The sequence below is a fragment of the Lepisosteus platostomus genome, chromosome 2 (assembly GCF_059453375.1).
Source record: "Lepisosteus platostomus isolate fLepPlt1 chromosome 2, fLepPlt1.hap1, whole genome shotgun sequence".
In the NCBI taxonomy this organism is placed as follows: domain Eukaryota; kingdom Metazoa; phylum Chordata; class Actinopteri; order Semionotiformes; family Lepisosteidae; genus Lepisosteus; species Lepisosteus platostomus.
In genome coordinates, this window is record NC_142612.1 from 32,401,320 (window position 1) to 32,879,026 (window position 477,707).

At 43.8% G+C, this 477,707-nt stretch overlaps 19 protein-coding genes and 2 long non-coding RNA genes across 32 annotated transcripts; 9 read left to right on the plus strand and 12 right to left on the minus strand.

Moving 5' to 3' along the window:
* The first annotated feature begins 7,037 nt into the window (after nucleotides 1-7,037).
* Nucleotides 7,038-25,323, plus strand: ccdc80 (coiled-coil domain containing 80). Its single transcript, XM_088605612.1, has 7 exons — nucleotides 7,038-9,925; nucleotides 11,403-11,559; nucleotides 14,812-14,948; nucleotides 17,820-17,971; nucleotides 19,885-19,988; nucleotides 21,438-21,518; nucleotides 24,528-25,323. Exons 1-7 carry the CDS (start codon nucleotides 8,084-8,086, stop codon nucleotides 24,863-24,865), a joined length of 2,811 nt encoding a protein of 936 aa, XP_088461738.1. The 5' UTR covers nucleotides 7,038-8,083; the 3' UTR covers nucleotides 24,866-25,323.
* A 2,625-nt stretch (nucleotides 25,324-27,948) lies between these two features.
* Nucleotides 27,949-36,789, minus strand: slc35a5 (solute carrier family 35 member A5). Of its 2 annotated transcripts, none has more exons than XM_088605632.1 (7): nucleotides 36,699-36,789; nucleotides 34,089-34,243; nucleotides 33,883-33,981; nucleotides 33,096-33,229; nucleotides 32,240-32,307; nucleotides 30,487-31,264; nucleotides 27,949-28,123 (listed from the first exon to the last, which is right to left on the minus strand). In XM_088605632.1, the coding sequence occupies exons 2-7, from the start codon at nucleotides 34,216-34,218 to the stop codon at nucleotides 28,055-28,057; spliced, it is 1,278 nt and encodes a 425-aa protein (XP_088461758.1). In that variant the 5' UTR covers nucleotides 34,219-34,243; nucleotides 36,699-36,789; the 3' UTR covers nucleotides 27,949-28,054. The 2 variants fall into 2 exon arrangements, with proteins under 2 accessions (XP_088461758.1, XP_088461749.1); XM_088605623.1 differs by lacking the exon at nucleotides 36,699-36,789 and adding an exon at nucleotides 35,619-36,684.
* Nucleotides 36,790-37,531: 742 nt separating this feature from the next.
* On the plus strand, nucleotides 37,532-56,117 carry atg3 (autophagy related 3). Its single transcript, XM_088605649.1, has 12 exons — nucleotides 37,532-37,752; nucleotides 40,044-40,085; nucleotides 40,693-40,742; nucleotides 41,353-41,423; nucleotides 42,465-42,572; nucleotides 47,191-47,240; nucleotides 47,456-47,537; nucleotides 48,210-48,244; nucleotides 50,227-50,382; nucleotides 52,280-52,407; nucleotides 52,843-52,911; nucleotides 53,790-56,117. The coding sequence occupies exons 1-12, from the start codon at nucleotides 37,681-37,683 to the stop codon at nucleotides 53,869-53,871; spliced, it is 945 nt and encodes a 314-aa protein (XP_088461775.1). The 5' UTR covers nucleotides 37,532-37,680; the 3' UTR covers nucleotides 53,872-56,117.
* A 4,001-nt stretch (nucleotides 56,118-60,118) lies between these two features.
* Nucleotides 60,119-95,377, plus strand: f5 (coagulation factor V). The gene is made up of 25 exons (XM_088605665.1): nucleotides 60,119-60,357; nucleotides 61,151-61,233; nucleotides 61,819-61,941; nucleotides 65,129-65,341; nucleotides 66,184-66,345; nucleotides 68,830-69,051; nucleotides 69,954-70,119; nucleotides 70,791-70,968; nucleotides 71,274-71,376; nucleotides 72,132-72,337; nucleotides 72,986-73,136; nucleotides 73,922-74,134; nucleotides 75,653-78,596; nucleotides 79,856-80,024; nucleotides 81,324-81,560; nucleotides 83,093-83,309; nucleotides 83,962-84,141; nucleotides 85,114-85,230; nucleotides 86,430-86,501; nucleotides 88,169-88,263; nucleotides 89,316-89,471; nucleotides 90,552-90,696; nucleotides 92,853-93,004; nucleotides 94,125-94,307; nucleotides 94,845-95,377. Exons 1-25 carry the CDS (start codon nucleotides 60,143-60,145, stop codon nucleotides 94,989-94,991), a joined length of 6,849 nt encoding a protein of 2,282 aa, XP_088461791.1. The 5' UTR covers nucleotides 60,119-60,142; the 3' UTR covers nucleotides 94,992-95,377.
* A 1,966-nt stretch (nucleotides 95,378-97,343) lies between these two features.
* On the plus strand, nucleotides 97,344-105,306 carry slc19a2 (solute carrier family 19 member 2). Its single transcript, XM_088605680.1, has 6 exons — nucleotides 97,344-97,550; nucleotides 99,012-99,602; nucleotides 100,914-101,154; nucleotides 101,860-102,052; nucleotides 102,634-102,775; nucleotides 103,473-105,306. Exons 1-6 carry the CDS (start codon nucleotides 97,422-97,424, stop codon nucleotides 103,698-103,700), a joined length of 1,524 nt encoding a protein of 507 aa, XP_088461806.1. The 5' UTR covers nucleotides 97,344-97,421; the 3' UTR covers nucleotides 103,701-105,306.
* A 1,952-nt stretch (nucleotides 105,307-107,258) lies between these two features.
* On the minus strand, nucleotides 107,259-110,941 carry coa5 (cytochrome C oxidase assembly factor 5). The gene is made up of 3 exons (XM_088605692.1): nucleotides 110,709-110,941; nucleotides 108,905-108,988; nucleotides 107,259-107,989 (listed from the first exon to the last, which is right to left on the minus strand). The coding sequence occupies exons 1-3, from the start codon at nucleotides 110,808-110,810 to the stop codon at nucleotides 107,948-107,950; spliced, it is 228 nt and encodes a 75-aa protein (XP_088461818.1). The 5' UTR covers nucleotides 110,811-110,941; the 3' UTR covers nucleotides 107,259-107,947.
* A 101-nt stretch (nucleotides 110,942-111,042) lies between these two features.
* unc50 (unc-50 homolog (C. elegans)) lies at nucleotides 111,043-120,447 on the plus strand. Its single transcript, XM_088605703.1, has 6 exons — nucleotides 111,043-111,169; nucleotides 113,760-114,043; nucleotides 114,541-114,661; nucleotides 115,416-115,555; nucleotides 116,696-116,803; nucleotides 119,989-120,447. The coding sequence occupies exons 2-6, from the start codon at nucleotides 113,764-113,766 to the stop codon at nucleotides 120,123-120,125; spliced, it is 786 nt and encodes a 261-aa protein (XP_088461829.1). The 5' UTR covers nucleotides 111,043-111,169; nucleotides 113,760-113,763; the 3' UTR covers nucleotides 120,126-120,447.
* Nucleotides 120,448-124,486: 4,039 nt separating this feature from the next.
* mgat4a (alpha-1,3-mannosyl-glycoprotein 4-beta-N-acetylglucosaminyltransferase A) lies at nucleotides 124,487-194,167 on the minus strand. The gene is made up of 16 exons (XM_088605717.1): nucleotides 194,006-194,167; nucleotides 193,151-193,463; nucleotides 169,081-169,248; nucleotides 167,862-168,002; nucleotides 162,361-162,494; nucleotides 156,545-156,591; nucleotides 155,309-155,422; nucleotides 153,045-153,120; nucleotides 151,461-151,575; nucleotides 149,306-149,436; nucleotides 140,312-140,419; nucleotides 137,381-137,574; nucleotides 131,075-131,153; nucleotides 129,600-129,660; nucleotides 128,311-128,423; nucleotides 124,487-127,537 (listed from the first exon to the last, which is right to left on the minus strand). Exons 2-16 carry the CDS (start codon nucleotides 193,242-193,244, stop codon nucleotides 127,511-127,513), a joined length of 1,602 nt encoding a protein of 533 aa, XP_088461843.1. The 5' UTR covers nucleotides 193,245-193,463; nucleotides 194,006-194,167; the 3' UTR covers nucleotides 124,487-127,510.
* Nucleotides 194,168-197,599: 3,432 nt separating this feature from the next.
* On the minus strand, nucleotides 197,600-207,526 carry creg2 (cellular repressor of E1A-stimulated genes 2). Its single transcript, XM_088605837.1, has 4 exons — nucleotides 204,989-207,526; nucleotides 204,199-204,368; nucleotides 203,328-203,441; nucleotides 197,600-198,759 (listed from the first exon to the last, which is right to left on the minus strand). Exons 1-4 carry the CDS (start codon nucleotides 205,451-205,453, stop codon nucleotides 198,612-198,614), a joined length of 897 nt encoding a protein of 298 aa, XP_088461963.1. The 5' UTR covers nucleotides 205,454-207,526; the 3' UTR covers nucleotides 197,600-198,611.
* Nucleotides 207,527-207,671: 145 nt separating this feature from the next.
* On the minus strand, nucleotides 207,672-274,887 carry cracdla (cracd like a). Of its 6 annotated transcripts, XM_088605762.1 has the most exons (13): nucleotides 274,756-274,870; nucleotides 260,729-260,808; nucleotides 248,299-248,394; nucleotides 235,133-235,209; nucleotides 232,991-233,150; nucleotides 232,339-232,474; nucleotides 229,469-229,630; nucleotides 228,444-228,512; nucleotides 225,959-226,180; nucleotides 223,692-225,291; nucleotides 215,776-215,954; nucleotides 211,645-211,774; nucleotides 207,672-210,092 (listed from the first exon to the last, which is right to left on the minus strand). In XM_088605762.1, the coding sequence occupies exons 4-13, from the start codon at nucleotides 235,179-235,181 to the stop codon at nucleotides 209,938-209,940; spliced, it is 2,862 nt and encodes a 953-aa protein (XP_088461888.1). In that variant the 5' UTR covers nucleotides 235,182-235,209; nucleotides 248,299-248,394; nucleotides 260,729-260,808; nucleotides 274,756-274,870; the 3' UTR covers nucleotides 207,672-209,937. The 6 variants fall into 6 exon arrangements, with proteins under 6 accessions (XP_088461888.1, XP_088461879.1, XP_088461899.1 ...); XM_088605753.1 differs by lacking the exon at nucleotides 260,729-260,808 and having other exon boundaries at nucleotides 274,756-274,887; XM_088605773.1 differs by lacking the exons at nucleotides 260,729-260,808; nucleotides 274,756-274,870 and adding an exon at nucleotides 254,952-255,348.
* On the plus strand, nucleotides 248,543-276,643 carry LOC148676245 (uncharacterized). Its single transcript, XR_015926335.1, has 2 exons — nucleotides 248,543-248,861; nucleotides 274,849-276,643. It is a non-coding gene; the product is annotated as an uncharacterized LOC148676245 (long non-coding RNA).
* Nucleotides 276,644-281,119: 4,476 nt separating this feature from the next.
* On the minus strand, nucleotides 281,120-303,902 carry tsga10 (testis specific, 10). 4 transcript variants are annotated; one of them, XM_088605795.1, is made up of 19 exons: nucleotides 303,790-303,901; nucleotides 301,495-301,635; nucleotides 299,002-299,067; nucleotides 298,383-298,533; nucleotides 297,173-297,399; nucleotides 296,422-296,577; nucleotides 295,331-295,504; nucleotides 293,857-293,934; nucleotides 292,732-292,883; nucleotides 291,344-291,459; nucleotides 290,113-290,267; nucleotides 289,441-289,496; nucleotides 288,806-288,974; nucleotides 286,703-286,813; nucleotides 286,222-286,407; nucleotides 284,880-285,047; nucleotides 284,145-284,347; nucleotides 281,775-283,193; nucleotides 281,120-281,342 (listed from the first exon to the last, which is right to left on the minus strand). In XM_088605795.1, exons 1-18 carry the CDS (start codon nucleotides 303,898-303,900, stop codon nucleotides 282,881-282,883), a joined length of 2,733 nt encoding a protein of 910 aa, XP_088461921.1. In that variant the 5' UTR covers nucleotide 303,901; the 3' UTR covers nucleotides 281,120-281,342; nucleotides 281,775-282,880. The 4 variants fall into 4 exon arrangements, with proteins under 4 accessions (XP_088461921.1, XP_088461941.1, XP_088461931.1 ...); XM_088605815.1 differs by lacking the exon at nucleotides 303,790-303,901 and adding an exon at nucleotides 302,130-302,148; XM_088605805.1 differs by lacking the exon at nucleotides 284,880-285,047 and having other exon boundaries at nucleotides 303,790-303,902.
* A 4,068-nt stretch (nucleotides 303,903-307,970) lies between these two features.
* lipt1 (lipoyltransferase 1) lies at nucleotides 307,971-309,332 on the plus strand. Its single transcript, XM_088605854.1, has one exon. It carries the CDS (start codon nucleotides 308,096-308,098, stop codon nucleotides 309,245-309,247), a length of 1,152 nt encoding a protein of 383 aa, XP_088461980.1. The 5' UTR covers nucleotides 307,971-308,095; the 3' UTR covers nucleotides 309,248-309,332.
* mitd1 (MIT, microtubule interacting and transport, domain containing 1) lies at nucleotides 309,281-314,633 on the minus strand. Its single transcript, XM_088605866.1, has 7 exons — nucleotides 314,078-314,633; nucleotides 313,420-313,521; nucleotides 313,075-313,211; nucleotides 311,978-312,064; nucleotides 311,141-311,253; nucleotides 310,501-310,561; nucleotides 309,281-309,916 (listed from the first exon to the last, which is right to left on the minus strand). The coding sequence occupies exons 1-7, from the start codon at nucleotides 314,220-314,222 to the stop codon at nucleotides 309,815-309,817; spliced, it is 747 nt and encodes a 248-aa protein (XP_088461992.1). The 5' UTR covers nucleotides 314,223-314,633; the 3' UTR covers nucleotides 309,281-309,814.
* Nucleotides 314,634-314,831: 198 nt separating this feature from the next.
* Nucleotides 314,832-317,196, plus strand: mrpl30 (mitochondrial ribosomal protein L30). Its single transcript, XM_088605877.1, has 5 exons — nucleotides 314,832-315,163; nucleotides 315,552-315,629; nucleotides 315,857-316,003; nucleotides 316,594-316,667; nucleotides 317,016-317,196. Exons 1-5 carry the CDS (start codon nucleotides 315,116-315,118, stop codon nucleotides 317,146-317,148), a joined length of 480 nt encoding a protein of 159 aa, XP_088462003.1. The 5' UTR covers nucleotides 314,832-315,115; the 3' UTR covers nucleotides 317,149-317,196.
* A 1,593-nt stretch (nucleotides 317,197-318,789) lies between these two features.
* On the minus strand, nucleotides 318,790-326,691 carry txndc9 (thioredoxin domain containing 9). Its single transcript, XM_088605947.1, has 5 exons — nucleotides 326,574-326,691; nucleotides 324,226-324,437; nucleotides 323,069-323,187; nucleotides 320,928-321,182; nucleotides 318,790-319,984 (listed from the first exon to the last, which is right to left on the minus strand). Exons 2-5 carry the CDS (start codon nucleotides 324,412-324,414, stop codon nucleotides 319,870-319,872), a joined length of 678 nt encoding a protein of 225 aa, XP_088462073.1. The 5' UTR covers nucleotides 324,415-324,437; nucleotides 326,574-326,691; the 3' UTR covers nucleotides 318,790-319,869.
* Nucleotides 326,692-328,119: 1,428 nt separating this feature from the next.
* eif5b (eukaryotic translation initiation factor 5B) lies at nucleotides 328,120-367,770 on the plus strand. The gene is made up of 24 exons (XM_088605891.1): nucleotides 328,120-328,273; nucleotides 336,374-336,499; nucleotides 336,990-337,056; nucleotides 337,583-338,267; nucleotides 339,600-339,817; nucleotides 346,745-346,895; nucleotides 348,034-348,126; nucleotides 351,548-351,649; nucleotides 352,279-352,347; nucleotides 353,256-353,575; nucleotides 354,064-354,171; nucleotides 354,625-354,735; nucleotides 355,360-355,427; nucleotides 356,323-356,464; nucleotides 358,505-358,636; nucleotides 359,192-359,374; nucleotides 359,482-359,643; nucleotides 360,315-360,446; nucleotides 361,331-361,462; nucleotides 363,234-363,310; nucleotides 363,556-363,720; nucleotides 364,549-364,687; nucleotides 365,289-365,450; nucleotides 367,005-367,770. The coding sequence occupies exons 1-24, from the start codon at nucleotides 328,239-328,241 to the stop codon at nucleotides 367,110-367,112; spliced, it is 3,687 nt and encodes a 1,228-aa protein (XP_088462017.1). The 5' UTR covers nucleotides 328,120-328,238; the 3' UTR covers nucleotides 367,113-367,770.
* On the minus strand, nucleotides 340,222-345,111 carry LOC148676252 (uncharacterized). Its single transcript, XM_088605959.1, has 9 exons — nucleotides 344,924-345,111; nucleotides 344,095-344,133; nucleotides 343,733-343,787; nucleotides 343,403-343,514; nucleotides 342,056-342,106; nucleotides 341,701-341,778; nucleotides 341,334-341,390; nucleotides 340,578-340,637; nucleotides 340,222-340,369 (listed from the first exon to the last, which is right to left on the minus strand). Exons 2-9 carry the CDS (start codon nucleotides 344,123-344,125, stop codon nucleotides 340,271-340,273), a joined length of 543 nt encoding a protein of 180 aa, XP_088462085.1. The 5' UTR covers nucleotides 344,126-344,133; nucleotides 344,924-345,111; the 3' UTR covers nucleotides 340,222-340,270.
* A 1,942-nt stretch (nucleotides 367,771-369,712) lies between the features above and the next one.
* On the minus strand, nucleotides 369,713-422,539 carry rev1 (REV1 DNA directed polymerase). 2 transcript variants are annotated; one of them, XM_088605913.1, is made up of 23 exons: nucleotides 422,373-422,539; nucleotides 401,840-401,906; nucleotides 397,565-397,697; nucleotides 395,335-395,503; nucleotides 393,912-394,052; nucleotides 392,907-393,502; nucleotides 390,722-390,829; nucleotides 389,617-389,733; nucleotides 389,138-389,270; nucleotides 387,631-387,759; nucleotides 386,044-386,198; nucleotides 384,553-384,672; nucleotides 383,537-383,757; nucleotides 382,460-382,632; nucleotides 380,547-380,649; nucleotides 379,621-379,771; nucleotides 378,945-379,141; nucleotides 377,298-377,498; nucleotides 376,043-376,142; nucleotides 374,346-374,545; nucleotides 373,709-373,859; nucleotides 371,742-371,844; nucleotides 369,713-370,148 (listed from the first exon to the last, which is right to left on the minus strand). In XM_088605913.1, exons 2-23 carry the CDS (start codon nucleotides 401,894-401,896, stop codon nucleotides 370,037-370,039), a joined length of 3,570 nt encoding a protein of 1,189 aa, XP_088462039.1. In that variant the 5' UTR covers nucleotides 401,897-401,906; nucleotides 422,373-422,539; the 3' UTR covers nucleotides 369,713-370,036. The 2 variants fall into 2 exon arrangements, with proteins under 2 accessions (XP_088462039.1, XP_088462029.1); XM_088605903.1 differs by lacking the exon at nucleotides 422,373-422,539 and adding an exon at nucleotides 420,782-421,173.
* Nucleotides 422,540-423,554: 1,015 nt separating this feature from the next.
* LOC148676254 (uncharacterized) lies at nucleotides 423,555-424,647 on the minus strand. Its single transcript, XR_015940874.1, has 2 exons — nucleotides 423,857-424,647; nucleotides 423,555-423,764 (listed from the first exon to the last, which is right to left on the minus strand). It is a non-coding gene; the product is annotated as an uncharacterized LOC148676254 (long non-coding RNA).
* Nucleotides 424,648-425,823: 1,176 nt separating this feature from the next.
* On the minus strand, nucleotides 425,824-473,050 carry aff3 (ALF transcription elongation factor 3). Of its 2 annotated transcripts, none has more exons than XM_088605936.1 (19): nucleotides 472,755-473,050; nucleotides 468,751-468,795; nucleotides 457,921-458,007; nucleotides 457,520-457,553; nucleotides 456,889-456,940; nucleotides 453,741-453,792; nucleotides 449,756-449,793; nucleotides 446,710-446,914; nucleotides 442,558-443,484; nucleotides 440,907-441,025; nucleotides 440,226-440,412; nucleotides 438,150-438,274; nucleotides 437,289-437,352; nucleotides 433,153-433,289; nucleotides 432,441-432,512; nucleotides 430,997-431,090; nucleotides 430,564-430,607; nucleotides 428,972-429,177; nucleotides 425,824-427,936 (listed from the first exon to the last, which is right to left on the minus strand). In XM_088605936.1, exons 1-19 carry the CDS (start codon nucleotides 472,821-472,823, stop codon nucleotides 427,815-427,817), a joined length of 2,679 nt encoding a protein of 892 aa, XP_088462062.1. In that variant the 5' UTR covers nucleotides 472,824-473,050; the 3' UTR covers nucleotides 425,824-427,814. The 2 variants fall into 2 exon arrangements, with proteins under 2 accessions (XP_088462062.1, XP_088462053.1); XM_088605927.1 differs by having other exon boundaries at nucleotides 428,972-429,180.
* Nucleotides 473,051-477,707: the final 4,657 nt, after the last annotated feature.

The following is a 477,707-nucleotide window of genomic DNA, read 5'->3' on the forward strand; positions in this document are numbered from 1 at the left end:
AAGGAAAAGCAAGCTGATCCGAGCTACCGCTGCAAGGACTGCGCTAGGGAGTTTGCTGAAAGGGGGTAAATGTGGAGGTGGAGGGGAGGCAATAGCCCAAATTTCAATTAATTAAATCCCTCGGGCAAGCAGGTTAAGCTAAGGTTTTCACTAAATTCAATAAAACATTCTACCATTACACCCACTTTGGCTATTGTCATTCCTCGTGAATAACTTTATTGTAATTCTATTTGTAGCACAAAAGCAGCGTATGTTGCGTTCATGGCTTCTCTGAAAAACCACTCGTGGGATGATGAATGCCACTGGCCGTTGAGTTCGTCTTCTGCTGAAGTAGGATATCGGGGCTTCACAGAACTAAAAAACAGCAGACAAATGTTACAGCTTTACTGCCATCTTCAAGAAGTGTTTCTTTGTTGGTCCTCAGGGGTGCCAAACAAAGGGTATGAAGTCTGTCTCGCTCAAGGTTGTCCAGACTATGAAATTAAAAAAGCAGATGTGAAATCATAGCTAGCGGTTTTCAGGACTTTTTAGCACATTATTTGAAAGCAAATATAGCTGAGAAAATGACTGCGTGCTCACATAATTTGTACCACACTTCGTTCCCGCAATTGAGAAGAAGAATGTAGTGCTTTAATCACAAGGACCTCAAAACAGCTACAGAAAGTTTGCGAGTATAATAAAAATCTGCATCATTTGGAAAAACTCTCCAGTAGAGGACAGTAAGCTTACTGTGGTGGAACCAGCTAATAGAGCATGCCAAATTTTGTTGGGAAGTGACTCTGCGCACCACATTAATGATGCACATTTTTTGTTCAATAATAATGTGGGTGCGAAAAGCCTGTGGAATCTCATCTTGAGAGAGGCCTTGGGGAGCTCACAAGTTGGGTTTTAAAGACTTGACAGATAATTGAGGGTGGGGAGGGGGGAACGTTCACGTGCTCAAAGCCAAAGACAGGACAGACGCATCCCAGATCAAAGGGGCGCAGTCTCCCTGCACTGCAATAACTTTGAACAGATGTGAGAGAGGACAGAAATAACAGTCCGGACATCGCGCAGACCTCCGCCGAGAGACACTGCTGCACTTAAAGGCAGGAACACTCGGGAGCATGGGTAATGATCCAAAGTGGCCTTCTTCCATACCATCTCTTCCCACAGAGCCATTCGGGATTCTGCACTGAACTTTTAAAAAGCCCCTCATACAGGGATCCAAACCATGATTTGGTTCAGGAATGGTCTCAATGGTTCACGACTCTTCCATACTTGTGGCCCAAAATATTCACCTTCTGTATGTCCTCCCTTTGTCAGGTACAAAGCATGTCAAAGGGTCAAACGCCTTTTGTGCTCCTGTTCCATTTTGTGATTGGTACTGCGTCCCATACTGTACATATTTTCCGTTTTGTATCATGGAGTTGCTTGGTTTAAAATGGCAGGGCCCTGTTTACTGCCATGCTGGTGTTTTCTTCCAGAAAGTGAACGCCAGATTTAAATAAAGTTTTATTGTTACAATAAGAATACTAATTAAGCAACTTCTGTTGCCATTGTGCTTGACCCCAGTGGCAGTTCAAGATTTATTGTCCTCTCCTGTCATAAAAGCTTTGCCTCAATTGCAGAGTACAGAGTCTGCTGTGGGTGGATCAGGCTTTCCTAACATCCCACATGCACTTAATTTTCTACATGTACATAATTACATCTCTTTTCTGCGGAATAAGTTGTCTTTTTAATATAGTTTCAGCTGACAAATGTTCAAGAGGTCAGTAAAAATGTAGGGTGGTTTTTGAATCCTGATTTGCGTAACAAAATCACTTGATTTATATGTTGTATTCACCCTATATCATACTCTGTGAGGGTAATTCTTCCTATTAAGGAAGTCTTGATGACATGCTTTACAAGAGGCTTTAAATAAGCCAGCCTGTTAATTTTCTTTCTTCAAAGTGATCTTATATAATCATGATGGTCACACAAACACTCAACTGCCGAAGTCAGTTACACAATCGCTTGGTCAGGTCACACATTTTTTGACAGTTCAACAAGTGGACACACGAATACCCCTTTGAAAGATAGTTGTTTGGTGACCCACACCACATCTTATAGATCTCTTTACAGACAATTTTTGTTTTTGTCCCTCTAGAAAATCATGCATTGTAGTTTCTTCTCATCACCTAAAAATATACTGACTACATCAGTTGGTGTATCTATATTGTTGCTGTGTTTGTCTTGCTTTAGATAGGCATTCTATCCCGGGTGTAGAATGAACTCTGCATTCACAGATCCTCAACAGGAATAAAAATATTCCTGATAATGAATGGTTGGATGAAAATCATGCTGAAAATCAACTGTGTCCAGACATATTAACTGGTTGAAGTTTTATGGCTTCTAAGAAGTTATTTGTTTTGGGGGGTTACATTTTATTTTATTTTATTTATTTTCATGGTTAATTTCCCCTTTCCAAACCAATGTATTGATGGTTTTGCAATGCAGTATGTACAATTCCCATATATTTATCTGGATCAGTAGGTGAGATGTCTTCTGAAAGTGCCCAGGAAGCAAACTGTTTAGCATTTGGGTTGAATTAACAATATGAAACATGCTTAGATGCCTTGAACAGTCATACAGTAGTTAGGTCTAGTAATTAACCTAAAAGTTTCAGTTCACCTGTACTTGTTGTGGTTTAGGCCTCTATTACGTGTAAATAGGATCACACGTGGTGAATTTGTTAATTTATTGAATAATTGGTGAAGAGAGCCACTATCTAGAACTCTTTGGTATATAAAGGGATTCACTAGTACAGTATTCTCTTGTATGTTGCAGACGTTTGCTCAATGCTCATTGCACAGTTCTGTTCTTTCCGTTGGGGTTTGTCCACATGCTCAGAGCTCACGAGCTACCTGCTGAGAGGCAGGCCAGTCACAGCAGGGTTGAACAATCTCATTATACAGTATAAGCCACATTAGCTGTAACATAGCAGGTCTATGTAGCCTTGCATTCTCCTTGCACAGGTGGTCAGCACACCCACACGCCAGGACCCCAGCTTGCTCTCCATGAGACACACAGACAGGAAGAGAAGCTTGGGGTCAGAGCGCAGGGTCATCCATTTCTACGGCACCCCTGGAGCAGTTGGGGTTAAGGGCCTTGCATAGGGGGCCTCAACGGAGTAGGATTCCTCTGCCTGCCGCAGGATACAAACCGGCAACCTTCCAGCCACAGATCCTTAACCACAGAGCCACCGCACCACCCAAAAAAACGTATTATATTCACTAACTGAATAAGAAGACAGAAAAGAAGTCCCACAGAGCACTCCCTGAAGACAGCACAGTCCCCTGGCTCTCTATCACATTCCAATAAAAAAACGTCATCCCCCTGCATCTCTCCTGCTCCTATCTCTCCTTCTTCCTTCGTGCATCTCTTTTTTCTACCAAAGAAAGGCAGAAACCTCTGCTTAGCCCTCTGGCTGTCATGCCAGCTTCTTCCTTTGTCCCGATAATCCTGAGGAACATTGGACCTCCCCTACTCTGGTGCCTGAAACCACCGCAAGGCAGGGGAGGAGAGACAGATCCCCCTCTCCCCCTGGGCTCCACTGCCCGATGCTTATATGTATAATAATAATAATTTCTTACACTTACAGTATATAGCGCTTTTCTGGACACTTCACTCAAAGTGCTTTAAAGGTAATGGGGACTCCCCTCCACCACCACCAGTGTGCAGCACCACCTGAATGATGCGACAGCAGCCATAGTGCACCAGTACACTCACCACACATCAGCTATCAGTGGGGAGGAGAACAAAGTAATGAAGCCAGTTCAGAGATGGGGATTATTAGGAGGCCATGATTGGTAAAGGCCAATGGGAAATTTGGCCAGGATGCCAGGGTAACACCCCTACACTTTTTGTCTTTCTCCAGGGCTCCAGGACGCAAACAAGGGTCTGGGTGGTTGTGGGGAGGCAGACATACTGTAGACAAGTGCAGGCTGCTTGAGGCATCGACTGTATGCAGATGACCAGGTGTCTCAGCACTCTGGCCCTCCCTCCTTTGTCCTTCAGGTCCAGCCTCAGCCTGCTCTTTCCCCCCCACACAGCTAACACGTCGCCTCTGACTGTGAGGTGATCGATGGGTAAACCAGGCAGACAGTGTGACATTCAAGCTGCGGTGGTTGTCGTCTGCTGCAGTGTTTGTGCTAGGACAACGGGAAGATCTGAATAGGAGAAGGAAGCAGACACAAAAGAGAGAAACTCACACCAAACCCTGACAAAAACACAGGGCATAGCCCTCAAGCCACTGTCCTGCTCCCACGCCTGTCACCCTGTGACATACTGTACCTGTACATCTATGTCCAAAAAGGAGCCAGTTGACCTGTAGGTTTCTGGCTTGCTTGACTGTTTGTGTCATCTTTTCACATAATACAGTTAATGTATTAAGATGATGTTTTTATCCAAAATGTACTTTTGTAGATCTTTACACAGTTAGAAGAAGTACCTCACTGAATTCAACAGCAGTCCCACCACCTGGGAATTAAACCAACAACAGCCCAGTGAGGAAGTCAATCTTAACCACTCCTCCCTTCATATAGACTATAGCTGCACCAAATCAATTTGCCTTTTGCTCAGGTGACAGAGGAAATAAAAACATTTAATTTTTTAACCTAAACAAATGCTAGCCAAAGTGGCAGACGGCAAATGGTTTGAAAAGAATGAAGTAAAGGAAAGAGAAATATTGCCTCGGAAAATAAAGGCTATTAAACAACAAGGTATTTTACAGTTCCACACAGGCGCAGCACAGTCTGTGGACCTCGCTGGCCAAATGCATTGGAAACTCCGCTAAGAGAACACTTTAAAAACTCGCTTAAAGTTGATTTTTTTTACCGGTACTTTTATAGTGACAATTTACTATGATTTGTTTTCTATTTTTAATAGTTATTGCAGTTTATATACGCCCTGTCACACCGCGTTGGAAAGTTTTTTGTGTGTGTGTGTGAAAGCAGTAAAATAAAATGCAGTGTTACTATTATTAGAATAAGACAGCTCATCTCACGAAGTTTGTTATGGTCAGGGAGGGGGAGTTGCCTGTACTGCGATCTTGGGTGTTTCAGTCCTGTTGTTGCACTGGTGAGGTGGGAGTGTTGAATGGGAATGGCTGAATAGGTGAAAAAGTTCATTCGAGCGCTTGTTATTTTCTTATAAGCTTAAAGCAGCCTTCATCTGTCGATATCAAGCGCACATTTTCATTTTCAAAACACTGCCCCGGAAAATATTGGCAGAAAAAGCGCACTCCCAACATCCATAATTCGGGAGTACTCAGACATATGATTTGAATTACCTGCTGTGTAACTACAAAACATCCATTGTTTCCGAAAGCAGCTACAAAAACCCAAATGTTCTTTCAACGTCTTACAGCAACTTAAAATGTATTATTAACAGATAATAACAGATCACGTAATTAAACCGCTGTAGATGAACTCTAATCTCGGAAGCTGACACAATTTTAGTCCTGGAAGATTCCAGAACAGTGTAGTAATTAGGTCAGAATCTATGACAAGGGCGTCTCTGGAATGTTCATTATTTCCAGTCGTCCCTCTGGCTGCCGATCTTTACAATCTCCTGCACGGAAATCGTCAGGAATGATCCAGTCCCTGAGACCCACAGCAAGAGTTTAAAAATTGCAATGCGCTTTGCGGTCTCATAGATGGAATTGCGTGTATTCCCAGCTGACTTTCGTCCCTCTGACCAAGGGTTGCTATAGTAAAGCCCATTTTTGCTTGAAAATATAAAACTAGTAACATTAAAGAAAAAAAGAACAGGACAGTGATTTCTAGTACCCCACAAATTATGTAAATTCTGCTACAGTACGAAAATGTAAACGTTTCAAACTGTAACTTTCGAGTGTTTTTACACAAATAAACATACATGCCGTAGTTTCAACGCCAAGTATTTTTAATTTACGGAAAATGTTAACATTATATAAAACAATAAACATTACCCAGACTCATAAAACAGAGTGTGAAAGAGCCCTACGTTTGAGGAGAGAGAAGATAGAACGAGAAAAATTAAACTTCTGTATAATTATCTTAATAATTATACTTTTTAACATAAGTATCTAAATTTCATTAAGACTGCTACTGTACTGCATATACTGATCTGTGTCTTATCTCCCTTCAGTGTTATTTTTAATATTTTCCAGAACAATTAATCTAATTCGTAGAAATCTTCTTCCAACAGTCCCGTGGTGTGTGTGTGTGTTTATACAGCATGCAAGTGCAAATTGTTAAAGAAAATGTCGCGCATTTGTGTGGCGAGCGGGTGTTCAGGGGGCTCAAACAAACCTATCCGTGACATTAAGCGGCCATAGCGTTCACTCAGGTGAACTCATTTGTTTACAGGATGTCATCCTATAGGTTTTTTTACAATTGGATTGATATATGATAATAATGGGCAAAAATTAGAGTGTATTTATGTTCCAAGTCTGGAAAGTCATAATCTGGTCACGTTGCTCAGTAAAGACATATTTAATATCATGACAAAATAGTCACTGAAATCCCTTTTGGCAATACTTTTAAAAAAATTATCTCGTTTGTTTTCGAGGAATGTTGCAATTGAAACTGTCTCATATTATTTCTTATTATGATACAAATGAAGTTTTTAACAACGGAACAATGCGAAACTTGAAACAATACTCCTCTCAGGTCCAAGATTAAAAGAAACTATTTTCTTTCTCTTGGTTTGGTTTTCGGGCAAACCTATATGTAAAAACAACACGTAAAACAAAACAACACAAAACATAAATGAAGTAAGAAAAAAACAGCTTATTCTATGAGACAGCGGTTATAAATAAATGCGAAGCCCTGCACAATAGCTTGCAAATATTGAATATATACGGCTAACCGGTTGCCTTAAAACATACATGAACGGAATTTTCCAGCATTTAAGTAGACGTCGGCAGAGATCTAAGTACCGAGTTTTCGATAAAGGTTTTTTTTTTGGGGGGGGGAGGCGGTGTTTGTTGTTCAAATCCATTTTTCCATCCCGTTTTCCTAGTGAGGGTCTGCTGCTCAGATCGCAGATACAGTAGTTTTTGTCTATCTTTTCTCTCAAGTGGTTTGCTCCTTGTTTCAGCTCGCCGGAGGGCACAGAGGCTGTGGTTTCCCTGACATTTCTGGGACCGAATCCAAAAGAAGGGGAAAAGAAGAGTTTTTTTCCTTTCCCCTCCGTCGTCACTTTTCCTGAGATTTCCTTCGGCTGTGCAGACGGTATAAAATCTTTCTCAGCCGGAAACAGGAAAACTCTATCCGAATGAAAGGGTAGAAACTACACGGTAGCTGAATTCTACCAGTTAGAGGAAGTTTGCAGTCTGGAGTTACTGAAAGGCGATCTACAGTACCAGGGAAAGGAAAGAATTTTATGGGAGCGGATAAATTTATTTTGTTTTGATTATTCAATGCCATTTCAATTTTGCTAATAAAACATCTGCATTCGCTCAAAGAAGACGTTTAACAGCTTTGATCCTTTCTCTGGAATATAATTCTGAACTGGAAAAAAAAACACTTTGGACGAATAGACATCGGACAGAACATAATAATAATGCAGTTTAATTCAAGATTCAAGATCAGGGGGAATCGGGTTTGCCACGATATTGCTTTACTTATAAAAATAACAGCTGTACATTCATTTTAAAAAAAAGCTTGGTTGAAGACATTTTATTTTCCCGACGTTCGCATCTTTTTATGGATTTAATTTCAATTGACAAGAATGTTTCAGATTCATAACTGAGAAGATCAATGACAGCTCCCTTAACAGTGTGCTTTTATGAGTGTCTTGTTTCCATTTTAAAGTAAGCCGTTTCATTTTTATACTTATTTTTCTGCATCTGAATAACACCTTGTCGTTTGCAAAGAAAACGCCACTTCGATATCACTTTCAGCGAGGGACGCTATGATTTCTAGGCAAAACTGTAAACTCAGCTTTTGCCTGCATCATCTGGCTTCTGGACAGTGATCCTAGGGGGACCAGCAGCTTCAAAAGACGATCAACTCCATGTGCTGTAACGGCTGCTATATTCTCTACTAGCAGATCTTGTGTTTGCGAGGACTGTAAAATGATGCGGACATTACTGTGCAGTTTAGCCGTGCTCCTTGCGCTGGGGGCTATATGCGCCTCTGAAATCTCAGCCGTTGACAGATATACCAAACTGAAGCTGCTGCCAATTCATCGAGCAAGGCTTAACAAAACACGTTTGCAAAAAGGTGCTTTCGCTGCGGCCCAGGGACGTTCCGCTAGGGTAGTTGATCCAGCGGTTGCCTCCTCCGTTTCAGCCGGAGAGATGCAAGGAGACCAGAGCGCAGCTCCTTCCAGGAGGGAGCAGCCGAGGAAGGCGCTACCCGCTAGGAGACAGGGGGATTCTGGGAGGCACAGCCCCAGAGGCATGGTGCAGGATGATGGCACTCCCGGGCCCCGCTCCAGACCGGTGCGCGTGTCTTCCGGTGCAGGCTCCCCGAACGTCTTGGCAAGTTTTGCAGGGAAAAATCGCGTGTGGGTCATCTCCGCCCCGCACGCCTCTGAGGGCTACTACCGTCTTATGATGAGCCTGCTCAAGCCGGACGTCTACTGCGAGCTGGCCGACCGGCATGTGCAGCAGATCGTGATGTTCCACGAGGAGGGGGAGATGGGCGGGACAGTGCGCCGCATAACCAGCGAGGGGAAGGTCGTCGAGGAGCCCCTGGACCCGGCGCTCATCCCCAAGATGATGAGCTTCCTGAAGTTGGAAAAGGGCAAGTTCGGGATGGTGCTGCTGCGGAAGACGCTGCAGGTGGAGGAGCGCTACCCCTACCCGGTGCGGCTGGAGGCCCTTTACGAAGTGATCGACCAGACACCGATGCGCAAGATCGAGAAGCTGAGGCAGAAGGGTTTTGTGCAGAAATGCAAGGGGGCTGGCGTGGAGGGCGTGGTGGTGGACGGCGGCGGGGCAGGGGGGGCCAGGCCCACCCAGAGAACTGAGTCGCCGGAGGACAGTAGGCCAGGGAGGAAGGTGGTCCGGCGGCCCACGCAGACCCCAGCGCCCCCGCCACCGACGACCACAAAACCGACAACCACCCCCACCACCACAGCAACCTCCACAACCACAACAACTAGGCCAACCACCACCACGACTACCACGACAACCACCACAGCACCACCCACCACACGCGCCGTCACCACAACCACGGTCCCCCCGACAACTGAGAAACCCCCTAAAGCTCCAGGCACTCCTCACTGGATGCCAGAGGTGCGCCGAAACTCCCACCACGGAGGACGCCGACCCACCACTGCGGAGCCCTACTATTACCCCCCTACGAGATATGACCACCGCAAGGAGAGACAACACCAGGCCTTCACCCCTGCTAGCAAATACCCCAAAACTCCTGCACCCCCAGATCCTACTGCTCCTTCTGAGTACTACACAAAGGCCTACACCACAGGCCGCCAGGGGGACAACCGCACAGACAAGAAGGATTATGGGCGCAAGGAGTCCCACCTTACGCCACCTCAGCACAAGCCCACAGAAGCCCGGCCCCCCAAGAAGAAGGGCGCCACCAAAATCCTGACCAACGAGTACGAGGACAAGTACGACGGGGGGAAGCCCACCCCCGGCGAGGCCGTGGAGGAGGAGACGGCGGCGGAGGCGGGCCCCCAGAAGAAGGGCAAAGGCAAGCCCGGCAAGGCGGAGAAGAAGAAGAAGAAGGGAGACAAGCCGGAGAAAGCAGCCAAGAAGGAGAACGGGGAGAAGAAGGCCAAACCGGGCAAGGACGGCAAGGGCGAGGGCCGGCCCAAGAAGAGCGGCAAGAAAGGAAGCAAGAGTCCGGACAAGGAGGACTACCGGAAACCTGCCAAGCCGCTGCCACCGGCCAAGAGCTCTCTGGCGGCCTTCCTCGATTACTTCGAAAATCGACGACGGCTCCTTGTAAGTGCGGCTTTACTCTGCTCCGTGAATTCCCCCCAGGGTTTCCAAATTAAAGTGGGAGGTCCCCCGGCTGATTTTTGATGGCTATTTGGCTCTTCCTTGCTGCAGCCCTCCTAAAAAGAACAGGAGGTATGAGGAACACCTGTAGCACTACTGCAGGTGCCCCAGCTGTCCTACAAAGCGGCTGCATGAACAGAGTTGCATTCGAAGATTAAAGACTCGTTCTGCCGTGTGAGATTTGTTTTGAAACGAAGAGTTACTTCAGCTCCAGGGCATGCGTCTTTTTATTCTAAAAAGAATTTTTATGACGATAAAAAATTTATTTACGATGGCCCAATTAATTGGGGATATAGTTTCTTCGTTAAAAAAATCATTTTGAAACGTTTTTCTACTGTACCTCTGGAGTAAAGCACTGCATAATATATCCTACACTTCTTTAGCTCGGTTTCAGGGGGGTGTGGACAGACATTTTTAAGGGCTGAGGCACATTATTATTTTTCCAATGAAGCAGTGTGAACAGTGGGGGAGAGGTCACTTTTCCAAAAAAAAAAAAACAGAAAGTCATACCAGTCAGTCAAGAGGAAGGGGTAAATGGCAACACTAACTCACTCATTCACTCACTCACTAAATGCACCCCAAGCTGAAGTACAGTAGCTTCAAATGCTGAAGCATTTGTGTGCTTGCTGATGGCTTGCTTTATGGAGGAGGCCTGGAATGTTGTCTGGAGGACAAAAGCTGTGCAAAGTCACTGTGTGTTGTTTTTTGCCTCTCCATATATAAAAAGACAATTTTTCCTCCTTGATCTGTTATTGTTACAGCAGAGACTTCCCCGCAGGGATTAAACAAAACAAAAAGCAGTAAAGGTTTTTGAATACCCAGTCTGAGCACATTAGGGTTTAGAAGATTATCAGATTGTCCAACTGAGAGAACTCATTCCGCTGCCAGGCTGGGAAGCTGTTTCGTGTCAAGCCGCCTGCCCTGTTTTATCAGATTCAGACTCACGCCAGAATAGCCAAGACAGCAGGGGCATGGCAGGCTTTAACTTCCATTAGGAGAGTCCAGCTGAATCTATGACATATTCATACAGTATATGATCTTTTGCATGAGTAAAAACGTACAGCACAATCTGGTCACCTCCTCAGGCTGGTGAATTTCTTTCATTTCCTGGGTTTGCACCCTGTTATAGTGGTTAGCATGGCTTTCTGACAGCTTCCGGGTCCTGGGTTCGATTCCAGAGTGAGGGGTCTTTTATGATACAGTATGTGGCGTTTACATCTTCACTGAGTTCCCAAAGTCATGCTGACTGCCTAGGATGTAGCCTGACGTCATGCCCTGTCTCCCTGGGAGTGGCTGCAGGTTACTGTGACCCCTGCAGGGAGAGAGTGGCCTCTCTGATCATGGATGGATTTTGTCTGTGTTCATTCCAGTGGATTGTCAGTCTTGTGCACATTCAGCCACCAACTTTTCTCTCCTCCAGGTCATCACCTCGCCTCACGAGGAGCACAACATGTACGTGCAGCAGAGGGATGAGTACCTGGAGCACGTGTGTGAGATGGCAATCAGAAAAGTCTCCATCATCACCATTTTTGGCACTTTGACTAATAACACCATGAAGATCGACCACTATCAGCTGGGTAAGAGCTTTGTTTTTTGGTTTTGCAATTTCTCTGAAACAATTGTCAGCCCGTCTGGAAGACGTCAGAAAGGTTTGTTTTCCTATAATGATATATAAAAATGTAAACTGTAAGTAAGATATAAACCTTGGGATATCATGGAAGAGAAAAGTGATTGCATGCATAAGCATGTATTTTAAAAATCATCACAATTGTATTTATGCACCAATTTCATCGCAAAGAATTCCATCACTTTGCTTATAGGAAGAGATTGACTTCATCCACCACTCAAGTGAAGTGATTCACCCGGATGATGTACAGCAGCCATTCTGTGTAGATGCACAGTGGATCAAGTGGAGAGAAAACTGACTCTCCAGTTGATTTAAGGGAGATTATTAAGGAGACCAGCTACTGTAGAAGGGCAGGAAACCTATGCTCTTACAAGCAGAGCCCTGGAAAATTTAATGATGAAGCATTCATGTTCCCAATTTAATGTGTTGACAGCATGTCCTATAGCACCTCATGTCATCGTAATATCGTAATATTAGATTCTGGTTCAGAAGAAAAGAGTGCCACCTACTGGTCCACCAGTTACAGAACCAGTTTGTTTTATCTTGGAGGTCTCCTATCACAATAATGCTGAGGTACAGCCTTGCTTAGATTTCAAGCTTTGACTAGCTAACACTGACTAACACTGCACTCAAGCTGTAGTAATATATGGCTTTGACCTGAAAATTCATGTACTTTCTCCACTCTCACTTTCTAACATGATCTTAATTTCCAAAAATAAAAATTTATTTGAGCTACTTAACTCTGAAGTAAAATCTAGTCTCTCTGCAAGGCTGGGCTGCTTCAGTAGCACCAGCAGAAGTCTAGGGAGAGAGACCAGTGTCAGATAGCTATGCTTTCCTGCCCAGTGGGACTCTTCAGCCTTATAAAGTGGGAGAAAGCAGCAAGCTTACTTCACACTTATTCTGTGCTGGAGTTTGGTCTTGGGTCACTGGAGACAAAAGTGGACTGTATTTACAAAATACAGTTCCTGTACTTGTCAGGCTACACCAAACCTGTGTCTGAACATCCTGTACAAGTGTGACTTTGCTTACATTTCCTTTTTGTTTAAAAAAAAGACAGATATTAAGGATTAAACAATTTGGCTTCAAACATCATGCTCTTTTCTTGTTTGGCCTGTCCTCCCCATAATAAATGATGGTAAAAATGTGAACCAGACTGGTGTTTTTGCAGCCAATGACCTGACATGACTGCTCAGGCCAGTGGGAAACAGAAGCATGAGAGAAGATGGGCACTGTCAGAATTACAAGGCTCATAAGCCTGACAGAAAAGTAACTTGGCACAGGTGCCTTCCTAGTTTGCCCTTTGCAGGTGCCCGTGAAAAAAATATGTTTCATTCACCACTGACACAGGAACTAGCTTGGGAATGTTTGCTCAGCAAACAGATTTAAGGTCTCGTTTGCCTGGACAGAGACAGAAATGAGAATTTTGCTGCACTGTTGTTTGAGCCACGATTTTTTCACCCTACTGGGTCTTGTAGAAATGCCTTTCTTCTTATAGAAGGGCATTTAAAAGTTAGAACAGGAGGTACTTCTTTGCCCAGAAGGTTGTGGGAATCTGGAACCAGCGACCCAGCCAATACCTTGGCTTCCTTTAAGAAAAAGCTGGATGTGATCGCTGGATCAATTAATGGCAAACTTTCAAACAGGCTAGTTGGGCAGAATGGCCTTCTCTTGTTTGTAACCTGTTGTATGTTCTTAGACATCTCTTTAGCTGGAACATGCTATTGTAACGAATACGCCCCTGTGTATAACAGGGATCTCAGCTGCTCGGGCTGAGGGAGTTCTCCTTTAGCTCAGCCGGCAAGTTCCCTGTTGCGTGATGCTGGAGACCTGGGTTCCCGCCCAGGCAGTGAGGGACAAACTGGCAGGGCAGGAGCGGCAAGGGTGGGAACCTCAAGAACCCTTACGCTGTTCTCCTCTATATTTATATAGAGAGTGAGTGTTAGTGAGATGTTTTCTAACAGGTCTTCATATGCCCTTCTGAGAGGTCTGAAACATTTCTGTTTAGAAAACTCTTAAGCCCTTTCCTTTTTGCGGTCATGGAAAGAGCGCTCTGCTGGATGACCCTGACATCCTCCAGAATCGCCACGCGGTATCGGGAGTCGAGATTGTGGACTCAGTGTCAGAGGAGCCAATGAGCGTATTCCTGGTGCACATGTGGCCCTGACAAAAGCCACATGTGGACTGTCAGGGTGAGCGCTTACAGCTCAGTGCCAGATGCTCAAGTCGAAAGGAGGGGGTGGCAGTTGTTCCCTATTAAGTTCTAACAACAAATTCTGTTGCTTACCTAAGGAGCTGAGCCAAGTGGATTGTCTTAACCTATATTTAACCCAAAGGCAGTGAAAATGAATATTTAAATGGGGATTCTCCAAAATGCTCAAGGGTAAAAAGGCTAAACTTTTTTGAACTCTTGATTTTCCGGTTTTAGAAGATATGCTTTTATCAGGTTTGTCTGGTTAGAAACAGGAATCCCGAGACTTTAAAAGAAAGGAAAATAAATAAGTGTTGGAAGGTTGGTTCCTCTCATCTTGTTTCCAGCACTAAGGGAATGGCCTTTTCCTGAGAGGTAGTAATTGACTTCACTGTCCGTTTCTCTGAAGAAAAGATTTTGCCCAGAACAAATAGAAAGTTAAAGGCACACAGCAGTATGCGTGTTACATCACGTCCCCATCTCTGGAGTTCTGCCATGTTAAATGTAGTTTCTCCAGACTTAGTGGAATTGTGCTCCTTTTCCAAAATGTTTCTATACCTGTGGTGTTGATGAGCCTGTTACGATGATGTAATGTTCTAGCATGCACTAGCACAGAATAGTGTTTGCATTCTCCCACAGTTCTCCTTCAGGCAGAGGAGAATTCCTCACTGTTTGGAGGAGGCACTGTGTACCGGCTCAGGCTCAGGCCTGAGAGGCAGCAATCACACCCTGGATGAGAGTGAGAGAAGCACATGCTGTACATGCCATAAAGTCAGTAGACTTGTGTCTTTTGACAGATTTATTTGAGCTCTTTCTCTTGCCTTGCATTAAAACTGCACATGGTCATCACGCATTTTGAAAATGTTGCAATTTTAGTCTGAATCGCTCAGTTCCACTCCAAGCTTGGTTCCTAAAGGACAAACTCACGTGTTTTTCTGCCGTGATCCTTGCCAGTCCCTGTGAGTAACCCTCTGTGTGATATTGATGCTGCTCTGGTGCTGTCTGTCACAGAGCATGATAAGCCTATGAAAGGCCTGAAGGAAGACGACCTCATGAACCAGGACCTCATCATTGAGCTGAGAAAGGAGTATGGCATGACCTACAATGACTTCTTCATGGTACTCACCGACTTCGACATGAAAGTTAAGGTTAGTGCCCTGGATAAAGGCGTCTCACCCTGGACAAGGGCATCTGCAGAGCAAATAATTGACAATGAAATGAAATAAATAAAGTGAATATACAGTATGTAAGTCCAGAACAAAAATTGACACAAGCATTGTCTGGCAACTCATCCTGAGCATCACTTTGAGTCCTGATGCAGGAACCCCCTACAGAAGATCATAATTTATATAATGTGTGTGGAAGTGGTTTTTAGTCTTCTTTTTAAACTGGACAGTTTAAACATTGTTTTGGACTTGATAGGCCAGGCTCTGCCAACATATTAAACAATTTAGAATCAGAAATGTTACAAGGTTAACAAGTAGCGCCTTCTTTTCTACAGTTTTACAGTTTCCCCCCCATTAGAGAGGCCAGTCTTTGATGTCTTTGGGTCACAAGCACATTGGGATGACTCACCTATAAATGCAGTACTTGCTGACTTGTCATGTTAACTCCCATGTCTTGGATAACCGTATTTTCATTCTGCAGTATTTAATTTTGGAAACTTTGACTTTCTACTCTGTCCAAGTCAAACACTATTGCATATAAGCCGGTGTGTATCGAGGGGGTTTCTGCTGACAGATGTTATATACAAAGACAGGACTGTGTGCTGAGCTTCAGCAGGAGCAGCATAAACTTAATAAGAATCTGCTTTGTGGCTGTCAGTGTTGTAGAGTGATCTAGAAATCTCAAAATATGAATGCGAAAACTGTACTGTAAAGCTCTATGTTACGAAAAGTAGTGAGGACTCTATGCAGAAAACGAGGGCAAACTCCAAAGGTGTAGTCGAAAGAACAATCTGAGGTCTGAAAGCCCAAGATAAACTAGCCGATGCAAAAGTACAAATAACCAGAGGCGGAGTGAAACCGTGAGGAAGCGGAGAGTCAAAACCAGAACGAGAGCAAAAGTACCAAAACCGAAACCAGGAGATGTAGACGGGGAACAAACCTGGGTCAGGAAGCCAAAAACCCAGTAGTAAATAACAATGAGACTGGGAGCAGCTCTAGCCAGGAAAACCCTAATACTGAGCGCAGGGAAGAGTGTGAGGCAGCATTAAATAGGCTGGGGAAAAAGGGCTAATTGGGAACTGTGCTGGAATGCGAGGTGGAATGACGAGTCTTCCGGGGGCCTGGCGTAACACTCTATGTTCAATTCACAGTAATAAAACCCAAAATGACAAAATAAAGCAGAAAATGCTTACATGCTTGAATGCATATTTTTAGGTTGGGAACATAAAAGATGTGTAGCTTTTTGATGACCTGTGGTACTCAAGTAGCCTCTTCTCAATATAGCTGAAACTGGAGAAGTGTACAATGAGAAATTATGGTGTTTGTGTCTGCTCCTTTTTGTGCTTCGTGGTATATTGTACACTATCTCTCTGCTAGGACTGCTACAAGGGTATATTGTAAATTATATAAAATGTACATCATTTTATATAAGTTGCTTTGGTGCTAAAGACTCTTATATCCATTCTTCCAAACAATTATATGAAAAGAACGTTAGAAACAACCTGAGAAAAGATGAACAATGAAAATTAACTGATTAAAATTAATTATCAAAGAAGAATATAATATTAACAGAACTGTGTCCCTCAAGTTAAAGGGAAGCAGGTACTGCAGCAGTTTTCTTGGAGGTTTAATCTTGTTTTATTGGTCGTAGTTATTACAATTATCCATATTCTACTGACATCTACTGGTGAGAAGCACCAAGAAATAACCCACAATTCTTGGCAAGGAATTTTACCAGAAACTACTAATTAATGTTGAACTGTCATAATGGATTCCTCTGCAGACAGAAGTAAGGGTTTGAGCAGGCATTTCCTTTCACCAAACAAAACACACGCTTGAGTCAGAGGTACCCAGTCCAGGTCCATCAGGTCCACAAGCCTGCTGCTTTTCATTTCAGCCCAGCTTCCCAGCCTCGTTAGCGAATCGAAGCTTTAATTGTGCTAACAGGTTTTTTCTAGTTGTTTTCTCGTCAAAAGCCTGGGTTCTTAATTTCCTTATGAAATGCCGTAGTTCAGAGGCTGCTTGTAGTTTAAGAGCTGAAAACAGCCAAAGCCGTTCAAATCAATCCTGTTATTACGTTTGTTATTCAGAATATATGTTGCTTCTTGTGAGCTCATTGGCTGCTTATGTCCTGTTCCAAATACAGCCTCACTAAACTGCTGGAGTAAGGGTTCAGGAGTGTAACTGAGATTTCCACGGGAACAAAAACCAACAGGTGTGTTTGGGCCTGCAGGAGCAGGATTGGGAACTACAGGCTAGGGTAGTACAGAACTGCCATTTTTTGGTGATGTCTTTTGGGTTCTGTATTGATTTTTGAAACCCCTAAGCAAAACAAAAAGAGAAGAGGAAAAGCAGAACTGGGCTGGAGCTCGGCGAGATCATTTCGCTACACCTACGGCAGGGGACCTCAGCCTGGGTTCTGAAGAGCTCCGGTCCAGCCCCGGTCCAGCAGGTTTCATGGGCACTTACTTGTACCAATATCTAAAGGCCGGGATCGATCGATCAATCAATCATTAAATCGATCAATCAATTAATCAATCAATCAGTCAATGAAGGGATTGGTTAGATCTAGGTCTAGTTTTGAGATCATTTGGAACATAAATCATAATACCTTCTGCATTTATAAAGGAACAGAGTTCTCTTAATAGAACAAATAACTTGCTTAATTGAACAATAAGTTGCAAGTGTTTCTCATTTGGGTGATCTGTAAGACTAAGTGGACTGGGTCGGACATACCCTGTACAGTATCTGAGATTTAGCTTTTGTCCCCAGCTGCTCAGAAGAATACCCTCTATATATACAGTATGTTTATCCATATTTTTTACTTCTTGTTCTGCCTTTCCCCCACCCCAGCAATACTACGAGGTGCCCATTGCAATGAAGGCTGTGTTTGACTTCATCGACACCTTTCCCTCGCGCATCAAGGAGATGGAGAAGCAGAAGAAAGAGGGAGTGCTTTGCAAAAAGGAAGACAAGCCAAGATCCCTGGAGAACTTCCTGTCAAGGTAGGAGCAACGCATGACAGTTAATAAGTTTGGGTTCATAATTGTGACATTTCGGCATTTCGGAGTATTGTGGCACTCTTTTGAAAGCTGCATTATAATTGTGCAGGACAGCAATGTTTACTGCTAACAACGGAGGAAAGGCCCAGTGTCATGATTGTCATGATCGTCAGTGTGCTAAAGGGTTGGAGACAGTGGAAGCTCAAAGAGATGAATTAACTCATCAAGGGCTAGGATAGAACAAAAATGACAGGGTTGCGAGTCTCTCCAGGACACCGACCAGGGCTGTCCAGTCCTGGTCCTCCAGGGCCAGTGTGCCTGCTGATTTTCACGGTCTCTTTAAAGCAGAAGCTGCTGAAGAGCTGGGAGAAGCTGATAAATCAGTCCAGTTAAACCAGTAACCAGCTGGTTTCGCTCAGAGCTGAGTTGGAATGAAAACCTGCAGATACACCAGCCCTCCAGAACCAGGATTGGTCAGCCCTGCCATAGAGTTTCAGTAGCACAAGTTCACGTGTCAGTTTAATTCATGTTCATGTGCATGAAACATTTATTGCTATTTTCTAATCAGCTTATTCAAATGTATCGTTAACCTTACCTAATGTTCTAAAATCATTACATTTTCCTAGCACTTGCAAAGGATCTGCCTGTCTCTGTCCCTAGTCACAAAATAAAATTTGTCCTTTAAAAATAGTCCACTACATTGTCTGGTTGGGTTCAGGTTTTCAGTCTTTGTTGAGAGATGCTTTATTTATTTTTTTGTAAATGTGGAATTATTCTTTTTATTCCTTCTCCTTTTTTTGAATTGTCATTTGCTGGCCAGTTGCTCATCATGCTCTGTACTCTGAGCAAACACCTTATCAGGAGGCCCAAAGTCCTGTATTTTTTGTTACAGTGCTGGGCTATGTCCAGATCAGCACTGTTTCATTTTATATAACGCATGACTGAGGAATGAAGTTGCTGGATGACTGAGGTGGAAAGTCTGAATTCATATTAAATCAACAGAGGCTGAATCAGTCTCATACCTGAAAGTCCTGTGAATATATGTTGCTTCTAGTGAGCTCATTGCCTGCTTATGTCCTGTTCCAAATACAGCCTCACAAAACTGCTGGAGTTTGAAAACCCTCCAGACCTTTAGTGTGCATTGTATGAACAGTACAACCTAAGGCTGAGATTTTTGACAAATATCAGGCATTTTCTGTCATTAAATGAAGCTTTTGTGCAGGCATAACACTGCAGGGGGATTTTTTTAAGTGGGCCAACACTACATCATGGTTTTGGACACTGCAGTCGAAAGTATGGTCCTAATGACTCATGTGGAAAAACTGGCTACCTCCTCCAGCAGATTTCATTCAAAAACCAGACTGTTTGTAGAAGCCGCTTTTCTTCTTTCGTAATGTAGCCATACGTTTTTTTAGTATCTTTCTTTCTTTCCGGTTTTATGTTGTGTGTTTTGCTTGGAACAAAACAATATGTCATGACGTTTTCTAAACAATATTGTTCTCTAATCAGCACTAATGTAATTGTATGTAACGTGACAATACACACAATACACCTAGGCTAAGACCAAACCTACCCTAGCTATTCATTAGGCCTAATAATGACTACTCCAGACAGTATTAACTTGCCCAGCTGAAACATAATGAAGGAACTGTTACATTACGTTAGGGAATTCTAGTCCTAACTCCATTCAACCCCTAAACCTCAACCTTAATTCAAACCTTTTCTGGACCATAAACATAACAAGGCTTAGCTGCGCTTGTCAAAACCTTAGCACCCATCTTTAAAAGAAACACAATTAATTTCTGCTTTAGCATACAGTAAAGACGTTTAGGGTATTCAGGGTGTTTGCTCAAGAATGGGTTTGTGGCTCGAGGCTGACGGACTAACGCAGTTTCCCTTGTGTCCGCTGGCGCCAGGTTCCGCTGGAGGCGGAGGCTGTTTGTCATCTCCGCCCCGTCTGACGAGGAATGGGCCTATCAGCAGCAGCTCTACGCTCTGAACAGCCAAGCCTGCAACCTGGGTGAGTTCCGGCAGCTTGTGGCCTCCGTGGGTTCTGATGGCTGAACAACGACCGAGGCTCAGTTTTATTCCCTTCTACACACAACACAGACTGAAGGGAGTCTGCATCTCGACTACCTCAGCTAGACCAAACGACTTCAACATTCATTTTCTGTAAAGTTAGCCTTATTTTAATGCCGTATTGTCATTCAAAGGTTCCTCACAGTGGAAAATGTCTCTCCTTTTTTGTGGACAGCTGCAAATGTCAGTTGAAAGATTTTCCCAGTTTCCCAGACAACCACAAGACTTTGCCAGGATTTTAGCGCCATGACTCAGAAGAGATTTGCAGACAAGATGAGTTTTACTGTGCTCATTGCCCTATTGTGTCATGCACACTCCAGACGTTTCTAAAAGTGGCTTTGAAACGCACACATCATACACAGATTGCTATTGTTCTACTTTTCATGTTCTATTAGTAATTGTGTCATGTCAGGGGTCACAAAATTGACTCAAAATGCTTTGCAAAATAATCTTCTACCAAAACCAATTACGAACAATATTAGTTTTTTATATATGGCATGTTGCTATTTTAATTTTTTCACAGCACTTTTAATCCTTTGTCAATATGTTTTAGTCTATTATGTGCATACTAGAATAAAACTGAATTTTATTTCATCTGTACACCAGCTGACTGCTGCTGGATATAACACCATGAGAAAGGACATAAACAAGATGAGGCCAGTTGGTCCACCTGGCTCATTTGGCTGGTAGTCAGAAATTGGCCTCAGTTCTCATTCGGCCACTTCTTGAAAGAAGTTAGATGTTATCTTCAACAATGTGGCCAAGCAGCTGGCTCTCGAACTGCTGCAACCCTCTGTGAAGAAGTGCCTCCTGCTCTTGGTTTAAAATGCACTTCTTCATAGTCTCTAAACTGCCATATGTTGACAATCTAACATTAAAAAGAATGTTTCCTTTATTTGTAAATATATACATTGGTAAATGTGCACATTTGAAAGTAGAAAATTGTAGCTTCAGTTGTGGAATGTAAATGCTTTTGCACACTATCGCTGAACTTGCAGATCTGACAAATCTGTTTTGTTTGACAAAGACATGTGCGGTTGATGCAGTTAAAGAATGCATTCAAAAAGGATAAGATTGTTTTTGTTTGGTTTGAACTAGACTTCATTTCCAGCTGCACAGCCTCCGGCTTCTTTTCCAGTGATGACAAGCATTGCAATTCCCACTACTGTAAAAAGGGATGTCTGTTATTCAGAGAACAAGACTGTCTGCTGGTTGACTGAAAATAAAAGTGATCCTAACCTTTGGATATTTTGAGGACTTAACAGCAAATGTCGGTACAAATATATTTCCCTAACGAATAACCTTCTGAGGCATTTGACAATCGATTGATTACTCTTCTGTTACTTTTTAGGAAAATGGTCCTACTAACACACCTTTTATTGGCCACCAGGTTTACGTCACGTGGCTGTCCTGAAGCTAGTTGGTGTCGGGCCTGAGGCAGGAGGGGTACTGGAGCTGTTTCCTATCAATGGTAAGGTTACTGCTCTACTTCAGCATCTCTGGTGCGAACCACGGTGCTGCTGCTAGGGTGGAGATGGGGTGCAGGGAGGAGTGTGAGTCAGCGAGAAGTGTGATTTGTACAGTATGTGCAGGGGAAGTGGGCGGATTAGGGTGTGACCTCCTCCCCAGCTTTTGTTTTAAACTGCATTGACAGGAATGTCTCCAAGGAAGGTCAGTCATGTTTCTGTGTCAAACTGGATGAGCAAATACACAGTACTGTACATCAGTTCAACACTTGCCACTTGAGAGAAGAAAATGGTTCCCTTTGAAGTGTTTGCATGAGAACCTCAGAGTTGGCAAGTTGGTATTTTTTCTACCCACTCTACCCATTTCTGTTCTAGCTTAGGAAAAATAAATGCGCAGTAATTGAGCTGGAAATACTGGAATTAGGTTAGAATGAAGCTGTTGATTCCTACCCTAAATTTTGTAAGTTAATATTATTTATACTCAATGTATATATAGAAGAAGACATTTTGGCATAGAAACAAATACTCAGATGTTATGAATGACCTGAAAGGTAGGCCTCCGTTAACAAATGATATTTGGTTCCATCCATAATTGGTGAAGCTAAACTCACTGGGTCTAATGTGACTATGATGTGATTCAACAAAGCACTTTGAACATTCATGTGATAAGGAATGGGGGCAGCCAAACCGCACTGTGCTATCTCCTGTCTTGCACAGTTGTCTTAAGTTCAAGACATTCATTTAAAAATAAGGACAAAAACCTTCTGTATTTCCCTCCTCTTGCAGTAGTTGCCAATAGTTGAATCAGTGGCTCTAAAAGATAACAGAGCTCCAGCATCTTGTATTGACACAGCTGGGCTTTGTGCAGCCTGAAGTACTGCAGGTGACCCGCAGTGTGGCAGGTAGACCTCTGTGGTCGGGCCTGCTGCTGCCATTCCAGGCCCTCTAACGGCAGTCTGGGAAGTCAGGAGGATGTAGGCCAAGAAGAAATATTTTGCAGTAAGGAAGGAGAAACCGGGGATATATGAAGTCGTTGGGAGTGGTAAAACCACAGAAATGTTCAATTCCCTTTTGTGTTTGTCCACCTGTAGGGCGAAGCTGTTTGGAATTCTGCACCCTCTTAAGAGGAGGAAACTGGCTGGTGGTGTGCAGAGTTGTGTTTGCTGGTGTTACACCTTCGTTAAATTTGTAATATTCATAAATCCATAATTTTTAATTTACTCTCCTATTATGTTATCCTAGGGCTTGATATTGAGAAAAAATGGCAGTAAATTAGAAAAGTATATTGACAGTGACGGGAAAAAAATGACCAAATCATCATAACAAAACAGGGTACATTGATTCATTGTCTGTTCTGAAACTGTCAGAAAGCAGTTATAAAACAGACGGAACATTACAGCGAAAGACAGTTTGAAAGTACAGCAAAGCTCTGTCTGCGATTTCAGTCCAGCTCTCACTGCCGAGATCTACTGTATCTTTGGTCTCAGGCCAATACGGTTTCTCAAGACTTTGGCAGGTTTTTAAAAAACAGCTGAGTAAAAAGCAGAGCTGTGCCACTGCCACTGCTTTGCACTCCAGGTAGTTTCCAAGCCCATGATGGCGTTTTTGTGTCAGGCATAAGAACACAAGAAGGGTTACAAACGATGTGATGTACAGTAGCAACCAATACTGTACCCAATATTCTAAATGACAAGAACTTTTACATACCAGAGGAGACCATTCTGACCATGTGTCCCATATGGTAGTTAGAAACAGGAATTTGAAATTAAGAAAATCTGGAGTTGAGCCTAAACCCAAGATATCCGTTGTATCTTCTGGTTCACAAATTTACTGTTTTGTGGAAGTCTTTTGAACTGACTTTATTGATGACATTTTGAAAACTTGTGTGAGGCCCCCTTATAATCTCCTCTGTTCAAAACAAAAAAGGTTAATTTACTTCATCCTGTCAGTGTAGGATATTCCTTTAAGTCCGGGAATGTAGTCTGGTTGCTCTTCTATGAACCGATTCTTTTGTGCACTGTAGCGACCAAAACTTTATACAATATTCTAAAAAGAGGTTTTATTATTGAGTTGTACAATTTTGACATAACATCCATTTTATATTTTAAAATATACATTCCCCTTGTCCTTTTTAATGCTTTTTTTTTGTCCCTTGCAACTCCTGTATTACTATTCCTCCTAATTTGGTCTGCCAACCTGACTACACTGGACCTGTTCAGTATATCCTGTTAAATACACAGACCATATTGTCAATTCATGATATCATCTCAAGTGTGCGATGTGAAAATGAATAAACCTCTTATCAGTGTTTAAATTCTCATTAGTAATATACAGTATATGTCCAGTATATTTCATCTTGAAAAACAGCTTAGTCCAAATGTGGGATACCAACTTTTGAAGATACTGTAAGACAAAAGCCACAGCTCTGTGGAAGAGCTGTATTTCTACATTCATACCTTACAGAATCCTGAATGCCTACAATGAAAAGATTAATACAAAGTCTCTATGTGTACTAGTATAGGGTGTCAAACTTTCTTATTTTAATACAAATTATAAATAATGTGCTATGGAGTCAAAGGGGAATAAGTGAGTGAGTTGTGTAAGATTAGCACTTTATTTTCTCCAGAAAACAAAGACTTTTGGCCACAAAAGACACAGTTTATAATTGAAATATCACTGAGCCAAGGCAGTAGGTGAGTGCCAGGCCTTGGTTTCCACGGTAACGAAATGCTTTTTGAACATTGTGCAAATATATTAACAGCTGCAACAATTTCTGCTGCTGAGATTTTTGCTACAATTTCAGTACAAACAAGAGCTCAAGTGTTAGAAAAATGCATAGATTCACAGCTTCTTACAGTACTCCTTTAAAGATGCTTAAAAGTACCCCTAAGTGCTCTCAATTGGAGAGCTGCTGCGTAAGTCTTGAACTGTGAGGAGTCTGGAAGTGCTCTGGGATCCACCTAATTGTAGTCTGGCGAGGGGGACTATAACATTCTTTCTCTGCCTGTTCGCAGGAAGTGCTACCGTGGACCGCGAAGGCCTCTCCATGTCCTTGGTGAAGGACATTCGGAACTACTTCCAAATCAGTCCGGAGTATTTCTCCATGCTCCTGGTCGGGAAGGACGGCAATGTGAAGTCCTGGTACCCCTCTCCCATGTGGTCTATGGCGATTATCTATGACCTTGTGGACTCCATGCAGCTCCGACGGCAGGAAATGGCCATCCAGCAGTCTTTGGGAATGAGGTGTCCGGAAGATGAATATGGGGGTTATGGATATCACCATCAGGGGTACCATGACGGCTACCAGGATGACTATCAGAGGGGCTCCTATCACCATGGATACCATTATTGAGGGAAGCCGTTTAACCTTTGACCCTAGTGGGTTTTTTTACAAATGTTTTAATAAATGTTCTGCAGGGCTGAATGGTTTTGTTTTCTGAAGCTACATTCCAATAGTACCAGGACACCTCTCCCCTTCCTTTTTTTTCTGATGTTTTGCGACAACAAATAAAAATGGTTACAATTTATTTTTAATGCCAGGACATGAAATGTTGGGAGGATTTTATTCAGAGGTTGACAAAAGAAAATGGGGTTAATTTTCCAGATAAGGACATTGTAGATAATCAAGAAAACTTTGTACTGTATAGACATCTTTTTTAATGTTACATTTGTATTTATTGGATGTTGGCTTCTTTTGTAATGGTATATTATGATTGGATTTTATGAACAGCTGTGTCACTGGACAGGTTTCTGTCACATGTTCTTATTTATATACAGAAAATAAATAAAGCCTTCATGCTGACACAAAAATCAGATATCTCAAATTGCAAATTAAACGCTCGTGAACATTGATGCCTTTTCCTTTTACAATGTAACAATGCTTTCTGAATAACATGTATCCTATCCTTCAAATCACATTACCTCAAAAGTTACATGAACTTTTTTTAACACCAGATATTTGCAGTGCTTAAATTTAAACATGTTATTTTGACACCATTATAGTTATTAGGACAATTCAGCCTACCCAGAATGCCAACAATTAAAGTGTTCTGGACATTACAAGACTGTAGCCCTTCTGGGTTTCTGGTGTGAAGCCCATATCATGAGCATTGTGCCTTTTTGGTTGCTAGCACCAGATATAATGGCATTTGGCCAACAACAGTTCACTACGGAGGTCATAACAAATGAGGACCATTCATTTTTGTGCGCAGCAATCAATTTCAGCAATCATTAAGAACAGGGCTTCATTCTCCAAAGGTCTGCGAGGGGCAGACTGTATACAAAGTCACATGTATCCTAAACTATGGCCCAATGCCAAAACCCCCACCCTAAACTGCCTCTGGTGAGTAGTATTTTCTCCTGGGCCTGGAGGGCCATCGTCCACCTGAAATTCTTTGTAATATAGAATCCTCAAAGAGTAAGGTTAGCAGTTGATTTTTTTCCCAAAACAAATTGTGGTAATATAGAATTGTGGTAATATAGACCGATTAAAAAAAACAGTTGATTCCAATCAAGCCAAAAAGAGTCCAGGCTGTAATGAAAACTAGAAGACAGAGTGGCCAAAACTATCACTATCACTTTTGTTGGCCATTTTCACTCTGCTACAGAAGTAAATTAAGTTGGGTGCGTCTTTGCGATTGAATTTGTAAAAGGAAAACAAGCCACTTGATAAATCAAGAGTCATTAGGGACTTTTTTATTTAATAGTACCACTGTTCTGCATGAATTGCAGAATCACAAGTCACCCCCTCCAAGACTTGGTAGGCATTTTGAAAAGCTTATTTTGATCTGGAAAGAAGATATGATCAACTGTAATGTCATATTCACACTTTTCAGATAACCAAGAGTTAATGCTGTTAATTTTAATGAGCCTGAATTTTCATTGCTTTTCTTTTCACAGTTGCATTCATTCCAAAACTTTGCATATAGCTAGTGACGACACATTTAATAAAAAATGTAAAAACATTTAGCAATTTCACAAATTAGCAATGTTATTTGCTCCAGGAAAATAAACACAAGGGAACTCATTTAACAAATAAAGCTAATTTTGAGGGAAACAGGACATTCTTGTGGCTGTTTAAGTAACAAGCATTGTTTCTCTATATGCCTAATAAAGCACTTATAATTAAATATACTGTAATGTACATATGACATATTCAGCATAAGCAGCACTGAATGAAACTTGAGTTCTTTAATAAAAAACATAACCTAGTTCACACCAACAAAACATTAAAAATTACAATTAGAAATAGCTTTTTCCCTAATAAATATTTCAGATCACCAGGGGATCAGCAGGAAAAATTACTCCAGAGGCTTGGCCCTGAAATTCACAGAAAGACCTCCACAGAAGCACCTCTCCTTTCGTTTCCTCTCCATAAAGGCAGCTCTGTTTGTACACTGTGAAGCGTGGCAACAGCCTCTTCTGGCTTTCTCTCTTATTTCACAACAAATGCAGTTGGTTAAAAAAACATAGAACAGAAAATGGTTACAAACTAGAGGGGGCCATTCGGATCTCATCCAACTGTTCCTTAACAGACGCCAGGTTTATCAACTTTGATAAGACGGCAGTATAGCTTGTTGCATACTCCCACAGCTCCTTGTGTAAAGACGTGCATCCTGTTTGTGGTTTTAAATGCACTTACACATACACCCAGAGTTTGGGAACCAAACCCCGGCTGTACAGTTGAAAGCACCGAATCCTAACCACTGCTCCACCATAACAACTAAGTTCCTCAGTTACATTTCCTTACATGATACTGTACTTTTAGTTACTGTAGCTAGTGTCAGCTCCCTGAATTATTTCCATTCTTTTTCAATGTTACTGTTTGGAGACTTAGTAATCCTCACTCAAGCAACCAAATAAAAAACAAAATAAGCCCACTTTAAGTTTTTTGTGCTTTCAAGCAACCACAGTTCAGATAGCACTTAGTGAAAAACTGGCAAATACAGAATTTTGGGTGCTTTGTGATTTGTAAAGAAAGAGATCGGGAATTTTAGCAAAGAATCCCTGCAATTCTGCATAGATACAAAGTGGATGTCAACGGTCCAGCTGATTCAGACCTTCTATAGGCTCACGTGCACAGCACTTACGGAAAATTTAAATTCCATATTTTCAATATTTCCAGCAGCGTCAAATGCTCTGTCACTTCCAACATAAACAACAGTATTGTAAAACCCTTGCTTTCTTCCTCTAAAAGCATATCCAAAACACTTATGTATGAATACCTTTATATATTTCCAGTACATAAGTAAGTATAGTACATATACAAATATACTATTATACTTTTAGTCCCATTCTAATCCTAATGCTACTGTATGTCATTATTTTATTAATGAGGGATACTTCAGATCAGACGTCCACAATCTATAAAATCCTGAGTTTATTTTTCACATTGGAATTTTTCAATTCTACCACAATACTGGCTTCACAGAGACGTTTCTTTGACAAGCATTTATTATTATGTGTTCTTGTTATGTCCCATGCAACAACAGGACGACAAATGTTTTGCCTGCCAGAAGAGGATGTATTTCTCTTGGGAATCTCAGAAAGACTCTTCTTCGGACTCACTGTCTGTGTTTGGTTTGGTTAACCTCTCCAGTTCTTCACCATCCTAGAAGAAGAAAGAAATAAAAACCTATAAATGGCACAAAATGATTAGCTTTTAGGGCATTCTCTCAAGTCTTCTTTCACAAACTCCAACACGAATGTGTCTTGGATTAAGTTCCAGATCTTTCTTCAAGCTCAGCGATCCACTGAAATATTTTTAAAAGGCTACCTGGTCTGTACTCATCATGGCAAAAGGGGTGTTGTGTAATTTATCAGTGAATGTGTTCAGTCATTAATCCTATTCAGAACAGCTCATTTTTATTATCAAACGCATGCCAGAATGAATTAGAATGTGAGCCGTCACCTACCCCAAATTGTGAGACAGTTTAATTTTCCCCAGAATGTTTCCTTTCAGAAAAAACTGCTTTATTACTCCAAGCAGGGAGTATTTAGATCAGGGTTATCTTCACTCGTTGCAACAGCGATTGCCTACACTGGTACGGTGCTTTTCATCACAGACAGGAGAGGACCCACTTCACCCACCACTGAAGAGCAGCCCCACTGCACAGCTGATCGGGGGAGAGGAGTGAGAGAACCACTTTACTCACTGATTGCATTAAAGGGGAAATTTCGGGAGGCCTGATTGTGCACGTGCAGACTGGGATTTAACAAGGCCAAGACTTGCAAACACCACCTCATGGACAAACTGACTCACATTTTGGACATCCTACCGCGGTTGAAATACAGTGCAGTGGTGCCCCCTGCAGGACAGCACAAGTCAAAACAACTGCAACAAGAGAAGATCTGAAGGGCACCAGCAATCGGGGCTATACCACATAGTGAAATCACAAAGAATAAACATGTGGTACAATCAATTCTGATTTTCTCAATGCCCAAACATACTTTTCCCAGAGTCACCCCTGAGCTACGTGGAGAATCTGACGCACAATCTAGGAGTTACAAAAACAGACCAAGGAGCTGCTTAAATGAGCACAAGACAATTGAAAAGCATGGTGACAGAAGACATTACCCCTCATCACGTAATAACTAAAATCTGGTGTAAATATATATTCAATTAGCAAAGCAAATGAATTTCTTTCAGACAGGTGTGAAACATCAGAAGTTTTATAAATTCATGTTTGTGTTCACGTTTATGAGGCAGAAGCTAGGCGAACAACACATACTCTTGGAACAGTAAAAACATGAACGTACTGTAAGAATCACTGGATTTGTAATTATATTTATCAGGAGGCTTGGCAGCAAAAGGCAACATTTAAAATTAACTTTAAAAACTCACATTAAATAACTTCAATAAAAAATGTTTAGTTTTAAAAAACAAAACTCTGATATCCTGAAGCACCTTTAAAATCAATCATCTTATCATTTATTATTTTTATTTCGCCAGTCCTGTGCTCCTCAAATGTGATTTTTAGTGTTTGCAACTAGGTCAAAACACAGAACTTTGTTCAGAGGCGAGTTAGCCATGATGTGTGAATCTCAGAAGAGAAAAAGCCCAAAAAGTCAATTTCTGCTCAAAACAAATGGAAGACTGCAAAGCAAAAGCCACCAACCAATTTGTTCCTAGTTCTAACTTAATATTTTGCTTAACCTTTCTCTTAGAAAATTTCTGATTTACAAAAGGCTAATGCGTTTCTGATAGAATAAACTTCATGAATTTAAAACAGATTAGAGGTTCAAGTGAAAGAAGATAATACAGTAGAATCACGATTATCCAACCTAAACGGGAAAGATAGTATGTCGGATAATTGAAAATGTCGGATAATACGGAAACTGAAGAGACAAATCATAGATTAATGGAAGCGCAGTCTAAGTATGGAATCTGGTTTATTAATCTACTGCAATACTAAAATAACAGAGTACAGAACTACTGTTAAGTTTTTATTTTTTTAAAAACTGAGTGATTGGAATCTGTTTCCCAGATGTGCTTCTCTTCCTTGCGGCACTGTCTCGCCAGCGTCTTAGTAACATGACATCAGTAGCAGTCGCCTCCTCTTGTTGTTCAACCTTAACTAGTGCCACTTCGAAAGTACAACAGGAAAATAATCATCACGAGCGCGCAATCAGCAGGCGAAGCTACGTCAACGGCAGTACGTGACACACGAGAGACAGAAGAGCATCGGATTGGGCAAAATATTATGCACACGCACGCACAGTGTACGGTATATACTGTACACTATGGTGATTGGCTATGCCGGATAAAATAGAATTTCGGATCAGCAAAGGTCAGATAATCGTGACTACTGTAAACTCAATTCTACATCCAAAGAATGGAGCATGAGAAAGTTGTGCTCGGGGGAACAGACAGGCACTGAACCTTCTAGGAACAATCCCTTTGACCAGTCCACCTCCTTGATTCACAGATCACAGATCCCTGGCTGTCAGCCTGCTGTGGCTCTGTGCCCTTACCCCTCTTGACCTCTCGAAGATCTCCCCATTGACGACCCTGAGCTTCTCCTGCTGCAAGGTGTAGTCGAGGTCGCGGGTCCTGCTGGCATTGTAGATGAAGATGGCCAGCAGCACCACAGGGGCCTGCAGGAAGAAATCTGGAGAAGGCCGGAAGTCCAGCTCGAAGAGCGAGAAGGCGGTGACGAGCACGGTCGTGATCTGGCCCGTGAGCACGTGGAACATGTTGTCCCGGAACTTGAGGATGAAGGCCACCGACAGCCCCAGGGCGGCCGTGACGAAGATGAGGGCCAGGGAGTAGGCGTTGTGGCCATGGAAGAAGCCGCAGTGCAGCGTGCGGGAGCGATATTCCGAATGCAGGACCAACGTCAGGCTGTTGAACACTACCCCAAACACGTACAGCTTGCTGTTCTGCACAAAGATGCTTTCCGTGATCTGGTCCCCTTCCTTCAGGATCTTCTCATTGTAGATGTTGGCCAAGGAGGACACGAAGCACTGCAGGAGGAGCAGGACGTAACCCAGGCCGAAGCTGTTCAGCTTCCTGATCACCTCCCCATCCCAAGGCATGCTGGGAAACACCCCCACCCAGGTGGAGGAGTTCCGGCGCTCCGCCTCCAGCTGCACCAGGTGCGAGCAGCTGTTTGAAGGCGAGGAGAGGTGGCTGGGGTGCAGCCCGTGCACCGCCGCGCCGTGCTGGCTTCCCCCGGTCGCTCTCGTCAGGGCCACGATGGACAGGAAGAGGATGACGAGAGACGCCCACTGCGTCCAGGACGAACGCCTCCTACACAAGAGGACAAGCCAGAGAATCAGAGAAGACCGATCCACTGCACGAACGGGTCAGAACTTCAGCCACACAGATCACAGACGGAACTAAACGCATCCGGATCGTGCTATGATGGAGACACAACACTGTAAAGCCTGCTGTATTTAAATGAGAAACCCTCTCACAAAAGCATGTTATATTTTTCTCACAGCATGTCCACAACCATGGTATAAAAGAGCTGCCTTCTGTACTGCCACCTGCACTGATGCATGAGATCAAGCCAACAGATACAGGGGATTGTGACTGCTCCACTTCCTGCTGGATGTACAGTATAATCTCTGTTTCAAGGACATCAACTTGATTTTGAAGGATCATTTTCTATGGTTGGCATCGTGTCAGACCTTCCCTAAATATTATGGTAGCGGATTTACGGTAGGATACAAAAAAATAACTTCTCGAGCCTTCAGCTTCTGTCATTTTTTCCAAACAGGGCAACCACATCCCGTAATGTCTTTAATCTTCCAAACACTGAAAGCCACTCAGGTGAAAACAGAGGCTTTCATGGACGCTGTCCAAATGGAAACACATTTCACTAACAGGAACAACGATGGTCCTAGGAACATGACTGCTTTAACTGCAGAGGTTTACTGTGTGCGAAATAAAAACATTATTTTGGGTCAGTCGATAAAAGCATTTCATATTATAATTTTCATACAAGTATCACAGGCTGAAGATTTCCAGCCTTCCACACAAACAGCATTCGCTGAAAAAATACTACATCTCTCAGTCCACCGTAGTTCAGTTTCAGATCATATGTGTCTGTTTCCTTTGCTCATCCTGGGAAGATCCTGGGAGGGTGTTACAAAAGAGTCTCCAATCTACATCAACATACCTGCTTCACGGGCTCTTTTTATAATGAAATAAATCTTTGCTTGAAAATGCACGCAGCACTGACTCAGCTACACTAAATGCCCTTAATGCTGTGATACTTACTTAAGTACAAGCCGGAATAGGACAGCTGTAGTTATGATGACGAAGTTGGAAAATAACACTGCCATGGCCTGGAAAAAAACAAGACCATTTTCAGCTACCTCTCTGCATCACATTTTTTTCCATTTCACACATCCAGACATTAAATGACGCTAAAGTAGTATGCTTAAAGTCTAAATACAGTTCCTCCATCATCACAGTACACAAGAATGGTTACATAAGAGGAAGCCTTTCAGCTTCCTCTTCAGCCCAGCTATCCTGTGTATAGTAGTGAATTGATCCCAGGACCAGTTTTTTCCTGAATTAAGTTGAGGTATCAGCTTCAATCACATGGCTGAGACGTTTATTCCATACTCCCACAACCCTTTGTGTAAAGAAGTGTCTCCTGTTCTCAGCTGCCACCTTTGCACTCTTGCCTATAATAAATAATAACTATAAATATTACCCTTGTTCGATAAATTACTTACAGAAAAAACAAGTTATAAATCATATAAAATCGTACAGATATACCACATTTATGTACAATAACTTGTGGAAACACAATTTAGAAAAAAAGAACGGCAGATTCCTTCACTGAACAAAACTTAAAACTTAATAAGAATTTCCCATTTTTCCCATTACAGGATCTTGTTACCGTCTGGAAAACAAGTTTGAGTGCCCTAGTTGAGCTGACAGACATAGGCTTACTGAACCAATCACCAATAGCTGGACAACAAGAATGTCCACATGCATCACCTTAAATTCCATTTCTAGCTGATTTCAGAGTGTTATGGGGCGCAATCACTATTATACCGTTTTCAACATTTTTTTTTGTTTTCTTTGCAATCATTGTATTGTAACAGTGTTTAAAATAACTTACAGGCTGGAGATAGGACAACACATAGAAGATGATGAGGTTGTCAATGAAGTAGAGGAATGCGGGCACTGACCACTTCATGAAATAAAGGAAATCTCCACAGGAGGAGCAGCCCCAGTCTTTGTACGAATTACCCTCTGAAAGCAAGCAAAACGCATTACTAAACCACAACTGTTTTTGTCCAATGGTTAAAATGCATTAAATTTCTTGCACAATCCAAGGTAGTAGCTTAAAACTTCACTAACTAAAATCCAATCCCACATATGGCCATTTGGTTAAGAAGTAGAATTTTACAGGTCAACATTAAACCAAAGGGGTGGTTTAATTTCAATTTATTTTTAGATCAGCTGGTATTTAAGTACTTCAGCACTACATTAAAAATAGGCACATACGTATATAATCACGTAACACGTGAGTTGTGTAATGGATTGCTTTTTAAAATAAAGAAGTTGGGACAAATTGCTTTCAAGCAGTAGTGTAGGACTCAACACAGTAACTACGAACACACTTCATATTATAGTTCTCTCTAACTAATGTGTTTTTACTGATGGTGGGGCATCCCTGTGAAGACATTGCTTTGTACTCTTGAGCAAGGTATTTCACTCAGATGGCTCCAGTAACATTCACATCGGAATAAAAAGTTTAGATAAAAGCTATATATAAAACTAGCTACAACCTAAAGAGTTCTTGCCAATTTTCAAATCAAAATCACGAGCCTGCTTCCAGGGTTGAATCAGGGTCGAGGCCACTGCACTCAATGGGCTGTGTGCCTCCGTCTATGGGAGCTCACCTTGGATCATGACGCGCAGCGCCATCCCCAGGCAGAAGACCAGCTTGACCCCCTCGGCGCACAGATTGACAGACGCAGGGAGGTAGTCGTACTTGTCTTCTGCGGAACAAAGAGAAACTCGTTGGGGCCGCACATTAGGCATGGCGAGAGAGGCAGCGAGACGGCACGCGTGCGGCGTGTGGTGCTGAGGTTCTTGGCGTGCGTACCTGCGTTGGCAGACAATTTCAGCAGGAGGATACGGCTCGTGCCCAGGGTAACAAAACCAGCGCCCAAGACCACGGTGTAGGCACAGGCCCGGGACCACAGCCAGGGGCAGGAGGAGCACTGGGGAGCCATGGCATCTGATTCGGACAGCGGAATGCTGGGACATAACAACACACTCTTAGCAAGAGGAAGGCATGTGGCCATTATACTCATGCAACAGCTACAGTGGCTAATTGATCACCATATCTCTGTTGCTGTGCCAAGAACATAAGAAAGGTAACAAATGAGAGAAAGTCATTCAACCCAACTAGCCTCTGGGGTAATTAGTAGTTAATAGATCCAGGGATCTTATATGGCCATTCCTTGAAGGAGGCCAAGCACTGGCTTCACCAACATGGCTGGGTAGCTTGTTCCAGACTCAAGCAACCCAAAAACATTCACAGGTGGTTTGGGATGTTCACTTCCTGTATTTGGCTGTTGCTTCCATCCAAAGCAACTTACATTTGCAGCCATTTTTATACAGCTGGGTGTTTTAGTGGAGTAATTCAGAGGAAGTACCTTGCTCATGGGATGAACAGCAGTGTTTCACCTGGAATTCGAACCCATAACCTTCCAGTTACAAGTCCAGATTCCCGGCAACTGCTCCACACTGTGATCATTCTTCACATTAACAGGCAGTTTTGCCTCTTCACTTTTTCTCAAGCCTCTGGTGTAAATTAGCTTAACTCGTTAAGCATACATTTGCTAAAAATGTAGAATTAGTATTAGACATACTAAATAGATAGACCTAAATATTTTAAACTATAAACTGCATTTTTTGCATTATAATGAACAGTAAGTCCTCATCTGAAACCATCAAGCAAAAGAAGTATCATAAGCATATAGAACATAGAACAGAACAGTATATAGAACAGCTGTAGTTTTGAATTATGTCAAACTCAATTTGAATTCCATCTTGCCAGACTCCAAATCAACAGGACTGGTTTGAGGACATACGCTCTATAGTATAGCCCTGCATTGAGAGTAAAGCTCTAGATAAGGTGAACAATGAAAAAGGTAAAAAAAAAGTACAAGTGATTTTTTCCACTCCCAGTGAAAGACATTATACACTAAAGTTCTAGTGAACTTACACAGGGGTGCACCATGTGAAATAACAGGTGCATGAACCCAGGAATCACAACAGGTTCCAGTGTTAATATATTCTTAAATAAAGCACCTACTACTCTAAATATGTAGCAATGGAATAAAGTCATGAATTGAAATAACATGGCTGGAATGGACTCCTGCACTCATCAAAAAGAAAGCTCCGCCCATCTCCAACACCTCAAGGTCATCTTGGTTCACTTCCTGCTGGCTAGAGGTGAGGTCACCATGATCTTCTGATGAGCAGAGTCACCAGAAGACAGAAGCAGGCAGGAAACCTGTTCATCTTCACTCTCGCTCTGCCCAGAATACTGTTGCTGAAGCACAGTCATGTTTTTTGGTGGCAATATTTGGCATTTGGCATTCAAGCACAGACTGTGTGAACTTACTGCTTTTCATTCTCTACTGATTCCATGTCTATCCTTCTACATTTTACTTTTCACACTGGAAGCGGTGGCTCTGTGGCTAAGGCTCTGCACCGGTGGCTGGAAGGTTGCTGGTTCATATCCTGCAGCTGGCAGAGGAATCCTACCCTGTTGGGCTCCTGAGCAAGGCCCTTAACCCCAACTGCTCCAGGGGCGCTGTACAATGGCAGACCCTGTGCTCTGACACCAGGCTCTCTCCCTATCTGTATGTCTCATGGAGAGCAAGCTGGGGTATGTGAAAAGATAATTCCTAATGCAAGAAACTCTAAAGGGTTAATAAAGTGATGTTATTATTATTATTATCATTACAGTCTGCTTTCCTGAAATAGAGAATGTTTCATTTTGACTCTACCTGTACAGTTTCAAACTCTTCTGCATGTAGTAGTAAGAATGTAACCCATTCTTTAAAGTATACTGTACGTTTTTGTATAAGTCTTTGGCTACACACTGCATTTGAAAGTTATTATACACGCCCAGCAGTACTAACAAAAATGTAATAGGACTTTAGAACTAAAAACTCTCTGAAGGACTGCAATGAAAAATCTATTTGACACTGCAGAAGAGCTCAGTGAGGTACAACATCTCAAAGTGGAATTGCAGCAGTTATTCGATATAACTGAAACATCTGTCACTGTGTTACCATTGTTTTCGCTCTAGATCGAGGTTGTGTTTAATTCCTGCAGAAGTGACACCGTGGCCATTAACTCTCATAACATTCTGTCTCCCCGAGGCCGTAATGATAAAGTTCAAGCGGCGGGTATCTTTTTCATTAGTAAGCCTTACACATAACGTGTCTGGATACAAAATCATCGCCGTGAGTACATACAGCACAAGTAGGACAACCACTAGCTATCGGCAAAGTGCATTTGGACAGTATATCAATGAAGTAAACTCAACGTGACGTCTTTTTTCTAATCACAATTACGTAAATTCTTTAAACGATCGGCTGGACTGAAAATAAACCAATTTAAATTAAAACCTTCATTGCGGTTAACGTGTCCCACAGACCAACATAATTCAATTTAAATCTGCAGTGCGTTTTACCTGTCCCCCAGCCTAACCCGTATTCATTGTCCCGTCATCACTTCCTATTCCCGAGCTGTACTGTAAACACGCCCGACGCGACGTGAACGTAGAATATGTGGGGTGAGTACGTCATCTCGGAGGGAGCTGTGAATTAGGTAGATAGATGGAAGAATATCGAAAAATACGGATAATTTAAACGTCTGCGAAGCACACGTAGTAGTTGCCTCTTTTAATATAAGAGAGAAATGTTAATAGATATCGAGGACTTTTATCCAGCTACTTAAGGATCCTTCTTGTTCAATTGAGCCTATATACAACTATGTTGTAGCAAAAACGATTATATGAGTTTTTGATTTCTTAATGTATTTTTTTCTCGGAAAAAATCCTATTCATAATACTGTATTGAAGTCTACAAACATCAGTCATTACATTAAGAAATTGTGAAGACGAACATTTCTAAGAGTGCTGTGTATAAAGGCTTATTTAGCTTTTAAACTAGGGGAGCTCTTCTTTTTGCTTTTGTATATAGCCTATTTAATTAGCGCCACAAAGCAATATAAACTAGGAGTATATCAATTTGCTATAAAGGTGATGAAAATATTAAGATGATACACTCATGACTATATATTTCCAATACGAATAGTAAAGTCACCTTTCCCTGTGAGCTACAAAGAATGCAGTTTAATGGCCTCCAAATTCGACACATTGTATCTGAGAATAAAACGGTGAATCCATTACATTTTCTGGGATTTCAAACTTGTGAAACATTACAACAGCAATAGCATGATATAGTTTTCAGCTATGTTAAAGTCACGCGCGACCTTACGAGAAGCGAGACACGGAAGTGGACGGTCACATGACGAGGGAGAACGGTCATGTGATCTGGTGGCAGCTGAAGTAGTAGCGAACGGGTTGAGCTGGGGGCGAAAAGAGAATAATTTCGAAAAACGAGTTTCGTGTGTAGAGTTTAACTGTGTTCGGAGGGGCCTGGATTTGAAACATGCAAAATGTCATAAACTCAGTGAAGGGGACGGCGCTGGGAGTGGCCGAGTTCCTTACCCCGGTGCTCAAGGTAAGACTGGCCGAGGAGGAAAGAGCAAGGGAATGAAGCGTTAACTCCAAAATGCGCTTTCCAAAGAGAATAGTCTTTGTACTGCCCACTAGATAGACGGATTTTGTTTTCACCTTTCTCCTCTTATCCCAAACCTACATCCCTCGTAAAATGTGGCGGATAATATGAAGACAAGACTGGTGACGTTCATCAGTTCTGTAAAGTTGTATGCATTGGTACAACTTGAAGACGTCGAACTGTAAAATCCACTAAGTTTGATGCTAAATATATAACGATGACGAAGATCTTAAATTTAAGTTCTTCGTGGCTGTCTCCCGCCATTACATTCTTGTTGTAGGGGAATGGGAGTAGAAATGTGAAGTATTACACCTTGCAGTTTTTCTTTTTTCTGAACCAAATGTTGCGCAGTTGCTTACCATTGGCAGGGCGGACTCGCGGGAGTAGCGTGGAAGTGAGAGAGAGAGAGAAGTGCAGAAACATTCCTTCTTTTTAACATAACACGCTCGTTTTACATTTCAAGTCTGTCCGTTTGCAGTGGCTGCTCAACCGGGCTGCTATGTGCACAAGGAAATTCTAAAAATATACAAGTGAAAGAATTAGCAACCCAATTGTTACATCTGTCTGTGTAGTTGAAGCTAATACCGTGAAACTTGGTGACTTCTGTCGTAGTTTCAATACAGGTAAAACGAATGTGTTCTTAGTGCTCTTTCAGATTTCCACCATTCACCCCTGTATCACCTTATTCCCAGCTCATAAAAAAATGAGTTTTAGCTAGTGTAGGATTTGTCCCTCTTAGAGGGTGGAGGTCATGGAAGTACACATGAAGGGAGGTGGGACTACACCCTTTAACATAAAAACATGAGACAGATTAAAGACGGGAGGCGACCATTTGCCTCTCTAGCCTCTTTGGTAGTAGTGTATTGATCCCAGGATCACATCTAGCTGTTTCTTGAAAGAGCCCAGGGTACCCTGTTCCACACTCCCACATCTCTTTGGGTAAGACATGCCTCCTGTTGCTGGTTTTAAATGCAGTTTCCACTTGTGCCCTGGACAGGACCCCAGCCTACTGCACAGTTAGGACCTCCAGCAGTAACAGCCTGTGTGTCGCTGGGAGGCGTGAGGAGACCCATATGATCTTGAATGTGGAGAGGGTGCCAGCGCTACACAGGAGGTGTCTCGTGCCAGACTCAAACCTGGCACTGAGAGCTGTGGGACAGCTACGCAAATCGCCAGGCTACTGCTCCACCATAAATATATTGAAGGCTGTGATTGTGAGGCAGAAGCTTTTAATATCATTTTAGAGTCTGTGCCATCAGTTTGCAGGAAGTTCATTTTAAATAGGCATTTTTAGAGCTGTTCTGCTGAGCTGTATCTTATATTCGTTGTCAATGTTGGCTGTATTTTCATACCTACATAATATAGATGGCCATTAACCTGTTCATAGGGCTTGCTGTTAATTGCATAAAGATTCTGGCATACAGTGACTGTCAGGAGAAGTGGTGCTACGGCAGAGTTATTGTATTCAGTGGGACTAAGGATTATTTTAAGCCTGTCATCTTTTTGAAATTCTTCACTGTGGGATTGGCATTAGCTCTCTATTGTTACAAGTCATTATAGTGCTTGGTTTTTATAAGTGTGAAATGTGTCACATCGCCATGTCATTAGGATAGGAATGTGTCATGCTAGCTATAAATGCTTAGTGCCTAACCAACAATCGGACCAAGGGGATCTATTTAGGTCACAGTGTTCGTCCTTATACCCACCCCCTAAATCTTGAGTTTCAGCCAGTGTAGGATTTGTAGTTCCTTCTCGTGTCAGTCTTCTTACTTGCAGTGCCATCTCAACTGAAGCCCCATCTACAGTTCCTGCTATCAAGCAAGCGCTTGCAAGTGCAGAACTGTCACTTCGTATAGGCCAATAACAGGTGTTGGGTGTTTTCTGATGTATTTTGTAATTTGGCTTTGCCAGATGTGGTATATAAATAGTAATATTGTGTGCTTCATCAGTATTTATGAAGGATCCCATTCATTCCAGTGAACAGTTAAGATTTCAAGTGAAATAAATCAGGTACTGTAAGACGCATGGCTTAATAGAGGTATACCTCTGCAGAGCTCTAGTATTAATTTTTGCACTGATGACATTTTAGTACACTTGGCAATGCGACTGAAAAATGCCGGACTAAATACTTCCTTTATACTATTACTGGTAAAACAACATGTCTGTACCAAAATGAGTGTGTTTATTATATCAGCTAGTGTTGCATTGATGAGATTTTATTTTCTTTTCCCAAGGAATCCAAGTTTAAAGAAACGGGAGTCATCACCCCGGAAGAGGTGAGTGAGTCCATGCTGGAATCTCTGACGGGAATCAATATTTTATTGGCTCACAGTTTCAAAGACTAGTTTTCATTTCCAAACATAGGAGGAATCAATGGATAAACCTCATCTGAAGTAGTAAGTGTGAAATATGCATTTTTGTTCTCTATCCCCCTGATTTTGCTTTTTAAATCATTACCAAACACTAAGAACTTCTTAGGCTTCTCCAACCTTATGCAGGGAAAAGACTAACTTTAATCCTTCAAAGACACCAGAGTTGTCTTAACAGAACAGGTTGTTTGCTAGGTTCACCAATCATTTCTTCTTGCGCCCAAACTTGAAAAATAAAAGATGTATAAGATTAACTGGACCTGTCTGGGACCAGTGATTGAGACTCCCAGCAACTCTTCAGGAGATGTCTTATAATCTCTTTACAGAAATAAGTACATTAAAAAAAAGTGAACTTCTCCATTTGGAAAGCTTCAATGACTTCATTTCATTACAGTAACAGAGTCAGAGTAGCATTTGTTAATGTTGAAGTTGTAAGGATTTTCTTTTGCTGAAAGAACAGGTTTAAGTATGACTTTATGACTGTACCTTCCTAATTTCACCCATCCTGTTGCAGTTTGTGGCAGCGGGTGATCATCTAGTCCATCACTGTCCTACATGGAAATGGTGAGTGCAGAGCTGAGAGAGAGTGGGGATCAGTAGGGGGAATAAGGAGGGAGTGTTCAGTTTGGAGAAAGTGTGGTGTGAGCTGTAGAGGGCAGGGGGGAAATTGGGGAAAATCGCAGACTTTTGGGGAAGTTTTTTTAGTTTTAATTGCAAAAATGCAGCGTTTCATCAGACTGGTATTTTTTTAAGGAAGTGTAATTAGGGTATATTTGTAATACAGGAACTTTGTACAGCTCTTAGGGTTTTGGCAATGGAGTTGGCACATTTTATTTTGATCTACATGACTTGGAAAAATTGAATCTTTTACAAACTTTGCATTTCTAAGTTGCCAACTTGCCACAGTGTTTTACGTGAAATAAATGTTTTAATAATGTCAAGAGACGCCGAATGATATAGGATTGAGTCAGGCACAGCTTTCGCTCTAGATTGCATAGTTTAAATATGTATGCAGAAAAGCATAGAGCTGTATGCAATCAGTCTGAGCAGTTGCGGAGGACTGTTGGGATTGCCGAAAGTTAGCCGAAATGTACTACTGTTCCATCTGCACAAGGATGGATCTGACTGCAAGTCAGATTACAGTTTTATTAATTTTGAAACTGTTTTCTATTAGGGCTTCTGGGGAAGAAGCGAAAGTGAAGCCTTATTTGCCAAAAGACAAGCAGTTTCTTCTAACTCGCAATGGTAAGCGATCCATATTGTCTGTTGAACTCGTTTTGCACTCCGAGAATGCCACTCAGATTAGTCTCGTGCATTTTTAGGCAGCTGGCTATAAACAAAAGCAAAATATTAGAGTTGGGAGTATTGAAGGAGGGAGGGTTCCCAGCCCCCTTTTTACTTTATAGACTTTTTAGTCTATAACTCCTCCTTCATAATGGTTTAAAAAAAACAACTACACACAGGAGGAGGCCACTTGGCACATCTCACCCATTTTAAAGTTATTAAATTAATTCTAGGATGTTATTTAGCCCTTTCTTGAAGAAAGCCAGCACATTAGTTCAACATGACTGGGTAACTTGTTCCATACTCCCACAACCTTCCATATAAAGGTCTTCTATAAGTACACTTTCACATAGTTTCCTCATGCTGATAGGCTGATTGTCAGTCACTTTAGCTGGTTTTAAAAATAGTTTATAATTGTGCACAAGCCTTTTGAGAAAATGGAACCATGATACACTTGGAAGAATGTGCTCCTTGCTATTATAGGCACTACCTGGTAAAGATCAGGATCCTACTTTTTATTCTTCCATCATAGTTAAATAATTCAAAATGCTGTTTAAATCAAGACTATTTAGCACACCCAGTTGCTGTGTGTGTCCAGGGTACAGTGCATAAGTAGCACCTTCTACTGTGACACAAATGTCTCCCGTTGTCTAACTGGAGGAAGCCTAACACGTTTCCTCATCTTCATGGGCCTAGCCCTAAGGCTGAACATCAGTGATTGACTTCATCGTGGAAGAATGGTTCCACATCCCTCCTGACCTGAGAATGCAGTGGTGCATATAGGCCGTATTGGCTGCGCGTGGTGGCCCCAAGTCCTATCATTGATCATTGTTTAACTTTGTCCACTACCTGTGTTGTCCAGGCTACATGGGTGTAGTCAAGTTTGTGTTTATCAAACATAAACCCTTTTTTCACATTGCGCTTCACTGCAATTTCTTTCACACGTAACATAAAAAGGATTACATTCCTGAAAGCCCACGGGCCGTCTCTCCTCTCCACTAGTCCCCTGCTACAAGCGATGCAAGCAGATGGAGTATTGCGACGAGCAAGAAGCCATCATTGAGGAGGACGATGGTGACGGGGGGTGGGTGGACACTTTCCACAACGCAGGTGAGAAGTCCAGCCGTGGGTTCTGGCTGTTCACTTGCAGACGGTGACGCCGTCCTTGGAGGTCTAATCACTGACTGCCACCTTGATGGCTGGTGGACCAGGTGGCCAGGCTGAAATGGTCCACTTGGTGTGGTGGTACCTTCATGTAATGAGCTGGAGGGGCTTGTCGGGTTCTGCCTTGCGATATAAAACAGTGCATCTAAATGAGCCCGTTCACGTGTGCAGTGTAGTTTTTCAATTTGGTATCCTGTTATAACCGAGTTTCTAGGGACTTGGTCTGGTTCCTGAATTTGGTTAATCATTCATCTATTGTTTTCCATAAATATTTCGTGTTAACTGTTCATATCCATGAAGGTGGTTAAAATTTTCATTATGCTTTTCTATAGATTCAGCATTTTGCTTTTTTCCCCACTCTTCTCCTATGTATGTGATAGTTGATAGATTAGTTGAAGTTGTTTACTTGCATTGTCCTTTCATTCTTTCATGGTTTCATCCCTATAATTCTTAAAATGAGTTTTTGTCAGACAAAAACACCCATAAATGTCCAAGTTAATTAAAGCAGAGTATTAATTCCACAAATACTACACCTTTACTTTATAATTGAAAGTAACATTCATGTGCTGCATTAAATAAAAGATGCATAACTGCTCTTAAATAATTTGGTCTTAGAGATCCAGCCATTCAAAATGCACAATTAATAATGCCGCATAATGCGGTATACATACTACATTGCAATGCACTTTAAAATATTCTATTGCAGGACTGCACTGCTTTTTAAAACCGCCAGGTGGCACAGTGATAGCTTAATGTGGTGTGGAAGTATTTGGGCTGTCACCTGAAAACGCCTGGTTTCGAATCCCCAGTCACAGCTGTTCGACCCTTTCTCAGTAAAACACACGAATCAAGCTGGGAATCATTTCTTTATTGTTATAAACAAAGGAGGACAGACTTAACAGGTTAACCTCATCTCACATTCACTATTCTAAGGATTGCAACAAGCTTTTATTCTTGAAGATGAGTAAAAGTTCCGTACCAAAACATACATTTATGACTGGTCAGTAGTTTGTTACCATATAGGGTGTAAACAAGGTCAGAAAGTTAGGCAGTTAGGTCAAATAATCAAGGCCCTTATTAGCCAAGACCCTGTTCCCTTTCATGTTTCAGAACCAAGCATAGGATACATGAGCTACACCTCCACTGAAAAGGCCTTAATGAAACGTAGGTCAGCAAGGGATGCATGAAACAGTTCTTGAGGGCTTAAGTGTTGTCTCCTAACAGGCATAGGTTCTTTCAGTCCTCAGCCTTGTAGAGACATGTAGATCTTTTTCCAATTCTAGAATTGTCTACTCTTTTGACTTTTAATTTTATACTGTGTATAACAGTATGTTCAATATTACATTTCTATTAAAAAAGAAAGTAAGGATGTTTTGCAAAACAAAATTAGTAAATAGCAGTAAAGGTTGAAAAGAGAACAAAAAAAGTTTTGGCAAATGTTTCAGCAAGGAATAAACCTTTACTTGTTCCTTTGCAGCCTATGCATGCCGACACAGCTACTTACTTGAACTATATAAAAAAATAGTTTTTCATTGTAGCTTGTTGTGAACACGATGGTCTATTTTCAGGTTTACATCCACATTAAAATCTATTTTGTATTTAGGAAATAATTTTACTTAAAATTTTGATTCACAAAAATATTTCACATAAACTGTAGTGGCTTAAAATGTGTATTATACTGTATTTGGATGCTGCACATTGGTGGTGGTGGAGGGGATCCCCATTACCTGTAAAGCGCTTTGAGTGGAGTGTCCAGAAAAGCGCTATATAAGTGTAAGCAATTATTATTATTATTTACTGTATATAGTGTATTTATACAGTATGCCACTCAAAGCACAGTACATTGTGTGTTATTGTTTTGGTATGTCTGTGGGTATGACTTCAAGTCGAATGTGATTAGAGTCTGTGGCACATTGGGAACTGTTGTCCTTAAGTGTTCGATTCACATGGCCGACATTTTTAAAACTGCACACACTGTGAAACAGACCAAACCATCTCGCAATAAAAATGGAGTTAGACCATTTTTAATCGCAAAAACATCAATGTGCTGTAGGATATAGTGTCTTTGCTACCAGTAAAATGTATGCTGTGGAGAGCACATGAAGCTTTAAAACGAATATGAAAAAACTACAGTTTTTTTTCATTTTTTGAACTGGTACCTGGAGTCAAAAAGGCTAGCTAAGTAGGTGCAAACTAGACTTGTAATCCAAACAATATGGCTGCATCTGTTTGAAAATGAATGTGTTGCCAAAAGCATATACAGTTATCACAACATTTACAGACATTTCCAGTGTATTTCTACAGTGTATACTGTATGTTGTACTGTTTATACTATATACAGGACCTACAGTATCATTGGACATTTACAGATATAAAACTTTCAACATTGAGAGACAGGCACACTGTTCCTCAGGCTGTGACAGGAGATCACACACTGTATTATTATTGTTGTGAGATTATAGTAATTACATTCCTGAATGTTCCCCATTCCCCACAATCTTTGGGGGAACACAAAAAAGTCTGTTAATACAATTATTACAACTTTGTTCAGTCAGCTCCTCCTACCAGAACCTATTAATTGCTATGATGAGTTCTTGCTTTGTGTTCTGTTTTTCTACCTTCAAAATATAGTCTTTGAGGGAGTGCCAAACGAAGTAATGGTGATGATGTAATAAAACAGGCTTATTTATAATAAAACCACTAGCATCAACACAGCACATGCATGTTTTTTTTTTCCCCAGTGTGAAAACGCTAAGACTGAACATGTGAGTAACAGTGTACAACCAATGACTTGCAATGACATGCAATATTAGGTGATAGTGCAATCTTAATTATATTTGCCATTGTATTAACAGTTACAATATATACAAAATTTAAAACAAATCTGATTTTTTTTAATAGAAGTTATTAGCCCTGCTGTATTTTATACCTGCACGTTGTTACGATACAGAAAAAGAAAAAAGTCAGCAATTTTTAAATATTATTAATTTACAATAACAAAACTATAATTATAATTACAATAATTTATCATGAGTAAAGAAAAACACAAAAGTTCACTTATCTACGAGTCCCTTTCTGTCAATGCGCTCAACCAGATAACTTTTGTACGTTTTCCTGCATTTGTGTGAACAATAAACTTTCCCAAAACCACAAGAGTTGGTGTTTCACATTTAAAAATGGGAATATTTGCAATTACATTTATTTAAAACTGGCTTTAACTAGAACCTGTTATAATTCTTTGTAATTGTCAATTTATTTTAAACCAAAGATGTTCTAATCAGTTTCTCATTAAATTATTTTCAAATAACTAGGCAATTCAAAGAACATTTAAAGTTTCAACCCACCTGTTGAGCCACACATTTGAAAAGACACTATCTACTAAGTTTAAAGTGTAAACCAACTTTGGAAATACTACTATGTCACACATACAGACTTCAATAATATTTGTAGGTGTTAATTAAGCTAATTTTGAAGATTATCTTCTGTATTGAATTTAAATTGGTAGGTTTTTACGCTATAAATAACATGTATAGAGGCAGCTGCATTATACTCATAAATCATTTTTCAGACATCCTAAAATTAGTCTGCCTTCTCATTTTTTTTCCACTGGTTTTTCCTAAAAACTTGATTTGTGTTGCAGATGTCTCCTAAAAAATGTAAAAATCTAGCCTGTCAATATGTGCTGTTTAATGATGCATTGGGGAAAGGTGTTTCAATGGCCCTCTAATTTATAACAACATAATACTTGTATAAAAGTAATAATTTAAGCATCAAACCAGCACAAATAAAATTCATAGATTTATTTGTGTAAAAGTTTTTTGGAAACTTGACTGCGGCTAGCAAAACTCCTTCACAGCTTTTCTGATTGAAGCAGCCTGTATGCCTGAGTTCTCCTTATTTCCCTTTCCCCGAACATAAAGGGGATATAGTAACTAAACACCATCAAAGACAGACCAATTAAAATTAGCATTGGGAGTTCCTGTGGAGTAAATAGTCGTCAGGTGATATCTGACTACAGCAATGTTGTTGCCAGACACCGAGAATTTTCACAGATATTGTGAAAATGTTTACCCTTTAATATAAAAAGAAAAAGTGAGTATGGTTGGTGTCCGGTTTAACTTTAATTAAAACTGACCAACCAATTGCATATCTCTAGTGCAGTGCAACCAAATTAATTTTGATTGTGTTTACCTAACACTTTTCATCTCAAAGATTCCACAGTGCTTTGCATGTTGGAGAGGACTTGTCATCCACAGCTGAAGCGCATTCCTCATCTGTGAGGTACTCGGTATCCAGTACGCACCAGGTGTATCGAGGGTTTACTGCTAAGCAGGACAGACATGCACCTGGAATAACTGCAGAGCACGTTGTGCGCAAGTGGTTGTGATCAGGGGAATTTAAATAGCTAAACTTGCATACAACCAAGTGAGTCTGTTTTGCACAATTTTATTTAATCTATAGCAGTTACTGACTAGGTGCTCTTCTTGCAAAGCAGAGGCTTTATCCCAATTGTTCTTGATGTAAATGTGGAATTTCCCTCCGTTTGTCTTCAACCTGTCTTTAGGAGTAACCGGGGTGACTGAGGCGGTTCGGGAAATCACGTTGGACAGTAAGGTATGTTTCCTCTCATGCCTTGTGGTTTCAACTTTGCATTCATACACACAAGCAAATGCACACCAATCATAATTACTTTAATTCCTACCTTTTGTTGTGAAAAAGGCTGCTATGCTTTGTAATCTGGTCTTGTCTAGTTTTCTAAAAGCTTAAAGTGCTTAAAGCTAATTCTGGAATGATAGCCAGTTCCAACTGTTTTCTTTTTGTTTTCTAAGGACAACATGAATCTCAATGTCCGCTCAGGGGTTGGTCCAGATGATGAGGAGGATGACGAGGGCGAGGCAGCTGACATGGAAGGTTTGTGACTGAAATTTTCTAGGGACATGGTCTCGGCTTCCAGGATTGTTCATGTGCAGTGTCTTCTATCGGCTCATACCCAGCCATGTACTATTACATATGAGTGTCCAGCAAACTCTAATGGGATGCCAGATAAGTCTAAATGAGCAAACTAATTAGGAACATAGTGGAGAAAGTCTATATAATACCTCTGTGACAGTGTTACAAACAAAAACATGGTAACATTTTGCCACTGAAACTTTTTGCCCCTGGGTGTTTTTACACTTTTGGTAAGAGGTTAATCTTAAATTCAGTTGTTAATAACTCCCTCCTAAATTATGGGTCAAACCTCTCAAGAATACAATTGAAGCATGTGGTCATCACCTTCATTGCTTACGTTCTGCTTTCTGATTGAAATGAATTTCTACTATTCAAGATGAACCTGTCCATAGGATTGTACAAAATCAGAATATTAAAAGAGCTGAAGAAAGAACTTACTTTGGTTTTGTGGTCTTTTCTGAGTATAATTTAAGTAAGTCTTTGAAATTGTTTGACATTGCATTCCCACACTTAATATGTAGGACAGTTATGTTTAATCATCTGGAGGTATTGACTCATGACTTGGGTGCTTTGTTTTATTCCGTGTTAATATACGGTCAGACTAATCTGACTTTTTTTTCAAACTTTTTTTAGAATATGAAGAAAGTGGGCTTTTGGAAACGGATGAGGTATGAAAATCTATGACCTCTGTTTTGCCAGATTGTTTTTCTCTGTCGTCCTTATCAAGTTGGGAACCTCTAAAGATAAACCAGTTTGCTGCGGTAAGTGGTGTTGGTGGACCGGTAAGTGGTGGTGCTCTTCCTCCTGGGCCACAATTGTCAAACCAGTGTCCCTTTATCTTGACTTGGGACACTGTGCTGTAAGAGGTGCAGTGTTCATGTAGTGGATGAAACTGCGGTCCTGACACCTTGTTGATTAAAGCTTCCATGGTGCTGTTTGAAAGGACAGGACTTTTAACTCCGCGGGCCTCCCTGGAGTAGAAGTTTCTCACTCCTCAACCTGGGCCTCTGGTGCATCAGAGCTGCTGTGTATGTCCAGGGTGGTGGGGGGGGCACTGCTCTTCAGTGGAGGATAAAGTGAGATGTAATGCACTGAATAAGTGTAGTGAAACAGCAGAAGGAAGACATCAGTTGAAGGCGTCTGTTATATAAATGTAAGATATTTACCATGTACATCGATCTTTGTAGCTTTCTTTAAATAATACCCAGTATTATTTGTTAAAAATTAAGGCTGTTTCCAGATTATGTACTGTACTTTATGATATAGTGGAGAGATTCCACTGTATAAAAAGTTAGTATGAACTTCTGTCTTACAAAACAACATTTGTCTGGTCAAAGTCCACTATACTACGGTCATTTTTATGCTTGGCAACCTGCCTCTTGTAGCTTGAGTTACCTTGTACTTTTCCTCCATTAAATTACTGGATAGTCAGTTAGGTATTAAATCCTCAATAAGGAAGCAGTGTCCTGCTGGTTTGTCATCACTCAGGCATCCAACTCCTGGCATCATGCAGCCAACACCTTGTACTCACTAGGCAGATGGCTACCTATGAAAGAACCAGCTAAATTTGATGGGTTATATATAGGAGTCACTCAACTTGAGCTTTTCACAGTGGACAACATGGTGGTGCAGTGGTTACCATTGCTTCCTCACAGTGCTGGACCCTGGGTATAGTTCCTTGCCTGGGGTGCTGTCTGCATGGAGTTCGTATGTTCTCCCTATGTTCATGTGAGTTTTTCCTAGAGTCCAAAGACATAGTTTTGCATGAGTGTATGCATCTGTCTGTCTGCCCTGTGGTGGACCAGTGTGCTGACTAGAGTGTAATCTGCCTTATGCCCATTGCTTACTGGGATAGGCTCCTGCTCGCCTGCACCCCTGAACTGGCTGAACTGGTTAGGAGATGAATGGATCGCAAGTAGCTCCTTATGAAATCATGTTATAAAAAAGCATTGGTTTGACGTGCAAGAGTAAAGCACTTGGTCTTCATAGAAATAAAATTAAAGCTAGCTTGACGGAATCATGTGGACAATATTCGGTTCAGTACTTTTAAACTTTACATTTCAAGAAGCTGTTTTATCTTTGATTTACATTCAGATTCTAATTTAATTGCATTTACTGACTTTCTCATGTAATGTGCTTTACACATAGGTGGGGGACCCCCTTCACCCACCACTGAGGTGCAGCCCTCCAGAGTGACAGAGCAGATAATCTGCACCTGCAGCCCTATTACTCAGCAGATCAGCTCAAGAGGGAGGTCAGCCAGTATACTGAGGATTTTGAAAAGTTCCTTTATATTTTTAATGGCCAGGAAGCCAGGGTTCAGTTTTGTTCAACAGACAGTACCTCCTACAACACAGTCTCCTCTGTCACTGTACTGAGGCACTGGTTTGAATTATCTGGGCTGTGGAGAGTCTGCCATTCTACTGGTCCACCTGCATCACATACTGTTGCAACATGGGTGTTACTAATGGAATAGGAGATTTCTACTGACGGGGTACAGCCCTGCTTTTCCTTCTTGAGCTCTGACACAGGCTAGAAAATGGGCCATGCTCCTGTCATTTAGGGGGAAATGTTAAGTAAAACTACCTTTTTTGACACTGCGATAGAGGCACAGTTATAGTCCTTGAATGTGTGGGATATTCCTTCACAGGCGACTTTGGACACCAGTAAGGTAGCGGAAGCCAATAACCCTAAAGCAGATGCTGGTTCAGAAGATGTCATTCTGCAAACCCGAACCTACGACCTCTACATCACTTACGACAAATACTACCAAACTCCACGGCTCTGGCTGTTCGGATATGATGAGGTATCTGCACGCTTTTTTTAGGGGAGGCATTTGAATCAAGGGGAAAAGGGAGGGCCATTTCATTTACAGGAAATTTACAGAGAACCCACAACTTCCTGCCTACATTTTTTTAGTTTCACAACCTGTTTTACAACAAAAACTGATTCCCCCTCCCCCCAAACATATTTCGAAAGTGATTTTCTGCTTTGACTAAGGTATTATTGAGAAAATGGAGCTCTGAATTTTTATTTTATCCTGCTTTAAAACTTGGTGATACAACAGCATGTTTAAAAGTATGTGAAAGTATACTGTTAGCATTTAAAGAACTCAAATGATTTGCTCAGAAAAGCATATTCATGTGCTCCATGAAAGAATTATCCATAACAAATCAATTAATGCTTTTTATCTGATGGAACCTGATCTCTATCACTTGTGCATTTCTAACACTTTATATATAGTAAATGGTTTGCAGCAATGGATGTGATTGGGGAAATGTTCTTGTTATTGTACATGTGACTGAAACTACAGAAAGCTGAGGAAAACCTGCTCTTGAATGGGAGAACCAAAATGCTATGGTAGATGCCACAAAGTAGAAGGAAACAGGCCACTGAGATGCCAAAAGTGAGAACATTAGGATATTTTCCTTAGTCCAGGATGTCGGCAGTCATTAAACCTCTATTAGTATACATCGTCTGACCGACTATAGCTCAGGTAGCCATGTCTTGCCCTGCAAGATCAGTATTGAATAACTGGTATAGGGCATCAGGTTGTCTTCATACTCTGATGCATTCTGCATTCAACAGAAACTGGCCAAAAACGAGTTGGTGAAACTTGTCATGTTCAAGGACAAATTGCAGTACAGTCTGAGGTGACAGGTACCGTCCATGCTGTCTTGCAGTACGGGATGGGTTCTGAGGTGGAGGTGTGATAGTGTGGGCTGTAGGACTGTATGGATGGTTGTTTTGATAGCTCCATTCGCAACAGGACCACGTTTTTGCCCCGTGCATTGCACCTTACCTTTCCCAAAACTATGCCTCGCCTTAATGCGTGACCGTGCACAGCCATATGTCTCATGGATTTGTCAGACTTTTCCAACATGGCACAAGATGGGTATAGCTCTATCCCAATAGATTTCCACAGGAATTCACTGGTTTGATGTGTGCATGACAATGTTCACTGGCTGAGCTGTATGTAGCTCTTCTCACTTAGTAGACTGATAACCTGGAGAGAAAGAAATGGGTCCAAGCACTGCAAGCAGCAAATGGAGAGGGCGCACGATCTTGAACTCACTTTGGTATCCTTTGGTATCTGACCTTTGATCTGATAATGTATTTGAACATAGTTTATGGCCAAACATACATCTTAGGGGCCTGAGCATTTTTTGCAGTCTTTTTTTTCCCAGGATAAACATTTTGAAGTCTGATAAGCTTGTTTGATGTTTTTAATGCCTCAGTATGTTTCTGTCAGAGTATTTAATATTACACCCCAAGATGGGTTTGCTTAGTTATATAGTTTAGTATAATTCTTACAATAAAATTAGTCTTGCAAATTGCCCATCTTTGGAGTCAGTATTGTTTGTAAAATGAAATACCAGCATCTTTCCAGATGGAGCTACCAGATAAAATACAGAAGTCCTTGACAAAATGACTGGCCTTCCTCTTATTGTGTGGGGGTGATCGACACCAAATGTTTGAAATGATCCCATGTACATGTACCTTTTCTGGCTTTTAAATTTGTGTTGTAGCTATCGTTAAAGTTTTGTTAAAGGGTTTACTATTTTCCAGTTTGATTTTATGTAAATCCATGTGAAGTCATGGTGCTGTATGTGACAGTAAGTGTAAGAATTGCATCACACCTGCACCTTTATATAAAAGCACTTACAGACAGGGTGGTGCCATCTCCTCTCTCACCCGCCCAGAATCGGCAGCCTCTAACAGTGGAGCAGATGTACGAGGACATCAGCCAGGACCATGTGAAGAAGACTGTGACCACGGAATACCACCCTCACCTGCCTCCTCCTGCCATGTGCTCTGTCCACCCCTGCAGGTCAGCCATGCTTTCAGACTGACCAACTCATACAGCTTCAGAAATTACACAAAATGCCAAGGGTGAAACAAAAAATCACGTAGCGGCCCACCCACTGTGCCATCATGCAGACCTGAAGCATCTCCATCATGTTCTTACTTTCAGATTTTCATGTATCTGTTCTATATTATAATAGTACTGAAAACAAATTGCATGACATCTCTGTTGGAACTTTATAGTGATGCTTTAGTTACACTAAGGAAGGATGTGAAACTGCTAATCCTGCTGTTGTCATTGCTTCTTTCTTGTAAGAAATGCTTCATTTTGGATGCCACTCTTTAGTCACATCGGAAATGTGAAGTGTCACCTCTCATTGTACGTGTACAAAAGTGTTTATCTTGTTATTAGTGTTTTTCATAAGAGCCCAGAGTAAATTATATGTATATTATATTACAGACATGCAGAAGTGATGAAGAAAATAATTGAAACTGTTGCGGAAGGAGGCGGAGAACTTGGAGTTCATATGTATCCTTCAGAAAAATGGTTGATGTATTAACATGCTTAACGCAGAGCATGGATGTTGTGTGTTGGGTGGCAAGGTGGCGGTAGCATTCACCCAGTTGTGACCAAACACGATTAGCTAAGAAATGTATTCCCAGACTGGAGCTCGTGATGTGTAATTAGGTTTCGGAAGCAATTTAAGGCTGGGACTGGTCCATGCTTGAATGGAAGGCCTCAAAGCACAGTCATTTTGCAGATGTAAGTAGTGGTGAACCAGTAGGTGACGCTCTTTCCTCTTATGCAGAACGTCTAACGCAATTCCCAATATGTGCTGTAAGAGATGCCTCTCTTCAGATGAGAAAATAAACAAGTCCTGGCTAATTGGTCGTTGAAGGTTACAGAGCACTGTTCGTAAGGGTAGAGATGTCAACCCCCCAGTATCTTTCCTAAAGTACTCTCTGGGATTGTAGAGTCTGATGTCCCAATAGTTCCCTTTTTATTCAGCTGGTGAACCTGTTTCTACCTGCTGGCACATACCTGCCACATTTAACCAGGTGGGCACAGCGCTGAGTATTGGTAGAAGCAGATCTAATCTTCTACCTGAAGCACTCTGACATCTTTTGGGGTTAAAAGTGCTGTGCTAGTAGGGTACGTTCTGCATTCTGAAGGAGTATGCTTATTGGGTGGCACTGCACAAGTCCTCTTAATTCCATTAACTGTGATTGCCCACAGTGATATTCAGTTTACATTGGGTGAACTGTTAATGCAAAAAAGAAAGTTAAAAAGAAAATGTTGTATAAATGCAGTATATTGTATTTGCAAATGGAATGCAGTGTAACTGTTTCTTATGTGGTGTAATAGGTAATTGTAACCCTTTTCTATTCCTTAACTCAAGACCTCAGGTACCTTCTAATTTTCTTGAAATTTGTACAAGCTGTCATTCCTACAATAGAATATGACTACACAAGGCATTTCACAATGTAAAGCTCAGTTAAGATAAAACTTCAAAACATTTGGTTACAGAGCTTGGAGTTTGATGGGAACATTGCTGCCCATGGTATATGAACTTAATCCCTCTCCTCTGCAGTGACATGGGAAATGTCAGTTTTGGGATTTCAAGAAACTTTTTGCATGATGGATGGATAGTTTTCTGATGCCATGCTGTGGTTCATCACATAACCCTGTTATTCTCTCCTTTTCAGTCTGCTTTCAGAAAGAGCATTTCTGGTGATTCTTTTCTTGGTGCTTTAAAGCATAATCTCTTGATAAAAAAATAACATTGCACACATCAAATTTATGAACTGTTCAGAGCCCTTGACATTTCTGGTACAGTATGTAAACAGCTACTACCTACTGTATACTCCCCTTTAAAATTAAACATTTATCATTTGGATTATTTAGCCTTTTGACTATATATTATTCACAAATTTGCAATACAAGAGCTCAAAAAAGTGCAACAGAAAATATCACTCATTACTACCCAGCTAATAATGTACTCTAGGCACCTTGTATGTCTTAAGAACAGTCTTGGCACTGTGCTGTGATCACCTTTTCTAAGGATGACCGACCACTATGACAGAGCTGCACAGTCGTCTGGTTCTATATAGCTGCTGCTAACAGTTTTTCTGCCTGCTGGTCGGCTCCTGCAGCTGAGTGGGCTATAGAAGTATCACTACCACAGTGTGGTGTTTGTGCTCCTCCTGCTGCATGGATTCTTGCCTCAGCCTGAGTGGCTGTGACTGACAGATGAAATAATATCAGAGAGACTGTCACTCAGCACAGCGGTGAGCGTGCAATGTTTCTGATGCTTGTATTATTCCAGGTGTTGGCAGCAAGTCTTAGAATTATCAGTGTCCTCCAGTCTTGGAGATATTCTGATTTCTGTTGCCCTAAATATTTGCATAATATGAGGAAATTGATCCACATTAATTCATTCTGTATGTTTTGGAACTGTTAAGGTCTTAAATATAAAGAATCGCTGGTGTGGATGGTGATTTTAATTCCCATCTACTGTATACATTAATGCTTCTACCTGGCGTCATGAGCTCTAATGGAAAGAGTTTTCTTATCCCTAGTGCTAGCCTGGCATGTATTTTGTGAATATTATTTGTATACTATCATTTAATTCAAGAGGTCTGACTGTTCAGTAAAACAATCAATTTTGGGGATAAAATGAGAAGAAAAATAATTTGGAAGACTAAATAAAGCATTTTCTAACTGTGTCTTGTTATGTTAATGTGATCAAATGTTGCATCCCTGTGTGTACCATTGCCCATGTTTAGACCTAAATTGCTGTAGTATGTAAACTTAAGGCTTTTACCATGGGAGACCTTTCTGTGAAGGAATGCATGTGCCAGTACTTTAGATAATACAGTATATTTACATTTCAAGATGGAGAGGTTTTTGAAGAGAAGCATTTTCATATATCCCAAGCACTCGGAATGTCTAATGACATTCAACAGATTAAAAAAATTACAAAGCAGTATTTTTGTAGCAGTTGTATGGAATTATGGAACAAGTAAAGGTTTATTCCAAGCTGGAAAGAGAAGAAAGGAAATGCAATGTTTTGGCTGTGGAGCCTTCTTCGGGTGCCATTGTGTATACAATTATGCCGATTGTCTGTTCTCGGCAACAGGCACACTGTAGTGCTGTGCTGTCAGGATACCATCAATCACTATCATTGCGAGTTCTCTAGTAACTAGCTTCTCTTGCCCAGACCATCAACCTACCCAGCAACTGGTCTGTCATACATGGCTATTAGCAGGTTAATTGTGTACATCTGCTTCACACTTAATTAATGGGAAAAATAGAATAAGTTCAATATAAGGTGGTCAAAATGCAATGCAAAAAAGGGCAAACTGAAAAGTCACCAGTGAGAATGTTTCACCATTCTTAAACTTTAAAATTTCTTCCAGCATTTTGATCTTCATTTGGAAATAGCAAGGAAATTGGAAGAACACAAAGTTTCCAAATGGGAGGAAACCAATCACCTCATCTAGCTCCATTGGTTGCTGATTGTCCGAAGTCTCTTTCTGGGTATTTCTCCCCTTTTCTGATAAAGTATCGGAGCAGTCTGTGCTGGCTATTGGAATCCACAGTTGCTTCATCGCCTGAACCATCCTGGTGTCATTCATTATCCTGCAGTTTCTTTGTTCTGTTACAGTTACAGCTCTAACACTTCTTTCAGTTTAAATATTGATCAATAAACTGAATTCTGTATCCAAATCAAATGTGCAGTTATTTTATTGAAACCTGCTTGACCAAACTGGTATCCTTTGCAGTATTTTCTTAACGGAGCTTTTAATCACCATGAAATCCAACCAAGATGGTCTTAATGTCGGGGCATAGTTAGAAGCCCAGTAAATAAGAGTGCTGGGAACAAGGGAGTTTTCTTTTTTTCTAATTGTTGGATCTAGCCACTGGCTCTTCTTGAGTTGCGTCTCTGTGGACGTGTATCAGAGTGCTGCTGTTTTTTACCTTAAGATATAATGTATATAATTAATGGAAAAGATTGTTAGTGCTTTTCCAGAAAGTATAATACAGTGGCATTGCAATCAGTACATTTTATTTATAGTGCACTATTCATAGGTCAATTTCAAAATGCAATACAATTGAATATATGCAACCCAACTAATAAACAGGATAAAATCAGGCTACACAATGTACAGAACAATACAAGTACATAAACCCGATGTGAATCAATACAGCAGGATAAAATTGGTTAGCACCACAGACTTTTTTACTCCTGATTTGCCAACAAGCACCACAATAAGAAAAGGGAAAAAACTACGAGGGAAACTAAAATATAGAGATGCTCTGGGTAAATGTGCTACAGGTGTGGAGTCCATAATAGATTTGGGGAGAGAGCCCAACAGATGCAGTCCTTCACGCAGGAGGCTTGAACACCTGCTGTGTGGAGCCTGGTGTTTGACAGCTGGTTTGACAGATACAGGTAGGGCCCAGTAGTACCCGGTGACTGGAGAATTGCTAATGCCCTTCCGTGAGAAAAGGGACATAACAGACCCAAGTAGTCATAGAATAGTAAATAAGTGTTATTTCTATTTCATGTCAGGTTATGGGAGCAGTTACTACAACTGGAGAATCACTGAAATGGAAATTGGATCCCAGGGACTAGTCTATATAGATTTAGAAAAGGTAGATCTTGGTTATCCACCTTGTTGAAGTTCTTTTGAACAAGCAACAACAGTAATGGACAGCGAATACAGTTTTGCATTTCAGAGGGGTTTTATCATAACGTTTCATGTGGAGACTGGGAGTTGGTTAATATGTAAAAAGTAGTATAGACGAAGGGTAGATGCACAATTAGGGGCGGTTAGTGTAGTTGGGATACTGCAGGGAACTGTACCAGGACCACTGCTCCTCCTAATTCATATCCACCATCTAGATATTATTTTCAGTTAACTAATAAACTAGTCGGTTTTGCAGGTATAGACATTTGTATGATTTTCATACACTATTGAAGCTGTAAATTAAAAAAACAGAGCTTTCTTAAGGTTTGAAGAGAGGAAAACCCAGAGAGAGAGGAGGTTTTCCTCTCACCCTCACACCTGAAGAAGGCCCTGCAGCTGAAACAATCTCTTTTCTGGCAAATGCTGAGCTACTTAATGAAAACTTTTTAAGATGATTATGTTGACACGTCGACATCTTACAGACTCTAGGGCAGCAATCAAAACGTTTTAGAATATACACTCGGTGGCCATGTTATTATGTATGCTTGCTCGTCAACACAAATAGCCAAACAGTGAATCATGTGGCTGCAACTCAATTTATAAAGCATGCAGACATGCTCAAGAGGTTTAGTTGTTGTTTGACCAAATATTAGAATGACGGAGATGTGTGACCTAAGCTACTTTGACCATGGTATAATTTTTGGTGCCAGACGTGATGGTTCCAGCATCTCAGAAACAGCTGACCTCCTGGGATTTTCACACACTACAGTCTCTAGAGTTTACAGAGAATGGTGTGATAAAAAACATCCTGTGAGTGGCAGTTCTGTGGGCCAAAACACCTTGTAAATGAGAGAAGTCAGCTGATAGAAAGGCCACAAATACTCAACCACTGCACAGTGGTGTGCAGAAGGGCATCTCTGAGCACACAACGCGTCGAACCTTGAAGCGGATGGGCTACAGCAGCAGAAGGCCACACCAGGTTCCACTCCTGTCTGCTAAGAACAGGAAGATGAGGCTACAGTTGGCACATGATGACCAAAACTGGACGATTGAAGATTAGAAAAACGTCGCCTGGTCTGATGAATCTTGATTTCTGCTGCGACATGCAGATGGTAGGGTCAGAATTTGGTGTAAACAGCATAAATCCATGGATCCATCCAGCCTTGTGTAAATGGTACAGGCTGGTGGTGGTGTAATGGTGTGGGGAATGTTTTCTTGGCACGCATTAGGCCCCTTAATACCAATTGAGCATCATTTGAGTGCCACAGCGTACCTAAGCATTGTTGCTGGCCATGTGTATCCCTTTATGGCCACAGAATACCCATTTTCAAATGGATGCTTCCAGCAGGATAATGCGCCATGTCACAAAGCATCATCTCAAGCTGGTTCCATGAACATGACAGTGACATCAGTTTACTCCAATAGCCTGCACAATCCCCAGATCTCAATCCAACAGAGCACCTTTGGGGTGAGGTGGAACGGGAGGTTCGCAACATGAATGTGGGGCCGTAAAATCTGCAGGAACTGAGTCAGCATGGACCAAAATCCCTAAGGAATGTTTCTAGCACCTTGTTGAATCCATGACACCAAGAATTCAGGCTGTTCTGGAGGTAAAAGGGGGTCCTACCCTGTACTAGATAGGTGCAAAAAAGTGGCCACTGAGTGTATATTTTAAAGCCTTAGAAATTAAATCAAAGGGGGTCATAATGTTAAACTTGTATAATGCACTAATAAGGCCTAATTTAGAATATTGTACATGATTGGGTCGCAACATTATAGAAAATATATTGCTGCTCTGAAATCCATCCAGTGAGGAGCAGCCAGATACTGTACATTCCTGTACTTAAAGGAAAGTCCTACACTGACAGGCTAGAGGAATTAAGCTTCTCTTTCTTGAACAGAGAAGACTACAAGGGGACCTGATACAAGCAGTCAAAATCCCCAAGAACGAGTCAACACAGCAGATTTCTTCAGACCGAGCAGTGAGTCGCAAACCTTTCCCCAAAGGATTGTGGGAATACAAAACAAGCTACCCGGCTTCCTTCCAGAAACAGCTGGATGAGATCCTTGTATCAATTAACTACTGACCACCACACACAGGAGCCAAATGGCTTCCTTCCGTCCATTCATTTTCTAACTGTTTCATCCAATCCAGGGACCTGGGGGGGGGGGGGGGGGGCTGAACCTATCACAGCCTGGCCACGATGTTAGTCCATCTCAGGGAAAACACAGAAACATTCACACACTCACACCAGGGCCAATTTTCCAGAAGCCAATTAACCTACCAGTATGTTCTGTATTGTGAGAGGAAGGCAGAGGACCTGCAGGAGACCCACACGAACATAGGGGGCAGATACAAACTCCACACAGATAATGTCCCACCACAGGTCTGTAATTCAACACAGGGCCCAAAACTGCAAGGTAGCAATGCTAACCACTGCAATGCTGTTTATGTCCTTGGTGATATCCATGAGCTTGTCATTAATCCTTCAGTTATCATAAAGGTCATGCTGTATCTAATAGATTTTGTAGTACTGACTAGTTGTGTGTACAGTAACTACGTTCGTTTAGGAGCTAAGATAAGGACATCATTGAAATCATTTGATATCTGAGATCCACTTGTTTGGAGACTATGATGTTCTAGAACACATAACTCCTGAAAGGAGTTGAAATTGTAACCTTAAAAAAATAAATGCTGAAGAAGATAACTCTTTTTTAAAAACTGTTTGTGGTCTGTCCTCATTAGAAAATCACTGTCCTTTTATTTAAAAAAGTTCGTAGTGTTGTTCCTCAAAAGTTTCGAAAGCTAGACAGGTAAAGGCAGGTAAAGGCAGATAAAGACAGGAAATTGCGAAGACTTGATCACCCTTGCGTTAAATTGAGTCATGTAAATATTAAACCGTTTAATGACTAATTTCCCACAGGTAGTAGGGATACTATTTTATTTTCTTCCTGTTCAGGGGGTTAACAACTGTGTCCTAGTTTCTGGGAACACAGTGCGTGTTTGAACTGTGTGTTTGCGGTATGTTGAATGCTGATACGTAACGGCCCGTAGGTGGGGGTCAATGCAAGCGGGGCAAACTCGCCTCGTTACGCATAGCCGAATCTCCTGGTGTCCCAGGAGGATGTGTCCTGGTGCTTCAGGAATGAGAACAGACAGAAACTGTTTCTGGTCAGGGGCTCTGCTCCTGGTACTCGTGTCCCAGTGCACTCTGGCAGTGGAAAGACGTTATTACATTGCAGCGGTTCTAACGGAATGGGATTACTATGGAGATCAAAGGTAAAGGCAATCCGTTTTCTCTTTCTCTTCCTCCCCTGGTATCTCTCAGACCAGAGAGAGCTGGGAAAGTATCCAGAATACGAAAGAAAACTCCGGTACGAAGCAAAGACTTTATTCTACACAGTACAGAATATGGAAATTGAATGTTTTAACTGTTGGCATGTTTTTATTGTTCTAGTAGTCAGTTGCACTTTCTGATTTTTATTGATCAAAACAGTAAGCACTGCGTCTATCCTCGGTTCACCTGCGCAACAAAACTTGCAACATTTATATTTTGTGGTTATGGATTGGTGTTGTAGAGTAGTTACAGAATTTAACATATGTTGAATGTATTGGCATTTTAAATTTTTCTGATAAATGATGATTGTGATAGAAACAGACTGACATGTTGAAACCAAATATGTTGAAATCCTATTTCATATAATATGCAAGTGTTTTAATTTTTCTAAAAAAACAGCACTTTTTTCCCCATTCAGGAGTATCCATGCTTCATAATATCTCTATGTGGGTCCAAAATGACACATCTGTATTCTACCCTTGACTCCACACCTGGGCTTTACAGTCCTGGTCTTTGAGGGCCAGTGTGTCTCTGGGTTTTTTATTCAAACTCAGCTCTTAAGGAGCTAAATCAGCTGGTTCCTGGGCTGAACTGGACCAGTTCATCAGTTTCTCTCAGCTCTTAAGGTGCTGCTGCTTTAGGCAGATCTTGAAAGCCTGCAGAGACCGGCCGTCCAAGACAAGGACTGGACAGCCCTGCTCTAAACACTACTTTCTTTTCCTTCTGTTCTTTTAGGGGAGGCCAGACTTACAAGAAGGTGGTTTTCAGGGAATATGATGCTGAATTCAAACAAGCCAAGCCCCATCCATCTTGGTCAGGTGAGTGCCAGAGGAGACGAAGCCATGCTGCTAGAAGAAACATCTCACCCTGTCCTGGCTATCCACCAATAAATTAATCGATCCATCAATTGATCCATCAATCAATCAGTAATTTTATTTGCTATCATGCACATTGCAACAGTTTACCACAGAGCACTTTACAGATTTGTACAGTGTATTGCGGTTAACAATACAGTGACAGCTGACCACGTGGGTCAGGGTGCTGACCAGTGAAGTGAAAGTGTTGAAGAATGAATAAATTCAATGACAGCTGTTTATGTCTCTTAGTGATGGGAGCTCCATGAGGAGGTTCTCAAATCTGCTGCCTGCCATTGCCAGAGCAGAGAATGACTGGCCACATATTCAGTGTAATACGGACACAGAGACAAAAACTAAAAGCCATCTCTGTCATACTGTTGATACTGTTGTTATATAGATAAGCAAAGCATCCCAGGTCATGAAAGCTGTCTCGTACTTCCGGAAATAGCGGGATAAGATCCTTGGATCAATAAGTTATTGGGAACCCAGAGGATCAGATGGACAGAAGGGCCTCTTAGCACTAGAATAATCATCCTCATTTTTCAGGGCTGCTGGGTCCCACTCTGCGTGGAGAGGTGGGGGATGTCATTGTGGTCACCTTCAGGAACATGGCTGACCGGACCTACAGCCTCCACCCACATGGCATAGAGTACGGGAAACAGTCCGAGGGTACGTGCCTGTGTCTCAATCTCATTGCAGGTGGGGTGGTGCTGTTGTGATCTTGAAATGCACCGTATCAGCACAAAAGCGAAAAGGGCATTGAATAGCGATTTTGCACTACTTCAATGTTGTGAAGAAAACCAACTGCAAGGCGAGAGATTATTATTACTGTATGTATGTATGCCTTTGTTTCTTTGCAAATCAGAAGCTCTTATCCAAGATGATCTGAAATACATCTGTGAAATAAACTTGGCCTCGTACAGCAAATTAAATTTATAGCAATGATCATGGTCAAACGACAAACTGAAAGTGAAGAATAAAGCCAACACAAGCAGACCAAGCATTGCAAACACTGTGCCAAGCAAAATGAAGCAGAATTAACAACTACAGTCAGCATTGTCCGTTTTTAAAATAAAAAGTTATGATCTTGCAACTGCGTGGTTCAGCTCTGTGGAAGGAAGAGATGTGAGACCCATTCCCTCCACAATTTATATATTGTTTCTCTTGCTTTTGGACATTACTCATTCCAGTAGGTAAACAAATTGAGAAAAAAGCAAACAGTTGTGTTTGTCTTCTGTAGATAATTTTTAACCAAGACAGATAACTAAAGAGTTCCTCATCAAGTGCAGTCTGGGGAACAGATGCACTATCAGTGGTTGCTTTGTAAGTTCATTACCTTTCAAGCTCTGGAATTGTTCATATTTAGAAACCGGTTGGAAATTAAGTAAAATTTCTGCAGGTAAAAGCTTAGAGCAGCTACAGTAAATTACTGTACTAGCTTGTGGACTAACCAGCTATCTTATTATTGTGACTAAACTACTCTTCTGTATCTGTCTATGACCCGATGATTCAGCTGTGAGGAAACCCTGCATGTGTCCTACTTAGGTTACTGACGCAGCTCTCAAGAGTCCTAAACCATAATGCGTGAGATTTTCCATTGAAAAATTGCGATAGCATTCTATTTGAATCGATGGTTACTTTTTTCATGTTTAAAAACACAAGCTAATTAACACTGGAAAATTAACTGAATCATGAGTCTCTAAATAACAATTATAAAATTATACTTTTGTTAACTTAATTTTTTTAGTCAACCTAGACCCAGTGCAAATGCATGAGATTTTCAAGATTTTGGTCTTTATACAGTACATGAGACTTGAGAACTTTGTGATTATGTACCATTTGCTAATAGCTGGCAAATGATCTTGCAGTGTATTACTACAAGATAGTATTTCAATATGGACTCTCGTGTACATTTTGTCAGTCTGCCTGGCCTGTGTACACCTGCAGGAAACCATGTATGCTTGGTAGAGCATGTAATACATCATTATCAGTTTATTGTTGTAAATTTATTTTAATTCTATTGAATTTTAATTGTATGTACAAGGGACTTTGGTACTTTTCTTTATCAGTTGTACATACTGTACACATTTCTCACAGACATATTCAGAGAGCACCTGTACCAGCCTTGACTTACAAATGAAACCCTTTAAAGTTCACACCAGTCACTGATGATCCACATCAAACCTTCTGTCAACTCAAAATGATTTTTTGGCTCCTAAATTTGGAAAGCTGGTTTGGTCTCTCCCCTCAGTATGCTTAAAATCAGTAACATATCATTCAAAGCCATGGTTGGAAGAAAGCTGCTAGCAAAATGTGCTTAGTTTACATTGAATCTGGATCTGAGGTTACTGAAAATCTAATCAGATAAAGGCGTCCAGTTAGAGCATGGACTGGGAACTATAATCAACACTGGTTTTAATGGGATTCCCCAACTGGCACACAGTTGTCCAATTTCTGCTAAATTTGGTTGAGTCTGATGTCAGCTCACGGTGTGCTCAGCTTGCACCTGAGATCATAAAAAAAGAAGAAAGTTTTCAAATAGAAGGGTGTCATGCCGACCATTTAGGCTCATTTAGTGGCTAGAATCTATCTGATCCAAGGATCTCAATCCAGCTTATCATTTTCAGAAACACGGCTGGGTAGGGTTAGGATTAGGGTTGAGGTCAAGGTTTGTTCCACACTCCCACAGCCTTTTGTGTAAAGAAGTGCCTCTTGTCCTTACTGGTGCCCCCTGGTTCACAAAAGAACATCAGAAAGGTTGAAAAAAAGAGGACATATAGACCATCCAGTTCATTTAGTTTTTACTAGCTTTTTGTCAAAGGATCCAGCCGTATGCAAAGTATATTTTTGAATACTTTTTTCAGATTCCCCCACAAACCTCTCTATTCATGACTACAGTATAAAGATTGAATTACATTAACCTGTCAAAGTGGGACTTTACATTAACCTGGGATAAGATCACTTTATTGGCCACATACAATTTCTTGTATTAGGAATTAGTCTTTTCTCATACCCCAACTTGCTCTCCATGAGACAAACAGGCAGGGAGAGAAGTTTGGGGTCAGAGCGCAGGGTCAGCCGTTTATACAGCACCCCTGGAGCAGTTGGGGTTAAGGGCTTTTGCTCAGGGCCCCAATGGAGTAGGATCCCTCTGCCAGCTGCAGGATTTGAACCAGCAACCTTCCAGCCACAGGCGCAGATCCTTAGCCATAGTGCCCGAATGTGTCTGGTTGCTCTTCTCTGGCCTTCCAGATCAGCAGTCATTTTTTTCTTACATACAGTGGTTGTTGACATTATACACAGTATTCTAAATCTGTGAGATCTGTCTGGAGCAAATTAAACATAGCATCCCTTAATTTCAATTCCACACTTGTAACTATGCATCCTTACATTCTGTGCCTGTCTTATTGCATACCCACATTGCACAGAAGATATAAATGTTGTGTCAACATAAGCACCTACTGTACGTTTCTTGCTGTTTTAGAAACTTTTCGGGTTCTCTATTTCCCATCTTATATTTCTAGTTGATATTTCTGCTCCTTGCATGTACCGCTCTGCACTTGTCCACAAGAAAGAGCTACATCTTTGGCCCCTGGTGACTTATCTGTTCTTGTCAGAGAAAGTGAATGTCCACATTGCACCTGTGTGCTGCCTCACGCTCTCCTGTACTTGTCCAAGAGACATGAGGTGCGTTGCTGAAGAGACTGGGGGCGATTGGCAAGGGCTGCTGGCTCAGAAATAAAAAAATAATAATATAGTATCCGGTCTTGACCTTTAATTACGTTTTGGGGGTAGTTCTTACTTAGAGTGGATGTTCCTTGTGGCTTAAACGTGCTGTAAAATTTGAACTCCTTAGGATCTCTCTACTTTGACAACACCTCCCTGTTTGAGAAGAAGGATGACGTAGTGAATCCGGGTGGGGAGCACAAGTACATCTGGGAGGTCACCAAGGAGATCGCGCCCACAAAGGATGACCCGCCGTGTCTCACTTACACCTACTTCTCCCATGTCAACCTGGTCAAGGACTTCAACTCCGGGCTGATTGGGGCCCTGCTCATTTGTAAAGAAGGTAACGTGACAGCTCTGTCTCTGATAGGCAAATCCCGCTGCCTGACCTGCGTTCACATTATTGTGGTGATAATTGAACCTTTGGAGCTCTGTGTCTTGAGTGCCCCAGTGAACCAAGATGTACAGGTTTAGGCTGTCACAACCCCGTATAAATGAGTCATGCACCCAAATTAATAATAAAAGAAATATTTGGGTAGCTGTGTCAGCATGCTTAGTCTGCAAAGGAACAAGTAATAGGTTGCTGAATTCCACACCTGAAGAAGGCTTCACAGCCGGAACTTTGTGTTTTCTCTCTTCTCTTTTCAGCATGGAATAAACCTAATACTTGTTCCTTTGCATGGAAGAAATATGACAGGCTTGTGTATAAGCAAATCTAAAAGAAGAGGGGAGGGAAGTTAGCATTGTGCACAGACTATGAGAATCCTAGTAAAAGGCCGTATGAAGCAAGGAAAACCCAAATGAGCAGGGACCATTCAAGCTTCTAATGTATCTGAAAACATTTCTGCAGCAGGATTCAAAGCTTTTGGAGCTTTGTAAGATACCTCATTTAAATTGCCAGCTTCCCTGCAGAAACAGATGCCACTTTAGGTGTGGTAGCTCTATAGGCTGGCTCATGTTGCTTCTGAGGGAGTTTCAGAAGAAGGAATGTCCCAGTAAGCAATGCTCGTTAATAATAATGATTACTTGGGATTATCAGGAGGCCATGATTGGTAAAGACCAGGGGGAAATTTGACCAGGATGCTGGGGTAACACCCCTTTTAAAGGGACAGAGATCCTGAAGGATGTTTTGAAGACTGATTCCCCATTAAACAGAATCTCCTTCTGTTCTTCACAATACTCCAGGGAGCCTCAGTGACACTGGCAAGCAGATCTCTTTTGACCAGGAACATGTGCTCCTTTTTGGCGTATTTGATGAAAGTAAGAGCTGGTACAGGACAGAGGAGGCAGAGCCTGCTGGTCCGATCAAGTACACCATCAATGGCTACATCAATGGATCAATGCCAGGTAAGGACACCGCCACAAACAGCCCTGATCTCTGATTTCATACGGCAAGCCGTGTCTTAGTAAAGACTTCCTAATGCAAGTAATTTCCAATGACATTTCTCAGATATACAGTAGTATAGCAGTATTCCAGGATTGTTTATTGAGGGTTTTATTGGTTTTAAAAGCTCATGTATTAGCAGATTATCACCAGGAGTCTTGTGGTCCACTCTTGGTCACGTGTTGCCAGGGCTGGGTATTGAGTATACTCACAGCACAGTCCCCTGGTCTTGCCTGGCGTCTGTCAGCTAGCAGTTCAATCAGCCAGACTTGCCTCATTCTTGTAGTTTGTTTTAGGTCTCCTGCACAGCACAAGTATGGAAAAATAGCTTCTGACAGACATTGGACATTAAATTCAAACGGCTTCACTGGTATCACTGGTATCGCTAATCCATTGCACTATTACCAATGCAAGTGAGCAATCCTCGTCTTCCTCCTGCTGGACTCCAGGTGCCCAGCTGGGCTGACTGACAGTTGACACTTCCAAACTGCTGTTTCCCCTGGATGGCTATTAAAAGACAGCAAACAAGAGCAAATTAAAGATATGTGTTCCTGCAGAAATGTGTTTTGTCCCCGGGGCTCTGTGAGATGTGCTGGCAAGTGAAGAGGCAGTAGATGTGATCCATCTTAGATCACTGTGAAAGCAAAGGATAATTAGTAATAATCCTATTAGTACATGCATTTGTCCAGAACAGTGGTTCTCAAACTGTGGTACGCGCACCTGCAGTGGTACGCAGATGCCGCCAGGTGGTACACCACATGACCCTGGAACTGTGTTGTGTGCGCTGAAAAATCAGGATGGGTTTTCATATTTTCTATTTTAAGACGTATCGAATATGCAGCCTACTGTAAGTACTACGATACACCCGCGCTAATACTTGAGTGGACAGAGCTACAATGTAATTCTATACCATTCTATAGGAATGCATGCTATGAACATAAGTGACCAATTGTATTTAAAAAAAACGTATATCCAGCAAATAGGGAGGTAGGAGAATGTGTGTGAGTTTCAAACAATGCCAATGTTGTAAACACAGGAATGCATAGAAATGCGTGCTAGGAGCGCTGGTAATCTTGTGAGCACAGGAAAGCGTGATAGATAACAGAAAAATATTTAAGAACTGTTCTAGGTTAATTTGAGAAAAATACACCGAGCGTCTCTTGTGTTTCGCTCCCATGCGTATGAAATAAAAACTTTTTAACTTCTGAGACAGACTCCTGAAACGGAAACGGGGAAAAATGCAAGCTTGCGGATTGCTAAAGCAGGTAAGCCCCACACTATTTTTGAAGAACCTTATTTACCGTTGGCAAAAGAGCTGACGTATTATGTGTGGAGAAAAAGCTGCTAAACAGCTCGACCTGCTGCCCCCTCTGAAAGACAGAGTAACTCATAGAATTATTGAAATGGCGGATGATATAAAAAGTACGCTAATAGAGCGCGTTAAGATGAGCAGATGTTTTTCACTGCAATTAGATGAGTCTGTAGTCGATTTGGCCAATTTGCTCGATACGTTAGATACGAGTTTGAGAGCATGTCCCATGAGGACTTTCTGTTCTGTAAGCCGCTACCAACAGGAACTACAGGAGAGTAAATATTTCAGCTTCTGAATGAATTTATCGAAGAGAATGGCATCGACTGGATAAAATGCGTTGGAGTTTGTAGAGACGGTGCTAGAGCGATGACAAGCCGAAACAGCGGTGTAGTTGCACGAATTACAGAGGTTGCTCCAGAAATGAATGGGTGCATTGCAACATCCACCGCGAGACCTTTGCCGTCAAGAAAATGCCTGAAGATTTAAAATCTGTTAGACTCTGTTGTGAATTGTATCAAGGCTCAAAAAATGAATTCACATTTGCTTTGCTCGACTAAACAGGCACACCCCTCTCACTGAAATGGTGCTTTTTTATTGTTTATTTTTATTTGTTGTTGTTCCTGCTTTTTTTCTGTAAAGGGCTTTGAGAAGCCACCTTTAAAGGCGCTATATCAAATAAAGTAATAATATGTATTATACTGTATGTGTGTGTGAGTGTGTGCGCACACGCACGCTCATGTTGGTCATACTGACTACATGTTGACTTGTAGGTGGTACTTGGATGCTTTGATTTGATCAGGGGTGGTACTTGGTCCAAAAAGTTTGAGAACCACTGGTCCAGAACAACTTGCAGATACTCAGGGGTGAATGACCCATTAAACAGCTGCTGGTGAGATAACAGCATAGGCCAGGCAAAAGGAGGTTAAGTATGTTGCTTAGGGTAACTTGCAAACGACCAATGCTCATGCTCAATGACCAATCCTCCTGAATGATCCTTTCAACCTGAGCCCCAAGTGATACAGTATGTACTATAACAAACTGTTTCCACCAATGTTGTGATTCCACATTTAATACATTTTCTGTTTTCTCTGACACACTCTCTGACCTACTCTGATTGTTCTCTTGCTTCTCCCAGATTTGAAGATCTGTGCCTACGACCATGTGAGCTGGCACCTGGTGGGGATGAGCTCCGAGCCGGAGCTCTTCTCCATCCATTTCAATGGGCAGGTCCTGCAGCAGAAGGGGCACAAGCTCTCCACCATCAATCTCGTCGCCTCCTCCTGCACCTCAGCCAACATGACCGCCATGCACGTGGGGGTCTGGCTGCTGTCCTCGAAAATCTATAAGCACCTAGAGGGTAAGGCGCTCAGCTGGGCCCTGACACATTTTTTAGATGTTACGGTTCCATATCTTCGCTGCCAGAGGATGCCTCACTCATTGGTTGCTGGCCTACCTGCGCAGCAGAGGCCCAGCCCACGCAGGCAGCTGCATTAAGCATCAGCCAATCACTGACCAGTGTACCAAGGACTCCACGCCTCCCTTCCCTGCCTCTATATTTTCTGTGCCCTCATTCACTGCAGTGCTCAGTCACATTCCTTCTGGTGTGGGTTCTAATCTATACTTAACCTGTTTTTCCTGATTCGTCTACCCTGTTTCTTCCCTTGTTCCTTTCTCTTGTCCTGTTTCTTGTTCTCCTTTCTTGCATTGTTTTCTCCCTTTCTCCTTTCTGTTTCCCTGCTTTTTGTGTTCTTTTCCCTTGGATTGACTTCCTGGATTCTGAATTTGACCTGCTCTTGTACTTTACCTCTGGTCTTCGTCTTCTGGTTACTACTTTTTGCTTCTGGTCTGTTGGTTGCTACACGGTATCCATTTCCTTGGTTGTCTGGCTGTTTAGGCAGCCCTGTACATCATTTAACTGTCAAGACAGACATAAAAGTGGAGAATGGACACCCCCAAAGGACACCTTGATGACCTCTTGAGATCTATTAAGAACAGAATGAACAGGAAACCTCTTGTTTGCCACCTTTGTTAAGAAATAATTGGGACCCAATCTGTATTACATGTACTGTATAACTGTAACTGAAAGTGCATTTAAAACTAAGAACTGAATGCCGTTCTTTACCCAAAGAGTAGAAACCAAAAGTCCCTATATTCTTTTTTGTTGTTGTTTTCTTGTTCCTTGGTAAAGGTTTACTGATATTACAGTTGCAGTAATGTTCGGGGTTCACTTTTGCATTTTTTATTTCTGGTTGCCTGTAGCTGGAATGCATGGATACCTGGAGGTGCAATCCTGTGAGAGCAAGGCTCCTATAACACGAAGACTCACAGTCCAGCAGAAACGCCAGAGTAGTGAATGGGTTTACTACATTGCTGCGGAAGAAATAATCTGGGACTATGCACCAAATTTGCCTGGATATGTTGATAGGTAAGAACCAGTCCACAGTAGCCGAAGACAGTACTGCAGCCCCATGCACACGTCTGCTATGATGTCTACATTGTCAGGCTGCCCACTGTGCTTCTAGAATGCAAACAGAAATGGTGTTCCAACACCATGTCCACTTCAAAATAAGCTTGAGAGGTTAGTGCCTGAGCACATGTATCTCAAATTGATGAAGCAGAGCAGTGGGAAAGTCATGCAGAGAGATCCCTTACCCAATATATACAGTACATACTTAACCAAACATAATCATGCTTTTGGGTTTATACATACTGTATACACTCATTGTTTCACATGTCTGGTAATGTCATTTCCTTTAAAGTTCGTGTGCTTTAAAGTTTGTGCTTTAAAGTTCTGTGTGATGTATAAACTGTACATTTTACAAGGGGCATGTTACATGATGCAGATTATATTGAAATTCTTATATACTAACCACATTGCGCATTGACATTCATCTTACTGCAGCCATCAACAAATTACTTAAAGGGCTTCTACTGGGGAATTTAGTCCAAAAGTTAGATAAATGCAATTTAGCGCAGTAGTAGCAGAGAGAATTAACAAGTCTATGCTCTAACAGAGAAGCACACTGCTTTTCAGGCTTTAAGCAGTGTAAGACTGTCAAAAGCAGATTTTTATTGGTACCTTTCTCAACCGTTCAGGGAGTACAAGTCGAAATATTTGGAACCAAGGCCTGATCGAATTGGCAAGAAGTACAAGAAGGCAGTCTATGTCCAGTATAAGGATGCTAATTTCACGAAAATGGAAGATGGAGCAAGGAAGAATGAAACTGGAATCCTGGGGCCGGCAGTGAGGGCCCAGATCTGGGATGTAATAAAGGTGATGTGGTTTAAGTGTTTTCCCATACTGTATGTCCTGAGCTACACATGATGGTTTCAGAAGACTAAGTCAGTATTTATAATGATAAAGTGCAGCCAAGAAATCAAACAGATGAACATTCACCGACTGTGGAAAAAGCTTCTCAAAAGGTTTGTGATCTTATCTCTTCTAATCCTGTGGTGGAGGCTACCAGGCTACACTGCTTAATATTTAAAACAGCACTGAGTAGAGACTAAAAGATCAAAGGTCAAGGAAGACTGGGAGAAGTGGGAGAAGGTCGAGTGATCCATTGTCTGTGTTGACAGATTGTGTTCAAGAACAATGCAAGCCGACCCTACAGTATTTATCCCCATGGGCTCACCATCAGCAAGTCAGAGGAAGGAGCCAGCTATCCTAAAGACGGCTCAGGTTCGTGCCATTTCATGTTCACCACAAACCTTTGGCTCTGGTTCCAAATCAAGGTGAAACACTCAAACTAAACCTAGGAGGTCCACTTATCTGTCCCTTATTTGGGACAATTGAATTATTTTCCACAAGTCTTAAGTTATTGATGATTCAAAGAATCAACGGAGAATTCCTTATAGCCCTCAGGACTAGGAATAGCAGCACTAAAGACATTTTCACAAAGTTCCCTTTCAGGGATAGGAATAACTCTGTACTGTAGGTGTCTAAAAGCTGGTCCCTGAAAGGTATGAAAAGAAGGGCATTAAGATAAGATCACTTTATTAGCCATATACTGTACAATTTCTTGCATTAGGAATTTGTCTTTTCGCACACCCCAGCTTGCTCTCCATGAGACACACAGACAAGGAGAGAAGTTTGGGGTCAGAGCACAGGGTCAGTCATTTATATGGCACCCCTGGAGCAGCTGAGGTTAAGGGCCTTGCTCAGGGGTCCAACAGAGTAGGATTCCTCTGCTGGCCACAGGATTTGAACCAGCAACCTTCCAGGCAAGCACAGATCCTTAGCCACAGAGCCACCACTCTGCCCCATGAGTATTTCTGTACTGCAGACACAGAGCGGCTGTTGCGCTTAAGTAGCAGATGAAGTGGCCCCTCTCCTACATCTAAAGTGCTTTGAGATCCTTTTTGATGAAATGTGCTACTTACATGCGGGAATGAAGAATTGCTGTCATTGCTAATGGCTTGTTCGGCACTGTGCAGACAATGGCCAGCATGAGGTGAAGCCAGGCGAGACGCACACTTACACATGGAAGGTGACAGAGGAAGATGTGCCGGCACAGAATGACCCACGGTGTCTGACCAGGATGTACCACAGCGCCGTGGATGTGGCCAAAGATATAGCCTCAGGCCTTATCGGGCCACTGCTCATCTGCAAGAGCCAGTCCCTCAACAAAAGAAACATGCAGGTAATCTGAGTCAGTTTACTCCCAGTCTGACCAGCCCTGACACTTCAAACACACTTGCAGCAGTTTTTAGAATCTTTATATATACAGTAGATTTCTGTATCGAAATATTTCTCCTGTTGTATTATGTTTAAACAAGATGATTCTTTTTTTAAATCCACTCGTCCATCTATTTTGTAACCACTTCATATAATATAGGGGTGCGGAGGAACCAGAGCCTATCAAGGCAAGCAGTGGGTTCTTCAAGGCGGGATACACCCAGGATAGGATGCCAGTCCATCTCAGGGTACACACAGCCACAAAAACACACACTCACATGAGGGCCAGTTTTCCCAAAAGCCCATTAACCTCCCAGTATGTCTTTGGACTGTGGGAGGAAGCCAGAGCATCTGGAGGAAACCCACATGAACACAGGGAGAAAACTCCACCCCAGGAACTGAACCCAGGGCCCAGGTGGCTCACCAGTGCACCACCACAGAAGGTGGGAGGAGTAGAAGGTATATAGAGAAATCCCATGTGAACATGGGGAGAGCATGCAAACGCCACACAGAAGGTGCCCCCATTCAGACATTAGCAGCGTCAACCACCACGCCAGTATCATGACATTGGTTCAGCTGAGGTTTTGAGGGAACACTCACCTGTCTTTAACAGCTAAAGGCCGATAAGGAGCAGCATGCAGTTCTGGCAGTTCTTGACGAGAACAAAAGTTGGTACATTGAGGAAAACATTAGAAACTACTGCACAGATCCCTCAAAGGTCAACAAAGAAGACCCCAAATTTTATGAATCCAACATTATGCGTTGTAAGTATTTGGGCTTTTTTTTGTTCTTTTTTGTTCTTTGATGCTTCTTTCCTGAAACATATTTCACAGAAGTGGATGGGGCCTTGAAAAAAGGGAGATGACGTTTTTGTGCCGATAACTGTTTTATAAATATGCGCACAGTTGAGTCCTGTTCTTGTTACTCCACAGTAAGGAGGAGGGTAAATCATGTTGTCATGGAAGAAAATGTATTTTTAGCTTGCTTAGACGGGACAGTTATGTGAAAAAATGCAGTTTTGCTCTTCCAGGAGGCTTTGTGGCCTTATGTATTATAATGCCAATTTAGTCATGACTGATGTTTCACTAGGTTCCTCAGTCTGAATGTAGTGAGAGACTCTGTCCCATTCCTCTCCCAGAGCCTGGACAATCAAGTGCCTGTGCACTGGTGTCTGAGCCCTGGGTGTCACATGTCATTCCCGCTCAGCCCACAGATGTACATAGGGGCTGACATTTGGTGAGTTGGCCGTCCCAGGCACGATAACTCTTACAGTCTCATCTCTCAAGATAGCTGCTGTTACATGAGCAGCATGAGGATGTGTGTTGTCCTGCTGGAATGTTGTCACATCGGGATGGGCCCACAGGAAGGGCAGCAAGTTAGGCCCCAGGTCTTGATGAATGGAGTTTCATTCTATATCTATATTTTTCAGAAAACAGACATAGAATAATATGATTATTTTGATGCTCATTATACTATACATATACCTATCACAGGTTGTCTGTAGTCACATTTTCTTCTAGCTCTTTCATTCATGTTTCAATTTCCACAGCAATAAATGGCTTTGTGTACGACAGTGGACAAGTTCTTGGATATTGCCACGGAGAGATCGTTACTTGGCATGTGTCAAGTGTCGGCGCACAGGACTACATAGAGACTCTTCACTCTTATGGTCACACGTTTGATCTTTATGATAGAAAAGAAGATGTTCTGAGCCTCTTTCCTATGAGTGGAGAGACCATAGCAATGGACATGGATAAAATAGGTGAGCAATTGTGACACAAGCTATCTCTGGGACTATGGTACAGACCTCAGTAACTCTGGTGAGAGATTATGAGACAAGCCTCAGTAATTCTAGTGAGGGATTATGAGGGATTATAATTTTCAGTTTTCTTTGACCTAACTTCTTTCCTCCGGGACCTAACATCCAAGGTGTGGTTCTTTGCTTGCCCTATATATTATTTATTAACAAAGACATTCCAGTGTCTTGTCTGCCAGGGTTCTGGTTGGCCAATTCAAATCTGTGATTTGCACATCTATCCTTCAGGAATTTATATTTCTGCTATCAGGAGAGACATGATAGTAGCAATAAAATGTCCATTATTTGGGAAAACTGATTGTTTTCCCAAACACATATTAATCAAACTGAGTAATACACACAGGTTTGATATTTAGATGTCTGAATTCTTCAAGATTTGCCCATTAATTTGATACCACCTCTTCATGAAGTAATTGTGGTGCCTTAAATTGTATTTTAATTGAATATTTTGAGTTACCGTTTTGTAAGGGAATGAAGTAGATAATGTGGTAACACATCTGGTACTTCATACATTTTTTTATCCATAAAAAATATTGATGCTACTTTATTGTGTCAGAATAGTGATTTGCTATCAGAATGGGAGGGATTTGTACCTCATTTCACCACTAGAGGGGTGACCTGATTTTCCAAAGTAGGACTCTCAATTGATGTGGAATTGACAGAATAATCTGTTTTCTAAATTCTAAATCCTTTCAATTTTTTAATGCTTGTTGCAACTACAGTCCTTACTGTTTCAGCTGTTTTAAGACCAAACAAATGATATCTACAGGCTTTTCTGTTATTATTTCAGACATGCCTTGTCGTGACATTCAATGCAGTTGGTTATGTTTCTTTTGAGTATAACTATGTGATTCCTTCATTTAATATGACAAGAATGGTAAAATATGGTGTTTGTGGTGCATAGAGTATACAGTATATGGATGGTTTTAAGGCATAGTTGCACAGTTTCTTGAAACTAAAGTTTAACAAAAATCCTTTCTTGCATTCCTTGCTAAGTAGTGGCCCCAAATTTACAATCTTGTGTCTGGTGTTGGGGAATTTCTTCTCTTGACTTGAGAATCATCAGGCCTACTTTGTTCATGGCTAAATTGTTTTATGGCTGTGTCTGTGCAACTCTTATCTTGAGAGAGAGGTTCACTGTTCTTCTAGCCTTTGTGGAATCACAAAGAATACAAATGCCCCATTAAGCAGGCATGTTCCAACCTGAGAATGCATGCCGGCTTACTTGTTAGCAAGAAATGAGTACACACCGTAATATCAGATAGTATGACTTAAAAACTGTACTACCTTTAATTTAATAGAATTGCATTGGCGGGTGATTAATGTTCATGTAATGTAATACTAATGGCCTTGCTTGCTGTGCTGCTTCATTCAAGATGCTGAGTAGGCTTCTTGTAAAACCTGAAAAGGATCAAACTGATTTGGATAACCCTGGTCCATAAATGGTGTTTGTTCTTCTTACAGGACACTGGCTTTTTGCATCTTTAAACGCCCATTACAGTAACAAGGGAATGAGGCTAAAGTTCAAAGATCTTGAATGCATTAATGACTCTTCTGATGAGTGGGAAACTGGTAGTGAACCATCAGACATACTTCTGTGGGAACCCGAGGAATGGGTAGTTGACAAAAAAACTGAAATTCTAGAACCAAAGGAATATACAAACACGGATGACCCAGAAACAGATTACTGGATTTCTCAGCTTCAAATTCGGTCACTCAGAAACAAATCTCAGGGACTTGTAGCTGAGGAAGACCTGCTTGATCTGTCTGCGGTGCTTAGAGAGGGTGATGAGACTAACATAACAGAGCATCAAAGAACAGGAGCTGTTCCTGGAGATTTTAAAACCTCTCCAGAGGGAAACACAACAGAAAGTCAAAGGACATCAGATGAAGACTCATTTGATATTTCTTCTGGTCCTGGAGATTATAATCAGACCTTAACAAGAAAAAACATGACAGAGAGTCAAAGAGCCTCAGTTGAAGACTCATTTGATATTTCTTCTGGTCCTGGAGATTATAATCAGACCTCAGCAGGAGGAAACATGACAGAGAGTCAAAGACCATCAGTTGAAGACTCATTTGATATTTCTTCTGGTACTGGAGATTATATTCAGACCTCAACAAGAACAAACATGACAGAGAGTCAAAGAGCCTCAGTTGAAGACTCATTTGATATTTCTTCTGGTCGTGGAGATTATAATCAGACTTTAGCAGAAGGAAACAAGAAAGAGAGTAAAAGAGCATCAACTGAAGAAGACTTGTTTGATAGTTCATCTAGACCTCAAGATTATAATCAAACTTTGTCCGGAGAAAATTTGAACCAAACATCATTGGCTCAGGAAGACATCTTAGAACTCTCTTCTGGACTCAAGGATTATAACCAGACGTTATCAGGAAAAAAACAAACTATTTTAGCTGCAGCTACATTACAGAATAACACTAACCCTGAGCAAGCAGATAATGAGGACCTTGAGTTCACTGAACTGCCACTACTTGAGGGACCCATAGAGGAAAGCAGAAATAGCTCAAAAGAAATCTTGGTGGACACAACAATGACAGAAGAGTTTGATTTAAAAAACAAAGAAGTTGAAATGTCTACTGTAAAACCAGAAACACTGTGGTCAGGTCTTCAAGAAATTCATCTTCATGATCCCATTTCCCTCTCTGAAGAAAATGCAACAGACATCCAGGAAAATGAAACAGGAGTGCTGGTTCCAAAGAGTAACTGGACATTGGAAATGGTAAGTGCTCAGATGGAGGAGATAGGAGAGCTTGTGGAAAGCCAGTTCCAAAATTATTCTGACTCACAGTGGGAGGAGGTACAGAAAGAAAGCGTGCAAAGCTCAAAAATGGACAATGTATCATCTGGGGATTCCGATATTGCAACATCCAATAAAGACATGTTTGTTTATTCTGTCAGTCTGTCAAACAAATGGACTAGTGATAGATCTAGTGAATCAAAGAGCAAAAGTGATGCTGATTTTGTCTTGCTGGATAGTGGCACTGTGGAAATTCTTTTGGATAATACTAAGAATCCTGCAAACATACAGGACACTGACATCCAATACAGCATTCTGTCTCCCAAAGCTGCTGGTAATAGAGAAGATCAGAACAATATCACAGACTTTTCAAGTTCCCCAATAGATCAAAATGGGAAAAATGCAAATATGAGTTTATTCAATGCAAGCCCTTTGAAGGACTTGAATTTTACTGGCTCCACTGAATTTGGGAAGGACACTGTTGCCACTTTACCAAAACAAACATTGGAAACAAACACTCATCCTGAAGAAGGAAACCTCTGGGTCCTTCCACCATCTAGTTTGCCTCAAGACCCCAAAGATGTTTTTAATGGAACTGATGTCCATAGAATGGAGGACCAGTCATCTGATACACAGCCAGCCAGTACAGGCAATCTGACCTCTCCAGAAGTATCTTCACCCGCTTTAGAAACTGGTCCAAACGTAACAACAGTAAACCGTGGGTTTGAACACTGGAATGCACCAGATCCAGTGAGCTCAGAGAGCGAAGAGGACATTCCCTCTGCAGAGTTTGATGAGTACTTGAACACAACCCCATCTCCAGGTACTGTAAATGAGTCCTCTTCAGATACCCACATTCAGTTTTCTTTAATCAGAGAACACACAGAAGACAGCTTGAGCACGTGGACTGCCCCAACAACCCCTAGTAACTCGACAGAAACTCTTAACCCACATGACTTGGACTACGATGGACATTCAGAAGAGGACAAGTCTTCTACCAGGGGAAATGCAGGAAATGTACTGATCTGCCTGAAGAACACGAGTACGCAAGGCATTCTCACTACTTCTCTGGATCCCTCAAAGAGACACTGGGGTTACGAGGGAAAACATCAAAGTGTGCCCGTGAAGGTCCCATCTCACATAACAAAATACATGCACAATGAATCAACAGCTGGACAAGACCACAAAACCAAAATTAAACCTCAGAGCCAGAGACGCAGAAAAAAGGATGGGGTCAAAGTTAAAAGAAGGAGGAAAACAAAGCCTGAATCCAGGAGCAGTGTCCTCTCCCCAAGAGGACACAAGCCCCAGACTGCTGGCCCCAGATCGTTTGGGCCGGTCAAGAGTGAAGACGATTTGAACGAACGAGCCATCGTCATAGGGGTGCCACGGAGAGATTTCGACGACTATGAGCTGTACCTCCCACAGGAAAAAGAATACGATGTCGACCAAATGGATGAGACTGCACAGAATCTTGGGAATGCGTATGAGTATGTGGAATATAAGGACCCTTATGCTTCTGCTGCTGACGTGGAAGACATTGATAAAACTGTTAAGTATTACTTGCAAAACAAAGAAGGCAACGTGAGAATATACTACGTAGCTGCAGAGGAAGTCGAATGGGACTATGCTGGCTACAAAGGGCAAAGGTAAGGCAAGAGCATACGTTGTATAAGGAACCAAATTAACATTTTTCATGGTATCTTTTCACAATCACAGGACTCTTTTACTAATATCAGTGAGATACCATCAATTCACAAAATCTTCTCATCACAGGACATTTTAAATTGACAGCAAGTTCTCTGATCTCTCCGAATAAGCTTTCAATTAGGGTGACTCCTGCACTTCATGTCTATTGTTCTACAAAATGTGAGGAGCAAGTTGTTCTCAGGTGTTTTTATGTAAAAGTACATCTATACAGAATTAGATCTGATTAGATCTGAGGAAACAGATCTACTGTTTATTATTGTCAATTAATTATTTGGCGCTGCAAGTGGTGCAGTTTTGAGTGATTATGCCCCTACAGACTGATAAGTACCACAGGCTTTGCGGAACCTGACAGATGTTCTGCATAGGTCCAATGAAATGGTATTCAATATAGAATTAGATCTTGAAAAGACATTATTATTATTTATATATCACTTTTTATACCCAAGGATCCAATGCACTTTACACTTCATCATCCTACTAGGTGACACACAGCTGCTACTGTACTCAAACCAGATGGAGAGCTGTAATTTGATTCACCAATTGTATTAAGAGGGAACTTTAACAATGAATCGTACAAGGTTAACAAGGAAAGTTGAAAATGAAATTTTGACTGGATACTAGAATAAACTCCCCAACTCTTAAAACCCAGATGTTCCCAACCAGGTAGTCAGGAACTTGGTTTGACATACGGTCTGAAGAATAACACCTCCTATAACACACTGTCCCTAGTCAGTAGACTAGGAAATTGGTTTGGACTGTTAGCTCCAAAGCAAAGCGTGCCCCGTAATGCTCCACCAACACCACTTACAGCAGCAAGCAGGTTTTCGTTAGAGGTCTCCTCTCTCAGAACAAACTAGGCCAAGGCTTGATTAACCGTTGAGATCTGGTGAATCTGCAGGTTAGTAAGTGGTTATGCTGCAGAACAGAACAGAACAGTAACACATTCAATGTTTTAAGCATTATTGCATTGTTATAGTGAGTTACTTGATCAATTTTATATAGTAAATACCAGCATAGTATTTATTATAGTATTTAGCAAAGTATTTACATACTGTAGTGTCACTAGCATAGTAAACGTTTTCCTATCTACTCCGATACTCGGTTTGCAGGAGTACATCACTGATGGCACAGCTCATAGGGCTGTACAGAGAAGTGGACTGTGCACTCTTGAAATGTCATAATGTTGTTTATTTTACAGGAGGGATGAGGAGGTCACCGACAGCAGAAGGAACACGCAGTATAAGAAAGCAATTTTCCGCAGCTACCTGGACAGTACCTTTAGCATTCCAAGCATTCGTGGAGAAGTAGATGAGCACCTGGGGATTCTTGGTCCAATTATAAAAGCGGAGATAGACGAGAGCATCATAGTATGTTACCTAACCCTTTCATGGTGTTACACAGGAACAAACTGCAACAACTAGCAAACACTAGCTCTAGATGGATAAGAAAACAGGGCTTGTACTGTAGTTTTGTTGCCATATGGTCAGGATAGGTAGTCATCCCCTACAGCAAAGACTGAAATTACCTGAATATAAAATAAGTGACATATCTTGGCTTATATAAACCACAATGCCTTGCTGATATAATAAGAATTGGTGACCGCATACTGTTTGTCATAAATTCTCAGAATGAATAAACAATCTGGAAATATCACTAAAAAACAGTAAGCATTTAAATATTGAACAAGCTAGGGGATCCATATACTTGATCCCGTTTAATGTCTTTTTATTAAGTATTCAAGCCTTGAAAAATAATTCAGCCCCGTGCACAATTCCATACAGTATATTGCTGCCACCTGAGCCTGCAATAAGGATTTCAAATAGAATTTTATTTTCAGAATCTTCTCCAAACTGATTGACCTAAAACATACTGATAATATGAAAACAAAACAACATAAAGGTAATTGCATAGGTTAATTGCAAATCAACTGATTTTGCTACGGCAATGGTAATATGCCTAAACCCTTTTAAGGTACGAAGAATAGTTTGAAAGGTTACTAAATTAGTGCAATGGTCTCTATGTGTGTTTAGTTTAAATTGTCTTCAGAGTAAATACATCTGTCTCTCAAAGTTCCCTTAGATTATTAGCATTCAATCTCCTTCATAAACAAGTTTTAAGTTAGATACAGAAACAAAATGTATACATTAAAATTAAAAACAAAATTATACATTACTTGTATTTCACCAAAATGTGAAATTATTGTTAGAGGGTGAATACTTTAGCAAGGCTCTCTGTATTTGTAGCTGATGCAGCTTCATATCACAACAATTAATTGAAATTCTGTCCTGTAACTGGAGGAGTATTGACACTAGACATATGGAAGCAAAAACATACAAGAAAGGTGACAAACAAGAGGCCATTCAGTCCAATTAACCCACTTAGTAGTTAGTAGTTAATTGATCCGAGGATCTCATCCAGAAATGTCTTGAATGAAGACAGGATATCGGCTTCAGTACCAAAGCTGGGCAGCTTGTTCACACTCCCATTAAAATCTGCTTCCAATTCTCTGTTGCTCCTACTTGTGCCGTCTGGCTCATGTTTCACTGCTAGTTGTAATATGTAAATACCTATGTAAATATGTAAATAAAAACGAAACTCTCCTTGGTAAGTATTCTAAAAATGTATTGTTCTCAGCCTTTTGATAACTTTTGTTTTTACATTTTCAGGTTGTTTTCAAAAACTCTGCTTCCCGACCCTATTCCTTACATGCCCACGGGGTTTCCTTTGGGAAACAAATGGAAGGAATGAAGTATGATGACGAATCCCCTCACTGGTATCAGAAGGATGATGCTGTCGCCCCAGGGAGCACTTACACCTACATCTGGCAGGCGACTGACAAAATCGGGCCTAAATCCGCTGATTCAGCCTGCAGGACCTGGGCCTACTATTCCGGAGTGAACCCTGTAAGTACTGATCAAGGTGTCGGCTGTGGAAGAGAAATGAATGAGGTGAAATTAAAATTAATTCTCCAGTATACTTTTCCCCTTTACAAGACAGGAGGTCAATTTCTCTTCTCTAGGTTCAAAAAAGAGGACAGACGTCTGAGCCTGAATGAGTACAATTTTCTTTTAATTACTTACAGACTAATAAAAATTAATACTACACAGAAAATGTTCAAATAATAGTGTTAAGATACACTAACCTTACAAATATAGCAATGTCGCATAAAGTGACTTTGAGACATTAGATGTTGACTACTCAAACAATTTGGAGCACTTGAAAGACAAAATAAATTAGAAATCGACAAAGCCATCTAAAATTCTCAAGAACATTTCTGAATGGATAAAAAACAATCGGTAACTTAATAAAACGGAAAGATCCAAAGTGAATTACAAGTGAACTCAAAAGAATGAAAAAGAATAAAGATAATAAAACAAGAATGGAGTAGAAATATATACATTATAAGAAAAAATTGAAAGATTTACAAATACTGTAAGTGAAAATGAAGAAGTATATTAGTATAATAAAATATTATTATTACTTAATGAAACATGTTAGTAATAAATATAACCAAAAGGTCTTTCAGGTAACTTAATCCTTATGTCACAAAACCTTAAGGCATCGGGAAATGTGATATTCTTTGCAAGACTTTTTGTAGTATTAAATGAATGACTGTATACTAAGGTTTTGTGGTCCAAAAAAGTGTGAAATGTTATCGGTTTTGTCCAAAACTTTGTTTATCCACGCCTACTGAAAATGAAGTATAGTACAAGAAATATATTGTATTTTTCCTATGCAATGTATTGCAGGAACTTAAAAAAGGTTTTATAAGAACTGCTGTAGATACCTAGGTATACTGTTACCTCTATGGTTGTTAGATCTCTCCTTTCCTGTAACGACAGTTTAGGAATTAAATAAAAGATCATCTGCAATCTGAGGTTGTTCTTGCTGTCAAAAGTCACATATTAATGGATGGTTCTGGTCGTGATAATCATTTACAAGAATAACTTTAATTGTGTATAACTAACACCTATGCCACTATTGTGAAAAATGATCATGTCGTATCTGTCAAAGCATGTTGAACTTCAAATATTCTTGTTCTGTAGATGTTGTTTCTTTGCTACTCTTATTTTCAGAGTGGGCAGAAAAAATAGGAGTTTTTTTAATCAAAGATATTGGATGTGTCGTGTAAAGCACTTACAGTATATAGACAGTGGTTTTCAAAGTATGTCACACACTCAACATTAATAACAGCTGTCCTCCACCTTCATCTACGTATTTCAAAGATTAAATCCAATGCCCTCTTGACAGTGATAAACTGGAGAGCATCTATGCTGACTATGGATTTAGAATTGCAAGTACAGTTGACACTGCAATTTACAGTTCTTACAGTCAGATTTTTCTATTACATCTTTTAGTGATAGAAACCTTGTTTGCATCTCACAATGGTGGGCTAATACAGGGACACGGTTTCCCTTTCTGCTTTTATCTGAAGGAGAAAGACATCCACTCAGGCCTGATTGGGCCCCTCTTAATCTGTCAGAAAGGAGTCCTGAGCAACACCACAGCGAACACGAGGGAATTTGTTTTACTGTTCATGACATTTGATGAAAATGAAAGTTGGTATTTCGAAGAAAACATGAGGAAAAGGCAGAGGATGAAAGATGTGGATATAAATGACCCAGAGTTGAAAGAGAAGAACAAATTTCATGGTACTGGATTTTCTTATGTTTAATTTGAAGTGTTGCCTCTTGAAAAAACACATTATGAAAGATAAGGGAACTTGCTTTGGATTCCAAACCATTTAAATTGTGAAGTGTAAAATTAAAAGCAAGGGTAGTTTGGTTAGTGTTACTTTTTTACAGCCCTGGGGCCCTGGGTTCAATTTCTGGGGTGCTATCTGCATGGAGTTTGTATGTTCACCCTGCGTTTGAGTGGGTTTCTTCCAGGTGCTGTAGTTTCCTCCCGCAGTCCAAACACACACTGATCAGTTCTTCTGCGAGAACTGGCCCTGGTGTGTGTGTGTGTGTGTGTCTGTGCGTCCCCTGCGATGGACTGGCGTCCTGTACACTGTGTCCTGCCATGCATTGCATGCTGGGATAGGTTCCAGCTCCCTGTGACCCTGAACTGGAAGAAGCGGATAGAAAATGGATGGATTGATGCCACTAAAAGCTTGCAGTCACTTTTGTAATTTCTGGCTTGAAGACGTTCTTTTCAGTTCATATCGGGAATGGCACTAATGTGTGCTTTTTGCAGTTCAGCTGTTAAATGTGACACGAGTGACCTTATTGTTAAGGTTTCATTTTTAAATAAGTGTTTCTAACACTTCAGTGCATCCACTTCTGCTTATTTCCTCTCTTCTAGCCATCAATGGGATAATTTACAGTCTGAAGGGACTCAGGATGTACACAAATCAGCTCGTAAGGTGGCACTTGATTAACATGGGCTCCCCAAAAGACATCCACGGTGTCCACTTCCACGGACAGACCTTTCTAAACCGACAGAACAGGGACTATCGAATGGGAGTCTACCCTCTGCTTCCTGGTGAGTGACAGACCTTATTTGTGTGCTTACTGCAGTTTTGATATTATATGTGTTTTTTCTGATTTTTGCTTTTTATATTGACCTTATTTTTTGCACTTTTGATCTTATTGTGTTCAAGGACACTGCTTTTTGCCCTTGAACACAATAAGATCAAAAGTGCAAAAAATGAAGGTGCAAGAACAGTGCCTTAGTGTAACCAAAGGTGTTTTTCATGCCATCTTGCCACTGGGCTGAGATTTGTTCGGATTCTGGAGCAGGCAACGCTCTCCTGCATCTACTATAAACTGAATACTGTGTGGGGTCTCTGTGGTTTTTAAATTGCTAGAAATTAGAAAAGATAAGATCACTTTATTGGCCATATACAATTTCTTGCATTAGGAATTTGTCTTTTCACAAACCCCAACTTGCTCTCTATGAGACACACAGGCAGGGTGAGAGAAGCTTGGGGTCAGAGTGCAGGGTCTGTCATTTACAGTATACAGCACCCCTCTGCCAGCCATGGGATTTGAACCAGCAACCTTCCAGCCACAGGTGGAGATCCTTAGCCACAGTGCCACTGCACCACCCAACTTACATGTTCTCCATGCAGAATAAGCTATTGTTCACCCTTGTTCTCAATTGCAAGAGTAAGCGGGGTCAAGTCTGAGGGACGCGATGTGAGTGTGAAATTCCATTTTCAAGAACAGCAGCAGTCTCACCTGGTATTCAAACCCACAACCTTCCAGTTACAAGTCCTAGCCACTGCTCCACACTGCAGTCTTTCTCAGACGCCACTAAGAACATGTATCACCTAAGGGTTGAACTCTCTTCCGAACAGTTACCCTGACAAAGTTGTCATACCTGTGTGCTTTTGCATCAGCTATGATATGACTTCGCTGGGTTCTATCACCTCTTACTCTGCTTTCACTGTGGCATACCAGAGTAATCTTTTCCCATGCTAGCTCTCATTTCAGATGTTTTTTGTTCTCTCAGGTGACTTTGCTACTGTGGAAATGAGACCCTCTAAGCCAGGCCTGTGGCTGCTAGAGTCCGAAGTGGGAGAGTTCCAGCAGAAGGGGATGCAGACTCTATTCCTGCTTTTAGACGAAGGTGTGCATCAGTCAGTATAGCAGGCCCTAGCCTACTCAGTACTGGGATGGGAGACTTCAGAAAATAAAACATGTTGCTGCTCTCAGTGGTTTTGGTAGACCTCTAGGGGGTGCTATTTTCTGTGGATTAGCATTTCCAAACCAAAGAGGACGCTGTACTGTAGTACAGTAGGTGCTCTCCCTTAAATGAAACATTTTTCTGGTCCCAGAGAGCCAGTGTGTCTGCAGGTTGTCATTCCTGCTCAGCTCTGAAAAACATAAATCCACTTTTTGTTACTGGAATGAGATCAATGGAACAATTTATCCCAGCTCATCAAGCTTGTCAAAAGACCTAGACAACTAACACATCAACCCTCTGGGCCATGACCTGCATTAAACTAAAGTCCCCAACCCTGAATTAACCTAAGGTCCAAACTGCTTGGACATTAAAGATCTCTTGGTGCTTTTCACAAGAGTAGAAATATTTACCCCAGTGTCCTTGAAAAATTCAGCTCCATGAAGTACAAACGGCAGAACCAATGAAAACCACCACATTTGTTAGTGCTTAGTCTGTTCTGGTTTGTGCCATTAAAAGTAGAGTTTGTGCTGCTTTCGCTCCAGAGAAATAGTGCTTTCTTTTTTCAGGGGTTTGAAGTCACTCACTCCCTCTACAGCAGTGTAAGAGAACTGAACGTAGACCGTTAATGCTGATCTGCGATGATGAAAAAAGTTTCCAGATGGCTTTCATTCCTGAGATATAGCGTTTTATTTTGCAGATAATCCCGTGACTGTCTACAAAGAATTTTACTGGTAGAATACACTCTGGATAGTCAATGTACTTAATTATTGAACATGAGGATAACACGCCTGCAATTTGCTTTCTCTGCGAGTGTGTTGGGGGGTGGAGGTTGTGTATTTGGATAACAGTATTTTCTGAGCATGTGTATGAATAGTAAAATTAAATCTCCGATATCTTAATGTAACCACAAGAGTTGCCGTTTCATTGTTTCATTGTTTGTAGGAGGACCAGCTTCACTGAGCTCATAAACTCCTCTCTGGACATGCTCAATCTAACCTCCTTAAAAGAACTTTAAGGGATTTAAGAACCCCTTAATTCAGCTGGTGAAACAAATTAGGACAAAAGCGCTATGTCATTATTATCTTGATATTATGATATTATATTATGCACCTTTGAGTGAATGTCATGTCTGTGTCTTGCAGACTGTGGCAATCCCTTGGGTCTGCAGCAACAAAGTGTGAAAGACAACCAGATCACTGCTTCCCAATACAGAGGTAAGTCCATTAGCGCAGGAAAGGCCAGTTCTCTATTAGAAAATGAAATACGTGCAAAAGCTTCTGACTGTTAGGTTTAGAAAATGCAGACATCTGAATTGACACAATGGGGACACCATTGCGTGTTTACGATAATTAGCCTATTTGACATACAGTAGTATAGGAGTCGAAGATGTTATATAAGATTTTTTCTAATATTTCTAACACTCCAAGTCTTTCAGTCAGGTGCTTTTGTTTCTTTATTTTGTTTGATATTTGTAAAACCTGAAGTTCTGACATGACATTTAAAATAGGGAAGATGTTCCATGATAAAAAAAATCCCTAAGTAAAGGAGATCTCATGGGAAGTGCCTTTATAGTATCAAAAATTACTTTGAACAGCGAATAAAGGGTATTGAAATGCATGCTTCAATGTAGAAAAAATCAGAATAAGTCAACAGTTTTTATTGCAAGGGGTGCGTGTACATGTACAGTACAGCAGTTGCTGGTTTATTTTCACCAGTTATTGAAGGAGATAATCTGACCATAGTCTTATCAACAGAACAGACATTTGCATAGAGCACAGTAATCACATTACCCAGATGGTAATGAGTTTTGCTAAATTGGCATTTAGTGAAGACACAACGACTGCTGCCAGTAGCCATATCACCCTGCAGCTCTCAAGTGGCTACCCACTGAAGCTAAGCAGAGTTGAGTTATGGTTGCTGCTGGAAGTAGTGTAAGTGGGACGTGCCCACCCTGTGGTCTGTGTGGGTCCTAATGCCCCAGTATAGTGGCGAGGACACTATACTGTAGTGGGCACCGTCTTTCAGATGAGATAATAAACCGCCGTCCTGACTCTCAGTGGTCATTAAAGATCCCTGGGCATTTCTCAGTAAGAGTAAGGATTATCCCGGTGTCCGGACCAAATTTCTCCCCTCGAGCTCTACCGTGACCTCCAAATTGTCCTCATGTATGATTGGCTTGCACTTGCCCTGCGAAGGACTGGTGCCCCGTCCAGGATGTACCCTGCTTTGCGCTCATTGCTTGCTGGGTAGGCTCCAGTTTCCCGCGACACCGTATGGTATAAAGCGGTTTGGCAAATGACATGACAATGACTGCTAATTGCATTTAAGAGGGTGGTATTTAGTGCAAAACACTACAAATAAATAATATTTTGTGATCTTCAACACCACCACATAAGGGAGCTACATCATTTTGCAGCGTATCAGCAATATGAATAGCAAGAAAAAAAACACTAATTTCTGTACAGCTGCTACAATATTATCACAAAGGTCATGGCTGCATCGATGTCTTGTCAGATGATTTCTGCAGTGCTAATGCCTGAGAGAAACATATGTAGTAAAAACACGATGCACAGAAGTGAATGACAATGCAAAGAAGATTTATAAACTCCTGGTCAATATTTCATCCCCCAATTACTCTTGTACACGGAATCAAGAAAACATTTTTTGCTGGATGGAATCTAAACTTGTTGTCCTCACTGTTCTCAATCTGGTCCACTGTAGGGAGCTGTTAAATGGTTCCACAGTAACTCAGGATATTAACAAACTGTTGTTTAGACTCAGTATTGCGCAATGTGCGTGCTCCAATAATGAAGATTGAGAATGAGTCTCCTGGGCCTTGGCTGTTGAACGCAAACCAACATCTCTCTTGCTGTCTCCAAAGGGGACTGGAAGCCCCATTTAGCAAGACTTCACAACACAGGCAAATACAACGCCTGGAGTGTTGACGAGAACACGGCTAACTCACTCTGGATCCAGGTATGGACAGTCGCTGTGTGGTGAGAGGCAGGCGGGTTAACGAGAAGGCAGTTTTACCCTAGGGTACAGTGTTCACATTCAAACAATCTCCCCGAAACAGGGAGGATTGCTTTGTTTGAGAAAAAATGGAATAAAACACAGATAAACCAGTCAATGATGCAGTAAGTAAAAAATGTAAGAACTTAACAGATTTTTATGATTTGTACACAACAGTGACTGCTACTTTCAATACTACTTTGGACTTTATTGGGAAGTGCTCGTGCTCTTTCGTCCCCCTCTTGGAACAGTTTCATTCTTCCTGGATGCCAAAGTCTTTGGAAGAACATTTTGCAGGAGAGGTGCAAGGTTTGAAAACTGAGCTGGCCTACTGTGTGAAGGCAGTGACAAACATATGAAGTCTATGGCTTTAAAATTGATCTAAAGGAGGTGTTTTCTGGAGGAATGGCATTTCTCTGCAACTTGTCTGCAAATGTATTTTTGCCGTTCGTGTATCAGAATTTATATTTTAAATGCAATCAGGATGCTAATAAAGTTAGTCCAACTAGTCAAAAAACCTTAACGTGAGAACTTTCCATTATGGACTGTGACATCTGATACATGGGACCTTAGAGAGAGCATTCTCATGAATACTGAGAGCAGACACAGGGCGGCTTTGTGTATCGGCGACGTGGAGCCCTGCCCCCTGCTGGAATTGTGTGGAGGCCAGCTCAGAGTATACACACAGTAGTCTCCTACTACAGGAGGATTCCATACACTGTCTTAGTTTCTAGAGGATTACATCACCAAAACAGGCTCATATGAGCTCTGTTTCTCATCTGTGAGCTGTCTGCACCGACACATTACAAGGCCAATATACAGTATAGAGTGGAAGGGCACACAGAGCTGATGTACAGCAGGTACTGCCTTAGGTTTCCATTGGTCCCATGTCTCTCCCTAGAGCATTTCTCAGCTCCATAGTGGACAACTTTCACGTTACTGTTGTGTGAACAGGCCGACTGACTTTACAACCTCCTCCCTCTGTGTGTGATTGGGGTTTTCCTTGTGAACTACAGGTGGATTTTCAGAGGCCAGTGGTGATCAGTAAAATAGCCACACAGGGAGCAAAGCAGCTCTTCAGCTCCTACTATGTGGAGAAGTACTTAATCTCCTACAGCACGGACAAGAGGAAGTGGATCTACTACAAAGGCAGGAGTGACTCCTTTAGAATGGTGCGAACAGCTCCTCAGTGAACTTCATTCAGTGTCTGTTTATGTTCTACCTGTTCAGAGATATTCAATTTGCCGACTTTCAGCTTTTGTTTCCATTTTTAATGCAGTAGTTGCAAGTACTCCGCAGCACTGAAAGAGCACATAATTCAAAGACTAAAAGAAAAAAAAAGCCCCCCAAAATCAAAATCCTCTTCTTTTGGTTTCCTACATATATTTTGCCCAGAGGCTCATCCATTGTCCTCATTTGTATTATGTTAGAAAAAATGTTCAGATTAAGTTGATCAAATCTTAAGGTTTTTAAAACCTTCATCTTCTTCTACCACAAGAAAAGCACCCTTCCCCAAGAAGAGAGTCAGATGGCAAAATCAGCATTCTGCACAGTCTCAAACAATAGACTGCGAACTTATATACACTGAAAACAAACTTTAACTGAAAACACAGAGTTTATTCCATCCAAGGAAGTATCATCCCATGATCACCTGGGAAATGTAGTTCATATAAACCCTGATGGACTTAATGAACTACAGTCTTAGTGACAAGGCAGCAGAGAATTAGCCACAGCCTTGCTCCATAATAATAAAACTATGCCCTATACTTTAACAGCACTTTATTAACCCTTACAATTTCTTGCATTAGGAATTATCTTTTCGCATATAATAGTACTTATAATAGTACGTATAGTACGTATAATAGTACACAGTACTTTGCCACACTGTGAAGATTTACACCCTAATAATAATACCCTTGTCCCAAGTGTCATTTTATTATTTATTAGAATAGTAAAATGCTATGATTCAAGTCCTCTCCTCTTTTTTTCTGTCATCTATTCCAAATTCTATGTGCGCTACAAGACTCAGCACAATGTAAATCTACAAAGCAGAATTTCTTGTGTGTGATTCATAGCTTACCTCGGGCTCAGGAGCAAAATGAACACCAAGTCAAAATAATACAGACTGCCATTTGTGTCACCCAATGGGAGCACAAAACTGTGGCTGAAAGCACATTTTCTACACCATCTTACAGATGTAAAAGAGAGCATGGGCCACCATAATGAAATCTTCTCCCTCTCTGTCACTCAAGACCTTTGAAGGAAACCAAAATTCCTACAATGTGAAGGAAAACGTGTTTTACCCTCCCATTATCGCGCGGCTGGTCCGGCTGCACCCGGTGGAGTCTTACGGCATGCCCACTGTGCGGATGGAGTTCTACGGCTGTGAGCTGGACGGTGAGTGACCTGATGATGTGAACTGCTTGGCCTTTAGTCCACAGACGTGTTGCTCCTTGTATTTACAAAAAATAATAATCACCTAGGAAACAAAGGAGAGGTTGTTCACAGCATGAGACCAATCATGTACATGTTAGTAGCTAATAACATGTTTTATTCCTGTTACAGTGTCTGAAGACACTTGGCATCTCTGATGGCTCATGGACATGAGCTGTTGGTCCTGCAGTCTTGATAATGTTTTTCTCAAATTATGATACAAGAATAAGAAATACATAGCTGTTTTGTTTCTAAATTGAGTTTTACAAATGCGTAAAATAAACAACTGTATTCCTGTGAATCTTATAAGACTGTGGATTAAGTTAGGATTATAATGAAGAGAGTTGAAAGGCATATAGAGCAAGACTAGACTCTCCGGTTAGGTCGAGACTTTTTATACATTCAGAATTGCCAGATCTTTTTTGTTTTATTCCCACTCATTTTGGAATAGACAGTTCTGTGTTTCTCACGCATCAGTTCTCAGGTTTGAACCCTGTGACCGCCCACAGGGAACATTGAAAAAGTGTAGGCAGATTCCTCCCACCCACCCACCTTACAGCCAATTGTCTTTTAACACATCACAGGTGCCACCACCTCATACTGGTAAATCAGTGCTGACTGGAGGAGAGGCATGTCCCTCACCTGCAGAACCTCATGCCTGCAAGTGCCTGGAAGGCTTCACGGGTCTCTGTGTTGTTGAGAGCGCTGGCTGACTAACCTCACACTGCTTGGGGAATCCTAGGCAGTCAGCTAGTGACATGATTCAGGCTCAAACCCACTATCGTAGAGCTCAGCCTGTGTTCAAGTGAGCACCTTTATACCAGTTGAGCCATTTGGGATGCTCAGAACAGATTGTCACTCTGTTGCCTAATTTAAACACAAGATTGAGGCTGAGACTGCATTTTAGCACATTAGAGCCATAGTTAAGAGCATGGGCAACTGTAATGAAATGGAGGTATCTTCTCACTCTCTGTCTGTGAATACTCTGTGAGTGAAAAGCTTTGGTTTCCACTGACAGCTGACCTGCATCCTGATAGTTTCTCAAAGCAGGTGAATAGTTTCCACAGAGCTTTGTGAACTGACTGCAGGATTCCCGCACCAGATGGAACACTAGTACTTTATACTCCTCCTGTAACATCTGAAACCCCTTTTTCCACAGCCCAGCTGACCTTGTTCAAGGATGCCACAGTCATCTGTGTTGGAGAATTTAGCACTAACGCTAATGCTGACTCTCTCCTAAAAGACTGTCCTTAACTGCTAGATTACGCTGCACAACAATAAACACTCATTAAAAAGGATGAATAAGAACACAAACATCTAGTATAATAAAGAAGGAATCCACTGTTTAAGTGGCCATAGGGCCTAAAGCATTACTAAATGACTGGATCTATCTAACGGGTTTATCTTAGTGTTAAACTCAAGAATGATTAATATGGGCCAGAGACGACGCTTTGCTCTAGTAATTTGTAGATCAAGGAATGTAATGAAAGCTGCGCTGATTGTCAATGTTGTCACTAGGGACGTGTGAGAATAACTGGTCGGACCCTATGCGGTGCTGAGAGAGTAGTTTGAATGAGTTTGGCGTCCAAATCCCAGGATCGAAAGGCAGAATACGAGGTCGAGGTAGGAAGGCTTGGTCTGGTTTCCGGAGTGTCAGGTCGAGAGTATCCAAATCCAAAAGACGCTAGACTGAGACAGAAGTCAAGGCCAGAGATTGAACAGGGTCAGGTATCCAGAAGTCAGGTCAGAAAGGTATCCAAATCCAAAAGACGCTAGACTGAGACGGAAGTCAAGGCCAGAGATTGAACAGGGTCAGGTATCCAGAAGTCAGGTCAGAAAGGTATCCAAATCCAAAAGACACTAGACTGAGACGGAAGTCAAGGCCAGAGATTGAACAGGGTCGGGTATCCAGAAGTCAGGTCAGAAAGGTACGCGCAAAAGAGAAAGTCAAAAGTTGATGTCAACAGTGACCGGGGACTGAGAGGAGTGGGAGGGTATAAATAGGGAAAGACATGAGAAGTGATAATAGCTTAACTAGTGCGCAGGTGTTGACGGCGAGAGGTGCGCGCGGGAATACGGTTCGTGACACTGATGGCTGAGAGCTGGCTGGTATTTTGCAGGATGTTCCATTCCCTTGGGAATGGAAAGCGGAGACATCCCTAACGACATGATAACAGCCAGCTCTGTCTACTCCAACTGGTTGAAGGGGATGTGGCAGCCCTCGTTCGCTCGGCTGAATAACCAAGGAAACGTCAACGCCTGGAGGGCAAAGGTATTTCTGTCACCCCAAGCTCTGAGTTTCTTCTCTTGAATGACTGCAAATTGTTAAAAACGTCCTGAGAAGACAAGGTGTCTGTCACCGACATGGGTTTTTGTAAGACTTCTGTGCGCGATGTGTTCGGCCCTGACGAGGCTCCAGTGCTCCTGCATCAGCCACCTCAATCACCAGGCCGCATTCCACCCGTGCAAGGAGCTCATCAGGGCCCTCGCTAACGAGATCAGGCCGGGCTTATCAACCTTGTTAAGAACCTCGCATAACTATTTAAACCCTGAGGAACCATTCCTGAAGAGTGTGTGTTTGGCCTTTGTTTCAGGTTTTCCAGGAGTTACTTACAGTTGTTTCTGTTTGCAACACTACCGCTCACTAACTATCTATCATCCCCTCCTGTCTCCAGCCCAGATCCGACTGCTTCCCCTGCGCATCTCAGCTGCCTGCCGTTCTCCTTCTGCTTCCCCTGCGCATCTCCTGCTGTTCTCCTTCTGCTTCCCCTGCGCATCTCAGCTTCCTGCCGTTCTCCTTCTGCTTCCCCTGTGCATCTCAGCCTCCTGTCGTTCTCCTTCTGCTTCCCATTACTGCATTGCTATCACCCAATCACACAATAAACTCTGTAATCTTCACCCCCAATCGGTCTCTGAGGACAATTACTTTGCCATGCCCTTTTTCTTTCCATCTACGGGCCCGGCGTAACACAATGACACCTGGGGTTTGCAGCCTCATTCCAAGAGGACACGTTAGAAAATAAAAAAACAGAAAACCAGGAAGGCCACCGCTGACACTCTCTATAATGAAGCTTTGGGATCACTTACTCTGATCAATGTGCACTGACAGAACTGGACAGTAGATGGCAGTGTTTGGACAGTGTAAACTGCGCCATGGGAAGAAACATGAGTGAAATGAGGTTGATGTCTTGCTCCTGTAAAAAATAACGTGCTTGTAACTTTTGAAATAGTTGTGTTGAATTTGCAGCAGCGCATCTTCTGATTTATGTTTCATATCTGCTCTGTTGCCCCCTGTCCATTCTCGTTTTTCACTCCTTTACAGAATTTCAAGACAGGATGGATCATCAGCCAGTTGTCGTATTTTAATTGTTTTTTATAAATAATTTCCACAGTCAAACAACGTATTCCAGTGGCTCCAGGTGGAACTGAAGGAAATTAAAAAGATTACTGGAATCATCACTCAAGGTGCCAAATCTTTAGGGAAAGAGATGTACGTCCAGACATATTCCCTCCAGTACAGCGATAACGGGAGCTCCTGGAAAACGTACTCGGACGATACCCAGGTGGCAGAAAAGGTACTCTTTCTCAGTGTGCACTTACTGTATGAAGAACAGCCGTTAATTTCGGCCATTTCCTTCAGGGTACTGTGTTCTTGCCTAAGAGATCACACGGTATCTGCAGTGCTTTTCATCAATATTGGACTGTAAGAATGCAATCCCAGTTAATGTATACCAAAGTAGTTAGGAAAATATAGTCCCATATTGATATTTCTAGTAACACAAGACGAGTAGAAATGAAGTCCAGATTAAATTTAGTCATGCTTATAAGCAGGAAGCATAAATGTTTTATAAGTGTTATTGTGTCAAATGTCTGAGGAAGTTCAGTCATTATGTTACCGGTTAACTGGATGTAGAGTAACTAAACAAGTAACATTTTTATTGATGTTTTTTGTTTCAGTAATTTTGCTTTGTGGTTTTTTTTTAGTGAGAAAATAAATGAAAACGTCTTTTCCGAATTAAGTGCAGAAAGGAATATCTCTATTCCACTTTTAAAAGCCAGGCAGTTTGCATGGTTTCGCCTCACAGTTGCATGTTTTCTGTTTTCCTTTGCAGATTTTTATTGGAAACACGGACAACAATGGCCATGTAAAAAACTATATTTATCCTCCAATATTTGCAAGATTCATTCGAATTGTCCCTAAAACATGGAACAACAGTATCACCCTAAGAATGGAGCTGTTAGGATGTGACTTTGAGTGAGAAAACCGAGATGACTGTGCAGGTTATTCGAGATGTTAAATTTTACAGAAACGGAAGCTTCTCTTAATACCAGGAAAAAAATGTTACATTTTAATTTAACTGTTCTAAATGTTTTTGCTCAAGTGTATCACAGGAAATGTGTCCTGTTTTATACTTTATAAAATGAACTTTAAGTAAGATTATGTAAAAAGAGAAATCTGGTGTAAAATATTTTATATAAAATGTTTATCAGTTTAATCATTGGCAGTGTGTGGTCAGCCTATTTGTTTTATTGCTGTCTTGATATACAACATTATTTGATTTTGACTGATTTGTAAATTAAAGTTAAGCATACAGTATGAGCTAAACAAAGGGGGAAATTGATAAAGTTACTATGCAAAAAGGTTTTCCATTGTTTGTCCGGGTGTGTTTAAAATTGCCCAGCTCTTGCATACAGTAAGTGGAGACTGGAGGTGCCTCCTCTGTGTACCTGTCCTGTTCTCTCTTATTTTTCTAAAGTGAGCTATTAATTAGTTTTTTCTACCCTTATTTACAAAAGCGAATCATCTCTTGGTAAAATAATGTGAAACAGACGACAAAGAATTTCTAAGAAATAATTCATTCTTTTTTTCCTTTCACACATTTTGAAACACATTGCCCAACACAGAGTGAATTTCATAATTTTCTGAACAGTTACTTACTGTAGATAAGGCAACTTGTGTGCGCTCTGATCTGAGTAGGAGATACGTTGCCCCATTATCTTCATTTTCTGGCTTTGATTCTACAGATAGTTTTTCCTGTCATGTTAATATCATGATGCTGAGATTGTTGCAAGCAATTATATTGCAGTAACAAACAGCAACAGTCAGCACTTCTAACTTATTTGAAATAATCACCTATAATTATTATTTAATTCTGAAAATACTGTTTCAGGAGACACCGAGCTTACATTTAGAAGGGCATTCTGGGGAAACAATGTCGGAAAGCAACACAAAAAGTATGGTTCTGTAAAAGACATTTCATTGTTCTGCATTCAGCTGGTTGCTCATGATTTATTGCAGATATTCATGTCCACTTTTGGGATTGTGGAGTGGAGTGTGACTAAATTTCACTCTGGTATTAGTGTCCATGTCCCTTGGGTTTGTTAATGACTAAGTAGTGAGGACCTGGGATTAACTTCTCATCCTACAGCCCAGTGCCTTCTTGTCCCCATGGTGAGGTACTAGTTTGGAAATTCTGTTCCAGAGGGAAAGAGCATACTGGTCCACAAACACTACAGTACTTGCAGCCACAACCTGGAATTCCTTGGTGGTCTCCCACCCCAGTACTGACCAGACCCAGCCTTGTTTAGCTCAGAGATCTGACAAACTCCGGACACAAGACAGTAATAATGCTGAGGGTAAAGGAATCAACAATCTAATACATTTTGGCTATGAGGTCACTCCAGTGCTCTGATAAGACCGTGCTACATAGTAGTATCACTGAAAAAAGCAACAGGCTAAATCACCTCATCACCTGTGCCCAAACCACTCTCTCCCTACTGAAATATGATTTAGTGCTTATGTAACAGTCAAAGTAATGTCAGTCAGAAAGAGAAATCAATCAAAACAATGGTAAAAATGTGTAATCAACACCTAAAGTCCATGTACTTCATTTCCCTAAAATATTCATGAATAGATAAGCATGTGTAACTCTATTCATGAGTGTTTTAGGAAATGCTTTGTGATTTTTGTTGTTACGCATACTGTAGTAATAAGTTTATTTCTCATATATTTATATTATACAGTATATTCCCTGTATTATACTAACCTAGAAAGATGTATCATCAGTCTCTTGACAGCTGCATCTTTCACCTGTGTTTATTTATAAAGAATGCAGTAGCAGCAGAGTAAAAGATGGAACCATATCCAGTACAATAGTATTCATCCTATTTGATTCAACTCCATTGACAACTATTAAGACCACAAGAAAGGTTACTTAATCTTTCTTGATTAAGATCTGAGATTAATCTTTCAGCATATCTACAGTAGCTCCCTTTGGAAAGTACAGTAGCTCAGGTGAAAGTTGAGGTGTCCTGTAAAAACTACTTCTTCTTTTATACGTAAAATTTTAATTTCAGTATGTAGAGTATTGAATTATAACATCTTCATTTAGTGGTCTGTAACACACTAACAACACCATATTGTACTGAATTAGAGACGACGACGACACCTGTCTCTCGCAGCTGTAAAACTGCTGCGTGATGTCAGGCAAAGGCGCCCCGAAGAACGTAACGACATGCAGATCTGCGGGTGTGTGCGCAACAAGAAAGTGACCAATGCCGTCATCCAGAAGCGGTTACGATAGCACACACCCCCTGTGTGTGGAGAGCTATTGGTGCTGTCATTTTCCGGCGCCAGGTTAGCTGGATCACACGCGTTGCAGCACAGGAAGGTCATACGGTTTTTGGAAATGTCTGAAACATGGCTTTGCCCCACAATCCTGTTGTGTTTTTACGGATTTTTCTCAAGTCTGAGACCTTCAGAGCCTTTCCTGACAGCATTTCTAATGGGACCTGATAAAAACCTGACTGAGAAAGAGGTAGGTGGTGTTGGAATCTCGGATGAATTATGAATTATTATCGTGTGGAGGTAGTACCTTAAAGACGATGCCAAATTTAGGATTAAGAATACGTCTGCAAAGAAGTTAGCTATTTCAGAAAAAGGTCAGCCTTCACGGAGTATTTTTTTTCATTTGGCAATATAGGAATTCTAATGACATTGGGGTTGAGGACAAGATTTAACAAACTTCTAAACCATTTTACACATCGTGGTTATTCACAGGGGTTGGAAGAAAAGGCTGTAGATCATGAATTGCAGATATACTGTAGGCTTCAGAATTGCAATGCATTACACTCTTCAGATGTCTTGCGGAAATACACTTGAGCATTGCATCATGTTATTGTCTAGTTGTCGGTCGAGTGTTGTATTGAGAGCGAAGAAACTATGACATTTCTTTAAAAGAGAGAGTTACTACCGATATCCAAGAGCAGAATGTGATCTCATGATGTCCTTCATTATCCCGTTTGAGTTAGGGCAGTGATGCCCTGGTGTGTGTCTGCTTTATATTCCGGCTGTGTCTTCAAGCACATGTGCAAATTGGTACCTGTAACTGAGCTGCTTGCTGCTTTAGACTTTCTGCACTTAGTCCCTTGGTTTAAAAAAAAATCTTACTTAGAGTGCATTATTTTCAGCAATTTCACTACACTGAACGTTATGTATATCTCCTCGGTTTGCTCAGTTAGGTGATTAACTGGGGATAAACAGACTATCAGATACTCTCTCAGTGTTTCATTGCTTTTTCTTTTTCTTCAGTCCAGTTGGGTATATTCAACTCGCACACCTGAATGTAGGCAATCCTGAAAATGTACTAAATAGCCAATGTTTTGTACAAATTTCAAATCTTGTGCACTCTATTAATAGCTGAAAGCAGATGTAAAAAAAGGACCCCCAAATGGAAGATTGAAAAGAATTTAGCACTGGGGGGTTAAGGGTCCAGCTGGGATAGAAAACAGCAGACTCCTTCAGGGGTCCTTCAGGAGCAGGACTGAGCGACGAAGGCTCTAAATCATTAATGCCACGTGGAATTTTAATAAGCTCAGTTCCTATACCTTTGGCACCTGTGTGTTAATCCCTTTTGAGATTAAACCAGCCTTAATGACATTTCAGCGGCACTTGGGCAACTTTTGCTTTACTTACAAATCCCTCTTAAACCGAATGAGAAAAATATAAGACAGTCCTGACACAGACTGGAAACAATATAAATATCACCCTCTCTGATGGCTACGCCTGTGTGTCACTGTTTCCACTCCTAGCTTGTGGCTTTCACATTACCTCCCGTCAGTCAGTTTGTTTGCTTGTTGTCGTTTTCCGAGAAACGGCTGTATGAGATCCTGAGATCAATTAACTACGATCTGCCAAACAGGCTGAATGGCCTCTTGTCATTGAGAAGCTCTCTTATGTTTGTCGGCTCGCCCCTTACTGGCTTGTTTTTATTTTGCAGGTAGTCAACAAGATTTACCCAGTATGGACCTACTCCTACCTGGTCCTGCTGTTCCCAGTCTTCCTGGCCACCGACTATCTTCGCTACAAGGCCGTGATCATCCTGCAGGGGGCCAGCTTCGTCGTCACCTACGTGATGCTGGTCCAGGCCCAGGGCGTGCTGTGCATGCAGATCCTGGAGTTCTTCTACGGGCTCGCCACAGCAGCAGAGATCGCCTACTACTCTTACATCTACAGCGTGGTGGAGTCTGCGCGGTACCAGCGGGTGACCGGTTACTGCAGGAGCATCACGCTGGTGGGGTCTGCTGTGGGCTCCCTCACCGGGCAGGTCCTGGTGTCCACGGCGCAGATCCGCTTACTGTATCTGAACATTGTGACTTTGGTGTGCATGATCGTGGCTTTTCTAGCTCCGTGGTTTCTTCCAGTAGCCAGCAGGAGCTTATTTTTCCATCAGCTCCCCGGTCGTCCTGGCAAGGAGGCCAGGGTCGAGCAAGCCCCAGCAGTGCCTCTGGGAGAACTGTACAGAACCGAGCAGGAGGATCCTGAGTCGAAGGAGCCGCTGAATCCTAAGAGCTGTCCTCTGCCGGACGGGGTAAGAGCTGCCTTTCCTGTTAAGTCTTGTTTGGGCCCAGCTAATAAAATCAAAGCTAGTTTGTGGCCGTTCAGATCTGCCAACTCTTTGCCTTTTTGTTTTAAACTAAGATTTTTATTTCTGTAATCGGCAGGTGACCTTGAGCGCTTGAACAGGCCTACAGCATGGGTTCTGATTTTGAACTAGGCTCTATCGAGGTCTCTAAAAACAAATGAGATCTGTTTTTGATTAGCTAACTAAATTAACAGATCAATCTCATAAGTATCCATTACTCAGTGGATCTAGTCCAGCAGTGTGTACAGTAGACTTGCAGTTCTGTTACTGCAGATGCTAAATACTTCAGCCTCTGTTTGTTGAAACCAAAAGGGATTTCTTGAAAGGGGTCTCTCAGTATGTAGCACAGCATGTTTCAGTAAGAGAATTCATCAGTGAGATCCCAAACAAATTAACATAAGGTACCATGTATAATCTGTGTATTGTGAGAAACAGATTGAGGTATTGCGAGTACAGCAATTTTCTTTTCCACGTGAGGAAGGCAACATTTGATGTGATTGAGGACCAATTGTTCCAGGGGGCTGAGTGTCGTTTCTGTAGGTGAGGAAAGCAGAGTTGTTGTTACTTCATTTCTTACATGGGAATATGTTGATAGTAACACATTTCTTCATGGTTTTCCTAAAAAATCGATTTTTTTTGGTTTTTGAATGTTCTCTGTGCCAGTGTGTCTTCCTTTGGTGCCTTGTACAGCAGTGCAATCAGAGGCTCTTTACGTTTGTTTTTGATTGCTTTTGATGTCACCACACAATCGATTGATACTGACTTTTGCTTATCAGCTTATTTATTCCTAGAGATACCATTATCATCATCATCATCCTTGGACGGCTGTGAGTCTTAGTCTGGTTTTAACTTTCTTCTCCTATTTAGAACAAGAATCTTTCTTGTGAGGAAGTGTGGCAGTTCAGCTAGAAATGCTTCTTTCTGTGCATTGACCTGTAGCTTGACCTCCTCTCCAGCAGGTTTAAGATTTAAGATATTCCAGATTACCTTGAATAACACGTTTTTCTGCATTGCAGCACATTTATTGAATTCTGAAGGGTCTGACTCTGTTCTCTCTTTAAGTATTAAACGTGTCAAATTACATACATAATCCTTCCATTGTTAAAAGTGCTGCAGTGTTGCAGCAACATCGATACTGTACTTTCCCGGTAATAACTCATGACTGTTAACTTGCAGCCATCTCTCTGCATCTCAGTCCTTGACTAGTCAGAACCCAGTGCTTTTCAGCAGACTGAGTTTTCTTGTGTTTTAACACAGGAAGGAGAGGCTAGCCGAGCTGGGGGCAAGGGTGTGTCCGAGGTACTGAGGACCGTGTGGCGGGACTTCCTGCAGTGCTATTCCTCGCAAACTCTGCTGTGCTGGTCCGTTTGGTGGGCGCTGTCCACCTGTGGCTACTACCAGGTGATCAACTATGCCCAGGCTCTGTGGGAGAGAGTCCTGCCCTCACAAGACTTTGAGATCTACAATGGCTATGTGGAAACTATATCAACCTTATTAGGTACAGTACAGATTACCAACATCAGAGTGCTAACCATAGAACTTGTACTGGTACCTTTAGGGACAGTACTATGAGTATAGATGGACGATAGGCAGAAAAATTGTACAAACAATAGAACTGGTACTGAGGATTAGCCTCGTTAAGGATACTACAGATGGACAACGAGCGGAATCAGAATATTAACACCAGACCTGGTATTAAGGGCTGACTCTGACTGGGCGGTGCACTCTTGTGAAACAGCTGAATCCTTAACGGGTTGTAAAATGTCCTGCCCCTGCCTGATCCCAGCCACCCTCTTAAGAGCTCAAAGTGCTTCCTGCTGCTCACTACCTGGCTGTTACTGTGGTCAGGCTGGCTTGTGCTGCTCTGTAGGGTAAGACTGGGGCACCTCTTGCAGAAGTAGACACAAGTTGCAACTGCTGTTCACACCTGTTTTTCAATTCTCTTAGTAACGGAAACGTTTATAGAATCCTTAAAAAGGTTGTGGGCAAAGATTGGCTTCTTTAAAGTTTCCCTTACACCTTTCAATCCTGTGTTTTGGATGACTGTGCGGAAGCCGAGTCTCAAGACACCCTTCTTGTGAAAGATGGCCTTTTCGGCGGCATAACCAAGGCAACCTCTCGACTGAAGGCCGGTTCGCTGAAGGTCTCTGTGCTTGGAGCTGCTGGGCGTCGGAGTGCTAATCGGCGGTCTCTTGTCTCCCAGGTGCGGCGGCAGCCTTTGGGGTGGGCTATGTGAAAATCCCCTGGGCAGCGTGGGGAGAGCTGGCCCTCTGCAGCTTCTCGGTGGTCATTGCCGTGGCTGTGTACCTCATGGACACTGTCAGGAATGTGTGGGTGTGCTACTCTTCCTACATTGTCTTCCGGGCTACATATATGCTGCTGATCACTATTGCCACGTGAGTATGTCTGTTGTCCACGCTCCTTTCTGATGTTGTGCACCATGTTACAGATGCGGTCTGGACAAGTGCAGAATTTAAGTCAAGGGTTGTTAAAATGGTGCAGTGCATTATTAAGCCTTCATCAGGAGTATCGCATGCTGTTTCAATTTTAAAATGACATTTCTGCTTCAGAATTCAATGCACTTGTTCAGGATCGCTCTACCACAGCTGTCAATGGAGAAGGCCTGAGAAGAGGGTGGACTTGATTGCACAGGGGTGTGGGGAATTTGGAAAACCTTGCTATGTCCCTGAAAAGGATCCTTACGTTTGCACAACCACAGGGATTTGTGGATTTGCGAACTGCGAGCTCTTGTGTTAATCGAACAAGAGAAGCAAAAACCACTGCTTTTTAATTTGATTTTAGTTCAGGTAACAACTATGAAATGTCCAGTGTTTGTTGTTGGCTTTATACAGTTCATTAAACTCTCTGGGATGGAAACAAAATTGCAGACCCAGACACCCATAAATGTGTTTAATTACTTGACTGCAGTGCAGGAAAAATCCCCCGCTCATGTAAATAGCTCTCTTTTCCCATACAGGTATCAGATTGCAGTAAACCTCAGCATGGAGCGCTATGCCCTGGTGTTTGGGGTGAACACGTTCATTGCCCTTGCGTTGCAGACAGTGCTGACTGTCATCGTTGTGGACTCCAGTGGCCTGGGATTGGACATCTTTGCCCAGGTAACGCAAAAGCAAACCTTCGCTGAGCAAATCTTCCCGTGCAAGTTAAAATGTTTTGCACGAAGAGGAGTCATGACACGTCTTTGCAACTACCGTACTATCGGAGCTTCTTCCTGTTTCTCCTTCTCCGGATCTCTAACACTTATATGATACGATAATACTTTTGATTCTCAGAAATTTGTTTTGCACCTGAAAACACTTATAAAAAGTACAAATAAACATTACACTAAAAATAAATATTACATAAACCACATCTACATTTACTCCCCAACACTGTCCCTGATCACCTAGAATTGCTCATTGCACCTGAATGTTGGTGTATCCTTGCAGCAGACTGTGTTCAGCACAGCAATTAATCACCGTTTTACTTAGAATTAGTGGCGTCAAGGTATTTTAACAAAAAATTATCCAAACCTGCTGAAAATCCTAAAATGTTTTAAAACATGTAGAATTAGAATTCAGACTTAACACAAATAACACACAAAAAAGACTAACACTAACATCTTTTTAACACTAACATATCTGATTTTTTTTGGGTGGTGAGGGGGTCACAGAATTTTCCCAAACATGTAATTGAGTCTTCTTGATGATACGACTTTGAAACTGTAGTTCTCTGTGGTCATAAATGGCTCACATGAATTTGTTGTGTTCTGTTTCGTTTTACATTCTTATCCTTCCTTTGTCCTTTCGTTTCCAGTTCCTGATCTACGCCAGCTACTTTGCAGTGATTGCTGTCATTTTCCTGGTAGCGGGACTTTACCGGAAGCTGGTGCGGTGCCGAAGGCAGCCTCAGTGTCAGGCAGAGAGTGCCGAGACTGAGTCGGACTGTGCCCGAGACACAGAGACTGGAGAAAACGTGATAAAGCATCTTTCTGTTCATGGTGTACAGAGCACAGAAACAGGATATGTCTCCGAGAAACACTAGTACCCTCTTTGTGACTTTGACTGCTAACGCATACAACACATGCAGGAAGAGTTATAGTTTCAAAATTGCCACATGCCTTTTTCACCGCAGGAAAAGACGCCTTTTTCTACATATGTGTAAATTATTTAAAGGTGTTGATTGTGGGATAGTGTGTCTGCAGTTTGCCTCAGGATTTGGACCCTTAAGCCTAGATCAGGGTTTCTCAATCCTAGTCCTGGAGGTCCACATCCAAACTGCTGGTTTGTGTTCCAGCTGAGCTCAGTTACTAATTCAGCCCGATTTAATAGTTGGATTAAATGTAACCGTTTGAGTAGAAAAATGAAAATGTACAAGTGTTCTAATCAAGCTTCTTCCTAGATGAATTAAGGCTTCAGTTAGGTCATACAGGTCAGATGGAATGAAAAGCATGAGTTGTTTGAACCTCCAGGACAAGCATTGGGAACCTCTGGCTTATATAACACCATACAATAATGCACTATATGATATTGAGCCTAAAGACAAACTGGGAAGAATTTGATCTCTAGGACAGTGCCAGTTTCACTCTAAAAAAACTTCGGAACTGTCTGATGAGGGCAGACAATCATAAAGCACTAAGTAAGAGTATTATAACCCTTATGACCTTGTTTGATCATGGAAGAGACTTAATATATGGGAATCCGATAACTTGAAGTGGGTTAAAGCACATTATGCTGTATGACGGGGCTGAAGGACTGTTAAAAGACATGCTACTGTACATAAGGTAAAACATACATAGTTGCATCACAGTTTTACTTGAGCAAAATGTACCAATGATGGGCCTGAGTTACAGTTTGTTTCTGTGCTTCCTGCCAAAGTCTTTATGGTGTTATGAATTTCAATGTGTAATATGGCCCAAAAGGCGAAGCCTGGGCTCTTCAGTGACTTGGAAGTCCCAGTCCTGTGTTATAGTTCAGATGTCACTAGTTCCAGTCTGTCATGTAATTAGCTGACCGAGACCAGGTTTCGCCAGGCAGTAGCTGCAACTTGGCTGTGTAGCAGCAAGGCTGGCTGATCTAATCAGCCAAAGCACCTTCAGTCTGGGGAGCAACACCAAATCCTGGGATAGTCCAAGCAGGCCCTAATCCTCCAGCACTGTCAGCAGGATGCTGCAGGCTGTGGCACCTCTTCCATGGGGCACTGCAGAACTCATAGCCTGTGGTGTCACCTGGGTGTCAGGGGAGCCCAGGCCTCAGTTTTCCCAGTACAGGCAGTACAGGGGTTACAGCAGCAATTCAAGCTGATAAACAATGGGCAGTCTCAAACTAGGAGGTTATAAAAATTGAAAAGTACATGATGGGTCCAGATTTTTAAAAATCTGCATGATAGACTCATGGCAGTTTTTAATTTGGTAAGGGATTATGTTTGTTTTGTTCTGGTGAAATCAGAATACAGTACTTGTATCTCATGCTTATATTGGTGCAAATCCAAACCTGGTGCCTGGTTTTTATGTACAGTACATAAGGCAACTGAATTATTATGTTCAGACACTGAACTGCTGTCTCGTGTGTTATAAAATCATTTCTATTTTTGTAAATTGCATTGAAGTGTGAATAAAATATTTTTTGGGATCTCATAATATTTAAAAATATTTGGAGTTGGTGTTGTAAGTTTATTTCCAGTCATTCCAGTTTTGATACCCTTACAAAAAATGATATTTGAATACGTTGTCACCAAGTGTTCTCATTTCCTATAAATAAGTGAAGAGACTGCTGTTATAATCTGCAGCTGAATCCCGATTTCTATTAAATTAAGAGACACTTGTTGCCCATAATTGAGACAAATAATTTTTCTAGCTTTGCCCTGGGCATCACTGAACTTTTCAGATTATTTTTGGGCTTCCTTCATCTTTATTTCTTGATCCAGGGGTCACCAGTCCAGGAGGTTTTTATGGGTAGCTACATCGGAGATCCTCTGCCTGCACACCCTCTGATCCACTCCATTACACAACGCCAGTACAACCACGTCCTTAATAATTGATGAAACTGGATCACTACAGCAGTTCCATCAAAGCACGGCAATGGTGCGGAGTGGAAGAGCTGGTAGAGGAGCTGCCCTGCTCTAAATCAAAATCTGAATTTCTAAAAAAATCTAGAACAGATGAGCTGTCAATTAAACAAGGGAAAAAGCAGTCCTGCAGCCTTACATTACCAGATTTCCCTTTTCCGAATAACTTCCAAGTGTTTCTGCTGTTTTAAAAGCTGGTAATTTAAAGACTAGCAGGAATGTCTTAAATTTTTACATAAAAAACTCACCTTCCTTGCACAAACAGGCAAAAAAAAAACACAGGCTGTTTGTTTAGCTAATGCATTACTAAATTCCACAACTCGAGTATGTCACAGACAGAATATGCTACACAGGTTTATAGCAGGGAGAAACCAAAATCGTAAAGAGTTTTGATGTAAACTCAAAATTAATCATGCTGTACAAAAAAGCATATTTCAGAATTTTCCAAAAGCAAGGCACGTTGGTCTTGGGGGCCTTTAATGTAAAATGAACTAGCAGATTTGATCAAAAATGTTCTACACAATTTTAAAATCTGTTAATATTAGAAGCTGAGGTAGGTGGCAATGGAGGTGTCCAAGAATCTAGATAATGTGTGTACCATCAGGCACTGTAAACATTTCCAGGTTCAAAGCAGTGGTGATATTTGCAGAAACAGTCTGTAGGGATCCAGAGTCTGTGATCCAGAGTTTACTTTGGTAAATGATTAAATTTACCAATCAATCAAAAGTCCAGAAATACACTAGGATATCATAGGATCAGATCAGAGGAGAGAAAAATTGAAAAAAGGCCAGACCATAAGAAAGAAGAGAGGAGAAGTTGTAACTTGAAAAGAATTCTCTTGCACCAGGAGAGAGCCCCTACTTCATGGTCGTTTGAAAAACAAGATAGTGGTAAGTATTGTGGTAGTCCAAATACTTGAAATGCAGTCTCACTGTTATTGTTAATAAACAGTTGTTTAACCAAGTATGTCTGAATTATTACTCTTTTCACCAAAGCAGTGCCAGAGAAAGAATTATGGTGCCTCTATATTAACAGCTAGGGTATATTCTAGCAGAAATCACAAGTTGTGGGTTATGATTATTTTAATTATTAAAAATAAACCACTCGGTCAATTGATTTTCTTTTCATAACTCCCCGCATTTGTAACAATATTGTACAAACAAATCCCGTCTGGTTATTTGCATTACACTGAGTAAATACGATCTTTTTAAAAAAAGCAGTGACGTAACAAACACTGATTAGTGGACCGATTGATACTATTTCAAAATCAGACTACTCATCTAAATTAATCTGCAAAAAAGTAATGATACCTTTGAATAACATTATACCTTAACCCAGGTCATGAAATAAATTGCAAGGAGCAAAACCCTGTTCTATCTTAATAATGTCTTAACCTGGACCCTGGGCTCAATTCCAGACATACAGTACTGTCTGTGTGGAGTTTGTATGTTCTCCCCATGTTCAAATGGGTTTCTTTCAGGTGCTCTAGTTTCTTCCCACAGTCCACAGACACACATTCACACCAAGACCACTACATTTGTGATGAACAAATTCCACACTTTGTGTCAATTTTATTTGTCAAACTTAAAAAACAATAAAATAATTACATTTACAAGGGAAGCATAGGAAAAATGAAACTGAGTGATTTTTAAATTAAATCCCAAATTTTGGAGTAAGACAACCACATTCCTGGAGAAAAACTAATCAATGTTCAAATACTTCCCTTCTGCTGATAAGGTATGTAGATAATAAACTAGGTTTTAAACCCAGTGTCTCCTAGTTGTAGAAGTGGATGGACTGATTCAGAGATATGAACCATCTTGGAGACACAGTAGGTCCATTTGGAGGTTAGCCGTTAACTGTTGTGAGGATCTCATCCAGCTGTTCCTTGAAAGAAGCCAGGGTATCGGTTTTGACGGCAGGGCTGGATAACTTGTTCCATTCATCAAGAAGTTACCCCCCTGTTCTCAAAGAACAAACTGTAGTCCCGGATCTTTAACGTGCCTATGAAGTTCTCTTCCTTACTAAACCGCAGGGGAGTCGACTACATGAGATGCTCAACACATTTAGTCTTCACCCATAATGCATCTTGATTTTCCTTGGCTTGTCTTCGTTATTATAAAAATGAAGGGATACAGTTGTGCAAACATACTGCTTTATTGATGTATGAAATGAGTCTTGCTGTATCGTCTTTCCCGACAGATCGTGATGGCTGAGCCTCCACTTCAGTATCCCTTCCTGCCCCTGAATCTCGACCGAGCGTCCACCTAGGAAAACCGAAACGGCCATTAACCAATTAACAATTAGCACAATATGTTGCAGGCACACATGGTAAACTGGGGTTTATCTTTTAGGTGTTATATGTATAGTGCCTTGAAAAAGCAGTCACCTAGTTCTAAGGATATCCAAAACTTAACCAACAAGGCGCACACGCTTTTCAAGTGAATATTTCTAAATGGAACCTGAATGCTGTGAACATGGCAGGGGTTGTGGGAGTTTAGAACACCCACCCAGCCATGTTACTGAAGCCAATTAACTGCACTCTTTCACTCATATTCTTAACCAAACCTTAGATGCTCAAACCTAAGCCTTGCATGGGTGAAGGAAGTTACATGTCAGCCAAAACCGCAAAAAAAATTAAATCAAATAGAAATGCAGTCTGGGCGAATGTGCTTTGCTCCCTTCATAATGCATTACAAACAGGAGAGGAACAAGGGCAAGGAAGGGGAAAAACAAAGGGAATTCAGAAGAACTGTATGGATATATAAAAATGAAGACCGAAAGACCTTATTGAGCACGTTAAAAATTTAAAATGTAAATCCTGTACTGTACTCCACATCAACATATTTAATGGTATTTCTCTACTAATAGTTCGTGTCTGTTTTCTGTACAATTTATGAATTGGAATACATTGTACACACTGTACTGAGAATATGCTGTCGCTGACCCCTTTTCAACACAGTTTTTAAAATGTTTTCAAATCAAGATTTGAGAGTGGATTACACAATATTAGACAAAATGCTAATACTATTATGTACTATTACTATTAATATTATGTAATTACATAATACACAGTCTTGTGTAACGTTGATAATGTGAAGCGTTCATTCACGGATACTGAAATTAGGAAGGCTTAAGCGGCCCCTAGTGGTGAACAGCAGCTGTTGCGCTGAGTCACTTACCATGGATCTTTTACATTCGAAGAAGGACACTTGAAGAGCTCTGCAGTGACCTTCCTTCAGACACTGCCTGGCACTCTTTCCGTCCTGCAACAAGGAGACAGGATCTAGATGCTGTCTCTAACTGGCAGATTTTGTAGAATTTATTTTTTATCCTGCTGCTAAAAGCTGAGATTGAAGATCATGTAACAAAGACTGCAGGCAATATTCTAAGAAAAATTTACTCTACAAAATATACAATAAAACCCATCATTAGATCTGTAAAAAGAGAAACAATAACACTTTACATAACTGGAAACTAGATTCAACACCCTAACATATTTGTGTGTTAATACAATGAAAACATTGATTACTTACATGAGATTAAAAACGACAAGCTGTATGCGGTAAAAATATTCAAAACAATTCTATTTAGTTCCTTGTTTCACAGACACTGACAATGCAGGAGTTATTTATCATAGTCAAAACAAATGTTCATTTGTTAACAGTATGAAGTTCTAGAAAATTCTGAGTTGGTAGAATAGAGGGTAAGCAATTCAATTTAATCTGACAGTTTGGGAGGGCGACAGGAGATCACATGGGCAGAGCGGTGGCTCTGTGGCTAAGGATCTGTGCCTGTGACTGGAAGGTTCAAATCCCACAGCCGGCAGAGGAATCCTACTCCATTGGGCCCCTGAGCAAGGCCCTTAACCCCAACTGCTCCAGGGGTGCTGTACAATGGCTGTCCCTGCGCTCTGACCCCAAGCTTCTCTCCCTGTCTGTGTGTCTCATGGAGAGCAAGCTGGGGTATGCAAAAAGACGAATTCCTAATGCAAGAAATTGTAGAGGGCTAATAAAGCAACAATAAACATTAAACATACTGGACTGCAGCTTCATTGAGTTTCCTCTCCCAACAGGATCGAGAGCAGTTCTGATTCTGGCAGGTGGGGGAATTCTGGGATTAGGTTTGTTATTTTAGGGTAGAATGTTTGTCTAATGCCAGAGGTTTTCCCCACAGTGCAGCAAAACCAGCACCTCTGTCTCCATTTCCCCCTGCTGGCAGTGGGATCAAAGCCTCTTCTCCCTGCTCTGTCTGCAGCTACGGCCAGGCTGTTGTGACTGAGCCTGTACATCTTCAGAGTTGTTTCTCTTTGCCGTTTCTGGTCACTGGTCAGTAATCAGCTAGTATCTGTTGTCCGTTTAGGGTCTGGTAGCATTTTGGTTTGTGTTGTGTTTGGTTGTGTGTTGCGGTGGGTCAGGCAGTGGTTTGGTGGTTCATGTGGTTCTAGCAGTGCTGTCCTGAGGTTGGTTTGTGACAGTGAAATTCAGGAGCATCTTGCTGAGGGGACTGTTCACTGGGCTCAGCAGGGCCTTGTGGTAGTAAGATTTCTGGTCACTGCCCCTTCTTTATATTAATTGCTAAAAGGGAACACATTGATTCACCCCTGCACACACTTTTTGGCAAAGAATATTTTAATAAAACCCCGAGCAAGGCTCCTATGGGATGTTTGTCCCATTTTGTGTAATCCCAGTCTGTGACTGAACTACACACTTGACTGCCATAGCGGGCAAAGGGGGCTGATACTGTAAAGGTGAGATAGGAAGCTCTTCATGTTCTCACCGACAGTTCCAAACTCCCTGATCTACAGACCAGGCAGCTCGATTCAGCTGATCAAACCGCGTAGAGCAGGGGTTGAAGAAATGTAAAGACAATTAAGTAGTAGGACCCTAGCCAACGCCGCACTGAAACATATTTTGTTTTTCACGGGCAGTGTTTTTTCCCCAAAGGGCTGTATCACACCAACTGCGTAACACTCGTCCGACCTACCTTGAGGACGCAATCATGTTGAAGGAGGCATGACTTGAAGTCCTCTCTCACACCGGAGCATGCTTTGTTGTCGTCCTCTTTATCCTCGTAATACTTGGGCATTATTTACAACTAGCCTGCAGACTTCTCCAGACAATCAACGATACGCTATATCTTCCCACCAGTTGACTGCTTGCGCACATACAGTTCGTATCGAAAGCAGCACAAACAACGTAACGCAAGGGCGTATGGGATTGAACAACCTGGTCATGACCTTTCTTGCATTGCCGATGGGAGCTGTAGTTTTTTCAAAGGCAGAGTTCATTACATTTTGCCAGTCAGTGGACTTCAAATCCCAGAGTGCATATGACAGTAGGCGTTTTTCTCAGGTGCTAAGCACTGGACTACGTGTGCAGGAACTGGGACTGTGGAGTTCGGGCTGGAGCGTTCTAGGAAGTTCGGGGTTCTAGCTGGTTTTGTAGGTAAGCAGTGATACCGAGTTTCTGTATTTTATTGTTATCGTTTGCATTGTGGTGTGTATTAATTTCTGAGCATCCTTTGTGCCCGTGAATGCTAAGGACGGCCTGTTCCGTTTCGAAAAGAGGTTTGTTTTGAGCTAACTCACATAGTTAAAGCTGCGTTAATTAGCTAACTCTGTAACGTAGTTATTTGTAATAAAGGGGAATAGGCAATGTAGATTGCAGTTCAGCCTCTGGATTTGGACAAGATTATATCTGATTTTGTTTTGCTTAGTTGTTTTTGTAAACATAATGTTTCCGGGCAACAAAGCATTATATGGGCAAATTGACGTAATTGCACATAATAACGTTGTTTTTTTCTAGAAATGCACGAATTCTTTACTTATTTTTTGTGCCTTTTTCTGCTTTGAACGATGGTTGTGTTGTTCCGAAAGGCAACACAACCATCGTCCCCCGAGTGGAACGGGATTGTTCTGTTGAATCGGAAGGTAATGACAGCGGAGACACTTCAGCCTTCTGGCAGCGAGACCACATGACGTTAATAACAACATGTCATCACGGAAGGCACAGTGCCCGGGAACTTAGCCGACACGCCATGGAGTAAGGGATCGGGGCTGACAGGGTTTGATATCTCACCTCTCATTATCTCATTATTATTATTATTATTATTATTATTATTATTATTATTATTACCTCTTAGTTTCAGAAGGGTATGTCCGATGACAAGGGAGCAACCCGTGGCCGATGAAGGGGGAGGTTACCTTCTCCGGCTTGCTGAAAATTAGTTTGATCATTTCTGTTCCAGCACTGTTTAACGAATGCCTTTTTCGGAACTGCAGAACAGTGAGGCTACCATAAAGTAAAGTGTTTGACTTTGCAGTGTAAAGTCACCGAACCTAAATCTGCTACCTATTGAAAACAGGGCCGTACCTTGCCATTCTGTATTATTAAGCATTTGGCTGAGGCTTTTGTCTTAAAGAATCTACATTTGTGCCCCATTTATACTGCAGAAAAATACTGTCCTGGTCCTAGCAGTCCACAGCAGTGAATCATTGTCCGTGTGTCAGAAAACCTAAGGAATCACTGGGGGTGGCGAGACTCAGGTGTCCAGAGGACCAGAGACCAGAGGCATTGCACACTTCGGTCTTGTATCATTTCTGTCTTCAGCAAGTCCCCCAAAACCTCTTCCTTCCTCTGTTGTATTTCTCTCTCAGTGCTGTAGTAGCTTCCCAAAGACATCTCACTGAGTTCTTCAGAATTGTCCAACCTGTTGATGTCATGAAGTTGTGTCCCTTGCTTTGATGATATCAGTCATATCAGGCTTCTGATATTCGAGCCTGATCCAAGGGTAGCCTCTGTTTTCTGTCTTGAAATGGTACAGCGCTCAAGTTTTGGTTCATAGATCAGCATTGCCCAACCTTTCCTTTCATGAGCTCGACACGTCATGGCTCCTCTTGTGTCCTGCTTGCTCTCCGTTCGCTGTGCTGAAGCAGAATATTGTACTGTGTGCAGGTGTGAACATCGGTTTCTTCCCAGAGGGGACACCCCATCATGTGTTATCACCCATTCCCAACTTCCAAATAATAATTTTTTACTTATAAAATGCCTTTCCAAACCCAATGATGCTGTACGTAGTGATAAAAAAAACAAAGTGCAGTAAAAAGTCAAAGAAAAACAAGAGCATACTGTATAGGACAAACCGTCGGGCAGTAAGACATAGGCCTTGGTAAAAAGGTGAATTATAAGTTTAGATTTGAAGAGAGTCAAAGAATTTGTCTCCTGTAGAGTCCGAGGAAGGTCATCCCACAACAAAGGAGCAGCGATAGAAGAAGCACAATCCTTAAGTCCAGAAATCTCAAGATTTAGTCCTGGTATAGTGAGCAAAGGACCAGCCTCAACTGCGCAGAGCCTGCAGGAGAGAGTGTTAACCTGGAGGCGTTCAGAAATATGTGATGGAGACAGGTTATTTAAAGTCTTAAAAGTCGGTAACAAGATCTTATATTGGCTTATATAGAGGTTTGAGTGTAGGAGTGAAACGCAGCTGCAGAGTTTGGGGCACATTGCTAAGGGAAGGAGCCCATGAGCAAAAGAGTTGAGCAGAAATCAAGCCTTGATGTTATGAATAACCCCCCCCCTGAGCTCCGACAGTAGAGGGGGCGGACAGCTGGAGGCATGCCCACTAGCAAAAGGCCTCTCAATTCGTCTGGAGAGCCTTGGTCAGCGGATCATTCCCAGTGGCGCTTCCGAACGCCTGTGCTGTCCGTGATGCGCCAACCAGCTCAACGAGTCCGTGATGTGGAATCTTTGTGCGTGGAGGGGTAAGTATTAGACACGGGTGCATGAGCGCAGTCCTCGAGCGCCAGAACCCGGCCTGTTTTCAAGGTCTCTTTGCATCAATGACAGCTGCAGAGCCCTGACAAGGGTTCAACTGCTCCAGCTGAGCTACCGATCCGCCCGAGGAGCTCGGAAAGAGCCGCGGGGGAGCGAGCGCTCCAGCAGGACCGTCGCAGTGCCCCGTGGGAATGAAGACCCAATCCCCAATTCCCTCCCGTGGAGCCGAAGCGGCTCAAGACCTCTTTCCCCTCTCCCGCAGCGAGATGTTGCCCACCACCGCGTACCCACCCCCGAGCCAGGGCAACGGCAGCCTGAGCCCACGGGATGCCGCGCGGCACACGGCCGGTGCCAAGCGGCACAAGTACCTGCGCCGGCTCCTGCGCTTCCGGCAGATGGACTTCGAATTCGCCACCTGGCAGATGCTCTACCTGTTCACGTCCCCGCAGAAAGTGTACCGCAACTTCCACTACAGGAAGCAGACCAAGGACCAGTGGGCCAGGGATGACCCCGCCTTCCTTGTGATTCTCAGCATCTGGCTGTGCGGTGAGTTGGCCTCGCGGGTGGGTGAACGTCCAACTTCCCGCTCTCACTGGTGCTGGTGGACCAGTAGGAGGTGCTCTTCCTCCTGGATCAGCGTTTCCAAACCAGGGCTGCAGTGTGGTGACTGGGGCCACTGGGCTGTAGGAGGTGCTGTCGTCCAGATGACTGTGATCATTGAAGATCCCAGGACACGTTGGAACGAATAGGAGTGTTACACTGGTATCGGTGGCCTGGCCATATTGTCTGCTGGGTTTGTGCAATCAGGCATCCCTAAAATTTACAGTCAGCTTGATTTCAGGAGTAGAGTTAGCATCATGCCCTATCAAGGTTCAAGGCACCCCTCATCAGGATTTCCGTCACATCTTCTTTAGGTTCAGGGTACCTTGTCAGGATATCTGTCACTCCTTGTGAGAATTTGGGGTATCTCCTGTCAGGATTTCCATCACTCCTTGATTCAGTGCCATGAGGGAAACAACGATGACTTTGTGCTCTGTTCTCAGTCTCAACCATAGGTTTTGCGATCGTGCTGGGGATGGGGTTTGTGGAGATGCTGAAGCTGTTCCTGTGGGTTGTCTTCATTGACTGCATCGGAGTGGGACTGCTGATATCCACGTTAATGTGGTAAGATATCTCGCTACCTACTTTAGCAACCTCCACTGGTACCACCTGTAAAGACTGAAACTCTTTTAAGTATTACCAAATGTTCTGACTGTATATAATAATATATTTTCTGTTATTCTTTTCAATTAGTCCTAAATATTCATTTAAGACACTGTTTATTCATTTGAGATTTGTTAATGAATGCCTTTAATTGATTTTACTCCTTGTTCAGACTTGTATGTTTCCGCTCTCAGACCTCGTAAGCAAAACACCCTTTTTAGTGTGCTGAGCGCCAAACAGTCTTCTTTTACCAAAGACTGTTATTCATCTGTCTCAATACCTGATAATCAACCTTAAAAACCCAGGTGGGAAAGACGGTGCATCCGATATTCCCCCAAAAGGACTTTGAAATGAGGATAGATATAAAACTTAATAAATTGGCACAGGTTTGATACCAATTACCAGACACTTCAGGTAATTACCAGCCCCGTTGAACTTTTTTAAGAACTGAAAGCAAATTTGAAAACCCGCCTGGCATTAAACACTGAAATCAATTGGCCTGCAGCTAAGAACTTGGCTGGAACTAACACCAGGGGGCGCTGGTGTCCTGCAGGGCCAGGGCTGGGAAATGCTGTTCTACTCGGATTCACTGTTCGTTATGTGACACTAGAAATGGTGCTCGACATACAGCAGTGTCAGCTGTGGCCGGCGTGTGCTTAACCCCTGCAGTATGGAGGCTCAGGAGGCCCTTTGCACTGTTGGCTTCGTTTCCCAGGGTCGTCACGAACAAGTACCTCATGAAGCACCCCAGCCGAGAGTACGACGTGGAGTGGGGCTACGCCTTTGACGTCCACCTCAATGCTTTCTACCCCCTGCTGGTCATCCTGCACTTCTTCCAGCTGTTCTTCATCAACCGTAAGTGTGGCGGGCCGGGTGGACATTTCTGCGCAACCTGTTAAAGCACCCCTGGGCACCCCGTTGTAAGTAGTTCTGGACTTAGCAGCATCAGAACCGGAACAGCCGAGTGCAGGGATCCCCGGAGGCCTGGTGTGTCTGCTGGCTTTCCGGGTTCTTCTAAACCACGGTGTCGGTGCAGGTGGGAGAGCTGGTCCAGCCAGTAAAGAGCTGATCCGGGTCATTAAGAGCCCATCTGGACTGAAAACCTGTAGACCCACTGGACCTGCAGGACCAGGACCGGGGATCCCTGCTGTAGCGTGTTGAAAGATGAATAACCCTAAGGGCCGCAGGTCAGAGGAGCCTGTCCGCCCTTTCTTTTGCCAGCTTTATGATCTGTGTGAGACCTAAATACACCATTGTCACCTGCAGACTGGGTGGGTACGTAATAAAAGATAATCACAGTTGGGAATTTGAAACATGAAGGCTTATGTATGGTATAGGTCTATATTATGGCATTCATGTTATGTGATTCCTCTGAATCAGCATCCCTTTATTTTCTTCCTCCTTATAGCATTGATCTTAGATTTTATACTAGTGTTGTCAGCAGTAGTTGACAAAGCATGTCTCCCCATGAAAACACCTTTGGAAGCGCCTTGGAAAGCCTGTGACTTCTGTCCGGCTGTTCAAGAGCTACTCGTACGGTGCAGGCTGCTGGTCTAGAATGAACCCATTAAGAGGGCTGCGAATGAAGCACTGTTAGGAAAAAGAAGCCCCAAAAGGGAAAACTGCCTGACGGCTGGTTTCTTGATTGCTGTAGTGAAAAAAAAGGCTCTTGGCACAAGAAAAGGCTGAGACAGATGTAATAGTAAGTATGTATTGTAAATGTATAGTTAACATAATTGGATGGAAGTTAAATCAATATGGGTGCTTCTTTTTTAGGGGTATATTCAGAAATCACATCATTACCCATGTGCACTTCACTTGGGATGTGATTGATTAGGTCTTGCATGTGTGGGCCCAGACTATTGACTCCTCGCCATGTCAGCTCTCTGACCACAGCAGGCACCCACTGTCAGGTCTTGATAAGCATATTTGTTTTTCTTATAAAAAAAGCTTTATAAAATACATTATTTCCGATTTTTTAAAATTTTCTTGTAGACATTTTCTTCATAAACTCTGAATGGTTCCTGGGGTGTTTTGTCGGTAACACAGTGTGGTTGATCGCCATAGGATACTATATCTACATCACCTTCTTGGGCTACAATGGTAAGTGACCTTGTCTGAGTGCTAATAAAATCAGATCCTGTTATTTACTTGTATGATTATTATAACATAATGGGTTAGGAAATGACTAAGTGTTACCATGTGAAATGTGAGGCTTGTAAGTTCTTTTTATTCTCTGGCGATGGAGTAATAAATCCATACTCCATACTTGACAAGACAAATATTTATTCATTATAAATAATCCCTATTACAAAACTCTCAATAAAATTAGATAATATGGAATTCTGCCCTCGTAATCCAGGTTCACCATGCAACATCTTAAACATGACAAAGAGATAAGCAAATTGTATCCTAATAAAAAGGGCTATTATTCCTGTCCTACAACACGGATGGCCAAAATAGAATAGGAATCAATCTCCCTATTCAACAAACTAGGAGAGAACGTTTTAAGTCTGATGATTTCACGGTGCAAGAAATCAGAATTTGATTTAAAAAAGAGACGACAAATGTTCTGTAGTGTTCAGATTATTTAGTCAGAATCTGGTCTCCGAGACTGATCCAGATCTTCTCACGTGGCACAAGCTCTTTTTTTCCCCTCTTCTCTCCTTTGCCTATTCATGCTGTTCTCCTTCACTATGATTCTTCACTTCTGTGATGGTTTTAAGGATTGACAGTGAAGTTCAAGTTCAAGTTTATTGTCATTATACTCATATACAGGTATATGGTATAACGAAATGCTATTTAGCTAGCTCTCAGACGATAAGTAGTACAAAAAAACAACAATACAATTGTATAATAAAAGAAAGACAGAGACAACAGGCAGTGTGCAAAACAACAACAGGCAATGTGAAAAACAACAAAAGGTAACAATGTGCAAAAACAACATCAGATGTGCAAAAACATGCATCAACAGAATAAAATAAAAGGATAGAAATTATGGGGAGTGAGCTTTTTGACATGTGAGGTAGAGGTAGATTTCAATGTGTGTTTGGGTTTTTGGTAAGAAAGAAGGCACTGTGAGGTTCAGATCATAGGTGAGAGGTGAGGTGAGAGTGAGAGAGGCTGGGAGTTTAATAGTTTGATAGTGCGGGGGTAAAAACTGTCTCTGGGTCTGGTAGTCCGGGCCCGAATGCTCCGGTACCGTTTTCCAGATGGTAGAGGGTCATACAGTCTGTAGCTGGGGTGTGTGGGGTCATGGATGATGCTTAGAGCTTTCCTCAAGCACCGTCTGTCATAAATGTCCTGTATAGATAGGAGGGCAACCACAGTGATGGACTGGGCAGTTTTCACCACCTGCTGTAGAGCTTTGCGGTCAGCAATACTGCAGTTGTCATACCACACTGTGATGCAACCTGTCAGTGTGCTTTCTGTAGTGCATCTGTAAAAGTTAGTGAGGATCTGGGGACATATCTTAGCCTTCTCCAACCGTCTTAGGAAGTACAGGCACTGTTGCATTTTCTTGATCAGACAGGTGGCGTTGAGAGACCCTGTGAGGTCCTCGTTGATATGGACGCCAAGGAATTTAAAGTTACTGACCCTTTCCAATTTCCACTGATGTCCGTTTTGCAGTTTCCTGAAATCAACGATCAGCTCCTTGGTTTTGCTGACGATGAGGGTGAGGTTGTTGTCTTCACACCACGTTGTAAGGAGATTGACCTCCTCCATGTAGGCCCTCTCATCATTGTCTGTGATCAGACCTACAACTGTGGTGTCATCGGCAAACTTGATGATGGGGTTGGTGTTAGGCCTTACAGTCATGGGTGTAGAGGGAGTAGAGTAATGGACTAAGCACACACCCCCAGTGTTCAGAGTTAGTGTGCCGGAGGTGTGGTTTCCAAGCCTGACAGCCTGAGGTCTGCCTGTCAGAAAGTCCCGAATCCAGTTGCAGAGGGTGGTGTTGAGATCCAGTGCACTGAGTTTCTTGACCAGTTTTTCTGGAATGATGGTGTTAAAAGCTGAGCTGAAGTCGATGAATAGTAGTCTTGCGTATGTGTTCTTTTTATCCAGATGGGATAGGGCAGTGTGTATGGCAATGGAGATTGTGTCATCTGTGGATCTGTTGGGCTGGTAGGCAAATTGGTATGGGTCTAGTGTGTTTGGAATGGTGTCCTTAATGTGCTTCATGACCAGCCTCTTGAAGCACTTCATGATGACAGGTGTTAGTGCCACCGGTCGGTAGTCATTAAGACATGTCACTGTGGTTTTCTTCGGTATTGGGATGATGGTGGTTGTCTTGAAGCAGGTGCGGACTACGGCTTGGGCCAGAGACATGTTGAAAATGTCTGTGAATACACGTAAAGTGAAGTTACATAACCTCAGCAAATCATCAGAAACACCCTTTGAACATCTGAGTGTGCTTGCTTCTTAGCCTACATACAACCAGACAGACACCTCAGAACAATACCCTTTGTTCCTCTGAGATGGGAAATGCAAACATATTTAAACTTTGCTGCCCCCCAGGTCATAACCTAGTTGTATCTGCAGATTAAAAGCCCGCTGGTATTCCGCCTTGTACCTTTGCATCAGTGCAGTTTACATCTGCAGTCTCCCGTCATTGTGTTTGTGTTCTTCCTCTCAGCCATGTGAAACAAGTTGTGAAACAATATTGTTTCTTGGAAATGAAAATGCGGTTGTGTGCGGAAGGATATGGAAAGATTATTTTGTTGGGGTTGTCCATCCAAGACAGTTGCTTTGAACACAGCAGCTTTAACATCACTGCCGAATTCTGATGCCAAATCTTTAAATCATCAGCCTGCTGGTCTGGGATTTATCCACTGTACAGTAGATCTCTGGCTTGTTCCTGGGGGGGGTAAAGCAGTTGGCCGTATCAGTTCAGTGTTAAGTGCGACCGTTGGAAAGGCTTTATTAGAAAATAGCACTGTGTGAGAACAGCTGATAAAGACCTGTGGGAATGTCATCACATATTCACCCCAGACTCTACGTGGGTCAACATGAGTGTGAGATCAGATCTAGATCTCGTAGAAACATAAAGACCACACGAGAGGAGGCAGTTTAGCCCACATTGCTTACCGGGTGGTTTACTAGCTGAGTGAAATTTTGTCTCAAAATCTCACTTTTTGTCCTGGCAGTTTCTTGAAAGAGCCTAGACTTTGGTCTTCAAACACCTGGCTGGGAAGCCTGATCCAGACAAACATAAATGAGATTGTGGATATTTCATCATCCAGCTGAAGTATCTGCATTCTTACTTCTGTTTCCTTGCCCCACAGTGTTACCATTCCTGAAGAACACAGTCATCTTGCTGTATCCTTTTGCACCCCTGGTGTTGCTGTACCTGCTGTCTTTGGGCCTGGGCTGGAACTTCACCAAAGGACTCTGCTGGTTCTACAAATTCAGAGTACAGTAGAATGTGGGACCACTTCCCTGAAGGACTATCCACATTCATTGCTGGGGAACCCAGCTGGGATGAAGCCTTTTTTGGAGGTTTTTTTGTAAAGCTTGTAAATAAAAGTTTTCACTGTAGATAAAACGTGGGACTGTTTGTAATAACGTACCTGGAGGTTTTTTTTTATCTTGAGTTTCAAGAATCCCTCCTCTTCCTGGAGGGAAAAAAAAAGATAATTCTGAATTTGCATGCAGTTCAGTCTTGAGGACATCGGCTGTTGGTCCCGAAAATAATGTACATTCCTGTGACAAGGTGTTCTTCAAATAAAGAGGTTTTTACTTTGCGTGCTGTTAACCCTTGTGTGAGTCTGGAATAAGTTCAAGTTGTGTGTTAGGATGTGGAAGACGGATACAGTGCTGGCTAGCATATGTTCTATAATGGAATTATCGGACATACGGGGAGGCTCACGAGTGACTCGACTGGTTAAAAACAGTGAACAGTACAGAAGAGGGCTGTGAGATTCAATGGCGCAAGCTCACACCTGGGTCACTCCACTCTCATCAGGCTCCGTGCAATGAGAAATGAGCCTGTGAAAGGAGACACGCCTGCATGTCTGGTTCTCTCTCTTGGACAGATGTGGAAAGGGCCGCCGGAGAGATGACAATCACAATTCCCATTTTTAAAAGAAAAAAAAACAGTTGCATCAAGATTCTGAGGGAACATCTGAGGTTTTGATTGTGTTTCTGAATTCATGTTGTTTTTCCTTTTGGTAGTCAGTGCCTGAGCTACAGCTAGAAATCAAAATGGGGCCCTGCACCCTGATCTATTAGGGAAGGGTAATAAGTACTAATACACAGGGTTATCACTGTCATTTCTGTAGTGTAGTGGTTATCACGTTCACCTCACAAGCGAAAAAAGTCCCCGGTTCGTAACCAGGCGGGAACAAGCAAGTTGTTTAGGGCAGTGTGGTGGCTCTGTGGCTAAGGATCTGCGCCTGTGGCTGGAAGGTTGCCGGTTCATATCTCGTGGCCGGCAGAGGAATCCTACTCCGCTGGGCTCCTGAGCAAGGCCCTTAACCCCAGCTGCTCCAGGGATACCGTATAAATGGATGACCCTGCACCCTGACCCTCAAGCTTCTCTCCCTGTCTGTGTTTCATGGAGAGCAATTTGGGGTATGTGAAAAGAAATTCCTAATACAGGAAATTGTATACGGACAATAAAGTGATCTTGATCTTACTGTACTTATAAATAAGGAAAAAAAAATTCTACCTGGAACTTTGTAACCTTGACCTGACTGAACGCTTTGTAGTAACAATTATAGAGTAAATTTAGATTTGGTGATACAGTAACACGTGACAAATTTCTGCTCTAAATGCTGGTATAGTTAAAACTAGAAAAATCCACAGATGATTATTAAAAAAAATGTGAAAGAAAAGGCTAAAATTCAGCACTCGGCAATCAAAGGGAAAGGAACACCTAGAGTAGACAACGGTGATGGTTTACATGCAGGTAGCAAAAACAAACCATAAGTTTGGAAATAAGAATTTTAAGGCAGCACCAGCTATTTTTAGGCACCATAGGGATGCACTAAAATGGCAAATTGTAGTTAAAAGAATGTAAATCTTATATTAAAATTGATAAATATACCAGCAAGGCTTTATTTAGAATGTTGTATACATTTTGTTGACCACAACACACACAACAAAAGATATTTCTGTTCTGGAATCAGACCAGAGCAGATACATTATTAGTCTGAAAGGGATGCCGATCGATAAGGGCCCCTGTGGAAACTGCAGTCTGCATTTAAAACCATGAACAGGAGGCACTTTTTTACGCAAAGGGTCATGGGAGTCTTTGATGAAATGGTTGGACGAGACACTTGGATAAAATGTGCTACAGGCAACCATATTTAATGGGCCTAATGGTCCCCTCTTCTTTAAAACACTTCCTATTCAGGTATCCATAACATCACAGCAATTTTAGTGTAATAATTCTGATCAAACACCAGAGGTCAGTAGTGTCATCTGCAGATGTTTAGACTTGAGTACTGCAGAAGGTTTTTCAGCAAGTGTGAAATTTCCCAGGAAAACATAAGTGGATGTCTCTAATAATAATAATTGCTTACACTTATATAGCGCTTTTCTGGACACTACGCTCAAAGCGCTTTACAGGTAATGGGGACACCCCTCCACCACCACCAATGTGTAGCATCCACCTGGATGATGCGACAGCTCACCACACATCAGCTATCAGTGGGGAGGAGAGCAGAGGAATGAAGCCGATTCATAGATGGGGATTATTAGGCAGCCATGATTGGTAAGGGCCACTGGGAAATTTGGCCAGGATGCCAGGGTTACACCCCTACTCTTTTCGAGAAACGCCCTGGGATTTTTAATAGATAATACTTTATTAATCCCGGAGGGAAATTGATGTGTTACAGAAGTCCAGCCCAAGACAAGCAAAAACAGACAACAGAATAGTTATAAAACAAAAGACAACAAAATAAAAATAAATAAATAAAAAATAAATAAATACATAGGTGTGTGCAAAATGTGATGATCAGTAACAGTCCCATGAAGCGGATGAGAGGTGTTGTTCATGATGGCTGTGAGCTTGGTCAGCATTCTCCTCTCAGCCACAACCTCCATGGGGTTAAGGCTCATCCCCAACACAGTGCCTTCTTGATAATTTTTTTGAGCCTATTTGCATCTCTTGTCATGATACTGCTGTCCCAGCACACAACAGTGTAGAAGATGGCCGCCACCATCTGATTCATTAAACTGTGTAGCAGTGTTCCACACACACCAAAGGACCTGAGTCTCCTAAGAAAATAGAGTTGGCTCTGACCTTTCTTGTACAGGGCATCAGTGTTACCAGACCACTCCAGCTTATCATCCAGGTGTACCCCTAAGTACTTGTAGGAATGTACACCCTCTATGTCCTCACCCTGGATGGAAACAGGGTTCAGCGGAGACTTATTCCTTCGAAAGTCGACGATGTTAATATATTCCTCCTCCCTCCCCTCTCTAATACACCCCACAATTGCAGAGTTATCCGAAAACTTCTGCAGATGACATCTCAGAGTTGTACTTGAAGTCAGAGGTGTAAAAGGTGAACAGGAATGGAGCAAGGACAGTCCCCTGTGGAGCCCCAGTACTGCTAACAATCTGTTCGGACACACAGCTCTGTAGCCGTACATACTGTGGCCTGCAGGTCAGATAGTCTATAATCCAGGACAGCAGGGGAGTGTCCACCTGCGCCGCCCTAAGCTTATCTCTCAGTAAAGGTGGATGGATGGTGTTAAAGGCACTGGAGAAGTCAAAGAACAAAACTCTCACAATGCTCCCCGTCTTCTCCAGTTGAGAGTTAGCTCTGTGTAGCAGATAGATGACTGCATCCTCCACTCCCAAGTGTGACCGGTAGGCGGACTGCAGGGGGTCCAGTGGTGTACTCACCAGGGTTCTGAGGTGGTCCAGTACAAGCCTTTCCAGAGTTTTCATTAGGTGTGATGTAAGTGCCAGTGGTCTGTACTGACCAGGTTCACACCTACTGAGCTTCAGTGGGTTGCCAGTTGTGAGTTGCAGAGTGATATGGCTGCTGGCACTCTATTCCCCCTCCTCAGTAAAGACCACACATCTGACTTCTTTTGGTTTACAACCATAAGTGAATGTTTTGTGACAAGTTGATTCAGTGTCTTGAAGAAAAACATAATTGGAGCATAATACAACACCAACTTTGTACATCCCCTGTGTGAAAAGGTGTTCGGTCTTCATTTTCATATAATTTCCTGCCAACCTAAATTTCCAATGTACTCTCCGTGTCTTTCTCTAAGATGGAGCAGTAATGGAGTATTTTTCTTTTAAAAAAAAAAAACATCCATCCATCAGAAAAAAAATCTTCAGCCTAGTTAGTGAAACCCAATCTACAGAAAAACAAGTGGAAACTATGTGACCTTAAATGAGTTGAAGGGTATTGCCATCAATTTCCACATGTGGAAAAGTAAAAGGAAGAAAAAAAACAAGAGGTGCTTCTTTACACAAAGGGTGGTGGGAGTGTGGAACTCCCCAGCCATGTGGTTGAACCTGATACTCTGGTGTCTTTTAAGAAAAAGATGGCTGAAATTCTCAGATGAATTAGCTAATATCAACCAAATAGCTAGACGGACCCAATGATCTTCTCTCGTCTGTAACCCTTCTAATGTTCCCATGAGCCACTGGGCTGCCCTCTGGAAAAATCATTCGAAGGCTAATGAAAGTAAAGAGGAATTATAACCCTCCCTTGTGGAGACTCTGCTTTTCCGTGTTTAACAAGCCAATATGTCTTATCACACAGGATGAAAGTGAAAGTGCTCTTCAAGGGGAAAAAAAAATTAAAGACCAGCATTGTACCAAGGTCAAGTTTTATTTCAATAATAGCCACGTAAATCTGTGATACAAGATGAAACAGATGAAGGCACAAACTGTGGATGTTTATAACAGGCAGACTTCCTTTAAATGCTGAAAATTATTTGCCAACAAACCTATGTAATAAACGCAAACGAACTGTTGTTAATGCATGTGCCTCGATATAAGATTCAATATCTGCCTTGGAGGGGAAATTCTTATTCTGGAATGATAGTCCTTTATTTAGTTCCAAAAAACAAAGAATAAATATCAAAGGCAGCTATCCCAGCGCTTAGTATACACTACCTACTCTTGTTATCATAACCCATTAACTGCCCATTGGATCATATTCGAACTCTTCCCCGTTGTTCCAAAAGCAGGGAAGCCTCACAGGCTAATGCTATAACTTAATCTGGTCAGATAATTAACAGTACAATTCAAAAACAACACCAAGACTACGTTTTACACTCTGCCGAACAGTTTAACAACATTTTAAGGCGTTTATTTTTATTTAATTGCACGTTTTTAAAACAAGGCATGTACCTGGAATGGCATGAACATTTGTCAGCTTTATAAGATGATTGTAGTTGTATGGAACACAAACTAGCCATTTGGTCTAAAAATCACTAATATTTCTATAACTCTGGGCACATACAAATATTTCCTGTATGAAAAATATTAAAGTACTGCACTGTTATAATAGAAATGAAACTGCAAGCCTATGTAAATGTTATTTGGGCCGCATATCAATTTTGATCTAACTGCTGTTTCTCATTTGAGTGAAAACATTCTTTTCAGTTTAAAAAGATAAACTGCATCAGAAATTGGACGATTAAGGCACACACTTTTAAAATATGCCTTCAGCGCTAAAAAGGACGCTTTTATTTGTACAAATTCAAGAAAATTCACCCAAACGGATTCTGAAATGGCAGTACATCCTTTGTTTTAAACAAAAATAAATAAATTTTGACATTTGTAAAAAAGGAAAAGCTCTACCTTTACAAATTTCACACACACAAATGTATGTGTATTGATAATAAATTAACCTTCATCCTTTATAATATATCCCTTCAAATGAATGGAGAAAGAAGCTTTACAGATACTCTACACAGAGGTAAACTGAAGTACATATAGCACTACTATTCAACAAACCTTTTTAATCCAGGTTTATACAACAATTGCTTTTGAAAAGTATGTATGATTTATATTATCTAACACTGCAACATGTCTGAGAAGATGCATTCCTGAATTCAGTGTGCTGACTACCATTCGAAGCTCTTTGTGTCTGGAGCCCAGTACTTGCCTGTCTCTGAACCGCTCACGGAACTGGGTCACAGGAAGCTCCGAGACTGCTCCCAGTGCTTGGAATTCACCAGCGGCAACAAATAACCGAACTGACATCACATAAACGTTTAAATGTTCACACTAGTTTTTGCTTTTCATTCACGGCGATGGCGATCGGTTTAAGATTTCATAGCCTGAAAACAGGCCGGGAAGCCACAAGACTGATATAGCGGGACAGTTCGACTTAGAACTGAACGTGCTCGGGACAGATGCCACTGTTAAAAGTCTCGCCCTCTTTTCAATTTCATTACATCTAAGAAAGGGAGAAGTGAAGTGAAAATGTCTTGTGTTGCACATATTTCAGTCATTTAATCATTTTTTTTCCATGTGATTTTCAGTCAGTTTCTGCTTGAGCTGTTTCACCATCATGACTGACATCATCAACCAAGCTTTTAAAAAGATGTTTTGAGAGCACTTTTGAAGAAACATCCAAAAATGGGAATATATAGTTGTCAGCATATTATTACGGTTCGAAATCTGGTTTCATTTATATGTATATAAAACATTACAACATTTGCAATGCGGATCCAGTTTTCCTTATATAAATACATTAAACAAAGCTGGTGAAAGTGTTTCCATTATTCTAAACCTTTTAGCTGTGTGGGCCCAGTGAACAATACTTCCCAGCCAGGCTCTCAGACGCCCTGGACACATCCAGGTGGCTGGAGAGAAGCCTCTTCTGTGCCTGGGTGACCGACGAGTTCAGTAACCACAAAGTTGATTCGCACAGCAGACGACAATGCGAATACCAACACGTAACACATTTAATTTTCAAACCCGATGCTAGCATTCTAGACTGAGAATGAAGGTATCAGACAATTCTTTATTGTGTAAAAAACAGAAGCAAAACGGGCAGCTAAATTAAATTTACTCCAGCTAAGCGACCTCATGGTCTCGAATGGACTTTTGCATAACAAGAATCAAGCTTCCCCTCTAATAACGAAAAGCAACCATTTGTGAGGGGTTATGAAGTTGAAGGAGCGCTTGGCACAATGTTCTCAGAAAAAGCAACAGAGAAACTCAAACACGCCCACCTGAAGCACACTGCTTGATTCATGGATGACACAGGTCATTAGCCTCACAACACAGAAAACTGCACAGTGTGATTATTTGTTGGTTCCCCTTTGTGGAATGAACTGAACAGCTGCTGGCTTATTGTTTCTTAGCGGTGTTTGGCTCTGGCTCCAGAGGGTTCATCCCAAACAGTTTGTGTTTGGAGACTGGTGTAGAATACAGGCACACCGCCCTGTCCTGAGAGGACAGGAGACCCGGGACAGACTGTCACCTCCGTCACGGAGCTGGCGTACTCTGGTGGAGATTTCTGGACCACCTTGTGGCTCGTTCAACTGCAGCGTGCCCCAGAAAAGCGACACCTACCCTCCCAGCCTGGGCTTCTCAGAACAAGCTGCGCGTCAAGGTGGCTGGAGCACTCTGGGTATTTTCTGCACTTCCTGCTGGCGGTTTAGGTGACCTGGTTTGGTGTGGGAATGTGCGTTAGGTTTCCAGTGGGGGGCTGGGGAACTGCTGTACAGTAGTATTCACAAGAGGTAGACTCAGAGCGTCCTTCGTTCCCAGAGACAGGAAAGTGCCAGATGTCCTTCCACTGGCTCTGCTGCTGCTTGCAGCGAGGCCTCTGTTCACAAAGGGCAGCGCGGAACTGTCTCACACCAGCGAGGGCTGTTAGCCTGACACTCTTTTGATGTGGATCTGACAGGAAACAAGAAAGGAAGCAGGCGTTACACTGTGTGTACGAGCTGTGAAAAACAAATGTCGATCAAGTGCATTTTCACAGATTTGGCCATCTGTTCCCAAAACGGAAGGACAGTTACCAGCTTCCCTATATATCTACATGCAAGAGTCTTCCCCAGAGAACAAAATAAAGGCCGAGGAGTGGAGCAGGACTCCAGCCTCCTCACTGGAGGGTTGTGGGTTCAAATCTCAGGCAGGACGCCACCGTTCTGCCCTTAAGTAAATTACTTCACTCACACTTTTGCAATAAATGCCCAGCAGTATAAATGAACCTCGCAGGCTGTCAATGTAAGAGAGCCTTGGTTCCCAACTGACATACCGACTTAGTGGCACAGGATTATCTCACTTTTCACACAATGGCAACATTCAAATATTGTACTTTTCCCCCATGAGAGGAAACGGTGCATTTCAGTGCCTAGACCGCACAGGGCAGACAGAAATTCATTCACAAATGAGGTTGGTAAACCAACAGCAGCTTAAGAAAAAGTAAGATTGTGGGCTTTCATTACTTTTTCATTAATTGGACCAAATGTATTTTTTTCTAGGCTGTGGAATTGACTGTAGGAATACAGACCTGTTAATATTTATAATAAAGTTCAAAAACATCAGAAGAGGCCATTATCCTTACTGAGTTTATAATTAAAGAGGAAAACGGCACTTTGTTTAGTGCCACTTCCCGGCAGTGCCGTGCAATATTTACTCCTGGCTGCGGCACCACAGCAGGCTCTCACCTCGCTCAGAATGGCCCACACGGCCGAATCCCGGAGCACATTCAAGCGCAGCGCTGCCACGGGGTTAAACCTGGAGTCCACGGTGCCCTCTGCCACCCCGTTCTCAAACTGCCCTGAAGAGAAAGCACACAGAGTCCCCACTCAGCGTCGGCACCGCCCGGGCAGCCCAGCTCTCGCACCATCACAGTCTGCGGTTCAACCTCCTGGCGCCGGCCTCCAGGTAGAGGACAACGACGTCGATTCCAGACCGGTAGCGGGCAGCAATACATGCAGGTGTAGCTATTTCTTTAATCTGGACTGCTCGTAATTATTGGCATTGGCTTTTCCAATCCAGTACCACACAATGGAGAGGAAATCTGAACAGGAGGGCAAAGGTTCGAGGGCGATGCGAGCATGGAATGGGCTACCAAGCATGCTGGTGAAGACGGTTCCCCAGTTTATGTCAAGAAACGGCTGGATGAGATCCTCCAGTCCGGACTGGACACATCTTTACACAAAGAGTGGTTGGAATCTGCAGCAAAGCTCTTTCAAGAAGCGTCTGGATCCTTGGATCCATTAGCTACCAACGACTACATGGGCTAGACCGGCCGAATGGACTCCTCTAGACTGTAAGAGAAGTGTGTGGCTCTTTCATTGACTGGCCCTGGGATAGATGAGATCAACTCCAGTGAAGAGGTAGACTGGGGGCTCCAAGCCCTGGTCCTTGAGGCCGTTTCTCACCTGCTGAATTTTATTCCAGCTGTGCTCTTTATTTCATTGAACTTGCATGTGCTCCATTTTGGCTTGAAATTCTGAAACGTGATAAAAAGGCAACCGCCAACATATTTGGCAACTGAAAACAAAGAATTCAAAGGGATCCTCTAATTAGGGTAATTAAGGGTTCAACTATGCAGGCAAACGTTCGGCTGGAAGATAAAGCCACAGGTGTGGGGGTCCCCAGGACCAGAGGTGGAAACCCCTGAGCCAAACCACAGGTGCATAACCTCCCAGGACCAGAGCCCAGCGGGAGTGTTTACATCCACAGCTGACAAGTGTTAAACCGCTCCTGTTAAGCTAATGATCAGCTCAATTATTGTCATTAAGAGCAGAGAAGGACCAGAGGTCTACAGGCTCTGCAGCCAGGAAGGTGTTGTGTACCTTGGCCAAAAAAGAAAACTCAACGAGAAGACAGAGCTTTACATTTCTAGCAGCGTATCACCATGATTTGTTTTAAGTTACTACTGGAACATTGGCACCTCACAGTCAACATTTAGTTCCACTCACAAACCAAGAAACCCTTTTATGCTTACCGATTCTGTAGAAGCGGTCTTCTGTTCGTTTGGATTTATCTTTGGTCTCCAGTCCAGCTTCCTGAGAAACAGAGACATTCCATTCAAAGGACAGTTCAGAATCAGTAGTCAGTGCCTTATCTATGCCTATTCTACCATGCCTAGCCAAGTGGTTTGACCCAGAAGTAGACCTGTGACCCGGAAGTACAAAATGTAACACTCTCACTTCCTCTTCGCTCACGATTGGCCATGGATTGGCAAAGTGATTGGGAATTTTAAGTACAGGTCAGCAGCACAGAGGCACATACCGGATAATCAAACCGAGCACCTGCCTCAAGGTTGTGTTACACTCTGTTGAGGATCCATGAGTTTTTATTTGTTTTAAAGGAAAAAAACAAAACTCTTTAGTGCCAGTTAGGATAACTCATGGGCAAACTCACTGTCCAGTTAAGTCAGGAATTCTGCATCTGCGCCAGCTGGGGTTACTGCCGTCAAACAAGAACAAAGCGCTCTTGCATTTCAGAGTGAGAGGAAGGGAGAGGCCACCGTTTTGCTCACCAGCCTGTGACTAACTAAACACAAAATTGCGACATCCCCTGCAGCCAAGGAGAGTTTTGGCTGCAAGTTTAAGATGATCAAGACACAGAATGTGTGTGTATTCAGGAAGTTCTCCTATTAAATCAGTTACTCCTAAAACAAACCTAAAAATATTAACCCCAGATGGCTTAAAATCTGCCATCTTCTAATTCATTAATTCAAAGACCTCCAACCCTGGAGATCTGGTCCTGGAGAGCCCAGTCTGGTTATCCAACAGAAAATCTCAGACTAGAAACGTCTCTACTTTACTGATCTGTTAATATAGTATCTTCTTCAGTTACAATAATGCTAGTCCTTAAGAGCCACAATGTTTTCATTTTTTTTCTAAAATAAGACCTAAAATTCCTCATTTTCAAATCAAACATTTAACTGATCACATTTAAATTGATCCATGTTGTTTGAATTTAAGTGATCAATAACTGATGATTAACTGATCAGGATTTTCTGATCTGGTAGCATCCTGAAATAGCTAAAGCTATTTATGGTCATATTAATATTGACCACATCAATATTTACCCTTAAGACAACATTTTTAAAAAAAACTTGGGTTTACTGTATTAAACATGTATAACAATGACGTCAACAGTTAAGAACTAGAAACCACAATTCTGTGGTTTCATTTCATTTCATTGCATTGTACTGCAGTGTGTTCAATAACATTTTTTAAACTGTTATGATTTTCTTCATGCCTGTCTTACAGAGAGCCAGGAACTCTCCATCCTGACATTTCCAGGACATTGAAGAGCCTTTCGCTGTCAGATTTGTTAGTCACTTCTTTTATATTTACACTTCGGATTCAGCTGTAAGTGGTCAGAATGCCTGTGCAGTCCTTCCACTCTCTTCAGACAACGAGGGCTCAGACATCTAAAATAATCCCGAAGCTCGCTGGTGTTTCCTACCGAGACGGGCATGATTTCCACAGTGGTGTTTTGGATCTTGTCTCCAGGATGCTCTGGGTTTCCACTGCGGAACAGGTACCTGTGAAACAAACAGCCAAGGTTCAGGTGTTGTCCCAGGACTATGATACATAGTCCTGACGGGCCACACCTTCAAATACTGTCCAATTAAACATTCGCTATGAGTTTTTCAAAGGCACATACATATATAGGCATACACACAGGTTAAAAGGAGAAAACGCTATTGTCTTGCAAAGCTGAAACAGATTTCAGAGAGCAACCTATCATTCGAAGAATTTAATGAGTTTGAACCTCCCAATCCTTAACCAAAGCTGTATACAAAACTTTGCAACTTTGCATGAAGAAAGAGAAAATCCAGCCAAAAAGCTGACAAAAGACAAAGTGATGTTTGAAACGTTAGAAACATGCAGCTCTGATGTCTGAGAAAAAACAAACATTCTGAATTCTTCAATCCTCGTCAATAGCAGCGTAGCCAAAACATTGAAGGGTTTAGTGTTCAAGCAGAGAGGCAAACTCAAGTTCCATGTATGTATCATTTTTAAAGACTGATTGTTACAGTCTGTCTAGGGCATGCTAATATAATCGCATAATCAAAAATCCCGCAAAACAAACTCCACTACTTCTGTTTTTTCTGATAGCTGTGGGTCAGAATTATCTTCAGGTGTCCCAATAGTAGACGGAGAAAGAGGGAGAAGGAAGGGAACTGTTTATAAGCTCTTCTTAGATTTATACTGTAATTTCAGTTTTAACGGCTCCCGATGTTTTAACACAGAAAAGGCCTTTTGAAAACATAAAATATATTAAAACATGAATTCTAAAGATCATTAGTTTTGCAGGGTGAAAGTTTAATGCTGTACAACGCTCACAATCAGCTGAGCCAAGCTGATGATACTGAACAAACCAGTAAGGAAGGAAGCAAGCCACAGCCAAGTACCCGTGAAAACGATGCAATCAATCCCAGCCATCATCTCCAGCTCCGATACGGGCTGGTTATTAAATGTAAGGGCAGAAATTACTGCAAAAGACAGTGGCACTCAGCCCAAGCTCTGGTGACCACTACAGCATGCTTCAGCACCTGCCCTAGACTAGCCATTACAGTACACTGCCAAAATGATAGGCTCACCTACACGAATGGCACTCACTGTTTATAATGGATCTTTTATAACCAGACCATCAATCCACTAACAGGACCCTGCAGCTTTTTCTATTACACCAGTCGCACTGTAAGCAAGGTCTGGTGTTTGGAAACTAATGATAATTGATTTAAACATCATGGCTCCAGGAGTCTTCCAGCGGGCTGGCAGGAATCCCAGTGCTTTTTAATACCAACTTGCTGTGCAGCACTCGTCGTATCCATAAAACCCATTTTCCCTTTTTTTTTTAAGAGAGGCATTAAAGATTTTCCGGTGTCAAATCAAACGTTTGTTTCCATCTCGGTCGCTCGAGTATTTGAGCCAGTGACGTGCCCACTGCGCTGCAACCTTCTTGCTTTCCACCTTGGCCTGCAGCTCCCCACGCTCTCCTGCCCTTTAAAAGCTGCAAGAGAATCGCGGCTGTGACATTTAAAGCCCTGCACCTGGATTAACGAGTCCCCGAACGGGGGGAAATCAATGACTTTTCAACCCTTTGAAGAACAACATGTATTTTAAGTGCGCCCAATAATAAAATCTAAAATACCACCATCATGGTGCCCTTGATGCATTTTGCTTGACACATGACACTCCTTTCTGGAGTGCGATTTGACGATGTTATTCAGATCACAGCCGTCTCTCATTAAAGGGAAGCATTTGAAGTGGCATCGCTAGGAGGCCAGTCTGGCTCTGGCTGTGACTCCTGCTCCAACTTGTCCTGCCACCAGTGAGTGGCGGAGACGGGGTGTGGGGGCGTTTACACTCCTTAAGGGCCAGTCTGGGGTCCTCGTGCGGTTCTGCCTCGGAGGATGCTTCCGACTGCAGATAAGATTCATTTCAAACGGCGCCGCAGCTTGTCAGCTTCCACCTAGCGAGACGTCGTGTTTCGACCCTGGGTGAGACACTATAGCAAATACTGCAGTTACTGCTTTCCTCACAGCTGGAAATCAAGTTGGAACTGAAGGGGGCAGAACGTTTTCAAAGAAGTAAAATTAACCCAATATATGCTCCCATATAAAAACACCCTACTGTCTAAAGCTTTACATATAGAAGCTTTATCAATGATATATTTATGTGCACTGAAATGCCCCTTTTAAAGGCGCTATATAAATATGAGTTTATTATTATATATTACCACAGAGCGAGATGCTGCACAAGGCTTACAATAATTGCGGTATTTGGTTTGTTCTGTGGCTTCAAACCCTGAAGTGCCCCTTTTAAAATATAACTGGAAGGACCAAAGATCTCAAGGCCACAGCAAGTTGGCCTCCTGTACTCCAATCCCTAAAAAAAACTCTAGAAAAGGTTTTTGTGAAATCATGAAATTCACCATCTTTAATAAAGCAGGTCCAATTTTGTACAGAAAACTACATGTCCCAAGTCACAGTCTAACAGAAGATAAGTTAGAATGACTTGCACATGATTCAGCTGAACATAAACGTTTGAGATCTCTGAAAATCAGTTTTTGGATTCTGAGGTGGGAGTCCAAACGCCACGGAGACAGGAGCCACATGAGTTCTCATTCTTCCTGCAGACTTCACCTTCTAGGACTCAACAGCCCCTTTCAGAAAGTGCTCTCTGCCCTCTTGTGAGGCCCCTCACTCCGCAGGAGCTCCCACACCCGCGGGGCAGCGGCGCATGTTTAAATCAACTCGTTAAAAGGCACCTGGCAACACTTTAATGATGGAGCTAATGATCAATTGATTTGTACTCAGAGCGGGCCTTTACAGTTTCAGCATCCCCGGTGCAGCCTGGAAATCCAAACAGCAATGACTAATGAATAGAAAATATCCATCAGGGGAAGAGTGGGGGTGGGGGGGTGTTTATCGTTGATTGCTGTTTGACAGCAGCAATTGTTTTACTTTATATGTACATCAGAAGAATTTTATCATTCTATGTCTTCAGTAAAATAAAATACACAGCTTTTAGGTACTGAATAAATGTTTTTAATAATTAATATACTGCATTTAATCCTCAAAGACGTATCTAAAGCATTTTGCATATAGGAAGGGACCTAATTGATCCAACTTGATCAGCCCCACCTGGGTGACACACAGAGGGCATTCTGCACCAGTAGCCCCACCTGGGTGACACACAGAGGGCATTCTGCACCACCAGCCCCACTGCACAGCAGATCAGAGGAAGAAGTCAGAAAATTCTTCAGCATTTTAATTAATGGGGAACTAAGGTAAGGTATAGGAAAATTTTACATTTGTATTGACACTCTGTTCTGTTACAGCAGATTTCTGCGCTCTCCTACGTGTTTTGGCTTTGCTTTATCACTCATAGCAAAGGGCGAACGCTCTTCATCACCTGTGATCGGCCTGTTAGTGACCCTCCTGTTCTTGAAATAGGCATTCAGGATCATCTACTGTAGCTCTTTGTTAATTATCCAGTCAAGTTTCTCAACATGAGGCCTGTTCATTCAGATTTTCCATTACCCTCGGCCAATTTAGACCCAAGGACTCCATTATACTTTACAAATCCGCAGTGGGGGACATAATAAATTCCTCAGCTCTGGTAAAAGTCAAGAAGACTCGTGTCTGTACAGTATCACTCTGGTTAGTACAGCAATCAACGCTTCTCTGTTAAACCTCGTGATCAGAGAATGCCTATCTCATTGACATGCATTCAAGCAACACCATCAGTACTACAGTACTGCATTAACCACTAAGTTAGAAGGGAAAAGGTTTTCTTCAATTCATCTCCTGAATCAAGTTAAGAGCAATACTCTTACATACTGTACTGACCAGTGCAATCAATCTTCTGAGCTTTTGTGGTCTAAAAATCATAAAATCAGAGGCCAGCCTGCATCTTATAGCTCCACTTCAGAGCTTAGTTCATACACTTTCAACTTTAGAACATCTCACCTTGCACAGTCTCAGCGGGTACCTGAAATAAATCCCACCACATACTCCTTAGACCCTATTCCCACTCCCCTGTATTGCAATTCTCTGTTCCAAGATCACATACATAAAAAATCCATTAAGATCTGGAACGGCTCCCTTGACTCTTCATATTGAAAGTTTTTATCCCTTGGTTATAATAAGCAAAAAGTTAACTGTAGCCTACTCTGTACTATTCAGTAACATAAAGAGGTGGTTTCCTCTTTAAAAAGATTTTAAAAAGATGAGCTAGCCTTCCCAATACTCCTATCAGCCTCTTTCATCTAGAAAGGAGTTCTTACACCTGAGGAAGGTACAGTACTATAACCTACAGGTCAATAAGGCTACATACATAAGAGCATCAAAATAAGACAGTCATCCGAATTACTGCAATCTTGTAATCAGCAACCCAGGAATCTTGTAATTCCTGCAACTTCAGGAATCATCTCTTTAGCACCACAGTCTTTAAAGTTCATTACATTTATTTTTTTAAAGTACTCTTACAGACAAATGGACCGAACAGTTCACAAACTGGAAACGTCAATCTTTTCAACTTTCAAAAAACACTTAACTCTTTATCCCTTGAGATTTGTAAAAAAAACTTTTTGCTGATGGAATATCTGTCTTCAGAGAGTAACCAGGCCCTGCTCATGTTACAGTAGTCATACTATACACACACACACACACACAAGTAAAAGGTCTCTGCTGCACTGTTGATGCGGAATTCATTCTCACAAGAACATTTTCCACTCCTCCTTTTTCTCACAACATAATCCTCAGGCATCCCAGCCAAAACAGAAGTACAGGAACTTAAAAGCTGGGAGACCTCCAGGGACAGTCTAATTGCAGCGATTTCTTTCCCTTTTCAAACAAGTAATGGTAATTACATAACAGCCCTGAAACAGCTCTGGATGGAAATAAGAAAACAGGACACCACAATGAATTTCTACATTTTCTGCATATTTCCATTCTACAAATGCCAGAATTTAGAATCTTCTTAGAGAAACGTGCAGGCAGCAGAACCAGGCTGACCAAAGGGTTTTAGAAGGTTTTAGTAAAGAAAGAGTGAATGATCATGAGAATATTTAAAAAGAAAAAAACAACAAAGGCTGGGCCCTGGAGGTGCCAAAGCCAACACGTCTCAGTTGGAAGAGCATTTAAAACAGAGAACAGGAGGCACGTCTTTACCCAAAGAGTTGTGGGAGTCAGGAACATGGGTGTATGGAAACTACCAAGCCTTGCTGAAGTCGATACAATAGTTTCTTTCAAGAAAACAGCTGGAAGAGATCAATTAAGCTACAAAGTACCAAACAGGCTAGATGGGCTAAATGGCCTTCTCTTGTCTGCAACCATTCTTAATGAACAACAACATACCTAGGCCTGTGGAGAGCCAGTCTGCTGGGTCATGAGCTGACAGATGATTACTGCCTGCAATTAGTGCCTTTGGTATGAAAGGTAAAGTGCCAAAGGGCTCTCTTCTGTACACTAGTTGAACAGCTTATGTAAGTGATATGCTCTCCTGGTCCTGGAGGGCCACAGAGAACTGAGCATATAGTTAATATGTCCTGTTGCGCACGGATGTACATGTAATCGATGATAAACATTTTTAAATAAACCAAGTTAAAAAAAAGTTGTTAGGACCCAGCTCACAGGTGACTTAAAAATTCTGGATCTACAGTGCTGACCCACCTTTCAGTACTTAGAGAAAAGAGTTGGATGTGTTTCACTCAAAATAACTGGACAATTCTGCTGTACAGTATATATTATAAAAGAGCAGTAAGTAGAAACAAGATGCAGGCTCCACTCAGAACCACATTTCCCAGAAAGCAATGGGAAATGACCTGCCTTCCTCTGTCACCTGACCAATTGGTGAAAGATGATTGGCTGGGTGACTATTAAACCCAGGATGGGTGCAGAGGATGCAGAGGCTTCCAGCTGGCAGAACTTCTGTTATGCACTAGAACAGAGTGAAAAGGGAGTGAGGAAGCAGGTGACTGATAAACGACCAGTGGACACCTTAGAGAAGTGGGAATTTTTGGAAGAGAATTTCATTCTGGAGCCAGTAAGTAAGTAGCCCAGTTGTGTACAGAGAGGTCTGCTTAGCTAGAGCTCTGAGAGATATAGCTATGTTCTGCTCATTGTGAGTGAACACCACTGTTGTTTATCTTAGTGTTATTTAGTTAGTGTGTCCGTTTCCCCTGGTTTCACTTCATTAGAAGATCACTGATACCACACCTCCACAACACACAAGATATACTGTATATTCTAGTCACCTCTCAATATTGACGGGCCTGTCAAATTTAAAGAGAACATAGTCTCCCGCCATTGGGGTGATGGCCCAGAAGAAGTCTTCGCCCATGTAGGTCTTCTCCAGAGTATGGCCCTGGTACACTTTGAGAGACGTGGAGACTTCTGCCGGAGGGTTAACGTGAATTTTGTGAAGTAAAGGCTTCAGGAAGTCCTTGTCCTGAAACAAAGGGAAAGAATTGACTTCAGATGCTGATTCATGCTTATCTTTCAGGAATTCAATCATTTAACCTAAGAGCCCATGTCAATGTCAGCTTGTGAGAGTTCATTGCTGTAAATCATTCTTGCATCATCAGAGGCTACTTATTCCTGGCAAGGCCCTGGCTACACGTTGAAGAGGATGGCAGTCCATCACAGGGTGCAGGCGCACACACACAAGCATAACTTTAGATGAGAGAATTTAGAGGTCGCCAATTGTCCTAGTGAGCAAGCTGGAACGTGAACACAAGGAGACCATGCAAACTCCACACAGAAGGTGAGCCAGGCTGGAAATGAACGCAGGACCCAAGAGCTGTGACATGTCAGTGCCAACCACCACATGTCCACGAGGAAAACACACAAGGCAGTGAGCTAAACCTCCATACAGCTTGAGGAAAACTTCAAAGCAAAAGCATAACCAAAAATTACAATGCAAATTTACTGAGGCTAATACTTATTAGCAAAGGTGACCTGTTGAGAAAATTTCGGCCACAAGCAGGAGGTCATTCGCCATTAAATTAAAACAAATGCCATCCACTTTTCAATTTACAAAAATCTGTCTAGCCACACCAGACTTGCCTCCAGGACCAGCATTTTTTTTTTTAGATCTTATAGATCGTGGTTACTTTCAAAATGCTGTTTGAAATTTGTTGTCAGCTGGCGTTATGTAGTTTAAGGATTAAATTTGAAATGGCCATGTTGTTTTGAAAATCTGGGATAAGGCACATGATCACAGTCCTCAGCGTGGGCTGTCAGGGTGTCCCTGGGTGGCTATGCCATTAGTATGCTGTAAAAAGCTTACACAGCATATTTCATCTGAAATAGAGAAATAATCAAATGACACCACCTGCCAAACCACTCAGCAGATAACAACCTGGACATGACACAAGGGCATTCAGCTCCTACCCTCAGGCTGTCATAACCAGACACCGGGCAGGACAGAGCTCATTGAGGAACCCTGACATCAGCACTATGGTTAAACCCTTACTGAGCCTCTGCTATGTCACTGCCTCAGGAGAGGAGAATACCAGAGCGGACTGCAGTTCAGAAGCCATATTCTCCCTTGTAGCAACCAACACAGGATGGAGCAGACAAGAAGGATGCACCTGATTCCACCTCCTGTGTTGAGAGGGTCTCTGTGAACTTTGTACACACTTTTCTTGCAGAAGCTGCAATATTTTATGAGGTGGACATTCAGAACTAGTTTGAACTGGATTGGAAGAATACTGGACACAAGGGCTACTATGTAATTTTATACCGTTAAACTGTATAGGAATGCGTGCTTTTGTGTTAAAAGCACTTATCTTTAGTAAATAGGGAGGTAGGAAGATGTGTGTGAATTTGGAACACTGCCGATCTTGTAAGCACAGGGAAGCGCGATAGATAACAGAAAAACATTTAAGGACTGTCCTAGTTGAATTACTTTGAGAAAAACACACCGAGCATCTCTGTGTGTTTCGCTCCCATGCGCATGAAATGAAAACTTCTTTTGACTTCTGAGAAGGGACACCTGACTGTCTTTTAAGGGGAAGCGGGGAAAAAAATTCTCCAACATATTTCCCACACAGGTTCTTACACAGACGCACATTCCGAACCTGGAGGCCAGGGCTCAAGCTAGGGATGCAGAAGTTTAGCGGGACAAACCGACAAACCCATTCCGGCAGGAGGAAATTCTCACGATCAGACCTGCAGTATTTTACCCTCCCCCCCCGAGTTGTGTTTTCCAATCAGAAGTTTTGGTTCAAACACCCCCAGGTATTAAACAAGGCTGACCCCAAGAAGAGACCCTGAGGACCGCTACCCCAGCGTGATACTTCAGGGCATGGAGAGGCATCCTCCACCCACCACGGGGCTCCTGCTGAGGAAGAACCGATTCCCGAGCATTTCTGCTACCAACAGCATTAATTAATCCAGCTCTGTGGAGGAGGGCAGCCCGCCCCTGCCTTGACTGCAAGACAGGAGCTTTCATAGATTAAATATTGTCAAGGCACCAGCACTCCTTCTGATTTTATCAAGCGACTGATTTCGCTCTCGACAGGGTTCCTCTGCAGCTCAGAGCTCTTCCTGAACCCCTGACCTGTGCTCAACTCTTGAAGTGCCTCAGTTCTTGCATTCCTTACGTGACTTACCAGCATTGTTCCCGTCCCAAAAATAAACAATATCCTCCCGATTCCACCCCGAAGAGCATTTGATTGCTACGCTGTGTGGGAGGATCCATTCTGTGTTGCAAGGAATGTTTAAAAGTCAAGTCACGGTAACAAGCCGAGTGTCTCAGACATAAAAGACATCTCAATGTACAGACGGATTTCAAGTTTGTATTTGGGAAAGTTGTATTTTTTTTTTTAGTTTAGTAGGGAGATGGGAGAACTTCACATAGTGCTATAGCAAAGCTGGTTTTTGAGTGGCCTATCAGTGTCCACTCTCTGCTGGGAGACAGTAACATCCCTTACAGCAGTAACATAAATGAGAAGCCCCGTATTTGAAAGGCAAAGATGTGCTCGAAGAATCCTCAGGAATACCACATTTCTTAACTTTGATCAGTTGATCAGGGAAGATCATTGCTACACTGATTGCTAAGTTTGCTGCACTGCCCAATTCACAGTAAATGAACTGGTTTGGAAGCCTGCCAGTTACAGAATACAGGGCCCAAGGATCTCCCTGACAGTGCTGTGCTGCTTCATGCCGGAAGGTGACCTCACCGTGAGTTTCTGGATCTTGCCGGCCAGCGACGAGTGCAGCCCCACGTGCTGGAACAGGGAGGGCCGGAACCGCACCCGCAGGCTGGACTTCTGCCTCTCGCAGTGTTTCTGCGGGGAGAGAGGAAAGGACACGCATCAGGGCCTTTTCAACACCCCTGGAGGCAAAGCGCCACTCAGCCTTTCACATCGTTCACACCATTCCCAGCATTCTCTGAGAGCCGTCCCCCGGCCGACACTCACAGCTTCACGCCAGCTCATCGGTGCCCTGCCATGGGTCGGGACAAACTCAAAACTCACACCTTCCCACTCCCCCAGCTCTGCCACAGTGTCACTGTCCACTGAAAGACATCCGCTCTAAAGCGTTAAGAAATTGTGCCAAGATTTTTTTTTTACATTGAAAGCCTGTGCCCTTGTTAGACAGCAGCACTCAGTAAACTGGACATTATTTCCTTACAGCTCCATACACCACAGGGGCTCCATTATCTGGCCATCTGGCACAACAGAGCCAATACTTCACATAGCCAAGTAATAAACGCAAATTAATGAAACCTGCAGGATAATTAATATGTTTGCAACTAAAGCCTCCAGTCAAAACAACTTGACCTAGAAGTCAAGCATGTTTCAAGGATAATTTATTCATTTTAAAAGCTCTTGAGGGCAGACATGAATATTGATCTCCCCTCTGTGATGGACGAGAGTTGGGCCCCTCCAGAGAGACATTTATGTGTTGTTTGTGCATTCTCCAAGTTCTTGTGCTATCCCTGCCCTTCCAAGGTTAAAATGGACAAGACAGACCTATAGATCAAGACTTTGACAAAAGCCAACAGGTACATTCATATGTACCGGATTTGGCACATTTTCAGCCCTTCTCTGAACCTCTGTGAGTTTGCATACTGGAAAATATGTGGAAATTCATTTAAAACTGACAAAAGGAGGTGCTTCATTACACGAAGAGTAGTAGGACAACAAGCTACAGTACACAGCCATGTTGTTGAAGCTGATACTCTTGTTACTTTCAAGTAATGTCTGGATCAATTAACAACTAAAAAACAAGCTACATGGACTAATTGGCCTCCTCTCATTTTGTAATCCTTTTGATAGTTTCTAAGATTTACACCCTCTGCCACCATCAATGACAACCCTTAACTCCTTTTAAGCGAGGAAACCAGCAACATCTTTGCAGCAGATACTGTTATCGGTTATCCAATCTCTTAGGTAAATATCTTTAATCTCCCTCACAAAGCCACCATTAAGCCACCTTGTCTCTCTTCAGTCAGCTCCAGTTTTCTTAATCCATTCATTTTCAGGTCCTTCATATTTCAAAGAAAGAGTGAGTCAGAGCCTAGCCCAAGAGGCACAGGACGCAGGGCCAGACTCCACCCAGGATGGTCCACCCCAGGGTGCATACACATTCACTCACACCCACCACCCACTTCTCTTTCTGCGTCTCCTTTCTCCATTGTCTGTCATCTCAAGTGTACACTTGACACATCAAAAACCACGAATAAGCAAATAAAAATCTTAAAACAAGGTGCAAATTAAAGGAATTTAACATGGTACAAATGCTCTTGATTATCTTCTAAAAAAAATCAACTTTACAAATTAATATTGCATTAGTTGCTGACAACACGAACGAACCTAACTCTAAAAATTAGTGGAGTTTATCTGAATCTAAGAGTAAATTTGATTCCGTTTGCAATCGCTGCCATTGTAAATTACAGAAAGAGAAAGAAACTGAGTTCATAATGAATGACCCTTCACAAACCTTTTCATTTTTTTTTACCATTTCAGTCTTTTTAAAAAGGTAACGTTACTTTACCCTCCCAAGAAACCCTGCTAGACTCCTAGGACACAGTTTCCAAAACAAAAGACCTGAATGAATGATTCAGAGAGATTATACCTTGTCCCAAATCAAATGCTTTTAAGACACTGTAACATGCTGAAGTCCCATTTTTCTGTTCTGAGGAAGTCTCAAACTTGTGACTGTTGTATGGTTTGATGCATCACAGTATAAAAGACACACACACCTTTCACAGCATTGATTCAGTAATTGAAACAAAACTGCAAAGATAAAAAACACTTGGTGGAATCACACAGTGTCTTTGCGAAATAAAAGGTGCAGCTAAAAATTGGACATTGATATTTGTCACGAGCCATTCAAAACGGTGATTCTACTTCCAACACGAACAACAATTAGTGCCTTATTTCGGGAAGAAATGTAGCCAGCTTGAAGTTTTCCTAAAGGTTCATTGCGTTAGTGTACAGAGGAACGGTTTGCAGTTTCGAGACAAGGCATTCTGACTTGTTGCTTCTGGTGAAAGTCAAAGCTCAGGGGGCTCTTGGAAAGTCTGGTGATCTATGGTTTTCTTGAGGCACTTACTCAGAATGCTTGGAAATTCCGTGCCCTAGACTGAAACAATGTCATGAAGCAAAGGCATGGGATTTCTCTCGCAAACATAAATCACGATGGACTCTAATGGAATGAAGGTATCCCACAATAAAATATTCAAAACTCAAATGCTGCTCGAGTAAAAGAAATTGCTTGGCTCACTATTCAATTACCTCAATTAGTGACTCAGCAACTGGCCAAGAATCCCACATGATATATCATGCATACATCTTACTAATGTGACCTATATGAAGGAAAACGCAGGAATTCAGGAACAGTTTGTGTAAGGTCCTCTAGATAGATAGATACTTTATTGATCCCGTGAGGGAAATTGCAGTGCAACAGCAGCTTAACACACACAACACAGCCACAGTGTAACGAATTATATACTAATAGTACAATACATACAATACAATACAAGAGTTACTCACAGTCCGGACACACAAGAGGAAACTAGAACAGAACAGTACACAGAAAATCGTATCACACGTATGAATATAAATATAGATGTAACCATAGATATAAATATAAATATAAATGTATTGCACAGGTCCCTGGCATATATTGCACAAAAGTGGTTGTAAACGGGAAAAAGAAAAAGAAAAAGAAAGAGAACAGATGTAGCAGTATATGTGTATATGCGTTTAGTCCAGAAACAGGTCACTGTCGCTGTTGCCTCTGCCAAGACGCAAGGTGGATGCGTTGTACAGTCTTATGGCAGACGGCAAGAATGACCTCCTGTAGCGCTCCCTGTCGCACCGTGGGTGAATCAGTCTATTGCTGAACGTGCTCTTCATTCCTGCAAGCCTGTCATAGAGGGGATGGGAGAAGTTGTCCATGATGGCCTCCAGTTTGGACATCATTCTCCTCTCAGCCACTACCTCCAAGGGGTCCAGGTCAGACCCAATGACAGAGCTCGCTCTCCTGATGAGCTTGTTCAGCCTTTTGGAATCTACTGCTCTAATCCCAGAGCCCCAGCACACCACTGCGTAGAAAATGGCACTCGCTACCACCGACTGATAAAACATGTGTAGCATCTTACTACACACATTGAAGGACCTGAGCCTCCTCAAGAAGTAAAGTCGGCTCTGTCCGTTCTTATAGATGGCCTCGATGTTCTTAGACCATTCCAGTCTATCGTCGATGTGCACTCCCAGGTACTTGTACGAGTCCACCATCTCCACGCCACTCCCATGGATGTAGACAGGAGTAGGTTTGACCTTTTTCCTCCTGAAATCTACCACCAGTTCCTTTGTCTTTGTAACATTCAGTTCCAAGTGGTTCACCCCACACCACTCCACAAAGCTGCTGACCAGTCCTCTGTACTCCTCCTCCTGCTCAGATTTGGATACACCATGGACTTTTTAAACTCTTTACATCTAATTACACCTTAAAACAGCCTACTGTTTGTCCAATTGTGAACATATTTTAAGAACATGTATTAATACTTTACATGAGGCTATTCATTTTGTTCTTGATGGCACTGTATAAAGTCACCAGATTTGCATTGCTACATGGCTTCTCAACTGCTCATATATATACAGTAAATACTATATATAGACTTGGCTTAAGAAGTTACACTTGAGCTATTTTAGGGACATTTATCACCCAGTAACATGGATTAGTAAGAATATCTGGATCATAGGGTTATATTGTAATGTGTAAAATGCCTGTGTAAAAACACTAAGCCACACTTCCCTTAACATGGACTGTCACAACTGGCCTTTCAAGAGCAATTTTTCAAACGCAGCAGCATTTCCAATGAGGTGCCTATGCTGTACATGTAGAGGACACTGGCTGAAAGTGGTGAGCATGACAAGGCAGTGAAATACAATCTTCAAGACAGTGAGAGATGGGGGCTGACGGGCTAGTGCACAGGGGGAAATCTATCTAAGTGGTTTGAGACACATCATAGCCCAAAGCTTTCTTAATCTGTGGAGAAGATAAGGCAAAGTCACCTATGACTTTCCTCGTAAACATAAGACAATACACTTTACAAATTCCAAGATGTAACTCATTATTGCTAAAGAGTTTGATGGGGGGGGGGGGGAACAGACATTCAGAGTAAAGTTCACATCCGCTTTTTCTTTGTAGCAAGAAAACAAGGTTAGCAAGTGAAGCCGTTAAATGCCACAGAAATCTCTAGGGATGCTAAGTTACGAATTCTCACGGGCAGCCAGAATGTTTGAGTATGATTCTACTTTATTAGGCATTCGTTTTTCCTTTATGTATGAAAGGTTAGTAATATCTGCCAGTGCGTTCTGTAACTCTGACCCAGGGTATCCTCTCACGGGCCTCCCCATCTCCAAAATCCCAACCGAACAGCAACTTTTAAAAAAGCAACCACAAGAAAAACAAGTAAATGTTTTTCCAGTCTTGCTTCTTCACTCACAGTGATAAGGAGGGTTTTAGCCATTTCCTGTAGTTTCATTTTTCACTGGGTGTATTTACTGTTACACGGACTCTGTTGCTGATGGTTAAACAGGTTTACCAGTCATGCCTGGAGGTCAATGGTTCTAATCTGAGCCATGACAATGCCCACAATGGGGAGTCGCTCCTCGAGTTCAAGCATTTCTTCCGGGGGTGGGTGGAATGAAACTGGCTGGGGAGCTTTGGACGTCCTCAAAACCAGCAAGCCGTTCCCAACCAGGCACCAGTCTGTCAACTCCCAAAACCTGGATCATGTCAATTTCACAACCTTTTCACTTTAACCGCCCTAGTATGACCAATTCCATTGCAGCTGGAACATACTTGTGGACTGGCTGAGAGCTGAGTGTCTCAGACTGTCTGGGTTATATTCAACATTTTGGGACGCCTACATCGAATGGGTCTGGGCCCTGAAAGAAAGACATTAGGCCCTGACACTCCATCTCGGGTGTAACCGTGCACAAGAGAGCACTCACAGCTGAGCTCTGGGCTTCATTAATACATGACAGTCCTCCACTGAGCAACGGCTCCACAAAACACACATCAAATATCTGCTGTTCTGCATCTGTCGCAGAAGCCAGACCAGCGGCCCAGACTCCATCACTGACGCTTCGAAACCGATAGGGAGTATAACTGGAGATGTACCCGGCCGTTCTAAGTTCTGTCGTTGTTGTTTTGGAAAGAATGCCGTTTGTCACAGCCCACAGAACGGCAAGGCTGAGCTGCCATCTAAAACAAACAAAATTATTCCGGGAGTTGCTACATTTAAAAAAAAAATAAATGAAGCAGATCAGTGAAGCGAACTGTTTGTTCCCTTAGCGCTGCTCCTGTCTGCATGACTGAGTGTTAAACGTTCTTTGGGGAGAAGAGAGAGACACTGTGAAATAATGACACTTCATTTCCACAGCACACTCTCTCCCTTTAGTTTTCTCTTGTTCCACAAGAAGCGATTATCAGATTGGGAAGAAATGATCTCCTGGCATATGTGGAGTCCGCTTATCCTCATTAAGGGTTTATTTTTTAATCCCCGCGTAGAATTATCCATTTCAGATGATAAATACAACAAGAAGGAAGGAAGCAGTTACAATAACAGTGCCTATAAAATCAATTATGATTTAATGTGTCTTGATTGCGAGCTCTTAGGCCACAAAATGTGTTACTTCGGAAAGGGTGTGCACACTTTCTATAGGCACTGTATTACTCTTGGCAACATATCGCAACCAGGCCCTTCATTAACCCCGGATGGAATTTAACAGAAAATGTGTTTAATTTCACTGCAATATTTCATCTTAATCTCTGCACCAGGTTTGTTTTAAAATTCACACCAGAATTGCAAACGTAGGGATGCCAGACGTCACAGCGCAGCTCGGCTTACTTTCAAAACAGGTTTACTGTGGAGGCCTTCGGGAAGCAAGGCAGAGAGACAGCAGCACACTCACTGTGGAGTGTTAATGTACAGAACAATGCAGTTAATGCATTACCACATGAAGAATAGAATGTAATGAAAAAGGAAAAAGGATTTTGGGAAGGGATATATTTGAACACCAGCATAAAATGGATATATTAAAGTGCTAGAATGTTAACGACCTTACTCAGTTAAATGAATGTCTCAGAGCTACAACGGGCAGATTTTGTCAAACAAAGAAAAAACAAATTAATTCTAACTTCATACCACTGAGCTCTTTCGACCCTATTCCAGTCACTTTCAATGAGATCCTGTGATGACAGCAAACACCCAGACAAAGATGGATGTGATAGCCACGAGCTTGCTTCAAGTTGACGCACTGTTCAAAACTCAATAGGGCATTGAGACTTTGAGGGCTTTCACACACAAATGGCTTGTCCACAGAAAGGAATAAACAACAAATAAGCGCAGGAAATTCCAAAGAAAATGATATTAAAAATACATTGCTGATGTGATGAATGGAAAAGCAGTTCAACCTGGTTATTTTCTTATTTCGTTGCAATATCTGCTTCTGATTTTCCTTTACAAAGGCCGCGCAGGGCATCAATTTGTCTCAGTTCACCGCCATTACAATTACCCGGGCCTACACAGTAACTTGTTTTCATTATAATTACCGACCTGATTGTGCAAGGTGGGTGAGCAGTTTTCCCGCAAAGTCCTAGTCAGTGTGGGTAATTACCTTTGATCGAATGATCAAGGCAAACTACTGCTAATTTGAATTGTGTTTTTCATTTTATTCTCTAAATGAATTCTACCTCCCGACAGGTAAAGGAAACTTGCAGACGAGAGCTGTGGATTACTGTATGCAGGATTTATGCTTAAACAAGAGTCTGCTCTCAAAATGTCATTTAGTACCAATGGTCAGGTCAAAGAAAGTTTATGAACAACCTCGATTCATCTACCTGCATTATTCACTTTCTCACCGTTTGACATGCCTTTGTTACAGAACATTCATCAAAAAGGTCAAGGGTGGACTGATGTTCTCCGTTTTCATTTTTGTCAGAACAAAAGAACTGCTATATTTAAGAGGCTTAAAGAAAAAGGTCTATTATCTATTCAGGCTGTAACAGATGAAATGAAGACAGGACTTCATACAAGTATTTAAAATGTAGCAATCTTCCTCTCATGTACAATCTTGATGTTTTGTGCACAAACGATTTCGTTACCTAAGGGCACCAGAAAGGTTACCAATTACAGGAATCAAAGTGGTCTGCTGTGCTCATTTCTTATGTAGCTCATGAAGTCAGGTCTTGCACAGTGGTTGAGAAACTGCTTCCACAACACTGTCTGACAGCTTGTTACGTGCTCAGCCAATCATGAAGAGCTGCCTCCTGCTCTCAGTCCTGAACATGCTTGTACTTCAATTACCCCTGGCTATGCTGCTGCATGTTGGGTTCCATTAGACCGATACTCCAACCCAGTGGTTTTTAACCTGGTGTGCGCACACACACCCCCCAAGAGTGCGAGAGAGACGGATTGTTTTAAACGGTAAATAACTGAAAATATAAATTAAGCGTAGGCAGTAAAACTACTTTGTTTCATCACACCTTGGTATTTTAAGGTAAAGTTAAAAGTATACATCTTCCATATATACATTTTGAATGTATATAGTTTTGTTTAAAAATTATATAATCGTAAAATACTAAGGAAACAAATAGATAAAGTTTTGATGTACAGTCGAAAGTGTATTGTGAAAGAGAGTAATGGTGATTATATGTAAAATGGTTTTGTTTTGTTCTCTAAAATAAACACAAATGAAGGAATCAAAGTGGTCTGCTGTGCTCATTTCTTATGTAGCTCATGAAGTCAGGTCTTGCACAGTGGTAAAAAAAAGACATTGTAAAACATTGAAGAAGGTCAATCAGTCTGGAGACCAGGGGTTGTAAAATGAGATCGGTGTAGAGGAAAAAAAACTTTGCCCTGCAGTCTCATGTTCTGAATGTTACAGCCTCTGTGCCTGTAGAATCTTTCACTAAAACCCAAAGTGAGCCGCACCTGTTATCAGATTAAGCTACACTGCAAGCAACCCAGACGAAAATAAAAGCAAGAGAAATGGTGGAGCGAAGTGACAAAAGGTGTAGTGTGTGTCGGATACAGATCTCCCAGGGAGCCTTACTCCCTAAGTAAGGGTATACGACACATCATCATTAATAACCTGTACAACGCATCCACCTTGCGTCTGGGCAGAGGCAACATTGACAGTGACCTGTTTCTGGACAGAACAGCAAAATGATACATCTGTTCTTTTTCTTTTCCTGTTTACAACCGTTTCAGTGCAATATATGCCAGGGACCTGTGCAATACATTTATATTTATAGTCACATTGTGCAATACGACTTTTTTGCGTACTGTTCTGGTTTGTTCTTTGTGTGTTCTGGACTGTGAGTAACCGTTCTTAGTGCACTTCTCACTGTACTGATTGTATTGTATGTATTGTATTATTATTATTGTATCATTCGTTACACTGTGGCTGTGTTGTCTGTGTTAAGCTACTGATGCACTGCAATTTCCCTCACGGGATCAATAAAGTATCTATCGATCTAAGATTACTAAGTAATCTTTCTAAAATTACTTAGTCCTTACACAGTAAGATTTTCTCCTTACTATGGAGTTTTTGGTTCCCTTCCTCCATGTTCTTCTGGTCTTTTCTGTTCTGTATTCACAACATACAGAGTCACTTGGGGCAACCTTGTTGTGAATTGAATTGACCTACCGCATCTTTCTCCGGGTTGCAGACCTTCACCCAGAGAATATGGTCCAGGAGCCAGTCGATGGGCTTCTCCTTGTAGAACATGAGGATGAACTCCACAAGGAGGTTCAGGTCAGGAGCCTGGAACATCTTTCCTGCGAGGAGGAGAAAGTTATTTTGCCGACGCATTCATCACAGCAAACTTAGATTTGTACCCACGTACACAGGCAGGAATTTGCACTGAGGCAATCCGAGTGGAAGACCTTCCAGTAACGAGTCCAGTCCAGAGCCCTGACCTCTCCTCCACACAGCTGCAGCTACAGCGGAAACAAGGCCTCCAGACCTCCCATCAGCAGCTCCCTCCAGCTGTACTGCTTGTAGCTTGGGGAGAAATACCTAGGCTGCCTGCAATACCTTCAATTCAATACGGTTGGCCTGAGATTTAGGCATTTACACGGATTTGAATTCTGGCTTTGAAAAGCCGTGCTGTACTTGCCAAGGCAGCTCAAAAGGAAAGAGGATTTTCTTTCCCCCAAGACTTGGCTCCGTGATTTCTGAGTGCCGTCGATCACTTCTGGCTTCCAAATCTGACCCGTAAAGAGGCCTCCGTTGCCCGAGTCACCTGGCCCACTGCTTTCATGCAGGGTACTGCCCCCGAAAGCCGCACGCTTGCTAGAATAACATAGGGAGCACAAAGAGGTGCCAATTCTGCAAACACCTCTGCGCTAGAACCCTCCTGTGGAGTTACCAGCAGGTGCTCAGCATACACAAGATAGCAGCGCTTGATCTGTTTGCAGTCTGAGTGTAAGAAGTCTCTGCTGAATGTCACTCCAGAGTGAGGTTAGGTGGCGGCAACAGCTATACCTGTATATTGAGGCTAGCGGGTCATGTCTGTATCTGAAGTACATGATTGGGGAAAAAAAACTATTACAACCAAGACATTTGTCATCTGGGATTTTAACTGCTTAAGTATGTAGAAATGTTAATTAAATGTTTTGGAGGTAAAGCATTATGAATTACAGCTAGCAGGAGCTGTAAGGAGGAAAAGGACTGGGCAGCCTGTTGGGGTTTATGCACAGCATGGAGAAGAAACAACGCAGAGGAGTCTAAGTTTAAAACCATCACCTGGAGATGTGCAAACCACAAGGTTACTTGCGGTTGGACGTCAACTCAGCCGCCTACTGGTCCATCCTAAACAGCCAGCCGCAACAGGATGCATCATTTTTTAAATCAGGGCTGAAGCTGTGTGTAGGCAGGTATTATTTTTTACATTAAGCACTTTAATTAGTCTGTATACTCCTAAGCGCACAAACAGCATGAATCTGCCAAAACAGCTGCCCAGCAGCCGTAACATGAAGGCCGCCAGGGGCACAGGCAACGCCAGGGGGGTATGGTTGCAGGTGGCAGTGCCTCCCCTCACAGGGTCACTTAGATTAGCCTATGTGCTAATGAATATCTGACAGCTCGCCACACCATGGGGGCGGAGAAGAGCTTGAGAAAAGGCAAGCTCAATGCCACTGTAGAAAAGACTAGACAGTTCATTGTGAGCGCTGAGACTCGATTAAAATGTTGCCCACTCCTTCAGTGACAAGGAAGCTCACTTTTCTCCTCCTGCGATTCACCCCATAAATGGGCTCCCTAAAAGAGGTTAAATTACTGAAAAAGTTTGTGTGCTGTTGATTTATGAAACCATATAAATGCACAGTCCTTGAATATCATCTCAATAATTCGTTTCAGTGCCTTCTTTTCTACTCTTATCTTCGCACATGGTGTTGTTGTTGACTATAGTTTTCAAAACCTACCACATCTGCTCTGTTGGTTTGGGATTCTGAGAATCTGCATAGTTTAAGGACGGTATTTTGTAAAACATTCATTCATCGATTGTGTGTACTTGACTCACTTTCTGCTTATATGTGCTCTGTTCACTCCTGCAAACATTTCTGTAATGAGCTGGTGACAGAGACATGAGAATTTCAATTTCTTCCTCATTGTCTAAAGCTACTATATTGTTTTTTTTCCTTCTTTTCTTCTGCAAGATAAAAGCTTTGATGTCGCTGTGCATGTCCCTGGTGCTCAACAAACCCTGACACCACTCCCCTCAGGCTTCATTTTCAATTATTCAACAGAAAACACAGACTCGTGAAGCGCTGGCTCTGTGCCGCGCTGACAGTTTCCTTACCGATAAAACCCAGCTGGGAAAACTCCAGAATCATCCAGTCTTCTGAAGAAAGTTGGAGTGCAAAGTTTTTCATGGTGGCAAAATAGTTTGGTTTGGCAACAATGTCATCTTCAAGCTGATGAGAGAGTAAAAGAAAATTCAAACGAGGCCGAGTGATTCCAAGTTAAGTTTCGTACACCTTTTACATAGTTTTCCAAGTTTTCCTTTAACAAGGCAGCTCAGTAGTAAGATCACCTATACTTTCTGCAAATCTAAGCAGTGCTTTGACGCAAGGCAAATCCTGTCTTTAGCGAGACGTTTGCCCTTTTGTCAAGTGCTGAAAACAGGACAGGAGACATCGCTCCTACAGTACATCCCTCTGACTGTGCCTGTTATGAGCAGTCAGCTGCACTGTAATCTGCCCATCACTTTTGTTTTTTTTTATTAGGAACTGACAGCTGTGGTGCCGATTTGCAATTTGACATCAAACCGAGTTCAGAATCGTCAGTCATGAAATCGACACACTTTATCGCACAGCCCCCTCAGCGGCACTACAGATACACAACTGAAACCTTAGCCGACTTGATAATAGGATTGATGTGAACATTAAGGAAAGATGATCTTGTTGTGCACTGCAAGTATGTAATTCAACCAGAAATGAAGAAATCAACTGTGATCATAATGATTCACCTTGGTCTACCATCCGCGGTGCCTTTTCCATACAGAAGACCGAATATGGGTGGATCGATCAGCTAAAATCAGTTTAACTTAACTCCCTTCAATTCACTTATTAAAGACAACCAACCTACAGTGCCTGTACTTTCCTATAAGCTGTGTGGAAAGAGGAAGCTCAGACTGCCTAAACCGAGGTATAAGGGGTGAACAATTCAATGACAAACTGCACAGCTGGACAAAAATCTGTTTGAGCGTTCCCATAGCAACTTTATAATTCTATAGTGCCTTCCAGCTGAAATGTTAGGTGATTTTCTAGAGAAACCTATTTTCTTTTATAAAAATATATTTCAGCTCCTAAAAGCCCAGGTTGCTAAGGTAACACACAGGAAGTGGCAAATTCTAACGTGACACCAATAATAAAACTGCTTTCACCACAGGCTGATGCCACATATCTGTAGGTGAAGTCTGTGTCAGGGTACACAGCTGAACACAGCAACCTTCACGTTGTAGAAAGGCAAAATCTGAGCCAAAAGTTTTGCCCCCCAGTAGAGGAAAAGAGGACACAGATTACAAAAATTAAATAAGTAACAGGGGAAGCAGCACGTAGCTTCAGGTGTACACATACTGTACCTGCTGTATATGCACTTGTATGGTCACATAGCTATATGCACACACGCTGCATGTAATAGACATGCATACCTAAATATGTGCACATCAAACAACTGTCCACAATGCAATGGAAGAAGGGAACTTGGCCTTCACATATTTGGGAAATCCTGCAACTCTGATCACCGACAACAGATTATGACAATCACAAGCACAGCAAATCTTGAAATCATTTCAACAAAATCAACTCCTAAGACTTCTTAAGAAAAAATGATTTGAGAAAAAAAATTGTTGTAATACAAAGGAAGCACAATATGCACATACCTGCACATAGTACACCCCTTTATTCAAAGCATACATCATCAGGAAGGAGTAGTCCAAATTCTGTTTTGTTCTCCACCTACAACAGTAATAATTATTCTTAATGTCATGTTGCTCTATCAGACCTCAAGTCTAACCTTCAGTCTCCCTCAAATGAAGGCAGCAGGAATACAAGCATATTTTAACCGAGTTGTCAGAGGAAGGAGTGCCGAGTAATTATACGGTTTGGGTGACCTGCTGCTGAGAAATGTCACCGTAACAGATCTACACTACACTTCCCTCCTAGAGCATTAAGTGACATAAATCAATACTTAATGTGGCCTGCTTATGCAAACTCCCTAGTGACAGATCCAATTAAGAAAGCAATAGAAACACAAATAGATTAGAAAATGAAAAGGAAATGGATGGTGTGACAGAGACGCTGTCACTTTCTGGGATATTTATGTAGCCGTCATTCTGTTAGGCTTTTTTCTCAGCTAATAACAGCTGAGCATGAGGAGTGTGACTGGGACTCCACGGTCTTGTAGGATTGTCCATTATGCTCAGTCTCTACTAATGCCTTATTCTTCCCTCTTTCATCTGGAGACTTTTAAAACAGAAAACCTATTTTCCTAAATGCTCAAGCTCTCCGTCGTGTATCTTGTGCCCTACCCAAAACCTTTCTGTAAAGAACTAGAGAGAGGAAAATATCTGCACTATGTTGGATTTGAGGATAAACATTTCTCCAGATATCACTGTGAACTTTCATTTTCAACTTTGTTGTCCCAGGAGTGACCAGCACTGACTCATCGTGATTCATAAGGAGAGACAGGATTCCTTCTTGTGAACATGAGATGCCTCACTCTCCAGAAAGATCAATACCCTTTTCTGCCCACTCCAATTCTTCTACTTCAGAAACCACACTCTCTATCTCGGATACAAGCCAAATGCTGCTACCAGCATTACAATTGAGCCGTTCTTAAAGCAGGGTCATAAAAAAAAACTCAGTCAAAATAACAGCTAAGCTTTGGGATTTATTCCCTGAATGTAGTTAAGAATACAACCTTTATCTTCACCACTTAGTGGTTCTAAAAAAACAATGGTGTATGTCATAAATAGCATATTAATATTATTTTAGTAAAAGATTAGGGTTAAGATTGCATTCAAACTTACTATTAAACTAAAGAATTCTAGGGCTGTGAGGAGTAGAGGTAACTTCAGGGAAGTAAATGTTTATTGTTTGGTTCACAGTTACTTCAGTTATACACTATGAAGTATAACTTATATAAGTATAAGAAGTCACAATAAAGCAACAGATGTCATGTTAAAACTGTACAATACACTAGTAAAACACTGTTTAGAATATTGCATACAATTTTGGACATTGTGTTATAAAAAAAGATATTGCTGCTCTGGAAACAGCTCAGAGAAGAGTGATGAGATACATAGCCTGGTGGACATTCTTTTTAGTCCTGAACAGAGAAGAAGAAGGGGACCTGATCCAAGTAGTTAAAATGGTCTCCTTTCATTTAATAATTAATAATAACTGGACACTCCACTTTACACGTAATGGGGACTCCCCTCCACTACCACCAATGAGCAGCCCGCACCTGGATGATGCAACGGCAGCCATAGTGCGCCAGAATGCTCACCACACATCAGCTATCAGTGGGGAGGAGAACAGAGTAATGAAGCCAATTCGTACATGGGGATTATTAGGAGGCCATGATTGGTAAGGGCCAATGGGAAAGTAGGCCAGGATGCCGGGGTTACACTCCTACTCTTTTCGAGAAACACCCTGGGATTTTTAATAACCACAGAGAGTCAGGACCTTGGTTTAACGTCTCATTTGAAGGACGGCAACTATATACTAACAAATAATAACTATTCTTACATTCCTGGTTTAAACATTTCCATTTCAGATTTAAAAAACATGATTATTCCTCAGAGCAAATTGTTTTATTAATACATGGATGTTCAACTTGACGATAGCTGGAAAAAAAAGAAAGATTTTCAAATCCCACAATTTGCGATATAGCTACCATACAATACAAATCAACAGACCAAAGCTCAGGAAACATGCTCATGGTTTACAGCTCAGGTGTAATACTAGCTGTGGCGGCCATGTTCACACAGCTGCTTTCACACGATAAAACTGCAAAGCAGTCGCGTTGCCACTGGCGACGACGATGTCCCCGCTGGCAGAGAGCAAAAGTGCCCACCGCAGCTCACAGGAGGCACTGCTCACGGGTTCGCTGGCAGGCCCCGACAGGGGGAGAAGCTCTTACCTCACCCTCTCCTTCGAGTCCCCGAAGGTCTCCTTCAGGCTGGACAGGTCAGGGTAGAAGCTGGCAGGAGGAGAGATGACTTCCAGCAGCCCTGAATTAAACTCTGTGGAGAACCTGTGAGGAAGAAGGCAGGGATGACGTCAGCCATAACACCACACATGCTGCAGAGCTTGCTCAACCACTGCTTCGCTTACTGGCAGTCTTGTGCCATTTTTCCCCACCTCAGTGGGGAGGAGAGCAGAGTGATGAAGCCAGTTCATAGATGGGGATTATTAGGAGAACAGGACACAGAAACAATACTTTTTTTTTTAGGAAAGTATCAAATGTTCAGGAATGAGAATGACCGTGAGCGTGTGGAAGAAGCTACACAGCCACGATGTTGAAGCCGAAGCTCTGGCTTCTTTGAAGAAACAGCTGGATGAGATTCTCTGATCAGAAACAGAGGCGCTTCTTAAAACAAAGGGATGCTATCATCTGGAAGAAGCTACCCAGCCATGTTCTCAAAGACCATAACCTGCCTTCATTTGAGAAACAGGTGGATGAGATCTTTGCTTGTTTGTTATTCGCACCAATCATCAAATAACAAACAAGCTAAATGGGCCAAATGACTGCCTCTTTTGTAACCCCTCTTGTTCTTACGATTTCCCGAAGAACACATTTTACTTGCCAGCTGTTTCTCTTGAGCTTGAACTGCAGACCCAGTGAATTTTTTTTGCACACAAAAAGATATTCCCAACAAATTGCCGAGACGAACACAGAACCTGCGTTATACACTAAAACTCTTTAACATCCAGGCAGGTTTTCCATTTGAATTACCAAAAGATTTGTTTTCTGTAAAACCAGGTCATCTCGGAGAGAAGGTGAAAACATGTTACCTCTCTCTACAATACCATCCATCTATGCCAAGTCTAATACTTCCACCAGGAACGGTGAAAGAGGGAAAACAAAACTCTCTGCCTTTTTATCAGTCAGCAACAACAAATCATAATTGTTGGGTGGTTCTCTAAACAGCCTGCTTGCAGCAGACCCGCTAGCCTTTAAAGTCACAAAAAACTAACGTCTCGCATACCACAGCTTCACACAGTGTGGAAATCTTCATGACTGTAGCCAATCTTCTTCAAAGCAAGCATTTTTCTGGACAATTACAGAATTTAAAATACCGATTGGCATCTTGCCAATCGTCTGGGTAAAATGGAAGGGGATGGGAAGGAAAAAAAGAAATAAAAATCACTCAACTCTTTTTCCAGGCTCTCCACGACACTGTGCACATAATCCAGATCTGTCTGCAGAGACAAAACAAAGACATAGCACCTTGAAAACAGCCTTGCAATATAAACGAGGAAAATTCCAAAAACATTCACGCCCACGTCAAGTCAACTTGAGCAAATTAAAACAAAACAAATGAAAATCAATAGCACTTCACTCAGGCGTGAACTTGATAAATAAAGGTCACATCTCGTTAAAAACACTTTTAATCTTTTTGTATGGGACACAAACCCGGAGCATGGCATGGTGTTAGCTTTCTTCACAAGCACATTGATCTCTTCTTTTGGTGATGCAAAAGACAAATTCTCTTGCGAAGATCAACAACCTCAACTCTCTTGTTGTGTGCACATCACGTTGGCAGCTTTGAGAATTTAGGCTGCTCTGGATTCAGCCCAGAGAAAAGCAGCCAGATAAATCCCAGGGCTCAAGGAACTGCCTTGAACAGTAAAGGCTACAAGAGGACCTGATACAACACAAGAGTTCAAAATTCTCAAAAAGACAGTCAACACAGGAGATTTCTTCGGAACCAGGAGGGAAACATGAACCAGAGAACCAAAGTGAAGGTCTCATGTTTTTATTATACAGTATATTACAGCTGAATGAAAGTTCAATGTTCAACAGCTCAATGTTTGGTTTGGGGCAAGGATCTCCAGAGAAAATCAAAAACAGCTGAAAATAAAGGGAGATATATAGGGAGTAGAAACAAAAACAGAACTCAAAGGAAAAAAAATAAATAAAAACAGTGTTTGCACCTAAATGCCAGGAACCTTAGAAACAATATCCAGGAAATAGTGGCATGTGACAAGGATGTAATTGGAATCACAGAAAAAAAGCAATGATGATACAAAGAATTAGTGGAGATACAGGGAAAAGAGGGGAAAGACGTGGAAGATCAGAAAGAGCATTCAGGCCCAGGACCTCGTATGTTAGATGCTAGTGACGAAAAAGAAAGGAATATTGCAAAGGAGGCCGAAACAAATACACAATCTTTCAGGACCACAAGTGAAAAACAATGAAGTAATGTGTCCCAGAAATAAGGGGTGGTTTGGTGTTTACCAAAAAAACTCCAGGCTGAGGTACAGGTAAGTCCTGTATAATACAGTATGATATAATACCCTGACAGTCAGTAATATATTATATATATTAGTCAAGAACAGGCAGACAGTGGTAGTACTTTACCAATATAAGAAGCACTTAAGACTCTGCTTGCATTAAAAATATCATTTATGTAGCATTAACTGAACTCTTCCAACAGCTGCTCAAGACAGGAACAATAACCACCGCCTGGGAAATTGCTGATGCAGAAATCCACACAGGGGGTGACAACCCTAGACAAAGTAATTACAGATCAATGTGCCTATTAAACCTACATATTAACAAGCTATACAGACAATTCACAGAAACATAGGTGAAGTATTTTTCAAAACACCCAAGGCACTGTCCAATACTACATGTACACAATGCAACAGAAGTAAAATAAAATACAAAAGTCAAGCCAAAATCCACATTAACAGCTACAGCGCTCGATCGGGTTTCAAAGTGAGTTTTGAAAGTGTCAGCAGGTACAGACTCAAATGCAGGAAATCCAACCAGTTTTATGGGTCACCAATAAATAACCAATTTGTAGATATGGAACAACTCCATTGACATCAATTAAACAAGTGATTCGTTCAAATGGGTAACACAACAGATCATTTAGAACTAAAATTTAAGCACTCTTCTGCATTCAGGAACGAGAGTTCTCTTAATGAAACAGATGACAGGTATTGCCAGTCTTTAAAACCAGGTACTAATAAGACTACCTGGACTGGGGCTCCCCAGGACCAGGGAATGGAGACCCCTGCACCAGTGGATAAGGACCGTGGGCTGAGCACATAGCACTGTTGCCCACAGTGTGGTGCCTGGTCTTCCGCAGAGAGGGTTTGAGCCAACTGGTCTCAGATTAAGAGCTGAACCATACTCAAGTCCTCAAGAGAGATCCTCTCAAAATGTACGATTCACCACTAACGTTTAACAACAACTTGAAAGTGGGCAGTCTTTCAAAGCCATGCATTTATTTGGATTGAAAACTGGTTAATGGCTAGAAATTGGAAATCCACATTAGGGGACCCACAATTTAGGTCTTGTAATTAGAGAAAAACCATCTACTGTAGATCATGGGCTGTTAAAGTAGAGATCAGAACTTAGAGTTGGTCCAATCACACCACTGTGGTGGGTCACGGCATGGGGCAGAGACAGACAGGATCTGCGGTTTCTTACTCATCTCATTTCATCCGGCTCTGTGCTCCAGCATCTAGTGTGTGGGATAATTGCAGGAAGAATGGTTCCTGAGAAGACGGTGAGCTATTACAGTATGTCAAGTCCTTCATTATAAAAGCTACTGGTTCACAGATGATACCGAAATTAGAGTGTGAGCAAACACTACAGTAGCTGCAAAGGAAATTAAAAAAAACATGGATACAATTCAAGACTGGGCAGACACCTGGCAGCTGACATTTATTGTAGATAAGTGCAGAGTGTCACATGCAGGCAGCAGAAAGATCAATTATAAACACGAGGCAGGAAACACTGAGCTTGAAAAAGCCTCTTATGACTTAGGTGTTTCGTCTGACAAAATTTCCATCTAGACAACGTGCAGAAGCAATAAAAAAGGCCAACAAAATAATATGATATATTGTCTAAAACAGAAGGCTATGAGGGGATCCCACGCATATGTATATAACATAATCCCTTCTTTATGTACAAATTACATATATTCAAGATATGATCTCAAAGTACTGTAGGTATCTTAGTCTTATAGACAGAATTATACACGTAATATATGGGCATCATGGTGGCACAGTCCTTAGCATTGCTGCCTCACAGCACTGAGGTCCCGGGCTGAACTCCAGACCTAAGGTGCTATCTGTGTGGAGTTTGTATGTTCTCCCCATGTTCACATGGGTTTCTGCAAAATACTCCAGCTTCCTCCCACAGTCCAAACACATACTGGTAGGTTAAGTGACTTCTGGGAAACCAGGCCTTAAGTGTGAGTGTGTACTTGTCGGTGTCTCTGTCCTGTCCAGCTGCTCGCTGGATTAGGCTGTACTGGATGGATGAATATATGACAGAATCCATACAGCAATTGTTCCTTTTTCATTTTTATTAAAAAACAAATGAGATGCAGGAACTCGTGACTTCGACTTATCAGGACAGTAGTGTAACAAGTGCTGTTGACTTTCCACGCATTGAAACAAGCAGCAAAACGGAGATAACACTGTGCAAACTATTACGCCATGAGGAAAATTTGTTAATTTTAGCACGGACAGGTGTTTGGAATATGTTACAATACCATGGCTAATTCTGGCCACATGTCTTGCACAACCTTGCGCACACAATGTTCCAGCTTGACAAAAAAGGGGTTTAAAAGGACTCTCTAAATCCTATAACCTTTCTTTGTTGTTAGCAATGCACACAGTGCTGAAAACGTACAAATGCACAGTAGCCTACTATTCATACCCTCGATGAACAGTAACTGTAAAGTATGTAAAAAGGAAAGATTCAGCAAAACAGAAAGGTGTATAATAATACATTTCTAAATTAACAAAGTTGAGTTTCTTCAAACTGTGTATTTTGAGAAAATAAAAGGAGGCAAAATGAATCCTCTTTTATTTTATATCATTGAGTATTTCTTGAAAGCATCTGAAAATCACTATAATAACCAATACAACACTAAAGCAGGCGGACAGAGAAGAAAAACACTTCACGTCATCATGGGGAAAGACAGCGGTCTGGAGCTTTTGGGGAAATTATTACTGATTTCAATAACTCCAATAACTTGCCAATTTCAACCTTTGAGCTGAAGGATAATGGGATAGTTGTTACACCAGGATCAAGACATAAGCAATTTACCCAAATGCAGGTTCAGAAAAGTAATTGGAAAGATAACTCACACAGGGGTAGCAACTGGAAAACTTTAAATAAACATCATCTGACTACAACATGTCCATCATTCAAGGCTGACCTCATAAGCCTGGCATCTGTGGCAAAGCTCATGTTGCCTCTGAAAAGACAGTATCCAAAAACTGTTTCCAGTTCATGTTTGACAAATTCAAGTACGATTAGCACAGTAGGATGACCCTCCTGTTGACAAATAATCCTCCCTTTTGTGAAAAACAGAAACAGATCTTTTCTAGAGCTGGTCAATCCTCTGATTCTGGCATTCTAGTTCAAACTAGACAGTTACCAAATTTTACCAGGACATTTTAGTGAAAACGATTCGGTCAAGCTCAGGCTTGAATGCACATGGCCTGTGTCCGATTCAGTGACCAAATGGTTAAGTCTGGGATAAATATTCCTGACTGGTCATCGCCATCTCTAGCTGGACGTTCATGGAAACGGAGGAAAGCAGATCAAGCTGGAGAAGCTCCTCATGGGCGAGTGGTCTCGCACAGTCTCGCAGTGAGCTTAACAACCATTTAATGGGCTACAGGGATCACCTCCTCGAGGTGACCAGAGCCAAAAAGAGGTCACTAAACAGCAACTGCCAGGGTATGAACACATCTGAACCTCGTGCATTTAGAAATCCACCCATTTTCTAACTACTTCATTCAATTCAGTGTCACAGGGGAGCTGGAACCTGTTGGCAAGCACATATGCACCTACTGAACAGTACATGTGCATAGAGAAATTCATAAAACGCTCAGTTTTTTTACTTGCATCAGAAAATACTGAATATACACCTAGAATTTTGGGTTAAATGCAAATCTAGTTCCAGATCAAGGATATGAATACGTCTGGAAATCTACAAGCCTTATAAGCCTTCTGGAGCTGTGCACTGCTAGACTTGCAGCACTGGACCCCCAGTGTTTTCACTGAGGCGCAAGCCCTGCATGCCAAGAGCTACAGAAAAGACAAACGCTTGGTCACTGAGAGCCGTCTCCAGGGCTTGTGGCTCAAGGGCTGCTCCCAGCTCTGACAGCAGCAGCAGAAGAAGAAACACTGAATGAGACTCAGCTCGGGGGGGTGGGGTGGGGGGTTGTACCAGCGTTATCTTGAGGTTCTGACATCCTTTCCCAAAGCTCAGGTGTCATTTTCCCTATGGGCTTTCAGTCCTTGACTTCCACCCTCTGAGATGAAGGGTTCTCTTTGCCATATTGTACTGACACAGGATTCCCAGCAGTGTCACTATGACATTCATTTTACCTTCTTGCCAGGAAAGCTTAGATCCCAAGAGTCAAGCCCCTTAAATGGAGCCAGTGAAGACCAAAAGCACCAATCCAGATTTGAAGTTGTAAAACAGCGAAATACATTTTCTTCCTCTGTAACTAATCCCATTCAGGCAAGGATAAAAGAGGGGCAGGTCCCACAAATCACCTGGTTTTCTGCCTGCACACCCACAAACTTTAAATTTTGTGATTTTCACCACCACCCTCCCCCCCCCCCCCCAGGTGAGCTTGCAGAAAAGACATTACATTGCAGCACGCACTGCTGCACACTGTATCGTTGTGCATTTGATAAACTTTGATTGAAATGTGCAACTGGCCCTATTAAGGCTCTGCACCCATGTTATTAAGAAAACAAAATGCATGGAGTGAAAAGACCATGTGTGCCCTATCAGTAAGCGTCTTTGTGGTGCAAAAAGCAAGCAGTCTGTCACTGGGGCTGCCAGGTACCAGCACAGCAGGAGGCCAATGCCTTAGTATTACTCACTTCAGAGGCCGCGGGTTTAGGAAGACAGGGTGAATAATACAGGCCTTGTGCCACACTGCTGGGTGGGAAAGTTTTAAAAAAGAAAGAAAGCATACCTCTCCAACAAAAATGATGATAACACAGTCCAGTTTCTCCTCGTCAGACAGCTTGTCTATCAGGGAGTGCAGTGTCTCTGCCAGGTAGGACTTGACTTTCCTCTTCACCGTCGGGATTCCCATGACGATGGACACTGGGAAGCAATGGAGGCCATGTGAGAACAGGTGCTGCCCACCGCGTGCAGGACACAGGCTGTCCCGGGACACTAGAGTGCAGGGGGAAACAGCACACAACGAGCGCTGCCAGTGTGTCCAGGGTAAATCGCAAAGACTTGGAAACCAAGTAAATTTCTGACATTCACTAGGCAGACCCAGGATGTTTTTCAAGAAGCCTAAACTAAATCATAAAGTATACACTTTAAACTAAAGTATAATCCATATGAAACAGACTATATTTTATGATAAAAATAAAGTAGAGCCGATAACAGAGACCTAACCAGAGACAAATGTGAAGCTTTATTCTGAGCTGGAACTTAACATAAAGCCTGCCCTGCACAGCAGATGAGAACAATCCACCGCCATTTGGCATTTTATCTGTATTACAAAAGAGACTTCAGTACTTATCAATTCTGCCGTGTGATGCCAGACAGCAGGGAACACCATTAATGAGGCAACATTAAGCAGTTTCCATTAAACATCTTTAACCTCTCATTCGGAGCATTTATTAAAGAACTATAAGCTATAACAGCGATTTTTTTGCCATTTCAAAGACCTATAAAAATATAAAATGGTCTCATCACATGTGTAACCTTCCTTGTACAGTGCCCTCCAAGAGCTGGAATAACAAAGTTAAAAATCTATTTTAGCTTTAAAAAAATTACAAAATAGGCTTTATTTTTGGGCAACTGCATGCAAACATTTAATCGTATTAGAACAAAAATACACTTTGTGTTCCACCCAGTCATTTTAATTGACCATAAACATCAGAACACATTAGTTTTAAGCAAATCTTAGATTATAAAGAATATCCCTTTGAAACAATAACTGCATGAAGTCGGAGATATGCTCACCCATTGCATTTGTGTTATTCTTGTGCTATTGTGCTATTCTTCAGGTGTTTCTGACTCCAATTGCAAGAGCTTAAAGCAAAAATAAGTTTTGCAATTGCTGCCTCAAGACTTTTGGAGGACACTGTATAACGAAGCCAAAGGAGTCCTGCATACATGGAAATGAACCTCATTACCTGCCAAGGATTTTCAATGTAACTTACTGTAACTGAAACTGGCATGTTGGCTAGTACCGTCCTGAGAAAGACGTATTTTGGGAGTCTGAAATAAACTATCCAGCTAGCTTATTCAAGCTCACATCCTGCGTGGATGAGATACACAGATCAATGAGCTAAAGCACTAACCACCAACATCCTGCTGACAGGCTAGATGGGCTGCATGGCTTCCTCTTATCTGCAGCTGCACTCATGTTCTTGTATTTTTCACCTCCAGCTATTACAAGTAGAAGACTGAAAAGAAATACACTTCTCCAAAAACGACCATCAGAAAACCACACACCAAGGCAAATGGACTGTTTCAACAGGGAGAATAAGCTGCTGTTCATTTCCTTACAGTGACTCCCCAAATAACACCTCGTTTCCCAAAGGACTGCTGTGACATTAGCTGACCCATTTACAGATAAAAATAAAATAGGTGAGAAAAGAGGTCTAGCTGTGTCGCCATCCCCCATCCAGACTACAAAAATAATGTTTCATAGTCAATCACTTTTATACCAAATGCTTCTGAACCCTAGCACTAAATCAGCAATTTAGGCAAAATTATAAGATTGGTCTTTGTAGTCTTTGACACAATATGAGAAAAACAGAGCTACACTAGAAGGACATTTATAGAACACAGCGATGGCACTATAAGAATGTGGATTAAGAAAAGGTAGTGTCTAACTTGTGTTCTACAATTCTTTGAACTTTTGAAATGAGATCGTACCAGTGAACCAGTTTTGCCAGAGGTGTTTCTTAGGGGTGAATTCTTTCATTATGGAGTAGGAGGTGTGCACATTTGGCAGCAGTCTCTGCAGTTTTACAGTTTAACCTGAGAAGGCAGGCTGGACAGTAGCATATTGTCCGCTCTCTGCTGGAAAGCTCAGGGCAGCCCAGAGGATATTCCGTGGGTGTTGTCCCGTCACCGTATTTTCAGCTGTGGCACAGATCTCAAAATATCTGGATTCCGGCAGAAGTGCAGACTGCAGAAACTGAACATTTTTTGTGTGCTTGTTCTCATGTTTGTTTATGTTCAAATGCCCTCCCCCCATTTCCTTCAACCCTACTGCCTTATTCAAATACCACCTCTAAAGCCAAGGACTAGCCAAAAGCCTCCAATGCTTTCGGGAACATTTCCTCACTTCAGTTAAAACCCAGATCAACAGCGAAAACTCAGACAGTGAAAGGGCTCTACAGGGGACTGCAGGAGAACCCATTCAAGTTCATTTTCCCAATTCATACCTAGTGCAATCTCCCGAAATCCCTCAAAATACAGGGCACTCCAATAGCTTGGAGATGTTCAGAAATATTCCGAGATGTTCCCAAAAGCAGCATGAGCTCTGGGTTTTTAAAGTAATCTGCATCAGGCATGGACTTCCTTGGTAGAGTGTACTGTACCCTGAAACCAAGACCATAACCTTTCTGAGTCACAACCAAGCTCCAGGACTTCCATTAAACTACCGGTCTGGGTCCAGAATTATGATTTCTGGACTCCAATGCTCCAAAGTAATTTCCTACTTGTAAGTCATCTTGAAAGCAGTTATCAACAAACATAATAAACTAATGCATAAATTACTATTACAAAAACGTTTCTGGCTAAAAAGGTCACTGTGATATCAACAAACGCAAGCTCAAGAACTGACAGTGATTTGTATCGCCCAGGGGGAGGTCTATTTTAATTTCTCCTTAAGTGTCCTAAAGCTTCAGCACTCCTTTCAAATTACAACAAAGAAGTTCCCTTTTCGTCAAACACCTGAGAACAACTCAGAGGAAAGTAAACTGACAGAAAAACAAGCAAGGAGACTAAAGAAAATGATACCCATTTCTTTCTCCCCCTGAAATTTATCAGCCCAGAGCACTGTAAAGGCCGTGCTGCATGATAACTGTTAAACAAACTGCCGAAGGTGGCACAGAGCCTTCACTCCTTGCCTAAGGAGTAGAGAAAAGTTCTGCATTGAAATATGACACAGGAAGCCCTGGGGTCTCGATAAGCACTCTTTCTGCTGAGTGAAGATATCAATGCCGGGCATGTGGGAGGGGTGTGTTTACAGTCTAAAGGCCTTTGAAATACACAAGGCTGATGTCATACAGGCACACACTCAAACACTCATTAACTCAGCTAATTGTCATCCTGTACGAATATCTGCCTGAATACAAAAACAAACAAAGGCATAATTATCATGGTCAAACCAACTACCTGACAGGACTCACTATTTCTGGGCCATCTTTGAGCTCCACACAGCTTGGCTTCGTATCTCTGCGCTGTTGATGTTATAGGAGACAGATGTTACAAATGCTTTTTTTTTGGCGCATCTCTATTTTTGTTTCATCACACTGATGCAAAGTTCCTCTCCTTTATGGTTATGCAAACGGCTGCATAGAAGACTTCACCACTGGAGTGCTCTGAGCAAATCTGTTTGGTTCAAGGTTAAAGAGGAACAAGCGACACCCCACCGCCCCCTCCTCCTGGGAGCTGATGTTCAGCTGAAGAGCTCAGTGACAGATCCCGGCTCGGCCTTCACACAATCTCAAGCTCCCTGCCGCCGAAGAAGCACCCGCGGAAAGAGGCGGGCTGGTTTCAGCAGGCAATGTGCTCTGTAGGGACAAGACGTCCCATTTTGGACTTCTAATAATATCCACCTCATATCAGAAGCACACGTTTCATACAAACACAGGGTCTTAGATTAAAAGGGCACAGGAAACGGCTGGCTCTTAGCCCTTGCCCTTCTACAAGCTAAAACACAAAGTTATGCTTACTGAATCCGCCAAGGAAATTAAACTTCCTTATTTTATTTTCCTCACTTGGCTTATGAATGAATCAGCTTGTCTTTGGACCTGGAAAGTGAAAAAAGCAATTTGAAGTTTTTTTTTGTTTTAGATAACACTTCCTCTGGAATGTGAGAGACTTATATCAACACAAGAAGTGACTCACCATATAACATTGTTTGGTTTTTTTTCCACGACTCAGTTTTGGAAATTGCCAAGTTCTTATAGATGAAAAATGGCGGCCGGGGGCTTTATACCCAGAAAAGAGCCCCTTGTCCTGGCAGCTCACGCCTGCAGCAGCAGGAATGAAAGGGCAATGTGTGGCTTACTGTTTCCCTGCCGTCACCTCATGCCCGTTGGCTCCAACCAGGAAAGGCAGTTAAACCCAAGTGACCTCAGTTTGCCAAATCTGGGTCTCGCAGTGAAGTTATATTTTCTCGCCCGCCTTTCAGTCTGATTGAATTTTAGAACACATCTCCAATCCAAAGAAAAGATCAATAGCTGCCCTCCTGGATTCTCCTTTCATCCTCCTGCTAAGCCTGCTGGGAGTAGGGGCGCGCTGTGCTCAGCCTGTCGATAGGCCCCCAGCAATACTCCCACCCTGGGCACTTCCTCACCCCTATAGGTTACCCTTCCTGCCGCTCCTCAGGCACTGTCTGCATCACCGGATGATCCAGCAGCGCGAACCTCCCACGCCTCGAACATAAAAAGCTTTTCCACAGCAAAACAGCGGAAGAAAAGGCCGTTGGGATGGATTTTTCCAGAAAGCGCTGTTACCAAGTCATGGCAAAGTTACACTAACTTTCAATTATCTTTCAGCTCTAACTCACACCTTTCACTACTCAATGAGTTTATTTGAAGACTGCTTCTAAAATGTTTGGGGAATTGGCTGGTTAATGTAGGCGGGCAGTTAAGCAACTGATCAACCCTACCCAAGAGCATGAAGGAGACCTTGTTTTATTAAAACTGTCCGTTTCCACCTTAATGAGTCAATCAACATTTTCAGTGATAAAGAGAACACAAACTAGGAGACCTTGTTTTATTAAAACTGTCCGTTTCCACCTTAATGAGTCAATCAGCATTTTCAGAGATAAAGAGAACACAAAATGGAGTCTAAATTAATAGCTGGGGATGAGGTCAAACCCTAATCTCAGCATTAGAGCCCTTCTTGCTAACTAGCTTGAACATTTTGTTTTTGCACCCCTGCCTCCCCATCTTCACACTCGCAGCAGCGCCCTGGCTCACCCTGGCTTCCTTAAAGAGGAGAGGGTCTGACAGCCCCTCCCTTACAGACTGGTTGTCATTCTTCTCAGCTGGAAGAGTACAGGTGTAAAACACGTGTTAAGTATGCCAAACCTCTTTTCACTATATGGCAGACAGAATCTCCAAGACGTTACATCTCAGACCGGTCTCTAAACGTGGCTCGACGGCTGTCCAGTCTGAGCTGCAATCCCCCATGTCTGTAGCAGGGCGCTGAGAAAGACGGGCTGCGGTCGAGGAGCTCCAGGGCGCTCCCAGCATGGATGCTCACCTCCTGTCCTTCCGAGGCCCACCTGGACCGCCGGGTGAAGACTCTCCTCATTGTTGAGGAGGTGAGGCAGGTGGTAGTAGATATTTGGCACTTGAAGCGGTTTTCTGTGAGCCAGCTCCTTCAGCAGCTTCTGTGTCTCATCTGTTAACAAGAGCACAGCAGAAACTCATGGTACCAATGGATCGAAGTCAACAGAATCATCGAGGGAGAAGCAGGGGAATTTGTGTGGTTAATTCAAAACCCTGTGCTCATACTCTCAGGAACTCATCACACACCCCATCTAAAACCTGGATATTCATTATCAGTGAGTCATTCTTTCTGGTGCCCCTGATGAGGGTCACTCAACTCTATCCTATCCTGGAAGCAAGAGATGGCAGACCATCATAGACAGAGAAATGGGACAATTTAGAAAACATCAATGGATCAAATCCTACGTTTTTAAAACGCATGCATGCCATCTAGAGGGTGCAAAGAGTTTTTCATATTTGTATTAATTCCTCATTGTTACAGCATACATGCATGTCAAAAATGCATGTTAAAAAAAGACTAATCTTTCAGTGGTTTAACTGGTGAGATATGCTCAGCACACACACAATAAGCTAGTGGACGTTGAAATGTTTGCCTGTCCTTGATTAAGTACAGTTCCCAAGGGTAGTAACATCCTTCTTAAAAAACGGTTTGACTCTTCAGTGGCTATAAGATGATTCACGGCTGTTTTGGTTGTTCACATCAACGACCAGTATGTTACTTTTGCATGTTAACATCTTGCGATTGACAATGGACACTATCCAGTTTTTCATGTAGGCAAAAATCACGAGGAACAAAACTCCACACGCTACTGCTCAAAGCATTTGGAAAAAAGTCTAACATCTAGTGTTGGGATCTAGATCAACCTCTTCATTTGTAAAGTAAGTAATGATTAAATTGCCAATTTCAAAAGATATGGATCAATCCTGCAGGTTCTATAGTTCATCTTATTGAGCACATCATTCATTTAATCAGTCAAAAACGCATGAATCAAACAGAAACAGGGTTTAATTCAATCCCAAAAGTTAAAGGAATTGAGATTCACAACAAAGCAGAGGCAGAAATGATTCTTGATGATGTGAGTGCTTGACGCTGCCCCCTATATACTGGCATTACAGCAGACATGAGCACCTCTGTGAATATTCATGCAGAGCTGTTGCCTGCAGGAGACAGTCAGAGAGCCGACCCTTACCTGAGAAGTTGGTGAGTGCATCTTTGCTGCCATTGGTTTCTGCAATGGCCTTCCTGAACTGCTCGAGGATGGCGTTGAGCTCAGAGGAGCGCTGCAGGGTGCGGTGCTCGGCCACTCGGAGGCGCTCTTTTAAGGCGTGGAACTCGCGCTGGTAGGCAACCAGCTTCTCTGCAACACGGAGAGAAGCGCATTTACACCCTGTTCTGACAGAATCATATCAGCAGCTCTAGGAACAGAAACGCAACAAAATGACAGGACATATTCTGCGTCGTCAGTACGACAGATCCACAATGGCGAATTAACACAACAGTGCCCCCAGAGGCTCTTCTGTCATAACGTTTCACATACTGGACAATCCCAGTCTGATCCACTATCCAGGCAGTTGTGCACATTTTACTGTGTGGCATTTTCTGCTTTCTAAAAACCATTGCTCAGAACTGTAGAGTATCTTGCTGTAAGTAAAAAGACCATGGATTAATGATTCTGATGCTGGATTTCAGAGAAGTGTGGTGTTCTCCAACACTCCTCGTGCCTGCAGCTCAGAGCAAAACATCTCTATCGTAATCGTGTGGCATCGATTTTTCCATGTCTAGAGAACAGCTGCTTGAAGACAAAGAATTCTTGCAGCATCTGTAGTTGCAACATGCTACTGTGGGGTTACTATTGTACATAAAGTATCATTCTCTACACCACGAAGCCTGCGGCCATGAGGATTCTGCAAGAGCTCTGCGGAAGACGTCCGATACTATTCAGGACTGTTCATGAGAGACGGTAGAGAACAGTGCGGAAGCCTTCAAAACTACTTGCTGCCTTCACGTCACGATTCTCAAGTTCCCACTTTCCTGAGTGGAGATCCGACAGACGTGGGAAAGCTTTTCATCACGAGATGCCGCAAGGCAGGAGATGAAAGGAAAGAAGCAGCCTGAGAAGGCTTGAGCTTCTTGGTGAGCGCTTGGTAAAGTACAGAGAAGTATAAGGATAAGCTGGAAGCTGAAGGCTTTCGGAAGAGTCTGAAATTGAGCACATTTACTGTGGTGTGAGCACAACACCTGCACAGAAAAACATATCACACAAGTGTGAGAATCTGGCAATCCAAGAACAAAGATAACACAAACACAGGTGTTTGCTAGAACAACGCAGAAGAAATCCACAAAAATGCCATCTAAGTTTAGGTTATGCTCTTTTTCTCTTCATTACTGTAATATAAGAACTGGTAGAATACGGGATTCAGGACTTTGTTCTTGCTGTTGCTGAAACGTTTCCATGAAATTAGATGAAAAGAGATGCAAGATCGTGAATTAACAGCTGTAATATCCGTAAGTAACTGGCCTTTATTTTGGAACCCTAGTCCCCCAGAGCTCCCTCAAGCCTTAATCTGAATGGTTTCTTCCTCTCACAGACCTGCCCCCTTTCCCCCCCACTGTGTCCCTGAACTTGAGTAGATGCTAACAGTTTTAACAAACCTTTCATCCTTCCAGACATCCTCAGCTGGATGTTCCCTACCAGTCCCTATAAAGACTGGTTTATCAATACAGAACCAGAACCACAGTAACTCGATGTATATGTACGTCCAGTGTAGAGCAGTGCTCCTGACTCTCTAGAGCCTAGAATTAGACCAGTCTGATGGGTTTCATGTCACAGAAGACTCCAAGAAGACTTAAGAGACCTCTTGAAGGCCTCTACTGTGAAAACACTGTAATACTGTGTGCACAGTAAGACAATGTAAAACCATGGTTGTACTCAGTTGTTGTGCAATATGAACAAAGTCATTAATAATGGCAGCAAATTAATTTGGCTGATTTTAGATGAAATCATGCTTTACAGGATACAGCAGAGCGAGCTCGCAGGCTGGCCGCGGGGAGCGAAAGAGACGGGCTCTGAAAGAGGGCGGCGGGCACAGTGCCAGCCCTGGCGCCCCACGGACCGCTGCACGGTTTTGACTCATTTACATCGTCAGTTAATTTGCCCAAATACAAAATCAAACCAGCATAGGAAGGACTGAACCTCAGGTAATGAGTATTAATATTTAGCACGTTCAGCATGTGTAAAGCTATCTGTTCCTTCCCTTTTGTCAGACCTCCACACTGAATTCATGGCCTTGATATAAAACAGCACTGGGAGGACAAAGCATGTCGTCTGCCTCTGTACCTGGAATCTGTCTCCAGAGAGACCACCAAGCTCAATTTCGCCCTCCTCGTTTTCCCGCACAGAGAAGAATGGCTTTAGGAACTGAATGTGACAACAGGACAATACCTTTCTTTTTTCTTTAAGACAGATCGATTCTAAGGCAGCCCAAACTGAAAACTATACTCTTCTGTATTATTACTGAACAAGCTGCACGAGCGGAACTGGTAATTGAAGTTGTACATGCCGATACGTTCTGGCAGTTTCACCAGATAGATTTCCAACACGGAAGCGGAGCATTAACCTTTTCTTCCTGGAGCACAGCCGAGCGACCTTTTCTTAAAATCCTTAGACTTAAAGGAATGGGGAGTGTTTCTGGTCCGAGTTCCCTTCCACACCAGCCAGTGAGTCACTGTAAACTCCAGAGGGGTTAAGGGTGTTTCGTTTCACTATTTCCAAAGCAGAACTCACAATTTTCAGGTGGAAAGCAATAAGGCATTTAATGATTCAATTACTTTTTCTAAATTTAGCTTAAGGCACATCTTAGATGAGTGGCTGTTTGTAGTTTAATGGGCGGACATCTTACTAAACTGCATTTGGCTTAAAAAGCATTGAGTGAGAATAGGGGTTGGGGAAGACAGATATTTGTCCTCATCCCCGGGTTCAATAAAACTATAGGAGTGCGATACAAGAGATCCTTTTAGCTTTCATTCACCATCAATTTCATTTCCTCTTCTGCATTCACTTTTGACAGCAGTGTACCCCACACACACCCCATCTGCAAATTCCCACTCACCCAAAACCTCTTCTCCTCTTAGGAGGGATATCTTATCTCCACTAATCTCTAGCCACTAATCCACATAAAGCAGAGAGCACACACACGTACACACATGGATAATAGACGGCTTGGAGACTATGACAGCTAGCTGAATAATAATTAGGGCCTCAGAGACCATAAAGCCAAAGGCAGGCAGATCACAGCCTGCAAGCTAACTAAAGAACCAAATATGTCAGGTTTTCTTTTTTGCTCTTCTGCATCTCCCCATTCTGGAGATTTTTGTGACAGGCTGTCACGTTCCTGAATGCCCGCTTTACTAAACAGTGTAAGGAAGATGAACAGAGCCCGATGCGAGTCACGACAGGCAGATCAAGCCATTCACAACTTTAAGAACAAAGATCACAAAACCAGAGAAGGCCATTCCAGCCCACAAGATAGATAGTAGCCAACTGACTTAAGGATCTTATCCAGTTGTTTCATGGAGGAAGCCGAGGAAATGGGCTCCAACAACATGACTGTCCCATACTCCTACAACCCTTTGTGTAAAGGGAGATTCCCCAGATGGGGGTAGCGTCCTTATCGTAAAGAGCTACCAGGATCGAGTGGATCAAAATCAGACACGAGGATCCTACAATCCCGCTCTTAGTTCGCACATGTTATCAGCAACTACAGTAATCCCGCGTGCAATATGGGAGACCCGCTGTTTGACCCCTGGAGGTATGATTGGATTTGATCACTCCTGCGCAGCTGGCCCGAAGGCTGGGACTCAAGAATGGCATTCAGCAGGAAATGGCTAGAAGGGATGGCGAGCAGGAGGCCAAATGGAGAAAATACTTCTACTTCAGAATAAGAGATGCGTTCCTTCCACTCATTACTCTGCATCCAGGAATCTGAATTAGAGAGGCTGGTTTCAAGTTCGAAGTCCAGAAGATTTCACACTGTTAAGAAAAAGGGAGTCGCGTAATTACAGGATGAGGTTTTCTGTTTTTTCTATGGGTTGGGCAAAAGCATACTCTTTCCATAACAGTACCTTGAATATCCATGTTCAGTAGTGCAAAGCTGTAATTTATATACAGACTGCTGAGTGCGTTTCAGGTCCTTTTAAACACCACCTGCTGGGAGTTAAGAGGATCCTGCTGTTCAGGTATACATGTAAATAAAGAGTAGGAGGGAGTGTAACAGACAGGCTATAGGATTAAAGAAAGAAAAAAAGTCTGCGTTCACACTATTAAGTCAATGAGTGCATTCCTCTCAAGAGAGTATTGCTGTCCAGAACCTGTCATTCATAAGCCGTTTAAGAAACAACAAATGTGGCTTTGCAGCAAAATATTTATAAGTTGGTGTCATAGAATGCTGTTCTTTTTGAGAGGCATACAATGTGTGTAACCTTGTTAAAAAGTTTTCAGTTTGGTCTCTACTGTTCCCAACCAGCAAACAGAACCCATTATCTACAGCCTCAGGACTGCGGAAGTGGGATTATCTCTCGGCTGACATTACGGCACACTTCAAACAAGCTCTGGTCTGTGGATATCCTGACCTAGTCCCCATTTACTGCTGTGCAAGACAGTGTATATTATCCCAAAGATGTTCCGGGAACAGTACAGTCTTCAGACGTATTTAAATCCTTGGACTAAGCAGCACCTCTCTCCTCACATTTTCTGCTCCATAGGTACACTGGTTTTGTGTGTTTCTTTGCCTGCTGGCACCAGAACCCAGCCTTTAATACTCCCTGAACTTCAAGTTCACTACAATACAATAGGCTTACGCCTACAAACCATCCAGGACACTAGCTTTCACATTAGTCAGAACTGCCTCCAACGAACTATGGTGTAAAAAAAAAGCTCTTCTTCTCCTTCGGGTGAAATGTTAATTCTTAAGGCAAGGATATTCTGGAGAAAAAAAGACGTTCAGAAAGTCAAGGACAAAAGCTGACGCATCGCACATCCGACGCCTGAGGGAAATCTTTCTGACATTCCTCGTCATGAGGAAGCACAAATTTACCCTTCACTTGGGAAACAAGGACAGGGACCAGCCCAAGCAATCTCTGCGACTATACTAATAAAGCCATAACACTAAAGATGTCCAACCGATTGTTTTCAATACTACTCTACCCAAAGAGCCTCCTGTTAGCAGGGCTGCAGACCAACCACAGTCTCGAGGGGGAGCTGTAAAGCGGTTTGACACAGTAAATTAGGTTAATATTTTGTCACAGTGGTCAGATTTACAGAGCTGCAGGCCCATCCGTCGGCAGCAGAGCAACAACTGAGGGAACGGCAGTGACACACCACCGGCATATCTTCTCATGCGTCTGTCAGCTGCAATACAGAACAATCAATCACTCTGTCAACCACAATACACTTATGTGCACTGCTCACCTCCTGAGGACGCACCCTTTCATCAAGGATTCGCAATCTGACACTAAAAACTCACTTTTTTAGTGCGGGGGGATACCGACTCCTGGAAAGAAATTAATACACTCAAAAAATAAAAATGTTCATGTTTAATCCTGGTGTCACCGTAAACTAGCCTTTAAAACTATGCGCCTGGAAAAATAATCCAAAATCCACGAGTGAATTAAACTGCACCAATTCCTTGGGTTTCTTGGGATTTCAAAGTGTCATTATTTCCACCTGCAAGAGGGCTGTCAGATTTTATCTGAAGCAGCAGGCTCGCTACCTCTGTGGGGCTTGTGTCAGAGCAAAGAGCTGAGAAGCAGCAATAATTCGACACTAAAGATGGCACTTCAAAACAACGCCTTACCACTGATAATACCAGACTGCCAGATTTAGATCCCCAACACCCATGATCACTTCAGGCTGCCATTTAAAAATCTTGGAATGTAAATGAGCTTAAATGTCCCGTGAACGCACATCAATCCAGTAAAAGCAGAAAGGTAGAATAAAGTCAGCACCAACACCAATGAACCTGCAATCAGAAACACATTTTTGATTCCCTCTGCATCACTGTTGATATCCCTAATGCAATTCTAATGCCCCATTTCTCACCTTTAATTTAATAACTAAAGTCCAAAGTATCAAAAGTTTGCACTACATTTCTAGGTAAAGGTATCTATCACCTTGTAGCTTGATCTCATGAGATCTCAGAAGCAGAGCAAGGCTGGCCTGGGCAGTATTGGGAGAGGATATCTCTAAGGAAACCAGCTTGCTGCTGTAAGTGTATTGTTGGACCAGTAGGTGGTGCTCAGAGTTTCCAGACGAATGCCCCAGTATACTGCCAGTATACTCCAGGACAACTGGTATCACAGTGATGTGATACCAGCACGTGATGCCCTTTCTTACAAGATGGTAAACAGAGGAGTTGAACTTGGTGCTCAAAGATCCCGTGTCACTTTATAAATATGCATATGTAACTCTGTAAGAATATTTACGCATTTACACAAACAGGCCAATCCAGCCTGTTTGTCATTATTTGATTGATCCCAGAATTTCATCCAGCTGTTTCTTGAAAGAATCAAGTAATCAGCTTCAACAACATGGCTGGCTAGCTTGTTCCAGACTCCCACAATCCTTTGTTAAAGAAGTGCATTGTGATCACAGTTTCAAATGCACTTCCACATAGTTTCCACTTGTGCCCTGGTTTGTGTTTCTCTGGTCATTCTGAAAAATCTGCTTTGTTGATTTTGTCAATGTCTTTCGGGACTCTGAAATACTTGGATCAGGTGCCCTTGTAGTCTTCACTGTTCAAGACTAAAAAGATGGAGCTCCTCTAAAAAGAGGTGCCCTTGTAGTCTTCACTGTTCAAGACTAAAAAGATGGAGCTCCTTCAGTCAGTCACTGAAATGGATTAACTCCGATGCCCTAGCTAAATTCATCTTTCTGCTTGCACAATGGCCTCCACTGAAGTGCCCAGAAGTCAATAAGTTCTACTGTGTAGTGGAGCAATTGGCATAGAATGAGAAAAGAAAACTTACAAATGAAACTTCATTCCTCCTTTTTTTTTACGGAAAATGCATTTAATACCAACCACACAAACCATGTGCAACTAAAATGTGCCTTCATATTTAATAAGACGAACTGCAGCAAGCCGTCCCAGATTTTAAATGAGTTAACTCAATAAAAAAGGACAAAGCAATATAATTCCCAAGAACATACAGTACATACAATAAACAAGAGTCATGCATTTTTAATGGAGAACCTTCCTTATTAAATAGACACTGATGTTTCTGTTCAGTAAGTTAATTCAGGAAGCCATGGTGATTTGCTGCATAATGTCTCATTCAAAGCCAGAAACCGCGCCACGGCTGTACTGTGTGGCGGCAGTGTATGGCGCGATGGGCATTACGGGGCTTAACTAGGTTGGCACCGACCTCAGACATTTAATTCCAGGGCCAGGCTCTCTGAAAGTAATGGCCGCCACTCAGTGGGGGGGGCGGCAGCACTTGCTCGCTCACTTCATCACACGGCCCCTTGTTCACGCCGAGCTCTGCGAACGCACGCAGCCCCTTCCTCAAAGGGCCCTTTCAGGGAGGCGCAGACAGCTCTCCGGGCCCTGGCGCACGCTCACAAGGCCCCACGGGCCTGGGACAGACCTGCCCCGGCGGGGGAGCGGCTGGGGTTTGGCACGGCCCGAGCGAAAACGAAACAAGAACAACATTCCGCACAAGGAAGCCCCTTGTGTGCGCGCGGGTGTGATGAATTCCTGTCCTGTAGGAGCCGGGCGTGATGGAGAAGCAGATCTATCTCCAGGCCGCCCTCAAGAGGCAGGTCTTTCTCCTTCGAGTGGGCCTCTCGGTCTGAAGAGGCCTAACCCTTGCTTCAGCTCCCAGAAGGCCGACACTACGGACACGGAGGCACGTTTAATACTTCACACACGCACGAGGGTCTACCAGAACCAGAGCACAAGAGCAACTCCTATATTCACACGCTGACTGGCTTCTATTACAATCTTCACAAGGTTTAGGACCAGGTTCATCCTTGCTGCGCATTAATAACTCCCCCAAACGCCAAGAGTAACCCGTTTCCTTGTAAGAAAGAATTTCAGCACTGACCTACAGTATATAAGATCCTCTTTAAGAGCAGCGATCACAAAGCCTTTCCACACCATCACTGTGTCACACGTGTAAACTAGGCTCAATGCTCAGACACCCAGGAATGCTCTTCACACATCCACCCTTTGGTTTTCAGTGCTGTGGGATTCGTAGATGCCTTCTGCTCTTGGCAGGATCACAGCACCTATTGAGATCAGCATGCATGCGCCATCATTATCTCAGTTCAAGTAGGGAGCTGTGTCAGCATGCATAGGCTGCAAAGGAACAAGTAAAGGTTTATTCCATGCTGAAAAGAGAAGAAAAAAAAAACATTTCAGCTGTGGAGCCTTCTTCAGGTTTGTATGGAATGAACCTTTACCTTATCTCCCTACAATAAGGCTGGCCCCTCCTAAAGGATTGCAGTAAGAAGCAGGAAAGCAACGTCCTCATGGAGGCTCATTTAATGAAGGATGCATTTAAAGTATTTGGGATCTAAATACAATTGCTTGCCTGTGTTTGAAAACAAGGAGGTTTTCCATTTAAACCTGCTGCCTCACAGCTCCCAGGTGGAGATGGGGGTGTCTTCTGTGTGGAATTTGTATGTTTTCTTTAGAACATCAATGTGGCCACAAAGAGGCCCCAGTGTCCTACCAACATTCCAAAGAATCTTTTGGCCCTTCTCTTGTTAAGTGGTGGCAACTCGTGCCCCTGGGGTAACAGCGCATTCAAACTTTGTGTTCCTAGAGCGACGCTTAACCAGAACCACAGTGACAGAGCAGCACTTTCCACTGGGATTTTTCCAGCATAATCCCTGGAAACACAGACGCCAGTGTTTTACGTCAAGTTCCCTAAACCGGACTTCGGAGCATCTGACTGTGGGCATTAAACCACAAAGCGTGTGCCCAGGAAAGCCCAAGAAAAACCCAGTTTCCTCTTCCATGTTCGAAAGAACGTCACTGCAAAGCTCTTCCAGGCTGCACACACAGAGGTCTCCTAGGTTGATAAACCTCCCTATTCCTTCAGTACAACTTTATATTAATCTAATCTAGACAGGCCATACACCGGTTATTGACTGTTGCAGAAGAACTCCTGTGTCAGGACTCAAACCAGGAACTCCCTGCACAAAAGAGCATTACCTTAACAGCTGGAACACCTGTGCTGTGTGAGAAAAACCTGCCTGTAACAAGTGTAATGCCAGCATAAGAACAAACATAAAATGGCACTGAAGTCTTCACGAGTCCACAGAAATGTGGAGAGAAGGCTGTTTAGCTCCACAGCACTGAACAGCCAGGACTGACTCTCCAGAGATCGCACACTAATTGCGTCTCTTGTGATTCACTTGAGGCAAAACTACGATTGCAAATACATAATGTATTACTCTTTTAGTTTTAATGAATTGCTGTTTACACAACGGATGTGGCCATTAGAAATATCGGTTATAAAAAGGAAAGAGAATGTCATAAGGGTTTTTGCTGGAAAGTGTTCCTTTTTATTTAAAAGCCCGCAATCAATCTCTATTGTTTTCATTTTCTTCTGCTGCCATTAAAAAACACCAGCTGTGGCTGTTATCACCGACAAGCATTTTGCTAATTTTCAGAAAATAATTCCAATTTTTAAAAACAGTGGAGGTGGGGGTAATTATTCCCCTCCATCTGCAAATCTCAAGAGACAGGATTAATATCCTTGTGGTTCACTGAACTGCTGATCTGGGGATCCAACCCTAGATTGGAGGCTTATCGGTGGCACTGGCCACCTGTCTGGTTTTGCACACTGACAGAAAAAAAACGCAGATGGACTATGTTTCTGGCTAGAATGAGTGTCGTTATTTCATCATGTGCACAGTCTCTAACAAGCTGCCACTGGAAATTTACTTCTAAAAGCCTTTAAATTGTTTCATGAAGAGGCACTGGCTCATAGTGTGAACCCCTTGTTCCAGATAAGAACTAAAACCAATTTAATGAAGTCGAGTGTAAACCAGCCAAGGCTGGGCCACAGCTCCAGATTACTGTCTTGCTCCTTCCTGTGGGGGACCACGTGCCTCTGGGACTGGATGAGGTCAGCTGGAATTTCATCCGGACTTGAATGCTTTTCTCTGCTGTCAAAAGGCACTACCCAGACAGCGCGCATCTTGGACAAGATTTGTGAATCCCAGGATTAGACTGGGTGCCGCACTCTATGTCAGAGTGTTCTAACATCTGCCACTACAAAATTGATTATAAAAGCAGATAACCCTAAGGGACACGCAAACAAGCAACAAGTCAGTAAACTAGAAACAACAACATATTAACACCTTTCCTTTTATCACCGGAAGAGGCCAGTTTTCTATGTTCTCATGATTTGCTAGGCAGAAGACCTTACCAGAGAGACGTACAATATACAGTGTCTCGCGCAAATATTTACCCTCTTCAACAAAAGGGACCATGATCAGAATTTAAAAATGTTGTATAAATGGGCTCCTTTTGTTTGAAACTATTTTTTATGCAGTGATAAACTTTTGCTTCACACTTGTTCTATTTCTAACCTGGTAAGGCACGTGTGATAGCTAAGCACAAAGGGCAACATCTAAAAATAAAACTTGTAAAAAAACACCAAAAATAAAATAAAGCTCATCAGGAATCTTAAGTGTCCATGAAGCAAATCCAGTACTAAAAAAAGTTTTTTGTATGAAAGGGGTGCTCATAAGGATCAAGGTACAAGACAACATGCAGAGTTGATTTATAAGGAGTTTCCCAACAAATGCCTTGTTATGCTTCTATGATGAACAAGCTCCTAAGAAGAAAAATACACTCTTGTCTGTGAGGATCCCTGATCCCAACCCCCATCTTTCTCAATGTTAAATCTGATGACTTCCAATAAAGAACGGATTTGTTCATTTAAGAAATGGCAGAGAAAATCATGAACCACAGATCACCTATTTTTGAACACATTGAGTCCTTTCGGGACCTCTTTTTACATTCTTCCAAAGCATCCACATGCTATTAATCTACATGTCAGGGAAAGGAAACTCAAAATGGCAACAGATCAAGTTATAGGTCATAACTAGACAACAGAAATACAGTTTATGAAAAACTGGTAAACCAAGTTAACTGAGGCAGTTTTGCCTGGATGTTTATGAAGTCCTGGTGGAATTCTGGATTAAATACTGATTTCCTGCAGAACTAAAAACAGCCTTTCACACACTCACTCAATAAACACAGCAGCTCTTTTCTTCCACATTCAAAAGAGACATGGAAGAAAAATGATGGAGCTTTTAGTTAACTAGAGGTGTGGCATTCCATACACTGGGCATGTCTGTTATCTAGGCCAAGAAAACCGACCACAGTGTGTAGATGAGCTATATAATGACAATCGATAAAACCTCTCAAATGATCTCTCCTAATTACAGGACATGACAAGCACCACCTCCTCCTGAAATGATACATGCCTGAGTTTTCCGGGCAACAGAGCAGACAGGTTATGCGTTTTTTCTTTTAGAAACAATACAACCATCATCTACTAAAAAAGGCTGGAGACCTTTCATGAACTGTTTGCAACAAAGATTTGTTAAACTCCACCTTTGGTAATCAAAACTAATGTGTCCATCCCACATTACACCAAGTGTGAACGTGTTGTTTTTACTTCATTGTGTTTTATAGATTCATGCAGTGAGAAACTTTTTTTGTTCGTTTGGCATGTTATGGTTCTGCTAAACCTTCATATGCACATTTGCTTTTTTTCACATCAAATGAATATAAAATTTGCAGAACAGTAATTCAGGATTCAACAGCAATCAACAACTCTGTAGATCAATATCTTTAACTTCAAACTACTGGACTGTATGTGAACTTGTTTAAACTTAATGAACATTTTTATATCAATGCATAATTAGATTAAAAATGCTTTGTAATCACATACTGAATTTGTTACAATGGGAGGAAATTATGGACATTCTGAAGAGAACAAAAGCTGTTTTTTCCGCTGTTGGCAGGATGGGGGATTGTGTTAACATCGCAGAAAGGACAAGTGAAGAAGTTGTGGAAAACAGGCCAAAGGTCTTGGAGAGAGAGAAAGCGTTTCTAAGCAATACTAAACTTCTAGCTTCCAAATGCTGACCAAACCATTCATTCTACAGAACAGAGATTACATAATCAGCATCCTCCCACAGATGCCCAACAAAACACTTTTCACTGAATTCTTTGTTTGGCTTGTAACATTTAGGAAAATTTTAGTTTATCTGGGCTTTTCCATTAGAATCTACTTCTCAGAAAACGTTATATTACAAATGCTGGGAAACATTTTATTGAAGAGAGCAAGAAATATATCTGAATACAGCACTATTCTTCCCCAGAATTAATTTTTGAAATCACATCATACTCCATCTCCATCATACTCCACCTGTGGACAAAACGACGGTCATTCTTCAAAGTGTGGGAAACAACACACAGAGCGCCAGAAGAAATGAGTGACCCAAGATCCCGAGAAAAAGACATTCAGATTCAGAAGACCAGGTCAAAAGTGATATTTGATATTCTATGGCGTGAAACTGACTACACGGCTTAATATATTCTAGACTAATGACCACGTTTACTAGAAGAACAGGAATTGCTTTACTAGTATATGTTTGAGAGCAAAAACAATTGCTGAAAAAAACAGTATTTTCGAGAATTTGAACCACTTACAAATTCAAAAAACATTTACAAACGCAATGCACTGTCCCCACTGTGCCTCACCGATACAGGGCTGTGCTCCACAAGAGATACAGCATCAAGGCTGTAAAAATCAGACACATAGACAGGGACAGGACCGATCGGCATTCAGAGACAGTAACACCTGTCTGGTGTCAGACACTGGCTGCTGGCAGGCCACCCCTCAAAACAATTATCAGTGTGGATCAAGAATCTCAAAATGAAGGGAATACAGTTGGTAGGTAGAAAGCCGGAAAGACATGGATGTGCTAACAAAAGCACTTGGAAGCCCGAGAGTTTCTAGTTTTTCGTTTTCCCTCTTCTTTATTCTTACAGAATTCCCCAAGCCAAAGCCAGCAGCTTTCAAACTCTCATGAAGTTCCAGCAGAGCGCACGAGGACAAAGATCACTGTTGCGCACGAGGAAAACAGAGAGCCCCCTTCGCCAATCCCAGGAAACCAACAACAAACATCAATTCTTGCAACAGATTGCATCAACATTTCACTGTCTTCAGGTCAAGCGCTTATGATCATTCAAAATTTCTCCTGACTTGTCTCACTGCTGCTGATCACACTGAAACATAGTACAAGATGCCGCTTTAGTCTATTACATACTTTAGAGCTTTACTGCATTTATCTGTGACTGCAAAATTACTTTTGCAATCCCTGTTGTGATGTAACTAGTGGAGCACCCCAGGGATCTATTTTGGGACCGACACTCTTCCAACTTTATTATTTTGATTCTCATATAAATAGTAAAATAGTCATGCTTGCAGATGATGCCAAAACATTCTATATGAAATTCAAAGGGATATAGACAGGATAATCTGGCAGATGGCATTCACAATGTGGACAAGTACAAAGTGTTCCATGCAAATTCTAAATTAAATTATAGGCACAACATGAGAAACTGAGTTCCTAATGAAAAAGACTTCGGCACCTATCATTTTCTCTTCCAGACAATGTGGAGAAGCAATAAAAAAGCAAACATAACACATCAAGTTACAAGTGCAGAATTTAAATAAATGGGTTATAATGGAACAATTCACTTGTATGACTCCACCGAGAATACAGTGTACAGCCAGCGTCACCATATTACCAAATTAGATATATACTATAGAGCCTGGGAATGTCCTATACTATACCATTAAGCTGAATAAAAACTGAATTGTTTTAGTCTAATACACCCTAACATAAGCAGTTGGCCTGATACAAGTGGTAAAAATCCTCAAAGCCACCAACAAACCACAGAATAAGATGAAACTAAGCATAAGCACATTTAAAAATAAAAACAGGAGGAGCTTTTTTTAAAATACATGTTTGTGGGAGTATAGAACAAGCTACTGTTGTTAAAGTAGATTAAAGCAGATGAGTTGAGGGGCCTCCTTGTCTGTGCAACCCTTCTTATCTTCCTGAAAGAGTCACTAACAAACAAAGAAGCCAAATTGTGGTGAAATGTGCATACCACTTACATACCACTGTGCAGTTCTTGAGCATCACAGACATCCTCAAGGGTTACTGAACAATGTGCACATTAACAACGTATTGAAAAGCCTTCGCTGGCGTTTTCTACAATGAAGGGTGTATCCTGCCTCGCACTCATTGCTTGCCAGCTCTGGGATCTTGACTGTTAATGATGCAGCTTGGTTCAGTGAAAGGAAGCTTAAGTTTGTCATTCAGCAGTGGTTTAATACATATTGATCAGATTTTAAATGCTAAAAACTCAAAGCAAACTATACATAAGCAGCCAAAATGAAGGACCGCAGTAACGTATTGTACAGATCAGGGCTGTAAGCTCTTGTAAAAATGCCAAATAAAGAAGGGAAAACACAGAGAGAAAAAAGCACAGTGTCAGCAAAAGGTAGCATTAGAGGAACGCTTGAGGACGCAGAACGGTGCTGGGGGCCTGCAAGCACTCCTTGGTTGATTCTCATTCAGCACACTTCCTCTTTCATGATGTTATCAGTGTTGTGAAGATGTATCTTTCCTTCCCAGACTGCTCTCAGTCACATCACTTTGTAAGACATCTCACGCAGGGGCCTCTGTGAGCTGGCTATGGGTGAATCACTGTGGATGCGATGAGATCTCATGGGATCTGCACGTCTCGGGTTAAACAAGCTAAAGGGAAATTAGATCACAAAGAACCCTTAGACAACTGATGGATTCAAAACTCGGGAAGATTTCAAGCCTGACAGAAAAGAACATAAGCAGTCTTTTGTTTTTCAGCTGTACTGCAGTACTTTTGAGAGTACTGAAGCTTCACGACAAAACTAAATATAGCAGGAAACAAGAGTGAAGACTTTGTTCTGTTGTCCATTTTGCACTACATTTTAGGAAGCGGTCCCAGTCACTTCGTTGTTCACGAGGAAGGGTGATGATAGTCACAGCCCACAGGGTGCTGTACCCCACTCCTCGGACAGAGCGCCCCACAAGGACAGAGACCCACGCCAGCAGGAGCTGACTCCTCTTGACCACCAAGAGATTCCCTGACATCAAAGGGCTTTGGAAAAGTCAACATGTTTGAGAGGGGAAGAACCCAAGGCCATTTCTCTTTCTTTCTGTCCAGCTGGACCAGGCAGAGGTCAGCAAACGAAAAAAATGAAATGTAATTTGAAACGTATCTGTATTCTTTTTTTCCCCCCACAGACGCAGAGGTTAGCAAACGAAAAAATGTCATTTACGTTTCAAATTATTTATTCTTTTTTTTAATTAAAGAATAGTTTAATCACAACGCAACTGGGCTGGCTGGTTCAGGGGGGAAAAAAAAGGCAGACTTTTCACAGTTAACGATCTCCAATCGAACGGAGCCGCAGGCTAACTGCGGTCACAACAGGCTGTAGACTGATCTGGTAAGAGATCTCTGATGAGGGGGTCTGCACACTGCCCTGGGTTGACATGCTGCAGGACCACTGCCGCCTTCTCTCGAGCACAGCCGGACGACTGGGCCTGCACACCGTGCATCTGAAACCATTTTTGCTTAATGCAGAACGCAACTATAAAACACCCTGCTCTGCTCATCTCCCTTTCTGGTGGCAGAAACTATCTTCTTGCATTTGACCTTTCCTTCCTCCTCCAGGGTTCAGCCGCTTGATGGAATGCTCCCGTCTGTAAGGACCCTTGTGCTTCTTAAAAGCGCGAGCGGACCCCAAGGCTGTCACCGCTCTGACTTTTCTCCCCCTGCACGCAAGCACGTGTTTCACCGCAGTCCCACCCCCACTGCTCCAGTCCTGCTCGGAAACACAGCCATAGCCCCGAGGAAGTTCTGCGTTCCCACGGAACCGCGGAGAGCGCTTCCAGAAAAGGCTGCAGGAGGAAAGACGGAGCTGCCAAGAAACAAGGTCCGTAAAAAACCCCACACAGAAAAGCTGAGGCACAAGGAAGACTCTGGAACAATGTGCGTTAGTATGAGCCCACTGAACAAGAGAGCTGCCCGGGGCACATGATCTAATTATATACGGCAGCACTCGGGGCATGAACAGACGTTAACAAGGGCACACACGAGACCCGGCTCACGTACATCTCTCCGAGGGATGGTTACACAAAACGGATTTGCCGGCTGTGAAACTTAAACAGCGACATGTTCAGGGTCAGGTTACCAAAAGAGCAGCACTTGTGAGAAGTTATGCAGATGGCGAGCCCACAGACTCCCTCACTCTGAAGGGCTGCCGCGGACCAGAGCCAGGTGTGAGGACTGTCTGTTCAAAATACGCAGGCGGTGAATCCAGCCCCATCATTCAACGAGAATTAGTATGTACTGTACAGCAACCCCTCCGGCCACCGCTGCACGAGTTTGTGTTTGTACGTGATGGAGTTACTCCTACCTGTTCTTTCATTTTAAAAGCGTTGTCAAGATTCTTATTTACTTTTTCATACAGGAATTTTTATATAGTTCTTAGGTGCTGTTCTATGGCGTATTAACGTAACGTTTGGGTGCAGGAGAGAACAAATCAGAGATGATAACAGGAAGTAATGGGAATTCTACTTCCACTGTATGAGTTTTCACTTTCTGAGCAGGTTTAGGGGGAACAAGGGATTACTGCATATACTGTAGCAATGGGAAACTGGCTGATTGCTATTATACACATTGGGCACAAGCCACATGAAAAGGAATTCTGCACCTTTAAAAGATACTACGTTGATGTGAATAATCATTAGCAGAATAATGGGGTAATTGGTGTGGCGCTGCTGTGGTGTTGCAGCCAGTCCCAGGACTGGTACCCATGCGTCATGAGCTCCTCCGGGGACAAAATCTGTGTGGAGAGCAGTGCGTGGCGCGGATGCCATTGCGATAAGACAAGAGCTCCTCAGAGCTTCAACACGATGAAAAGGGGGCTTCAGCCAACAGAACAGGATGGACCAGAGGGATCCAACACGTCAATGCCAGGGGGTCCCACAGTCAGTGAGACATTGGCCAGGCAGCCACAAGAGGGGGTCCTTGTCCCTCACACGCAGTAACCCTGCACACTCAGCCTGCGAGCAGTAGGAACATCAGCAAGAGCCCAGTCCCACCTGCACGTCGCAGATAGGAGCCCTTTTCTGGGGCAAGAGTCTCTCTGTCCCTGTCGGCACTTCTACAAAGGCAGCGTGGAACAGCAGTAGCTACTGACTAATCACATTTCAAGATCTAAAGCTGAGAACAAGAATATGAAAGTCTACCCGGTCCACTTAAATAAATGGGATCAAACCTAGCATTAAAGTGGAGGAAACTTCTTGTCCTGTTGCAAGCAAAGGATCATGGCTTTTGAACCAATGCTTTGCTTTCTACATAATTCCTTTGTGCTATTCCATAGTGCTATTTGGCAGTATTTCAACTGACTTTTGGACTTCTTATCTTATAGAGTATTTAAGGTTCAGGTAACTTGTTGACTAATCAGCAAAGTGGCGCACAACCGAATGACTTTGACAAGCATGGCCAATGAACTGTTTTATTGCACTTCAACAGATTGTCAAAAAAACATCTGTGCAGCCAAGCTTCACAAACAGAAGGCAAGGTCAAAACCAAAACCAGACAGATGAAACTAAAACTAGACAAGATGACAGAAATACTGTCGAGATTATATAGTTAACTGCAATTTACAGCACATCATTCTGTACTTCAGTGTAGTATGTGAGTTAGTTTCTATTACAGCTCTTGAAAGACCCAAGAGACAGAATAAACCAAAACTGCAACCGAATAGCTGATAGCCGATACAGTGAAGGTATTAATAATGCAAGCTATATTTGTATTTTACATATCAATTTATATTAATGGCGTTTTATTCGACAATAAAATGACAAAGTTCCGTCGATTGAATAAAACCAAGATAAAAAAAGAAAATACACTGAAAAGATTTTTTAAAAGGCTTTAAATGACATTTAAACTCAAATCTAAAGAAGTCATGTTCAACAAGACTTTAAGGCAAGAAATTATTTTTGCATCTCTTTCCTGAACTCTTCCCAGGATAGCAACTGCTGTAATGTACTCAACAAAGGCCAAAGTTTAAGTTCGACACTTTTAGCTACACAACCCACAATTATGTTGAACCTTCTCAGTGCTCTTTAACTCAGTGGAGCCGAGGACAATAAATCAAAGCGAAACTCCTAAAAACTTTACTTGAAGGTTGTCCCATCAAGACCACCATCACACTTTTTATTTGAAACAAACATTTTTGTTGCCTGTATGACATTTGTTAAAAAGGGGGCTATGAGACCTCCAGAGTGGCTCAATTGTTAAAGGTGTTTGCTCAAGTGCAAAATGAGCTCTGTGATCGTGGGTTCAAGCCTAGGTCAGGCCAGGACTCCCCAAGCAGCAGTTCACAACTGGCTGTGCACCACTGTTGGCAGGCTTGGATCAGTCACCAAGGCTCTCAGGAAGCACCTCTCCTCCAATTGGTGCTGAACCTCTGGTTCGGGGCGGGTGCTGCCTGTGACCTATTACAAGATGATTGGCTTGAAGGTGGGCAGGAGGAGGAGTCTGCCTCCACTTCCCCTTTCTCCCCTGTAACTGGTCAAGGAATTCCCAGCTGTGTCCCAGAACATGCAAAGCAAAGAACTGGCTATTCCAGATCAGATGACAAATAATTGGCAGTTCTCAGACCTGTTTTCAGAAAGGGGGTCTGGGAATCCTTTAAACCACCCAAGTGGTCCCTTAGAAAACCTTAAGAAATATTATATATATATAAAATTTTAAATTTTCATTAGATTAGAAATGGAATGAGGTTAAATTTAAATCTATTTCTAGGTCTATTAAGGATTTGATTAGTCAACTAAAGCCAGCATGTGTGTTGGTCACCAGGGCTAGGATTAGGACCCAAGAGGTAGTGCAGCAGCCCACAGTAAACTGAGAAACCTGACCTGGAAACTCATTCATACAGGAGGACATTTACTGGCTCAATCTGATAGGAGGACCTTAAAGGTGCGACAGCAGCACCTCACCTGGCTATTGAACCTAGAAACCCTGTGATCTGCAGCCCTAACCACTACTGCCACACTGCAGTTAGAGAAGCGCAGAGGACCTCTGGCCTAATTCAAATGAGTATTTAAATATCTACGCTATCTGCCCCAGCTGGTTTTCGCACAGACCGCACAACCCACGGTGAGAACTGCTGCAGCCTCTCTGAATACCGAGAGCAGGTACAAGGAGCCAGACAGCCGCTTCTCAGTTCCTCCTGCTCACCTGCAGTCTAACAGGCCATGGATTTCCTCTGTCGGATTCAAACCCCCACGCTCTTCCCGACTTCGGATACGAGGGCTTCGGAATTTGGGATTTGGCTCCGCAGGTTTCCACGTGCTTGTCACAGCGGTCCCTCGTTTTCACGTCACTGAGCAAGCGCTCATGAGACATGTAGGCAATGGGGACCGATGACGAGATCACACCTGAAGTGCATGAAATCTCTGTTTCCACCGTGCGGTCAAGGCTGTTTTTAGACGGACTGCATTTATTTTGTGTTTTTCCTGGTTTCAGCCGCTGGCCACCTGTGAAAACCAAACCAGCACTACATACACCCAGGTAACGCTCATAAACACGCCATATAGCAATGCCTGTGAGGCAGTTTTCTAAAACACTTCGAGATGGACGGGAGTCTTAGGAGCTACTGTTCATGTCACCACTGTTGCAGGGAGGAAACCAAAATTAGCACCGCGTACACCAGGAGGTCCTTAGAAATAAGTCAGGTTTTCTGATCTTCACAAGCTTCAGAATAACAATCTCATATGTAGTGATTTTTATGGACTTCAAACCTAATTTCATACGATGTACAGTACAGCATGTGCTGTGACTGGTGTTTTTCTACCTCGTGTCTCTAAAAGTAATCATCCCAAGCGCATTACAATAAAAGAATCAAAAATCATCACGCGAGTAAGACAGACAACAACCACAAAAAAACGTGACTAAAAAAAGATACTGAAAGTTGCCAAGTGGGCAAAGTAACACAAGGCACCATCACCCACAGAGCAGACGCCTTGACTTTAAATAAACTGGTATGCAGTAGTAAGAGGGCCTTCTCTATAGTTCAGCATACATCCAAGCTCCTTAATCCACATTTCACTTCACAAGAAGACAGGGCTGTGCTATGAACACCACTGCATCATGTGCTCAAAGCAGCATTAATTCTCTGAAGAAAATGTATTCATTCCCACTAGCCACCACTGCTTGCTACGAAGTGTGGAGCCCTATTCAAGTGGCATGTTTAGCTTCAGTGAAGCCAATTTAATCCAGTCTTTTAAAACACACATTTCCCCTTTTTGCCTCCACTTCTCACACCCAGGCCGAGGTTTTTGAACAGTGTCCTTCAATTGTCAGGGCCCGTTTTTTCCACCAGCACACCGAGGCAAAAAAACGCCGACACAAGGCTGCAGTCACCGTTGTTCAGGGAATGAAATAACCTCGGCAGCATACAACCAGCACAACACGAAACCCCACTTCTGTCAATGGCCATAAAAACATGAGGAGTCTACGTTCAGGACACATCATGACGTTCTTATTTAAAAACAGACTTGAGCCGGTTGTAGGAAAATGAGGCGCTCCTCTAAGGGCTGAAGCAATTATTTACACAGGACAATTATTAAATTAAGCCATAAGCATTGTGCAACACTCTACTGAAGTGATGATGTTTTTGTGGTAATTCCCATGGCCCTCTTAAGTTATTATTCTAAGGACTAATGGGCTTTTTAAAAATATAACCTAGGCATTCAAGAAGCAATTGCAGAAACTGACTCTGACCTGTCTTCTATGATTCCAGAACAATTGGTAATGGTCTCTCATCAACACCCATTCATGGTGACAGCATATGGTGACCACGGCTGTATCTGGACTATGAAACTCTAACACTGCTTGAAGGGTGGGGGATACACCTGATGTGTGTCATTTCCAGTCTTCTCTGGAAATGGCCTCGTTCGTCACAAAATTAACCCATCACAAATTAAATCTCAAACATTCACTGAACAGCACTGTGATTTCTCTCACATCTACACAGTGCCTCTTAAACTGATCTTCCAAAGAACAAATGCTAAAGGAGTCATCTCCTCCAGTGTCAAAACAGACTTCGGAGTAGAGTAGAGTAGTTTACTGCCATATGTACATTGGAATTCTTAGTCGTGCTGATCTCTCGGGACATACACAGTACAACAAACACCACAATGCAGACAACAGGAACAATAAATGCACTGTAGAAAAACATATGTAGCAGTGAGACCGAAAAAACTGGTAGACCATGTAAAAAGAGCCGAGTCCAGACGTGTATTGAGGCACTGCAGTTAGCCGTTAAGAATGCACTGCAGTGGGGTAGAAGCGGTTCTCGAGTCTAGTGGTCCTTCTGATGGAAGGATGAATTAAACTCAGGTCACACTCTGTCTTTCTTTCAGTTTGTGTGACTGGAATGCCTGAGGCATAGGCGTCATAAAGGCTGCACCCATCACAGTCAAGGCAGAAGCGTGGGCCAGCTCTCGCCAGAAGCTCCTTCCCTCACCCTGCGTTCACCTGCACAATGCAAGCATGATTGCCCCTTGCCCAGCCACCTGCTTCAGCTTCTATGTCAGGATGCCACGCTCAGTTCCCAGAGGCTTTGCAGTTCTTCGCATAGGTGGTACATTTTTCTGTTCTTCACCCCCAATACAGAATTCCTTACTTCTCAAAAGGTGATCATCTGGGATCTCTTGAGTGGCTCGGCTGATAAAAGCGCATCTTCTACCATCACGGGTCTGAACTAAGGTTATGTCAGTACTCGTCCAGGATTCTCCTAGCAGTGACGCACAATTACCTGAACACTGCCATGGCGATCAGTAACACAGGGACCCCTGCAGCTTCCTACTGCTTGCGTTTATGTAGTACTGTCGACGAGGGACATGCCTCCCCCCAATCAGTGTTGATCCTCCAGTATAGGGTTGGGCAACATGTGACAAATTAAAAGATAATTGGTTGGCTGGAAGGTGGGTGTGGTCAGATCTGTGAGACACTTCCTGTGTGCAGTTGTGCTGTTCATAACTGCTACCCAAAACACACAACTGGCTATTATAACTTTTTAAAGAAACACCAACAGTCATTACTTTCTTTGGCAATAAAAATAAACATTGCAGAGTGGGCATCTATTTTTTTTTAAATATGATGATTTCTATAATTTGCACCTTGTCAAATCAACCTAATCAAATAATCAGATCCATTAGTTATGTAAAGTCAAGTTCAGGTCCTGCCACCCGTGATTCCTAGCCAACACAGTGAGACTGTCCAAGCAGGGAACTCATCACGATCAAGACCACTGGTGTCCTGTAGTACATTTAAGAGGGTATTCACATGAGCCGCTTCAGGCGATCTTGCAAATTAATTAAAAAAGGAGCAGTACAGTGCTTGGTGCTTAACACTGCTGCCTCACAGCTCTTGCGTCCTCAGTTAGATTCTGGGACACCTTCTATATATGGTCTATATGGAGGCTGCAGGTCCTTTAAATGTCCATGTGGGTTTTCTCCTGGGGCTACAGTTCCTTCCGCATCTTCCACAGGCATGCTGCTGTCTGGGTAAGCTGGCATCTCTGACTTGCCTCCCGTATTCAAGTGAAAGCCAATAAGTGTGTGTCTCATCCTGAGTGTAGTCATGGGTCACAGCTTGCGCCTGCCAGGCTGGACTGCAGTTTGTCTCAACCCTCGAAGTATAAAACAGTTACTGTCCTTCCTGCAACTACTTCTTACACAGCAGCTCCAAAAAGCACCTTCCAAAAGGTGATGCCATTTGTAAACAATACTGAAGCTAGACTGTGGCAGTTATACCAGCAAAGGCTTCAAACCTCAATCTACTCAGACAACAGGAAGTTAAGGCTTCATAGCACAAATCATTCCCCATTTTTATTGAAGCCTCTTAATTACTTCTACTTTCAAGACTAAAAGAACGCATCTTAGGAGGTTTAGATCACATACAGCTAAATTATTTCACTGAGCTTAAAAGGCCGTTGAGAGCTTCTAAAAATATAAACAGAAGGGTCACTCATCAAACTTGATCGTTTTATCAAGTAATGAAACTGGCTGCACCACATAGCCGTTTTTCGGTGCGAAAACGGCCGAGACATGTTCAGATGTGGAATTTGATCATTTAGCTATTCGGCTACCCCGCACGGCTCTTGAAGCCTAGCTTTTTATTTTCCTACACCAAGTCTCATGCAACTTTCAACTGTGCCCTGTAACGAAAGTAAGCTTGGCTCAGCCGGCAGGTGTTCTACGACGACCTGTTCCGTTTCTGAGCCCCCAGTGAATAAAACACGTCAGTGCTCCTTCAACGACGAATCAGACCCGCAAAGTCCATTTCCCTAAACCCGACCAGCCCGTATTCACCGCGTCCTCAAACCAGATTCCTCATTCATTTCCCGGCCAGCCGTGACCCCACCAGGAATTACCCATTTTTCCCGATAAAGGAAGGGAATTTGAGAGGGCGAGATCTATCGTTTTACCCAAAAGCACACAGCGACTGAACACAGTCGCCTGCATGAAATCACACACACCCCAAAAATTAAACATTCAAAACGGCAACGGTCCTTATTAATAAGACGAAAACATGCGCAAACACTTGCTAGCCTACCCCCAAAAAAGTTGTGTGCGTTTGTTTTATTATTAATACAGCAGAGACTACGTGTAAACGGCCGGTGGCCCTCCTTGTCCTGCCCCGTGTCCGAACAGGTGTCATTCCCAGACGCCGGGGCCGCAGGTACCAGCAGTGACGAGGGCGCTGGGGTAGGTAGCCGGCGCTGGGCAAACACCAGCCCGCAAGTCACACACGTCGCTCCCGTGACTCCCGGCGCCGTCAAACAGCTGGCGTTTCTAAAACCCCCTAATTGATCAGAGAACCACAGCCTGCGTCTTGTAACCTTTACTACAGCACCTGGGATAGCAGCGGCGCCTGCGAAGACACCCTAGATTAGAAAACGGTGCTGGGCCGCACCTCCTTCTGCCTACCACGCTGAGCCGGTCAGACTGGGGGGTTGTTTCTTGGCGACGCGCAGAGGACCCAGCCAACCTGAAATGCCGAGAGCTCTCCAGCTGACAAAAGCGCCGGCCTTACCTTTCCCATTTTGCCAGGCCGTGTACCAGGACAAGCTGAGGAAAGAGGTGAGGAAGACGATCGCGGTGGCCACAGTCCCATTCCTGAGCCTCATCTCATTTCAGCACGGCGCTGACTCCGTGGCGTCCACCGCTCCCCGCTCTCTCTGTCAGTGCGCACCCCGGCGCCGAGGGACAACCGAGGGAGCCCGCTGCGCGCCGGCCCGGCTCAGAGCATCCCAGCGCTCCCTCCGGGGCACGTCGGACCCTTCGCCCCCCCCCTTGCACGACCCTCCAAACCCGGCCGCAGATCCGCCGGTGCGTCTCTCTCGTCGCTGCAAAAAGGAAACCAGGCAAAAGGAAGGTGGAAAAAATTAAAATCAATATCGCACGCGAGGGACACGCGTGGACACGTCTACACGGTGGTGATGCTATTCATGTTTTCCTTTTCTTGCTCTCCAAGCCGTCAGGTTGGGATAATTAAGCAGTCCACGGTGTCCAACTCCCCCTCGCCCCCGTAAAACAACAAATAAAACTGGCCGCAGGAGAAGCAAGACAGCCCCAAGTTTGGAGACTCTCCTCTCCGGCACGGCTGTCCCTCGCTGCGCAGCCAAACCCGCGGCGAGATTTAACTAACAGGATCCGAAAGATTAACGCCTTATCCCGGGCGGCAGGGTCGCCCATTAAATAGAGAAACGGCAAGTCTGATGAAAAACACAGTCGCCTCCTACACTAAAAAAAATGAAAAGCAAACGAGTGGAGGCATCTGAACTGATCTGAAAGTGCGCTGTCTCTCTCCCTCTCCCAGCTCTCAACCTCCCGCACCGCTACTCGCCACAAACACTGTAGCTGGTCAAGCCTCACAGGCTACACTTACTTGTCAGTGCGGGTCCAGCCTCCGACCGCCACACGCTATGATCCCCACCTCCCTAGTGACCAAGTCACTTCACGACAGAAATTTCGTATTTTCCCCCCCCGACACTTCAAGCTCCCTCACAGTCGCCCACCGCTGCCTCTCTTTCCTCTCTCTCACAAACACGAACTCTCCGCTCTCAACCTACCCTCGCGCGGCGCCCGCCCACCGCGCACTCCCATTGGGCACCACGACACCCGGGTTGCCCCAGTCTTCTCTCTGTTAGGACGTTTCCTCTGTCAATCACCCTGTCTTTCCCGCCCCCTTGTGAGCGGTTTCTAATTAAGAGTGCCCTTGAGCGAGGCTGTGTTGTAAATTGTGTCAAAAGCTTTAGTTTTTTTTTTCCGTTGTGTTGTGGAGGAATCGGGTTCAAGAGCGTCCCTCATATACATATATCAAAGGAAATATTAAACTATATTTAATACGTTAGTTGCGGAATATTAATATCTGTCAAAGCATACACGCTGAGAGCAAATATGTTTTACACATTTACTTCCAGACTTTCAAGCTTTGGTCGTAATGTAAGATAAAATTAAGTGGTGACCACAGATGATTAGGAGTAAAGTTGCATTGGAAGTCCTGCTCGCTTACTCCCCCGTGTGGCTGAACCTGGGACTACAGCTCAGTGTACTTCCACCTTTGGCGTTTCGTGTGCTTCTGGGCAATGTATAGAGAAAATCCATTAACGTGTAAAAACATGTCAGGAAATATATCCAAGACAACATTTAATTCTATAATTATACCTTACATTTTCAAAATTACCATTGAAATCTAGTCCCTTTATTGTTATTGCCATTTATGGTACTATTGGCAGGTTTAATATATTTTAAATAATTTTTGCAAGCGTGGCTTATCAAGTGAGGGACATCGAACAGAACAAATCATCTCCACATCAAAACACGAAAGTAATTGATGTCAAGCGTCGACAGTTCTTACTGGTGGTCGTTGTCAAATGTCTAAACATCTTCTACCATTCCATATTTCTAAAATGGAAAATAACTCCCCAAATTGAAATCAAATGTGGAAAAATTAATCATCTAAAGGTTTGGGTTACGTGACTTCTTAAAACGTCGCTGCGCTGTTTTCAGTGACGGAAGGGGATTAAACTTTGTTTGGTTAGAATTATTTTCTGAATATGGTCTGAAGGTCTTCAGCGGATGATTCGCCTAGTCGCAGTTTTTACGGACAGCAGGCACTTTCCCTGTCTAAACGCGCACAACACAAACGACCTGGATTGGCAAGACTGTAGCGCAGCTCCGAAAACAAAGGGGGCGGAAGTGGGTCATCCGAGAGTGCCCTGCACGCGCTCAGGGGGGTTCGCGAGCTGAGGAAAACACACACCGATCTCGGGCGCACGAGCAGCGGGATGAACTGGCTTTCTGTACGGTATTTGCCTGTCTCTTGCAAACACCATCAAGTCTTGCTGGCGGCAGTGCAGGACATCGCACTCATTTCTTCCATTTGCATTTTGAAACAGCTGTACCTTGCTGGACCACAATCGTCCCACTGTAAGAGCCATCACGCAAAATCCCAGCCTTTAAATGAAGTCCCTTACTGACATACTGAATGAAAATACCAAAGGACATTGATCATTCAAAAATCCCAAGATCTGCTGAGCTGTAATCTGATCCATACACGAATAAAGTACCCGCAAATCTGAGTCACATTCCAGGCCCAAAAACGGAAAATCACAATTTCCACAGAATCATTCTTTGGATCCTAGGTGTTCTGGGCTTCTCCCGAATCAGATGGATGTGATACACAGAGAACAGTTGCAGGACTGCATCACCTCTCATTGGCTTTGTGAATGCTTCCTTCCGAACAGTGAAACCTTTTAGTCACAACTAGGAGAGGTTGTGAATTGGTCTAAGTCAGGACGATTCGAGGAAAATCCATCACTAGAGAGCAAAATGACAAGTTCAGTGAGTTCAAACATATTTCTGTTGATCGTCGTACAGGATAACGCCCAGCATTGATGTTACACAGACAAGTCTCTTACAGCCTCTTATTTGGCTGTTATCGTGAGCCGAGAGAGTCAGCATTACTGTAACTGTTTTAATCTCACTCCCACAAGCTCAGCCTTCAGTGTATCCACTAAATCGGATCAAATTTGTGCAATAAATTCTCGTTAATTTCTAAAAGTGTGTTTCTCATTCATCTTGTTCAGATCCCATGCACAGCAACCTGCCCAAGGAAAGGTTTTCTTAATTATTCAAAGCAAAGCCTTTTTTTAAATGGAGCCTCTAAAAGCCTTTACAGCACACGCAGCCAAAGCTGAGAGTCTGCGCCCAGGCGTTCATTCAGGCCCATGAATGAACGAGGGAGGAAGTGCAAAGCACATTGCGTGAGCAGCTTGACAGTTCAGGCAAAGTATCCTGGAGCAGCGCTTTCCAGGCCTGGTCCTGAACCCACACGCCTGGTGGTTGTCATCACGGCTGATCTATTTAGTTCAACAAAACCTGAATCGAGCCAAGAAGTCACTTGGTTGCAACCTTTACAAGTGAATGGTTTATTCCATGCTGAAAAAGCGAAGAAATGGAACACAACATTTCGGCCGTGGAGCCTTCTGCAGGGGGGGGACCTTTTGCTCACACTCGAAGAAGGCTCCACAGCTGAAATGTTGTGTTTCCTTTCTTCTCTTCTCAGCACGGAAGAAACCTTTACTTCTCCCTTTGCAGCCTACGCATGCTGACACAGCTCCCTACTTGGACTACCTTTACAAGTTTTCTTTTTAGCTTTCCTACTTGTTTAGGGACTGAAAATGGTTAAAGAGTTCAAACCTATTATTATTAGTTCTGATAAGGATTTAATTGATTTGAGCGCCCAGGTGGAACTTAGAACAGCGGATGTGTTTGAACCCACCAGTTGTGAGGTCAGGCTCGTCGGCAGAGGATAATGAAGGCATTAATGAAGGCAGTCCCACCTGCCCGTGTTAAGATTTATGTTCACTACTGAGAGCATTAGGATACTCAGCATGTTGGAGAGATCAAATGGGGAAGGTTGAATGCAATGTGTTTGACTCTAAAACTCACCAAGTTAAAGAACTGGGGAAAAAATACTGTAATTACCTTACACTGTAAGTTACAGGCAGATCAACAGCAAGCCTCACATTGCACGTACAGAAGATAGCCTGATGTAGTGGGCCTGTAGCTGTCCACCTAAAGCAGGCTGTTCTATTGTTTTTCTGTATTATACACACAAGCCCTTTCTCAACTAGGATTCACACCATATCATCAGCTCTCCTAAACAGGAACCTGGTGACTTGGCCAAATTTCACAATAATCCCCATCTATGAATTGGCTTCATCACTCTGCTCTCCTCCCCACTGATAGCTGATGTGTGGTGAGCGTTCTGGCGCACTATGGCTGCCGTTGCATAATCCAGGTGGGGCTGCACATTGGTGGTGGTGGAGTGGAGTCCCCATTACCTGTAAAGCACTTTGAGTGGAGTGTCCAGAAAAGCTCTATATAATTGTAATCAATTATTATTAGCTCATTCAACTACTGGTAGAAAAATTCAAGGAAATATAATGAGAGGCATTAAAAATGCACCATCTGGTATTGATCCCAGTACTTGTTTATTGGGTTGTTCATCCCTATTGGTAGACATACAGATACTGTACAAACGAGTCCTTAAATGAGCACTGTAAGATGATAAGCTCTCTATTAATTCAACTATAATCCCTTGGCATCCTGTGGTGTGTAATTAATTAGCCTTTGGGCATTGTGAGAGCATGGCCCTGTTGGGACCACATTCTCCAGAAACCTCTGGGGGGCCTGCTGCTGCCCTCCTCCTCCTCCCTCCCTTGCCCCCCCAAGTGCACGTTCACCGATAGTGAATATAAGGAATCTTAAGAGTTTTGGGAAGCTACATTGGCGAGTCTGGAAGTTTTGAAGAGGCTCCAGGGATACCGAGTGTTGGAGTTGCTTGTTTTGAAGCAGGTACTGTATGTAGCCTAGTTTCCTAGAGAGCTGTTTGTTAGCTTCAGCTTTTGTTTGGTTGCAAAACTGCTCCAAAAGCCCTCGACTGTCCTGCCATCTTAATGATTATTGATACCTATACCAATACAAAACAAAACATGGATCATTCTTACCTATGACAAACACTAATAATAATAATAATAATAATAATAATAATAATAATAATAATAATAATAATAATAGATTAACAAAAACTTAACACCACCTCAACAGAATAAAGGCTCTTAGTTTATTAAGGGCTTCTGGTGCCAACACAAACCACTCACAAAAATTAATCTCCGTTTCTCTGTCTTTTTAGCGTAAGACCTCAAAATTAACATGTTTTCAAGAAGAAAAAATAAATAGAGAGCTTTATTGTTTCTGCAGGCAGACTTTAAAACAATTGCTGACACCTTAGTACATGCAATTTGCCCCTCCCCCTGCCCTGGTTTACTCTCAGATTGTCAAATTTTGTTAGACTTCTGAACAGGAGCTCAAATGTTCAAATGTCTCCCTATTTATGGGGGACGCCGTTCAGGAGAATGGGTGCCTATGAGCCCATCCTGTATCTCAGTCCACGTTCTGTAAAGCTCTGCGTGAGAGTGAGACTGTCAGGGCTTGTCTGGGCTTGCTTTGAAGTAGTCGTCCAGCGGTATGAAGGAAACCCTTCCAACCAAGTTCTGGAGCCACACCTGCTCGATGTGCATCTTCATGAAGAACCAGTCCTGTCCTCTGGGCCACTTCTTCATCACAGGGTGCCTGCAAGGCAAAGCTGTAATTTAAACACACTCTCAAGCACACAGTTTAAGCAGCATGTAGTGTTAAGCTTTTCCAAAAGCTTTGTTTTTCTTCCAGGTAATTCACAGATTACATCCATTTTGTTTGGAATTGTGCCTATCTTGGCAAGCAAGTGGCACAAGGCAGGATACACCCTGGACAGGACACCAGTCCATCACCGGGCACACACAGACACACACACACTCACACCAAGATTCGTTTCCCCAGAATCCAATTCAACCTGTAAGGGTTGTCTGTAAGGAGGTCTGTAGAAAAATACTTTTGCAAGTTAAATTTTTAGGGAAGGAAAAAATATTAACTATATAAAGTATAATCCATTTAAAGATGTGTTACAAAAGAACAAACACTTTATTTTATAACTCAAACTCCGAACTTGCTTATTCATGCAATCACCACTCTGTCATACAGGGCTTCCCTGATCTTCATTTCTGCATCAACAAATCAACGTACCGTATCATTTGGTTGGGGCACTCAACCAATAACGACTGGCCATATTCACTGGTCAATATTACGCGTGGCAACAAGAAAGACAACAGCTAAGGGGATAATGGATCGCTCCTCAATCAAAAACCCTGCTCAGCCCTCTGGATTGGTTACCAGAGGGATGATTCCCCAAGTGAGCACAAAGGCAATTCAGGGCCTCTTGAAGCAACATATTTGTATGAATGTGGATTTTCTGCCCTGGGTTACTTGAAAAACAAATATAATTCAAGACTGCAGCCAGAGGGTGATTCGAGGCTCTGTTTGTTATCCTCCATCTCCACAAGAATAGAAAAGCTGTGCAACTCACCGGGGCCAGTCCTCTCACTGAGGTACAGTACGTGTGCTAATTACAAGGTGTTTTGTAATCCTTCATGTTTATTATTGTTTTAATCATCTCCCTAAATAGCATAATTATGGGGTGTTTACATCAATAATTATAAAAAATAGTATGCAGTGACATAACAGGTTAAAATCTCATGGAGTCCCCTGTTTGTCCTTCTATCCAGGTAGGGGTCCTTGGACTGGCAAGACCTCTGCAATGAACACACCAGCATGTCTTTGGATTGTGAGGGGAGGACCAGACAAACACAGGGAGAACATACAAACTCCATGCAGACAGCCCTCCGGGAGTAGAATCTAGTGAACCAGAGCTGCAAAGCAGCAATACAGTCCACTACACCACCGTGCCACCCTCAGTGTTTTCTTTTGTCTAAAAGAACTAGACTTACTCATAATCAAAATCCAGGTTTTGAAGAAACAATGTCTGACAGTCTCTAGATGCTAGAGATCTCCGCTTTCTTCTGCAGTCACCTTACCTTTATTTGGTGAACATAATGCTCCTTACTTGAGCCATAGGTTTATTCTCTCAGGTTATTAAAACTGATCCTTGTTAAACGTTCATACAATTCGATTCTTTTAACCTTTTTCAGATTGTAAGTCAACATTTCTTGGTATCTCTAAGTATCAACTAAGGTTGCTGCTGGAAGAGGTGTTAGTGGGGCCAGCAGGGGGCGCTCACCCTGCGGTCCTTGTGGGTCCTAATGCCCCAGTATAGTGACGGGGACACTATACTGTAAACAGGTGCCGTCCTTCGGATGAGACGTAAAACCGAGGTCCTGACTCTCTGTGGTCATTAAAAATCCCAGGGCGTTTCTCGTAAAGAGTAGGGGTGTAACCCCGGCGTCCTGGCCAAATTTCCCATTGGCCTTTACCTATCATGGCCTCCTAATAATCCCCATCTATGAATTGGCTTAATTACTCTGCTCTCCTCCCCACTAATAGCTGATGTGTGGTGAGCGTTCTGGCGCACTATGGCTGCCGTCGCATCATCCAGGTGGATGCTGCACATTGGTGGTGGAGGGGAGTCCCCATTACCTGTAAAGCGCTTTGAGTGGAGTGTCCAGAAAAGCGCTATATAAATGTAAGCAATTATTATTATTATTATTATCTCAATATTGCTTGATATCTCACAAATACGCCTGCCGATTGTTATGATCCTACTGGTCACTGTGCCACAGCACGTATTAAGAAGAAAGGCTCAAAATGAGAGGTCATTCAGTGACTGTTTCATACTCCCACAACCCGTTGGATAAAGAAGCACCTCCCGTTTTTAAATTTCTAATACACTTTCACATAGAAAACACTGACCCCGTGATGTGCTTTGAACACATAACCTTCTGATCTGGAGTTAGACCCACTACTGTTGAAGCACAGCACCTCCAGGAACCATCTTAAAAGTACACCTTTCACCTGTGAATCTCCAGAATATGATTTCAAATAGAAGACATTTTAAGTTTTAAAAAATAAACCGGCTCTTCTACTTGCTCTGGCTTTAATAAAGGGTCAGGAAATCTCTCATCCCAGCAGAGATGCTTGAGTCTTTGGTAAAGCTAGTTTTAGTAATACTGTCAAAAAACATGCACCAAATATGGGGACTGATTCCTTTTCTTTTTATCATTTTAGAAAAGGTTTTCCTTTTCTGTATATCTTCATTGATTTATTAAACATGTTCTAGCATATGCTTATTCTTGGGATGAATCTGTTTTGTGCTTTGAATCTGAAGAACCTGTTTAAACTTTTGCCATCCTCCACTGATTTCACATCCTATTCTACTGCACTCTGTCTCATTCCTTCATCGTCTGCTTTCCTGAATTTGGAAATCTTTTGTTTTAGACTCTGAAACAAAGAGCCTGCCACAGTACAATTTCTGTTTTTGGAACACTGTGCCAATATGTTTTTTGTTCAGAACTCTTGATCTCCGACCATGATGATGATGATGTTTACAAAACGGCATCTACAGCTGGTCTGGGGACACACTGTTCTGCCATTGATTTATCACTTTGATTGATTGGTCCTGTCTGCATACTAGACAAATGCTTCTGAGGTTTCAATTAACTGGTGATGGCCTTCAGTCAGTAAAACAACTTCCCATCCTCGTAATTTATTTCAGCATACCTGTGCCGCCTCACAATTTAAGATGTAGAATTTATCAAATTGAATCTCCCAAGAGTAGGTACCATTTTTAGCAACAACTCACTTCAATTTATTGCCACTAATGACTGAAATAATCTGCCAAACGACCTCCAATTATACATCTTTTTGTCCCAGAGCACTTTCCCTTGAGTGATTAAATCATCCTGCCTCACAATTTCCCTTGTTAATGTTCTTACAAGTCTTCTTGTCTTATGTTGTCATTTAATAATTTTTCATTTCTTTCTTCTCTATTTTTTTTTCTGTGCAACTACACTTCCTCCCATCACTGAAAACGTTCTCACTTGACTCTCTCTCTGTAGTTCCTTGTCACAGCTAAACTTCTGAAGGGCAACTAAAAGTAATGTTAGCACTAACCTATGAACAATTCAGATTCACAGGTTCTGAAGAAACATAGCCTGTCTGCATATATAGTGTAGTAAAACACTGAAGCAGAAGATGAGACATCTGTGCTGCACCAGGAGGAGTTGCTGTGAGGGAGCCTGAAAGAAAACTCGCACTTGGTCTCCTTACACAAACCTTCCAATATGTGCCACCAGAGGACAGTATGCTCTGGGCTAGAATGATCTCACTTCTGTTGAGATCTTTGATGCACACAGACAACACTACACAAGACAGGTCTGCTATTGCACACTTGTCTATCAGAACAGGCAAATTCTTTTTGTAAGGGAGATGCCAGCTGGGCAGCTGGCCCAGTGGTTACTGGGACTATTGCCTATTCATTGCCTTCAGAATATGAGACAGCCTCATGGCCTCACTTCACTGACTCTGTTCTTCGGATACCCAGACACAAGTGGAGACGCTCTGCTAAAAGTTACCTGCACGGTCCGAACAAAAGCCGTCTTTCTTAGCTAGATTTTAATACAGTGCGAGATACGGTGTGATCTTAATAATGTCAGGATAAAGTTTCACTTAAAAAAAGGCACCACTCAAATAGTATGACACCAATTTATACCACGCACATGGGAAAGGCCTATAGCAATACAAAATCCTTCAGACAGCACTGGTGCATTTATACACAACAGTATAAGTACATGTATATGGACAGTATTTTTTAAGGAACAGTCCACAGAAGGTTTCACTGAATTTCTTCACTGAATTGTCTAAAAAACAAACCAACATCTAAGTAAAGACAGGGCATTTTCTTTGATGATCTCTGCGATTTAGGGCCAATGGGTCATAACTCCAAGAAAAACTAGGAGAACCTTTGTCAAAAAGGGGGAAGCACTGTGGTAAGAGCAATATAGAAGACCTCAGCTAGACCGAGAGCCAGTATGCAGGGTACATTTCCTTGCTGACAACACATACTTGTACAGTTTTGCAGTATAGCCTATCACTACTAAGTGTTTGTCTCTCAGATTTAAGAACAATCCTACCTGGAGGAGGATTCCTTCACTGATAAAATACAGCACCTCCAACAATAACACAACTGTACTTACAAGTATTCTGGTGAGGGGGGTTGATACTTTCTGAAGGCAGTGTATCACCATGTACACCACACAGAACCCCAGCCACCTTCTCCACGTGCCTGCGACCGTACTGAAGCCCCCACTCACCTGGAGAACATGGCTTCCCTTGCAAGCTCCCCCTCTGGTTCTTCCACTGCCAGCATCCTGCCAGTCAGCGTTAACTGGGCACACCTGGGCTCCTCCGGGTCCATCAGGTGTTCCCTGGGGGAAAGGAGAAGCCACATCATCAGCACAGGGGCTGAGGGACACTTCTCCACACATGTCCACACAAGGCCTAGCTTGTGTCTGAAATTCCAGAAACAGTTTTTTTTTTTAAACAAGGGTCTGGTGCTTTAACTGACAGCAGACCAAACCACTAAAAAAAGTACTTTGATTTCCAGCACCTCCTACTCAGATGCTAAGGGATCAATACAGTAATTTTGACAACACAGCGCAGCAAGTCAGCCAGCTGCAGCATCCTGGCATTCCCTCACTGTCTGAGCCTGGCCTGGACGGCCATGGACTTGGCTGTAACCAAGTTTTGAGACTAGGAGTCAGGGTTATTTCACATTGTTATTGTCTGCTGTTACAGCCTCACTAGATCTGGCTGCACAGAGCCTGCCGGAGTGCAGCGTGGGCTGAGAAGGGTTGCTGAGCTGGACTATGCAGTGGTTGGCTGGCTGAGTGGATCCAGCTCTTTTACACATCACTGTCCATATTGTGGACATTCACACTGCCCAAGGAGCTGCACCGTTTTTACAAGTTCCCTGTGGGAAGGATGTCACAGAGATATTACAGCACTTCAAGGCAGCTTTTTGATGGGATAGGTAAGGCTCCTAACCCATCAAAATGTGTCTCGAGGTGACTGGCATCAGACAGCTGGCGTGACAACAACGTCAGGGCTGAAGTGCTCTTTCACTGTGGGGAAAAAAATCCCCACGCAGTCCAGCTAAACGGTCCCTCAATCCAACGGCCCTACCTACAGTAGTCTCCTTCTGGCGCAGGAAAAGTCAGAGAGGCCACAGGGTTGACTTTGAGGTCCTCCACGCTGCTGTGCAGGGCAGAGACACAGAAGTAGGGTGTTCCTGTACTGTTGCCCAGGGGCCCGTCGCTCACAGAGAAAACACTCCCAAAAGGCCGACCCTGAATCTGACGAACACAAGAGAAGCCATAACACGACCCAGAAGCACTTAAACCACAGAGATTCATCCAGGAGGCGTGTTCAAGAGCCCCTACTGGTGTGGGAGAGAGGAAATGTTCACCATGATGTGTCTGCGTAAATATTGTGGGTCACCTTGTTAACTTGTACTTTGATGTTATGACTGTGAGGTAATGACACTCTGAAATCAATATGCTTGTGTACATGGAAGTGGCATTTATGCACCGTAAGTAAAATGAGTATGGCTATTGCATTGCCATGAAATGCTACGAGATCATTTATTAAATGTCCCTTACAATTTGGGCGAGGTCCCAAATTTACATCTTCCCTACAAATTCAGACCCTTGGACACAGTGAGCCTTATTTTACCAATTACTTCTGACTTCTTTAATATGACTATTGTTAACCAATAATTTAAACTTAATGTAAAAAAATACTTCTGGTAACAGCTGTAAAGCATTACGTGATGATACAAGAACTGTTATGGGCATCTTGGAATCGTACAATTTAATTCCTGTCCCCCCCCCCCCCCCCCCTTGCCTTCTCTCTAAAGCCTGCATTGCAGGTTGGTATGATTGAATCCCGTAAAATCGTACGACATGTGATTTACCTTCTCCTGTGTGCAAAGTGTCGCCAGGAACCCCCAGTCACTGTAGTGCGCCAGGTACCGGGCTGTCCTGGCCGTCTGCTCGTGCGGGGGAGGCGGCGGAGCGACAGCTGCGTTCAGCCCTTCCCTCCGGTACGAAAACATCCTGGACGGGGATGAAACCTGTTTGGCATCTGCAGTCCTTTGCCCTCTTCGCCTGTCCAAATGATCTTTGTAAATAGAGGCCGGGTAGGACTGCTGCTTCCATATACTGCCAGTATCCTCCAAAAGAGCTGGAGCTGCGTCTTCGCTGGAAGAGATTTCCAATTCCTCGTCCACTTCGCTGGTGATAGCCCAGGAAACTGAATTTAGGATGACATAGGTCTCTCCAAGGCAGAACAAGGCAACCAGGATCACCAAAATCATGTCACGCCGTCCATCGAAAAGACGCCGAGTTTCCGTCATTGTACTCTTATTTTCAAAACCCATAATATTTGCTCACTTGCTGCCCACAACAGCAAAATACGCAGCAGCATGAATTTTCAGAAGATAACCGCCGGCTGCCGGCGTAACAGCTCCACCTTGGGGCGCAATGAAGAGCCACCCGAGTTATTTTTTGGAATTACTGAAGTTAACCGCCGAGACGCGTGTGTAATTGTGCCATATGCATTAAATTACAACATACGAGTAATGTATACTCGTGCAGAATAAAAATGAAGCTTAGTCTAACTCCAAGGTAAATGACTCTGATGTAGTAAATAAAATAAAACTCAAATTCCATTGTTTTTCCTGTCGTCTACTGCAGCTTTTTCTTGAGTTGGCATGCTACATCGGCTTACGGTATTTTAAAATACATCAACAAAAAAGTGAGGTCCACACAAATGAATGAAGTAAATGAAACAGTTAAAAACTATAGAATAAAAGAGAACATTAAGAAAATCAAAAGAAAAGAAAGCCAACATGCCTATTCCAGTGTACTAAGAGACAGAAAAGCACCGTCCAACAGGTAGATTAGGTGTACAGTACAGAGGGCAAGTAGTTGTATAATTAACGGTGAGCAAAAGCATTCTTAATTTTATTCTCAACTCGACAGACTCCCAGTGCAATGATGCTAAAACAAGTAAAACATACTTGTGCGCTTTAATTTTATTTGAGATTCTGCAGCGGATTTCGAAGCGTGTTCGGAACATACAAACTCTTTAAACATCAACAACTCATTTAAGTTGCCCTTTTATTTTTCTCCGAAGTCCTTGCTTTGTAAAGACGCACGTGACAGATGTTTACGTTCATGGGTACGTCTGGTGGAATAATTTTCTGGTGACACGAGAGACCCTCATATAATTGGCACACTAGTCTACCAGTATTTCCAATGACTGTCAATAGGCAGGGTGTATCACTCAGTTCTTCTGTTCCCCTGTTCTCTGAAAACAGAAGATGTGGATGTGTTCTGTTCTCTTGGGATACTAGTTCTATAGTACTGGAGCAGTCTGTTGGCCACAGGAGTGTTAAATGATGCCTGTACTCTCCCTGTGGCGAACAGCTTGTCTGAGCTACAGACAGCATTTTGCACACACTGACTTAACACCAGCTGCCTTGTGATTCTGTCAGGGCTGCGGGGGGGAAAAGAAAAGATGTTATAATGTCTTACAGGCAGTAATTCGTTTGGACAGATGCAATGCATTGAGGTTTTAACCGTTATACTGGTAGTTCTTCAAGCAAAACAAGGCAGCTTCTGCGTACAATACATAACAGCATTTCTTTTTAAAGAATCACTCCTCTTGCATTTGGCTTCCTGTCACAATTAAATTATCTTGTTATCTGAAACCCTGTGTGCATCAGGGCATTATCTTAACCTACAGGGAACCGGTCGACCTACCTGAAGACCTGTGTGAAGGACCCAAGAGGACAGTGTGCACTGTTGAGCTCTTTGCGCTTTGAAGCTCAGGATATTCAGAATCTTCACAAAAGATGAGCATTAGATCACGTCTCTGGCCATCTGCTGTACAAGGAATTCGTACAGGAGGGGGTATGACTACTGTATGGTGTGCCATTCCAGAGGACCCTGCACTTCATCAATCAATCAATCAATCAATCAATCAATCAATCAATCAATCACTCTGTGTCCTGGAGGGTCACCATGTCTTCTGGTTTTCAGTCCAATCTGGACTCTCAATGACTTGAATGGATGCAGTTGGTCACTTGATTGGTCTCTATTACCACCGTGTCTTGGTCTGTGCTCCATCCATCGCTTTTCTAACTACAGTATGTTATCCTATTCAGGGTTGCGAGAGAGCAGGTGCCTGTTCCAGCAAGCAACGGGTGCAAGGCAGGGTACACCCTGGACAGGACACCAGTCCTTCACAGGCTACATACTGTACACAGGTCCAGACGCACACTCACACCAGGGCCTGTTTTCCCAGAAGCCAATTAACCCCCCAGTATGTGTTAGAGGAAACCCACACAAACACAGGGAGAACATGCAAACACCATATAGGGCAGAAATGCTAACCACTAAGCCACCATGCCACCCCTAGTCTGTGCTCATTGATCATTATTAAGTTTCCAACAAAAGCTGGTGGACTTCAGCCCTCTGCAATGTGGAGTGAACAGCACTGCTTCTAAAAATAGACAGATTCTGCTGCAGTTGAACAATCCGATGAGTGCTTTCTAATTCAAACATAATGAAATCACATAGGAAGGATGCAGGTCATTCAGAGATACGTTTACTTCAGTTGTATTTTACATAAGATGTAACTGCATCGCATATGTCTCTGAGAACATATCACCAGTTTCTTTCACAAAGTTTTTACTAATTGTATAGAAGCTTTCTCTGTGCGTTTCATTTGCAGACTAGTTTTTTGACTGTGTCCTGTGAGGTATCTCTCTAGTGCTTGATTGATCCTACTGTACAGTTCAATTTGTACATACAGAAGATTTAGCAGGGATAGTGTTACAGATGCTATGTCAGGGCTATCCTATCCTGGTCCAGGAGTGTGTCTGCAGTGTATCTGCAGTTTTCTACATTTCTTCAAAGCAACAACACCTGAAAAGCAGTTAAAAAAGTTCTTATTCAGCTCTTTATGAACTGAGTTGGAATGAAAACCTGTAGACACACCAACCCACCAGGACCAAGACTGGACAGCCCAGAGCAGAGTGACAAATATACAATCTTGATATAACAAAATAACAAATATTACCCCCGCTTCATATATGAAGTGCAGCTTTTGAATTCCTTTACAATGATAATAACTAATCCTAACTGTAATCTACATAAAACCTCGGAAGATTTTTCGGACCAACATCATTAAATAAACCATTTTAAATGCAAGTTTTCCCATTCTGAAAAATAGTTCTTTCCAAAATTAGCTTAGAATTCATTTTGTACAGGATATAACATGGTTCGTTCTTTGCGCCTGTGTCAAAAAATAATCGAACAGTTGTTCTTCCTTGTCGCAATCCATTAACTGTTGGTAAGCTCTGACATATCTAATTTTTCTAGTGCCCATATGAGATGCAAACCCTCTAGTTCTAAGATATTTATTGAGACTGTATCATATTTTAAGTGCTGAAATATTGCGGCACTGGGTTGTTTTTCAAGGCAATTACTGTAAAAGGACAGATTGACAAACAATGCAGGTGTGTCCGGTGGAAAGTAAACCGTGGCTGAATGTCCTTAGTGCTCTCTCAGTGCTCTCAGACACACAGTCTCTGTTTCAGATGGCTTCCACATTCAGCTACTGTAGCCATCCTAAAGCTAAGTCCTAAGGTAAATAAGAAAGCAAGGTTGTCATGGGCATCATTCTTTATTACATGCTTTTGATACTATTTACCAGCACTATTTTTTTCTATTTTTTCAAATGCCAGCTGTTAATAGTTACCTTTATAAGATAAGATCACTTTATTGGCCATATACAATTTCTTGTATTAGGAATTTGTCTTTTCGCATACCCCAACTTGCTCTCCATGAGACACGCAGACAGGGAGCGAAGCTTGGGGTCAGAGCACAGGTTCAGCCATTTATACAGCACCCCTGGGGCAGTTGGGGTTAAGGGCCTGCCTCAGGGGCCCAACGGAGTAGGGATACAAACCGGCAACCTTCCAGCCAAAGGTGCAGACCCTTAGCCACAGAGCCACTGCCTCATTTATGAGGTACTGGTCATGTTTAATTGATGATGTTTAAGTGATAATGTTAGAGCTTAATTGATGACATCGTAGTATAGTATAGATACTGCATCCATGATTCCGACCACAAAACCATTAGGTACCAGAGCTAATTTTTAACACCTAAAAAAAAAACAGATTACAACCAAGGAACTGATATTTCACCCTTAGCATTTCCCCATCTCTCAAGAAGCACCAGCCAAGACACATCTGCCCAATGATTGGAAATCTTCTCAAGAGGCCACATGCTCTCAAGAAACAAACCCGCTGGAAATGACCTACCCAGACAAGCCTGGGTCAAGCTGAACTGACTAAAAACCGGAATGGCCGTTTCCGGGCCACCCTACACAATTGGGGTCTCACTGATGACCCAATCTGCGAATGCGGAGACGGCAAGGAGCAGACGGCCGACCACATCCTATACTCCTGCCCTCGCTTCAGATGCCCCGGCAACTTTATCGATTTGGATGATGCCAGCCGCAACTGGCTGAGGCACCTGACTGTGACAATATAACTATGTAACTTCTGCATGTTAGGCTCATACGAATATATATATATATGCTCTCAAGCAGAAATCTAGGTGCATTTTGCTCCCAGGTTTTAAAAATTGGCAATATTCCCCCCAACAAACATGTGTCGGACCTGTCCGCAGCTGCGACAAGCCTTCTAGCACTGGGGTGAGAGACACTCCAGAGACGTGCACTTTCCCCAGTCCGACAGGCTGCTCAGGAGATGACAGCGGGCAAACGTGGAGACACTCAGGGACAGGTACAGGCAGGGTCCAGTGCCAAGTAAGCTGGGACGCCAAGCTGTCAGTCCACTGTCTTGTCACTCCATGCTTGGGCTTTCTTCTTCGCTAGTTCCATCCAGGAGGGCTGTCCCCCCCCAGACACAGGCAGCAGGGTGTCTTTGGTTGATGGCAGTTTGACTTCTCTCTCTGCTTGTGGGACAGCACATGGTGCAACTTCTGCATAAAAAATATATCATTAATAGCTTGCAGGCTACCACAACTACCAATTTTTAAAACTTTTGAACTTATTCTGTATCTTGTCTGTAACTACATTTATTATTTTATTTAGCTCTGCTGTATCCCTAACTGTTATATCACTATATTTGCTGTATGCAGTGCCCTCTTGTAACTTAGTTACCTTTGGGGGTAGCAATACAAACAGCAATTATTTTATCTAATAAAGATGTCTGCTAAATATGATGAACCAGTTTCAATTTTTGATTCCTGCTGAATTTCAATGTCAGATGACTTATGAAAAAATTAATTGGATTTTCTTGCATCTCACGTTCCCTGTTTGTCTGCATAACTAGCTCTACTTTTTAAACGATCCCCATCCATGAATTGGCTTAATCATTCTGTTCTCCTCTGCACTAATAGCTGATTTGTGGTGAGCATTCTGGCGCACTATGGCTGCAGACACATCATTCAGGTGGATGCTGCACATTGGTAGTGGTGGAGGGGAGTCCCCATTACCTGTGAAGCACTTTGAGTGGAGTGTCCAGAAAAGTGCTATATAAGTGTAAGCAATTATTAATGTTCTGAACTGTAAATTCACACGATTCATGGCAATGAATGCACATCACATTAGCTTTAGGAACATGCAGTTCAGTCAGGATCAGAAGCCATTTCTGTCTCATAATAATGCAGCACATTTCACTGTAAAGACTAATTTATCCACTGTGTCTCCATAGAAGAACATTAAAAATGGAGATAGATCAGGAGGCACCAAAATGCTGCAGCGGTCGGGTTTTGATTAATATACTCATTCTTCTTTCAGCTAACATCTGGATCCTTGAATCAATCACAGTGTAGCAGACATAGCCCCCATGCTTGTTTGTAAGCTTTCTAATGTATCTTATGTGTCCTCTATTCATTAGGGAAGCTTTATTGTCTGAAAACCGTGTTAGGATACATATTTAACTGTTGTTTAAACTTATGGGAAGACGCTGTGGACTGCCGTCAGACACTGACACTGATGCCTGTAGTACTCTGTATGATAAGGGAGAAAACAGCGCTCTGTGCAGGGATATAAAGATATTAACCACAGCCACAGCAGTTCAGGACTGTCCTCTGGATGGTTTTATTGGTTGAGGAGCCTTACTCCTTTCTAACGTTAAGATATGCGCTACCTGTGCAGAAGCCAAATACTCTGGCAGAGGGAGTGAGCAACATGTCAGTTTCATCCAGCCGAAAGAGCTTGGAGAATTTTATGGCACTATTGTCAGAGCTGTTTCCCCTCTACTGCAGGAGTGTCCAGTCCAGCAGGGTTTATAGATCAGAATATAAATCTATATAAGATATATAAATATAAATCTATATAACCTATTATATATAACTAGATTCTTATTATATACAGATTTAAATAATCGTATAAATTTCCCATTTCTAGAGAACAGAGATCTCCTAACTACTGTACGTACAAGCCTTGCTTAATTCTTTAGTAATTTACCGATATTCCCAATCTTGATAAACAGGTGACCTATAAAACTGCGTCTGTGTGGCTCCTTACCTGAGGGGGCTGTTTTTCCAGGCTGTCTCCTCTCTGCTCTGACGTCAGGCCTGCTGTCTGGCGCGTCTCTCCGCAGAGAAGGAGACTCCGCCGTGACACACACGTCTCTCCGAGCTCTCCCCTCCTCTGGCTGAAAGCACAGGAGACAGGAGACGGGAGACATGAGCAGCACCTCTGCAGTGCTCAGTGTGTCGGAGTCATGGCTGTCTTTCGTGTTGCTGCTCTGGTGAACATTTCAGACAGGCCTTTTTCATTTCTGCTGTTATAGCTCTCACCTTCGAAGCCCTCAGATTCAGAAAGACTCTGTCCTTGCCTGCCTGCTGTTAATGTGTCAATCTTCTGTTAAACTCTTCCACAAAATTTCCCAAACTACTGAAATAATTGAGAACTACAAATGTCTGCCCTGTCAAATTTTAGGAAGAGCCTATCGAACAGTTTATTCTGCAGATAATGAACTGCAGCAGAAAAACTGAACTGGAAAACTAGAAATACACTCCATGTCACACAATGGTTAAATCGTCTTATAGAACATATATCAATGGAGAAAATGAAAGCCTCAATTACAAATCAAACTACACATTTTGAAGAAATTTGGGTCCATTTATTGAAAATCTAAATCCATAGTGCTCACTCGCATATAATGTATACATATGAAAAGACACATACACTTATAATACTGTACATGTATACTTTTGAAGTATGCACCATATATCTCCATCATATGCTGTTATCATACTTATAATCCCATATTGTGATTATCCATTCTTTATATGTAATAAATAACCTTATAGTGTACTAAATGTAACCATAAGGATTCCCCTTTTATACCTCGCATTACATTCTGTCCTGTCTTGTCCTGTCATGTATTATGAATGTGTTTTATCCTATCTGTCTGTCTGTTAAGTTTTTTTTCTCTCCTATTCTTGTTGAATTTGTATAAACAAAATAAGCTGTAATGAGATTTTGTAGCCTCTCCAGCATTGGATCAATGACCGCCCACAGATGGGATAGCAAAGCTATCTTTTTCTGAAACAAAAATATATTTTGCAGAGGGGTTTGAGTCTGACCTGGGTCATTTTCCCCATGGGACCATATGGATGACCAGTACTGTGTCCTGCTTTGTGGCAATTGCCCCTGCAACGCTGTCCCCCAAAAACCCTGACTATCTCCTGTAGTGAGGTGTCCCTTTCTGCTGGCGCCCTGGAGGAGATCGAGGTTCAGAGTGCCTCTGGAAGCTTGGTGTCTGTGCCGGATCCTGTGGGTACTCTGTGATTGAAGGACAGCACCTGAACACACTGTCTATCCTGTACACTGACTGCCATGTCTGGCTTGCGGACTTGCAAGTACAAGGTCAAGGTGGTGCACGTTTCCAGTGACGGTCCAAGAAGGGAGTTGGTGGTGTCCTGTCCCTATCGCCCCCACAGACCAAAGGAGGGCTGCAAACTTCCCAGAAGTTATCGGGTGGCCTGTGGTCCAGAGAGGATCTTTCCAGTCCACTGCCTGGCCAAGGGATGCTGTGTGGACCCAGAAACACCCTCTTGCTACTATCCACTGGAGGAGAGCACTGCTGCCAACAAGCACTTTGTCTTTGCCGTTCATCGTGCCATCTCTGTATGCCCTGTGGATCCTGCCAGCCTGGTGATTGCTGGCAGCACATCCTGCACCCCTGTCATCTGTACCCCAGATCCTGCCATCTTCAAGTTCCCCGTAACTGGATATGCATTTGTGGTGGGAGAGACCCTACCTGGCTGAAGTGAAGTCCCTGGCTAGATGCAACATCCAGAGCTATGGAATCATTGCCAGAGACAGCCCCTCCAGACCACTGGTGGAGTGTCGCTACGCTAAGGGGAACCTGACCAGCACAGGCTACCTGGTGAAGAGCCTGCCCTCTGCTGTGCTGCCACAGTGAGTGTTTGGGGTGCAGCTCCAGATTTTTACGGATGAGAGCTACTCCAGGTTCTACCCTCAGTACCACCGATCTCTCCCAGTCTATCTGGTTGGGGGGAACCCAGTCTACCTGGGGCTGTGACTGTTGAACGCTCCAGACCCCAACCTCGTGCTGCTGGTGCACTACTGCACGGCCTTCCCCAGCTCTGGTCAGGCTGCCTGGGTGCTGCTGTATGATGACTGCTACAGCCACACTTCCACCCTGCACATCCACTCCAGGCTGCCTCTGCTCAAGCACCACCGTAGCTTCCACATCTACACCTTCCAGTTCCTGGACAGCACCTCCTAATCCTACATCTACTTCATGTGCTCCACAGAGCCGTCTGAGCGGTACTGTGTGGAGGGCTGCTGTGATGGTCGGAAAATCCCAGTGCTGGAAAACTCAGATGTTGACAAGTGCTGTGTTGGAACATCCTGTCCTGGAAGAGATGTGGCCCTTAGAGACTGAGGGACAGGTTAATCCTGGACCCAGCATGTGTCTCTTGGGGATGTTCCCATTTGTTAATATTGGAGAAAGTAAATTTTAACAAAGATGGTGCTGAACTGGGAAAAAAAACAGGATTTGAATACTTGGTAGTGGTCTGGGGTTCACTGTTTAGTCAAGATGCATACCTTGTTTGTAAATATTGTAACTCGTGTGCTGTATGTTTATGTTATATGTTGCTTACTGTGCGTATTGCATTATTAATAAATGTTTGTTTAAAAAAAAGACAGACTGAATTTGAAGTGTATCACACAAAAATGAATAGCATGTTCATTTACACTGAAAATAATGAATCAAAGAGCTCATCTTCCAATATCTTCCTCATGAAAAAGTGAAGGCTGTGCCCTGAGACCCTATCGGAGTCATGTCACAAGTCAGTTGTGACTGAGATTCACCAAGAGAAAGCACATGGTTTCTAGTATTGGGTTTAAGATGGCCCAGGTCCTCTTGGTTCAATAACAGTGACAGACAGAACCAGGCAGGCTCTGCTCTAAACTGGCAGAGATGTCAATGATAGATAGATGCACCTCTCCTCTAGATGGCGCTAACTCTCCTGTATGTGTATGGCAGTGTGGAGCCCGTAGTGCATCCCACGATGGTGAGAGGTGGGTGTGTCATGACTGTGTCCCCACAGGACCTCATTCACACCACGTAGGACAGGGCGTATTCAGTAGTAGTCAGACACAATTACTGATTCCAAATAGGTTTGGTATAAAATAAAAATAATGACTGTTATAGTATCACTAGGTACAGGGCAGGACTACACCAGTGTACCTCCAGGCACAGGGTAGGACTATGCCAGTCTTTCCCCAGGCAAACATACACAATTTAGTGACACCAATCAAACAACACTGAAAACTACGGGTGGCAGAACTATTTCTGTTTGTGCCTCTAAATGCAGACCTGTGTCCAGAAAAAAACTAAGTCTTTAAAGGGGAACTGCAGTCCCAATTTCTCAGACCAGTAATATAATTTTGGTCACAAAATCAATCAATTGGCAGTATTGCCAAATTTGACAAATTCTGAATGAAGCACAAAATCGTGATTTTTTTTTACGTATTCTATGGTCGCCATGGGGTTGCGAAAACCTGGTCTCACCACGGGCAAGGGCGAGAGTGAGAGCTCGTGAGAATTATGATGTGAAGCGGCCCTTCCAGCTCACTAATCACTGTAATGACTAATGTAATCCTATATACAAGTGAATACGTATAGGTTGTACAGCAGACATCTCACCACAGAAATATTCCAATGTGATCTGCATGAAGAGTTAACAAGTGAGTTGAATTTGTCAGCAAAACCGCCTTGATGTTGAGAGCAATATGTCTATTGGATTTGAAAGAGATGTATTCACAAGCCTGCTTGTTTCCATTGGTAAAAAGGCTGCATCACGTCACTGTATGTTTTCTTGCCTTGTTCTGAATCACAGAATATGGTGCTGCACATACCTGGAAATTTTGTCCATTTCCTGATGAAAATTTGAGGTTTTACACGTTACTGTGTACATTTGACTTTTATTGTGGCTTGAAATGCACTCATCATTGTTTCTAACCCTGAAGTATAAAAATAGAGTTGCAGTTCCCCTGATTGAAGACTAACTTCAACGCAAAGACGTCTGGCTTTGGATGAGCTATGTACAGCCTGACCTGACAGTACAAACAGCAGTGGCTCTGCTATCTGTGGAACGATGAAGGGTTGGTTACCTTGTGCTCTCCTGGGGTCAGGTTGTCTGTCCGGATCTCTGCCGCGGTGTCTCTGTCCTCTTTGCTGGAGTACTGCAGCTGGACACCTCTCTGTCTCTGTCTGGCCATGGAGATCCACATGGGCCCAGAGACAGCCACAGCCTCCTTCTCAGCCACAGTCTTTAAGGGAGCTGCTTTTTCTGGGGAGACAAGCAAACATCTTACTGCACACGCAAGGGTGAGGCAGAACGTCTGGAGTTCACGGACCTGCATAAATAAAAGAAGACACCCCTGGATGCTGTAAGATATATACATGTGCATGTTGTGACAGACCAGATACTGCAATTTATATACAGTAAAATGCACAGATTGAATTATCCTCATTAGTCTCCTCTAGAACAGGGAGTAAACACTTGAAGTTCTGACTGGGCATGACAAATTAGTATAATATATTTCTGTGTCACTGTATCAATAGGTTTCAGTTGCACAAAAGAGTATATAAGAACCTAAGGTGATGGGATCCCAAATGTATCAGTGACAGCACTGGCTGAGCTATGGGTCATGTCTGGGCTGAATGGCATTGGCTAAATGTCAACTCTGAATTCCTTAATTTCAACATGTTTTAATGTTCTGAAAGGTCTCCAGCTCTGGATAACTGATTCACATATGGAGCGTTTTAGCAATACTGGCCTTTCCCCTACTGCCCCTGTAACTCAGCATGTGAGGAATGGTCTTCACCAAACTTCACCAAACTGCAATGATTAGGGGTTATATAGGGGCAGGTAAATGCAGCCTTTTCTTAATCTGGCTTGTGATAGTGGTCTTTTGATTCCAACACTGGAGTACTGCTGAGCAGTACAGGAAGCAAATCCAGATATCCAGACGCAATTTCCCCAAAGATCTATCTAAACTGCAGCCAGGTTTCACACAGCAGTCAGCCCAGGTATTCATTTTTAGGTATCCTTTGACAATAAAAAAAAAATTAAAAACACACAAACCATGACACTCAAGCAACCTTTTAATCCTCTGAGAAACCTCTTGAGTGAATATATATATATATTTTGTAGTTCAAGGACACATAATTTTTTATTTTAGTTTTGGAAGATGGAAGATGGTGGGTGGCACAGTGACACGGTGGCAGTGGTTGGCATTGCTGCCTCGCAACTCTTGGTTCAGTTCTGGACCAGGGGCGCTGTCTGTGTGGAGTTTGTATGTTCTCCCCGTGTGCACATGGGTTTCCTCCAGGTGCTCTGGTTTCCTCCCAAGAACATACTGGTAGGTTATTGGTTTCTTAGTCCTGGTGCGAGTGTGTGTGTGTCAGTGTTTGTGTCTGTTCTGTGAGAGGCTTCTGTCTTGTCCAGTGATGGACAGGTGTCTTGTACAGCGTGTACAGGCCTTGTGCCCGTCGCTTGATGGAATAGGCTCGAGTTTTCCTGCGACCCAGAATTGGATGAAGCAGTAAGAAAATGGATGGATTCATGTAATATGTAACAACACCTGAACATTAACCCATTTCTAAATCAGCTCCGTTCTGGCACCTAGTCACCACATCCTGTTTTTTGGGGGGGAGAGCTACAAGTTCAAATGAAGACTGGTGTAGTACTGCCCTGTACCCAGTGCTAGACTGGTGCACTCCTCCCCTCTAATTATACTCTAAAACCCAATAACAACAAAATAATTTCTAGTTCTGTTCTCACTTCGTATTTAAAAGGTTGTGGGAGTATGCAAGAGGCACCAAGCCATGTCAAAACCATTACTCTGGTTCCTTAAAGAAACTGTTGAAAGAGATCCTCAGATCAATAATTAGCTACTAACTACCAAGAGCATTGGTGTACTATGCAATTTCCTGCCAGAGATTTTAGCTTGACAAGCAAATGGAGACATCTCCTGTCAAAATAAAGTATCCTTAGTCACAGGCTTTAAATTTCTCACAGAAGTGTGTGTATTTGTTCCTGCTCTTTTAGTTTAGAGCTGAATTTTTCTGAACCTGGTTGTTGGGATCAAGGTTCTTCGCCACTGGTGAAGTGTTCTTGTGAAACACACGATAGGGGAGAAGAAGGGGCAGAAATATTGTCCCTTTAGTACTGTAATCTGAGATCTTCCTTTATCTCGCAGGTTAAATTTTAAAAGCGGCCAGCCCGGCAGAGTTACTGCAAAGTTTTTCTTTTAAGTCTTGTATTAATAAAGTTAACTTCTTTGAAAAAACACGACAATAAAACATTGACCGGAGCACCACCCTCCTGGATCAATAGTCTAACCACACATTGAGAGACACCACAGTAGGGATGTATACGCAGGCATCAGATAGCACCCACTGACAATCACAGCGTGACGCAGAACACCTGCTGGTGTCAACACGCCCTAATCTCGTCTCAGGATCTGGGCCAGGCTCAGGTGTGGTTACTCCTCCGATGGGAGACACCCAAGTTAAACTGCTGCAGGAGGTGGTGTTGGTGGACCTGTAGATAGTGCCCCTTCCCTCTGGACCAGAATTCCCAGAACAAAGCTCCAGTATGGTGTCAGGGGATATTGTCCTGTAGGGGGTGCTATTCCCTGGATAAGACATTAAATTGAGATCCTCATTGCTTAATCATGAAAGATCCTGTGGCGCTCTTCATATGAACAGGGGTGATACCCTGGTATCCTGGCTTGATTCCACTCCAGACTTGCTAGTTTGACCTCCCTAAAGTAGCCCCTTAATTCAACTGATATACTGTAGCTCTCTTTGTAGTAAGGCTGCTGATGGAGAATGGCAGCCACACATCACCTAGGTGGACCTGCACGGATGAAATACTGTAGGTCCCCTCTTTGGGGGAAGTGTTCTGGGATTACCTGTTACAACCGGGCTGGGAGCAGCACTTGTCCCTATGTTGCTCCGGGCAACAAGCACATTCACAAAGCCTGCTCCCAGCAAACACGTTCGGGAAGCATTTCTTTCAATCAGGCGGTACCAACAATCAAACAGGCAGTTATAAGAAGGCTGTTTAAGACTTTTTAAAGCTCCCTTCTCAGTGCTGGCTCCCGTGTCACTTAAATGCTCGTCCTACTACCACCTTTTTTTTCGAAATCTCCAAGGAGTGAATCAGCAGGGACTACTGTCCTTGCTGCGTTTGTCTCCTGGCCCGCACATTTTTCTCTCCCTTTCTTTTCTCCTTTTGACTCGCTGTCATCCACCTCTGCTCCACAGGCTTCTCCACTGCCGCTACTGGACAGTCTTTTTCATGGGGAGCCTCTGCCTTTCTGACAGCTCTTTTTTCCAGCCACCTTCTCCGCTGCGGTGAAGGCAGCCTTTTCGCCGGCTCTTTCACTCATCTCCTTTCAAGCAGCCAGTATCTTTTTCTCATTCATCATTCGTTTGAGCCTCACTCCCACGCTGCCTTTCCGAGGACTCCCAAGGCTTCTCTGAAAAGCTGCCTTTGGAGCTCGACATGTCTTTCGCCACGGTCCTGAAACTTCAGGGACCACAACATAACACCTGTAGCGGCGAGGCTTAATAATAATGCAGAATTAAGTGTTTCTGAGCTTCCCAAATGAGGCCCCATTTCTCTGTTCATCTCTGTGGTGCAGCCACAGAGAAACTATTCATGCAAGATGTTTTCTTTTGATAAGGACAGCTCCCAAAGGGGGATGCACTTAGCTAAGCCTGGCTATCATGATCAATGGTCATCCATTGGCGCCTATCTGTCTAGGGAGTGCCAGTTGGACATCTGGACTGCATTACTAAGTGTCAGGACTAAGTGACTCATATCTCGCCTTGATCAACCAATCAGGGACTGGTAGGGCCGAGTAACCCACGTGGGACTCTGATGCCCATGGAACTTTCAGCCAATCAACGAGCTGAAGTTCCTCCAGGTAAAAACAGGCAACACAGAGAGCCTGAGAGATTCAGATTCAGACAAGATTCAGATTCAGATTCAGATTCAGATTCAGAAAACAAGATTCAGAAGGGATTCTGGAGAGGATTCTGTGGACTGTTCTAAAGGGAATTCAAAGGAGAATTCCAGGGCAGGACGGCCCAGGAGCAGAAGGCTCCCAAGGGCAGGACATCCTCGCAGCGCGCCTCCTGACCATCCTGAGACTCAGCCCGGACAACCACGGAACGGCCAGTGTGTCCGAGTGCCAGAACTTTCCTTTGTTCTAAGAGTCTAGAGTGGAGGTTGCCATAGAGTAACCAGCAGCAGGCCTCGTGAACAGGTCGGAACTGTGGACAGCTGAATCACTATTCAGAACTAGCTCTTCATTAGGAACGAACCGGTCCTCTTCCTGACTTGCTGGGACCCACAGTCATCTTTTCTCCTATGCACAAACTTTGCTAGTTAAAGCCAACACTAACTAGCCGGTCAGTGAGCATCAGCAGCGCACCGTCGCAAGCCGCACAGCACAGCCTGGCACCGAGCCAGAGAGCGCGGATTGGACAGCAACAGCCTGCAACTGTTTCTTTGTGCCCGCAGGAGATCTGAATCCCCAAAGATTGGATGAGTATTCAATTTCAATGCATTACAGCTCAAGAATTCAATTGTTATCCCAACCAGTTGATATCAATTTAATTCCTAAAAGTTATGTACTTGTTTCGAGTATCTAATGTAGAAGTTATAACCAAGTTCATTTATGAAACGGTCTTAATGAATGATATACTGAACGTATGTCCTCTTGATATATGTAACACTTCGTAACTGATTGAATATACAGTGCCTTGCGAAAGTATTCGGCCCCCTTGAACTTTTCAACCTTTTGCCACATTTCAGGCTTCAAACATAAAGATATAAATTTTTTATTTTATGTGAAGAATCACCAACAAGTGGGACACAATTGTGAAGTGGAACGAAATCTATTGGATTTTTGAAACTTTTTTAACTAATAAAAAAATGAAAAGTGGGGCGTGCAAAATTATTCGGCCCCCTTGCGTTAATACTTTGTAGAGCCACCTTTTGCTGCGATTACAGCTGCAAGTCGCTTGGGGTATGTCTCTATCAGTTTTGCACATCGAGAGACTGAAATTCTTGCCCATTCTTCCTTGCAAAACAGCTCGAGCTCAGTGAGGTTGGATGGAGAGCGTTTGTGAACAGCAGTTTTCAGCTCTTTCCACAGATTCTCGATTGGATTCAGGTCTGGACTTTGACTTGGCCATTCAAACACCTGGATACGTTTATTTGTGAACCATTCCTTTGTAGATTTTGCTGTATGTTTGGGACCATTGTCTTGTTGGAAGATAAATCTCCGTCCCAGTTTCAGGTCTTTTGCAGACTCCAACAGGTTTTCATCCAGAATGGTCCTGTATTTGGCTGCATCCATCTTCCCCTCAATTTTAACCATCTTCCCTGTCCCTGCTGAAGAAAAGCAGGCCCAAACCATGATGCTGCCACCACCATGTTTGACAGTGGGGATGGTGTGTTGAGGGTGATGAGCTGTGTTGCTTTTACGCCAAACATATCGTTTTGCATTGTGGCCAAAAAGTTCGATTTTGGTTTCATCTGACCAGAGCACCTTCTTCCACATGTTTGGGGTGTCTCCCAGGTGGCTTGTGGCAAACTTTAGACGAGACTTTTTATGGATATCTTTGAGAAATGGCTTTCTTCTTGCCACTCTTCCATAAAGGCCAGATTTGTGCAGTGTAAGACTGATTGTTGTCCTATGGACAGACTCTCCCACCTCAGCTGTAGTTCTCTGCAGTTCATCCAGAGTGATCATGGGCCTCTTGGCTGCATCTCTGATCAGTCTTCTCCTTGTCTGAGCTGAAAGTTTAGAGGGACGGCCAGGTCTTGGTAGATTTGCAGTGGTCTGATACTCCTTCCATTTCAAGATGATCGCTTGCACAGTGCTCCTTGGGATGTTTGAAGCTTGGGAAATCTTTTTGTATCCAAATCCGGCTTTAAACTTCTCCACAACAGTATTACGGACCTGCCTGGTGTGTTCCTTGGTCTTCATGATGCTCTCTGCGCTTTCAACAGAACCTTGAGACTATCACAGAGCAGGTGCATTTATACAGAGACTTGATTACACACAGGTGGATTCTATTTATCACCATCAGTCATTTAGGACAACATTGGATCATTCAGAGATCCTCGCTGAACTTCTGGAGTGAGTTTGCTGCACTGAAAGTAAAGGGGCCGAATAATTTTGCACGCCCCACTTTTCATTTTTTTATTAGTTAAAAAAGTTTCAAAAATCCAATAGATTTCGTTCCACTTCACAATTGTGTCCCACTTGTTGGTGATTCTTCACATAAAATAAAAAATTTATATCTTTATGTTTGAAGCCTGAAATGTGGCAAAAGGTTGAAAAGTTCAAGGGGGCCGAATACTTTCGCAAGGCACTGTATATCTTTTGTATTCTGATAACCCTCTCGATAAGATCTGTTAGTTTAAGGCATATTCTATGTATTAATAAATGTATCCTCATGTATTAGTACCTGTGTGTGTGCGTTGTTTGAGTTATGTCGCATGGTTGGACTCTAAAGCCATCAAAAGAATCAACTTTGTGATTTACTGCTACAATTAATAATTGTCTCAGTAAATGCCCAAACCCTACAGAACTGGTGCCTTCAGAGAGCCACTAACATTACATATTTGGCGTCCCTGAATGAATATGAATCACTACACACCTCTGGTATGAAAGGCACTAAATAGAAGCAATTCAATCAAGCACTTTGACTTGATCAAAAAGAATCTATAAGTAAAATGGTGTTGTTATGAAAGTTTTTTTTTCCTCATTCATAAAATCTTGTTAAAATTCAGATATGTTTCTAACTACTAGTAACTAGCATTTCAATGCTGTGAAAGGGTAGAGATTGGAAAAAACCAGATAGTTCAATAACAGCATCACTGAATGGAGGAATTTTTTCACGCAGATTTAATTTAAACTAGTAGCAGAGTTTCAGGGTCACAGAACACCAGCAAATAGTCGCTAAAGAGCAATCCTTTTCTTTTTCAGAGACCACAGCAAACAAAGGCTTCCGGGATTTGGAGGCCACATTGCAAAAACCTTTGTCAGACGTGAAGAAATTAGTGTAAAGTAATTAACAAATTGCTCTACAGCTCAGAAGAGTAAAACTGAGCTGTCCAGGCAGGAGGCAGTTGTGCAAATGAAGTCAGCAGAGTTAGCCGAGAGAAGAAAGCCCCGAAGAAATAACATGTCAGCAGGGGGGCGATGTTCTAGTTCAACACTCCTGGTGCAACACTTCTCTCTGCTGAACTGTGTCACTTGGCAGCGTCTCTTTCCAGAAGGTGCCTGGTTCTCCTGTTGGCCAAGTACTGTATCTCACCGCCTCCTTGAAGGAGTGAGACAGATACAAAAAGCCCCAGATGCAGTGGAAAGCAGCAGGAACGAGTTGATGACAAAAATCTTTCTTTGCAGTGACAGAAATATGAATTTCCCTTTATGACATTTGTGTCATCTCTTTTTCAGTGTATGCTTTCAAACGTTTACACTGTACACAATGTACACTTATCATCAGGAAATGGAGTGAAATTGTAGCTTTAATCCTGTGGGGCACAGCGACATTATAGAGGGGTGGAGTGTCTGTAGGCTTTAGTTTAATCTCTGAGTTTAATGATTTAATTGAGCTAATCATAAGCTTAACCGGACCAGTTCAATTCCGATTTTCAGCGGTTGATGATTAGAAGGGATCTGGAGAACTATTTTCTCTAAAGTAGTTGAATTGGGTACCTACTGTATATGCTAGAACAAAAAGCTTTTTATTGATAGCATTGGATTTTGCAATATCTACAGTATCTGCATATCTATCTACCTGCAGATTTTCATCTATTTATGTATTAAATACCAGATGTATTCTTGCATTTCATTTTTGTTACAACCAGCTGTTAGTTACATTGTATAAAAATTAGGAATAAACATGGAGCCAGGCATATTCTTAAAACACCAATGTGTATTACTACCATGTCTGCACAGACCATTACAGAAAAGGTTGAGTATCTTACCGTTGACCTTGCTGTGGCTTGGCCTGTCCAGCTCTTTATTCTCATCCTTCGGCGTGTTTGAGGACACTGGGGCAGCTGTGCTCTGTGCAGGTTTCCTGGGTAAGGGAGGTTTAACGTGGGGCTGCTCTGAGCTGCTCTTGGCCATGGGTTTGCTGCCATCTCTGAGATACGCACAAGCTGATTCCCAGGTTTTTTCGGGATCTGATTTCCCTTCCTTTGACGGCAGGATGAATTCCTGGGTGCTAGGGGAGACAGGGTAGGCCTCAGCACTGCGCCGCTTCATTGCGAGCTCTGACTTGAAGTCTTGGCGGTACTTCAGGGACAAGGAGGTGGCGCGTAGTTTCACCCCAAATGTTGATCTCCCTCCCTGGTCCTCCTCTCTGCCCCCTGCCCCACCAGCAGCCCCGTCCTCGCGCTTTGCGGGTGGCGCCGTCGTGCCAAGCTGCTCCTTCGCTGCCCTCGGAGCTTCCGGCTCCGGCTTTATCCACGTGTTCCTCCTCTCCCGCTGGCTGCCTCCCAGCCGCCCCTGAGGCTCCGACTTGATTTCCTCCACTCTGGAGACGGGGTGGAGCTTGGGGAAAGAGGATGTCTTGGCTAGCGGCACGTCTTCTGTCTTCACCTCTGAGGACTCCACCCCGGTGAAGCTCCCAGCTCTCGGTCTGTCCCAGGCAGACGACACAGAGAACCGGAAAGACCCGGCGCTCGTTTTCTTGAAAGATGGACGGTGTCTTGGATCAGAACAGCCTGCATCAGGTGTCTGTATAATCAAGTGTTCCCCCTTTGCACTAGGGGGCGCTGTTCGTTGTGCTCCAGGCTGTGGCGATAGTTCGCCTTGTGAGACTCCCTCGACAGTTGCTGTGTTTTTTTTCAAAGAGGAGGTTTTCGGTGTCTTTTCCCTGTCAACAGAAACCAAGCTTTTTGTCATCCTAGGTGGAGGAGAAGGAAGTTCTTTGGCATTGTTGTCAACGTGGACTCCTTGGATGACATTTTGTGAGCTCCTGTTTAGACTTCCATTGTTGTTTGTCAGACTAGTTGCTGAAACTAGAGCAGTGGGCGCAGCATGATCTGAGGTATGCAGACCAGGGGACAGTATGGTTCCTTTTGGGCTATAAGGTCCAGAATTCAGAATTTCTTTGACTAAATCTTGACTTTGTGCTTTAGATGTGCTAGGATTCTTTACCTCTGCAGGTCCCTGCTTGCACAGTGTTTCCTCAGCTGCAGAGTCTGTCACAGGGAGAGATTCTTGTGTTGCAGAGTAATCCTGAAAGCCTGGCACTGGCTGACTGGAAAGGGGGTTGGTGAAGTTGTGGTCCACTGGCACACAGAAACCCATGGGGCGGAGTCGTGATTCCCTGGCTTCCTTCCTGGGAGACTCTTTGCTCGGCTGGCCCTCAGGCGTGTCCTGGGCCTGGACCAGAGTGGGCCTCTGGATGAGCTGAGCAGCTGTCCTGCTCTCTGTCCCCGTCACCTGGCTGGAATAGGAGTGGCATCTTACTATCTCCTGGGGGACCCTTGCCGCCTCGTGCTCCTCCTCCTCCTCCTTTTCTAGGAGTGTGGATTCCAAGTCGTTCAAACTTTCAGAACGGGATCTATGTGCCGTCTGAAGAAAGAAAACAGGTGACACAAAGATTGGATGATAATGGACACTTTCTGAGTGGAATAAGTAAAGGTTAATTCCTCGTTGAGAAGTAGAAAGAAGAAATGTGTGTTCAAACACCTAAATTAATGTTTTCAGCGCTGGAATTAATCTTTAACTGCTCCTTTGCAGCCACCACACACTGACGCAGCTCTTCCCTTTAACTCTCTGTGTGTGATCATGAAACACTCTGTGAAGCACTGACACCACTAGTTTGATATATGGAAGGCCCAGTTGTTGAAGTATGTGGTAATGTGCTGTGGTATAGAAACCACCTTCTACTCTTTCTTTAACCAATGAAGTAGGCTCACACCTGCACACACCTGAAGAAGGCTCCCCGGCCAAAACATTGTGTTTTCTTTCATCTCTTTTCAGCATGAAATAAACCTATTGTTCCTTTGCAGCCTACGCATGCTGACGCAGATACCCACCTGAACTTCTTTAACTAATGTCAAGCCTGTCTTAGATTTTAAACTGATGTGCAGAATTGTGGGTGTCACACAGCTGTGACTCAGGCTGCTCAAACGAATGACAGAGGGGTCTAAAGGCTACCACAGCTTCAGGGTCTTTGTACTCTCGGTTTCTGGATGCGTTGAGCTGGTCACCGCTGAGGTAAAGGGTGTGATCATACCGCGGCGGGTCGCCTCCCTCGGGCACTGGCTCTCTGCTTCCTGGGCTTGACAGACAGCCTGTGCCTGGCGGCGGAGCTGTCCAGGCAGGCGGTAGACTGAGGAGGAGAGGCAAAGTCCGCGCTGGGGGAGGAGACGGGCGCGTCAGGAGACTGGGGGCTGGTGGGCCTGGACGAGGGCTTAGACACCGGAGAGAGGGGTCGGGACGGAGGCTGTGAGGAGCTCTGTGGGGGAACAGCACACAGCCAAGGCCACCTGAGAATCAGACCCCACAGCACCCGAACACAGACATCGAAAAGCAACAACATCGGCCACGAGGTACTGGGCCATTTTGATTTTGCTGCAAAAAAAGAATGTTATCAGCTGCGTTATTGCCATTTACTTTCCTTTACAATCTAAATACTATAGATTTATTCAAATCAAATTACTCTTGGCAATTGTTTACTTTCCCTTAAGAGTAGGACTTTTTAACTTGGGGTTAAATATGACAGTGATGCAAAAAATCACCTCGCATATCCTGACACATACAACTGCCGTGCATCACATTGGGATCTTAAGACAGACCTATATAAACACAAGGAATGTTTATGTATAATAAACTCTTAGAAACGTATGCATATCCTGTTTTGAAGTCCTTGAGCTTTGAACAGACAGATACAGGATTCTTCTTGCCAAAGAATGGTAAAACGACTCAAATGAATCCATTGTTTGAGTCATTTTACCATTCTTAATACCTACTTGTGAATACTGATATCTGGGCTCATTGGTGCGGTGCATTAAAATATCACTCAAAGAGATGTTACATGAACAATACAGTATGTCTACGCTAGGTATGTCCCCTGTTTCCAGGTGTATGATATTCCCCTTCATGAGAAAGATGTTCTAAAGGTCATGGTCTGCATAGATAACAAAGTGCATTCCACCCAGGCTGTTCAAGTAACAGGGCCTGGGAGCACAGTGAACACCCTTCAGGGATCACCATGGGCTCAAGACACTTGGATCTTTATCAGGGAAACAGACCTGGCAAAATAAGGATACTTATGGAAACTGAAAGCAAGTGTATTTAATATGGGAGGACTGGAAGATTAGTACGGGAGTCTGGAAGACTGGTGTAGTTTTGGAGGGGAGTAAAATGGAGGTCTAGAAGCTTAAAATGTTAAATAGTCATGCTTAAAAAACATTAACTAGTTTGGTTTTCCACAGGACTAAAGGATCTTCACAGCAGTTTGTTCTATCATGGATTAATCAACCATGCACACTCAGCAGAAGTGAGTTGAGTCTGTCTCCTGCCCGTTACGGTTTTCACCCATTGCTGACAAACACATCAGTCTCAGTGAAGGAGGATGGGATGGAAATTCAATGTCTCTCTTAAACCTGACTTCACCCAGATGTTGTTGAAATAGGACATATTTATACCTTGGGACAGAGATGTTTTTTTCTTCAATTAGCTTTTTGGGGGTAAGAATTCCTAATTGTTGGAAACAATGAATTGCCTGTATTAATTTTTTTATCCCTGGAGTGAAAATATCTTGTTAATGATTTATTTTTGTAAAGGGCTAATGTATTTGCACATCTCATAATTAACACCTAGAGAATGAAATTGGTCTCTACAGACGATGAGGTAATAATTACAGAAGCCACTGTGAAAGTACCAGTAATATGGGACTGCAGACTGTGAAACTCATGAAGATATTAAAAATAAAAAGTGTTTAAGTGCATTAAGTGAAATACAGTGCTGTGAAAAGGCGTGTGAACTGCCAAAATAATTACTCAAAACGATACTCTTGTTCCATAGAAAAAAGTCTTTTCTTAAATAACCAAAAAGGTTAATATTTACCAATTCAATCATTTTTGGATGTATACAGTGATGTATAACTCCAAGTTTAATTAACCTAATTATGGGGGTAACTAGAATCGGGGGGTAAAATAATTGGATAACAAGTAAACAAGGACTAAGTTTGGGCTTCACATATAAATGTGACAGTGAAAACAGCAAAACTATAATATTTCACTAGAACAAGAGGGAATCTCCTTAAATATTTTCAATATCAGTCTTCAGAGCTCCTTCTCCTTCCCCAAGAAAGAGTGCAAAGAGACATGGGAAAGAGCAGGGGATGCTGGGAAAGCCATGTTTTATTTCCCTGTATTAATACCCTAGGCAGCAAATTAAGTACACCAGGCATTACTTTGGCATGCATTTTCATCATCCATTTATTCGGATGCATGAAAAACGTTTCTGCATACATGGACAACACCCACATGTCACAGATGACACTGTTTCTCTCTGGTGATTCTGTTCTAATAGGGGTTGAAGTATTAATTTGCCCCTAAAAGCACAGTTTGAAGCCTCCCAGGAAAAAAAACAACAACAAATGGAAAACCTGTCAAGAAAGCATAAAGGATTGACAGTTTTACATCTAACCACTGTTTGATGCACTTTGTCTTATTTTTTGCAAGTACAGTAGAATTAATGTTGTTGAGAATTACCTGCTCTTCCTCTTCACTGCCTGTTCCCGCTAAACTCAAAGAGCTAAGGTGCCTGTAAGTGTCAGTGAACTGCGGGATGGAATTAGGAAGAGGTTCAGTCACAAATGGCAAATGAAAAGAAAAGGGTTACCAGCATCCGCACACACTCCCACAGACACAGATGCAAACACAGAAAAAGACACACAGAAAATGACACACTCAGACAGAGACACACACCATCTGCTATGGTACACTGAGGACCAGGGAAACAATTCTGGTTTCCATTCTGTACTTTCTATTTTTAATAATGTGATCATCATTTACAAAATATCTAAAGACATGTACCATGTCTTTTCTTTTGCTATGATATATTACACAAACAGTATTACTATAAAGTATCATTTCAAACAATATTCTATGTTGATAATACCATTATTAGAAAACATGGTTAGAATTTGTTTAGAGTCAATTATCGGCAACACAGTCTGGTTTTCAGAATCAGCTGCTTGGTTACTGATGGTCATTGTGAAGTCTTCAAACAGTACTGCCAACACAGAGCTCTGCAGCACTGAACATCCTCAGCAAGCAACGGGAATAAGGAGACACAACATACAAGCTTAAGAGTTGCGCCAAAAGACACATGCATGGTGACCATGAAAGACTGTTTTCACAAGCACCCATTGGTCCAAGTTGTTTATCAGATTTGAATGCTTTTGGATGAAAATACCTGTCCTACATGTTAAAATCGTAACCTAGTGCCACTGGTGACAGCAGGGGATCAGCAGTCAGGCTGCTGGACTGGAACTAGAAGGTTATGGGTTAAAATCCCAAATGAGCAAGGTACTTCACCTGAAAGACTGGAGTGAAATATCCAGCTGCAAGTGGAATGCTCTGGACAGAAGCATCAGTATGGAGTATTGAGTTATCATGATTAAAATCAGTCTCGTCACAAAGTGTGGATTAGTGATGGACAATGTACCCCTGCTCTAAAACGGAGGGTCTAAAGGAGTGGCCACAGAGTGAGGGGTGGGGTTTTGGGTAGTTACCCGGGAGGCCGCCCCTAGGGCCAGGCCTTCGTGCACGGAGGAGATCTCGGGGGGGCTCCGGGGCAACCCGTCGTCCTCAGAGCTGGCGCCCGTGTCTTCGGCCCTCCGGCTGGGGGTCACGAGCGGCGGGGGGCCCAGGCGGATGTTCTGCTGCAATTTGAGCTGCGGTGAAAGAAGAGGCAATTAGGGCAGCGTTTGGTGAAGCAAATTCTGCGTCTCATCAAGGTGTCCTCAGTGAGACATTACTGAGGTCCTACTTACACGCTGTGAGACGAGAAAAGATGACTGCAATAGTAGTTACCCTGTCACCATCACAGAGAGAAATGGATAATAAACACCAAAGTTGCGATTCACAGGATTTCATGGGATGATATTTGGGTTTGGTATGCATTTCTAATTATTCAGTCTTGGCCTTCTGGCTTGTCCACGGAAGCAGAGCAACATCACCGGAACATTTCTGGGGACTCTCTTGGGTTACTCATGCACAAAAGACATCTGCTTTCTCATCCTTCAAGGCATTCTACTCCAAAATATTCCAAAGCATTTCATTGCTTCTTGGCCTTTAAATAGCCAGTAGACTTTAAAACAACAGCCAGAGCCCCGATCAGTTGTGCTCTGGCTCCTTTAAGGTAGGTAGCACAGCTCTAAACTATACAACAATACTAGTTTTTTTTACACATGGATACGGTAGCTATAAACACAAACATATGAAAATAACAATCATAACATGCAGCACAAACTGTATCTGAGTCACTATACAAACAGAGATTCCATAAAGTGATACCAATATATCCGTATTAAGCATGCAAATTCACACACAGATCTGACACAGTTAAAGAGGACTGGATAAGAACTTCTCTGAAATTTGAGAAACTGTTACTGTCTTAATTTTGGATAAATTAAGAGGTCAAAAAAGTATTCCGGATACTGTTACATTTATTCTTCCTATCTACGATGCATTGTGTATCTTTCAACATGTCTGTTCTGCTGTCTATCTATTGCAAAAGCAGCAAGAACAGAGAATATTAAAAGGATGTGTCATCAGATCTCCAATTAAGCACACAGCTGAAGAGGTTGGGATTTCACTGCCTAGAATGACAAATAACATCTTAAACATTTTAGACAAATATAAATGTTTGAAAAAAAATGGATTGTTTGGTGATAAATACCAGAAGGCAAGAACTGACTCACTATGTCATCAACACAGTATTGACATGTAGTCATTTTCTGCATTCAAATGCAACAAAACTGTAATAGCCAGACAGCACTATCTGAATCTTACACCAATGAAAAGTGAATGATAATTACAAATAATTTCCTTTGTTATTGATCAAAAGAAGGAAAAGAGTTATTAGCACAAGTATCCAAAACAGTACAGAAGAATTTCTCAGTCCTGGTCCACTTGTTTTTGTTCCTTTTGGACCCTTAATAATAGGCTGATTTATTTAGGTTTTCTATTGGAGGTCTTCTTTAAATGCTCTCAACTCTTGAAAAAAGAAATGCAAAACACTGAATTGCTGTGAGATCTGTCATTAATGTGTCTCCTATTAAGAGCTATACAGCCAGAAATCGGGTATTTAGTTTAGAAATTAATTATTAAATTGAGTGAGATAAAGTGAATTTAATTGGGGAGTTAAGGAGAGACAACAAAATGTTTAGTGTGCTGATGCTGTTGGAAAAATGCAATTTAACTAATGCATTCTTTTCACCTTTGAGGGAATTCATTTGCAATCACAAAGAGATGTTTTTCACAGCATTGTATAATTCTAATTCTACCCTGGATAAGAAATCTTCTACTTTTTTTTTTTAATCTACATCTTTTTACACCGTCAGAGGCAGAGGCAGCAGTCTTAAGTAAACCCACCTTGATGGGTGAGCTTGATGCAGCACTAGTAGGTGACAGAAAAGTCTGAACTCTGAACTGGATGGCATCACTCCAGAATTATTGTTGGCATTTTGGGACAACTGGGGAAAACACTTGGGTCACTTAATGCAGCAATCCCAAAGGTGCTTTAACCCAGACCTACAGTATACAGAGCCTTAACATTTATAATTTCTAAAAAAGGAAAATGTCCCTCTCAGTGTGCAACTTATTGTCTAATCTCATTCATTAACTCAGATATGAAACTATATTTAATAAATTTTGACTTTTTCTATTGTCCTACAAATAGCATTTGTGTTTGGGGCCATAATGAATAGAACACTTCTTATCTGTGAGAACTGCAAGGTATTTGTCTTATGGGATGTGCTTATTCTTCCTCAATACTATATGAAGGATGTTAGTGTGGCCAGCCTGGGGCGCTCACCCTGCAGTCTGTACAGGTTCTAATGCCCCAGTATAGTGATGGGGACACTGTACTGTAAAAAGGCACCGTCCTTCGGATGAGATGTAAAACCGAGGTCCTGACTCTCATTAAAAATCCTAGAGTGTAGGGGTGTTACCCAGTTGTCCTTGCCAAATTTCCCATTTGGCTCTTACCAATCATGGCCTCCTAATAAACCCCATCTATGGCTTCATCACACTATTCTCCTCCCCACTGATAGCTGGTGTGTGGTGAGTGTAATGGCGCACTATGGCTGCTGTCACATCATCCAGGTGGGGCTACAGATTTGTGGTGGTGGAGGGGAGTCCCCATTACCTGTAAAGCGCTTTGAATGGAGTGTCCAGAAAAGTGCTATATAAGTGTAGGGAATTTATTATTATTATTATTATTATTATTATTATTATTATTATTATTATTATTATTACTGTATCTCTCCCAGATTTAAAAACCTGCATGTCACCATATCTCAGGTGGGTGACATGCACCTTAGCACAACTGTCACCCCTCAGTCTCCCAGCTCTTAGACAGGGACGGATGGGGGCGCACCTGCAATGCCTTGATCCTCCCATGCACATTCTCTTGCGACAAAACCCGGCTGGGGGCTGGCGGGACCTGCGAGGCCTCAGGGATGAAGATGCTGTCATGGGACAAAGCTCGCGACGCTAGAAGACCCAGGGAATACCTGCGAGACATGAAATAGGAGCCATGCCATTTCTGCACCATTTTATTGCAGGAAAGGCCTTCACACCAAATACTGCATGTATTAGAACAGACTTTGTTTCTTCAGTTCTTTAAATATGCAATCAAACCTGAATTGCAGGCAAAAATGTCTGAGCAATGGGTTATAGTAAGATGAAATTCAGGATTAAGGGGAAGTGATGATTACATTCCCTCTGTGCACAACATATATGAAAAGACCCCTGCACAACTCTTAAATGTATTCTATGAGGGACAAAAAGAGAATTTACTCCTTGTCCTACAGTCCTGAATATATCTTTCAGGGTAGTGGACTTGAGAGTTAATCATCTTTAATTTAACCAAACTGCCAAGCAGCACACAATCAAAAACTGTCATCACAGATAATGGCTGGCGCTCAGAGTGTAACACACAGCAGCCTTGTGAAGTGAAAAAGGTGACTTAAAGGAAAGTATTGACCCCGAACACAACCAGAACTCCCTTGAATTGAGAGTAGAGTTACCCAGACTCCTCTTCTGAGTCATAAACGGCTCTCATGGATTCGGGAGCGGTGATGTCACTGCTGGACTGGCTCAGCTTCAGCCCACTCTTCCCATCCTCCTTCCTCTTCCTCTTTCCAAACAACCGCATCTTAAACGTCTTGAACTTCGACTTCTTCTTCCCTGAAAACAAAAACTTCACCATTCCTTCCCGCACTTCATCTCTGATGCAAAGACAGTTTGCTAACATGTACTGTATTTTACCAACATAAGACATTCTAATTACCTTAAAATTATATAAATAATATAAAAACACAGGGTTTTGATTACTTATTTGCATTTTGTGGAGATGAACACTGGCAGTTCTATAATCTATCAAAGCCCACAGTTTTGTCCCTAATCCTTTTAATACTGTATCCCAAATCTCTACATCCAGTACCAGCAGTATAAACCCACCTGTCTGTGTGTTTGTATGTGTGTATAGTATAATCCATGACAGTCCAATGGCCTGGTGTACTTCATATGAACTGCTTAGTTCCTTCTCCTCTGCTTCATGTTTCACTGTTGAGCCTCAAGGAGTCCACTGGGTTGAGCTGTCAATGCCTATGAGGACTCGGAATACTTAAACCAAGCCCCCATATAGTCTTCTGGATTTCAGATTAAAAACATTCTGTTCTTTTGTATTTTTAGTTCTTTTGTGTTGGGTATTCCTTTGAGCCCTGTAATGTTTCTGCTTGCTCTTCTCTGATCTTATTCCAGAGCTGCAATACAGTAGCTGTCCTTTACGTCATGGCCACAACCATACAATATTCTAAATGAGGTCTTGCTCATCTTTTGTATAGCTGTAACATAACATCCCTTCTTTTAACATCTGTTAGTTTAACTATATATTATATCCTAACATTTTGTTTGCCTTTTTATTACTTCCCCAAGTCAATAGAATGCCAATGTCGTGAACATAAGCATCTACATTTTTTGATGATTAGCAATTTGTTTCCTTCTATATACAGTATCTACCAAACTAACGCATTTTGTAGGTTAATAGCTTGAAATCAATGCACATTAAATCCTCATTTATTTTACCTATGTTACACAAACTCCACGTGAAAAACAAATGTTCAAACATTCTGAAATGGAATTTCAAATAGAAACCTAGTAAAATGGGTACTACTGTACATTAGCAACTGTCCAGTCAGTGGGTATCACCCCTGTCTTGAGTAGATTAACATCTCTTGCTTTCTTAAGTACAACTGGTAGAGTATCATCTGGCCCTGGAGATTTGCTCATCTATTATTAATATAATTAAGATTATATATATATTAGATTAGTTCCTAGCATTATTTAATGTGGTATTTTGTCCTTCCATGTCCATAAGCTATGTTGTTTTAAGGTATGTTGCTCCTTTGCACAAGACCCTCTAGGATATAAACTTAAGTGTACAGTTTAGGATCCCTGCTCATACCTATTCAAATTTAAAAGGGTATAACAGGCTGTTTCTATTTCTTTAAATAACACACATTCCCTTTAGATATAGATTACTTCTAATAAGGATATCTCAAATAAAGTTAAAATATAATAAGATAAGATCACTTTATTGGCCATATACAATTTCTTGTCTTAGGAATTTGTCTTTTCGCACACCCCAGCTTGCTCTCCATGAGACACACCGACAGGGAGAGAAGCTTGGGGTCAGAGCGTAGGGTCAGCCACTAATAATCAATAGAATCCTTCCAATTCAGGGTTGCAGGGGAGCCATAGTTCATCCCAGCAAGCAAGGATGGGACGTCAGTCTATCACAGGACACACACAGACACAGATACAGTACACTCATACCGGGGCTTATTTTTCCCAGAAACCAAGTAACCTACCAGGAAGTTTTGGGACTGTGGGAGGAAACCAGAACACCTGAAGAAAACCCCTGAGAACATAGAAAACGCCACACAGGACCTGAACACAGGGCCCCAGCGTTGACAGGCTGCAACACTAACCACTGTGCCACCAAGCTGCCCCATATTTAATATAACCTTTTAGATAAACATTTACTTATTTTTATTAAGATCAGCCTGTAAAACCCTGTTCATGTAGATGCGTATAGTTTATTTGAAATTGATATAAATAAAAAATATACTAAATAAAGTAAATTCTCAAACTGGGGAGGCCCCTACCTGAAACATCTTCGCTGCTTCCTTCAGATTCCCCTGTTTTTGAGTCCATTAGCTTGGCGGCCACAGTGTGATTATGACTGGAACACAGAGTCAGAGAGAAATTGTTTGGCAGAGTTTTCATCTGGATGATGGCACCACAGAATGAAACTGACAGAGAACGACACCTTGATTCGACCTCCACTATTTGACCAACACAGTTTCTTAGAAAGTAAGGGAAACCATGGAGAGGCTGTGAGGGCAACAAAGTTTAGAAGTGTTTTCCAAATAGCATCGGGTTAAAAGCTGCTGATATTTCTTCTTCTCTGCTTCAATTAGTTCAAATAAAGACATTTCTGGTGATGATACTAGAACCAGACACGAATGCCCACCAGGAAAGAATAACAATCATGGTGTTCAGCTTAATTAGTGGTGAAGTGTTCAGCCATGGGGCAGATTTCAGAAGCACGCAGAGAGAAGCCACAGACGCAAGATTAACACTGCTGTCAAAAGAAATATATACACTGCTGGTGCATTGTCTCAATACAGTTTTCTCACCATGGTAGTGATTACGCAGTTGCACTAGGTGTAAACTGTTCCAGACTTTTCTAGCCTTCTGAATTTTAACAGGAGTAGAGCTGTGCAAATGCAGGTGAGGGTCCTTGATGTGAATAATCCTCAGAGCACTGTGTGCGTAGAAATGTGTGTTCATCTCAATACAGCTCAAAGTAAGAGTTGAGCACAATAAATCCGCAGATTATCATTCCTCCAGAGGTGCTTTTGTTTCTGACTTTCATGCTGTCTGAGATCATCATCATTTAATTGAACTAAGCAAGCAGAGGAGAGGCCACTGTGTTTTCTTGTACCTAAATTAGGATTTCTTTAAAGGTATAGGACAGACACTTGTGCGAGCTGAACCTGACTTACTGTTAATGGCACGATAAATTAGTTTGATTCCTTGGCCCTTCCAGAGCCTGTGGCAGTTTGGTTTTTCTGGTAGATTAATTATTATTGTCAGATACATGGTTACGTATCTTAGTTGCGTACTGAACCATATGAAATGTAACTATATCTGCTTAAATTATGTGTAACTCGCTGTATGTGCATTGTATGTACATTAAAGGGCAATTATGCATCTAAAAGCAATGGCCTTATTGGTTTACATAGTGAAATCAGCGAAGAACACAACCACATGCTACATTAAGAAAAGTTTTGTGCGAATGTAACAGGTCTTGTGTATAAAAGGAGAGTGTTAAAGTTGATGTCACTGCCCAGCTGATGATGTCGGACGCTGCCTCAGATGCCAGAGTCCATACGTGTATGAGCGATACATTTCCACTATCAGAAGCCAGGAACACAGCGCCTCGCCTAGCCCTCAATCTTTCACCTTGCTCTTTCACCTTGCTCGGAGACTAACAGTGCCGTTCTTTCAGGCACTTCACCACAGAGACACTCGGCATTGGAGGACACTGCTCCAGAAAGTCTGGTGTCACCTCCGTGTCCCTTGACATTCAGGTGAAAAAACAGCAATAAAGTGTGGCACTTCTCTGCTTTGATGAGCAAATTAGAAAATTGCAGAACACAGAAAGGTGTCATAAAAGTTGCAATTGAATATAAAATAAGTTCCCAAGTTGCTAACTTAGTCAAAAGGAATTAAGCTCTCCAGTATGTTCAGGAAGCCTTTGGTCACTGGTTTAAAATGTACATGTTAAATAGATTTACGTGTACCGAAGCACATTACTTCTTCAAGCCTCCTCAATTTGAAACAAAAAGGTGAGGATCCATTTATGTGTTTGCCAAGGAAGAGCTGTATCATTTTTAAAAAACGAATCCACACAATTTATCAAATAACTGTTACAGCTTTAGGTGACTGGGAAGTATCTCTTAGATTTGAGGTAAAGTTTGTGACACTTGGCAGAGTAAACACTTCTTGCTTCAAAGCAGAGAGTTTGCTGAGATGTAGGGGGTCCCTTGAGCAGAAACAATTGTAAGGTCAACCTTGGTGTACCTAAGTAATTAAGTCATGTATTAATGATTGTCAATGAGCAGTACAGAAACACCAGGCAAGAGCCCCTACTTCATGATCATCCAAACCAAACCTGACTGGAGCTAAGTATCTGAACCTTGCTAGAGGGAGCGTGCTATTCTGTGTTTTTAGGAACTTGGGTTTTCTGGGTAAAAGATACCTTGGTTAAAAACATCTTTCCTGCTTAGGGTGCATTTTAGAATAGGGCTCCCATTTATTTTGTGGCGTCTGGGATGCAGAGAGAGAGAGATTTAACTGCAGGTTGCACTGCATTTATTTAGAAGGCAGCTTATTTCCTATTTGGCCTCTGTAGGCATTAAATTAATGCTTAGTAGCAGTCTGGGGGTTTTCTGGGTGACCAGAATGCAAGGCCTCTGAAACACCTTGTTGGTATATTCTGGGAATATAGTAATTTGTGTGTTGTATGCTTTTGTTGTGTGTAGTGTAGTTTGTGTCTCGTCACTGTAATAAGTATTTGTTTAACTATGAATTGGCTACATTACTCTGCTCTCCTCCCCACTGATAGCTGATGTGTGGTGAGCGTTCTGGCGCACTATGGCTGCCGTCGCATCATCCAGGTGGATGCTGCACATTGGTGGTGGTGGAGGGGAGTCCCCATTACCTGTAAAGCGCTTTGAGTGGAGTGTCCAGAAAAGCGCTATATAAGTGTAAGCAATTATAATTATTATTATTATTAACCAAGTGTGCTTGGATTATAAACTCTTTTCACCAAAGCTGTGCCAGAGAATAAATAATTTACGTGTCTTTAATTATTAGTTATACCAGCTGCTTGGGTATATTATAGAGAAATCACTTACAAGTTGGAGGTTATTACTATTTATTTTACCTATTGACTAAACCACTCGGTCAATTCCTGCTTTTCACCATTTTTGTAACCCCCTATTGGTAACAATACAATCCTTTAATCTGCCTATGGAAAGTGTTCAACAGAGCTGTGTTTGCAAAAACAGCTGACTGATACCTAGCTCTTGTACTAAAGCAGGCAAAACTGTGGCAGTGAAACAGGAACTGCATGATGATGTTCACCCTGTGTGAGATATAGCTGTGAGAAAATGCCGACGATGAATGGCTAACATTTAAAAGTTAGGATACATTTCACTGCTGGACGTGAAACAAAGAAGAGCCCATGACCTGACTGAATTATAATTGACACAAAGAGAACTGGCAGACCTCAAGGGACAGATGAAATTTCTGTAGGGTAAGACGTGCCTATGCTACAACTGTTGGAGAAATTGCCCTCCAAAACAAACCCAAGGTAGTGTAAGAAGGTTGTGGTTGTGACTGGCTGATTGAAAGAAAAATGCAACTGCATTTTTGTCCAGAATAGTTACCCCAGGACTGGGGTAGTCCTGCAGACTTTCAAACAGAATGCAAACAAATTGAAAAAGAATCAAACATTATTATCATTGCACAAAAATGACAAGTCATTTATTCAAAAATGGCACTTCTCACTGGATAAATAATAAAAAACAGCAATTTGGGGTTTGTAAAACTATCTATATAGGTGTATAAAGAGATACCGTACATCAGAGAACACTCCCACTATTTGTCATCTAAGTCAAAAAAAGAAAATTGTGCTGCCAAACCTTCAGCTCTGTCTCCTGTTTCCTGAAAATGATCCATCCCATTGTCACTTGATTGCTTAATTATCTCTGCTGCCCCAGACACAGACAAAAGGCACACAGACATTTCAAAAACATCCTTGTTTTTCAGTTCCTTTAGATAAAAGCACAAAATAATGGCACATTTGGTATAGCATGTCCAAGAGAAGCAAAATCCTTCTAACAGATGAGCAATTTATTTTTTATTCTCAAATAAGCACTGGAGGAAAACTACAAAGTCATACATAATTGTTCTGCCAATGGCTCTAGGGCAGAGAATGAAATTGCCTTAGATTTTCAGAGTGTAACTTACTTCATGGATTCATAAACCATCCCTTACTTCTGAACAAATTTTAAAAAGTTAAGGGGGCAAATGCAAATAAAAAAAGACATAATAAATCATTTTAAAGCTCAGAGAATAAAGACCATTACTGAAACTAATTTAGGTTATCCTTTACAAAGCCCTTAAAGAATAAACTTACCCCCCAGGAAGAGGTGAACCTCTTAAAGAGGAATTCAAGCCACTTCTCAGCTTTTCAGTCCCAGGCTTAGGGGACATTCCATTCTGTTTTACAGCCAGGATTTAACTCAGCACAGCAAAATCCCTTATGCAATCATTGATAACAGTGTTACACACATGGGTCTGAAGTTATGTACAACAATACGACTAGAGGGGTGTTCTACAGAAGCCTATCTCACTCACAGCTCACTGCTCTGTTTTTCTCTTACATGTCACAAAGAATGGTTAACCACTGCTGCATCTAAATGACAAGACCACTTTCCCTCGCAACAGACCAGCAACTTTCTTTCACTCAGAGATTTACTGAAATGACAGCTCAACACTTCATTTCTCACCTCTATCGGGTCTTTGATTTCAATGTTTGGCCTCATCAGGGAAGACTGGGGATCTAAGTGTGCCCTCCAGTCGAATAACAACCCCAAGCCCACCCACCTCAGACCACAATTAATAGATGCAACCAAAATATTTAGGCATGGAGGACACAGCTCAAAACAGGATCTGCCAAGACTCACCAGTCACCTAATATCTAAGCATATCATATATGTGTAAATGAGATTTATATTGCACAGAACAATAATAACATTTGCCTAGAAGTATCTTTAATTTAATAATATTGCCCTATGACTCTCACCGGCAGAGGCTGGGAGCGCCATCCCACAATTCCTGCTGCAGCACTGCTGTCATTCTGTCTGCCCTGTTCTTCTGGACTGCCACGCCAATGACCAGGTGAGCACTGCTCTGTGGCAGCTGGGGCCCGGGCAATGGTTCTGGCACAAGCGCAGGGGAATCACAGAGCAGCCAGGCCTTACCCCTCTCCTTCTCTCCCCCTGAACCTATACGTGCAGCTGGCTTCTTCTGTCAGCGACTGAGCAGTGCCGTTGAACAGTTCACTGAGCAGCGACTGTTTAGTAAGCACAGCGTTCCTGTCCCCTGTGACGATAAGCGCATGCATCACGTGAGCTGAATTGCAAGCTTTCTGCGGTGGTTTCATCGAGTCCACTGTTTGCACAAGAAATTCCTCTTCACAGCCAGTGATTCTTACAATGATGCATCCAGGCAGCGTTGACAAATGTCTAAGGACACCAGTGCCAGTCTGAAAATGGGTCTTCTCATGTTTTCAAAAACGAGAGCTCCTGTAGGAATATCTGTTCTTACAAACAAACTGTACAGTATAGAGCGAGTCAACTCTGTTTAGCAGTTTCTGATACTGACGACTTCAAAATTCCGAAAGGAATAAAATATCTTCCTGAGTTGCAGTATCTGCTGTAACAAAAGTACCAGGGCCTTAAAGGAAATGCAAATGTAAGAATCTCAGATTTAAACATTATTAAAGGTGTGTTGGACAGTTTTGATTAACCAAGAGGGTGTAAACTAACAGTAAGTTCAAATCACTTGAGGCCTAGTTTTTGTGACACAGGGTGGGTAAAAGTTGAAGTACTTTGCCAAGTCCTATTAAAACATCTAATAGAATGAGATCCCTGAATACCCCCTTAATTTTGTAGTTAAATCCACTTGGAAAGCAGAAGGCAAGTCTTAGGCACGTGTCTTTTTCTACAGCAATGTTCATAAGAACATAATACAGGTTACAAACAAGAGGAGACCATGTGGCTTATCTAGCTTGTTTATTAGACGTTAGTTGAAGAATTAGTAATGTCAACCAGCTGTTGCTTAGAAGAAACCCCACGGAAGAACATTTGTCTAAAAGGACCAGAGACGTTTTAAAAAAAGATTTGGCTGAAATGAGGTCCAAAGACTCAGCAATTGCAGAGCAAGGTGGCTTTGTGTACAACAAAGGACTTCAGCAAGTTAAGGACGGGACGCAGGGGTGTACAAAGTTACATGGAAAAACTCCTCAGACTGATCTTTTCCCCACAAGGCTTTTTTAATACATGCACAGGAGTTGTACAAGGCTCCCGGTGTGTGTATTTAAAAAAAAACAACACTTGTGACACACCCACACAGACAAAACGAATCAACGTGACCTTTGCTACAGGTTCTTATAAAGTATGAAAGGCAGGTACTGTAACACGAGTAAATCATTTGTGCACTGCTCAGCTTTTATGCTGGCCAGTGATTGCCATCATTGCCACCTCCAGCTTGAATAAAACTACAAAGCCGTTACATAAAAAAGCATTAGCTGCCTATGTGCCCAATGTTAAACTGTCTGTACTTAGTGAAATAGTAAATACTTACATTAACCCTGTTGTTTCAAACATTTTCCAAAAAAAATGTTTGGCTTGTGAAAACTGACCTTTTCATTTTTATGTTATGCTATATTAACTTTGTTTTTTGTATGAAGAATAAGCATTCCATCTGTTTCATCAAGCCTTGCTCCTTTTGTGTAAGAGCTCTAATTGAACAATCCTCACAATCCACTCAAATCTGCCAAATATGTTACCTTGCCTTAGTACAGGACTCTGCAATGTAATGTGCCTGTCAGCTGTGATGTCCCCTGGCACAGCTGATTGGCTGCTGCTGCTGTCCAGTAAAGTGGATGTGTGCTAACCAACGAGCCACATGGGTAGTAGAATAGCTCACAAATCAGGAAGATGGCAAAACCACACATATAAACCATTTTATTGAGGGATTCTCAACTCAGGATCACAGAACTGTCACAGATCAAGACATGGAACTCTAAATTCCTGTGAAGCATAACAGTTTCCTGGACATCCACCTAAAAAAGAGCACAGTATTGGCCAAAACTGGACAGGTGGCGACTGTATCTATATGCAAATTCTGATTGAATAATTTGACTGAAAGGCCTTAGATGACGCCTTCCTTATAACCACAGTCTGTGGTCGGTGATGTGTTTGTTATTTTAACAATGTATTCATGGGCCATCTTCAGGCCAGAGTGTGCCCTTTCAACTTCAAGCCAAAGAACTATAAACTGAAAATGGTGAAGATACTTGTTGTGAAACAGAGAAAAGTCAGAAAAAACAATCATCATTGGAGTATTAATGGAATTGTCACGTTTGTAGTCCCTCCCCTCAAGGGCGCTCCGGCTCTTTCACTTCGGACTTGATTTTGTGCACCTGCCCCCTGTTCCAGCCACCTTCCAGCCCATCTTAAAAGCCAGACGCCCACTCTGTTCCAGGCTCTGCTCTGGTTTCCGTACCATGTGAGTCCAGGACCTGGAAGCGCCTGTCCCCGTTAAGGTTTTAAGTTCCTGTATTTGTTCCTGTTCCCGTTCCCGTGCTGGTCCCGACCCGGTTCCTTTTTATATCCTGTTTGTCTTGGATGGACGACCCGGCTTTGGACTTTTGCTCCGTCGTGGATTCCCCCTTTTGATTCCTCTCTGGATTGTTCGCCTTGGCCACACCTCCCCCGACCACCAGCACACCATGGACACGCCCCCCTGTTTTCATCCCCGTATCCTGCATGCCTTTTTCCCTCATGTTTTCTCACTCTACCCTGGATCACGTCGTCTGCATAGGGTCCGGAAAGAACTGTTTGTTACAGGAATTAGTCTTTTTAGTGAAATTCATCTAGGCTCCTCTTGGGATGGCCTGTATCTGAGGACCCCAAGAGGCCCAGTTTAGAAGCTATTCTTCTGATGCATCCAGCCTGAGTGAAACTCTGAGAAACGCAATGGTTGGCGATACGGAACAAGGCAATACAAACCACACAATACTGTATGTGTGACATTGCGGAGCAAATGTAGTTGGACTACCCTGCCAAATCAGTCCATGATTACTGCTTCAGTGGAGGGCAGCTTTTCAGAGCTCCCACTGCAGGCGAGGAGAGCCAGATAGGGTGAGAAAAGGGGTTTCAATGGAAGGATTCTAGCACTTGTTATGAAATAAGAGCAAAAGTACATGGAAAAGTAGGTAGAAATGTCATAGCTACACATCTTCCGCAGTGAGAGACAGGTAAAAGGCAGCAGAGAGGAATAGTTTAGTGGAAATCTGGGGACACTTGTGTCGAACCCTTGGAATGGCATGTCATTCAAATTGCTCAAATAAATTTGGCAAGTTGCATTAAATTGGCATAAATGTACATTGCCTTGGCTAAATATCAGTCTAATATATTAAAAAATAGGTGTAGTATGAATCTGAACAATTTTTCAACAAAAGATAAGTTCTCCTCCTGTCTGGTATAGCATACTTTTGAGCGCTTTAAATGTTTTCTCTGCTGTGCGGAATGCCAAAATGAGCAGGATATTTATTTATTTTTTGCTTTTTAAAAAAGGGTCCAGTTCTCAATGAACTTTTGTTTTGTCATAGTTCAAATGTTTTTGTTTGAAAACAGGAGACATTCTCTGTCAGGTTCAGGGGAGACAGCTCAGTTTTCGTCACTGTTCAGACAACAGTATAACAGTAATAGTATAACAAAAAGGCCCCTCAGTGCTTGATGAGCAGCAGCATCCTGCAGGATTGCCAAGATTTAGGAAAACCGGGTAATTAGGAGCTCAGTTTGAATAAGACCAGAACACTCTGTGACCTTCAAGGTCCTAGTGACCCTAGGAGGCCTGACACAGGCTTTTCTTCACATACATGTGAAAATATTGCAATTTCTTTTTCTTTGCTCCTGAAAACCGTGCAAATGTGTCTTTAAAAAAACAAGTTTTGAAAAGATTGGAACATAAGCAAGCCTTTTTTTATTTTAATATTAAGCTTTTTAATGTTTCTCAGGTACCCGTCCAGGAAACTAGGCTTTGTATGTGCTACCATCAGGCTGAGAGGCACAGAGCTTCAATTGGCCTTACCTTACTTTACCTTCCTTACAAAGCACTTTGCTCTGTGATATTGACTTTGGCTATGACATCAAACATGGTTGCTTAGCGAGCCTCAGACACCTAGGGCGCAGTGACAGCTATGGCACTTTATTATCTGGCTTCGTTTATTACTTTGAGCTCTTTCAAGCAGAATGAACATCTGTGCTCATCAGGCTGCTGTAATTACGAGACCTCTCACCTGAGACGATCTGACAGGGATTTGCCTGTAAGTACAGCAAAACAATGAATCATCCAACTCCCATTGCTTACATGGTGCTGCAGTCAAACATGAGCTGTTAATGCTAACGAACTCTGAGAACTTCATCACGTCCCACACAGGTAACTGTACATGGCTACATGCAACTCACAACTGGCAGCCCACTGAAGCTAAGCAGGTGTGAGCCTGGTCAGTACCTGGATGGGAGACCTCCTGGGAAAAAAGGTTGCCGCTGGAAGAGGTATTAGTGGGGCCAGCAGGGGGCGCTCACCCTGCGGTCCATGTGGGTCCTAATGGCCCAGTATAGTGACGGGAACACTATACTGTAAACAGGTGCTGTCCTTCTGATGAGATGTAAAACCAAGGTCCTGACTCTCTGTGGTCATTAAAAATCCCAGGGCGTTTCTCGAAAAGAGTAGGGGTGTAACCCCAGCGTCCTGGCCAAATTTCCCATTGGCCCTTACCAGTGGTGGTCTCCTAATAATCCCCATCTATAAATTGGCTTCATTACTCTGCTCTCCTCCCCACTGATAGCTGATGTGTGGGGAGTGTTCTGGCGCACTATGGCTGCCGTCTCATCATCCAGGTGGGGCTGCACATTGGTGGTGGTGGAGGGGAGTCCCCATTACCTGTAAAGTGCTTTGAGTGGAGTGTCCAGAAAAGCGCTAAGTGTAAGCAATTATTATTATTAATTATAAATCAGCATAGTTTTCACTGCCCTGCTGAAGTAAGCTTGACATCACCTATGCTTTCAATTGAGAACACTGCTGTTCTCAGGGCAATAAGTAAAGAACAGACTATGACATAACTGTCCAACAGAGATCAAACTTTAACGTATTTAATCATTGAGAAAACATGTATTAATTCTGAAACATTTAAATATTGTCCCTGCCTCAGCGCATAGATTGACAATTGAATGATTTTCTCAAGCTGTTGCATGAATCCAATTTCTCCACTAGTTCCCCTCTCACATCTGCTTCTAAACCCTACATCTCTCCTACCGCTGTGTCAGCGCCTCTGCTCCTGCCTCTCCTCGGTCTCCCTACACCCTTGCTCGCCCTCTCCTCCTCCTCTTCAGACACTCTTCTCCTTGGGGGTGGCAGGAGCTACCCCAGAAACCAGAACTGCTCAGTCTCAGACCAAACTTCAGCGGCTGGTCAGCCCCCACCTGTCATCTCTCAGGTCTCAGCCAGCTCCTTCAGTAAATGCACTTCCAGCATCAATGTCCCTGCATTTTTTTACCTTTACTAATGAACTACCCTGCTCCTTCTTCTCTGCAGTCTCTTACCTCACCCTGCACCCCCTCTTCAGCCAGACTGCCTGTACCCCCTCCACCCTCAGGGAAGGAGTGAACTAACCCAGAAATCAGACTTGCCCGGTCCCTGACCCCACTGCGCCTGTGACCTTTCAGCTCTCAACAGCACCCTTTTGCTATTGCCAACTTAAATTGCACACATTCTTTTAAGTTTGAATCTGGTACTGTAATTTGCTAACTACTCACTGTAAATGTGAAACACATGCCAGTACTGTGTCATGACTGCCTGTATCTGCACTGTCCGTACACAACTGACATTGTGTGACTTTTCACTTTCCATTGTTTTGTACAGCACTTGTTACACTTCCAGTTTTAGCGCGTGAGCCTTGCTGTCATTTTATTAATTTAAATGTGTGTTTTTTTTTACTTTGAAAGCAGTTACCACCTTGTAGCCCAATCTTGTCTGATCTCAGAAGCTCGGCAAGGCTGGTCCAGACAATGCTGTGATGGAAGATAGGATTTGAAAAACCAGCTTACTGCTGTAAATTGTGTTGGTTGACCAGTAGGGGATGGTCTTCTATGTAGACTTCAATTTTAATCCAATGCCTCAGTGTGGTGACCAAACACACTACTGTCTTTTGAATGAGGCATGAAAAGCTGAGATCCTGACTACTTGGTTATTAAAGATCACATTTCACTGTCCAAAGGGGTGTTAATCCCGGTGTCACGAAGCGTTTCTTCAAGGTCCCTATGCAGACAGCACAATCTGGAGAGGAGTGAGGAAAACGCGAGGACAAAGGCATGCAAAGGGGCTGGAAGAAAAACAGGGGGCGTGTTCTAGGTGCGCTGGTGTTCGGGAGGGGTGTCCGAGGCAAACAGTCCAAAGGGTGTCCACAGAGAAATCCTTGACGAAGCAAATGTCCAGAGCCGGGTGGTCCATCCAAGACAAAGACGAACAGAGTTAAAAGCAGGAGCGGGATCCGGCGAAGGGTCAGGGGAATAAAAAGGGGGTAACGGGACCAGACGCTCCAGTACCAGACCCAGAAGGTCAGGATGCCGTTGTGAAGCCTATGCCATTGAGTCGCTCCTGGACTCACGGGTAGGCGGGTTTCTGGGCGTCCATCTTCCAAAGCTGAGCCTCAATAGGCAGGAACGTCCGGCTTTTATAGGACAGGGGGCAGGAACCAGAGGCAAGTGCAGGAGATGAGTACAAAACAAGGAAGGGCTGGAGTGTTCTTAACAGGAGGGGTTTACAAGCGTGACACCTAGGAGTAGGGGCATCCTGGCTAAATTGCCCTCTGGGCTTGCACAATCTGCCCCCCCTCTTAAATTCTCCTTTAATTCAATTCTTGAAGTTAATTCTAACTTCTCAACCTGGCTGCTGATACAGAATGACTGCCCAGATGGGTTCTTCACATCAGTTCTGGTTGAAGTAAGCTCCTTTCTATATGTAAAAGTTCTTTGGTATCCTTCAAAGAATAGAGGTGCTATACAAAATCAAGCAATTATTATTATTATCATTTCAGAATTCAAAGTCATCATAAACAAACACTAGGATAACCTCAGTAGTTGATTATACGTCTCCCAGGTGTTACATATCCCTGCTATTGAACCAATGTAACACAAAAGCAGACATGCAATCATTTACTATGCCATGCATGTGAGCTACAATTACACATTTTTACTCTGAAGGTGCATTTTGCTCATTATTTATATTTGATCCTATGTTTACTCAGTGTGTTTCCCAGTGGGAACAAAAGTATTTGATCCACAGCAGCGCGGTTTAAATCTGTGACTGAAACTCGAGAATCGGTTTCAGAGCTCAGGATCACCAAGCCATCAACTCTGCCTGTCTGCCCCCTTCCCATAGGGTAGGTGCTGTCAGAGGGCAAGAGGCATCTCCCGTTTTCTGAGGAACACGTTCTGAGAATCACCGGTGGAAACTTTACCCTGGGCCACTCTTTGAAGCTGCTCAGCTTTATCAAGTCTAACCCACATGGGGTGAGGGACTAGACCCAAAACAATTCAGCAAATGTCCCAGAAAGATGTGTAGTGATGGGGGTAGTGAGTAATGTGTTCCCCTCCAAAAATAAACTGATTCTGTCTTTCCCCAATGACCTGTCTATCCCCATTTAGCTTCAAGATAATAACGCATAATTTACAGTATTTTAAGGTGTAAGAGTGCAGTGGGTTCAGATAAGAATCTCAATTTTGCCTGAACCTACCATCCTGTTACAAAGCATATGTTATAGAACACAACCTTTAATCCATAATGCTTGTGGGTCTAGCTGGTGGTAGAACCACATTTCTTTTCCTTAAACTTGTTTGAAACAGACTCATCTTTGTTTTGAAAACTGCCTTGTAAAAATAAACCACAAAATGGACAAAGAGAGCTTTTCCACCTGGCACCAGAAAGTGGATCCGTAAATGTGCAAATTCCTGTCACTTCCAGTGAGACTTGATTTCAAAAGTGAACTGGAGCACCGAAATTCCTAAACGAAACCAACAGCACAAAAAAAAAGAAAAAATAATCCTCATTCTTAATAATGCTGTAAATGGATCATTTTCCACTGGGCAAATCCTAGAGCAGATTAACCAGAAAGTCCAAAGGTTACCTCTGTCAGCAAAAAATGGGAAAAAAAACTCTCAGCTGCATTTATGCTACAGCAAGCCCAAGGCATTTAATAAGAAAAGAGAGCATTGACAGGATTAAACTCAGCTATCTCAGGCTATAGGTAAGCATTTATCTTGTTCCTTTCTCAGCAAAATAAGTTCCGTTGCAACTCGGACCACTGAGTCCTCAGCGCCTTGGTCCAAGCTGCGAGCTCTCTTACCCGTCTCTAGGCTCCCTGTGGTTAGTTTCCCAGCCCTCTCCCTGTCCACAGAGGGATGCCCTGTCACAGAGCAGGCACTTCAGTCCCTGTCTGCATCTGAAACGTGAGAGAGATCCCGGTCACTCAGTGGGCACAGCGATCTGACCGGCCGTCCACTTGATTCCATCAGATTCGCGGCAGGGCTGTGCTGGGCTGGATAAGCTGCTTATGAATTCTGCACGGATTGGGACACCAGTGCTGGACAACAAGCAGCTCCGCGAGAAAGTGAATGATATTCGCTCTGCCTGGTGCAGCCAACCACATGGGCCAATATTTGCAGCTACATGATTCACCGTGGGGGGGGAACAGGGAGAAACACCACTGCCCCTTTGTTGCTAGGACACCGGGAGTTTCTGACCTGAATTCTCCGCCACGTCTAGTGTTTCCCTAGAAAACCAGTTGTGCCGCCCATTCGGGCTCCTTTTCAACAATGTTTTTAACTGAACCAGGAGAAATGGATATCGTCAAAAGCTGTCACTGTAGTTCTGGTGCAGCAGGATACAGTAGGATTCACTGGATAAAAGGTAAAGTGCTTTTACTTATAAAGTTTCAAACGTCATCACAGCACTTCTTAAATACTTTATTTTATTCCATATCCCTATTTTAACATACATTTTGTTATATCTAGAGAGGTTATAAATGAGACCATTGGACATTAATAATAACTGATAAGTCTTTGCATATTCAGTTTGTGCAACTGAATAATATATCCTTATTCAAATCCAGTGTTAAATTAAATAAAACCTAAAACAATTTAAAATATATCACATACTAAACTGCAAATACTGTTAAATTAAAGACCTACATGCTCTTCATAACCAAAACAAACATTCTATTGAGTCAAATACTATGATTCTAATGCACTACAGCACAAATTTATGAGTGAGGAATACCGGTTGTTTCTCATTAGGCTGCAGTAATATTAAAACAATAATTAAACAAAATCAAATCCATTTTTCTCCAATAAACTTAAACAGCTTTATGTGACTTTTAACCTTATGTGGGAACTCTAATGTGGACATGCAAATCTCTGTTATTGCTGTACACAAATATAAAAGGAAGCATGCAATAATGGTGTACAGAGTGATATGTTTCAAAATACCTCAAGTTCTTACAGTAAAATTGTGTTCACAGTGCTGTCTTGGAGATACTGCTAGAAATCAATGTAGATATTTTGTTCAAATGACTGTTTGTTTCTCAGTTTCTCAGAAAGTTTTGATAGTTCATTAAAACTTCAGGAAAAGGAAATGTATCCATTGTATCCAGCTCTCTGGATATATGAACATACAGCACTGTGGGCTGTCATGAAGCTGACACAAGTAGGAGCAGAATGAGGACAGGACTGTGGATATGTTCAATTAATGTAGCAATACATACACTGGAGTCTTACATGACCATTTAAATAGGAACACAATGCAACAATGGAAACAATTCAACAGAATCTACTCTAAAAAGTTCTACAGAGTGACATCCAATTTACAGTAAATTATACTTCCAGAACCAGGTATGGTAATCAATCCAGCAACAATGCCTTGTAGACTTTGCTGTTTCTGCCTCACAAGTAACAGACAGGGCTTAAAAGACTACCCGCATGATTGCCAGGACCAAAGATTGTATATGGTTTGTATACGGTTTTAAATGAGTTGATCATAGTTTACCAACTACAACAAAATGAACCAGTATACTCACGTGGAAACGACATGAAAGTATAGGTGGAGCGGTGGCACTGTGGCTAAGCATCTGTGCCTGTGGCTGGAAGGTTCAAAGCCAGTTCAAATCCTGTGGCTGGCAGAGGAATCCTACTCTGTTGGGCCCCTGAGCAAGGCCCTTAACCCCAACTGCTCCAGGGGTGCTGTATAAATGGCTGACCCTGTGCTCTGACCCCATGCTTCTCTCCCTGTCTATGTGTCTCACAATTCCGAATGCAAGAAATTGTATATGATCAATAAAGTGATCTTATCTTTAAAAATGAGAACAAGAAGCAGTTCTCTATACAGAGGGTTGTGAGGGTGTGGAACAAGCTACCCAGTCATGTTGTTGAAGCCGGGCTTCTTTCAAGTAATGCTTTGATGAGATCCTCAGATCAATGATAGTCAATGATAGTAACTACTAACTTCCATAAGCAATAGATAGGCCAAATGGCCTCTTGTCATTTATAACTTTTCTTAAGAGCCAGAATGTAATCAGGAGAGTCAACTCAACTCCAGTGTTTAAGCTCCCTTTAGAAAAGAACTCTGAGCCCTATAAAGAGAAAAAAAATCTTTAACTCAGGCTATCCTAGATGGTGTCAGAAACTGAGAAGAAACTATGGTAATGCTCCATGTTAGTTTGGCTTGTCATGTTAGTTGTTTGGTCATGTCTTTCCTTGGTTTGCTTCGCATTTTATTGTGCCCTTGAAGTTAATCATTTCAACCTTTCTCCTTATTGTGGCTTCCCATGGTATAAAGTAGCACCGTTAACGTTTGTAAAGGAAAGACACGTACCTCATGTTACTGATGATATAAGATGACTACTTACAGAATTGGGTAAGAGTATGAAAATAAATAGTCCACCTCTCAAGACATTCGCTGGTTGACAATCTTTTTGTGTCCCTCTCCCTCTGAAGACATTTTTAGTGTGCACTCTAAATGTGCCCTGCTACCCTGGGGGGGTTAAACTGAATGCCAGGTCTGTCGGGCTCGGACTGGGAGTCCCACTGATGAATAGTAACCAGGAGACACGGCTCCTCTCTCCACAGGCCATTGTTGAGCTGGGAATTGGAAAGAAAAGGTTCCCTCTGTGCCTGTGGAACAGGACCCTTAACAGCAGCCAGCAGTACCAAAGACATCCTGAAAGGGCTTTACTGTTCTGCACTCTGATTCAGCCCTGCTGTCACAAAGACTGCCCCTTGCGGTAAAAACCATACAGTTTTATTCTAATGACAAGGGGAAAATATAGCTCGCTTATACATCCATACCCATTTTCAATTAAGTCCTTAGGATCAAAGTGCCCAGAGCTCAGCAGAATTTAACAGCCGCTCCTATAAAGGTTAGTAGTATTTACATTAGATAACAGGACTCTTCTCTTTCAAAGCAGGAAATGAATCAATTCAGCTAGGTTGCCAGCAGGACAACATCATGAACAGGAATAAGGCATCGATCTATTTTCAGGAATACAAATTTGTGGGCTTGCTTGTTTTGCATACTTGCCATTTAAACCAGTAATCCTCCTGGGATAACACCTGAAGTCACTGCTTGAAACACAGCACAGATCTTGTGATCATGGCGTGCTGAGTAGGGACATGTCTGTCTATCACCGAGTATGGGTTACAATTTAGCGCTACAAAATCGGAAGCCGATTGATCTGTCCAGTCATTCTGACTGCACAGCCATGAAGGAAGATGGCTTAACTTCCTGCAGGTCTCTTTCTAAGTCTTGGGATGCCTTTCTGAAACCCAGCAGTTTAAAGAGAGCAAAACCATTCACCTGTTCTAGAATTATTGGTTAAAATAGGGGGAAAATATCAGTGGCTGTTCTTCATTTAAGCAGTTCACTGTTAAATAGGGTTCAACCACAGTGACAGAACCAGACAACCTACAAAGATGTGTGAGAGTCTTTTTTGGCTTTTGGGTGAGAAAGGTGACACATCAATCTGTCCAGAGTTTAGAGAACAGGGTTCTGTTGTCCGAGTTATTGGGTAGATAAAAATACACAGGGGAGGATCCTTAGCTGTTGTCTTTCCATTAATTATTGACCAGGGCTGAGGAAGGTGATATCACATTGGGAAATCCTCTATGTCAAATGATTCTGCTAGTTAGTCCTAGACACCCATCCCTAAACACCACAAGGAAAACACATCAAGACAGCTTGGGCCTCCTGGACCCATTATCAGTGGCTTACAGTGTCATCTTTTGTCTTTACTTGCTGTTGTTGCTCACACAGGACTATTAAAACTGATACTCTCCCTCTGTCATTTTACGTCGCCAAATTATTCCAAATTATTAAGAACAAGTATCACAACACTTCAGCACAGCTTAAAAACAAAGAACCCCCTACTCCTAGAGTCAGGAAACTGAACACAACAGAAATAATTTGTTTTGTGGGAATTCCTGTTACATCCCCTGTACTACCCAGATTGGACTCACAACTAGATTTTCAGAGTCCCCCGTGTCTTTAGGAGGAAATCCTGCTGAATTTTTCCCAGACAAATCGTATTGCTATTCTGCATTATAAGCAAGCAGTAACAGTAATATTTCAAGCAGGGAGGACAGCAAGTGTGATTTTCTCTCTTGGAAGGCACCTGTCTGAATATGCCCAGGAAATACATTACTGTGGTGTTCCTAGAAAAGTACAGCAAAGGTAGCATTTATTGACTGATGCAGAAGTGAAACTGAGCCTCACGGTTCACTAGCATTGCTGCATCCACTAGGTAATCCAGACTTGAATATCAGCGCATCGGCACAAACAGAATAAACAGCATTCTCCATTCACCAGATTTTATATGAATGTGAGTTTGAAATTAAATTAGGCCGGTGGGGCAAGATCCTGTGACTTCTTTGATCAGAGTAATTGTATCTTACAGAAATTCAATGAACCGCAAGAGCTATGAAGTCATTGGAACATCCACAGGAAAGTCAGAGGAGGACTAACGAGGCTCTTGCTTCTCAAAGGCAATCCTACAGTTAAGGCAATGATATGTATTACAACGATTATGTTGTTAAATTTAATTTGTCTCTAGGAGCTGTTAATCCCCTTAATGATTGAATGCTAACATGGTGGTACCTTCGACCCAAGAAGAAAATGTCTATAAACATCAACTGAGGGCAAGAAAAGATACATTATCTTTCTCAAGAAGTCCTTTCAGAACTTAACACAAATGATTTTAAATTTGTAATTTCAGCATTTGAAATAGTCAATTTCATAGACATTGAAAATTGGTTTTATATTGTTTGAAGTACAGAAATGGGTAATTGAAGTGGAATTAACTAGGACAAGCACATAGATGCTGTCCCAACTACAGGATAGACACACAGATGCTGTCCCAGCTACAGGGCAGGCACACAGATATTGTGACATCTAAGGACAGATATTATCCCAGCTATAAGAGAGATGCACAGATTTGGTGCTAACTATAGGACAGACACACGGACATTCTTCCACCTGCAGGATGGGCCCATTGAGCTTGCTGATAATACAGATGCCCTGACAGTGACATGGGACAGGCTGAAAATGACCAGGACTTCTCCAGCCCAGGCTCATAAGGGATCCAATGACATTTAACCAAGTAACTCACTAAAATGGTGCCCTGGTCCCTCTTGTGTGATCCCATGATTAGTTCTCTTTGACACAGCAATGCTCCCTTCCCTCTCACAGCCTCAAGGGTTTTCAAAGAGAGTATGTCTCTCTTCGTACACTACAAGGCTTGCAGCAGGTCAGAAGAAAGACATGAAAATCAGTGATGTATTCCATCTGTGTAATATCATCCTCTTTGGTCAGACAACACAAACCTATCCCTGACTACCATATGCATCACAGTTTTTTGTACTTTGCCTGTCTGGTAAAGTAGTACATTTCTTCAACAGAAACACTGTTTAAATCTATGAAATGGTTAGAGCATACAATGAATATTTTACACTTTCACATGAACCTAAAGAGAAATACACTTCTGGAATCCACAGTTTCTGTAGAGAATTACAGACAGCAGTAAGTATTAAACGTTACTGCTTTTGTGTTTAGAACTGAGAGGTCTGCTTTGGACCCAATGCGTTTCAACAGGTCAGAAATCAGAAAGATTAAGGGCAGTGAGTGATATAAACTCTGGTCTTCTTCTGCTCCTAGAAAGAGTCAGAATCCTGAGAAACTGTTGCTCTGAGACCAAATGACCTCAAAGCATATATTACAAGCTCTTTCAGCTCAGTAAGCACTTTCATATTCTGTCTTAAAACTCAGTTTAATGCTTATCTTTAATTCTGATTAATTTAGTGGACTCATGCATACATACCAGTCCCACTGTTGTACTGTATCCTGATCATGCATCATGAAAGGCACTATACTACATACTGTATGAATATATCTTAATGCCTGAAAACTGACTTTCTAAAACCACACTTTGCAAGTAGATGAGGGCTCTCTAAAACACCACCTATGTTCCCTGGAGAATTTCACAGCACCTGAACCCTGAACATACAGTACAACTAATCTTGCACAGAAGGGAGTTGAACCAAACTTTATTGCAACTCAGAGCTAGGAAACACAATTGCAGGTGGAAGAGTCCAGAACATGGATAGAAAAAAAGAAAATGATGAAAAAGAAAGCTTGTTTTTGTACTTAAGTTGGGTAACTTCACTGTCAAACTAACAATTCTTAATATTCTTTTCCCTGAAAAACCATTAAACAAACTGAACATAATGTTACCATGATCAGTGTTTAGCACACTTGCATCCTTTTAGCAATGGCTAAATATATCTTGTGGCAGACAGCTGGTTAGAGGACATCTCAGGTTACAAGTTGTGTTCTGTTAATCCTAAAGCTACCAGAGACCCCTGAGCTTTCACTAAAGTGCATATTTCTTAGCTACACACCCTTCTAGATGGGTCGAATGCCTCTCATTTGTAACTGTTCTAGTGTTTCTCTTACCTCTAGAAGAATTCTTCACCTCCTATCTGCTTCCTTGCTACTTCCTTGTACGCCTGAGAGTTACAAGCCTAAGCCTGCAGGAGCCCTCCACCTGCTGCCTGTCCTCTGCGGTGTTCGGGCTGCTTCATTTCCACACCACGTCCAGGTTTTCTCAGCTCCTTTGGGCTCTGCCTCGCTGGAGTCTGAAGGCGCAGTATCCCTGACACTGACCTTTGGATGTTCACAATCTTGTCAGGAACAAGAACACACACACCCACCCTCTGCACAGTACACTGCACATCGACAATACCAGCGACTTCTTCCAGACTCCCGGGACTGCAGGAGGAGGGGGATTTTAAGAGAAAGCACAAAGTTCCTCAAGAGCGTCTAACAGAATTCTAGAAGTAAAACATATCCTTCTTCTAAGATCACCACGTTTACTAAAATCAGCTTGCAAGATAAGGAGAGGCAATTAACAACAGCTGAGGCAGTGAGTGGTTTAACCTGAATAAAATGAATACATTTAAATTCATGCATCTCTGTTACTGCAATCCAGTGATAGCATGCTTCTTTGCTTATACACTATAAACAAATACAACGCATACAACTCTATCATATTCTGTCTGTGCCTGGTCCATTTATTTGACATTTGCTAAAAAGCTTCAAAAACCTATTCAAAAACCCACGTGCCCTGACAAGGAACCCATGCTGAGAGTGGCATAATCATATTGAAAGGATCCAGTCTGAAGCAAAAAACTAGAAAATTAAATGTACCAATTTCAAGCACAAACCATATCTTTTTTCAAATGGCACTTGGGCATGGCTTATCTCAGATGCGTCCCCTCGTTGTTTGCAAAGACTTGTTTCATGAGTTTCAGTAGAAATTACAAGGAAAAAAGGCGTCACTTCAGGAAAGAGGGAAAATCTGAATGTTTAACAACACGCCTGTGCACGTGAGAAAATGCTGGTTAGCGGGCGTAGCTCTTTCTTTACAAATGTTTCCTACTGTTAGTTCAAGGACAGTCCTTCTAAGGCTGCATTTTAGAAAAAAAGGCCTTTTCAATGGAGGTTGGTCCTTTCAGTGGGTAGATAAAGGTTTTCATTCAAAGACAGGTAAGACTAAAATCAACAAGGAATAAAGTACATAAAAGCTCCTGATAGCCAGGCAGACTCCAGAATGGCCTGTACTGGGAGGGTGAGGCTTGAGGCGGCCCAGGTGAGGCTGACTCACTGAACTGTACATAAACGCCAGTATAACAGCTTTCCAGATCCAGCTGTATTTCTAGGAGTTCAGTCCTCCTTCACTGTCCTTGGAGGGGTCCCATCCAACCTTAGATCTGCAATGTCTAAGGACCTAGAACAATTTAATAATAATAATAATAATAATAATAATAATAATGAATAATAATTATTGCTATTATTGTTAACAATTTAACACTCAATTAAAGTGGTGGGTTTTTTAAATATTTATAATAATAGACGTTATTTGATATAGCACCTTTAAAAGTAGCATCTCAAAAGTAGCAGGTGTTATTAGACAAGCAAATTGCAGAATAAGCATCTAAGAAAAACAAGCACCAAGAGGTGCAGCAGAAGAAAACAGAGCAGACACAGACACTGATTAAATAATTTAGTGATTATTTAACACAACAAAAGCTGAAGGCCCTCTGGCCATCCAAGACCAAAATTTCCTTAATTGACCAAATTACTTAATTGGTCAATAGTGTTCTTATTCATAAAAAAACAGATGAATTTGGATGACCTATAAGACCAGCTGGAGCTTTCTATTAATAGGCCCATGATGTAGAGACTATAAAAAAATCTTTCCTTTTAAAAGAGACTAGTTTTTGTTGAGTACTTCATTCATGGTTTTTTTTTTACTATGCATAACCAGGGAGTTCTTGTAAGTGAGGAGAGGCCATTCAGAACATGTAGCTTATAAGGTTAGCTAGAAACACTGCCTCTGCAGGATCGATATTGGACAGCCCTGCTCCTGGGTTATATACCCAGACCCCTCACCAGCACTCCATAGCACTGTCCTAATCAGGCACCTTGGGCATTGTTTTCAATAACAAAACTGCAAGGCCAGCAATATATTTTCAGAGTAAACTGCACCAGCAGAGACATGAACAACATACAAGTTCAGAACAGAACCACTACGACTGCTGTGTTGGCCAAGAGACCTGTGCTTGGAACTTCCATTGTGACATTCTGTTAGTCTGCACATGAGCACAACAGGCAAGGGGCTGAGCTTTAATGCAGACTAATAAATATGAATGACTGTATTTCACAAATCATATTGTGGCAAGCATTTTACCAAGCTTCCTGCAGTGGCAAGAAATGATGAATGGTTAGAATTTCATGGCGTACTCACAGCTAACAAGGTGTACAATAATCACATCTAATCAGATCTCATATTGAGGTTTGAGGATCATCTGCAAGGTTTGTGGTTGGCTTACCATTAATGGTAACATTAATGGCGACTGAAGTTTAACATAACGTCAAAGCAGGACACACTCATTCTGAGAAACTCCTACTAACATAAATAAGTGATTAGTGCTACTGGTGTAAAGGCACACAGACCCAGCATGTAACATGTCCCCTCTTGAGCTTTTGAGCGTCAGTCTGCGACCAGTAGCTTGTTTTATAAGCCTTTCATTCATTCTCTTGTGACCCAACATACAACAGTCTATACAGTACATTAGGGATATTTCACTGTCTCTAACTGCAGATTGGCTTTCACAGCCTTGCAGAGCAGCCACCTGGTGCCACACAGGAATTTTTCCTCACAGTTTTAGAGGGATTCTGTAGTCACAGTAAAGATACAGGCCACACCAGAGTTATAGCAAACCTTGTTTCTGAGGTGTTAAGGTGATTAATGAGCAAATGACTCCCTCCTGGACAGGACACCAGTCCATCACAGGGGTGACCCCCCCAGGACTGCTGGTGCTCACTCCCACAGGAAAGGACCTGAGGCTCGAACCCAAAACCTTTCCATTACCAGAGACTTACACACTACTCTACACCTCTCCCGATACAGTCAACATTCATTATTATAAAATCAGACTGAGTCCTTACTGCTCTGCATGGACATTGTACACTGTGTGGTCTTTTCCGCCGACTTTCAGCTCTTTCTCAAGATGCTTCCTGAGGCCCTTACGTTGAAATGTGGCTTTCCCCTGTCGTGTTGGGGAGAGAAAGCACTTGTTTTTCAGTCCACTCTCCGCCTGCTTTGAAAGTCAAACTATTTTTAGACAGATAAGGTGGCCCCATTTCTTTCTCTCGCTGCTTCTCGGCTTTCAGCGCCTTCGACTTTCTTTCTCTTTGCAAACCTCTGTCTTGCCTGCCAGCAGTGGGTCATGGGATCAGAACCTAGCCGGGTCACTCATTTTGCACTATTCAGTGAGGTACATTGCTGATGTAGCCCCAGTAGGCCTCCCAAGTGATACCTTGTGATATCAAAACGTACGTCGTCCAGAACCAGTTTTTATCCCCACGCGGTACGTGTCATGAATAACTAACAGCCCAATGCAAACTAGCCGACAGACTGACTACTATCCATTACCACTAACTGTTGAATGTTGTGTTTCTTATGCACTGCATTCTGCACACTTGTTGTTTAAATTGTATATTGTTTTTTATGCTGTATGTGGTATTGCATTGAGTACTGGATGATACTGTTATTGCTGTCTTCACCTATCTGAACACTAAGAGAACAGGAGTAAATACGAATTTCCATGTACTTGTTACAGATGGCAAATAAACTGATCTTTGAACTTTCTGCTTCTAAAGTCCTGTTGTGCAACTGGATACCTGCCAGGTTTTCGCTGTAATTAAGAATGAGTTTAATCACAACCAGTGGTTCTCAGTCCTGGTCCTGGAGAGTCTGTTTCTGCTTCTCCTTGTTGCAGCTGGGCCTTGTCCCTGGTGCTAGGTGGCGCCTGGAACTGGTCTGCCTGCTGGTATAACATGAATATATATATATAACTTTTTTCTATACTTGGTCCTTGGTTAAAAAAATCCCCTAATTAAACTGCATTATTTACAACAACTTCAGCACACAAAACATTCATCAATTTGATAACTTATTTCTGACTAAACACCTCTAAATAGATGATCAATCGGCAACGAACAGTCAGGTGGGAATTGCACTGTATCCGACAGGTCCTACTGTGAGTCAGTGTTTTTCCTTCTGCTTAAGTCTAGGTGTCCTGAAGCTTATAATTAGCACAGTGTTCAATTCTCATTCAGCGTTTCAAGAGCTGAAAGAATATTTTAAAGGTCTTAAATAGAAAATAAATTAGCCTGTGCTTAAAGGCCCAGATGGAACAGAAGCCAACAGACATTGGCATCGTCCAGGACCAGGACAGAATTAAAAACTCTGTTAGCACCAGGATTATTATTCTTATGCTTTTTAGTTTTTCCTGGTGGTAGGGAACTGTTTAGAAATAGTATAAGGGGTTAAATGATGGACACCAGTCCATCACAGGGGACAAGACAGGACCACACCCTGGTCAGGACACCAGTTCATCACAGGACACAAGACAGGAGCACACCCTGGACAGCACACCAGTCCATCACAGGACACAAGACAGGACCTCACCTTAGACGGGACACCAGTCCATCACAGGACACAAGACTGGAGCGCACCCTGGACAGCACACCAGTCCATCACAGGACACAAGACAGGACCTCACCCTGGACGGGACACCAGTCCATCACAGGACACAAGACAGGACCTCACCCTGGAGGGGACACCAGTCCATCACAGGACCTTACCCTGGACAGGACACCAGCGCACACCCAAGGACAATGTAGAGACAAAAATGAATCTGACAGCATTTGTTTGGGTTGAGGATGAAACTGGAGCGTGTAGAGAAAATCCATGAGGGCACAATGAGAACATACAGACTCCACCCAGACAGGCACTCCAGGCCCAAAGTCAAACCCAGGACTCCAAATCTGTGAGTCTCTACACTGCTGTCCAGCTAAACTTTTTTTTTTTACCAGAACAAACACCCACAGCACCGCAGCTGTATTTTTTTTGTTATTTAAGTTAATTGCAATCATGAAATCCTTTGTATGTTTGTATCAGAGAGGGTTCAAGGAATAGGGATCCCACGGGCTCAATCTGAATCTGAAAGTCTCTGCGCAGAGCTCAGGATGAGTCATATCTTTGAGTCTCACTCTGAAGAGTGTAGTGGTCACTAGGGTACAGCTGGTACAGTATCCCAGGATGCCAGTGTTATCAATAAGCACTTCACCATTACTGTGGCTGCCTTTAGAGCTATTTACAACATAAGATCTGTTACAAACGAGAGGAGGCCATTTGGCCCATCTGCACAGTTCGATAATTAGCAGCTAATTGATCAGAGAATCTCAGCTGTATCTTCAAAGCCCTGACACAAGAAATGGATAAAAACATACAAAATTTAGAAGGAGATAAATACTGTATATATAGATATCTTTGATATTGATGTCCTGTCCAGGGTGTAGTGCAGGCATGTGCCCTGTCAATGCCAAAACTGACACTTTGACAGTTTAAAAAAGGGAAATTAAAACATTTCCTAACTCCGACGGAAATATGAAGTGCTAATTTGAAGTGGTAAATTTCCTCCTGGATTGGGTTGTATTTTATACGAGCTAGTGGCACTTGCATTTCTGCTCGACTGGCTGTTCCCAGAATTACTGTGGGCGTTCATGGAAAGACAAGAATTTCGGTATCCGTAATTCTTTCAGATTTTTCACAGGAGAGATCGATCTTGTCATGTACATGTTTCCTGAGAGCCCGTGTTTACCTCTGCTTCTCCTGCTTGGCGCCTGCCTCTCACTGGGCCGTCTGTTTCCCCTGGGGCAGCATGTCAAGCTGAACAACAGCCTGTTCCAATTAAAAAAGGGGGACAGGTAATCGCTAGTTCCAAAATTAACAAAAACACCTGAGCAGTGAGAGAGAGAGCCCCAGTTCTAATGGAAACTTGGATTGTATGTGGACACAAACAGCATTATATAAAAGCTGATAACGTAACCTACATTAGATTGTTAAAAATGCAGATTCATTAGAAGCCAATGAGACAAATATAAATGCAATGCAGAAGATCATGATTTTCTGTGATCAGTCTAGTTCAGGATCATCCCTGGCCTGCTCTGAGATCTTCCTGTGCTGTTAAGAGGCTCTGCTCATCCCAGAGTGGTATTGAGTTGCACAGACTACATGGCATTTCCCATAATCAGCCTCACTGTAGAGTAGAGGACACAAGACAGTACTTAGAAGTGGAAGGATGCAGGTTTAAATCCTATGTGGGACTCTGTTGCTATACCTCTCAGCACAGATTGTCATTGGGGATTGGAGAAGTCCTCTAATAAAGGATCCACTTGTACAAAAGTGGAAGATTGGCACTGCTGTGAGTGTGTGCGTGTCTGGGTGTGTGCCCTGCAATAGACTTGTGTCCTGCCAAGAGTGTATCCTGCATTGCGCCCGTTGCTTTCTGGGATAGACTCCAATTTGCTCATGACCCTAAAATGGAAGAAGGGGTTAGAAAATGGATGGGTGGATGGTGTCCAATGTAAGAAGTTATTCAGCCTCTCAGGCTCATTTGGCTTCTCCATACTTATGATTGCACTGGTTCAACAGCCTGGCTGGGCAGCTTGTTCCTTACTCCAACAACCCTTTGTGTAAAGAAGTGTCTCCTGCTCCCAGTTTTAAATTCGCTTCCTCTTAATTTCCACTAATGCCCCCGGGGTTTTTATTCTGAAAAAGTCAAGGCCTTTAAGGATTTTGAATTCGTGAGTCAGGTTCCCTTGTCTTCTGCTGAACGATTTGATTCTGAGGTGCTCCCGTTCTTGTATGTTCTGTCTAAGCCCCTGAAGACACAGAGCCTGCATTTTCAGGAAAGCAATCTACTGCTTGTTGGCTGCCACATTCTTAAAGGCCTCTTAAATGTCTGTTTTCATTCTACCTCCCTACACAAGAAAGAATGTTAAGATCATCTTTTAAATGTAACTGTTGTACACTTGAAACGTAGAGTCAACAACCAACCCAACTGCTGCATCACTGCCCTCTGACACATAATACATTCTCATACAGAATACTGTTAAACAAATTACTGCTATCATTAAACAGATCATGTTAGGCTTTTTGGATGTCCCCTTGTTTTGATGATGTTATCAGAGGTCTGTGCTATACGTAAGAGTATCCCTTTGTAGCTGAGACTGCTTTACATATGTATTTTAAGACTGCTTGTACGTATGAATTTTATTCAAATTATTCATTACAAACAGTGATAAGGTTTGAGAGACAAACTTTAACTTTAGAATGTGAACCTTGAGAACTGCTCAATAGATTTACTAAGTAATGGGGTTCACCAGCTAAATAAAGCTATGAATTCCACCTGAAACTAGGTTGGTCTCATACTAAATGAATGTTCCCTTTCTGATTATCTACTTGGCTTTGGGACTTGGACCAGGATTCTTTGAGGCTCCTCTCCTGAAGTTTCTGTTAGAGGTTAGTCTGCTGGTCATGAACTCCAACACCATCCCAAACATATGATGAAGAGCAAAGACCATCACCATACATTAACCTGAAAAAGACCTCCAATGTCCCCAATGTCAGTCTCCAACAGCGCTTAACATCAGTTGTGTCACAGGAGCCATGTCCTGACTCCTGTATAGTGCATATTTTGGACCCTATGCAGACGATATAATCCAGACGTGACTGGAAAAAGACTTCTAGGGAAACACAGCAGGAGCAGGATGGGATGACACACAGGGGGGCGTGATGGCTGTGATCTGGTGCTCAGGGTGCGTGACGCAGGTGAACAAGTCCTAAGGTAGTCCAAAGGGGAAACTGGGACACAGTCCAGGGTCCAGGAGCCGGGAGATCCAATCCAAGACAGACAAGATTAAAACCGGAACGGGATCCGGAACAGGAACCGGGACAGGGAACCAGGAGGCTAAAACCAGTAACGAGGCCAGGAACTCCGAGCCCCGGACTCAGCAGATCAGGACGCCATGATGAAGCCTATGCTGTCGAGTCTCTCCTGGACCTGCTGGTAGGCGATCTTCCGGGCGACTGTCTTCCAATGCAGAGCGGGGTATAGTGGGAGTGCCAGGCTTTAAATAATAACAAGGAAAACAAGGGACAGGTGCACATAATGAACTAAAACAGGAAAGGGTCGGAGCACTCTTAAGAGGAGGGATGACGATTGTGACAAGTTGTTGAAGAAGTCCTCAGTGTGCACCAGGCTGACTTCCACGAGAAATGCAGCACAACAGAACAGGTAGTGGTCCTCACCACTATTGAAAATGGCTTTCAGAAAAATCTGAAGTAAGGTGCTGTGTTCCTCAAGCTCACAGCAGCCTACAACACATTCTGGCACTCTGGTCTTCTTTTAAAGATGTCGCTGGGCCCTGCCCCCTGGTCCACCAAAATAATCCAAACTCAGCTGAGCAACAGATGATTCAGTGTTCACCGCGGTCAGGAAGACAAATGGACTCCCTCGGGGATCAGTGATGGCTCCCACCCTGTTTAATCTGCATATAGCCCCCCACAGTTTGACACCCTGGACCAGGTCCTAAATGAGGACAAATCAAAAACGCAAACAGTACTGCCTCACATATCGACTCAAACCAAGCCCCTCAAAAACAGTATCCAGTCTATTCCACCGCCAGTCTGCAAAAGCTACAAAGAAGCTTAACATTCAGATGAACAACCAGAAATTGCATACACATACTTTGGAGTAAGCCTAGGCTGGACACTGATCATCCAGGAGCACTTAAAGACAACAGCAGCCAGGGGTAATACAAGGAATAATCTGATCTGGTACAACCTAGGATGCTGCCACTACCACCCTCCAAGGGCCTTGCACTGTCTTTCAAGTTCAAGTTCAAGTTTATTGTCATTATACTCATATACAGGTATATGGTATAACGAAATGCTATTTAGCTAGCTCTCAGATGATAAACAGTACCAAAAAACAACAATACAATTGCATAAGAAAAGAAAGACAGAGACAACAGGCAATGTGCAAAACAACAACAGGTAGCAGGTGAAGAAAGATGTGAAGACGGGGGTTTGTATTTAATCTTTTCTGTAGGGGGTTTAGACTTCCAAGTCACAAGCAGGGGTTTATGGCAGGAAAGGGGGTTAACTGATAAGGAGTGCAGATGCCAGCTAGGAACCCCCCTGGGTGTAATGTTAAACTGACCATTTGCCCAGAACATCATAAACTGGCCAAATACCATGAACCCCCCTCTTTACCATCAGACCGAGTGACGTCAGAAACGGAGAAGAAAACTGTATATAACCCAAAAGTTTGTAACAATACGGGGAACAATACTTCGGTTTTGTTGTTTCTTGCGAGAAACAAGACTTCGGCTTTATTGTTCCTTGCATGCAATAAACTCATCTGTTTTACTTCATCTCGGGATCAAGAACCTTGTTTCTTCTGTTACAACAAATTTGGCGTAGTCGGCAGGATGCTCCAGAAGGCGCAGAACTTCCCATCGGCAGGAGAGACGGTCAGCGCGCACATAACTAAGAGGTAAGGACTCCTCTTTTATTTAAAAGTCCCGACTCTCTCTGACCGATTGGGAAATCTCTGCTCCCTGCGAGAATCGCCCGAGATGACGGAGTAAACGTGAGTTTCTGAATTCCTCTGGCCCGGGGAAGGCACCGGTGTATGTAATGGGTTGTTTGCTGTAAGCCCAGAATTTGGTCTGGCAGGGGTTCCGCGGTATTGTGTACAGGCGTTCGAAGCTGGTGTATGCCTTAATTGCGCGTGGAGTTTTGAACGGGTTTTGGACCCTTACCGTGAAGTCAGGACTGGTGTGGGTCTTAATTGCACCCGGAGTTCTGAGGGTCAGAACTGGTTTGGGTCTTAGTTGCACCCGGAGTTCTGATGCTCTGAATCGGTGTGGGCCTTGATTGCGCCCGGGGTTCTAGAGCAAGTGGTGCATTAAATGCACGTAGTTCAGGACTGGTGTGGGTCTTAGTTGCACCCGGAGTTCTGTGGCTCGGGATCGGTGTGGGCCTTAATTGCGCCCGGGGTTCTGGAGCTGAGTGGTGCATTAAATGCACGTATAATCCAGGATTGGTGTGGGCTTTAATTACGCCCGGGGTCCTGAGATTAGCTACGCCTTGATCGTGCACAGATTGGCGTGGCGTGGTTTTTTTTTTGTTTTAAAGGAAACAGGAGTAGAAGAGATATATGTATGTATGTTTTTGGTGTTTTCCTTGTTTGTGAAATACATATACACACGCACTACACTAACATAAACACACCTCATAATAAAAGAGCAAAGCATTAAGTAGCAGGATTTAAAGGACGTTGAGACCCGAGAATCGCCCTGATTGAGCTCAGTGCGTAAGTCCACCCCGGGGCAAAAGCAGCGATGCTGGCGTTCTGGGGATGGTGAATTACTGATCAAGAAAGGGGGTTTTCGAGGTCTCGTTTCTTACCTGTGAACAGTGCGGTGTAAATCCTCTCTAAAGTCTCTGAGAGGTATTTAGATCTGGAGGTAACAGACGCCCTTAGCTGAATGAGTGCAGTAATGCACAGGTTTTTCCAAGTGAAAACATCCCCCTACTGAATGAGCTGTTACCTCACACACGACAAAAGTAAATCTTAAAGAAACCAAACATGTGTGCTAATTGGGTGTTTGAGAAAGTGGTGGAAGTATCTGATTACATATCAGAAAAGTGTAAATTGACTGAAAGGGAAGAGAAATATAGGAAGAAGCTGAGTCTGTCAGAAGGAGTTTGGGGCGAAGATGCCTGTAAAAAAGCGTACGAACATTGGAACAAAAACAAAGATTTAGCTGCAGCCCTGGTGATCGGCCGACACCTGAGGTGGCAGATTAGCATGAAGGAGAAATCAGAATGGGATAGAAAAGAGAAGGAGTTCACAGAAAAAATAAAAGCGTTAAATGAGAGGAAAGATAATTTATTCGCGGCAAAAGAGGTACTAGAAAAAAAACTAAAAGGGGCAGTACAGGAGAATGAGAAATTAAAAAAGGAATTAACTCCTGATCACGCTGCACTGGTTAATGTGTTACAGCCGGCGACTAAGTTATATCCTGCTCTCCCACAGGGGAACAAACAGGCAGGAAACGAAAATAATTGGGATCAATTCCCTCAGTGGCCATATGGAGAAGGGGGGTCTGATTGGGATAACACTTGGTATGAGTGTGATAAAGACGGATCAGGGTCTCCCCTGTTAGAGGGAGGGCGCCCGCAGGTCTGTACTCTCACTCGAAGTGGGAAAGGACTTGATGTAGCAGGGGCTGGTGCCGTTGATGACAGCGCCACTCTAACTCCGTCTCGCACCCCGCCGAGGGGGTCAGTTCTCGCACCTACCTTCCCTGAACCCCCAATACGATCAAATCCAAAACCGGAGGATATTGACCGGTGGGCTAGAGAAGTACCGCACCCAAAATTAGGGATGCAGCGAACCTGGAGTGCGCTTCAGGAATTAAAAGATACTTATGGTATCTCCCCCCTGACTGCCGCTATGATCCTCAGAAGGACAGGGGAAAAGCGTGTCGGAGAACTTAAACAATTGTGTGAGGATAACGGCAGGGGAGGGCGATGGGAATGGGTTTGGCGATGGCTTAAACAAAATTATCCACCAAAGACAGATTGGAAAAAGATATCTGCGTGTCAGCAAAAAGAAAGCGAGGATGTGGCTGACTTCACTGACCGCTTCGTCACACTCTGGCTGGAATGCTCAGGACTGAGTGACGAAGATGATGTGAATAGCGACGCCTCTGCTGTAATTAAACAAATTTATTTGGGCGGTCTTAAGCCTGATATAGCCAAAGCCCTTCAGTTAAAAGAGCCCGAAATAGGGCAGGATACGACTAAACAATTTGAGGAAATAGTTAAAATGGCACGGCAAATCGAGAGAAATATGTATGCTAAGGTGCGGGCAATACAAACAGGGTGGACACCCCCCATACTGAAGGGTGGAGCTGGCCCTGACACCCGACTAAATCCAAAAAGCGAAATTACAACTCGGTGCCATTATTGTAAAAATTTCGGACATTGGCAAAAGAATTGCAAAAAGCGATTAGCCAGTGAGGGCAGGTTTGGAAGATACCGAGATCCCCCTTTCAATCCCTCGAATCGAGAGGGGCAAAAAAACCTGTTGTCACAATTACAGGATCTGAGCGAAGCAGACAAACGCGCTATCAGGGAGCTTTTAAACTAGGACTCCCCCTAGTGGCCTCCCTACGCCTATCTCAGGAACTGAGTGAAAAAGAGCTCAAATTACAATGCACGATTAATGGGATTCAAATGTCACTTTTATGGGACACTGGGGCTCAATTATCGTGTTTATCTGAACAGTCAGCCAAACGGTGTGGTGTCATGTTCACAGGGAAGGAGCTGGAGGCCACTGGTGTAGGGGGTAATAGAATAACACTCAGAGAAACTCAAGAACTCAAGATTAGACTAGGAGATGGGGAGGTAACATTTAATGCTGTCATGTGGGTAGGATCTACCCCAGATCTGTTGGGATGGGATGCTCTGAAATACCTACAAGGGGTTACATTAACCGTACATGAAGAGAGGGTGGAGGTAAACATCTGGTCCCTCCAAAAAGACGAACTAAAAGGGCATCCAATTTGGACTATGGATAAGGACGAATGCGGGCTTCTGGATATGGAACCCGCCACATTTACTGGGAAATCCCCGCCATACACAAAGCCATATAAAATCAACAAAGAGGCGGAGGAAGGGGTTCGACCAGTAATACAAAAACTATTGACTCAAGGCATTGTACGAAAAACACATAGTACAAGCAACAGTCCAATATGGCCCGTAAAGAAAGCCAGCGGAGCATGGCGATTCACAGTTGATTACTCAAAAGCTAATCAACACATCAACCGTCTCACCCCCTTAGTAGCAGACCCCTCTGCTATTTTTCAACTACTGACCCCTGAGCACCAGGTGTTTTCAGTAATTGACATGGCTAATGGGTTCTGGTCTGTTCCTCTACACCCAGAGGTACAAGATTGGTTCGCCTTTGTTGTAGATGGAGAACAATATACTTGGACCAGGTTACCACAGGGGTTTCATAACAGCCCCACCGTGTATCACATGGCACTTCGGAGGCATCTCCGGGAGCTGCCTCAAGTGTCCTCCGTCGTTATCCAATATGTGGATGATATTTTAATCGCGTCTCCTGACGAGGAAACCCACAAGAAGGACCTCCAAATTATTCTCGACCATTTGGTTAAAAAAGGACACAAGGCTAGTTATAGCAAAGCACAGTTATGCCTAGACACCGTAATTTACTTGGGACAAAAGATTAGTCAGGGAAAAAGGGAATTGACAGAAGATCGGGCCCAGGCAATCCGAACACACCCTAGTCCCAATACGGTGAGAGAGCTCCGATCATTTCTGGGTCTGTGCAATTTCAATAGAAATTGGGTTGATGCTTTTTCTGAAAGGGCCAAACCACTTACAGACCTATTAAAGGGGGGAGGGAGGTCCCTTGATCCTATTGCTTGGAGTCCTGAAGCTGAACATGCTTTTAATGATTTAAAACAAGCTCTGTTACAGGCTCCTGCATTGGGGTTTCCTCAGACAGATCAACCATTCTACCTCTACGTAAGTGAAAAGAATGGATTTTGGACAGCTGTACTAACACAGGAACATGGGGGTAGGTACCGCCCGGTAGGGTATTACTCTGGATCCTTGGACGAGGTAGCCAGGGGCTGGGGACCATGTCTACGAGCCGTTCAGGCCGTCTGTCTAGCAGTACAGGCAGTCAATAACATAGTGCTAGATCAACAACTGATTGTTCGATGCCCACATGCGGTACACACCCTCATGTCCCTGAATCGGGTCAGTCAGGTTAATGCGATACGATGGAGCAAGTGGCAGGTCTTGTTAGAGGCTCCAAATATTACCATTGAACGTGAAGGAGCTCTAAATCCAGCCACATTGTTACCTGACCCATCAGAAGCCTACATGTTAGAACACAGCTGTGATGTTTGGGCAATGGGAGAAGATGAGGGCATCAAAATAGCCGAGCAACCACTAAGGAATGAAGACCTCATCCTTTTCACTGATGGAACTTCATTCATAAATTCTAGTGGGGAGAGGAAAGCGGGTTGGGCTGTGACTACAGAACATGATATCCAATGTGGGGGAAGATTTGAGGTACCCACGTCAGCACAGCGAGCTGAACTGAAAGCTTTGGTGGAAGCCTGTAAATTAGCAAAAGGCAAGACCACCACAATATACACAGACTCACGATACGCATTTGGAGTATGCCATGATTTTGGAAGGTTATGGAGTAATAGGGATTTTTTAACCTCTGCTGGCACTCCGGTAAAGAATGCAGATCTGGTGTCTGAGCTGCTTGCGGCTCTCCAACTCCCAAAGCAGGTAGCTGTAGTCAAATGTAAGGGCCACAGCAGAGAGGACACTCCCGAGGCCAGGGGCAATAAGCTAGCAGACTGGACAGCACGTCAAGCTGCCCTGGGGCAATGGGAGGAGTGGGCTATAGAAAAACCTCTTCAGATTATTTCAGTTTGCACAGTGAACATACAGGCACTCCGGACGGAACAGCTCAGCGAGCTCCAGGCCCAGGCTCCAAGGATTGAGAAATGGACCTGGATGGAACGCAATGTGGGGCTGCAGAAGGATGGGACCTGGAGGTGCCAGCGTACGGGCAGACCCGCCTGTCCCAAGCAACTAATGCCCTACCTGGCACAACAAATACACTCCACAGGGCACCCAGGCGTTAGCCAAATGACTCGACGCTTTGCTCAGAGCTGGGTGGGCACAGGCTTCACACCCTTCGCAGCTGATGTGGTACAACGCTGTGGAGAGTGCCAAAAAGCCTCTGGAGCACCGCCGGTTCGGGCTCCTAATCTTCGACGTCCTGCACCCGAGGGGCCCTTTAGACACTGGCAAATAGACTATTGTTCACTGCCACCCTGTAAAGGGAAAACAGGCCTCCTAGTGATGGTGGACCAGTTTTCTAGATGGGTGGAGGCTGTCCCTGTCAAACGAGAGACTGCGCAGACAACTGCCAAATATCTCGTGACAGAAGTAATTCCCCGATGGGGACTCCCGTGTCGCATAGACTCAGACCAGGGCACACATTTTACTGGAAAAGTGTGTCAGGTGGTGGCAGACCTACTAGGGATCAAATGGGACTTGCATTGCCCTCATCACCCGCAGTCCTCCGGCATGGTGGAACGGGTGAACCGGACTTTGAAAGCTAAATTGACAAAGTACCACTTGGGAGGGATCCCCTGGGTGGATGCATTGCCCGCCGTACTGTGCAGCATCCGGGCTGGGACAAATCGAATAGTGGGGCTGAGCCCGTTTGAGGTGATCACGGGGCGTCCCATGAGACTGAGTGACTCTCCAGGACATGACAGAGTAGGCTTGAGTATACTAACTGATTCTCTGTTACAGTATTGCAAGTTGCTGACAGAGGCCACCCAAGGAGCCCGTGAGCAGGTCCTGGAGGCGTGGGGACCACCACCTGAAGGAGGGCACGACCTCATCCCAGGAGAGTGGGTGTGGATCAGGAAATTTCCTTCACAGGTTCTCCAGCCCAGGTGGGACGGACCCTACCAGATCCTGTTGACAACCGAGTCTGCGGTTCGAGTGGAAGGAAAAGATCGCTGGATCCACGCGTCACACTGCCGACGAGCCTCATCCCCGGACCCAGAATGAAAACATTTCTGTCAATAATGATAATTGTTGCTGTAGAACTATGTTCCGCAGGGATTAATGATCATCTCTCCCACAAAGGAGAACATGGAATTAATTCCTTTTTAGGCCTCTCCTATCTGACAGCTAAGAAAACCAACCAAAGTGCCTGCTGGGTGTGTGCCGCATTACCCAAATATGTACAGGGAGGACTTCCTATGGGGGCCATTCCTTGGCGTCTCGAGGAAGTCATAGGCATGATCATTTGGAGGGATAATTTAGGAGATTTTAATATGACAAACTATGGGGGTTGCCATAACACGACTTTAACCTGCACAACATTACAGTATCTACAGGAGCGAGGCTTAGAGCCCACGAGTTTCACAGGCTCTTACGCTCCTAAATATAACAGAAGCCATACACCACCATACCTGACTCTAAATAAGGAACGTGAGGGAAACATATGCTTTCAGCACACTAATGGTCTGCACTTGGTTGGATGGAGTCGTTGCAACCTTACCATCGCTGCAAATATATCCACCTCTACCTTCCAAATTCCAGGATGGGATCGGCACACCCCACAATTCGGTATAAGTTTCTTATTTTCAGAGGCATGGGGAGCGCCAAACGGAACATATTTCATTTGTGGAAAACGAGCCTACCCATGGTTGCCAGCCCAGTGGTCTGGCTCATGTTATTTAGGATATGTGGTTCCTCATATCCGTGTTCAAACCCACACCCCCTTCGGACCTAACCACAGACCACAAAGAAAATTGGCTGATTGGGAATATTATTTAGGTATAATATTTCCACAAGCCGGCATGAACTTTCTGAGTCGAGAGTTAATTCAAATGGCTTCGACTTTAGAAGAATTAGCAAATTCTACCTCATCTAGTCTGAAGGCTGTTAATGATGAGATGGTAGCCCTCAGAACAGTGGCCATGCAGAACCGACTAGCTTTAGATTATGTACTGGCGGCCCAAGGAGGAACTTGTGCAGTAATTGGCACTGAATGCTGCACATATATCCCTGATAATTCTGAGCACATCTCAGATCTGGCCCAACACATTTACAATGAGGGACAGAAATATCAGGACTATTATACTGAAAATTGGGGAATTGGATCTTGGGTAAAGTCTGTGTTTGGGGCCTGGGGCGGAACTTTTTTACAGTGTTTATTTGTAGGAATAGTATTGTTTATATGTGTAATTGTAATCATCACGTGCACAAAAACATGTATCACATCTTGCCATAACCGTGGAACGAACAATGTCATGGCAATACATACCTGTTCGCCAAGAAAGGAAAGATCTGCCCTGACATTGTATGTATAAAAATAGGCTACACTGACGTATGCCATATTTTATAAGGGGGGAATGAAGAAAGATGTGAAGACGGGGGTTTGTATTTAATCTTTTCTGTAGGGGGTTTAGACTTCCAAGTCACAAGCAGGGGTTTATGGCAGGAAAGGGGGTTAACTGATAAGGAGTGCAGATGCCAGCTAGGAACCCCCCTGGGTGTAATGTTAAACTGACCATTTGCCCAGAACATCATAAACTGGCCAAATACCATGAACCCCCCTCTTTACCATCAGACCGAGTGACGTCAGAAACGGAGAAGAAAACTGTATATAACCCAAAAGTTTGTAACAATACGGGGAACAATACTTCGGTTTTGTTGTTTCTTGCGAGAAACAAGACTTCGGCTTTATTGTTCCTTGCATGCAATAAACTCATCTGTTTTACTTCATCTCGGGATCAAGAACCTTGTTTCTTCTGTTACAACACAGGTAATGTGCAAAACAACATCAGATGTGCGAAATCATACATCAACAGAATGAAATAAAGGATAGAAAATGATGGGGAGTGAGCTCCTTGCAGTAGAATACTGGGCCCCTCTCTGGGCAAAATCATACATACTAACAGAGCAGACACCCAGCTGAATGGCACCATCCTCACTGGGACCCAGCACTCCACCCACTCCCCTCCTAGCAAACATCACTCCATACATCTGACGATTCGGAATAACCCGCATGATCCTCAGAAGGACAGTCTGTACCTGCCACTACTCATTGCCACACAGTATTTATTCCAACAAAGACACCTCTGCCAAGAAGACAGCCAGTCTGGAGAAACCCTCCCCAGCAAAACTTTAAAGCCAGCTCCACCTGGGCTCAAGAATGGGAATCACCGGACTTAACAACCAAGCTCCTCATCACATGCCCAACCCAACAAGCTCCCAGCTTTCACCGTCCAAGAAAAGAGCGGCCCACTCTCAACTGCTTTAGGACTCGTCATGGTCCATGTCTTGACAGCCTCTACAGGTGGGGTATTAGTGCAAGTCCACTTTATTCCTGCGGGATGTGTGTAGAGGACAGACCAATCTACAGGTTACACACCCTCCACATCGCCAGAGGACATGCTAGCGCTTGGCTCAGGAACAACATAAATAAAAGTTCCTTGGTACAGCTCTAATGTCCTGGTTTGCAATAAACTTGTGACAGGTTCTAAAATTCCGTTTCACAACTGTGATGAAACCTGTTGATATTTATGCAAGGAAAACAACATATCAAGACTGTTGATTTGTCAATTTCTTGCTCATCAGTATGGTGCTAGCTGTCAAACAGCCACACCGATGACCATGATCATAAGTAGGCTATATTAGATGCTTAAAGACAGAACAGAAATGCTGCTTCATGTCAAATCCTCTGCAGCTTTGTTTAGACCCACACTGTTATAAAATGCTGTGTAATGGAAAGATATAGCAAATTGTCCCTCTACTGTCAGTGATAAGTATAGTCAACAGTGCCAACTGGGACAGACCCAGTTTCAGTGCTGGTGAGACCTGGTACAGGAAAATATAAAGATAACAGACGTGGCATTAAAACTCAACAACACCGTGGTCTTAAAGATTTACCGATCTTACTGTCCAATACTGTCATCTCTGTAAAGTGTGTTATCACACAGATAATAAAATGCCAATAAAATATATTGAAAAATACATAAGACTTATGTGATATAAAATTACTTGAAAATAACTTTCTCTAAAGAACGGGGTTATGGCCAGTGAGTGGTTTATTAAATGACAGGATTTTTGAAGAGACTTAACTTCACTTGTACAAATCCCAAATAAACCCACATATTGAGATTAAGGGTGATTATAAATAGAGTGCAATCCTGTCAAATATTTTTTTAATAATTCCCAAACAATGGAAGCCAGGAGCTGAAAAAGAGCTGAACCTTTTGTTCTCACAATTATGTTTTCCTCTTTTCAAATAAAAGAATCTGAGAAGGCTTGACTGATTATTTTCCCTGGAAGATAGTGCATTTCTGTCCGTATTATGGGACACTGTATTTTTATTTTTCATTTTAGAGTAGGATTATTATCTTGCTCCAGTATTGTGAAATACCATGAATGTGAAATTACCTGCAGTACAGTACGACAATTTAAGGATGTACTGTAGCTGTCCTCTATAAATAATGATTAATAGTCTCCAAATGAGTCTTTTGTACAGAATATTCCTTTGTCTCGGTAACTACTCGCTTTAGAGAGCAGCAAATTCAACATTACGGCGAGAAAAGACGCGAATGCGAGTAAGATGCTTGTTCAAACTCAGAAGAATTAAGTAAAGAGAAACTGGAATCGATGCCCAAAATAATTTTAAAGTGATACAGCAGCCTTTCTAACCTGACCCCCGTTTTCTGCTGGACCTGATCAGTTATTCTGTCAGTTAGCAGGTAGGGGACTGTCACCTAGACGAAAACAGCCTACATACACGCAACTACTGTACATGGCGCAATAGTCTTGTTAATTCTGCGTTGTACTTCTATCCTGAAGTCCGTGTTTGCATGCAGGCGCCGGGCTATTTCAGGCGTAGACTTATTTCGGCGATGATTTAGCAGCATGAGCGACCTCGATAGCATTGGGTTTTCACCGAATAATAAATACTAATAAATGTGCTCCAAGCACAACCGACGGCTCGAACGTGCTGTCATTTTGCGTTGAAATACTGTGGATCCTCTACTCAAGTATGTCATATTTTTATTTTAAAAATAATTGTGGAAAGCATTAACTTTGTAGTTTTTTTTTTGTTTACCGTCCTAACTAGTGCAAGAACCATTTTTCCAAGTAACATAAAAACCCGTGACTTGCCTTTTCGCTCGACGCTCCGGTTAAGAGACCGTCTCAGCTCATTTCTGTTTTCTTTTTTTTTTCCGGGGAACGCGCTTTCTTCTCACCTCAAAGTCCATCTGCTGGTGCAGCTGCCGTGGGCTGTCGTGGGCAGGTCCGAGGTGGCAGAAGGAGCCAATCGAAGACAAGACGTGCGGGTGTCCTCGCCAGGTGCACTCGCAAGCTCACCTAGAGAAGTCCGCTGTAACAACCTTGTTTTCTGAACTGCCTGGCTGCACCGCGACATGAACGGCTTCAGCTGTTTGCTACTTTAAACATAAATGTTTCCTTGATAGGTTAGAGATGGCGAATGATAGTTATGTATATTTTAAGGTTTTGTAGACGGGAGCGCCTTCTGTGTCATATATGTATGTGGCCTTCTGTGCGGTGAACTTTACTCTTGTCCACATTTGCAAGTGACAAAAATTGTGTCTGTTAGCATAGGTATGACCTGGTCATTATATTTCACACCAGTAATTAACAGTTCATTACCATACTTACAATACAACCTTACTGTTGCTCTATGCAAACATTGGCACAGTTTCTTGTAGTGCTGATTAAAATAGTTCATTGTTATTTATTCCAATAGGGCACGAAAAATCATTCAGACTCATAAAATGGAAGAATATGAACCTTGCAGTCTGTGGGTCCGGAAATAATGTTTAGCTCATCCCAGCTGGTGTGCTTATCTTGCTTTAAAACCCTCAGACTTTAACGTGATTCCCTTTAGTTTCCTCCAGCCCTAAGACTTGGAACATGACTCTAGTTACATTAGTTCAGGTGGGTAGTTGTTCTCCTATGTTTTTTCTCCTATGCTACATTACCTTTGCTTACTGCCCTGTCTTTCTCACGCTTGAAGAAGGCTCCACGGCCGAAACGTTGTTTTCTTTCTTCTCTTTTCAGCATGGAATAAACCTATTTCTAGTTACATTATGCTTCCAGTAGCTTTTATGAGATATTCCTCCCTTCAACTCGTTTTCCCACCTCCTACATCAATGCAACCCATGTGCTATATACAGTTTGTAGACAAAGGGACACATTACCTGCTCTGGCTGCTGGCGTCCCTAATAAAACAAGGACTGTGGAAAGTGAGGAACACTGTCATCCAACACAACACAGAGTGAGCAAGAGAGCTGGAGGAGAGGATCCTTGCGAACTTCAGAAGGAGGATGAAGCGTAACGTTGCCAAATGGGGCTTCTTCACGGTGAAAGAGCACTGGAAGGGACCGTGGGCCCTGTACAGGGACTACGGAGGAAAACCCTCTTCCTTTGAGCTCCCGAAGAGGACTGGACGACTGCAGTTTCAGAGCCGGGACAGGGGAAGTGGTAGGGTTTGGAGGGACTCTTTGTCACAGTATCCTGTAATCAGAGACAAGCCTCTACCAGTTCCAGAAGAGGTAGACATCAGATCTGATTATCCAATCAGCCCTTTCGATCACCACCACACCTCCCAGCTTTAGACTACTTTAGAAGTGTTCACAGTTACCTCGGTGCTCAGTATGGGGTTTCGCTGTCGAGCCTCATGTCAACGCCTTCGGAGTAACTCTCTCGAGCCCTCTCCTGTATTTCTGGTTGCCAGGACTTCGCTTCCTCTCGACCACAATTCTGGATATCGCGTTTCGGCTAAGTACACCTGGTTTACTTGACCCTCGTTCCTTGAACTCTGATCAACTACGGCATAGGGTCCTTACCACCATCTGCTCCAGCTCACGTCGCTGTAACACTCTTTCATTGTGGGCATCCAGCCCCAGCAAGCATCCACTTGCACCCATTGATAAAGGACCATCACCTCTTTAAGACCTTTTATAAATTAAAGTTTATTTTGTTATAAAACAATGCAGTGTGTAGATCAGGGTGCAATCTACAGAAACATTATTATAACCGGAAGAGTTTGAGGCCATGAGGCACTTTCCATGCTTTTGTGCCATATTGTTTTTTTCTCATCCCGTTTGTTAGATTCCTCAGGGAAGATGAATGAAATGGTTCTTTTCAGAATGAACAATGATTGAGAATGAATGGTGAACTACAAAGACACGAGCAGAACCTACATGGAAGTGCCTGAGAACAGGAGGCACTTCTTCACACAGGGCTGTGGGAATCTGTAAAGCTGCCCTGCCACATTGCCAAAGCCGATACCTTGGCTTATTTAAAGAAACATGACCCTGTACAGGAGCAAGTGCTCTCGGGAGATCTGATCATTCCCAGGCTGCTGTCCTTTTTATCTTTTAAACGTCAGGTTTCCCATTTGCAAGATTGTCACCTGAAACCTTTGGAAAATTCTCGAAAACCTCATCGAAAAGCAACGACTACTGTAAAAGTACTGTGTACCTGAGCTGGCATGTCCATCATTTTTTTTAAATTTCTCCAAACTTTATTTTGTGTTGATTTTAATTTGATCAGATTTCATCCTGCCCCTTAGAAACACCTGAGGTCTTGACAAACCATAATCTGAATCTATTTCCTAGCCCGGGATGTGACTGGCTGACAGCAGGCTACACAGACATTGCTGCAAAGCGCAGGAAACATGTGCCTTGAAATAAACCAGGCAGGACCACAGAGGAGTGCTGCATGTTGGTGATTGTGCCAGAATCAGAGCTTTGATTCCTTTGTCAAAATCTAAAAATTGCAAAATGGGAGTGACAACAAAGGCTATTGACTCTTTTAATGCATCTTCAATAGTGCTTTAGTACAAAGTGCTCTTTATGTCGGCCACAGTTATACATCTCCTCGCCTCTTCTTCCACGTACTGTCCATAGCTTGACTTTATAGCATGGAAAAAGATCAAAGGGAAATCTCTTACACAGGGATGTCACTGTTTTTTTTCAGTCGCTGATGAGTAAGCAATTTATTCTTCCCCTGTGCTGAGAACATTAGGTTATTATAACCTTGGTTCCTTGCAAAAAAATGCAATTGTTACCTCATGGGAAATGTGCCAAATCCTGAAAAGGAGAGACAGTGCTTGGGGGAGTGTGACCAATCTGTCTTGGCACCGAGATGCAGGCGTTCTTCAATCCTCCCACCAGCTTCCAAGTTAAGTTACTATCCTGGGATGGCTGGGTGTCAGAGGAAGGGTCCTACTAGCCAGAGAAGAACTGCCAGCGTATGAGCCCAGTGACTGCATGTGCGCTGTGCGGTTTGCGGTAGGCCACTGCCGTAAAGATGATGGGTTATCAAAAAATTAGATTTTTCCCCAAGACCCAATGCCTTAGAACATGGCAATCCAGGAACGTGAAAACCTACTTACTGAGTGAGAGGCAGCGGAGACCCAGGGGAACACCGAGGAAGGTGTTGACAGCAAACAGCCAGACAGTGCTGGGCGTCACAGAAACAGGGCTGAGGAGGGTGTGTGCCCAAGAGAGCGTGTTGATGTAGCAGGCTTTGGAAACAGAGCGTGGTGCAGGAAAACCCATTCTGGATTCGTAGTAGTAGTAAGCAGAGGTCGAGCCAGGTGACTCGGAGCAAAAACACAAAATAGGAGATCCACAAGACAGGACTGAGACAATCAGGCAGGGTTTGTAGCACAGGAAAAGGAAAGTGTGGGAGATAAGGTAAAAAAAAACAGGGGAGAGAATCAAGCAAGGCACTACACAGAAAACAAACGCAGACATGATGCGCGAGGGGCTCTTGTCCACACTCAATAACAGAGCCCCGAGCTCTGTCAGGTCCGAGTATTTATTCTGAGGAGCAGCTGCAACAGGTGTGGTTGCAAACTGACTCCAGGTGCTTCAAACGTCCAGGTGATTCATTTTGCAGCAGCAGCTGGCTAAGAGAGGCAGGTGGATGATCACGTCCTTAGCTGCCACAACCTAGCTACAGTAGCTTGTCCCGCAGTCCAGCAGCCAGGGTCAGCATGATACTCAGTTAAAGGGGAACAGCAATCCCAATTATGCAGACCGGTTATTAAATCTTGGTTACAAAAAAAATTCATTGACGTTCTAGAGATATTTTACAAATTTCTAAGTAAGCACAAAATCGTGAGCATTGTCAAAAATACTGTAAGTCATCATGTTGTTGCAAGCCCCTGGTATCGCCACGGGCGAGAGCAAGAGTTGCACGAATTGCGACATGAAGCTGCCCTTCCTGCTCACTAGTCACTGTAATGACTAATGTAACGGGACGTACGAGCGTATAAGTACAGGTTGTACAGCAGACATTTCACCACAGAAATTTTCCAACGTGATCTGCATGTAGAGTTAACAAGTAGTTCCGTTTATCAACTATTGAAATCAATAGCAATTTTTCTATTGGATTAAAGATGTATTCACAAGATTTCTTGTTTACAATGAAAAGGGCTGCTTCACGTCACCGGAAGGTTTGTTGCCTCGTTCTGAATCACAGAACTTGGTGCTGGGCAACACCTGGAAAATTATTTAATCTATTTTGTGATGTAATTTGGAGGTTTTACAAGTTACTGTGTACAGTTTACTTTTATTGTGGTCTGAAATGCACTCATCAATGCGGATTCTTTCTAATCCTGAAATATAAAAATAGGGTTGCAGTTCCCGTTTAATAAAATACAGAACCTGAGCTGGAAACAAACTAACAACCATGTTTCTGTTTAACATGCTTAACTTTAGAGGAATACGCAGACACAAGGTTCTTACATAATAAGAGTATAATAAAATTATTTTTTATTAAATGTTCACATTTGACCTTTTAATCTATAATTATTAATTGTATATAAAAATGTAAAAAAGTTGAAATTCTAATTATTTGTCCAAAAAAGTAACACCTTGGTATTGTAAACTCACAAACACAACACAACCATACATTTGTTAAAGAATATAGAATAACTGGCATGTGTATTAAAACCAGTGAATTCTAACATGAAATGTCCACCAAAGACAGATTGTGATCCTTTGTGGATACCGTTTCATCAAAGTGGTGCATATTTACAAATTTATTTGAAAATTATTTAGCCTCAAACACAACTGCACATTTCATAAAAGTAATTTTTTTAATTTCTAATTAAGCTTGCCAGGATAGGCTCTGCATCCCCCTGAGTTCAATGCAGCAGTTAGAAAATGGATGAATGGATTTCTATTTTATCTGTATACAGCATGTGAATTAACAGCATGTGTACACCTATTTCTATTTCATTTCTATAATAATTATTCAGTTCCTTCCCTTATGTAGATTTCAAAAAGTTGTCAAAATGAAGAATTTACTGAATCAATCTAATACTTTATTACTCATGTCAGTCTCTGTAGTGTAGTTTCCATTGTAGGCAATACGGTAGAATGGCTGCCTATGGATGCATATTTTTCATGCTGCTAAAACAAATTCAAAGGTTTTGAAGGCTCTGCCGATGCCTTTAATATGGAAGATCAGGGCTTTTTTCAGTGGACCAGCTCTGGGCAGAGCTAGGGAAGGAGTAAAGGGTGCCAACAGAGCTAGGAATGCCTTGGGCGAGGCAAGAGCAGGGAATGTCCTGGAACAGCATCAATGAGCAGCTCCAGTGGGTTAGCAGGTGCCTTCAGGCCTTGGCTACATTTGTGAGTAGAGTGATTACAGAACACCTGATGTCCACTGTCTCTTTTCCAGTTAGCATGAACCTCGAAATGACAAGCCTGAGTAGCCAACATTTACTTGTTTTGTTTGCTCTGAGCCCAGAGGTCGAGGGGCAAAATGTGCTGGTCAACAATTTACAGCCCTACTTACATAACTCCTAGTCATCTGTTAAAAATACAACTGCTTGCAATCTGGACCCTAGTTCACATTAATGTGTTGGGCTCCAGACCCAACGAGCTGCCAGTCTAGGGCACAGATTGAGGCCTGCAGAGCAGATGTGGTCAACAGTTGTTTTCTGTAGCTGGGATTCCTCATATTGTGGCAACCACTTGACTGGCAGACACCAGGGTTGGCTGGGGTGTGAGACGGGCAGGAAACTGTGACCCGGGAGACCTGGGTGCTGGGTATGTGTGGTGCTATGGGCAAGGTGCAAGAGAATGCTAGCAGCGCTGTGAAGATCGCAGCATGGCGAATGCTGTATGGGCCTGGCACATGGATGGGAGTGTCAGAGCAGTGCACACACTGGTCCTTATCTTCCCCAGATGGCACAGGGCTTGTCACTGCAAGCTTAGCGATTCCTAATTGGAGTTCTTTACTGGTAAAATACCTGCCACACACATCCCACGTGCCGACAAAGAGGAACTGGTGAGAGGTACAGTATAGAATTCAGAACAACATTCTCACAAAGGAACATGTGGTTGATTCTGCCCCTCTGTTGTGCTAGAAAGGCAGACAGGATGAACATTGGATTACAATGATTACAATCTTATTCAAAGTAAGAATGCTTTTCACTAAAATACCTAGAAGTAAAAGAAAAATGTTCAAAATCTCTAAACAATGTTAAACTAATTTATTTGCAGTGAATGTGCTAATCCTAGGCTTCTGATTCAAGTCAATTTCTGTTTGTAAAGGGCTAGAAAAAGAGATGGTGAACTAAAAGGTTCTTCACAGTAATTCAGTGGTTGCTTCCACTGAGGATGACTAAGGAGTGTTTCCAGCTGTCCGTGGAGGGTGAGGTAGGAGCGGTTTACTCTTAGAAATCCCTGAATGTCACACTCCTAAAGAAAAGACACATACATCTTCAGGTCAGACAAAGCAAAGCCTAATTCTTGCATCTTGACCAAATGAGATTTCAAATATCTGGATAAATACCATTTCTCATTGTGGTTAATGTGTTTTTATGCTGCTCTACAGCCCAGGCTAGACAGTAATGATTTAAATATCTAACTTTAAAAGAGCGATGGAAAAGGCCAATCCAGTGACTTTCAGTAATGAGGAAATCTATCTGGAACAAAGCAGACACTGCTCTGGCACACAGGAACACTGCCGCGTACGAAACTAGTCCAGGGATTTGGCACCACAGCTGGAATAAGTGGACACAGTAAGGGTACAAAAAGATGAAGGCTGTATAAATGGTCTGGTTGAAGCAGGCATGCCACTCCAATGCTGCCGGAAGAGTGGCAGAGACTCTAGGGCCAGTCTGGCCTCACCTGTCCGGCGACCTGTCCAGCGAGGAGCGGTCCAGGGGAGAGAGGTAGGAGCGCTCGGGGGACCAGGAGGCCCGGGGGCTGAGCGAGCGCCGGGTGGGGGAGGAGGAGGACAGGCCCTGGCGACGCAGCTCCTGCACGGCGCACTCCCTGGGGGGGCGACAGGAGGACACACCCACTCAGCTTCGGCTGCGCGGACACAGGTGCACCCCTGGCACCCGGCCACGCCGCCACGCTGACGGCGGTATAGGACAACAAGGTGCTGAGCCAAGCTGAGAGCCAATTAAACCCTCCCACATCTTTTACCTTTGGGTTTATCAAAACACAAGCTGTGCAAAACCTGGATAGGGGCATGTCTTCTCGTGGACTGAATAACAGTCCCAAACAAATTCAAAACACATGGACAGAAACTTCTGGAGATGCCACCCACAGACTAATAAAACAAAGACGACACCCACAGATTAATAAAACAAAATTGTGCTCATTACTTGACCACTTGCCTACAACCCCTGAAGACATAATAGCACATGGTAAGTGTAATTCTTTTTTTTGTTTTGCACATCATCCTAAAACAAGATAAATCCTTAAAACTTGAGGGAAGCTGGAATTCCTACCACTTAAAACGTCTTGAAGCTATAGTAGCATCCATTCCCTGTGTATACCTCTCCCTCCCAGTTAGCTTTTTGATTTGCTTGAAAAACTGATCACATTTGTCCAGGTGTAAAAAGGTTTCTCTACTACTTTGCAATGAATTGTAGAAATGCAGATCTAAACAAATATTAAGCTCTCATAAACAAATATTAAGAGTCATTATCCTTATCCCAATATCTGCCTGTTAAAATTATGCTCTACAGAATAGGTTTGATCACATTATTTTTGCATTTTCTCAGATTTCCCATCTGTCTAGTTGGTTTGGCTGTGTTGGTTATTAATTTTGATCTAACTGATTCAAGGATCTCATACAGCTATTCAGTCCCTTCAGATGGATGTAGCTGTTCGCACTCATGAAAACAAGCCTGAAAATGCTGAAATCTCAACATGCTGTGCAATATCAGGCGACAAGAGACTGAGTAGCTGCTGTGCTTGTGACAGACTGTCACTGTGCCATGTTAGTCAAATTTCTCACACTGCATTTCAAAGACAGCAGGGGAGCTGTAAAACTGCTGGCAGTTAGCTGCTGCACAGTGAGAGCACTGACACAGTGCAAGACACAGTCTGTTGGGGAATGTCACACCCACTAAGGCGGTCCTGAAGAAGGCAGGCACTTGCAAGCAGGGACAGCATGCAGGAAGGCATGAGAACAAGACGCATGCTTGCCTTTCAAAGCGCTCGGTGGAGAGCTGACGTTTCGTCTTTTCCAGTTCGGCCTCCAGCTGTGAGGCTCTGCTCCTGGCCTGTGCGACCTCCCGGCTCTGAGTCACTCTGTTTGCGCAGATGACAACACCCAGCAAAGTGAAGAAAGAGAAAAGAGAGAAGCAGGCTTCAAAAGAGGTTTTGTGGGAGGTTCACTCAGAGAGAAGAAATGAGTGGCACAGAAACGAATAGATGAAAGCTGCACATCTTTAGAAAAAAATCAAAGAAAGATGTTTTAGTTCAATAAAAAAATCTAAAGGAACAGAAAAATCATATTCGGTTCTCTCCCTCTCAAGTGGCTGTCCATGTATTTTCCAAAGGAAACTCTTGTTCCTATAATACAGAGATCAAAACTGACAAACCTCTCTGAGCCATTATTCTTTCAGCAACAGGTACCATAAGTCCATAGGAGAATCCCTTTGATCCCACTGCAGTTTTACTCCCCTGCCTAAAGCATCCCTACTTTAAAATCAATACCTTCAGCCACTGCTCCCTCGCTGCTTCAAACATCTGCCAGACCTCTGGAAAGAAGGCAAGTTTCCCCCACACAGAGTCATGTCCAGAAAAGATTGCCTGCCCTACACCATGTATACTGATGAAATTTTCCTAAACATCTGCCATCACACTAAGCCCACACCTACATTATAAATGCTTGGTCGCTCTATAACCTTGGACTTTCAAAATCCAACTGGTTCCCAATCAAGATAGAGCCTAACAGGAACTTTGTTTTGACATGTAATTTTTACAAATTAAAATTTATAGCATGACTACAGCACACCTCTAAGTCTACAACACTGAAAATGTATGCCCAAAGAATCTCATTTTGTGGTAAAATGAACAATCCATCTTTCATTTCTGATCACTCCCAAACATTTAAAGAGTTTAAGACACAAAGTCGTGTCTGGAAAAGATTGTCTACACTTCATATACATCTGAAATGTTATTACTAAGATCCCGATCCCTTCACTTCTAGCCACATCGATCACAGACGGGCCCGGGGGCCTCGGCCGCGCTGCTTACGCCTTGCTGTCTGCCAGAGAGAGCTTGTCCCTGAGCAGCTGGATCTCCGTCTGCTTCTCCTGCGTGTGCATCTGGCTCTGGAATTCCTTCTCTCGGTTCGCTACCAGCAGCGACTCCAGGTTCTTCATGGACAGCCTCTCGCTGGCCAGCTGCTGCCTGAGGAGCTCGCCGTCCGCGTGGTAGGACTCCAGGTCACGAAGCGCCTGGGCACAGAGGAGGCAGCGGGGCGCCGCGTGGGGGGGGCACAGTGAGGACCGCCCCACGGAGCGCGGTGTCCACGAGGGGAATTCCACCCTGCAGGACAGTTTCACACACCCCAACACCGCACTCGCGCCACTGCGCTACAGACTTTTGTGTTGACATAAATAACATACATAAATAAAGGAAGATTTCCATCGTGTAGAAAATAATGCAGACCATATTACCAGCTGCAAAACAAGAACATTTTAAAGGCCAAGTTTAACGCATTTTGAAAAGGAACCAACATGGCTTGCTGAACACGACTTCTGAGGTGCTTTTAAAAAATTACGGACTGCATAATTCAATTGCTATAATAGACTTAGAACTGCTCACAGCATTTTAGGAAACTCTCATTTGTCTGGTAATTATGCTGGTGCAAGTTCGAGTTAACAATCCATTTTACCTGGGACCACTTATGACATATCTCAGGTATCCTGAAGAGAACTACCAGTAAAATCACATTTACAGCTTCTCACACCAGTTCGGTCAACTCACAGCCTCTTTGCTGGCATCCAGTTTGACGCAGAGGTCCCTGGTGGACTCCAGCTCTGTCTCGGCTGTGGCCCGCTCGGCCTGGGCCTGCCTCAGCTCCTCCTCCAGGCGCTGGAGGCTCCTGTTCAGCTGGGAGAGCTGGCTCCTGCTGGCCCGCTCCGCTGATAGAGCCTGCAGGACCCCCACACACACACACGTTCGGTCACCACCTCACGAGACAGGCTCCTACTTCTTCTGTACGTACAACATGCGCAGAACACAGGTCGCATTCAGGATGAAATGGATTGTTCCCATTACGAGACTAAATGGAGAACCCTCTGAAGGTCGGTCTCCTTAGGAAAATGGAGAAGGCAAAGGATTCCTAGGCGGAGTCGGTATCTAAGGTAGCCACTAAGAGATTTAGCTTCTAGGTGGATTGCTAGTAGCAGTTGAGCTGTACAATACTGAGCACAGAGATGTGGACTGGGATGGGTTTAGGCGTGTAATGTTAATTGTTAATTCACAATGTCCCGGTGTGCCCGTAACAGTTAAACTTCTTATATACAGTAGGTGTTGACAAAGGAGTGATTCTAAAAAGTTCACTGGCCTAATCGTGAATACACTGCAAAGTGGAAGGATACTATTTTTTATCCCAGAGCCGGGATAGACAGGACACTATTGTCCATGGCTTTCACGGACTATTTGGGTCAATATTCCAGAGACCCACATGGATCTGCAGAGGCTGTCATGGAAGACAATCGCCTGAGCTCTACATGGCTATATTAAAAATGCTTTGCCACTTTACTGTATATCCTTTTTGATGTTCAAATTCCAATTGGTTTCTAATCAAGTTAGGGCCTAATAGAAACTTTGTTTTGACCTCTAATTTAAAAAAATAATAAATTTATATCACAGCTACAACACAGGTCTATAAAACACTGAAAATGTATGTCCAAAGAACCTCATTTTGTGCTAAAAAGAAAAATCCACCTTTCATTTCTGATCACTCCCAAACATTTAAAGAGTTCAAAACCTCTGAGAAGAAGGCAGGTTTCCCCACATAGAATCCTGTCCAGAAAAGGTTGCCTACGTATACGTCTTGAATTCTCAGTGCATTACCCTGTAATTTCCTTTCAAATGATTTATTGAAATTGTAATTTTCTTTGATTTGGAAAATGTTATTATCTAGTACTATTATATCCTCACATGCTAAAAATGAGCAAACAAAATGACATGGGGATATCTAAGAACATTTCTGAACATCCTGTGAAGACCCTGAATTCCTCAGGAGAATCGGAGCTGGACAAGTCTTGGCCTTCTGCTGCCTCTCGACCCAGCACAGGCCGGGTGTCCAGAGACCCCTCACCTCCTCCAGGGACCCATCCAGGGCCTCAGCCTTGTCTTTCAGCCGGCGCCTCTCCGAATCCCCGCTCAGCAGCTCCAGGCGGAGGGAGCTGGCCTCGGCCTCTGCTTGCCTGGCCTTGTCCTCCCAGCTCTTGGCCTGAGCCGTCGCGCGGTGGCAGCTCTCCTGCCGCTCGCGGATCTCCTTCTCCTGCCGGTGCACACAGACGCACACAGTCTCACCCTGCTCAGCCCAGGTTTTTCCAGTTTTTTTGCACTGTTTTTTCCTGTTAGTATACTTTCTCTGTTTGCGTATTTGTACATTTTTGACAATTTTGCACTGGCACCATACTGTTGTTTACACTGTTATTGTTATTGCATTTTTGTCTATTGTCTTGTCTGCTGCACCTGTGAGACTAATGAGACACTTTTCGCTATACAATGCACCCATGTAAGTACAATGAGAAATAAAGTTGAATTGAATTGAACCTATCAGCACTGTATACCTGGGACTCCAGCAGGGTCTGTGTTCTTGTAGCATCGGAGCTGTAGTCTTGGATCTTCAACCTGAGGTCTTCCATTTCCTGTCCATAATCATCCAATCTCAGCTGCAGTGCCTGCAAGGAGCAGCAGGAGCTGTGTGAGCTCCTGGCCTGAGACTACAGCGGAGTGTTGACTGCAGAGTTCTTACGGCCCACAAGAACAATGTAATCATGGCATTCCCCTCTGTCACAGCAGAAATCCTGATTGGACTGGACCTTCATTCCGCTGGGGATGTACAACCCAGATTATGTGAAAGAAAACTACTGTAATGATGCACGGCACAATAGCTCAGCAGTGCTGTAATGAGAAGCAGCTTGTTTGTTGTCAGCACCTTGGGTGGTGTGATAGGGCAGGGACTCCAGACAAAATGAAGATTCATGTCTGGGCTATGTTCCCCAGAATGCTTTTGGGAGAATGTCCTGACGACATCAGTCACCTGACTTGTTAGCACTTCCCACTTTTTTCATAGCATTCTGGGAATCGTGGCCCAGACATGAATCTCCATTTTGTCTGGAGTCACTGCCCTCTCACAGCTGGTCTTGAATCCTCTAAGGCAGTGGCTCTCAAACTGTGGTACGCGTACCTGCAGTGGTACGCGGAGTGCCGCCAGGTGGTACGCCAAATGACACTGGAACTGTGTCGTGTGCGCTGAAAAATCGGGACGGGTTTTCATATTTTGTATTTTAATACGTGTCGAATACGCAGCCTACGTACTACAATACAGTGCGCGCTAATACTTCAGTGGACACAAGAGATACTCTGTAATTCTATACCACTCTATAGGAATGCGTGCTACGGATGCAAGTGACTAATTGTATTTAAAAAAAGCTACTGTATCTTCAGCAAATAGGGAGGAAAGAGAATGTGCGTGATTTTGGAAAAAATGCCGACGTTGTAAACACAGGAATGCATAGAAATACGTGCTGCGAACGCTGGTGATCTTGTGAGCACAGGAAAGCATGATAACAGAAAAATATTTAAGAACTGTTCTAAGTTAATTTGAGAAAAATACAACGAGCGTGTTTAATTCCCATGCCCATGAAATTAAAACTTTAAATAAAAACGGAAACGCGGAAAAATGCAAGCTTGCAGATTGCTAAAGCAGGTAAGCCACACTATTTTTAAAGAACCTTACTTACCATTGGCAAAAGAGCTGACACGTATTATGTGTGGAGAAAAAGCTGCTAAACAGCTCGACCTGCTGCCCCCCTCCCCCCGAAAGACACAGTCATTCATAGAATTATTGAAATGAAGGATTATATCAAAAGTACACTGATAGAGCGCATTAAGATGAGCAGATGTTTTTCACTGCAATTAGATGAGTCTGTAGTCAATTTGGCCAATTTGCTCGTTTACGTTAGATACGAGTTTGAGGGTACGTTCTGTGAGGACTTTCTGTTCTGTAAACCGCTACCAACAGGAACTAAAGGAGAGCACATATTTCAGCTTCTGAATGAATTTCTCGAAGACAATGGCATCGACTGGATAAAATGTGTCGGAGTTTGTACAGATGGTGCTAGAGCAATGACAAGTCGACATAACGGTGTAATTGCACGAATTACAGAGGTTGTTCCAGAAATTAATGGACGCATTGCAACATCCACCGCGAGACCTTTGCCGTCAAGAAAATGCCTGACGATTTAAAATCTGTTGGACTCTGTTGTGAATTGTATCAAGGCTCGAAAAATGAATTCACATCTGCTTTGCTTGACTAAACAGGCTCACCCCTCTCACTGAAATGGTGCTTTTTTATTAGTTGTTGTTACTGTTTCTTTTTCTATAAAACACTTTGAGAAGCCACCTTTAAAGGCGCTATATCAAATAAAGTTTATTATTATAATAATATTTATTATATGTATGTGTGAGTGTGTGTGCACGCGCGCTCATGTTGGTCATTGAGAATTTCTGGGGTTCCTATAAGATGATGACTTGTAGGTGGTACTTGGATGCTTTGGTTGGATTAGGGGTGGTACTTGGTCCAAAAAGTTTGAGAACCACTGCTCTAAGGGAGACAATTGCTCTTGCTCTACCTTCCTTGCAGGTTTTTCGCCATCTCTCTGCCTCACCTGGTTTTCCAGCTTGGCCTTGGAAAGGTCCTCTCGGAGCTGGTCACACTCCCTGGCCAAAGTCTCCCGGGCCTTCCCTGCCGCCCCCAGCTCCTCTCTGACGGAGTCCAGCTGTCGGCGCACGCTGCTGACCTCTCGCTCCCGGCTGCTCAGCTCCTCCTTCGTAGAGCTGGGAGCCAACACACCCACATACACAGCCCTGGATCACACACGCCTCCAGCCCCCTGACCCAGCCCAGGGCATCGCCATCCTTAATCCTCTTAACTCCCACTTCATTTTCCCCCCTTTCTCTGTCAACCCTGAAATGGTTGTTTTAGTAGCTTTGATCTGAGGGTTGGCTTTGACAATATGGCTGTGAAGCTTGTTCCACACTCCTGCGGGTTTTAAACAGCCAGAAGTGGACTGCGTCAGGTGAAATCGCCATATAATTAGTTACTGCCAATCAGTCACAACACAAAACTAATTTGGACTTGAAATTCAAATATACATTTGGAAAATCTTTAATGTAAAACTTACTGAAATCTACCCAGTGTAAGTGTAAGCACTTTCATAGGGAGTTTTAAAAATATTTTTCTCAAGGGTGAAAACCATAACCCCTGTGATGGAGGATGTTAGAATAAAAACTGACACCTTACCTTGCAGTGGCTTCTACTTCTTCAATGGTTAGCTTCAAATTCTGGAGGCTTTTATTCTAAAAAATAAAAAATTCAATGTATTTTTACACAAAGCCAGACTATTCTGAGAAGAGGGAATAAGAAAACTATAATAATTTAATCTATATGATACTATAACATTTAACTACAGCTCCTCTTTTCCCTAATCCACTTCCTGCAGCATTTGACTGTCAATTACAAACCTGAACAGAGGCTTCCCTTCTTTTAGAAATACCTTACATCTCTAGTGAATACTTCTCCTTCAGACCTGAGCTGAGTGTGAGCAGTGTGGTCTAGTGAATACTCTCTCCTCCAGTCCTGATCTGAGTGTGAGCAGTGTGGTCTAGTGAATACTCTCTCCTCCAGTCCTGAGCTGAGTGTGAGCAGTGTGGTCTAGTGAATACTCTCTCCTCCAGTCCTGAGCTGAGTGTGAGCAGTGTGGTCTAGTGAATAGTCTCTCCTCCAGTCCTGAGCTGAGTGTGAGCAGTGTGGTCTAGTGAATACTCTCTCCTCCAGTCCTGAGCTGAGTGTGAGCAGTGTGGTCTAGTGAATACTCTCTCCTCCAGTCCTGAGCTGAGTGTGAGCAGTGTGGTCTAGTGAATACTCTCTCCTCCAGTCCTGAGCTGAGTGTGAGCAGTGTAGTCTGGTTAAAACCTTCTCCTCCAGTTGGCCCCTCAGAGAAGAGATGAGTTCGATCTTGTCATCCAGCTCGCTCTCCAGGACATCTTTTTCCTTGTCCAGCTCAGCTGTGGTCACCTGGAGAGTGCTGACCTCTTCCCTCAGAGAGGTGATCTCCCTGAGCAAATTGTCTTTACCCGGCATACAAACACACAAAAACAGCCCTCATCAATACTACTGGACATTATAGCACATCTTTAATCAAGAAAAAGTCCTCACAAGGAAGAGCTGATTCAGTTTATCCATAATTGTGCAAATCACCAGACTCAGAACAAAAAGGTAGGAGAAGATATGAAGAATTTCCAGCTAAATCACTAGACCTAAAGGGAGGCCAGGCTAGCCAGGAGGGATCTGAACCTAACTCTGCAGGCAGTTAGCATAGCTGATGAAAGCAGAGCTGCAGACCAGTTGCACTCATACTTGACTTGACCACATCGTGTTGTTGCTGGGTTTGCCCACCTTAGCAACACAAAACAGGCACCAAAAATGAACTGAGGAACACTTTCATATGTAGAGCATGCACACCCCCATACATCATCATTGTCTAAGTGATTCACACAGAAGTGTGAATTAAGGCTCTTTCCACTGAAAAGACATGAGCAGGTGAACACATTTGTCCATGACTGCAGACTGTGACTTAATTAAACAAATAACTGTATTAAGGTAAGACCACTTTATTGGCCATATACAATTTCTTGTATTAGGAATTTGTCTTTTCGATTATCCAAGCTTGCTCTCCATGAGACACACAGACAGGGAGAGAAGCTTTGGGTCAGAGCGCAGGGTCAGCCATTGTACAGCACCCCTGGAGCTGCAGGGGTTAAGGACCTTGCTCAGGGGCTCATGGAGTAGGATTCCTCTGCTGACCATGGGATACAAACCGGCAACCTTCCAGCCACAGGCGCAGATCCTTAACCAAAGAGCCACCGCACCGCCAGATTTTAGGATTAAGGATTAGGATTTATTACCTTAAACAGTTAGGCTGCCGAGCTTCTAGGCCTAATAAAGTTTTTCCATTGATTCCATTGCAATTTCCTGGGGATACCAAGCTTACATAGGCTTCGTTAAGGTCCTCTACTGAAGGTCTAGTGCTCTTGGAACCATAGGGAGGCCTCTTTAAGGGCACTAATGGAAGGGCGATGGCAGCTTAAACGTGCATGAGGAAGAATGTGCTCAGGAGCCCAGAGAGGGAGAGAAGAGCACTCACCATTCCTCTGGTCCAGCTGCTTGTGCTTGTCCTGGGAGGCCTGCAGCTCGGCGACCTTCGTGCTGAGCTTGCGCTGGCAGTCGCTCAGGGAGCTCTCCGCCTGGCTGCTCGACACCCTGTCAGTCAAACACAGGGCCGCGTCACCTGGGGGACCGTGGGGCTCGGCCTAGGCCTTCGAGCCCCATAGTATCACAACACATAGACCACCAGGTAGCATTGCCAGCAAACTGACCTATTATTATTATTAATAATTACAGTAGTAATAATATTATACTAATATAATATTATATAGCGGAAGAAAGGTTCTTATCCAGGGCAACTGGGATACTCAGCAGTACATCTTTAAGAAGATAAAAAGCTGACTGTGCTATCTCAAGCTGTTTTTCATTACATCCAGAGTCTTAGACTCACTTCCTGGAGTGGTTTTTGTTCTAACCCGTGTAGTCAGCTAAACAACTAAGCAAATTATTTTCCACATCAGACATAATAGGGATTTTCTGAAGGTCTTTTGCAATTCATTGCACTAGACATTCACTTCATTAAAAGGTATGATTAGCTATAAATCCCCCCAGAACCTGGTTAAAAGTATTACAGTTAATTACATAATCAGACCATGTAAGTAAGAATGTGGGTGAGGAAAAATTGGAGACGCTAGGTCTCCATGAATCGAGTTTGACAGGACTAGAGAGTGTGGCGAGGTGTCCCACAAAATAACTGCAATAACCAAGGACTGCCACTAGAGGTCCATACAGCTGGATAGTTATAAAGAAAACTCGACCTGGTGTGTGAAATACACCTGTGCACACTAAATTGTAATTGAAATGCAATGATTCAAGGGTTTTATTTGTATAAAATTGCATGTCAGGAATGGAAAAGAGATTGGGGAATGGTTTATGGTGGTGCTCTGAGATGTTATGGCTAGATTTTGATTTGTGAAGCAAAGAAAGAATAAAAGCTAGGTCCACTTTGGTTTACAACTGTGTTAATAGCACTCGATTTTCCAAAAGCAGCACACTGTCTGGGCTTCATGCACACTAGTACCCGGCAGCAAATTTTATAAGCATCTAGCCAGCCACTGAAGTTATAAAATGTTTTACAGACACTCTGGAATGAAAATGCCTTCTTGTACCACAGCTGGCCACTCCATACATAATGTCCTGACAAAGAGATTTTATATTTGTTAATCTTTAGCATTTTATAGCAATTTTATTATCTTTATAGACTACCAGCTGCCTATAAGGTAACTCATAAGGCACACTCAGAAGGTTGAAAGTGTGTGCGTGTGTGCATGTGTGTGGGTGTGCATGTGCTAATGTACACGTGTGTGCACGTTTATGGGTGTGTGCACGCATGTGCGCATGTGTGTGCACGCGTGTGTACCACCATACCTCAGCATGCTGCACTCTGTCTTGGTCCTGGTCAGCTCCTCCTCTGTGGCATCTAACCTGCGGCTCAGGGCCCTGACCTCCTCTTCCAGAGACAGCATGGTGTCCTTCATCAGGGCCTGCCTCGTCTTCTGCTCCCCGCGCTCCTTCTCCAGCTGCGACAGGGACAGAGGTGGGTAAGCACCAGTTCTTAGCACACACACAACACATACAGGTCTGCTTTGCCAAGTGTTCAGATAATCTCAGGGCTGGAAGGGCTGGGGTCTGGAAAGAGGAAGAGACTGGATATGGAGGAGCTCTGTGGGGGAAGGAACACGAAGAAGATATAATAATAAATAACAGGAGTGTGAAAGTTTTCACTCTAGCTTTTAACGCTTCTGTATTGATGTTTTACTTTTCGGTCTTTATGTCAGCACAGTTGTGCTGATCTTTCTTAGGGAATCTGAAAAATTCTTCAGGGCCAGAAATGAAAATCTGTAATGCTATGAGTAACATCAACCTGAGCACTTTCCTTGCATGTGTAAAATTAACTGTTTCCTCTTCCTCCCTGGAATTTACATACCACTGAAGGGCTTTCACATCTTGTCTGTTTTACAAGATTTGCATGCCAGAACTCAGTTTGACATGATTTACACATATGCACATATTGCCAGGGAGAACTGTGTTTCAAGGGGTTTCATAGCTAAAAGACCCCAGAACTGTCGATTTTGGAGTGACAACTGGAGTGATGCTCAGAGCTACACTAGCGTTTATCAGTGGTGATGCTTTGTGAAAAAGAGTTCTGAAGATATGCAAATGACTATTCAATTATATAAAAGAGTGCTCGATAATGCGACACCATGCACCAAGCAACATTAGGCATGAAATCGCATGAGAAAACCACGAGGCAGGGAATGGAGATTTGCAATGCATGGCTCTTGTGTGCAAGATGCATAAGTGCTTATTTTCATGGCCACTCTAGCCTGACATAACTCTTCCATCAGGATGTTAATTCACACGTAACGTAAAAAATGCTTGCAGCACATCCTCCACTGCTAGTTCCTTGACTTTCGCTGGGCTTGTCAGCCCGCTTTCCAGCGGCCTCTGCACTGTGACGGTTTCAGAGGTGAAGGGTCTGGGCATGCTTACTATGAGGAAGGCTGACTGCAGGTCCTCCACCCTCTGCTCCAGGTGAGCCCTCTCGTTAATGGCTGACTCCTGGGATATCTGCACAAACAGCGGGAAAACTGGGAACATGAGGAGCAAGACTCCCGAACCCCACCATTGTCTGATGTCACCACAACCATCCAGGATTCAAGTTTGTGTTTGTGTGACACTTTCCATCACCCTCATGTCTGTGGTTTACCATGTAAGCTAAACAGAGAACTGCAATTATAATTACTATTTTAGATATACATCTGCGTGTGCCTCTCTTTCACCCTGTATTATTTCATTAATAGGAGCACAGAAGATGTCAATATGTTTTGTTATTCTTCTGTAAAATCTAAGAAAATTATTTTCCCAACACAATCTACAAATTTTAGCACCAGTTCAGTAAGTAGCAACCACATCTATACCTAGGTTCTGGTAATGTTAATTCTGTCTCTGTGTTCCATGAATTGTCCCAGCATGGAATTTAATTTGCTACGATCCTCGTTTTCCACAATGCTGTGACCTGCATTGTTTGTGCTCTTTGCGCGCATCTCTCATCTGAGTTCTCTCTCATGCCGGCGTCACACTACACGACTTTTCCTGGGATTTTCAGTCGAAGCCTTCATTGACAGAATCGTAAGAAAATCACAGTGCGCCCGTTACCATCCGTGTGACACCCCCAGGGACTTGGTCATAGCGCTCTTAACAGCCCCTACGACTCTCTGCAACTCACTTTGATAAAATCGAACTGGTTTGATTTTCTTGTAGCGAGTCGCAAGTCGTAGGGGTGGGCAGTGAGCCAGATGTGTACTTGTGAGATAATATGCCCATTATATTACATGTTATAGCACAATACTAATTTGATTACGACATTTGTTTTAAAGGTGTTTTATATTTGTAACAGTGTTTTATTTTTGTAAATTTGTTCTATATTTATAAAGAACAATTCGATTTTTGAAGATGTTTATTTGTGAAAAGCAATGCCTGCGTTACATTTTTCAAGATGTTTACGTGCTTGTTTTCCATGTCGTTTCTTTACTTTCATGCCGTGCCACCTTAAGTGGCTGCCAAAACGATGCGGGTCTCGCGGTACTTTTGCGGCACAATACAAGATTTGGAACGGAGATGAATTGTTGTGAGGGAATCGTGTAATTTGACACCCTCTAGGACAGAAAAGGCAGCGAGATTCAGCAACTGCAGTTGTTAAATTTGACGTGCTCTCTGACTAGAAGTCGTGTCGAGTCATGTAGTGTGACGCCGGCTTCACTGCAAACCCCACATTGGTGGTCAGGGCTCTGCACTTGTAACTGGAAAGTTGTGGGTTCAAATCACAGCAGAGATGTGTGCACACGTAACTGGCTTTAGCTAAAAGGATCAGCTGAGTAAATATAGAGAATATATATTCTCCAGCACCGTTGCCCCCTTCACTCTTCCTTTGCTTGTGTACTGAGCCAAGGCCCGGAAGTGGTACCTTGAGCCTCTCCCTCAGGCTGTCCCTCTCGTTAGTCATGCGGCGCAGGTCGGCCACGGTCTCGTCTCGCTCGGCCTCAACCCGCCGCAGGATGCTCTGTGCTGTCAGGCTGCTCCTGGGTGCGCGGGGGGACTTGATCACCTCTCTCCGCAGCCGGGCAATTTCCTCCTGAGCCTGATGCACACAGTCAGGGACTGACTGAGAAAAACTCTAGGGAAACTGTTCCGGCTCTAGAACTACCGAAATTTAGAGATGCCAGCTGGCGTCATTTTTTATGCATCTTTGAATGAACCGCTAGTTAGGGTGGGACTTGCAATGGATTACGAGAATGAATATTAAATAGCTATTATATTCATATCAAATAGCCCTCTATACAATTCCAAATCACCCAGGTGGCATCAAGTATCTCCAGCAGCCTTATTTACTGCATCACAATGCCCAGCTTTTTACATTGGTGAGACAGGAAGGAGCCCGTTTTAGGGAACATGTCAGGGCTGTGAGGATCAAAGATCTCTCCAAACCCATGGTTTCCATTTCACCTCTAACAGTCATGATCATACTGATCTCTCCGTCTGCCTCCTCACAGAGGGACTTTGGAACTCCTATTGCCGAAAGACATCTGAAACCAAAATTATCCCGAAACTAGGATCATACCTTCCCCTTTCTCTCAAAGACAGACTCTTTTCCTTCTAATCCTCTCTATTCATTTGCAGGTTTTGACTTCACCCCTCTTGACTTGACACGTGCCCATTCTGCTTTCTCCTGTTGCCTATACGTGGTCATGTAACTCAGCTGCTTAACAGGATGAAACTCACATTCTTAATTGTTCATAACTTTGCTTGCTTATGTATTCATGTGCAATAAGCAGTGAGACTTCGGCTATGTAAACACTATGTGGAAGTTTAGGTTTGTAGATATGATCTATACAGATTTATACAGTAAATTTTTTAAACATGGACAAGTGGAACTGTGAAACTTTTTAAGCCCATCTTCTACCCCAGATATGGTTAGAGAGAGATTGTTTCGCTCCTGATTTTTCAATCAATGCTAGTGGGGTCTAAAGCAAGTGGCAAAGCGGTCCAGCCCCTGACCTGTTGGTACAACATGTTGGTCTTGTCCCTGTCGGCTGTCAGGACCTTGATGTTGGCCTGGATTTCGGACAGGTGGCGCTCATACTTGTCCAGCATGGCCTGCAGTTCGTCTCTCTCCCGCAGGATCCGCATCAGCTCCGAGTCATAGCTGCCGCCCTGTAGGGGGCGGCCACACACAGCACATACTGAAACCGCTCAGTGTAATTTTGTACTGCTAAGCGCTGTTCCCTGGTCTACACACAGTAGAGCTATGACAGCCGTCTCAAACAGCCCCTCCAGGCTGCTCATAAAAAACAAACAAAAGCAAAGCAGTTTATGTCAATCCCAGTCTGGCCAGAGCCCAAGACTGAAGTGGGAAACTATAAGAAAACACAACGTTTCGGCCGTGGAGCTTCTTCAGGTGTGAAGAAGGCTCTGCGGCCGAAACGTTGTGATTTCTTTCTTCTCTTTTCAGCATGGAATAAACCTATTACTTGTTACATTACTGGAAGATGTTAACTAGACAGCTCTGTACTGGTCACCAAACTGCCCGAAAGTCTGTTAAAGTATAAGAAAAACTGACTTTATAAAAACAACAGTAACTGATAAGTTCCTGACAAAGTTATGAAACAAACTGGAAAAAAATCTCCTCGCACTGCTCAAAGAACTCACTTCGTCCAAGAGGTGTTTGGTGACAAGGGCTGCTTTTGCCAAAATCACGACGCCCGAGACGAGAGGAACGTTATGAACAGGCCCTGCTCCGTCCTGTTACCTTTACTGGCGGGAGCCTGGCGGGACTGCGCCCCCGAGAGGTACTCCTCGTCGGGCTCTGGGTCCTGTTCTTCAGCATCCTCTTCCTCCTCCTCACGGCCTCCGCTTCCTGCGTGAAATAGTCGCGGTCCTCTTCCGGACGCTTCACGAAGGAGCCCAGGCGCGAGGGGCTGCCGGTCTTCCTGGGAGGTTTCCTCCCGGATTCTGCGCCCAAAACCCGCTCTTTTTCTGTGGATAAGGAGATAAAAGACTTAGGGATCATATCAAGAAAACTCAAATGGAATGACACTTCAATTCAGACATGCAGTTTGCACAAAGTCCCACTAGGTGGAGGTGTTCGCCTAGGAATTCAATTGCTACTCCAAAACAGCCCCTGTTGCCTCATGTTGCCAGCCTGAAGAGGGCCCAGCACTCATATTATAGAAGGCCTTGTTGTTAAAACTTAATAAACTGTCTGATGTTTATTTGTGTAAGATAGGGAGAGAATTAGAACGTGGAACATTTCTATTTCTGAGCCACCTTGCTTGACACACATATGCAAGCACTGTTTAAAACAGCCTAACAGGTCAGGTTGTTAGGCTTCTTAACACCCTGGTACCTACTTACACCCACTCCAATTCCAGAAACAGGGTTTAAACTCCCCCAGTGTTTAGTATATATTGTGTGATGTATTTTTTGTGCTATTCTGTAACAGTTAAATTGCAACATGCATTTATCCTGTGTACACTGCCTCTGTTCTGGTATACACTGTCTTAGTTTGCATGGTCTTATTTATTAATATTAGTATTATTAGTCCTGTCTACATTGTCTATGCCAGTGTCTTGTCTGTAATTGCACCATGGACCAGGAGGAACGATATTTGATTCCACTGTAAACTTGTATATAACTGCAATGACAAATAAACTTGAACTTGAACTTAAAGCCCATCGCTAGGCTAAGCTCTGCATTTTCTTGGCAGTGAAACTCAGCATGCTGACACAGGGTGAAGTACACCCTCGTCAATGTGCAAGAGCATCACACTGCCTGCCAAGCAGTTCAACTTTTTCCCCCAAGCTCTGCAGGGGACAACGGGTCGAGAATTCAATTAGCAGGATTTCAAAGCAAAGGCACAACTAAAACTGCAGAATGCAAGTCCGGGGTATGTTATGTTAAACCAGCCCCTGTCCGGGTAAAGAGCAGCTCACACCAGGCTCTTTCCCAGCCCCGCTCACCTGAGAGGCAGAGCGTCTCCACCTGCTTGCTCAGCTTGGCCTTTTCTGCTTGCTGCCGATCGAGTAAGCTGTGCAGGAGCCCGTTCTCCTGCTCACTGGCGTTCAAGGAGGCCTGAAGCCGATCGCAGCTGGCCTTCGAAGATTCTGTTTCCTGACAAACAGGAAGCGCAGGTCTGCTACACTAAATGCATTTTCGTTGTGAGAAACACTGAGGTGGGGGAAAAGAATGTCACCAAAGGGTCAGGCGTCCTGATCTTTTAATTTCTGAGACCATTTCATGATCGTTAGGCATTAACTTTGAGTCCAGGCGATGCTATTCAGAGGTACAGAGCATCTACTCATTTAGCTGGCCCTTTGTTGTGACAATGAAGATTTAATACCTGGGGGTTAAAGATCTGTAAATTATCATTTAGAAAATACATGTTGTTTTGTACACCTCAAAGCCCTTAATTATTGTCTTAGTGTGTGTTAGTAGTAGTAAAAGCTGTTTCCCTACAGGAAAATAACTACAGGACATAGGCTCTTTGTTGCTACTACAAGATAACCTTAACAAACTTAACAAAATGCTGGCAAACTCTAAAAGCCATTAAGTACATGCTTTAGGGTTAAATGAACTTACTGCTTTAAGGCTTTTGACAGTTTCTTGCAGCTTGGCGATTTCTCTTTGCTGGGTGTCAACAACACTCTATAATACAAACAATTAAGATCATCCATCACACACTCAGTACCTTCATTAATCTTATATTAATAATAATTATCCCTCACACTTTTATAGCGCTATTCTAGAGACTCCACTTTACAGGTAATGGGGACTCTCTTCCACCACCAATGTGCAGCATCCACCTGGATGATGTGACAGCAGCCATAGTGCGCCAGTACACTCACCATACATCAGCTATCAGTGGGGAGGAGAACAGAGTGATGAAGCCAGTTCAGAGATGGGGATTACTTGGAGGTCATGATTGGTAAAGGTCAGGAGAAAGTTATCTGGACAGTGCAAGACAGTTTCATTATTTTTTTTTTCATTTTTTTTCTTCCGAGTCCACTAAATGCTTTTCTTAAAAAAAACTTAACCATAGACAACAGGCCAGCAAACAATGATTTTCTAAAAGCAAGCATGCTTAACCTCTGTGAAACTGCACAGTGGATCCCTAACTCAATTCCACACCGACTGTCGCTTTATGAAGAATATGGAGAGTCAGGACCATGGCATAACATCTCACCAAAAGAGCAGCACCTTTTTTTTACAGTATAGTGTCCCCATCACTATACTGGGGCATTAGCACCCACACAGTCCACAGGGTGAGCACCCCCTACTGGCCCCCCTAACACCTCTTCAAGCAGCAACCTTTGCTTTCCCAGGAGGTCTCCCATCCAAGTACTAACCAGGCTCACACCTGCTGAGCTTCAGTGGGCTGCCAGTTGCGAGTTGCTGTGTGATATAGCTGAATGTCATTACCATTCAGTTCCAAATGTTCTAATTTTAAGTTTTATCTTCTCCCGATTTAAAAAAACTAAATAAATGCACTTATCCAACCACTGAAGGCTGTTACAATTCACTTAAGTTCCTTCACTTGATTCCAGACCCTGTTCTTCATTAACTTTCTTAGTGTTTTAAACCTCAATCTCTAACAATTTAGAAATCCGTACAGCTCTTCCTCTGTCTATGTCACGCTATCTTGTCATGTTAGCTCATCAAAAGATGTTTGCGCATCACTTCTGCTGCTGCACACACAGCAGGAGAGTCATCATCTCTGATGCCACTATACCACTACACCCCTGCTGATTGTCAGCATGCCTGCCTAGCAGGTCTCACTGCTGTGTGATCGGGCACTCCCCCACCTCCTGTCAGTCACTGGAAGCTACAGTGACACCGTCACCTGGCCCACCCCAAAAGCACAGAGCTCACAGCTCAGACCAGAGACCTCCTGATCATATCACCCTGCTGGCACTGCAGAAGAAAAAACTCCTTAACCATGTACAACGTCAGGTTCCTCTGCCTGCAGATCTCCACGGACCCGGCTTGGACACACAACACTGTAGCAATTCTGAAAAAGGCACAACACTGCTTGCACTTTCTGCGGTGCTTAAAGAAATGTGGTTTGGGGAAGCAGTTCCTCATGATCTTCTACTGCAGCACCACAGAAAGTGTCCTCACTGTGCGGTACAGCAGTACTACCATGCATGACAGAGGTGCACAACAAAGGGTTGTGGCAACTGCACAGCGGATCATAGGATGCGATTTACCATCAATCGGTGAGATCCACACCATCCGCTGTCGCAGTAAATCCCAATCCATCATTAAGTATCTCAACCGTCCCGGACTCTGGCAAGCGGTACTGCACAGTTAAAGCACGGACCTCTAGACTCAAGAACAGCTTCTATCCCACTGCAGTGCACATCCTACACAACATCTAATTGCAGGGCCTCAAACTCCATACACATCTGCACTCTACACTTTTTACATAGTCTACCCTTTTTTTCTCTCAGTCTCACTACTACATATTTATTTCTTTTTCCACAACATATTTATTGTTCCTGTTGTCTTCATTGTGTGCTGTTGCCTGTTGTACTGTGTATGTACCGAGAGGTCAGCGCGATTAAGAATTCCAATGTACGTGTACATACAGTATGGCAATACACTACTCAACTCTCTCTACTCTTCTGCAAGATATGACTTTTACCTTAGCTTAGGGTGTTCAGATTAAAGCCTTCATCTTCTCTGAGCAGGTAACACATGAGGTGAAAAATGAGGGGAAACTTAACTGAAGGTGTTTTTCAGAGGCAGCTGGTCAAAAGAGACATGCTGCTTGACCTGTGTGGGTCTCGAGTATTAACACGACACGGATGCAGGAATCCTTCGCCACCCACAAAGTGCAGGACCGGGCAGATCCAGGATGACTTCCCACAGCAACACCAGTGAAAGGGATGAATGGGAAATTGCATCATTCAATGAAGCTGTTTTATATCAAGTACCATGTTGCAGGTCCAGGACGCGCAATGGCTATGGGCTTTCCACTGGGTCCAACCACCAACACTTCCAGTCACAAACAAGAAGGGCAGCTTGCTTTCAGTGGAAAATACAACAGGGAAGAAGTGCAGTTACGTATACCGTGGTCTCTTTCGTGTGCTGATCAGCAGTGCCCAGTGCAGTCCTGTCGTTCCTCGGGGCCAGAGGGTCCTCCTGGTCACTCACATCCTGCTCCTCTCCCTGCAGGTCCACAGCAGGGACCCTGGCTTTCAGGCCTTCAACCTGTCAGAAAGTACCACAAACACAGGCCATCACCGCCACCGGCTCACACTGAAGGTGACCCAGCGCCTCAAGCAGGGGACAAGCAGGATGTGTCCCCCAAACTGAAAACTAGAGTCGTTGTTCCCGCTGCCCATCTAAACTGGGCTGTGGGAATCCGGAATCTCCGAGCGGGATTCCATCCCATTCTCTGCTGGACCTGGGACCAGACATTCTGGGATCTTTCCTCACACACCTTTGAAAGGCTAAGACACCTAAGTAAAACAAATCTCCAAAATGAGACAGTGAAAACAAAACTGCAAAGATATAATCGGCTAGAAAGTGCTATTGGAAACATTCTTTAAATTCTTTTCCCCCAGTTAGTTAATCTGTTCTTACAGTTATATCTAGTGAACAACAACGTGCTCAGATGACTTATCGGGGATGGTTTACTCCTTCTCTGACTGGAGACCCAGGTCATACAATTTCCCTCGGCTGTGCTGCAAAAAGTAGTAAACCTGCCTGCGAACTTGGTTCGCCGATGAGTCTCTCTTTCCTGCTGTTCGCAGTTTCAAATTCCGGGAGTTTTTCACAGCTGTTGGCCGTCACCGCTGTTCTGGCCTGAGGGTTGCAAAACCACTGCCCAGAGCTCATTTATTTTTCCATTCTTTTATCCTTCTCTCTACCCAATGACTTCTGAAAGAGCACGTATATTACAATGAAAGGGGAATTAAATGAGTCGTGCAACAGACAAGAGGGCTTACAGAGGTTAATTGAGGTGTAGTAAGTAGAAAAGCCAATCAAAGCGTGGTGAAGCACGATGCCTTCTCCCATGTGTCAGCAGCAGTTTGTAACAGCACAAGCACAGGCGATTTTTTTTTGTCCAAAAAGCATAGAGCTCACAGGATCTCCAGGATTTTTCTTCTGCAGTCAATGCTTTTCACATCACGTGAAAACCACAACGTTGGACAGGGTCACAAAATACCACCGCTAACAGCACTGCTGCAGCGAAGGTCCGAGAAACGGAAGCGGACCGGCTCGTGCAAAGTTGCATTACTCGTTGCCGTGACAACTGTATCTTCAGTCACTCCCCTTACTGAGATGTAATTATGTGGACAAACGTTTTACAACGGTCTGGAACCCCAACATATATTTCCGATGTATGTCAATAGGCCTACTAGTGACGTTCACAAAAAACAAGCTTAATAATGCACTTTTTAAAGAAAGTTTTTATGAACTTTTTAAAAACATTGCTATTTTTTTCCACGTGGCCCTAATATTTATACAATTATATACAGGCCATATATGCACATTTTGCAGTAATTAGGCTGTCTGCAGTTTTTACCAAAACTTTAAAAAAGCTTCTCTGGGCTACACGTAATAATCCCCCCCCCCAAAAAAAAACACAAACACATTGCAAAACAATGCACAACAGATGCAGTAATGATATTAATGAGCCTGTTTTTTATAAAAGGGGAATATGTTATGTTGCGATTTTTTTTATATAACATGGTAACTTAAAACTAAAATACTATTCCCTTACAGCCGAAAATTCGCATTAGGTCCAACCAAGAGAGGATAAGTGCTGCGCGACTTACTTTACCGCCGTTTTTAACAGATCTTTCTATTCAAAGGAGATGGTATAGTAGCAGAAAGGATCCTGCAGATCGTGGCTGTGCTGCAGAGTAATTTCCGATCAGTAGTAAAGCGCTTTACTCCAGGGATTGAAGCGCACAGACAAATCACAGCACGGCGTCTGCACGGCTCGTCGCGTCACGGCCTCCTGGGCCTCCTCCCAGCCAATCAGCGGGGACCTTTTCGTTCTGTTTGTGCCAGTTGTCTTGGCAACGTAGCGTACCAGACAACGGGATTTTAACATTGACTGGCAACACGTGGGAACCGTGCTCATTGAAAAATAAAAGCAGTAGAATTTTCTTTTAGTAGTCCCGTTTGACCAAAAATGTTTTGTGAAAAAAGGACAGGCTTCTTCACAACTTCGACCAAGCAAGTTCAACAGCACATTTTGTATTTATCTCTATAAAGGTGGAAATAAAAATAAAAACTCACATTTGTTTCGCTTTTATTGTCCTAAGAGCACACTTGTCGACGTTGGCGTCGTGTAAAAGTTGCTTTAACGAATTCAATAACGATTGAAATGTGCAGGAGAACACAGCCTACCTCTTTCTCTCCGTCTGCTTTATCGCTGGAATTCATTTTCACTTGTAACACGATTTTCCGAATAAAGATACACAGCCTGCACAAAAACTGAATGCAGACTTCCTCATTCATGCCAATATATATTTAGGTCTGCCTTGTTTACAGTGCTCGGCTCTGCAAGTCCCGACATGTCACTTCAGCGTCTTCAACGAGGATTTTGTGAAACAAAACGTTCTTATCAATAAGATGGTGATCAAACTTGAAATTCAATATAGGAATGCCACTGAGGTTTTTCACGCGTTACGGGTGTGTATTCAGCCAACTTTAGAAAACGTGGAAGCCCCTGAAATCGATAGATGCATTTTCTGTTCCTCGGGTTCGTGTAAATCCAAGAAGCTCGATTTCAACAGTCTGTCAAGCACACCCCACTAAGAACTCCGTTACGTGTCAGTTTATTTGGAGACGCTTTTATAAACGAAGTGACTCATATTCGTAACCATTTTTACACAGCTAAACATTTGACCTATTTTTCCCAACGGAATTTCAGCAGCATCTCTCCTGGGATTACGGGCCCACGCTGCAGTCCTTGTGAAAATCCAAGTGACACAATTTTATTTTCAAGCGCCTTTCAGGAGCACGAATCGAGGTGCAACAGCGCACACAGGCAATATAACACAAAAAATGCGCAACAATTTTCCGCGCTGACACCAAGAGTAAAACTAAAATAATAAAAAGTGCAGTGTTCTGTAGCAAACAACGCTTTCGGCTCGCACACGAGTTACAGAATGCTGAACACGTCGAAGTCTGTTTTCCTCAATTTAAACCCTAAACTACCCCCCTACTATCTATACTTTAAGAAATATTACAAAATGTTAAAGGGACATCAATCCAGGCGGAAATTGCCTCTGGAGCAATGTGACAGATGGCCGTTCTGAAAGGTCAGCTAGAGTATCGGCGGATACCCAAGCAAGCAAGGTGTTACACCAGTCCTTTCTTAATTAAATACATGTATGCATTAATAACTGTACCTGCCAGAGTAAGATTCTTAACGCAGCCATGTTACGCGCCTGAAAGAGACTGAGCTTTGTGACATGCACTTCAAACGATGACGAAAATCGAGATTTCTAACTTCCATAAGGGCCTTGCTTTCAGCACTGTCAACAACAGCACTGAACCTACCTAGTGATGCTGGGAGCCTGGGGCCATAAAGTAACTGCGGTCTCCTGACAGTTCAGATAACAACTGTTGTGTTGCGTCAATGTCTTCATTTTAGACAGATACCTGTCAAGTGCAGAAACTGCAGCCATAGTATCTGACTTGGACTGAAACTCAGTCATCAACAGTTCAGCGAAATCCGCAGTGAAACCACATCGATTTAATATAGATAAGATTTCTGAATTGGCAACTTCTTTTCTCTTGGAACAAGTAATAGGTTTATTACATGCTGAAAAGAGAAGAAAAAACACAACGTTTCGGCCGTGGAACCTTCTTCAGGTGTGAGCTAGAAGAAGGCTCCACGGCCGAAACGTTGTGCTTAATTTCTTCTCTTTTCAGCATGGAATAAACCTATTACTTATTCATTTGCAGCCCACGTATGCTGACGCCGCTACCCACCAGAACTACTTATTTTCTTATGGCCAACGTTATAGTTATCGTTCACACTCCTCCAAGTCTAACAGTTGCAAACCGTCGTTTTCTTTTACAAAATCCGTCGTCTCTCTGTCTCTCCCCACTGAGCCGGTTTCCACTCGCGACGGCTCGATGCGCTCCTGGGCACAGTCGCGTGCGACGGCGCGATCTTCTTCCACGGTGAGGTGCTGCTTGGGCGACACGGACGACCAGGCGATCTTGGAGGACTTCTCCAAGCAAAGTCCCATCACCCCGGGTCCCTAGACAAATAAAGTACACGAAGTCGCAGTCCAAAGTCTTAGCACTCTTCGCTTGAACCAACTTTTTAATAATCAGGCATAGCTCAACGCACAAGAATACGAACTAACACTATATTTGTGCATTACATGTACGTTTTAGGCTTGTACGGCATTTCTAGCGGGTAACTACTAGTGCGCTCCAGTCCCAGAGCGACTTACCAAAAGGGTGAGGTCTGAAAAACTGCGGTTCCTAAACAGAATGAGTACAGTCGCTGTCGCTTCGTTCGGCTGAACCTCCAGTTCCACTGTTCAAATGTCAATTTTTGCAATCCGTTTGGAAAATATATTTCCTGACTATATTGCATCCGCGAATGCTCGGTATCTCTGCAGTTCTCCTGAGGTCTCATTAAAACGCAAATGTGCGAAGGGAGGTCGGGTTGTCAAGCAACCGGCAATTTCATCAAGCGGATGACAGAAAAAAATAATTGTGACTTTCTGTTCCAAACCGTGACTCCTGGAGGTTATTTACCGCGTTGTATTTGCCGTACTGACGCGTTCTAAGAAGAAAGCGTCTGCTGCACAGATTGCATTTTATCCTTATCATTTATTTCGAAAATGGCATTACAAAGTCAGGATTTTTCAAAACACATATACCTAAACAAAACTCCTAGAAGTGAGAATTTATTAAAAAGGTTCGATGAAACATGTAACCACTGAGCCAATATATTTTTCATAAAGAAGTCCAAACTAATTAGAGAGTTATTTCAGTGGAATTCTTCAGGATTAACAAAGAAAGTTCAGACACAATCAAAAATTAAGATGAAGTGCTTTTAAAACTGATGCCAGGATGACGTCTTTACACAAAGGGTTGTGGGAGTATGGAACAAGCTCCCAGCTGTGTAGTTTAAGCTGATACTCCAGCTTCTTTTAGGAAACAGCTGGATGAGATCCTTAAATCAGTTTTTATCTACCAAATGGCCTTCTCTCATCTGTAATTATCTATTTAGGTTTTTGGGTTTTGCTTTAAATGTATGGACTAGGTTAAAGAATAACCAATATTAATTGCAATATTGACTGCAGACTTTAAAGCATCAAATTGTAAAGGCCGTGCAAGGATCTAATTACTTTTGCAAGGCACTGTATATCAGTAGCCGATGTATATACTTCTTTCAAACCACAGAAGTGATGAAATATGCATCAACAGTCTAGCAGATTGACCTTTGCACTTTCTATTTGATCATGTGTTCTATAATCCACGCTGGTGGGTGGCAGGGTGGTGCAGTGGTCAGCATTGCTGTCTTGCTGTCCTGGGTTCAATTCTGGACCTGGGGTGCTATTTGCACGGAGTTTGTATGTTCTCGACATATTTGTGTGGGGTCCTCCTACAGTCCGAAGACAGACTGGTAGATATGTTGGCTGGTATGAGTGTGTGTGTGTGTGTGTCTGTGTGTACCCTGTAGGGTGTATTCCGCTTTGCTTGTTAGGATAGGCTCCAGCTCCCCCTGTGATAAAGCAGTTAGAAAAATGGATGGGTGGATGATCTGTGCTGTTTAATAATCATTGCTAATTTGTCCTGTTTATCCAGGGCCTTGCTGTACCAGTCTAGCATGTCTAGCATCAGCTTTTATAATAGGAACTAAATCCCTGCAGTGCAAATCCAGAAACATCCAGAAATCCAGTGTACAAGGGCAAAGCACCCTACAGACAAGAGACTTGGTACATTCCTGGGATCGCAGGAATGCTCTTCAATGACAGGCTGAAGGAAATTAATCGTTTTAGTCCTTGACAAGGAAGTCTCAAATTCACTGCTTAAAATCCCCAAAGGCACTGAGAAAGCTAATCCCATGGATGTCATAATAAACAATGAAATGCAAACCAAATGACACAATGTGTAATTAAGGGGAAGATCACTTAAAACCGAGGACAGGAGATGTCTCTTTACATAGAGGGTTGTGGGAGTAGGGAACAAGCAACACAACCATGTTGTGTAAGACGACATCCCGGCTACTTTAAAAAATGCTTCATTGGGGTTCCTTGGTTCAATTAGCTAACAGCATTCAAATGTGGCAAATGCCCTCCTTTCGTTTGTTCTTAACATAAAATAATACTTAGATTATAAGAAGCTAAAAAAGTAATTCATGTGTATTTTTGTCAATGATGTTTTTCTTAGGTATTTTAGTGTCAATACCGTAACTCTAATAAAAGATGTTGAACACCGAGCCCTATGAATCATAGTTCAAGGAGAGTCCCTAATGTCTGTTCCCATGCACTGCCGGTACGGGGCGCTGTATCCCACAAACAAATATTTCCTTTTGCGGGAATCTCTTCCTGTGTGTTAGCCTGACCTTCACCTGACTCCGGATGCCGAACACACATGTAGCTGCAGGGAGGTTTGTCTCAGTGATTCGCTCGTGTTCAGTCTTCAGCACTGGACCCGGTGGTCCAGTGGTCCGGTCGCCATGATCATGAGGACTGCTTTGAGGGTGCGTGTACTGAAAACACACACGCCTTCACTTTTCTGGCGACCCCACAGCACCTCGACACCTCTCATCGAGGAGGGCTGCAGGGGTCTCGTACTGAAATCGCTGTCTACGGATGTTTATGAGAATCTGGCTGTTGAGGACTGGATCCACGACAACGTAGAGCTGCAGAACAGGAACGTCCTTTTTATTTGGAGAAATTCGCCCGCCGTGGTCATTGGCCGGCACCAGAACCCCTGGCAGGAGTGCAACCTGCGGCTGCTGAGAGAGAAGGGGATAGGGCTGGCCAGGAGGCGCAGCGGCGGCGGGACAGTGTATCACGACCTGGGCAACGTCAACCTGACCTTCTTCACGTCCCGGAAGGGGTACGACAGAGCGAGGAATCTGGGCATCGTGACGAGAGCCCTGAAAGCCCTGCGGCCCGGGCTGGACGTGCACGCCACGGAAAGATTCGACATCCTGCTGAACGGCCGGTTCAAGATCTCGGGCACCGCGGCGAAGCTGGGCAGGGCCTCCGCCTACCACCACTGCACCTTGCTGTGCGGGACGGACACCACCGTGCTGTCGGCTGTGCTGAAGGGCGCATGCCAGGGCATTAAGAGCAACGCGACCCCGAGCGTGCCTTCGCCCGTGCTGAACCTTACGGACATAGACCCGTCCCTAGACTGCAGGGCCGTCACGGAGGTTGTGGCGGCGGAGTACGCTGCGCATCACGGCTTGGAGCCCCGCGTCGCTCCCGTCGACCCCAAGGACGAGTCGTCGCTTCCTGGGATCGGTAGATTGACTCGCGCGCTGCAGACCTGGGAGTGGGTCTACGGAAAGACCCCCCGGTTTAGCGTCGGTACGAGTTTCGAAGTGTGCTACAAAAAGTCCAACGCGGCCGTAACGCTGAACATGGAGGTGAAGGACGGGACCATAGTCTCCTGCGCGATAGGAACACACAGGGACTGGGTGCCGCCGGCAGTGTGCGAACAGCTGGCCACTCAGCTGGTGGGAAGCAGGTTCTGTCCCAGCGAAACCGCGGTGCTGACCGCTGCTCTGCTCAGGACGTGCCCGGGCGACGGCGAGCTTCGGGACAAGTGGGGCGTTTTGTGTGAAAATGTCGCGGCCGTGATGGAAACACATGCATGACGTCAAACGGCGTGTGAAACAGAACACTGACTCTTTGCCTTTGTACAAAAGCTCGTTTAATAATAAAGAGAAGAAATACAGAGAACACACTGAATGCTACCAGTTCATAACGAAAAACAAATCTATTTCAGTATGAAGTGCAGCAAAACACTATTAGTATTAATGTGCATTCACCCTATTTGAGTTTTCATCCACAGAAGGACTATAAAATACATGTTTTTATTTCCTCATATACACATAGTGGGTCAGGGTGTCCTAATGCACTGTCCATAAGCTGGACATAAAAAAGGTTAGTTGCAAAAAAGAAATTGGCAAAATAGCTGAGATGGAATGTGAATGACAAATCTCTTACAGAAATGGTAAGACAATTGTCAGCACAATAGTGTCATTCTACTCAAAGTTGTTTGTCAAATTTAAATAAGCATCCATTTAATTCTTCACTTTAAGACCAACATTTGTTTCTGACAGTTTAGAAATCCACACCACCAATACATTCAAATTTGAACACCTTTTTTTTGCACGGGTTGAATAAAAAAAACATTTAAATGGATAACACATAAAAGTCTTTTAAAGGTCTGTGGTCCTTGTGTGCTTTGTGTGGAAAATGTCCACTGTGGTCTCTTGGCACTGTCTCAGGTCGAAGTCACAGTAGCCGATGGAGAACTTACCCTGCCCACCAGAGACACAGAGTTTCTGTTAGAATTACATCTGCTGCTTATTTTTACATTGAAGTGTAAACATGAAATACACACATGTACAGTACACAGTTTAATGAATATTAAAAGACAATTGTGAGCAATTCCCAGGCTATTTGTAATAAGAATAGCAGTGTTACTACCATCTGATGTCAGGTCTCAGAAGCTCAGCAAGGTTGGGCCTGGTCAGTACTGGGAGGAGACCTTCACAGAAAACCACATCATTGTGTTGGTGGACCAGTAGGTGGCACTCCTCCATTTGGACCAGAATTTATAAACCAATCCAATCTTGGATTAGGCATTAAACTGCTAACACTGTAAATTCTGCTAAATTGTTGTCCTTCCCAAATTCCCTGCTTATTAGTGAAGAAATGTCTCACTCCTCCCTTTGATCTGCTGTCAAGTGGGTCCTTTCCTATGTGTAAAGTGCTTTGGGTCACTTCAAGAGGAAAGGTGCCATACAATAGAAGGAATCATTACAGTAATGAGGAAAACACATTTTCCTCCAGGCAAGTGATTCTCATATAAGAAACCTTGAAATAATAAGTGAGACTGTACCTGTGGCTTCTTAAAGTAGTCCAGCCCTCTTCCAATCTTGATTATCCATCCATTATTGAATCTGTTAAAATTATTCAGAGATATTGTTCCTTGTCCAAAATTTATTTCCCTAAACGTTGCTACCTAGTATTAAGGTAATCATAGCTAACATCAAATGTCTTAATTTTAAGACTCTGCTGCACTATGTAAGAAGTTTGTATTCCCACTGTGACACAGAATTTTGACTTTTTATATTAGAACTGAAAATTTCAATGCTTATAAATGTATTTCAAATTTCTAATTCAGCATCAAGTTTGTATTAATATGTTTATACAGTACATTCACTTTAACATAATTATTGTAAACATCCATATCTTACCCTCCTTCGGAAATAGCAGGTAAATAATTTTTGTTTTTCATTTTTCTATTTTATCCTGATTCTTAATTTAATTTATTATATGTTATTGGAAGCTTTGAAATCAGTGGATTTTACAATAACAGTATTGTTAGCCATCGGAATAACCTACAATACGATCATGTAAGTAGCAAGGAAGATAAAACAGAGGGAGAGGCTAGAGGCAGATGGTATCTTCTCTAATTTTTTGGAGCATCTGACACTATTTTGTATTGCGGCTGCTGATGTGGTTTGCACGTTGCCAACCTGATTTCCCGGTCATGAATAGTGGTTGAGTATTCGATGGTTAGCGTTACCCCATGATTCTGCAGAGACTGCTTTATCTCTGCCAACGCACCAACTTGGGTGGAGCTGTCACCCTAATACAGAGCAAGAAAAACAGTTGAATATGGTGAGAAAGGGGGCATTTCATATAAAAATACTAAGAGAAATGTAGCACCCGTTAATGACCAAAATCATTTAATCTTTCCAAACATCATCAACTTATCACTAAACTGCAATGTTTCAGATTCTCATTTTTTGCATTCATCTTGACAATTGATCTCACTTACAGCACCATATTCTTCTAGTAGTTAGCTTTTAATATATGAACTAGATTTGTTATTGCAGCAGTGTGGTGTCATAAAAATGTATTGAAAGATATATCCACAGTAACACACAGCAGAAATACAAAGAAGGTGACATGCAATTACCACTTATGCATGTGATTTACCACATATTTCTAATGTATTAAACTTGGGGGTTGTCTTTTTGTTAATGCCATATACAATAATTAAAAAAACAACAGTGCAACATCGCTTTTCAGTAATATGAGATGCCAGTCAGATATTAAATGGAGAGGAAAATTGATACCCTGGAATTTTTAAGAACAGTTGTGGGAAACAAAACAAAAATAGCATGCAATTAACTGTCAAGATATTTATTTAAAGTTACAGGTAGGGCCAATTTGTGTCAAAGAAGACAGGTCTGAGTGTGGAGTGACATTATCTTGACCCCTTTACCAGAGCAATACATCAGAGCAGGGCTGCTGCCTTGAAATGTGTGAGAAGACAGCGGCGCATTTCTGTGATTGACAACTCTTACTTCTTCCTGCGAGGTCAGCAGATGAATCCTCTTGACTTTGCAGGGAGCCTTCAACAGCATCTCGCAGAACCGCAGGAAGTTATACAGCTAGAAGAAAGGGGTTAGTGACAATCTGGGATCTGGGGTGACCTACAGCCAGCTTAATGGAAATGTGACATCAAGTAAACTGAACGGCATTTCCAAAGAAGGGTAATAACATAATAGCACCATAGCACCTTTAAAAGTGGCTTCTCATTTGCTTCACAGCACAACAACAAAAAACCCCGAGAGCAGATAGGAGGTGGGGGTGTGGAAAATAGTAGGAAAGCCAAGGGGCACACAGAACCAGTTAAATAAAAACCCTTCTAAACAGAACATTTTCAGTCTAGATTTGAAGAAGCTCAGGGAAGGTGACTCTCTGATATCCTTAGGGATGGAGTTCCAGAGCTTTGGGGCATAACTGGAGAAGGAGTGTCCCCCACCCCTGTCCCCCTGTCTCTCAGACAGACAGGAGACTAGAATTAGAGGAGTGAGGTTGCGAGGAGGGGAGTAGAAAGATAGTAAAATCAAACCTACTGATCCTAATAGTAGGCCTTGTTAATTCTCAGGCTGCACACAATTCACCCAAGAGGCACGGAGTGGGATGTTGCACAAGTATGAAAGTGAAAACTAGTGTGAGTGTGAATCAAAGTGCTTTTCATGACTAACAGTAGTTTAAACTGTAAATGTATTATTCTAGTTATAACAGTGATTGCTGGGGTGAAGCATTTATATAGTTTGCATTAAACGATTATGTCCAATATCAGAAAGCTGCTCAATTCTGGTCAGGTCACAGCAACCTGGACCCTAACCAGGAAGCACATACTGAGAGACTGGTACCACATTCCCCCACACACACATTATAACAAAAGGATAATTTAGAGACTACAATCAACCTAACCAGCACATCTTGGCAAGTGGGAGTAATCTAAATCACTACGTGGACACAGGGGAAACATGCAAACTCCACACAGAAAGCCACCCAGGCCAGAATCGTACTCCCTGGCCCAAGAAAGGTGAGACACCAGGCAGGCCTCCCTGCCACCCTAAATAACACGCGAAGATTAAAGTGTCTGTACCTGATGAAAATATCTGATGTAGGGGTCTTCCACCCAGATTTCAGTCAAGGTCTCATTGATGTAGGGTTTGAAGAGCTTTTCGTAGCTATAACCTGTGGCGTTCTCCATAATTTTTATCTGCTCGTGATATTTACCCTCTGGAAAGAAAAGGAAAAGTGCTTTTTCAGCAGTTGCCTGCAGAAGGAAGAGTAAGAAAAAGATCTGGATATTTTCGGAATTGGTGACTAATAAATTTGATGCACTGCACTGTATCACTTAGACTCTACATAGTTGAAATCGTCCCGCTTTCACAGTGAGTCACTGAGACAACCAATCGGCACAAAAGCACAGGTATAAAGGCAATACCTTCCTTTTCTTGTTTCAGGTGGTTTTTGATCTGCTCTGCCCGTTCCATGTACACCCTTATCTTCTCCCTGTAATGGGTCTTCTTTGACTCATCCTTGATGGCTAGGAAGGGAGACAGCATGGATGGCAATTAGAAATACAGCACCTAGTGCAGTTCCAGAACTCACAGAAGAATACAGGCTTTTTGGACAGTGCCCTTCATGATAAGTTGTCACAGAGTGCCTTCACAGTTAATTACATAGATTCTGCAAACAGTACTATACAGCACAATAAATCAAAAGGAAATGCTGGTGAGTGGGTGTAAAGTAGTTTGGTATAGCCAAAACAGTAACCATCAGGTATGAAGGAGAGAAAACACATACACTCCATACAGAGAAAGACATGTTTGAGTGACAATACATATGTGAACCAGTAAAAATGTTTACCAGAATTACAGATAAACAGCAACAGTACACAACACGATCCAATTATTATCCAGGTTTACTTTCAGAGATGCCACTGTTTAACCATCCACCATCTCTGTAATACCTCACTGGACAGAATTACTCACATTTTATGAATGAGAGCTCACAGCACAATTCAGTCACCACTGTTGGTGAAAGTTATAGGAAATGTATTACAGTTAGAGGTTGTGTCTTTAAGGGGCTTTCCTTTTTACCTTTAAGCACGTCTAGCAGCAGTTGAATGCCTTCTTGATAGCAGACAAGAGACTCCTGAAACCTAGAGCTTTGGTCGAGCTCCACAGCTCTCTTCAACACCGAAACTGCCGACGTCTCAATGCCGGACACGTCGTTCCGTGACATGGTTATTACACCTGCAGGTCTTTAAACCCTGTCTTTGTAAAGTAAACCTGCACAGACAGTGCCAAGAGTGGTCTGACACTGAAACTTACTCGTAAAAACATCTAAAATTAAGTCTGTATTGAATTCGACGGAGTAATATGAAGAACGCATGTAAGTTCAACACTGTAATTGTCTTAGCTGTCTAAATTAAGATGCATGACATTCTTACATATCAGAAAAAAACGCTTTAAAATAAGTTCACATGAGAACCCACTTTCCGCTGTTCACAATAACTGAGCATACTGCTTGTTTTCTTTTGAAAATATCGTAAAAAGAAACTAGGAACGGTCTAATCCGCCGTCCTTTTAACATACAGTAACCAAGCATTTCCTGATACCAGATTCCCCTCTCACAGCGCTGTGCCGCACAAAAACAACCCCACAGAAACAGCTGTTTGACACAAGGATTATTTTCGTAAATCACAAGATTCTAAATAGAAATGTTTTACATATAAATGTTATATAACTATATATGTTTTGATATTATTTTCCTTTTCCTTTTCCATTTGTTTTTGCACTCATAAAGTGTGAGGTAGGAACCTTTTTACCTCGAAAGAGTGGAGTGTGTCGAAGACCGGTGCAAATAGCTTGCGGAACATAGATCTCCTTCCTGCTGTATGCTTGGATACAGTATTGACAGGTCTATATCCATAGCTTTTTTTATTTAACTGGAATAACTTTTTGGAAATGTTTTGCTTTTTGGCGGCGGAGAAAGGTACAATTAACGTGTCTGTTTTTTAATCTCCCTGTTGCTGGTCCGGTTTATGGGATTTCGAGGAGCATTTTTGCTATAACCTTCATAGCCGCACTGAGAGACATTACCTACTGTAAAGGCATTTTGACTACTCGTGCAGGATGGCTGGGCTCTGTAGGGCATTTCAGAAACCTTCAGCTGGGTGGAAGGTAAGAGTAAAATTTACATACTCGAAAGCTCAGAATTAACTGCTACGTTTATCCCTTTTTACATAAAAGTGTACGCTTTAGCGGTCATTAAAACACGTGATAATCTAACATTAAAACATCATAACGTTATTATGGTATGTAAACGTAAATATCAGTCTTGTAGAATTAGAACACTGACAGAAAATGGGATAAAATATCTCTGCAAAGGTATGGTGTGAAACTGGTTCCTCCGCACCACTTGTGAATGATGCATTAGTTCAATGCAGAAGAAATCCTTTCGGTTTAAATGTAGCGCACACACCCAAACGAGATGCGTATTTGCTTTTACATTTTTTTATTAATTTTCAGATTGCCTTGAAAGATGTTTAAATGTACTTTTCCCCCCTAGGATTTAACAAGAGCGTTGCCTTTTCCGTGGAACGCGGTATGTCGCTACAAATTCACCAAATCGCGGATTCCTCCGGAGGTGAGGTCGCAGCCGTATTGCACTGATCCAACTAATGAATGTCGTTATTATAACTGTGTAAGACTGCTTGTTTTGGTAAAACGTATTTACCAAATTCACGTCCAGGTGCGTGGATTAGCGCCTGTAATGGCAGTTCAGGTCTGGGGCCCGACTTTCGTTCCAGCTGGACAGGTGTGAGCGTTGATAGAGGGTGTTGTGACAAAAGGCTGGTCGTCGTGTCTTCGCAGGTGTTTGAAGAACGAGCCAAAGAGCACGAGAAATATGGGGGTGACCCCGCTCAGCCGCACAAGCTGCACCTCGTCACCAGGATTAAAAGCACCATGCGGCGCCCCTACTGGGAGAAGAAGATTGTGCATGATCTGGGGTTAGGAAAGGTATTGCCCTTCAACGATGGCTCATGAGCCAATGCGATTATTCTTCCATGTCTGAAGATCAGACCGATCCCTTTGATCATATTCACACAGACAGGACTTTAATTTGCATTCATATCGTTTTGAAAATGGATGGTGCTGTGCTGAGAAAAGGTTTGTGAATCTTCTGTAGGACCTGTCTGATAATGGACTGGTGGAGCCCCAATCCTGTAGAAATGGTTTTGTAACTTCACAGCAACTCTTCTTGTGAGGTTCTCAGGGATTTCCTTAGATTGTGATATATATCTACAAACCTGTATGGTAAAGACTAAACTCAGTGTTTTTGATCTATAAAGTGGAGCCTTCTAAATTCAGCTTCCAAGATCTACTTATTTAAACACTTATTACTACTTATTTAAATCCTTTAATTGAGCTAATTAAACTGAGTACACCTATTTTTTTACTTTGGGGTTTTCTTCCCAAAAATGAAAATTTGAAGACATGAATGCTTTCAACATGCAGCAAAAGGATTTGAACATGACATCAGTGCAGCAAACCACAGGTGAAAGAGATTATCGTTACCCACTCTGTGTGTCCATGCATTTTATTTCCAGGCTCATCAGCCCCGTGTGCACAAAAACATCCCTTCTGTCAACGCAAAACTGAAAATTGTAAAGCACCTTCTGAGGTTGGTACTGACAATTTGTATAAATGAATGTGCAGAGGAGATTCACAGCCAAGTTTGTTTTCATGAGCATAGACTTGAAACTAACTCTTTAAATACTTCTTACATTAAAAATGTATTTTTATATATTAATATTAACCCCAGAAAGTCTCTGGCTGCTTACCTCTCCTTTTTAGGGGCAATGCATTGCCACAATATGTTGCCTGGCTGTTTTTGTGTTATTCTAAACATATCAACACTCTTTCATTAGAATCCCTTTGATCTCCAGTAAGAAATCATTGTTGTATGAAAGGGGAAGGTAGAGTCAGGACTCTGAAAATGGAGTTTTTAAATTAATTGTTTTTTCAACAGGATCCAGCCCTTGAAGCTTCCACATGGACTCCCAACTGAAGAGGAGCTGGCAGACACGTGTCTTAAGAGCACCGGGGAGCTTGTTGTAAGACGTTGTCTGAAGCCTTTGGAACAAAAAGCCATTGAATCGTAGCTCACTCCAAATTCTTGAATTTTTTGTATAATAAAACATTGAAACCTACTGAGTTGTAAGGAACTGTTTGAACACTTATCCTTTCCGGCATATGCTATTATTGAAAGAAGTGAGCAATTGTTTCAGGTGCTGGGTTTTCATCTTCCCAAGTCCGAATTTAGAATTCTCAATTTGTTTGGCTGGGGGATTAGTTCCTCTCAAATCATCCTTTTCAAGATGCAAAGGGAGCAGAAAATTGGAGTATAAAACAACAACAAAACCACATAAAGCAGTGAGCACAATGTTGATTGTTGGGATTTTGAGTAGTGCTAAAGAGTGTCAGTGCTGTTTATCAGTCAGTAAGTAGTAAGATTAGAATACTGTCAGTAACGTGGCTCTGGGGTCAGATATGTCCTGAAGAGATAGGCTTTTAGTTTCTTCCAGAGGATGGCAAGTGAGTCTGTGGTTCTGACTAGCGGTCAGGTTATTTCACTACTATTTCACTAAGTGGGGCCTGGGACTTGAGGCCCTTCAGTGATGACATTGGCAGCTGGCCTGATGAACCAGATCTATGTGCCCTAAGAGGAACAACGGGCCAGACAGTGGACTGGAGGATGTATTCTGGTGCATTAGCATTAATCCAGTCCAGCTCTTGGCATCAGATGTGAGCATTCAGGCCTTCTTACTCTGCCAAGTACCAGGTACCACACAGTGGGTGACAGCCTCTGTGACTGCTGACGTGTTTCAAAGGCACCTAAAGACTTCTGCGTTAAAGGTAAGTAAGAAACGTGAAGCTTGAAGCAAAATGTACTGAACTGTAAGGTGTTTTCATATGCAGTACAGGTGCTGGGTTTTCATCTTCCCAAGTCTGAATTTAGAATTCTCAATTTGTTTGGCTGGGGGATTAGTTCCTCTCAAATCATCCTTTTCAAATGTAAGATGTCATGTTGAGATTGGTTTAAAAGCAACACTTAAGACCTGTTGTGAAAATTAATTTAATTTTACAATTATTATCCCTAGGGTCCTCCCTCTCCTCTTAGCCCCGTTATCTTGGCTGTAAGAAAAAGCACTGACAACAGTGATAATCAAGCAACAGCTTCTAGTCACAGAAGAAATAAGCGCTTGCTGCCAGAATCTCATTTTTATTAAGTTGGAACACATTTATAGAAAACTCTCAAGTCTGTATCACAGTTCACACTGGCAGAGCAAAACTACATTCCAGTGCTGGTGGCATCCCTGGCACTCACTTGTTTCTAATAAACAGCCCCAGAGTTCATGCTCAGTTCCACATGTTGTTTTGCAGTTTATTCTTATCAAGCATCCTAGTTTGAAGTACAAAAGAATAATCGGATCCAACCATAATTAAGAAGCTAATAACCTTCAAAATAATTTTAAAAAATAAATTAGTGTAACACAAATCAAAAGTTAATTCCTATTTCCTGTATCACAGAAAATAAGGCTCAATGAGAAGCAAAGGCTTTAAATTTGTTTTTGTACAGTTCAATTTACATCTCCCCTTTCTTTAGGTTTAATGGTTTAGTTGTGTAATGAGCAAGTAACTACAAAGAGCAGGAACACCTGAATCTTGTGAGTTAAGTACTTAATCAGTTTAAAAAATGGATTTTGCACAACCACCTGAATGATGAGTCTACAGGCTGTTCATTTTGAGGTCACCATGTGATTGATCCCACCATTCATTTGTTTTATTCACAGATGAAAATAGTTACTGCTGTTCTTGTTTGGTTTTAAATATACGCACAATCAACCTGATTGCAAGACTATACATATTCCATTTTATTCACCCACAATTCCAATAGCCAGGCAGACAGGCTACAAAACATAATTATGTTTATGCCTTCAAGAGATCAATAATTTGCATCTGCCTGGAAGGCAGGGCTGAATTTGTGGACAGATGTGACTGGAGCAGGGTTTTACCACTTGAGCAAAAAGAGAAACTGGATATAATGGCTTTTAAAGATGGATTTTTATCTAACTATAACACCAACTTGTCTCCACATTACTAACATGATTCTATGTGACAGTACCTTACACTTGCAATATGGGGAAAAATAACATTTTTAGGGCTCACTCTAAGCATATGTCATGGCAGATGAGACTAAAAGGAAAAAAGTAAGAGTTCACACAGAAAATCAATCAGTTTCATAAGCTGCCAACACATTACTACCTGGTCATTATTGCCCCAGATATTTCTCAACTAGAAAATATAATGTGAATTGCAGAGCTGGGGAGGTACTTAGTATTTGCAGAACATAAATAAGTGTTACCAGTGCATCTTTATAATAACATGTCTAACAGAGCAACATCAAATCTTAGATGACCCCCCCTCATCCACTCTTTTAGAATAAACTATCCTACCTTCTTCTGGAGGAGGTACCAGATTTCCTGTATAAAACACTAAGAGAGCATCTACATCCTTTATACCTAAAAGCATTCAGTTGTTGACAAATGAAAAAAAGTGTTTGCTGTTAGGGATCTTATTATTGTGTTTAGACCCTTAAGATAATTGTATGTTTTTTTTCTATTGGTCCTGGAAGAGTTCTGATTGAGAGATGTTGCAGAATGTTGTTGTGTATTCTAATACTGTGCTGTTGTTGCATTGTAATCCTGTTGTATATGTTTATAAACTTTGATATATGAGATTAATTACATTAGGGGCAATAAAGCTTAAGTCAGTTAATTCAGAACAAATGAGATTAAATGAGGAGGCGAGAGAGCTGTACTCTAGTCGTCGTCAGAACCCGAGTCGTAGCCTTTCCCCCGGATCGTCTTCTTGTCCAGCTTAGTGACCTTTGACCCAGGCTTCTGTCCCTGCATCAGTGGCTGCACCAAATCCCCACTGAAAGACAAAGCAGATTCCAGTACCATTCTCCTTCAGGAGCACAGCAACCTCCCATAACAGCAAGAAGCGTGAGGACACATTTCAGTTCACTCTGAAATGTCTGTCAGGGAAAGAGAGAGCTAAACATTCCCTACATCTAGACTGACTGTAGAGCTATATTGCACCCAACCCTGCCACCAAATATAAGAGAAAAATCAAGAAATAACTGTCTTGTGATTCACAGCAGATTTATACATTTCTACAGTTATAAAAATATATAAAATAATATTTAAAAAAAGCTGGTGTCTAATTTTGATGATCATCGGCTATTTAAAGTTCAGTCGTCAGGTGGATGTTTGAAACTAGCCTGTTCTGTTCAGGAGTACAATGCCAATAGTGTTTGGGAGACCAGCTGACCATTGGTTTTCAGACAAATTCAACACATTCTTCTAAAGATGTCCCACTCCTGCCCTAGACCGACCCCATCTATACCCTTTAGGACTTCATATACTTGGATCAAATCTTTGCTCTTGAGATTAATTGTTCTGTGACAACATTTTATGAACATATATTAGAAATGTCAAGCTGAGTAAGATGGCAACTGTATTGGTCTACCAAATTAAATATCTATCTTTTTTTAAATTAAAATGTCATTTTGAGTTACCAGTGGGAGATGCTGCTTTTGCCTCTAACCTTTTGTGCACAGATATTGTCTCCTGGTCCTGGTGTCACAAATCTTAATCAGTTTTGACATCAGTTGTTCTCTTAAATGGTCTCTATTACCACTGTTTCCAGGTCTTTACTTCTTGAGAATTACAAGATACCTATAAAACCTGCTGGCCCTCCAGGACCAGGAATGAATATCACTGCCTTTGTGCATATAAATCATGTAAACAGTATGCACTATAGAATATTAATTATGTCAATTATAATGAAGTTGTTCATTAAATAATAATATTACCTGTAGTTAATGACCTCAGAGCACCCCAGGCGCCATTCTAGCGTCTCTGTTGTAAATTCATCTGTGTTGCCTAGATCAGCAAAGCCGACAATGTAATCCTTGGTTTTCCCATCCTTCACGAGTGCCAGTGTTGGAATCACTTTGATGCGCAGTCTTTCAGTGAGGAAAGGGGCCTTCTCCACATTTAACTTAATGAACTTTGTCTCCAAGTGCTTCTTGGCCAGTAAAGACAAGTGCTTGTCCAAAATTTTACATCTGTTACAAAGAAAACATCAATCAAATAAATTGTCTTTCAAATTAATATTTCCACTGTGTGCAAAAGAACAGGTGAAAACTATCAATTTGAATCTAAGATTTGTAAATGGAAATGTGGTCCATTTTGTAGATTTGAAAATACAAGAATGATTGACTTAGCACATGTCCTAACTGAGGGGAGTTTATGTGAGCAAGGCTTACATTAGTATGAGATTAATTTTACAGTGGCTGAGAGATCAAAGGAAAGTTCTGACTAGGCAGGGCTGTAGGCAGTTCTGATTTCTGGGGTAGTTCACTCCACCCTGAGGGGTTGAAGAGGAAGACGAGATGAGAGGGCATCAGTGGGCAGGGGAGATAAGAGACTGTGGAAAGAAGGGAGCTGGGTGGTTGAGACAGTGGTATGTGGGAATAAGTGCGATGAGAAGGATGCGTGACAACAGGAAGGCAGTGGAGGAACTGGAGTAAGGGAGCAGCACGATAAGGTGAAATGCAGAATTCTGGATGAGTTGGAGTGGGCAGGCAGTGGTGGCAGGGGGGATGGGTGAGAGAATGTGACAGTAGCAGTCCAGTAGCAGGGCCTGGACTATAAACTGTGGAAAATAATCTCTAGGGAAGAGGCTCAGCAAGCCAGAGAAGAAATGGGTCGACAACAGAAGAGATGTCAAGAGTGATTCTTGGCAGAAGAGGAGGGGGGCTAGATAATAGAATCAAGAGGAGTCACATTTACAAATTTATAGGCTAGTGTTTAATTAAGATTCCTTCACCAAGGTGAGCCTGGTCAGTATCTGGATGGGAGACCTCCTGGGAAAAACTAGGGTTGCTGCTGGAAGAGGTGTTAGTGGGGCCAGCAGGGGGCGCTCACCCTGCGGTCCATGTGGGTCCTAATGCCCCTAAATAGTGATGGGGAAACTATACTGTAAACATGCGCCATCCTTCGGATGAGACGTAAAACAGAGGTCCTGACTCTCTGTGGTCATTAAAAATCCCAGGGTGTTTCTTGAAAAGAGTAGGGGTGTAACCCCGGCGTCCTGGCCAAAATTCCAATGGCCTCCTAATAATCCCCATCTATGAATTGGCTTCATTACTCTGCTCTCCTCCCCACTGATAGCTGATGTGTGGTGAGTGTTCTGGCACACTATGGCTGCCGTCGCATCATCCAGGTGGGGCTGCATATTGGTGGTGGTGGAGGGGAGTCCCCATTACCTGTAAAGCACTTTGAGTGGAGTGTCCAGAAAAGCGCTATATAAGTGTAAGCAATTATTATTATTAAATGTTCCTTCTTACTGGACCCATGTAGAATTACACATGCATTCTATTTGTGCCTTTTACAAAAAACACTGTGAGTTTGATTTGCTTCTAATACACATACTTGGCAAATATTGAATAATAACTTCAGATTCAGGATGGGTCTACGGTCTATTGGAGGGAACACTCACCTCAACTGCTGTACTGAAGGCCCCATCAGCACATTTGCTGGTGTGTTGTACCTCAGTTTTTTTAATGGTTAAAGGTTTTCTACCAAGTAATAACATCACACATCTCCTGACAAATTCATGCAATTTTATATGCAGGTAACTGGGTGTACAACAACAAGACGGGAGCACTAACATCTACAGGTATATTACAACTGACTATTATCACAACCAAACAGGATAACTGGTTAGTGCTTAGTGTTTCACAGCCAGAGGTCACAATAAGGATTTCACTACAGCTCTAACCTTAAAGTGGTTTTTAATTAAAATCCGCAGTCTTGGGTCAGCCTATATGATTCAAAATTGTTTAAAAGAAAAAAAAGTAACAATGCTCTGTAACAATGGCTGTCTTTACCATCTTTAATAATGGACCCCATTATCACCCATTAAATTCTCCCTTTGCACGTTGCCCACCTGAAGGTAGTATCTTTGTAGAAATGGCAGACCACATGCTTGCTTTCTTTGACTTCTTGGAAAAAATCTCTCTCACTTGGGATTTCTCTGTATTCGCCATGTCCCTTAGAGAGCCACTCCTAAAGGAAAAACGAGACTCCTATCAAGGATCTGCTACTGATAAGGATCATGTGTGATGTATAGTCCGAAAGCAGCACAGGACATTAACCACGGAGGGAGGAAGGCACAGGAGGTGCCAAATCACTTTACATGGGTGGTCACTCCTGTTCAGATCGCAGCTGCAGTTTTTACACACCAGTGCACATCTCGCTCGGCACACAGCACACAGCACCAGGGTTTGTGTCTCCCACATGTGCAGTGGCTGCCGGTAATCTTCCAATTACATTTGAAAAATGGTTGAAAACGTACTTTTATTCTCTCCAAAGCCACTACTTTCACATCTTCAAATTGTTTGTGTTCTTCTAAAAATAACTGAGCTCACGTTTAGCAGCAATTATGTTCTGTCCAGAATTTCTATCCATTTAAAATCAGAAATGATGCTCACTTCAGCTAAACAACCATGATTTGAGTGGCTTTTCCAAAAGACACTAATTTTGATTGGCTTGTAAAACACATTTTGCAGATACTTTACTGTGACTTTTCTGGGTTCAGAAACAGCTAAGCTTAGATGGAAAGCATGAAGGAAGTGATAATACATATCATGTTTAAAAACAATTTATGCAAAATCAAAAGTTCAGGAAAACTCTATGAGTACAAGATGCCAATATTTAACCAATACTTCAATACTTCCGGTCATATGAAAGGCACACTGTAACATTTCTATTTCCCTCAACTGTGTGCCAAACCAATTCCCGCAGAAACTTACTTTGCTTGATCCTTCACAGGACAAAACCACAACAATCCTATGGTAGCACATCAACTGATTTAAGCAGCAATAATAATTCTAAAAGGCTTGCTTGCAACATTTAAAAAGGCAATACGCTAAAACAAAATCTGCTAAGGCTGTATATCAGTGGTGCAAGTTTAGCATGGTTGGGCAGCCTGTGTAAAGGAAAACAGCAGAGAGACTAGAGCCTTTTGCCAGGGTCTAAATTAACTGTTTCTCTTGCTCTTGGTAGTGGACAGAAAGACCCAGTATGGTTTCCCAGGAACAGCACCTGCTTCTGCTTCTGGGCCTTCTTCAGCGCCTCCAGCCTCCTCTCCTTCAGTTTCTCCAGCTCGTCATCATCCATCTTCTCCAGCTTCCCCAGCTCAGCGTCCAGCTGCTCCTCCACAACCTTAGCCGTCTGGATGATCTGGTCCTCCAGAACCTTGGTTATGATGTCCATTGACTGACCGCCCGCCATGACCCCTGCTAGATAGAACAAACCTGGAAAAGGGAACATTGGTCAGATGGCACAGCAGAAGTGTTTCTCCCCCTCCCCATCTTGGGCTTCTCTGTCCAGAACTATGCAAGGTATAATTCCTCAATAACCGGAACCTAGTGGAATTTAACACCAACTTCCACAATTCTTCCAACACATAAAATGATTAAGTACAATGGTTTAAGAGTCCCATTTACTCTAAACCAGTCTGACCAACAAGGAACACCAACCTCTTCCACCAGCTTTAGGAGATCAGGCATTCAGTGTTGGGAGATTTGCCTGTCCCTGCCCTGTATCGGGGCCCTTAGTCTGATGTAAGACTTTCGACTCCTGTGGAATCCCAGGAGTGTTTGCCTTATGGTTTCCAGCAACAGAAATAAAGCAGGAGGGGGGCAGCCTTCCAGCGACCATGGACATGCTGATGTGTCTCACACCCATCGGTGAGGTTTCTGCTCTAGAGACTATGAACGTGATTAATACCAGCAATGCCACCGCAGGATAGGGCTCAAGATCAGCATGTCCTGCTGCAGCCTGCTCTGTGTCACCATTAATTAGGCAGCAGTGTAGAGTAGAGGTGAAGTTTCTGGACCGGAGGGTTACTGTTTCCAATGCTGGAAAGGACACTACTCTTGTACCCTTGACATTGGCCATATAAAACCAGTAATTGCCCTGCTGTATGAATCAATTCAATTCATCCCTTTACAAGTGAATATGTTCCTAACTGGCCTGCCTGGTTAAACAAACAAAATAAAAACAATTGTTCTTTAATAACCCTGTTAAAATATTCAGGACAGCCATGCACTTATACTAACAATAAAAAGAAGCAATCACAGGCCTACAGTTCTTTACTTTTCAACCAATTGAGAAGGAAATGTCAGTTGACTGTGAGGAAGAGAGCATTTTCACACTTCTTCAAGGCACCGAAACAGCAAGGGGATAAAGCCATTTCAGAGCGGACAGACAAACGGTGGCCTGGACGTTCTAGAAGGAGCTCAGAATCACTCATGAGGGAAGCCGGTTTTAAATAAATCAGCAAAATAACAGCAGAATCAAGTGGGTTTTTTTTTGTAGATGAATCAAATTTCATTTAATTAAGTTCCACAAGCAGTGGTTCTTCGGTTGCTCGCTCGTTTAAAGGGCTGAATCACTCTAGCTAGAACTGGTCTTACCAGATATCATACCCCCCACCTCTACCTCTTTTGGCAGAAAGGCCACTTTATTGTTAGATGTTTCATGTATATATTTTAATATTAGTAATTACATATTTTCACAAGACTACGAAGCGTTCCAGCGAGCTTCTCCGGCTCTATCCGCCCTCAAACGTCGTTTAAAAAATCTTTCCTTCGGCTGCCATGTGCTAACGACGTTTCATCTTTCTATGATTTCCCAATGTGTTTTCTACCTACGGACTGTCCATTTGCTATGTCGAGGGGAAAATCCTTTGAGAGATATTGACACGAAAACGGTTAGTGTTTAAGTGCCCACAATTGTGTGGTCCGCTCGTCGTAAAAGAACAATAAATATTATTTTCCTCGCTGGCCCACACCTCAGATCCCTTGATTAACCATACCTCCAGCCAGCAAATACGGAAAGTTTTACAACACCACGAAGATAACGATAAGGTCCCTCGTTTTTAATACTCAGCGCTAAAGATAATACAGAATATAGCAGTAACCACCTTCCAGACCTATTGTGAAATGATGCCCACGATTGTTGGCCTGGAAAGCTATAGTCATGGTAACCAGCGACTGACCACTTGATCCACACCATTACACGTTTCAGGTGACGCACTGCAATTAAACGGGACCCGTCGCACGACAAGGTACGGTCTCTAACGGCGTGGTTCCTTGAGCCCAGCTCTATCTGAAACATTCTGAATGGGCTACAGACTCCATCCATGACCTGGGCTGCAACCGCACCCTTCTCTTCACTGACCGGTCAGAGCACTTCAGGAGCCGTTCAGCCTCCAAACACCGAAAACACCCGTTTTTCGCTGAAATAAGGCCACCCCGCCCCAAAACCTCACACACGGCTCAATCCAAGGTCTCCGCTTACATTTTAGTATTTTTTCAACAAACAATTTCCTTTTTCTGGGAGCTTAAGGGTTGCTCCAACCGTTTTTGTTCCCGTTGTCCACTTACCTCAGCGATTCACAACGACTGTTTGGATCTCCACAGGAGGCCCGGCGCTGACGTCATAACAAATCGCCCGGATTGCTTTGAAGCCCCCAGTACTCGCTGCTGAGCCTGTCAATCAAATACAAATAAATTAAAAAATCAAAGAGCGCGGGTAGAACTATTTATGATATTTTTTATCAATATTTTGCAACTTATTTAATTTAAACGATCGCAAATACTTTATGAACTAATGTTCACAAATATACTCCCTTTTTCTTTTTACTCCCTATTTTTAAAGTGGCTTTTCGCTATGCATTCTGGTACTTGCAGTCTTCCAGCTCTCGAAGGACACGTGAAAGTTTACTAAAAAATAATATAATAAATAATAAAATTATTATTAAAAATAATAAATAAACTACTACTACTGCTGCCTAACTGCCATTAATTAAAGTAAATTTGCAAAACAGGGCATTCATAAGAATTAATTCTTAATTCTGTGAGTAGTGATCCAGAAAACACATCGAACCAACGCGTACAGTATATGCAAAGGAACAAGTAATAGGTTTATTCCATGCTGAAAAAAAGAAGAAAGAAAACACAACGTTTCGGCCGTGGAGCCTTCTTCAGGTGTCAACTGGTGTCAACAGGAGTCTTCTTCAGGTGTGAGGAAGAAGGCTCCACGGCCGAAACGTGTTTTCTTTCTGTTTTTCAGCATGGAATAAACCTATTACTTGTTCCTTTGCAGCCTACGCATGCTGACGCAGCTACCCACCTGAACTCGTACAGTATATGTGTGAACATGATGTCTTATTACACAACCCCAAGCCAACCCATTTTAAACTTTATTGTTTACAAACATTCAGTAGATTGCGTGTGAGAAAAACGGAATTTTGTTATAAGAACAAATCTAAGTGATAAAAAATAGCACAACACCAAGACGAAACGTAACAACAAAAAGAATGGGAGAGGAGTTATGGGTTCGAATCAGTAACATACAAAGTAAGTTTTCAGTTTTTTGTTTTTGAAGACCTTAATTAATATTTCAGTTGCCATTTCGTGAAAAGTAAAGATTTCTTTGAACATTACATTGATGATATTTACAAAATAAAATAATCCGATTTATCTAATAAACTTTATAATTTTAATGGTTGATTAATGTGTGAAACTAATCAGATCATTTTTACAGTGTTAGTTCAAATAACATTAAAAATTTTCTAAAAATAAAAGTAGCTATTTCTTTCCAGTAACAGAATAAATACAACATTATTTAAAACAAAACGATCAGTTAAGATCAATATCATGTTTGAGTTGTGTGTAGCGTTTAATGTGTGAATAAGGTAAAGGGAATCATATAAGAAGAATTTTACATGCTACCCCCTTAACTGAATACCCATACTTAACTGGACACATTAAAGATTTTTTTTTTAGTTTATTCCTTCTCCATAATGCACAATCAATAAAACCAACTCAATAATAAACAATAAAGATAATACACGGAGAAGGAAATATACAGTTGTGAGGATAACATACGGATACGTCAGTGTGAGGTCATCTCTGTGCGAGGCTCACTCTGCGACGTGCGCGCACCGGAGGAGCGCCTGCGCGATTGTTCCTCGCGACCATATGAGCGGCTGAGAGCAGGGCAGCGGTGAGGCGCAGTTTTCACGGAAGATTTACCACGCAGCGACAATGGGCAAGAAACAGAAAAACAAAGGCGAAGACAGGTAAACGACACTGTAGTTCCGAATACCGTGTGGCACGGGTAACGGCGCGGGCAGCTCGGGTCGTTATGGTTCCACGCAGGAACGCGTGTCTGTGGGTCCATTCTCTCTAGGCCCGTGTTCCAGCTACCTCCTGGTGCGTCTGGTGATGTGCACAGCAGCGCTACCTCACGTCATCGCAGGGAATCGCTTAACGAGGCTAACTTTGAGCCCTCATACGTCTTGTCGGATACGCGGGGCTTTAATTAACAGCCCGATGAGAAGGCAGCGACGCGGTTTCGGAGCAGTGCTGTCGGCCACGCATAGCAGATGCTGTTGTCACGGTGGCGCGTCCGTGGGCTCGGTGGCTTGCCCACGTGCGTTGTTGTGCTTTCTTGTGCAAAGCCACCCGGCGTGGCCGCCTGAGCGCGTCCATTGTGTGGCGGCACCGTCCATTGTGCCCGAATAAAGCGCCAGTCGGTGTGGAATTCAGCGAGGGATCCGCTGCACAGTGGCTGAGCATGCATGCCTTCAGAAAGTCATTGTTCCCTGCCTGTTGTCTACCGTTTTTTTTTAGGAAAAGTATTTAGTGGATTGGGGTTAAAGAACAAAATGATACGGTCCAGCACCTTTCAGATTATTTCCCCCTGGGCTTTACCAATCTTGGCCTCCTAATAATCCCCATCTCTGAACTGGCTTCATCACTCTGTTCTCCTCCCCACTGATAGCTGGTGTGTAGTGAGTGTACTGGCGCACTGTGGCTGCTGTCACATCATATAGGTGGATGCTGCACACTGGTGGTGTGGAGGGGAGTCCCCATTACCTGTAAAGCGCTTTGAGCAGAGTGCCAAGAAGAGTGCTATACAAGTGCAAGGAATTATTATTGTAGTTATAATAATTACTGTAATCAATAAGTTACTCATGCTGAGGTGTGTAACGGCACCCAGTTTAGGGGAAACTGCACCAGTTAAGGAAATACTTTCAGAGGGTATAGCTAAGGACTTGATAGGAGCATGTGCATTATGATTGTAAATGGGTACAACACTGTGGGTGTTGGTACATGAAGGATGTGGCAGCCTCAGGGCACGGTCTGTAATAATAATAATAATAATTGCTTACACTTATATAGCGCTTTTCTGGACACTCCACTCAAAGCGCTTTACAGGTAATGGGGACTCCCCTCCACCACCACCAATGTGCAGCATCCACCTGGATGATGCGACGGCAGCCATAGTGCGCCAGAACGCTCGCCACACATCAGCTATCAGTGGGGAGGAGAGCAGAGTAATGTAGCCAATTCATAGAGGGGGATTATTAGGAGGCCATGATTAGTAAGGGCCAATTGGAAATTTGGCCAGGACACCGGGGTTACACCCCTACTCTTTTCGAGAAGCGCCCTGGGATTTTTAATGACCACAGAGAGTCAGGACCTCGGTTTTACGTCTCATCCGAAGGACGGCGCCTGTTTACAGTATAGTGTCCCCGTCACTATACTGGGGCATTAGGACCCACATGGACCGCAGGGTGAGCGCCCCCCGCTGGCCCCACTAACACCTCTTCCAGCAGCAACCTTAGTTTTTCCCAGGAGGTCTCCCATCCAGGTACTAGACTACGCTGGAGAGCTGTCTGGGGACAGATGTCCTCTACTGTGACTACCCTTGCGCATCTTAACCCTCACAGCCGCTGATAAGACTGGCAGCCACACCCGCCCTCTCTGGGAGAATGGATAAAGGCCACGAACTTTCCCACAAACCTTTGCAAACATACAGCAAGTCAGTAGTGATTTTTATCCTATAGAGGAATTGTTTTGGACAGCTACACGGAAAGTGTACGAATGTGTACCATGTCCAGGAGCGATCCTCCTTATGTCTAGAGCCGAGAGCCTTCAAAACTTTCCCAAACCTTTTTAAGTCTGCCCTTAGTTCAGCTCCTGGGCTTTAATGTAGTTGACTTTACTGCATTATTGTGAATGTATGTGCTTGGTTTTATTATGCAGTGCCACAGAGGTGCTACATAAAGGTTGGCATCGTTTCTCTTAGTGAGCACTGTTACAGGTGACGTAAGGCAATTGACTGCCGCAAACAGTGTGGAGATTTGGTTTTTTTCCAGGTCCTCAATTCCAGAGGCGAGAAGTCTAAGTTTAGAATTGTCTGGTTGACGGCTGCAGACACAAGCTGTGTGAACGCGTCACCTGCCCTCGCTGGCGGAGAGGTGCGTCGGCAGCTCTGCTGTTCTGTCTCGGGCTGGAGGGCCAGCGTACCCTGCTTGTGTGTCGTCGCCGGCCTCTCTGACGTGAGGGGCACACATAGCTGTGACATACAAAAGAAGCAGTTTATGAGCTGGTCTTTTTTTATGGCTTTATCCAGCCCAGGGTCACAGGGGAACTTTCTTGCATTCAGTGGGCCAAGGCCGGGTTCAGCCTGGACGGGATGCCAGTCCTTTGCAGGGCAGACGCAGACACAAACAAGCACACACTCACACCAGGGCCAGTTTTCCCAGAAGCCAGTAAACCCACCAGCATGTCTGTGAATTGTGGAAGGAAATCGGAGCACCCAGAGGGAACCCACGTGAACGTGCGGAGAACATTCAGACTCCACACAGACAGCACCCCAGGTTCAGAATTGAACTCAAGGCCTTGGTGCTGCTAGATAGCGATGCCAACCTCTGCGCCACCATACCACTCACTTCTTATTTTTTTGTCTTGTGCAAAAAACACGTAAATTTCAGTGAAATCACTGACCTCAATCACAAGCCCTCGGTCGATGATGGTCTGGAAGCAATCTTGAAAAGCTATTTCTTGTACTTACTGTGCACGAAATGCAACATGCATGCAAACCAGGGAAGTGTGGTGTAATTCTAAAACTTTCATAGATAAATGTAGGGATGTGGAATAGACTGACCTGCTTTTGTAAAGCCTGGCACTCCATGCAAAGTTATGGCGTAACTCAGATTATTGGACTGTATGAAAGTTTTACTTTGTGTGTTTTCTCTGAAGTGTGCTTCATTCTGCTGTGCACATTGGAGAGGGGTGGCATTAGGGCATTTCTCGAACTCTGAGCTTTTGTGTTGGTGAGCAAATCTCCAGATTCTTTAGGCAGGACTAGAGGAAGTTCCCTGGGGTGAAATCCTCATCAGTCCTAAACTGTATAAGAATCATATGTAAGACTGGGGGGGGTTGTCTCTTTAGGGTCTGGAGTGAAGGTTGTTTTGCATTCAAGAAGACATGTAGTGGGGGTATTTTTGGTATTACCTGGTATTAGATGATATAGCAGCCAGCCAGGAGTAGTAGATGCACCTTGGGACACATGAATATGGTATCTGGGATCCATGTCTACAAGGCTAACACTGCAGGTGAGTCCTCGCTGAAGGGGATCTGTCCCTGTTGTTCTGGTCGGCCCAGCTGTGTGAATGGGCTCATTGACAGCTCCCAGCCCAGGCAGATGCCCATGTTGCCTTTATACTGCAGAAAACAGGAGACCCTGCAGGCCCCAGAGGCCTTAGGGTTAAGCTGGAGTTAAACCCTCACCCTTTAACTTCTTTGCTCTGCGAGGGGGAGGAAAAAAAGCTTTGTTTCCTGGAAAGTGGTTTCTAAGATGGACATGACAGGGCTGCATCATAATGATATCAATGTTTAGGAAGTGCCCGTTAATTATTTGCTGGAAAAAAAATGACCCGACTCCGCCCAATCCTGGTTACAGTTCTCAAATTGAGGGAGTTTCCTTTTCAGGTCGGTCGGAGGCATCTGTTATTACAAATCTCACAGATGCAACAGTTGCATTCAAGCTTATTGCCATCCTGAATCGTAGGTATGATAACGTGGACACTGGGTCCGGCGTGCTACCCCAGGTTAGCGCCAGGCCTCACGGAGACTGAGGTGTATGTTGACGGAAGTCTGCGCCTTTGCTGCGGTGCCCAGCCGTTCCTGTGTGACTCCGGCCAGCTGGCCCGTTCCCAGCTGCTGCCCTCGAGCTGCCGGCCAGCATTCCTGTCCTCCTGGGAGGAGCTCTGCTCAGGGCCTGGCTGATGGGGAGTCTTGGCTGCCAGGGCTGGAACTGAATTGGAACAACACACGCTCTTCTCTTTAAAGACCCCAAGCCCATCGTTTCTATGAATGCTTTTGGTTTCTCTCTTGGCTAACAAACTCTACCTTTACCAGCAATAAAACTGATCCCAGTGTTGCTGTTTCGCGTACCTCCTGCTCCTAACCCGAAGTCAGAGATGCTTTTTTTAGCCCAGTCTCATTAGACTGGTCCGAGTTTTTGAAAACCTTATCTTCAGTGAGTACTTTTGACCAGATCACTTCCTCGCAGTTTTCTACTAAATAGGTTCTTTAAGACTGCTTTGGCACAATGTAGCAGGTGTTCACAAGTCAAGCCATTTCATGAGTGCTTTCTCGCTATAGTCATCATCATCTGCGATCATCTTTAAATAGCCAGTACATTACGCCACCTATTGTACATATCAGAGGGAAAATGTTAGTGTATAATACTGGATCTTTAATACACCCCACCTGGCTCACTTGCTTGTTCTACACCTCAGCCACCCTCTCTGAAGAGAAGGTCACTTGTGCCCTATGGTCCGTGTTTCACACCTTGCTGATTCTGAGGACATCCGTTGGCTTGCCTTTGAGGATTTTCAATCCTTTGTTCAGTTACAAAGTTCTGTTGTCTGTTTTTTTTTTCATCATTTTAAAATTCCATGTTTTTTCTTCTGAAGACTGTGTAAATCCACTTTAGTTTTTTTTGGGAGTTCATGCAGATTTTCTTGCCAATAAATTCCCTGCCTGAAACTGTAGCACCAATAAATCCTTTGTGCCACGGAGTGTGCTGTCGTCTTTTGTCCCGCTTTCAAAGGCTTAAATGTAATTGGCGGTCGTTTACAGTCCTGCATACAGTCGTGGTCACCACACTGTGGAAAAGATTTTGTCTCGGTATCATCCTCAAAATGATTGATTCAAATCGACCCGGTAGTTTTTTTTAGAGTGAGCGGTGTTGTGGGAAATCCTTCATCAAAGGAGCAGGACACAGTCTTGCGTGGATTCAGTTGTTTTATTGAGCTCAATATTGACATCGACGCACGTTGGGTCTGCCCCGCAGAACAGACAAAACTGCAAGGGTTTCCCAGCTCTTACATACATATGATCTCAGGAAGAAGTTTTGTTTCACTGCTTCATGAGTATTTGTCTTGCCCTTTTGATATGTAGCAAGAGTTGACCGGTTGGTCCTGTCCTTTGATGTGTAGCTGTCTTTTGATATGTTAAGACAGCCGACACATTACACAATGTGCTTGAATTAATACTGTAGTGTTGAATACAGATCAATTATATATATATTTTCCATCAATTATATATATATAAGTGTTCTATGTTCTACTTCAGCGGTGAAACACGAACCAGAGGGCCCAAGTGAAACCTTTGCAGAAGGCCTTTGAAACCTAAGAACAGGGCACTCCGATACACAAAGAGTTGTGGGAGTTGGAATAAGCTACGCAGCCATGTTGTTAAAGCCAATGACCCGGAATCTTTTAAGAAACGGATGGATGAGATTCTTGGATCAGATGATCACTAACTACCAGATGGACTAGTTGGTCCAAGTGGTCTCCTCTGATTTGTAACCATCTTTACGTTCTGAAGATGTCTGTTTCATCACTCAGGATTTGTGCTTGGTCAGCAGTTTCTTTCCGTGCTGGAATGTGTAGCAGCCCTGCCCCTGAGCTTTCGTTTTTTTTCCACTTCTGATGCAACAGTACGCAATAACACAGTAAGACCCCATTTAAAAAGAGCTTTCCACAATCTGCTTTTCCTGAATGCTTCAGAGCTGAAAATAAGTGGAACATTTTTTTGTCAGCTTCCTCTCTAAACTGCACTTGCATTTTGTTTTTGAGTGAGCCATACCCTAATTCAGGTGTGTCTGCAGATTTGTGTTCAAACTCAGCTCTTAAGGCGCTAAAACGGTTGGTTGCTGATTTACTTGGAATAATTTGACCGCTTCAAACAGTTCTGTGTGAGCTGCTGCATTAAAGAGACCTTTCAAACCTGCAGGCACACTGGCCCTCCAGGACCAGGACTGGACAGCCCTGTTCTAATGTAAGTTAATGGTGGCATTTTGGCAGTGCTTTTATTACTGGGAAAAGTGTAAAGCTGCATTTTACTGCATTCATATTGGGCAGCAGAAAGCTGGACAACAGGCAGGAGTTTAGAGGTTTAATTTATGAGTGCACCATCAGAGTGGTTGGCACCTTTACTGTGCGTTTTCCCATCTGTGGGTTCCATGCATGAATACGTTAAAACTAGCAGAGTTAAAGTTATTTTTATTTTTTTATGGTGAATAGTCTATAAAAACTGCACGATTGAGTTAGCTATCCTATTACATTGTTGAGTTCATGTGTCTAGATTTGGAAGTTACTGCTTCTGAATTTGGTGGTGTGGTGAAGGGTCGTCTTATTGGGTTGTTCTTGGTTTTAATTTCACTTTCCTTTAGTTTATGTTTTGTGAGCCGTAGTTCCATCTCCAAATACCATCAGGATACACTAATTAAGTCTCACACAGTCTCTAATTGCCTGGCATGCTTATCTGATTTTATACTGTTCAACGTATTTTAGTCTTGCCAGTAGTTTAACGACGGAATGTCGACTTGATGTGTTCTTTTATAGAAAGGAAGATGGAATTACATTTCAGAAATAATCTTGCTGTGGGAGAACCTAAAGTGCTTATTGTTAAAAGGTCTTGCTTCTCTCAGATTCATGATGTATACTTGCATGTTTCCTAAAGCTCTGGAATTGCAGAGCTGCTGGCTAAGTCACACTCTGATATTGACTTCCCTGTGCAGCCTCTGAATCTCTTTCACAACCATCAGTGTTTCGGGCTTGTGTCTCGATAATAATTTACACTAAATGGATTCTGAAGCTGTTACTGCTCAATGTTTAGTCTTTGTTCTGAAGTGGGGTGGCAATTGGAAGAAACCGGGGTCCCTGCCAAATGTCCCTTTCAAGAATGCCCCATCATTTGCCCTGAGGCCTACTGTGCCTTAACTAATGTGTTACTTGAGTAAAGATCTGGCTGCCTGTTTATAGAGATCTAACTCTTTTTCCTCAGTGTTTTTTTTGGTGAGATTTCAAGGGAGGCGTGCATAATGATCAGAGATGAAGGAGGAGCAAATCTAAGCACTTTGTAAGAGGCGACTGAAGGAGTGAGGTCTGCTGAGAGGGTGTAGTACAGCAGTGGGCTCGTCCCCTGGGTGTCATTCTTAGTAGAAGCAGGAACTGGAAAAATCTCTTTCACTAATGAACAATTGTTCAAGGTGAGCATCTGTTATGTAACTGAGTGTTAGCCGCTACAGTATTGGGTAACTTCCAATAAGTTTTAAGTCTGTACGTGTGGCATCTGAAAGATATTGGCAGTACATCTGAAAGCACTTAAGTGTGCTAAATTTATTTTTATATGATTACTGGCTTTTGAGTTTCACAGGGCTAAGTAACAGAGGTCAATTTCCAGTTGAGAAAATATTTGAAGCCTGTTTTTTTTTCAAATGCTTGACGCTTACAGGTATCTTCTCTGTAGGGCTGGGAGATATGGCCAAAAACATTATCACGATAAAAAATTTCATATCAGTCGATATCGATAATTATCATGATAAATGTCAAATCATTATTTCTTTCAAGTTTAAAGGCAGATTTTTTTGGTTGGCAGATTTTGAAAGTTGAAGAAACCAGACAGTTAATTGGTAAATTAAACAACTTTTTATGTTAAGAACACAACAATCACTTGCCAAACAGCAGAAACATTAAACAAATCTGTTAGCTGCCCGGTCTGCAACACGCACGCGCACTCGCGCAAAGCATAAACATATATATCGAACATTTATCAAACTTTTGTTTAAATTATATCGAGGAAAATTATATCGCGATAATTATCGTTATCGAATTATCGCCCAGCTCTACTTCTGTGCACCCCTTGATGCACCTCGCATGACTGCTAGTAAGTGGTGCCACAACCATTCTGGATTGTGGGCGTAAGGACCCCCCCCCCCGGTGTGTTTTGGTTTCCCAGCTCCAGCAGCACTCTGACCTCTGCAGAGTGCGGCCGGAATCTGTGTTGAATTCCCCCACTCTGCTCTTCCGTCCTAGCGCCAAAGACGACGTCGACATCGATGCCCTGGCTGCTGAGATAGAGGGAGCGGGAGCCGCCAAGGAGCAGGACGCCGCCAAGGGCAAGGGCAAAAAGAAGAAGAACAAGAAGACTCAGGATTTCGAGTAGGTCTCCCTGAGGGGACCCCCACTCCCCACATTGAGGGCAGGGGCTTTGAATATTAGCCTTAGCCAGAAAGATCAGGCTAAATCAGGGATCAGTTCTGGGACACTGGCATTGTATCTGTATAGAATGGCTCAATTTGAAAAGAGGAAGTGGTTCCTAATGTTGTGAAGAACAAGAGAGAACATAAAGAGGTTTTAGAAAATAAGCACAGTTCCAGTTACACAATATCCAGGCTCACCGGCAGCATTGTATTACAAACAACCTGCCCTTCTTACCTGTAGCTCATCCTGTTGTGAAACATTTATTTGCTACCATCTGAGGGATTATTGTTATTGCAATCTAGACTGTGGCACATTCGCATTTAGCATCTGATTAAGAAAATGCAGACAAGGATGGTCTCTGCTTCGTTATTTTGGAAACTCATGACCTACTAATTTTTTTGTAATATGTCTGCTTGCTGATATTTTTTCTTCTTTGCTTGCCTTTCAGTGAGGATGATATCCTTAAGGAACTAGAGGAGCTCAGCATAGAAAACCAAGGAGCAAAATCTAACAAGGTACTCTCTTTAGTATTTTGTGTGGTGTGGACAAATTGAAAAGAACCACATTTGTCCTGCAAATTTCTCCATTGGTCCTGGTGACAATGATGTTAACAGATTTGATTGCACGTGCACGTAAAGCAACAGATTTCCAATAGTTAGAATAGAACAGCATTCAAATTATTTAAAGAGATCAGTAAATTGCTGTTATATTGGTTAAACCACTGAAAATAAACATAGCCCAAATATTCTAGTCTTTTATGGCGTAGTTTATGTGGCTTCTGGAAGCATGTTTACGTAAACATGCCCATAAAGGGCATCTGCCATCATGGATGAACTGTAGGGCAGCCTTCCAAGGCATGATTCTGACTAGAGCTATCTGTGGTTAGCTTATTCTGGGGTTTCTAGTGATTGTAAAGGACTGTTGCCTTTTGAGCTACTGTACCATATTCTTTGGCATCTGGCGGCGTTTCCTCTGCACGTAGAAATGCACGAGTCGGTAACCCTTGCCTTCTCTCGCCTCTCTGCCCCGATGTTGATTCAGAAAGCCGAAGGCGCTGAGGAGGCAGCCGAGCCCGGCCCCACCAAGGCCGAAAAGAAGAAAACCCGCAAGGGCAACAAGAAGGCCAGCTTGGATGAGGATGAGGACGAGGGGCAGGGTCAAGATGACGTGGAGAACGGCGTCCAGAAACCCCAGAAGACGTCGGAGCCGGCTGCTCCGCCTGCTGCTTCTGACTCTGAAGGTGATGACCTCAGGCCAGGCAAGAAAGGCCAAGGGGCAAAAAAGGGGGCCAGGAAGGCTCCCCCCTCGGAGTCGGACGATGAGGATGGAGGTGCGAAGAGCCGGGCAGCAGATCCTGTGGGCGACAGCGACGAAGATTCGGAAGAGCGCCCCCGGGGCAGCAGGAAGGCCCAGCAGAAAAGCCAGAGGGCTAAAGCGGGCAGGGCCGACAGCGGCGGGGAGGAGGAGGACGAGGAAGAGGAGGACGGCTCCTTCAAGCTGAAGACGGCGGCGCAGAAGAAGGCGGAGAAGAAGGAGCGAGAGCGTAAGAAGAAGGAGGAGGAGAAGGCCCGGCTGAGGAAGCTGAAGGAGAAGGATGAGGACAAGGAGAAGAGCACAGAGGGGGTCAAGAAGGCTCCCGTCCCGGCGGCGCAGGCTCCCAGCTCAGAGCCCAAAAAGCTGGAGAGCGCCGTGTCTGAGGAGAAGGAGGGCGGCGATGCTAAAGAGGGTGAGTCTCCCTTCGTCTCTATTCTTGTCCTCTCGGACAGTAGTGTGCTTCTTCCCTTCTGAAGGGGCTGTAGTCTCCCGGTTTCAGGTTTTCATTCCGCCTCTGCTCTACATGGCCCAGTTGATCGGATTGTTCGCTTAACTGGACCAGTTTGACACTTGTCAGAGACTCTGTAAGCCTTCTGCATTCAGGCCCTGGAGGTCCGGAGTTGCGCAGCAGTGCGGGAGAGGGAGTTTGTGATGTGTTTCCGTCAGGGAGAGGCGTGACACATCGATCGCTTCACCAGGAATAGTCACCAGTTATAGTCATAACTCGGCTCTTTCGCACAGGAAGAAAGGCAAAATTATCCATTTAATCACGGATTAAGCCATTATAAAAACAAAAGAGAGCAATGTATTTTCCAGTGTGTAACTAAGGTGAAACACTTTACACAAGTAATTACAAAAGTAAAATATGTTGTGTTTGACTCCCTAAAGAATGTTTGACTCTCAGAAACCAGAATTGGGGATTCTCTGCTCCTGATATATCCTCGGGCTCTTGCAGATGCCCAGTTTTGACTTGTGTACTCCTGACCTGAATTCAGCCCTTGGTGCCGTGTTTTTTTTTTCACTTCTCAGCTTGTGTTGCCTGCTGTGCTTTCCCTGATGCTTTCTATTCTAAAAGCAATTCACAGAGGTGTGAAACATTGTAGGACGAATAACAGGGATCGAAGAGTTCATCATATTTGTCTCCACGCGTTGTTCATTGAAGATGTGAAATCAGAAATGAAATTTATAACCTCGGCTTATAAATAACCTCCAACACGTGACCAATGGGTTAATGTTGTGAATGAGATCTATATAATGGAAAAAATAACTTTCTCTCAGATTGCCGGCAGAGAGGTTTAACAAATACTGGGAAACATGGATTAAATGTATCTCCCTACAGGGACCTGATTTTAGATTATGAGAAAATATGCAGTGATATCTATGTGTGGACTTCTTTGTGTGTTGTGTTTCTTATCAAACAATTGTATTTTTTTTTGTGTATGGCCCTCCATACCTGCTGGCATAATGTAAATAGTTCATTTTATTTATACAATGTAACAAAAATGAAAAAAGATGAAGGCAAATGTTTATTCTGCTGTTTTGGTTCTGTTTCGTAAAAGTAAAAAAAAAAGAAATGGATAACCTCACAAGCAAGAAAGCTCAGTGCTAATTTCACGGTACTGGGCACAGTCCTGCGTAGATATCTGGCAGAAGGGGGTTCAGAATGTGCCCACCAGGGTTACCAGGGCTGGGCCGCTGGGCACAGCTGCTCGTTAACGCCCCTCTGCTTGCTGTGCTGTTGCAGAGGAGGGCGAGGGCGACAAGAAGAAGAAGAAGGACAAGAAGAAGAAGGGCGAGAAGGAGGAGAAGGAAAAGGAGAAGAAGAAGGGTCCCAGCAAGGCCACGGTCAGGGCCATGCAGGAGGCACTGGCCCGGATGAAGGAGGAGGAGGAGCGGGCCAGGCAGGAGGAAGAGGAGCGCCTCCGACGCCTGGAGGAGATGGAGGCGCAGAGGCTGGAGCAGGTGGGTGGGCCGGCTTTTCTGAACACCGCGGTGTGTGGGGCTGTGTGCTTCATCGCCGGTTAGCAGGACCAGCAGCCTTCTGATTGAAGGCGTCTCAAAACCCGTTGCTGGAAGGAACGTTCGGATAGCTAGTCACACAATCGCAATGACACACCCCATTTGGGACAGGCAGAGCAAAAACCGTAATTGGGGATTCCATATTGATGGCATAGAGCGATAAAAAGTCTAAGCTTTCTATAAAATTGTTTTTACAGGGTATTTTTGTTATAAAAAGGCAAGGACAAGAAAGGAGGGGGCAGAAATATTTGAAATGATTTTTACACCAGTGATGGCATGTTGTGTGCTGTGCTGTAGTTTGGATACACTGTAGCAAGCCTGGGGTAGAGATGGCATGAGACACATGATAATGTCTATAAAATGTATTTACACATGTACAAAACAAGGCTCCACACATTAGCTAGGAAGGGTTTGGTTTGTGCGGTGGCCACAGTAGATCCTCTTCAGTTTCAAATAGATTTTTTTGTGCAGAGCTTCTACTTGGGCCTGGAGCTCCTGTAAAGGAAAAAGAGGGGAAAGGTGAGAAATCCTTTGCTGCTGACAAAGAGACTGACAAGCTGTTGAAGTCAGCTGTGCTCTGTCTTTAGGTTTTCATTGCTGTTACCCTAGTCTTCAAACGAGCTTAAACTTCAGTGATACTAGTTACATCTGGGGATGAAAGACGATCGTTGACTTTTCAAAAGGGGTTTTGAATTTTACTTACTTTGTTTCTCTCCACTGCCTCATTCAGGTTGGTCAACAGCAGCTGTTTATACTGTAGTTTCTGTTTCAAGAAAAATGATCCCATCAGATCCAGTGCAAACCTGCCAATACTCTCCTTCCCTAAAGTACTACCATTCATGGATAATTGGTGATATGTTTTAAACTAAGAGTGAAAAAAGGAGCCACTCAAGAGCTCTGACTAACACATCTCTAAGGTAGTGGTCTTCTGTACTGGAAGAAGAGCTTGAAATCTGGATGTTCAACCCTTCTTGGAAAGTTTTTGTTTGGTCAGTGGTTCCCCAAAAAGGTGCTGATTGAAATTACTGGAGTGACTGGATGTGCATATTCGTAATTTTCAGAGGATGTTGCCCTCAGCCAGGGAGCAAAATGATTAAGCTTTGTTGTATTTTCTTAGTTAAAATTCTTTTCATCATTTTCATGTGAAAATTCTTCAGGATGTGAATTCAAACGTCACCTGAAATATCGAGAAGGGGAGGTCTTACCAGTACTGGCTACTGGACCACAACTGGAACCGGATGATGGCAATAAAGGTCACATTGTCCCTTCTCATGTTACTGCTCTTCTAGAGCTGCTTTTTAGCAAAACATGTAGTATACAAACTCGAAAACTCGCCCACAATCCCGATTCTGAATATCTTTATTTAAAATAAGTGTCTGGTCTGCGTGAGGCTCCTGAACAAGAGGTTTGTGCACAATCCCAGTTTCTCGGAGGAGAGCGAGCAGAAGAGAACACATACCTGTTTGAAGGCCTTCAGCCTGTCCTCTGTTGCTTTCCATGTGAGGAAAGCTTTCCGCTGAGGGATAAAGGCAGTAATTATTTACAAAACTACCCAAGCTATTCTTAAATTTAAATCCACAAACTGTTTATCTCAATTTACGTATTGCAGATACTTGTAGAAAAACATTTTTATGAGGCATGATGCATCTAAGATGTGGTTCATCTGATGTGACTAACAGCTACAGACAGTAGCATGGTAGAAGAAAAAAATATTTTTCATTGTGAGGCAACATAAACTAACATATAGAAGTTGTGCAGCTTTTCCAGCCAGTAAGAAGATGGAATTTACTCTCTCCCATTAAATCAACAAAGGTGAAAACACTCACCTCTATGTACCTCACTGTGGCCAAAATTTGGTCTCTGATTGTGTCCAGGTGCTTCCTTTCTTCAGTTCTCTTTCTTATCTATAAAAGGAACACCAAGCGATGTGTTAAAATCTGCCATTTCAATTTATTTGCGATACCACGAGATCTGTATGGCATAAAACTGGAAGAGAGAGTGGACAAAGGAAAAATAATCTCCCATATTTGGAATTTGCAGTCGTTAATCAGCTTGGCTTCACAGGTGTCCTCGCTGTGAAAGGTAGGACCAGAATAGGTGGTGGAAAGAAGCAAAACATTGTTTATTTTTTAAAATGTCAAGATGTTCTATATTACAAGTTACCACAGGTGCAGGTCATACCTTTCGTTCGGTGTCCAGATTGTCTGCAGTCAAGCTGTCTCTCCTGTTGCTCTGTTTGGGGAAAAAAAACAAGTTAGAACTGTGAATAGATTACCTCATTTTTCATTTATGATCAAACAGCTGTGTCTGTAATTCCATTTTTAATTCTTCTTTCCTCCATTCTTTTTTGGATTTGCTTGAGTGTTTTGGGTAATTGTCTTGTTGCAAGGTCCACTTACGGTTCAGTTTCAGCTTTTTGATAGATGGCCTCACATTCTCCTCAAGTACTCTCTGGTACAGTGTGGAATTCCTTGTTGACTATGATGGAAAGCTGGCCAGACCCTGGGGCAGAAAAGCAGCCCCAAACCGTAATGCTTCCACCACCATGCTTTACAGCTGGTATGAGGTTCGTTTGGTCAAAGGCAGTTTTTTGGTTTTCACCAAACATGACGTCTGGCATTGTGGCCAAACAGCTCTACCTTTGTCTCATCAGTCCAGAGCACATTGTTCCAATCGTCCTGATCTTCACCTAGATGTTGTCTGGCAGATATCAGTCATGCATCTATATTCTTTTTTGAGAGCAGAGGCTTCTTCCTTCCTGACCTCGCATGTAGGGCAAAGTTGTGCAGTCTCTTTCGGATGGTTGACTCAATCTCTTTGACATTGACTGAGGCAAGCCTGCAAATCCCTTGATGTTATCCTGGTGTTTTTGGAGACGTCTTGCAGCGTCTTTCGGTCAGCTCTTGGACTGAATTTGGTGAGACAACCTGGCCTGAATAGATTGCCAGTGGTTTGAAATTTTCTCCATTTGTAGATGATCTTTCTGACAGTGGGAGTGATGGACTACAAATTGCTGGAAATGGCTTTAAAACCCTTTCCAGACTCATCATAGTCATCAACAGTCTTTCTTCTGAGGGCCTCAGACAGCTCTTTTGATCTTGGCATGACGTAGCCACACACCTCAATTGCTAAGACCCAACCAGACCACAGCTTTCTGATGTTTATAGAAGGCAGTGTCCTCCACGCTACTCTCTATTGATGTTCTAATCATTTGCACCTGTTTTGGTGGACCTGATTCTAATTTGAGGCATTTGATGCAATGATAAAGGTAGGGGTGTACTAACTTTATCCACACAAGGAAATTGCATTTCTGTTTATTTAAATAGTACAAATGAGTGCAGAATGGGATTTCTCAATGTTATTTTTTAAAAATAAGATCACCTTTATAAGTATTGTTGAAATGATGATCAAATATCCTTTTGTCCAAAAATGTAAAAAAGACAAGCCTTTTCATTGGGTGTACCTACTTTTTCACACCACTGTAAATCCTGTAGTTTATGTATGAAGTGTCCTGTATGGTGTACTCACCAGTTTCTTATAGTAGTCACACATATACGCATGGGTTTCTTCCCAGCTTCTTCCTGATCTCTCCACAGTGGTGCAGAACTCTTCAAAAGAGAGTTCCCTGGTCATCTGGAACCTGGTCATGTAGAAATCATTGTTTTAGGTTTCAGCACATTCTAAGTCCACCTTCACCGCCACTTCTAGTACTTGGTGCAGCACTTTAAGTGATTGTCAAAACACATGACAACTTAATGCTAGAATGATAAACTTCCATGATAAACAAAACAAGCGGTATAGTAGCGTTGCTGCTGTCTTTGGCCAGCCCAGACTGACACACAGAGGAGAGGAGCTTACTCGCAGTCGGAGTCCTCCTCGCTGTCTTCACTTCCACTATGAATAGTGAAGATCACTGCAAAGAGACACAGGATTTCCTGCAATTACAACTGCTGAAATATGGCTTTAATCAGCTTCAACTTTTTCTTTGCCAGTAAATCCAACAGCTGGGATCCTCCTTGGACCTGAGTCCAAGATAACTGTTCTATGAAGAATGATGGTTGTTTAATGACACTTCTCATTGTTATTATTTCCCTTCTTTGGTACTTTAATTGTTAGTAGAAAAAAGCTGCTGTAGACTAGGAGTATCCCCAGTCAGAGTTGTAACAGAATGCAGTTCCGAATACTGTAGTTACTGACTGTCATGACGCCTGCATACTTACCAGACTCATAGCTTCCAATTGTGTCAAACATCCTGGTACCTAAAAAGAGGGACAAGTCCATCATGACATTGAGCAAGTGTGTGAGGGTCACATTATCACAGTACTCTGCACAGGGAGTTTCACTGCACTCGTGCCAGACCAGCTAAACAGCAGGCCTGCCAGTGTCAGAGCTCTGCTAACTGATCCAGGTCACTGCTCACATGTGTAGCTCTTGTATTTCGTCGTGATAAAAGACCCCACGTCCACAAATCGACAGTAATGTGCTCTTAATCTCTTTTACTTTTTTATCAACATAATTAAAAATCCGGGTAATAAAATGCTAATAACTCTTAATTTGATTAGTGAAAGTGTATCGGAGATGTTGAAGTAAACGTAAACACGTGCGTGCTGTTTTATGACGTCACGGCAGGGTAACCGTAGTCATGACAACCAAATGGAGTCGGTCAAGCGGAATAGAACAAGAAACTGGGAGATGAAACCAGTTTCAGGCATCTTTATATTTATATATTAATATTTATTAATATTAATATGATCATAATAAAGTTGGGGAAAAAAACAACTAAATCCAGCAGAGACGAAGCCGGAATGGGCGAGCGGGGGTCTGAGCGCCGATCGCAGTGTCTCTTGTTTTCAGTCACACGTGTCGCAAAGCACCGAAACTCTTTTTCCCGTCTCGTTGTTTGACTTTAGGTGTCGAAATATTTCAATAAAACACAGGACTGTTAAGCTATCATTGTCTTTCGATCGGATCTCAGTAACTGGTTAACTTTGCGCTGTTTTTCTCCCGTGTTCCAAAACTAGCCCCGAATAAAATAAAACGTCAACCTACCCTTTTCTGAAGAGTAATAACTAGCAGTTTTAAAAAATCCAAACGGCTAATTTGTAGACTTTAAAATGTTTAAGGCAGCGTCCGACTTGTCCGTCTGATCGCCAACTGGTCCAGCGTCGACTGAGCTGTCCGCGCTAATGAGGCGTGTTGACAACACGGACGCTGTGGCCATTCTGAATTGTGCGTCACCGCAGACGCGTTTGAATGTGGCGCTGATCATTAGTCAATAATTGGCTAATGGCAGTAGCTCGCTAGTATATAGTGCCATCTCTAATAGCTACAGTAAATTCAAGTGCAACAGAAAACCAATACTTTTAGGACTTGCACAGTAAAGAATATTTTGTAGGCTGTGGAACAGAGCTTAGCAGTTGTCCATGAAGATAATGATATGCAGCCATATCACCCTGCAACTCACAACTGGCAACCCACTGAAGCTAAGCAGGTGTGAGCCTGGTCAGTACCTGGATGGGAGACCTCCTGGGAAAAACTAAGGTTGCTGCTGGAAGTGGGTTAGGTGTTAGTGGGGCCAGCAGGGGGCGCTCACCCTGTGGTCCATGTGGGTCCTAATGCCCCAGTATAGTGATGGGGACACTATACTGTAAACAGGCGCCGTCCTTCGGATGAGACGTAAAACCGAGGTCCTGACTCTCTGTGGTCATTAAAAATCCCAGGGCGCTTCTCGAAAAGAGTAGGGGTGTAACCCCGGTGTCCTGGCCAAATTTCCAATTGGCCCTTACCAATCATGGCCTCCTAATACTCCCCTCTATGAATTGGCTACATTACTCTGCTCTCCTCCCCACTGATAGCTGATGTGTGGTGAGCGTTCTGGCGCACTATGGCTGCCGTCGCATCATCCAGGTGGATGCTACACATTGGTGGTGGTGGAGGGGAGTCCCCATTACCTGTAAAGTGCTTTGAGTGGAGTGTCCAGAAAAGCGCTATATAAGTGTAAGCAATTATTATTATTATTATTATAATCACTGAACCCCCAAAAAAGAAGAGACAATAAAAAAAATGGCCTTGATATGAACTTTCTGCATCAGTTCAGTTAATGGAAGTTGCTCAACCAGAAATATAACCTCAAATAAGTCACAATGTAGGTCACTAATGTATAGTGTATAGCAACACACTCAGTGAGTTTGTTCTGTGGGCTGGTTTTCTTCATTTGTTTTAGAGTGTCTGTCCTGCAGCATAGCTCCATGTATAACGAGCCTCTTATGTGGAGTTCAGAGATGTTGGGGTTCATCTACCAGAAAAACTGGCGCTGCACTGATTTGTAAATACGGCCAGGAGAAGGATGGAGGGGGCAGAAATATTTGAAATGATTTTTGCATCAGTTATGGCATGTTCTGTGTTTTGCTGCATCTTGGATTCACTGTAGCAAACAGCTACAGAAAGAGACAGCATGAAACACATTGTCATGTCTATAAAATTGTACAAAACAAGGCTTACCACATGAGCTGGGAAGGGTTGGGTTTTCTGCAGTGGCCATAAGAACTTTTTCTCAGTGTGGTCTGGTTGCAGGCTGGTTTTCTTCTGCTGTTTTAAGGTGTTTGTCCAGTAGCATGGCGTCACCTCACTCATAAAATCACTTTATGAGCCCTATACAATTTCTTGCATTAGGAATTAATCTTTTCGCATACCCCAGCTTGCTCTCCATGAGACACACTGTCGTGGGGGCTGTGAGTTTCAGTGCAAAACGTGCAGTGGTGTTAATGGATGGGATTCCCCCGAGCAGGTCCTGTGGTCCGTCTCTCCTCTGTCCTGGAGGTGCAAGGGGGATTCGGATTAACAAGCGCGCCCTTTTTTCCCCCCCCGTAGGAGAGGCTGGAACAGGAGCGCAAGGAGAAGAAGAAGCAGAAGGAGAAGGAGAGGAAGGAGCGCTTGAAGAAGGAGGGCAAGCTCCTGACCAAAGCCCAGAGGGAGGCCCGCGCCAGAGCAGAGGCCACCCTGAGAGCTCTCCAGGCGCAAGGTGGGTAGAGACTGGGGAGAAGAAGCAAGGAAGCAGCGGACAGAAGTGCAGAGGTTAAATTCTGCTCAAGATCTGCCCTTCACTCAGCCCCCGTGAGACTTCACTCAGAATGCCCTGTTCAGCTCTGGTCACCAAACCACAGAAAAGTGTATGCTAGCCTCAGCAAGAGTTTAAAGATGAACCACAGGAGTGATTTCTGGTCTCAGTGAATTTGCCATCTAGTTACAGGTTAAGAGATCTAAATCTCTTCAGTCTAGAATAAGGGAGATGGAGAGGAGATTTTGCATTCAGCAGCAAGACAAGGACATGGAGTCAGATGGAATGGAGAACAGAAAATGCTTCTGGTGGCTCAGTTTCAGATTTCAGCTAGATGAAGTTTTAGTTTCTCTTAGCAATTTAATAAGCTTCATTTACTGTACATGCAAGTAGTTAGGAGCATTAAGATAAGTTATGTCGATGGAAACTAGTTATGAATAGCTCTTGTTTTCCAAGGAATAAAGGATATTTCTTGAACAATATCTGATTCCGTTAAGGAATACCTGTCCAGTGAATCTCTGCCTTGGATATGTAGTTACAGTAGTTGCTTATTTGGTGTTTCATTGATCCAAGGATTTAATTAATCCAGTTAAATGAAATCGGGGAATTGGGTTCAACAGGGCATCTTGTTCCACACTCCCTCCACCCTTTATGTAAAGAGTGTCTCTTGTTTTAGTTTAAATGTGCAGTTCCACATTGTTTCCATGTGTGCCCTCAGTTGTGTGTTCCACTGTTTATTCTGTGAAAAGTGCCTTTGTGGATTTCTAGTACTTGTTTCAGTTTAATTTAAATTATAAAATGAACAACTGAATTTACAACTGAAGTTCACATTACAGTAGTTTATCTTTATCCAGACATGGCCCAACAGGGTCTTATCGATATTATAAATTTGATCCTTTTGCGCTCATGTACTGTACATGTTTTTCAAACAAGAAAGCCAAATGAAAAACAGCTCTTTCTTCTGCTCAGTAGAAGTTAGATTAGATAAGAATGTCTTTTTTTAGCTTTAGAATCTCATTGCTTTCTCATTGATCATTGCTGTAACATTACAGCTTGTGCAGTGGGGTGCCTCCCAGCCTGAACTTGTGCTGTTGTGTTGCAGGTGTTGAAGTGCCATCCAAAGACTCCGTGCCAAAGAAGAAGCCTGTGTACGCGGACAAGAAGAAGAAGAAGCCATCGCCGCAGACTCAAGATGGTAAAGACCCGCTCTTCGATCTCCTGTGCCATTGCCCAACACTGGCTTCCTGTCAGAGGGTGACCAACTCCAAAACGGGCACACTTCTCCTGGCCATCTTCTGTCTGCTCTCCCTGCAGAGCAAACTTTTCTTCTACTGCAAGGGTCACTGTGTAGTTCTTCTGACGGGGGGAAGGAGTACGTATGCTGAACATCTAGACCATATGGCGAGGGAGTTCAAATATACTGGCAGTCCCTTGACACGAAGAACAGATTTCTATTTCCAGCCTATTTTTGCAGATCTCTGGGAACAAGAGCATTCGCTCAAGTGCTGTTTTATCCTTAGCTCCTTAGTTTGTTTTATAAGAGGGTGTGTTTTTTTTAATAGTGTGAACTCCTAGATTCATTTGGCCCTCCTCTGTGGTTGTAGACTTTCTGTGGCTTGACTTTTGTTTATCATTTACATTATTTTACCACATATATTTTAAGAGGTACAGTTACTTTCCTAGGCAATCTACATGCTAGGTGTGCTTTTGAAATGTAGGTTTTTACATAAAGAATAAAGTATAAGTAGAAAAGTTTGTTTATTTAGTAGCCTAGTCTAGTAGCCTAGCCAATGAGTTTTTCGGTCCTCATGCCTGCAGCTTTAGTATTATGTTTTTAGTTAATTAAGTTTGTTCCAAATGCAGTGAACCACATAGACCATCTTGCTCAGAAATTTTTAACATTACTTACAACCTCCTTCCAATAAAAAAACACCCATTACATGCAGACACCATTGAACTTTTTTTTTCTAAGGTAAAACAATGGAAGGATGAAAATATGGTAATATTACTATCTCCTTGTGAGGCTTGTCCTGTGTGTGCTTAATGTGGTGTGCACCAGAGAAGGGATCACCTAGTTCTGATTGCTGCAGGTACTTCTTCAGTCATTAACCGATAAAACCTAATGATTGTGTTTCTCATCTGCATGGAATAGATATCTTTTGGTTATCTGGAATTTTAGTCTACAATTGCTCATCTGCCGCAGTGTAGTGAATGAATTGAGAGGTGTGAATCGGGGAATTAAACTGCATGCTAATTGAATGGGTGGGCAGGACTGGCCGCATGCTGTCGCTGCCCAGGGTCACAACATGGGCAGTGTGGCATGGCAGACTGCTCTGCTAGCCGAGATCGAGGATGTCCTCTTTGGAATGTGCGGTCGGAGGAGCAAGGGACAAAATTGTCTGTAAATGACTGCAGAAGCTATTGAACAGTTTAATAAGGAGGGTGCTTGTAGTTTGAAGGAAACTCAAGAACAGCAGAATTTCAATCTTCCTGGTTTGGGCCAAATCGCTTTACGCTACTGCCAGAAGTGTGACTGAGCTGGCCTCTCCTTAGTACATGAACCTCTCCAAACAAGCCAGTTATTATAATATTAAGAGCTTATGGATTTTTCAGCTGTAATGAGACCCGAAAGGTGGCTGCCGTGATTTAAGCTTTTTCCTTGTCCAATTTATAAAAATAATCCTCACGCTTATATTGAGCTTTTCTGGACACTCCACTCAAAGCACTTTAATGGGTAATGGGGACTCCCCTCCAACACCAGAAAGGTGTAGCACTCACCAGTATGATGTCTGCTTAAGCTTTTCTGTGGTGTTGGTCTATCTTGAGTGCTTCATTCGTAAGGAAAACAAATGTTTTCTCTGTTATTTCAAATCCTTTGTTATAAAGGAAGATAATCCACTTTACACTACTGCCAGAGCTGTGACTGAGCTGGCCTCTCCTCAGAACATGAACAGGTCCAAACAAGCCCGTAATTATAAGATTAAGAGCTTGTGGATTTTTTGGGCGTAGTGAGACCCGAAAGGTGACAGCCTGTCCTGTGCTGCTTTGTGGCTGATGTGATTTAAGCTTTTTTCTTGTCTGATATAAAAATAATCCTCACACTTACATTGAGCTTTTCTGGACACTCCACTCAAAGCACTTTAATGGGTAATGGGGACTCCCCTCCACCGCCAGCAATGTGTAGCTTCATTCATTAGGAAAACAAGTGGTTTCTCTGATATGGAGAGAATTCAAATCCTTTGTTATAAAGGAAGATAATCCACTTTATTTAGATCGCTGGCACTCACCTGCATGCCTTATTTTCAGCATTAACTTTGTGTGCCAAGGCCATGTACTGCAGCAAAGAGCTGTAAGTCATGCATCAGCACACAAGAGCTCAACTGAAGGGAAAATTAATTCCTTATGAAGTTGTCACATTACAAGAGTAAATCCCCTGGTGAAGATTTCGGCTTCTTTTTTTTGTAAGAGTGGAAAGGCCTATTTGGGTCAGAAATGAAAGTAGTGTCATTTTGTTTAACAATTTCATTTAAATTTGAGGTGATGGGTTAACATTTAATGATGGCTAAGCCCATCCAATGTGACGTTTTGACTGTGATTGCAGCTAAAGAAATAGAGTAAGCTCTAACAATTTACTACATCTTGATTACTGTGTCAGATTTAGTCAGGCTCAGCTCTTCTCAACAGTTTGACCTCATGTGTTGGTTCCTGCAGTTATGTCTCGCTGTTGAACTTTTTTGCTAAATTTACCAGCACGTGAAGACGTGTGAATACAATGACAATGATGACAGTATCAATCAGTCTCATCCTACAAATGTGTGATGGGATTGTACCACATGCTCATCTTGTCTGATGAACCCTTAATTGACCTTCTAATAGGCTCAATCTGAATTTATTAATGCATGAAGACTGGAAGCTGTTTTTTAGCTATTGCATTTCATGATTAACCTAAGACTTTTGAGTTGGGGGGGGAAGAAACTTTATACAGTTTCCATCCATCTTATTAGTTCATGGAAGGGATCCCTTTAGGCCACAGTCTCAGAATGAACCCCAGCAGGGGTGGGGTCCCCAGGACCTTCGTTTGAGTCGTAGGTTAACTACACTTACTCAGGTCTTGAACTAGGGAACTGTGAGGAGATGATATGGCGTCTTTTAAGAAACATCTAGGGGGCGTCCTGTGATCCCGAGATCAAATAGCTGCTAACTACACAAAGAGCTAGATGGGCAGATGACCACATGAAAGTTAGACAAATCTCGAGACTTGCACTCTGTGGCCATCCATCGTGATGGGTGCTGTACCGAATAACAAACTGAAATGAAACTGTGACTGAATACAACAGGCAGTTTTGTATTTTTTGTGTAGTGTTGTAGATGAGGGGAATAAATTGCCCAACATTTCCTGGAGGGTCTTTCCAAGACGCAGTTGGGTGAGATTCCTGGAAGGGGAGCTGTCCTGCCAGCCAAACTGGCGAGATGGGCTGAAACATTTCTGTTTCAGTCCTCGTCCGTTTCTGGGCTTGCATCTCACTGAATCGTGCTCTTCATGTGGTAGCATTGGCGGTACTGATACTATCTGGATATTTTTGGCCGACCAGTGGTTCTGTATTTTCTTCTTCTAGAACCAGCAGAAGCGACCTCTCCGACCCTAGAGGTGGAGACAGCAGAGCAGGCCTCCCTCGAGATGGATACGGAGCCTCTCCCTCGAGATGGAAAGGCGCAAGGTAGGCGACAACAACTCTCCGGCCGGAAAACTCTGAAATCTCAGGAGTTGCTCCCCGCTGTTCTGTATCTCTGTAGCTATATGCCACACATAATCTGAAACCAACACTTAAAATGAATTACATTTTTTGGGGGTTTTCAAATGCAAAGTCGAACACTTTTGAAAAGTGACCAAATCTGCTTGTGCGTGAGGTCAGTGGTGCACACGTGAGGACTCCATTCGGCACACACTCGCGCCTGGCTGCTGGTCCCTTACTGGACCCAGCCACATCCTGCAGGGAGCAGCCTCAAAGCCCTAAAAGACTTGCTGGAACGGAAGGTGCTAGCAAAAGGTTTTGTTTTGTTTCATGAGCTGCTGCCTCTGATAAGTCCCTGCCATGTCCTGTTTGTTATAACGGAGATGTACAGCTTGAGAGTGGGGTACTTTATCTAACCTTAGGCTTTATCTGAATGCCCCAGAAATGTCCTCCAGGCACGTCCTGGGTTTTTGATTGTAGTTTGATCTGCAGTTTGACCTGGAAATAGCATCTCCTTCCCAGGTAATTAGCTAAACCCCAGATATTCCCGAAATTCTGCACAGCCATCTGTTCTTGAGGCTGTCTGTTTAGCCAGACCTGTGTTTTCTGTCCAGCGAACGAGCGGAAGACCGAAGCCGCAGACCTGGATGACTGGGAAGCCATGGCCAGCGATGAGGAAAAGGGTGAGTATTCCTCGCAGTCACTTCTGAAAGAAACGCTAGGGCATGTTTGGTAACATACTAAATCATTAGGGAAAAATGTGGTAGACCAGTGTTTCTGGTGTTTCTCACCCACACTTCACTGGCCTGAGCACATTCAAATTCACTTGGCTTGAAGAAGCCACGTGAAAGATGTCTTTATTGTGGCAGAAGCTCCTGTGGTTCCCACAAATACCTGACATTCAAAAGACCCACCACCAGTTAAAACACCCCAACGTCCTTTTTAAACCAAACATAGCCATCTTCTTACTCTTGCGATTAATTAACATTAATTAACATTCACCCAGTGTGTCCATTTCCACAAATTAGTGACCTTTAACTGTAATATCAGTCTGTCTTGACTCGGCCTACAACAAACTTATTTCAGCGTTTAAGAAGCTCTTGCTTGCTCACTCTCAGATGGTCTCTGTTTTTGTTTGTCCTTCAAACGTGAAAATGTACTCGCACCGTGAAGTCTCTTGTGTCACACTTTGGTCATGTGACTTTTCCCAAATTCATTGCCACACCCTTTAATGTCTGAAGGCACGCCGCTGTGCCCTGTTGCTCCTGTTGAGAAACTTCCTTTTACTGTGCCAAATGTGTATTTGCTTTGCAAGCAGGTAAAAGACACACCACAGTACATGGTTTAACATTTAACAGTACATGAACCTATTAAGAAATAAGAAAAATACATCTATGATAAGAAAGAAAAAAATAATCGTAATGAATGTAAAAATATTCAATTGGTTGTCGTAGCTGACGTCCACCTTAAATTTTGCTGCCTTCACTCTCCTGCTGTGGAGAAACGCTGTGGGGGATGAGGAATGTCGGAGTGCTCCCAGAAACTCAAAGTGTGTACACAGTTTTCAGTTTGACACCTCTGTTTTATGCAGAGATGAAGAAGGTCCACATAGAGGTGAAGGAGCAGCAGCAGCAGCAGGAGGAGGAGGAGGATGAGGAGGAGGATGCCAGCGAGGAAGAGGAGGAGGAAGAGGAAGAGGAGGACGAGGAAAGTGAGGAGGAGGAGGAGGAGGAAGAGGGCAGCAAGGAGGGAGCCCCTGTGGAGAAGGAGACTCCGCTGCCCCCTGCGAAGAGGGTGAGGAACCGGCGGACCAGCAGGGATGTCAGCTCTGGCACGGACAGCGAGTGCGACTCGGACGACGGGCGCACGAAGGAGGAGCAGCGCTACGATCGGGCCAAACGACGCATCGAGGTACCTGTACCCCTCCCTTTCCGCCGCACTCTCACTGTAAGACAGATAAGGCTGAGAGAGACTGTGCCTCCGCATCCAAGACTATTCATCCAGCTGTCAGCTGCTCAGGACACGCAGTGGAAGCCCAGGCTAGCACACATAACACACAAGTGATTAGGTAAAACACAAACTCTGGCATCCAGTTTTTTGTTTGACTATCTAACTGTAATTTCTAAATTTCTTTGTAACCCTTAATATTCTCTGATATTTGCATATCACAGAGGAGCTAAAGGGTAGAAGATGTCAAGGTTTCTTAACAGCGCGAGCTGCTCTTTGGAGAATGGGACACCTTTACATTCTACCCAAAGAAATCAAAACTGGAGTATAGTTTTAAATGGGCTTGTAAATGAAAGTAGGCTTGAAGGACCAGACTTTGTATTGTGAAGAAGTTCTGATGTTATTTGTGTGCCCAACGTGTTTGTCTCAATTTGTTTTTCTTTTCTTTTTAGAAACGACGGGCAGAAAACCTGAGGAATATCAATATGGAGAAACTCCGATCCCCAGTCATCTGTGTGCTGGGCCATGTAGACACTGGAAAAACCAAGATTCTGGATAAGGTACGTGTTTCTCCAGAGAATGGCAGGCGATCGATGTTTCCTTAATGTACCTGTGTCGTCTTCGATGAGGCACCAAGTCTAAAACTGTTTTCAGCTGTTTGACCCTCAGCATAATTATTTTCATTGCAGGGTCGTCCTACAGCCCGTTTTATCTGTCAGGACTAAAAAATCCACCCAGAGGTCACTTGAAAATGAATGCTTATCTTTTCTCAACGTTGTTGCATAGCTGAAGTTGATTTACACAGGCTGATGTGCCTTTGCAGTGGTGCTTTTGAAACAGATAACCTTTACTGTCACCCACTGTTATAGTTACATTTGCCAGCCCTGAGGCATTTCTGTGTGGATACTGTCCTCCTCTCTCCCAGCTGTTAGTCCCTGTGGATACTGTCCTCCTCTCTCCCAGCTGTTAGTCCCTGTGGATACTGCGCTCATCTCCCTTGTCCTCTCTGACAGCTGCGACACACACATGTGCAGGACAGTGAAGCAGGTGGCATCACTCAGCAGATTGGTGCCACCAATGTTCCATTGGAAACCATTGTGGAGCAGACGAAGATGGTGAAAAACGTGAGTATGTCTCCAGTCATGAATATATGACCAGGGAATGAAGTATGAATGTATGAAATGTGCTGCTGGAAGGAACAAAATCGTCCCAGTCGTGGATTATTGTTACACATTGTCACTCGAAAAGCCTAAACTCTGACTTGCTTCTTCACTTTGAAAATTGCACGACGCATGCAGAATGTTGAGATCTGAAGGGTACAAACTATGAGGTTGATAGATTTGTAATGGTTGATATTTATGAAACTAAACCTTTATGGAGTTGCTGCAGAGCCTTTATGCTTTAACAGTAAATTCATTGTTCTTGTATTGACAATTTCACATAAAGCAACATTCATTTTAACTTTTCAATCAATAGTTGCACATAGTTGGCTTTTGGGCCTAACAATGTATGGAGAACCTGGGCTTGTATGAGCTTGTAAAATTCACAGTGCATTGATGACTTCTGTGTTGAATTTTATACAACACATTTTCATTCTGAATGTTAAACTTTATTGAATTTTAAGTTTTGCAGACCGGGCAGAGCATTGATAAACTGTTACTATGCTGTTCATAGAGTATAGGATCTTTGTCAAGGGATGATGTAAGGATGGCCTAGGTAATGGAATAATTTTGTGCAAATTGTTTTAGTTTGACAGAGAGAATATCAAGATCCCAGGAATGCTGATCATTGATACACCAGGACACGAGTCTTTCAGGTAAGATTTCATTGTTCTTAATTAGAAAATAACAGAGTGTCCTACACTGACAGGCTGAAACATCTTAACCTTTTTGGTATTGAACAGAGAAGATTGAGGAGACCTAATTCAAGTATTCAGAATCCTGAAAGGCACTGACGGAGTCATCCATCCAGTGCATTTCTTCAGAACAATGAAACACAAGTGGATGACGCAAGTGGAAACGGTGTAGAAGTGCATTCAAAACTCATAACAGCAGGCCTTTCTTTACGCAAAGGGTGGTGGGAGTATGGAACAAGCTGCCCAGGCATGTGGTTGAAGCCAATTTCCGAGTATGCGTATTCATTCAAGCATGCCCAGAGTAGCGTCTCATCTGGGTGGTGTTCCGTCTCGGTGTTGTTCATCTCCCATTGTCTCAGTCTTTTCTGCATGTCCTGTTTATATTGTGGAATATCTGATCATGAAATTGAAAAGGTTGCGACTGAAAATGAATTGCAAAGGTTGATACTTGCAATAGTTGTTTGTACTGTAGGTGTCAAGTATAAATTGCAAGTGCTGAGGAACTTCATGTAAGTAGTGTATCCTTTCAGATTAAAACCACCACAAAAGAGGAGCTTGGGACAGCATTTAATACAACACCAAGTTGCACAAAACGCCAAGCTTTAAACTAAGTCACAACTCATGTATTTGCCTTCTTGCCAGCTCTGTGAATAAACTGCATCTCCCCTTATTTGTGGGACCTGACTTGCTGGTGTGTGTCACTTGTGCCAGAGCCGTGTGGTGCAGCAGTATTGTAGGGATGGCTGATGTTTGTGCTGGGGGAGCATGGGGGTGCCCTGATTGTCTGGCCACAGAAAATGTGACTTTGGCAGTGAAGCTGCAGGTTTGTCCATGACTGCTGCCGTTTTCGTTCCAGTAACCTGAGGAACAGAGGGAGCTCTCTGTGCGACATCGCCATCCTGGTCGTCGACATCATGCATGGCCTGGAGCCGCAGACCCTGGAGTCCATCAACCTGCTGAAGGAGAAGAAATGCCCCTTTATTGTTGCACTTAATAAGGTGGGTGGCTTTGGCACCTGTTTGAGATGTCACACTGTTGTACACACGGCTGTACATTGTACTCTAATCCAGCTCTTCTCTGCTTCCATCTTCTAAACCTACTGGCGGTTTTTGGGTCAGACACCTCCTATTGTTTAATTTTAAAAAAGTCACCTGATTTTCACATCGTTTAAAAAAAAAAACCTCTTCTGTTCTGGGAACTACACTGACTGGTCCAAACCAGAGGTCTAGAAAGAAAAAGTTACAGACAAGTTTTAAACAATTGGACAAAACCTTTATCCTGTCATTGCTTTCCCACACCTCTTGAGTGAGACAAACTACAAGCAAATGTTCGCTGTTATATTAATGTAGCAGTTTTAAGTGACTTATAATAATAATAATTGTTTACACTTATATAGCGCTTTTCTGGACACTCCACTCAAAGCGCTTTACAGGTAATGGGGACTCCCCTCCCCTCCAATGTGCAGCATCCACCTGGATGATGCGACGGCAGCCATAGTGCGCCAGAACGCTCACGTTATTAGTGGGGTGGAGAGTTCATAGAGGGGGATTATTAGGAGGCCATAATTGACTTGGCCAATGGGAAATTTGGCCAGGACGCCGGGGTTACACCCCTACTCTTTTTGAGAAACGCCCTGGGAATTTTTAATGACCACAGAGAGTCAGGACCTCGGTTTTACATCTCATCCGAAGGACGGCGCCTGTTTTACAGTATAGTGTCCCCGTCACTATACTGGGGCATTAGGACCCACATGGACCGCAGGGTGAGCGCCCCCTGCTGGCCCCACTAACACCTCTTCCAGCAGCAACCTTAGTTTTTCCCAGGAGGTCTCCCATCCAGGTACTGACCAGGCTCACACCTGCTTAGCTTCAGTGGGTTGCCAGTTGTGAGTTGCAGGGTGATATGGGACTTGTGCAGTATATCTCTTTAGCATGTCATGTCTACACATGAGCAAAAGTGAAAAGAGCAAAACAGTATTAATTTTAAAGATGCTTTTTAGTGATTTTCAAACCCAGCAGTCAACTGGAGTTCGAACCCACAGCCCCCAGAGATCTCACCACTGACTCTGCTCTGCTGCCCTCAATAACTGTATAGCAGCGGTTTCACGTATCAGGTTGTCTCACATATGTAGTTAAGTGAAGTGCCTCTGCACACTGAAGGAAATCTACGTACTGTATGTGTGCACATTAACACTTGATAAAATGTGCAAAACAACCATAACAATCCAAAAAAAAACATGCACATATGATATTGAAAGTTAATAAACCCATCATGCTGGTCAAACCTACATTCTGAGGATTTCCGTAGTGGCTTGTCCCGGGACAGAGAAGGCTATATGGTGTGCGGTCTGTTGGCTGTCAGTGGAAGTACCAACGCAATGTTACTCTGTTGACTGACGAGATGTCCGAGTTGGGTTTGTAGACTGCCAGGGTGTCCTTGCCTTGCGTCTGACAGCACCCGTTAGGGGTGGTCTCGCAGTTTTGACAGTGGGCGTTGCTCTATGAGTTCACTTTGTAAGGAAATGCAAACAGGATGTAAGACTATCTGAAAACACTAGGAGCCCTTTCAGCCCATGTAACTCGTTTGGATTGATACAAAGGTCTTGAAGGAAGGGAATCGGCTTCAACAATATGGCTGGGTGGCTTGTTCCAGACTCCCACAATGCTTAGTGTACAGAACTGCCTTCCATTCTCTTTTTCATAGATGTGACAGTGTACAGGTGGAATGATGTTTTATGTTGTCCCTGCTAGTAATGAGAGTTATAGCTAAGATTTGAAGGATTGGTAAAATGTGGATTTGTCAAGTTGTAGAGGAATGAAAAGAAAAAGGGTCATTTGAATTGCAAACAAAATCTGGTTTTAATCATCAGACGTTTTCTAGCTAAGGCAAACAAAAACGAAAGCGAAGGCCAAACGTTTGACACGATCAGTGGAGGAAAATGAAATCCTCCCGTTGCGAATCCTCAGGAGAGGCCCAGGGCCCCTGGTCCTGAACCGGCCCTCAAGTGACGGGCTGGGCTCTCCGTCTCTGCCTTTCAGATTGACCGGCTGTACGACTGGAGGAAGAGCCCGGAGACGGACGTGGTGACCACACTGAAGAAGCAGAAGAAGAACACGAAGGACGAGTTTGACGAGAGGGCCAAGGCTGTCATCGTGGAGTTTGCTCAGCAGGTTCGGTGCCTGGAAACGTGTTTTAGGTGATTTGTGTCACGAGGGAGCTCCTGAGTTCATTTACTTGTTTTACCATTTGAACCGTGAAGTGAATTGGACTCAAGTTTTTCTGCTAATCCTCCACCCCAGTGTAGGTGTAAGTCTGATACCACCGGCATTAAATTAGAAATCATACTGACATATGTCATTTTCTTGTATTTAAGCACAGCTTTGGAATGATTACCCTCAAATATCTCTTAATAAGGGTTGGGGAACACAGGGTTTTACAAAGTCACTGTTTTCTGGATAGAAAATGTGAAGAGGTGGAAATGATGACAAACATTAAATGTGCAGTCAGTCACTTTTGTAGTGTAAGAGTCAGTCAAAGCTGTTCAACCTCTGGCATTATATATGAAATAGTGCTTTGCTAGATTGTCAAGGAAAAAATCTTGAAATTGAATGTAACCCTAGTCCTGCTGGGGGCAGGCCTGGTACACAGCAGAGGCGTAAAGATTCTGATGGCTCAAGCGCAGGCAGTCCAAGACAGTGTGGCTTAATGAGGAATTCCTGCCGCAGGGCCTGAATGCCACCCTCTTCCATGAGAACAAGGACCCGCGCACCTTTGTGTCACTGGTGCCCACCTCCGCCCACACGGGAGACGGGATGGGCAACCTGATCGGCCTGCTGGTGGAGCTGACCCAGACCCTGCTGACCCGCAGGCTGGCGCACTCCGACGAGCTCCGCGCGCAGGTCATGGAGGTGAGTGGGGGCTAACCCTCGAACTGGCAGGCCAGCGGGAGCGAGGGGCCTGCCCTGCAGGGCTCTCCTCTCCGCCCATCCCCTGACCCCGTCTCTGTTGCTCGCAGGTGAAGGCTCTGCCGGGCATGGGCACCACCATCGACGTCATCCTGATCAACGGCTGCCTGCGGGAGGGCGAGACCATCATCGTGCCCGGGGTGGAGGGGCCCATCGTCACCCAGATCAGAGGGCTTCTGCTGCCCCCACCACTCAAAGAGCTGCGAGTCAAGGCAAGCAGTAGCTGCAGTTAATTTTTATATACCTGGAAACGGAGGCACAGGTTCTTTGAATTAGGACCCTGACCCGGCACGGACAATAGAGAGCGTCACTGTCAGCTGCCCTCTCTCAGCAGCTCTCAATTCTGATATGGCTATTAATATAACTGCAGAAAAATATTTACAAATACAACCAAAATTATTAATATAGCTTCATCTGTTTTTATTGATAGAACTCTGGAAAATATGTGCATGTAAAACTGAGAACAGGAGACAGTTCTTTACACAAAGGGTGGTTGGAGAACAGAACAAGCTGCCCAGCTATGTTGTTGATACCCTGCTTTGTTTCAAGAAATGGCTAGATGAGATCTTTAGATCAGTATGTTGCTAACTACTAAGGAAACTGAGTGGGCTGAATGTCTACCTCTCATTTGTAAACTTTCTTGTGTTCTTGTAACAACTGTTTGAACAGCCTACGTTATAATAAAAGAGCAACATTTTTGCTCTGCTCTTGCGATCCAGTGTTTAAGACCATGTGTTGGTCCTGGCTGTTGAAGATGCAGATAGATGTGTAGAGCTCAGGGCGGCGGCCTGCTGAAAGAAGCGCATCCCGTCCTGTCCCGCCTGCCGGAGAATGAGGCGCCCTGTCTGACGGAGCCTGCCCTGTGTGTTCCCTGCTCTTGCAGAACCAGTACGAGAAGCACAAAGAGGTGTCCACAGCCCAGGGGGTGAAGATCCTGGGGAAGGACCTGGAGAAGACCCTGGCCGGCCTCCCCCTGCTCGTCGCCCACAGGGAGGACGAGATCCCAGTGCTCAGGGTAGGCCTTCCAAATGAATGAAATGCCAGTGCATTCAATGCCAAATGCAACGATTTGAAGAGTTTAACCACTTTCTTTCAAACTTTTGCTTTTCGGGCAATTTAGACAACATTCCCATGTAGGGCTATGCAGTGTATAGAGCCATATAGGCAATTAAAAAAAGGTGAAGATAACATTGAAATATCAGTTTTCCTAAAGATCCCTTCTATCCTAAAACACAACCATGCCATCAAACATCCTCTATGTTTTCAAATAATTCTAACCCTAACCCTAGCTATGTTTTGGGAAGGTTAGAGTTAGGAATCAGAATTTGGTCAAAGAATTAATGCAACCTTCCACCCATTTAAGTAGCCACACCGGCGGCTCTGCCAGGCCAGCGCTGCGATTCACACTCCTTTCTCTCTGTGTGGCATGTACATTAAGATGGCTGACTTCTTCCCATTACATGAGATGTAATGTACATAAGAAAGCTGCACAAAGTTCCTTATACCCTTGTATCTGATAAACCCCCGAACATCACCGGGTCACTGGTAATTCCAGCTACCAGTTTAGAGGCTGTCGGAGGCGCTGTAGTAAATGTCTCCAGTGACAGGTCTGTTCAATTTAATTGTTACTGCCCTCTGCTGCTTTGTGATACGAGAGGTTAAGGGATGATTGGAAAAGGATCCCCCCACACACATTCACTTACAGACTCATTCACTCAGACTTTCACTCTCACACTCACTCATTCACACACTCCCTCTTTTTCACTAACACACACCAAACACTCAGTCTCTCATTCCCTCTCACTCACACTTTCACTCTCACACACTCACACACTCGTTCACTCTCCTGTTCACACGCACTTCGAGTCCGAACTCAGAGCGGTTCTCCTCTTGCTCTAGGACGAGCTGGTCCGCGAGCTGAAGCAGACGCTCAGCTCCATCAAGCTGGAGGAGAAGGGTGTGTACGTTCAGGCCTCCACCCTGGGCTCCCTGGAGGCCCTGCTGGAGTTCCTCCGCACCTCCAAAGTGCCAGTAAGTACCGCCTCGCTAAGCCCAGAGAGAGGAGCCCTCATCTGCTAACGCTGCCTTGAAGCCCTACCAGACCTCCACAGGCAAGGTGCATGGTGAGAAATACCTGGCTTCTGAGAAATGTAGAAAATACTGAAACTGAAAGCTAGCTAAATCCTACATAAATCCATTGCCGTTTATAAAGCAGGTACAGTTGTCACGCACACTCACCTGGGACCAGCATGAGGAGCGTAGTGTTATGTGTGGATTGGGCTTGCCCATGATGAGGCGACCATAACGCATTGATCTGAAGGGGAGAGTATTTCTGAAACATCTGTTGTGTACCTTCTGCATCCTCCACTGCTGGTACTGAAGCACATTGTAAACAAAAAACCAAGTCAAACTAAGAGAGAAATTGTTACCGTTAAAGATGCAGAATGTCCCCGTCTTCACAAAACTTGCCTGTAGCCATTTTCTATGAAGTACAACTGGTACCAAACTGTACCGGTGTTACAGTTAGAAATTTTTATGTGATCTAAACAGTTCTAACGAGTTATCCGTTAGGGTTTCAGAGGAACAATGCACAAACAGTGACTGCCCTGGCACCGAAATGCCCTTTCCAATGAGAAAATGATCTGCGAGCTGCATCACTCCCCTCGCCCTTCTTTGTGTCATAGAATCCACCTCTGAAGGAACATTCTTCTTTTCCTTTGAAAGAAAATCTGTAACCCTCTGCTGAGACTGTGCAGGTGCGGCTCTCTAGTCCTGACTGCGGACGTGGCTGCTCTGCCCTTGAGCCAGGCTCTTGATGCCCCCTTGCCTCAGTCCACCCTAGCTGCATATTCTGCTGTGATGGGTACCAGCTTTGCCGAGGCAGCCCTGCAGTGGCATGGGGGTTGCATTGGTGGGGGGGAAAGTCCTGTAATCTCGGTGCACGTAACCCTGCGCTCACTGAAATAAACTCTAGACTGTGAGTCACTGGACCAGTGCTTCACAGCCCAGTCTTTGCTGGTCTTCTTTCCAGCTGAGCTGGTAATCTTTTTTTAGTTTCTTATAGGGCTACATGCTTGCTTAGACTTTTGTTTACTTTGAAGTTTATTTTTCCAGTAGTTTCAACATGCAGAGGACTATGTAGTCCTCAATTTGATTATTACAGGTTATTTCTCTTTATGCAGCGCTAGATGATCAGTTGATGATGATTAGACAGGGGTAGGAGTGACTCCTTCTCCGGAGATCCTGTTGGCTACTCTTCAGCTGACGCCTGAATGAGGGGAGTTCTAAGACTCGCACATTTATATGGAATGATGCCTGTACTTCAAATAGAACAATAGCATGTAATAGCCGGTAATTAGGAACTTGGCTGGAATAAACACCGGAAGAAATGGGGGTACCCCATGGGTCCCACAGAGGTCCCCCAGGACCAGGATTGAGGCCCTCCCAACATTTTAGGTCGTCCACTTCTGCACTGGTATGGACTTCATCCCATCACCACACATCTCCTCCGCTCTGTCTGAATGCAGTGCCAGTCCGTGGTGTTTCCGCTCTCTTGACTCGACATTGTGAAGTAGGTGCTGTTACCAAGGAACAAGTCCCGGACTGGAGAGTAAAAAGAAAGGAAAAGAAACGTAATCTTTAGGCTGTGGAGCTTCTCTCAGGTGTGTGAAGGTGCATTTTACTCCACCGAGTTGGATTTAACATCTGCTTGTTCCTTTGCAGCTCCCTGCTCGAACATCTGTTGTTATTTTACTGTTTGGGTGTCACTGCTGCTTGAGGTGGCTTGTCTTTGTTTTTACAGTATGCTGGAATTAACATTGGCCCTGTCCACAAGAAGGACGTCATGAAAGCATCGACTATGTTGGAGCATGATCCTCAGTGAGTACGCAATTCTGGGCTGGAAATGTTTTTGGACCACTACTGTTACAGTTAGCATTAAATGGCTGAGCCTTTGTAGGGCGTTGACACACTCGGTGTACCGCTTTGCCAAATTTAAAGTTTCCCAAATGGTAAGAAAGAGAAGTGCTGTAGTGTTTCCTCTGTGGAAGAGGGGGCAGCGTGTTGCGTCGCAGAGCACTGCAGAATACCTCCCCTGCAGGCTCAGGTCTGGCTCTGTGTTACAGGTACGCTGTGATCCTGGCCTTCGACGTGAAGGTGGAACGAGAGTCCCAGGAGCTTGCCGACAGCTTAGGGGTTCGCATCTTCAGCGCCGAAATTATCTACCACTTATTCGATGCCTTCACGAAATACAGGGAGGACTACAAGAAACAGAAACAAGACGAGTTCAAGTAAGTTTCACTGAAAGAGCAGTGCCCTTGCAGTCCTGGAAACCTGTGCTCTCTGTCACAAAAGACCCAGAGTGGCAGACTGCCGCTCCTCTGCTTATTGGGAACAAGACGTTAAGAAATTACTCTTGGGGTATCCATCCAGTGAAAGCGCTCACCCAGGTACGGGTTGAGCTCGCTGATCACAGGTTCGAGTCTTGGGTCATGTCACTGGCCGACTGCGACTGGGATTCCCCAAGCGCCTGTGCCACAAAGGCCAAAGAGTCAGTCCGCCAGCACTCTCTCTCGGGTCTTGGCGACACAGCTCCCCTGATGCAGGACAGCTCCCCTCACTGCTGCATCTCAAGCTCTGGACACATTCCAAAGGACAACTGGATTGTGATCACCTGGTGCTCTGAAGGAAATCCGTGTGAACTGGAGCAGGAAGATGTTAAAAAACAATCTGATCATGTGGATTAAGAAACATCTTTTTATAAGATTTATAAGAAAGGTGAAAAGTGAGACGAGGGTGTTTGGCCCATCTTGCTCATCATCTTCACAGTTGCTTGCTGATTGAGGATTCCCAGGGAAACACAAATTATATTAATTCACAACATGACTTGACATGTCATTTCATGCACCCACAACCCTTTGTGTAAAAAAGGGCCAGTTATACTGGTGGAAATGTAAGGAAGGCTGTCTAGTTCTGGTCTTTTTTTACTACTTTTTTTAGGAACTTGCAAAACTCGATGGCATTACCCCATATCAGGAAAGTACTGTATGTAACAAATGAAGTTAGCTCTTTAAAAACTGAATGCTAACTGTGTTCGTCTTCCTGTGTTTTAATTCCAGGCACATTGCTGTTTTTCCCTGCAAGCTCCGGATCCTGCCTCAGTTCATCTTTAATTCTAGGGATCCCATAGTTATGGGGGTGACCGTAGAAGCTGGGGTGGTACGGCAGGGGACTCCGGTCTGTGTGCCAAGCAAATCGGTGAGTGGAGTCCTGTCATGGCAGTTTACAACAGAGCCGAGAGAAGAGCTTTGTCTAGCTGGGTCACTGACTGAGCTGCGCTGTGTAGTTAGAATCCAGTCCCTTTTCAGTGCGAAGCATCCGATTTAAGTCCTTTTACTGACATTTACACAGGGAGTTTCTGATGCATCATTCTTTGGTCACAAGCCCTGTCTGGCTCAAATTGAAAATGAGGTTGCTGCAGTCACTCCTTGGAGTGTGAATTAAGAATTTCATAATTTTATACAATGCAAAGTTTCGTGCTCTTAAGCAAATTATTCAAGTGGATTACAGTAAAATCCTCTAGTAGACAACAAGACTGAATGCAGAAACTATTTGTTTCATTTTAAGGCAGTGTAATTTGTTCACTATAGCAGTGGGGGAAAACGTGAATTGTGTAATCTTTCTTCCTTTATATTGTAGATAGTTAACAGTGATGAAACGCTGTGTATTCCATTGTAATCAGCTCTTTCTGATCTGCATGCAGAGTCTGAGAGAGGGCACTCAGGGACGGTGCAGGTGATTGAACATTCACTGGAAGAAGTGGGGACCTGTCTTACCTCTGAATTGCCTTCTCTTGCAGTTTGTAGACATTGGGATTGTCACCAGTATTGAAATCAACCACAAGCCTGTGGACGTTGCCAAGAAAGGGCAGGAGATCTGTGTGAAAATAGAGCCCATCCCTGGAGAGTCGCCCAAGATGTACGGACGCCACTTTGAAGCGACAGACTTCATTGTCAGCAAGGTACAGTCACAGATAACTCCCCCTCAGCGCCTGAAAGGCCTTATCACGCCTGTGATGAGGCTCAAACCACCATCCCCACCCTCCAGGTTTTGCCCAGTAGGAGAGAAGGTTATAGGTGTGAAGAGGTGGGAGCAGGGTCATACAGCTCCCACATTTACTGCCGGTCTCCTTTTAGAAAACACGAAGGCAGTAGTTTACAGCTCTGCGAGTTAATCTTGTAAAGCTTTCAAATTTTGTGTCTTCTCATAAAGGAAGTAGCTGGAGCTGACTTTTGATTTTTTTGAGCGGTTTCACAAAGGGTGATGTTCGGAGTGCAAGAGGCAGGGCCGGCCCTGGGCAAAGGCAAACTCGGAGACTGCAACTCAGGGCCCCCTCCACATACAGTATATTTTTAATCGGCACATTGACGTTTGAGCCAAACATTCCCTGTAGTGGCTCTTTGTTGCTGCGGTTGATTATCCTAATGGAAGCCCAGTCATAAAATGGCCAATCATAATTGAGTACGTAATATGTTTCTGAAGCTCCAAAAAGAAGAATGGGATAAGCAATCTCAAAACAGAGGTACGCCTAATCAAGCCACTGATTTTTCATTTGGTTTCGAGTCTGTCAGATCCACGTAGCTGCCGAATGGTAGAGGAACCACAAGCTAAACACGTAGACTACTTGAGGTGTTTTACCAAGTTAACAGATTCACGTTTTCCACAATTGTAAACATGCTGTGTAGGTTGCCTGGCTAAAAATCAGAGCTGCCCCGCCAGACAGAAGCGTGAAAGCTAATGTACAGTACAGAACACTGTTCAGCAATTACACATAATCGGCATTAAAATACATTTATTTCCCCTTCTGGTTTCTCCTGTGTTTCATTAAATGGGAATATTTTAAACCCAACCTGTAGCCCTTTGGGTTGCAGGAGCTCAGTGGAGCTTTCCAAAGCATTTCATTACCATGGCACTAGACCGTCTCAGTGGAGACCGGCCATCATGAACATCAATCACGCAGTCTGTCGACAGCTGTCCTATAAAGACATAATTGATGATTTTGCCTCCCGAAAATCTAGGCAAATTGATTTCTAGAACATTTTTTTATAAAACTTTCCCATCTGCTCAGCTTTACTGATCTTACGTCCCTTGCTGTTGAGTGCAGTTATTTCATATTTAATTGCATATTTATTCCTGTAATTCCTTAAAGGTTTCAGTGCAGTAATTTTTAAGTTATGATTTGCTATATTTTGAAGTAACAGAGATTCTGTTCATCATTTACCATTAACGTTCCCATTTATTACTTTTAATGTTAAAATACGTTATCCTTGTAAGATGTGTACTTCTTGTTTGTAACTTATTTATCATGTGTTCTTCAAAGCAGTTTATTAAGTTTTTAATTTTGTAATTAATTGTTCTAAGTAGTATAATAAGGTTGTGTTGGGAGCTGATAATAGTAGTGTTATGTGCAAATCTGGATCTGGAGGAGCCCCTTTCCAAGATCTTGACTAGCGCCCCTGTGTCCAGCCCTGAACAGAGGCGCAAATAAATGATTTTTTCCTGCCCCTCCCACCAGATAACGCGGCAGTCCATCGATGCCTTGAAGGACTGGTTTAGGGACGAGATGCAGAAATCCGACTGGCAGCTCATTATGGAGCTGAAGAAGACCTTCGAGATCATCTGAAGAGGGCAGAGACACAGAGAGAGAGAGAGAGAGAGAGACCGACTGGGGCTCCAGCACAGTGCTGGGTGCACCGCGCAGCTGGGAGCATGACACTTAGGGAAAAAGAACTGTTTTCTGTGAGAAACCAAACTATTCCCACTGTTTTGACAGTGACAGTTTTACAGCATACACACAATTCCAGCGTGCCTGTTGTTGTCGTTTTGATTTTTCTTCCTCACCTGGCTGCTGTTTTTAAGACACCCCTTGCAGTTCCCCTGGATTTCTCTACGGAGCAGGGGAGGAACAGAGGGACAGACGGGGATTTGAAACTCGTCAGAGTTCTTGATGTTTGAGATGAACTTCCAGTGTTTCAGATTGCTAGGTTTTGAAATGCCGTTCTCTTTAGTTCTGAATAATTGTTTTTTTTTAAATCCCCATCTGCTCTTACCTCCTCCTTCCCTGTCCCGTCACGTCCTGGCCAGTGCCTAGAGAATTTTTATAGAGGATTAACTAGACGGAAAAGGCATTCCCAACGCCATTTTTGAAATGTCCAAATTATGTATTTATAAAAGATGCACAACTCTGCAGCCTTTTATGTGCTTGTACAGCTGTTGGTAAACGGAGAACGAAATCCAGATTGTAATCAATTAAAGAGAAATAAAGAGCAAGTTGTACTCTTGTGGCTTATCCTGCTGTACCTGCCAGCCAGTTGTCTTAGTTCTCTTAGTTTACAAGGTACTTAAGAAACCTGCTTAAAAGCGGCTGTAGTGCTCTTATATGATGGTACCAGCTGTGCAAAATACTCTGTACTCCTTTATTATAAAATTCATCCCAGAGCACAATTTTAGTAGCAGCAAGTCCTGGAGGAACAGTGGATTGATGACTGCATTGGTCATTCCTTCTTCCACACTCGTCATACTTACATCATGGAATCCTCAAGCCAGTGCCATAATCATTTCCTATTAAAATGTCCTAAAGACGCTCGCAAGGGTATCACTGTTACCGTAGAAGTGACATTACAGCCACAGTCAAAGCAATATCCCATTTTCCTCTGCAATGCAGTAATGCACCAAATCTATAAAGAGGGTTAAGACTGAGAATTGTCCCATCTCGTTACTTTGTTTTCAGCACTTAATTTCAGGTATGTTTAAAGTAAGGTAAAGCCAAAGATTCTTTACACTTTACATTTAAGATGGGTGATGATGAGTCAGTCCTACTACACAATAGGTGAGGTAGAGAAGTGGGAGAAATTAGCTATTATAATTATAAAGTAGAACTTTGGAGAGGCCCTAATTACTCCAAGTCAAGTTAATCCAGGAAAGTGGGGTTAATATCCCTACTCTTACACACAGTATTGTGCGATATTCCATGACCATGTAGTTATAATCTAAATTCAACCTGTCATCTGAAGGATGGCACTTTCAAAAGGGCAGTGCTTTAATTATTCTGGTTCAGACTAAAGTGCGCCACCTACTGGTCCACCAGCACCACTGATAGCAGTTACCTGGTTTTCCTTGAAGGTTACACATCACAGGCCTGTCTCCAAGCCAGCTTTGATTCACTTCTGAGAGCTATCAAGAGTAGGGCATGAAATGGCAATGGCCCAGTTAAACAGCTTGAGAGAGTTCAGGTAAGTACAGTAGGAACTGAAAAGAACAGGCCTGGGGGTTAGCACATGGTATGACCCTTAGCCATGCAGTCTCCTATTCTATAATGTGGCCACTTCATTGACTCTGGTCCTCCACTCACTATAGATTCTGAAGTTGGTTGCTTTGTTTTTTTACCTGTCAGCTTCCCTCATACTCATCAGTCTTTGCTAACATCAAGTGTTGGTGGGTGTTTTTCCCCAAACATGATTGTGCTGCGGTTCACTCACTGCTCCATGGAGGGAAGAATGAGGAAGTGGAGGCGGATGTCTTCTCTCACTGGCCTTTCAGCCAGTCAGGTTTAACACATCACAGGCAGCGTCACCATAGGGATTACCTGTGTAATTGACTGGAATAGAATCAACCATTTCCTGATCTAGAAATGGGTAATTTTAACATTGACCCACAAAAGCTGCTGGATGGGGTAGCTCCAGTAGCAGGGTTTGAGGTGGCAGTGTTAGAGCACGCATTGTGCGAGAGCTGTATGAGAAAGTGAAGGAGCCAACATCTAGGTCTTCTTGAAACTGCCCAATTCAAAAGCTCAGTTACCGGTGACTACATTCCAGCTCCTCCACACAGCGTCTCCGCTGTGGATTATAATTCTCCCTACATCGCTTCTGTCTTCAGTAAGACTGCAGTCTCATTATTTGAATAATGAGTCTAGCATACAGACCAGCGGATATGGCTGTATGCCAAGCTCATTATTTAAAAAGACACATCCTCCTAAAACGTGACAAATTGCTACAGTTAGTCATTTTTCCCTCCCAATTATACAGCACAAGGTCTTTGCATTCATTAGCATTTTACAGTCTCGGTACAGACAGGGCACTGAACATTTTTCAGCATGGCAGTTTTGCTTCAGTATAACCATTTTTTTAGAATAACTTTTAAGCAGCTCTTCCTTCGATTTCAGTAAACGATAAACCGAGACAGCTTGGCAATTTAGAGCACTGTTGCAAAATAAGAGTGCTGATGAAAAACATACATACAGTTCTTTATTAAACAGCTGTAAACACTGCACTGTAAAAATCCATAAAACTTTATAAACAACCATTTTGTAAATAGGATCTATGCTACAAGAGAAGGATTGATTCATTATTTACATGCAATACTGACAAATTTGGCACTTTTGCAAAAGAAAAAATTTACAAAACACCTTTATTTTCAATATAAAACATTTTTCAAAGAGAATTACTACCATGCTATTTGCAAATACTTCACAAGCATTTATGGCACAGCAAAGAGAATGAGCTCCAGGCTCTCAATTCCCTTTTCTTTACAAGTATGGTACAGAATTTCCTACGGGATCTTTAGTGTGCTGCCATAGATCTGCTGAACAACGACCTGAACGTTGTCCAGGATGAAATCAAACGCCATATTCCACACGGAGTCCACGGACTGCTGCATTAGCCTGGAAAGGAAACAGAGGTTCTGCTTGAAGCTGTCCTTTGAATGAACAGTAAATAGGGGGCAACTCCAGTACTGCAGAGTCAGAAGTTTTCTGTCTCCTTCTGAGCCCGCAATTGCCAAACTGGACTCGTTATCTGCTTAACTGGACAAGCTGAAGTCCCTCCTTGTTTTTAACAAGCTGGGCATTTAAACAGACTGCAGCTGGACAGTGACACTTGAGGACTGGAGTTGGGCTCCTATGGGATAAAGAATTGTTAAAACGTTACGAAATCTATTTTGCTGGGTGTAAAAAAGAAAATACAATGCCATTCACTTAATACCAATGAAATAACTTGTTCATTCTGAAATACTGACCAGAATGACTTCACATTAGTTGATTTATGTGATACTTAATAATCTGATACTCACTGGTGATATATATATATATGCATATTCAGGCTTAATTACTGCAGAAGGTTTAATGACCAATTTAGAACAGTATTTCCAGGGTCACATTCAGGAATTACTAAATAATACTTTAGGATTTGAACATCAGCAGGGCGTGATTTGAATGGATAAGCCCTTCTGACTGCAACTGGAAGTCTCTCCACAACACTAAACACACAACATTTTAAAACGAAACCAATACATTTACTTAAAAAGGTGAAAAGTACTTCAATATTTCAAAGTGAGAGACCCAGATTCTAAAAGGGTAAAACACAGGAAATCTCCCATTTACACTGTTCTGATACAACAGTGGTAATAAATGAGGTACTGGGGTTTTAGATTGCATATGATTAGAAATAACATTTTAAAAATCTCATCATTACTCCCTGCAATTTTCCCTTGAATGCTCAGCTGTCCTGTGCTGTTCGGACATGTGTGTTCATACGGTTAAAGTTTCCTACAGTTCTGTAGAGATTTCAAAATAAAAACTTATTTTTATGAAGTTTTATGAAGGTTTCAAAATAAATTTGACGGGTCAATGCGAGTTGCAACATGTCCAAACTTAAACATACGCTTGACTGCACCTGTATGGGTGAAAAGACACCTACAACCAATCAACTGTCTCCTGGCCAAGAAGCACCATCAAGCGCAAACGCCACCACCAGAGCCTCGCTCTTCCACTGCGTCTCAGCCTGCCTGGACAGACTCACCCGCCACCTGCAACATCAGCGACTCGCTCCCACAGTGCCAGAGAGGTCATGCCCGCCTCTCAGCCCCACAGTCTGGAGAGTTAACTCCATTTCAGGGTCTGTATTTTCTTTGGCGTGATCGGCAACAGTTTTACAATATACTGAATTGATGTTGGGGTGATGGAAAATGCTCTGGGTGGACCCTCGGCCCCACTATAGAACGTAGTGTTTAGGAATATTCAATCTGAATAATGTCTTTTTTTAATAATAAACCTTTGATTTAAATCCATATAAGTATACTAATAAGGCGAACCTTCTGACAATTCCTTTACTGTCCAATTCCTTTAATTGTCTGTATCAGTTCTAGGTTTAAAATGAGGCCTAAAACTTTAAATTCACTTTAAATTCCTTAACAGGACAACTTAAACCAGTAATCAGAAATCAGCAGACCACACCTCTGGAAAATAAACATATGTTACCTTTTCATGTACTTAATGACGAGGTCTAGTTTCTCCAAATCTTTGTCCTCTATGAGGTCAGTGCAATACTTCACAACCTGTAGTATGTCTTCCTCCATTGGATCTGAAACAGGAAATGACACAGGCAGTCAGCGACATCACTTCCTTTCCTGCTGTACAGGAAGAGCTGGACACATCAAACACACCTGTTACATGCAGAACCTGGAGTTACCTACAGGACTGTAGGACCTGTAGGACTTGCCAAGCAGGAAAATGAGACTGTGTTCCTGTCTGATTTTTCTATTGTTATTTCTGGAGTAAATTTAGTGTTTCTAAAATCAAAAATTGTGAAAGTCAAATGACACTAAGGGCTGAAACAAATAGATAGAACGTTTTAAAGGTGTGAATTTCCACTGAAACCTGTAATAATGGATGAAGACATTTTGTTTTAAAACAATGCATAGGTTCGGCCACATTTTCCATTGGCCCTTACCAATCATGGCCTCCTAATAATCTATGAAATGGCTTCATCACTCTGCTCTCCTGACCACTGATAGCTGATGTGTGGTGAGCGTTCTGGTGCACTATGGCTGCCGTCACATCATCCGGGTGGGGCTGCACACTGGTGGTGGTGGAGGGGAGTCCCTATTAGCTGTAAAGCACTTTGTGTGGAGTGTCCAGAAAAGCGCTATATAAGTGTAAGCAATTATTATTATTATAGGTAACTGAAATTAAGAATAACTATGAAATTTAGTTCAGTATGTACATTCACCAACATCTTTATATCATATCCAGCTTGAAATAAAGATCTTCAAGAACATTGTATTTCCAGTTCTGTGCAAAAATCTTTCCACTCAAAGATTCTTTTTGTTTCCCACTGCCACTTTGTGGAATAGAGCTGCATGATCAGCCAGTGGCCATGACTGTTTCCTTCAAGTGCTCTGGCTTCCTTGCTGGCTGGGGGATCCAGGCTCTCCCAGCGCTTCCTGCGCCACACAGGGTGTAGTCTGGTTTTCCCAGAACAGGCACTAAAAGGGGCTTCCTGGTAACGGAAGGCTGGAGCTGTTGTCTATCCACCTGCCTTTTTAAGAGACCTCCAGCTGCTACAGGTTTACTGCTCGATCATTAACTACAGTGGCTCAAACACTGGAGCCTCTTGGCCTCAATGGCCACCTTGGCTGAAGCAGACTTAGAGGGCAAAGAGGTCTTTCTGAGTACCTAACTGAAAGAAAGCCATTCCTGCTAGCTCTGAACAATTTTGACTTTATTCTTTAAACCTTCCAGTTCTATCACCTTAATACACAAAAGTGCCCTTAAGAGACATTTTATAAGGCAGGCTCTGCAAACTGTAAGCTTAAGGTATGTATTAATATATTAGACAATAAGGCTCAATGACTACAGTACTACAACCAGCAGCCATTTCACCCTGCAACTCACAGCTGGCAGCCCACTGTAGCTCAGCAGAGATGTCAGCCTGGCCAGTACCTGGATGGGAGACCTCCTGGGAAAAACTGAGGATACTGCTCACCCTGCAGTCTGTGTGGGTCCTAATGCACCTGTAAAAGGGGGCTGTCCTTCGAATGAGACATAAAACGGAGGTCTTAACTCTCTGTGGTCATTAAAAATCTCAGGGCATTTCTTGAAAAGAGTAGGGGTGTAACCCCAGTGTCCTGGCCAAATTTCCCATTTGCCTTTACCAATCATGACCTCCTAATAATCCCCATCTATGAATTGGCTTCATTACTCTGCTCTCCTCCCCACCGATAGCTGATGTGTGGTGAGCGTTCTGGCGCACTATGGCTGCTATTGCATCATCCAGGTGTGGCTGCACACTGGTGGTGGTGGAGGGGAGTCCCCATTACCTGTAAAGCTCTTTGAGTGCAGTGTCCAAAAAAGTGCTATGCAAGTGTAAAGACGTAGTATCACCGATTTCTCGACCAGCCTCACAGCACCTCTGTTTTCATTATCTGCGCAACGAGGCGCTGTACCTGAGATAGTTGTGACCCACTGTCTCAGCAGGACCTTGATGTCCGGGAGCTCAATGGCCCCCGCCAGGCTGGGCTGCGGCCGGGCCACCGGCTTGGACAGCTGTTCCTGGGGGTCTGGCTTCAAGGAGGATGTGGACGGGCCTGACTCCAGCTAGCAGGGGCGAAACAAATAACTTTTAACACCTGGTGGGAGCCTGCTAAAAACAGCACTGTCTTCTGTGAGCCAAACTTACAGAAGTCAACCAGTAAGGAGTTTTAGAATATCTGACATCTCTGACTAAAACTTCTGGTTTTGACCAGGCTAAACGGAAATACATGGAGTTCAGGATCATTAAAATGTGACCCATTTAACAACAAAGTGATCGGGATAATTAGTGGACATTGCTGCCAATAAGAGGCAGAAACTTCTTCAACCCAGGTCTTCAGAGGGTGAAGCCCTGCAGATTTTATATGACTGTCTTTAAACAGATGTGATCAGAGCTCTAGTACAAATAAACCTGGAACACAAGGACAAGCGCAGTAAATAAATGAATCCACTTCCCAACTTGTTGGGTGGGTATGAGGAACTCTGCAGCCCCCCGCAGGAGTGGAGCCCTGCAGTGAACAACCCAGAAGGCTGCAGGGATTCGAGCAGTACCTTCAGCCTGTCCTTGGAAGGGCTCTCGTGCTTCAGCAGGTCGGGGAGCAGTTTCTGGGGACTGCCTTTGGCCGGGCTGTGGAGCAGCCTGCTCTTCAGGGGGCTCTGGCCCTTCTTGGCCAGGCTGGCTGGGTTCTTCTTGTTCCGCCTCTTGGTCTTCACAGCTGGCTGCTTCAGGTGCAGGAGGGAGTTCTTGGCCACTGGGGGGCGGAGTAGTAAAAAGACGTGCGTCAAGACCTGACACACATGTAGCTGATAATTCTACCTTTCACTCTCTGCAAGCTGGTCCTTATCTAGAGATCCTGAGTGAAGGTATTGGAGCTGGCACAGAAACCACTGCTGGTCCTAGAAAATATAACCTGGACACTTTGTGTTATTCATTGGTTTACTCCCATTTGAATGAGGTGGTGTGCTGATGTGATGGACCCCTGACCTGGCTCAACCAAGAGAGAAATCAAATACTTATCATGTAGTGCACCGAAGTGAATCTTTTCTGGATTTCCAGGTTGGAAGTATCAAACGAGGCATATCTTTACGCAAAGTGTGGCGGGAGTGTGGAACATGCTACCCAGCATGTTCCACACAGAAGTACTGTAGTGTTGAAGCGGAGATACCCTGGTCTCTTTCAAGAAACAGCTGGATGAGATCAAATAGGTACTATAAACCAAACAAACTACTGTACATGGGCTGAAAGGCCTCGTCTCGTTTGTGTTTCATCTCGTGTTCTGACACAGGTGCCAATTTCAGAAGTACTGTAGTGTCCAGATGCAGGGCACCTTGGCATTTCACCACAAAAACCTCCAAAGCAATAATAATGACAATAAAAGTCTTAGAAAACACAACTCTCTGATTGTACATCACTAGTTACGGATATTTTTTGTTTCAGTTTTCCAGTTCACAAACTGACGTCATGTCTCATGGCAACCCTAACCAGGGGCCCACAGGTGACACATCCCTCCCGACAGCTCAACAAGTGTCAAAGACTTCAACTGAAGAGCACACAAGGGCAACCTGAACAGCTTGAGCACATCAATAGAATACAAGACACTGAATTTAGCACTGAACAAGCTTCATGTGTTATTTAAATTTTGAATCGCAGTGTACCTTACTGAAGAGGTAGCTCTGATGGGAGATAAACAGTTTTGTTAAAGGAAAAAATAAATGATTGAAAAGGCTGATGTGTTAATTCTGTACAGATCATAAAAACACCTGCACACACATGCTTCACACGTTGTTTACACTCCTTTTGTCATTAATCATGTTTGTGCAACTGAAGAGATTATTTGCCATTTTTTAACTGGCTTTTACTGCCCTTTACATGGTGCTTCTCACCCAGAAGGATCCCAGATCACTTAACCTTAGACCCAGTTCTTGCACCACTGACTGCAACAGCTGTATTAAGCACCCCTGGGCACCACTGCCTAGCAGACCAGCTTGAAAGGTGAGACTGCTGCCGCAGCTGTATTAAGAGGGAAGGTCAGGTAGTATAACCGATACCACCTGGTCTTCTGTCCATAATCTTGCATGTGAAAAAAGCAAGTGTGCTGGAAAAGTGCCTGATGCACAGTTCACCTTCAAGACCTTCAAGTCTCTTTGAGTAAAGAGCTTGCTGGAAATGATTTGGCCTCATGTCGATTTCTGGAATGTGGCCCTGAAGTCAGAAGCGTCCTGGGTGTATCAAGAGGAAAGTGTCTTACCCACTGTGACAGCCTGGGTGGTGGTCTGTCTCTGGCCATACGCCATCTGCAGCTCCTCCTGCAGGTCGGGGGGCAGCGCAGCAAACACCTCGGGGTCCACCTGTCTCGCGCGCACACACAAGCACGGTCAGACCCAGCCAGGGTGCCAGCAGCTGAGTTTACCCACACAGTGCTCAAAGACCTAACGGTCTCATCACACAGGGCACAGTACAGTACATGTTACTGAAGTCTGCAGTTACTGCCTACAGGGCTTCTCTTAATGAGCAAACTGATTACTTTTCTTGTAGCAGTGCAACAACATGAGCTCTACAGAAGTCTTACTGAGGCATTTCCACTTTATCATTATCATAAGAGGAACAGCACGTACAACAGTGGAGTTATCTCCATTTTTGCACAGTTTGATTTTAGACTGCATCACAACCGATTCACAGATAAAATCTCTTGGTGCAGCTCCCAGGACTGACCAGCAGGAGATTCTGCTGTGCCATAGTGAGCAGGATGGACACAACTAGTGCTAGTGCAGCTCTCTTTTCACAAACACTGCAGCCCAGGAGTCTGGGAGACTGGGAGACCGAGAGACTGGTAGACCGGGAATGGTGCTACTGGTATTCACTGATTCATTCATTACTACACATCAGGTGAGTCACCTCAGTATCGTTACATAATGGAAATGCAAACCCAATTTTAAAACATACAGTGCAGTCCGTAAGTATTTGGACAGTGACACAATTTTGGCATTGACACTTCTTTGGTCCTCATGTTGGGAGACAACAGCAACAGTCTCCAGATGCAAATGCCACATCCAGAATCAACTATAGACCTTTTGTTAGCTCTCTTGTCCATTAATTAATGATGCCACGACACACAGCTGGCCAAGAAACAACTGAGCAGCCAATTGTCCAATTACTTTTGGTCCCCTAAAATGGGAGGACTATGTATAAAAAGGGCTGTGATTCCTAAATGGTTCACCCAATCTAGACGTAAATACCCCCGAATTATCGAAATTCTGCACTTTGACCTCAAAGTCACCGTTTCATTTCAAATCCAATGTGCTGGAGTACAGAGCCGAAACAACACAGATTGTGTCACTGCCCAAATACTTACGGACTGCACTGTATGTCATGTGTCCAAGTCCAGGATCAGTCATGTTCTGCAGGACTAATGCTCCCGGACTGCTCTGAAGCCCCACAGCACAAGGGAGGCCAAGCTCTGCCATGACCAGATCAGCGTGTGAAGGCAGGGAGGAGCGGGTTACCTGTGAGAAATCGGGCAGCGCCACGATGATGCCCCCCGCACCTCCCTGTGCCAGCTGCTCCGGGATCTGCAGGACCAGGGTGCCCAGGTGCTGGGGCTCTGCAACGGTGCTGCCGGGCGTTTCCTCGGCGCGGCTCCGGTACGTCTGCTCCACCTGCTCCCGCATGTCCGCGGGCAGCGCCTCCAGCACCGAACGGTCGATCTGCGGGCATACAGGGCCAGGGCCCGTCAGGATCAGAGGACAAGCAGGTGATGGAATCACTCTTTCCTGGACCGGTTCCGTTCAAAAATAAACCCCAGCCCAACATAAGAGGCTAGATAGACAGGCTTTAAATTGAGGTTGTAATTCAAGATGAGGAACTCTGATCCAGTGCAGTATCTTATACATTCCTTACCGCTGAAAATGTCTCACCAGCACTAGAAGGACACTGCTCTGGATGTCAGACATGGGGGCACCTGTCTGAAAACCACACAGGGGCTTGGAGGATAGAGCCCACCTTCCTCACCCATCAACACAATGCCACTGTGGCCCTTGCTTGCACAAGAAAACCCCCTATCTGACCACTATGACCTGGCCATGACGGAAGTGCTTTTTAATTTGTTTACATGGTTCGCTCCCTACGGAGCAGAGGCCAACAACTTTCCTCCATCGCACCCTGTTCTGGGCTGTCTTCTCCAGTTCACTCAGTCCGATTTTGATGTTCTTTACCTCTGCCTCTTTTCCCTCTTCCTGCTGGGTTCCAGGTAAGGGCCCGTGTGATGCCTTGGTTTGCAGCGGAGGGTGGCCGATTCCTCTCCACCATCTTCTCCAAATCTCCTCTTCAACAGGGGCCTGTCTGGTACGTTCCCATAAGTCGGTGTTGCTGACCTGATCTGTCCATCCGATATTAAGAATTCTTCGCCAGCATTTCTGAATGTTTGACTTGCCTTTATTGTTGCTCTTAGTGTTCTCCATGTTTCTAAACCATATAACAGCACTGATTACACATCTGAGTTGAAGAACTGGACTTTGGTGAGATGTCTTTGGATCCCCAAGTGTCCTTAAGTGAGACAAAAGCTGCTGGTGCCTTTTATATCCTGGACCTCACATCTTCTGTGACACTCTACTCAGGTAGCAGAAGGATTTAACATTTCTGTTCCCACAGTCACTTGGATAATTTTCCTTTGCCCATTAGGATTTTTACTTACAGCCTAGTCCTGGAATATGGGGTTTCCATGGAACGGCCTTTACTGACGGGATGAAGGAACTGAACCTTTTCCTGAACAAAGAAGTCTATGCAGGGGCCTGATACGAATACTTCAAATCCTCAAAGACGCTGACAAAGTCAACCCAGTAGAGTTCTTCAGAATGAACATTGAAGCCCAAACCAGGGCACAAGAAAGTGCAAATGTATTTAAAACTAGGCAGGCACTTCTTTACACAAAGGGTTGTGGAAATCTGGAGAAAGCTACCCTGTCGTGCTGTTGAAGCTATTACCCTAGCTTCTTTCAGGAAATGGGTACTACCAACTAACCCGGCTGGACAGCTTCCTCTGGAACCGTTCCGTCAGGAACCTTTCTCATGTTCTTATATCTTGTCATCACCCATCAAGTAAGCGGGCATGCCCACAGCATCTAGCACTCAAGGATACTGGGGGGGAAGAGGTACCTGTGATGGCGATGGGATCTCAATGCTGAGGTTCAGTCGCGTCCGGGCCAGGGGAGTAGCGTGAAGACTCCCGTTGTATCTGGGGATGGGCTCCCACTTGCTGGTCCCTGGCTCGGGCTCTGGGGTCGGGGATGGGGGAGGCAGTGCTCGGACTGGGGGTGTCCTTTCGTCCAGGGCTGCGCTGTCAGGTAACACATCTGGAAAGAGCAGGAAGAGAGCCACATGGCAAATACTGGACATCTCTGCATGCGGCATCACTGTCTCACAGGGAAGAGACACCTCTGTAGAGCATTCCGTTACTGATTTCCCACAGCCCCCAGCACCATTTCTAATACACTGTCTCCTTCCAAAGACACCCCCACCAGCTCCAGGAGAAGATCCTGCTTTTCAAAAGGGCTTATTATGGAGGACACTGTATCTGCTCCTAGAGACCCGCCTGTAGTCAGGACCAACTGCTACACCTGTATGTGATGATGCAATTTCACAGCTGTGAGCGGAGATGTGAAAAACACACGGTTGGCGGTTTCACATTGGAAGGGTATAACAAAAATCATGTGATTCTCAATTTAAAAGACAAAGGAAAGTTTGCATCCATCTGTGAGACTGACGAGGATACAAAGCACTCTTGCAGAGCTCTCACCCGCCTGACAGCAGGCCTGTGGTGCGAGGCACTGACCTGGCTGTGCCCCGGCCCCCTGGCAGCCCGGCCGGACGCCCCTGTGTGCCAGGAGCATGTCTTTGATGGAGCGGCTGCGTGGAGTTGCCTGGCACGAGGAATCTGAGGGCACCGCGGTAGTCGGGACCAGCTGCTGCACCTGCATTCCCACCTGGCCGGCGAGAGGACGAACAGACCTTACACATGCAGTCAACAGGCTCGCACGCGCGTTTCTAGTGCTTAAAGCCTATTTACAGGACAAGTGGGAACTTAAAACGATGATGCACGTGGAGGAAAAAATGAGGTTTTGCTACAATGGTGCATTACACGCTTGTCTAACCCTTTTCTCCGACGGGCGAACTCCTACCACTAATTCAAGGTCTTTTTTTCCCCAAACCCAAACACCAAACGCACCGCACTTACAAATTTGTTATTAAGCACGGCTCGGTCAGTAAAATAAGCAGATGAAATCTGAAAGAACCATCACCAGCCGCACAGGAAAGTTTTCACTACTTCCTAAATGGTTGTTTCGGTGAAAGGAAAGTACATGTGAGACGTGTCAAGACATTTAAATTAGAGTAGTCCACTAGATCAAAAACAAATTATTTCAGGCGTCAAAGACTGTCCGCTTCAGTGTTTCAGAGTTGTCAGGTTGCCTTTATAAATCTGTTAGGATAGGACGAGACTAGCCTTTCCGAGAACACTGATCCATCATATACAGTATGGTAACATAATCCTGATTCAAACTGCACCTGTCTTGGATGGCTACTTCCATGACTGAAGGCAAGAGCAACGGTTAAATGCGTCAAAACCTACAGCTTCACTGTAATAAAAATAATACAGAACTTGGAAAAGTGTGTCACGATGTGCCACTCGCAGGGCTCGGTGCCAGTTCGCCCCCTGTCAAGCAGAGAACAGCGACACCAAGAGGCCCAGCCGCCACTCACCCCTCTCATGTCAGACACGTTCAGCTTCATGGAGTGGAACAGCTTGAGGACTTCGGAGCCCAGGACCCTAGCGCTGTCCGTTGCCTGGTCCAGGTTTACTGTCCTGCAGGGACAAACAGTAAAGTCTAGGGAGACTGTCTGCCTGGACAGGGTCCCAAATGAATCCACAGTATCCACAGTGACATAAGCACAGCATATACTGACAATGTGACACTGGTGCTTCAGTGGAAGTATTTCTGCCTGCTACACAGGAGAGCTGGGGTCAATTCCTAGCCAGTTCATTGTCATGCACGATACCGCCCTCAGCACGCCCGATCTAAGGGTCAGGGTAAGGCCTGGTCAGTACATGGATGTGAGACCACCTGGAAATACCAGGTGCTGTGAGCTGAGGGCACTCAAGTGCATTGAAAACCAAGAACAAGAAGCACCTCCTTTCTAAAGGGTTGTGGGAGTCTGGAACAAGCTACACAACCTGTGCTTCCCTTCCACCCTAACACACTTTCTATCCCCAGGACCATTAACAACAACTTTTCCATCCTACAGGATGATCCCTCTACTGGGGCCCTCTTTTCTGACCACCCCATCATCTCATATCGCTGACCACCTAATCTGCGTAACCTTCTTGTTCACAGCTCCCTCGACCGCCCTCAGCAGCCATCCACACCAGGCACTTTCCCTTGCAACAGAGCTCGCTGTATCACCTGCAAGTACATATCTAACACCACACTCACTCAAGGCCCGTCAGGACAATTCCTGATCATCCAGGCAACCTCTTGCACCTCCAGCAACCTAATTTACTGCATCTCTTGCAGGAAAAGCCTAGCTATCTACATTGGGGAAACTGGAAGGAGACTAGGGGAAAGATTCAGAGAACACGTTAGACTGTTCTCTTCTCTTTTCAGCGTGGAATGAAATATTACTTGTTCCTTTAAAATTCTAAACATATGCAGTACACATCTAAAAAAATATGGTTACATGGTAACCAAGATGGTCTAAAGTATAAAAGCTGGTTGTAAATATATGGGTGCAGAGCATTTACAGGGACATGCACTTGTGTGTGGATATACCAGAAAAACCAGAAACTGTATTTTTGGTAAGAACGTAAACTCACTTCAAACCTTCACCTAACTACACTGTGACTTCTTGCAACTCTTCAATGTTATTGAATCCTGGCTTCAAGAAACTGCTGGATGAGGTCCTTGAATCAGTTAACTACTATCTACCAGATAGCATGCATGGGACAAATGGCTCCTCTCATTTGAATCTGCTCTTATGAATACTCATTCTCCACCTGCAGGAGCCCCTGTGTCAGTACTCATTCTCCACCAGCAGGAGGAGCTGTCCCACCTGCGGGAGCCCCTGTGTCAGTACTCATTCTCCACCTGCAAGAGGAGCTGTCCCACCTGCAGGAGCCCCTGTGTCAGTACTCATTCTCCACCTGCGGGAGCCCCTGTGTCAGTACTCATTCGCCACCTGCAGGAGGAGCAGTCCCACCTGCAGGAGACCCTGTGTCAGTACTCATTCTCCACCAGCAGGAGGAGCTGTCCCACCTGCGGGAGCCCCTGTGTCAGTACTCATTCTCCACCTGCAAGAGGAGCTGTCCCACCTGCAGGAGCCCCTGTGTCAGTACTCATTCTCCACCTGCAGGAGCCCCTGTGTCAGTACTCATTCGCCACCTGCAGGAGCCCCTGTGTCAGTACTCATTCGCCACCTGCAGGAGGAGCAGTCACACCTGCAGGAGCCCCTGTGTCAGTACTCATTCTCCACCAGCAGGAGGAGCTGTCCCACCTGCGGCAGCCCGTGTCAGTATTCATTCTCCACCAGCAGGAGGAGCTGTCCCACCTGCAGGAGCCCCTGTGTCAGTACTCATTCTCCACCAGCAGGAGGAGCTGTTCCACGCCGGGAGGACTCACCTGGCCAGGTTGTCACAGATGCCGTGGCCCCCGAACTTGGCGGGTTCGAGCGGCGCACCGGGCTTGCGCACCATGACCTTGAGCGTGAGGCGGCGGCCCCGCGCCCCCACGGCCTGCAGCCGCCGCTGGAGCTCCCCGGCCAGGTTCAGCAGGAAGGACTCGGCCTCCTCCAGCTGGGCGACAACAGAGCGGCGTGTCAGTCCACAGGACCGCCCTCAGGCCAGTGGCGCTCACAATACAAACACCCCCCCTGCCGCAGTACAATGAGCAGCGCCAACGCAAGGAAAACTCCGCTGGGACAAAGGAATGGCGGCCTGACGCAGACAGTCAAGAAGAAGGCAGATATTTATACCACAGGACTGTGGGAAACTCAGGCAGTGACATTACATTTAGGGGGGCTAAGTTCAGTCTGACATCTTGCTTGGACAGCAGATCTACCAAACACATTTTTTAATACACAAGTTTGTTCCCCCCACTCACCACCACCCCAAGTGAAATTTGGAGGCTTTCCATTTGGTACCAGGGATTTCAACAAGCAGGCCTTCCAACAGCCTTATGACATTAATGGGCTGACCCAACAGAGACGCCTAAACAGACCGAATGATCGGGATTTGGAGGTGAATCAGCTACTAACAATCAAAGAAGACAACTGGCCTCCTGTATTTTCTAACCCTCTTACTTTCTTAAGACTGGAATCAAACCTCAGAACAACTGGTGTCATACATATGTGCTGGTAGTGAACGCATTTTCATGCCCAAAAAACACTGCTTTTAACAAGCAAGACTTGCAGGACCAGCCCTGAAGACTTCAGGCTTAACGCATGATGTGAGGGGGGGGATTAGTCTGTCAATAACACCCTTAACCAAACCAGTTCAGCTTTCTAAACCGATTTAGATTTTTCTTGTATAGGATACAAATCAATGGACCCAGGATGTGGACTGAGCTCAATTTTCCACATTATGTAATTACTAGGATAATTACGTCTGCTCCCTGCTCTGTATCCAAGTTACACACGTGAGGCTTTTCCCCGGATCTGTCAGAGAGCGGCAGACAGACGCTCTGGAGAGGAGGGCTGACCTGTGTGAAGCGGATCCCGTAGTTCATCTCTGCCGACACCGACTTCCTCTCCCTCTCGCTCCTCACCGGCCGGTCGTCCAGGCCCCGGGAGAAGCGGAAGAGCGTCTGGCCCGTCTTGGGCCCGAACTCCTTCTGCAGCTTCGCCATGGAGACCTGCTGCAGGTCCCCGCACGTCCTCACACCCAGGGTGGCCAGCTTGTAGCCCATGGACCTGCCCACGCCTGCGCACAGAACACAGGTGCTGCTCAGCGGACAGACCGCCAGGCCGCTGGAGAAGGGAGGCAGCGAGCTTGCTGACAAGAGCAGAGCGCGAAGGGCCCCCGCCAAGAAATGGGCTCGGGTTCGTTCCGCTTCGAACAGGTCAACAGAAAGAAGAAAAACCAACGTTTCGGATGTGGAACCTCTTTGAGTGTGTATGACTCCGGAACTTTGCTTTTCTTTTCCTTTCTGTGGAAAATAATTAACCTCTAATTTGCCCAGAACATATAAAAGAAAAAAAAAGTTCAACCTGTGAGGTAGCAAGAGGTGGCAAGGTGAGGGAACCACCATCTTGGCTCAATATTCAGGCCCTGTGGGTTGGCGTGGAGCCAAGATGGCTGCCTGTATATGAGAAAAGACTTGCAAAATGAAGCATAGCCAGTCAGGGAAAGTGATAAGCACTCGGAGAGAGTGAAATTCCACGGGAGGGAAAGAAGCTATCAGGATTGGCTCTGTGTGGAATGAGCCACTGCTCTGGGCAACTTAAGAGGCTTGTCAGAACAACCAGGAGGAAAAGGGTTTCAGTTTGTATCTGGGCTGGAGACTGGAAGGAGAAGAGTGAGAGCCGACGAGGGAGGGCTCTTCAGTAACCGATTTGATTGGCTTACAGGCCTGTGAGACATGGTGAATCTATGAAGCCAGCCTTTGGGACTGATAAAGAAAACCTGCGGCTTTCAATGCTCTTGCTCTCAGAGGGCATCAGTACCATCACAGTGAGTGAACACAGAAGGGCCGGACTGGGGTGCGGACCCAGGTACCTGGCAGGGTGGTGACCAGCTGGTCTCTGATGAAGTCATCCACTTCCTCTGGCTTCAGGTAATACTGCCCGTTGGGCTTGGCCCTGCGGGTCGCCATTCTGGCCAGCAGAATGTTCGAACCTGAAGGAAAAGGCACACAGGTGAGGACCCAGGTTACAAAAGGGAAATGCAGCATTTTAGAAACAAATACGCTGGGTAAAAACACTTACAGAACTATTCTTTGAACAATGTTTCATAAAGAATTATGGTTGTGTTATATTTGTATAATGCTGGTGGAGAATGAGATCCTGAGGCGATCATACATACTATCAATGCTAGACGTGAAAAACATTCAACCCTATAAATTCACAAAAATAAAAAGAAAGACCACAGTATTTGGAGGACAAATACAGACCCTGACCAGCACCTGAGCCTTTATCAGTGTGTAATCTGATATGAAAAGCTGAAACATCCCACACGTGCTTTGCGTTCACAGTGGTGTATTACCGGTGTGTCTGTGAACCTGCAGCTGTACGGAGCAGGTGTGATCGTCAGTGTTTGCAGCGGAAAAGTGACTCGCTCGCTCAGCGCCTTCAAATTAATGGCCAATTCATAGTGAAGTCTTCCAGATATTTTTGACTTGCCATGTCAGAAATACATAATCATGTTTGATGGAGTGAAAATGGATTTTGCTTTTTGAGGTTGCTTGATTCTGCTTCCAAGTTAATTAATTGATAAGTAATCAAATAACGAATCACACAGCTCTGAACTCAAACTAGCACAACTAGTTGCTTAGCAACTCGACTAAGAGCAATTTGAATATCTTTTAAAAAACACTGTATTCTATTATTATTTAAAAACTAAAAGGAGAAGAACAAATGCTGTAATTAGATAATATTTTAAGCATTTATATTTAAATACGGACAGCAATCTAACCCTCCTTTTGTTCTGTAGCTCAAGTTCTAATATAGTAAGAAGTAACGGGTAATTCCACATGGAAAAGGAGAAATAACCTACATTTCAGCTGAAAAAGTATCCAGTCCCTCTTTGTATGAACGCGCTTTCTCACCTGCCCTGTCCTCTGTGTTTCATATCCCTGACACCTTCCTCTCTCTCCCTCACACTCGAAGAAGGCTCTAGAGCCGAAACGTTTTTTCGTTCTCCTTTTCCGTGTGAAATTACCCTTTACTTGCGCTTTTGCAGCACTTGGGAGTTTTCTCTAATACAACAGCCGCTAGGCTTGAATCCCAGTCTTTGACATCTGCCAATCCACTTCATGAACATTAACAGACATGTGGATTCACAGCCGCGTGGTCTGTAAGAAGTGCTGCCTACAGAAAGCTCGCCTGTGCACAGTGATAGAAGTGTGAATAAAACACTGCATGGTAAAATCTGAAAAACACGGAAGCATTTGCTTTCTGCTGGCAGCTATATGCAAATCACTTCAGCTTTCGCAAACCCTCAGGTCTCCTTCATGGGTAACGAGCAGTGCCCGGCGCGTCCGGTTCTTACCCATTCCAATGGAGGCAGTGCACTTGGTCTTCTCCAGGATCTCCGCTCGGATGGCACTCGCCACCTCATCGGGAGACACGCCCAGCTCGCTCAGGATGCCCGTGACGTCCACCAGGGCCTCGTCGCAGCTCACAGCTTCAATGTCGTGAGTGTAGCTGAAACAGACCGCACAGATACTGAAGCCAGCAGGAGTGGGGGTGCTCCCATCTTATCCAGGGCAGGGATAAATAAAAGCAGTTCTGTTCTTTTGCTTCTGAGGAATCATCCCCATCGACTTGGAACCCTTCTGTACGGACCTGACAAGGCCACACATCTGGCTGTGTTATTCTGTGATTTTGTGCCTTAATGCTGGAAATCTCTGGTCAGATACAGACTCATAAAAGACTCATCTTTTCAGTAAAAAAAAAACTAGAGGATTTCCACCTGGAAACACAAAAAACTGTCCTTTTCCTGGAAGGAAAGATCTCACATGCTTACTTCATTGATATTTCCTTTCCATTTCATAATCTGACTTATGAAATCGGATAGCAATTGAGGCCTCTAGTGAAAATCCCACATAGCTGGCAAACTTTCCCTGTACTGAGGAATGGGTGTGAAAAAGATGGCAGATGAAGTCTATCAAAATGCCAGCTTCATGAGGAAAAATCTCTCAAAGGCTGCACTTTTATCAGCTTGCAGTACAGTGGTACATATAAGTCACTTATATTTCCTTTCATTCATATAGTGGTTTTACCCACAGGCACATTAAATATAAGAAAGAGGGTATCCATACTTGATAGAACAAGGAACTCTAGAGAATGGTTCTATGAGAAAATCGATAAAGGTTTCAGAACTGTCTATGCAAAAAGAATTGACTTAGGACTGAAAAGTATTAAAATATATTAATAAAAGCATTTTTACAGGCAAAGCTGCTGAACATTAATTAATTAATCGATCATGTGTAAAGACAACCTGCAGAGCCGGCTATCCCGTATAACTTCTCTTTTCTAACAACTTTCTCTACAACTTTCTCTCAGAAAGGCAAACCAAACCCATCCTCTGGGGACACTGGGTAGAGTACACACTGAAAATGCACACCAGGGGTGCCGTCATACTGCAATATGGCCTTAAACACATGCTTTTAATCATCAAAGAACAAAAAAATCTGGAAAGCTTTTCATTAATTTAAATCTCTGCATATTGAAGTGACTACAACTGGAAAGTTCATTATACAGAATGAGGCTGTGGAGAAAGTCAGATGTTACCCTTTTTTAACATTCAGGGATAATGCACTGATTCAATTGGGTGAAAGATCAAAACAGGTTACTGATTGTTTTGTTACAAGACAATTTACAATAATCACCCTGATTCAGCCAAGCAGGAACTTTCAGAATTTGACATAAGAACTGTTACAAATGCTTGTCTAGCTTGTCTGGTAGTTAGCAGTTATTTGAACTGAGGATCTCATCCAGCTGTTTCTCGAAAGGAGCCAGGGTATTGGCTTCAACGGAGTGTCTGGGCAGCCTGTCCCACATTTGCTCTGTTCCTGAATGCGCAAGCAGCTCCTGCTCCTTGGTTGCAGTCAGAGGGGTGGGAAAAGGGTGGTACCTTGCCAAGGTCTCGTACATGGCCAGCGCCACCTCTTTGTAGGCATGGAAATCGTAGGGCACAGCCTGAAGGCCCGGGCACAGCTGCTTGGCCTGACCGAAAAACATCCCATTCTTCACCCCCGCCTGCCTAAAGAAGGGCAGACAGAAACCATGTCAGATTTAAGTCCAGGGTTAGATTGGAAAAGACCGCACTGCCACGCCTACTCTCCACACCCTTCGCCTTCATCACATTTGGCGGGAAAACCCAGATCATCCACAGCTTTCAGCACACAGTAAGGTTCAAGTGGGAAGAAATATCAGCGTACAGCAAGGGAACAAGAAACAGGCTACTTCCACACTGAAACCAAAGAAGAAGAAAAGACAAAAAATGCTTCCGGCTGCAAAGCCTTCTTCAAGCAAGGGCCAATCCGGAAGAAGGGCCTACAGACTAAATGTTGCGTTTAGCGTTCTTTCACTTTGCTTTTCAGAGTGGAATTACACTGTACCTCAAATACACAAAGCAGTGCACACACCTTAAAATATTCACAAGGACTTCAACAGAACAAAAAGGATCAAAGGACTAGATCATCCTCATTATGAAACCTTTAGTGCCTGATTCTTGCTGTCACATGTCAGGTAAGTGTGCAGACACGAGGAACTCTAAACCACTAATACTTTCTTCGGGGTCAAGCTGTTCTCGTGAGCATAGGTGAACACCATCTACAAGATCGATTCTGTCTCAGAAAATATGACAGCGTCTGAGAAATCTGGCCAAGAACAGGAGAAAACCCCAAATCTCCTGAAGGGAAACCACATCGACCTGGGGCTCATGTTCCTTGCTCTGTGCCAAGTGGAGGAGTCACTGGAGCTCTTGTAATATTAATAATAATTCCTTACACTTATATGGCGCTTTCCTGGAATCTCCATTCAAAGTGCTTTACAGGTGATGGGGACTCTCCTCCACCACTACCATGTCCAGCCCCACCTGGATGATGCGATGGCAGCTCACCACACACCAGCTATCAGTGAGGAGGAGAAAAGAGTAATGAAGCCAATCCATAGGTGGGGATTATTAGGAGGCCATGATTGGTAAGGGCCAGTGGGAAATTTGACCCGGACCACGGGGTTACACCCCTACTCTTTTCGAGAAATGCCCTAGGTTTTTTTTAAAGACCACAGAGAGTCAGGACCTCGGTTTTATGTCTCATCCAAAGGACGGCGCCTTTTTACAGTATAGTGTCCCCATCACTATACTGGAGCACTAGGACCCACACGGACTACAGGGGGAGTGCCCCCTGCTGGCCCCACTAACACCTCATCCAGCAGTTTAGTTTTTCCCAGGAGGTCTCCTTGTCCTTTGTTGCCCTTTGACCTGCTCTTTGGATCTGTGTGCGCTGCTCAATTAGTACAGTGACCCCCAAGCTATCGAATGTCAGACTGAGGGAGCTACGACATGACACTGCTGTGCACAGCGAAGGCAGGGGGCAGTAAGAGTGGGGAGACTCCAGCACGTGTCAGCGCTGTACCTGGCCTCATAGCTACAGGAGGCTATTTCTGCCATGGAGAGAGCGGTCAGGTCCGGGTCCACTCCATTCGCATGAGGGCCATCAGGACTCTCTGGCGACGAGGAATCTGCCAGCTCACATGCCTTCTTTTTGTCTGGGAGAGAGGAGAGGCAGTCAGCAGGCAAGAATACATCTTCTGTGTGCTGCGAGGACCTAACTCCATTGCTAAAAAAAAAAGCCTCGTTAAGAGTGAAAAATACAACAGATGGGTACAGCCAGGATCTCATCCAGCTGGCTCTGGAAAGAAGCCACAGTATCAATTTCAACAACATGGATAGCTTGCTCCAGACTCCCACATCCCTTTGTGTAAAGACTCCTGTGCCGCCTTTTCTCAGCTTTAAATGCGCTTCTGCATAGTTTCCATTCGAGTCCTCTGGCGCCACTGATGAAGACTGCGGATTTCAGCGCTGAGTCTGTTGTGTGTGCAGGCGCGCTCTTACCCGCTCTGCTCTTCATCTGCCTCCTCCTGTAGTACCGCAGCTCCAGTTCCTGGTTGGCCCCGGGCCGCTGGGGCACGCAGCCTGCCCCCCGGTTGCTGGTGACGGCCACTGGCTTCCCTGAGAAGACACAACGACAAGCACTGCCGTGAGCCGCAGCCTGGCGGTGTAACGTTTCTAACCATTTGTGGCCTTAGTGATCTTCAGCCCAAGAGAGTATCTGGAGCTGTAATCGAAAAAGGTTTTATGGTTATTTTGCAAAACCCCGTAACTGTAAAATAATAATAATGAAAAAATAAATGTTATTATATCTAAACTGGGAGTCAATGTGTTAATGTTTCAGATGTGAATCTATATGTCTGTAACAGCCCTGTGTCCCAGTGTTTAAAAGACAGTCATATCCTTTAGGTAAACTATGGCACTGATACATCTATACATCTATAGTTCCCGACCTCCCTAAATCTGAACATAAAGGAGTTCACTCTGGTCCTCGGGCACCCCTGAGACTGACTGCTGGGTCTATTCTAACTGAGCTGGAAACGGTGCCGCCAACTGACGCGCCCCATTGTTCGACTTGCTTGTTTCGACCAGCAACATCTGTTTAAGTGGAAATCCAGCAGAAATCGCCGGTATCATCGCTTCGGGGGCAGGCACAAAGGTGGGGGGGACTTAGTTCACACCGAAGGATTTAGGGAGTGTCAGTGATTACACTGCAGGGCAGCCAGTTCCTAAAACAAGTCTGTAGTGAACATATCAAGTACAAGTGTGCGTGCTGTCTGGACTACGCCTCTCTGAAAGTCAGGCCTCACGTGTGCCGAGCAGAACAGCCGTTAAGGAGGATCGTGATTAGACGCTCACACTGGCAATGAGACAGGGTATAACCAGACTGCAGCCCAAGGCTGTTTCATAAATAGGGACCGTTTGCATGGGAAACGTCACACTCACGTAGGGATCACTCCCTGTATGCGCTATGCTTATACCACTGGAGTGCAAACTATCTGTTCATATCTCCCTCTTATTGCTTGGAACTTTTGGCTTCCTCGTGAAAGACCTGCAACCAGGCCAGAGAGCGACACCTGCTGGGTGTGGGGTGCGACTCGGGCTTCACCTCTCAGGTCGGGCCTGTGGCGTATCCCCACCGACACGAAGAAGCAGTCCATATCCACGTGCAGAATGCAGGTCTGGCGCCTCGGAGGGGCCGCTGGGCTGGAGCCAGCTGGGGACGAGAGGACGCGGATTATACACTCATCAGTGATGAAGGCACGTCAACAGAATACATGTCACTTCTTAAAGAGCAGGGCGGGAGAATCAGATTCTCTGGAAGCTGATGTGAGGTTAAAACTCCTTGCATGTGGCTGGTATGTAAATGTTCTGACAGTAGTTTGAGTATTTTTGGGGGGCGGTGTGGTGGCTCTGTGGCTAAGGATCTGCACCTGTGGCTGGAAGGTTGCCGGTTTGTATCCCGTGGCCGGCAGAGGAATCCTACTCCGTTGGGCCCTTGAGCAAGACCCTTCACCCCAACTGGTCCAGGGGCGCTGTATAAATGGCTGACCCTGAGCTCTGACCCCAAGCTTCGCTCCCTGTCTGTGTGTCTCATGGAGAGCAAGTTGGGGTGTGAGAAAAGACAAATTCTTAATACAAGAATTGTATATGGGCAATAAAGTGATCTTACTTTTGATTGCATGCTTAATTACCTGCAATAATTAATTGCATTTAACTAATTTATTTCAATAATGCTTTTTTCTCCAACAAGACTTACATTTTTATCTATTTATACAGCTGGGTATTTTACTGGAATAGTTCAGCTGAACAATCTTGCTCAAGGGTACAAAAGCAGTGTTATACTCAAGATTCGCAGTTCTGAGTTCAGAACCCTAACCACTGCTGCCCACATTCGGGCTTAAGGTTAGTGTACTGGGAATCCAAGCCCGTCCAGACTGTAGAACCTGTTCTACACTGGACATGGCAGGTCCAGCACCCCGTGTTCCCCCAGACAGCCTCTCAGTGTCTTTAAGGTCTTCTGCCTGTCAGACCATGTCTTAGGGTGTCTTCCTGGAAGACAGTGCCTCCTGCAGAACAGCATGTTCCACCTCCACGCCTAGACCTTGCTTCTGCAGGGAAGAGCTCCCCCTGCTGGCTCATCAACACACACAGAGCATCCCCTGCCTGCACTGGGATCATCACTGCCATTCGCAGGGACAATAAACATCAGAAATACAACTCTGTTAGCCAGGGGGTTGCAGGAACATGGAAAAAGCTCTTCAGTCATGTTTTACGTCAAGACGATTCAAACTTTACCTTGGTGTTGGTAAAGGTTTAACGAGTGGACAGAAGACAAGGAACTCAATTACTCTTCTAAACCCAGTGTCTATGGAAACTCAGGCTGCTAGTGTAAGTGGCATTCGTGGACCAGCAGGAGCCAATATTCCCTCTGTACCAGAATTTCCAAACCAATGCTCTAGAGCAGTAACCAGGAATATATTCAAAGCGCTTTACAACTAATAGGGACTCCCCTCCACCACCACCAGTGTGCAACCACAGTGCGCCAGAACACTCACCCCACACCAGCTATTGGTGGGGAGCAGAACAGAGGATGAAGCCAATTCATAGATGGGGATTATTAGGAGGCCATGATTGGTAAGGGCCAATGGGAAATTTGGTAGCACACCAACTCTTTTCGAGAAACGTCCTAATTTTTAATGACCATAGAGAGTCAGGACCTTGATTTTACATCTCATCCAAACAACGGTGCCCTTTTACAATATACTGTTCCTGTCACTATACTGGGGCATTCAGACCCACACAGACTGCAGGGTGAGCGCCCCCTACTGACCCCTCTAACACCTCTTCCAGCAGCAACCTTTGTTTTTCCCAAGAGGTCTCCCATCCTGGTACTGACCAGGCTCACACCTGCTGAGCTTCAGTGGGCTGCCAGTTGTGAGTTGCAAGGTGATATGGCTTCGATATATATATTGCTGCAGGAGGGTCTGTTCTTTAAATGACACATTAAAATGAGGTCCTGAGTACTTGGTCATCAAAGATCACAGTGCACTGTTCCTAAGAAAGGGTGTTAAGGCCAACATCCGCTCTGGGCTTGGACAGTCTGGTCTCCCTAAGTAAAGGGGCTGCTGGGTGATATGTAACATGCCAAGGTAACCTTCAGGGTGAAAGTGCAATATAAAGAACGAGGGGCTATTTTTTTTAAATGATTAGCAAAGAGCTCGGTCCTGCTGGCTCCCTCTGTGCTGGTTATTGCCTGTCCAGGTGTGTCAGGCCTCTGTCCCCCATCTCACCTGCCCGCCCGGGATCGGCGCTCCTCCCTGACCTCTGCCGCCTGAGCTTCTCCCGCCCGGGAAGCAGGCCGTGGCTGCTGCGCTGCAGCGTGTTGACGAACTCCGTGAACTCGTTCTTCCAGGTGGATATGTGGTGCAGCCTGGAGCGCGAGTAGAAGTCGGAGATGAAGCCGGGCTCTGTAGGCCTGTGCGCAGCCCCAGGGGCGGCGGCTGTGCCGCCCGGCGAGGCCTCGGACGTGCTTCTGGGGCGCGAAGACTCCTGCACCGCGGGGTGCCACGTGCCGTTAAGCCTGACACCGCCATGCCAAGGAGCGGGCTGTCTGGGGTCGCTCGGCTCCCCCCAGGCGTCTCTGAAATCGGCGTTGCAGTCCGCAGGGCGGGGGCGCGGGGGCGTAGGCGAGCCCGGCGGCAGACCCGGCTCCGGGGGTTTTAAGGCACCGTTGGGCACGTGGCATCCGGCGTGGCCGTTGGCGAGGGCCGGCGTGTCCCTGGGCTGCTCCGTCGGGCTCTGGTCGCACTGGGCTGCCGGCTCGCCCCATGTCCAGTTCACCCTCAGGTCCCGCACCAGGTCAGGCACGCTCCTCACCGTCCCGTTCCTGACGACGAACACAAACACAACGCCTGGGTGACCGTCTGCGGCAGAGTGGGGGATCCTCTGGTCTAACACTGAGAGCTACAGAACCTCACTGCTAGACATGGGAGGAACCCCTTCCATTTCTCAACAGGCCGCTGCCCTGAGAATCCTTCTGCAGACACAAACAGAGGTTTACAGGCACATCTCGAAGCCTAGATAGGATAAAGAAGATTTATATCAGCCTGTGACCTACGACGGAGAAGCATGAAAATCTTCATCTCATGCTTAGCCTTGTATTTATTCAATGAGAAAGAAACTGAAATTTTCACAGAAAGCCACAAACAGCAATCAGCGTTTCGTGCCGAACACCTGATTTCGGCTCGCTTCGGAACCAGCGAGGAAGGCAAAAGCTTGTTTCCCGGGACACTTACACCCTGTTCTCCAGCTCCCTGCGCGAGCCGCTGGGATCGGCCACGCACTCCATCACTTTCACAGCGCCGCTGAAGCTCAGGCCTTTCTGCTTGGCATACAGCTGATACTGGATGTGCGAGAGGAGATGTCCCGCCTTTATGCTGAAAGCAACAGCAACATTTTAAAAAGTTAAGGACAGCAAAATAGTCAATGAGAAATCGGTGCTGGGAAATACTAAGAGCGTAGATTGTGCGCACCGAATGGACAAAATCAAATACAAAAAGTTCCACCGTCACTGCAGCACAAGAAAACCATGACGTAGGCAGTTCCTTGTTGTACTTGCCTCTGCGCTAATGAGTTGTGGAAACTCACAGAGACATTACTGAGCTGCTCAGAGTCGTCTAATGGTAAAATAAGCCACAGCTTGCCTGTAAATCCAAATAGAGTAATTGGCTGATTTTCCCCGCAGGAGTCATTTACAATCACTTATTAAACACCTGCTCTCCACTTGACAGTCTGTAATTGAGCCCTGCGTGATGCACAAGGCCGAGCTGACAGATATGGAATATGTTTGTGTCTGCTCCGTGATGTGCTCTGGGCTTTGCCACACTGTGGGTCAATACCTTAAGCGTACTGCCCTTATAGTCAAGGAACTAGTGCTGCTTAAGCTGGGAACAAATCCATCAAGAATAAATCCTTGTATTTAAACAAGCTCTTTCATCCCAGAAGATCCCAAAATGCTTTACATAACAGGAAGGGGCCCACTTCATCCACCACTGAGGTGCTGCCCCACCTTAGTGACCTAAGTGACACATGGCAGCCATCCTGATCCTGAAGCACCTCTCTACAGCAGATCAGGTGAAAGAGCGAGGAATGACTTCACCAATAGACGTAGAGGTAAGGCAGCACATCTTACTGCACCGTCTGTCCTGTCACTAGACTGACGCATCTGTGCATGAAATCTGTTCCTGACAGAAACCCACTGGACCAGTAGAGGAACTCGCCAGAGCCCAGAGCACGCCTGGGTCATGTGACAGGCCAGGGCTCCATCAGCTCTCAGCAGGCAGTGCTGTCGGTGAGTGACGCGCCTCTCCTCCAATTGGAGTTGATCCTTCATTTAGGGGGCGGCATTGCCTGTGATGTGTTAAAAGACGATTGGCTCAATGGCCTGCGGGCGAAAGGAACTTGCCAGCACTTCCTCATTCTCCCCAGTGTGAGGTCCTGGCGTTCGTAACCGGGATCCGATGTAGAAAACATGGACAGCCGCTTCAAGCTGTACTTGAAGGACTTGAGGACTGAGGCAGCATTCCCTAGATACCACGCCACCACGTTGCCAAGACTGCTACCTTAATTTCTCTGTTTGAAAAGCCAGGGCTCTTTAAATAGAGGAACTCGTGCTCTTTTTGAAGTCGACCCGGACTTGGAGACAGTATCCCAAACTACCTGTCCGTGATCCATTCGGGACGCACCACCTTCTCCCCCTTGAGCTCCTTGATCTTGCTGTGGGGCAGTTTGGTGGCGATGATGTGCGTCGTCTTGGACCGGGAGTAGTACACGTGGAACTGGCCTCCGTGGAGCATCATCAGCCTCCGGAGCTCGTCCGCCGTCGGGTCTGCCCCCCGAGACACAGAAAGAGGGCCCGCCGTTAGAGCTTGTGGCCCCTCGCTCCAATGAGAGGGACTGTGACAAACACGGCTCAAAATAAGGACGAGCTTAAAGCATCTTGTACGTTGCTACCCGAAAGAGGAGAACCCATGACGTGTGTAATGGAAAAGGATGTTCATAAGAGGGGTCACAGACGAAAGGCGAAGGAGGCCACTGGAGGCCCATCTGGCTTGCTGGTGCAAGTGCTCTCTAGTCAGTAGCTTATTGATACAACGCTGTTCTTACCAGCATCAGGCTTGTATAGTAGGGAACTGCAGGCTGCACTCTGACACCTGCATGTACTACTGTATCAGCTCTAATAGGCTCACAGTGCTCACTGCAGGAAAGTAGTTTATATCCTAAGTGCCTTATAATGGAGAACACTGCAGTAAGGGAGTACTGCATTCTGGAAAATAAAAATGATTTCTGTCAGAATCCTTATGAGAGAATATATATAGTATATTGATTTCTATTCTGTCATGACCAGAGAGTACCCACTCACTCCTGGAAAAGCAATCTCAGACTGCAGTCAGAAAATGGCAAAGGTCAAAAGTTCCCTTATGTCTAACAACTGGAAGAAATGCTTTGTCTCGTGTTTGTGTAAAAACAACAGTGCAGAGGAAAGGAAGCTCTCTGTTCTGCCGTTAACATAAAAACGCTCTCGTGGCGTTTGCTATGGCCTGCCCACATTTCCTCTGCCTCGCCTCGAGTGACAGGTGCTCTTGTGGTGTTTGCTCTGGCCTGCCCATGTTTCCTCTGCCTTGCCAGGAGAGACAGGTAATCATAATAATTGCTTACACTTATATAGCGCTTTTCTGGACACGCCACTCAATGCTCTTTACAGCTAATGGGGACTCCCCTCCACCACCACCAATGTGCAGCATCCACCTGGATGATGCGACGGCAGCCATAGTGCGCCAGAATGCTCACCACACATCAGCTATCAGTGGGGAGGATTCATAGATGGGGGTTATTAGGAGGCCATGATTGGTAAGGCCTAATGGGAACTTTGGCCAGGACGCCGGGGTTACACCCCTACTCTTTTCGAAAAAATGCCCTGGGATTTTTAATGACCACAGAGAGTCAGGACCTCGGTTTTATGTCTCATCCGAAGGACGGCGCCTGTTTACAGTATAGTGTCCCCTTTCACTATACTGGGACATTAGGACTCACATGGCCCGCAGGGTGAGCGCCCACTGCTGGCCCCACTAACACCTCTTCCAGCAGCAACCTTTTTTTTTTTCCCAGGATGTCTCCTATCCAGGTACTGACCAGGCTCACACCTGCTGAGCTTCAGTGGGTTGTCAGCTGTGAGTTGCAGAGTGATATGGCTGTGCTCACAGTGGTTGGGAGAGTACAGAGGCAAGGCAGGAAACAGGGCTGCAGGCTGAAGAGCTAGTAAACGAGCACCAGAGGGGTGACAAAGGGTGTCAGCGGGGTGTCAGAGGGATGTTAGTGGAGCAGAAGTGGGGGACACAGTGATCTGGTGGTCTGGTTGAAGTGCTCTCTACACTCAAGCTCACAGCTCATCACCAAGATGGGTTTCAGAACAGAGCACAGTTCCTATGAAACTACAAGCCTTCTTATATTTTTTTCTAACAAACACACTGGATGGTAAACAAACTGTAACACCCTTTTCCGTTTGGTGTTAAGAAGAGGAAATTACAAACAGTGGGATTGACAAGTTTAGATTCCTGCACATCTTCCAATTTCATTGTCCGCTCTTTATTATTTTTCAAAGATACAGAATATGGCGGTGTAGGAAAAGCACGAGAGGTTAGGAAAAAAATGCTCAAGAGTATAAAAAATATGGAATTGGTGTCCCGGAAGAGGGTTCTAACTTTTGATTTTCAATTCTTTCTGAAGTATTGTTTTTTCGGCTGACAAGCATCACCTGGAAAGAGAGACTAAATGTCATTTTCTCCATGTTAATCACTGTATGTAGCATGAGCGCGGCTCCAGGCAACAAGCGATACTCTAAAGCGGAAGACGTTCTCTGCCGTCACTGGCTGGGAGGCCGCGGACTCACCTGTGTACCCGTTGACGTAGATGGCCACTCCTCTGAAGATACTGGAGCAGCTCCCCTCCTTCTGCTGCTGCTTCGGCGCGTCGGCCTTGAACTGCTCCTCCAGCTTGCAGACCTTGGCAGCCATGTACCCACCCTGACGACAACAACACGAGACAGCATGAGCTCCGCGCTTGCCCACCAAACAGGCTAGAGCACAGGAGCAAGGCAGCAGGGGAACACGGAGTTCGCAATCCGCTTTGTCCAATCAATGTCCAAAGCCTCTTTACAAAAGGGAAAAGGCGCCAGGAGTGTTAAGGTTCTTTATATGTGTGATATGTTTGTTCCTTGCTAAACATGTTAAGTAAAAAGCTGCCACACAATTATTATATGGATTTAAATGCTATCAAATTCAAAGAGCCTAAATTCTAAAGTAAAATAAATAACTTAATCTCCTTAGTATTCCATATATCCATTTTCTAATCACTTTATCCACTTCAGGGTTGCAGGGGAGCCAGAGCCTATGGGCACAAGGCAGGGTACATCCTGGACAGGACTCCAGTCTATCACAGGGCACACACAGGCTTAAATTTCTGAGAAGCCAATTAACCTACCGGGGTGTTTCGGACAGTGGAAACTGGAGCACCCAGAGGAAACCCATGTGAACACAGGGAGAACATACAGACTCCACACAGACAGCGCCCCAGGAATTGAATCCAGAGCTCCAGCGCTAGGAGGCAGCAATGCTACCCACTGCACCACTGTGCCTCCCCTTAATATTCCAAAAACTAAAAATTAAACTAAAACCTTTATACATTTTATATGACTGAATTAAACCATGCGACTAAAATGTGACTAAAACATTTTGGTATGTGACTAACACAAGTACATTTAATACATTTTAAATGTAAGAGTGGTTTTAGACATTTTTTGTCAACTAAACCAAATTAAAAGCATGTGACTAAAATGCAACTATATATCAATCATCGACATTGTAATCGTCTCGACTAAGACTGTGACTACTAATAACAAAAACTAGGTGACTAAACTAACACTGGCCTAGAGTGAGCAGTAATGTTATGTAATGGATGCGTAAGGCCATTCGGCCCATGCGACTTCTGCCGTAGTCTGTAGCTAACTGACCAGAGGATCTCATACACAAGAACAGTAACAAACAAGAGGAGGCCATTTGACCCATCTGGCTGATTTCATTCAGATGTCTCTTGAAAGAAGCCAGAGTATGGGGTTCAACAATGCCACTTCAACAAGGGGCAGAGCAGTGGCACTGTGGCTAAGGATCTGTGGCTGGAAGGTTGCCGGTTCAAATCCCGCTTTTGGCAAAGGAATCTCTGTTGGGCCCCTGAGTAAGGCCCCAACTGCTCCAGGGGCACCATATAAATGGTTGACCCTGCGGTCTTACCCCAAACTTCTCTCTGCCCATCTGTGTGTCTCATGGAGAGCAAGCTGGGATATGCAAAAAGACCAATTCCTAATGCAAGAAATTGTCTATGGCTAATAAAGTGATCTTATCTAACATCACTGAGCAGTTTTTGCTCCTGACTTCCAAAACCCATTCATGAAAACTAACCGGACTTCTCCTGAAAGCTAAGCCACACCTATTAAAAGCTACCATTAACACACAAAAAAACAAACATACTAGAAGAACTATAGTATAAAGATATACTATATACTACAGAAGAACTATCGGTGCGATTCTTTTGCAATAATAGATTTTTTAAATTTTCTTCAAGATAACGTAATTCAGACTTTAAACACATGAATGGAATACAAAGTGCAGCCACTGGTGAGAAATGGTATCAGTACCAGCACTGATTATCAAGAGCAACTGTCCTACTTAAAAGAATACATAAAAAAAATGTTTAATTATTAATGGGTCAGTTCTTAAGTTCTTGTTTGGACAATATTAAAATTTGCAAGCCAGTACAAATTGGAGACTTCTAGACTCACACTCCCACAAAGGAAAACTGTGACATGAAAATGGATGAATGCTGTTCCATCTTCTCCAAAAAGACTGGATGGCAATGGTGGATTAGTCTGCATGTTTTCAAGTCTTCAGAACTGGATTTCAAACAAACACAATTTCTCATACCAAGAAAGACATTCACAGAATAGTGCGTTATATTACATATACTGTAGGAGGGGGCTTGTTTCATTCACCACTGAAGTGCAACCCCCGGTTGAAATAAGGGGGGACTTGAGGGAGGAAAGATTATGGAAACCCAGAACTTAGCCAGGACTCCCAAATTTATACTCTTACTCTTACAAACAGAGCGATTGGGATCTTTGACATTCACAGTCAGGATCTCAGCCTAATGTCTCATCTAAAGAATGTCACCTCCTACAGTACTGTTGACCCCAGTCACCAAACTGTGAAATCGGTTTGGAAATTCCTGTCAATAAAGATGAGCGCCACCTATAGGTCCACCAATGTCAAGGTTATCCTTGAAGGTCTCTCAACCCGGAAATGCAGGGTCTCAGAACTGCTTAGGTTCTCAGATCACACAACCTCAGGCTACAATGGGTAAACCGCTGTCAATAGCATCTAATAACAGCTGCATGAGCAACGGTAACACGAACTAAAAATGCTGATGACCTACCGGGAATGGGTACATGTGGAAAAAAAAAGGTCAGCTTTGATTCTGAACATCTAAATCTTCCTTTGAGTTTTCCTGCTCTAGGCTACGTCTGCATCACACAGATGTAAAACGAGCTGTGCTGCGCCCGGGCTCCCTGTTCTGCAGCGGCCGGATGAAATACTGACAAGGGGAAGGCACGACGACGGTGGCTCAGCTGCCATGTGCCGCCGCCAGTTCGACAAGAAACGCCGCCAGCCTCTGGAAGGGCAGAGACAGGAAGCAAAAGACTGCAGGCAACTGAAAAAACAGATCGGGGAGAGGACTAGCGAGGAAGAGCTGCACCCACCATCACTGCTGGAACGTCCTGCTGGGCAGGTCTACAGGGGCCACAAAAGCACTTTCCTGGATATTTTGGTATTTGGATACCAGACCCAGACCTTTGGGTTGGGAGCGCAGGACAGGCCACCCAGGCATGGTATTTAAAACCGATACCCTGGGTTCCTTCAGGAAATGGATGGGTATGACCAATGGCTTAAATGAATATGAGCAGGACAGGCCAAATGAACTATGCTCTTAAACATAGAAATAATTAACCATGAAGAAAGCTCCAAAACGGCTCAATTGGTAAAGGCGCTGACCTTGACTTCGCACCTCACGGGCTAAGCTCTGCCATTCAGTCTGGCTCTCGTCACTGCCTGAGCATGACCGGGATTCCCCAAGCCACGGCTCACAGTGCAAGTGGGAGGAGGGAGAAACGGCGACACTGGCAAGCTTACGGTAACGTCAGTGCTGGGAGGGGACCCTCTCGCCTCAACTACCTGCAGTCGCCGGGGAACCTGGGACTTACTGAAGGTGAATGACTTGAAAACTATTTTGTTTTTCCTCATAATAACTTTGTGACGGTGTGTTAAACTGTACACGGGGGAGAGGGTTAAAATACATTCTTCTCCTCATGGGTTAACTGCCGCAAATGGATGATATTTGTATGTGCAAAGCATTAGCAACACCCTGACTTAAGCAAGGAAGCACCGAGTGCGTAAGTAGTCGATTCTGCTCTGATTGTGAGCGGCACTCAGAAGTGGGGACAGATGCCCTGTTTGTCTAGGCACACCAGGGGAGAAACGGAACTTGTGGGTCATCACTTTTGTGAGGATCCGCAGATGTCTATGAGACCTAGCAGAGCCTGAGATCTCAGTCCTCTTCTTTGTCCCCATTAGCTTGAGAAACGTTTTATACAAGAAAAAGACAATCCTGGTTTTCTCGGTTTGACTCCTTCTGATAACTCCCCTATCTTCCTTTGATGTCTGCCTTGGTCTCCTTCCAGCGAAGACCACTGTACAACAGACTGGCCTACCTGTGTAGAAAGGGCTTGTCCCGACTGCACCATCAGAGCAAAGAACCCACATCACATTAGGTCTACAGTATCTGCACATCAATGCAGATTTACTAAACTGAAATATCTACTACTGTGCCAACTCGGAGAAAAATCTGAAGCGGCTCAAGACTGCTGCACAACCAGAATCTCGATGGATGTGTTTCCTGGCCACAATTGGCTGTGTGAGGTGTTCACGAGCAGCATTACCACCTTGGAGCCTGATCTGGTTTCATTGCAATTCTTTATCTTTGCAGACAGGGACCATCCTCCGGCAAGCCCTAGCAAGAAGGTTTGAACACTGGAGAGGTAAGGGCAATCTGTACGCACCCTGCCGCCCCAGCCATCTTCTTCCCCGGCTCTCTTCCTCCATCCGCCTCGACTCATACTGGAATACCTGCGGAGGCAAGCAGACACCAACAGGGAGGCATGAGTCTTCTTGCAACAGAGCTCAAGAACAGCCAGACAGCCCCTTCCAATGAGTACCCTAATTAATCTAATTAGAAGGAATCGCTAATTGGGTTTCATGGCAGCCAGTGTCCTGTGATTAGAGCCGCGGATCCGCCCAGGTCGGAGCCACGCTGTAAGGTCCAAACGGGCCCGAGATTGGGTGCCAGTTAGAGGTGTGGCATGCATGTCTCTCACGCCCGCGGCTGCCGAGAAGAAACAAGTGACAGAGATCATGAGCCACTCTAACCCCACGCTGGCACTCACTCAGTTGTGAGCTGACACTTGGCGAGTCCTGGTCACAGCTGGGTAGTGACATGACACAGACTCGAACCCTTGGCCTCTGGAAGCAAGAGGCTCAGTGCTCTGACCGCGGCTCGAACCCTTAACCTCTGGAACCAAGGGGGTTCAGTGCTCTGACCGTGGCTCGAACCCTTGACCTCTGGAACTCAGAGGCTCAGTGCCCTTATTGCAGCTTGAACCTTTGACCTCTGGAACCGAGGGGTTCAGTGCCTTTACCGTGGCTCGAACCCTTGACCTCTAGACCCAGGGATTCAGTGTCCTGACTGGGGATCAACCCCTTGACATTCCGAACCAGAGGCTCAACCTTGCATTTGGAGCCACTGGTTGAGACACTGGGGAGCCCGAGTCCTCCCAGTTGTCTCCATACTTGCATCACACATTACCATGTCCTTCTTGATCACTGTCTGCCACTTGAATTCATAACATCATACCTCTCCACAGCACCATACCTTCGCCATGAACATTTGCAACAAAAACACAAATCAGTTTGTACACCAATCAGAACCAGCACATGCTGATCCTAGAGCGGTTGCGCTATGGACTGTCCTCATTTGACCTTCAATTAAAGCCACAGAATATTTTCACCCACAAAGTCCAAACCATTTCTAAGCAGCTACAGCACATGAATATACAGTAATTTTCTTACCGGAAACCAGGACCCAACCATCACAGAACAGGTCTTATCTGGGTACACTTACAGTACAAGATGTTTCTTTCTCAAGCTTTATTATATCCACTGCAGATAGATGAGAAACCAAAAGAAGGCAGACTGGATTAAAATGTTAAGCATAAACAGTGTAAGGAAATAAAATACTCCAAACCCAAGGGCGGCAAAATGTAGAAAATGTGTTTAAAATTGTTTTGGTCTTTCTTTTATTCTTGAGGGAACTGCACTAATTACAACAGCAGCATTGCCCTCAGACTTGAACGGTCTTTGGTGCGTCTCCAAATTCTTCACCGCTACAGATCGAAGACACTGCCCCACAGGAAACATTCATTAGCTGTAAACTGCTGCAACCAATTACTCGCTACCCTTATACCTACCATTGTGATTAAAGAAATGCAGTTTATTTACAAGGGCAAAATGGAAACTTTCTGAGCTTTACAGGGGCATGGATTGAAAAATGTTCTGCTGGAGAGAGACTTCACTTTATCTTCCCTATTCCAGGGAGGTCTGGGACGGCTGCTTTCACCAAACTCACACTGGACCGGAAGGAGCCCCAACAGAACCGTCTCTGGACTTTCCAATCCATCCTTCAAGACCCGTGGTCCTGAATCCTGGTCCTGGAGGACTCCTCTGTAGGCTAGTTTGTGCTCTAGTTCACCAGTTCTCATGCAGGCCAACTTACTTCAAAGTTCTATTCAGACCTTTTTAAAAGTATTTTTAGTTCTCAAATAACTGAAGGAGATTCAAAATTGGCATGAACCCTGTGCTGATCAGTGTGTTTCAGGACGGCCTTCATTCAGATGTGCTAGCTGAAATGTAACCAGCTGGACTGAAGCAGACGGAAGATCACTCAACCCACTGTGGGAGTGGCTGAAACCCACTGACTGTTCACCACCGACTGATCACCCTTCAGGAGCAATTCAGTTAAAACGGAGGGACTGATAAATTAGCAAACTGAGGAGAAACTGTATAAAATTTGGCATGCTTAAGCTGTAGAACTAATGCACTTTAACTAGAGGTAGTTCTGAAAACAAGCGCTGAGGGCAAAAATTCAGTTACATCAGCAAGCAGATCAGCTCAGGCACTGATTGGCACTGGTGATCAGAGCCCAGGAGCACAGCCAACCTGGGGTCTCGGCTCATTACGAGCTCATGACGAGTGCCATGAACCGTGCCTTCACTGATAACAGCACACACACTCTCTCACACACCCCTGCCGGACTAGGAGCGATGATGTCACACCGGGGCCTCTCCTGCACTGCCAGTCTTGAAACACGTGTGGAAATGAATAAGCCAAGATGGGACCTCTTTCATACTTGGACACAGAGATCAGACTAGGCCTGGCTGTTCACAGGAAGGTGGCTGAATGACAGTGGATGAGCAGAGGAGCACCTCCGCAGGTGACCGACAGCCATGCTCTGATGCACATAAACAGTACAGGGTACTACAGCTCGGGAGAGACACAGCAGCCACCACCCTTATTACACACACCTCCTCCTTAAAAGTAATCTCAAGCCCAGACCGCCTAGAGCAGAGTCTCCAACCCAGGTCCCTGAAAATCCCAGTCAAGTGTAGGTCTCCTGCTTTTAAACACTGGGACCACCTGAGCAGGTGAACAATTAAGAAAGTAATTGGTTCAATTAAGATAACCCCAATCTTCAAGCACTGAAGGCTACTCAGATTTTGATGAAACGTAAAACTTCCATTTTCTAATCAACTTAGACAGATACTTAGGATGGATAGAAAATGGCTGAGATCTAAGCTTTCAGGCGATATTGTTGGATTCAAAAGATAAGAATGAAAAAATACCTAAAAAATCACTCATTTTTCAAGATATACAAAGGGTTTAGTCATGGCAAAATGCAAGACTGTGACTTTCATGCACATGGTCAAGAGAACAGAACCATACTGGCCACAACAACACCCTCTCCTTAGACATAACAGCACCCTGTCAAAGCCCAAGAAAGGAGACACAACAGCCAGATAGATCCAGATTTATTTATTTTTTTAAATTAAACCCAAAAATTCATTACAACAATCATGTGGGGATCACCTTATAATTAAAGCAACGAAGAGTGCGGATGTATTTTAAAACCCATGGGAAAGGAAAAGAAAAAACAACCTCTAGTACTATGGACACCGGTCGATTAACAAACCGAAGCTCCGCGCCACACGGGGAACTTTTACAACACAGTTCAGGGTACAGCTATCTTGGCACACAGCCATGACAGGGAGACGGGCTCCAAGTGTTAAATGAAGCAGAAAACGTTCTATAAATAAGGAAGAAGGGGACTGCTTTTCTCACAGCCCAACACCACAACGGTCTCCTTTAAAGGATAAGCCACCAGTAAAGGCAACCAATGCAAACCAGGCAGCAGTGAGGTTTTATGTGAACAAATACCATATTCGCCGGGTCCATAGGCCAGCGACGAACAGCATTAATCTTCTGAGAGCGATCTGTCCCTGACGAAGCAGCCATCACAGATCTATGCTTTAATGTGCAGAACAAAGCAAAACCAAAACCTGCATTTCAATGCATTTCCTTATAGACACCAAGTCTCCTATAGGCCACTACCAGCAGAGACAAAGCCCAGCGCCATCAAGTGCTAAACCACACTAGCCAAACATTTTGTTCAACTTTGCTGCTACTAATAATTATGTCACAAACAAAAGCTGCAGGGTTTTTTTTTTATCAGTTTCGGCCGCAAAATATTAACAAAATAGTTCATAACACATTTAAAAGCTATTTAGACCTAATATTACCCCCACACACACCCCAAAAAGTATAGAACTTAAGTCCTGATGTGAAAAGCTTGGTGATATTTCTTATGTCTGGCTCCAATCCATGCCTTTTAATGATACTTACATATCTATATGCATTAGTCTCTGTCATCGAAGGCAACAGAACTTGCGTGGATGCTCCGCAGTTGAAATAAGGAATGCCTCTCCATGCCTCCCAGTGGTTTAGCCCCTAAAGTCACATGCTCCAGAGAACCAGAGAGAACACTGAAACCTATAAGTAATATATATACAGGTATGATGGGTCAAGCAGGGCCATGCCACTGGTCGACCGGGATCAAGGATCCCTGACAGGCCAAGTACTGGTGGGATTCGCGATACCTGAGCTGGCAAATCCCTGACTGAACCTGCACAAGGGAAACACTGAGACGGCACAGGCCTCAGGAGCCTGCTGACCTTGTACTCAAAGGCAGTCTTACAGTTAAGGCAGTGATATGAATTACAACAATTCTCTCGGAAGGTTTTCGTTACATTTGGAACAGTGTCTCGCACCTGGACAATGTTGCTCATGAGCGAGGCTGTAAGCAGTTCTGTAACACTCTGGAGACAAGAACAGTGAGTTCGTGCATAAAGTGCTCCATGTACAGTGCCGATTGAGCAGAGAGCAACAACAGAGAGAAAAGGCTGTATGAGACCCTTGGAGCAATTGGCTGCCAATTACCTAACTGGATGGGCCGAATGGCTCCTCTCGTTTGTAAGCAGTCTCACGTCTCACGTCTCACCCTTCCAGGCCTCCTATAGATCACCACACCCGGTCACTCACAGGTCAGCAGCGAGGTGCTACAGCAGCTTCAGCCCTGCAGACTCAGGGTGAGATCCAATGTCCCTGAAGCACGGGGCCGATCACGTCCTGCGCCTCTGAACAGTGGAATAAGATTCCAGTTCCCCCTGCCAAGATGAAACACGGCCCAGATCCGTCCCAGAGGCCTGCCGGTCAACTGAGTGCCCCCTGCTCAGCTCCCAAGAGGGGAGGGTGGCACAGGCACTCGGGGGAGGGGCTCAGGCAGGTCAGCAGGAGCGCGAGTATCAAGACTGGCAGACTGCACACAGCGCGGGAGTCTTTCATGCCCGCTCCACAGGAAACGGGCACTGACAGCGCTGCTTTATTACAAAAAAGTCCACAAACTGAAGTTTTGACCAAATTTGACATTTGTTTTCTTATAAATGTTTTACCCGCAAGACACCCTTATATTCCTTCGGGAGCAGAATCCTGGGTCTTTCTCCCTGTAAGGGTAGAGAGTTCTTTGAGGTATAAAAAGCCTGATGGCCGAGCTGCCTGGAGCCCCAGTGGAGCGTTTTAAAAACCAACTGTAAGGATATTAAAAGATCTCAAGTTCACGTCTCTAGGAGAAAGAAAAACGTCTCCCCAGTGACCCTTGGTAGACTGATGAGAAATTACATTCTCAAAGAATAATTGTGCAATAATTTATGGGGAAACAGCCTGCTTTTTAATGAGACAAGCTAAGAGCACAGACAAGGACTGCTCATTCAAAAGAAAAAATGCCCTGCTGGAAATGAACCCAGTGGAATGTGACTTGAGTTGCGTGCAAGTCACAGGCAGTTGAAGACGGGCCACTAATACAGAAGACCTTAAGAGCTGCTACAGAAGACACGAGGAGGTCATTCGGCACATGTAGCTCGTAAGGCTCTCAACAGCTCATTGTTCTGAGGATTTCTGGCTTTGACAATATGGCTGAGCAAATTTTTCCACACTCCCACAGCTCTTTGTGTAAAGAGATGGCTCCTGTTGTCCTGTTTTTCCAGTTTTAAATGGCCTTTTACATAGTTTGCACATGCCCTCTTGTTCCAGTTTCACTGTTGATTCTGAAGAATGTACAACATGTAAAGAGTCAGCGAGACGTGGAAAAAACCAAACTGGCCACACATTAGGAGGACTGAAACCTACACCTGCTGAACACACACAAGACAGATGAGAGAAGCCACAAACCAGCAAACCCACTACAGCACAGCTTGCTTATACAGCACTTGCAGTCAGACTCTGGTTTCAAATAACTTTTAGAGGCGCAGGACTGAATTCCAGGGCTACACAGTCTGCTACAGCAAGAGACCAGCCATCAGTTCCAAACATGATCCCACACTAACACCAAGGATGAGGCAAGCTTTCCTGAAGCTGCCCTTTTCAAAATCTGAACCTCTCTACACACAGGAGACCGGCACCCTCTCCACATGAGCCCCACACAGGAGTCGGGCCCCACACAGGAGACCGGCGCCCTCTCCACACGGGCCCCACACAGGAGACTGGCGCCCTCTCCACACGGGCCCCACACAGGAGACCGGCCCCACACAGGAGACAGGCGCCCTCTCCACACGGGCCCCACACAGGAGACCGGCGCCCTCTCCACACGGGCCCCACACAGGAGACCGGAGCCCTCTCCACACGGGCCCCACACAGGAGACCAGCCCCACACAGGAGACAGGCGCCCTCTCCACACGGGCCCCACACAGGAGACCGGCTCCCTCTCCACACGGGCCCCACACAGGAGACCGGCGCCCTCTCCACACGGGCCCCACACAGGTGACCGGCGCCCTCGCCACACGGGCCCCACACAGGAGACCGGCGCCCTCTCCACACGGGCCCCACACAGGAGACCGGCGCCCTCTCCACATGGGCCCCACACAGGAGACCGGCGCCCTCTCCACACGGGCCCCACACAGGAGTTCAGCCCTTTCATTACATTACACAATAACAGACAGATGAATTTAAAAGCAAGTTACTGAAGATTCTGGAAAGTTAATAAATTGCTCTCACACATTTCCCTAGCGGCACTTAACCTGGTCACAAGCTTCAGGGGTGTTTATGCACAATACCTCTTCCCCTGGGGTTATAATACATAAACACAAAACACACTGATTCTAACGATACACGAGGGTGGTAACAGGCCAGGAGAGGGCAGGGACCACAGCAGAGTCTGTCCAGGGTCAATACACTTGCCATCAGCCAGGCGTTTTCGATTTCTTTACTCCTTACTTGTCCATAATTGTGTGATAATGAATCATTTCGGCTTTTGAATGCTAAAATTCGTTGAGTTCACTGGACTTTCCTCTGAAACTGAACAAACGCATCACATTTCTCAGGCATTCACGTTTGGTGTTTGGGCCATCGAGCCTCTCTTCCGAAGCGCCTCCAGAAGGGGGAACGCCCCCCCCGGAGGGTTAGGGCGCAGATTCTGGCACCAGTCACAGAGAGTCACTGCCCGGTTAATACACACGAGCCTCCGCTTCCAGACCCAGTCTCTCTCTCCGCAGGGCGCCGGGCCCTCACAGATACAAGATCGCCCTCGCGCACAGCCCCGTCGCTCTCCGCCTAATGGACAAGGAGAAGGGCAGGCCTGGCAAATCCTGCGCCCCTTTTATCACACGTGCTTGGCCGATAGCGTCTGAGCACAGGCAGCCCGAGAGACGACAGCACCTGTGAAGTGCTTTTACAGCTGGTAACATTAAAGATGTACAATCTGCTGAACACCTGTTAGAAGTGCAATCACACCAGACTTGGCTGTCTGCTACTCGTCATGACTGCATGGCACTGTGTGCCCTTTCATTATTCATTTCTTTCCTTTATGCTTTAATCGGAAGCAACCTACACATCATCATTTTCTATTTAGCCTACACATCTTACATAGAGCACAGCTGTGCGAGCCAGCGGTACTCACACAGCTGGCCTTAGATTCCCTTTAATTGAGCTGATTGAACTAGGGGGGGGTATCAGCTTTTCAACACAGGGATACCGGACGCTGGATGACCCTGTTTATGAAATAAATGAAACAAGCAAATGTTGGTGTTATTTGTTCCCTCAGAATCCCTTTATACACATGACGCTTAGGTGACATTTAATGCAGAAGAAATTCAGAAAATGTGAAAGGGGACAAATAGACAAATATTCTTCCACGGAACTGTACATTTGTACCCGTTTATACAGCTGGGTATTTACTGGAAGAGTTCAGATAGTCAAAGGTACAGCAGGAGAGTCTGCTCTGGGATTCAACCCTGCCATCTTCCAGTCCAGAGCCCTAACCACTGCTCTACACTGGCTTAGTCTTTTACTGACATGAGCCAGCCATCAGACCAGTGACCAGCAATCAGGCCTCGGGATTAAGAGCACTACTGCCACCTTTTAACCAGATCTCCACCGATCTGAAAATTCGCTCTATCTGGTGGAATTTACGTAACAAGTGCTCTTGGTGGACCTGTAGGTGGCCCTCTTCCCTCTGGACCTGAAACCTGTACATCAGCACGGTGACCAGCTTCACTGTGCTGTAAGAGGTCCTGAACACTTGGTCACTTGTCAAAAGACTAGAGGGGACCCCACAGACTCCACTATCCTGTCTAAACCCCACTCTGGACCTGTACAGACTGGCCGCCCCACAGTTCCCTCTAAAGTCAACGGGTGGAGCGATTACTCACTCGTCTGGCTGTGCAGAAGGGCCGCACTTCAGTGATGGATGAAATGGGTCCCTTCCTATATATCAAGCACTTTCAGATTTTTCTTAAAATGTAAAGTGACAGTAATAATTGCAGGGACAATTACAATTAGTAATTATCGAGTAATAAACAGTGAAAACAGCGCCCAAGGAAGATACCTAGGAAGGCATCTGTTTGTTTACTGAATGACACAGATTCCTGAAGCAGCTGAATATCATCCAGTCAGTTACCACAGCAATCATTAATGCTCCGACACACACACAATATCTGAAAAAGCCTATATACACAATATCTGAAAATTCACTGTTGTGCACGTGTACCCAAGATCCTCCAGTGTTATCATTCCCTCCATACACACGCACACGCACGAGGCAGACAGCACTGTGGCACTGCAGGGAGGAAGACCACTCTCGAGAGGGGGCAGCGCGTGACCTGGGGTCAGTACCGCCAGGCCCTGAACCCTCCTGCACCCCCTGCAGCACCCACACGTCCGGACAAGCCCTCACGTGCAGCCTCGGACGGCCCTGCCTCTCCGCCGGGGGAAGCGTGGGATGGTGGATGCGGAAGACAGGCTGCTCCAGCCGAGATCGGGACACCTCGTTAAAGCCGTTCAGCCATTCACTGGGACATAATGACCACGAAAAGCACCCCTAAGCAGATTTCATCTTCCAAGACAAAGGTATCACAGGCTCAGAAGCCACTGATCCATGTCTCGCTTTATCTCATTATCCCCCCACAAAAGGGCACTGAATGCCTCTGCATACAGAGCACCGCCCCTGGGCTCTCTGTTCAGACCTTGCAATCAGATCTGTTTTGTTCCTGCGCTCAAAACCACTGCAGAGGTTTCTTCCTCAAGGCACAGGAGCAGCACCAGGAAGAAGCACGTTTATCCTGCTTGAATTCAGCACATCCAGACAATGTGGTGCAATGAACTCTGGGGGAGGTGTTGCACAGATGTACAATGACAGGTCCCGCAGGCTTCAAGGTGAAGTAAAACCCTGTATTACTGCTCTCAGTCTTTTTTAGCCAGTCCCCTTTATCTGTCAGGTGCTATATTTGTGGCTGAACTGCTTGACAGACTAAGTGAAAACTCTTCTGGCAAACTGCACTTCTGTCGCCAGCATCAGCAGTGTGGCTCAGTCCTGGTCTTCAGCAACAGCAGTGTGGCTCTGTCCTGGTCAACGCAGTGTGGCTCTGTCCTGGTCTCCAGCAACAGCAGTGTGGCTCTGTTCTGGTCTCCAGCCACAGCAGTGTGGCTCTGTCCTGGTCACCGCAGTGTGACTCTGTCCTGGTCACCGCAGTGTGGCTCTGTCCTGGTCTCCAGCAACAGCAGTGTGGCTCTGTCCTGGTCACCGCAGTGTGGCTCTGTCCTGGTCTCCAGCAACAGCAGTGTGGCTCTGTCCTGGTCACCGCAGTGTGGCTCTGTCCTGGTCTCCAGCAACAGCAGTGTGGCTCTATCCTGGTCACTGCAGTGTGGCTCTGTCCTGGTCTCTGGCAGTGTGGCTCTGTCCTGGTCTCCAGCAACAGCAGTGTGGCTCTGTCCTGGTCACCGCAGTGTGGCTCTGTCCTGGTCTCTGGCAGTGTGGCTCTGTCCTGGTCTCTGGCAGTGTGGCTCTGTCCTGGTCTCTGGCAGTGTGGCTCTGTCCTGGTCACCGGCAGTGTGGCTCTGTCCTGGTCTCCAGCAGCAACCATCAGCAAAGCGCTCAGGGGTTCAGTTCCATATTTTAAATTTCTCTGGAGCTCCTCTCTTTTTTCCAGCATTCAAAACGACTATTCACACCAGAATGTGTTTTTAAGTGCGGTTCAGGTCAAGTGATTGCAGACACCCTTCACACCAGCACACCTGACAAACCAATCGATCCAGGCCTGCGCTGGGCGAGGCGAACACACACAGGTGCTTAAAAGCAAATGAGAGGCTTAATGCCTGGCCAGCCAGTCTCCTGTGATCATCCCAAGATCCAAAGCCTCTCCTAGTTTTCACTGCGGCCAAGCAGTCAGTTACTGAGACGGATTACCTCTTTTGACAGATGGCAGCAGTTAAAAATTGATGGGCTCAGTAATTAGCATAATCCATGTGCCAGCTCCGGCAGCATCAGGGCACTTCCGAAAACTGGGTGAAATGGAACAAGTAGTTTCAAAGCGATCAGCGATCCGGACAATTCGGGAACAACATCCGCAGCAGGGTTGAGTACCACTCACCCCTGATGATGATTGAGGGACCAGGAGCAGGACGACAGGGCTATCCTGCCACCCAAAGACAAGTGTCAGATGATGTGAAATTCCAGTTCCCCAGTGTGGACAACAGGATAGCAGGTCACGGCTTCATAACCAGCCTGACAGTCCATCTCTAATCACCAGCTTCATAGGTCGGCTGTGGAGCTTTTCCCTCCCGAGCAGAAACGGCATTTCCTCCTCTCTACCTGTTGTTTTCCAGCCCGCGCAGCTCCATGCTCGAGCCTCTAACGTGACGCTGTATTCCTCGGTTACAGCCCGTCTTTCTTTCAAGAACACGGCATTGGCTGTTGAAAGACAACAAGGGCGGCAAAAAGGCCACATCCTGAAGCCATCTGATATTTGGCGCTTTCAGAAAACTTTCGCATACAGCTCGTCCACAAAAAGGCGAACCCTCCTTCGGGTCGGCGGCCCCTCGCAGGGGGAATGCGATGAAAGCAATGCAGCGATTCACGCAACGGCAAACGAGACAGCAGGTTTCGATGCCCTTAAGTGTCCAGAGCCCTTCTTTTTAGCAACACTATAAAAAACGCCACCCAAGGATGCTGCTTCCTTGACCGGTGGTTTGCGTTGATGATAACCTACATCTTGCTTTTTGTAAACGGTTAAGTATTTAAGTACACAATAGTAAAAAAAGCCCTGGAATACCAGAGATCCTGGCCCTTTTTGCCTGAAAGATGCTATACAGCACAGAAGAGAGATTGCTGTTTTCCCACATGAACACCTGGGTATCCAAGCACAACTCCAGCTGTCCCATGTCGAGCTACGCCAGATCACAGATTTTTTTTTTTTGCCGCTCACTTCACAATTCGGAGAAACCAGACGGGTGGGGGGGAGATAAAAAACAGTTTTCCCCCACCCAGCTACTTCCCTCCTTTGCTTCGCAAAAAGCAGGCCATGAAAAAGAGCCACTAGGTAGTTGCCCAGAGAGACCAGGCGCAGCGTACTGTCCGCCACTTGCCAGCCTGGTGGAATTCAGAGCGACAAGGCACGAGGGGGGCACAGGGGGGCTCAGCGAGGGCCCGGTCCCAAGACTCCCACCTTGGCGTCCCAGCAGAGGAGAAGTAGTGAGCTGTCGAGCCTTAGTGCTGACTCCTGGCTCAATCTGGGGAAGGCTGGGTAATGTCACAACCCTCAGGAGCTGCCCGTTTCCCACAGGGCAGGGGGGGCCACTGGCGCGAGGGCAAGGCCTTGCCCCCGGGGTCACAGCCATAAATAGTGAGACTTGTGGTGGGAGTAAAAAGCTTGGAAGAATTCAACGTTGACATTCTGAGCACGTGAATTAAGGCTGCCTTTAAAGGTCAGCCGGCGTCACGAATGCTTGCAGTCAGCACTCGGTTGGGCCGCAGGGCGGCCGGGAAGCGCTCTTCTGCTGCCACGCTTCTGTTCACCAACAGGGGAGGGGCCGAAACCTGGACTGCTACTGCAGGGGGCACCAAAGGACTGCCTAGATCAGGCAGGGCATCCTCGTCTCGCTGCTCATTGGTGCCCCCCTCTGGCCTGGCCAGGCAGCAGCAGGGCCACGGCTAAGAAGAGGCAGCGGACACGGCTCCCGTCTGCTTCAGCTGGACACTCAGGATTAGAGCCAGAGGGAAAAGATAACTGGAGATTCTAATTGAATACCTTTGTCTACAAATAAAACACCTGTTGTAGTGTTCGTTTGCTTTGCAGACGCAAATTACAGAGGGGGCTTCACGCATCACATGCCTTGGGGTTTGAAGGGAACGGAGACTCTGTCCTGTGGGACCCCCTCCATCAGCCACTGCTCCGCACATTAGCGTGAACCTACTCCCGAGCCTTCGCCTCATCCTGCGTCGTTAGTTTTCAAAGACAAACCAGAACACACGCTCCTCCGCCAAGGCAATTAACCCAAATGCACCTCAATCAATCCCGAGACAAGACGAGCGATCTGCGGGGGCCTTAGGTGAGATCAATTGAACGTCTCCCGGAGCCGTGCGGCTGCCTGTGAGTCTCCGGCACATCCCTCTCGCCCCCCCCCTCCTCCTCCTCATGCCACGGATGAGTCGCTTGCACAATTTCGGCAGGAAGGTGAAGGCAATCCGGCTTAGTGGGAACTGCCCATTACAGCGCCGCCTGACAAAATGGGCTAATTTCACAGACCCGCGAGCAGACAAAGCCCTTCAGCACTCAGGGACTCTCAATTACACACCGGCTGGAATTAAAATAAAGAGCCAGAATTCGCCCGCCACTTACAGTTCTGGGGCAAAGTTGCCCGCGGAAACCAGCGGTGGTACGCTGGTATATGGCCGTGCAGAGTGCAGCATGTGTTACCTGCCCGCTCTGCATCAGCGCTTGCACTCTGACTGCTCTTCCGCCCCCTTTACTCCCCCGCCATCAAAGGACAGGGCCGTCTTTTGCGCGCGGACGCTTACAGCAGGTGGAAACAGACACCACAGTGGAAACCAGCAAGGCGGTAACCCGGTAACGATCACAAAAGCAAAAAAAAAAAAAAAAAAATCTGTGATTCTTAAAGGAAATGCAGCAGGTCTCAAAATGAGACAGCATGAGTTGCACTATTTACATATTACTATGAGTATTTTACTTAAAGCCTCTACTTTTGAAATCTATTTAAAATTAGTTTTGGCTGTTATCAATGCAGCGTATTTTCTGATAAGAAGAAACAAAGGCTGTCATTAAGCAAATCTTTAAATTACACTAACAGGTCAGAATCTTTAGCAGCGCGAATAAACTTGATTCAAGATAAACCTTACCGGAAAATGTACTAGAGTAGCTACTACACTCTACCAAAACAATCCCAGCTGACTCCTTGTCTTTAACATCATCTATTCCTCGCTACTTATTCACACGCATACAGTAAAAGACTGGACAACAAAACAACTGTATCAGGATCAAATCGAAATGGCTCAGGATTTCAGCTGATTTGTTTCTGCGTTAAAGAGCAAAAACGAGAGACACGAGGAAGATCAACGCAAAATATTTACTGCTGTGCGGAAGTCTTAAACATCAGCTCAACAAAGCAACCCATCTAAAACAGGTATCCTTAATAACCACGAAACGCTTTAAAAAAAACATCAATACTGCTCTACACAATAAACATTAGCAGCATTCTGCTAAAGCCTCCACCTGCCATCAGATTGACTAGGAGCTAAAGCACCTAGTTAGGTATCTCACATCTTCAGATTTAAACAATTTAATTAACTGCAAACGTATTCAAATTATTCTGAAGAGAGCTGATCAGGTAATCATTGCTGTGTCAACTGAAGTCAGACTCTGATCCATGAATGAAGTTATATTAAATAATCGATTCCTGACACGTTACGGCAGTTTAATTGTCAATCCCCCATGTATGCAGCTACCACAGCATTAACATTTCAGACACCACTGTCAGCTCTCACACAAAGACGTTTTTTTTTTTCCCAAAGAGCACATGACAAATCGCGAGACCATTTCAAATGAATCTTCTCTTCATTTGTTCTTGCAAACTCTAACCGCAATAATCTCATGATCTCAGTCTTTTTTCACTGTCAGGTAAGTCCACGGACAAAGACAGATGCGAGGAAGGAGGCCGCCATTTGTTTTCCTGTTGGGTGTGAAGTGGCACATCGATATTTCACAAGGGACTGCAGCAAGAGTTTGTTTTTTAAATGTTAAACCATTTGACCATCTTGGGTCTAAACTGACCCTGGGCCATTTGACAGCTTCACACAGAGAACACCAGCAGAGCTGGCGCAGACGGGAGAGAGTCACCAGATCCTGGGTTCTTTTCAGTCCTAAAAAAGCATCCAGGATTCTGATCCAACAGGAACCATTTATTTTATAGCTTGAACGGCTGGGGCTCCCTCATGCACGAAGGCCTTGCCCAGAGAGCAGGAAGAGCACCCTGAGATCGCTGCCTCCAGACCCGGGCGGCAACACTGTGGACACTGGTCAGCGCCACTGGAGTGATGCAAACTCGCAGCCGGCCACCCTGTCTTGCTTATGACTGACCAGAGGCTACTCGTATTGCTGAGTCCAGCCTCTGGGCATGCACTATGTCCAGATAGCCTCAGATCCCTTGCATCAGTGTCAGTGTAGGGCTCTTGCATGTGTACTGTGATCCTCAACAGGAGCATTCGCCATTATCCTGTACGTACAGGGATCTGACGTCCCTGGCCCATGGTGCAGCGGTTTTCATAGCACAATTTCTTGCGTCCGCCCAGAAACTTCACAGCAGGATTACACTGAAATGTAACTGGTGGGCTTTGCAGTCAGCACTAAAAGCTCTTGATGTGAACCAAATGATCTGGTGCTAGCTGGATAAAAGTAGGTGGGGAAGGAGATCCTCATTGTGTCTACACCTGTGGGGCTCGGCAGTCTCAGTGGGAGCCGGTTCACTGCTCTTGGCTGAGAGTCACTGTTCACATTCTGGAGAACGAAAGACAGACCCCTGACACTATGAGCACACATAGAGATGGAAACCAAAGCTACTTCATCAGATAGCAGCAGTTCTTTAAGCATAGAAATTTACCCAATCTTCTCTCCCTCGTGTATTAATTGTGCAGAAGTGTTGGCTCCTGTATCATGTATCCGTGAATTATTCCTCCCAAATGTCCAAATTCAAGGCTGGCGCAAGATCATGCAGTAACTGTGCCCTTCAGTCCTGGAAAGACCTGTCAATTAAAATCACCTCAGACATCACCATTTCTCACTCCAGCACCACAACTTCAAAGGGCTTGTGTTGTTGCCGAATCAAACAGAGCTGCTTTTACACACTTTTTTAAAACATGCCCACTTTCCTACATGCTGCCTGTATATACTGCCTTTCCTGGAAAGCCCCTGCGGGTAAAAGCCGTACAAAACAAAGCAAAATAAAGGCTGAGTTAAAAAAAGTAAATCTGCTTTCAAACAATACACAGGCGCGCGTTAGAGACAACTTTTTACAGCAGCTGGTTATGTTTTCCTTTGTCCTTCTGTTCCTTTAAGTCTGTCAGGTCTTCACGTTCGTTTTCAGTGAAAAACTGATTTAATGGCGCCAGAGCTCCCACATACTAGAGCAACTTTGTGCATCTACTGCCTCTGAAACCTGCCATCGGTTTCACAGCGGACTCTGGATCCTTTCAGTCCCTTCAGAATGCTCTGCCAGCCAGCGTGATGGGAGAGAATGCAGCAGACTTGAGGCATGAAGCAGGGGATCGCTGCAGAGAGGAGAGCAGCCATCTCTCTCTTTGATGCAACTAATCGTCATGACTTCAGCCTTGTGTGAACTCTCTCCGTCAGCCCTGGACGAAGCAGAGCTCTTGAAAATAACACTGCGGAGCACAACGCGGCAAATCGTTGTGAAGTTCGGGGGGGCAAGGCTAACTGCTGGTAATCACAGCTCAGCAGATCAACGAGGAGGAACAAAGATGCGTGCAAGTGTGTCAAAGAGCGTGCAGGCAGCAAAGAACTCTTAGTGCTACAAAGCGCAGTGCTCGTTCTGTGTGGCGCTCCAGACCATCACCTGGGCGCTACGCAGGAATCACACCAAGGGCAGGATGCGCCCCTTTCGACAAGAGCCCGGCCGTCGGAAGGACCAGGAGGCTGCGGTACGGCGCCCGCACTGCCGGTTCACCGGTGCCTCCGTTCCAGCACATGCTGGGACAGATTTCCACTACAGGTCAGACCGTCCCGTGCACAGAACCAGGCGGTAACGTGTCCCACGGGCCCTATGATCAAGGCAAAAACACGGCATCTGCGATCCCGTCAGGAGGAAGGGAGGCGGAGTGGGCAGGAATCGCTCTGGAAACGGCAGGGAAGGCAGGACCGCTGCCCCTTCCAGGATGACATACTCCGGACGACTTCCTCCGCGTGATGATCAGATCACTTTATTGGCCATATGCAATTTCTTGTATTAATAATTTGTCCTTTCGCTCTCCATGAGACACGCAGACAGGGAGAGAAGTTTGGGGTCAGAGTGCAGGGTCAGCCATTTATACGGCACCCCTGGAGCAGTTGGGGTTAAGGGCCTTGCTCAGGGGCCCAACGGAGTAGGATTCCTCTGCCGGCTGTGCGGGATATGAACCGGCAACCTTCCAGCCACAGGTGCAGATCCTTAGCCCCAGAGCCACTGGGCGCAGGAGCAGGAGCGGTTCTGGGGCTCCAAAAGCACCGCCATGGGCGAAGGCCAACGACAGGCCAGGCCTGCCACGTGTTCCTGTTCTTCATCTTGAACCCACAAAAAAAAGGAAGAGTCTGGATTGACCGACACCACGCCCTGAGTAACACGCCGCTCTGTCCTCTGCGGGAGCTCCGAGGCCCCCTTATCCGAAACGGGAGTCGGCTCAGGGGGGTATCTGGCATAATCGCAGCAGCACAGGGGTACAGTGCATGCACAGCAAGGCACTTCCGAAAGAAGCAGTTCAAGTAGGGAGCTGCATCTGCATGCATAGGCTGCAAAGGAACAAGGAAAAGGTTTATGCTGAAAAGAGAAGAAAGGAAACACAATGTGGGACCTTCGTCGGGTGTGATCGCTGCATAGAGGAGATCACACCCGAAGAAGGCTCCACAGCCAAAACGTTGCATTTCCTTTCTTCTCTTTTCAGCATGGAATAATCCTATTACTGGCTCGCTTCTGAAAGAATGTGTTCATCAGAACAGAGGAAAGAGGAGCCATTCAGCTCATCTGGCCTGTCTGGAAGCGAGTAGTTAATTGATCACAGGACGCTTCTTGAAAGGGAACCTTCTGTGGAACGTGGGGACAGTTTTCTGCTCTCATTCAAATCCAGTGTTTTGAAGCACTTTCTGGGGTTTTTGTTTCAAACTGTTTTTCACGAGGTCCAGCTTTACTTGAGGGGCCCCAAGCTCAGCTCTGGTTTTTGCTAGTCAAGTGCATAACTATGGTAACTCGGACCAGGCTCTGAGACGCTTTCTCAGTGTCGCTAATAAAGTGAACACTTGGGAGCAATCAACTGTGAACGAATGGAGGAAACATCCTCCTTGCATCTAAACTGAGAAAGGAATGAGGTTAATTGCTTAATTGACCGCTCTGGTCTGCATAAACACCAAAGGACACAGGAGCCCTGAAGGAACTGAGTCGGAAAACCCAGCTTTGTATCCTTAATAAAAAATTATTTCAATACAAAAATCCCCTCAGACACCACAGTCATAAATTCTGAAACAAAATCTATTTTTGTGTCGACTGCCCCTTTTCAGAAACCCCTGCCATCACTTCGATGGGAGAGGCAGGGAGCTCACTCAGAATCTACAGTAAGAGAATAAGGGGTGTGTGCCCTTTATACACAGCACCCCACAGTTTGAGAGATACCTCCTGTGTGAAGAATGCTTGTTGGAGAAACAATTATTGATCAAGGTGGACAGTTTATTGATATACACATATAAAAGGGTTCACAGAAAGAACACCGGATGTTTCATTTTCCATTATTCACGTTACCTTTACTTGACATGACAGGTCAACATTGTTAAGCCATAACCTACCACAAATAATGTGAAGTTTAGGATTTCCTACCACAAATGTATGTACAATAAGAAAACAAAGTTAACCGCACTTCACATTTACTACGTCGCAAAGCTGTAAAACGATGCCTTCCAAAGCAAAACGCTACAAAATATGGAAAACGCAGACTCATTGTTCAGGTGAACTCTTGTCATTCCACTCCGACTAATAAACAACGTGAGTCCTACAACTGCCTCGTCCTGAAACCTGCACTAGCAGACCCCGGAGCAGCGGGTTACTTGACTGTAAGACAGCACTTCCGCCCGCCCGGTGAGCCCCTTCACCGCTGAGGTGGGAGCTGCGCGGACATGCCCGGGTCTGCCCGCGGACTGTCAAAACAGGGGGCAACGCCGGGATATTTCGGAGGGCGCAGGGGTCATGCCGCTTATACACACAGGAAGGGCACTACGGTTTAATCGGAGGCAACACCCCCGGTCAGGGGGCTCCAACTACAGCAGCTCAGGGGCACCGGACTCTAACGTGAGAGCCCTCCGCTCCCCGCTACAAATCGGCGGGCGCACACCTTGCCGCCCCGGCCAGAGACCCGGCTGCACCGCGGCCGGCAGCGACCTGGCGTTAACGCCTGTGTTGTGTCTGCTCGCCCCGTCCCATGTGATTCAGCTGGTGGGTGGGACAGTCTGACCCAGGCCGGCCTAAAAAAACAGGAGAAGGAGTTGGGGGGGGTAAACCCCAGGCAAGGCTGGCAGTCTGCAGGCTCGGTCGGGCAAGTCCCGGCGACCAGGAACAGCCCAGCGGAGAGGAGAGGACGCGTCAGCCGCGGCTCCCGCGCATCGGCCTCTCGCGCCGAGCGAGACGGGTGCCCCGAGCGCACGCCAGGCGGAAGGCACGCGATCGCACGAAAGCTCGCAATCCGGCGCGCGCGGCGCAACGGCGCGGCTCGCGGCTTGGGTTTATAGGGAATCCGTCCTCACCTCTCCTCTACAGCGAGCTTCTCATTCCTGCGCCTGTGCAGGCCGGCCTCTCCCTTTCCCCTCGCCCTTTCCTCCAGCCTCTTCTGCTCCGTCTTTTGTCCTCTGCTTCGCCCCTCTCTCCCACTTGCACTCGTGGCTCTTCAGTCAGACAAGCGAGTCCCCCCCGATCGCCCTTCTCTCTCTCCCCATTTCCAGCAGCCTTCTCTCGCCGTCTGTCTCTCTCGCTCTCCCTGGCTCCTCCTCCTATTTGCCTACCGCCGCGGACCCTCCTCCTGCCGGGGTCACCACGGAGAGATGCGCCGCCGGCGGCCGGTCTCGCAGCGCCCCCTAGCGCCGGGATTGCTCGCCTGCAGTGACGCAGCGCGTCGGGCGAGCGGCTCCCGCCTCGTCTAGTGAGCGAGAACCCCCCTCTCACACGCTCTCAGACTCGCACAGGGATTCATTGACTGGCTCGTCGGCTGCTGCTGCTGGCAGACTCTGTCGCCCGAGTACACCCCCTCCCCCCGCCGCGAGTCTGGTTAACACGCTGCAGCAGGAGGAAAAAATATCCCTTGGCATGATTTATTAATTCAAGCGGAGTGATTAAAAAGCTGGGGCAACAGGCGCCAAGACCGTGTTATTTTTTTAAACGAATAACACCGTGCCCAAGCCAGCCCAGCCCCCTCGTCCCTCCCCGAGTCCTTTCTCAATACAAGACTTCATTCAGTGACTGAAGCGCACCTGCGGTTGTGTGTACCTGAGGGGCGCTCCACAGCCTGCTTTGATTCAAACATGGCGAAGTGCTATTTCACAATACGAAGGACCCCTTCGTTTAATGTGGCTGACGGAACAAGGGTGAACGTCAATCCACACCGCGCCACCTGTGCAGCAGTGACCCGAGCTGCTTTTCCTCTGAATGTCGCGCTTCGAGGCACGACCCCACAGAGAAACTACCGCCTCTCTGCGGGGAAGGAGCGACGCTCCTGAAGCGAGGTTTCGTGTGTCCCCCGATATCAATGCCCAGCTCACGTCACAACCTCAACACGCGTGACGAGGAGGCTTAACCTGACAGATTTAGAGCAAGATTTGTGCTGCAACAGAATTACCGTAAATATCGGTGTATTTTACAATTGAATTTGAATTAATACGGCGCTACCGTTTCATCGGACACTTAATCGCGCTAGCCTTTTTCGTAGGGTTATTTCTGAACCCATACGAGAACGCAGGACGATTAACCATCCATATTTTTTCATTATGAAAAAATCCGTATTTTAGTCGCGCGTATTCATCTCGAAGGAAAGTGGATAGGATTAAATAGTAATCACAACGTACAAAGATAAGAGTTCCTATGTTCAAAACGTTTAACTTTGTCGTTTTATAAAAACCCAGGAATAATTACTAATATAACCACCGCCCGTATAGATCAAAAACGTTTCTTAATGGCTTAGATGAAAAAACACTGCACACCACGACCAACAATAACACTATATAATAATTGCTACTTCGATGCAGTGCCTATCAGGCACATCTGGAAATAGAGGCGGTACAAAGCGTGTGTTTCAGCCTTGCCTGGCAACAAGCTCCCAGCGGCGGATATCGGCCCTGCGGGTACCTGCAGAGCTCCGGGTCCCGCTGAACTCGCGCGAAACACGTGGGGTGCACGGGGCGCCGCGCGAGCTGCTCCCCAAGTGCGTCTCGACTCTCACGACTTTCTTCAGCGCCAGTCCCCTCCGGAGCCGCGACCTCGAAGAGCTCCGTTTTTTGTAGAATTCGGCATCGATGCGGGAGTTTGTGAACGCTTTGTGCCACTTCCAGACATTTGTTCGTCTATATTGCTAGTTAGGCAAGCTAGTTGCGTAATTTTTCAGTCCTTTTTTTAAAGGGGGGGGGGGGGATCTACTGGCTTTCAGATATATTTCCAAAACTATCTAAAGTAAAATAACACTTTGCTGAAATCCGTGAACTGAATAACATGCATTAAATACTTCACTACATATATATTTAAAACAGTTGTATGTTCTTTTTAGATGAAGATTGAAACGTAATTACCGCGCCATCGTAGGGATGTATTTTTAAACATGAAACTTTGTTTCTCAGCTAAACGGGGTGTTTGGCTATTGCGCCATCTTGTGTTGTAGATGTTGAATTTCACGAATCCATTTCCTCACCATCTGTTGTTCATCTCAGGGGCACGTATCTCGTGCTGCAGCTCAGTTTAGCTTAGGGTCTGTCAGCCTTGGTACTTTTAGCCCACTGCGAGTCTTTACTCCAGAGAGTCTTCGATTGGCGAAGTCTTTTCATCGCTCCAGTCTTGACATGGAAAGAAAGCCCTCAGGCTATTCCTTATATTCTAGACTGAAGAAACACCTGCAGCTCTTTCCTTGCAGACGTCGCCTCAGGAGTGTACGAGTGGGCCCAGTGTCTTCTTGATTCCAGTGGATCCCAGTGTTTTGAGATCTACTTTTTTATTCCAGTGGATCTGTGTTTTGAGATCCACTTTTGGATTCCAGTGGATCTCAGTGTTTTGAGATCCACCCGATCTCAGATACACAATTCGAAGAGGTTCGAGCAAGGAGGTGTGTCAGCAGCAAAGGAAGAAATAAATGCCAATTTTGCAGTGAACAGTATAAGAAAAGAAGTGTTTTGGCTGGTGAGCCTTCTTCAGGTGCGGGGCCTTCTCTAAACTGAATGAAAACATACTTGTTCCCTCGTGCCCAACGCTGACACGGCTCTCTGCTCAAACCTATCTTTTCCTTTACTTGTGCCTAGACAATTTGAACACCTCTCACCAGGATCTGTTTTATAGGTAACTCCCTTTAATGAAGCATATGAGCACTTGCATTGTCTCCCACTTTAGATAAATCTGTGGGAGAATAATTCTTAGGTAAATGAGTGACTAATTTGGAATAAGAACTCGATGATGCCATCCCAGTGAGTGTGTCTTCCCATCCCGACTTGCGCCCGTCTCCTGCCAGGATAGGCTCCAGCTCCCCTCGGCCCTTTACTGGATAAAGAGGTTGGGAAATGGATGGATGTAACCAGACAACCCCGGTCTCCCACATCCGGAGTCTGACACATCTGGATAACTGGTATTACCATCTGCTCCTCCCGGTTGCCTCCTTTCCTCTTGTGTCATTGTCAGCAGCTTCTCTGCGAGCGCCGGCGCTGTGCTGTCACTGAATATCTGCTCCAAACCCTCCAGGTAGGACTCCGACGTGCACACCGGCCTGTCTTCCCCTGTCCAAATTCCAACCTCCTCCCCGAGAGCACCTTTCCACGGAAGGACAGCAAAGGCCTGGGATTGGCCATTGATGGCCGGATCCCAAATTTGACTTAAAATCTGGGTCCTAAATGTAAAAAATGTTGGGAAAATGCCTGACTTTCCCAATTCGTTTAATTAAGGTCGGAGGACAAAGACCCAGAACTATCCCAAATGTCCTGATGTATATTTCAGAATATAGATTGGCCTGTATATCAAAATAGAGGCCTCATATGAATCCCTGAAACTTTGAGTCATCACATAAAGCTTCTTAAAAATACTCTTACCTAGGAGCTAATAGAAAATAAAGGGACCACAATGGGTTATTTATCCATAATTACGTGATTTTCAGTGCAATATGGATAGTAATTATTTTAACCAATGTAGTCTTTCTGTCCCAGTACAGTCTGCTTTGGTTATATACTGTATCTAAAATAGGGTTTGTCTGGATAATTCCTGAGCTAGGACGCCTAGATTAAATGAACAAAGAACACAGGAGAAATGAACAGCATAACCTGTAGTGCGCCCGTACAGCACCAGATGATTAACAGACCTTTTGCAGACAGAAAGTGAGCGGTGCACTGGGCGTGTGCCGCTGGAGCAACAGCGTCTGTATCTGGAGCGGCTGTGTTTCTCTGCGGCTCTGCAGCGAGTTTATGACATCTGTCAGACCTCATGGCTCTCACCTGATTGGCCGACCCGCTCCTCTGTTGCCATGGTAGCACACGGCTTGTGATGGAGCCTGGGATGTTGCTGGCTCCATATTGGCCGCTGAGTACGAGAGGGATTGAAGGGCTTGCGGAGAGGGTGGGAAGAGAGAGATAAGGGAAAGCAGAAAATAGCGAGAGAGAATGATTTTAACGCGGTTTTTTTTTCCTGCACTGAAAGTTGCTTTTGAAAATCCGTTACGCAGTGGCTCACAAAGGAGAGCTCGCATTTACAGATCAACAAGGCAGTTTAACTGTCTTAGACGTCAGAGCTGGAAGTACAGGAAGAGCCGCGGCCGATGCGTACCGTGTTCCGCTGCCTTGAGCCCTCTCCCCAAACTCCCCCAGAGCTGTGCTCACCCTGCGTGAACGGGCGTGAACTGCTGTTATTTTTCATGTGGTGGATAAAAAAAGTCATCATGCTACGGAATTTATGTAAATCGCTGCGGATGAAACAATATGTCAAACTTTTAAGTACTGTATTAGGGATACAAGCGATCCGTTTCAGTGGGTATCGGCTTCAACGACGCGGCTGAGAAGCTCGTTCCAGACTCCCACAACCCTTCCATCTTGTTTCCACTTGTGCCGGTTCATATGCCACTGTTCATTTGACATAAGTCTGAGGTGTAGACTCTGTAAGCGACCTTGAGGATTTTTCTATACTCATTTGAAAATTATCCCCTTCTGCAGGCATTAGCCATAATAATAAGGCTGTCAAATCTGGCTTCTCTTGCAGCATGACTGCAAGAATGAAATGAAAGCTACACGCTGCAGGAGACTCGAGCACAGGAGTCAAACCTCACGTGTGTACGGGTGTATTAGCAAGGTGAATGGCCGAAAAAGAGCCACTGCTCGTTTCCTAAATACAGGCCTCTTTAGTGGAAAACCAGACCTTTAATTTGCCCCACTGCTTTCTCATAATGTATAAAACTGAAAAAATAAAATAAATGAAGACTAAACACGGAGATAAATCATCAAGGACGCAGTGCGTAAAAAAGGCTTAAAAAGCAAGCGACTATGCATTGTGGAACTTGTATAAACTAGAAGTACCACTAGGTGTCATTACAAACCAATCCAAAGGCAACATGAAATACAAATAGAGCACTTGAAATGTGTTTAATTACAGCAGTCTGTACTGTCGCTGGAAAATAACATAAATAACATATAAAACAATATCGGCAAACGTTTGCATAGAATTAAAACATGACTGAATACAGTTTTTCATATTGCCAAAAACATTAGATTTCCAAACCCTTTTTTTGTTTAAAAAAAAAGTTCCCTTGAGAAAGATTCGATTTTTGTGAGTATTGCACTTTTTTCCAACGTTTTCTTTTCCTTCAGAAATGTAATCTTCAACCGTTACAACCTTAAAAAAGAACAACAAATTCCACTTTCCTCAATCTATACAACATTAGAATGCCTACATTTTGGCCATAAATCAACACACTGATTTTAATAAAAAGCTGCTCCTTGTCTGTCCTACCAGCCACCCTGATAAGGATATAGTGCTCCAGGCTGCTTCTGTGGCCTTGCTGAAGTGTGACAAGAGAGTGATTGTGGCGAACAGACACTCAGACAGCAAGAGGGCTGGCGCATGAATTCACACAACATCGATGTGCTCCATCAAGACCAGGCAAACTGACCTACCCCTCTTTTCTGAGGCAGTCCCTGCAGAAGATCACTTGAGTCCTTCCCATCTGTCTGCAGTGTCCCTGAAGTGGTCATGGTCCACAGCCTGAGTTCTGTCTCATTTTCTTCTGAAGGTGCCAGAACCCTTTGTCTCATTCTCAAGAGAGAGGTATTGGATAAATACCCTGGTAACAGAACGTGTTTCCTAATTTTCTAGTTTCCTAAATTTTCAAACATTAGGCAGTACAATACTAAAGAGGTTGAGGTTTATGTGGATAGAGGTAGGGTAAGAGTAGGGTTATGGTCTTTAATGCACACCTACTGTAAGACATCTTCAAGGATGTAGTTATTCCCCTTTAACGGGGGACATTTTCTAAAGGAGATGCATTTTCATCCTGAATCAGTGAATTGAAGATGTTTCTTGTAAGAGAGACCCATTCTTGTGCACTCCCGAATTTGAGACCTGCGGTTCTCAAGAAATGACGTTGTTCAGCAGGCGACCCGAGGGAGTAGGCGTTCTTTGCATTGTCTCCAGAAATGCGGCCGGTTTTTGCCTGTCTCTAGATGGATGTCTGACGCAGCTCTTTCTGAGAGCGCTGTCAGCTCCCAGGTGTTGCTGTTTGGCAACATGAGGGCTTGATCTCTCAGAAATCCCAAACACAGCCTCTACGAGCACTTTCACCAAAGCAGAGATTTACTAGCTATCAATAAAATCCCAAAGCAGAGGAGGATATTAAAACACACACATTTTCTTTGCTTGTCGTCTTCTTCACGGACATGTAATCACATTTACAGCGTTGAGAGGCCACCTCAATGACAACTCTTTGTCCTTCTAACCAACCTGTTTCTAACAAAGCATCAGTTCAGCGTCCCGTACTGGAACCCCTGCCTGTTCTCCGTACAGATCCCATACATACCAGAGAGCAGTAAAAACCAAAAGAAGCACATGTGGGGTTTCTTTTTTCAAAAACTGTAACATTTTATCAACTCTGGAAGTGTGTGTCAAAGTATAGATGTTCAAAACTATCCAGCGCCAGCTTCATTAGGCGTTTTATGAAATCTGTGCGTATCTGTGAAAGGTCCGAAGGGTTCAGATAGGTAGTCAGTACAGCACCGGAGGAAAGAAACCTCGAGAGGCGAGCCCTCCCTGAATATTCAGAACTGTCCCAACGGCTGGCAAGATGCACTTGGCCGGTTTCTCTCGTCTTGCCCTTGACGTGTTTTTAAAGGCCACTTGTGGGAAAACGAGACGGATCCACTCCCAGCTCCCCTTCCCCTCCGTTGTTCTGCATCGTCAAGAACAGGCATCTTGGCAACAGAGAGAAGAGGAACTCGGGGAACCCAGCGGGTATTTCTACCCCGCCGAAGAACAGGGTGTCAGCGCCCCAGTGTCAGGAATGTCTCATTGCCGTCCCGTTTCGAGTCTCGAAAGGGGCGTGTGGGGACGCAGGGGTGCCGGCTAAGACTGGCGAGCGTGGAGCCGGATCCACTGCAGTCCTTGTCTGGTGTACTGCACGATGTGCGCCATGCTGCTGTGCAGAGTCAGGGGTCCGATCAGCGTGTTCAGGTAGTTAAAGAACTCTGGAAGATAGACAGGTGGCCGAATGAGCCTGTGCTAAAGAACAGACCGGGTTTCCCAACAGTTTTCACTGACAGGCTGCAAGCCCAAGGTATATAATTCCAGAAAACAAACAAAGCTAAACTCCTGCTGAAGTTCCCAAAACCGAAAACAAAACAGTTTGTTCTTCTTAAATTTGCCCCACACAGTGTTTTATGGGTATGACTATTAAACAGCTCTTGCGATTCAGGGCGCTGAGGTGCAGAACCTTGAGCACACAGAGGAAATAACCACCAGCATATCAAGTGGATGTGTGTAGTCAGGATAGATTTGTCACCTCAAATTAAAAACCCTTAAATTGAACAGTGGTTGTTTGCTAAAAAGAAGATGATGCTTAATTTTCACTAGGGCACTATTAAGGTAAATATATTGTTATACCAAAAATAATGACATCTTAAAGATTTCCCATTTGCACTATATCTTAATTTTACTGTGCTTATTTGCTAATTACCCCCATTTGCAAATTTGCTGGCTGCCCTCTGTTGATTCATAGATCTTCCTAATTTGCTCATACTCCTTGCAAGAAGTCAGTAATGAGGATCAGCAATCCTGACCATCTGGGCAGGGCAGCCTTTGGCTGACAACAGTAATATAAATCAACAGTGCGATTCTGCTTTGTTTTTTACATGGTGGTTTGTTTCAGTTTAGAGGTAACATGTCCATTCAGTCCAGTCCAACTGGGGCCAGTTGGCGCCTGCATTCGCACAAAGTCAAGGTTAGCCTCCACTAACTGCTTTTTCAACAGTTCTGCCTCTCAAGAGTTGTAAAATTCCAAATTGCTATAATACATATATTAAAATGAAATAAAACTCTCCTAGAACTACATTGTTGGGCTGAAGCCTTTAAACCTCTACAGTTACTGTGCCCTCAGCTCCCTCAGTCCCTTCCTGACAAATCTTTAAAGCGCCCTGTGCTCACAGCCCTAGTAGCCAGAGCTCAGCCTTGGCCCACGTGTGCACACGTCTGTCTGGGGAAAAACGGTGCTGCAGGGCTCTGACCTCTGTTCTCTTTGGCCAGGTTGTCTGCCACTTCCCAGTATTCGTAGCTGTAGAGGACGCTGTTGGTGATGTTGAGGTGGTTTGCTGCCATCTGGTGGATGCGCTGGGGGATGCTGATGAGGGAGTTGGCGGCGCTGCTGCCCTGGGAGCCCTGGGAGCCGAAGGGGGAGGGCGAGGGGGACAGCGGGGAGGGGGCACCCACACTCCTGCTGACAGAGAACAGAGTGGGGGCAGCCCCTCAGCTCACTGTGCTGGTTGGCGCCGAGACGGTGGAGACGCCCCTGCACGGCCAGCCGTGTGGGAACCGGAGTCACGCTGGAGATGGGCACAAGGGCAGTAGCGGCAGGAGCCAGCATCTTCCCATGGTGCCCTGCGGCTGGAACAGGGTGCTGCAGACTTATTAGTACAAGTGTACGTCGTCCTGCTGTCCTCGTTTACATGTGCGACATTCGACTGTTTTCAGTGATGCTGCGATACACCGATTGTCAATCTGCGTGTCTGTTTTAGCTTGGTTTGTTTTTGGCCTTATGGTTCCTGTCTAACAGCAATTCGTCATTTGTATTGTATTGTTCTGCGATCTCTCACCAGTTCCTGGGGCTGGTGATATCAACAATACGCCCCCCCTTCTTAAAATTAGGAATGATTTTGGTGTTTTGCGGTGTTAGGACTCTGCTTGTGAAATGAAAATACACCCTCACACACCCCTCTCCATTCTCTTCTGCTGCACTGGTGTTGGACAGTTTCTTGAGAAGTCTATTAAATGAATCCACTGGATGAACAGCCTCAAAGCTGGGACAAGGGACATATTGAAATGCTGTGCATGGTCACAGCCATACTGCCTTACTGAGGATAGGACTGAGCTCTGATATCCTTCCCCACACAATTCCTTACATTTATCAGTAATATTTAAATGTTTATTTAGATGTTTTTGCTGGATGGAGATATTTAACCTTACAACCTGTCTTTGTCATCTCTACCTATTGTGGTTACAGGATGCCTTAAGTCCTCAAAGCCGGAGTTTGACTAATATTGCCTTCCCACGCACTGTACATCATTATCCCTCTGGGCAAACATCAGGTAAACTGAAATGAATAACTTGGCTAATTAGCTCACTGTTTGACCCAGGAGGTGGTATGGTCTTGGTTGGCTTAATCATCTCTCTATGGCTGAATTCAATAAGCATTTAGTTGGAGCAAAACCAAACCAAGTGGTTTGATTTGTACTATAACCTGACAAGAGCACATAGGTCCAAAAGACACAAAACAGGCATAACAATACATTTCCAAGGATTCTTCTGAATATCCGTGAGAAACTACACAATCTCTGTCTGTCTGGGTATCTATTGATAAACATTGCTTAACAATCTGTAATATGTTAATAGTTTTTTTTTATAAATGAGGCTTAATGATCAGTAGCTTTCATGTTTTCTTTACAAATTCACATTCTTGAAATGAATAATTTACATTACATATATTCTATAATGAATGATGCTGTATGATGCAAATATGCAAGTATGCAAGAAGATGCATGTCACAGGAAAGCCTCCGAATACTAAGAAAGTGAACACTACCCAGAGTGAATGGCAACCTTACTTTCCACTCCACGGAGAAGGCATGTGCACAGCTTTGGGGGAGTTCTGTGGGAAGAAAGCAAAACCAGGTCAGAACAAAACGCGATTCCAGATTACCAGAACAAAGCAATTCCTGCATACCTGGCCAGAACCTAATGCAGAAAAATCGAGAATATTATTAATGAGGGTCCAGAGTGAAAAAGTATTAGAATACTGTGATAAAATTTTATCATAAAAGAAATGCACAAGACACATATTTGTAAACAAATTCCATTAATTTGAGCTCCATGTCTTGTGAGATTCTTACAAGGTTAACTGGCTGACAGTGAGAAGCGCTGTCCCATAGACAACAAGAGTACGCCGCATTGGCGATTTTACACTGTGGGAACACACTAAATGCCGTGAGGCGTCCGTGACCCAACGGTGCACGTTTCCATGGGCACTCAGGGATGTACCTTGAAGTAGTCGAGAAGAGCCTTGGAGTATCTCATGGCGTGGTCCTTCTTCAGGCGAAACATCCTCCAGTACAACAGAGCAAGGCAACGAAAACTGGGAAACACAGGGCATGAACACGCACTCATGAGTACCTGAAGACCATACTGTATATCACTGACTGTTCACTGTTAGGAACACAGAACTCTGTGTCAGATAAAAGCAGAGCTGTGTCAGATAAAAGCCCTCAACTTTTAAACTGACATCCGGTGGTGTTATAGACAGTTATACTTACAGGGTTGGTGCTGTGTGAGAGACAGTAATATTTACAGGGTTGGGGCTGTGTGTGAGACAGTAATATTTACAGGGTTGATGCTGTGTGTGAGACAGTAATATTTACAGGGTTGGGGCTGTATGAGAGACAGTAATATTTACAGGGTTGGGGCTGTGTGTGTGAGACAGTATTATTTACAGGGTTGGGGCTGTGTGTGTGAGACAGTAATATTTACAGGGTTAGTGTTGTGTGTGTGAGAGTAATATTCACAGGGTTAGTGTGTGTGTGTGCGAGTAATATTTACAGGGTTGAGGCTGTGTGTGTGAGACAGTAATATTTACAGGGTTGGGGCTGTGTGTGTGAGACAGTAATATTTACAGGGTTGGGGCTTTGTATGACACAGTAATATTTACAGGGTTAGTGCTGTGTGTGTGAGACAGTAATATTTACAGGGTTGGGGCTGTGTGTGAGACAGTAATATTTACAGGGTTGGGGCTATGTGTGAGACAGTAATATTTAAAGGGTTGATGCTGTGTGTGAGACAGTAATATGTATAGGGTTGGGGATGTATAAGAGACAGTAATATTTACAGGGTTGGGGCTGTATAAGAGACAGTACTATTTACAGGGTTGGGGCTGTGTGTGTGAGGTGTCTAGGGTGTCTTAATATTTCGGTGAAGTGGGGGTTATAGCACCTCCTAGTATTCACTTTTGACCACTAGGGCCAATTGCTCATTCCTGCTGAAATAATTCATGAGAAGGATCAAGAGACAGAATCAATGAAGAGGTTTTAAATGATTATTACTCTATGAAGTGCTTTAAGGTAGTCATCTCAGGGGCCAGCTATAGATGATTTAGGATTCAGCCTATTAACAGAAATAATTGAAAGGGCTGAAGATTTGCCTGCAGGGAGATAGAAGGTGCAATAGAGTATGAACTGGCACTTAGTGTCCAATGAGATGGGTTTCACTTCATATATAATTCAGCTGTTTTAGTCCAGTACAGATTGCTGTTGTATTCATGAGCAACAGATCAATTTTAAATTTCGGACAACATTACTACTATATATTACTTTAAGGCACCATGGCTCTATGATTTTTGTTTTTTCTTGAGATACAATGTTTGGAAATCGGCATATGTCAATGTGCTGGATGTGGGAAACACAGGAGGAAGAGAAAGATCTGTCTCACTCACCACAGCACAGCCAGCTGTTTGTCCTCCTGGCTGGCCTCCGGTCCCGAGTGGCTCTTCAGCCTCATGGCGTACCTGCGAAAGACAGGAGAGCCCGCTGCCTGAGGGCACGTGACAGATCCAAGGTCTGAGCTCCAAGAAGCTCACGACTGTCCAGGTGAAACTCCGGAGGCTCTAGGTTACACTTTGTGAAGGCTCATACCAACAGACTTTACAGCTCCCATTAATGGCTAGTAATTCCTTCCTCAACAAACCACTAATGATACCCAGGTGAGAGCATGCATTTCTCACATCATCACTCATAATTAATAATTAAGAAATTGACATCCAGTGAGTCCATTTAGAATTAATGAGTAAGAAGCTTTTTGGTGGCCTGTCGTGGCAGATCTCTTGCATCTGCAGTTTTGCCATCCACAGGGAATTAACTCTCCCTCCTCCGTCACAGGATTTTCCTGTAAATGTGTAAATGTGTTTGGTCGCTTAACACTTTCACCATGGTTTTCTGTGTGTGGGAGGATAGCTACAAATCATCAGCTCTCCTCCAGCCTAGACGAGAATCACATAAAAGGCGGCTGGCACTGAAAGCACTACGATCTGTGAAGAACGGTCAGACCGCAGAGCCGCTTAGTGGCTTCCCATGATGCAAGAGGGCTGGTCCTGACATCAGGAGAGTGTCGCTCTCTCGTTGACAAATGCGGACGGATGGGCGACTAACCGGATGAGGTCCACGGTCTCGGAATACATGGTGTACGGAGACTTGGCCTCCAGGGGGCCTTCTTCCATGGCCTTCCCACACATCATGAACGACAGGGCGGCATCCACGTAATTCACAGCCTTCCCGAACCTGTCCACCTGCAGGGGAACACCCACGCACAGAGTGATGGGGCCCGGGCTCGAACCCGTGTTCAGGCGAGTCCCTAAACCAGTACATCTTTTTTAATAGTGAGGGGGGTTTCTCATTGTGCTGCTACAAACCTTTTCTATTGTTATATAGGGAAACGATTTTCATCCAGAGCTGGACAGGAACAGCCTCTTATCTTTCTCATTGCCTTCATTGTCATAACATATACGCCAACACGCGGCACATTGTTTTGTATGCGGTGCACCCTGTTTGTTGTTGTTTTTTGCTATTATAAGAATGCCCTTCCTTACCTACTCATGCAGCATACATAATTTCTCTCAGGGCTGCCTGGACATTGGATGAAGTTAGAACAGAGGGGGATGGTTTTAGAATCGTGCCACAATGTTTAACCAGTGGATGACCAGTCCCCATTTAGGGCTGGCTTTAAAGTCCTCGTGAGATCCAATGGTGCTGTTACTCAAAGGCCAGGTACATTATCAGGCCTGGAGAGATTACTTATCTGATTATAAGGTTACTATAGAGTCTGCTAGATCCACCTACTTCTCTCACATCATTGAAAATCACCAAAACAATCCCAGACATCTTTTCTCCACCATCAACAGACTGCTCAAGCCAAACTGCCCCACCACATTACCTGCCTCATCACAACTTTGCAACACATTCTTAGATTTCTTTAGTTCTAAGATTGACAACATCCGGCATCACATTCTCTCCACTACGGATATAATTTCCACACCTCCTCCCTCCTCATCCAACTTCTCTGGTTCCCGTCTCTCCAGCTTCTCTCTTCTTGACTCAGCATCCCTAAACAAACTAGTTACGCGCATGAAACCCACCACATCTATTTTAGATCCCATTCCCACCACTTTATTCCAGTCCTGTTTCTCTTCTCTCTGTCCCATTGTCCTCAATATAATACATGAATCCTTGAGCACCGGCATTGTACCAACGGTCCTCAAAACTGCTGCTATTACCCCAGTGCCAAAGAAGCCTAACATGGCTCTCGACAATCTTAACAACTTTCGCCCCATCTCCAACTTACCCTTTCTCTCTAAAATTCTAGAACGTGCTGTCACACTTCAGTTACATAACCACCTCATGACAAACAACCTTTTCGAACCCCTCCAATCTGGCTTCCGTCAACTTCACAGCACAGAAACCGCCCTAGTCAAAGTCACCAACGATCTCCTAATAGCTTCTGATTCTGGTTCTCTTTCCATACTCATCCTTCTTGATCTCAGTGCTGCCTTTGACACTGTTGACCATAACATCTTGCTTTCTCGTCTCGAGACTGTGTTTGGAGTCTCTGACACTGCCCTCAAATGGTTTAAGTCTTACCTCACTGATCGCTGTCACTTTGTCTCTCTCAATGGGTACAGGTCTGAAATTGGTCTTGTCAAGTCTGGTGTCCCTCAGGGCTCAATACTGGGCCCCTTGCTCTTCAGCATTTACATGTTCCCACTTGGTCAGCTTTTAAGATCACATGGCCTCAGCTTTCATTTTTACGCTGACGATACTCAAATATACATCCATACCAAACCCGACACTGATGTGGCTGTCTCTATTCTATCTAATTGCATCTCTGACATAAAAATTTGGATGACTCAAAACTTCCTTCATCTTAACTGTGACAAGACTGAAGTCATGCTTATTGGTACCCCCCATCAACTTCGTAAAGCCAGTCCTGTAACCCTGTCTGTAGATGGCTCTGTACTTGAGCTCCAATCAAAATTGAAAAACCTTGGGGTTATATTCGATTCTGGCTTAACATTCGACCCACATGTACAGCATACTGTCAAAACATCTTTTTTTCACCTTATGATAGAAATATCGCAAGACTACGCCCTATGCTATCATTAACTGTGGCTGAAAAGCTGATCAACATATTTGTATTCTCTCGAATTGACTACTGCAATGCTCTGCTCCCTGGGGTATCTAAATCTACTCTGAACAAGCTGCAGTATGTCCAAAATTCAGCAGCCAGAATCCTGACCAGATCTAGTGCAAGTGTTCACATTACTCCTATCCTGGAGTCCTTGCACTGGCTTCCGGTCAAATTCTGCGTAGACTTTAAAATCCTCATGCTCACCTACAAGGCTTTACATGGCTTGGCACCTCAATACCTGTCTGAACTTTTATCGCCCTACTCCCCACCTCGCAACCTCCGCTCTTCAAATTCTGCCCTCCTTACTGTCCCCCAAGCCCGTCTACATTGTATGGGCGACAGGGCCTTCTCCTGCTATGCCCCCAAGCTCTGGAACTCCTTGCCCAAGGATATTAGAGAGTCACCTTCTCTAAACTCCTTCAAATCCAGACTCAAAACCCTCCTTTTCAGAAAAGCCTTTACTTAACTGGTTCCATTCTTCACCCCTCTGCTCTTCTTAATACCATCTTCCACGGTCTCCTCTATTGTTATTGTTGTATTGTTGTAATTATAATTGTGTCCTGTCTTGTGAAATTTTCTTATTTATTGTTGTAGTCTTCTTATTTATTGTTATTGTCATCCTGTAAAGCGCTTTGAGAAGCCACCTTTAAAGGCGCTATATAAAATAAAGTTTTTTATTATTATTATTATTATTATTATTCAAGCAGGGGTTTGTGGGCCCTGGGCCTTGATGAAGGGATAGATCTGCACAACATCAGGTCCCCTCAGGGTTTGGTAAGGCAGCTAAATTCCATGGCTAGTTAAACCAGAGCGTGAACAAAAATTGACCTCAGTCTCCTTGCATATTGGAAACTAATTATTCACTGTTTAGGCAGGGGTTAATTCCTAGCTGAATAACACGATGTTTAAGATGTTTAAGAAGATTCCATTCCCGAGTTTTCTGCATCTTCTGCTTTTCAGAAGGTAATTAACCCCTACCTGTTCCTTTTGGAAGCTGACACCTCTGGCTCTTCAAAGGTCTCTTCGAAAATCCTGTAGCAGCTGCCAATCAAACTGATTTCTATAAACCATAATGACTTGTAATCTCAGCCTCGGCCTCCCAAACCACAGTGGAAGTAACCCGTTTGGAAATTCTGTTGTGAACTCAGACACATACGCTTAAATAAGAGGGGGGAGACACACATACTGTTATTTAATACTACACCACTGAAATGGGGTCTTACTTAGAAGCTAATTGATCCAAGGATGTCATATGGGCATTTCCTGAAATAAATCAGCGTGTTGGCTTCAAAAGCATGGCTGCTAAAGCTCTTAATTAATAATAATTGCTTACACTTATATAGTGCTTTTCTGGACAATCCACTCAAAGCGCTTTACAGGTAATTAGGTAATTGAGCTAATGAAGAGCATGATTGGATGGCGTGATCACTTTTCAAAGGTCCCCAGCAGTTGACACTCTAAATTGGCCTGTGTACAGTACCCACTGGAACACAGAGCCCTCTGCAGTTCCACACTGCAGCTTGCAAAGGCAGCAAGATGGAAAAACAAAAAAGATCAGAGCTCACAAGCCGCAATCAGGCAGAAGAAAGTTGGTCACATGCGACCCCTTCTGGCAGGACTGGCTCATGGCCTCAGTATAGCAGCCCTGATTACAGACACACCGATAGGACAGGATGTCTGCCTTTAGCAGTTGCAGTGCACTGCAACACTTATGTTCTGGCTGGGGATGAGAAATATCCCAAGAAAATGCCTTTGTTTGTAAAATGATCAACAAAGACGCTCAACAAAAATACAAACTATGGGGAGGGTGCTGGCTGTAGACTGCCAGTAATTACACGGGCCACAGGGATAACAGGGGTGCTTATGTCTCCTGGTTAGACGTTTTTCCATATCCTTTGGCTCCATGGGAAATGGATGTGGGTTTTTGACGGACCTGTGTTACTACAAGAAAAGCATTGTTTTTAAACCAGGGGCATGAATCCCAGTCTGTTCACATCCTCCCTATCCATTTTTGGAATCGAGCTTAATTATGGAGGGTGGCACTGCACATCTTTTATTAATGAACCCAGCCACTAATTAGTATCCTGAGATCTGCCCTACTCACCATGGCGTCTGCTCTGTGCTTCATCCTCTTAGCTTCTTGCATGTAATATTCAGCGTGGTGTGATCTAAAGTCGCAAAGAGAGGCAGAAGCACATACAGGAACATGAGCACCTGGTCCAGACTCCAATGACGTGTTTGCAGTTTTAAAGGGCACATTTGTACAGTGTGCTAAGCATGCAGCTGATCATCTCTCCCTCAACTGGTTTGCTTCTCATTGAAAGCAGATCTGTTCATTACTCTTTAGGTCTATAAATTCCAAGTGAGCTGGAAGAGAGGTCAAGCAGCAAAGCACGAATCCGTTCGGCTTAAAAATGATCCGCGGTTATTATATCTGGGATCAAAAATACCAGTTCAAGAGATAATCAATTAACCCTAAAGAGAAGATTATTTCAGCCAATTTCTCTCCCCTTGTTCTGATGTCCTGCACTTTGCAGAACCCATGTTATTTTATAGCAGAGGGACCTTAGCACAGTGATAATACAAATGCAGCAAAATTTCAGGACATACATCCTGGCCTTGTACATAGTCCATGGCCTGACACAGCTTGGAATTTGGCTGATAATTTCTATCACTCCTGCAGAGGTACTTTTTTGGGGAGATAGCTTAGTTTGAAAAGAGGGGGTTCTGGAAATAACTTGAGTACATACAGTAGTGCGAAATAATTCCAGTTTACTGAAGAACAACATGTTTGCCACAGGGAGTACAAGTGTGACAGAACTATCAATTCTGAGTATGAAATAAATGAAATAAATGTTTTTTAATCCATGTGGAAGAGCCTGAAGTGTTTCGTCCTGCTTTGCTGGATTAGGATATCTATCGCTCTGCAGGGCTTGACAGATCTGCACGCGGGCGCGGTGCTCACATCTCGTGGCCGGGTAGGTGCGGTCTCTGGCAGTCGGTCAGATTCAGGGGATCGGCCCAGGGATCACACACAGGCTGGGGGCCAGCGGGGAGGAGGAGCTGCTCTGCATGAACCTGGTGCGTCTTCTGGTGAGAGCCCACAGAGACAAGATTAAGACTTTCAACAGCTGGTGACGGTTCACACCGCTGTCATCTGGCATGCAATTACAAACTTAGTACAACCCCTTCTTCACACATGCCCAGATTTCCTCTTGAACATGACTGGGCTGATGCCTTCTTTCTGCAGCTCCCTGTGTACTGTATAATTCCACTCTTTTTTCCTGCCAGCATCTGTACGTGTCCCAGAATGCTGGTTGTCTTAGATTTTCACATTCAATGTGTAAAAATGAAGGTATGTGTTTCTAACAGTTGCTTTTGGGAAGTATTTTTATGAGACATGAGTTTGGAATGTTGAGTCTGTGTCTGATACAATTCAGCAGTCAATTTAGTTTAAAGCAGGGTCACGAATAACCAAATGTGCATACAGTATATCCAAGTCCTCCCCTATACTGTTACATAATGTACTACAGTATATAGCATGTAAAGCTTAAAGACATAAGTAACCCTGCCTTATATGGTCATTCAAGTACTTATGTGTTGGCTTTAAGTTAATTAAAATAACACTGATCCAGTAAAACAAACAGTAGCAAACACAACTGTCTAGTAATCAGCTAAAACAAATAACATGAATTCCTGCCCTGCGTCCAGCAGAGGTCTGCACTTTCTCTCCCTGCTCTCCCAGCCTGTCATTCCCCACCCAGCTGACACAGAACCGGGAGTGTTCGTTACATGATAAAAACAAGTCCAGGCTGAGATGGGGATGCTGGGTAATGCGTCGCTGGGCAGGTGGCAGGGAGGGACTCACTCACTAGCTAGATCCGCCTCACAATCCAGTTTCTTGCACAGCTAATTTGAAAGTTGAGGTTAACATCCTTTGGCTCAATTTCATCCTGCTCTGTTCTTCTTCCACCCACAAGATGGATGGAGCGGTGGCACTGTGGCTAAGGATCTGTGCCTGTGGCTGGAAGGTTGCCGGTTCAAATCCTGCAGCTGACACAGGACTCCTACTCTATTGGGCCCCTGAGCAAGGACCTTAACCCCAACTGCTCCAGGGGTGCTGTATAAATGGCTGAGCCTCTGCTCTGACCCCAAGCTTCTCTCTCTCTGCCTTTGTGTCTCATGGAGAGAAAGCTGGGGTAGGCAGAAAGACAAATTCTAATGCAAGAAATTGTATTTGGCCAATAAAGTGATTGTGATCTTAATCTTAAAACCCCATTGGCCAGACCAAATCGTAAATGTTAAAGAGACCCTACATTACTGTGCTGGTACCAAGGGTTATTGTAAAATGATGCTGTCAAACCTTTTGAATTCCTCATTCAATAATAATTAATTGATCATCGCAGGATGACTCGAGGACACAATATTTCAAACAAAGTTGAGGTAATTCCAGTCAAAAATGAGTGTAAATTGTAAATTGCAAATTGTATTGCAATTACAAATGGAAAAGGCTAATTGAAAAATAAACTTTCCCATCCACTTGCACTTTCATAAACATCGAGTAGGAAACTGAAGTTAAGAACACTGGTTTCACATGCAAGTAAGCGTGCAATAGCAACACACTTGAATTATTCTAAAACTGATGAAGTCTTCTCTAGAACACGAGGCACTTCTGTACAGAAAAGGTTGCAGGGGTCTGGAACAAACTGCCCAGTCTTCCATCAAAGCCGATACTCTGGCTTCTGCCAGATAATGGCTGGAAGAGACCCTTGTGTCAATTAAGCCACTATCAACCAAATGATCTTGGCGGATCGAAAGGCCTCCACTTGTTAATAAGGTATTAAATCTGCCGCATCAGTGTCATTTTTAAGGAAAGCTATTTTCCCAAGGCAGGCAAACCTATCTTGTCAACCTCTAAGATGAAGCAGCTTGCAAGGGTGGGCAAGGCGTGTCGGCCGATCTTCTCTCCCTCTGAACCTTTCTCATGTCCTTCTGACCCCCAGCTGGCCACGCAGTGCAGAGCTCCCGCCGTCAGGCTTACATGCACTTGCGAGGGCCGTGACGGCGTGTCCCTCTCTGGCTGCTGGTGTGAGTCCGACCTGCTGCTACCACTCCCTCTCCCGGCCGCTCCCGGATTCCCTGCGCTCTCCTGAGTCCCGGAGCCATCCGAGAGCGGAGAGAGGGGCGACAGCATCCTCCTGTCGGCGTCCGGAAAGGGACTGGCGTAGCTGTGGGAGGAATACAGGCTTAGCCGTTTCACGGTCTGAGCTGTATCAATGACACCAGGACTGGGAAAGCACAGGAAATAAGACAAACTGTAAGAGAAGAGCTGTTTCCCACTCCAAGTCCTAAACCTTTCTGCTCTCATTTACCTCTTTAAATTATTTTTCACACACTTAATGAAATAATTAATGAAGGTTTAGAATAAGGACAGTATGAACATGAAGAATAAGTAGTGAGTATGAAACATGTACTGTACTTGCATACTTAATACTAATCAATTGTAGCTAATTTTCTCAAATACCTTTTTTAGTCCCAGTTAACAGCTTTGCAACTCTCTTTTCTGCACTTTCTTTCATCCCTTTTATGCTTTCAAAGTTACGTTTCCACAAAGCAGGAAGCAGAAAGCTTGCTGAACAGTTTTTACTTGACAACCGACGGGTTCAAGGCCTGCGGTGATGGTGGTGTTTGGAAACCACACTAACGGGACCGGCATGCTTACGCGCTGGCGGCAAGGTCAGCGTACGCTTCCGGCGGCGGCGTTTCCCTGGAGACAGTCAGGGCCGGTGCGGTGTCTTTGTGACTCCTCTTGTGCTCTCTGTGCGCGCTGCTGTTTTCGCTCTGGGACAAGCACACACACCAAAACTGGTTATATAGGCCTCAGTTCCTCCTGCGCCCCTGGCCGAGGGAAGAACCTGACTTGTCACGCGCTTTATAACTAAGAAAGACAATTCTGCAAAATGGCTGGACCTTCGGTGAAGTGGTCCAGGAGGTGACCTGACCCCTAGTGTTAATGCCACAGAGTGACCAGAGTGGCTACAGGGCAGCAGGTCAGGGACTATATTGACTTTACGTTTGCTGTACTATTGGGTAATAGTGGCCGGTGTTTTTGGTGTCTGTTTCCTCCCTCTAATCAAAGTCTTCAAGCACAAATACTGGGGCAAAACCAATCAACAAGGGCTAAAGGACACACTATTTGCTCAGAAGTTATTCAGTTACCACAAAGGATGGGACGGCATGTTGGGGTGTGTGGTGGTACTGAGCCAGAGCAGACTGGACTTGGGGCAGAGGGGATCAACAGGAAGACAAAGGAGAGACAGAGAGGGGGCATAAGGGACCTCATTGTTCAGGACAGCAGCGACTGAAGACGATGCTATCACGAACCGCATTCCTACGAGCACCTCTCACCGTAGACATTCTCACACTAATGAATCAATTGTCATTCCTCATGTTCTTCCCTATTTATACCCTCTCACTCCACTCAGTCCCCGCTCACTAGTGAATATAACCTTTGCCTTTCTCTTGTGTGCGTAAACTACTCTCGACCTGATTTCTGGCTACCCGACCTTGTTTTTCCTCCGGCTTCGACTTCGCCTCTCCTCTCGTTTTGGATTTGGATACTCTCGACCTGACTCTTCTGATACCCGACCTAGTTCTTCACCTCGACTACGACTTTTGCCTTTGGGATTTGGACACCAATCACTAGCTATTACCTACAGGCTCAGTGCTGCATAGGGTCCAACCAGGTGCTCCTAACACCATCCTTGACAGATGCTCAATGTCACGATCATAAACCACTCCTCTTAAGGATGCTCCAGCCCTTTCTTGTTTATTCTTTATCTCCTGCACCTGCCTCCGGTTCCTGCCCCCGTCCTATAAAAGCCAGACGTTCCTGCCTATCGGGGCTCAGCTTTGGAAGATGGACGTCTGGAAGCCCACCTACCCGCGAGTCCAGGAGCTTCACAGGCTTCACAACGGTGTCCTGACCATCTGGGTCTGGAACTGGGAGCGCCTGGCCCCGTTCCACCCTTTTATTCCCCCTGACCCTTCGCTGGATCCCGCTCCGGCTTTTAACCTTGTTCGTCAGTGTCAGGATGGATCACCCGGCTTTGGAAATTGGCTCACTCTGTTTATTCTCATGGACTCCCTTTTGGCTCCCAGCACACTTTGGACACGCCCCCTGTTCTTCTTCCAGCCCCTATCCTAGTCTTTTTCCCCGTGTTTACTCACTCCTCTCCGTATTGTGCTGTCTGCATAGGGTCCTGAAAAAAACGCACCGTGACACTCGAGACCACCGAGAAGACCGCACAACATGGTACCAGATAGTGCTGCTCTGAGAGAACAGCAATGCTGGGAATATGGCACCCCTGTACCTTGCGTTTCCTCCTGTGGTCTGCTGACTCCATGTCTGAGGGATACAGGTGCCTCATGGTACTCCTGTGGGCTGAGCCGTCCGATGTCTCTCTGGGACAAGAGCCAGGCACCCGAGCCAGGAGAGCCAGGTCAATCTTCACCAGCAGGGACTTCAGCCCTCTAGTTTGCTTGAGGTGGGAGAGCAGCTCATTGCGTCCGAAAGGCACGAGAGTGTAGAGCGCCTCCTCCTGGCCGCGCGAGATCTCTCCGGCCGCCTGGACACTCTCCGGGCGCGGTCTGGTCCTTCTCCCACCGTCCTGGAGCCTCCTCTGCCGCTGGCTGGAGGTGGAATCCGCTGGGACTTTGGCAACAGCCGGCGGGCTGGGCTCCGAGTCCGAATCGGAGCAGGACGTGGACGACCGAGCGGCGTCTGTCGCCGCCCTGGATTCGGGAACGGTCCGGATGGGCCTCCTCCTCTCATGGGCTGCCACCCACTCTTTCCATTGGCCTGCGCTGTTGGTGTGAGGCCTCTGCTTGGGCTGCACCTCCAGAGAGTCCGTTTCCAGCTCCTTCTGCTCAACCGCGCGAACCCAGCGCTTCAGCGTCTCGTTAGCGGGAGACCCCACGGCCGTCTTCCCCTCCTTCCTAGCTTGCGGTTTCCACTGCGCGCTGCCTTCGCTGTGGCACGAGGGCGGAGGACGGATGCTGTCGACTGTGACAGCTCTGTGCTCGGTTCCAGCTCTGGGCTGAGGTCCCGCTGGGCTCCGGCTCTCCTTCTCCCTGGGGCTTTCCCACGCTGCCGGAGACTCGCCGCAGGCCGACTGCTCCGAATCGGAGGGGCTGAGGTCCTCCTCCTGGTTTGTCCCGCTTTCTGGCTTCCTGGAAGGTTTTTTCACCTTTTTCAACCACTCGTTGAGCTGCCACTGCGTGGAGGACGGCTGCTCTGTCTGGAAGGCGAAGCAGAGTGGATAAAAGTTAAAGCACGTGCTGCAGCAGCTCTCCCTGCCCCGACTTGAACCCAGCCACTCGCGGGCCTCTGGGCGTACACGGTACCACTCCACAAACAGCGGACAACTCCTCCGCACCAAAATCTGTCCTCTGCCTCAACAGATTTACCCCATCTAGATTTCACAGGGGGGGGTGACGTCACTTCTGTAGCTTGCTCAGCGCGCTGAGCCCTGCTACACTTACAAAGTTATTTTTAAACAGATGAAGACAAGTGCCATGTTGTCAGTAACGTTTTAAGACTGGGAACTGTAAGTCTTGTGGTAAAATGCTGCTGCTCTGGTCCAACATCTATAAGTGCATTCATCTTTTTTCAACAAATTCTATTTACAGTTTTGCTTCTTCCAGAATTCTTACAATTTCCACTGTGTGGTTTAGAAGGAGAGGTAAAAATATGTTGTTTCAGTTAATTCCTTTCATATAGAAATGTATAGTTCTTTGAGCACTATCACAAACCTTCTTTTTGAATTATATTCACACAGCTAAACCACAGTTTTCCGCATTCCATGATTATTATCATTTCCCTGTTTATTATGTATTTTCTGGAGCTGGGAAAGTCAGGGCCGGAAGTCGTATTACTCTAGTATCGGTTTTGTTATAACGGTGATGGTGGGTTTGATGGTGAAAATTTAAATGTTCATTTTTAAGAAATAAAAGGTGGGTGAAATTGCCTAAACTTAAACAGAAATAAGTTTAAAAAACAATTCCGTGTAAAACGTAAAGTGTAAGACCTCCAATTTACATTTCAAAATAGATTAAATTTCCAGGTATACGCAGCGCCTTATTCTGTGATTCAGAACGAGGCAACAAAACTTCTGGTGACGTGTGTGACCTTTGACATTTTAAACAAGCCTGCTTGTGAATACATCTCTTTTAATTCAATAGAAATATTGCTCTCAACTTCGAGACGGTTTTGCAGACAAATATAACACACATGTTAACTGTGTATGCAGATCACATCAGAACACTTCTGTGGTGAAAGATCTGCTGCGCAACCTATATTTATTCAGTTGTACATCACATTGCATTAGTCATTATCGAGACTAGTGAGCAGGAAGGACCGCATCACATTGCAAGTGGATGCGAGTTTGTGACAACATAGTTACTTACAGTACTTTCACAAATTTTCACGATTTTGTGCTTAAAAATGTGTAAAATATGTAAATGTTTTCTTTACCATCAGTTAATTTGTTTAATTTCCGAAATTTAATAACTGCAGGGACTGCAGTTCCTCTTTAAATATTTTGGGAAATCGTTGGAAACACAGCATGATCATGTCACCAATAAACCAATCAAAAAATGATGGGACAAAAAATAAAATGGAGAAAGGTTATGTTTTTTAAATTGCTGGAGCTGCAGTATTTGCAAAAAAAAGGCAAGTGCTTGCTCACGGCTGTCGGCAGGTCATCGAAACAGTTAACATCTGAAACCCTCTGAGCAACGCACTCACGGGGTTCTGAGAGCTCTGGACCATGAAGGTCCTGGGAGTATCGGATCAGGAATATATATCCCAAGCAGAGATGTGACCAAACACCGGACTCCTCTTTTCTGCCAACAGAACTGAACGTCTGCAGGGAGCTTGCGTCAAAGGAAAATTAAACAAGCCTACAGGTTTCAGGTTTATTTTTGTGCCTTCTCTTCAATACATCAACAGCCCTAAATCTCGCACCGAAAGAAAGAATCATGGAAACTTGTCCTCCTTTTCTGTACTAATGTTCAACCCCCGCCCCCCACCCAAAGTCATGCCTAAAATTCCCCCTTCATGCCTAAAAGACACTACATCTCTTGTACCCTTCAAGCCCCTCCTTCACAGGGGAGTCTGTGGTGTTTCCATTTAATTCTATGCATGTGAAACACAGAAGGATTCCCTAATCTGCAATGCCTCTGTGTATCTCAGTTTTATTGTCAATACACTGCCACACATAATTCCAGCATGAGGGCATATTTTAAGACGTTGTCTTTCTCTAAGGAAACGTGAAAGTCAGTTTTACATGACCGTCTGTGTGAGGCTGGACTTCAGGAATAACTTTTTTCGTTGTTGTTTTAAATGTTTTATTTTGTCAAAGCTTGTTACTTAATTCTCCTTTTTGTCAAACTGCAGGAAAGGATCCATGAGTCCCTGAGAAACCGCAGAATGTATGATTAGAAATTGATTTGCAAGATTAAGAAATAATGCAAATCAATCAATAAAACTTCAGGCAGCAGTGGGTTTGTGATTAGAGGCCTGTGGGTTTGAATCCCAGGCGAGACACTGTTGTTCTACCCTTGAGCAACAACCGTCGCCCACTTTGGCCCAGTAAAACCAGCTTTACAGATGGGCGCAATGGGCGATAGAAGTGTCAGCTGAATCAATTAGTGTGAATGAACAGGTCTCTCAGAATACATGCACAATTACGGCAGTGCAATAAGGTATCCTTTAGCTTTAATGTACTACAGAGGTTTAAAGGCAGAAAAGAAGCAGAAAGTGTACCGGTGACACAGTTCGAGAGCTGCGTCGGCACCCAGTTGTTTACAAAGGAAGAAGCAAAGGTTCATTCCAGGCGGAAGAGCCGAAAGGAGAAACACCTGAATAAAGTACAACAGGTGCAATCTTGTGTTTCATCTTTCTACTTTTCAGCCCGGAAGCAAGCGCTCAGGTTGAAGGGTTTCATGTTATAGCTCCGTTCAAGCAATGTTAGAGTTTCCAATGGGCCTGGAATGGCTTTCAGTTGCTGCGCACAGGTGCGTAACTAATGCCCTGCTTTTTTGCCATTAGAAGAAAAGATGAGGAGTTCGACCCAAGGAGCCTGTTGCTCTTTTGTAGCGATCTACCTTTTTACTGCTTTAAGAAAGTGACACTGAACCTGAGCACAAACAATTTAAAAAAAAATTATCTTCTGAAGCGAGCCATCCCGGAACGTGACTGCTGCAACGATGTGCAAACTATATTTATTTTTTAGCAAGACCCCCTTCTACCACCCCCCCCCCCCCCCTCCAGGCTCTCAAGCACATGTTCTATAAATGGCCTTCCTGGGGCTCTGGTCTGAAAAAACAGGCCAGCGCCAGGGAGCCGCGGCAAGACCTCCGCCAGGAGATCTCTCACCTTCTGTGGGGAACAGCCGCCTGGGGGAGGGAGAGGGCAGGCAAGGGCAGCTCCCGCGGAAAATACTCGCCGGTCTGGACGTTACCTCGGAGGTGAAGCAGGGCGGGGGCCGGCGGCCTGCGGGGTCGGGGTCAGGATCGGGGTCGCTGGCGGCGGGGCTCTCGCTGCGCGACTCCCAGCTGCTCTCTGAGTCGCTGGAAGAGCTGGAGCTGCTGCCACTGGAGCTGCCGCTGGAATGCCTGGATCTCTTGCCATGCGAGAGGTCCTGCGGCGGCGGCAGCGGCGCGGGGCTGTCAATCAGGGGGAGCGAGAGGTCTCAGTTTACCAGCAGCCCTGAGGAGCAGCTGGCCACCAGAGCGAGCCTGGAGTGAGGAACTCAGAGACGGAGTGAAGGACAGCTCAGGAGCTATCGGCAGACGTTCAGGAGCCAGTGAACCGTCTCGAATCCTGCTGATCTCCTGGATCACAAGACCAGCAGGATTTAAGAACCTACTGTGTCTAGGAGAGCACCCCAAGCATACGATTACCTCACCGCATTTGGCCTTTATCATATCACACTCGAACCCAACTCAACCCTAAGGGACCTGAGAAACACAGGCCGACGCTTTTAGGAACTGTGCTACTGGGACACCAGACTGGAATTCAGCTTTCCTTAAGAAGTGCTACAACAGCCCGATGGGATTCAAAAGAGAAAGAAGTGTTTTGGGTTTGAGGGCGCACAATGGACAAGTTACCCTAAGTCACCAAGTTGCCAAGTCTTTCCAAAAAACAACGACAATCAGTGAGGAAGTCTTCCTTACAACAGAAGAGATTGGGGCTCAAATTATGAAAAATCTCCAAAAATGTTGGCTTTTCCAAAAATTGGAGGTCTTTCGTTTACCTGTAACTGTAACAGAATAGTGGCTGCAAATACTGTACATCCAGATCTTTTAAAGAATTCAGCCAATACCATTATGTCTATACTGCTACATTCTGTATAATAATAATAATAAGAAGAAGAAGATTTCTTGCTGCACAGAAAAGGCACTGAGGCTTAGGGTCTTGAAGGCTGACAGGGTGATTTTTCAGAGCAGTCTGCTCCTGTTGCTTTTTCAAAAGTTATTCATGTTTTTCTTTTAAACATTCACAAATTCATAGCTGCAGACTGAAACTCCAGGTTTAGGAGCTTGAATTGGACATTCTAATCTTGGGACAGAAACAGTGGAGCAAATTTTGCAGAGGAGAGGAGCAAACGTCTTGTTTCACAGAATGGGTGAATGCACTGGTGTCACAGACTTGGTGTCACAGATGGTGTAGATTTCGACTGTATTACTGCTGCTCTTCTCCACTGTTAGGATCTGGGTGATGGGCTTCAGGCTTTGAAACCATATTTAAAATCCAGATGTGCTGATCTGGAAAAACTATTCATCCCCCCGCAGCAAACATTTTTGTCCGATTAAAAGAGCTTGTTGATCAGTGAGCTCCTAGGCCTGTCTGTGAAGGCAGCAGCTGTTTCTCCACACTGCTGTGTGGAGTGATCATTCCTCCAGGCTGCAATAGCACACTCCTGTGAGATTCCACACGGCACTTTCTCTTTCTGACAAAGGTTTGCTTGTCCAGATGGACAAATGGGCCAGCGGTGGGGATAAAAAAAACCCAAAAGCTTGGACTTTTGTTTTCCATTGACCTGGCTGCAGGAGAACCAACAAGATGTCTCTTGTTCAGAACTGGAAAGTAGGAGCTATAGACTGAAAATGTAATAACTCCAATTACTCCTAACGTCACAGTGAGAGCTGGCCACTGGCTTTGCCTGTCCAAGTTCCGTCTAGGAAGGAGGCCCACCTCCTGACCCAGCAGTGATTCTGAAGGCATACCTGCTACAGCACCTGCAGTCAAGCCCCTGCATTGAGATCACACCCTGGGCAGCCCTGAGCACTGGAGTCACACAGGCCCCAGTGAGCCTCTAGTCTGCTGACAGGGAGGACTGCTCCACTCGCAGCAGCCCAGGAGAGTGATGTCATTGCAACAGGCTCATTATGTGCTATCAGCCCTGCCGTGCCTATCTACCCTGCCCAAGTGTGCTGGTTCCTGTGTGGGAGCAAGCAGTGTTGACAGCTATAAAAGCTGCAGTGATAAATCAAGCACATTTGCTCATGGGACCAGTGTTGGCCAATCATTATGGGTTTTATCATCGCTGTCCAGCGCTCATGGATCTACATTACACATACTCCTAGCAACACTTTACACACACTAGCAACTCACTGTAAGGTTACTATGCATTACAGGCCCGAGCGCCAACAGCCTCTTTGAACCAAACTGACTGACTGGATTACTGGTCCTGTTAATATTCTTCTAATCCGGGTCACAATGCCTTACCTCTGCCCCACACCTTCCCTTGAAGAAGAAAATACATTCCTCAATTGATGAAAGGGAAACTGCAATGCTGCAATTTCGGGATTAGAAAGAATTAGCACTGATGAGTGCATTTCAAATTATAATAAAAGGAAGATGTACATAGTAACTTAAAAAAAACTCAAATTTTACATCACAAAATAGATGATTTCTATTTCCAGGTATGTGCAGTGCCATATTCTGTGATTCAGAATGAAGCAACAAAAACGTCCGGTAATGTGATGCGGCTTAGAACATTGTAAACAGCATTGTAAAAAATCCCAAATATTGCTCTTGACTTTGAGACAGTTTTGCCGACAAATATTACTTGTTTGTTGACTCGCATGCAGATCGCATTGGAACATTTCTGTGTTGAAATATCTGCTGTACAACCTGTACTTAATCGCTTGTACATCCCATTACATTAGTCATTAAAGTGATTAGTAAGCAGGAAGGGCTGCCACAGTTCATGTGAACTCTCGACAACATGGATGCTATCCAGTACTTTCACAAAGCTCCCCCTTTTGTGCTTAATTTGGAATTTGTAGAAATTTTTCTATACCATCAATAAATTTATTTTGTTACCGAGATTTAATAACCAGTCTGAGAAACTGGGACTCAAGTCTCCCTTTAAATGATCTCTCTCACACACACATACTGTAACACAAAACAACCCACTGAAGGTTTTTCAGAAGTACACCTGCAAAGTTTTCACAAGGGGACAGGGAGGAGCGCTGGGTGGGAGGCAAAGAAGCGGTTACCTTTCATTATCGCCCCAGGGATCAGACCTCGGAGAGCCCTGCGGACAGACAGAAGAATGAGAGTGATTATAGAACGTGCCGCCATTTCCAGTCTTTGAAAACTCCTGTCAGCCCTGTCACTCTTGGCAATACAAATGAGTGAAGAGGGATATCTGGGAGCTCCTCCTGAGCACACTTCAAGTGCCCTCCTGCTTTTACAGAGCGATGGCTGAGGCCCAGCATGCTAAATTGTGATTAAGCAATAAGACACGAGAGGCCATGCTATATCGTGAATATAATCGCAGTTAAAAGGTGTTGTTAGGCCTGACGCAAAGCGGATATGATAAAGGAAAAAATATGATAAAGGACGAAAAGACTTGTTTTTTTGTTTATTTCTTGTGCACATTTATTTGAACATCTCCATCACTCGTACAAGCCTGAAGAGTATTTTTAACAGGTATCTAGAACAGCTTCTCGGCCTCAACACAAGAGCCCTCCCATTTTGAGTGCTTCCTTACTTCTCCTGTATCAGTCATAGACTGGAGCTTTCCTCAATGAAGTTCCAGTTGTGGAGACTATGTGGTAGTACATTTAAAAGTGATAATAGGAAGGATTTTCTGAACTACATGCCTGTTGGAGTGTGGAACAAGCTGCCCAGCCATGCGGTTGAAGCTGATACTTTTGGTCTCATTCAAGAAACAACTGGATGAGATCCATGGCTCCAAACTAGCTACTAACTAGCAAACCGGCTGGACTTTCCCAATAGTGTCCTTGTTAGTAAGTGATCTTAAGTTTTAAAATAGGAGGGGATGTGTTCGACGTCCACTCTCACACAGAGTGGACTCCCAAATAAAAACAATCACATACATTTATTCATGTAGATGTGGCTGTACAAAAACTCATTCAACCACCTGGCTGGGCAGCTTGTTCCACACTCCCATGACCCTTTGAGTAAAAAAGCGCCCCCTCTCGGTTTCCCAGTCTCCACCTGTGCTCTCCGGTTCGTGTTTCATTTCACTGTTCATCCTGAAGAAGTCCATTGCATTGACATTGTCAGGGCCTTTGAATATTGTAAATTCTGATATGGGGTCCCTTCACCTACATGCACTCTTATGAGAAATTGCCTTTTAATGTGCCCATTTTTCGTTTACTCTGCTTTTTGAGGTAATCAAGAACTGCCTGTGGATGCAAGGGTGCATTTAGATCAATTACAATAGGAGGTCCTTATTGTATTTTCTTGCACAGGTGGTAATTTGCCAGGTGGTATTATGTGCAGGAAAGGAAGGGATTTTTAAAGAAAGCCAAGAGAGGAATCTGCTCTCTATACAAATGGTGCTTGGACCCAAATGACAAGAAGAAACTCTTTTAACCCGCTTGTATAGCATTCTATGTCAGTCCAACAGCGACCGAGGTGAGTGAACACAGGGCCTTTATTTTTTGTGTTTAACTACTGAATGAAAAGGCTCCTTTCAGGTCTCCATTTCTTTCTCCATTCTGTTCCTGTCATCCCAATTGGGTTTGCCTTCACAGAAACACGTGGACAAAACCTGCAAAAAAATGTGGCTCGTTGGATTTGGACCCCAGTTCCCACCAAACAGCTGAACCTTTAAATACTTCTTACTTTTAATCGGCCGTTTTTTTTTAAAAAAAAACAACAACGAAAACATGTTAAAACCCAGCCTTCACTTTCAACACTGGGGCAAAGAAAAACCTGAGCCCACCAGACTGGCCGCGTCTGATTCAGGCCGGCTGGAGCTCCAGTATGTGAGGAATGCTGGCACGCGGGGTTGGGGGGGAGACTGGTTGAAATCCCAGAGGAAGTGCGGACCAGGCCGACGGGATGAAATCACAGCCCCCAGTCTTAACGGGGAGCACAAAGGGGCCTTTTAGGCAAAGCTGGCCATCTCAGCGCGGATTTACACAGAGTGGAGCACATTCTCACATTCACACTCCGCAGGCAGGAGCCACAGAGAGGCAGGCAGCTTCGCCTGGGCTGCTGAAGCAGGAAGCCCTTCGCCGGGCACGATGAGCCATGTGGAGACACGTCAAGCCTGGGATTCTACCTCCTGTGCTGCATGGCACACACTCTTCCAAAACACAAGCCTGAGGGCACAAGTGGACTCTACATGGAAGCGAATTTAATAATAGCATGCACTTCTTTACACAAACAGTGGTGGGAGTATGGAACAACCCCCTGAGCTACATGGTTGAAGCCGATACTTTGGCTTCCTTCGAGAAACAGCTGGATGAGATCCTCAGATCCATAACTCAGACTAGGGGCTGAATGGCCTCGTCTCGTCTGTGTCCATTCTTATTTTCTCATGCTATAAGACAAATCTTTTGCTACACAACATGACTGAAATGTGACAAGAGCGCCTGAGCATCGCTGTCAAATACTGACATCATGATGAAACCAGCAAGTGGATGTCGTCAAGCTACTGACCATGTGATCTTGATTCTGTATGACTTTAACTGGTGTCACTTAGCCCAGGTTTGCAGGTGCAAAGACAATCCCAGAAACTGAGAGCTCAGTGGAACACTGATACTGTCTCGGATCAGACAAGTAATGTGGTGATCAATACTTCTATTACTGCTATTACTGCTAGCTTCAATACTTCACTATTATATCAGCATCTCAGCCACTCAGTTTCCCGAGCTTCTTACAGCACATGAGGCTCCTTGACACAGCGAGTTAACTTGCACTATATCATCCAAATGAATATTGCTCCTCATTTTCTCTGACCATTCTCTCTTAGGGGGAATGTGCCATTAATGTCAGTTTATGGTATTAATATGCTGACATTCTCCCTGTTAACAATATTAACGTAACTTCTCTTTCATTGAGGATATCAATCAGCTCGAATATACCCCAGGGGTGGTGTGGGTTACACACATCTCTGGCCCTGTTTGAAAGAATGTACTTTCCTGGTTCCAGATAAACTTCAGACTGACTGGACAGTTAACGTGTGCTTGAGGCAGATGACACACGCCTGGCCGGACCCCAGCTTTGTGCCTTCAGATCAAAGTCAAGTCAATACACTGACCACCTCACACAAACACCTGCCTTACAGTTTGCAATCCTGGGCACACTACTATTGACAATGTGTTAATACAGATTAGGTGAACCACTTTCAATTGCTTTCCCAAAAAACTTAGAACATCTCCCAAACTCTCAGTGGTCATTAAAGATCCCCGGGCATTTCTCGATAAGAGTATGGAGTTATCCCAGTGTCCGGGCCAAATTTCCCCCCTCTTCCTTTACCGTGGCATCCAGATTGTCCCCATGTAAGATTGGTTTGCACCTGCCCTGCGAATGACTGGTGCCCCGTCCAGGGTGTACCCTGCCTTGTGCTCGTTGCTTGCTGGGAAGGCTCTGGCTACCGTATGCAATAAAGCGGTTTGGCAAATGACATGACATGACATCTCCCAGACACTTTTATAAATAATGATACTTCATCATTTGAAAGTATTGGTATGCCCTGTGTGGCTCAGGGCTGCAGTGGTTAGAATTGCTGTCTCACAGCGCAGGGGCCCTGGGTTCATTTCTGGATCTGAGGTGCTATCTGTGTTTATACATTCTGCCCAGCTTTCCTCCAGGTGGTCTGTCCAGGGACATACTGGTATGTTATTAGCTTCCAGGAAAATTGGCCCTGGACCAAGTGTGTCTGTCTGCCCTCCGATGGACTGGTGTCCTGTCCAGGGTGTGTCCTGCCTTGCGCCCATAGCTTGCTGGGATAGGGTCTGACTCCCCTGCAAACCTGGATTGAATGAAGAGGTTCCAAGGTGGACACTAAGCCCTGTCTAGGTCTCCTGTCTATTGATTTAAATTTCCTTTTATTTATCCATCCATTGTGAGTAAAATGCTTCGTGATAGATAAAGAAGTACAGCAACACTCCCTGAAACTGTGTGGTTGTTTACGGAACCCAATCCTTCATTTGACAAGAAGCCCGCGCTGTCAGTCCAACACTGTCAGGAGTGTGGAAGGTGTCCCACAGATGTGCTCACCTTGTTGTTATCTTCCTCATCACTGCTGAGTTTCAGGTCATCCTCCAACATCCTGTGCAGGGGAACAGCAAAGTGACAGAGTTACCCACTGAGGCCCCCAGTTCTCAGAGCAGAGCACCTCATGCCAGACAGACAATAAGATGGAACCATGTGAGATTCAGGTCACTTCAATGGGGTGAAGTCTCAAAGAGTTATGAGATGCAACGCAGGCATCTCATCTTGACATGCTCTGTGAAAATGTGAAGAGATATATTCTATCTTTACAAAGCTCGGATGCCAAGATCCTAACATATTACAGAGCCCTACAGCAGGTTCTGCCAAAATCAATGTTAATGCACCCTTACAAAAATCACAGCCTTTCAATAGACAGAGTTTAACTGTTCAAGCTGCAGCCCTTCTGCACAACTTTTATTGCTATCTGGATTTCTCATAGACAACATTAAAATGCCACATATCCTTGAACAGTACTGCTCAGCTGCTTTGACAGACGGATCCCTAGATCACAAAGGGCTGACTTTCGTAATGTGTCACATCACCACAGGCTCTTCTTCAATCCTCTCCTTGTCAGGCTTCGAACTATAGCTTTCAGGCCATGTCAGAGAATGAAGCTTCACTTCTGTGGCTCAGCTCCCTGGTCAAAAGGCTAAATCAGTCTCATATTTCAGATGGCTCTTCTTACACATGGTGTAGGCTTTCCAAAAATCTGTCACAAAGCAACAACCTCCCTTAACTCAGATGCTTTGAGTTACCCAAGACACTCGTCTTGACAACTTTTCATCACAGTGGGCAAATCTAAAACATTCTATTCAGATATGCAATAGAAATGAAACACAGAAGCCAAAACCACAGGCAAGAGTCTGTAGTGAAGTGGAAGTAAGCAGACCTTAGCAGTAAAAGGTTAACCAAGGCAACTGATCTCATTTGAAGTTGTGGATTTTCATACAGGCAGAAAGATCTTCTGAAATCAGAATGATCCACATTTGAACCCACCAAAGACTTGCTTTTGCTTCTGAAAGAAGAGAAAGGTTTCTGAAGGAGCACTTCAATTTTATCCAGCCTTTCCAAAGGAAAAAAACAAATGAAGAAAACATTTCTCTCATGCAAAAGGTTCAGAAGACGTCACAATCCCAGCTTCAAGGACTGCGCCATTACCTGAGAACTCTCCCAATAGTAAATTAAAGATCAAGTGGATTGTTCCTCTTTGCAAACAGTTATCATGCCTCCTTTTAAACTGAATGGCATAAATATACTGTACCTGTCAAGAGAATCCATTAGTCAATTTTTTAAAATATAACCTGACAATACAAGAGAGTAGGCATTCACATCTATGGTATTAAGGACCAGAGATAAAAATCCCATTGCATAGCAATTTGATCTATAAAATATGTATCTGTTCTATATATGCCTTTGCATATGTATAAAATGATAGTGATTTTTTCTGAGGAATAGCAGTCCTCAATCCATTTTTCCTCTAACAAACTGGTAGGACTTTAAAGTGGTGTAGTTTAATGCATTCTGAAAAAAAAAGTAACCTGACCTTTAATTTCAATTTATTTTTGGACATTTCTCTTTTCTTGAGTAAAGCTGTCAGAGCCATAATTTCCCTTGTCATTACCACCAGCATCCCTCAGTATTGGTAATGTCTGTTTTCAGACCATGGAAAACTAAATTCAGTTGTCTCCAAAGGATAAAATATTCACAACAGTTCTGCCAATTAAAAGTAGAATCCTCAAACCTTCAGGTTATTTGAGAAATCATAATACGCCTAGGTTGAACTATGTGGGAAGATGCTCTGTTCTGGCTTAATGAGGCCAATTATCAGACTATTTAATGTTGGAGTCAGCTTGCTAAAGAGCATTACAACAGTAGCTCAAAGTTTTGAAGACAAAACAAGGAGCCAAGGAGGAACCTTTTCGATAAAGAGGAAGTCACAAACAGGAGCTGAAAATGTTATGTGGAATTATTTAATACAATGACTTATTTTTTAAAAAAAGACTTTGTTATATTGGCTCCGTAAAGCACTCTTAATCTAGTCCATAAGGGATCATAGCGTTTCTGTTGTTTGTTTCAGTTGAGCTCCATATTGTTTACTGGACCTAATCGTTCCAAATTGTTTACTGTAACTAATCGTTTCCTTAACTGATCCGGATGACACATGTTCTTACTATTTTATCAGTTGATTAATAAAACATGCCGGAATCCATCTCTGGTGCCCACAATTAAGACATGCCTGTTGTAAGAATACAGGTTATTCGTGGGCAAAAATGTTTGAACACATTTGAACACCTCAACCATGCTAGTCTGAAATAACTGGAAATGTTTTTTCTTCATCAATACTGTCACAGGCATTAAAAGTCATTTCTTTTTTGTGACCAGTCAAACTATGGACCAAATTTTTCAACACCTCTAAAGGTAGGTAAATGTGGCTGAGGATTAGGAGGCTGATAGAGAACAATCCAGATTTTTCCGAGCTGCTTGTGGCTTTTGTTCAAATTCATTCACCAAATAGTATAGCTTGGTTGTGGAAGAGGTGTTTGTCACCCTGTGTCTCAATGGGTGCTGGCGGTACTATCCGCACTGTCATAGAATCTTTTTTTTGCATACAAGTCTGAGGAGTGCCAGAGAGTTTAAGAGGAGTCAGTGCTTAAATACTGCCCCTTTAAAAACTCTGGGTCAGGAGCTTTGTGGGCCTCTATAAGGCATTAAACCCAGTACCAAATACTGCTTTGAATCAAGTTCACATTTCACGTTTATTTTCACAAATTCTAGTTAAAAGTAATTCCTCAGTAATTCCTCGTTAGCACTGGAGTCTACAGTACGCTTTAGTTTGAAAAAAATTGTCAGTGATGATTATTGTAAAATAATTTTGGGTGCTGTGGGATGTTTGGGCCATTAAATATTTGGAAAGCACTGGGTTAAGGTTTGTGCAATGCACAAAAAAACTAGAAACATTTTTTTTTAAAGATTTCTCTACATGTCCAATTGATTTCAAAGATAGTTAAAAGAATCGGAGCTCATTAGATCATTTTTTGTTAATTCTTCAGCTTGATATATTTAAAGTACTGATACCTAATTACCTAATACCCACTGTTACATTACAGTTTAAACCACTTAATGTTGCTTTGCAGTAGGATAGAGGGTCACTTACGATTTATGAGGAATGTTGCGCGATGGGCTCCTGGTGTGAACATCACACTTTACTGTCAATGGGAAGACAAGGAGTTCAGATTTACTGTAAGCAATGGCCATCTTCTCTGAATCAGGTCTATAAATCCTACAACCATTTAGAAAATTAATAATCAGCCTGTGTGTTCCACAGGGGAGGATGCTGGAGTTTGGGTAAATTCCCACAAGGCTCACCTCCAATACAGAATCGCTTGACAAGGGGTAACTAAAAACATTTACAGAAGTAGGCCAAGAGCAGGTAAATAAAGTAGGTGATTTCTTAAGTGAAAGCAGGAGTTGTCTACAACTAACATGTAAGGCTTCTGCAGATAGGCTGATTTCATTGTAGCCTCTGTATTCACCTGTTTTCATGTAAGGACATTAATGACTGTAGGACTTAATAGCTGCAGTGATAATGTTGCATTCTTCTCCAAGTGGACGAATGAATTGCAATTTAATACAATTTTATCATTGCAACCCCATTTATCATGGCCTTGGCCACCCTATTCCTTCACAAAACTAGCAAAGTTTTCTTTTTGTTTTCAAGGGGCAACCGCTGAAATCATTACCAGGGACATCTCCCACAGTCACTACACAGATTCAAAACTGCTTACTTTGCTTATGGTGGGCCGAACGCTGCTTGGGTTCCTGGAGTAAAGAGAGAGAGAGAGATTATTTAAAAACACCAGTAATGGTACTGGAAGAAATAAGGTGCACTAGACAGCTATGGACATTTATAATTAGGTGAATATTCTTCAGTTGCCAAGTACATTCCACATGAAATGCTTTGTTAATGTTTCTAATGACCTGAATGACCCTTCGTGACTTTACACTGAATACCAGGCTAGGCCACTCTTAATCACTTCGTAAGATGATACAATACACAATGTTCAGACACAGAGGACCAAAACCTACCCCCATAACACTGGGGGTGTTATGGTGTCAAACAAGTGACATGGTTTTCACTTCAAGTCACTGGTGGAAATGCGCTCTGGAAGTGCCAGGGGGGGGGTACCTTGGCGCTGTAGGGAAGCCTCTGGGACTCTGCTCTGCTAGACGTGTGAATGGCAGAGAGTGGAGACGGCCAAGAGTGGGTCATTTCCTGAGAAGAGAGGAAACTAGATCAGCGTCACAGCAGTATTCCACAGACCACATGATCCGGGGGCTTGGGGGCACAGAGACCGCAGGGGCAGGAATTTAGCTAACGGCGCTATGAGAGAGCAGGATTGAGAAATACCGCTCTGTCTTCAGGAGCTTGCCAGTTCTGATAAGCATGGGCATCAGTTCAAACAAGGTGCTAGAAATTAAACTGAAAACAAAGTGTTTGCTATTCGATGTCGGTAGGTCGATTTTCAGTAGTTCTTGTAGTGCATTTTGACACGTCAAGTTCTTGCGCTGCCTCACAGCTCTGGAGTACTCAGTTTGATTAGGGCTTGCGGCACCTTCTGTGTGGAGTTTGCATGACCCTTCCGTCATGTTTGTATAAAAATGTAAGCGCTCCGGTTGCATTCCATGCTCTAAAGACATGCTGACCATGGTTAACGTCTCTAATTGCGTCCTTGTGTCAGTGAGTGTACAGGTATGTGAGAGCCCTGTGATGGACTGGTGTCCTGTCCCGGGTGAGGTCCTGTCTTGTGTCCTGTGATGGACTGGTGGCCTGTCCAGGGTGAGGTCCTGTCTTGTGTCCTGTGATGGACTGGTGCCCTGTCCAGGGTGCGGTCCTGTCTTGTGTCCTGTGATGGACTGCTGTCCTTTCCAGGGTGTAATCCTGTCCTGGTCCTTGCCTTTCCAGGATAGGATCTTTATCACCAGGAATACTCTGCTTTCTGACAGTGGATGGACAGATGAACCTCAGTCACACTTGCTACCACAGCAAGTTTTCAGCAAATTCCATCATAACACATAATTAATTTGATTGACACTTTCCAAAGCAATTAACATTTACAACCATATACAGTATATAGCCTGGTGTTTTACTGGAGCAATTTTGCTCCAGAGCAGAACAGCAGTGTCTCATTTACAATTTGAACCTACAACCAGTTAGAAACCCAGAACCACAACCAAACACCTAACATCATCCCACCGCCTTCTCACGGCCCTGGAATAGTGTGTCAGCTGGACCGTTGGCCAACCTGTAATATGATTAGTAATTCAGTAACTTTTGCTAATTTGCAAGTACGTCTGACACCTCTTCCAGTTTGCAGTGCTGACGTCTTGCACAAGCAAAATCTGTTTGTCCTGTATTGAAAACATTCCATATCTAAGTCTCAAACGTACTCCTTCTGTGCTAAATCAAGGATTTCCAAGGTTAAACAACTGATGCAGACATAGCCAAGAACTCTTCTTCGGGCAGGTTTTAAAAAAATCACATGAATCCGCCTCATGCTGCATCTGCAAAAATTCATATTCCTGTAAATTTCTGTATGCATCGCATCTCTCACATAAAAAACAGTACATGTAAAAAACTCTCACTACTTCAAAAATACACCAACCTATCGTAGTGAGAAGATAAAAGTGAATTAATATCTGAGAGTTTAAATTTATAGTCCCTACCCCAGACCAACCTGTAAGAAAATATGGAATGAAATATGAATAAAAAAAGGAATTAAAAATATCAAAGTGGGGTTTAACAAAAACTTCAAATAACAGAAGACTAGCTGTGTTTTTAGTTGCCATCTTGTTTACAAAGTTTCACCAAATGTACATTAAGCTGGAACGTGTGGCTTCTGATGGTTTGATATTGTATTGTGCTAATACTGTATAGTGTGTGGCTATACCGCTTACTTTTTCTGAGCTGCGATACGATAATAAGTCATGTGAAGGGTATCTGTCTCGCTTGGCTGTTGGTAGTTGGCCATGAACCTGACAGCCATGTCTTGAGTAAGTGCTCGCCCTGTTCCGCCTGTGATGTAGCAGTGGTGGCCAAGAGTAATTCAGTGTCACAGTCTGCACAGGGGGCAACCAGCTATGGCTTACAGTTCTAGACTAATAAAATTCCAGAGAGGGACATGCTGTTGTGTCCTGGTCGCAGCTTGGCACCTGTGGTTGTTAGGCTCCCCCTGGCCCAATCTATCTTTATAAGCACTAACAGTGGGACACCTGGCTGTGTCACAGCTGAATACAGCCAGACAGCTTTGCAAATGGGGTCTTTTCTCATTCAGTAGTTCGGTCCAATTTTAATAAAAGACAAAATGAGATGATGAATGTAAAGGGATAGCGTACGTCATACTCTGGCTTGAACTCGCCTGGCTGAGGAAAGGACAGCCCTTTGCCGAAGGTCATCTCTGTCACAACCCCCTCAGGTACTGTACGAGGAATAAACCAGGGAGGCAGCTGCCAGGGTGCACTTGGGGTGGAGGGAGGGGTGTAGAAAAATAGGGTACAGACATTTGGGTGGCCGTCGAGTACTTATACACAAGAGCGCAGACGAGTGAGAGTAGAGCTGGACTTCTTCAGAAACATCCGTTAATTAAATAACAGCATTTTATCAGGCCCCTGCAGAATGCAAGGATTTTCACAAGCCGTGGTGTTTTTAAAGCTAATGCATCTGGAAACAGCTTTTGTTTACAAGCTCCCCGGGCTCCCAGTGTTTGTTTCTACTTCTGTTTTTAATTAGAGGTCTTCTGAACAACTGCTAAGCACCCTTTAAAATGACAGCCAACCTGTCAGAACATAGCTTGAGGGCACATTTCCTCAGCACACCTCATCTGCACGTCTGTCTTTACCCGGCTACAAAGCAGGGACCGAATAAATTGCGTTGCTCCAGGTTTGTTAAGATGCAGTCTGTGTGATTCAGGCCCATCGTGCCGGGACTGTATCAGGTCTGATGTGTAATTTTAATTAAAAAGATGATAAAGCCCGAGTCGCCAGCGAGGGATGAGAATATTGATTGAACAGGCCCTCGCAGATGATTTGTTAAACATTTGCATAGCAGGAATTCAGCAAGAGAGTTTTCCTTAATTTTGAGTGGTACCGTCTGACAGAGGCGTGAGAGAAAAATGACTAAAGCCGCACGTTGAACGATCAAACAAAAACAATGCACAAAGTGTTGAACAGGGTGTTCACCAGGCTGTGCATGTGGGTGCAGTCTAGGCCTCAAGTGGCGAATGGCTTCTGTTCTGTTGTGAATTATTTTCGGTACGCTCCATCTGGTTTCAGCAAGAGGAAAACAATCTGGTCTACTGGTAAGAAAGCGCGTCCAAGAGCCTTTGTGTGTAGAGTAAAAGGTTAGAATCTAAGAAATAACAATGGACAAAACATCATGTAAGCACTACATATTGTTGTTTGGAAGAGGCATTATAGAAAAAACCTTGCATGGAGCAGTAACTGGCGTGAGTGTCCTCAGCCCCTTGTTCAGTGGCGCCAGGATTCACAGCCAGGAGCCACAATGGGAGGTGTTTCACTTCTCTGGGGGTCCAGGCTTGTGTGTGGTTTCCAAATCACATGGAACTGGGTTATGTGCCACTGACTTGATCCCATCTGCCCACCACCCCTTATCCTTGCAAGCAACAGGCGCAAGGCAGGATACATCCTAATGGGACACCAGTCCATCACATGGCACACACAGAGACACATACTCACACCAGGACCAATTTCCCCAGAAGCCAATAAACCTACTAGTATGTTTGTGGACTGTGGGGAAACCAGAGCACCTGGAGGAAACCCACGCAAACACAGCGTGAACATAGAAACAGCCATGGAGAGAGCTCTCCAGGTCTGGAATTGAACCCAGGACTCCAATGCTGTGAGGCAGCAATGCTAACCACTGCACCCCTTAAGACGAACCTTTTCAGGACCAAATTGTTTACTCTAAATGTAGGAAACTCGCTAAACTAGCACTTCAGCCTCTTAAAATTCCTTTGTTTCCTAACTTAGTAAAGCAAAGTTTGCTTATAAGAATAGCCACAAGCTGTAATGTAGCTTGCATTCTATTTGTATAAAACCTTACATCTCAAAATGAAATATTTGCCCCAGGGCTACACTGCAGAAATCCTGAACATGCAGTGTCTTCAGCCTTGGCACACAGTTGCTTTGACATCCTAATCTTTATTGCTTAAAACCGAATGTTTTCCAATAGCACTATATTGAAAATTAATAAGGGTTTTTCAGTGCATGAAGTATGGATGGAAGTGAGGGAAATTCATAGCCTCAATACAGACTGCAGACAGTTCATTAAACAATAATGAAATTAAATCAATGTTGCTCCCTTCCAGGGATGAATTTACTGACAAGAAGATCCAAACATGTCAAAAGTTTTGTAAAAGAGAAATTGATTAAAAAAAAAGATTTGCACTATTTTATTAATGAACGGTATAACAAATGTTAAAAATATCAGAATGGGATGAGTGTGTGATGATAATAATAATCACTCAGTTACTGTAGAGGCTGAAACTAGAACCTTTTTGCTGGAGGACTGAACTATAGGAAACCAAACAGAAGTAACAGCTTGTAAAGACCCAAGTCCTTCATCACGATGATACACACACATGCCAAAGACAGCTTTGCTACTCATCAGATGTGCTCAAATCTAAAGCTTGGGTTTTGAGATGCAGAAAGGGGGCAGGCTTTGCGTTGTGAACTGACACTTTGGCCAATGCTTGATCAATAATCCTGTGCAGAAGCAACATTTTTACAAGGGCTTGAACAGAGTCTTGCTCATTAACCTTTAAGAACAAGAGAAGTCGATGAACATGCGCTGTATGTTTTGAATTTTGTGCTGATCTAGAGCCTTTGGTCTATTTGAGAAACACAGGAACAAGTCATTGAGCAGTTTCATACGTCAACAAGTCACGCTGGCTGCATACAGTAAGTCCTGCAAATATAGTTCACCCTGATTTACTTAAATTCCTGATTATTGAATGGGAAGACGCTGAATTGTTTTTTAAAAACTGTCTTAAAATATATTGGGCATCGTTATCCTTCTTAGATGCTTTCAGGCTTATTTTCATTTTGTATCCGGATAATGCCAAGGAAAGATCTTATTTTTTTAAGTTAAAAATAACCTCAATGACCTTTGCAAAACTGTTTGTAGGAGAAACATTTGTACAGTATATGTGTACACCTGAAAGACCAGTGTATGTTAGTTCTGGATCTGTGTTTCTTTACTCTTATTACAAGCTTTCCTGGTAGGCTAGTGGTCAAATTTGGCACTCTCACTGCTGTGGCCTGGCTTCAATTGCTGGGTAGGGAATGCTATGTTTCATAGGGCTCAAGGGAATGTCCTACGCTGAAAGAACTGAACCTTTTAAGTCTCAAACAGAGACTATGAGGAGAATTAATACAAGTATTCAAATCCTGAAAGGTATTGACAAAGACAGCCCAAATGAACAGTGAAGCTCAGACCAGTGGAAACTGTTTGTAAGTGCATTAAAAACAAAGAACAGGAGGTCTTTACCCTGAGGGCAACGGGAATATGGAACAAGCTGCCCAGCCATGTCACTGAAGCCAATACCCTGGTTTCTTTCAAGAAATGGCTGAATGAGATCCTCCGATCACCTGTCCACACAGGACAACTGTGATACTACTCACCACAACTTAATAATAATAATTAATAATTGCTTACACTTATATAGCGCTTTTCTGGACACTCCACTCAAAGCGCTTTACAGGTAATGAGGATCCCCTCCACCACCACCAATGTGCAACATCCACCTGGATGATGCGACGGCAGCCATAGTGGACCAGAACGCTCACCACACACCAGCTATCAGTGGGGAGGAGAGCAGAGTAATCAAGCCAGTTCATATAGGGGGATTATTAGGAGGCCATGATTGGTAAGGGCCAATGGGAAATTTGGCCTGGACACCGGGGTTACACCCCTACTCTTTTCGAGAAATGACCTGGGATTTTTAATGACAACGGAGAGTCAGGACCTTCAGATGAGTTTTACATCTCATCTGAAGGATGGCTCCTGTTTACAGTATAGTGTCCCCATCACAATAGTGGGGCATTAGAACCCACACGGACTGCAGGGTGAGTGCCCCCTGCTGGCCCCACTAACACCTCTTCCAGCAGCAACCTTAGTTTTTCCCAGGAGGTCTCCCATCCAGGTACTGACCAGGCTCACACCTCCTTAGCTTCTGTGGGCTGCCAGTTGTGAGTTGCAGAGTGATATGGCTGCTGGCCATAACTGGGGATCTCGGAGCCTTCAACATAGCAGGCTACTATTGGAACAGACTTTACAATGACTTTTCTAAAGAACATCAGGGTAAGGTTGTAAAATAGAACACAGTTAGATTAGCTCCGTTGTATTTGAAACAGAGAACAGGACCCTGGGGTTGCACACACAGGACAGGGCTTCTTCATTACATGGCTGCCTGTGGATTGATCATGGGCAATATACAGTAGATATGTACAGTATGTGTGGCAGAAAGAGAAGACATAGTCCAAACAGCAGGATTTTCAAATTATTTCTTCCTGGAAAATGCAGCTCAGGTGGCAAGGAGAGAAGAGTCTTGCTTGCCTTGAGAAAGAGGGAGTTGAAGCCCTGATATGAGACCAGTGGGGTGTCTCCTGACGTTTCAGGAGTTTAGTTTCCTAGTTTCTTAATTTCTATAGTTTCTTTCTTCCGTCGAAGGGTCTAAATCTTCCTGCCTTGCATCCTTAGACTAATCTCCAGTGACAAAGGATTTTTTTAACCTACGCGATTTGTTCAGTCAGCCTTTGTTTCGTACCATTCGTACTGTTAGATGGCGGGGCACTGAGAGAGCCCTCAACGTTGGTCACCCTTGTGTCCACTTGCTTTTGATGAGCATTTCTGGAGTACCATTTTACAAAATGGAAGAATGTTGCCTTGCTTTTGAAAGGTTTCTCCATTTTCCCACCGTTTGGCTCGTGAGCCTCGTGTAAAACAGCTTGCTGTGGGTTGTGTTGTTGAGCTAAAAGCCAGGAGGAAAAACCGTTGTACACGACAGGAAGTTCACCTGTGGAAAAACACTTACGTGGTAAGTCATGCAAACTCCTGGCAAATTTCTCTAGCAGCACACGGTTTTCGCCTGAGATCCCTAAAGAAAGCGTTGTCACGAGAGGGACCCTCAACAGGTGGAGTCTGATGGGGCTAACTGTGAGGCAGCCTGCCTCCCCCTGACGGCCCCCCTCCCTCACCTGAGGTCGCCCACGAACCCGCGGCTCTGAGCGCTTCATTACCGTCTCTCCGCCACAGAGGACCCCTCCCTCTCTACCTCCAACAACAAATTGACCAGGTGGGAATTCTCCCTGCGCTCTGCTGCCCGCCTGGAGCTCGAGCGGGCCGCTGTCTTCCCGGCGATACACCTTACACTCCATGTTCTCACCACCGGGAGCACAACCTCAAGAAGAATTTGCTCCCGAGACAGCCGCAGAAAGAACAGACACAAATAATGTGCTGTGTGAAATCTCAGAGATGGGAATGCTGCTAAAAAGACAGATGTGGACATTGTCTTAGCTGAACGCAGTCACAGTTGGCACGCTTTCCAGAAATATTACTTCTGTTCCAGCTGCTCCACACTGCAAATATTTATTAGGAGAAAAACAGAAACTGTTCTTAAATCAGAGCCCCTTAGATCATTTGAGGAAGAGCATGACTACTACATCTTAATGATTGTAATTCAGGTTTTGTTGGGATTATACAGGCGAAGGCGAGCCTACCTAAAAAGCAGAATGACTCAAGTGTGGCTGGGTGTGTCACCTGCACAAATCGGGGATACTTCAAGACCTCAGACATCAAATAAAGTGTAAAACACTTTAGAACCACAAAACAACAATTATTTATCTTTTTCAACACCATATAATAACATAATTTAGGGGAATCATTCAAATTGACTGTTTCTGGCACTTAGTAGACCATTGTGGTCATTCATTCCATAACACAGAGCCAGATATTAAGAAGCTCATCTCATTTCATCTCGCTCATGTTACATTGTTACGATGAGATGGAAAGTCAAACTGAATTCTACAACTGAACTACGCTAGCTCACAGCAAACACATGAACAGCTACAGTGCTGAGACTGACTTCCAGGTATAGATACACAGCGCATGGCCAGTCAGGGTTGCTACTGAACTGTTTCATGTTTGGTTGTATTGGGACTGTGTAGCTGTTGTCATTAAAAATAAACATATTTTCTGGCACGAGGGAGGGAAATCCACTGGCTTTTCAACGTGCCTTCTTGTGTCTCCCCCTATTTATTCTTAGCTCCTGCGGGGCTCAGGGCTCAACATTAGGGTCCAGCCTAGCACCAGGATACCCTACGTCCGTTTCCTGAGGGCATAGGCCTCGTCCCCGACACCTCCCGTGTTCTGAGCCCGGGGTCTGGAGGACCTCGCCCCGTTATCCCAGGATCTCCATGTTGGCTGTCTGTTTGTGTTTTCCCCATTCCCGGCGTTTTTAACCTCGTCACGTCTCAGGATGGATCTTTTGCAAATGGACTCCTGGACTGTCCCCTGACCCTCCTTCGGTCCCGCTCCAATTTGGATGCCATTCTTTGCACCCCCGCTCACTGTCTCCCGGACTGTCACTATTATTCTGTGCACCACTAAACCCCTGTGTGATTTCCCATACCACACCTCCTGTTTCCTCCAGCTCTTACCGCATCGCATAGGATCTACTACAAAACCCGACACTGAGTGCAGACCCTGTCCGTAACAGGGTCTAGAAGAGTCATGAGGTTCATGCTGATATTCTGACCTGACCGCTGGGGACCTTTGAAAAGTGATCACTCAATCCAAGCAAGCTTTTAAATAACTCGGTTACCTATTTATGAGCTCAGGTAGCCTTGTTGTGAAAGCCAGTACCCAGACTTCTCTCAAGTAATGGCTGGATGAGATCCTCCAATCAGGACAGGAAGCACTTCTTTACCCAGAAATCGCAGTTATGTGAAACAAGCTTCCCAGCTATGTTGTTAAAGTTGCTACCCTGATTCTTTTAAAGAAGAGATCCTAGGATCAATTAACTACTAAGTGGACTGGATGGGCAGAATGACCTCCTCTCGTTTGCAAATTAAAGCTGAGGGTGTTGCTAATTACTCATTGAACACAAAAAATGTGCAAATGAAGCTATTGCTTTTATCCTCAACAAAAAATAGCTTAGTGTTATCCATGTTCTATTTGTTGAATAGCATCTGCATGAATACTATGTTAACCGGGCATTTACGGGCTTGGAATCGGTATTTACAGAATGTCAATATGTTTCTATCTGGACAAGGATAAAAATGGAAATTTGAATTGAATACACACCCAGCCATTTAAAGCTTGGTGTGAGAATGATTATTCAATCATTTGACTTGTTTATAGTCCAAAAGTCATTAATTAAGCTTAGAAGTCTATTGCTCAAACTTGTGGTTGCCAATATACAAAAATATTTTCAGATGATGCTGCAACGCTTGAGCTCTTTGATACTTATGAAAACTAGCTAACCAACCTACCAACCAATCAATCGATACAGCTATAGCACCCTTTTCTACATATTGCCTGAGAGAACTCTACAGAATTACACAGCAGTTGACAATAATTAATCGACAATAATGAATCAATTTCCTGTGACTATGGCGAACATTAAAATACAATATTTATACAAAAAACATATTAGACAGCAGTCTGCAGCAGTGATTAGGGCTCTATAGGGTTCAAATCCCATGTGGGGCACAGCTGTTGTACTCTTCCATCAGCTCGCTCGGGTAAAACACCAAGTTGTACAGTATAAATGAGTGTAAATGGATGTGTCAGCCAAATCAATTAGTAATTAATTAAGTAATATGATGGTCTTTGCTGAAAACTGGTAGTGTGACTGAGGTCCATCTGTCCATCCACTCTCAGAAAGCAGAGTATTCCTGGTGACCCAGATCCTATCTTGGAAGCACAGGGACAGGACACCAGTCCATCACAGGACACAAGACAGGACCGCACCCAGGACAGGACACCAGTCCATCACAGGACACAAGATAGGACCGCACCCTGGAGAGGACACCAGTCCATCACAGGACACAATACAGGACTGCACCCTGGAGAGGACACCAGTCCATCACAGGACACAATACAGGACTGCACCCTGGACTGAACACCAGTCCATCACAGGACTCAAAACAGGACTGCACCCTGGACTGGACACCAGTCCATCACAGGACACAAAACAGGACTGCACCCTGGACTGAACACCAGTCCATCACAGGACACAAAACAGGACCGCATCCTGAACAGGACACCATCCAGGGGCAAGTCAGACAAACCTATTAACAAGGTCAGTATGTCCTTAGAAGGTGGGAGACAAGCAGACCACCTGGAGAGCCCGTGCAAGCATGGTGGAACTACCATGCATACTCCACACAGAAGGTGCCACGAGCCCAAATCGAACCTAGTCGGCACATCTTTGGGAGGTGGAAGGCCATAGAAAATCAGTAAAGAAATAGGAAAAATCAAACATCAAATAGCAGAATGAGTTACAGGTTCATATGATACAATTTATTCAAAGGCTTAACTTGGGTGAGAAGACACTCAAGACACATGTATCAGCCTTCAAAAACGTGATCAGTACAACTCAAGGTCAGCTGTGCGTGAGCAACCAATACAAAGTGTTGAAGAAGCTAATCAATCACATTTACCAGTCAAACTAATTGACACATTGACAGGTGCTCCTCATCATTTCCATCATAGGTTTCACTCTTTACATCTGTAAAGCTAAAAGCCTGTTTCTAAATGGCTGAGATCTCTAAGACAATTGCACAGCACAGAACACAAATTGCAACTTTCTCTCTAGGAGTAAAACAAAATCTTTGCCTGTGGAATAAAACCACACTGTGCTTAAGCAGTCATGTGGATACAGGTCACATTGCAATTTCAGTGCACCCTAAGGGCAGGAGGTACAGTAAGTCTTACCTGCAGTACGTCCACAAGACAGCTTTTATCTTCAGTTTTACTGACCTGCAAAGGACAAAGGACATTTCTCAGCGCTCGGCAGTGGGACAGCTTACTTTTGGTAAATGATTTCAATGCCTTAGAGAGTAAGAAGAACAAAATTAACAAAGTCACTTCATTTTTCGAATAAGATACGTCAGGATAGCTCAATAATTTCACTGCAACACTTCGATGTTAGTTAGTACTCATATTGCTTTTATATTTTAAGACATTCAGAATATTTAGGAAAGAGTATATACAATGTAAAAGGCTGGCATTTCATAGTATTACACCTACTTTATAACCGTTTTCTTCATAAGGGACAGCTTTTTAGATGAATGATGACAACTGTTGTTTATTTCCTTGGTCTTGATCTGCAAAGTAACTCCCAGTTCATTCTTTGAAGTGTAGTGTTGGGCTATTAGTAAGAGTGCTCAAACAATTGACACTCAAATGAATCTTTATGTTAGGGGACAATACTTTATGTATAAAACTACTGGATTCGATACTTTTTAGCATGTGAAGTAAGATATTTAGTATCAGTAAATCCTTACGTCAAGGCTTAAGAAATATTAGCTTTGTGGGACATTATACTATTAAAGCCAGAGATATTGGGCTGGTTCTGAACAAGTAGGGAATTTTTAAATATGCTGTGAAACAATTTTTTGGCACAAATAAAGTATGCAATGCTTACTAGACTCCTAAGATTTAATGTCCCATAAACAATAAAACAAACTACAACTGTTACAGTATGTGTCCATTACTGGTAGCTTTACGACAGCTAGCACAAATCAGGTTATATTAAACTTGTGAGCATGAGGGATTACCAAATATTTACAATTCCAATAGTATACCTTCCAAGGGATAAAAGGGAAATGAAAACTTTGAGAGCTGTTGAGACCTCTGGGATATTTTTTGAGGCTTATAAACAGGACCCAACAGCTAACCTCAAATTCCAGCTGACTCCTCCTGTCTTCTCTTACGATGAGATTACCACTACATGTGAATGCTCGTGTATTCCACAAAATGTATGTCACCCCTGTCTGGAATATTCAGAAAAACTATGAACACTAAGTCTTTGACACACACCCCGTTTTTTCTTCTGCTAAACGAGAACGGTATCTAGGATGAAATACCATTATATTTTCGTGCAGGCCACATGTGTCTTTCGACAAGGGCAATAGTAGTTAGTTATAATGTGTAGCTAGTAGCTACTGTATTTTGGCCACACTGTTTTTATTTCACACGCATGCCCCTGTAGTGTTTTGTCTGTTTGGTGTCGGTTCCTGTACATGTGACAGCAGAGAAGCTTGTATGGCGTTAGGTTCGACCAGCTTTGCTTTGCTACTGTGTAATCTTGGTTGTATGAATGCATGCCCAGGCTCTGGCATGATTAACACTCGTTCGCTGTTATGTGTGTATCTCGCCACCTTCGTTAAAACCCACACTTTTAGAATCAGTTGGGGATGAAAAGAAAAGGCAAAACAGACAAGGCCACACAGGCTAGATGGCTTCCCTTTGTTTGTAATCTCCTGTACTGTGTGCTCCTGACACAGAGCTGATCACAAAAGCAGTACAGCTGGGTAACCCGTTAACCTCCATCTCACGTAGAGCTTCGGCGTGCCCTGGCCCACAGAGACAGTGCCGGTGCCCCGCGGTGAGGTAGGTACTTGCTGCAGGGCACGGCGGTTCCAGACAGCTGCAGGGCACAGCTGTAATCTGTCCCTGCTGCGCCGGCTCTCGTGGCACGTGTGAGCATCGCAGGGAAACCACATCCACTCCAGCTGGAGCGGCTCACCTCCGGGCACGCGCACACGCACACACACACGCACACACACTAACACGCACAACACGGGAACACGCCGCCCGGAGTCTGACACGCTTCAGGCCGAGTGTGAATTTGCCTTCAGATTATTTTCCATAAACACGCCCAGCCGCCCAATTCAGCATGGAAAAAATCTAACCAAAACCACATCAATTCATTTAAATCGACTTCAAAGCGGCCACGAGCGTTAAGGACCTGTGGGGTTCTGATGCTTAAACAGCCGGTGCTGCCATCCAGCTCTCGGGAGCACAGGGGAAGGACTGCTGCAGGCTCTGCGCACTGGGCCTGGGGACTACAGGCCCACGGCCTTCACAGCCACTCTTCAACAGGCCACTGTTAAAGCCTTAGGCGGGTTGGGTCTAACTGATAGAAAAAAGGTACAAATCTAATAATTACAGCTACAGGTAAAATTCAGATCAAGGCCCTTGTTCAGCCCTGTTCCAGCTGTGGAACAGCAATGCCACTGAGTGACCTAGAGGCCATGGGAATGTGCTCTGAAGGCGTGGCCATGCCCACTCGTGCTCCTCCGGCTGAAAGAGGTGTGGCCAACAGCAGCAGCGCCTCAGAGTGCGGTCTGATCAGGTCCCACAGAGCGAGCTCGGGCAATCTGGGACTGTGGGGCGCAGAAGGAAATGCAGTTGATTGCCGTGTGTGATGTGTTGTCGGTGGACCAGCAGGTGGCACTCTTCAGGGACACTGAGCAAATGTGAAGAAGGTTTTGTCTTGCTGACAAGACTTTTCTCCTATGTCATGGCCACTCTTTGGGTATCAAGGTCTCACAGCTCTTAATAGGGTGACTCTCATACCCTGTCCAAATAAAAACAAAAAGGTATATTCTAAGACTGAACACACATATTCTAAAACATAGCTGAATGACTTCGGCTTGACATCAGTTCTCTGCTGCCTCATCCCTTTCCCAGCTTTCTGTTGAAATCTGATTGAGCCGCCCCAGGACAGCACGCTAGAAACATTGCACCAAACACTCAGAACGTACAGGTCTTTCCGAGAACCGCCCCCGCGGGGGTCCAGTTTAGTTTTAATTTAAAATTAACACCGTCAGTGTCTACAGCTGAGAGTCAAACGTAAAAGCACGATTACGGATTGTAAATTTAAACACCTTAAAAATGTGTCACCAGAGGTGACTACGTCTGAAGCAACAACAGCAAAGAAATTCTTGAAATATTCAGCTGAATACTGAACTAAGCTCAGATAAAAACACTTGGATCAATCTTCCGCCCTTTAAAAGAAAGTTTGTTACAACCTGAATTCTGTTTCATTCTTAGCTACCTTTTTACGTAATTGCTTTACTATCTTTGAGCTACGCTATATGCATTTATAGTTTCTGTTTTTCAAGCTGGCGTTCAAAGGAATGGATGACTCACAGTAAACGGTCATAGCTGATGTACCAGAGGAAGCCCATCAAACAGCAATTATTTCAGCCATTTTTTCTGTGGTCTGTACATGCACTTATCACGATAGGTGAGTCATTCGCTGCTCTTCAAAAATGAGATAAAACTAAGAAGAACAGAGAGCCAGGGCAAATAATACTTAAGTCATGTGCACTAGCCCCTCAACGACATTACTGTGCTCTCATCGGAAAAGCTACCGTAAATTTGCATGCCAGATGTCCCTGAGAAGGTCTGATTTTACCTGTTGCATGCAATAAAAAAGTTGAGCTGGTTTCAGTCTTGTTCCTCCATGCACTTCATCCCTGCTCTGTATTTTGAATTATTAAAGTAGCACACTCTTCTTTTCGCAAAACTTGGGGTAATATTGTCACAGGTCGGCAATTAAAGAAATGTAATACTCTTACATCATAACGACGATATTTCTGTTCTTTTTTTACCAAACAAACCTTTCTCGATCCGCACATTCGAAAAGTATTTTCTTATACGCGCTTCTCACCAGTATCTTACTCAGAATGATCTCGAGATACAGTACCTTTCTACCGATCGCGGCATACATAAGTAACATTATTCATTCATTTCAAGAACGCTGAAGAGTTTATTAAATGATATGACTCAAAGTAACTGACTAGAACTAACATCAGGAACAGTGACAATGGTAGTGATATCAGCAGTTACAAAACTTTCAAAGTCAAATGTCACCCGAGCTGTTTTAACAATCGCGCAAAACAGTGTTCCGCTCAGCGCCCACTCACCTGAGGTGTCAAACGAACCATCAAAGACAAGCTGGCAACTTCTCTTTTCCGAGCCAAGGTCGTAGGCATGTTTCCTCACTTCTTTGACGTGGTGCCCATCGCATCCGAAAGCGCCGTGCAGCTCGAACCGACCGAGTTGCAAGACCCGAAAGCAGCTCGGCGGCGCGCCTGGCTGGTTTCTGCGCTCAGCCCGGCAGCCGGGGAAGGCGCAAGCTCTTGGCAGCCGAGAAGATGCGACACCCTGTCAGCGGCGTCGGCTGCCCTGCAGTGCAACTGACACACCTCAGGCAACAGCTCGGAGTGTTAGCGGGAGCTGCGGAGGCATCAGCCGATCATTGATAAAAAAACAATTGCCGCGGTTGACTACTACAGTCAGCCTCTGGGAACATGGGAAAAGCGAAACGCTGGGGAAATAAAGACCACAATTGTGGCGAACGAATCAGACGAGATACTACGAAAGAAAATAGGTAGGCGGGTTCATTTTAGGGGGCGAATGTCAAATTATAGATACCCTTTAAAGACAGATTTCTCATCCATAGCGTCAATCGTACACGTCATGTGTGTAAAGACCGACTGAGATCCGGTAAGATCACGCTAAGAAAGCGTTTGCAGAGCTATGATCGTTTGAGACACGACACTACAGTCGTTTCTTGCGCTAAACGAAGTTGCTAAGAATATTATCGCTAAACTGATAGGGCTTTTGTAAAACATTGATAAGCGAGTTTTAGAGCAACAGCTTGTTTAATAAAAAAAAAGAAATGGAACGTTCAGTCAAAAGTATTTTATTGAAGCTTTGTTTTGAAATGTAGCGTTTAAAATAATTGAATCTGCCAACTTTTGGAAAGTGACAAAATTCTTCATGGATTTTTATTTTAAAAACCGGAATAAGCACTTGACCAGTGCAGTGTTAAGGATAAGAATATGTTTGGAGTAACTATTACATTCAATAACGCAGCATGTAATAAAGCTGTAGACAGCAAAACCCATATAATATGAAGATTTTAAAAAATTACCTTACTCATTCCACTTTGGATTTAAGAAATATTATGATGCTTCTTTGTAATATTACATTCAGTGTATGAAAGTCTACTACTCCACCAAGTATTGTTCTTAACACTCCCCCTGGCCATCCTTATGTTCAGTGTGTGACACAGTTACAGGACGCTTGGGGCCTGTCAGTGCTGCCCCCAACAGGCGGCTCACTGCTGGAGCACGATGTGCAATTCCTGGTTGGACTATGAGCACAGAGCACAGACAGCAGGGCTTTGCTGGTCATGTGGAGGACAGATACAGCCCATAATGCCCAGGCTCACAGGTGACAAAGTCTGTCAAAGTACATGGGTCACTGCTGCTCAGAGAACAAGGGGTTCCCTTGGAGACGCAGCTATTTGGCCCTTTCTGTGCGTCTCCATGGGATCACATAGCCAAGGTTGAGTAGTGCCAGAGCCTTATAATAACATAGACAGGATACAAAGTCACTTAGGCTGATGCAGTCCATTTGGTAGTTAGTTTTTCAATGATCGGGTTGATCTCATCCAGCTGTGTCTTGAAAGAAACCAGGGTATCGGCTGCAACAACATTGCTGGGTAGCTTGTTCCACACTCCCACAACTCTTTGTGTAAAGAATTGCCTAATGTTCTCAGTTTTAAATGTACATCCAGGTAGTTTCCACTTGGCCCCCTCTGGTTTGTGTTTCACTGTTCGTTCTGGAGAAATCCTCTAGGTGGACTTTTTTCTAGTTATTCTAGAATATATAGCAGAAAATCCGAGTCTAATTATAGTGCACATCTCACCCTGCACTCTGAGTGAAAACTCTAGCCAACAGAAGCACTCAGAGGTTATCTGTGGGACAACCTCTTTAGCACAGAGAGTAATGCCAGACCTCTGTGCTCTGATCCAGTGTCCTGGCAGTCACTGCTGTAGGCTGCAGCCTGTTCTCTGGTGCCGAGGGAAACTGAGACGAGTAATTTGACACCTTTGCCACACTTGTGTTCACCTCCAGTTTGCTCCAGGACTGATCGCACAGTTGCTGCTGTTCTCTCTGTGTATCCATCTACCACAAGCTTTAAACAATCAATACCATTGCAACGCTGTGATGTACTTTGGATTTACAATTACTAAATGATAATTTGGTTAACCATGTCAGAATGTAGTAAATGTTACTCATTTAATGAGCTGTTTGCCACAGGTCAAAAAGAACCACTGTTTCCAGTCAGTAGCACAGGCTGAAGGTACAAGTTTTTGGGAATACACCTTGAGTTGATGTTCATCACTGTTACCTACAAGGGTGAATGCTGTGCTCCTTCAGTTCCCAGACACCTCTTCAGAGGCGCATCTAGCCTGGAGATGTTATAAATGCTCACTCTCAAGCCTCCTTTGTCTGTACAGTTTCACGAGGGAGGTCCTCGATTTGTCCATGAAGGGAAGTCAACACCTTCTCTACTGTCAAGCATGGAGGAGGAGTAAGGAAGAGGAGAGCAAGCTTTGGGACTGAGGTTAGCAACAGAGCAGAGAGCACACACGCTGGTCCAGTTCTGCAAGCAGATTTCTTCTGCCTGACATCCACGGGTAAACCCACAGTGAGCTCCGGTGCTGCAGGCTCGTCTGTGCTCCTTCCAGCTCCCATCATCACTCAGGCTCCTGATCCAGCAAAGGAGGCAGGTGCCAACCCCCACCACCAAAACACACTCCAGCGCTTATTCTTGATTATTTTTCTAAAGTTTCCCTTTTGATTACCAAAATGGTGAATCTCTGGAAATCTGATTGCCCTGATTTACCATATCACTGACGGTCAAGGTGACACAAATTAAATCAGGGACACCCAAACTATTTGTCTTCTGATATATAAGACCACAAAGTGTGTATGTGTGTGGGGAGGGGGCTCAATGAATTATCCTGGGCTTTACAAGCTGTACTAATAACCTTGAGTATTTGACAGACTTTTACTCTGCTCCCACTCTCATAAATAGCTTTTTACTGTTCCTATAAAGGATAGCTGGAGGGCCGTTATATTTTTATCTTCAGGAAAGTGGAAAGAAGGTCAATAAAATAAAAAGAAACCGGCCCACGGCAGAGAAAGAGACATCACGGAGAGAGGAATATTATTTCACCTGGTGTTGTTCGCGCTGTCAAGAGGTTATGATGGGGATATAGCACCAGGGCAGGAGCACGGCCTATTAATTTCTTCAGAAAACTGTAAACAGCCCTATAAAAGGGTAAATAAAAGCCACCTGGAACCTCTGGAGAGTGCCATACTTGTGTGGCTTTCTAGCATTAATACAAACATCCTGTCTTCCTTGCTGATGAATAGTTTCTGTGAAAGATCATCTCCCCTCCAATGGCGTAGGTCAATAGATGAGTGGTTGAGTTGTAGCAAAATACTACCAGTCAAAACTGAGCTGCACAAAGAAAGCACAGCCTCAGAACGGGGGCTTGACAGTTGTGCTGACCTCAGAGAATCAGTTCCATGATGTAAAAATGCAATATATAATGAGAAATCGAATGAATGCACAGGACATATTCAAGATGTCTGAATAAGTCTCTCTATCAGAACCCAGCAAAAAAAAGGAGTTATGTTATGGCTGCTTTGAAAGTAATGTTGCTGAGCATTAAGAGAGACAGCAAGGACAGCGCTGTGACGTCAAACTGCAGAAGGACATAAGAGGCAAAAAATAAAGAAAACCCTGAACATAACTTTTCATAGAACCTGGTTGCTTCGGCAATCCACACTATTGCTTGTATTTCATTTAATCATGGTAGGAAGCAACACTAAGTAAGTGACTTGTTTGTGCCTTCTCCTTTGTGTGCCTGGTGTTTTGCTGCAAGTGTATCATCTCTGAGACAGGGCTACTCTTCGTAATGTGGCAGGTTTCTGGATCAGGTCCTGTCAGGGATTTCAAGTTTGTTGCCTCCTTCTATTCCAGCACTTCCTGTCCTCTCCAGGGAATGGATTGTTTTCTTGAAGTGTTTCAGTGGGGAATTGTGGGTAGGACTGAGCACAGAGACGCTGTGGCACAGCCAGCATTTCATCTCTCACTCTGGGATCAGAGTGGAAAACACTCGGTCACAGAGGGAATATGCCTTTTCATCTGGCAAATGCAGTTGTATCTGACCTCCCGCCAGGCAGTGAGCCCCAGTGCACTCATTTAGGCAAGCGAACATACCTGTTTATAGTTCTTACATACTGTATCCCCTGGTACTGTTTTGTTCTCTGGGGGCGCCTGTGGTTTCTGGATAACAAACAATCTCATGAACCACTTTGGAATCAACACCCTCACCACAATGATCTCTTTGCCTGGGTATCTTGGAGCTGCTTCATTTAAAAAAAAATGTTTTAGTTGATCATTTCTAGGAAATGTAATAAGTCCTACAAGTAACAAACTCTCTGACATCTCACTGGATGCCTTCTGGGTTTTAGTTGTGAGTACAAATTTCCACTTTTTTATGCCACTCTTTCTTTCAACCATAAAGACTTCTCTCATTATTTACTTCAGTTTTTGAAATTGTTGCTGAGCCTCAAAGAGAGATTTCAATGCAAGAGAGGACACACCTCACAGGTCTTTTTTTTTTTAAATGAGCCTTTTAACACTGGGGAGCCTACAGACTAAGCCATTGTACCGAACCCCAAAAAATTATGCTCCTAGTGCACTGAGCTCCATAGGAGTTGAAGATGAATAAAAAAAGAAATTCTTCCCCCACCGATCAGAAACTAAGATGTTTCTTCCTCATATACCTTTATTTCTTAACAACTTCAGAGAGGCTCATCTACTGTATCTAATGGTCTTAACAGTACACATTTTATTGTACTTAATCTGCTTCTGCAAAACATGTATTAGATTAAATGAGATCAGGTTCAGGTTAATATAACAAGGTGCTTCTTGGTATATGCATATACACCAACACTTCACCTTGGCTGCTTTATCAGGAGTTTCACTTCCTATGGGTTGGATTTCC

Excerpts from the sequence above, each read along its gene's own strand:
- ccdc80 (XM_088605612.1), top strand. The coding sequence starts at position 8,084 with ATGATGCGGACATTACTGTGCAGTTTAGCCGTGCTCCTTGCGCTGGGG. Across the intron at positions 11,560-14,811 it reads GATCGACCACTATCAGCTGG|AGCATGATAAGCCTATGAAA; the intron begins GTAAGAGCTTTG and ends TGTCTGTCACAG. Across the intron at positions 21,519-24,527 it reads GGAGCTGTTTCCTATCAATG|GAAGTGCTACCGTGGACCGC; the intron begins GTAAGGTTACTG and ends GCCTGTTCGCAG.
- slc35a5 (XM_088605623.1), bottom strand. The coding sequence starts at position 35,644 with ATGGAATCAGTAGAGAATGAAAAGCA. Across the intron at positions 33,982-34,088 it reads GAAATTGTCTGCCAACGCAG|AAGACAAGTACGACTACCTC; the intron begins GTACGCACGCCA and ends TTTGTTCCGCAG. Across the intron at positions 33,230-33,882 it reads GCTGCGCGTCATGATCCAAG|AGGGTAATTCGTACAAAGAC; the intron begins GTGAGCTCCCAT and ends GCTTGCTTTCAG.
- atg3 (XM_088605649.1), top strand. The coding sequence starts at position 37,681 with ATGCAAAATGTCATAAACTCAGTGAAGGGGACGGCGCTGGGAGTGGCC. Across the intron at positions 41,424-42,464 it reads GTTTCTTCTAACTCGCAATG|TCCCCTGCTACAAGCGATGC; the intron begins GTAAGCGATCCA and ends CCTCTCCACTAG. Across the intron at positions 48,245-50,226 it reads GGCTTTTGGAAACGGATGAG|GCGACTTTGGACACCAGTAA; the intron begins GTATGAAAATCT and ends ATTCCTTCACAG.
- f5 (XM_088605665.1), top strand. The coding sequence starts at position 60,143 with ATGCAAGCGGGGCAAACTCGCCTCGTTACGCATAGCCGAATCTCCTGG. Across the intron at positions 80,025-81,323 it reads AGATAGACGAGAGCATCATA|GTTGTTTTCAAAAACTCTGC; the intron begins GTATGTTACCTA and ends TTACATTTTCAG. Across the intron at positions 83,310-83,961 it reads AGAGAAGAACAAATTTCATG|CCATCAATGGGATAATTTAC; the intron begins GTACTGGATTTT and ends CCTCTCTTCTAG.
- slc19a2 (XM_088605680.1), top strand. The coding sequence starts at position 97,422 with ATGTCTGAAACATGGCTTTGCCCCACAATCCTGTTGTGTTTTTACGGA. Across the intron at positions 102,053-102,633 it reads CTGCTGATCACTATTGCCAC|GTATCAGATTGCAGTAAACC; the intron begins GTGAGTATGTCT and ends TTTCCCATACAG. Across the intron at positions 102,776-103,472 it reads GATTGGACATCTTTGCCCAG|TTCCTGATCTACGCCAGCTA; the intron begins GTAACGCAAAAG and ends TTTCGTTTCCAG.
- coa5 (XM_088605692.1), bottom strand. The coding sequence starts at position 110,810 with ATGCCCAAGTATTACGAGGATAAAGAGGACGACAACAAAGCATGCTCC. Across the intron at positions 108,989-110,708 it reads AACATGATTGCGTCCTCAAG|GACGGAAAGAGTGCCAGGCA; the intron begins GTAGGTCGGACG and ends TCCTTGTTGCAG. Across the intron at positions 107,990-108,904 it reads TCGAATGTAAAAGATCCATG|GTGGACGCTCGGTCGAGATT; the intron begins GTAAGTGACTCA and ends CGGTTTTCCTAG.
- unc50 (XM_088605703.1), top strand. The coding sequence starts at position 113,764 with ATGTTGCCCACCACCGCGTACCCACCCCCGAGCCAGGGCAACGGCAGC. Across the intron at positions 115,556-116,695 it reads CCAGCTGTTCTTCATCAACC|ACATTTTCTTCATAAACTCT; the intron begins GTAAGTGTGGCG and ends ATTTTCTTGTAG. Across the intron at positions 116,804-119,988 it reads CACCTTCTTGGGCTACAATG|TGTTACCATTCCTGAAGAAC; the intron begins GTAAGTGACCTT and ends CTTGCCCCACAG.
- mgat4a (XM_088605717.1), bottom strand. The coding sequence starts at position 193,244 with ATGAGGCTCAGGAATGGGACTGTGGCCACCGCGATCGTCTTCCTCACC. Across the intron at positions 169,249-193,150 it reads GGCCTGGCAAAATGGGAAAG|AGAAGCTGGTTGCCTACCAG; the intron begins GTAAGGCCGGCG and ends TCCGTGTTGCAG. Across the intron at positions 153,121-155,308 it reads GACTCGAAGGAGAGGGTGAG|GTGGAGAACAAAACAGAATT; the intron begins GTAAGAGCTTCT and ends TTACTGTTGTAG.
- creg2 (XM_088605837.1), bottom strand. The coding sequence starts at position 205,453 with ATGGGTTTTGAAAATAAGAGTACAATGACGGAAACTCGGCGTCTTTTC. Across the intron at positions 203,442-204,198 it reads CCAGAAGGAGACTACTGTAG|GGAACACCTGATGGACCCGG; the intron begins GTAGGGCCGTTG and ends CCTTTCCCCCAG. Across the intron at positions 198,760-203,327 it reads AGGGAAGCCATGTTCTCCAG|GCACCCTGTGATGAAGAAGT; the intron begins GTGAGTGGGGGC and ends TTTGCCTTGCAG.
- cracdla (XM_088605733.1), bottom strand. The coding sequence starts at position 239,960 with ATGACAGCAGTGCTGCAGCAGGAATTGTGGGATGGCGCTCCCAGCCTC. Across the intron at positions 228,513-229,468 it reads CCCTAGGGGCGGCCTCCCGG|TTCACTGACACTTACAGGCA; the intron begins GTAACTACCCAA and ends TCCATCCCGCAG. Across the intron at positions 211,775-215,775 it reads TGACCCCAGGAGAGCACAAG|CCAGAGGAGGGGAGAGCTCG; the intron begins GTAACCAACCCT and ends CTGTGCTTTCAG.
- tsga10 (XM_088605795.1), bottom strand. The coding sequence starts at position 303,900 with ATGAATGAGGAAGTCTGCATTCAGTTTTTGTGCAGGCTGTGTATCTTT. Across the intron at positions 288,975-289,440 it reads GAAGTAGAAGCCACTGCAAG|CTCTACGAAGGAGGAGCTGA; the intron begins GTAAGGTGTCAG and ends GTTGGCTCCCAG. Across the intron at positions 286,408-286,702 it reads AGACCCTGCTGGAGTCCCAG|GAGAAGGAGATCCGCGAGCG; the intron begins GTATACAGTGCT and ends GTGCACCGGCAG.
- lipt1 (XM_088605854.1), top strand. The coding sequence starts at position 308,096 with ATGATCATGAGGACTGCTTTGAGGGTGCGTGTACTGAAAACACACACG.
- mitd1 (XM_088605866.1), bottom strand. The coding sequence starts at position 314,222 with ATGTCACGGAACGACGTGTCCGGCATTGAGACGTCGGCAGTTTCGGTG. Across the intron at positions 313,522-314,077 it reads GCTGCTAGACGTGCTTAAAG|CCATCAAGGATGAGTCAAAG; the intron begins GTAAAAAGGAAA and ends CTCCCTTCCTAG. Across the intron at positions 312,065-313,074 it reads ACATCAGATATTTTCATCAG|CTGTATAACTTCCTGCGGTT; the intron begins GTACAGACACTT and ends CCTTTCTTCTAG.
- mrpl30 (XM_088605877.1), top strand. The coding sequence starts at position 315,116 with ATGGCTGGGCTCTGTAGGGCATTTCAGAAACCTTCAGCTGGGTGGAAG. Across the intron at positions 315,164-315,551 it reads AACCTTCAGCTGGGTGGAAG|GATTTAACAAGAGCGTTGCC; the intron begins GTAAGAGTAAAA and ends TTTCCCCCCTAG. Across the intron at positions 316,668-317,015 it reads ATTGTAAAGCACCTTCTGAG|GATCCAGCCCTTGAAGCTTC; the intron begins GTTGGTACTGAC and ends TTTTTTCAACAG.
- txndc9 (XM_088605947.1), bottom strand. The coding sequence starts at position 324,414 with ATGGCGGGCGGTCAGTCAATGGACATCATAACCAAGGTTCTGGAGGAC. Across the intron at positions 321,183-323,068 it reads TACAAAGATACTACCTTCAG|ATGTAAAATTTTGGACAAGC; the intron begins GTGGGCAACGTG and ends TCTTTGTAACAG. Across the intron at positions 319,985-320,927 it reads TCTGAGGTCATTAACTACAG|TGGGGATTTGGTGCAGCCAC; the intron begins GTAATATTATTA and ends TTTGTCTTTCAG.
- eif5b (XM_088605891.1), top strand. The coding sequence starts at position 328,239 with ATGGGCAAGAAACAGAAAAACAAAGGCGAAGACAG. Across the intron at positions 337,057-337,582 it reads AAGGAGCAAAATCTAACAAG|AAAGCCGAAGGCGCTGAGGA; the intron begins GTACTCTCTTTA and ends ATGTTGATTCAG. Across the intron at positions 361,463-363,233 it reads TCCGCACCTCCAAAGTGCCA|TATGCTGGAATTAACATTGG; the intron begins GTAAGTACCGCC and ends TTGTTTTTACAG.
- LOC148676252 (XM_088605959.1), bottom strand. The coding sequence starts at position 344,125 with ATGTTTGACACAATTGGAAGCTATGAGTCTG. Across the intron at positions 343,788-344,094 it reads AATTGGAAGCTATGAGTCTG|TGATCTTCACTATTCATAGT; the intron begins GTAAGTATGCAG and ends GTCTCTTTGCAG. Across the intron at positions 341,779-342,055 it reads ATCTGGACACCGAACGAAAG|ATAAGAAAGAGAACTGAAGA; the intron begins GTATGACCTGCA and ends TTCCTTTTATAG.
- rev1 (XM_088605913.1), bottom strand. The coding sequence starts at position 401,896 with ATGAGTCGAGGCGGATGGAGGAAGAGAGCCGGGGAAGAAGATGGCTGG. Across the intron at positions 393,503-393,911 it reads AGGGAGCTGGAGAACAGGGT|GAACGGGACGGTGAGGAGCG; the intron begins GTAAGTGTCCCG and ends GTTCGTCGTCAG. Across the intron at positions 371,845-373,708 it reads GTGGGTCACAACTATCTCAG|ATCCAATGGAGGAAGACATA; the intron begins GTACAGCGCCTC and ends TTCCTGTTTCAG.
- aff3 (XM_088605927.1), bottom strand. The coding sequence starts at position 472,823 with ATGCCTACGACCTTGGCTCGGAAAAGAGAAGTTGCCAGCTTGTCTTTG. Across the intron at positions 437,353-438,149 it reads CACCTACCCGGCCACGAGAT|ATCACACCACGCTGAATATT; the intron begins GTGAGCACCGCG and ends TTGCGACTTTAG. Across the intron at positions 430,608-430,996 it reads CTCTTCTCGACTACTTCAAG|AACTCCCCCAAAGCTGTGCA; the intron begins GTACATCCCTGA and ends TTCTTCCCACAG.